This window comes from Gouania willdenowi, chromosome 4 (assembly GCF_900634775.1).
Source record: "Gouania willdenowi chromosome 4, fGouWil2.1, whole genome shotgun sequence".
In the NCBI taxonomy this organism is placed as follows: domain Eukaryota; kingdom Metazoa; phylum Chordata; class Actinopteri; order Blenniiformes; family Gobiesocidae; genus Gouania; species Gouania willdenowi.
The window spans coordinates 22,178,453-22,736,924 of record NC_041047.1 but is presented as its reverse complement, the minus strand read 5'-3'; the positions used below and the strand labels follow the sequence as shown (position 1 = coordinate 22,736,924).

The window sequence follows — 558,472 nt, the reverse complement described above, 5'->3', positions numbered from 1 at the left end:
TTTTCTTTTTCGGTAGCAAGACAAAGCTGTAGCATGATCATTCCGTCCAACACTGATGGCAACATACGTTGTAAATACAGTTTACCTCCACATTTTATATTTGTAACGTGGAACGTATACCTGTTGATACTGGATTGTGTAATGTCTTTAAGTATTTACTTACTGATGAGAAACAAATTAGTTATTATTTTATGGTGCAATTTTGATGCAGTGTTATTCTACAGCTACTTCTGTTAATCAATAATCCAGTTCTCGATCGGGTTCATGCCATGTTAAGGGTGCTGGATATCGAAGTGGATAAGCACTAATCTATATGATTTACTATGATGAGGACAATGGGACGACGCCACTGTAATTACAATGTTCAAATTAATCGGATACAATGTTGTCTTCTTACTTGCTAAGTCTGTATAAATGGAATTTAATGAATCTGTGCATTAAAAAAAATGTGATGTGAAAATAGTCAATGAATATGTATTCTCTACACATCAAATTGAACGTAAAGATCATTTTTATTTTGGTAAAAATAAAACTCACTCCCTGCACACATTCAACACTGTACCAACCCTTCAACTTTCAAATCACTCATCAAAACTCAACATTTAAAACTAGCTTTTAACTTATGATTGTCACGTATTTTCTGTAGTTACTTTTGCTGTCGTTAGATTCTTTTTCGACATGTAATTGTTTTAACTGTAAAGTGTATTTGAGTTTTTTTTTTTAAATGCTTATAGATAAAAATTAATAATTAATTATTATTATTATTATTATTATTATTATTATTATTATTATTATTATTACTATACCCTACAAGGTTGCCTATATCCAGGCTGACTAAGACGTGAAGCCATGATCTCTGCAACGACACAAACCTTTGTGCCACCCAGCAGGCTTTGCTTTGCTTTTGATGCAGACAAAGCTTTCAACAAAGGTGCCAAAAATAATAGTGTGCACTGACTGACATTTATAAAGATCTCCCTTTCGGTTGTAGTTAGCAAAATGTTGGAAGGTTTTAGTGGTCCACAGATGGAGAGAAAGAGTAACCCAGGTTTAACCTCCTGAACTACACTGTAAAAAAAAAACAGATCTGCCAGTTAGCTTTCCCTTTTGTTTAATATCTTTCCAAAATAGATTGGATGAATGAAAGAGGGAAACTAACAGGTCCACAAATTGATCAAAGAGCTTCCTCAAATGCACAGATGTGTGCAAGTGTTTGAAGTGAATGCTTCATTGTCAAGACACACTGTGTATACGCCAGGCCATGAGGAGGGCACATTACCGATCCTATCTGGATCTCCTGACTGGATACACGTACTTCCAACTGAACATTTCCGGGCATGATTAGGAGTGCACTGTGTGCAACTGAAGCTTAGCCAATGGACCAGGCCGAATCTAACAAATCCAAGATATACAGTACATCAATCTAATGTTTTCTTTCTGGAAACAAAGTGGAGAAATTCATCCAATTCAATTCAACTTTATTTATATAGCGCTAATTACAGCAAAAGTCATCTCAAAGCACTTTCAAAATATTAAATTTATAATACAAAGGAAAAACCCAACAAATCCACATGAACAAGCATAAGCGACAGTGGGAAGAAAAAAACAACTTTTAACAGTTTTTCTTTTAACAGAAATAAATCTCCAGCAGAACCAGATTCAGAGGTGGCAGCCATCTGCCTCGACTGGTTGGGGTTAGTGGACAGGAGGAGGAACAGAACAGAATAGAGAGATAGATCATCCGAGTGTCCCAGACAAGTTGAGCCGCGAACCATTGATCAGGAACCGCCCGCTCAAGACACTAGTTGAGCCGTGAACCATAGATCAGGAACTGTCAACTCCAGCTTCAAGACACCTGAAACAGAAAAGAGAGAGAAGGGCGAGGAGAAGGCACAGACTGCAGAAAAACATGATACAAGAATATAGTGAAATGAGAATGAATATTGGGTGGACATCAGTCTACATGGTGTGTGAGCAGTGTAATGGGTATTGATTATCACAACTGGGAGGGCTGGCTTCATTAAGAGCAACAAAATCTTCATTTTTGAGCCAGGTTTCAGTGATGCATAATAAACCTAATTGATGGTCAGTTATAAGACCATTCACCAAGAGAAATTTAGACGAAAGCGATTTTAATTTGCACTATGTGCTGATTTATACTCCTCAACACTGTGTTTATAGGGTAAAAGTGCTTTGTGCTTTGAGTAAGGGACTTTTCTATGGAGGTGTCTGTAACAGCCTGTTTATTTTCAGCTAGTCCTGCATGTGTGGAGCTATGAATCGTAGACTGTGAGTTTGATTTTAGCATTTGCACTCCATGTAAATTAGGATGGACACCATGCTTTTTGTATAGATCAGCACGTTTCCAAAAAAGGTTGAAGTTATTAATTAAAGTGAAATTATGGAGTTCGCAGCTGGATTGTAAGAAGCTGTGCTGCTGTAAGAGACTAATGTGTTCTATATTTTGGTTTAGTGTAGGGAGGGACCCAGGGATGAATACTGATTTCCCACGTCTTTAAAACGTTAAAGAGAAGGTTAAACTCGCTCATGGTTCGTATTGATTCACGTCGGGGTATATCGTTCGTCCCCTTATGCAACACTATATTAGTAACATTTGCTGGCATTGTGGGTAGCATTTGATTAAGTTTGTTTAGGATAGTGTGAACTGTAGCACCTGGGATACTGTGTGTGATGGCATTAAAGAATCTAACGTTCTTAGGTATTGAGTCCAAAATAGTGAGTGATATTGGGGGGAAAAGAGATCTGGGAATGTGTGTAAGCTTGATACACTGACTGAGAGCGTCCAGCGGCGGGCGGTCATCTGCGGTCATCACCGGCTGCAGTGAAGCCTTTGTCACCGGAGTTGGCTGGTGTTGGGACAGTTGTGCGGGGGTGTCTGATGGTGTTCAGGGAAGTCTCTGCAATCAGCACTGTTTGGCGTTGTAGCGGCTCCGTCTAACGACAAGGGGGTCGCTGATGTCTGCGTGGGATCCTCCGTTATCAGCTGGCAACAGGTGGAGTAGGGCGGTGCTTGTTGATGGCTGTGTGTGTGGTGCTAGAATGTCTCTGGACGGTGAGTTTACGAAGAGCTGCAGATGAAATGGACCAGTGGGAAATTAATCCAAGCTGTGGTGGAACAGTTTTCCTGGCGGTTGCTTCATTCGGCATAATTGGACTGAGTTTGTCTCCATTTTCGTACAAAAGGGCTTCAAAGCAATTATGGAGAGTAAGTGGAAGGGGGACGCCATTTTCGTGTTTTTCTCTCGTCCGCGGACTACAACCTCGGTCCACAATGGCAGGCGTGGTGTGGAACAGGACAGTCTTGAACCCGGATTCTCCCAGGGACTGTATTGTTGTCACATAGAGCACTATGGAGGAAGGACAACGCTATTGTTTTACGACCGTGTCCGTATACTGAGTAGTTCATCTTTTTTAGCTCGTTAGAAAGGAGACAAATCTCTTCCCGTAGTTTGGTAATTTCTTTGTTGGCTTTTAGTAGTAAAATGTCTTTCTCTGATGGCAACTGAGGAGCAGCGTCTCTACCATCTGTAGATGCGGCCAGAAATGATTGCTAACAAATGATGAAACATGAGGTGTTGATTAGTCTGACTATTGAGCATGTGCCTGCAACAAAAAGGTGGAATACTCAAATTAAACTAACATACACCTTTTTTTTGTTTATGTTTACAAAGTCTGTGCATCCAAGCACAAATTAAAACAGGAATGGATGGCAGCCATGTCTTTTATTACAATTTAAAAAAATATAACATTCCACAAAAGTCAGAACTGGCTTTGGAGCTGATTTAAGTGAGCGTAGGTGTAAATTACAAACTTCGATAACAGATATAGGATACAAAAGAATTCAAGCATTGTTTACAAAACTGCAGAAGTGAAATGATAAATTACATGAGGCAGTTTTTAAAAGAAATTTGAGTCCAACAACGTAGCTCCACCTTCCCCGAATGCAAGTGCAGTTTTTGTCGGGGGTACTTACATAGTTACAAGGTCTCAGTCTGTTTTAGCTTCACTTTGTTCACAAATGGCCTAAAATTGTCCTTAAGCAACCTCCGATACACTGTAGTAAGTTGAGCAGATTCCTTCATAATGAGCAATAAAGCATATTCCAAAACCATGACTTGTCCTCCAGATGATTAAAGTGTATTATAAGATCTTGGTCTAAGAATCTGTAAGATCTGCATTTGGTTTACAATGATGTCTGCTCCAGTTGATTTATAATTAAATTGTGAAGTCATCAGTCAAACATACAAGGATCAAGTCCTGGTTTTTGTTAAAGTTCTTTCTGGAAAACTTCAATACGGCAGTGATGTCATATCATAGCATCCAGCTTGATAACAACCATGGTAACATCCTATAGAGTAACTAAAGCCCAAATCTACTTTTTGCTGGTGAAAACAAATGTATTTGGATATGAAGTAGTTTTGTTGATTAATTCTTGTCCAACTCTTGTCTTGACATTTTAGTCAAAGCATTTCAATTTATACATATATATATATATATATATATATACTGGGTGTGTCTTAACTGCTCCAGGAGCCCAGCTCATAATTAAGGCATTTTTTTTTTAATTTAATTTCCTCCCTACACACATGACAGACAAAGCTTCAGGGTTAATAATTACTCTTTAAATGTTTTGAATGGTTCTTTAAGGGTCCTCTGGGATAACAAGGCCTGTTTTCAAGGTCTTCCTCTGTAGACAGTGAGAGCTGATTTCTTTCAATGCCAACGGTTCTACTATACCTTCCTCAGCATTAAAATTGCTATTTCTTCCGTCAGCTTTATTTTACATAATGAGTAATCTGTCTGGGTCTGGAAATATTTGAACTCAAGATTGTATATTTCAATTTATATATTGATAAAGGCAATTATTTGAGCAAATAAATGATTACGTTAATGTTGTTCGTCTCTGGCCTCCTCACAAATACTCCAAAGCTGTTTTGAGTGTCCCAGTTCACATAGCCTAATGTAATCTCTCGAACATTTGTACTTGATAGATGTTAATTTTCTGTTGTTGCACCCAAAAGGAGAATTTGAATCATCTGATAGGATTGCTTAGGAGGTGCTAAGCCACATACTTTATCATCATTAAATAATTACAATGTGTATTACAGTGTGCAAGTACAGATTCAGGAATAAGAAGTGCTGAGTTATAGCTACTTCAACTCCCCCACGTTCATATTAACAAAAGCTAAATCAAGTCACTGCAATGAAGGGCCTTCAAAATCTGCTTTTTCATGCCAAAAATATTGATATCCCATATTTTCACATGTTAAAGTAGGCTGTGGATTTCAAAGAAATTAGAGGATAAGGACCACTGAAAAGCGTAAATATAGATTTTAGGCGCCCAAGGGTCCTTTGCCCATCTTAAGGGTCAGAACTCACATTATGCCCTGAGTGTCTTCTTTTCAAAATATCCCCCAGAGGAAGGCAGTGTGTGTATGTGTGTATGTGTGTGTGTGTGTGTGTGTGTGTGTGTGTGTGTGTGCGTGTGTGCGTGTGTGCGTGCGAAAGGCAAGTTGGAAAGGAAATGATTCATAAAACACACTGGAGATGGCTGGCAGGTTTTAGAGGAACAGTAAGTCCTTGAAGGACGTGAGGAATTGGCAGAAGGAGTGTGATGTTTAAAAAAAAGAGTACAGAGGGTATTCAGGCCCCGCAAAATAAAAGGAGGAGGACAAAGTCAGACTGAGAGAAGAGCAAAAAGATAAAGAGAGAGGAAGGAAGCTCGAGAGATAAACAGAGGATTGGGGTTGAGACAAACTGGACAGCCAGCATTCAAATAAAACAGGCCCAGCAGCAACAGTATCAAAGTGGGCCTGCTGCATACGTGGCTGAGAAGGAAACAAACAACAAAGTACAACGTGGACCTCCTAAAGTCTGAGTTGTGTAAATCAAGGCTCAAATGTGGGAGTTTGCGGACACGTTAGAACATATATCGGAAGAGCGGAGTGTGGGATGACTAGGATACTGATAAACAGGAGACTGGCGGCACAAACAAGGTCATTCTCGGGCCCAGAACCTTATTTGGACATTGAATCAGATGCACGATCTGCTCCAGTAAACAGTGAAAAAAGCTTTCCAGCTGAGGATCAAAAACAGTATTGTAAGAAAACCAACATGTGACTTTTTTTTGCGTCAAAGAAAGGCATTTTCTGCCAGAAATGAAGGAAACACTGCACTTTATTTTATTACTCACTGATGGTGGCTGATGCTTACTTTGGCAATAAAATTTTCTTTGTTTTTTTGCTTTTTCTGCACCAGAATCTAACTTTCCTAAAAATTAAAGCACAGTTTTTTTTTTACCGCTAATGCAAACCCACTTGACCTTATTTTACATCCACACACTGATCTGGTACTCACCTTTTGACTGAACAGAAGGCTTCTCGTATATTTCTGACATGAAGCTGCATGGAGAATTAGAGAGTTGCAACATTTATACACTTCTTCAACATGGATCTACAATCCCTGACAAGATTGCACATGAACAAGTTCTACTGTATTACAAAATGTAACCCAAAAACGGCGAAAAAATTTATTTAAACCATTTTTCCCATTTGTTTCTATCCTTAAGAAGACAACACATGTACATTGGAAAAGAACTACAGTTGTAAGAAAATCACTGGGTACACATCTAAGGATTTTCTAAACCTGAAGAGGTTGTATCTGTTACAGACCCCACACATGTAGATAAAAAAAATCAGGTGGTGTAATCTTAACACAGCACACCACACACATAACGTCTCTGTCCCACCACCGTTTTCCTCCAAGCCAGAAATCTTACGTGATCAAACAAAAATCTAACAGCATGGCCTAATACTGTATCCAAGTAAAAAGGTTGAAATAGTCACATTGAACACCACCTGAATTCTAAGCTCCTACTTGGTAAAGTCGAGAAAATATCTAATATTTTAGCGGTCAGTTCTGTTTGATATATTACAATGTGCAATCGCGGAACTCGAAGATTGGATTTTTCAACTCAAAAATGCAGAGTTCCGAGTATGGGACGAGGAGTTTTGGTCGTACATATTGAACGGATTTAATATTTACTATTGTCAGCCCTAACCCATTTTGAAGCCAATTATGGGGACAAATTCACCTCAAATATACCTCAGACCACAGATTCATGTTATAGGATAATCTGGTATTTTCCCTCCTAGAAAGGGACAACAAGGGACAACACATTAAACTGATATTTGCATTTAATTTCAGAGAGACAATGACCAAACAATATTCATTTATAACAATGCAAATAAATCAGTGCAAGTAAATCCAGTTCCAGCTGCCTTCATCTGCAGATATTACATAAAAAACAAAAAAAAAAATACAGTAGTAAATTGAAGAGTAGACTGGAGTGCAGGCATGTCAGTTCACAAGCATTATTATGATTTAAATCATACACCAACCATTTAATATTACTATCCTTTACACTCATCTAATTACAGCCATACAGGATAATACAGTGAATTCTTCAACAACGACAAAAAAAAAACGTTGCCTTTATCGCAATGATTGCTTGGTCTCTCTTTGCAAATTTTTAGGGACCAAGCAACACAATCCACTCAGCCAAGAACCACACGTGCACACAGAGACACACACACACACAAAGATGCCTTTGAAGACTCAAGGCAAAGGCTTAACATATTCACATCTGGCTGCCATCCCCCTTTTCCTTATTTTTTTATTACGACCCCATAATGTGAAAGAGCTTGAAGCAGTCCTCTGCAACGTGAAAAACTCCAAGAATGGCTGAAAGAGGAGAAAGAATAATAGTGGCTGATATGCTTGTTGTTGTGCATGTGAGGATCCTGAATTTAAAACAACATCGAGCACTACTCAGTGAGTGAGCAGAAGAACATCTTCCTCTGCATTTTAAATACATGTCCCATAGAGTTGAGAGTGTTTGATGTGACCCTGCCAGGCCTTTGATACTACCCACACCTGGACACCAAAGGAAAGAGGAAAGCCAAACATGCACAAAGGAGGCCTTCAACCAACTGAAACAATAAGGACTAGAGCCTTTTAGTTTGGGAGGCTTTGGGCTATTGCTCAGACATTACAAATCAAAGGATAAAAAAGTGATTCATAAGGCGTAATAAGAGTACAGCAAACAAACACCTGAGAAGTCGCTCAACGGACAGGTGACATCGCAATCCTGAGAAACCTGGAATCTGACTGACTCAGATTTGATTCTAAATAGTCGTGACTACGACCAACAAACGTTTGTTTACTATTACTGTTAGCATGTGTGAGCAATTATAATCACCTGTGTTGACTTTTGGTATGGCTGTTTAAGGAGGTTTGCATGTTCATGCTTGCAAAAAAAAAAAAAACTACAAAAGCTATGAGTAAACAAACTTAAGAACAAAATCACAATCCTCTTAAAAGTCAAATTAACTATCCAACCAAGGCAGTACACCTTCCAACTGTAAATCAATATAATTGCCTTCATTTTGTGCCAATAACTTATAGTTTTATATGGAGGTTTAAAAGAGTACTGATATCCTACTCAAGTAGAAGTACTGTTACTTGGTTGAAATTGTACTCAAGTACAAGTACAAGTAAGTCATCCATAAAATACTCAAGTACAAGTAAAAAGTTTACTCAAAGTAAAAGTTACCAGTTACTTTCACTCCACACATTTACTTTTGGTAATAAATCTGGCCACGGTTCTCTTGCATATAGTAAACATCTCATGTATAAACTTAAAAAGGAAGTGACCAAATCTTGCACAATTTGAACTTCTGTATAAAATAAAAGATTTGTCAAAATGTACAATTATTATCTAAATACCAATGAATTCAATTCAAAACTTTAAAAATATAAGAATTGCTAAATTTATTAACTCTAAAACTGAGAAAATAACCAGCATTCAATGCTGTTTTGGCGTGGTTAATTACGTTTAATTAGTTGGCCGGCTATGATGTGATACATTTGATTGTTGTCATTTCATTTTTTGTAGTTTCACAATGTCCGTTGATCATTTTAAAATGAAAAATTATAATTTAGTCACTGACAGTCGGATGTAGAAATGTAATGAATTACTTTTCTTCTTTTAAAATCTATTTAAAGACACACTGTGTAACATTTAGCAACTAGGGGCGCTAGACCTGTAACTTTCACGTCAAGTGGCCTCAAGCATCGCAACACTGTCGCAAAAATCAACAGTCAGTCAGGCCAGCCTCCCTTGTCTTTTGATTGTGTATGCAGACAGTAGTTGACCTGTAACTTCGGCATAAGGATTGGCTCTAAGGGCTGGGTCGGTCGGGCTGGGGTGCGAAGCGGGGCTGGGCTCTCGCTGCGGCTGGAGGAGCAGCCGGCGCTCGGCCCTCCTCGCCACGTCGGTGGTGCTCCCCCACTACTCCCTGGCCTCGTTGCCGTCGTCGGCCCCCTTTGCCGGGAGTATTTCAAGGCTCGGGGGCAGCCCCGCTCGGAGCATTGATACTGTCAAGCCCTGTACAGTGTATTTCCCTGAGGAATCATTTAAAATAACTCATATGGGTCAACTCTTTAGGTCAAAAAATCTGCGGTGTGCCTTTAAGTACAAGTAAAATGACTGATTTAGAAATATACTCAAAAAGTACAGGTACTCATAAAAGCACTTACAGTAGCGTAGGTACTTGTAATCCATTACTTTCACCTCTGACTTTATATTACTGATACCATTTGTATCCCTTTCTGATTTCTAACTTATTCCACACAGAGCTCACCCACCATGTATCAGGGACCACTGTATTTCATCAGCACCACCAAGAGAATATTGTTAATGGACAAGTCAATCCAGGAAGACCTGCACAATCATTTCAGCGCTGATCTTTAGTCGGTGATGACACACTTCACTGTTGAGGTCGTTCCATTGTCGCGTGACCTAGAAACCATCTGTAGGAAATCTTTGCTGCAGCACACAGCAGCGGGCGCACTGACCTTGACGGTACAGGCTTGCACTAATATGTACAGTATAAAACACTCCAACCCAGTGAAAACACAAACCTAACAATGACCACAGCTTCTTCTTTTTTCTTTGCCACGTTCCCCAGTGTCCGTCTGTTCAGCACATTTCTGCTGAAAGAAACTGCAGGCCCAGCACTTTTTTTTTTAACCAGAGGCTATTTTTATCATGTTACACATTTGCATCACAAAAGAAGGGAGAGTCTGTACCTTAAAGAAGTGCAGCTAATAATATTAGAGCTGTGCTCATATACTTCAAAGATGCAGTTTACAATTCAAAGTTACAGTCGACAGGATGTGAGATATGTGGGTTGTATTTGCAGCTTTGGCATGGGTTTGTGGGGCAGTATTGGGCTCAAAGGTTGAGTGGGCAAGAAGAAGGTCCAAGGCTGCCCTTGTTGTTCTAGAGCCTTTGAAGATGAAGATAAGGGCATGTGTTCAGCTGTGTTATTTCCACCAGTGAGTCTTCCTGGATTTTTAGTTTGATTCAGTACAAAGACCAAAAGGAAGTCATGGATAGCCACCTGGCTGTAAGAGGACACATATCCATATCGCGCCTTTAAACACACACGCGCGCGCACGCACGCACACACGCACACACACGTGCTCACAGCAGCGTTCACCTCTGTCCTTCAACTTTGCGAGATTATTTATTATGACACGTGTTGCAGCTTCACAGACACGGTCAGACCCCCATTAGTCATTTGTGTAGCTGCATGATATCAGCCTCAGAGGATTCTACTCTCAAGACTTCTGTGTTTAATCTAAATATTGTTGTCCTCCCGCCTCTTTAAAAGACAACGCATATGTTTAAAGTAAAAAAAGCAACATGCAAAGTAATAATTTGTTTGCAAAAAAAATAGTTTTCTAACAAAGATTAGGAAAATATCAAAAGCCGTAAAGCATTTAAGGTTTGACGGCCGCAACACGTCTCAGAAAGGTAGGATCATAGATTAACACAGAGATTATAACTCTTGATTTCTAATAGCTCAGACTTTAGAGAGCACTGAAGAGAGGTTAAGTCTCAATAACGTTTTAAGATTTTTGGGTGGGGGAGTTTGTTTTGTTTTGTTTTTTTTCAAATAATGAGAACAAGCTTGCCACATCTTGATAACCCATGGGAAATAGTGAGTTTTCTTTAATGTATAATTAAAAAAATTTTTTTTTTAAAAAAACCATCAGTGTCTCATCATCTGTGAGATGGGTGTTTTTAGCTCGTGTTTCAGGAGTCAGGACTCAAAATGTGCATCACAGACCAGTATTCAGTAGGCCACTCACAGGCACCATCTGGATTTTTAGAACAAGATAGTGTTGATTTTTGATATTTTTAGGAGATTTATTAATGCTGAAGCCTGTTGTCTGATTACAAATTTGGCAATAGGTGAAAATAATTTGGCACATAATAATGTCAAACTTTTAAGTGTAGCAAGTGAGCACATTACACAGATGACATGCACATTTGTGAAGTTTCAATCATTGCTGAACTAAATGGCATTTGCTCCTTTAGGGATTTTTTGTTGTTGTTTTTCTAGAAACATTTAGAAAGCTTATTTCAATAGCATAGACTCCTAAAGGTATAGTCCATAGCTTTCAGATCCCTCCCTCCCCCTCCTTCTCTGCTGCTCTCTTGCCCTGCCTCCAAAGCTTTCCAAAGTCCCTCCCTCAGAGGAGCTAACAAGCTAATGTTAGCCCGATAGCAACGTCACAGTAATATAACATGCTCTGTTAAAAGCATATTACTGCAGCGCTTCTCTCTCTCTCAATGTGCACACACCAGTCTATCAGCAGAAGCAGCACAGTGTCACTCACAGCAGCCCACATGGAGGCTGCAGTGAGAGCAGCGCGCACACAAACAAACAACACATGCATGACAGAGTTCTAGTGTACAAATCAAACATTATATAAATCAAGCAGCAGTAATTATCTTTTAAGCAGAAAAGTCTCCAATTCCATCTTCTAATCCTCCAGACATACACTGTAAAAAAGATGGCGCTCTAGGCACTATCTTGCTCTGAGCAATGCTGTGTTTTGGCACCAGCAGAAAGTGATGGGGGCTGTGAGCAACAGCTGTCAGACAGCCCATCAAACACAATCCTTGCTCTGATTGTTTTTTTTTTTGCTCGGTCGCGGTGCATTCTGCAATCTGCCAAAGGCTGCGGGAGCAGCAGGTGGGACTCAATGAGCCTGTTTTTTTCATGTAAGGCTGTCCTACACAGTGACAGCTTTAGCAAATATGACAAAAAGTCACTTTTATAAGTTACGGACTGCACCTTTAAGTAAAAGTGCTTGGGTTTGCAGATGAGTGGTGTAACATTGTGAATATTGTAAAAAAAAAATAATAATAAAATAAAATAAAAAAATATAAGTCCAACAATGTTTGGACGTATTCATGCAAAGACACAGGTTACGTGCCCTAAAATAGGTGGCAATAATGTGTTGTGTACTTATGTAACATTTTCGAAACAGGATATTAGTCCATCCTAATCTCCCTCCCTGTGTCCCAACGTCAACCTCTTGCAGGTCCATTAAAGCATTAAAGCCTCCTTATCTGGGTCATCGCGCTATCTTCACAAAACTGTCCTTTCCAGTCCTTACACCAACCCCCCACCCTAACCAACACAACAATTCAAGCACACGTGCACGCTCACACACGTACCAATACACGCGAATAGAACACTAACCTCTTTCTGTCACATTAACTCAATCAACAGTAGAGGAAAACAGTGACTGGTACCAAGATCTAATGGCAGCACTAAAAATGTTTGCATCTCCAAATTCACACACACACGTATACACATTCTGCTCCATAGACACACAAGTAGATTAATACTTGGTTTTCTGTGCAATGTTATTGAAATCCTTCAATAAAGAAACAAAAAGGCTTGTTTTTTGCATTTATCTTCATAATTCCGCTCTGATCCAGGCTTTTTTTCCAAATATAAAGAACAATCTGAATGAGTTCCAAGAGCTCTCAGCTCCACATGACCTTCATTGGAGGGTGACCTTGGTAATGGAGAAGAGCATCATCGAAGGGCGGATTCCTAATTCATTGGCCAGTTTTGAGCTGACTGGAAGGATCTTTGATAGATGTGTTCATCAACCTTTGGACTAAATAGGTTGCAGCTTGTGAAGGCAAATGCTGCCAAATAACAATCTAGATTTTTCATGAATACTGGGACTGGATGTTCACTTTTGACATCAAAAGCATTTGTTGCCTAGGAGTAGTTAAATAAGGACAGGGAAGCTAGTCACTGGATTGGTATCTTTATGCTTTCCTATTGCAGACTAGAGGAGACACGTTTTATTATCTTACAAGCTGTGTGCAACGTGTCATTATTAAGAACCAATAAAAATGATTTAAGTTTTTGTTATTGTTAGATTTCTATTCTGGTAAATTATTGGACATTAAGGTATTCATAAATCTCTTACAAACACGTTTTTAATGTCATTGTGTGTTATTGTGTAATCATTTTAACCATTATCTAAATTACTTTTTTTGGTTATCTTTTAGTTTAATAGTTGTTGTTTTTTTGTTTGTTTTTATTTTATTGTGTAGGTTGTGCATGTGTGAAACCACAGGGGGCCCATTGTGAGGTGTGTGTAAGTGTTAACTTCCTTGTTAAAGAGACCTTGTTGGTCGCACATGTATTTTCTAGGCAAGGACAAGGCTGGCCTAGAGCAATGAGTGCTGTGTAATATGTGTAAGCCATGGAGTTTTTATTGAATTTTCATGCCAATTACAATTACAAAGTCAATTATCTATACTCAATTACAATTCAATTACAGTTACAACAGTGACACAATTTTAAGTACAATTCCAATTATAATTATGCCATAATTGTAATTAATTATCGATTACAATTATAATAGACCCCAACCCTGGTTATTGCTATTTTTTTGTAATTAAAGATTTTTATTGAACATTTTCTTGGTACATTAAAAAATCATAATCCACACTCAATAAGGCGGCTGTACTGTATATATGCATAGATGCATTAATGGATGAGGACTATTGTACAAGGTAAAAATAATAAAATAATAATAATCAATCACGATACTAATGGATGGAATTAAGCAGTGTTGGAATCACGTCTCATCCTGACTGGTGTTTTTAGTAATGTAGGACCAAAATGTGTCCCAAGCTGATGTGCTGTCCTTATTTTTTAATCTGTTGAGCATGCATTCATATGGGGCTGTTTTTGTTATCATATTTGCCCATTCCTTAATATGTGGGGCGATTGGAGTTTTCCAACGTTTAAGGATAACCCTGGCTGTCACTGATACCCAACCATAATAACTGAAAATTTCCCTATTGATATATTAGTTATTCTTCCTTTATCGCCCAATAAACACAGTCCAGGACAACGTGGTACTTTCCCAACCATTCACTAAGGACTTGGATGACCCAAAAGCATTGAATAATTGGGCCTAACCACAAACAAAGCATAAGGTTACCAGTATCATTCTGACATTTTCAACACAATGCGTTGTTCATTAGACTATATATCTATCTATCTCTGTGATATTATGTTTTGTTTAGTTTTTTAGTTTTAATGTAATTAAATTTGGTAACACTTTAATTGAAGTTTTATACATAGGGCTGACATTACGCTGTCATTATCTGTCATTGGCTATAGAATAAGGTGCCATGAAGGCTGTCATTAACTCATTCAGTGCCAGCCATTCTCAGATTTTCTACCCCCCTCAGTGCCAGCCGTTTTTGAGCATTTTGACTGATTTTAAAGACCCACAGAATATTTTCTACTATGACTATCTGAAATCTCTGAAGAAATCTCTACTTTCATCAAAAAAAAAATTGTTTCTGGCTCGTTTCGTTCTTTTGTAATCAGCCGTTGAATAGAGCAAGTTTTACACAAATCTTCAGTTTCAGAGCAAAAAGCTGAGAAAAAAGCCTTTTTGTAAAAAAAACAAACCCTGTCAGTGACTTTAAAGCTATTTCTTTTTTTTTGCTTTAGTGACAACTCTAACATCTGAACATCGTTTCCTTATATAAAACTAAAAAAAAAAACACAGACCGGGCTTTTGATGGCAAAATTATTATTATTTATCTATCTGGGTCAGAGTTCAATGGATTTCTTACTGTATTTTGGCGTTCCTCCAACTTTCTCTCCCGTCAGTCTGCACACACGCAACTTCTTCCTCCACCCGGACATACAGAGTGTCACTGCTTACCCCTTTTTTTATGGTTTTATCTCACAATCGCCATATTATCCATGAATTACACACTTGCTCTGGTCGGAGTGTGCGCTGCTGGGAACGTCAGCTCTGCACGTAGAGCCATTTTCTGTCTCGTAAACTCCTCTCCTCTCTCCCTCTTAGCTCTGCTGAGCATGGATGATCTCTCATCCAAAGGTGCGCTGCTACCTCCTACATGTCACCTATTATTTTGCTATCTGGCTCACAGGCTGGGGGCATTTTTGGGGTTAGGTGGAGGGATCTAGTGGGGTTAGGTAAGGATAGGGCTTAGGGTAACAAAGGGTTAGGGTTTAGGTTAGGGTAACAAACGACACTTAATGACAGCCTGCATGACACCTTGTTCATGCTGACATGTCATAATAATGACAGCGTAATATAGACATTATGTATAAAACTTCCAGTAAAGTGTTACCTTAATTTCATATTGCTCTCCCAGCAGATTTACCAACATGATGCAAAAAGCTCACTTAGGTCGTATCTGGCGGTAGTACTGTAAATTGCTCAGTTGATTTAGGGAGCCAAATGTAATAGAATTAAAAAGTATAAATTGTAAATGAGCATATCAAAGTGAGTGGTAATGTCTGTTTACTCCAAAGCTTTGTAAGCTATGCCAAACTGCTTCCAATATAGTGAGCCCATGTATCATAGCATCAAAGCAAACAGATGACATTAGCGAGACACACAAACAGCCAGCTGCCTGGGATCAGAGCTGCGTCTCTGAGCTGAATAACAATATGGGTGGAATGCTAAGGACACAGACAATGACAGCAAAAAGAAGAACAGCTACAAACCCAAAGGCTTTTTTTTTTTCCAGATAGTCCATCTGTGGAATAGAAAACACAGCAGGACTCATTCCATCCATGCCTGTTGTTTTTCTTCTTGGCCTGAGAAGAATGACACAATTCTGGTTTATTCCTTCCGTAGTCCACTCACTGGTTGATGCTCGTTCAAATTTCCTGAAGAATACTGATCAACTTCGATCACATCAGTAACATCTGCCTACCATGACTTCAGAGAGCTGCCTTCTGACAAAGTTAGCACATTGCTTCTGCTTCTGGCAATAGGCAGTCCAGCTTTCCTCATCAAAACCATAGGCAATATGAAGTCAGTGCCTAAGAACAGGTGGTTTGCAACTGACATCACATATCCCATGATCCTCTCCGATTCGCTTTTATCCGCCATCTCTTATGTATAGAGCTGCATAAAAACACATCTTCAAAGACGGATTCATATAATTTTTCCCGAGTTTATCAAGGATTAAATATCCCAGATAAAGCTAGGCATCATGGTAAGATAGAGGAGTGCGGTGGGGTTGACCCCAACAGTAATTTGCTCAAATTTGAGGATGGTGTAGGCAATTTATTGTTTTGGTTTCCCCTGTTTTTTACACAGTGAGTTTGACAGTACATGCAGGAGTGTTTGAGCATACACTCACTGACAGACTAAGAGAGAGCTTGTGCACATGTCTTAAAGTTGGTGTGCTGGCAATACGTGAGTGCTGAAGTATTAAATATCTGCTGGCTAAAAATGCATGGCTATACCTTGTTTCTGCCATGGCTTTTCCTTTAAAGACTCTTTAGTACACTGGAGTGTTGGGAAAGGTTGTACTCCTGCTTCCAGATCAGGATTATGGGTGGTATCTAAGAAATGTGCAAATCATATAAATACATTTAATTATAAGTCAAGAAAATTAATAAAATAAAATAAAATAAAATGCAGCTGGCTTAATTAACAAAGATTATTGGGTTTTATACATAAGGCTGACATTACGCTGTCATTATCTGTCATTAGCATTAATAAGGTGTCATTAGGTGTCATTCACTAAATTATGACACCTTTGGCGCTATGTTGGCATTTTTCGGGTTAGGTGGAGGGATCTAGTGGGGTTAGGGATTAGGGTAACAAACGACACTTAAAGACAGCCTCCATGACACCTTATTCATGCCAATGACAGGTTTCATGTCATAATAATAACAGTGTAATAAAAACTTATAGTAAAGTATTTGTGATTTTTGTTGAGAAACCCCAGGGAAGATTCAGTCAACTAAAATAGCAAGTATGGCACTATTCTAGTAACTGGCAAACACAGTGAGAGGATAGAATTTAGAATTTAGCTTTTTTTGTCATTGTGCAACATATACAACACAATTAAGGTTAATGAATTAAATAAAGTTAATTAATTACATTTTGATTTGCTCATTATCATCCTGTCCTGCTGTGATACCAAAACTTGTGTGAATCGATCAGTCTGAGTTCAAGTCAATCAGAATTGGTTTCCATTAAAATGTAGTTTTCCTCTGGTAAAAAAAAACAACAATATGTCTTAATGCTATTATTTGTTGTTGCAATGACTGAATAAATGTAACACATTCCTTATCAGAAAAATGTCTCGTTTTCTTCAGAATTCTCAACATGCATAGGTGTTTGCCCAGTGCTGTAAAAATAAAATAATAACAGTAATGGACTCATTATCACTATTAGTTCCATCACATAATGTCTTCAAAATAAAACTAATGCAATACATAACCCTCTTATAAAATGGCACAAGTCTGAATGCAATGGTTTCTGTGTCTATCAAATATAAAAATAAAATAAAAAGCAAAGAAATGTATTTTGACAAAGACTGATTACAATTTATTTGGAGAACAGCTCCACAGCAGAAAAATCGATAAAATAATCACAGTTTTACACTTATACGCCTTTGGGAAAGTTTGTGAATCACACCCTTATGAAAAAAAGAAGCCTGTAGCCTGTTTAAAGTGTTCACGTTTACCTAACGTCAAGACAAAAAGCTATATTTAAAAAACACACAAAAAACGTTATATTTTAGTGAGATATATATGTGTTTTAGTTGAGAATACTTTTTACTCTTTCAGCACTTCATGGCTGCTCTTTTTCCATATTTCTTAGATTGTAATAAATTTAATTTAACCTAGCATTTAATGCAATGAGGAACAAACCCTTCCACATTTTTCACTTGACTGGCTGCTCATTGGGAACAAGAACACATTTAGGGGAACTTAGAGTTGATACTAAAATAATGACCCCCCCCCCCCATTATTATACAGGGGAAACTGCTGCACTCCTTAACACTCTATTAAAATTGGACGTTTGGATGTAAATTGAACTGTCAGTCGGCTCTTTAATTCTTAACCCAAGAACTGGTATTTGGTATTTATGGCCTGTCAAAAAGTTAATTTAACCTTTTCAAATGAACAGTTACACAAAAAACAGTAAATGATTTAATAACTGTCTCAGTATAGGTATTTGTAGGGTAGGACACATTTCTTTCTGACTGGATACACAGTCTCTGTTATGTTAACAAAAGTTTTGCGTTGTAGGTTCATTCCTAGTCCAATGTATCTTCTTCACAGTCTGAGCATGAATGTAAATGTAATGTGGGATGAAAGCAGTGACGTGCCGTGAGCACTAGGATAGGGTAGTGCGTTCCAAATCGAGACCACCAATGTCAACAACAATGACAATTTCATATGTTTCTGCTGGCAAGTGTTAAATCAATTCAATTCAACTTTATTTGTATAGCGCAATTTACAACATTCATCTCAATGCGCTTATCAAAATATAAAATTCATAATAAGAAAGAAAAAACCCAACAAGATCCACATGAACAAGCATTTAGCCATCTAACAAAATCAACATCATAAAAACACCATTAAAAAAACATAAACAATTATTTAATATAGCCTCCATACTCTCCCAACAAGATATATCTCATGACATGGCAGCGCATCCATTGTTTGTGTTGGAAACACAGAAACACGGAGAAAATGACAACAACAACAACTCGGAACAGCCTCAGTGAGGCGCATCCACAAAGTCAATCCTTCCTTTTTTACCATTCACTGTGAAAAGTTACCTTTGCTGAAGGTCTGGTAGCTCAGGTGTTGGTCTCCTATCTTTTAAAAGCTGTCGTTTTTCCTCAAAAAAAAGTTTCTTCATTGTCTCTAGCGCTGTCATCCTGACTGTAGTGTTATACCGCCCACTAGCTAGAGAACGTAGCAACAGCGGTCACGTGATATCAATTCACTAATGCACTGTGAACTTAGGTATAGCATTTAGCATAGCGCGGTTACGTCCAAAGGCAGCGTAGAGAGCTGCCTTTGGATGTAAATGATCGTCATCTTGGGGAACTGACTGCGCATGCGCTAACGCATGAGAAGGGGTGTGGCCTCCTCCTGCCTTATAGCGGTTAGGAAATAGCGATGTTTAGCGATTTGGGTTATGAAAAGCACAAAATGCTGACACTTTAAAACTTACATGTATTGTAGGCTATTGGAAATTGAAAAATAAATAATTTATAATTATATTATAATTAAAACAAATAATCAAAATATGAATTCACCCTTGGTTAGGCACTGCCTACCTTGCCTACCCTGACTGCACGTCACTGGATGAAAGAGTTATTCAGGAGCAAAAAGAAAAATAATATATAGTGAAATTGTGAATAAGTCCTTCAACTTGTCAGTGTTCTGGGTACCTCTGACTCGTTTTTAACAGAATATAGGACTTGTACTGGGATGGTGTTGGATTCAGGGCCTCTCTTCTCCTTGTCTGTTCTTCTCGTCAAATATAACTAAATATATCATGCAAAATTGTATCATTGTTAGTGCCTTAATATCATACCATATTATTTTGCTGCATATATATGGGTTTCCACTCCTACAAATTACCCACGATACCCTGTGCGCGCCGCCTTCTTGAGTCTCACTGTAACCTTTACAGGTAACCCAAGTCAACAATGCTAGCCAGCATCAACAGAAAAGGTTTCCAACCTGACCCAGAAAAGCGACACAATAAAGTCTTTAGCAATCATTTCATCACAGGCAAGTGTTCAGATGAATACACAACTCATATGTTTATGTTATCTTTCAGGCTGCACATCATTGGAAAGCTACAATTATTGGGATTGAAGCCATATAAACCATTGAACGATCTAACAACCACAGCCAAAGTTATCAATGCTTCTGTCATATCAATCAAAAAGTACAGGAATACATCATCTTACATTTGAAGCCTCATATTGACCAGGTGAAAAATAATGTTCCAGCAAAAACGATCCTTTTATTTTGTCAAAGGTCCACACACACCTGTCGCTATGAGTGGGGTCCAGGGGACCTGGCCCACCCCCCAAAATGCTTGAGCCCCCCAAATTTAGGCACAGATCTATTAAAAAAATAATAATTGAATCTATTTCTATTACAGTCAAAATGACCATATACCATGCTTTTTTGTATTTACAGGAAAGACGGAAGATCTTTAAGATGTTGCCAATCCAGACTAGGCTCCATCTCTCAAAATAGGCCCCGAACTGCCAAAAAGAAAAGATATCAGCGGGCAAAGGAAAGGAAACACAAAGTCAAGGCTGCAGAAGCTCTACTTGATCTTTAAAAAGCCTCAAGTCTATGATACAAATAATGATAAAGACAACATAGGAGATGAAGCGAGTGACAATGTTATCAGCGATGCACGTCTCGTCGAAAGAATGAGGACTGAGTTACAGAGACTCACAAGTCTTGTCGTTTCATAACTCACAAGTCATTTCTTACAGACCTTTTTCTTTTTGTTTTTTTGGTTTACATTCAGCACAGAACCATGTCCCTTTTGGAATGTTCTTAATATTAGCACATTTGAAATGAAGTCAAACAAATGGACAGTTTTTATTGTCACATCCAATGACATCATCAGATTCCTTGTAAATGTTATGACACACACATATTATCAGTTCTTCTTCATTTGCCAGCTGAGGATTATTGCTCATTGTTGATGACAATGGAACTGCTATTGAAGCCAGCGTCAATGTAGCACATGCTGGTAATGGTGAAGTAGATGCTGGCGTCAATGTAGCACACGCTGGCATCAGTGTAGCACATGCTGGTGTCTTCGGAGCGCTCAATAATTTTTCTCCAGAATGCAGCTTTGCCACCAACTCAGGTAAAATTACTGTGCGAAACACCAGTGAGTGACATCATCATCACAGACAGACAGATAATCCTGGCTTTTATAGGGAGATACATCTTGCATCCAACACTGCACTGTTAAAGTATTTCACACATTCATATTTTTATTTTAAACATACATGTTTATTTGGTTGTGTTATAAAACAATCTTGACAATAAAGTTGAATCTTCACAGATTGAAATATTCCTCTTAGCAGTCTGTTCACTTGGATGATGTGCTATACTTATGGAAGTTATTAAAAGTTTGTAGATTTAAGTAGATGCTAATTAGTTATCGCAGCATTCATTTGTATGCCAAAAAAATTAGTTATGTTTAACCCAACCGTCATTCATAGTCATAGCGCCACCTATTGGTAAAAGGAAATCATAGGCATTATATTTGCACAGAACATTGCAGGAAAGTGTGTGATGTAATCTTTGAAAATGATCAGCTACATCTCAACACTTTAAAATTTCTGCCACACTCCAACATGTGACACACTTCAACGTGCACCACTTCCCGACATGCGCGTGGTTTCGTGGGCCTGTTCGTCGCTGCTTGCAGTTTCAATTTATTATTATGTTTTTGGTTACGCTACAAACAAGATGAAACCAGTGGTTTACAGATGTTGAGTAAAAGCTACAAGTCGGCAAAAATGTTCTGATAGAAGGATGAAGTTAATTACTGTGGTGACAGTGAACCTAAGAAATATCCTTTTTACTACTTATTTACTTACTTACTACTTACTACTATTTGTTACCTGCATTTATTGTTTAAACACTCATTCTATGATTCATTTGCGGTAATACAACATACTTATATAATATAATGAATGAAATTTACCCTAGGAACAGGTTGAACCATATATATGGAGTGTATTTAAATAACCAATAATTATACAGCTGCAGTTAGCATTATTTCAGCCATTGTGACAGGCATATTCAATAAAAAGACACATTTCAGTTTTATTATGTTTTTGAATATTTAAAATTACAAAAATTGCTCATCTTCTTTTGCATCAATCCATGTTAAACTGCTGCACCCGTATGTGGACAGATAATACACACTTGTAAGAGAAAATCTACGTCCATGAAATCAATGACGACTGATTAAAAATGATTGAAAGCGATTCATTTATTAGTTGACATATTCTTTTTATTTTATTTTTTTCACTTTTTATTGAATTTCATTAAAATATATAAAGAAAAGAAAAAAGTCTTTACAGTCTTTTATAAAGGCTGAATTGATTGTGTATTGTTCTAATAGAAATAGTTTAAATGCTGTTTTTTGGAAGTAAATTTACATTTATGAATATGGAGTTTTGCTATGATGATCAACAGGTTGTTTATGTAATATTATTTATTTTTGGAATTGCAATTAAACATTGTAGAAACCTAACAAAATACATGAGAGATACACCATAAATACACCAGAGAGAAGCTATTCAGGATATGCGATTGTACAATTTTTTTTTTTTTTCCCTCAAAAACGTTCTATATGGCATTTATAAAACAAGTGAATGCTGTATTATTTTATTTAAAGTAGTTTACAAACCCTCCGAGTTGTTTCTTTCAATTGGTTTCTGGGATCAAATGGAAAATTACTTACAGCGCAGAATCAACAATATTCACTTTAATTGTTAATGTTATTATGTACTTTGAACATAAGAAACAATGAACTTGATTTAATTGTAAACCTGTTCATTTTATATGGGAAATTCTATACACAAGTGTAAATTCAATATATCTTCTCCCCCTTTTGTAAGCTTTCTGTGTGAATTTAAAGAATACTTTGTCCTATATTTATACAAATAAAGCAGCAAAACTCTGACAATATATACAATAATATTTGTTTAAGTGGAATAATTACTGATTTGCCCCTTTTATTTTATTTAAATTATTTATGTGTGACTCTTGCTTGCTTGTCCCCTTTCTGTATCTTTGTATAATGTACACTTTTGACTTATTGTAAAGTTGTATTTATCAATAATAATAATAATAATAATAATAATAATAATAATGATAATGATAATGATAATGATAATGATAATAATAATTAAAAAAAAAACCTCCGCGTCGCAGATTCCGACGCTGGGGGTTTCCATAGCAACTTGTCAAGGCTTGCGTGACGTCATTATTCTGCGACGCGCCACGGCCACGTCACCATTAAGAGACTGGTGTGTTTGTTATTACTGGAGCTGCTGGGTTTTACTCCAACCAGTGTCCTTCTGACTGCGTGTTTTTAAAGGAAATCATGCCGACTGATGATTTTACGCGCTTCCCGCTGCAGATGTGGCAGCGGGTGTTTTCCAGGGTGAAGAAAGCCGTGGTTTTCATGGATGACAGGTGTGCTGAGACTCTGCACTGGAATGGAGGCTTTGCTGCTTTACTGGAGGCTGGAGCGAGAAACTTGAAGCAGTTTTCAAGCTTCGAATCCTGCAGAGTAGACGAGCCCAAAGCCGTGTTTGTGGTGAGCACCTTGTTGAAGGGGAGGACGGTGGACATCATTAAAGACATCATATCTCTCAGCCACATCCAGTACTGTGTGGTGTTCACCACCGTGGCGCACTCCGTGCACCTGATGGCCAACAACGTGACGTCAGACATGGACGGGACTCCCGTGTTTGAGCAGTTTGAGGAAAAGCTCTGTGAGTGGATGGGGAACATGAACTACACAGCTGAGGTCATGCATGTTCCGGTGGTGTTTGCTCCTGTGTCTCAGCAGCTGATCATCACACCCATATATGAACACTTGTTCCCTCTGCTCACCCAGGACCTGCAGGCTATTAATGCTAACCGACCCGAGAAGAAGAGATTTGGGAATCTGGTTGATGTAGATTTACACTCTCTCCCTGCTAAGCTTCAGGTTGAAGTTAAATCTCTGGCTTCGGCGTTGAATTCTGTGTTTGAGGCCACATGTACAAAAGAGGAGAGTTTTGCTGTGGGGCCAATGAGCAGGCTGATAGCAGGAGAGCTAGCCAATCATCCTCAAGCAAAGAACAGGAGGAAAACAGCCCCCAACAAAGCCTCCATCATCTTTGTGGACAGAACGTTGGACCTTACAGGTGATATGATCACAGACACTTTTCATCATCCATCCCCACCATACCTCCATCCAACCATCAGTCAATTTATCTGTCCATCTATACACGTTCAGAACCACTCATCATTGAGAACAAATTTAATATAAATTTAGTATATATAATAGTTTTGTACTAGAAATTGTTAATTTTGAGTACAGGGTGAGTTAGCGTTACTGGATGGACTTACAGTAACGTGAGCTATCAGAATTCATCTCCGTTAAGTGTTTTTGAATTTAGTGTATGAAAAAGGCTAAATATTAAAGCTGCTGGATTTTATTATTATTATTATTATTATTATTATTATTATTATTATTTTTCAGATGATGTGTGTATGCCTCAGGTCAATAAGTGACCTTGATTTCCACTAACCACTCAGTAACACTTAACTTGAAGTTTTATATATAGGGATGACATTATACTGTCATTAGCATGAATAAAGTGTCATTAAGTGTTGTTTGCTATATTATGACATCTTTGGAGATATGTTGGCATGTTTTGGGTTAGGTGGAAGGATCTAGTCGGGTTTAGTAGGGTTCGGGTACGGAAGGATTAGGGGTTAGGGTAATAAACAACACTTGATGACTGCCTTCATGGCACCTTATTCATGTTAATATGGAATGTTGGAATGTGGAGTCCCGTTGACGGATGAATAGAAGCGTTTTTCCTTTGTTTTTTTTTTTTTTGTGTGATTTCTTGTTTGCCCCCAAGAATTCTACCAACATGACTTCCCAACACATTTCTGGTGTTTTCAAAGAATGAAAGTTGTGACAAAGCAATGGCGGATGTTTATGTTTAGGCTTACACAGAAAAATTCAAATATTACGGATATTTACAACAAACTAGAACAAAAATGGTTTCAAACAAGTCACTTTCCTCCTGGTCTGGTGAAGAAAAGCAAGAAATCAAATAATAATGAAGTAAAAACATGTGCATCCGTCAACAGAACTCCACATCCCACAATGCAATGCAAGAAACTTTTCTGACTATATCGATGAGCGAGTGTTTACAGTGGAAATTAATACAAACTTTCGATTGGCAATTTGTACATTTTTTTTTTTTTTGAGCAATAAACTTTGATTTATAGATCTATTAGCCCTATACACTCTCTTTATCTGATTAAAATAGATTATAGTCTCTATCAGCTTTAAAAACAAAACAAAAATAGAAAATACCTTTTTTTTTTGTAAGCCAGTTTAGAATACATATCCACTAGGTTTGAGTATTGGCAAGGATATTGCAATACGATACGTATCACAATACTTGGGTCGCGATACGATATCGCGATATATCGCAATATTCTACCCAGTTAATATCAAAATTAAACATAGAGATGAAAAATCAAGTTGCTGTATATGTTTATCAGAAGATATTGATCACTCAGAGGAAATTGAGTCAAAACTGTGTTTCAAAACATCCTATTTATTATTTAATATTAGTGTATTTGCACATTTTCACTGAAAAAAAGAAAATATAGTGTTACACACTGGCATCATATAATCAAGTGCATCGAGTAACCATTGCAACACATTGAAAGCATTGTAACCACTGAAATATTGCACAAATACACAAAAATATTGATTTAAAAAAAGACATATATATATATATTATATATATATATATATATTATATATATATATAATTTCACACCCCTAATATCCACTGTGAAACTGAAACTCACCAACAAAGTAAAATGTTCTCGTTTCGTCAATTTACAGGAGCTGTTGGTCACCATGGCGATAACTTGGTGGAGAAGATTTTGACAGTTCTTAAACCCTTACCTGGTCACGTGACAGACGTGCAAGTGAACATGATGGAGCTCACGAGTTTGCAGCAAACCACACACTCTGAAAACACTCTGGCCCCTGGCTGCCTTGCACAGACCCAGTGAGTAGACTGAACCACCCTTCCCCAACCACACACACACACACACACACACGCGCACACACTCGCACACACTCCAGTGGAAGATAATTCTGAACCCACGGATGTTTACAGTTTTGGTTGTTTTTTTTTTTTATCACAATACCAAAATGTGTTAAAAAGTGTGGAGTTGTCCTGCGCTGTTCCCAAATAATCAACTTTTTATCCAAACCCAATATATCTGCCAACAGGATGGATGATTCAGCCTGTGGAGATGACCTTTTATTTACTTTTAGGTCTAGACTGCAAAAAGAGATAGCTGCAGCTCTTCATACTAACTCAGGCTATAGTGAAGCTTGTGTTTCCTACCTTATACTGAAGATGGAGGTATAATGATAACAATATAATAATAATAATACAAGTTATGATGATAATAATAATAATGATAATAGTAAATAATAATTATGTTAAATAATGTTATTCATATCAGGCTGCTCAAGTATGCAAACAAGTAAATTAGACCCTAAGCTTTTTGTTTACATTTTAATATTAATAATAACTAGTGCAGTGCCCATAGGAAGTATGTTGCTATAGAAAAGTGGGCAGGTAAGTAGCTTTATCATGGATGGCCAAATGAGGTTGTGTTTGAAGATGGGACATTATCACTATAGAGGTAGGACCAATGTTCCAATGTGCCAATGTTCCAATGTTTTACCTGATGACATCATCATTGTCCACAGCTTAAGCTTATATTTAGTTCCTAAAAATGTGTTTATGGCTAATTTAACTGCCTAAAATGCACTTATTAATTCAAATGTAGGCGGTGTTTTACTGATGACAGAAAATAAAAACAATAGTATAGCCTGTAAACTCTGCCTAAAAGCTTTTGTGTGGTGTGATTTGTGAAGTATCTAACATGTGTATATGTTTTTAGTAACACATCCATGAAACAAAATTGCTAGTTTACCTATTCAAGACAAGATAAGGTGATGCAGAAATGGTGATGAAAATAGTCATAAATGTCAATTCATGCACAAATTTGCTTCTCTCACAGTTTATATATGAGGCCGATTGTGAATTGGGTCACAATGATTTGTCATTTTTATTAAAAACGGGTCACCAGAAAAAAAAAAGTGTGGGAACCACTGCTCTAAAGCACCTGGCTAAAGATTTGAAGTTTTTCTTGAAAATGTGAAATGTGTGATGCCAGAAAGTAAAATCATTTATTCAGTGCAGCATGTTTTGGTATCGCTGATCTATAATGAACATTTTAGTCAAACAAGGCGGTTTATGAGCATACCACTTTGAATATGATGATGAATATTTGTGGCTCAGGCAGAGCGTCTCCCTGTAGATTTCATCAATAGGCTGAAACAAGTAGTGCATGCAGTAGAGCTTCTCCAGATCTCTGGGGATTGTCTCATTTGGAATCACTTTAGTTGAGGATGTTTAGATTATAGGTGCTGAAGCTAGTGTCAGGCCTCCAGGATGTGATGCTCACGTCTGGGCCTTGTCAAACACATTATGACCCCAAAAAAAATTTAAGACACTAGTTTTGTCACTATTTGTGACAAAATTCACATAAGCTGTTACTCTTTATTGATACAATGCAAGAAAATTATGCTTTTTCCAAAAAAAAAAAAATATGATGGACATTAACTCCTGTAAATAGTACAGGCAAAGCCTTGATACTCTCAGTCCGTGAAACATTTTGGGCGATCCTGATCTTCAACCATTGTGCCACTAGTTTTTCTTCAAATCTGATCAATCTCAACCTTAAGCCTTTCTCACAACATGTATTCTATACAGATGTTGTGATTGAGCTTTACTGTGGTTCTTTTCAGGAAGGGACAGCAGCTGAGTGTGTAACTGAGGTGAGTTTGTTATAGAGGCCAGTGGGATCAGCAGGACTGTTATTGCCTGTGCTGTCTCTGAGCAGATGGCTCAGCTGAGCCTTATCACAGATATTTAGGAGATTGAAGTGCTGCCGAGGCCAAGGATGGAAAGAAGTCGAGCGTTCCCGATGTCATCAGTTGACTTCAAACGCACAGCCCTTCACAAGCTGCTCTGCTGCTTTGCAAATGGATGTTTTTAGAGATGATGTGTTAATCTGTCCTGAGTCCATGAAAATGAACCACACCACACGTTTCTAAAGGGGATTGAGTCTTTCCATGGAGTTCCCTCTTACTGGATCTTTCTACACATCTGATATGTTGAACCATTTCAAGCTTCCCTACTTTTGGTTTTGCTTGGTTTTTGTTGTAAAGACGTTAAATATTAGGTGCAGACCAAATTTGGGCCATCATATAATATCCCCTTCAGTAATTCCAGGATTTTTTTTTTACAGATTAGTGCTTTTTAAAACATTCAGGGGTATATTCACGAAGATCCGAAAGGACAGAAATTGTCCTAATGATCTGCCATTGATCTGAGTTAATGCAGCAACAGAGTCTGTCAAGTCTGTCAGCACCATTTGAAGATGATCTATCGACTATCATCCAGCAGTTCTGAGCTCCTGAGTAGCACTGTGTCACCACACTGTCATATGTGAACATTTTGCTATCACTGCATAAATTACGCATCTGATCAGCTGTCACACACACTCACCAGACTCCACACGCACCACCGCAGGTGTGCAACTATTTATCTCCCTCACACACACTTTACTTTCTTATTCATTGGCTGTTAATATTGAATATTGTTTTATTTGAATTTTTTTCTTATACTAGAAAGGTTCACTGGAGCCTTTTTTTTTTTACATCTCCGCTGTGTTTTGTGTCATATTTTACTGCAGCCGATCTCTGCGTGTGTTTGCACCTGCTTGTCAGTCATACTATTTTCCGGTGCTAAAACTATCACCGCAAACAGTTCCAGATTTGTTGAATTGCATTGTGCCAATTGCATTCATTTTTTGCATGTCCCCCTCCCATTTTTTTGTGCCCCTTATGAGATCCACCTACTTTACATATTCGTCAGAGGGAAACGTGCTAAATGGATTGAGGTTGCATTCTGACACGTAGTCCTGATTCCCCTGGGGTTTGCACTCCTTATTAGCACATGGAGTGACGTTTGCACACTGTTTAATACCCCTAAACCTTTAGTGAATCCGCCCCTCAATGGGTGGCTTTTGAATCTAGTTCTCCAGACTAGACCCCACACTTACTTGTTGAACTTTCTTTCATAACCATGAAAGTTTCCCTTTTCCTACATCCTGACTTTCAGTGTGTGGTTAAATTGAGCATGCCCTAGAGAAAGATTAGTTTGGACAGTCATTTGTCATTAGGAGTTTTACTCTCTCTCTCTCTCTTGCTCACTCGCTCCCTCGCTCTGCCTTCTACCTCTACCTTGATTACATTTTATTTTGGCCAAACTTTTAAATTCTAAGCTGGGCCGAACTTTGTTCAAGACTTCAGCCAAAGTCAAGCCAACAAAAACTTGTTTGATTTAAAACAAGTCAATTTTATTCAATGCAATCAGAAAAATGTTTTAATCCATTTAAACAAATAGAAAGCAACATTTTTGGAATGAGAGAATATTCTTTGGTCTGACGTGTTTCAAAATACATTTGAATAAAATCAGTGCAAAAAAAAAGAAGGAAGAGAAAACGGTTATTATTTTTCTCCTCTGAGACGAGGTAAACAATTTTGCAAACATCTGGCATTGGCACATTAAAAGCTATCCGATGAATAAGCCCTTTAATGCTCAAAGTACTTTATCCTATTTGCAAAAATATTGAAGGATAATTTCAGGCAGTAGTAAGAAAATCCCATGTACACCACTTAGAAAATTCACACAGGACTTGCCCTTGTCATCTTGACATCTCAAAGCTGGCAAGGATGTGTTTACACATTGTGTGTGCACAGAGGTGACATAGGTTGTGGTTTGGTTCTCTTTATGAGGGGGTTGATTTTCATTTATTCATTTGTACATTGACCTTGAACAGGAGGTCAAGCTCTTGCAATGCTTGATAGTTTTTGGCTCTTTGATAGATATTGAGTAAAGATGACAGTGGAGCAGCAGTGTTATATGCGTGTGTATTTGTGGTGTGGTACCTTGTACCCAAGTCTGTGTAATTTGCTGTGCTTGGCTCCATAGCCGTCTGTTTGATCATCATGAACCCCATTGGCAAGAGCACCGACTTTTCCCTTTGGTCTTGGACAGAACCATGCAACCCCATCATTTGGCCACCTTGGACCTCGATGCTGTGGTGGGAGTGGCTACCATGTGGGCAGAGTGAGTATGGGTGGCCAAGATGCTCCATGTCTGCCTCTGAGGCTGCTGACATTGAGCATGGCAGCAGTTACCGACCGCACCCTGCCATGAGAAAACATTGCAGAGCTGCCATTCTTTCAAATTTGCCCTGCCGACCCTGCGAGTATTCTGCCAGGATGGAGGGAAAACACCTTTTCTGTCCCGGCTGGGAAATATGAGAATGAAAAGAGAGCCATAAGCATTGAATGGAAACAGTTTAAAACAGTAGTATAAATGCAGTGGAGTGTGGATTGGAGAAAGATGTGACGGACAGCTGAGGATAGCTAACCCTGTTTTTATTCCCTTAAAAAGAGGAAAGAAGGAAATGAAAAACTAGCCACATGCTTTTATGGCTTTTCTTCGTGGGAAACGGATCATTTTGCCTTCCTATGAATAGACAGTGAACAACAGCACAAAACAAGTGTGTTATTGGCTTAACAAATTTTCTTACAGTCTCTCAACAGTTGCCTTTCAGGGCTGCTCAAGAGTATGTCGTGGAAATTTGACAAGAGTGGTTGAGCAGTCAATATTGATTTCAGACTAGAAAGCTAACTCATGAAAGTAACCTTTATATGAAAGTCTCGCCTGTTATAGTGGATGGACCTGCCGCTGATGGTAGATCTTAGTCGGTGGAGGACTGTTTGTTTGTGCTTGTGAAGCAAAGGGCATCACTGCTGTTGAACGGCCTTTTCATTTGGGGGAAAAGTTGCATCTCTAACATGGAGATGGGTCTTGTTTCTGTGTATCACAGCATCATTGAGTACAATTACCACTGTAAGTGGTTCATCACGGGTGAAGCACTAACTCCTCTGGAGTCATATATAAGTTGTGAACTCAAAATAGAAATGTATTTTTCAATTTTGAGTTGTTTTAAAAGCGTGATTAATTCCAGGCTGTTCAACAATACAAGTAATAAAAACAAAATAATATTGAATTCATGGTCAAATTAGATTGTTTAATAGTTTTGGGCGATCTCTCTTTTTACTAATTAAAATTGAAAATCATGTATGAATGCAAATGTATTTGGGTATGTAGTAATGCTGTTGATCGATCCTGCTCCAACACTCAAAAGTTTAGTCAAAGTATTTCACCAGGCTATTACAAATGATTTTTGCTACTGGCTGAGAACAAGATCATGTGACATTTTGGGACCATATTGTGCAACAAATGAGCACTGTTAGCCCTGCCTCTTTTATACAAACTATAGCACCTGTGGACCCTACAATCTGTGGTGAGTAGGTTGGATTGAGAGAAGAGTGAATAGAGAGGTTTAATGAGTAGGGGTTAATTAGACTAGTCGATTAGTCGACTTTAGTGTTGTCTCACGACTCTGTCTACGTGACGTTGACTAGTCACAGTACCTGACTTTTGCCCAAGATGGTGGTGCAACACAGCAAACGAGGGTCCTAGTACCCCTGCACGGCAACACCTTAAACACATTTGAAATTCTTCTCCAGTCTGCATTAACTTCACAGCGTCATGTTTAAGGGGGAATAAATAGCTCCTTAATAGCTATAAACTGCGGTCACAGATTTTTTTCGGGTCACAGATTTTGGCACAGCACTGGCATTCCGCTGCCACTCGGCTCGGCTTCAGCTTTTGGTGACGTCATTGACTAGTCGACATCGACTCGACTAGTATGCACATAGAGTCATCCTTTAAAATGATGTAGTCGTTCAACCCCTAATATTGAGTAGCTAGTTAACATAGCATAGATTGTTCATTGGAGATTATATAGTATAGACTGGGCGTGTCTTAACTACTCCAGGAGCCCCGCCCGTAATCAAAGAATTTTTTTAAAATTCAGTCCTAGTGGCAGGTCGGCAGAAAGCAGGGGTTTAGTGTACCATCACAAACTCTGTATGGCTGAAGAGCACACTAGTCAACATGACCCTGACTGCACGTGGCTGTTGTAGGCTAATTTTGAAGTCTTCTCTTTTCCTTTTATATACTCTTAATCTGCAAGAGCAATGCATTCTGGTTACTTTTATCTTTTATCATGCTGCCTTTATCAGCCTCCCCCAAGGTCAATAAGAGCTGCATCTGTTTGCAAAACAAAATAGAGATGAGATGATTGCAGATGGGAGTGATTTAGCACTGGTGTGTCCTCTGCTCCTCTTTAGATGTTGTGTCTGCTTCTCTCACAGCTTATTTTCCTGTTTTTACTTCCAGCAGAGAAAGTAGCTCACACCAAACCTCTCACAGCACCAATCACATAGATTACTCTCACCTGAACAGATTGTGCTTTGTGTTCCCATCCTGTAAAAGCTAATGTAACCCTTTGTATGCTGTCTGCTGCCGCTTTGCACTGTAATGTCTCAAGTTGGACTCGCTCCATGCTTGAGAAGAAATAAGCACATTTATGCAGTATTTGATGAAAAGAGCCCCAAAGAAAGAACCTTGCACTCCTTCAAAGAGCCCCTGTCTGCTGGCTTCCATTTGAATTGGTCAACGAGCCAAGACACATGAGGAGTGCAGACTGCTTTCATTTTACACCTCCTAATTTTTTTTTTTATCTTTCATTCTGTACCTAAAACAACCAAAGTGCTGCATCATTGTTACTCTTACCCTCTTTAAAGTACCTGCCAATGCAGTACCCAACAAATCTCTTCAAGATCTCATTTTCAGCACATCCTGGTGTAATCAGCACCAAACATAAGCACATGTCCATATTCATTGTGTAAAGTATTTAGTCCAATATTTAAATATGTTTCTCATTATTAAGTATGTTTGGCAGTTTTCACAATCCATGGACATAATTTTGCAAACAACATGTAAAGTAGGTAAATTGAGATTTCTATTAAACATTTCATGTGCATCACTATGATGATAAAAAATAAATATTTTCCTAAGAAACGTGCTTTTTTGTGTAATTTATTCGTTCTTGCACATATTGTAAGAGTAAATTACAATCAACAGTTTTATTTATAAAATAATTCTATACACATAAATGAATCAAACATAATTTACTCAAAAAAGAAAGGAAAAGGTCAAAATTGCTGTTTGAAAGTTTGTTTTGAAAAAGTTGCGTGCAATGCATTGTTGAGTGCAAATCCAGTAAAAAGATGCATATAAGTGTTTTTACCTTATTCCTACCATGATTTTTGCCAAACAAGGAGGACAGTGATTTGCTTGACACTATTTTTGTTCTACCGTAGTTTGTTCCCAATATTCCCGTATTATCATCTCACTCCTCGAGATATTCAATTTTGGTCAGATTTAGATACTGTATTTCTGTGCAAACCCCAAAATATACAACTGCAATTCTTTTGCTGCAACTTTCAAGCGGTGAAAACACCAGAAATGTGTTGTTTAGTCACTTTGGCAGTGTTTTTCATGGCTAACACAAGAAATCACTGTAAGAATGGAGTAAAAACACTTCTATGCATCGGTCTAGGGGACTCTACATCCCATAATGCAATGCCTGAAACTTATGAAAATGTCAAAAAAAAAAAAAGATTATTTACAGTGGAGACCAAAACAAATTTTCAGGGTGCAATTTGAACCTTTTTTCCTTTCTTTTTGGGGTAAATGAAAGTAAAAGCATGCAAATCAAATTATAAAATGTTGGGAGTCAAACTTTTAAAGCAGGTGTTTTGAGTCAAGAGAAGTACAGTATAAAGGTATTACCATTTTATTATATATTTTTAGTTTAGAATAAATGACCCATTGGATATGTAACTATAACTACTGGCCCCTCTGTGCACCAGGTAAAAATCTTGTATGTCAAAGTCAGTGGGTTTAAGGTTTTGCTGTGCCTATTCCATCTTTCCCTGACTTCCTGCAGAGCTCCCCTTTTTTCCTTCTCCATAAATCCACTTGGTCATTTGTCCCTCTTGCCAGAACTCACAGACACTCAAGGCCAGGTCTGGTTTTAGTCTGATCTCCCCCTGTTCTCCCTCATGTTGGGTCTGGTGCTGTAAAGTGATGTTTACTTGAAACCAGCACCCCCATTAAACATGCTGCGTAAATGAACTGGCCACCAAACGCAGCTGACTTTGGACTTTTACATTGACGACAGTGTGCAATTGGTTAATATTAGAAATGATCACAATCATGATGCCAGCTACCGATAGATGATTTGGAGGTTTAGAGTCCTTCCAGAGTGCACCCTTGATGGGTCACCTTCACTCTACTGGCCTTTTTAAATGGCAATGAACCTGACACACATGCTTTCAGACTGTGTGTTGAGCAGAATCAAAACCACACAAGCTCAAAGAGAACATGGATACACTTCCAAAAACAGTGTAGTTTTTCTCAGTTTTTTCTCCCTCTCTCTTTTGTCTCAGAAAAATAAGAAACTGTCTTTCCTCCACAACACCATTTTTTTTTTTTTTTTTTACTTTTACACTTGCTAACACGAAAAAGCTGCAAAAGATCAACACAAAGTGCACACAGTACAAGTTAAACTATGACTTGGACAAAACGGAAGTGAATTGGAAAGACATGGACATGGACATGGACGTTAAAATAAATAAGCTGTGTGATGTATAAGTTGGAATATGTATTAAAAAACCTGATGCAGTAGGAAGAGAACTAGGCAACAACAAACATATTTTGCATTTTGCAATTTGTGTTTCTTGATTCTAATTATAATAACTTCAATTGGTTGCTGCAGTTTTGGGCATTACAAACATGGCCTTTCTACTGATTTCTATCTCAATAATTACCTGAATCCTCATCTCATGCTGATTTAAAGGTTAGATTTTCCAGGTGGTGAATAAGAAACGACTGTTTTTATGGGTCCGCTGATGCTGTGACACTCAACAATTTTAATTCATCTGTATAAGTTTTCAAGTTGACTCACTTTGGTGGGAGGAGTACATGTGAATTGTGTGTGTTGTGTGTTCTGGGGGGAAATTATTTCCGAAGGGTGAAGGGGCCACAGGATGAGAGGTGAATTTAGGAAATCCTGAGTCAGAATGATTCTTTTCTGCTTCATCATCCTCTTCCAGGAATATGACCCCCTCCTCAACCCATAGTCACTAATGACTTACATGGTAGTAAGTTTAAAAAAATAAGAAAAGATTCAAACTTGATGTATGTGTGTATTATTTGAATGTGTGCACTTTTGTATACTGATGTTTTGGATCCTTAAGTACCCTTTATTGGTCTGTTCTCACCACATTTCTTGTGGAATTTGTTTGGGGTCAAAAACACCCACTCTCCCCAAACACTCCCACTCTCTGTCCACAAACGACGCCACAAGTCAAGTGCAACAGCGCCCTCTTCAGTCTATTTCTCTGCAAAGAGCGCCATTAGAGGCTCCACAGCTCACATTAAAGCTAATAACCAAACTCCATGCGTCTTGTTCTCTGCCCTTCATGTCCACCCTGTTATATAGTAGAGTAGTTACTCAGAAAGGTGCCTGGCCAGCTGTGGGGCCTGTTTCTCACTCTGCCAAAATAAACCTCACCCCTCCACTCAGCTTGAAACCCCACCTTCGTCTGACCAAATGGCCTGGGGAAAGCATTGGGGGGAGGGTAGGGAATAGACCCATGGTTATGTGGTGGAATGGTTGGGGGATTTGGGGCGAGGGGTAAGGGGTGTGGTCTTAGAAAAAAAGACCCCAAATGAGAACCATATTTCATCAATGCACTGCCGAGACCTCCAGTCTCCAAGAACTTACGTGGTTGTGTGCAAACATACAAATGCACGTGAATACACTCTTAAGCATGAACACACTCACAGTTGCTCACATGTGGCCGGGTCCAGTCACAGTATTGGTATTTCAGCTATGACAAGTATGTTGAGTTTGAATCCACAATCAAGTAGATAATGATGTTTTGTGATGTCTGTTAGAAAAAGATGGAACCCCATTAGATATTAAACAAACACCTTTATCAAATGCAATGGACAATCATTCAAACTAAAACTTCACCAATCCAAGAGATCGTCTTTACGTAACATTTCAATCTGTCCGATTTTTGTCCACGTCTCACTTGTTCTTGGTCTTTGTGTCTAGCTCTAGTGTGAAAATGGCGGCCGTCACAGTGTGAGCCCCTCTCCACCCCATCCAGCCCCAGCACGGGGTCTGGAACAGATTACATCTGATATTAAACACATGGCAGCACTTAGAATGAAGAAAAGGCGAGAGGAAGAAAAAAAAAAGAGAAGAAAAGAAAAACAGAGTGGATTTGTCAGCGAAGTCCCTCCTACCTCTCTTTTCCCTGTCTTTTGCTCATTTTTTTTCTTTATGGTCCTTTTTCTAAGGTTCTGTTCATGTCCACTCATGACTTTCAATAACACGTGCAGACATGGACCGGTGCTTATTTTTCATGCTAATGAAATGTGTCTCTGCCCTGTAATAGGGAAAACATTTTCCTGACTGTTACCTTAATGAAGATAAAACTTTTTGATTCTTTTTCTGAACAAAGATTGAAAGCTCTTGTAGCTTTCAGCAGATGGTAATAGTTCGACACACATGCCTTGTTGCCACTCTCCCTTTAGAGATTTGGATCAGTGTCTTTCGTAATCTAGCAGATAACAAGATGAGGGACTGAGAGATGTGTCTGCCAATGGCATCATGAGGATTGTTGGTCTCCTGACTCTATTGAGATGAGCAGAACACTGGAATGTTGGCACTTGGATGTGAGAGGTGCACTGAGAACACTTCTAGTCCTAATGTTCTTTCTGCTAATTTCCCACAAGGGAGTTCCCTCTCCCCCACCAGGAGTCTCTCCATCACTGAGACGAGTGTTCAATTACGTTCATGTTGTTCTTTTGTGTTTACACACCAAGGCCTGTATACCTTTAACAAACAAGCTCAAACTGCACAAGTTGCTCAGCCTGTTTGAACAGAGCTTCAGCTTTTATGAATAAATGTACCTGTTTTATTGTTCTGCTTCTCAGGTCGCCTGCAGCAAAGTCCCTGTGGGAAACAATGTTGACCAGTAAACACAAAGAAGGGGTGCTGGAAGTCCGTCGGCATCTGGTAGAGGCGGCCAGTAAGGAGAAGCTGCCCATCAAAATGAGCATGGGTAAGATATGGGGTGAAATGTGCAATCAGGTTCTCTTTGATCACTTAAACAACATTGATCAGAGAAAAAAAAAGCAAAGATGTAAAAAGAGAAACAGAGTTGTGTCCTGCATTGTAACGCTTTTAAAGCAGGACCACAGCGCCTCCTACTGAGACGGGGCGCTTCTTGCCTTGCCGTGCATTTACTTCTCATGTGGCCCTAGAGGAAATATGAACCACGTTGCCCATATACACACACAAGCACACACACCTTTCGCAAACTTTTGTTGTTCGGTAATGGTGCAAACGGGCTCTAAGTGAGGGATAAAATACCGATTTACATGCAAAAATAATGTCAAGACACGCACAGGCTCACAGAAAGCCCTGTGCATGTTTACCTTTGTGCTAGCATTTGCTTCACGGAGGTAATGGTTGCACTACAATCCTATAAAGGTAGACATGCACACACAGTGTCTGGCAGAGGAGAGGGTTATGGAGGGGCAGCGCTGTCCTTTTCCTTGTGTTATGTGTGAGGTAAAGAGGGTCTTGTTCCTCACACATAACATAGCAATATGTTGAACATGCTAAGTTGCTGCTATAGCTTATGAGTTTGTTTAGATTAATACAGTAATGAGAAGAAAACGTACAGTAATAGAAAACAGATTTCAAAAAACATATAATATAGTCTGCTTTTGGACACTTTGTTGACTTTGGTTTTTTTTTTTTTTCGCTGAAAGAGAAAACAAAGAGAACAGGCCTTGCCTCTAAACCTGGAACACCCCCTGGCAGTGAACCAGGCTACTTGAAATCTTCACAAGCTCCCACTGTGCCCCCACAAAGTTCCCATCCTGCCTATCTCACCACCAGCAGAGTCATGAAATCTATCTTGCTTCTCTCTTATGAAAGCAAATAACTAAAAATGTTTAGCATTAATTCAATTGGCTTTCACTGCAGCCCTCATTCTCCAGGGGGCTAAAAATCAGTTCATTATCAATATATTTTGGCTCTAATAATGTGGTCTATTATTATTACTAGTGGAGTGCAATGTTTTCAGACAGATCTGACAAACCAATCCGATTTATTTAAAACCTTATTAAACATCCCACTGTTTCCCCAATATATTGTAAAAAGCTATGGTCTTAATTTAAGTCATGGCCTTTCATACTGCTCACTACCTCGCTCAGTTCTTTTATTTATTTTTCGAACCACACAACATTTTGAGGTGCACAATCAGGTTTAGGCGAATGGTCACTGAGTGTAGCTCAATTTAATCCTAGCAGGTTTCTCATAACTTGCTAGAATTAACTTACCTTTGTGCGTGCGTGCGTGTGTGAGTCGATGACTGAGTTATAGGGTGTCAATAGATATGAACACTTGGTAAGCAACTATAATTTCCTCCTATTCTTGCAGAAAGTCCAACAGGAACTTATAAGCACATCATGCTGTATTCCAGTGATTCTTATCATTTGTTATTCATTCTTTTGTAATTCAGAATCCGGGGGCTTGAGGAGGGGGTCTTGTTGTGCTCTTGGCGTGAGGCTGGTACCTGTTACTGTGCTGGGGTAGCTTGGTTGCAGTGATAGGTTCCATTGACCAGTCCTGGGGGTTGGAGGTGTTCACAGGCGGGATGGGGATGGAGGGTTTGGGAGCGAAGGAGTATTGGTTGGGGTATTGTTGGGGGGTGTTTCTGGACCACCACACCCCACCCTGTCTCGTCCAGCTTTGGTGATGTGCAGGGAAAAATGCAAGGAAAGTTCCCTTTTGACTGCTTAGCCTTTGTGGTTTTGTCACCATCAATGTGGCTTTGGGGGTTTGTCTCTAAAGTGCTTCTCTGGCCTCCAAGCTGGAGGACCAAAATACACCACCATTTGCACATGTCTCACCACTTTGTCAATAGCGTAGCATTTCAAAGGCATCGTTGACTAATCACTCACTGCACATCGTAAAGAATAACCTAGTAGCTGCAAGCTAATCAATGGCTTAACTTTCTCTTCTCTTTCATGTCTACACTCTATTCACCTCACAGTGGTGTATTATTGCTCTTCCTGGCATCATTACAATCTCATCATGAAATAAAGTTTGGTTTATTTGTACTTACTGTTGACAGAGAGCTGGTGATGGTCACATTATAACACCTAAGACACAAGTCTCTGTCATGTAGAGCGGAAGGGGGTCGCTAGATGCCTTCAAGAAACTAAGAATTATTTTTTAAACAATTTGAGCCCATTTTTGCTTATTTTTGCAATTTTTGTGCAACTACACCAAACTTGCCATATTTTGCTGTTTTTAATGCATTTTTGCTACATTACTCCCATTTCTGCCACTTCTCTATCAAATTTCACTGCCTTTTCTGCACATTTTTTTTTCCACTCTCAAGGCATTTTTGGCATCTCTAAACCCTTTTTACAACTTTTCCCACCCAATGTCACATATGTTAACTCTATTTCATGCTTATTTTTGCCAATTTAACCACACTCACAATTCATAATTATATTACATTACACCAATCCCCTCCTCATTTCTGCCACTTTTAAGCCAATATTGACACATTGAACACTTTTTTGATTATTTTTACTCTAATTTGCAACTTTTAACCAATTTCTATGTTTTTTAAAATTCCCTTTCACCACCTTTTTCCAACAATTTTTAGTCACTTTTAACCCATTTTATTTCTGAATGAGATCACTATACACTATGGTGCGAATAATAATGAACTTTCTGGATAACAGTGGATATTATTCAGATCAATAAATAAATGTGGTTATCACAGATAGACGGAACAATGGACCATCATTTTGCTGACTTTATGGATGGGCCCCAAAAAGCTCTCCCCTTTATTCCTCTTTATAGATGACCCTGTCTCCACATGACTGTTCTTTAATGTTCAACTACTTTCAGGTACAGTGGGGGTCCCCGGTCTCTGGAACCTTTATCTTGGGGGTCGCGGGCTGAAAAGATTGACAACCACTGATGATGAGTAAAGGTTCACATATCCTCTAAAACCTTGCACTCCCTTCAACGTGTCAATAAATGAAAACTATGCAAACATTTAAGGGGCAGCATGTGTGAGTGAGTTCTGTTGCGTGGCCAGTTTCTGGGAAAGTCTATGTACTACCTATATACTGCTGTTCTAGATGTCAGTGGATAAGATTAGTCATGCTTTAACCTTTATTAAGAACTAGTTTTCAGCATCTGCTGCAGATTGTATTTTTCTGCTTTTTGTGCTCCAAGGGAGAGAAGCGGAGCATAGAGAGTTTGTGTGAGGTTAAGGAAGAAAAAGGTCAAGTAGCTACTACTTTTAAACTAATGTTTCCACTCAAAATAAGCTTTGAATTAAAGCTTTTTCAATATAAACAACATTGTTTTATTATATATCGCTAAGTATAAAGTCTCATCAATGGTCCAGCCCTACGAGCCATTAAGTTCTGCATAGCAAATGTTAGGTTGGTGTTAATTTAAAGCAAAACACACCTAATTATAAATAACCAAACTTTCTATAATCAGTCTTTTGGTGACAACCTAATCCTCATTTCATATTATTTATGAGCAATAATGACAATATGACTGAAAAGATTTAATCTAGTCTCCGTTGGTTATTATTTTAATTCAAAGAAAACTCTTACATTTTTAATGCAGGAGAAGTAACATACAGAAGCTGCTTTTCCTTACACTGACGCTAATAAAAACAACTCAAATATACAACAGTGTTGCTGAAGTGTCGGTGACCTGTTGTAGCACGTACAATGTAGAAAGGAGCTCAAATTTGTGTCCACAAATAAAAACAGCAGGTTGTTTCTTCTGTTGGTGTGCATTAATAAAAACCTTTAATTCACATAGAGTTACTTACGAGGCAGCCAGCAGGACTGCACTCAGGCACAGTCTGACATCAGACATCACTTAGCCTCACAGTAACCCTGTGCACCTAGAATGCAAGTTATCCTACAGTAAAGGGACTAAATCATTGTTGGCCCCTGCCCTGTATTGCATTGTTCCAGACTTTGATCATGGCCGAGCTTCAGTTGCCACTTCTCCACATCAGGCTGAAATGGGCAAGAGCTCAACGTATTTAAAGCCCCAGACAGAAAATTTTATTTGTTTTATGGCCGCTACAATATTAAGTGCACCCAGAAGAACATTAGGCCAAATGTTCAGTTTTCTATGGCATCTTAGAGGAAAAACAGAAACCACTGCTCTGCAAGTACGGAATGGCACACTGAGGTCATGAGTTGAAGTGAAACTGTTATTTATATAAAACAAAAATAGTAAGACTAATTATATAATTATATGTAATATTCAAGATATACTAAAATTTTAGCTTTTAATGAGACATTCTTAATGTTCCCGACCAGTGTTTCTAAAACTTGGGTCCAGGGACCCTCAGGATTCACAAGCCATTGGATGAGGTCTTGCGAAAGCATTTAAAACACTGAATATATCATATATCATTCAAAGTTGGATCCCTATGGACTAAACATCAATGTTTATTGTTGTTATGTTGAGCATTTAAATCAGTTGCTTTCTTTGTTACAGATCTAAGCTTTTTTTTTTTTTTAAAGAAAAAGATTATAGATTGTTTCCCAAGGGATTAGGCGTCCAGATGGTATAAAACATGGTTAATGGCCAGACAATCCTGCTAATTTTCTATCTTGTAAGGGGGACATGTGCTTTACTGAGTCAAAGTAATCTGATGTCTGTTGTAAATGTAATTTGAAATATTAACAGTATTTTAAAGTTTGTGTAATTTTATAAAAGAACATTAAATCTAAGACGCAGCTTTTAGTAGAAAAACTAAATCATTGGATTGACCCTTTACGTGCCCTAAAGATACTTGAGAACACTAACAATTGTTTTAGGAAAGATTAGTTACAGATATTTAAAAAAATAAAGTTTTTTTTTTTTTTTTTTTCATTTTCTGTAATTTTAAATTTTGCCACATCTGGTCTCTTCGAGCTTTCCAGCTAATAACATTGACCCTTCCCACAATGCATCATTGTTACTTATCAATTCTTGAGTAAAATTAGACCTGGTCCATTTTTTCCTGGTTACATCTTGAATTATGTTGATCAGGTTCTTTTTTTTTTAAATTCCTGGTTGTGTTCACAATGGAGGTTTAGATGTAAAATGTCACTGACGCTTCCCAAACCAAGTATTCGTAAAATGTCTTTTATTTTAACAGGAATCTACATTAATCGTTTTTAGATACTGTTTAAAAGCCGCATTGATGCGCTGCGCTATAGCTTGCTGATTAGCTGTTATGGAAGTGATATAGTGTCGATGACGTCCCTTGGGGATTCTCCCAAATGTCCTAAACAACAGCTTCCATTACAGTCCAGGAAATTTCAACATCTGCTTTTTTACATTTTAAGTACCAAGTCTCTATATTATGTTTAGTATTCTGTTGCCGCCATTTATTTTAAATCCCCTTTTTCTGTTTTGCTTCCAGTCATGTGTTTGGCCCCACTAAAGAAAACACTGGCCATGTAGTTCAACAGGAAATACTCCCACATCTGGTGCTGGTTCAGAACATCAACATGAAGAAGTAGACTTTATAGAGTTGATGTGTGCCCTTTCTACATCCCAGCCCCTGACACAGCCTGTCATTAAGGCAGGCCCAGTCTCTCATACCACACCAGCTCATGGAGCCTTAGTGTGTAATGTGGCTTCATTAATGTGTTTCTGAATATAATCAGAAAATGTATGATTTACTTATGATTGCACTTGTACTGAGTACTGTTTGTATCATACTGTAGAACTGCTTTTTACCACCCAGTCAGTTAGTCAGTCAGTCAATTAGTTATTTAAAAGCATGATCTCATTGAAAATCATGACTAAATTGGTTTTTACCAGAGCAATGTTTTTCATCCACTGTCCTGTGACAACCTAATGTGCCATGAGAGATCATCTCATTTGTTGAAGTTGGAAAGATATGCATGCAACTGGCAGCAAATGTTTTGCACTCATGTCTTCTTTCGAATGTGATATTTAAAATATGTGTGGCACAGTGACGTGCCGTGAGCACTAGGGTTGGGTAGGCAGGGCGTTGCAAATTGAGACCACGAATGTTGTAAACAATTATTGAATAGCAGTCTCCATACTCTCCCAACAAGATATATCTCATGACACGGCAGTGCATTCGTTGTTTGTCTTGGAAACACAGAAAAGCTGTCGTTTTTCCTCAAAATAAAGTTTCTTTATTGCCTCTAGTGCTGTCATCCATCCTGTAGTGTTATCCCACCCGCTAGCTAGAGAACGTAGCTGCAGCCATGCTGTATCAATTCACTAATGCACTCTGAACTTACGTATAGCATTTAGCATAGTACAGTTACGTCCAAAGGCAGCGTAGAGAGCTGCCTTTTTACGTAAATAGTTTTTGTATTGGGGAACTGACTGCGCATGTGCAAACATAAAAACACGCTATGGGGCCAGAAGCAGAGCAGCATTGTGCTTTTGGGAGAGGGTGTGACCTCCTCCTGCTTTACAGCAGAGTGAGACTGTGCCGGGTCTCTGCCGTACCAGGAAATAGCGATGTTAAGTCATTTGGGCTATGAAATTATGATTCATGTTTATAATTATATTATAATTAAAACAAATAATCAAAATATCAATTCACCCTTGGGCAGGCACTGCCTACCTTGCCTACCCTGACTGCATGTCACTGGTATGACACCTTGGCTTGGGCAAAGACAATAACTTTGATAGCTAACTTCACAATGGTACTTTATGCAGACTTCAGCCTCCGGAATGACCATCATCACAACACCCACTATCGCCAACGTGGTTGTTGTAAAAAATCCTGTGACCCATCACAATGGTGGTTCAATGGTTGAAGCCCATGTTTACTCGTAAACAACAGCGGCTAATGGTGGCTCCACGGAAGCGACCAGAATCACCATGTAGTTGGGTCATGGATTATTTCACAACTTCGCCTACATATCAGACACGCAACATGGCTGCAAGTTAATTAAAATTCAGGTATAAATAATTCCTGGCTACTCTAAAGGACTTTAAAAGAAAAAAAACCCAACAAAACCACTAGGATTATACTACATATGATCTTTAGATAGATCTTTCAATTAAAGCTACTCTATACTTTTGCTCATAGATAAAATATGTAGCATTTAACTTTTGCTAATTGAATTACTAGACCAGGGGTGTCAAACTTATTTTAGTTCAGGGGCCAAATATGGAGCAGTTTGATCTCAAGTGGGCCACAGATTTTATATTGTGCCCTAGTATGCACTTCTACATATACATAATACAAAATATGTAAGAAACCTACAATATCCAAGCAATAAGTGATAGATACGAGTCCCAACAGGATCTTCACTTTAAATTTCTTAGATCTGTTACCAATTAAGGGAAATATTAAGTCATAATTTGAGGAAAATTGTAGGATTTTGAACGAATTTTAAGTTTTTTCAACAGTTTAACACTAAATCCAATCATGCGATATAAGCACCAGAAGTGTTAAGTTTCATTTACACAATGATTCATGTTTTCTTTGTAATTTTTTCTTTCTCCTGCTGGCTGAATTGGATGCTCCAAAGGGCTGGATTTGGCACCCGAACCATGAGTTTGACATTTGGACTAAACTAATGGCGAGAATCTATTTATTACAGCAACAATTTAGCCATTTTATAGATGATTGTTCTAAAATCAAATACTAATATTGTCTGAAAATTGTTGCAATTTGGTTGCAAAACCATCTCAAACATCTGTGAATCACTCTCAATGTGACGGTGATTTAGTACAATTTAACCAAACTTTGGTGCTTTAATATTGCATGAGGCCCACAGAGTGAAGTGTACTTTTCATTGAGTGCTTAAAAATGCAATTGGTATAGTTTAGAGGGAAATTTGGGGAAATTTCTTCCCAGATAATAAAAGTTTTATCTTCCGCCTTTTCTCCCAGGCCGTGTCACACCAGAGCAGCTGTGCTCTTACATCCAGCTGTTCCGGAGCAGTTGGAGGGCGCTAGAGAGTCACTGTGGTGTGCTTCAACTAGGCCTCGCAGTGGCCCAGATGCTCCGTCATCCCCGGCTGCCCCGTTGGGATAGCTGTCTGGCGTTCGAGAGACTGCTGCTGCAGGTGCGTGCTCATTTTGCATAAATCATTTAACCAGATGTGGAACAAGCTCTGCAAAGTAATGAGTTTTCTGTCAATACACAAGATTTATCACTAGAAAAATGTTGGATGCATTTTTCTCCTACATAAACACACGAGTAAAGGATTAAATTAGTGAAAATTACTATGTAAGGTATTCAAAATGGTTAGAGAGCGGCTTTCAAAACACATTGTGTGTAGGACTTTAGAAATTAAAGCTCAGGCATCGCTGAAACAACTTTTTTGTTAGTTTTCTCAAACAGGAAGTGTCCACGATTGCCTTCACTTAAAATCCAATCTTTAGATCTCAAGAGTTTCACAAATTTTCTAACAAAACCATTAAAAAAAGGCAACCACATAGATCAGAGAAAAGTTGCAAAATGTGAGGTTTTTCAGACCAAGCCTTGATTCTCCATCAAATATTCAAAATCTTACATTAAACTTAATTTCTCACATGAGCATTATTGGTGTTTTTTGTTGACAGAGGTTTACTTTAACACCTTAGCTGAGCTTCAGCTCAAAATACAGCTAAATGTGATGCATTGTGCATTTTTACACCTTTCTGTCAGAAGCAACATTATTTTTTCACGTGTTTGAACTCAAAAAGCTTTTCTGCAGAGTTGGCCTGATTGGCCGTTTCTAAGAACTCATTCGGACCTTTGTAGTTATTCATTTTTTCTGCCATAATATTATCGGTGTTGTTGACAGGTTACTTACTTCCTCATTTCTATCCCAAAAGAAGGGCTCAGCATTATTTATTTTTAGCTTTCTGTGTACATACATAATGTATTAGGTTTTTAAAATTACAAACACAAAATTTAAATTATTGGTCGTCAACTCTGTAGCTCATTATTGCTTGGTGTAGGCAAAAGTACAACCTGTTAACGTAAAAAAAAAGAAGAAAGAAAAAAGATAAGAAACACATTTCCCGGGGCAACTTTAAAATAATATATTACCAACATGACAACATCCTTCGCTCTACTCTTTGAACGGTGAATATAAAGCTCTGTTAAACAGAATTTCAGGATCTCTGTTGATTTTCATTGAAAGTTAAAATGACCCTTTTAACACAGTATTACTGAAAGCTTTCTTTCATCTTCCCACCAGGCCAGTGTAACCTTTTGAGTTGCAAGATGTCAAAGCACGCTGCACCCATTTGACATATTTGAATAATGTTTATGCCAGTGCACCCTGTCCGTTTAAAAAATGAAATGAAATAGAGGAGGTGACAAGCGTGTTGTGTTGGAATGACAGCAAGCCTAAAAAACAGCAGATTCCACTCCCTCATAAACATGGTCACTCGTGTTTGTATAGTGAAAACATGTGGATCCAGTAAACACAGGAAAAACAGACACATTTTCTTCATGTTGTTTAGGCGTTTTTGGGTCCAGCAGAGTGAGAGGAGGTCTATTTTACAAGACCAGTGCTAGGGGGATGTACACATGTTTACGACCTCAGAAAGTGATGGACAGACAGAAAGAAAAACTTGGAAGTAGTGCACTCTCTATCATCACTTGTTCACCTTTCACATTCTGTCGTCTGCACTCATCTTTTTTGCTAGTTTTTAGGAATCTCAGCAATGTGGGAAAGTACTGACACTGACATACTGACTCACTGAGTCTGTCTATGTGCCAGCAGCAGTAAATGAAACTTAATGAAAGCAGTGTATTTAGGAACTCATTATAGTGAATAGGGGAAGAATCATTTGGAAATTGAAAACAATCTCACCAAGTTGTTCCTCTACAGGAGCCATCGCTACTTATTAAATAAAAGAAGAAGACTTCAGGGCTTGGATTTCAGGTTTCTCCTTGGCTCCACTTTAATCCACTCCTCTACCTTCCTGTATTTCTCATTTGTTTTATTTCTTCCAAGTTTAGATAACTCACCAGATTATAGTAGTCCTGTCTTTAGATGGGGGTAATATTGCGTTGAACTGATGGTAACAGTTGCAGTTACTGTTAGTGTACTGTGAATAAAGTAATTGGCGTGCATTCAAATGACATTCCTGACAAATCAAGTCTCCCAATCCAGCCATAAGCATAATGTGTGTGTTAGTGTTTGCAATCAAAACGGACTCGAGTTTTATTGAGGCTTTAAAGGAAATGAGTTGTGTGTCCTCCATGCCCCCTCTGTTTATTTAACTTCCAAGTGAAGGATTTTTCTTTCCTCTGACTTTGGCTTGCAGAGCAAGAATTTAATTGCAAGAGAAAATGGTGAGATGAAAAGTCTTTTAGCTCTGCCTGGTGGTCGGGATGTGTTTGCTCTACCTGAGTGTGTGAGGGCTGCTGTGGGCTGGTACTGGCCAGGGTTGAACGCCTCATCAGAGAGAGGACACTGGGTGTTCTTTCAGGGCAGCTTCTGTGGGTTTATCCCAGGCATTGGAGTGTGCAAAGATCAGGCTGAGGCAAAAGGCAAGCAAGTTCAGGGCTGAATTTCCTAAAAAGTTATTTTGTCAGTATAAAATAATGGATGAGAGCTATTTAGTTGCCAAAACCGTGAGCTGCTGTAAAGTGTTTTAATTTGGCCTTGGATTTCCCAAACCTTAAAGTTCTCAATGTCTTTTTGCACCTGATTACAAGGAGAGACGCCTAATGGTTTGCTGCGTGATAACATCTTTAAAAGATCAAAAACACAGCTTAACACTGCAGGTTGTAGCCCTCCTGGAACGTGTTTGGGAAACCCTGAGCCAACATTTTCTAAATAAAGCAGCAATACCAATAAAAAAGAAAAGAGGAAAAAAAGAGGTACGGACAATGTGTGACTAGATAAATGGAGTAAACTTGGTTAATGTTTTTCCTGTACCTGAATTTAAGACTTCTTAATAGTTGCTATATTAGTGTAAAATGGCCAGATATCACACCGGCTGGCACTGCCACCCTGCTACCTCTCGTTACCTCCCCACCTGCCCACCTCCCCGGTTGCTGCAGGATTTGGCTGTCTGGCATGTAACTGGGTTTTCATCTGAATGGGTGAGATTCAGCAAAGGTTGGTTGAGATCCAGGCCGTAGTTCCAGAATGTGTATGCTAGTCGCTCTCAATGACAGACAGGCTTGCTGTGGCCAAGGCAAAACTCAACAGACTCACTCTTTCACCACTTCCCAGAACAACACAGACACACTACACCACTGTCCCCTCAGCAGAGCGGCCACAGCCTCACCAAACTAAACATGTACAGTACGACGGGACCGTGTTCCCAGAAAGAGACGATTCTGGACAGTGATGAAGCCGTTTCTGTTTTGGATTGTATTTATTTATTTATACTGTGAAAGGACAAATGCTTGAAGGCCAGCCTGGTCTCAGAGCAGGCTGCACAGCCGTGTGTTAATCAGCCTGCCATGTACAAGAATATTGTGGTGATGACAACAATGCTGTAGAGATGAGCTAACCTCTGTCACCCCAGTCGGTTGCTTCAGTCTGCTAGGATTACTAGAGCATGACTCCGCAAACATTCAAGCTAGGAGTTATTACCGGTCAGCACATGTCTTTGTTTCTCATGGGTCACCCAAAATGTCTTTCTACTCCCTATCTGCCTTACTGTCTCTATTTTATGTTTTTGTTTTAGTCACAACTGCCATGATTGATGATTTAAAATTGAACTATTGATCACATTACAGTGCTTCGACCCTAAATTAGAGAAGGAATCATTTAACAATCTTTTGTTTACCGTACTGGCAAAAACTCAATGCATTTAAGATGCTAGCCTGTGACACATGAGTAATAGTGATAGGACGCATAATAAAAAGCAGTTAAAAATACTGATTGTTTAAGCATTGTATACTGAGCATACATCCCTACTTGACTTTTGAGGTTTGTCCTGGTACACGGATTCATTTCTATTGCTACTCAAACTTTAAAACTGCTAAAGGTTTAAACCATTGATTTTAAACTGGTGGGTCGGGATCCAAAAGTGGTTCGCGAACCTGTACTGGATGGGTAGACAGCTGGTCAAAATTAAATAAATACTTAATGTCTCTCATGTTGGACTCTTTTATTGCTGTGAATTTCATGTTACACAGGAAAATATATAGATTTATGTCTGAAAAAAGATTACAACTATTTTTGAAAAACAAAATTTGGTTGGTTGAATTCTAAAAAACGTGGATCGCGATTTAATGACCATGGCAAAATTTTCGTCCGGTTTGCCGTCCGTCGCTCGAAACTGAAATCCCACTCTGCGCCAGCGGATGTGACGGTTTCGCCCAGGACGTCGCCACGGGTAATCAGCAGGCCTCCCTTCCTTCTACACCCCAAATTGCTTCCTGGAGCAGCCTTAATGTTGTGTTAAACTACTGCTACAAATGGGTGAAATGCAGAAGAAATAATTTTGCTGTGTATATATATATATATATATATATGTATATATACCAAGCATGAGTAACTAACTACATTCATCATCACCTTCACCAATCCAACAAATAACTTTTAGCTTTAAAGTAAGGCTGGAACAAAGATAAAAAAAAACAACAAAACTAAACTCAACTTAAGCTTTACGTCACTCATTTATTTTTTTTAAACACTGCGGTATCGATATGTATCGGTATCGGCCGATTCTACGCAACTGGGCATTGGCAGCGGGGCCAAAAAGGGCATCGGAACAACACTAATTTTCATGATGCTCCTTTCCCCATGCACTTATTTTAGACCCTGGATCAGGGGTCACCAACGCGCTGCCCACGGGCACCAGGTAGCTCGCAAGATGCTGCTGATTTGGTAATTATTTAGATTGTGATGTTTTTAAATTAAACAAGTGTTTTTTTTCACTAAATCATAATAGTTAAATTGTAAAAAAAAAAAAATAGGAACATGATGATTTTCCCATGAAATGTTTCAAAAGTGGTCTTTTGAAAATCATACAATTGCTTGCATTAAGAGCAATGAAATGTTGCATGTTGAACTTTAAGTATTTTCTGCCTTTTTATGTCAAAGCTAGTCATCCTTTATTATCTTTCCTTGTAGTTAATTTGAAACTGTAACATTTTATTATTTGATTGTATATCAAACTGGTAGCCCTTTAGATAATCTGGTATTAATGAAGGTTGGTGACCCCTGCCCCTAGATTTTTTGGTTTGATCCATGGTTTCTGTGGCCCTTTTTTAAAAATAATCTTTCTGTAAATTATTATCCAGTCCTGATGAGGGATAGTGACCCTCAAACTCCATTAATAACTACAAGGAGAGTTTTGGAGCATTCTAGCCTAAAGACTTGTGACCCTTCACCCTATCCTTTAACCCTTCCTGGACATCCACTGACCTGCAGTGTCTGAAATCATTGGATTTGTTGATTTGTTTTTTACTCGACTAAACCAATGTTTTTCCCTGTTAGCCAAAGAAATAGTTAACCCAGTGAATATGTAGTAGTAGTGCAAGAATCATCTGGATTCTATAATTTCTGACAGAGGAAAATAATTATTGATATTGGTTTCGAGTAACTTTCATCTTATCTGAACTGCATGCCACAGACAGACAGGGGGCTTTAAGCCTGTAATTGGCCTTTCCCCAGGGTATGGAGCCTGTCCCCACATCCCAGACATTCCCTCCCTCTGCGCTCCATCACTGCTAAATCTCTGCCTCTTGCTGTGTTTTACTGGGGATTGTAACAAAGAAGTGTGAATGACTCCAGGGTACTGCCCCCAAGATGTCCAGCTTTGACCTCCTCCAGTACCCCACTGTTTAACTGCTTCACATCTGGCCTGACCTGGAATGACCTGTCTTCCCATCCATCGATCCCTGCATGTACCGCTTGCTTCTTCATCTACCTTTTGTTTATATTTCTAAAAAAAAAGCAACACAAACTTGTCCTCAGTTTAGAAGCCAACTATATCTTTTGTCAGTTTTGAAATCTCTTTCCTAAAGATGTTATGTGAAGCAATATCTATTACATGTTTGTTTTTATTATCATACCATTAAACAAACCGATCAAACTCAGCACCAAAACCACCAAACAGCTGTGGCATATTGTGGGTTATACATTTTACAACAATTAAGACGTTTCCAATTCTTTTGAAAAGTCTTCTCAACTTTAAAGTTGTGCTGTGAAGTTTCCACCAAGGTTTTTCTACCACATTCCTCAAATGCCCATTGGAAATGAAAAGAGGCTTCATCCACTGGAACATGTTGTGGAGTGTGTACAGCAGTACAAGTTTCACGACATAAATGTTACTTTAAGGTTTTCTTAGCACAGCACTGCACAGAGCCAGAAAAAGGTCAAACCAGCTTGGGTGAATTGATGAGAAAAAAGTTAAATCATTGTGGTTGTGGCCATCCAGCTACAGTATGGATTACGTTTTATTTGAGCAAAAGGAAACCGATTTTAGTGAAAGTAGATCCAATATTAAATATGTTGATCATGGATTACCACAAAGAAAATTGACTTGTACCACTTTTCAGTTTGTGCCAACAACTATCTTCTAGTATTGAATACAGCAAGAGTGGCAATGATTGCAGATATCGCTACGGTCTTTGTGTCTGAATCAACAATAGACCATTAAGGTAAAAAAAGTGTCCCAAGAAATTAAGTTGGTTAAAGGCTGGATAAACTAATGAGAATCTTGTTTTGATTTTGGAATCCCTTAGTCGAGTAGTTTCCACTACATTTACTACTTAGCTTGTTTAAATTCTGTGTTGTTTGTATTAACATTAAGTTTGAGGAGATAAAACTGGTTGTTGTAATGATTGATAACAAGTTGAGTGGGATAAACATACAGTATACAGTACACAAAGTCGTTTCTGAAATTAAAAACTGTGAACCATATTTGGTATCACAAACTATTAGGGAAGTTCATCAAGCAAAGACTATTCCAAAAAATAGATTATTTTTCAGGAGTTTGGTCTAATACTTCTGTGAGGAATCTTTAAAAAAAAAAAAAAACTACAATTGGTTCAAAACAAAGCTGCTTGTCTTGTTCTTTCAGTGGGATTAGGAACAAATGTTGTAAAAATAAATGAATGTCTTTCATGGTTAGACTTGAGGAATTTTGATGATATTTATGGAAAAAGTTATTACAACAATGAGGCCTTGGAATTGTTTTTTATTATTAACTTTTAGTTCAGTAATTCTATCAAACCTGTCAAATGTGGTTATGCGTCGACAGGCCTTTTCCCTTTATTCCAATTTAAAGCTGCTGCATTGTGCAGTATTGTTTCAAGATGAAATAGAATGGAACTCATAATGAAACCAAAGGGCCAAATAAATAAATACAATGTTTTAAGTTTAAGAGTTTAAGGAATAATCTTTTAAATTAATATTTAGCTGCCTAAAGCAAATCTGCTTTCCAGTTTTTGTTGATTTTTTTAGCCTTTAGGCAATAACTATAAATTTCTAAGTTGTTTGCAAAAAAGTGTAAGATGCTGTGCATTGAACATATTATATTTGTATGTTGTGTATTACATTGTTACTTGAAATTAAATAAACCCCAGGAAGAGAAGTTGCTGCTTTGCACAATCTTAAGGGTTTCTAATCAAAATATAAAAGCGTTGCTATAAACTTCTGTCGTCACTCAAATACATGGAAAAAGTCTGAAGGATTGGACCGCTTTTATGGCCTGTATTCTAACAAAAAATCCAGATTAAGTGATATTGTGTTCATGTCTTAAATTAATTGTGTCGTTGATTCTCCTCCAGAATCCTCGACGGAGCCTTCATAAGGGATTAATAGAGTGATATCTAATCTAGAACCTTTAGATTGAGATTGTTTTCTAAAGTGGAGTACATGCATGAGGATTTTCTAAATCTGAAGATATATTTTCTCTGGTAAAGACCCCACACATGAACATAAAAAAATCAAATGTTGAACAGTTTTGATCATACTGTGTGTGGTGTACTCTGATACTCTCAACCCCCTCAGACTTTACGTCTCTGTCCCACCACCGACCTTCCTTCAAGATCTAACATTGTGATCTAATGCTGCTTTCAAAGCAACTCAGGAATTAACAACCTCCTGCTTGAAAAAGTGACTTGAAACGCCACATGAAGTCATAGCTCCTTCTTGGTATAAAGCTACAGTATTTTTATAGTGGTCGGCCATGTTTGAGACATTTTGACATGCTGCTGCTAAACTCGGAGATCAGAATTTTAAACTTGGAAATGCCGATTTCCGAATTGCTTTGAACGCAGTATTACGTGTTTCTCAGTCAGCTTGCTTCTTGATCAGCTACATTCCCTTCCACGTAACAAATCATGGGGGTCATAAGGCGGGAGTTGTTGACTTTTCCCCTACACACGAAGAGTTCTACCCCGACCCGTCTCAGAGCCAATTATCTCGACAAATTCACTTTTAATACATCTCAGACTACAGGATAATCTTATAAAATCTAACATTTGCCATCCTTGGTTGGAAAGGGGTAAAATCAGGCCAAAAACTGATTGCCTCTACGTCTTTAGCTTAAAGTTGGGTACACACATTTGACTTGCTACAATGCCTGCAGTTTTATAAATACTTTTAACTTGTTGTCCCACCCTTACTGATTGGCTCTTGATACAGTTTGACAGTTTTTCACAATTTTTTATTTTATACGTCATTTTAAAAAATCTGAGAGAAAAATGGTTCCCACAGGAAGTTATAGACTGTCAATTAGGGCTGAATGATTTTGGAAATTTTTTTTTGCTCAATATTGCAAGTGCGATTTAATATGCGATTATTTTTTCAAGGGCGTTTTGTCATGTATTTTTAAATGAACACAAGCAATAAATCAATCTGTTTCATAATAAACAATTTGAGATGTATTTAAACTTTAAATAAATATAAAATGTAAATTTTAAAGCACAGTTTACAACAATAAAGCAAACAAATTTGTGGCTTCACCTCTTCAACATATCTAACTAACTTCACATTTCAGGAAACATGTAAACATGTGGACTGCACTTCTTAAACACTCTCTGAACTTAACAGGACAGTACAAGACAGGACAAGAAAAAAAATTGCAGCCTTTGCAATTAGAAAATTGCGTTTAATGATATTGCGATAATATTGCAAATGCAATTAATCGTTCAGCCTTACTGTCAATTGTTATCTGTTTCCTGAAGACTGTCCAACATACACTGTCTTTTGAAGTCTTTTACTGCATCAGAGGAATGCAGGGCAGCAAAAATTGTGAGTTTATCGGAAGGGTAAGTTATTTACCTATTCCTTCCTTCCTCTGTTTAGTTGGAGAAGATTACATCTGGATAGACCAACAGTGATGGAGTTCACTCCCAGGAAGCCCTTAACTAAAACTGTCTTCCCCTGTTCACCCCCTTGTTCCCAACCTCCCCCACTTCAGCTTCAGCACCAGAGACGGCTGTGTTTACATTGTTCCACAGAGCTCAGGCCTAATGTACGATCTGTTTAATTGGCAGAGAGAGGGCTGTTTATAGAGGAAGGGTTGTTAAGCTAAGGGGAAAAACCGACTCATCTCACTTCCTGTTATCATAACTTTACTCTCAGACAGACGGATGCTTGGCTTGTACTTACTGCATTTAGTTTTTTTTAATTGTGTTGGTATCCTACCATTCATGATTACTGGGATGGTGGGATGTCTCTTTCTACTTAATCAATATATCAGTCCACTGAAATAAACCAATATTGGAGTTTCGGCTCATTGGATGTTGTAGGTGAGGGGTGAGAATGGGAACACTGAAATTAGGCCTATAGGACTAGTTGAGAACCAATCGTTTTCAGGACTTACCACCACTTCTCAAAAACAAACCTTAACCAGAAATCAGGAAAATGTTTTTAATTCTCAAACATATCCCATAAATTAGGACATTTTAAACCTAACATAATAAATGCTTCAGATTCTAGCACTAGCTGCTACAAGATATTGTGATGTCAAATTATTGCAAAATGTATCGTCAAGGGCATGAGTGGTATCTTGTGTCTACTGTACACCAGATTGTTATGGGTTTTTTTTCTATATTCATATTTAGTTGAAAAGGTCATATATAGTGTATTAACGATGTCCAGGGTTAAAATATAAAAGCAAGTTTATTTTTTCAAGCCCATTATTGTCTATTGGATCGTATTGTGAGCGCAGTATTTTCACAAGGAGGTAATTTAGTATTTTAAGATACTTGAAAAAAAGGTAATTAATAAAGTAAAAAAGAAAAGATCTTTCAGCCAATGGAAGTGAAAGGGTCATTCCTTGCAGTATTACACGTTTGGCTTGAAAGGTAGCAAAAGCAACTATGTCCATCTATTTCTATTTAGTTTCATTTCAGTAAATTGTGTGCTTAATTGAGCTATTTACATTTCCTCCTACTACTATTAAGCATTATGGCAGTACCGCTCAAATTGCATATTCATTAGAGGCCAACACGCCAAATACATAGATTGACTGTTATTTTGCTTGTTCTTGATCTTTAAAAGCTAAAGACCAAGTCAAAAACCTTGGTGTTCTGATTGACTCAGATCTGACATTCAGCAGTCAGATCAAATCTATCACAAAAACAGTTTTCTACCACCTAAAAAACATCTCCAGAGTGAAAGATTTAATGACTCATAAAGATCAGGAGAAACTGGTCCATGCTTTTATTTCCAGCAGACTGGACTTGGTCTTCTGACAGGAATCCCCCAAAAGAGCATCAAGCAGCTACAGCTGGTTCAGAACGCTGTTGCTTGGGTCTTAACCAGTACAAAGAGGTCAGAGCACGTTACTCCAGTTTTAAAGTATTTTCACTGGCTCCCAGTCAGCCTCAGAATAGACTTTTTAAAATTCTGCTGCTGGTTTGTAAATCTGTGAATGGGTTTGGTCCATAATGCATGAGTGAGATGTTAGTCAGGTCTAACATCTCCCAGCAGGTCTCTCAGATCTATGGACACAGGTCAGATAGTGGAGCCCAGAGTTCACAGTAAATGTGGTGATGCCATGTTTAGTTGTTATGCTGCAAAGAAGTGGAACAAACTGCCAGCAGAGCTGAAGTCAGCATCCAATGTGAACATTTTTAAATAAAAGTTAAAGGCACTCTTTTTCTCTACTGCATATGATTGAGAGAGAGATTTTTGGTCATGTTGTTGATGTAATGTGTTTGTTGATGATTTTAATTGTTTTTACTGCTGATTTTAACTGTTTTTGCGGCTGATTTTAATGTTCTTATTGATTTTCAAGCTGTTGAATATCTTGCCTTGCCTTGTTTTACAGGCAGTCTTTAGGCATGTGGTCAGTAGATCAACCACAACGTGTGTTCATGCTGTGAAGTTTGCCCAATTTTTTATGGTCGTATCACTGTTTAATCCATATTCAGATCATTTAGAACATAATGTGCAACTTAATCTGAATGTTGTCCTGGGTTTTCTTCTACTGCAGATTAAATATAGTTCTTGTTTTAACAACTGTAGCTATTACCCCTTATTGTTAAAAAAGAATGAAAGATAAAAATATGAAACATCTTTATCTTGACTGAGATAAATGCTCACCACCGACTGAAAGCATTGATACACACTTCCATGCTAATTCTCTTAGCATTTCTTTCTGTCATTCAGCACATTATCTGTTAATAGATTTGAAACAGCTTTTATACTGAAAGGTTTTAAAATTCAAAGTCGGGGGCATCTAATGAGGAGATTGTGGTCTTTGCGTTTTTCTCAAGCTTAGTTCCAACAAATTTGCCATATGAAAGATTTGATCTTTCCTGGAGATCGCCTATGCTTTTTCACTCAAGAATGACTTGCATCAGTGCAAAATACAGTATCTGTACAGAGCACCATCTGCTTTTCTTACCTTTACACCAAACAGTTTAGGAAACACGATTTAGGGGGAGAAGGGGGTCTCAAAACTTCATCTAACACCATCCCTGTTGAATCAGGTCAGTGTGGTCTGCTGACTTGGCCTCCTGGCGTCAGACTTTGTTTGAGCATACTCCAGCAACACACCACAGGCTGGGGGAAACCCCTCAATGCCCAGCATTCACTATTAGATGGTTAACAATGATTGCTGTGGGGAAAGCTCACCATTTGAAAAGAAAGGTGGGCATTTGAAAGAGATCTAACAATGACCCTCTGTCCAGGATGGAAATGTGTACTGAACCGATTCTTACTTTATCTTATCTTCACTTTTCCGTGTCATTGCAGTTTTCTCACTCTACTTAAATGTGCTTATGAAAACATTTGTGAACATGTGTGCGCACATGCAAGCATCCATTCATGCATGCTCTTTAATGTGCTTAGTCTGGTAACATTGTCTCTATTTCCTGTTGTCACAAACGGTCTCTCTGCTGACCTCAATGAAAAGCTCCACCTCGGGACAGATTAACTATCAGGTCATTTGTCACTACCTGCTGAGCACAGGCCACGAAAGGTCACACCTCACAGGACATAGGACTTTGTATGACAATGTCTGATCTGCAATGGAGACAGAGGAACATTCCAGGACCTTTAAGTGTTCTTTCTGGATACTGTTTGACTGTGGAGATTAAAGGATTTGTTCCAGATTGAAGATGTCATTGTGATTGATCAGTTGCGGTCCTGTTGAAGAAAGACACTAATCAAAAGCAATATTAAAGCCCACTATGTGTAATATAGACTCGGACGGCTTTGTGCCACAAATTTAGCTTCAACACTCCTCGACTTTGACCCCTGCCAAGGAGGTCATATTTTCATTGGCGTTTATCTGTTTGTTTGCAGAAATACATCAGAAGTACTTATTGGATTTTGACAAAATTTTAACCAAAGATTGATCATGATAGATTCTATGAGATTTTGGGGGGGATCCAGATCAATATAATGATTCCGGATCAGTTTGAAACATTGAAATTCTCTCATCATTGGCGAAAATTCAAAAAGTCATATCTCAGTTCGTAACTGACCAATCTTAATGAGCTTTGTCAGGTTGGTTCCTAAATTACCCTATAGAGTTTTATCCAGATTGGAATTGCACATTTTATTGCAATGTTTTGAATAAATAAATATTTTTTGTGAATTTGGAAGAGTTCCCTATCAGGTTAAATTTTGAAGATAGTAGGTGGGCAGTACCACCTACTGCTCTGAATAAGAACAAGCATGACTTCTAGATACATGGATCATTGGTGGTCAACAAAGAAAAGGCCAACCAAAGCAAATGAAGGACAAGGACCTCTGTTTGTTGGAGTAATTATACCCATCTGAAGCCAAATGGTTTCCCTCCCTCTTCTTTCTGCCCCCATCCCTCTGATAATTTATGCCCACCTTTTAGACCATGTGGACGCCTCTAGGGATTCGCCCAGTCACCCAGAGTGGATGAGATTGACCAATCATTGTGGTGACTAAGCAATGAGGGTCAAATCAGGTCAACCAGAGACAGAGTTTTGCCACCCTTGCTCTGTCATCAATTATCCATGCCTCCCCGAGGCTCCGCTCTGCCTGTAACTCCATACATCTCATGTGTATGATCAGGTGGTGTGTACCGTTTGTTTTGTATCTGGTGCAGAGTCAGTCTTGTCTTCATTACATACTTAGTAAAGGTCCCACGCATGATACTGTTTAGAAACTAGCATGTCGATGTAACATGTCACATTGGCAATGAGAACTCACAACTGTCCTGCAAACTTTGAATTGTTTGAGAGACCTTTGACTCCAAAGAAAAGCAATATTTGAAATGCCCTTTTTAAATGATTTGTCATTAATGTCACAACAGATCTCTCCAAAACAACCAGGTATTTTCCAAGGTTGCATCCAGCTGTTGTCTGGAAAAAAAAAAAGGCATTTTGTTTAATTTGAGGAGTCGGAATGTGCTCGATCTGTCAGTTCTAACTTTGTTTTACCATTGTTAGGTTGTGACAACAATTAACCGTGGCTGGTTTCGGACACACTCCCAACATGAGCTGGATTTTGCCTTAGCGAGTAGCTAATTGAATCGGGGGAAATGCATGCTCCCTTGGGTGTTTGCATTTGTTTGTTTTTGCACACAAGCATGTGTATATGCGTTTGTAAGGTTGACTTCTGTTGTTTTAAGAGTGATCTTGTTTGAGCCAGAAGTGAAACTCATCTAGGGATTTTATGAAACTGGAATTTAATGCTCGCTTTCAAATATTAATTGTCATTAGGGCTGAAAGATTAGATCCTTTTGGAGTTGTGCGATGAGTGTGACATCATGTGGCACAGTTTAATTTGTGATAAACACAGGCTTGAAAGGCTTCTTGCGCGACATGATAAAACCTGGCTGAACGTTGGAAGTAAGTAATCTATATTTTTTACTATTTTTGGCTGTTCTCTAATTGTTAAGAACTAGAGGTGTGTAATACTGCAAGGTTTGGTATCGATCCGATACTATGTAAATAAAGTACCAGTATCATCAATACCGATCCCGATTCAACTTTTTTAAAAACTAAGGTTGATGTATCATGAAGTTCCTGACTTTTAGGTGATTTTTTTTTTTTTTTTTACTTTAGACCAATTTGTTAGAACTTGGGAGATAATTTCTAGGTATAAGTTTCTAGTTGACTACAAAATACTTAATTATCCTTCACCATCATTCCTGCCAAGCTCCTTGTGATCTCCACTGCTCTTAGGTAATCTACTCAATGAAAAGTCCAAGCCATATTTAATTCAATTTTGTTTCAATTTCAGTAAATGTATTTATTTTTATGTTTTGTTTTACCTCTGTTATCAGTCTCTACACATTTCATACTAGTATGGGTATGCAAATATTTGTTGGAGTTAAACTCCTCCCTTCATAATATTTTTCTACAGGTGTGACATAGCCATTTTTAAGTTATGTCACAGTATAAAACCAGACATGCCTGTGCATTCACAGCAGATGTTTGCGTAAAAGCAACTATTGGAGCCCACGGATCCATGGGAAACGCCAGACAGGCTACCACCAAGGCAGCTTGAAAGCTTCTTGCTAGACTTCTTGCACACCCAGCCATCAAGCCACCACCCAGGCAAACCCACACATGCCCCGGTGCGGACCCCAACGCTCCCCCATGGCTCTCGCCCACATTGCTGCGAAACAGGCCACCCCAAGTCAACCCACGACAGCGACCATCCTTAAATCCACCAGAAGCCAGCACCCGGCTGCACCCAAAGAGGGAAGACACTGCCATACACAGCAAAGTCAATGCAGCAAACACCCCAAAATAAGCCTCCAGAGGCCCACCACCCCTCCGCGTCCACCCACACCAACAAGATAGACCTCAATTTTGCACAGTAATTTACCCCAACTGGCAGGTGTCAAGGCCCTATTTGGTAAACAGATATTTGTGTCGACCCACCCACCACCCATTATTGGTTCTTTTTACTCCTCAATGAAGAGGCACAGTCCTAATCCCTGGGTGTGAGTTGTAGGTAAATGTATGAAGTATGATTAATTTAAGGACAGGCAGGGGTCGGTGAGACGGCCTCCATCCAGAGTTTCGTAAGTGTAATCTGGAAGGGAGTTTGAGGCAGAAAGCTACATGCTAAAACATCTTAGAATCAGCAGCGACAAACCTTAACTTGAACATGAAATATTTAAAGATGATTATTTCACATCATTTGTTAATCCATCCATTTTCCGTGGGGGTCTGCTTATCTAAACTGTCATCGGGTGCTAGGTGAGGGTACATGGCAACACTCACAGAGACAACCACTCACACTCCACTCCTACGGGCAATTTAGAGACTCCAACCAAACTTACAGTAATTTTTTTTGAATGGTGGGTGTAAGTCGTGGACTGTCACGTAACTGGTGAAAACCCATTTAAGCACGAACATGCAAATTTCACACAGAAAGGAACCAAGTGTCCACTCTAGGACGCTACGTTTTCTTGCTCTAGCTTTAATCTGGAATAAACTTGCATGCCCCACTTCTTGCAGCTTTGGTTCTTAATGTTCTAAGACACAAATGGATCTGTTTGTCCCACTGTTGTTTTAATGGAAATGAGAATAGAAATAAAAGTAACCAAAATGAGCACTGGCACCTAGCCATTAATCATAAGAAGAGGGGAGGATGTTCTTTCTTCAGTCTCTGCCTTTCTCCCCTTTTAGGTTTTGTATTTGTAACCTCATATTGTGTTATTTGTCTTGTTTGCAGTTGAAACTTGTTCTGAGCACCATATGTCTACTGAGGTTTTTCTTATTTGTTCATGGAGAGCCACAGTTCTGGTTGTTTCAGTTGTCTCTTTGTTGTTCACACTAAACTCCCCACTTCTCTACATCCTGTCTAAAGACAAACAGAAGAAGTTTCAAACTGCACAATCCATTTGATATTTCTGCATGTTTACACCACTGCAGTCCACTGTCAGCTGATTCTCCCTTTGATAATATTTTTGTTTCTGCTTCAATGCCAAGGCAAGTAAGTATTGTTTGTTTTAATTTGTTGCATGAAATGACAGATTATACACACTTTACCCTGACTGATGGCAAAAATATGTTTTTAAGCACTGTAAAATGGGCACACATGTTTAGATGTAAAGTCACTGTACATGTAATAAAACTCATGTTTAATTATCTTATTTTGCAAAAGTTGGGTTAAGTACTGCCCTTAACATTCTAAGTTTTAAGAACGTTTTAAAAACAGATATCTCAGTGATCTCAGCCATCCAGGGCTGCCTACAGTGGATATAAAATGTCTACACACCCCTGTTCAAATGCTAGGTTTTTGTGATGAAAAAAAATGACATCAAGATAAATCATTTCACAACTTTTTCCACCTTTAATATGACCCATAACCTCTACATTGCAATTGAAAAAACAAACTGAAACCTTTAAATGGGAAAAATGAAAAACAAAAAACTTAAAATGAACTGGTTGCATAAACATGCACACCCTTAAACTAATACTTTGTTGCAGTACCTTTGACTTTACAGCACTCAGTCTTTGTGCGTAAGAGTCTATCAGTGTTGCACATCTTGATGAGGCAATATTTGCCCACTCTTCTTTACAAAACCGCTCCAAATCTGACAGATTGCGAGGGCATCTCCTGTGCACAGTCATCTTCAGATCACCCTACAGATGTTCAATTGGATTTATGTCTGGACTCTGACTGAGCCATTCCAAAACTTCAATCTTATTCTGGTGAAGCCATTCTCTTGCTGACTTGGCTGTGTGCTTAGGGTCATTGTTGTGTTGAAAGATAAAGTTCCTCTTCAGCTTCAGCTTTCTAACAGAAACCCAAAGGTTTTGTGTCAACACTTCCTGGTATTTGGAACTGTTCATAATTCCCTAGACCCTGACTAAGGCCCCAGTTCCAGCTGAAGAAAAACTGTCCCAAAGCATGATGCTGCCACCCCCATGCTTCACTGTAGGTACGGTGTTCTTTTGGTGATCAGCAGTGTTGTTTTTGCGCCAAACATACCTTTTGGAATTATGGCCAAAAAGTTCAACCTTGGTTTCATCTTAGCATAACATATTTTCCCACATGCGTTTGGGAGACTTCAAATGTATTTTCGCAAAATGAAGCTGGGCTTGGATTTGAATTTTCCTCGTAAGATAAGGCTCCTGTCTTGCCACCCTACCCCATATGAAGAAGACGGGAGATTGTTGTCACATGTACTACACAGCCAGTACTTGCTAGAAATTCCTGCAGCTCTTTCAATGTTGCTGTCAGCCTCTTGGCAGCCTCCCTGACCAGTTTTCTTCTTGTCTTCTCATCAATTTTGGACGGACGTCCTGTTCTTGGTAAAGACAATCTGAACACACTTTTGCAACCTCTTTCTTTCAGTTTTTCTTTTTACTTCACCTCCCTGAAAGGTTTCAGTTTGTTTTTCAATTGCACTGTACAGGTTATAGGTCGCATTAAAGGTGAAAAAAGTTGCGAAATTATTTATTTTGGTGTCATTTTTCACAAAAACCTGGCATTTGAACAGGGGTGTGTAGACTTTTTACATCCACTGTAATTATCATTGCATCGACGGTATGTTCTGTGCAAGACACGATTGTGAGATCGTTGACAATGCTTTCTTCTAGTTCCTTGCTCTTTTTATTGACTATACATTGCTGTTGCTCTAATGCTTTGAACATTACTTCTTTATACAACAAAATAAAGGACAGACATGATGAGAGAGAATTAAAAAGAGCAGCATTTTAAATGTGCTTTACTTATATACTTTTCAGAGGTTTGTCAAATATTGCTCTTCCCCATTGTGCATAGTCACATTTATGTTAGAGTGTCGGTCCAGCATTGGCAGTATTAAATCATCAAATGCATAGAGTTTGGCATTAGAAATCTGGAGGGAAGACAACATTTGAGAGGAAAATCTGTTATTGGTCCAAGAAAAAGAAAAAAAGTAGGTGTTTTTAATAATGGTGTGAGCTTGTCCTGGAAGTGTTTTTTAGCTGAGCTGTAGGCTTAGGCCTGTGGGAATGTTTGTGCAGTACAAACCCTGGGCCATGTTTTTTGTATTGTTCTATTTCAGCTTGCACATTGAAGCAATGTCAGCAGACCGGGATGGTTTTTCGCACTTGCACAAAAAAAACAAAAACAAAAAAAACAGTCACACGTCACTTTGTCTGTGTCTAACCTGACCCCATGGCTCCTGCCTACAATATGCTTTTTACCTCAAATATGGGTCAGTGCTCAACTGAATTGATGCAATCCTAAAGCCCTGAGATACGCAAAGTGTTGTACCAAATGGAGTTTATGTGTTGATGTGTGTTAGTGTGCAGACATGAAGTCTGCAGTCAGATGGCAAAGCGTCTGTGCATCCTTTCATTCTAACCTATATGTTGTGGTGATCCCCATTAGTAAACATTGGTATAACACATAACTTCTGTTTCTTATATGTTTTTGCACATGTGGAGTTTAAGAACAGAGAATGTATTGAGTGTAATTCACTTACTCACCTATCCTGCCTGTGTTAACAGTGGCATCCACGGGAAACAAAGAACCTGTGTGACTTAAGTGCCTTTCTGTTTCAGTCCCTACTTTTACTACTCACTAAAACATTTTCTCTTGACAGCCTAGAGCAGTCCTTTTTTTTTCTTTAAGGTATTTTTATTTTTGCAAATATACACTCTCCAACACTACAGATTTCTTTAATAAAGAACCTCTTTCCACCCCCACCACAAGTTGCTCTAGCAGACCATTAAACATGACCAACTGTACACACCAATGGTCGTAAATTAAACTTATGACATAACAGATACAACTATCTACAAAGTCCATACAAAAAGTGTGCATCATACGAGACTGTATACAACACATAAGCGTTGCCTCTTGTAGAAGCCAGATATTTTGTCAGGTAATTTATCTATTGTTGATCAGCCACTTAGCCAACATTGTGGAGAATGTTATATATATATATATATATATATATATATATGTAATATATATATATATATATATATATATATATATATATATATATTGGTTTTGAAGTTTACCCCCCAAAAAAATGTTTAGCTTCTAGGCTAAGCTTCAGTTCAGCTGAAGTATTCATTGAAATGTTATGTTAAAAGAGGCTATTTAGAACAATGCAACCTTAAAACTAAAACTAACATTAAAATATATTTTCCCAGTTCAGGCAATTATCCAATCGTTGTTTTGCCTTGTCTTTGTTTCCCTGATTTTAGTGTTTTAATTTAAATGATAAATGATAAATACTCTGCAGTATTAAAACCTCAACATTGTCAATCATTGTTCGTATTGCAAAGTTGTAAATAAATATTAGACAACAATGCCAAGTTGAATGAACCTTATATAGGACAGTGGGGAAAACCTGTATTGTGCCAAAACTTTGATGTAAAAGGTTTTACCCACAAATCAACTTCGTGTTTCTTTTACATGTAAAACTTAATAAATGGGTAAAATATGCTCCATTACCATACTTGAGTCAGCATTGCTTTTGACAGAATATTTAAAAAAATAAAGCCCAAAGTTTCTGAGATTTTCTTAATATCGCTAATGAAAACATTTGTCTGATGGTAAAACCATTAAGTTGATCATAACTCAGTTAAATCCAAATTGGCCTGACTCATATGCGTCAGTTAGCCACCAGCACACTCATACCACAGTCACAGGCTTCATAAAATTTCACTCCGAAAAGATGTTACTTCTTGTCTTTTTCTTTTGGGTTCTTGTGTTGCTGCTTGTTTATACAAGTTAAAGTTTCCCATGTGTCTCAACGTTCATCCAGGTGTGTGTACGTGTACGCAGCTGCAAGGAAATGCAATGTGATGGGTTGTGTCTAATTTGTCTTGTCTGTAATGAATTCTCTACAAATGTTTAGAGGAGAGTGTAGACATGTGTAGGTGTGTTTGTCACTATCTATCCTATAGATATGCGCAGGTCCACATCTTTTCGGTTTTTGGGCAATATCTCTTTAACACAAATGTGTTGTGCGATTGTAAGATTTATTGCAAGTGCTTTGTAGCTCATTTGACCTTACCTTAGTAATGAGAGGTCAGAAAAAAGCCCTGTCTTTTGCTGTGGGAAGTTGAGTATACAGGTCAACAGACGTGTAAAGCATTGAAATCCATCCTCCTCTGAGACGCATAATACTGTACCTCTGAGCATTGACTCACATCACTATGCACTCATCAGTGAACCGGCTTTCTGTTTATTCATGTCAAATCCCATATTTCATTTTAACTCCGCTTTAAAAAAAAAAAAAAATGAAAAATCCTCCATGATCGAGTTCTATGCTCACTTTGATTCCAAATAAATAAATAAAAAAAACACATAAAAAATGATCCAATGGACTGAGCTGAGTTCATCTGTGCAGAATTCCTGAACAGCTCTTTATTCACCTCAGCCCAAGCCAATGTTTTACAAATATCAATCATCTTAAATGTAGCCTAATTCCCATCCATTGAAGACTTTTTTCAAGATTAAGTTTTTGGAGGGAAAGAGACTAGTACACCCAGGTCATCCTGAAGATTCAGCATGGGGCAACATTGCCCCCTATTGTTCAATAGCTGTCACGGACCACAGGGGGAAAAAAAATAAAATAAATCGTTTGTATCAGTGTGTGATCCTCATTAAAGCCATAAAACCCGAAGCTAATCAAACAAAGATTGACTATGTGAACAAAAAATAGAGGTAAAGAAAGAATGTTCATGTATTTTTAACATAAATCTCACAAATATGTGTGAGTTGCATTTACCTTAGAACTTTAAAGGCAAAAGAATGCAAACAAAAAGTTTGTCAAATGTTTCTTGCCAACTCAACATCTTATTTTGAAAAGACCTCTTTGTAGTGTGGGAAATGGATTAAACACCCAACTTCTTCATTCTGCTCCCCCATATGTGAGACAGACGCTGAAATAGGGGGGGACAGCTCTAAGCCTCCGTGCTACTTCTTTGTTCGCCTAAAACAAAAGAGAGAATGGAGAAAAGGAAAAAGTGATCCCATTTGTTTAGTATACAGTATGTTCCAATGGCTGCACTAAAAGGTGAAACTGTAGCAAAGTTGCTGCCAGTTGTTTTGTTTTAGTTTCAGTTCAATGATTAGATTGTGGTTCTTTCATTCTTTTGTGTCTACAAACTGTCTGTTTACCTCAGGATGTTTTTCCCCCTGCTGGAGCCTCCTGAGTCAATTAGTAGTGGATGTAATGTACTATCTCTGTGTGTATTTGTGTGTGTTTGTGTGATTTTTGTTCACAGTGTGAGAAAAGTGCAGGAGGTATTTTTACACGCCATTGGGGTCTGTGGCTCCACTCTTATCTGGTGAATTACGCCATGATCTCTTGCAGCTTAAGCAACACAAAACAAGCCCATTAATTCTTTTATGTCCCGCAGACACTCGGGGAGTACAACATTATTACAAATTTGCACAATAAAAGCTCGTACAGTGTTCTAAGTGGCAGTTTTTTTTTTTCCTTTCTCATAAAAGGAACTTTGGGGTATAGTCTATTTTACCTTGGTTAGATTAGAAAGAGATGTGTGCCAAGCACCACGTGTCAGCCACAGTGACCAGCATGTGGCTGACAGAATAAAGTAAGGGGACATTGTTTGTTTCTGAGATTGGGTCTCGTGTCTACTTTAAATTATAGCCCCTGATTTCAGGGCTGAGCCAACTTTGACACGTAGAGTGAAGTAGAGAAACAAAACAGAGAGGAGGAGAATGTGAAGGTAGTGGATTAAAAAAGAGCAAAGGGCAACAAGGGGAGGGCTGAAGAAAAGTTAGTGGGAACTTTAGACTGCCCATCAATCTTTTCCACATCCCTAGACAACCAACCTTCATCAGGGCATCGCTCCGTGCAGTCCATCGATCAACCTTCATATTTGATGGTTATGCATTTGCAGCAACTTGGCTGTTTGGCTTGATAAGGACACCATAAATACATACGGACAAACACAGGCACATAACCACACATCGTGTGGTAATTCAAGCCTCATTAAATAAATGATTTATGTCTCTGTTTTCCCACAAGCAAAACAGGAATCAAGCTGATGGAGTCAGACCAGGGGTCACCTTACCTATAAGAGCCTTTCCATCCAATTACCCTGCTGTTAATCATCTGATCTTTAACATTGTTTAAAAAAAATAGAAAGAAATAGGCAAAAATGTTGGCAAATGTCTTTTTGTTCCTATAGGGATCTAAAATATGGCAGGTGGGAATGTGGGGAAAGTATCTGAGTTGTTATAGCAGGGAACAAGGCCAACACGAACAACGATAGAGAGGAGGAGGACAACACTGACTACAGATGAGAATACACAAAAAAGGACGGTTCAGAACAACTCAAGAATGTTTGACCAGAGAGACATGTAAACCCATGTAAATTTGCGATGGTAAAACAGGGGACGGGACCCGGATAAGCAAACTGCTTCTCTCGTCTCCTTTTTCGGCATGTACAAAAAGAAAAAAAAAATGTGAAAAAAAAAAAAGTGAATGTAACCATGTCGGAAATAAACTGAATAAATAAATGAAAAAAATAAAAATTATTGTAGTTTTGTTCACAACTTTTACAAAAAAAATTAGGTGTATTTGTTGTTGTTTTAGTTGTAGTTGTGGGCTTTTAAAATGCAAATGCACAAGTTTTTGTGAATGTTGAAAGTTTTAAGTAAGGAATGAAAGAGTGTCTTGAAACTATGGATATTCATTGTGAATATTATAAGATTTGAAGAAGCTAATTTCCCAGACCAATAACATTGTTAACGCGATGCCTACAAGAGATTGTGATTTCTAGAGGTGGGATGATGCGCTGATTTCACGATACAATAATGTGCTCGCAATAACTATACAATACAATATTAGGGCCCTATAAAATCCATGTTAACGGAATCGCGGACGGAATCACGAAATCAACCAATGAAAACGGTAAAACACGGAAATGGACAAAATCGGCATGAAACACCGTCACCGTGAGGCAAGGAACGTCTCACGTAGCGGCACTCCGTGAAAACATGATCAGCTTTAATCAGCTTCATCTGCTCAGTGTTTGAATGATACTGTAAAATGTTCTGGCCCCTAGTGGTCAAATGACTGATGCATCCTTGTGTCCATTTATTTTTGTATAATCATTACGGTCTGGAATGATGTCATCAGGATGATTTTCATTAAGTTAATTTGAATTAAGTTGATCAAAACTTAAACATTAAACCTGCTCAGATTCAGTAAACCATTGATTCCTGAGGGGAAATTGGGTGACATTAATGCTGCTCACATACATCTTTATATGACATACAAATAATTAAAAAGGAGCAGTCAGAATAACCCATGTCACTACAACTTATATCTTTTACTTTATTTTTGACATACTTTTTTGTTTAATTAAGGGTTTTTTTATTTATTAGTATTTATTTTGTTTCCTCACGGGTTAAAAACTAATATTTTCTGAAAAAGAACAGATTAATATTTCTAAAAAAAACTGAATTTTAAAAAATTAAATTGAATTGCGATAAATGAATTGAACTTCAAGAGGAGCATAGTGCGAGAGGGAACAGCTATTGTATTTGTGTTGCATATCATGTTTAAATATTGTTAAAAACATATAAGAATTGGATAAAAGAGTTGTAAAAATTGTCAGTTAAGTTTATTTGTTAAGGAACATTGTACAATCTAATTCATTGTACCAGATTTTAGCTTGAGGCTAATTTCCATCTGCACTCCTAATGCATGTGTGATGTACTTTAATCATGCAGGCTGAAGTTTTAACTATATTTATAGAAATTTGAATGACGTCCTTACTGTTCCCAGAGTATCGGTGAAAGTCCACGTCCTTCCTCCTTGTGTTTAGACTCATGTTTCCGCTCCTCTTGTTAGGAGCCTGATACTGCCGGTAACTTTCACACATGACAGAATAATGGCTTTAAAAAGACAACCAGAGATAAACATTATCTTTCCAACTTAAGGCAAGGTTCCGTCTTTTTGATAAACAGAAATTTTTCGTTGAACCTGTTCGGGAACTCTGTATTGTCATCATAGCAAGTGACACAGAGCATGTGTCCCTGTTGAGCTGCTGTGCTCAGAAAAGGAAGGCTCATTAAGAGTATCCTTGTCAAGGCATCTGTGAGTTCCCTCAGAGATTCAGTGTTGTTTACCAGTTTAAGGCCCTCCCTGTCTCCCAGACGGTAAACACACACGTTTTTTTCCTCAGCTATCTATTGTATTAATAGCAAACTTTCTGCATATAGGGTTTTTACTTGCTATTGTCTTGTTGAAAATGTATTTATTTAGTTTTTTTAAAATCATTGTTTTAATCAAGCATATGTCTTTGATCATGAAAAAGTGCAAGTGACATAAAAAGATGTAATAACCGATTGTGGTGACTCCCTACCTACATAGTAAATATTTCAGTATAACTGACCTATAGCTGGCTTTGCTCACACCTCCTACCCTCCTCCAGCCCCCGGGCTCAGAAAAAGGTTCATTGTGCACACTGGGACAAACTCAACCGAGGCCTGGTTCTGGTTAGCTCACCAAGCTGCATCTGAAACGCCCGCCTTCCTCCAGGGTCTGCATCTGGAGCTGGTTTCCTGTTCAAGCTGTGCTGGGCATGGGAGGAGTTTGGCTCCACTGTGTGATTGGGCAATGCTGAGCCTTTATGGACCCCAAGATGGTTGGGATTGCCAAAAAGTAATCTGTCAGTCATGGGCGTTCAAGTTCAAACTAGAACATATAATGAGGAAAAGCTAACGATTGGTGCAAATGTTTGAGCAAGAAATTCAGCAAAGTTTCAGCCTCCAAGCAATCACTACGCCGACAAAAAAACCAGCACTCGAGCTCAGCTTTTCTTTGTCATGATGAACAACCCTTGAGTTCTTCAAAATAATGACTCTGGCCAGAGCAACTTTGTTCCCAAATTTAGTGTTGTTTTGATAGTGTAATGCCATTGTTATTCTATAATCAAGTGTAATGGTGGCTTTAGAGCAGGGCAGTAGATTTAGTAATTGTCTTTAATAATAATAGTAATGTTAGCTTCCTGTTATTATGCCACTAATTCCATGGTTGAGGCCTTGAGCACTTCTGCTTTAGTTGTTCTATTTTAAGAGCACACGTCGCATTCTTCTAAGTGTTCTATGGTAACAGATGAATACCACAATAATGACATGACTTATTTGTATATTTTCTGCATTTGTTTTGCATACTTACCTATCTCAAATAGGCACAAGCATAAAAACTGGCAATATAAGTAAAAGAAAAACACTGATGGTTTGGATTAAAAGGCTTTCTAGGACTTTTATAAAAGACATCAATGCTTCAATTTAAGAGAGATTAAGTTAAAATTCAAGTCCCAAAACATCAGTCCACAGATAGGTAATGTGCATACTCCTAATGTAATGTAATATTATTACATTACATTAGGAGTGGTGGGGAATAAATGTGATTATCGATTAATCGTGATTTTATTGTTTTATCATGATTCTTTCATTTCCAGAGATCAATTATGAATTTTTTTGAAATTTTAATACAAACCAGGCGAGTCCTCCTAATTTGGACATTTCATTTACACCTTACAAAAATGAAGATGCTGTGAGGTGTTACTCAAAAGAGAAGTCAATAATTGAGCAGCTGACTGATCAATAATCAAATCGATAACTATTGATAATCGAAAATTGGGTTGTGGTAAATTTGAAACTTCAGTTCTCGAAATTGATGTATACATGTACATTATGAACGTAATATACATTTATTTCATTCACATGTGTGTTCCGGCAATTTATTTTAATTTTAATTTATTTTATTATTGCAGGGCCTGAGACTGTTACCAAAAAAGGGTCGCATATGCTAGTATTTTGTGTGCGAGTGAAAATTTAATTTGGTCGCATCTGTGCGAGTGCATAGGGTGACCTTATTTTGAAAATCCAAAAGGAGGCAGTTACGCGCCGAGGCGTCCGTGCACGCATAGCAACAGAACGCCTGAGGGGCGTGCCTAGTGGACGAGGTGCTTGGGGGGTGCGGGGTAGAACGCGCTGAAGCAATGCAGATGCTAAATTGGTTATGGTGTTTATATCATATCTCGAGTCACTGTCAATCTTAACTTCATACCAAATTACGGTTCGCCAGTTAAGTCAACTATTCAGCAGCATGCATGGCTATGCTAAACACGGCCAAGGAGCGTTTTTACTGTGTGGAAGGTGTGAGCAGCACCCACACAGGAGAATCTTAACTCTAATGCTACATAACAAAGCTGCACATTTTAGATTGATCTTGTGAGGATACTCTACAGAGTAGAACACAATAATTCTCAACGGAAAGCTAATTTGTTTCTTTCCTATATCCTGTTCAGCATACTGCAAAGGGCACTGCCATTTCTTAAGTTGGTCTTTGTGAGTCAGGCATTGTTGAGTTTAGCTTTGGTGTCAGAGAGAGCTTTAGTCAGTCTTCCCACTCAGCTCTAGTCAGCTCAGTCCATATTCAGCACCAAAGACTACCATTTCCTGCCCTGGCGCCATAGTATATAGCTGACAGCAGCTTTTATAGATTTCTTGAAGGGACCCAGTTACAGTTCTGGCTCCATCCAACATGTGAAAACTTACTACATACTGCAAGCTCAAACGCACAGTGTTGTCCATTCAATTTAGCCTTTGTGTAGTGGTTTTTAGTTCAGGCAAGTGCCGAGTATGAGACGGGTTCATGCCCTGCTTAAACTGTGCATGAGCAAGATTGGAAAGGAAAGGAAAGGAAAGAAAAGCAAGATGTTGCAAAGATGGAAGTTTTCTTTAAAAGGAAGAAAAGGTTTTCATAGTCTAGTCACAGCAGTCTGAGGGGGTGAGTCAAATGTTCCTGCTGCTTTGTTTGTCAATTAGGAGTATGAAACAAGAATACATGCTGAACAGCACCATAGGAATTTAAGAACATGAACAATTGGTTGTGCTTTGAGTTCCAGGAGTAACAAAAGTTGGCCTATGAGTGAAGGAATTCTCAACAAATGATGCAAGCTCCCAGAATCCCTTTAGATCTCCTCTTTCAGCTTTTACTCCATCTATTACTATTGCCAAATACTGGGGGCAGCAGGTACTTTTCCATGTTGAAATAAAAATGCAATTTCTCACAGTGGAAAGTTGTTTCTTTAATAGAACCTTTGAGTATCGAATGGTCCTCCTTCCTGGACAGAAACTGAGGTGATCTGCCGTCGTTCCAAAGTGAAAGATGATAAAAAAGAACTGTTTAGAAGGAAAGCTATTGCTGTTGGTCGCTATCCCCTTATTGTCCTGCACAAGCAAAAATGAGCTGGGCCAAGAACTCGAACATTGTTTGGCAGTTTAAAACAAGTTAAACACTGTAAAGTATTTGATTTCACAATGAAGAAGAAAAATGCTTGTTGGGATTGTGTTTGAGCGATTCCCAGAGGGAAGTGTTTGGCTGGGGTCCTGGGCAGGAAGGGGGCCTCGATGAAAAATTGGAAATGTGTGTATTTGAAATTATTTTCTTTGGATTTGGGAGGATATGATTGATGCAGATGTTATCTTTAGCAGTGTATGTTGATGCCTTATCACACATTTTTGTTACCTCAAAGAATTTAAAAGACTTCAGGCAGGTCACAGGAAACAACCATGAATCTTTGGCGACAGTCATTACTCCTAAAAGCTGTTGTCATAGGAACCTTCGCTGTGAAGGAGATCATCTGCGGCTTTGGATCTTTATCTCGGAACTATATTGCATCTTTGGCTGCAAGAAAAGTTCTTTTGGATTGGATACAGAATCCCCCCAGTGGGCCCACCACAAAGTCCAAAGCTCCTCACTGTCAGTGTGTTTGTCTTAGTGAGAGAAACACAAAGCTTCTCACTATTAAAATGAAATATGTCCACCATCTGACACAAACACACTGTCCTCTGTCAATAATCATCATATTTATGTTGATATCTGAGGCCCAAATCTTAGCTTTGCGCGCAACTTTCTCAATTTCTGTTTTCATTTTTCACTTCTCTGTTTACTCTTTGCCTCTCTTGACCTTTTTCTTCCTTTTCGCTGTATTCCATTTCAAGTTCACGCTGTTCTATAAACTTAGTAGCCCCACACCCTTATTGTATAGGTCCATGAGCTCACCCTTTTTGGTAAAGTATTCAGTCTTCTATTACTAGTTCGGCAATATAGAGTATGTTGGACTGGCGCACCAACCAGCCATTGTAAAGTGTCTGACTCTTTGTTTTGATTTGTCCAAACAAATATGGGTCAGTACACCGAAACACTGCTAGAAAAGGTGGATTTGTGTGCATGCACGTGTAAAAAAAAAAAAAAGAGTGCAATGCAACAAAATGAACAATCACGTCAGTCACTCTTAGAGCAATAAAATTAGTAAATGGAATAATGAGCTCATTTGCACTGTGCTCGTGGCTAAATCCCTAACAGTGTTGGGGATTGCAAAGGCAAAGACGCAAACTAATAAAATGCCCAATAATGACTACCGAAATCCAAAAGGTAATTTGTACTCCAAGGGCTTTTTTTCCTAAATGTTTATAACTCTAATACCTGTCTGTACAGTAGATAAATGACCAACAAAAGCTTTTCTTTTGTTTTTGATACCATGGTTTATGTCACCTTAAACTGAACCAGAACAATGTGAGGCTACACAGCTTTTTAAACTATCAACAAGAAAGCTAATTAACTTTAGATAAGATGTCACACATATTGCCTTTATTTGTCCCACAGTGGTGAAATTTGATGTTGTTACAGCAGCAAGAAGAGTAAAAGAAAATAGCAACAACAGCATCAACATATTTGCAACATTTACATGCAGATAATTATGATATTAGGTATATTATAAGATTAGGGTACAAAATACATTACCAGAATGCTACCACTCTCCTAATGACAGATTTGATTGTAATTGTAATATTTGTTACCTCTGCCAAAGAGGTAATGTTTTTACTGGCATTTGTTTGTCCGTCCATCTGCCTCTTAATGTGGATGATTTAAATGTAATTGGTGAGAAATGTGGTGAGCTGATAGACAAAAGGAAGAATGAGTTTGTTTCTGGAGAGGACCCAGAATGTACTGCCGATACAGTATCCAGAAGAAGTTTTTTAGCAAGGATATTTCAAAAAGCTATAAATGGATTTAAATGAAATTTGGTGAGCTGATCAAATCTTGGCGGAAATTTGTACTCTTGTTCTATTTGTTCCAATACTGTATATCTATGGCCAACGTTCTATAGTTAATAGTTTGACACCTGGACATTTCTAGGATTCAGTAATTCAATGTAATCTGAATGATGAGGATAAATGCACTCTTGTCTGGGGAGGAGCTGTTTTTTTTTTTTGCTTTTTAGTTTTTTTTACTTTAGCTTATTTTATGCATCATGTGCAGTGTTTTTGGCAGCCTTTTTAGTCTTAGTCTTATGGATGAAAATACTATTTGTTTTAGTCACATTTTAGTCATTTCAAAATCTGATAGTTTAAGTCTAGTTTTAGTCGACAAAAACTCAAAAAGGTTTTAGTTTAATTTAAGGTTTTTTATTATCATTTTTTTTAAGTATTAGTCTTTACACATTAATTTAGCTCAATAAATGTTTGAAATTGGAATGAACGTTTACAGGTTGTATTACGTAGCTCCTTTAAGACTTTAAGAGAATGAGAGTCTCGTGTGTGCATGAGAGGACGAGCAAGAGAAAGGGAGCTTTAGATCCGAGGGTAGCAGGCAGATAGCCGTCTGAATGATTAGAGGTAATTTTATAGTTTAGTTTTGCTGCAAATGTTTAGTGAGTAACAGTTAATGTAATAAAGGCTGCAGCATTTCTCACACAGACCTGTGTGCTGCTTTCCAACGCTGCTGCTAAAGTGAAGGAGGTTAAACCTGGAGTGAAGGACAGTAACTTCAGCCCTGGAGAATTAACCTCCCAGTGCTCTTTGACCACCGTCAAGCTGCTGCACAAGAACAGTTAAGACATGGAGCATTAAGTCCCATCTGACCACTAAGCCCCTTTGTTGAAGCTGCCATCATGCTCCAAAAATGAATTTAAAAAACTCAATTGTGTGTATGTGCAACGAGTGACCGCAGTGGTGGGCGCGACCAAACAAGGCATTGCTGACAATCTTTTTTAGCTTTTGACAGATTACGCACAATAGGTGGAATTGTCGTATTAATAATAATAATGCATTAGATTTTATATAGCGCTTTTATCATAGACACTCAAAGCATCAAGAATTAGAATTAAGGCATTATTCTTTCACTCCATATTTAGTGGTGGTAAGTTACTATTGTAGCCACAGCTGCCCTGGGACAGACTGACGGAAGCGAGGCTGCCATAGTGCGCCATCGGCCCCTCCAACCACTCACTCGCACATTACATTCATACTCGGCAATGTGGGTGAAGTGTTTTGCCCAAGGACACAATGGCAGATGCCACTGGAGCCCCACAGTGTCACCTGGAATTCTCATCCAACTACTAACCAGGCCCAGACCTTCTTAGCTTCCAAGATCTAACGAGATCGGGCAATGACAGTCTGGGATGGCCACACATGCATTTTGAACATCTGAAAGGCCACCTAGTAACGTTTCCGTCTTGTCTCTCGTCATGTCACCAAAAACTCAACCATGTATATCGTCATGTTTTAGTCATAAAAGACCCATGTTTAGCTCGTCACCGTCTTGTTAACGTCATGAAGAAAAGGGAGCGTCAACAAAATAATTTCGTCATCGTCATCGTTGACGAAAACGACACTGATCAGGTATTAATTTGACCAATTCATGGTCATGGTACATTTCTGTTATTCTTGCCGGTAAGAAATGTATCATCTCTAACATTACTACACATTGACTGACTTTTGTGTTTGTGTGTTTGGTCACAGGCTCTAGCTGATTCTGATTTCCCCACGGTGCTGAGGCAGCTGCTGCCCTTGATGAAACCCTGTGGAGGCGAGGGCAGCTCAGCCCTTGGATCGAGGCTTGGGGAGGACGAGTGTGGGCCTGATGAGCTGATCCTCCTGCTGGTCTATCTCTACTCTCTGGCTGATGAGGCGCAGCCTGCTGGAAATGAGCAACAGGAAGAGGAGGAACTAGAGAAGCTGGAGCGTGAGCTGATCGGTGCCCTCACTCTGGTGGTCACACGGGAGACGGATCTTAGCCCACTGCTTCAGAAGCTCACTGGTAAGTGTGAGTGTAAAAACGTTTGAATCGTCTCACTGTAAGAAAGCGTGAGCAGCAGATTGTTTATTTCCTTTTTCCTGGCCTGAGTGCTGTTAATGGGAGGATTTTTATCACACACCTCACACCTCATCTCTCTTCATCTTTTAAAGTATCACTCTGTGCCCACAAATGTATACAAATGAGCATGGGAGTCTACATTCAGTGCTCATGGGTATATGTGTGAGAGAGGAATGACCCATGCAGGCCTTCCACTAAGCCAGTTGGAGTCACCTGTAAACCATGCAACTTTAGTGAAGGTCTTTCATTTGTGGTGCGCGCTCTAATAAGCACTAGTGCCTTGGTGTTTTTGTTTCCTCAGTTTGTGTGGGCAGCATTAGACCTGCTGCTGCTCTAACCAACTGGTAACTACATGGTAAAGTGTATCAAGGTCATCTCTTAAGATGAATTTGAGTCTACCTCAACACCACAGCCAGCTGCTCCTCCCAGAGTAATAGCGTCTTTAACCTTGAGCCTAAAAACACACGGCCACCTCCCTTGCCACAAGCTTCATAATTAGCCCTACTTTTAGTTTTTCCACACCTTGGCACACACTGCTATTAAGGGTTTCATCTGATATTACAGCTCGAGTTACATACAGGGCTGGTAAACCCAAGTAAAGCTTTAATATTGATTGCCTGTTCCCTCTATTTTTTCCCTTTTTTGTTCTTTTAGTCCACCTTTCCCGCTCTCATGCTTTTCCTGTTCGAGTTGGCTTAGGGCTGTTTGGAATGGAGGGGCCTCTTGGCAGGCGCAGGCTAAGAGATGTGGCTCATGTTAAAACCCTGACTCCATGTTGTAAACACTTCACTGGAAATTAGCCTGTTGCAGTGTACCAGGTGTGTTTTAGACAGCAGAAAACCCTGCGTGTGTGTATGCACCAGTATTTGGCAGCCCTCGTCTGTTATCCTGCATGTGCATGTGTGTGGGTGCGTGTGTGTTTGTGTGTGTGTGTCTGCGGGAAAGTTTTTATGGCAGTCGATAAAGTGCTTGGCCGGGGTAATGTGAAGCGGGTACTCGTCTCTCTCAGAATCCAGAGTAAAACATTGACTGTGACATTTTATTCAATTAAAAGAATGTCAAATTAATTCCAGACTTTGACTGAAACCCAGCCCTTATGATGATGTTTTTCAAGTTTCTTTTTCTCTTGTTCCCTTTGGCTGAAGACATCAGTCCTAAGGTCACTTGTATGCCGTTAATGCACATAATACATGCATCGATACTTTAGATGCAGGGACACAAGGACAATATCCGTGTATCAGGAATACCATGCAGAAACAACAGTTTAGTTTGGAACAGAGGGTAGGAAAGAGTAACCAAACACACCCAGAAAATGCTAATTACCTCCTTCTGAAAACTTAATTAAAGACCATCAACAGGAAATGATATTTCTTTGACTACTACCTTCCTTTCCCATGTTCCCTACCTTGACCTTATACATGTTATACAGTCTGCTAGAGCATGTGAAACACAAGTTACAAAGTAGTGCTTGGCAATTTCCACCCTTTACAGTTTGTAGCAAGGTTGAAACAAGGAAAAAGCCATCATAATTACTTACTTAATAGTACTACATGCAATTTGGATACTTCTGTCAACTTAACACACGTATTTGGATCATTGAAGGAAGTAGAATTACCTAGAGAAGACCCACACAAGCATAGAGAGAACAGACATTTTCATTTTTAATTTCATTTTTTAAGCAACATAGTTTAATATCTCTTGTGTATGAGAACTCGGATACTGAGATCCAACCCTTTTTCTGAACCGTCTGCTCATAAAGCCAAGATCTAAAAATTACAACAAAGCCTGAAGAAGAAATGTGTTTTTTGTTATTTGCACAGAAAAGCATTGTAAGAGTGATTTAAAATGCATTTCAATCATGTGATAAATAATATTGAGTACACAATGGGATAAGTGGTGTTGGCTTGAAACAGCAAAAATGACTGATGGCCCCTGTGAGTTCAGTCCAATGTTTGAGCATACAAGGCAAGTGAAGGAAAGCCCCAAGCTAAGGATGCACCGATCGATCTGCGGCGCCAATTTTCCAGATATTGGGGAATCTGCGATCGGCTGATCCTTGTATATGAAACCTATCATTTTGGCCGATCTTTTCCACCCTCGCGAAGATCTGAAAGTCAGCCACTGTTCAGCTGTGAAATGACTGACAGGCCCCACCCATCAGGTCATGTGCACAACAGTCACTTGGAGCACAGTCAACCTAGCATGTCAAGAGTTCGGCAGTATTACACAAAAAAATAAAGCAAAGGATCGCAATTTGTCATTTGTGTAACGCGGAAATAAGTTGTGGTGGGGCTGCAAACAAAACGCGACCTCGTTTGCCATTTTTAGAAACTACCACACTGCTGTGTATACAGCATTTGAAGCTAGCAATCAAGCTAATGCTAAAGATAGCGAAGAGTCAATGGCCCGCGGCCAATAATGCACAATAAACCTTAGAGAACAACTTACCTGCCATGTTAATTCTTGTCATTACCTGTTGACTTTTGAAAATATTACATATTACACATCCATCCATCCATTTTCAGACCCGCTTGTTCCTGTTTTCCACTGGACGCAAGGCGGGGGTACACCCTGGACAGGGCGCCAGTCCATCACAACACACAGACAGACTAACAACCACTCACACTCACATTCACTCCTACGGGCAATTTAGAGACTCAGTTATGTTTTTAGATAGTGGGAGGAAGCCGGAGTACCTGGCGTAAAACCACGCAGCATGGGGAGAACATGCAAACTTCACACAGAAAGGACTCAAGTGTCCACCCCAGGACTTGAACACAGGACCTCCTTGCTGTGAGGCGGACTGGCTAACCACTAAACCACCGTGTGCCCCAATATTATTAATCCATTATATGTCTTCTCAAATTGATTTCTTTTTGGTGTATATCTCTGAGTAAGTCAATGTGTGTTTTGTTGTTTTATGGTATGGCTATAACTTTAAAGCAAAGCCATGTTTGTCTAAGAAAAGTGTTCCACCTATTGCAGACAGGGAAATTAGCACTTAAGCTAAAACCTCCACATCCAGCAACACATGTGGAGATTGACTGTGAGAAAACAGCAACATCAGAGCTAATGACGGATTTGGAGTAGGAGCCCAGGCTATTCTCAGAGTTTGTGTCCTGATTGGCTGCTTGGAGGCAGTCAGTGGTGTAAATGGGTGCAAAGCGTGGGATGTGTGCAGCCTGTAAATAGTTTTCAGCAGTGACTGTTAATTCCTCATCCAATTGTGGCAAAAAAGTACATTAATGTTGGTAGAAAGGCAAAAATTAGTGGCACTCAGGCTTTTTTGGGGGGAGGTAACTGGTTTCCTGGTGGCTTTGGTGAAAAATTCAAGTTCTTCTTTCTTCTTCTCCTTTTTAGTTATTGCCGTGTTGCAACCAACTTGAATAGGTGCACATCACAACCTGCTGTACATATTACATGGTACTTACTTCCACATTCCATTCCTATGTACGGTGGGGCAAAAAAGTATTTAGTCAGCCGCCAGTTGTGCAAGTTCTCCCACTTAAAAAGATGAGAAAGGCCTGTAATTTTCATCATAAGTATACCTCAACTATGAGAGACAAAATGAGGGGAAAAAACCAACTTGATTAGGTGCGCATCGTCACCTACATGTTTTGTTAAATTACTTTCAACGTCCAAATTCACCGAAAAGCTAAAAAAAAAAATACATCAAAAAGTTAAAGTTCATCAGCCCTGGCTTCTTTTATAGTTGAGGACAGTTAACCAGGAATGAAAACCAGCCAATCCAAATGTTCCTCAAACATGGAGAAAAGTAATGGAATATGATGTGTCTGCAGTGCTTATGTCAGTTTGTGGGCGTAATGCTACAGTAGTTCAAATGTGCTCATTATTTACTCAAAGCTATGTCTGAAAAAGTGGAGAAGGTCAGAAAGCAGCTTTATTAGAGCTGATCTGGAATCTTGAAGTTTCATTTTATACTGTCCTGTCCCTCTCTGCCTCGGTCTCACATTGTGTTTGTTATTCATCCTGTCAGTGGGGTGTGCATGGGGCAAGGAAGAGGGGAGCAGCAGTGGGAAAGTCGGACCTCCCCAACGCTGCTGTTTGGCTTGGCACACCAAGCCAGGGCCAGTCAGGAGGACGTGAAAAGGATCACACATAACTCTGGTCACTAAAATGTCTGTCTGATTTTTTTTTTTTTTTTTCCCACTTTTTATTTAAAAAAATTTCCATCTCTGACTCTTTGCTTCTTCTCAACCCCTTTTTTCTTCTGTTTTCCCCATCTTTCCTTACTTCGCTCCAAGACCTTTTAGCTTCAAGCTGGTTGTGAAGGAAGTAGAGCATGTTGGTCAAATGATTGCGCTTGATTAAGTATGTTTCCCGTGTTGCTCTGCGTTTATGAAATTTTGTTCCAATTATTTTTAATTGGTGTTATTCCATTACTTCTTCCTCTGTTGCTCAAACACACACACGCACGCACGGGGCAAGAACTAGACTGCACGAAGTGACCAGTGACATGGCTTGTATGTTTGTTTCACCACATAAGCTGATGACACAGAGCTCAGGCTTTAATTACCAGAAGCCCATCAGCTCCTTGGTGCAGGGACTGGTTAGTCTGGGGAACATGCAGTACCACACACAGAGATGGGTTCAGCCACCCAGGTTTGAACCCCAGTATGTCTGCGTCCATGTCAACACTGTTTTTCCAACTTGTCTTATAGTAGCCTACTATTAATTAATACCCCAGTAGCAAACTTTAACTATTTATTTTGCACTTTACTAACCTGACCCTAGTGTTGATGTTTATTTGTAGTTTCGTCATTGTGATGTAACCTTTTCTGTTGCACCAGCTCCGAGTTGGAGGAATGGGACAACATTCCAGAGGCCACTATTGACAATCTGGTTATTCTGTGATATACTGCTTTTCGTGATAGCAATGGTGGACACACTAGTCCTGAGTGCTGAGTGAACTCTGCCAACTGACCCCTGGTGGGTTTGGACTGTGATAACTCCTGAATTTGGCACAGTAAATAGTTTTTGTTGCTTGAATAAGGCATGAATAAAATAATAATTGTTCTGTTGAAATATTTCCTTATTTATAGAAAATATTATTTTGTGCGTTTATATTTTTGTTCAGTGTAAAATGTGTTTTTTGGGTAACATTTGCTTGAAGTTTTATACTTAAAGGCTGACATTACAGTGGGCATCATTTTGACATAACAGCTGTCATTAACATGAATAAAGTGTCATGAAGGCTGTCATTGTTGTTTGTTACCCTAGCCCTTCGTTACCCTAACCCTACCACACGAGATCCCTCCACCTAACCCAAAAATGCCAACATAGCTCCAAAGGTGTCATGATTTAGCAAATGACACTTATTGACACCATATTCATGCTAATGACAGCGTAATGTCAGCCTTATGTATAAAACTTCAACCAAAGTGTTACTGTTTTTGTCCTTTTTGCCCATCTTGCCACCAACTGAGAACACCACGTATTTACATCCCCAATCCTGCAGCAATTGGTAACCAATGGTTGAAGCATTGCAAAAAGTCTGCATGTGGATTACTTTATATTATATACATGGTCAGACATTTTTTTTCTTTAATTTTCAGATTGGTTTGCATCACGGCGCCCCTATTGACAAGTATTCCACAGTTGTCTCTTTTTTAGGTACATAGGTCATAGGTTTAAAATTTCAGTTAATTGGCTTTCACTTGATTCATTTTTATTTAGGTAAACTATGATTTTTTTTAAATTAATTTATAGCTGTCGGAGACAAACTGGAGGCCTCAAGGTCAATTAATCTGAAATCATTTACTCTACAAAAGTTGTAAAAGGTCTATATTTCCGCTTTAAATATTGTTTTGATCTCCACCGTAAACTCTCTTTTTGACGTTTTCAAAAAGGTTTTGTGCATTGCATTGTGTATGTGGAGTCCCGTAGACGGATGCATAAAAGTGTTTTTACTTCATTCTTACTGTGATTTCTTGTGTTTCTTTGACAGAAAAGGAGGAGTGTAATTCACTTGACACCATTTTCATTCCAGTTGATTAACAGTATTCAACGTAATATCAACTCACTCTGTGAGACATTCATTCTCTGCCAGATTTAGGTCTTTCTGTGTTTGCTCCAAAATACATCCGCCATTGATTTGCTGCCACTTTCGATCCATGAAAACATCAGAAATGTGTTGAGAAGAGTTTTTTTGGGGCAAGCACAACAAATGATGGTAAGGATGGAGTAGAAAACAATCTTCTGTCTACGGGACTCCACATCCCACAATGCAATGTGTGATTTTTTTTTTTTCCCAAAAAATGTCAATGAATGGGGTGTTCACAGTGGAGATCAAAACAAACTTTGAGCGGCAATTTCAACCTTTTACATCTTTTTTCAAGGAAATGATCTTATCTGATCATTTGCTTGTCTCCAGTACTGATATTAAACCAGCAAAACCAGGAGACAAAATTATAGTATTCATAATGTTATGCTGGTCATTCTTAATTATTTCATAAGCTCAATTGATCTTAATCAATGAATACCAATTCCATCATTCTGTATGTTTGTAAAGAATTATAGGTATTTTTTCTTTTGATGTTTTCTCTTTTTGGCATTCTATTAAATTCATTGGTTGTTTTTCATTGAATGAAGTATAGCATCATATTTCCATTTTTGTATAATTGCGTTGGTAAAAATAATGATTCTTGAGAGGAAAAAACTTGTTGAGACAGCAGTAGCTTCAGTTTGTCGACTGGATTTCACCCACAGGCCCAGTGTGTAGTTTACACCTCTGTTTGCGTTATGAAGTGTGTCAGCGCTCAGCAGAGAATTCCTCTGCTTGTTATTTATGACAGGAAATGCACATCATGAAAGGTTCGTAAGCACTTATTTCTCCTCTGGGACTTGCAGTATGAAAATGGACACTATTGTCATCCCATACAGCTTTGCAGACACACACACATGCTCTTACTTAACATAGACAAGTCATACCACTCACTCACTCACATACACATACACATACACACAGGGCGGCTCCAGAGGGACTCAAGCTGAGACGGCGGCCCCTGGCCCCTGCACACGCGTCAGTGCAGCCGGCGGTCAACCGCCGACCCTTAAACGGAGGGTCAGAGGAGGAGCAGGGACAACACGCTCTAACCACTCATCTTTCATAGTTTTTGGACACCCACTGGCTCCGTAGGGAAAAAGTTTCTGTGTAACTGCACACATACAGGCCTTTACATCCCGCCTTAAAAAAAAAACCAGTGGTGGATGTTTGTGTTTAGCAGCACTTCTGTGAGCTCTTTCTCTCATGGACGTGTGGTGCGTGTGTGTCTTTTTTTTTTTTTTTTTTACCAGACTCACTGGGTTTTACGATCTATCTGCTTTTTATCTGTTGGTGCGAAAGAACTTGTTTACACTGAGGATTCCAGACTGCAGTGAAAGATGACCCATCCTAATGTACTAGAACTCTCTTTACTCCCCCAAAATGTTGCCATTGTTGCTCTTCACCTTTCTACCCTCATTTAACCTCCACATGTTACTTCCATTTTTCCGAGTACAAGGAATTTACTAATCAACAAAAACTTAATAGCAATGTTTTCTTCATACTTCATGTTCACTTTAGCTTGTCAAGTAAAGGAAAAGTAAGAAAAAATGATCTTCTATGTTTACACATTAAGCACCATGCACCTTGAAGGGCTGAACATACTGTAACATTGAACAAAACAGTAGAATATAAACTTTTCTTTTTGCTTTTTGTTTATAATAGTCTTCATGTCAGAAAATGATGATATTTTTGACTACATAAATATTTGAGTTATGTATAATATGTGTCACCATGAGTCATATTAATAACTGTCGCAATGGTGCTGATGCTGATTCGAAAATGAGAGTAGCATGCTATGCTATCGTCTAATGTTGCACTGTTTGGCAGCAGTACATGGTGGAACAACTTGTATCTGATCCACAAATGTACAAATAAATCTATACCAGCACATTAAAGAGTAACTAAACCCCCAGTTTTTTTTCTGCTAAAAACAAAAGTATTTGGTATGAAGTAGTGTTTTTGATTCTGGTCCAACTCTTGACATTTTAGTCAAAGTATTTCAATTTGGCCTATTTTGTTGTACAGATGTAAGAGTGACTTCCCTCTTTGCTGTTGGCTGAGAATGATGGTTTGTGACATTTTGGTGGGTTCTTACATCACTAACCACCACTGTTGGCCCCGCCCCTCCTATCAAAACTAGCACCTGTGGAATCTACAATCTGTTGAGTAAATTGGATCGAGAGAAGTGTGAATAAAGAGGTATAGTGAGTGTTAAATAGGTAGTTAGCATAACGTAGATTGTTCTTTTGAGATTTCATAGTATAGACTGGGCTTGTCTTAACTGCTTCAGAAGCCCTGCCCATAATCAAGACATGTTTTGAATTTCCAGCCTACATGCACATCAGCCAAAACCTCAGGGTGGAATGGGGGCAACCGTGGCTCCGTGGTAGAGTGGGTCGTCCACTAACGAAAGGGTTGGGGGTTCATATCTCGCTCTAGCCCAGTCATTGTAGTTGTGTCCTTGGGCATGGCACTTTACCCACATTGCCTAGTATGAATGAAGTGTGTGAGTGAGTGTTGGTGGTGGTCGGAGGGATCGATGGTGCACTATGCCAGCCTCTCCTCTGTCAGTCTGTCCCGGGGCAGCTGTGGCTACAATAGTAGCTTACCACCACTGTGTGTAAAGCGCCTTGAGTGTCTATGATAAAGCGCTATATAAAATCCAATGCAGTATTCTAATGGTTAGTCGTGGTTGCCAGTAAATTGAAGTTTGACCTTCCACGTCTTTCGATGCAGTGTTTTCTGGCTACGCTGGTCTCCTCAAACAGGTGAAAAACATGTTTGTTTGTTTGTGTGCTTTTGATTGATAATGTCCTACCCAGATTTGCCAAGGAATTTGTAGGTTTATTTATTTATTTGTTTATTTGTTCATTGGATCCCCATTAGCTTCCACCGTTTTGGTTGCTCATCTTCCTGGGGTCCATATACAAATGTAGATTCTAGTACATGTAAGAACAGAAAAAAATCAAAGACAGTCAAAAATATACAGAAACATTACATATTAAGATGCATCAAGACACATTTTTATTACACCAACAAGTAAATGTAAAAAATAAAAATATTTATTAAGATTGGTAAAAATATGATTTTAAAACATGTTTAAATATGCGTAAAGTTGACATGGCAATTTGGTCCAGAAGCAAAAAGCTCTAAAAAAGACAGACATTTGTAAATAGTTGGTTTAGCAAGAATATATTAGGTTTTCTGTTGATTCATTCAGAAAGCTGTATAAAAAACCATGGTAATGTGTCATTTGAGTTGTAATGTTAAGATTATTCAATTTAACTAAAATGTCCCAATATGAAGTGAATTACCATACATTTATTTTGTAGCAGTGATGTTTGGACTTTCTGATGTTAACATTCTTAAGCAACAAGCAGATATAAGAGTGATAGGTTCTGTGACAGTATTTTGGATTTGCTGCTACTCAATGAAACACGGTCCCACAATTCAGCTCGGCTCCCAGAGTCCTCCTGGGTGGACAACTCCTTCTCGGCCTCGACACCAGATGGAAGCTCTCCTGGTGCTATGAGCTGGCCGGGTCATTTCCTGTCAGGAGGCCTGGTGTTAATCAAGGTCTGAGCCAGCAGGAACGCCCCTACTCCTCTACCGCCTCCTTCTTCTTTTCTTTGTGTGCTACGCCTCTTCTCTTACAGCGCAAATAAGAAGAATTATACAGTGCCGTACCCCCACCCCCATTTCCCCCCTTTTACTTTCTGTTCCTTTTCCTCCCATACTGTACTCCTCTTTACTTTGATGTTGAGTAAACTCAGCGTGGCGGTTGTTGTAAATCTCAACCTGCGGTATCGTAAACCCAGCCATTAGATAGATAGTATGAGATAGTAAGGAATGAGTGAAACCGAGCCTTTCTTTTCCCAGCAGACTTGTGTCTGGTCATTTTCTGTGTTGTCTGTTGGGGTCCTCAAGAGTGTGATGGACACAGCTACAGATAGGCTTATCTCAAGGCCCCACCCACTCGGTTGACCTCCACACTGACCAGACACAGGCCTTAAAAGTGAGTGGGGTCATTACAGATGAGTTTGGACAGCATCACTTCTGACTCACTGCTCTTTTTACACATTTCTAAATGACTTCACTTTATTTGCCTCATCTCCAGCGACGAGATGTGTGAACTTATTAAGTAGTATGTCATTTTACAATATTCTATTGATTAACCAACTCTGGACTTCCATTAGGAGATTCATTTGGACAATGAAACAAAAAACATAAAATGTGTAGCGTAAGATTTTTTTTCTACTGTTTTTGAAGATAGATGATCAAATATTATGATAATCCTTATTAAGGGTGAACTAAAATAATGGAAATTTCAAAGTCATAAGTATTTTATCTCCTATTTAATCAGGTTTATAACTGATTAATAAATCTTGGGGCGAGTGACGCTCTCACAATCACCCAAACAGTGCTTGCTGTTGAACTACAAAGTTTGCTTTTTGGTGGGTCTTTGTTTACAAAGCTCTGTAAAGTGGTATAAATAAAGGCGTGTGTTGGACAGAATAAATGTGCAATGGTATTTAAAGCAAAATACATCAAACCTACTACGTAATTTTATCAGTAAGTGATGCATCAATATGATTAGTTTTCCGGCAATTGTGAAAATTCTATGGCTGGTAGCACATTTTTAAAATGCAATTTTTGGAGTATAAAACACCAACAGAAACAAGGAGAGCATGCAAACTGACAAGGAACAGACGGAGACATCCTGGGATTGTCTCTTACTGAGGTGACTTTCCTTTGTTGTGCCATGTTTTTAGGGAGAGAGATTCATCTGGTAGTTCCCCCTTTTTTCATGAGTGTTCACAGTTAAAAATCAACCCCGGTGTGAATCAGTGCAAATCATTTAGAACATTTCAGAAAACTTAGATTGTTATTAACTTTAAACAGTTAGGTAATGCAAGCATTAGTTTAAAGTGCATTCCGTTATTAGTGTCTAGCCCTGAAAGTGCAGCTATAATGATGATGCAACCCCTGAGCTATAAAGTCACCCTTGACGGAGCTGAAATTATAAGCAGTTTCCACACATTTATAGGCGAGTGCTTCTCCTGTGGGGACTATCTGATGAATTTGACCGTGCTGTGGAAGATATTTACTATCATTAAATCGCACTGTCAATAGACTGCTTCCTTCCAACTATTTTTCCTGTCTGGCTCTAGATCATTTCCTCTTATCTCCACCGTTCAGTCAGCCTCTCATAGCTCTGGACATCATGCTCGCAAACGCTCATTTTTAGTTGCTGACAGCAATTTGGTGTCTGCAGCGTGTCTGTGAACTCAGAGCTATCACATCCGACTTGGACCGCTTCCACTCCAGGTTTACACCTCTCAATGACGTGAGGCAGATGGAGGGATGAATGAACAGGCTGTTGGTTACTTTTCCAGCGTGTGCTCTGATTTTGGCACAGGGCACCGTTTGCCAGCACTATCGCCACCGTTATTGCTGCTATTCCCAGAGCGGAGGCGTATAGGCTGTGATAACTGGCGTCTGCTGGGAGGCCAATGTAAACTCAGACCCCCAGATAATAACTCTGTTGAACTCACACAAGTATACAAACACCAAATAACTGTGGCCTCTTGTTTGCCCTAAGGTAGAATTAGGCCATCTCACTATTGTATACTCACTCTGTACGCCAACATCCTCATCTCTAGCATCACTGGCCCAGAATACACAAAATTCTGTTTTAATGTTAACCCCATTCTGCCTGTGCTTTAAATTCCATCTCCATATTGTACCAATAGCAAATCCCAAGAAAATATTCTGTATATTTCCTAGATGGGATATATTATTTCTGCAAAGGAGGTTATATTTTCACTGGTGTTTATTTATTAGTTTGTTTGTCTGTTAGCAGGGTTACTTCCAAAGTACTCAACGGATTAAACCATGATCTGGATCACTGATCCAGATAACTGCCAATATCTGGCAAAAAGGATATTTGGCAGAGGTTTATCTCCGCATTTTAACTATTCCTAGATGAAAGCAGAGGACAGCCATATGCAGTGCTCTTGAGGGATTCAAATATAGATAATAAAGATATGTGATGTGTGGTTGATAAATGCATTCATAAAAAAAACAATCATTAAATTAGAGAAATAGTACAAAAAGTACAATTAAATGTAGGCCTAAGACACATCAGAAACATATTGTGCAATTTTGCTAAAAGCCTAACAAACCTTAAGTCCCCATGACCAAGTTCAGACACTGCTGGCATAGAGGGCAAAAAAATAAGTGGAAATAGTTCTTTCCATTTATCCTGTTCTCAATCAGCTATGACTTGTCCTGGGTGACTTAGAGTAACAGGTGCTCTATTCCAGGAGTAATACACTGAGGGGCGGATTCAGTAAAGGTTTAGGGGTATTAAAATGTGTGTAACCGTCATTCCACACGGTAATAAGGGGTACAAACCCCAGGGCTAAGCGTGTTCAGCACGTCACAATGCCCCCACAATCTATTTAGCGCGTTTTCCTCTGATGAATATGTAAAGTAGACGGATCTCATAAGTGGCGCAAAAAAGTGGAAGGAGGAAATGAAAATAAATTAATGCAAATCTGGAACTGTTTGCGGTGACCATTTCTGCGCTGAGATCATTGCTGCACTGAATGTTGACACAATGCACAGCAGAGATGAAAAAAGGCTCCAGTTCACCTTTCTAGTATAAGAAAATAATTCAAATAAAACAATTTGCAATGTTAACAGCCATTGAATGAGGAAATGCAGAGTAAAGTGTATGTGAGGGAGAGAAACAGCTGGCGCCTAAGGCTGCCCGTGTGGAGTCCGGTACGTGTGTCCGCTGCAGTGCAGCGGGTCGCTGTGCGAGGAGCTCCATGGATGTCGCTTTGGTGTCTTTCTCTCCATGTTTTGACCTTCAAAGTCTTGTGTTGCGTTGATATCAGGCCAGAATCAGCTGATCAGCTGCGCAATATGACAGTGCGCCTGACACAGTGCTGCTCAGTAGCTCAGACCTGCTGGATGATGTTTTCCATGAACTGATTAGAGCAAAGTTACAGTCCTGACGGAGCACACACATTAAATTAGGGGGCAATAATAACATCAGGTTTTAAAGTTTATTAAACAGCATTTTTGATTTGTTTATTTAGTTTTTTACATTATTAAATGTTTGTGCAGCAGACAGCGAAGTCCACCTGCCTCCAATTTAACTTCTTCGAATGTCATTTTGTCCTTCTGTGTACTCACCTCTCCACGTTAAATGAGCAAAATGTTCATTTAAATAGGGTGTTCTCAACCACGTCTATACGTGCACCTATAAGTGCCGCAATGTAAGTGAATTCCCCACAGCAGGTAGAGAAACAGTGCCACCAAAGGATTTAGGGACACACCTGGTTTACTACCCTTTATTCACCCAGAGTGTAAACTAGAATCTTGTTTCAAGAAGATTAATAAGATTAACTTATTTTCGTATGTTGCACAAACCCACTTTTGCGACTTAGAGTATGAAAACTTGAGCAGTGAGACGTTCTATTCACTGTAGCTAGAATCCACTCATCAAGGTCGGAAATGATAGGTCGTGTGCCTAAGCATGGTCACTTTAGCTCCAGGTTGATTCACCCTGTAATCCACATTGATGTGGTTATAAACCCCTTCACATTATGATGTTTGACTACATGTCTGTCTGGATTGGTAAGTATATGTAGATCCCACAAGGTTGTTGGTATTCCGGAGATGTTGTCCAGCACGGTTGACTAAAAAGGGGAAGTAGAGCTGCGATTAGGAGGATCTGACATTTGCAAGAGGAGCTTCCTGTGATAGGCAGCTTCCTTTGTGTCAGTGGAACTCACCTCCTTATCTCACCCCTCACTCTCCATCTGCCAATGACGGCCATCTTTTACTGACCGCTCCTTGTAGAAGTTGTTACACTGTAGATAAATGAGAGTTTCATTAATAGGAATAATTAATTGTTCTTGTCATTATAGAAATAAAGCTTCAAGACTTAAAAAGACTGCTACAATAAACAGATTTAAAGAATGAATGGCTAATCTACCTAGTTGAAAAATCTTATCAGAAAACTAATAATAAGAAAATGTTTTGTTAAAAATCTTGAGAAAAAGAAAGTATAGTTTTTAGTACATTGAACCTAAGAATTGAAGTGATGCAAACTTACAATTAAGGTGAAGAAATCATGTAAAAAAGCACAAAAGAGGGCAGGAAGTGTGATGGAGACCAACTTTCTTCATTTACCGGTACATCTAAAAAAAATTATATTGTGAAAAAGTTCAATATTTTTTTGTTACTCGTTTTAGAAAGTGAAATCCATATTCAGTCTGGTATTGATTTAGACCAGGGGTGTAAAACTCCTTTTAGTTCAGGGGCCAAATACGAAGACGGTTGATCTTAAGTGGGCCGCAGATTTTAGGTGGGAAAACAAGCCATCATTTTACCATTAATGTTCCCATAATAGTTCCAGCAAGTTCACTTTGTCTTTTATTTTAAGAATAATTTATTCAGACATCTTTTTACAGGAAATTTACTTTGGTGTGGCCAACCTGACAGAACTGTCAACTTGGCCACTCCCAGAAACAACTCATAAGGACACATCAAAGTGATCAGCAGAAGCCTCTGACTGGTAGTTGACAGTCAAAACATGTCAGGAGATCAACATAAATTTTCTGAAAAAAGTTGTCTAAATAAACGAAACCTTAACGTATTAATGTCCTAACGTTTTAACTTTAGTTTTACACTATAAATGATACATAAAGTGTGTAAGGCGCCAAAAATATCCAGGCAAAAAGTGACCGACATCAAACCCCTGCAGGATTTTCTTTTTTAAATGTAATTGATTTTGTGACCAATTTTTAATTACTTTGGGAAACTTTTGTGAAATAATGTCAGATTTTAAAATGACTGCAGTCATGTGTTAAAAGTGTGGGGAAACTGCGATCCTCCAAATATTGTGGAGTTTCACTAAATGTGTGTATTTATATTATATGAGCTGAGTTATCTACAACAGAATTATTTTGTTATTTAGACACCTAAAGTTAAAAGACCATTAAATTCAGGCCGAATTGGATGGTCTAAAGGTTCGGATTTTATTTCTTGATTTTTTTATGATTAGGGCTTACAGATAATGACAACTCAAAATTCAGCACTCAATACTTGGTTGGGCCTCTTTTCGCATCACGGCTATCCTAACAGACAACTGTCACAGGAATGTACTTCCTATCCAAGTTCATATTGCTCTTGTCTACATAGGAAGTAAAATATTGGAAAAGGAGCCAGATTGGCTTTCAAACACAAATAAAATGTTTCAGTAAAGAATGCTGTGCTGCTCTGTATGTCCGCAGTTTGCTCGTGCATGCTTTTAATAATAATAGCTTTATTTGTATAGCACTTTTCAATATAAATAACAAAGTGCTTTACAGCATAAAATGTCAGCACACAGCGAAAATACATACAAATTAAAACAATAAATGAAAACATTCTATTAACTTAAACATTTCATCATAAAAGCCTTCCTGTAACAGTGCGCCTTGAGGAGCGAGGTAAAACGAGGTACAGACTCAGAAAGCCTGATTTCCTCTGGCAGATCATTCCAGAGTTTAGGGGCCCTGATTGCAAAGGCCCTGTCGCCTTTTGTTGTCAGCCTTGACCTTGGAGCAGCTAGCAGGGCCTTACCAGCGGACCTCCGACTGCGAGCCGGTTTGTGTGAAGATAAAATGTCTGAAATATAGGCTGGGACTAGCCCAAGTGTGGCCTTAAAAACAAATAAAATAATTTTAAAATCAATCCTAAAATGAATGGGCAGCCAGTGCAGGGATGCTAAAACAGGGGTGAGGTGGTCACATTTTTTAGATCTAGTTAAAAGCCGAGCTGCAGCGTTTTGACATAACTGTAGACGGTGAAGTGATTTCTGGCTGAGACAGGTATATAAGCTATTACAGTAGTCAAGGCGTGAAGAAATGAAAGCATGGATGAATTTCTCCAAATCTGTGTTTGAGATAAAAGACCTGACCTTAGCTATGTTTCTTAAATGATAAAAAGCATTCTCTGGACCACTTTTTTTTTCGTGAAGTTCAAAGCTCAGATTCTGGTAAAAAATGATGCCAAGATTTCTGGCTGAGGGTTTTGCCAGAGGTGTTAAATTCCCAAGGCGTTCCAAAATATTTTTTTCTTTTTGTAGATGGACCTGTAACAATGACATCAGATTTTGACTGATTGAGTTGGAGAAAATTGTCTGACATCCAGTATTTTATTTCTGTGATACAGTTGTGGAGGGCTGATATATTAGAATGGGAAGTATAACTGTGTGTCGTCTGCATAACAGTGTAAATGGACGTTGTATTTACGAATGATGTCACTTCGAGGGAGCATGTAAATGGAAAAAAGAATAGGGCCCAGGATCACCCCCTCGGGGACACCATAGGACAGGGGTGGCCAATCCTGGTCCTCGAGGGCCGGATTCCTGAGACTTTTAGATGTCCCTGCTCCAACACACCTGAATCAAATGAATGGCTCGTTATCATTGCTTCAGCAGAGCTTGATGACAACACATTGGTTTCAACCAGGTGTGTTGGAGCAGGGACACATCTAAAAGTCTCAGAAATCCGGCCCTCGAGGACTGGAGTTGGCCACCCCTGCCATAGGAGATGTTAGTTTTGCTGACTGGTGAAGTGGCTGACAGCAGATACAATGCAGAATAATTAATCAACCCACTACAGGTGTGCCTAATTATCTTTCAGTCTTGTTCCTATTATCCCTTGTTGCTCCCCTTCACTGAGCTAACACACAAGCTGCCATTTGAATATTCCAGGGTTTCACCTGCTATACTTTCTCTCCAATATATACACACACACCAAATATGAACAGTTTACCTTGGAATTACATCTGCTGCAGGAAAAGGTTGTTGAAATTGTAACCATTTTAGTTTTGTTCAACTTTCCATTTAGTCACGAAGTAGAAAAAATAATGCACTCTCACTTCTGTCACTGAGGGAAACCTTAGACTTTCTGTTTGGTGTTACCATGCTTTTGCAAAGCCAATATAGAAATATGAAAACTCTGTCTGGTTGTTTTTTTTTTTCTCTGAACCTTCATTTACCAGTGAAGCACCTCATCACTCTGCTGCTTGGAGACGATGTGACTCATCCCATCACACGTAAAGGACGTCAGAACAGTGTTAGTCTGGTATTGTACACGTGTGCTTTGGATTGGATTGTAGGGGGGGGAAAGGGAGGGGAGGGGGGCTTGTTTTAATATATATATATTCTTGTACTAGACACTCAATTTCTAGTTTGGCTCTACTGCAGGGAATTTGATCGAGAAAAAGAGAAAAATATAACATTCCAGATTTAATCAGTCAGTGCCTGTGATGTGTGCCTCATTTTCACATGTGGCTTCGATTTATTCTTTCTGTTGTGTTCCACCCCTCTTTTACCCAACACAGACTCATGACCGCTGAAAAACATTTTACTGTCAAAAACAAGTCCTTTTGTGTTGGTTTGATTAATTTTGTTTTTGTTTACTTCTTTTTAAATACCATCAAGGTTTTTTTTTAATAATATTTCCCCGCCATGCAGCAGAAAGAAGTAACAAAAAAGCATCCAGGTTAATATACGTCTGTGTGTCCGTGCCTTTGTGGTGTGTTGACTGATGAGCTGGTAAACAGCCCCAGCGTCTCAGATATCACTGCAGTTTATTGCTCCTGCTTCAGATCTGTCAGATCCAAGTTGTTTATTTGGATTTCAGGTATCAAATGAAACCCACGACCCTCTTTCCCAATCACATGAGTTCTCCTTCTCGGTCTGACCATGCAGTAATAGCTTTCTAGAGTCAACAAACAGTCATGCATGAACTTTTTCACACAAATACACAACGCGGTGTCCAGCACATATAGAAACTAATCTCTCTTGTTCCTTTCCCACAGACTCATATTTTCCTAAATCTTTTGCATTTGCTTTGCATTTTTCTGGCACTCTTATTCTGACAAGCATATATACAAAGCATGTGTTTAGAATGAAAATCTTGATTTGAGATTAATATCTCATCCTGCTTTCCACAGTATCAAGTAATACCCCAAGTTACTTGTGAAAGTGCAAGGACCAAATATTATTAAAATGAGCAGAATTCAAGTCTAGTCAATCAGGTATCATGCTATCTTGTGTTTGGCTCAACAACAACCTGTGCAGACAGGTTGTTGTTGTCGATACCTGAGTCACATTGCTGTTGGGCTTTTGGGACTTCCAGACGGTGGGCTTTAGTTACTCAATAAAAACATTCAGCTGTGTTATCCAGTGTCCCCTTATCATATTAAACACAATGTTGCCTGGTTTGCGTCGTTGTAAACTTGCCATTCCAGTGTTTCCATCAGGTTACGATATATAATGCGGTGGCAGTGGCCATCCAGGATTGTTGAGCTAAGTTAGTCACCAAATGTAGTGTTGTTTAATGTGATCCAATTGGTACAACAGATACAGCAGGTTAAGAATATTCACTTTTCCTATTTCAGCATGTCATCTAGTCATTTTGACAATCTTGTGAACCCAGACAGGAGTCTGACCTTGATCCAGAAGCATATCACAACAGTTCTTACCCACCCTCCCTGAAGATTTGCTCAACCAATGCAATGAGGATGACTCGTGAGAACTTGCAAACTACCACTCTAACAAAACAATGTCAAATTATTTGTGCAGATTTCGGAGAGGTAACAAATTAATCTGTTTTTGTAAAGTGGGTGGATGAAGAATAATATTTGCGTTCATGCTGATAAAGCTGTGTGTTTAGATTTTAGCTAAAACAAAATACTATCTTCATGATGAAAGTCCAGCAGACAAAGCTTAGGAACTATTGTAAGGGATGAAAGTTTGAGACTGAATGTCTCACATTCCTGACTTCACAATCTAAATATGGCATTCCCTTAAAGCCTTAGATGCATCGAGAAAAGCTTGCAGATATCCTGGTCCCTACAACTTGTTCCATTTTGCCTCGAGGAATCCCAAGTCAATCTCAGGTCAACTCATAAATATCCTTTCCTGAGTCCTGGATTGAACACAGGATGTCACCCCTGTTGGTTGCACCTGGTGTCCACCAAAGATGAGCAACCAGGCAGTATAATGCTTTAACCATCTCTAGCTCATCTCATTGGAGAAGTTCTTGTAGATTAACAAACTCCTACCACCCTGCATTGCAACGATTGTCTGTCACTTTTATTCTGTATCTTTCTCTATCTGTCATGACTCAAAGTATTCACGAGTCAGCAGAGGGGTTGACAGGTTTTTCTTTACAACTCTGATCTCCCTTTGACACAACTCTGAAGTAAAATGTTTACATCTGCTTGGCACAGTCTGCAGCCAAGCACACGATCCCTTTTCCCCACAACTGAAACAAGAGCCTTGAAATTTAGTACTTCTCCTCGGAGTGTGTCCCATGCCTGACATACCATCCATTTTCATTAAAAGTCTTTTGAATCAGACTTAGAGGTTGTTAATTACTGTAGAATACAACTGCTTTCCAATAAGCTGCAACATGTTTAATTAACATTAGAGGTAACATCATACGTATCAAGCAAAGGTGCAGTCCTTTATCTTATAACAATTCAATACTTCTACAAGTAAGGTTTCACCCACTCATTGTGTCCCGATCCGATATTGAAATCGGACCAGAACATATCGGCCTTCATCTAAAAACTCTGATATAAATACTCTGGTGCAAGCACTCCATTCGATTCTCCGCTCCATCACTTCTGTCCAGCAGCTGACAGAACTAAAAACTGACAAAAAAAAACTTGAATTGTTGTTTTGTACGTCAAAAGCATAATTTGTTTTATTTCTTATTGGTTTTGAGGTAATTTTTCAGGATCTTCAAATTTCTTAGTTTATTTATTATATTAAATTGGGACTGTGGGGCTTTTATCAAGGCAATGTACAGCACAAGCAGTTAGGGTTAAAAGCTCAACATCCCACAGTGATGACACAGGTTGGATTCGAACCGGTGACCCTCCAATTACATGCCCGCTTCCTTAGCCGTTATGCCGCCACCACCACTCCATGCTTTAAAATGACAATATATCCTCAACATATCTTAAATATACAGATTTAAACTGTACATTTGTTTTTTAAAGCTGTGATTTACTCTTACATTGACTGTATCTTTTGCTTTGAAGGGTTTCCCTCTATTATCCGCTCATCTGTCGCCTGATCTGCATGATGTTATTCATCCAATAGCATCATGTGACCACTATACTGTAGGTTAGAGGCTACACAACCAACCCTGAAAAACATGTTCACCAGCCAACCATCAAATGCATAGCCTCCGACGCGAACAACCTCCTGTTTCCCCACCTCCTTCCCTGCTGCAACCTCGCTGTCCTTATCAAAGGATCTGAACAGCGTCAACACTATCTATCTTTGTCTCCCAAGGGGGCAGGCAAGCACATAACACTCTTATCATTTTGGGAAACACACACTTTCTTTTTCTTACTTATGCTCTGACAGGCCAGTGCGCGCACACACATACACACAGACATCCCATAACCAAGATCAAAGGTTAATCATGTCTTTTCATCAGTTGCACCACCCTCTCCTGTCTCTGTCCTCCTGTCTGATGTTTGTGTTTGTGTGGCATTATGGGTGCAAAAGGTGTTTTCTGCATTTGGGCTTTAATTTTCATTTGTGGTAGACTTGAGGATATTTTGGAGAAACATTTTTTTGCTCAGTCAGTAAACAAAAAGTCTGGTTTTCCTCCTCTTTGTGCTTTGTTTTCTTCTATCTTCCTGCATGCCATTTCCATTTTTTTTTTTATTTGGCACAGTTTAAAACATAATAATATCAACAGTGGACAGACATTTACAGAAATCAATACACTTTAGAGGCATGCCAGGGAAAACCTGAAAACCCCTCAAGGGGCTTGAAGAAGAGGGCTCCCGATAAAACTTTTAAATTTTAAATAAAGAGAGAAAAAAATAAAGTTGAGTAAAAAAAAGGAACGTCAAGACAGCTTTTGAGTCGTATATTGTAAATGCTTACATTCTGGCATCATACATGTTGCTATGATCCTTCAGCTTTGGCCTCATTATAAAAGTTCCACTCCTCTGTTTAACATCAAATCACAAGGACATCCACACGCTGTCATTGATGTGTAAGTTTCTCAGTGCATCTGTCGGATTTCATTAAGAAATCAAGCAGCCTTGAGGGAAGCGATTGTACTCTGCCATAGAGCTCCATTGCTCTACGGTTCATACTTGACAACCCCAACAGAGGGGCAGACCTGGAGCTGCAGCATCTCCTGCAGCTCTTCGTTAGGACAGCGCTGAGGGCTTTAGCTCTGCAGCAGCCTGTCAGGTCTGCTATGGGCATTAGCATACTATCATGCTGCTTGTGTGTGATTGAGCATTTGCCATCAGGCTTCCAAGTATATCCACACTCACATCTGGCTCACAAAACAGAGTTTTTGATGTGTGTGAGACTAGCATGTGAATTTTTCAGAAAAATTAGTTTGTGAGGAGAAAAAAGAAATACCAATATAAAAGAAAACTAGATTTAAACAAAAACGTATGTCAAAAATAAAAATGTATTTTAAAAATAATGAGTAAGATACAATTAAAAGGTAGATATAAGTTGTACTGACATGGATTATTCTGACTGTTCCTTTTTAATTATTCATAAAAATGTATGAGAACAGCATTAATGTCCCCCAGTTTCCCAATGGTTTTGATGAGCTTAATTTAAATTAACCTAATTAAAATGATCCTGATGACATCATTCCAGACCATAATGATTAAACAAAAATAAAGATAATCTACAGAAGTGGTAAATGAATCCATGGATTTTTTTATAACTTTTACAGTGTTTGCAGGGCAGAGCCGTGAATTTTGGCCAAAAATGACAAAATATAAAATTTTTGGAAAATGCTCCCTTTTGCACATACGATCTCCGATTTGCATCAAATGTGACTCAGTTGTTAAACACCCGGCCCTAAACCAGCTCAATGTGGAAAAACGGACATTGGCGTGTTAGCGCCCCCTACAGAGCGAAGAGAACTTAATATGAGACAAATGTCCTATTTTGACACACTTTTCCTCGGGTTGAGGCAGCGCATCGAATGCGGCACAGCAAAGGCGGCACAGATTCCCAAAGGCGGTGCAATTTGGTGAAGGCAGCGCGGCAAAGTGGCGCAGCAAGCCTTTTCTATCTTTCCACACTACAAAATAAGTAATAAAAGTATGTATGATTTGTGCCGATATCGCATCGTATCGGTGTCGGTCAATATTCAAGGCCGCAATATCGGTATCGTATCGGAAGTGAAAAAGTAGTGCAAGTAATGTAAACAGCTGAAAACATACGTAGGCCTTATCCATCCTTATTATCTAATGTTTCTGAAATAGAGGAAAGTCAGAAGATTGGTAATGATGATGATGATGATGATGATAATCTGTAGTAGGGTAACAGAATCTTCCGTGCTATAAAATAGCAACTGGATTTGGTTTGAAAAGCTGTCATTGAATTTGTTTTTCTTTGTTTGAAAAGCAAATATTTATAGATGTAGTGTTCAGTCATTTCATTAGAAATCTTTGTATTCTCTGAGGAACAAGTGGTTCTGACAATGGATGGATGAATGGATGTGTTCTCTGAGGCTTTAAAGAACAGGCATGTGGTACTGTTTCTATTCATTTTTCATTTTAAATTAAAGTACATGCCACATTCACACATCCCACTATTTTGTTCCTCCTTGTGAGATGTTTATGGGGGGAAAAAACAGGATTAAAACTTCAAAAGGTAGATGAACTTCATAAAGTAGATGAACCAACAAAGACTATGTGACCATGCACAGAAAAGTACATAAAAGTGCAGGTAGCATAAGACAAGAATTAAAAATGACTAAAAAAAACAACTTGAACTAACACGACCAAATAATGATTTACTGAAAAACAACAAGAAAACAGCAAACACAAAACCTCTAGAACCCAACCCAAATAAAAAAAATATTAAGACAAACCCCCAACCACAGAGAAACCAAATTCACACACAGGAAATTCCCCTAAAAATTGTAAATAACTGACATGAAAAAACCAAAACAAGGTCCACCCAACCCCTTAGAAACTTTCCACATAAACTAAAACACATACTTGATTTGAAAGAACCTCAAAACTGTTTGGATTTCTAAAAAAAAAAAAAAAAAAGCCTTTTATTATAAAAACTACTGTATGTTCATACTTGGATCCATATTCATATGAGTTGTGCTAAATGTCGTTGTGCCGAATATCGTTGTTTATAGGCCAGAGAACAAGTTGGGATAACATAACTTCTTTTTTTGTGTATCTGCCATTTTCTTATAACAACCTGCCATTATGTTTCCTTAGCCTTATGTTTCCCAAGCTTTTATTTAGTGTGTCTTTATTTTTCTGGGCTGGGTCCTACAGTTATTCTCAGTGTCTCCCTTAAATGTTAACTTCTGTCGGCTATGAAGGTCTACTAATGTTGTAAGTGCTGCTTATATGCAGGTTAAGCTTCTATTTTCAACATCATTGCTACTTTGCAGGTCAGCACTTCTGCGTGGGGCCCTTCTCCCACCATTTACACAAATGTTGGACTGGAACTGTCTTACATGCAATGTCCTGGAACTGCAGCAGTGTATATTGCTTTCTAGACGATGATTTTTTAAGCGACATCGAAACATACATACAGTATGTGTGTGGTTTAGTGGATTTTGATGCAACGGTCACAAGTAAAATGCAGTTTAAACAGTTTTTTAATGTGAAATTGGAAATACAATACTCTGCTCCTGCACTAACTGCAGACTAGTGGATCAACACCACAGTCTAAGCCTAAAATTAGACTGGGAACTACATATGGAGAGCATAGTCAGAGAGAAAGTGGCTGTGTTTTTGCAGGTTTAGATTAGGAGGCTCACATCTGGCCACAACCTTGCTGCATTATCTGAGAAGGAGACGTTGGAGGCTGTAAAATAAAACAAAAAACAGGAGAACAAGAGAAAACGGCTCAGTCGTGGCAGCAGGGTGTTGGAGGGTGGGGGCTGATGTGAGGGAGTTCAATGAGAGATGCAAGAGTGAGCCCTAGTGATTGGATCGAGAGCTGCAGACGATGTACAGACAAAGGGGTTTATAGGAAATGATTGAGTACAAAAAGCTTTAAAACGCCTTATAAAGGATATTGGTACGACTAAATGTATGGTTTTTGGTCCAAAAGCATCAGATATTGTGGCATCTTTATTTATTGAATAAATTCAAATTCATAGAATGAATGAGATTAAGTTTTTGGGTGTCATAAAATAAGAGATAAGATCAAACTTAATTGATCACCCAATGGGGGAAATTTAGATGTTGCAGCAGCTCCAAAAAAACAGGGAAACAGGAAATACTGTATAACAGCATCAAACAATAATTAAATAAGGGAAGAAAAAATACAATTGAATTAAATAATGTTATGACAGTTATGATAGATTCGTTTTCATGGAAATCTCATGTAGATTACACAAAATTTTAAATATCCAAAATGATGGCTATTTTCCACAAGATAAAGCAGTCACTGAATCAAAATCTAACTTTTTGGATACAGTAAGTGTGGGGCAGTGCCTATAAATCATACACGCGCACTGAGAATTATTAGTGGAAGTGCATACAGGGAACATACAAACCCAAGCAATTTTTTATTTATTTTTTAATCATAATTTGGTAGAATACAACATTTTAAAAACCATGTACAAAGCTCATTTAAAAATCTTACTCACAAATCTGCAAAAAATAAGAAAGTTCCATTTCAGATTATGAAATAATTCAAATGATGACATTGAATTATCGAGATGACAATGTGTTCAAAAAGAATGTGAAATGTAATGAGTTGAAGAAATATGACACGGAAGTGTTGTAATGAATCAAATGATACCATGTTTTATTCAAACAAGGGTCTTCCAAAGTGAAGTGTTTCTGTGCTTGCACAATGTTTGCTCAAAGCTTTTCTGTTTTTTATTTCATTTCTGATGTTTTTATTCAATCTGCAGCGACACCATGAGACTTCAGCAACTTTAGTCAGAGCAGATTAGACTGCAGATCTGCTCAAACCTTTCAGACTTGTGTAAACACTCCCTGCCGTCTCAGTGCTCCAACAGCCGTGACATTAGGGCGACATTCCTCAAACTGCCTTTGAAGTTTTCCAATGTCATGATATTGGAAACATGCAGATTTGACATTACATCACCATAAAAGACGATACATGTTGCAGGATGAATGCAAATCTTTTTTTTTTTTTAGTTTTAGTTTTTTTTTTTTTTTTTCATCACTTGCATCTGTTGAGTTCAGATGCGTCCGACAGCGCACATGTGTTTATGTGCTCTCCTCCAACGTTGCAGCTTGTAACTGGAGCTCAGCATGTTGCTCGGAGGAACACCGCAGATGTTCAGATGTTTCTCCTTGGAAAACAAACAGAGCAGACAGAGGCCGCCTTCTTCACTGACATGGGGACGGTCAAAATAAGGGCTGCCACCCAGCACCCACCCACACCCCTTCACTCTAAACCATCTGTGTTAGCCTTAGACATCATGTTTTGTTTGTCATTGTGCTACTAATGTATTTTTTTTTTTTTTTCTTGACCGTCCACGACTCCCTGTTAAGGTTAGGTGGTGATGATCTCTCAGACTGAGGCAGATTTATGGGCCTGGTAAAGGATGTGGGAGGGACTGTAGAACAGGTCACTTTATATAGCACCCTCTCCTCCTCCTCCTCCTCCTGTTTTCCTCTTTCTGTCCACTTTTGATTAATATCTCACTCTCAATAGTGTATGGCAGAGCTTCCAACGATGAGGACCTTGGAATGGGGGGGGAAAAAAATACAAGAAACATAAAAATGGAAAGCTATTCTTTTTCTCTTTGCTTGTTTCTGGCCAAAAACGAGTCGGTTTAATGAAGATCACATGGGTTGTTTTAACCTGACCCACGTTCCAGTCGAGCACCTCATATAAACGCTGAAAAATAAAGCACATGCTGACACAGAAGAGGCAGTTTAATGTTGTGCCAGAGCTGTCGGTCAGAAATGAATATAATAGTCAAAGCAGAGGGGAAGCAAACAAGATTTTTAAACTGTGAAATTGAAGAGGATCAAAGTGTCAGTGAGTCGTACGTCATTCCTGATGCTTTTTGTATTACATTGTTAGTTATAAATGTGGAACATGAAATCTGATGCTCCTTTTGTTTGTAGTAAGTTTAAAAAAATAGCAACAATTCTAAAAAAAATTCAAGTAAAAGAAGTGATGCAATCAATCTGTGATGTCTATTTAAGTGAAAAAATTAAGCAACACATGATATCGTAATTTCACAAGATGGTTTATTGACTCCTTTGATATTCTCTTTCTTCTTAGTTCAAGTTAAGAACAGAATAAACTGGAGGCTCTGGACAGGATCTACAGTGAATTACTTGGTTTAAACTGAAAATAATAACAATAAAACAATAAAGAAAAAAGTGTGAGACAACTCTTTTTGGTTGTAAGAATTCAACTTTTTTCTCTTAGCCACTAAGGAACCACATGATGACGTTAGCAAAGCATAGTAAAGTAGCAGTGGTGCTGAAATGCTGGAAAGTAACATTGATGGATACCTCGCTAATGCTCAGCTGTAGCTAGCTAGCATTCTGCTAAGAAAAGAAAAACATTGTTTCCTTTGTTTATTGATACACTGTTTAAACCTTAGCATTTCGCAAGTTCCCAAACTAAGGCTTCCTTAAAACAAAGCCCTTATAAGTTCATTATATCATCAATTTTAACATGAATGTAAAAGCAAGCCTGAAGTTTGATGCTTTTCCTGAAGCTAGCAATATTAATGCAATATTATAATTTTTAAGCTGTTTTTGGTGTGCCTGGAACACTTTGACCATTAAACTAATTTTATTTTGACTATTACTCCTGCACCAGGAATCTTTGACCCAGTCCATACGTTTTTAGAAAGGAAGTTTTTCCACTTGGAAGTTTTTCAATCTGGCTCCTTTTTAAAACGTGTTCTTCATCATCCCTCCAAAAATGAAGTTTATGTCGTATCAAAGCAATAACAGTAAAAGTTTTGGTTTTAATAATGTTCAAGTAGCTTTTAATTCATTTTTGCTGGACTGATTTGTCACTCCCGATAGTTGAACTTATGGGCCGAATGTCCGGTACTACTTCAACCAGTGTTTTTCAACCTTGGGGTGCCCTGGAATTTAGGTGGTGTTGCATAAAATATCTAAGAAATTGATTTAAAAAAACTGACTGAATTTTATTTTTTTTCTTTAAACTTATATTCTTTTTTAAAATTAAAGCACAGCATACAACCTTAAACAACTGTATTCTGTGTTTCTCAAAGTGCAAGTAAAATGCAGTATACAATGTCTGAGCTGGTAACTTGTTCAAGCGTAACAAACAGGTAACTGTGCTCTCAATTACTGGTACCTAGTTCTACCTTTTTACATTTTATTTTACTTTTTATATTTGTAAGAGGATTTATTTAATTTAATGTTGACTAATGAGGTCCAAGTAAGAGTTTGCATCACAGTAAATTGGAAGGTCACATTTTGCCTTTTGATGTACAATATGGAAGATTTATAAGTTTCTTCACTATTTCATCCTAAATGAACTCTGACTGGATCAAAGTTTGCATATCTGTTAAAGTTTCCATGTGGGCTGAGATTTAGGAAAGAATTAAGACAAACGTGTGATTTAAAGATGAACTCTCTCTGTGGCTCATTAGTGCCACCTTTAGCACAAACATGGCAACTGCATATTTCCACACCCTGAGCCTCCTTATCAGAAACTAACATTGGACTCATTGTAACTGGTGGTTCACTGACTTTATTGGGAGCCTAATTTTTCCAGTGTGTTTTCTGTGTGTGTGTGTGTGTGTGTGTGTGTACCCACCGTGCTCTGAGCTAGTTTCCACTCTAAGCCACACAAGATGTGGGGTGCTGAGTGCTCTGGTAATGAGAAGTCCAGGTGCAGGTTTTACCCCCAGGGAGGAAGTTCTTGTTTATTCATATTTAACCTTGTCTCTGACCTTCTCTGTCTGTAGGCTCACTGACCTCCTCTGTCTGTAGGCTCACTGACCTCCTCTGTCTGTAGGCTCACTGACCTCGCACACTGCACTGTTGAAGTCAAAGAGCCAGAAAACTCTCAAATCGTTCCCACCCTGTGGACTTTGATATTCTAGTCTGAATTGATGCGACTGAAACAACACAACAGTTATTAACACGCTGAGACCTCGCTGATTAAAAAAAACACAGCTTTGTTTCAGGCTGTGGATCACACAGAAATACACAACTGGGAGAGAGGTGTGTGTGTGTGTGTGTGTGTGTGTGTGTGCGTGCGTGCGTGCGAGACACGTTTGTGAAACAGCAAAGTAAATGTATAACATCTATTGTTCACTCACCTTTTTCAAGTTGCGTTTGTTTTGCTTCTACCTAAAATGTAACGTATGCATTTAACAATATGCAATATTCTAAAATTGCTTCTTTTATCTGAGGCAGGGCTGGGCAATTTTGCCTCCAATTTTTTTAAAGAAAAAAAAAAAAGAGTTTTGATTTTTTTTTTTTTTTTTCCAAATGACTGCAGACATCAGATATATTGTCAAAAGTGCAACTTTATTGCTGTGATTGTCCTCAAGAGTTAAAATGCATAGAACAATCCCAAAATAAAAAGTAAGTAATCCAGGTTTAAGCAAAAGTGCAACAGCAACTTCACAGTAGCTTAAATTTTCTGATTAAGAAATCACCAGTGACGTTCCGTGAGCACTAGGGTAGGGTAGGCAGCGCGTTCCAAATCAAGACCACCAATGTCAACACCAATGACAATTTCATATGTTTCTGCTGGCAAGTGTTCATTCAATTCAATTCAATTCAACTTTATTTGTATAGCGCAATTTACAACAAAGTCATCTCAATGCGCTTATCAAAATACAAAATAAGATAGAAAAACCCTACAAAATCCACATGAACAAGCATGTAGCCATCTAACAAAATCAACATCGTAAAACACCATAAAAGAAACATAAAGAATTATTTAATATAGCCTCCATACTCTCACACTGAAATACGGAGAAAATGACAACAACAACTCAGAACAGCCTCAGTGAGGAGCATCCACAAAGTCAATCCTTCCTTTTGTTCCATTCACTGTAGAAAATATGAACAATTTTCTGACCTTCCCTTTGCTGAAGGTCTGGTAGCTCAGGTGTTGGTCTCCCATCTTTTAAAAGCTGTCGTTTTTCCTCAAAAAAAAGTTTCTTTATCATCTCTAGCGCTGTCATCCTGACTTTAGTGTTATTTCGCCCACTAGCTAGAGAACGTATCAGCAGCGGTCACATTGTATAAAATTCACTAATGCACTCTGACGGTATGTATAGCATTTAGCATAGCGCGGTTATGTCCAAAGGCAGCGTAGAGGGCTGCCTTTTTACGTAAATGGTAGTCATCTTGGGGAACTGACTGCGCATGCGCAAACACATAAAAACACGCTATGGGAACAGAGGCAGAGCAGCAGTGTGCTTTTGAGGAGGGGTGTGGCCTCCTCCTGCCTTACAGCGGTTAAGAAATAATGATGTTTAGCGATTTGGGCTATGAAAAGCACAAAATGCTGACACTTTCAAACTTATAGGTAATGTAGGCTATTGGAAATTGAAAAATAAATCAATTATAATTATATTATTATTAAAACAAATTATCAAAATATGAATTCACCCTTGGGTAGGCACTGCCTACCTTGCCTACCCTGACTGCACGTCACTGGAAATCAGATAGCTACATATTTGTTAATGTATAACATTACAATTAAAAATAATAAACTCTGTTTCGCAGATAACAAATGAAACATGCCTGTGGCACACATGCATCCTAGTCAAAGGGTAAACAAAGAGGGGGCTGGCTCACATCGCGCGACAGTAACAGTAAATGATGGAATGTGAAAAAGTCTGAAAAAAACTGTGGTTAAGAAGAAGAAAAAAAAAGATAAATAACTCAAATTTGCAAAATAAAAATTGTTCTTATCTACAAATTCACTAAATCAATTAAATTGATTTTTTTTTTTAAACATCAATTAGCTTGTTTCTTATGTCATGAAGTAAGCAATACGATAAAGTTTTAGTGGGTGTAATAAAGTTAAATTTCCTAAGAGTAGGAGTGTCATAATTTTTTTTTTTTTTTTACATTTGTTTTTAAAAATGCAAATACTTACAAATCCATCCTAAAAGTAGACGTTTGTCTTTTACCGCATGCCATCGATAGTGTTATTACACCCTACATAAGTAAATAAGCAATTATGCAATTTAGTTGTTATGTTTTTTAATTATTATTATTATTTCAGTATAGAAGGAGTTTGAAAAGACAGTAATTGTATATAGGACTATTTTTTCCTTGTGCTAAAATGTTTTCTTTTCTGAGTGTTGCACTATTTGTACATTCTCCACCATTATTTCTCTTTTGGCATGTACCTGATTGTTTTTCAACCAATATGTATGTGCATTGAGAGATAATCATTTTCATTTTTACCTGGTAGGTTTAGAAATATGTAATCCATGCACTGAAAGGAAGGCTGGTGGTGTCTTCAACAATCCTAGGCAAAGTAAAGTCAGTTGGTAAAACCGTATACTTAGTCCTGAGGATATTGTTTAATAGTGTGCTGCAGGCCTTTTTCAATTTGCTGAGTGTCTTGTGGCTGTCAAAAGATTGAAAACACCAAAAATATATGAACTGTTTTTTTATGGTCATTTTTGGAAAATATAACAATTTTAGCAATCAAAGTTAGCGTATTTGGCTAAAACCAGGTTTTAACTATGGATTCACTGTAAGGGGTGGATGGTCCTCCATTTCTTCATGCTGTAATCTTAATTTTTACAGCAAAATGTGTTTTAAGATCTTCACTGTCTGCACTACTGTTTTTCTCCTCAAGGGGGCAAAATAGCCCTTATTTTTGTATGGAGGGGCCACTAAACAGTAGAGGTGTGTCATGAACAAGAGACGAGAGCTGATAGTGAATAGCTGATTTCATCCAACTAGTACAGTGCCCGTCAGGAGTATGTATTCATATAGTGGGAGCTTAAGTAGAGTTGTTCATTATGGCCAAATGAGTTTGTGTTTGAAGATTAGATGTACAAAGAGGTGTACACACTCTGTACTCTGTAGTGTTATAAAGGGGTTTATTTGCAGGTGCAAAGTAAAATAGCATATGCGATTTACCTGTTTTAATGGGACATGAGCATGATAAATGTGTTTTTTGGTTTTTTTTACTGATTTTTATATATATTTTTTGTTTGGTGTATGTCTCTGTAATGTATTTTTTTTGAGTCATTATGTCTATTTTCTTATCTTTCTGTTGTGTTTTTGTGCATTTTTTGTATAATTTTTGTTGCCATTGTAGTGTGATTCTGGAGTCATTTTTTCTGTTTTTGTATGTTTTTTTGGTGCAGGTTTGTGCATTTCTGTTGTCATTTTGTGTATTTTTTTGTATAAATATTTAATTTTATGTATTTTGTGACATTTTCATGTTTTTGTTGTCGTTTGGTGTATTTTTCTGTTATGTATGTTTTTTTGAGTCATTTTGTGTGTTTTTGGAGCCTTTTTGTATATTTGTGTGCATTTCTTTTGTCGTTCTGTGTGCTTTTTGTATAAATATTGTTTAGTTTTTCCACTTATTTAGTGTATTTTTATTATAAATACCTTATGTGTGGTGAGGGCATGTTTTGAGATGTGTGCGTGCATGCGCGTGCGTGTGTGTGTGTGTCTTGCTATCTGTCGTCCTGGTTGCAGTCAGCCGCGCGCATGCACATACGCCGTAACAAGGTGTTAAAATGCGTGAGACAGCGCGTTTGTGAGCAATTACACGGACAGTTACAGTTATATGGTAATGGGAAACTTCTCGTCAAAAGACCACCAGTGGCTGACGATTTCAAATGATCTATTCAGAGAGCTCCAGTGAACACAGTCATGGAGACGGAGGAGGAAGTGGAGTCCGTGACCAGGGATTTAAAAGAAGTTTGAATAACCATGAAATATTAACTTAAATAACTTTTAGCAGTACAAAAATGTTTTTGATATTCGTTTTTAACTTTGACCTGCTTTTTTAAACCCAAACACAACCGGTTCCGGATGAACCGGAACCGGTAGTACGCTCAATACCGAGAGCGAGCCGTAATCTTAAAATTAAAATTAACGTTTTGAACGTTTTGCAACCCCAAATTACTCCAAAATAACGTTTCAGGTCAAACAGATGCCTCACCGGGGAGATATTCGCTCCACACGCACACACACACAGACCTTTCTTGCTTTTATAGGGAGATGAGAGCCAGCTCTCTGCATTATTGTTTTCTATAGCTTGTTCATCTCTGCTCACATGAGGACGGGGGATTAAATTTGCTTTAATATGACCAATCACATCTGAGCACTATAGGATCATGTAAAAGCTTAAAGTGTTTTTGATTAATTATGTGGCTCCTGTATATATTATTAAATTTGTTTAGTGTAATACCCATAAAATGGGTGCACATTTAATAAAAAAAAAAAATTGTGCATTTCAAAAAGTGGAGAGAGTGTTTATTTTCTCAACTTTGGGAAAATCCTCCTCTATACCTTTAAACCAGCGATTCTCAACTGGTGGGCCCGGGAGCCAAAAGTGGGATCGCGGACCTGTACTGGGTGGGTCGCGGACAAAAACATACCTAAATGTCTCTCATGTTGAACTTGGCTTTTATTTTGACAAGCATGCTGTGAAATGCATGTTGCACAGGAAAATATATAGATTTATGTTTTTAAAAAGATTATACATGTGTTTGCAACAGCTATTTTTAAAAAACTGAATTTGGTTGCTTGAAAAAATGATCATGGTAAAATGTGGGTCCTAGGGTGAGACCAGTTAAGAACCTCTGATCACAAACACAATCCTTGGAAGAAGCCATTTTCATCTGGATGTGACGTCAGGCCATTGACGGAGGTTCTTTTTTGCTTGCATAGATTTAATTACAGTGTTTTGTTTGTTTATTGTTTGTTTGCACATTTAAAGTTTTGAATAAATGTAGGACTTTTTTTCGTAACAAAAACTGCACAAAAGGAGACAATCAGGCTTCTTGTTAAATGCATAAAAACATTGAATGCAAAAGGGCTTATCAAAACACAAACCATATATATTTGCTTTAAGGTGCTAAAATATTTGTCCATAAACTATATTAAATAAAGAAGCATTCAGAAAGCAAAAGAGCTAGTTGTTAGAGAATCACTGGCAATCACTAGTAAACAGCCCATCTGTTTTTATTCCTAAGGCAGAGCACCCATGCAATAACGTGAGGACTCATGCTGCTTGTCGGCCCAGTATTTATTTTTATTTTTCAATTTTTTATCAGTGCTTTGAGGAGCTTTTATCTTCCCTCCATGGAAAAAAGGGGACATTTTGGCAATTTTAAATTTCTCCTCCTGAAATGACTGCTAGCTGCCACCTGCTAACACCCAGTCCTAAGAATGACCAGGAATTATAAAGTGATTAAAATTAGCCCGGAACAGACCCTTGTACACACATTCTCACTTTAGTAAACGTGCGTTTATTGAGTACCATGCACACATTTGCGACATATTTCAGCAAATTCAAGAAAGTGTCCCTAAATGCTTGGCGCGTGTGTGCCGTCAGTCATCATAGAGCTAATCACATTCTTTTACACACATGCAGTTATTATCAGGTCCTCCTCAACACTCCTCAGGTTCAGCAGGGTCAGATCTCCACCAACTGCAGAGTGATGACTTTAACAGTAAAGTGACTCTCCTCGACAACTTCTGCACTCTGTCCTTGTTGCATTGCTAAAGGCAGTCGGGCCACGGACAATGAAATCTGCTGATTGTTTTCTTTAACTTACATGAAAAAGAGGTGTTGATGTTGTTATAGTTTTTTTTCTGGGTTATGTAACATATTAATAACCAACCAGGTGTATGATAAAATACCCCTGGCTCAAATTTGTTATCACTTCCTCCCCTGTGTTTGCAGCTAATTAAAGATCTCTTGTTTCACGATAGAAAAGCTATGGATTGTAATCTGAAGCAAGCAAAGATACGCAGACATGCATATGATGACCTGAAAATATTCACTTGAGGTTATATACAACATAGTCAGTGTTGGATTAATTATGTAATCTTTAGGGATGTCCCGATACAGCTTTTTCATTTCCGATATGATACCGATATTGCAGCCTTGCGTATCGGCCGATACTCATATTGATCCGATACGATATCATCATGAATCATACATACTTATATTCCTTTTTTTTTTTTTTTTTTTTTAAATCAAAAAATTTTAAATAATAACCTATTTTGTAGTGTTGAATGTTAGAAAAGGCTTGATCAAGTGATGTCACTCAAACAGAGAACAATAGTCAGCAACAGTAGGTATGAGAAAAAGTGACCCTTTTATCATTAACCAATTGGTTACATACATTTTGACCTTCAACATGATATCTACAATATTCTACAATTGAATAAAATAAATAAAAAATGGATTGCGGGAAAAAAGAAAAATGGAAATTTGAATTTGATATTCGTTTTCAAGCTGATATTGGACCGATATCCGATAATCTGATAATCTTTATAGCTCAGTTCAGAATAAGAACGTTTTTTAGAGATGCTGTAAAACTTATTTTGGCCTGAATTCATTATGGCTAATTTGAATTTTTACTACATGGAGAAACGAAGTTGTAAACAAGAGGGTTCCACATTTAGTGTATCATTCGTGAAACAAGGTTTTAGTTTTGAGTTTTAGTTTTAAATGCCACAAAAACATCACAACAATGCACTTGTAGGTAAAAAAGGTGAGATGAAAGAAAAGATTCACAAAGACAAATGTTTATGGACAATCATTGTCCTATATTAACTTTGATCTCTTGTTTGGTCAATTTGCCGAAAAACTCAACTTGTGCATCAAAGGTTTTCCTTTGATGCTCAAGTTCCCTCCCACAGTAAAGGATAATTGGATTGATTTATTTTTTTACCGTAGAAGTGAATGGGTGTGTTGATGTAATCCTTGGTCTCCCTGTGTTGGTGCTGCGACAGGCTGGTGTCTTCTCATGGTTGTACCACACATTATGCTTGATGTCGTCTTTTACAGTATACCTTGTATGATAGTTTAATCGGTTATCTTAATAAATTTCAATGTATGACTACATTTGGGTCAAATATGCCTATTCTACTGAAATATTTAAAGTAAAACCTGAAACTATATGTATTTGTACACTGTTTTCTTACTAATTATCTTCTATATTTATATTTTATTCAAATAGAAACTCAGAAGACAAATTTAAGAAAAATGCCATCAGAAATTCAATATGTGACAGAGAAGCCAATTAAATTGAAAAAAAATGCTGCATAAATTGGTTTTAATTTTGAATAAATAAACAAAAATCCTGTTAAATTTTACATAATTTTCTTTGTAAGACATAGCTGAGAATGTGAGTAGTTGTAAAATAAAAATATTGTATAATGTTTACTCCAGATGCTAATTGTTACCTCAGTTAAATTGAGTAAATTTTACAGGTTGTTTTCTACTGTGTACAGTGATGGCATTACTATTCTAATAATAATATGTCCGAGTTAATATTTTTTAAGGATGATCATATCATAGAAAAAAAAAAAATATATATATATATACCGTATATATATACAGTATAATCATTCAATAATCCTGCTTATGATAGTCCAGTTTTGACAGACATGAATGCATATTTAATGCTCACCATGATTACACAACTCATTTAATATAAGCAACATTTTCCCGTTAATTGCACGCTCATTCCAGGAAGGCACAGGTTGTATTGTGCAAGCATTCGTTGCGTGCATGTTCTGAGTTGACTCGAGAGTGTTTTTTGTTTAGCATTCATCATGTGAATAACCACCACGGGGATGTAGTTATGTAAGACCTGAAATAATATATGGGAATGATAAGCAACCATGATGCCATCCAGTCAATCAATGTGGAAAAGAGCTTTTGCACCTTTTTTTGCCAAGTCCCAGTCATTCTGTGTGTAAAGATGGGGACTCGTCAGTGACGTGCCGTGACCACTAGGGTTGGATAGGCACGTTGCAAATCGAGACCACCAATGACAATTTCATATGTTTCTGCTGGCAAGTGTTAATCAAACAAGATCAACGTAGTAAAACACCGTTAAAGAAACATAAAAAATTATTTAATATAGCCTCCATACTCTCCCAACAAGATATATCCCATGACATGGCAGCGCATTCCTTGTTTGTGTTGGAAACACAGAAACACGGAGAAAATGACAACAACAACAACTCAGAACAGCCTCAGTGAGTCGCATCCACGAAGCCAATCCTTCCTTTTGTTCTATTCACTGTAGAAAATATGAAACATTTTCTGACCTTACCTTTGCTGAAGGTCTGATAGCTCAGGTGTTGGTCTCCCATCTTTTAAAAGCTGTTGTTTTTCCTCAAAAGAAAGTTTCTTTAACTTCTCTAGCGCTGTTATCCTGCCTGTAGTGTTATCCCACTTCTAGCTAGAGAACGTAGCAGCAGTGGTCACATTGGATCAATTCACTAATGCACTGTGAACTTGGATATAGCAATTAGCATAGCATGGTTATGTAGAGAGCTGCCTTTGGACGTAAATGGTTTTCATCTTGGGGAAATGACTGCTCATGCGCAAACAGGTAAAAGCACGCTATGGGAACAGAGGCAGAGCAGCAATGTGCTTTTGGGAGGGGGTGTGGCCTCGTGTTGCATTGCGTGCAGAGCTTTATTTTTGTTTTGTCTTTGTCTTGCCAGATTTCTAAAACCGACGCAACCGCAACAAGAAATTCAAACACGCCAATACACACAAATGCTAATAATCTAATCATCCAGCTAATGGCACGCACATGTAAGAATATGTAGAATCAGTTAGTTCATACTTTTTTTTCCTTTTGGATAATGATTTTAGATCTATACAATAGTCATAGATCAGTCTTTATAGAAAAAAATATTAAAAAAAAAAAAACACAGACATGAGAAAAGGACAATGTAGGGGTACAAAAAAGTGATCATGTCCTATAATAGGTTTTTAACATTTTCCGATCCTCTGATAATATTTTGCTGTTTTGTGGAAATATGTTTTTCAATGATCTATAATAATAACAATATGCAATGCATCTCTAACATATCTATAATAAGATAAAAGCAGAGGATCTTAGTTTAGATCAGGGGTGTTGAACTCATTTTAGTTCAGGGGCCAAATATGGATTAGTTTAATCTCAAGTGGGCCACAAAGGAGGGGAAGCAAACAGCGTCAATATTAGTGCTACTTTGCATATCCATGTATAAATGATTAGAATAAGGCACTGACAATGTCCAAGAAATAGGTGACAAGTAGTGACTACATTTATTGAATTTGGGGAATGTTGTCAAATAATTTAAGGATTTGAGCAGGAAAAATTAGCTTTCTTTCACAATTTACACAAGCCCTGCAAATATTGTAGCGTTTCATTGAATTCGATGAAACTCTACTTGAGTAATTGTAAAGTTCTACTTCCAAATAGATCTGTTGAAATGTTACGCTTTATTAAAGTCTATTATTTTTGCATGGATGCCAATATTTATGTTTGAATATGATACAGTGATTTAAAATCACTTCCAATTTCTGCTTAATTTCAATAAACAATTCTCATTCAAAGTTTCTGTTTTTTTCAATATTGCCAGTATTCCTTGCCAGATATTTAACGCCCCTTTGCAACCCTACTGAGATATCTACGACTAAATTATTTGGTCATTTGCACTGTTTTCTCAGCCATTTTTACTTTAACCAGCGGGCTGATTTGGATGTTTTAAAGGCCCGGATTTGGCCCCCGGGCCTTGAGTTTGACACATCTGGTTTAGATAATGATTGAGTAGTTATTCTTAACCCAAGTAAAATTGTCTGTGAGTCACAAAATATGTGTCAACCAGCTGAAAATTAGACAAAATATCAGCATTATAAACACAGCCACTATTTAATGTCTGATGTCAATAAAGAAATACTGAGCAATTATAAACTGATCAGGACACTTGATTGTAATTACTAAAACATCTTTGGGATAAGGAAGATAAAGGAAAGGTATAAGATGGGTGTCTTCCCTACAAACGCTGTAAAGTGTGTGCGCGTGTGTGACACTTAATCTGCTTTAAAAGGAAATTGGGAACCCTCGTTTCAACCCCCACAGCTCTCTGATTCACATATTGAATCAGGCATATGCCTTTCTTACCACTTAGTCATTGATCATGGCCCAACATACAGTCAGAATCCAACATTTTAAGTGCTCTGCCTTAGCTATTGAGTCCAACACGCCCTCTGAGGGCTGAGCATTACACTATCTGAGGGTGTTGTTACTAAGCACACATGCCTACATACTGGTGATGCCCCCTGGCTGACATTTAGCACTCTGGAGAATGTTTATTCCACACTCATCTCCTTTGTCCTTAGATAGACTTCCGTTGGCTGCCTTAAATTTATAAATAAGTCATTCCCAACCTGGGGTAAATTGTGACATTTATCGCATTTCAATGATATAAGGTTCCGATGAATGTGACATGGCCGTTCAGACAACAGTCGCATTGTGAAATATCAGGTACGTATCAGATTTAGGACAACATATGAAAGTGAAGTGAGTCAGATTTGGAAAAATCTGATTCGTGCTGTTTAAACACTCTTAAACAGATCAGATACAGGTCACACAGGGCAAAAATGATCCGATTTGGGCCGCATTTGCCTGCAGTGTGAACGTAACCTAAAAATGACTCGAACCTTTGTTACTGTTGAAGTAAGCACAGGTGATGGTTTACAATGTAAATGTTGTATCTCCTGGTTATTGGTTCTTATCCAACCTGTAGTTAAACATTCAAACTGATTTACTTTTCAGTATATTAACAAGTACAGTAGTTTGGAGTTGCGTTAGGTGAGCCTGTTGGTTTTATAATGCATTTATTACTTCACACATCTAAAGATTTGCCATTGATTCATCTTTACTTCACTGTACGTAGCATACACAAGTGATCCCCTTCATTTTTACTACTGCTGAAAACTGTACATTTCCCTCTTAACCTGCTGCTGTTAAAGGGACTAGTGAAGCAGTCCAGATTAACAGGTCTTGTGTTTTCTCTCACTCTGAGCAGGATTAGACTTTAACACCGGAATTCACACAACTACACCCCCATCCAATCAGGTGCTGACAAAGCAAGCCTCCCCCCTATTTCCGTCAGATTGTCGCTGAATATTTTTTTGCTGATAACCAAGCAGAGTTTTTACACCTGCGTAATCCACCATTGGGTGATTATAAAGTAGACCCATTGCAAGAATAGTGATGCTGTCTTTCACCTAGAAGTGCAAACAGATTGAGAAAATGTCATTTTCATATTCCTTCAATACACACATTAGGTAACCTACATTGCAGATCTCCATGTGTGATTAATTTGGGATGCTATAACTGGGTTTAGAGTGGATTTGTTTCACTTTTATACCAAGTACCGTTCCACTGATCATCTATGCAGGGGTTCTCTACCTTGGGGTCAGGACCCCATTTGGGGTCGTGAGATGTTTGGAGGACGTCACCAGATTCCTTTAAGAATCTAAGAAAATTTGATCTCATTTTTGCTTGTTTTTACATATTTTTCTTATTTTCATAACTTTTTTTTGCCATATTTTTGCAGCTTTTAATGCATTATTGCTACATTTCTCCCATTTCTGCCACTTCTTCATTAAATTCAATTTTTCCCACTTTCAAGATATTTTTGGCACTTATAAACCCTTTCCACCACTTTTCCCACTTAATGTTGCATATGTTGACCCAGTATTGTCACTTTTAACCTCTTTTTACCATATTTCATGCTTATTTTTTGCAATTTATCCACATTCACAATTTGTTATGCACATTATGTGCCAGTTTAGACTCATTGCTCCTACTTTTTTCTGCCACTTTTAAGCCAATATTTACACTTTGAACCCTTTTTACCACTTTTTCTGTCCAACTCTGGCCACTCTAATTTGCAACTTTCTTCTTTTTCTACCGTTTTTGGTCCATTTTAACCCATTTTATTTCTGATTAAAACAAGGATATATATATATATATATATATATACATATATAAGATGATTATATACTATATCTCAAATAATACTAAACTTCCTGGATAACAGTGGATATTATTCAGATAAATAAATAAATATGGTTATCACAGATTCATAGAACAATGGACTTCATGGATGGACCCCAAAAAGCTCTCCCCTTTATGCCCCCTTATTGATGGCCCTGTCTCCACATGACTGTTATTCAATGTTAATGTCTGTGTTCAACCACCTCAAGGTACAGTGGGGGTCCCCGGTCTCTGGAACCATTATTTTGGGGGTCGCGGGGTAAAAAAGATTGAGAACCACCAGTGCCAGGATACCAGTGCATAATTGAAGAGAGCCACTGAATATGACCAAAGCGGGTGATTCTATTTGGCACACAACAAAAATAATACAGCACGTCACCATTCTTTTGTTTGTTTATGTCACTAGATTCAAGCACTTGATGATAAACAACCTTATGATCTTTTCACCTGCACCATTAGAGTGAGTTTGTCAACTTCTCTGACCTGTGACGTGTGAACGCTGCTCAAATGCCTACAGAGTACGGTACAAAGTAACCACTCATTAAGGCATGGGTCAGCTTAACCCCGGATGCTCCTATGATGTAAAAGCATCATCAGTCCATTAGCTCCAGGTAAGGACATGTTGGGTTTGTGAATTCAAACCAATTAGGTTATTCAATATGTTCCTGATTACGCAACTATAGTTGTCATGTCGACAGCTAGTGTCATGTAAGAGAATAAAAATGTGGAGATTATGCCTCTGACACTTCACATTTCCATCTCTGCTGTTACATCCAGCAGTATTGTAGCAAAACACTTTTCCTCCCTAGAATTCCACACAAGGTTTTCACATCTTTTTTAAACTCCCAGCCTTTATTTATTTATTTATTTTTATTTATTTATTTATTTATTTATTTTTTTTTTTTTTTTTATCCTTCTCCGATTGTTGGCCAAAAACACATCCATGCCCGTTTACCCTTTCAAATCATCACAAGATTTCTGACCTGTGAATATTTGGAAGTTTCAAAATAAGACTATAAAACAAACCAAAGCAATTGAAAGGGTGATGCAATTTTGTTAAACAGAAATATTCCAATCAAAAAAACTTGTTTTGTGTTGAATCTTTGTCAGATAGTATACAGTTCATTGATCCTGATCCTGATCATGGTACCATCACACTTTAAAGGCTTGAAATAAGTTTGTATCCCATTATTACCAATATAGTAGGTCCAAATTTTCTTTGAAAAATCACGATGAAGTGCACAATCGGAATCAGATCTGGATAACACTTGGAGGGAGAATGGAGGAATCAACTCGACATAACTGAGTCAAATTTAATAAGCATCAGTCAATTACAAACCAAGATATGAAGTGTTAAAATTTTGCCAGTGATGAGAAGATTTTTCACTTTTTAAAACTGAACCAGAACCACTATATTAGTTCAGATCCCCTCCAAAATGTATAAGAATTTTCAATGACATAAGGTCTGTCTTTAGTTAAATTATTTCTCAAAATCACTTAGGTACTTTTGACATAATCCTGCTAACAGACAAAAAAAAATGGTAAATGTCGGTGAAAATATTACCTCCTGGGCTGAGGTAATGAAGTAAAAATGCACTTGTTAACTAACAGACACTGATCAGTGAAATTTCTGGGATTGAAACATAATAATTTAAGAAATAAATAATACAAGAGTGAGTTTATTGCGAAAATTTAGGAAAGACAAATTTAGCTTATTACATACACGAGGCAATTCAATGTGCTTTTATCAACAGTAAATCAATAACATAATACTGTATAAAGTACAATGGGTTTAAAATAAACAGTAATGTACAGTAAACTGTGCATTTAGATTTGAAAGCCTAATAGTGTGTAGACTAAAAACATACTTTAGGTAAAAATACAACAATCTGGTTTGAGAGTATCTTATAAAGCTTGCACATAGCCTGAGTGTGTATGCGTCATTTTGGACTTATTTGGTGATTTCAAAACATTTATTTTCATGTTTGTTTGACAGTTCGCTGTAAAGAATGGACGACTGGGACCCGAACGTTATAGGCGGGAAATGGCCGCGGCTGTCTTGAAAACGAACAGCGAAAAATCCAAATTTCTCCGCGGATACGGTATTATAAACGCTGATATTTTCACCACGTGCTATATAACCAAATGCACACCTTGGATGTACATGCTGAACACACACACAGCCGTTTAGAGAGAGAGTTGCAACAACGGAAGAGTTCCCGGAAGTTTAAAATAGTACCTGCGAGTCCGTTTTTTTTTCTCTCTACACACACATTTCAACAACCTGTGACGGAGTATGTGCATGCGTGCAGCTGATGCGTGTGCGTGAGAGAGAACCCATGGATGAGATGGAAAGATTCCCACATAGCAATCAGGAGGACACGAAGCGAGTCACACACACACACACACACAAGGTATTCATAATAAAAATATACTAAATGAGTAAAATAAAACAAAACTAGACAATATTTATACAAAAACTACACTAAACGACAACAGAAAAATATATATAAAAAAGGCGTCAAAAACACACAAAATGACTCCAAGAAACATACATTACAGACAAGAACACCAGGCAAAAAAAATATGAAAATGAGTCAAAATACACAAAACTAAATATTTATACAAAAAATGACAACAGAAATACACAAAACTACATTAAAAAAAAATACACAAAATGACTCCAGAATCACACTACAATGGCAACGAAAAACAGTAAGTATACAAAAATGCCCAAAAAGACAACAGAACAACACAAAAATACACATGATGAATCCAAAAAAACATACATACATACATACAGAAAAATACACCAAATGAAAAAAATATAAAAACGAGTAAAAAAAAAAAAAAAAAAAAAAACACATTTATCATGTCCCATAGAATTAAATTAGGGAAATTGCACATGCTATTTTACTTTGCACCCCAAATATACAACTTTATAACACTACAGAGTACAGAGTATACAACTCTTTGGACATCCAACCTTCAAACACATACTTATTTGTTCATAATAAACAACTCTACTTAAGCTCCCACTTTATGAATACATACTTCTGACGGGCACTGTACTAGTTTACTTTAATTTTGTTAGATATGATACTGCGATGCTAGTTTTAGTTCACTGTCAATAAGTCGTAGTCTTGAATCTTAAAATGAGTGTAGAAAACAGCTAAATGTATAGTTCAGCCTCCAACTAAAAAAGTGAATAAAGGCTTAAAGTGCAGACGGCATCGCAGTGTTTGCCACATATTTGCATGAGAGACATCAAACGGCGTGTGGGGATGTAAATGGGCCGTGATGCCGACATGGTCAGTGGCGTGGTACCAGTGCGTGCGATGAATTCAGACGCAGGTGTTCAGCAAGCTGGATGTTCCTGGATCAGCACCTGGTCCCGCTCCTGTTCAGGATCTGCAATACCACGATAAACATCTTATCCAGCAGCTGCCTCTAAGCATGCAGAGGTGGGGTGGGTGGCTTGTGAGGGTCTGCCAAGGGCTGGACCTCGCACAGTCCTTAGGCATGCACTGTATGCTTTGGCAACAAGTCAACCTGCACTCATTTAGTAGTAGACACGCAAACGGCTTTATTACAATGTGATTCGTTCTCATTTGAGGCATGGTGCTTCTATTGTGCACATTTTTCTGCAGGTATAAGTAGTAATAAATAAATTCCTTGTCGTTTAAGTTCTTAAAAAAAAAAAAGTTTTATTTTGCTGCTGCAGGTGTTTGCAAAGACGAGAACCGTTTCTAAATCAGTTGTCATGCCCAGTGGAGCATAAAAGTCCTGCTGGGTTTTTGTTCCAACAGTGCACCACACAGTCACAGTACAATTCAATCAGACCAGATACTTTACATTCCTGAACACATGAACTGAAAACACGGGAGTGACGTGCAAAATTTGATATCATCTGTAAAGGAAAGGGAACAGAGATTAAATCCTGATGAATTCAAGCTGTGCGGTGCACATTATCTCATTGTGCCGTCATTGATGTATTCTGGGATGTATATAGCTTTGCCAAATAAAATGAAGCCAAGTGTTTATGCAGGTCAGTTTTTATTTCTTTTTTTAAGTTCTATGAAAACAATGAGAGGTCGGTTACTGCTATACAATGGTTTTAGTGCAGCGTGTACATTCAGGGTATCAGTGTGGATAAATTTATACCACATGGCTCACGAATGTGCAATCTTATCTTTAAAGCTCCAACTTGGCCTAAATACCTCTTAGTCTGACTTTGCTTTCATTTCAAACATGGGAGTGTATAAATGGGGATGGAAGATTATGCAATCCTGACAGAAAAAAAAATTATGATCACAGGGTTAGATTGTAGCCCTGGCAGCACAGAAAACCTTTTGAGTCATATGTAACTAGCAAAGAGTTATGTGGAAATCAATCAAATATAATAATATTTTTTGCTTAGTGTCTATTGCAGGCGTCGTCAAATTAGAATAATCCCAAAAAATTATAACTGAGCAAAATCAAATTAGCAAATTAGGTTAGCAAATGGCTAACCTTCTTTAGAGGGTGGGATGATGGTAAAGAATAGTCAGTGGATAATGCAGGGTAGACGGATCATAATTCTCTTTATAACACAACCTTAGTAGTAGATGATATTACATCAGATTGGTGTTGCAGAATTTCAATTTGTATAATTTATGTAATTTCTACTCATTGTGTTGAAGCTGCTATACCCTCGATAAAAACGTATTCCATAAAATCATAGTGTATGTCAAATAAATCAATGTTTCTTATATGGGGGTACACGATGGTACAACAGGGGGTATTTGAGAGGGAGAGAGAGAGTAAAATTAACAAATCAAAGTATTAAAATACGTATGTGGTTTTATAATTATTATTTTTTAGTTAAAAATGATAATCATACTAAATATTTCCAGTAACCCACAAAATAAGCAAAAAAAAAGATACTGAATAATAAAAAGAACAGACAAACAACAAAAAACGCACAAAAAAAAACATGAAAAACACACACACTAGGAGAGACAAATACTTACCATTACCAGCAACACACGAGACAACAACAAAGACACACTAAACACTATGAAATACACAAAAATAACAGAGAAACATACAAACCGACATAAAAAACAACCAAACGACACCAAAAACGCACACTGAAAGAGAAGACATGAAATAATACCAACAAAAACACACAAAATATGAGAAAATATACTGAATAATAAAAAGAACAGACAAACAACAACAAAATACACAAAATGACACCAAAAACACACAAAATGATGATAGAAATGATCTTGATCATTCTTGGTCCCACATCAGGAGGGACATGACCGTAAATGATGAAAACTATAGAAATAAATCTATGCAGGACTCACTAAATATTGTTTCATTCCACTTATTTACAAAATGAGATTCTTTAAAAATCTCATTCATTCCATCATTGTGCTCTATAGCTGTTGTAGTCGGACATTTTGGGGGTACATGCATTCGAAAATAAGAGAAAGGGAGTACTTGAGCCAAAAAAGTTTGAGGACCACTGTCATAGACCATAAAAATTCTATTTGTTGAAAAGTTCACACATTGCATTGTGGGACGTGGAGTCCCGTAAACATAATTATTACCATGATTTCTTGTGTTCCTTCGCAGACAAGGACAGTGATTTGCTCCACACTTTTTTTTTTTAGTTTGCTCCCTGTATTCTTTGTGTTATCTGAATCAAGTAAAAACGCTTTTGTGCACCCGTCTCCGCAACTCCACCTCCCACAATGCCATGCACAAAACTATCAATAAACAGAGTGTTTATGGAGGAGAATAAAACAAACTTGCAAGCAGCTTTTTTCTTTTTTTTTTGGTTTGAATTATGTTTGATTCATTGATCTATGAAGTATACACATACACATATCTGTACGTACATGATTTTATCTATTAAAAAATTATTGGGGGAAGCAGCATTAAATTAAAATCAGGAAAGTTTAAAGCAATACGTCGTATGGAGCAGCCAGCAGGTCATAAATATCTACAATCAACAGATAGAGGAGCATAAATTTTAACAGGACAGTAACAGTATCAAAATACTTCTCAACACACACATCTGCTGGTCCCAGTTATAATGTGTGTGTTTAAATCATCCACATTAGAGCTGACCTCCTTCTTATTAAAAGGTACACACATTCCGGAGTAGGAGAAAAACACAGGTGCCTATCAACCCGCTTCACTCTCTGAGTCATAATTTCCCAAACTTGGCAATTCTGCACAAAGGCTCTGCATAAAGAAGCCCTTGTCCTCCTGATACCATTGCTTTACCTTGGTAATAAGATTATCTGCACTCCAACTGAGACAAATTAACCACAACAAGCAAAGACTTGCATTTTATGCCCCAAAGGTTTTGCTGACAAAAATTGTTTTTTTTTTTTTTGTTGTTGTTTTTTTGCATATTTAGCTTTTCTTTAGTCCAGCTGTATAAAGCAGCATGTAGTGTACTAATTCTACAGCCTGTAAACCTAAAAAATAAAAGCTTTCAGTCAGATATTCCACACTACACATGTTAATTAACATGTGATTCCTTTGTATGCTTTGTGTGTTTAGGCTGTGCAAACCCTGAGGAGCTGACCAATGAGAGAGTCCATTCTGCAATGGAAGAAATGTTTGAAACCTTACGAGGTCTGAGCCACACCAGAGATCACCTGAAGCAGCTGCACTCCGTCTATGCTTCCAGTGATGGTGTTCACCAGGTCAGATGAAACATGTTCACCTTTCAATAATGGACACATATGGACACTTTTTAATCATCTATATTTACATTTTGACCTACTGTATTGGTATTAACAGGTAGTGTTGTGGTGGTCAAGACCGGTCTTGGTCTCGAGACCAAATTTTAAAGGTCTTGGTCTTGTCTCGGACTCGGGATTTTCCGTCAAGACCGTTCGAGACCAGCACTAATTCCTGCTATTTTTTTAACTTTTTTATAATGTGATAATAACAAGGAGAAGAACGGGATAAAACAATATTTTATTCATTATTTAATCCACCCCGTATATTGACCACAACCTTCCTTAATGTGACTGAGTGACGTGTGTGACACACTCATACGTGTGTGACACACTCATACGTGTGTGACACACTCATACGTGTGTGGCTACGGTGTCAGTTTGGACCGCGGAGCGCAAGGGAGATATGAACTAATCACCGGTAAAAATCCCAGTAAAACTCCAGAAAACAATCACCAGTAATAAATATCATCTCCCTGGTAAAAAAACAGTAGCTCTAACAACTGGTAAAATGATAAACTGATGATATTACAGCCTCTGAAGGCTGGATAGGGGACGCACTTACTCTGCTTCTGGGTCCTAGTGCCAGCCGAGCGGTGAAGTCTGTTCTGTTTACCGTGTTTACTGAGGTCCGTGTGTGTTTAATAAGTCTGTGTGTGTTTAATAAGTCTGTGTGTGTCCGTGTGAAAGTCTGCATGTATATGCCTCTGTCCATCCACTCTTTTCATTATATCCATGTCTTTAAAGGCTTTATTACATAGTGTCAGCTGTAGTCCGGGCCGCCGCCATCTTGGTTTATGTCGTCACCAGCGCGTCATCACCACAAGTTGCACAAGCCCAGAATGACTCAAATAACTGTAAAGAGGTCTTATATTAGTCTATTTTCTTTTTAAAGTGGTGTTTTTTTGTGTCTTTAGACTCCAATTACATGTATGTATATAATATGTTCCCCACAATATAAACAGGTTCACAATATAATAATTTTTTATAGTTTCTGTTTCCACTGTATCCAGAATAATAATAATTCTCAACAAGAACTATTGATTAATTTGTCACATGACTTTTCCAGGGTTTGAGTTTGTTTTATTTAGTTTCACATCTACCTGTAGCTCTATGTTTTTTACACTGCTGACAACTTGTTTGTAGTTTTATTTCAGAAAGTTTCACTTTTACAGTTACAGCTGGAAACCTTTGTTAATTGAATATCCAGTTATATTACAGCAACCAAATTAAACTATATCAACTAAGTGAATTAATAAAAATAACCTGTGTAAAGGCTTTTTCAAACTAAAAAATTATCTTGTGAAATCTGTGACCTGTTGACCTGCACAACTCAAAGAATCAGAATCAAGAATCATTATTTCTTGGCAGAAATGATTTTAAACACTTGCTGTACATTCAGCTGACATAAAAATCTTGTTTTCAAATATGTAGAATAATTGTGAATTTATCAGTAGCAGTAGTAGTTTTAATATTTTAGTTAATTTTTTGCAGGCACCTTTTTTGTCCGTCAAATGTATTTAAAATAAACTAAAATTAAAGAGAGAATGTTATTTAACTGTCGAATCTTATCATCATTTTATTTATTTATATATTTTTTTAAATTCTTGGTCTTGGTCTCGGCTTGTCTCGGTCTCGGCTCCCGAAAGTCTTGGTCTTGTCTTGGTCTCGGTGCATTCTGGTCTCGGGCAAGTCTTGGTCTTGGATAGTGTGGTCTTGAACACAACACTGTTAACAGGGATAGAATTTTTTTTACAAGTCTTTAAAGAAGCATTGGGCAGGATTTGAGAAAAAATTAACATTAATTTTAAGTTTCTTTGAAGGTACCATGTTATGCTATTTTTCCATTTGTTCTAAGAACACCAAAAACATAGTATTTGAGGTTTATTTCCCCAAACTTGCCTGTTTCCCAGAGTTTTAGCCTCTGAAAAGTCACTTCCTGAGCAACTCTACACAAACAGGCTCCAATCAACCTTGCAGACATGGTTTGGAGTGTGGGAAGAAGCCGGAGCACCCGGAGAAAACCCATGCAGAAGACAATTTAATTTCATCCAAAGCAATGTCTAACACAATCAGTTAGGGTTTAGGGAATTGCTCAACATCCCACAGTGATAGACCAGGTTGGATTTGAACCGACTTCCTTAACCGTTACTCCACCAGCCCAGGGCTTGAACCCATGACCTTTGTGAGATGATGTTTTACATTTTAATTAGTGTTTAAATGTGTTTCTTTCATCTAACTGTTGTAATGTTCCTGAAATGCAAAGACATTTTGACAATAATCAACAAAAGTTAATACATTGTCATTGCATTTTAAAGTTCAGTTTGTGTTTATAAAGATCCAATGTCCACTACAAAGAACAGATAAATACAAAAGTAAAAATATTTCGGAGAAAAATTTTGTCGTTTTTTTATAACTTGAAGAATTTGAGGGGTAGATTCACAAAAGGTTTAGTGGTATGAGCAAACGTCCATCCACGCCCTAATAAGGAGTACAAACCCCAGGGAATCATGAGTTTCCCCCTAATGAATATGAATATGAATAGTATTAAAAACACACACAGACACAAGTTCAGATAAAGACAACAGTATATGGCATATGGCTGGGTACAGAGGAGCCGTCTGCACCTGGAGCAGGCCACTTGCCGCATTGTTAATGAAAACAAAATGACACCTATTTAGTTGGATACAGACTGACCTGGAGGAGTTGGGGTGGAGGTGGGTTGCGAGATGCTTGCCTGAGGAAGCATGCTGTCATGTTTTAGGTAGTGTATCCTGTATGCATGTCTTTGAGGGCTTCCAGCTCTTGCTTCAGATTGCTGTTTATTGCATCTAGCATGTCAACATAATTTTTCAAGCTTTTTAATTCTAGTTTCTTCTTTTGTCGATACACATGGACAGCCTCCTTGTTTTTCAGTAAGCGAATGCTCTTCTTCTCTAAGGCTTCCTCCTTGGACATTTTGTTGTTCGTCTTTATGTGTTTCTGTTTAATTGCAGCTGTAGGCGGCTTCCTGCCATCCTGCTTAGATGCAGCCGGGGAAGCTGCAGAGCCTGGATGCACAAGTGATGAGGTTCCATGAAGTGGTGGTTTTTTAGTTTCCAGCTGTGCATTTACAGCTTGGGAAATGCAATGGATGGTACCTGGTTCAGCATTTGGTGCCAGCATTTGAGGATGGCCAGAAACTTGGAGCAATTCAAATACTGGCCCTTCTTCAACCACTGTCTGTGCATTCACAGGTTGGTAAGCTGCATTGATGTTGCTTGGTCCAGCTTCTGGTGCCAGCATTGTAGATAGGTCACTACTTAGGAGAAAATCAAGCAGTGACGTTTCCTGTCGTACAATTGGCTGTGCATTCCCATGTTGGTAAGCACCATTAATGGTGCTTGGTCCTTGAGCAAAGTCCTCTAGGTTAACAATTACACTTCTCTCATTGGCCCTTACTTGTTGATACTGAACGCAATCATTACTTTGTGATGCGTTTTGAGATTCATCCATTTTGTAATTCTGCATTTCGTTTTCCGTATTTTTATGACAAGCTACTTGTGTACTCCTGTTCTACTGAGATGGAAGGCAGATTATCAAGCGGCTCAGCAGCCAGAGGTTCTATTTATCAGCCAATCAGATGAAAGGTCAGGGTCTGAGCTCAGCAGCCAGAGGTTCTATTTATTAGCCAATCAGGAGCCAAATTGGTACTGCAGCATTCTTACTTGCATTTTCTCAAGAAATTGAGTTTTCTAGTTAGTGAGGATGTAAACCAACAATTGGACAAGTATCAAAACATTCAGCAATTTATATATATATATATAATGTAAAAATTTCCCATCCACTTCAGCAATTTTTCAACCTCATTTTGCTTCAACTTTGAAGTTCAAATGTTTAGTCATTCTTCAACCAATTTTAACCATTCAAATGTGGAGCTACTCATTATTTTTCAGCCATTATCTAGCTTTTTTTTTTTTTATCTTAAACCATATTTTGACTTGTGCTTCTTGAAATACAGCTCCAGTTTTTACCCAAAAATGTTTGTGAAAAAATCATCCGAACTTCTAATCTACTCAACCCTGAATCACAATTTTCTCAAAAGTAGTAGGCATTTTTGTCCTTTTAAGCAATAGGTGAGCAGTTTTTGAAATATGCAGCTTTTTGTATTGTTAAAACATTTATTCACTACAATTGACTTGTGTTTCCCCATGGTTACAGTTAAACTGCAATAATAAGCTGAAACAAAAGCCTAACTAAAAATGCATAATGAGCTATAAATGAAAAAATTGACAAAAAAACATAAAAAAAATAAAGAATTTAAAGCTAAAGCAAATTAATCATTAATTTGAAAGGAAAACCAAATTTAAGTTAATTAGCTAAGTTAGTTTGTTTTTAATCTTTGACATCCCCCTCCAGGTTCAGGGCCGTCTTATAAAGGTTGACTTTATTATCTCCACCAAGGAGGTCACATTTTCACATGCGTTTCTTTTTTCTGTTTGCAAGATTATGTCAATAGTACTTTTGACCATTTTTAACTAAAGATAGACCTTACATCATGGAAGATTCTATTTTATTTTGGAGGTAAACTGGATCAATATACTGATTCTGGATGAGTTTCAAGTGGTCAAAAGTTTGTATTTTTTGAAATTCATTTGAAAAAATACAATTATTAATATAATGTACATAATATACACATATTCTAAGTGCCATAAAATATAGTGACTGTACAAAATACCGGTACCGTTTGAATTAATTTGTTGTTCTTTTAAAAATAGAAGTTTCTTTTAGCGCTTCAGTAATGTGACATGGTTCTTCTTCTGTTGCACAATTCTTCTTCACAATGTAATTAGTAAAGTGACACTGCACCCAGTAGTTCATATATGGTACTGCAGGAAAAATGAAGCAGAAAGAAGCCGCCAAATCCATGTATCATTCGTTCATTCATTTTTTTATTTTGTAACAAAAACATGAAAAATGAAAAAAACACTCATTATTTGATAATTCTTTCCAAAAACAAAAATGAAAAAATGGAAAACGCCTTGTTTCCATACAGAAAACGAAAAACGTACACCTTTATCCGTTTTCTCCATTACCGATTGGCCGAAGTATGTGACCCGGAAGTGTACTCTCATCCGACACTAACGGCTATGCTAACGGCAGTGCGGCAGAATAAGCTTTTTCACATTCTTGCACTGTTTCAGTACTTCTGCATTAGGTCAAAGGTCAAGAGGGATAAACTTGCCATGGCTGACAGCGTAGGAAGCGAGTCTGACAGAGATTTAGATTATTTTTCCCGTTGTAGCGTTGATTCCTTGAAAGATTATTTGCATAAACGTAATATCGGTCTCTGGGGCAGAAAGACCGAGTTAGCTGCTAACGCTAATGCTGCACACGAGCTAAAAATTCTGTTTTTTTTCCTGACTTTTCAAACTGTTTCAGCTGATGGCGTTACTCCAGTTCACTTATCGACCTGTCCATCTTGTGCACTACCTTCAAATTTGTAAATTAAGTTAAAATATAATAGCTTAATAAAAATAATCATTGACCTGGTTAGTGAATGGCAGACCTCATAAATTTACCTTTTCAAAGTGAGAACTCATACTGTCCTTTTCACCCTCGGAATACTCGCTTGTCCCATCAATAATAATAATAATAATAATAATAATACATTTTATTTATAAGCGCGTTTCAAAAACACTTTACAGTTGTTAAAACAACTACACAAGTCAGAATAAGGCAACAACAATAAAGTAAATACATAATCAAAATTTGAAAGCTTGGGGAGAGGAGTGTGGAAACAGAGGAGGTCTGTCACTTTAATATTGCTTCTCCCATCGGTTTTACAAAAGTGCTCCGATACGTGCATCAATCCTTGGTGGAGTCCTAATCCGCCCGATGGAGACCCAGGTAGTCGGTGTTTTCATTCATTCGTTTTTCGTTTTCTGTATGGAAGCAAAAGAGCTTGAATTTGATATTTTTGTTACATAATGAAAAACGAATGATACACGGATTCCGCCGGCCTGATTTTATCAAGAGTTTACAACATTCATTTAAAACTTAAGATTTTTAATGGCACAGTCAGCCTCACAGAGCTAAAAACTGAGTAAGAAGAAATCAGGACAGAGCTGCTTTCTTCTTGTAAATGGAATGTAATTTTTATGCACATTTTTGTAGTCAACATTATTAATTATGTTACTAATATTTTTCTGCATTATTGTATATGTTACACACATTGTGGTTGGCATGAATAAATTCTAGTTTTTCTTTTGCCCCTCCTGGCAAGAATCTCAAATTTCGCCCGTGATACAGAGCCTTTTTTTTTTTTAATCTAGCTATATTTTGCACACTCGGGGGCAGATTCACTAAAGGTTTAGGGGTATTAAAACATGTCCAAACGTCACTCCACGCCCTAATAAGCCATACAAACCCTAGGGAATTGGGAGTGTGCAGCTGCTGCACGTCACATTGCGCCCTCAATCCATTGAGGGCGCAAATTCCCTCTAATGAATATGTATAGTAGGCGGAGCTCACAAGGCAAGCAAAAAAATGGGAGGAGGACATGCAAATAAATTAATGCAGTGGGCGTAATGCAATTCATCTAACCAGGAACTGTTTGCAGTGACTGTTTTATGCGCCAAAAGTAGTACGATTGACAAGCAGGTGCAAACACACATGCAGAGATCTGCTACACAGAATAAACACAGCAGAGATGGAAAAAATGCTCCAGTTAACCTTTCTAGTATAAGAAAATGATTTAAATAAAACAATAGTCAATATTAACAGCCACTGAGAGTAAAGTGTGCCCGGCCCACAAATGCCATTCTGGCACGCTGTTTGCCCCACCTCTTCCAGTGGGACCATCAGGCCGTTACCCCCCCTGCAGTGCAGTTCACACCTACGCAGGCCAGACAATGGTCCCCCATGGTTTTACACATGCACAGAGCTGGTTAGCAATGGCCCTGGTTGCCAGTGTGAGTACACCCTTGGTGAATCCACCCCTTGATGTAGCTATAGCACAAGGCTTGGTCGACCCAAGGACCTTTGACCTTTGCTGCCTTTGTTGTGTGAAAGCCTGCATCACGTAAGAGCAGAGAACTAAAACGGTCTACTGTAAGACCCTTTCCACACTCTGTGTCTTGGAGGTTATGTAATGCAGAAGAGCCTCTCAGCAAACTTTGAGTCTTTTGTGCTCATCAAGGCTTTTACCTTCTGATGTAGAAAGTCAAAACTAGGAAATTCACTGCTGTCCAATTTTGGGCACTTCTCTTTAAAGCATTTGTGGGCCACGATTTGCTACCGTTTTACTTCTGTCAAAGCAATAGTTTTTTAAACAACATACGTGGACAAAGAAAAGAAAAGGAAAAAGGGTGAAGGAAGCATTGTGGAAACTGTGTTTAGTATTTTGGGTCTTTTGTATTTTTCTCTTGTGTTGTCTGTGTCCTTCAAACCTTTTCTGAAAAATGTGTTAAAGGATTATTTTTTTCCAGTTCTTGCATCATTTTTTGACAGACATGACATAAGGCAGGGAAAAACTGTTCATTGATCGTACCGGGAAATGTATTTGTTCGGAGTGGAATTTCTTAGATAATGTTTGTCATTGAATTATATTAATACAAGCAATCCAATCTAAAAAATATTATTTTTATTTAATTGAATTTTTGGTGGGGTTTAAAAATGGACAAACAAAAAATGTATTGGAATTTTTTCCACAATTAATAATTGGCACTATTGTTTTCAGCATAACTCATCTGGACATACCATTTGGTGCATGTGGTATTTAAAGATGCTGTGCTTTCATTATTATACAGAGACATTTAGGAGAAGTGACGCTTAGAATTTTTATCAATCTCAATCCATCCGTTCTATCTGCACATAATACTGTTGCAGTCAGGTGTCACCACAAAGACCTGGACTTAAACCTCTTCTGTCATTAAGTGGCTCCAACCTGCTTACACACAAGTTATATGATTAAGGATGAAATGAACACTATGTATTTAACAAAGATTTACTGTCGTTTAAGAAGAGCTTCAAATCAAAGCACCACAGTCATGTAACAAATAAACATGAACTCAGGTGTGCACAATAAAATACTGAGTACTGTAATCATGCATTGGACCAATCGTCAGAATGCAACCTGTTCTGTTTCCCCATGGATTAAAAAAAATATGTATACATACAATAATATTTTGTTGGACAAGATAGAGTCTCTGCTATGACCTTTTTTTTTTTCTTTTCGGGCTCATAAAGAAAAACATTGCTTGGGAAAATATATATTTTCTGTTTTTGTGTTTGCTTTTTAGCTTTTAGCACTTTTTAAATGTGATTTTCATTCATCTGTTTCAGTGTGACACATTGTGTGCCACCACCTGTGTGTTTGCATTGTGCTTGTTCCATGCCAGGTCTTTCTGTCCCTGTTCTTGTAAAAGTTTGAATGAGATTTAATACAAGAGATAAACAAGCAGTTATTGTAAAGCTACAGCCTGTTCTTAAGAGGGACAGAAAGCAGTGAGGATAACTACGGACAGTGTATCCCTTCTGAGGCAGTGGTTTCCTCTGGTTCTCACGAGGAAATGGCTTGTTTGATTGCTTTTATAAATTATTTTCTTTTTATTGGGTCTATTTGGAAGTATATGTTTCTGTTGTACCTGAGTTCATCCAGTGTCAGTGTCTAAGTGTCTGTGTTTCCTACTGGTGTTTTCACACTAGACCACGGAGGGGCAACTCTATCACAACAGGGGACACAAAAAAAGATGTGATTGTATCTGTTTCGTGTGCCACATGATCAACATTTATGTCAGCATTTAGAATATAGACCAATCAGAACATTAATATAGGGGGGAAAAGGGTTTTGTCTTTTTTTTTTGCCTTTGTGGTTTTGATGTCAGTTTTGTGCGTTTTTGTAATTTTTTTGTGTAATCGTTGTAATTAATGTTTTTTTCAGTCATTTTCTGCATTTTTGTTGACGATTTGTGAGGTTTTTTTTCTGTATTTTCCTGTCATTTTGTGTCGTTTTTTTTTTCTAACAGCTTGTGTGTCTTTGGAGCTATTTTGTGATGTATTGTTGTGTGTGTTTTTGTCATAATTTAGCAGTTGTTGTGTCTGTCTTTGTTGTCATTCTAAGTTTTATAAGTCATTTGTGTTTTTGTGTACTTTTGTGCATTTTTCTGCTGGTTTTTGTGTTTTGGGAGTTATTTTGTGTTTTATGTTGGGCTTCATATTCCTTTCAACTTCTTAAATTACAATTTTTGGGGATTTGCTTTGGGGCCGCAAAAAATTAGACTGAGGGCCACATTTGGCCCCCGGGCCGCTAGTTGCCTATGTCTGCACTCGACCAACCATAGTCTGTCCTTTTTCATTTTCAGTTGAATTTCTCAGATTTAGTGGTTTGCTGGGTAAAAGCACCTCAGGACACTCATGTTAGTGGCTTGGAGGCAACGTAATGAACACAATTGGAAACAAAAGCTACATTGTTAAATCTATCAGGCCATCTTTCATGTAGATGGTCCGATCCTACACGTATATAATATATATTTAAGAACCTGAGCCGTTTTAGCTGCAAAGGGTGGGTCAACTTACTGGTTTTTCTACACTACAGTATATACTGTATACCATGTTGGACCCACGCCATAGCTTTTCGTTGTCATCCTCCACTTTCTTATCAACATTATATAATTTATTGGGACAATACCATTGCACTGTAAGTAGCATTAACAAACTAAAAAGCATAGGTGTCAGTTAAAACAGTTGTACATTTTGCTGCAAATATCTGCATTCACTGATTAGGACTTTATGCTTCAAAATATCAAGTTACATCTTTGTTTAAATTATGTTTTTAAATGGAGTGAATTACATAACCAGGCAGTGGACAGCAGATGGCTTTTTGTCACTTTATTACTGATCGAAGCTCTCACTGCCTCTAAGTGGCTTACTGTATTAACAATGACAAAGCTGGATAATAACAATAAATACAAAGAACACTCTTTACCCAAATATCCTCTTTACCAGATCCTGATCATGCTCCCATAATCATTCACACTTTAAAGACTTGGAATACATTTCTATTACCATTAATAATGATACAGTAGATTCAAATGTATGGGCACCCTTATGAAATGCATAATCCTAATCTAATTGGTTGGTTCCTCAATGGAGTTAAAGAGGTCTGCAGACTTGAGGTGCAGAGGGCTTATTCCACTATAAACCACTTAGAGATGTCAGGCGGACTGCAGTGAAGGTGTGCATTGCGGTTAATAATCTTTAGAGCAGTAAATACTAGTTGAGTGCACTCATCAATCAAAATGATCTATTCATGCAGCTCTCTGTTAGGTAGAGTGGTGGTTGGAAAATATATGTTCTGCCTCAGTATGTGTGTGAGATTTCTGTCGGTACTCGGGTTCACTCCTACAGCTTTAGAAACATAAAGGCTGGTACTGTATAGGCAGAATTCCTCATCGGAGGTTAATAGATAAATCTTCTCTGACCGTACTTTGTAACACTTTGAAATAAAAGCTGACCTCATGAACATTTCAGCTTCCCATTGTAATAACTCATTAACACATCTTTTCACAAAGTATTCCATGTTTACATTTTCTGTGTCACTACATTTACTGAAAAAAGCTAAATCCTGTCCTATTAGCAAAAAAATGAAAAAAGTTACCAACATGTCGTATTCAAGATAATAAGTTATGGTGCGCATTTTCAGCTCAGCCAAAAGCCACTAGACTTACTGTACATATTAAGGTGTTATAGCTTTCCAGATAGCTCCTGGCTAGCTATATATTCACTGTATCCATGACCCTCTTATTGACAAGATACTGGATAATTGAGTTTATACAGATTTTTTTACCCTTCTCTGCTTGTGGGAAATCATCATTTAAGTTTCCCCTCAAAAGACACTAGCTCTTAAATCTCCATTTCTGTTGCGATGTTGTCAGTATAGTAATTTCCTGGAGCTTTGATTTAAGACAAACCTCTTAGATCCTTAAAAACATCACATTGTTGCACTTTAGACCAGGGGTTCTCAACTGGTCTCACCCTGGGACCCACATTTTGCCACGGTCATTAAATCGCGACGCACTTTTTTTTTTTAGAATTTAACCAAATTCAGTTTTTCCAAAATAGCTGTTGAAAACACATATAATTTTTTTATAACATAAATTTTGATATGACTCTGCAGCATTGCGTGGAAGTCGGGGGCAGTGCCCCTGGATTGGCAGACCAGGGTGGTGGTCCTCCTATTTTAATAAGGGGGATCGAATTGTGTGTTCTAACTATAGAGGGATCACACTCCTCAGCCTCCTTGGTAAGGTCTATTCAGAGGTACTGGAGAGGAGGGTCCCCTGGATAGTCGAACCTCGGATCCAGGAGTTCTCGTCCTGGTTGCGGAACTGTGGACCAGCTCTACATCCTCAGCAGGGTCCTTGAGGGTGCATGGGAGTTTGCCCAACCAGTCCACATGTGTGTTGTGGACCTGGAGAAGGCATTCGACAGTGTCCCTCTTGGATTCCTGTGCGGGATTCTCCAGGAGTACGATTTATCGGACCCCTTCATAGGGGCTGTCCTTTCCCTGTATGGCCGGAGTCGGAGCTTGGTCCGCATCGCCGGCAGGAAGTCAAACTCGTTTCCAGGGAGGGTTGGACTCCGCCAAGGCTGCCCTTTGTCACCAACTCTCAACTTTTATGGACGGAATTTCTAAGGGTATTCGGGGATGTTGAGGGGGTCCGGTTTGGGGGCCTCAGGATTGCATCACTGCTTTTTGCACATGATGTGGTCCTGTTGGCTCCATCATGTCGTGACCTTCAACTCTCAGCGGATTGGTTTGCAGCCGAATGTGAAGCGGCCGGGATGACAATCAGCACCTCCAAATCCGAGTCCATGGTTCTCGACCAGAAAAACCCTAACCCTAACCCCAAGTGGAGGATTTCAAGTACCTCTGAGTCTTGTTTACTAGTGAGGGAAAGATGGAGCGAGAGATTGACAGACAGATTGGTGCGGAGTCTCCACCAATCTGTCGTGGTAAAGAGGGAGCTGAGCCGAAAGGCGAAGCTATCAATTTACCGGTCGATCTACGTTCCTACCCTCACCTATGGTCATGAACAAGATTGCAGGTACAAGCGGCTGAAATGAGTTTCCTCCGTAGGGTGGCTAGGCTCTCCCTTAGAGATAAGGTGAAAAGCTCAATCATCCGGGAGGGTCTTAGAGTAGAGCCTCTGCTCCTCTGCTCCTCTGCAGAGCCAGATGAGGGAACTCGGGCCCCTAATTAGGATGCCCCCTGGACACCTCCCTAGTGAGGCGTTCAGGTCACATCCCTCCGGAAGGAGACCCCAAGGAAGACCCAGAACACGCTGGAGAGGCAATGTCTGTCGGCTGGCCTGGGAACCCCTCGGGATCCCCCCGGAAGAGCTGGATGAAGTGGCTGGGGAGAGGGAAGTCTGGACCTCCCTGCTAAGGATGCTGCCCCCCGCGACCTGGCAATGGATAAGCGGAAGAAAATGGATGGATAGATAGAAATCTAGATATTTTCCTGTGCGACATACATTTCACAGCATGCCTGTCAAAAGAAGAGTTTCTCTCAAAATAAAAGACAAGTCCAACATCAGAGAGTAGTATTTTCTGTCCGTGACCTACCCAGTACAGGTCCGCGACCCACTTTTAGGTCCTGACACACTGGTTAAAAATCACTGCTTTAGATTATAGGACTAATGGTAAATAATAAAACCTTGAAAAAAATATCATACCTCCTCAAGCATGCGTTTAAAGTGCTTTTTTATTGCGTATATCACTTCTTATTCGTCTCTCATTCTGACTAGTTAAGTTCACTTATAATAGTCTGTCAGTTCAGCTGTCTTTGTAATTTGGGTTGAGTATCATTTTAAACAGGATAATGAGTCAAAAAAGACACAAAGGCAGCATATCCTTACCTAACCCTGGGTTAAACCATTTCCAGAGAGCAGAAATCATTCTCCATGTATACTACATAATTATTGCCATCTTACTTTAGATTGTCTGAATTTAATGCAAGAGACTTTCAGCTGCTGTCATTTCTCACAAAGCTTTTAGAAATATCAAAGATGTTTCTGGTAAATGTGTGAATCATCTCCTTTTGGTGTGATTTCCCGATACTGAAATCAGATACACTCCATTTCACTATTTTATAATTTTGCGATGTCTGTGTCATCTATTGTTTTATCTGCTCTATTTCTGTTTTCCATTTTATGGTTGTGTTGTTTTTGAAAATGCATTTGTTCAATTACCAACATTTCAGTTAACCCCGAAGGAGAAAATTGATTGTGTGCTTGTATGCGTGCATGTTTGTAGACTTGGAGAAATATACTGTATATGCAGCTGCAATATGACTAATGCTGATGTTGCCTTTAAGTGTGTGGGTGTGTGTTTTTGTTGCTAGTTTAGCAGCCAATGCACCTTTAGATGGAAAATCTGATGTAAAAGCATGATGCATAACTGTGGGTTGACTTTGCCAACTTTGCACTTTATGTTGGGTATATTTTTATGCCTGTGCATGTAATCAAGTTAGACGTGTCATTCTATGCGTATACATTCTAAGGTTTGTGTGTTGGCCTACTCTGGGTAACAAACTAATGTGTCTCTGAGGTGGCTGTATGCTAGATTTCTTTCATTCAAAACTTCTCTTTTCCTCTTTTTGCCTTTGACATCACTTTCTAAGAATAGCTTTCTAAATGCATGGTCACGATGTTCCAATTTTTCTAATTTTAGCATTTCACAGGCTGAAGAGCTTAGCCTGTCAGTGATTAAAGAAATATTCAAACAAGCCTCAAAATGACAGAGAAAGAGAGTTTGAAAAAAAAAAATAAAAAAGAGGAAGGCTAATGGTTTGGTGCATGAATTGTATAAGAATAAAAAAAGAATGAAAAGCTCAGCAGTGCCACAATTTTGCAGTAAAAGTTTGCTAAATGTGGCAGCAGTGTCTCGTGATCAACCTTCCACTCTGAACTGCGTATTTATTTTTAATTCATTATTCAGTCATGATTGAAAAAAAAAAAAATCCAAATGATGCGATAGTCAAAAGTATCCCACCTCATCAGTGAATCATGGTGGTCGCAAAATGTGTGGCTGCTTATTGAGCTTAATCTCCTACATTCATTGATAATACATTTTTTGATTAAAGTATCAGTATTTAAATCACTTTAATGTCATTTTTAATCAATTGTGGTGATTTGAAAAGCTAAAATTTAAGAAGTGTAGTGAGTCCAGGTCTGTGTGTTAATATACTTGTGTCAACAGTTTGGTTTATATCTTCTGATGTTTGTCTGACTACTTCCAGATGATAAGCAAGGCCCTCATTGACTCATAACATGGCACAGAGCCCTGAGTCTCTGACTGGAGCCTTGAGTAAAAGGAAGAACATTATCCCACATGTACTAGAACATATTTAGCATTGTTGCTAAAATGATCATATTTCTAAAATAAACCCTGTTTGAATCTTTACTGAATTTTAAACCTTGTTCTTACTTGTTCTTCACACACTCAAGGATCTTTCAGGATTTAATCAGTTTCAACAGAGGAAAAACACTTTTTTTCATCATTTACCTTTTCAAGAGTGAGCACAGAATTTATTTTTGGAAATTGCGAAGGCTCTTACATGAAAAGGGCCTTGAGTCTATTGTCGGTTTTCTAAAAACATGTCATACAATGTTGTGAGAGTTTTCATCAACACACATTTCAGTGATAGTTGCATAGCAACTATACTTTTTTATCCATCTTTAATACCTGCTCCTTTTTTAGGTCACAGGACTCTGTCTCTGAGGATCATTTCAAATTGGTGCAAATATGTTTGTGTAATGCCATCATCTTACCCAAATAATAAAAAAGAGCAACAAATGAGACGAACCATGGTCTTAAAAAGAAATCATGGTAAGTGTCCCCGATTCCCCTCAGATATTTTTTACCTTGAAATTCAATGATTTTTTTTCTAGTTTGACCAAAATACTTGAAAAAGTGAAATGTTCCTTTCTGTTTCAACTTTTCATGTAACCTGTACAAAAACATTTTTATTTTAATGGTCCTCAGATCAAAATGACCCGATCAAACTTCAAAGAAATGTGAGAGTGCTTTGGTTCTGTGGAAGATCAAAGTCTTCTCCAGTGTAGTGTGCTGCCTGTGACCAGACGTGAACCAAAAAACTGTTGGTCATAGTGTCCTGACACGCAGGAACAGGAACAGACTCACTCCCTAGATTGAAATATAACAAAATTGAAATCTTGCCGTAGTGTAAACATTTGTAGCAGGTGTGGGACCACATATTTACATTTCTGTTTAGGACATTTCATTATACTATTCACTGCTAAAAGCAAAGAAAAAAATGAGTCATTGATGATAATTCTTTAAGTTGTAGAAAATACTAAACAGATATTGATTACCATCAATAACGTTTAAGTGAAAGCAAATGTTTTTTGGTATAAAGAAGTGTTGTTGATTGATCCGTGTCAAACTAACAGAATATGATGACCATACAAGTAAAAAAAAAAAAAAAACCTTTCCATTGAGTGTTTGTTTTCAGCCAAAAACCCTTAGGTTTTCTAGTCTTTTACACATGTTTTTAAAGTTAGATTTAACTAAAATGTTGTGGTGACTGCACGGTTTGCTGATATTATATTTTACTGAGTGATGAATCTTTCCTTTGGCTTTCTATAAACCCTTTATCACAGAGTAGTTTGTCTTGTATCAAATCTAAAGTTGCTGGCAAAGAGTAATCGTAAGTTTGATAGGATAGTCCTCCATGTCGGCACTAATGACTCCCGACGTCGCCAGTCGGAAGCAACCAAAGTGAACATTGAATCAGTTTGTGCTTATGCTAAAACAATGTCGGATTTTCTCTGGTCCCTTACCAAATCTGACCAGTGATGACATGTATAGCCTATAGCATGTCATCATTTAACTGCTGGCTATCGAGGTGGTGTCCAGAAAACGAGGTGGGCTTCATTGATAATTGGAGATCCTTCTGGGGAAAACCGAACCTGATAGGAAGAGATGGAATCCATCCTACTTTGGAGGGAGCATCTCTACTATCAGAAAACATGGCACATTTATGACATCTCATGAATGAGACCATGTTACAGAGGGGGAGTCCTCCACGCCCCTCTGCGCTTGCCTTAGGACAGTTTCCCTCCCATTGCTATCAGGATAGCTGTGTTCATCGCCATGACAACTGTTGTGATGGTGATGAATATTATTTTATGGAGACGGTGTCAGTCCCCCGACCCATATTTCACAATGATTTTAACATAAAATCAAATAAAAGAGCTATCAATTATAAAAATCTGAAAAAAATTAAAATCTCAAATCTAGAAACACCAAAACATAAAACCATTAGATGTGCTCTATTAAATATTAGATCACTGAGATCCAAATCTCTACTAGTAAATGACCTTATCTCAGAAAATAACTTTGATTTATTCTGTTTAACTGAAACATGGCTGTATCAAGATGAATATGTTAGTTTAAATGAAGCCACTCCTCCCAGTCATTTAAATACTCATATGCCACGAGACATAGGCCGTGGAGGTGGTGTAGCAGCTATTTATCATTCCTCTCTCCTAATCTATCCTAAACCAAAGGCCAGTTACACTTCCTTTGAAAGCCTGGTTCTAAATTTATCTCATATCGAATCAAAAACCTGCCAGCCAGTCTTATTTGCGATAATTTACCGTCCTCCAGGCCCTTATTCTGAATTTCTATCAGAATTCTCTGAGTTTATATCAAACTTAGTCCTCAGTTCTGATAAAATACTGATAGTAGGAGATTTTAATATCCATGTGGACAAAGATAGTGATAGCCTGAGCTCAGCCTTTATGTCCCTAATAGACTCAGTTGGCTTTTTTCAAACTATTAATGAAGCTACTCATCGTTTAAATCATACTCTTGATCTTGTTCTAACATATGGCCTTGATATTAATGAACTAAAAGTCTACCCTGAAAATCCTCTGCTATCAGATCACTTTTTAATATCTTTTAACATTATCCTAGAGGATCTCGCACTGTGCAATAAAATAGTTACAAGTAGAAATCTATCCAACAGTGCTGTGGCTAAATTTAAAGAGGCCATTCCTGCTGCCTTAAACTCAGTGCACCATCCAATAAATAACTATGATATTAATTATAACCCCTCTCAACTGGATCTGCTTGTCGATAGCTCTGCTAGTCTACTAAAATCCACCTTGGACTCAATTGCCCCATTGAGGGAAAAAACTATTAAACGTCAGAGGAAAGCTCCGTGGTTTAGCTCTGAAACTCACACACTCAAACAGACAACCCGTAAATTAGAGAGAATGTGGCGCTCCAATAAAACAGAGGAGTCACGAATACTTTGGCAAGAAAGCCATAGTAAATACATGACAGCCTTACGACATAGTCGATCTACATACTACTCCTCACTAATTGAAGAAAATAAAAATAATCCGAGGTACCTTTTCAGCACTGTAGCCAGGCTAACACAAAGTCAGAGCTCTATTGAGCCCATGATTCCTCTAGCCCTCAGCTGTGAGGACTTTATGACATTTTTTAACGATAAAATTCACAAGATTAGAGATAAAATTAGCCACTCCCTGCCTTCACCTGGGCCTGCTGTACCATTAAATGTAAATAGGCCTAACCTAAACTGTTTCACACATATAGGACTTCAGGAACTTAACTCTATTATTTCATCCTCCAAACCATCGACCTGCCTTTCAGATCCGATCCCAACTAAGCTGTTTAAAGAAGTTGTTCCCCTAGTCTGCCCATCTTTGTTGGAGACAATAAATATATCCCTATCAATAGGCTACGTGCCACAGTCCTTTAAAGTAGCTGTAATCAAACCCCTTCTCAAAAAACCTACTCTTGATTCCAGCACTTTAGCAAACTACAGGCCTATATCTAATCTTCCTTTTATTTCAAAGATTCTTGAGAAAGTTGTGGCAGCTCAGCTCTGTGAATTTCTTCAAAACAACAGCCTGTTCGAGGACTTCCAGTCAGGCTTTAGAGCTCAACACAGCACAGAGACTGCTTTAGTTAAAGTAACTAATGATCTACTCTGGGCTTCAGATGAAGGACGACTCTCAGTGCTGGTTTTATTAGATCTTAGTGCAGCTTTTGACACTATAGATCACTATATTCTACTAGAGAGATTAGAGGAATTACTTGGAATCACAGGGACTGCCCTAAACTGGTTTAAGTCCTACCTATCTGATAGGTACCAGTTTGTACACGTGAATAATAAGTCTTCTGTGTACACTAAAGTAAGCTACGGGGTTCCTCAGGGCTCTGTGCTAGGTCCAATCCTCTTCTGTATCTATATGATCCCCCTTGGTAATGTTATGAGAAAATACTCTGTTAACTTCCACTGCTATGCTGATGATACCCAACTGTATGTATCAATGAAGTCAGGTGAGACAAATCAGCTATCTAAACTTGAGGCCTGTCTAAAGGACATTAGGGCCTGGATGGACCAAAATTTTCTTCTTCTCAACTCAGACAAGACTGAGGTCATTGTACTGGGCCCGCGACACCTTAGAGAAACCTATGCTAGCCTAACTGCCCTAGATGGCATTACTCTGGCACAAAGCACAACTGTTAGAAACCTTGGGGTTCTATTTGATCAGGATTTATCCTTCAACTCTCACATAAAACAAACTTCAAGAACTGCCTTCTTTCATCTCCGTAACATTGCTAAAATCAGATCTATCCTGTCTCAGGGCGACGCCGAAAAACTAGTCCATGCTTTTGTTACCTCTAGACTGGATTATTGTAATTCTCTTTTAGCAGGCTGCCCGAGCAAGTCGCTTAAGACACTTCAGCTGGTTCAAAATGCTGCAGCACGTGTACTGACTAAAACTAGGAGAAGAGATCACATTACTCCTGTATTAGCCTCTCTGCATTGGCTTCCCATAAAATATAGAATAGAATTCAAGATTCTTCTTCTCACTTATAAAGCCCTAAATGGACAGGCACCAGTCTATCTCAAGGAGCTTGTAGTGCCATACAATCCCCCCAGAACACTACGCTCTCAAAATGCTGGACTACTCGTTGTTCCATTCATCTCTAAAAGTAGTATAGGAGGAAGAGCTTTCAGTTATCAGGCCCCACTTCTCTGGAACCATCTACCAACCACGGTTCGGGGGGCAGACACCCTCTCTACCTTTAAGGTTAGGCTCAAAACATTCCTCTTTGATAAAGCTTTTAGTTAGGAACCAGCTCATAGCTCATAATTAAGATGCAATAGGCATAGACTGCCGGGGGGGGGGGGGGGTCTGGCATGCTCGGTTGGAGAGAGGTTGGAGAGGGCGTTAAGAGAGAGGTCATTTAGGTTAGAGAGGGACCGGAGAGGGTCCCATTCCTCTTTGAAACACTCCCTCTATGTCTGCTTACTCCCTTGTGTGTTTGCTCCTGTACTCCTTCTGGCTTTTGTCTTGCAGGTCCGTGGGATCCTCAGTGTGGAGTTACAGAGACTCAGCGGCTCTGTCTCCACCCTTTTCTCTGCACACACCCAACACAGCATAACGTGGATGGCTGTTCATCATAGGAATGGGATCCACACAAGGTTCCTGCTGCTTAACAGAAGGTTTTCCTTGCCGCCATGATGAATTCATGTTGGGTGTGGGATACATATGTATGTGTATATACGTATATATGCATATGTGTGTATCCATAAAATGAAGAGTCCGTCCTTAAGACTGCTCTACTGTAAAGTGCCTTGAGATACCATTGGTTATGATTTGGCGCTATACAAATAAAGATTGATTGATTGATTGATTGTATTTACCATGTTATTTGTATTTTTTAATAACAAGGTTTTGCTCTTTTCTAATCTTTTTTTTTAAGGAGGGACATCATTGTTCACTTTGTGGGTTATTTTTTCCCAATAAAACACAGTGAGTACAGTATGTAAGAGCTTAACTGGTGTTTTGGTACAACTGGTGTCCATTTTAAATAATGACTAACCTCTAAGCACAACCAACTAATACTGAGTCACCAGCTGTTAATAGGTTTCTGTCATGTTGCACAGTGTACCTCAGACCCAGCCTGCTGTGTATTTATTTACAACTTTCATAGAGGTTTAAGCAAATGACTCACACTTACATCTTTGACATGGTGCTAAAAGGAGTGTCTTAAACTTCCAGGATTAGATTTCTCAGTAAATGTCCTTCACTTAAGAAGTAATGAGCCTAATGATGTACCTAATGATTAGAGACACACATTGATTAGTCAAAGGCAAGGGATTGCAACCATTTAAGATGTATTTGCTAAAAACTAACAAAAAGCCTAAAATATACTTAGTGTAAGTACACCCACAGGTTTTTGCTGACCAGCCATTAGGGGAAATTCCAAAAAGGCCTTTATTATGGGCGGCGCTGCTGCAGTATTTAAGACACGCCCAGTCACAGCAGCCCCGCCGCCATAGCGCTGCACAGTTCCATATGGAGCTGTCAATAGGCTCGTTTGAGATGCAGCTGCGGCCCGCCTGGATGATTGGCGAGAGTAGACGGGCGCAGTGGGGGCGGGGCTACAAATCTGCTGCCAAGTTGGACAACTCTGTCTACAACATGATGGCTGCTCGAGGAAGAGATTGATGGATGGATGGATGGATAGATAGATAGATAGATAGATAGATAGATAGATAGATAGATAGATAGATAGATAGATAGATAGATAGATAGAATGGTTCTTTTATAAATCCACAAGCCTAAATCAAACGTTTCGCACCAGCCACACAGTGCATTAATGATGATAATGATTTATATTTTATTTTTCACATTTTTTTGTGTATTTCACTTGCTGCAGGGTTATTTATCCAAGTCCACCTCCTGTCTTTTTTTTCCTTTTTTGTTGTCGTTGTTGTTGTTTTTACCATGAAATTTGATGACTCGATAGTTCTAAACTCAGTAGATTGTGTACCGTTCATGATGGTAATACAGAGATGTGCCAGAATTAAATTTTGGGGGTTTCATATCTTTTTGTCACTGAACTCTGATCCAATCATCTGTCAGTACTCCGCTGACACGTGGGCATTTTTTCCTTCATGCACGGGGGCCACGTAGCCTCTGCAGTTGCTCCTGGGGAACTGCAGCGGCTGACCCAGACGGCTGGTCTCGTTGGGGTCTCACAAGCTTTCCGTGCCCCACGTGCCCGTGACATCAGAGCCAGTCTACAGTAAGTTGGTAGACTTCTGTAGACAGAAATCTAACCAGCATGCACCGTAAGTCTGCAGTCGGCTGTCAAAATTGCGTCCGTCTATTCAATGGTCTCTGAGGGCTGTGAAAGGAGGGAACCAGTCCCTCCTACTATCGTTTATCAAAGGGGCGTGGCCAACAGTCACTATAGTGACTGTTGGCCATCACTATAGTGATGTCAATGATCTAATCTCAGCCAATAGCAAAATTCAATTGCAATAGTCAGCGTTCATCCCATAGAGAGCAGTCACTCTGACATTTTACAAGTAAGAGTGGGACGAGGATCAATAAACTACATTACTTCATACCTAATCATATATGAATTCAGCAGAAAAAAGTGATTTTATGGTGTACTTACGCTTTAAAAACTGAACTAATGTCAGTTTTCAAAGTTGTTTGTTCACACTGGTAATAAGTTTGTCCCATATGAATTACCATATGCATTAGCTCGCGTTTCTCTTTTTGTTGTTTTTTATTGTTTTTAATTTTTACACATGAGCAAATTGTAATGAAATTAAGAATAAAAGAAAAAAATAATAATAAATGTGGGTTAAAAATAGTGTAGATGTTTCATGTGAGTTTAAAATATTACTCTTTTTTTCAGAAATATAGAAGTGTCTTCTTCCTTCATTATAATTATTTTTGCCATTTGAAGGTTATACTCCCTGTGTTTTAGCTTCCGTGAGCAAAGATGAGTTTCCCTCGCCCACGTTTCCGCTGCTTTTACTAAAAGTGATTCATCAGTCTGTGCCGTGTTTGCTGAGCCGAGCTGGATATAACGCCATCTCTCACACCCACAGTCATTCACATTCACAATGAAGCCGATGCAGAACTTGCAGGACACGATGAGAACATTAAAACTTTTTACAAGAAGAAAACCACACCTTTTACAATAGTCTGTTTCAGTTATCATTTCCACTGCAATTCTAACCATGCTAGATTTGCCCTTTTTCCAACTAATACATGTCCTCTGGTTCATTTATTGTTCTGCAGGCGACCTATCGACCCTTCCTGCGACAGATCTTGGAGGAAGTTTTTCACCCTGACCGACAGGAATGTCCTGACATCGAGCACATGTCGGGAGGCCTCACAGACCTGCTGAAGACTGGCTTCAGCATGTTCATGAAGGTCAGCTGATTATCACAAACTTTATGTAGAATTAAGGTATATTCACTCAGGCTGTGGGCCTAAGTGTGTTTTCCAACCATTAAAACATCACTGATAACACCTGTGTTCAAATGTGTAGTGTTAACAGTTTTAAAATGCATTTTAATCCTTTTTTTCAAATGTAAAAATGGAAGCAGAGATATTTCTGAAGATTTTTTCAAACCACTCGTATGTGTTTGAGAGGCTTTACACCATGGGTCACCAACCTTTCTGAACCTGTGAGGTACTTCAAAGGTTCTGAATAATCTGAAGGGCTACCGGTTTGATATGCACTTCTTAAATACTACATTTTCATGGTTTCACTTAAATTAAAGGGATATATTAAGGAAAACTAGCAGTAACTTAAAAAGGTAAGAAATGTTTCAACACCTTTTTTTTTTAATCAATGCAATTGTTTCATTTTCATTACATTTCGTAGGAAGTCTTGATTTTCCTATTAACTCATTCAGTGCCAGCCGTTTTTGAGCATTTTGACTGATTTTAAAGACCCACAGAATATTTTCTACTATGACTATCTGAAATCTGAAAGATTGAAGCCTCTACTGTCATGAAAAAAAACACATTTGTTTCTGGCTCCTTCCGTTTGTTTGTAATCAGCCATTGAATAGAGCAAGTTTTACACAAATCTTCAGTTTCAGAGCAAAAAGCTGAGAAAAAAGCCTTTTTTGTAAAAAAAAAAACCCTGTCAGTGACTTTAAAGCTATTTTTTTGCTTTAGTGACAACTCTAACATCTGAACATTGTTTCCTTATATAAAACATTAAAAAAAACACTGAGACTGGGCTTTTGATGGCAAAATTATTATTATTTTGTTGTCTATGTCAGACTTGAATGGATTTCTTGCTGTATTTTGGCGTTCCTCCAACTTTCCCTCCCGTCAGTCTGCACACAGACGTAACTTCCTCTTCCTCCCGACACGCAGCAATGACCCGTGTAGCCCGGTTAGTTGATGGTTTTATCTCACGATCACAACATTATCAATAATCTACTCAGGTCCACATGTTCTGTGTTAGTATGTGGAGCTGTGAGCTGCTGGATACGTCACAATATCACTCTGTAGCACCATAATCTCACTTGTTCCTGTTTCTCCTCCCCAGCTAATGGTAGCATCAGTGGCTAATCTCTCATCTAAAGGTCCACCGCTGCCATCGTCAGGGCACAGTTGGTCACTACAACACCCCACAGCTTAGATATTGATGAGGGACCTCCGCCAGGGTGTTTTCTAGTAATCCCCGTGAAAAAACGCAAATGACGAGTTTCTCGTCAATGGTGCTGAGCGTTTGGATTTGAAATGACGAGATATCTTGTCGGGGGCACTGAGTGAGTTAACTAGCCACTAACTAACAAGTTTTTAACTTATCGTAAAACATGTACAATATAGCAATTTTGTAATATTTTCACTTTGTTGTTGTTGTTGTTGTTGTTGTTCTTGTGTACACTAGTTAAAATTTCTACTCCTCTGTTATTCGTGAACGGATCGAGCTGTAATTTGGTAGATATAATCTATGGCTGTGTACGCATCGACGCTCGGAGCCCGATTTTTGATTTGGGGCCCCAAAAGAAAAAAAAAAAGAAAGTTGATTTCTCATTTATTTGCAAGTCAAATATTACAATGGTTGGTGGTACCAAATCATTGGCACATACCAATATATAAATGGGGCCCATTACCCCGTACATGTCACAGGGACGCCAGGGGGCCCATTCTTCAAATGACTACTCCTTTGTTAGTTCTCATTAGATCCGAATGCAGTTTGGTGTGAATACTTTATGAATGAATATGATGAGACGCTCTGAGCCCTTTTTTGAAATGAAGCCCGGGGGCCCACCCCCCATTTCCGGTAATTTCCAAATTTATTGGAACAAAGTCGTGTGATATATTGTTTCAAAGGTAATTCAACGTAGATTACGATTATGCCTCGCACAATTTGATTAGAGGCCCAGGGGCCCACCCCCCTTTTTTTTGGCAATTTCCATTAAAGTCATTTTCTCATTTATTTGTGAGTCAAATATTGCGACGGTTGGTGGTACCGAATCATTGACATACCAATATATGAATGGGGCCCATTACTCCGTATGTGCCCCAGGTAAGCCAGGGGGCGCCATTTTTGAAATGACTCCTCCTTCGTTAATGTTCGTTGAATCAGGCTGTAATTTGACATGGATATTCTATTAGCGGATGTCAAGAGCTTCTCTTCCTTTTCCGGTAATTTCTAAATTTATCGGAACATAGTCGTGTGATATATTGTTTCAAAGGTAATTCAACGTAGATTACCATTTTACGTCGCACAATTTAATTTGTTTTACTCGGTGGAACCGAGTCATTTCACTGAATTCTCGGGACCGTGGTACGTGGTTTTCGGCGTGGAGATGTTCCGCGGGCCCGGCCGTAGTTCATTAGAACTTGTTTTAGAACACATCTTATCACAATCTGCAGCTTCTTTAACAAAATCCTACCTGCCACATTTGAACAAATTTGCCTCAATGTCTCAGTGAAAATAAACATTTAAAGATGATTAATTTAATACAAAAACGTATCAAGTGCAGCATGTACTCTATTAAAGCTCTGACTACATCTGTCACCTGTATTTATCTTTGTGAGTTTGAATCCTGGCAAGTAAATCAGATTTTAAACAAAACTCATTGGTTAGTTGTACTTTTGTTAGAAGAAGCCTGAGGGCACCTTTTATGGTCCATGCGGGCTACCTGGTGCCCGCGGGCACCATGTTGGTGACCACTGCTTTACACACTCCACATACTTTATTTTTATGCCTGAGCTGTTTACCTGGCTTTATTTTGTTGAAACATTTGATGAGTCTGTCAATCCACTGAGATGGTTATCACATGAAACAAAGGAGTGGAAGCTAAAAAGCTCATTTTCAACTTTCTGTAATGATAGGAGGTATTATTCAATATTTGTCTGACACTGAATTCATGCAGAGGAGTATAAAGCTACATTGAGCTACATCAAAGAAGCAAATTATGTAGCCAGTTTTTGACCAACCTTTAAGTATCACACATTATTATTAAAAAAAAAAAAAAAATTAAAAAAATGCAAATGCTTGATGGAGACATTTTGCATTGAAATAGCACCATGCCATTTTTCTCTGCAAGGCTATTTTTTAATGCTTGACAGGTTGATGACGAAATATATTTGTTTTAATGTAGAATGTTATATATCAGTTTCTTAGCATTCTAAGAGGCAATAGAGTCTCTGTGGAAGTCCACTTTTCCTTCTCCTTCCCTTAAACTTAAAAAGAGTCATTAAAGGAGCAATGAGTTCTCACTCAGCAGGATCCAGACTGTCCTCAGAAACCAAAATGCATCTCTCAGATGGCGTTACACCAGGACACGGCTTCCGACTATCACATTATTCACCAGTCCAAACAGGATCCTCGAATGACACCAGCGTCATTATGAGATCCAAGCTCTTCACAAAGCTTATCAGGGACAAAAGCTGCATATATTCGAATACATACCGTTTTTCATGCCTTCTTCTTCACTCTCAAATGTTGCCAATGATATTAAGGCGAGAAATTCTTCTGAATTGATGTATTCACTTTATTAATCAGTTATCAGTTTTCAGCAGTTAAACTAAAGCATCAGGACCACCCAGGGTTTGAAATCCGATTAACATAAAAGTATTTTTTCTTTCATCTGCAGCAGACTTATTCCTGCAGGTAATGTATATACTTTGCAAAGCATATCACCATCCACAGGGTGATTAGTGCACATCTGGGCCTGTTTAAACTGATGATTACCCAAGGCGAGGTTATGTAACCTTGGCCTGGTTTACATATAAAGAGAAACTTGGCCAGGGACTCACATTCTCCTTCATTATTCTAAAGCTATAAGGTTAAATTTGGAGTTAGGGGGGAATGCATATGATCAAAAACCCAGAAAAATATCTATATTTACCCTCAATATCTACTTTAGACCTTATTTTCAGCAGTCAGCACACTTTTATCTCTGTTATGACCCTTGTTAGTGCAGTGTTGCTGTCATATTAAACCGTCTATAGTAACTTACTGCCGTTTCTGCTGAGGCGTTTTTACTCTCTGAATAAACACTTAGGTATACAATTGGTCTGCCTCCTACTCCTTCAAAATACTAACACACTCATAGTCGTCACACTCCATCATAAATAATGCTAATAAAAGACAGGGTATATTTTACATTAATGGCAAACAGTTAGCAACTTGCTGACCAGTGTTTTTACTTTTTCGTGTGTGTTATTACACGCTTCTATGAGGCCATAATTTAGTACGCTGTTGAGAAGAATGACTGCTTGCATATAATCAAACCAGTATGAGGATGAATTAGAGGCTACCATTCTACTCATGAATAAAACAAATTCCTCTTTGATAACTTTATGCATATATCCGCCCAGTCAGGTTTCTACCATATATTCCTCAGTCTTTCAGGGATTTGGAGGGTGAGGTGATTATAAAGTAGGATATAGCAGACAGGAGCAGATATTTAATTCAAAGTTAATTTAATGAAAAACTCACATTACAAAACATATTCCAACAAAGTACGAAACAGGTCCAGAAATGTACAAACGCAAAGAAAATTCAACAAAAAACTGAAAAAGTGACCAGGGACTTACTGAAAACTGAGTGACGAACCAACTGACAATCCAAGATAATCCACCGACACTCACTCAGTGTTCAAACACTCCTACAGGAGTGAATTGATTGACACCAGAGGGACAACATGATGTCAGAGGGATACGTGACACTATCACGAAAATGAATATTTCACTTTTTTGTGCGTGCCACCACAATTTTCATATTCTTTTTGTGCTGTAGGACACAACTTTAAAGCTCACGTGTTTCAATTGGAAGTAGTTTTGTGCAGTTCTAACATCTCATTCAGGGTTTGGTTTATGGTTAAGGTGATAAATCCCATTGATGTACATTGGTTTGCACATTGTTCCCAGCAGCTATGCTAAATTTGTATCACCCTGCACAAAAACATTATGTGCCAAGCAGCACGAAAAAATGTCATTCTCTGCAGCACAAAAAAGATGAGGAAATTGTGATGTACAAAAATATTTTCATGACAGTTTAATGAACTGAGACTGGGCTGGGAGGGAGAGAGAGGTCCAGGTCATCTGCTACACACTGACTGGATAGAGAGCGTTGTAAACATTCAGGGAAAGAATTAAATACATGCAAACTGGCAAAATAGTATGAGGCTAAGTGTAACTAACTTTATCAAAGGAAAGTCAAACTGAAAAGAATCCCATGATGATTGGAAGCCACAGCTAAAAGAACCTAGTAACTTAAAGTAGGAATAAGTAACTTGCACTAACGCTCCCCCTAAAGGACCCTTTTGGTTATGTCACTGTCGTAAACACGCCGCACCCCTCGCCGGCTGCCGCACCCCACAGCTACATGCACACTTTTGCTCTCCCAAAACAGTATCACTGAAAAATTCTAATACAACAGTAACACTAATGGTGCTTTCACACATAAAGTCCCATGTGACCATGTGAACAGTATGAGAGACAAGTAACATAAATGAATGATGTGGGAGTAATACGGAAGGGAGTGTAGAAATGTGTGTGATGTGTTTGTTTTGTGCTGATCAGCGGCTCTAAAGATGGATGGATGGATGGATGGATAGATAGATGGATGGATATTTGTGTGTGTGCTGCCTGATGGAGTGCTGGGTTGCGAGTGTGTGTGCGTGCCTGTTGCGCAATCACAAACACTACGACGACAGTGTGTGTGATTGCTGTGTGTTGCTGCTGAGCTGTCACTGCATGGAGTTGCTCCGTTCCTCGGACAAATGTCTTCCCTGCCTGTTATTTGCTGGCTCCGCCATGATTTAAGTTTGAGAAAAGTGAATTTGTAGACATATCAGGCTAAAACTCAGGCTAATCTAGCATTAGTCTGTATTGGGCTGCAGTAAAGCATTTTTGGATTCTTTTTTTTTTTTTGTATACTATATTATCTCACAATGGAGAAATTCACTAACCATTCCTTGGGGAACAGTTGGCAGCCATTTTGCGGCGCCTGGGGAGCTGTTTGGGGTGAAGGGACTTGCTCAACATCCCACAGTGATAGCCCAGGTGAGGCTTGAACCGGGAACCTTCTGATTACAAGGCCACTAGATCCTCCCCACTCCCCAGCAGTACGTCTTGCCACCGGGTCGGAGGCAGGGAAAGTTACAAGTGCGGTTTTCTGGCCAGAGACAGCAGGGGGGGATGAAAGACCCCCAATCACCCCATAAACACTTGTATTACCCTCACGGGGACTACTAAAAAGGATTTATTAAGGTGAAAATGTTACTTAGTTCTGCTTTAACAGATTGCGACAAAATCACACAAAGGCCTAAATCAAGTAAATATAAACTTCAATCAAGTTCACATATACTTGATTTACCTTCTCCTGAAACCACAGTGACCATTTCTAATCCATATTTTTCTACTTACTTTATTCATCAAATACTAAAAACTGAAATGTGATATCAATCATTTAACTTCATCTGTAGATTTTACATTTGGATCTCTAATGGGTAAAAATCCAACAAAGCCCCAATTAAATGATAAATAAATAAACCAGTGTTGAAATGAATAAAACACAAGGTTTTTTGTTGTTGTTTCCCACATAATGGCTTTTCAGTAACACTTTACTTGAAGGTTTATACATAAGGCTGACATTTTGCTGTCATTATTATGACATGACACCTGTCATTAGCATGAATAAAATGTCCTGAAGGCTGTCATTAAGTGTTGTTCGTTACCCTAACCCTAACCCTAACTACGGGTGTCCCGATCCGATTATTTGTTTTATTTTATTTTATTCAATTGTAGAATACTGTAGATATTATGTTGATGGTTAAAATTAATGTAACCAATTGGTTAATAATAATAAATGGGTCCGTTTTTATCATCTCTACTGTTGCTAACTATTGTTCTTTGTTTGAGGAACATCACTTGATCAAGACTTTTCTAATATTCCACACTACAAAATAAGTAATGATTTTTTTTTTTTTATTAAAGAGAAAAAAATAAAATAAAATACTGGTAAAAGTATGTATGATTCATGCTGATATCGGATCAATAACGGTATCGGCCGATACGCAAGGCTGCAATGTCGGCAGTGTTGTGCTAGTTACTGAAAAAAAGTAACTAGTTACCGTTACTAGTTACTTCATTCACAAAGTATCTCAGTTGCTATTTTGATTACTTAACCAAAAAGTAATGCATTACTGGAAAAAGTAACTTTTGAGTTACTTAGAATTAAAGAATGTATTATTTATTTTGGGTCATTTGTATCCATACAGCTTCATATTAGTGCTGTAATAATATAATAATCCACTGTTGATCTGCTATAAAACAACCATAAATGATGTGCATATAAAGCACAAAACAGCTGCTCCAAAATTAAAACAGTAATTTTTCAGCCTTATCACAGTAATGTAAAGTAAGCTGTGCATATTCCAGGTGCACATTCTGCTGTTGAAAATGCTTATAAAAATAAATGTGGAAAAACAAATTCACGGCATTTTTCTCAGCTACACAATGCTAAACATATCAGGCTAATGAGCTGCTCTTAGCAGTGACTCAGCTGTAGCGACAGGCTGCATATGTACAACAACATACCGTGCAATAGTTTGGCTGACCTGTTACTGGATAACAGTCACAGTCCGTTAAAATCCAGCCGCAGCGTTAGCTTAGCTTCACCGATGCATCTTTTGGAGACAAAAATAATGCGCGTATTTCCACTCTGAGAAGCTCGTCCTGCTCCCGCATTGACTCGTCATGATTGGCGCACGTGATGTAAACAGAAACACACTGACATTGCTTCTTCTTCTACTGTTTTACCGTGTTTGGCAAAAATATGTAAAAATATGTAGCGCCACTGTAAACAGGAAGTACACTACAGCTAGCAAAGTAACGGACAAACGCACCATATTGTAACGGTAATTGCGTTATTTCTTTAGAAATATATTGCGTTACAGTACTAGTTACTGTCAAAAGTGACGTTGGGGCGGTAACGCGTTACTTGCCGCACCCCACAGCTACGTGCACACTTTTGCTCTCCCAAGACAGTATCACTGTCTTGTATACTTGTAACGCGTTACCGCCCAACACTGAATATTGGTATCATGTCAGAAATGAAAAAGTTGTACTGGGACGTCCCTAACCCTAACCTTTCGTTATGCTAACTCTTCGTTTCCCTAACCTTCATCCTAACCTCTCTAGATCCCTCCACCTAATTGAAAAAATACCAACAAAGTTCCAAGGGTGTCATAATTTAGTGAATGACACTTAATGACAGCCTTCATGACACCTTATTAATGCAGATAATGTCAGATTTATGTATAAAACTTCAAGTAAAGTGTTACAGGCTTTTCTTAAGCCCGTCACTCTGACTTTATCAATGATAATAGCAGATAGAATAATACACAAATAAAATCTGCTTTTTGCTTTTGCGTACGCTTCAGCTCTACTTCTTCCTTTATGTGTGTTTTGGAGATGCTTAATATAAAATTTTGCTTATGATCTGTCTGCAGATGTAATATAAAATCACTAGATTCCCATTGTTTCCCTCTCTAACATGCTCAGGAGCACATTTCTGCTGCTGGCTCCTCCCTCCCTGCCGCTCCCATGGCTGTGCACATGGTCCAAACATGTATTAAATTAACGCACAGGTGGTTTCCTACACACACACACACACACACACACGCACACACACGTGTATGGAGTCAGTGATGACTTCCAATGACACCGAATCTATCTCGATATTCAGCCCGTAACACGACCTAGATGCTGGAGGAAGCGTTGCTTCACACGTTCCTGCTAAAACACATGTTTACTCACCGCCGACATGTTCCGCCGCAGTCAGCTGCTTCTTCACGTGTACTGCCACACTCACTACAGGTCCACCCCCTGTGGCTCTGATTGCTTGGTTAGCATTCACGGCAGCTGTGGCTTGACCAATTGCACCAAGCTTGGTTTATTATTCTTCCCACAACATCTCACACTCAACTGAAACACCCGACTTTATCTTTTTTTTATGACAATCACAGCGACAAAGACACTTTCCTGTCAGTGAAATCTAGATGAGTGATGACTGATCTCAGGTCGAAATTACAAAAGGAAGTGATCCAGATTGGTGTCTGAATTTGAAATGATAATGAAATGGAAAAATTTAGAAGTCGGAAGGATTACTGATTGTGCTAAAAATACCATTCAGTAATGTCCCGTGTTTGACGCAGGTGAGCCGTCCTCATCCCAGTGACAACCCACTGCTCCTCCTCTTCCTGGTCGGTGGAGTCACGCCCTCTGAGCTGCGTCTCATCAAAGAGCTCACAGCCTCACTCAAACCAGGGACCCAGGTGAGATGGAAAGAGCAACACTGGATTTTGATGCCTGTGAGCTAATGAATGGCAAAAACTCTGCTTTCACTTTTTAGTTATTTTAGTATTTTTACCTTTAGGTAACAAAACAGGCAGATAAGAAGTTCATAGATACAGTAGATCCTTTAGAAGTGATAAAAAACAACAACTTTAAAACTTGAAATCTCACTCAACAGAGCAGTTGTGATTTTCAAATTCTCACTAAAGATCAGTTTTACTCCATTTTTACTTAGAGCAGATGGATTGATCTATGGGGCTTTAACAACATTTAAAGGTTTGGTTTGCGGGCAAAGTCCTAATAAATGCAGAAAAAACAGTGAAAAAGAAAAGTTGTTGAAATTCCAATGTTTTTAAAACATTACTAATTATTTATTTATTTATTTATTCAGTTTATTTCCGACATGGTTACATTCACTTTTTTTTCTTTTTTTTTTTTTTTTTCTTTTTTTGTACATGCCGAGACGAGAGACGAGAGAAGCAGTTAAATTGTCTGAGAGCCTTAAACAATTCCACTGTTGAACTTTTTGAATAAAAAATACAAAACACACTAAACAGTTTCAACAATACAAAACAACCACATTACAGCATTATTGTGCTATTTACTGATATTATTTTATTCATAACCTTTATTTATAAAGGTCGTTCCATTGAGACAACGACGTCTCATTTTCAAGAGGGACCCGTTTTTGACAAATGCATAGATCATTGAAAACTAATGTTTAAAGGTTGCAGTCAAGTGCAGAGCAGGTACAAATAGTAAAAACAGGAACATGTTGTCAGTGAATTTTTAAAGGTAAACTGCTCAATTTCTCATCCGATGAACAAATATATGGTAAATAAAAATATAAAAATGAAAAAAACAATTAATTTAGACTATCAATCCTAAAATGTAAAACTTGTGATGATCTCATACAACACAGTGTGTCACAGCAGTGCCTGGAAAATCACTGATGAAGAATAAGTGTCCTTACATTGTGTTCTATGTTTCATTAAAATACATGTACTGCATCATACCAGTGCAAACTACTCACACATAAGTTTGTTTTTTTTTTGTGAAGGGGAATGTTCCAAATCTACGCTCCAGGTTCAGGCTCAGAGTTCCTAGAAACACATCAACACTCAGAAATGTGTCTCGTGTTCCTTTATCCCTCAGGTTTCCAAACAGAGCAGAATCTATGCATCCATTCATGTAACTACAGAGACACTTAAGACCATGAGAGGATGAATCATGGATCTATTCACTGATAGATGTTTGTCATAAAAATGCAGGCAGTGTTTTCCCCCCCCCACTGAGAGTATTCGTTGTATCTTTAGCTCTCATCTCACTGGGCCATCGCTGACCTGATGGTAAGTTCTCAGAATTTCATTGACACAATCTGTGCTCAATCATCTCCACAGATGCTTTTCACTGATTGAACAATTCTCAAATCAAACACACCGGGAGGTGAGCTTTAAAGTGTCCTGACAGATTTCATTGCGGGGCCTATAAAACCCTGAGCTGCATGAGCGAGCATGCACTGACCTACATGTGCACAGGTGACTAAGATGAGGTGAGACGCTGAGGGAGACAAATGAGCTTCACATGCGTGCTCCTGTGTTCAGTATTCATATGCATTCCACTATGAAAGGAAGAACATGCAGACGGAGGTGTTTCCTGTGAATAAGGAGGCCTGGGAGGGACATGAGGCTTGATTGTGTATGTTTATCTTAATAAGAGGTTTGGAGAACAAGGCCAGAAGCAATGAAAGGTTTGGCAGCCATCAAAGCCTTCCATCTGTAAAAGGAGACCTGAATAAAAATGAGCTTATATAAGAATCAGGCTAACACACACACACACACACACACACACACACACACTCATCTCATGCTGACCTTATCACGTACAAACTCTTCCATACACGTGTGCGATGTATCATGTAGAGCAGGGGTTCACAACCTTGGGGTTGCGAGACACTAGGAGCAGGGTGCCAGATGCCTTCAAGACACTGAGAATATTTGTTGAACAATTTGAGACAATTTTTGCTTATTTTTATCATTTTTCCGCGACTACACCAAACTACTACGCCATATTTTAACCTATTTTCATCACTTTTTCTTACCATATTTTTTGCTCCTTTTATTTATTTATTATTCTTATTTCTGCCACTTCTCCATCAAATTTCAAAGCCTTTTCAATCTGCACATTTCTCCACTTTCAAGAAAATTTTGGCACTTACAGAATAAACCCTTTCCATCACTTTTCCCACCTAATGATGTTCAATTCAATTCAACTTTATTTGCGCAATTTACAACAAAGTCATCTCAATGCGCTTATCAAAATATAAAATTAATAATAAGAAAGAAAAAACCCAACTAGTATCACATGAACAAGCATTTAGCGACAGTGGGAAGAAACAACTCCCTTTTAACAGGAAGAAATCTCCAGCAGAACCAGGTTGACCCATTATTCTCACTTTTAACCTCTTTTCAACATATTTCATGCTTATTTTTTCAAAGGTAACCACATTCATGGAATGGCATGCCCATTATTTGCAAGTTTAAAAAAATCTGTGCATTTTTTGGCCACACTTGTGTTGTTTCAAAAATCCCATTTCACCAACTTTTCCACCATTTTTGGTCACTTTTAACCCTTATTTATTTCTGATTAAAACAAGATGACTGTATACTATGGCACAAATACTAAACTTCCTGGATAACGGTGGATATTATTCAGATAAATAAATAAATGGGGTTATCACAGACTCATGGAACAATGGACCATCATTTTGCTGACTTTGTGGATGGGCCGCAAAAATCTCTCCCCTCTATTCCCCCTTATAGATGACCCTGTCTCCACATGACTGTTCTGCAATGTTCATGTCTGTGTTCAACCACCCTCAGGTACATTGGGGGGTCTCCGGTCTGTGGCCTCTTTATTTTGATGGTCGCGGGCTGGAAAGGTTGAGAACCACTAGTGTAGAGGCATATATACTGTACATATGTAGAGGTAGCAGAGGTGAATGAGCAGCAGACTTTGTATGGGTGAGATTCCTCTGAAATCTGCTCCTGGTGCCACTGCAAACAGGCCCATGGCCAGGTTAAGGAAACACTGCAGCTCAGAAACAGAGCTGCTGTTGTACTGCACGTCTACTCTGACCTAATCATATCTAATGCTTCTTAATCCATATCTGGGCGTAGATCTAGAGCCAGACAAGGATCCATAACTTGAACACACACACACTGACGCCTCTGGAAAATCAGCACTTCAAAAGTATGAAGTCACCCCAATGAAACGTGTTCATTCCAATCCTCCTTGGGGTTCATATTTTAAATAACTAAAGGAGAAGCCAGTTTTTGGAAATGTCCTGACCTGCTTTAAAAGGTCTGTTCAGCTGACAGGTGAGTGTTCTCAATAGTTGAGGAGTTTCTGAGAAGAAGAAATCTGCATGTCCACTTTCTACATGTGATCACAGTTGTTTGAAATCCAAATAAAATCCATCTGGATCATTGGGGGTAGAAAAACAAGCTGAACAAAAGGTTGCAAACATGATGGAAAAACCCAGAAAAAGAAGCTCTCCAACGCAATTTATATATTAAGCTCAAAGCTGTTTATGAATTATATCCATAGTGTAGGCCTCATAGATCAATAAATCAAAAATAATTTATTCTGGAAAAAAAAGATGTAAAAGGTTGAAATTTCTGCTCGAAAGTTTGTTTTCATCTCCACTGTCAACATTCTCACTGACATTGCCGGAAAAGTTTTGTGCATTGCATTGTGGGATATGGAGTCCTGCCGACGGATGCATAGAAGTGCCAAAAACTGTGCCAAAGTGACTTCTTAACACATTTATGGTATTTTCAGAGACTAATGCGTAAAGAATTAACAAAAAATGTGGAGACAAAAAAGACAATTTCAACCTTTTATATCTTTTTTTTCAAGCAAATGATGTTTGATTTATTGATCTATGAGGCCTACACTATAGATTTATCTGATAAATAAATTCTGTCTCCAGCAGCTTTAAAAGGTACCTGTAGTGAAAAAAATGGTACCCTTTAAATAGTTAAACCCCATGCCGGACCGTATCAGTGTGTGCTTTTGGTACAGTCAGTGGAATGTCTAAACACTAACTGCAGTGTTGTGTTTTGGTCCAGGTGCTGGTTCTATCCACCAGATTACTAAAACCTACAGATATCCCTGAGCTTCTCTTCAACACCCACAGACTGCAGCCTGACGTCAGTTTGTAAAAGGTCATCACAGGGAAAAAGTCGCTGTCGCCTCCGTGGACTGACGTGTACTTCAAACCACACCAAGAAAAGAAAGACGTGTTTCTATGCAATCACAGCAACATTCCTCTCCTGATGTTGCCCATGCTTGTTAAGACTATTTCCATTAACAGCTTTAGATTAAATTTACTTTTTTGTGTTTTGTAATCACAACAAACTCAGTGACGTTTCCAACGCTCGCATGCAATAAAGTTTTTATTTGCATATAAACGTGCACAAGCCTTATCTTCTTCTTCTTCACCACCTCCAGCCCAGCAATGCTCAAAGCAGGCCATGAACTCATTACAGGTGAAGGTGTGAGCCGAGGACGACACGCTGGTGAGATGCAGCGTAAACACACACACACACACTCCTACCTGTTTGCATCTCCACCTCGCAACATCACACATTGATAAATGAGGGCAGAATAATTAGCAGATCATGCCACACTGTGTTCTCAGGACGGCCACCTTTTTGCACTTGAAGCACACACACACACACACACGCACACACACACGAACGTCCTCACACTGTGGTTTAACCCACATCCATAGCAGGAGCTGACAGACGAGGAGCAACAGTGAATGTGGATTTGTCAGATAGAAACACAGAGTAATCAGGAATCACTGATGAAGTTATAATCCACAAATGAATGAAGGTACTTGTAATTCCAGGTTGGATAAGAGCCCGAGGCAGGGACAGTTCAACAGTCCATCACAGGAGGAAAACAGGAAAACACACATACTTCCTGTCAATTAAAACCATCATGTTTTGGAGTGTGGGAGGGAATTAAATGACCTGGATTAAACCCATAATCATTATTGAGGAAAATACTGTAGTAGATTTATTTTCAAAGGCCAGGCTTATGTTTGAACCTCTGCATTAATAAGTATTGGGTGTTGAAAATTTTAATTCGGAAATCTTGTTTTTTTTTTCTGTATTTTTTCTGGTTTGTTTGAAATAATCTCTTGTTTTTAAGACTTTTGTTTCAATTTGTTGGCTCTACAGGGTTAATTTCACTAAAAAGACAAGGTCACTTGTGATTAAGGACTGAACCCATAATCACTAGTGATGAATATACTGTGTTAGCTTTACTTTCAAAGGCCAGGCTTGTGTTTGAACCGCTGCATTGAAAAGTATTAGGTGCTGCAAATTATAGATCTGAGATTTAGGTTTTTCTTCTGTCTTTTTATTGTTTGTTAGAAATAATCTCTTTTTTTTTAAACTTTCTTTTAAGTCTACATTGTTAATTTCACTAAAAAGACAAGGTCTCAACCAAAATACATTGACTTTGGATATGGAAAATAATGGATTATGTTGGTTTTTCTCTATAAACAAGTTGCATTTATTTGATTTCTTGAGATTTTTATTTTATAGTTTTTAAATGATATTCAATTGTAGAATATTCCTATCTGTAATGTTAAAATGTATTGATTAATAATAGGGTCAGTTTTCTCATACCGACTGTTGCTGGGTCACTTGATCAAGTGTTTTTCAGCCTTTCACACAAAATATAAGTCATACAAGTATGGATGATTCATGCTGGCGTCGGATCAGAGTGATGTTGATCAATTCCAAAGGCTACAATGTCAGTATTGTATCAGAAGTGAAAAGGTTTTGTTATTTTCTCCACCGTACATCACCTTGAGAGAGTGCCAATCAAATAATGAATGCTTTTAAATCGTTTGCTTCTCTATTCGTCACACACTGATAATTAGTGCGTCACAGTCTAGTCAGATCAAGGACATGGAGCTAGGAATAAAGTCTAAAAGTGATCACAAATACAAAACTCAGACTTAATTTCACATCCATCACTTTATTTTGTAAAAAAAAAAAAATCTGATTTATTACATAAATACCAGTTTCTACAAACTCTCCCTTTATATAAAGTGCCTTAGCATTAGGAACAAACACCTGCTACATCCTTGGCTGCATCAATAGATCCCATTAATCATGGATATAAAAGACACTGCAGATGTTGACATAAATAGAAGCACACACTTCAGCAACACTGAGTCTGTGTTGCTCTGCTAAATTTACAGTGTGTGATGCATTCATGCTTCATTCAGCCTCAATCGGCTGCCGGAGTGTCCTCAGCTATCGTTTCTTCTCCTGGACGTGCGACGCAGCTCGGCTTCTCCCGTCCAATCAGCACAGACCTCCACTCAAGGTCTATGAAGACCCATTAGCCTCTCTGCTTTAGAGAAGGAACCACTGTAGATCTGGCTTACACATGACGTCGTCATCCAGACCGATGCAGGACACAAAGTGAAGTGATCAACTTCTTCGTCCTGGTTTCTCATCTCGACCTTTTCAATGCCGTCTTTCATTCCGTAGCCACCACTGGACCACGTTCAGCTTCTCACACCGACGTCACGGTCCGGACTTTGGCCGACAGCGCCTGTTTGAAGCGCCTCTTCAGGTCTTGCATGTTGGGAGACTTTGGTCTGGGGATGAGGGGTGAGCGTTTCTTCTCTGTGGTGGTGCTGGTGGAGGTGGGGGGATGCTGCTTGACCAGCTGACAGCAGAGTCTGTGGAAAGCTCCGTGCACCTGGTTGTAGTCCTCGCTAGCAGAGACCTCATAGAAGGAACAGCCTAGCGTCGCCGCTAACAACGGCCCCTGCTCGGAGTCCACGCCCCTCAGGTGCAGCAGGTCGGCCTTGTTGGCCAGGAGGATAACCGGTGGGGGGGCGACGGTGCTCCCGGGGCGGATGACCGCTTTATGCAGCTGATCGATCAATTCAAAGCTGTGGCGATCTGTCACAGAATACACCATCACTACGGCGTCCGCCCAGTGCACGGAGCAGGACACGTGGTCAGGGAGGCTCACGCCGTTATCAGTCATCTACAGGGAGAGCACAGAAACAAAGACGTTAAAACAGTCTACAATGGAAAATCTGATTAAATGTAGGAAGTGTCTATTGATACGGAAACGTAACAATAGATACTGTCACTATGGTTACGTTTTTTGGACCTTTTATGTAATGTGCCTGTGTTTTCACTCAAGAATTCTCCCTTCTGCTGCTGTGGGTTTGAATCCCACTTGTATCACATATTTTTTCTCATTTTAACATATTTAACACGGAAAATTCCACCTTTAAAATACATATATGAAAAAAATAAACATTTTGGGGGATTTTTTGGGTTAGGGTTAAAATAAAAGGGTTAGCAGGGTAGCAAAAAGTAAATATTAACTAAAATATAACTGACGGAACTTTACGTCACGCGGTGCATCTACCACATCACCTAAACTGTCCAATGAAGGGCACGGCGTATGAATAGACTGGCAAAGCAGACAAAAGCTATAGGATTACTGCTGCTGAACCGAGAAGGGTATCATTTACTTTGGCCCCAGACATCCATTAGCCTGACTGGCAGATAAGAGGCAGAATGAAGGCTCTGCTTCTGAAACACACACGTACTTGTGTTCATAGTGTGGGAGTTGTACCCACATCAGATTATGAGCCAAGAGTATTTTCTAATATTCATTCATTCATTTATCTGATATGCTTGTTCGTGTTCAGGCTTTTTTTTTTTAACATAAGAATTTATTTTTTTTAAGATGAAAATAGGAAACCCTGCATAATGAAGTAAACTATTGTTAATGAAACATCACAAGGAGCCCTTACCTCTGCACCAGCAGTGTCCTGGACCTGGATAGTCACTGCCTCTCCATCCACCTGGACCTCCCTGGAGTACAGACTACCTGTACACAGCAACAACCTCCAGTCAACACCAGCTCTAGTTACAGCTGTCTATAACCTCTCTCTGTGTGTGTGTCCATTCTGATAAAATATGTCACGTAGGTGTTTTATTTAGTGTTTTTCTCATTTATGTTACTATTTTCTTCTTTACATAATATCATACTTTAAATAATTAACACTATGACGTGTATTTACCGGCGTTTCTCTCATAGTCTCCGATGAAGCGTCTGGTCAGGAATCTAACAATGAGCGCTACAAAGAAACACAACAGGGAGGAAATGACGTTAAAACCACTGACCCTGAGCAGAAGATGGAAGTACATTAAATAAAATGTAAAAAGGTGAATCCTGTATTATTTCTTACCTGTCTTTCCCACACCGCTGCCACCGATCACTGCTATTTTAATGACCCGGGATGAGCCCGCGGTCTCTGCTCCAGGATACTCCGCTATGCTCATCATGTTCTGGATGAGACGCATTGTAGTTCCGTCCAAGTCAGAAAAAATACCAAGTAAAGAGAGTTTCTGTTTAAATGTAAAGTCTCAGATTAAATGACTTCGTCTCTTTGTCTCACGAGCTCCTCTTTCTCTCCGAATGCTGCACGCGCCGCAGCACGCTGCCTTTATAGAGCTCCAGCAGAGCTCCTCTCTGATTGGCTGCTGCTCCCGAGACCCCTCCCCCCGCTCTCTCTCCGCCCACACGTGGATGTGCACGTTGCCCCATGGAGGTGAAGAGAGGTGTGAGTGGAGCACAGGCTGCTCCAGTGTCCTCTGTGAACCTGTGAACTCATTATACTAATCATTGTCATCATATACAGTCTCAGCTGATAGAGCTGACACTGACTCTACACATGCAATGGTTCCCAACCAGGGGTACGTGTACCACTTAAACATGTTGCAGAAGGCACTGTCTGTGTCCACAATGGAAAATAATGATAATCTGGCCCTATTTTTCTACAGAAACCTTCCTGACGGTTATCATTATCAAATATTTAAGCAAATAATATTACACGATATAAAATATGTATGAATGCACTCTGGGGAAAAGTTAATGACTTAGTTTTATCTCTGAAGACTGGCCATCTGGCACAGCTAGCATCGTCCTGGTGGGCCATCGCCCCGAAGAGAACTGGTCCGGTCCACTATGTTTTTTTGTCTAAATTTTTTTTGTTTGTTTTTTGTTGTTTTTGACGAACGAGTGGACACAGACATGTTAACAGGCGGCCAAAATTGGTCCAAAAGTGGCAAGAACAGAGTGTAAAGTGACTGCAATGTGCCAAAAGCAGTCATGAGTGGGCAAAAAAAGAGGAATCAGGTGATATGTAATCATGGCAAAGCCAAATTGTAGCTTAAATGGGCAAAATGTGGCAAACAATATAGTGAAAAAGGGCAAACATGAGGAACAAAAAGAGGCAAAATGCTGGGGGGAAAGGAAATAAGTGGTATTTAGTGGGCGTGAGTTAGCTTATTTGGATGAGTGTCAAAAATAACTTTCAAAAATAAGAAAACGTTAATATTTATTGGTAAAAGAAAGCTAAAGTCTGAAAAAAAGAGTCAGAACCTTTTGAAAAGGGGCAAAAAAATTGGACAAAGAAAGTTGCAAAATGGCCAAAGGAAAATGATAAAAAGGGGTTAAAAAGTTTCCCCATTTTAAGGTTTTCTGGGGAAATCATAATTAAAATTAGTCCTAAAGAGCCACATGTTGATCACTGACTTAATAAAGGCTTCTATAGGGTGTCGCTGATAATGTATTGATCTGGACAGAAAATGCCAGGTGGAATTGTTGTCCCAGTCCACCCCTGTCTGAAGACGATGATATTTAGTCTAGAATGTGCCCATTCGCACTGTAAATTAATTACATTGTATATATGAAAAGCACTCTATAAATAAAGTTTGATTGATTGATAAATGCCACAAAAAAAACCTTCAAATTTGATTTGGTTTGGTCTTGAATTAGAGCATGACCGATACCAATACTGGGATTTTGAAAAAGCCAATATCCGATATAAATCCTGCCGATATACAGTATAAAATAAGAAAATGTATATACTGTACACAGGATATATTATACAAATTCTTGCAAATACCCAAAAACTGATTCAAGAGAAAGAAGTAAAACATGACTAAATTAAAAAGCTAACATAAAGACTGTAAAACCACTGATGAATAAGAAAGTATTTGCAAGCTGTATTTCTGGACTACAATGTAAAAATGAATAAACAAAGTTGCTCAAACCTCAAAAAGCAAACATGGATACATATAAAAAAAAAGAGGTAAAAATGTAACTGTAAACAATGATCTAATGCACTTGTGTTGCACAACACAAATATTGCTATTTTGAATATTTTGAATGTAATGTTTTGATTTTAATTGAATTTCAATGGAGAACTTTTAACTATCAAGAACTGAACTTCTCCATACTCACATTTAACCCCCATATCACCTCTTCATCCTGCTTTCTTTTGCTTTCCCCCTCTCTCTCTCTCTCTCTCTCTCTCTGTCTCTCTCTCTCTCTGTCTCTCTCTCCCTCTCTCTCTCCCTCTCTGTCGCTCTCTCTCTCTCTCACTCTGTCTCTCTCTCTCTCTCTCTCTCTCTCTCTCCCTCTATGTCTCTCTCTCCCTCTCTCTCTCTCTCTCTCTCTCTCTCTGTCTCTCTCTCCCTCTCTGTCGCTCTCTCTCTCTCTCCCTCTCTCTCTCTCTCTCTCTCTCCCTCTCTGTCGCTCTCTCTCTCTCTCACTCTGTCTCTCTCTCTGTCTCTCTCTCTCCCTCTCTGTCGCTCTCTCTCTCTCTCTCTCTCACTCTGTCTCTCACTCTGTCTCTCTCTCTTTCTCTCTGCTGGAAGACCCTAAAAAAGAGACACGAATGTGACAAAGTAATGGATCACCTCAGGAGAAAAGGACCATCATGATGAAGGTTTTATTTCTAACACTTTTTGATCTTCTTTTTGGGATGGGCTACACTGGGTGCCACAAGGGGTGCTATTTTTAACCAGAGAGGAGGGGGGACAGGGCCTCATCCACCTAGCCAGCCGGACAGCTACTTTTAGAATACAGTTTTTACAGAAATATCTTACAGGTCCTTCTGATCTTGTGTGGAGAGATGGGGCCAGCTGCATTCTCAGACGTGCAGATTTCCTGGGGTTGGATGCTGCTCTGTTTTTAATTGATTCTAAACTTTTAAAATTTGGTGGGCTACCTCCGTTTTATCACGGTGTTTTTAAGTCTTGGGCCCTTTTTTACTGTAAAAGGTGCCCAAAGTCTAACTCTCTGTACTGGTTGTTGAGAGAACCGTTGATTCACAGAGCCATGCTGGACATCAGCAGCAATGTCACCCCCGGCCTGACGATGGCGCTGCTAAAAACAAAGACTCTGTGCCTGCAGCAGCTGGTGGATGCAGTGGGGCCGGCGCTGGAGGACACCAGGGCCCTGAGCTCTCTTCTGGGCCTGCACTCTGTCCGGGTGACAGAGAGACTCCTAGAGCTGTGGCGCCAGAGGCTCCCTGGGAAGGAGAAGAGCCTTCTAATGGACTATGGACAGGGAAAAGTCAAACCGGACCCTGCAGATCCCTTCCCCGAAATCTTCCTGAGCCCAGCTCTGGGGGAGCTCACCGGCCCCCTTTTGACTACAGCACAGTCTGAAAAGCTGACTCTGCACAAAGCTGATAAAAAGACGTGGTACATGAGCTGCGTCAAGGCCATACACAAGGCCGGACTGAGTAACCGCCCCCCCACTGTGTGGTCAGAAAGATTGGGGACAGATGGAGCAAGTCCACAGTGGAGGATTTTATATAAACCTCCCCTAAAAAAGCAGACAGCTGACCTCCAGTGGAGGATTTTACATGGTGCTGTTGCCTCCAATGCTTTTATTTCTGTTCTTTATCCTGCTGTTCTTTATACCTGTCATTTTTGTTGCCTTCGAGAGACTGTTTAGCATGTTTTTACAGAGTGTAAGAGACTCACGAGTTTCTTCTCTCTTTTAACATTGGTTTTTAGTCTCTTTGATGTGGTTTTTACTGAGAGGGTTTTTATCATGGGAACTAAGTACAAAAAAGAACAAAAAGAAAAGTGGCAGCTCCTCAATTACCTCTCAGGTGAAGCTAAAATGCCCATTTATATAAGCAGAAAGAACAGGGTAGAGAACAGAAAAGGACAAGAGGCTGAGGCAGTATGGCTGCTCAATATAAGGGCGAGACTCTGGCTAGATTTTAGATTTGGACGCTTTAAAACAGCGATGGTGTTTTAACAATAATGTTTGTTCAGTTGTTGATGATGAGTTGGTTTTTCCGCAAGTTTTTATGGCTTAAACTGTCATTTTTAAAAACAAAACCAAAAAACATACTGGGTTTTTAATGCATTAGCACTTTTATTGGATTGAATTGTGAAAACTAAACCTGTGAAAATAAAGTGTTTTTGTAAAAATCAAATCTCTCTCTCTGTCTCTCTCTCTCTCTCACACACACACTCCTCTTCTTCTCCCATCTTTCATCTGTATTCATGTGCTTGGAGGTATTTTGGCTTCTGGTCCTGCTGTGATTATGGTCTGGTATGTATTTTTGATAACGGGGCTGATGACAGGTAGCTATGCTGGAATATGAAATTAGTGCCCAGAGTACACGGCAACACACACACACACACACACACACACACACACACACACACACACACACACACACACACACACACCTGTCCTTGTAACCAGTAATACAGACGAAGTAGCCATCAGTGTGTGAACACTCTGCTTTCTTTGTCATAACCTAGGGTGACCAGATTTTTTAAAACTGGGAAAGTAATTCAACAAAAGAAGCTGACAGATTTTCAAAAGAAGCTATTTGCATATGCTTTTATTTGTAATTAAAAAAGGTCACATAAATTACATTTTTTTTTTTTTTACCCCCTTTTTGGATGAATTGTATTATTGCATGTTGAAGGAGAAAGCATGAGAGGAAGCGAAAGCCATCGACCAATCAGCATCGAGTTGCAAACGAGTGGAAGACTTTTGAGATTTTTAATTGGTTTATATTGCAAGCGCTACTATGGCAACCATTGTAATTGACAGCTCACATTCCACAGAGCTCACTTTTAATCAAAATGCACTGCTGCAACACACGTCCATTTCGTAATAAACGTGACAAACGGGACTGAGGTTGTGAAAAACCGGGACAAATCAATAGTTTGGGGGAAATCGACCGGGACGTGCGACGTAACTCTGAAAACAAGGACTGTCCTGGATAAATCGGGACGTCTGGTTACCCTATAAACTGGGTCCTGTGTGATTGTCCAACAGTTTTCTTTAAACCGTAATCTGACCCACTGCTGGTTTTCTTCCTGTCCAAACAGATACAATGTTTTAGAGGCCTCAAAATTGTACTTTTTAAAAAAAAATTAATTCCACAGGAGGAAAATCTAAAGACACTCCCTTGATATGTACGTTGGCTTAATGGTGAAGAAAGTGAGCCTGTAACCAGAAAGTTGCCAGTTCGAATTAACCGTGGAACAAATCCATGCGCTTCACTGTGGCTACTGTCCCTGTCAGTCAACACAAGGAATTCCCATTATTTTAATGTGTCGCCCATGCACCATCTTCATTACGCTTGTATATTCACCTTCCATTCACACTTACCAATGCCCCTGTAGCTGTACTGTAGGCCTATGTGTTTTTGTGGGGGGTGAACACCAACCACACCGCTGTGAAATGTGTGAGATTCTACTGCCTTTCAAAAGGCCATTGATTGTTTTTGTTTGTAAGATGTTGAATAATAATTGTAAGTACCATCTATAATCAGTTTACATACTCCTGATAGGGAAACACTGTTCTAAAGTACATTTTTTTCCCTAGTTTTCAGCCTTATTTAAAGAGTTTTCATTTAAATCTGTATTATTGCAATTCTCTCCGCATTTAGATGGCAGATGTGAGTGTATCTTAGAGGTAACAATTGGGTGTTTCTAAAGGATTAAACAGGTTCAAGCTTCTTAAAGGGGGTTTTGACAATTGTCACCAAGAATTCAGGATATTCACAGTCAACAAGGGAATGTGTGTAAATTGCGGGTCAAACGACAAGTGCTGTGGAGGAGGGAGGACTCTCAATAGGATGTCCTTCTTGACAGAGAAGTGAGGACTGATTTCCTTAAGGCAGCTTCACCTTTTGAGCTGAAAAGAAGCGCCATTTGCCTCGAGGCCAGAGACCACAAAGAAATGTAATTTGGGATATCAGAGAAACAGGGGGTGGTCAGATTAGAGGCTTCCCTGGGGGCGGAGCTCATGGGCTGCATAGATGTCATGGAAATCATAATAGCTGCCTATCGTTGAAAGATGATTATCATCATACAGGTATTTTACAAAAAGCCTGCCACTCAGGGTGCTTTCACACCGGTTTAGTCTCGGACTCGGTCCGAATATTCGGAGGACAGGTGAGAAATGTAACACCTTGGTTTGGCTCGGTTTGCCTTTAGAGCGCAACTTCTGATCCGCACCAGCACAGCCTCTGGTGCAGTTGTATGAGCGAACCAGTTGAGGAGGTTGTTACTGGGATGGAGAATTCTCCTGACAAAAAAACAGAAACCAGAAAAAGAGGCTCTCAACAATGAGTCAAAGCGAGCGCTTAAAGGTGTGTTCACACCCAACGCGACTTCAGCAACAACAGTCGCTTAAATCGCCCGTGATGAGTCGCTTGAACATTGTCACACTTTTTGGTCGCTCCATTGCTTTATCGCTCCAGTAACTACTGGAGAATAGTATGTGTCTGCGGAGAGGGCTGTACACTTCTCCTCCGGCCGTACGTTTACAGCGCTAATCATAGATAGCGCCACTTGTACTTACGGTTTGAATGCTCAACTTACAGAGTTACTAAAGGATGAGTTCACTCAAAATATACATGGAATTCAAAAGCCCTATTCATGGAGTATGCCACTTTAATTTTGGCCTCAGTAAGTTGAAGAAGTGTATAGCCCTGCCACTGCCGCCGCCTTGCTGTAACGGGAGGGCTGCAGTCTCCGGCTCTACAGACAGTGACGGCTGGAGGAGTGACGTGGGGAGAAACTCAATGTCGATTGGATGTTGCAACACAGAGTCACAAGAAGTCACTCAAAAAGTTAACATTTTTCAACTTTGAGTGACTTCCAGTGACTCAAGACGCGCAACAAAGTCATGGAATTGTGCGAGTCACGTCACGTTGCTTGAAGGGAGGTTGCTTGATGTTGCTTGACATCACGTCATTTACATTGATTTTGAATGTAACCTTGTCGCCAAAGTTGCTGAAGTCGCGGCCGGTGTGAACGCACCTTAAGAGTGCGCAGAAACTTCTGCTTCCCCCGTTTGTTTTTTCAAAACCTTTAACAATGGAGCAGCAAAACGTGCCTGACGACCCACAGTGCTGTGCACTCTACTCCAATACTGCCTTTGTTTGATCCGCTTCGAGAGTGGTTGTGTTCACGGAGATCCTAATCGCTCTAGGCTTTGATTAGAAATGCTCCGAGACCGGCAGAAACAATGGCTCTAAAATTCTCCTGTTTGATCCGCTCTAGAGTTTATTTGAGTGTTCACACCGCCCAAACGAGGCGGACTATCAGAGCGAACGAATCCTAGAGCGGTTTAAATGCTCCCGTCGGTGTGAATACACGGTTAGGTGTTTTTCATGCAGATTATTGTTACTGTTCCATATTAGATGTCCACATATTTAGCTTATAATTTTTCAGTACGGAGAAAAAAAAACACCTTGCTGGATTTTGCTGCAGGCATATATATTAAAAAGGGAAAAGAAAAAAAAAAACATTCCAAAAAGCAGCAACACAAGCACACATCTTTCCACAGATCATTGTGTGTGTGTGTGTGTGTGTGTGTGTGTGTGTGTGTGTGTGTGTGTGTGTGTGTGTGCGTGTGTGTGTGTGTGTGTGTGTGTGTGTGTGTGTGTGTGTGTGTGTGTGTGTGTGTGTGTGTGTGTGTCTGATAACATCTACAACATATTTGCATTTCCGCCAACGGATGGAAATCGTGTTGGCTTGCAAGAACAAGCAGCTTGTGTCAAACACAAAGGAAGAGGGGCTGCTTTATTTTTTCATATTGAAATGTGAGCCCTCCAGCACATCGGTGTTTGCATGTATGTGAATGGGACCAGTAGAACACGGGGGGGGTAGAGGTGGTTGTGTTGTCCTTTGGCTTTGAATAACAATTGCCATTACCACACACACACACACACACACACACACACACACACACACACACACACACACACACACACACACACACACACACACACAAACTACTTCTTCCCATGCCAAACGAATCCTGTAGTTTAAAGTTAAAACTTTCTAAGTAGTGAAATTCTACACGGTTCTCCATTGCTCAGCATCACTGACTGTGCAACAGTCGGAGGGAACCCTGACTGCTGCATGTATAGCAGAGGATAGTGGTGTTTTATTTCTTCTTGCATGCATGTGACCATGGACATGTGTATGTAAGGTAAGACTTTAAACTCTGGGATTATCCTGTTTTCACTGACTCAGAGGTAGCAGTTGTTGTTTATCCATCTCACGTGGGAAACCTGATTGAAACAGCAAAGTGCAAGCCTCGTGCGTTGTCAGCAAGGATATGTGTTTAATACTGTAGAAACTCAAAGCGAGAGATCGCAGTAAGGTCATGTTTAGGTTTTGGTTGAGAATGTTGTCAATAACACTCTGCATATGCAAAGAGGGATGGAGTAGGAGTGATTTTTGAACAGCCATTCAGAGTCACAGTTTGGGTCATAATCAGCACCCTCATTCAATGGGATTCTGACGGAAATGAACGGCACGTTGTCTACAGAGTTTTCCTGAAATGACTTAGTCATCAACATCCCCCACCAGATTGGCTCTCATTATAACTCACAACCTTTTCTTAAATGTCCTAAATATAAGAACTTAGATGTATAAGAAAATATTATCACATCAGAATATAAAATTACTGTCTCAAACCGTTTCTAAGAAAAGCTGTCCCCTTTGAAGATACCTCGAACAGAGAAAAAAAACAGGACAAGTACAATAACTCCGGAAATAAATATTTGCGCACTTGTCATTTTCGAACTCCATCAAGGTATTGATACCCTGAAGCCACACACCAAATTTGGTTATCCTATCTTAAACAGTTTCTGAGAAAAGCTGTTCCCTTTGACTGGGACGGACGGAGCGAGCTCAAACCTTTATCCCCCTTCCACACTTTGTGGCGGGGGATGATTAGTAGAATTTGAAATCTCAGGTACAGAAGGTTTTGCAGGTTGTTTACATTTTAAATAAAAAAAAAATAAACATAAAAAGGGTGGCAGCAGAGTGATATATGGTTACTGATTCTGCTTCACAGCAGTAAGACATCCTGAGAGCTCTCTGTGAACATTTTCACATGCATCCCTGTGCTTGTTTTCGCACGTACTTCGTCTTCCTCCCACAATCAGAAAACATGAACATAAGGTTATTAACGTATCTCTACCTTGAGTACCTGTCAAGCAAACAATATTTTCATTGGTGTTTAATTATTTGTTTGTCTGTTAGCAGGATTATGTCAAAAGTATTTAACAGATTTTGAACCAAAGATAAACTTCAGGCAATGAAAAATTCCATTATATTTTGGAGGGAATTAGGATCAATACATGACCACATGGATCGGTTTGAAAATTTAAAAAAAAACAAATCTCTCTCTGTCATCTTTGGTGAAATTTCAAGAGTTAATTTCTTGGTTTGTAATTCACTGATCTTTATAAAATTTGACTCAGTTATGTCGGGTTGGTTCCTCAATTATGTCACCAAATTCCATCCGGATTGGATCTGGATTGCGCATTTCATCACAAATTTGCACAAAGTGCCCATACATTTGGATCCACTGTATCTTTATCAATGAGGATAGAAATTTCTTCCAAGCCTTTAAAGTGTGAATGATTAGGATCAATGATCCAGCAAAGAGGATATTTGGTGCTTGGCAGAGGTTTGTTCTCTCTAAGTGCTCCTGTTAGTACACATAATAATCTAAACACCTAGATACAGTATTCCTCTAAATATACATTTAATTATTCTCATTTTGGAGTGAAATAAGGGAAAAGTCCTGCCCAAGTTCAGTATCTTTAGTGAAGATGACGGCGGTACGTTTGGGAAAAGTTGACACCACCAATGAAAGAAACTGATATCTACTCAATGGCCACCTTTACATGGGGCTTTAATTCCCCTTTAATTCAGAATAAAAATTAAATCCTCTATAAACTGACCCTGTAGACACTTAATTAGTGCTTCGAGATGACTATTGTTGTAATTTGTGCTATATAAATAAAGTTGAATTGAATTAATTCCAAATGCAAATGGATTTCCGAATTGAACTTAAATCCGATTGAGGGGGTTGGTTCATTACGATTTTAATTCCGAATTAAATTATTCCTTCCTGTAAATCTTATAAACATTTAATTATGTTTCATGGGGAATTGAATAAAGCCAAATAAAACTGATTTCCATGTAAACCTCAATTCAGAATTGTTATTTCCATGTAAACATGAAGCAGAAAACTTTAATTCCGAATAATTTCATTCGGAATATCTAATTCCAAATTAAAAAAAACATCATGTAATCAAGGTCTATATTCTCAAAAGATAAACATTCATTTTTATGTGAAGCATCTTTCTCTGTTCTGCATTGTTTTCAAACTGAAGTTGCAGGAAAACCAGGTCATCAGCACTAGTGGTGCTGAGTTCTTTGGAAAATAAAATTCTTCCAGAGCCAGGATTTGTGGATTTGAGGCCCTCATTAGTAATCCACACCGTACGTGAGGCCCAGTCTGTCTGTTGGCTTCACTGCCCACCAATGACACCAAACCTCTGGTTGTTTGATTCAGATGAACAGTTTAACAGCTTTGGGTCGCACAGAGAGCACAAGATGTCTGCACACGTTGGAACAGATTGTACAGTGTTTGCGTCCTATTGTGAGCACTGAACACGTCTTATCTCTGTATTCAACAAAGAGGAGAATGAAGTCTGCTCTTTTATGAGAGGATTTCTAATTCTGCTGCGTCTTCTCTGACAGTTCACAGTGGTTTTCCTCTCAGCAGCTCAGCGGGTCACAGTGACCCATCAGCGCACAAGTAGCAGGAGCTCCGAGACTGTGGCAGTACTGTGCACGTGCAAACAACTTCAGATTCCGCTTTTATAAAAGCAAACAAATAATATAAAAGTACACTGTGTGCACAGTGGGGAAAATCTCTCAAACAACTCCATTTCAACTCTCATCCACACGTTTGTCAACACTGTTATCCTTTGTTTAGCCCATGTGGATCATTCCCTGAGTATTTTGACACTTTCTCTGTGCATCTGTCATCTTTTTCTTTGTCTGAGAAGACAATGACTAAATCATGTGTGTCTCACTGAAAGAAATGATCAGCACTGTGGGAGAAAGAATGGACTGGAGTGGAGGAGGATTAGACACCTGTGAATACAAATCCACCAACAGGAACCTCTGAGGCTGGAAATACTGATGAACATTAGCATGTCAGTGGAGCTGTTTTCACTAAACCATCTGTCAGCATGTTGCTGACAGAAACCTGTGGTCCTGTGAGAAGATGAGATGTTGATCTTTGAACAAATCACATGCAGGTTGATTGGATATGAAATGTTATTTGCTGACTTTCAGTCAGGAGGTAAAACGTGAGCAGCTGTTTCAGAGCTTAGCTTTATGGGGAGATATTTGTCAAAGAAAAAAAAAAAAACATGAGAAAATCTGAAAAATACATTTGAAAATCTAAAAACACATAAAAATCTGAAAAACACGTGAAAATCTGAAAAACGCGTGAAAATCTAAAACTTGTTGAAAACTGAAAAAGATTTGAAAATCGAAAAAACACGTGAATATCTGAAAAATGTGAAAATCAAACAGACACATCAAAAATTTAAAATCTGAAAACCCACATGAAAATCTTAAAAAACACGTGAAAATCTGAAAAACACGTGAAAATATAAAAAACACGACTATCTGAAAAACGTGAAAATCTAACAAGCACGAGAAAAATTGGAGAAAAAACACATGAAAATAAAAAAAAACACGTGAAAATCCGAAAAAAATTAAATTAAATTAAAAAAATAACATCTTAAAATGTAAAAAAAAAAAAAAAAAAAAAAAACCCGATCTGAGAAATACATGTGAAAATTGTGAATATATTTGTGAATATTTTGAGACAAATCTCTCCCCATATAGCTTACCCCTCCCATCATAAATAACTCCTTACTGTCCTGCACTCTGCATCGTGACTGAGAGGTATTTGCTCCTCTGCCTTGTTTCACCTTGTCTCACCAAATTACTGATGCATTCAATGACCCATGATTAACCTGCATTTTCCCCTCATGTCTTAAGCATTGTTATGATCTTACGCTTCACATCTGTGCTGTGGTCACACTATCTGTACATGGTGAAGTTTACAAAACACGTCCTCAGAAGAAAAAGACACAAAAGGTCACATTTCAGTGTTAAGATGACGTCATAAGAAAAGTGAAATGTGCAGCATTATATTTTACATAGACTTCTCCTATGAAGTGCCATTGCTTACTATAGTGAATTGAAAGGCTTTAAACGTTTATTCACAATCACCTATTCACATGCATGCAGGCTCCGCCCACCTAGATCTGCAACACTCAGTAGGTTTACCTGCAGCTTAAGAAAACTGAAATGGCTTATTGCGATAGATGTTTGATCGGCTGCTGGACAGGTTGATTAACAAACCCTGATAGCACGATTGACAATCGAGCTAACAGTTAATGTAATTCACTTGATCAGACTCCAACATGGCGTTCTGGACATGCACAACTTTTTCTATACTGTCCCCCGTAAACAGAAGGAGATGGATGGAAGGAGAAGCTGCACTTTCAGCTGGACGAGGGAAGCAATTTTACGATGCTACAGCTAAAAAAGCAAAACAACTCAAAATACATGGATGGGAGACAAACATGAAAAAACTGATTTTCAACTGTTGTTGCCATATTTTCTTTTTAAAAGAATGACAACAAGTTTGTGAGAAACCGACTAAGTTTGAACCAGGCGTGTATAGTGTGTGTCGGTTTGTCGCCATTCACCCCTTTTTGATACTAGCAGCATTCCTCTGTGCACAGTGGACTCGGATATTTATTTACACGTTTGCTCTAAGAGGAATTATTTTAAATGCTTGCTGCACCTCATCTTCACAGTTAGATACGACATGTTGCCAGGCAACCAAACTAAAACCCCAAAGAAAGTAGAAATGAACATGTGCAGCATACTTTCTATCTGCATGGTAATTACCGTATAATGACAGCAGTGAAATGTTTCTCACGTTCAGGCAAAACCTTCCACATTTTCCCCACATTTTCTAAGCCTTCCATTTTTGGTGAAGTCAGAATGGTTTCCCTCTCACGTGATCACCCTATTCACTCCAATGACTAACCGTACTGGTTCGAGCCTCACCACAGATCGTTCTTGTAAGCGGGTTCAGCACATACTGTGTCTTCCATCAGCTTGGCGTTCGGAAACCCATTATATCTGCTGAAGCATAGAGTTTTGGTGCAGGGAGACCATTAGGACGCCACAGATCACATCAAGAGGAACAGCCAGGGGCAATAATAAAGGATACATGTACCTGACAAGTACACACTGTTCTCAATGTAAGAATTGGCTTCAGAAGCAACAGAAAAGAGAGCAGACATGCGTCATACAATGTGAAGGAAGTAGGATGATGCCCCTCTCCTCTCCGTCTTTGTATTCAAACTTTGTGAACTCACAGAAGAAGTGCTGTGAATTCATCACCTCACAGAAATAATGACAGGGATGCTGGAGAAGCAGAACAATGCACAGAGTTCACTCACTCAGATTAATTTAAACTTTCTTTTAACTTGCAGATAAGAACATAATTAATATATGATCACATGTAGTTCTACACAAATCTACACCTAGAAGCGTAAACACAAAAATGTAAAAACACTTTTTAAGACACAAAATTCCACGCTTTGTGAGTCAGCAGTCGGTGCCTGGAGGCAGTAATTTCTAACTAAACCAGAAGGATGTAGTAATGTAAACACTGCACAAAGTACACACACTGCACATTGTTCAAACTTCATTATTGTAAAACTATGTTAAATAGCTGGATGGATGGATAGATTTCAACTTGTTTCCATTGAAGGCTCTTTTGGGCACGAGACTTTGCTGCAGGAAGATGGACGCTCCAAACCTCCTTATAACATTCTGCATTCCTTTGTTGTTTCACGTCTAATGTGGCAGGAATAATTATTAAGTATAATGCTAAGAAATGTCCCAGTCTCCTCTTCTGTTTACACCAGTGACGTGCCGTGAGGGTTGGATAGGCACGTTGCCAATCTAGACCACCAATGACAATTTCATATGTTTCTGCTGGCAAGTGTTAATCAAACAAAATCAGCATTGCAAAACACCATTAAAGAAACACAAACAATTATTCAATATAGCCTCCATACTCTCCCATCAAGTTATATCTCATGACACGGCAGCGCATCCGTTGTTTGTGTTGGAAACACAGAAACACGGAGAAAATGACAACAACAACAACTCAGTGAGGCACATCCACAAAATCAATCCTTCCTTTTGTACCATTCACTGTAGAAAATACAAACAATTTTCTGACCTTACCTTTGCTGAAGGTCTGGTAGCTCAGGTGTTGGTCTCCCATCTTTTAAAAGCTGTCGTTTTTCCTAAAAAAAAGTTTCTCTATCATCTCTGGCGCTGTCATCCTGACTGTAGTGTTATCCCACTTCTAGCTAGAGAACGTAGCAGCGGCGACCACGTGATATCAATTCACTAATGCACTGTGAACGTACCTATAGCATTTAGCATAGCACGATTATGTCCGACATAAATGGTTTTTGTAGTGTTATCCAGAATGTTGGTATGTGTGTTACCACTAGGGGCAGACCATGCATAGTGGGTGCGTGTGTACTGCATGAAAGGACACCAGAGAAGAAGGTGTGTGTGTGTGGCAGCCATCATAATAAAGAGGCTCCGTGTTCACACAAAGCAGCGGTCTTTATTTATAAAAGAACCCAACACAACAGTTTTCATCTTGGGGAACTGACTGCGCATGCGCAAACACATAAAAACACGCTATGGGGCCAGAGGCAGAGCAGCAATGTGCTTTTGGGAGAGGGTGTGGCCTCCTCCTGCCTTACAGCACAGTGAGACTGTGCAGCGTCTCTGCCGTACCAGGAAATAGCGATGTTTATTCATTTGGGCTATGAAAAGCACAAAATGCTGACACTTTCAAACTTATAGGTACTGTAGGCTATCAAAAATTTAAAAATAAATAATTTATAATTAAAACAAATAATCAAAATATTAATTCACCCTTGGTTAGGCACAGCCTACCTTGCCTACCCTGACTGCACGTCTCTGGATTACATGTACCATGCCATGTTTTCCGCAAGAGAAGTGGTCATGTGACCAGGTACCTCACGACATGTGAGCATACATGTCACGTTCTGTGACATGTATTTGTGGGAAAAAATTTCCATTGAACTTTTGCGACACATTTCAACATCAAAACATCTGAAATTCCTCCTCATGAAAGCGTCAAAACTTTTTAGCGATATCTGAGTGTTTTTTTCAAAATTTCCATCACCAGACTTTATTGTGCTATTTAGATTTTACGCATTTCCAAGGGTAATGGAAACACAGCTTTTGACAAGTTGGACTTGTTGCAACAACAAGTATCCAGTTCATACTGGACCAGTGCAATCAGGGAACCACAGAAACCAGCTTGCATTGTAGTGTCCCTATCAACCACCTGTGTGGTTCATCCCACATCAGCCCAGGCTTACTAACCTGGTCAGACCTGTGTGTATGGCCTCCTGGGAAACGTAGCATCTCACACTTAACCACTCTGCACAGACAAATTTAATGGGGTTTCAAAGTCATTTACAACACTGAATGAATATAAAGATATGAGGTGATGCAAGCATTCCCCGTATGTTACAAATTGATGTTATGATGTCTTATCATTGAACTACACAATTAATGGCATTCTGGACATGTTTGCGTAGATAATAAGTCATCAACAGTCATCTCCATGACCCATTTCAATCACAGAAATGCTTTTTGGTGTTTTGGCTTTTTACATGAAATGTCAGCCTGAAATCTGTGGCGTGCAGAGACAGATAAGAGCTGGCGTGCTCTTACCAAGCTGATCTCCAGTATCCTGAGCACCTGGCAGAGTGAATTAATGCGGTTCACGAGACTGGAAAGTGGGTCAGGCTCCAGTGCTTTCTGCAGCCATCGCAGCTCACTGGAGACATGCGGTTACACAAACACATCTATTGTTATTGAAGATGATGAGGGCTCGATGAGCCTGAGCCTCCAAATGGGGAAGAAGGGGAGCCCAGGAATGTGAGGCTGCATACATGTGGGAAAAAAGCAGGGCATATGTTAGCGGTGTTTTACACGTACAGTAACGATTTCTAATCCTCATCGTGACTGGGCTTGTTAAAGACGAAAAAAAAAAAAACAGCGTGCTCTCATGTTTCATTTTTCCATAATCCAAATGAAAATATCTCTTCTCTTCAAATGTGATCACAAACAAACCTCTGAATGACACTGCCTTTCTGTGAATGATGTTAAAAGTTCACAAAAAGTAGGTCAGTGCTTTTTATAACGCTTCTCCTGCTCCTGACTCACATCTGCTGATATGTATTTAAATTAGCTGCTCCACTGTTATAAAAACATCTGCATGTGACCCTTTGTATTCACTTTGGTTCCACTGTGAGGCATATCCAATAATTAATGGGTTGTTTCTTTAATGCAGGTTTCCAGAGCTGCTTCATTGTCACTGTGAACTCTTCTGCTTCCTGCTTTGTGAAATGGGTATTGTTGTTGTTGTTGTCACACTGACTGAAAGTGGAGCAGGTGCACTAGTGGAAGGTGAGGCGGAGATATGATCATCACATGAATATTAACATTTTTATGTTCTCGTGTTGGCGGTCAGGGCCACTCGGTCACATAATGGTTACTGTCAGGATTACTATTGCAACAACACATCATCAGTAGGGTCAAACTAACCTGTCTCACGACGGACATTTGTGTGTCCTCAAAAAGTCAGTCTTTTGTCACTGTGTGTTTATTATCAGGACAGTTGTAATTTAGTAATTATCGTGTTATACCTTAAGTCACATATGTCAAACTCAAGACCCGTGGTCCTACTCCGGCCCACCAGACCATCTAGTCCGGCCAACGGGAAGATTTTGTTCAAAGAAAAAAAATGGACTTTTTATAAATTACGATATAAATTGTAGATAAAATACAATGGGGAGTTGTAGAACTACATTATGTACAGAAATATTAAATCACAATTATTTTTAAAAACTACATTGCAAATTTTGAGAATGTTCATTTCACCAATTGCTTAACATTCAGGATTTTGTTTGAAATTTGTGCATTTTCCTTTACAAAAACATGGATTTTTCTGGCCCGGCCCACTTGAGGTCAAACTGGGATGTGAATAGTTTGACACCCCTGCTTTAAATCTGATATCCAGAGTTTCTGAGAAATATATGCAATATATGTATGATTCTTTTGAAATGCGAAAAAATACCTAACTAGTCTTTAACTATGGTCTACTGCTGGTGGTCATTCATATACGTCAATGTATATAAATAGAAAATTGTACCGCGATCGCCCAGCCAATAGGCTTTAGCTTCCTGTAGTGGAGACTGTCAATCAAAGTGAATGTGCGTGCGTAAACTGTGCACAGAAACAAGGCCGCGAGTCACAACAACAAACAGGAATCAGCAGAGCATCATGGAGGAACGCTCTGAAACTCCAAAGTTTCTACTAAAAAACAAAAGAAAAGTCCAGGTACAAAGCTTGTGGATAAACGTCTTCGTGATCGCAACAGAATTTATCTAGAAGCTGCTTTTCAAAGGTGGAGGGTCTTGAGGCTTTAAAAAGGATTCCGAACGGACCCCTATTTGCCGACATTTCTCATGGACAGGTAATAAACACGTTTTAATCAAACTACCAAGTGTTTTATTAGTGAAAAACAATACTAAACGTGTGTTGGTGTGTTATACATTGTTGTTATGTTTCGCAATGCGCGTACACAAAAGTAGAGGCGTGGCTTCTGGTAGATTGGCAGAGGCAGGGGGAGGAAGTGGAGCTCTTTAGGGCGGGGCATCAAGACGTTCGCTTTTGAATTTTCTCTTTCACTTTTCATTCTACGTATAATCGCTTTAAGTAAATATGGTTTAATGTCTACTGCAGATACATAAAAGTTTAACTATGTGTTTGACACCTTAGTTCAGGCAAAAAAGGTGAACTGATACAGTTTATGATGAATGATACATGTGCTCATTTCTTATACGGGCCTCACAGTTTCTATACAAAGCTTTATAACCAGAAGAACTCTTATTTCATATTTTATTGCAGTGGTTCCCAACCTTTTTTGGGTTGTGACCCCATTTTGATATCACAAAATTCTGGCAACTCCAAATACTTTTTTCCTCTTGAATTCCTTTTTGATCATGTTTGTGTTACAGTCAGATACAGAGTAGTGAAGATTAGTGCACAAAGTGACAAAATGCAGCTAGATTTTTATTTGAGAAAGTGAAAACACAGAATCCAGTTGTAAAATAAAAATGTCATTTTCATCAGTAATTTTTTTTCAATCAATTACTAGACATTTTAGGCATTCTGCCAGCATCAACAATAATGGACCCAATCGTAAAGCCTGACACGTTCTCTGAATGACATTCATTCATTCATCCATCATCTACGTTCTTTACAAACCCAAACGATGATAACCAAAGAAAACAGTTTCCTGCTCTTTTGTTGCTACATGTGCAGTCTTCATTTAAACCTGTGAGTGCTGAGAACGCTGTGTCCTAATGGCCAGCGAAGTATGCCAAACTCATGTGCACTAATTCCCATGTTGCTCATTTTTCTTGTCGTAGATGTTCCAGCGCTGTTATTTTTACACGCGTTGTTGTTTCATTTCCACCGTTATCAGTAACAGCTTCAGGAAAGCACAAAAAGTGCCGACTGATATAATTACATTTCTATTGAGATGAGAAAAACAAACTGGAATGAATGCTGGAACATTGTTAATCAGGATGTGGGGATCAGCCTGTGTTTCATGGATAAAAGAGAAGTATTTTACCCCCGTCACCATGTGTAGCCTGTTACTTTGTGTTGTTGTGCTTTTGTTTGTCTGCATTCAGAATCACAATCACAATCAAAATTCCTTTATTAATCCCAGTGGGAAATTGCTTTTGTTACTGCCACTTATGAAAAAAGAAAAAAACCACAAATTAAAGAATAAAATGTTTAACATAGACGAAAGAAAGAATAAACGTTAAATAAGTGTATAATTAAGTAAAAGACTGTTAAAAATAAGGATCAGATACACACACATTACAGTAGTAAAAGTGAGATAGATGATGATAATAATAATAATAATAATAATAATAATAATAATAATAATAATAATAATAATAATAATAATAATAATAATAATAATATTAATAATATACAAATATGATACAGATATTTACAACACTCAAGCTGTGAGGGTACAGTGATGCATTATATAGTTTGATTTCCTGTGGCGTTCTGTGGAGCACCGTGGTGGGATCAGCCTGGTGCTGAAGGTGCTTCTGTGACTGACCAGCACATCATGGAGTGGGTGGGGCTCATTGACCAAGATGGCCTTCACCTTGGACTAGCTCCTCCTCTCTGTCACCACTGTCATTCTCACATAAAGTCAACTTTTGAATGTGTTCTGGATGCATGTGTTGATTGAACACGTTCACAAGTTCCAGTAATCTAACCCTAAAAAGTTACTTCTAAAAAAGGGTTTCTTTCAAACTTTTCCATAGTTTCTTACAAACAACAAATAAAATAAAGACAAATATCAAGTTTGTATTTAGAGTATGTTTACTGACAAAACTATTGAGTAAAGAGCTAAAGGAATGAACATGGACTTCCTTAGAGAAAAGGAAGCTGGGCCACAGTTTTGGTAGTACCTGTTCACCACTATAGGGTACATTATTTTATAACTAACCCAAAGTAGGTTTTGTTGAGTGAACCTGATTGATTTTGACAGCACTAATTGGAATAAGTTCTACTTTCTTCTTCTTCTTTGTTCCTTCAGTGCTGAAAGTAGCGCTACAGCAAGCCTCTAAAGTTTAAAACGTTTATGGATTGTATTACAATAATATAACAACAACATTAAACCTGTGGTTAAGAACCTTGGTGTCTGGTTCGACAGCAATCTGAGTTTGGAACATCATACCACAAAATTAGTACAGTCTTGTTTTTACCACCTGAGGAACGTTTCTAGAATATGCTTTTAAAGACACAAACAAACAATTTGACATGCTTTTATCTCTTGTTGTTTGGATTACTGTAACATCCTTTTTACCTGCATGAATCAAAATTCCACAAACCGTCCAGATCTCAGCTGCAAGGCTGAAGAGTTTTTTCATGAACTCCGCCCCTTTCTACAAGGGCCGAGTTTGGTTTTTGTCTTTTTTTCCTCTTCTTCCTACCCATTCTTTCATATTTCTCACCTAAGTTATTGTCCTTCATGTTTCTTGGTCGGGATGTAACTTTAGCATTTTTAAACTGGCTCCCAGTATGTTTTAGGATTGATTTTAAGATTTTATTGATTACTTTTAAAGCCCTAAAAATGGCCTGTCCCCAAACCTCAGAGCTTTTATTACCATATACACCAGCACGTACCTTAAGATCCTCAGGCAAAGGTATGATGCTCTCTGTTCCACGGCTGAAAACTAAAGGGGACGGAGCCTTTTCAGTCCTGTATCTTCTAACTTGTTTTTATATTTCTGTTTTTAAACTAAATTAATTTCTGACCAAGACTCTATATATTTTATTTTCTAATGTATAGCTGCCTTTGGAAAGCACTTTGTAACGCGTTTTGAAAAGCGCTATATAAATAAAGTGTATTATTTATTATCATGTTTTAACTACAAAAAATAATTCCAACAAACCACAACAATCTGATCTCTACAAACTAAGCATATACAGATTTACCTTTGACACCAGGACATTATGACTTATACCCTAAAGGTTCTTCTAGCAGCAGAGCAGCATTAAAAAAATCCTTCTTCCAACAAGCATGGTGACACCCCCTTCACTTATAGCCTTTATATTACACCCAGTAGCACCATTCAATAGCTTTACTCACCTTTGTGAGAGAACCACTAACAGGGTTGATGACAGCTTTGTCACCATAATGTGACACGTCCTTACTGTCACTGGCCTCAGTGAATCACTTAAACCACACGTGACACATACTTAATTTGTCTCTTTTTAAGTGCAAGTGCCTTCAGCCATGCATTCAGTGCCACTTAAAGGAATGTATGTAACACTTTGGTTTTTTTTTGCTGATTTTGTTAGACTATCACTGATTGTGTGGTGCATGTGCACTTACATGAAAATTCATAATGTTGGCATTCCTCATGGACACAAGTAAAGAGGCCAGAAAAGGTCCTTCTAGACCACACATAGGCAACTGACGGCCTGGGGGCCACATGCGATCCTTGGTTGAATTATGTGCGTCCTGCAAAGTACAGTAAATGCACAAAATGACACATAGATGACAGAAAAATACACAAAAAAACAAATAAATACACAAAAATGACTCAAAAAACCGACAAAATGAGAGGTGAATATGTAAAAGGACAACAAATATATACAAAATGACAAAAAAGGACACTTTAAACACACAAAATAATAAAACTTTCTCACAAAAACACACAATATGACTCCATACATGTTATTTTCTGTATTAAGGCCAAGGTTAGTCAATATACTTTAGAAATGATTAAATGAATGTTAAAAATGTGGCTCTCGGATCAGGTAATTTATTTCTTAATTCAATTCATGTACATGTGCAGAACAAAATGTGTTTTGTGGATGTTTTTGTTTTACTGCAAATGTTTTTTTTGTTTTTTTTTACCTTACTTCCTGTTCTTCACAATGGTGACAATGAGTTGCTCTGTGTCTCTCAGTCCTGTAAACACAGACCAGACAGAAATAGAATGTTAGGCTGGAAATGTTTTAAATAACAGTAAAACAACTGACAACTCATGGGATTGTTTCCCTTTTACTTGAAAAAACACATCCATTAATGACCACAGGATTGTGTCAATTTGCAGTTTTTGTAAAATGTATTTCAAACTCTACCATGCCCAGCACAAAGACAGGCACTCCAATTAGTTTCTTACTTCTTCTTCCGTAATTACTTGAATCCATCTCTCTATTCCTCTTCCTTTTGAAGGTTGCACGTCATAATTGTGTTGTTTTTTCCTATTTCTTTTGTTTACATTCAGATGCTAAGGAGATAATTGCCAAGGGAATGTTGTGGGAGGATAAAACAAAGTCTGTGAAGATTAGGAATGACCCAAGGCTCTTTGGGGGAATCCTGCAGAGCTTCAGAGCGTGGACCCCATCACCTCCCCCAAGGTTTAACTAATTGTTTTGCTGCAGGGCTGAATATCGGCAAATTTAATGAATTGTAATTACATGTGTGGAATGTCATCATCAAAAAAAGTAATGGCAGGAACCAACACAAGCGGACTGGGTGAAGCAATGCCTCCAGGCACCTAAACCTGTTTTATTACAAAAGGGCCCTAATCTCTGAGGAAATACTTGTAGCTTCAGGCATGTTAACATATATCTTCAAACATGTTTATAGGATCAGAAAAAGTACATAACAAAAAAGCTTCTAAATAACTCCCTGTAGTCTATGGTTTAACAGCAAGCACCCCAAAATCTGTGTGTTTATAAGTGATTGTAAATTAATGGCTCCATGAATTAAGTGTTTGTTTATGACACAGTGAGACATTTTGCACAACACTGTATATTAATTCACACTTACAGTTAACAAATGAAATATGGAGCCCCAGACATGACACAGTGAAACATTTATTTATTTATTTATTTTTACAATGTCATGTCTGGGGCTCCGTAAAGAAAAGCATTTTATTCTGAGTTTTTATTTATTTATCAACATATGAAGTATTATGTAGTGTCACTTCAGGTTTGTTTCCTTTTCTTTGAACGTAAATTCTGTTTTAATACAAAACATAAAATTTTACACCTCTTGTTTTTTTCTGTCTCAGTTTGGTTTTTGGTTTTTCTGTATGGAAAATTTTGGGAGAGAAAAAAAAGAATAATAATTTTTTTTTAATAATTTTTTTTGCTTTATATAATGTTATATCGAAGAAAATATTTCCCTTGATGGGCATAAATAAATGAAACAACCAAAATAGCTAGGAAAATGCAACAGGAATGACTTACATTTCGATTTAATTGCATTAGTTAAAAAGAATTAAATAAATGAAAAACAAGTGCTTGTATTTCTAAGACCTATATATATATATTTATGTATTCCATACTCTTTTGTTGAAAGAATATTATGTAAACCACTTTGTACCGATTTTCCCTAAAACAAAGGAAAAAGATCAAACTGTGCTGTTTGTGAAACTGAACTCACAGGAGTTTCAGTTTGACACCTCTGACCCTTCGTCAGCGTTTTAAAAACCTTCACATACAAAAAGACTACAACTCCCTACAACCTCTGTCCAAAATCCTTGATTCTGATTGGCTACCACTTCCTCGCACAACCTTGTGTGTGGCTCTAATTTCCTGTCGATCAAACCCTGGACGCAGTGACCAATCCGTTCCCAGGGTTTTTCCAGCGGTGGGCGGGGCTTCAGGCTCACTCACACAGCAGGTATTTTTCCTCGCCTTGTTTGCTGCTAACAACCTGCTGCTGTTTCTGCTCGGTCGTGCCTTTCTGTGTTTACGGCGTGTTTGTGAGAAGATGATGATAATGTCGTGTGCTCGGTGAGCTCGGCCCGGGCCCCGTGCTGGCCGCTTCCTGACGCTCGGGCTTCGGCTGTTCGGCCTCCAGCCGCGGCTGCGCTTCTCTGCGTCGTCCTGCCTCGGTTTATTTTATGAAGATGGCGGTGAGGTGGACACTGTGAACTAAATGACTGTCAGAAACATCGCCTCCATTTGTAATATGGTAAGTGACCGCACGCGTGTGAAGGTTCGAGCCCCTGTGTGTGTGTGTGTGTGTGTGTGTGTGTGCGCGCACAGATACCTCTGACCTCAGACCCTATGACGTCATGCATAACACCGCAAACATTTCCCATCAGTGAGACATAGAGCAGTGAGTGTGTGACAGACAGACAGGTGTGTGTGTGTGTGTGTGTGTGTGTGTGTGTGTGTGTGTGTGTGTGTGTGTGTGTGTGTGTGTGTGTGTGTAGTGATGCTGCAGGAGGACCAGTCACATACACACTGATCTGATCTGTGCTGGTGTTGCATTCACAGACACTGAAGAGTGTCGGATAAACAACTCTGCCTAAAGCAAGTAAACATGACTTTACTCGTACCGTTCACTGCTGTGATAGAGGAGAGTCAGGGGGTAACTGGTGAACAAGCACTCTGAAACATGTGAGGTAAAACATGCATGTATTGAGATCACAGAACTTTATTTAGATTTATCTGTTAACCTGTCAGCTTGATCCTGGGCTGGGTAAAAAAAAAACCAAATAAATAAGAACTAGGAAAATGTTAAAATTGATAATTCAATATATCTTTCTCTATATCTGTAATGTAGCATCCTCAAATATACAAGGAAGGTTTAGCTTTACCATGAGGTGTGTGATGGTAGGAATTGTTCCATCCAGGAACACTTTAGTTTAGAGGTCAAGCACTGAAATTGGTTGAAAAGTAGTGATAGATCGATATATCGGCCATCCGATGTCATCGGCCGATGTGGGATGCTGCATTCGCCGTTCCGCATTATTTACAGAGGGCAGATGTATTCTTGTTCTACATCACCTGTTTTTAATATTTGTCAAATATTTTATTTACTTGTTGTCGTTCTACCTCACCTTTAATTTCAATAAATGTTCATTTTTTTCAAAATTGAGACCCGTACCATTTGTTATCATTATTCTGTCATTTTTATGATGTAAAGTGAGGAAGTAAAAGTAGTATCGGCTCAAGAAAATCGGCAGTCCGTATCGGTCATCAGCTAAGGCTAAAAAATCGGTATCAATATTAGCCCGAAAAAGTCCATATCGGTTTATTCCTAATGAAAAGGCCTGCCATTGGCCATGACTGTAATCCATTCCAAAGCGTTCACTTCGGCTCAGGCCTACCAAGTTTCTCCACATTAAAGGTGCTCATCCTTGGGCTGAGTGAAATAAATCAATTTAATCAATATTCAATTGATTTTACTGAAATCAATTCATAGGTGCTTAAACAGATTTTTTTTTTTTTTTTTTTAACACTAACCCCAGTAGTTTCACACTATACTCTGGTGTTAGCAAAATCGACTATTTCACCTACTCAACACGAGAGTTTATTCAATTCAGTGCAAACATGGCAGATGAAGCTCCGCTGGGTAAACCGTTTGGAACCATCTTATTAATATCCAAGTTAAATTTGAAAGATCAATCCTGAATTGTGATTCATCGATTCAAAACCTTATTAATCAAAATCAAATTGATTCATGAACTTGGCCATGATACCCAGCTCTACTCATCCCTGTTTATATGAAGCTTTTTAGTCAGTTTTTGTTCTTTCATTGGAGTACAGCATGATGGAAATGAAACGGGTAAACTTAAAACTCGCCCCACTTACCATACGTAGTTGGAGGTATGCATTTAGTTTAGTTTATTTGTTTGGCACAAATGAAATACAAATCTGTGCAGGGTGAGAGTGAAGCCCTTCCAGGCTTGTACAAAGCTCAACACCTGGTAATGAATACAACACAATGCAGGCTAACATAATGAACATCACTCCGTATGAAAGAAAGCAGAAAGCAACACAGTCATGGTAATTATGATTATTAACAAAGTGCAAAGAAAGCCAAACGTGTTTAGTGAAGGGTGAAGAAAATACTGCAGCATTGTGGGGTTTTTTTTTCTTTCTTGCTGCATCTCAGAGCTCATAGGAACACCTGATTCATTTCTGTAGCAATGTACGTAATGTGTGAGTCAGGTCCAGAAGCAGCTGCAGTTTTGTCTACAGGATGTAAAGGTCGTACCTATAGACTGTGATAAATGTCACCATTGGTGTTTATTGCTAGTATTCAGATCAAAATGGGAAAGTGCTGTAGACCTTTTTAAAGCATTTCAAAGTAAATGTACAAAAATAATTTTTGTCCATTCTCTGAAGTTGGTATGATATCACTTTTTTGTCCATGTGAGTTTTTTACTGGAAACTTGGGTGGTGGGTATATAAATGTCTGTCTATGTTAGGCCTGTCATTGACTAGCAACCTGCTGTGTTGGTGTACCTGCTCTCTAGGCTAGTAGGGCTGGGAGAAATAATCGATGCATCATTATCAGACATTAATCAATAATCCATTCTTTCATTTCCAATAATCGTTTATTTAAATGGTAAGTTACAAGAAATACAGTAGAAGGATATTTTAATGGATTAACTGATGTTTTAATAGCACTATAGAGGGTTTTCACGGCATGTCATCAACCGCATCATTGACCCGGAAGTCGCCGACTCGCCATATTGGAGATACTCAGCATCGAAGCGCACGGACACAAGCAAATCGTGAATTTCGAGAGGAAATAGTGAATTATTGCCATGTTTTTGGCTGTACCAGTCCGTCAGAACGTGAAAAACATTTTGAGTTTTATAGACTTCCAAAATTTATAGCAAATCAGGGAGAACAATATCAAAAATCATCAGAGGAAAGAAGGCGCTTGTGGCTAGCGAAGCTAAACCAGGACCTAGGAAGCAAAAATCTGAAGGTTAGGTTGGTTAGGTTATTAAAGTTAGGTTGATTGAAAACGTAATTGCATCTCTCTCACCCATTCACACACCATCTAGTTATAGGAATCCAAACTTCTATAAGTATGGGCTTGACAAAAACCAGGTAGTTGACGTTATCAGGATACATAATAGACAGAAGACTCTCCAGGTCGTCATTCATCCAAGATGAGGGAGCCAACTTATATGGATCTGCACCACCAATAAAGCATAACTTTTCCAAATATCGTGCTCTTTCCTTTCCTGTATGCCTTTGCATCTATAACGCATTTATATATCGCAGTTGACCGAGTCAAATTCCTCGTGTGTACAACATACACTTGGCGAATAAAGATGATTCTGATTCTGATTCTGATTTTGAGGATCTTTTCTGGGGTTTATCCATCGCAGTGTTTACCTACGAGTGCCACCAACATGGCAACGCATCCGGGTTACTGCCCAGAACGTGACATTGGTGAAAACCCTCTATATTACTTGAGCTGCTTATTTAGTTTATATATAATAAACTGTATATAATCTATCATTTAGCAGAGCCCTATTTTTTTATTTTTGCACTTTACAGATGTCCCCTGCTGGTTTAATAAAAGGTAAAAATGTCTGAAGGCAAATGCTATGTTTTTAAAAACAGTAATTCATTAGTGGACACAGTGAGAAACTAAAAAATGCTGCGAAAAAGTGCATCAAGATGCATCGATTCTGAATCAAATCACAGTACATGAAATCGTAATCGAATCGTTGGGTGCCTAGAGATTCCCACCACTAGAAGGTAGCACAGACCACATTTGGATAATTCAGGAGACATTCTAGGTCAGGGGTAGCGAACGCCAGTCCTCAAGGGCCGAAATGCTGAGACTTTTAGATGTGTCCCTGCTCCAACACACCTGGTAGAAACCAATGTGTTGTCATCAAGCTCTGCAGAAGCATGATAACGAGCCATTCATTTAGTTCAGGTGTGTTGGAGTAGGGACATCTAAAAGTCTCAGGAATCCAGCCATCGAAGACTGGATTTTGCCACCAATGTTCTCGGTGATTAGTGGATCAGTGGCATTGTGCCAGAAAATTCACAATTGAAGATACATTTTCCTTCTTCTGTTTTAGAGTTGACTAAGAATGTCTCAATCTGATACTAGTATCAGATATCGGTCCGATAAGGGCAAAAAACAAGTATCGGATTAAAACCAGCTGCATCTAAAATCTCTGATATAATATACTGTATATTTAGCTTTTATTACATTTGTTTTATTTTATTATTTATAAATAAACCTTATATTAGGGATATTTCGATACAGCTTTTTCATTTCCGATATGATACCAATATTGCAACCTTGTGTATCGGCTGATACTGATATTGATCCGATATCAGCATGAATCATACATACTGTATTTTTATTACTTTCTTTAATAAAAAATAATAATGACTTATTTTGTAGTGTGAAATGTTAGAAAAGGCTTGATCAAGTGATGTCACTCAAACAGAGGACAATAGTCAGCAACAATAGGTATGAGAAAAACTGACCCATTTATTATTAACCAATTGGTTACATTAATTTTTACCTTCAACATAATATCTACAGTATTCTACAATTGAATAAAATAAATAAAAAATGAATTAAGAGGGAAAAAAATCAGAAATTCTGAACTTTGAATCTGATATCCGATATTCTTTTTCAGGCTGATATCCGACCAATATCCGATATCGATAATGGATAGGGACACCCTTACCTTATATAATAAACTAAATACGCAGCTCAAATACTATAGTGCCTTTAAAATGTCAGTTAGTCCATTAAAATATCTAATTTCTACTATATTTATTGTAACAAACCATTTCATTAAACTGTTATTGTAATAACAGTTTAATGTTATTACAATAGTAATCCATTGTCAATTACTATGTCTGAGTGATGATGCATCGATTATTTCTCCCATGCAAAGATTTCACTCATTCCCATGTCATCACTGCTTCAGTTTACCTATTTCTATTTTATTTTCATTCTATCAGATTTACCTAATCGTTACTAACTGTTAAACTTAACACAATTAATGCTTGACATGGTTAATTGGGTTAACAATTGTTCATATCTGAGCTCAAAGTATGTGGGATTTAAGGTCCGTCTGTTGGCTAAGCCTGCTTAAAATTTGGTCACTCAACACTATGAATGATAGATAGATAGATAGATAGATAGATAGATAGATAGATAGATAGATAGAACAATACCTTCATTTCAGACTCAGGGTCCATGTAATGCTTCTGTTATCAGTCAGAATGAACTGCATATGAAAAATTCAGCCACTGACATAAACACACAAGCATTTACATAAACAGGCACTTAGATGCGCACAGAATGTACACTTCCTCTCACACTCACGTGCTCGCTACGTCATTGCATAGCTTAATCATGTACTACTGTACTAGGCAGAGCAGACTGGAAATGTTGGAACGTGAGATGTGGGCGGGGGCTCAATCTGGGACAATAACAAACAAACCAATGAATCCACACGTGAAATGAATGGTAGAGGCTCATTAGGGAGCTGCTCTATTGCTGACTGACTAAAAACAGCCACTACTGTAACACTGCCCCAGCTGAAGTGTTAAGTGTTTTAGCGCTGGTATGTGCTATCTCTACATTTACCTGTTACTGTGATTTTATCTTAAAATATAAGAATTCTTCAATGCTTAGTAGGGCTGCTCAATTATAGATAAAATAAGAGGGGCGGGGTAAAGGAGGTTACATGCATGAATTAAACAACTCAAAGTTAGTATTAATAGTTGGTGTGTGCCAAGCTTTATTCTTTGTAGATTTCAGAAATTGTGGATTTTTTTTTTTCAATTTAGCAAATAAAATGTATGTAAAATTATTATGTATGTATATGTATTAATTTTTTAATATATTTTTTTTTTTTTCACGATTGTTATTTTTGTAATCATTGGGTGTAATAATCAAAATCGAAACCAAATTTAGATTAATTGCACACTTAATGCTAAGTGTGTTAAAATTAATTTATGGCTTTTGGTAAAATGAAATACAATATGTAAAGTGAAGCAATAAAAGGTAGAAATCAAGTCAAATAGAGTATTTTTATAAATACATATTTAAATGAGATGTGCAGTAACGTGTTCTCATTAAACTTCAGGCTTGCAGCCCTACTCTGACTGAGGTACAGCAGACAAAAGCGCTTTCAGAATTTGCTATGACGGACAGAAATAACTGCCATTAAAGTTTAAAGCCTTCCCTAAACTGTCTCCCATGTTTGGCCCAACAAAGCTGTGGTTCATTTGAAAAGCTCTGAGCTCTGACAGGTAAACCACCAGCTCTGACAATAGATAAGTGCTCTGTTGCTGCCATCAGTCCCACAATGCTCTTTACTTTTGATATGGATCCTGTTTGACCCTAAACGTTTTCTGCAGTGACAGGATGTGTTCCTCTCAGGTTTAATAAAGCATGTCTGTAATAGAAAGAACATTAGAGACAGAGGAAATACCATCTTGGGATGGTTCCACTAGATTAGAAAATGGTATTTTGGTCTAAAGCTTGACAGCCTGGAGGGGTTGTTCACCTGGAATTAAACGGTGATCGTAGAGTTTAGAAAACCTGACACTTTAGTGTCAAACAGTCATCTTCAGTCTTTTAGATGAGGACATAGATTTATTTGATGCCATCTGTTAATAGTCTCATTTTTATATCACGCAAAAAGTTAATTACCGGTACTATACCAAAAAGGAAAAACATGTCTTTTTTCTTTCCTCCAGTTAGTGATCATATTCTTACTGCAACACATTAAATAATTTAAAAAGTGTTAACGGAAATCAATGCATCTAGTAATTATATCATAAGAGCATATTTACTTTTTCAAATCAAAGAATACTTTGTCCTCACGGTCAATGACTGGGCAATAAAAACTCTAGTTCAGTTCTCCAGATCTTGATCTTGTACTTTAGCAGGCCTTGCATCCTAATTGGAGTTGTTCTATGTTTTAATGACAACATTACAGCACTACCTACAGGCCTGGGACACTTACTACAGCTTTTTGCTCATTTCTGGTGTCTTGGCTGGAAGCAGTAAAACTATTTGCCACCCGAGGGGAACCAAAGAAATCAAAGATACAAATTAATCTCCCTGTGAATGTATACTTATTTCCCCCCTTTAAAATGCCTTGTATGTTATTCTTTCATAAACTAGGACATTGGTTCTCAAACATCCGACTACAACATTTTGCTCAGAATACTATGAAAAACAACTATAGAGCATAATAATGGAATGAATGAGTGATAACACACATTTTAAAGAATCTCTTTTTGTAAAAAGGTGTAATGAAACAGTATTTAGTGCCTCCTGAATCGACCAAGACTGACCTTTTTATTTTCAGCTCGTGTTTTAATCATCATTATTATTGTCATTTTTCACTTGAAATAAACAATATAAAACCACATTTTTTAAATTCTTTCACAAGTTCATTTTTCACTCTCTTTCAAGTACCCCATGCACTGTTGTTGTGTACCCCTTGGGGTGCACATACCTCCATTTGGGAAACACTGAACTAGGCTGTGAGTAGTGTGTACTGTGTAGACGTGTAAGTTTGTGTGAAAGTACATGTACACATCAAGTAGTTACAATTTATCAGTCGTTTCCAACTCAAGACATGGTAGTGCTGTCTCCATGAGAACACACGAGACATTAAGTAGACACTGAAATCCTAAATGCTCCCAGGTGAGAATCTTAGAATACAATAAAATGCTTTTATTGTCATTATACACAAGGTACAATGAAATTAAGAGACAATTATTGTGGTGGAATATACAGAGAAAATAAAAAAGAAAGATAGATGAGTGTATTTACAAGGGGGATGCCACTTAGATGATAAATAAATAAATAAATAAACAGTGAGAACAACAAGGATAAATGAATTGCACAGTTGCAAATTGTCTGAAATTGACTGAACATCTCTTATGTGTTGAGTCACCGTATTGCACTGGGATAGAACGTGTTGGTGAATCTGGTGATGATATTTTAATAGGTGTTTGTGTCAATAAGACAACAGTACAACATGCTTAGATACTACTCGAGTGGTGACAAAGAGCTTAATAAGGAAATTACCAATTGGTAATTTTGTTTAATTTGCCTGTTTTTGACTAAATCTGAGGAACAAAACAAAAAAAAGCTAAAACAATGTATGAATAATTCCTAGTATTGTATAGTAATGTTCAGTCATGTGATGGCAGATGGTCTTGTGTTTTGTCCCCTCAGGGCACCAATGCCTCTGCTCTGGAGAAAGACATCGGCCCGGAGCAATTCCCAATCAATGAACACTACTTTGGATTGGTCAATGTGAGTTTCACCAAATCCTCTCCTACAACAACACTGGTGTCATCTTTCAAAACAAAGCCAGTGTGTCACTGGCAAAGGGAACAGTGTTGTTTATAAGGGACAATCTGTTACATCGCTGTGACATTTTTTATTAATGCACCACTTCTGCATGTGCTAAAATGTCCAAAACATTGGCTCACAGTTTGTTTTTTATACCACATGCTAAATTTGCCTGAAACAAAGACTGTTTATTTTCTTCTTTGAACACATTTTAGTGTCTTTTTTGTTGTTGTTGCTTTTCCTCAGTTTGGAAACACATGTTACTGTAACTCAGTGCTCCAGGCTCTCTACTTCTGCCGGCCTTTCCGGGAAAATGTTTTGGCCTACAAAGCTCAGCAGAAAAAGAAGGAGAACCTGCTCACATGCCTGGCCGACCTCTTCCACTCAATTGCCACGCAGAAGAAGAAAGTGGGCGTCATCCCACCAAAGAAGTTCATCTCCCGACTACGGAAGGAGAACGGTGAGAGAATTTAAACATCATCAAACAACATCCTAATGGTCATCATAAATAACTAGCGATGTAACGATTCACTCAACTCCCGATACGATTCGATTCACGATACTGGGTTCACGATACAATTCTCTCACAATTTATTTTACAAAATGAAATATTCATTTTTTTTTTCTTCAAAAAAAAAATACTGCACTCTTTTCTTTATTTTTTTATTGTCAAAAGAATCGCTTGATAAACTATGCAAAACAATGCAATTTCATTCAAAATAAATCCTGAATGAAATAAATAAAGAAATAGTACAAATGAAGAAGAAGCCTATTCATTTAAATTCTGGCTCTATAGTAAACTATTCAAAACTGCATAATAGTTACTTTTCGTTTTAAAAGTGCCACTGAAAATGTATTTTGTGCCTTAACAATTGGACTTTAAAACAAATCCCATATCAAAGAAATAATATAAATAAACAAACTATGGTTTTCATTCTCTCTCTCCTCTGTGCCGCTCTTACCTTGGATTTCACGGTCTTTCTTTCTCACCTCTTTCATTTTGTCTTGTGGAAGCCAAAATGCTTGGTGGTGGTGCATCCTAAATTTCAAATTTTAAATAGATAGCGCATATCGATGTGAACTGTGACACCTTTGAATTGATTTTTAACTGCCTCACCATTAATCTTTACATCTTTATAAATAACAGTGTGCATGTTAGTATGTGAGCCGAGTGTATTCAGGGTGGAGGACAGGTGTTTGTAGTCAGGTCATAGAAAGTGGAGCTGACAGAAAGGACAACTGTTCCCTGCTGTCTGTGTTGGGGAAGCTCTTTATGTGGATGAACAATGGCTGCTCTGTGAGGATGAGGCTTTGGTCAGCTAACACCCCCCTTCTCTTCCTTCCACCTATCCATTCTCGCTTTTCACTGACCTGTTGAAACAGCTGTGTTAAGCAGGAGTGGTTTTTTTATGTTTTGAAGTCTGTGCATGATATTAAAAAAAACTGTTAAAATATCATATTTAAAGAAACAATCCTGAAATATTTTAATTTTTCTCAACACTGACGAAACATTGATAGCTGTTTTTATCATGTCAGTGATTGATTATAGTATTAAGCCTCCAATGCATCATATACTGTACATGCCTGTTTATACAGTTTTCTCAGCTTGAACGTGATGTAATGGATCATTTGCATAATTTGTCAGCTTTTTTGTATTTTAACTGTTAAAATGGATATCTGTAAGAACAACATGTAAAGATAATGCAGCCAATATATTTATAGTTGACCAACTTTCTCAATAGTTGGTGATTATTCAACACTTCTGTTATATATATATTGTTGTTGTTTTAAATGTACTTTTTTGCCTTTTTTTAAAAAAAGTTCTAACTGCAGTTCTAACTGTTCAGTTAGAACTGCAATTTAAAGTGCCAAAGTAGCAGCATCCTTGCTCGTAACCTATACAATAAAAAAGGGTCTGTTCTAAATGATAGACATTTATACATATATATACATATATAGTCTATTATATATGAACTAAATAAGCAGCTCAAGTACTATAGTGCTTTTAAAATATCAGTTAATCCATTAAAATATCCTTTTACAGTATTTTTTGTAACTTACCGTTGTTAAATAAAAGATTATTGGAAATGTGTGAATCGTTTGTCGATGTCTGAATGACGAGGCATCGATTATTCCTCCCAGCACTACTACCCTCTGCCTCTAGGGCATGAGAGCAGGAACACCATTAATTCTTTGTTTTACAGATAATTCAGTGGTAACTAATGTTTGTGACATTGCAAATTGTGAGGCTGCGTTATTTGTGCAGACGTCTCTTCAACATTTTCCCATCTGAAGTCCACCCAAACTCTGCCTGTGTTTTCCTCTAGATCTGTTTGACAACTACATGCAGCAAGACGCTCACGAATTTCTCAACTACTTGCTGAACACGGTGGCAGATATTCTGCAAGAGGAGAAAAAGCAGGAAAAGCAAAACGGACGCCTTAAAAACAACGGCACCGCTGTAACCATAGAGGTGGAGAACACAGAGAACAAGACGGAGCCCACGTGGGTCCACGACATCTTCCAGGGCACACTGACCAACGAGACGCGCTGCCTCAACTGTGAAACGGTGCCTGTCCTTGTACTCGTCTTCACTTTGACATTTGTGCGTGTGTGTGTGCGTGTGCGCCTATGCGTGTGTGTTCACAGCTGTGAGTCCTTGTGTAACCCTGAGTAAGGGATGAATCTCTGAATAAGTCTGCAGATGGGATTAGCTCTTTGCTGAGAGATGCACAAAAACCTGCAGTGAGAATGTCTGGCTGCTTCTGGCCACCCACTTTACATGGGGGGAGGCTTTGTCCTCTCTGCTCAGAGGGCGAGCAGCGAGGGGTTACCCTGAACAACCCCTACAAACACCAAGACCGTAGAAAGTGCAGAAACAAAGGCCACTTAGATCCTGTTTATACGACAACGTTTTGCTTCTGTTTTCGTGTTTTGTTCCGCATTCACACAGCAACGTTTTCAAAACAATCTCTGTTTACATGGGACCGCTGGAAACCAGGTCAATGGTGGTTTGATTTTGCAATTAACCAAAATAAGTGCGTGGGCAGAGACACTTCCTCTGAACACAAGTAAGAGTAGAGCTTCAATAGGACATACAAAGTTAAACCTGACCCAGCCCGTGGATGTCAGAATACGGCCCGAACCCGAATAAAGCCGATCTCTTTTTAAACCCCTGCCCATTGCTGCCTGACACTATTCAAATCTGTAGAATCAGCCGAGGCAAATTTCTTTAATAACTCGTTCTGCATCCAACTATAAACATGACAAGCAGCTTAATGAGCCGCTACACGCTACATAGTGGTTTACTTCTGCTGTAAAGAATGTGCTAACAATGCTGTAATACACACAGGTCCACAACGAGTCGATTATGCATTTTATGACGTCATTTATCCATGTACCAGAGAACAGCCTCCATTCACCCCCTCAGCAAAAATGTGTGCGTCTTTCTCGCGCTAATCCAAACACATCACATGACCGTTCATTTACCCACGCAGCGTCCGAGCCCAACCAGAGTCTGTGTTAAAAAGATAAAAGTTTAAGCCCAAAATACTGTATCTAAAGGAGTGCAGCACTGTGATTGTCATCAGAATCTGGTGCAGGCATGAATTACGTCTCTGCTGATCCAAGTGATGGTGAAGTAAATCAACACTTTTTTGGAGAAGTTCAGGTAAATTCCAGAGTGATGCACACAGTGTGTCTCTGAGGCACTGCAGCCGCAGTGTGCATGCCCATGACACAAAGTGTCAGTTCCATGTTTACACGGAGACAGAGAGGGACGCGTTTTCTAAAACTTTCACTCTGGAGCCCATTTGTTTCCATTTTTATGCACCAAAACGCCATTTCCATGTAAATGGAAAGCCAAAACTAAACCGAATTTGTGCGTTTTCACTTGAAATAATCATTTCAAACACAGGCTGAGTGAGTGAGAGGGAGACTGTGGTGTCACACCCAGCTTACATCCTTTCCGTTTGACTGTAATGTGATGCATCTGTGTTTCTCTGGCTGTGACAGGTGAGCAGCAAGGATGAAGACTTTTTGGATCTGTCTGTGGACGTGGAGCAGAACACATCAATAACACACTGTCTCAGGTATCGCTGAAGCATCAGGGATTGATTGGCAGCGTAAACACTAACATCCTCCTGTTCACTCATCTAGCCACGTGTTGTCTTGTTCCATTTCCAGGGATTTCAGTAACACAGAGACTTTGTGCAGTGAATATAAATACTACTGTGAGACCTGCTGCAGCAAACAGGAAGCACAGAAACGGTCAGTAGAGCTTTCATAGGGGTTTGTATTGCCTGTGACTAGTCGGTAATCTAAAGCACACTTCTCTGAGTGTGTTGCTTCTCCACAGGATGCGTGTGAAGAAGCTTCCCATGATCCTGGCACTGCACCTCAAGAGGTTCAAGTACATGGAGCAGCTCCACCGGTACACCAAGCTGTCTTATCGAGTCGTTTTCCCCCTGGAGCTCCGCCTCTTTAACACATCGGGGGACGCGGTCAACCTGGATCGCATGTATGATCTAGTGGCTGTGGTGGTTCACTGTGGGAGGTACAGTATGCTGAATAACATGTTTGGTCACAGCTCGTTAAACTAGGTATGAGACCTCATCAGGGTGTCTGGTGTGGAGATGAAAACAAAGCTGCTTCCTGGAAACGCTGCTTTTATCTAGCGCACTGATCAGTTTACATCTGTTAAACCAGTTTACCTGCTGAAATTCTGCCCAATGATTGTCTATATGAAAAATATTTATTTAGAATGTTATGAGATGATGTAGACCAGTGGTTCTCAAACTTTTTAGGCTCAAGTACCCTCTTTCTCTTATTCCTTAATTCAAGTACCCCCTTTCTCTAACTTTTGAATCCAAGTGCCCCCTTTGTCCGACTACACATTTTGCTCAGAATATGATGAAAAAACAACTATAGAGTATAATGATGGAATTAATGAATGATGACACACATTTTTAAAGAATCACAGTATTTAGTGCCTCCTGAATATTTACCAAATGTAGAGGCACCCCCATTCTTTCGAAAATCCGTGATCAAATTCCGGATCTGATCTGGGTGAAACCCAGTTGGGTAATTGAGCAACCAGCCTGACATAACTGAGTCAAATTTCATAAAGATCCATCAATTACTAACTGACATTTTTAAAATTTTGCCAATGATGAGAGATTATGGTCTATCTTTGGTTAAGAATTTTGGTTAAGACAAAATTGTAAAAGCACTTTTTACTTAATTCTGCTAACAACAGCTAACAAATAAACCTTAAGCACTTGGAGAGCGCAGACGTCCATCACGCCATAGCGGTCGCCCATATGTCATTGTCACGGATATTCCCAAAATGTAGTCACTTGTTCTCTATACCATTTACAATTTTAAATTTCCACCACAGATTTTCAATTGTCATGAGATCTGGACTAATTGCAGACCATGACATTGACCTTATGTGTCTTTTTTCAAGGAAAGTTTTCATAGTTTTTGCTCTTATGACAAGATTTATTTTCTTGATAAATGATGTCATCATCCCCTAACATCCTTTCAGTTGAGGGAATAAGAAAAGATGTAATGACTACCATCTCCCCAGTGTCTGACATGCAGCCCCATATCATCAATGACTGTGGACATTTTCTTCAGGCAGTCATCTTCATAAATCTCATTGGAACGGCACCAAACAAAAGTTTCAGCATTTTCACCTTGTCCAATGCAGATTCGCGATTCATCACTGAATATGACTTTCATGTAGTCATCCACAGTCCACGATTACTTTTCCTTAGCCCATTGTAACCTTGTTCTTTTCTGTTTAGGTGTTAATGATGGCTTTCGTTTAGCTTTTCTCTATGTGAATCCCATCCATAGGCGGTTTCTTACAGTTTGGTCATAGACATTGACTCCAGTTTCCACCCATTTCTTCCTCATTTGTTTTGCTGTGTATTTTATTTTTTAAAGACATATTGCTTTAAGTTTTCTGTCTTGATGCTTTCTTCCTTGGTCTACGAGTAATCTTGCCTTTTACAACCTTCCCATGTTGGTTGTACTTGGTCCAGATTGTAGACACAGCTGACCGTGAACAACCAACATCTTTTGCAACATTTTGTGATGATTTACATTTACTGTGATTCCATCATTTTTGCCAGGGTTGTAGAGTCCTTGTTTTGGTTAGTGGTCATGCTCTTTGTGTGCGTTAGAAGAACAGCAGCACAGTGTATGCAGCGTCTGTACAGCACTGTAATCTTTGTCTGTCATTTCCTCAGCGGGCCAAACAGAGGTCATTACATCACCATAGTGAAGAGCCATGGCTTCTGGCTGCTCTTTGATGATGACATTGTGGAGGTGCGTCACTCAGAGTCTCTCAGGCTGTGATTGTTCTCTTCAAGGGCTTTGACTCATCCCTGAGAGCTTCGCCTTGTTTTTCATCCTGTGACCTAACGTGCTTGTCTCTCCTTTTATTTCTCGCAGAAAATTGACGCTCAGGCCATCGAGGAGTTTTACGGCCTTACCTCAGATATCTCCAAAAACTCTGAGTCGGGATACATCCTCTTCTATCAGTCCAGGGAGTGATGCTGAGGCTGGAGTGGTTGCACAGGAGAAGACTGAACAGGCCGAGCTCTTTCCTCAGACCTACGTGCCAATCCTCGCCCTGACTTTATTCATCTGACTCTTTTCTCTCTGTCGTCCTCTCTTCTTTTTTCCTTTCCACTGTCTAAATATTTTCTTTTCTCACCTGCATCTGGACTGCACTTTAAAACAGAAGCAAAAATGCGCAAAACAGCTGAACGGAAACAAAAGAAGCCTGTAGAGGTGAAGGGTCTCATGCACATACTGTCATCACTAATTGTACTATATCATTTATTTGTATATATACGGTCCACTTCCATGATGTGCCACCCTTTGTAGTCCTCGGTCCAATCACTGTCAAGGTCTTGGTTGTGTTAGGGATGCAGAAATGAGAGTGAAGATGTAAAATACTCATTCAGAAATGTCCTGCTATTATGAGGGTTTCAGAGCAATATCTGAACACTAATGAAAACAAATCCACACGCTCAAATAATACAAACTGATTTCAGTACACTATAGACTAATTGGCTAATTGTTTCTCCATGTTTTGGAGCAGAAATGTTTGATACATTTTGAATGTAAATTATGACTCACCTCAAACCATTCTGCAGGTACTATGTTACAATCTCCCACTCTGAGAACAGCTGATTTAAAAACATCAAGCCCACACTACAGGTTAATTAAACAAGGGTCCTTTTCTGCTTATTACTAATGAGATTTTTATTCAGATTTAAAGATTATTTATTGAACCTAGCCTATTTATTACAGTGATTTGTAGTGCTTAATAGTAACTAATGAAGGAGTCTGATTAATGTGTTTTGAAGACTTCCTGTGTGCGATCTCCAGTTGAAGGAAGAGGCGGTAAAAAGTTTTCTGTTAAGTTTTGTGAGCTGAAAAAATTAGGGATTTTATGACACACGAGAAACCCAGAAATTGTGACTTTAGAAAATAAATCTGCACTATGAATTTAACCAATCCAATCCCAAATGTCCCTATAAGGTTAAGATGATGTAATAATTATTAATGTTGGGTGTTTTATTTCCTTCCCTTTAGGCAGTTTTTGGGAGGTTTTTTCCCACATGTACTTTGTTCTTTTTTATTTTTTAACCTGCCAGAAAGATGGGAACATATTTGATCATCGGTCTCTGACTTGGTTTAAGTTATTGTGGTGTTATAAAGTTAGACTACATGTATCAATGTGGGGAATGCTTGATCCTGTGTACTGTAGGATGTTGGGTCATAGACTAGTGCAGCTTCCATTGGCCCGTTATGTAAATGACATTCCTTCTTATTGCTGCACATCAAAATAACATTTCACATCTTGTTCTGAAATGATCCTGGCAGATATGTAGCAATATCAGGCTAAAATGTTCACGTCTGGAAGAAAGCATGAAAATTCTACATGCGTTTTTTAAATATGCTGAATCCATGTTTAATGGCATCCATGCTGGAAAACCAAAGATTCCCACTCAAAATCAAGAAATCCAAGATGGCCACCATCCGTATTGCCAATTTGGATATTTTGGTTCTATTTTACATAGATTGGCAAGTTATTGAAGAGCTAAATCCAAGATGGCCACAATCCGTATTGCAAATTCCAATCTTACCATAACTTTGGTTCTGTTAGATGTATAAACATGATCTTTGTGGCAAAATGTAGGTTTTTGGGGACAAGGATTGTCATGGAATATCTTGAAATACTGTAAATTGCATCCAGAGCTAGATAATAGATGGCCACCACAATGCTTTAGGGTGAAATTGCAAACCACAACTGTGTATGACAAAGATGCCTCGATTTGATTTAAATCCCCATTAAAACATGAATTAATACGTTTTTTTTCTCAGAAAGATTATATCCATTGTGATCCTGGTACATGCATGCATAAGCAATAATCTGATGGTGTGTTTATTTTGCAGCACTTACCAATATGTACAATGATTAAAGTCAAACTTTTGATTTAGATATTTGAGTTATGACAACTGGTAATATGGATGGTGGCCATCCATATTACCATTTGCCATTTGGATCTATTGATTTTGGATTCAGCATACTCAAAAACCCACCATGTAGAAATTGTCGTGCATTTCTTACAGAAGTGAACATCTTTTTTGTCGTATCTGCCATGTTGAAAGGAAGTAGAAAGAAGTGTAATCTGTCCTGTTAGCTGTTTGTGTACATGCAGGAAAGCCAGACTGAAGGCTGTTACGTGCACTCGTTTCTGCCGTCTCTTCCACGTAGTCGGTTACTGGTTGAGGTCGTGAGGAATTTGTGCCAAACTGGAGCCAATGTTGACCTTATCCAAGCAGTCTTTGAGAGAACACTATTTTCATTGTAAAGATACGTGTATGATATGTAGAAAGAAAAAAAACATGGAGATAGCAGAATATTTTTTTAAAGTCTCCTCATAAACTGAAGGAAGATGTAATGATTAGCATCGGTGAAAAAGAACTGTGCTGTTTCACAATCACTGACGTAATGGATCGAAGAGCTGTGACGTTGCTCATCTCCTCTCTGCTTTACGGCTGAAAGGGTTTGAGACGTGCAGATCACCACGCTGATCTTCCATCAACACTTATGCACTCATCTTCATGAGACACATTCTCAAGTTTTGACCGGTTTTTGGTGTTTTTTGACCAATCAAGAGCAATTCAGCTGCAGCGAGACTTGAGCGACCTCGAGAGAGAGAGAGGAGAACAGGAAGTTAATCAGTCTCTGGCAGTTAACTGGAAGTGCACTTTATTAGTGAGGAGCCTCAACGCTTTAACATGATAAGTCGTGTGACACCCTCACTTTTCTCCTATTCAATAAAAAGATCCAATGATTCCCCGTGTGTGATTGGTTGTTTTGCCTCTTGGAGAAGGAAGTTACGATAGCGCAGTGGTTCCCCAACTATTCTCAGTCCTGTACCCATTTAAACAAGAAACCTGGAGCTATGTGCCCCCTACTCCTGCACACTTAAAGAAACTGTTGAGAAATAATAATTAAAAAAAAAAATGTAAGCTCACAATAAAATATAGAATTTATTTAATTAATTAGCCTACTGGCATTTTCAGTGAGAAACAATTTCTTATTTTGCAAAAATAAATCTGCCACACATTTGTTGATTGAACATACAGGTGCTGGTCAAAATTAGAATATCATAAAAAAGTTCATTTATTTCAGTGATTCCATTCAAAAAGTGAAACTTGTTTATTAATTCATTTCACACAGACTGATAATTTCAAATGTTTATTTCTTTTAATTTTGATGATTATAACTGACAACTAATGAAAATCTCAAATTCAGTATCTCAGAAAATTAAAATATTACTTAGACCGATACAAAAAAAGATTTCTAGAAATGCGTTGACCTTGGACCTAAGGAAACACAGTTGACCAACACCAGCACATGACATGGCACCCCCAACCATCACTGACTGTGGAAACTTTACACTCAACCTCAAGCAACTTGGATTCTGTGCCTCTCCTCTCTTCCTCCAGACTCTGGGACCTTGATTTCCAAAGGACATGCAAAATGTACTTTCACCAGAGAACATAACTTTGGACCACTCAGCAACAGTCCAGTCCTTTTTGTCTTTAGCCCAGGTGAAACGCTTCTGACGCTGTCTCTTGTTCAAGAGTGGCTTGACACAAGGAATGCGACACCTGAAACCCATGTCTTGTATACGTCTGTGCGTGGTGGTTCTTGAAGCACTGACTTCAGCTACAGTCCACTCTTTGTGAATCTCCCCCACATTTTTGAAACGGTTTTGTTTCACAATCCTCTCCAGGGCGCGGTTATCCCTATTGTTGTACACTTTATTCTACCACATCTTTTCCTTCCCTTCACCTCTCTATTAATGTGCTTGGACACAGAGCTCTGTGAACAGCCAGCCTCTTTAGCGATGACCTTTTGGGTCTTGCCCTCCTTGTGCAAGGTGTCAATGATCGTCTTTTGGAAAACTGTTTAGTCAGCAGTCTTCCCCATGAATGTGTAGCCTACAGAACTAGACTGGAGACCATTTAAAGGCCTTTGCAGGTGCACCAGTTGTCTTCAATATTGAACCTCTCCACAATTTTCTAATTTTCTGAGATACTCAATTTGGGGTTTTCAATGGTTGTCAGTTATAATCATCAACATTAAAATAAATAAACACATGAAATATGTCCATCTGTGTGAAATGAATGTATACATTATACAAGTTTCACTTTTTGAATGGAATTACTGAAATAAATCCACTTTTTTTTATGATATTCTAATTTTATGACCAACACCTGTATAGCAGTAATACAACATATACATCATCCTGAAACTATGAAATACAACTCACTTCAATGAGAAGGGTGAGGTTGAGAAGATGCACAGAACTCTGCAATGTGGCTGGATCCCTCTCGAATTTGAGTCTTAAATCGTTCTACTTTCAATACAGCTCTTGCCATATTTGAGCTTTTTTTCTGTCACCACTAGAGGGCAGTCTTACAGAGGCCAATGCGTAATTTGTGGCAATGCATGGAGGCTCCTGACTGCTGCTCTATTTATATTATAGTTTTAAATGTTGTCAAGTAAAAACATTTTCCCCTATCACAATTTGCGTACCCCTGGGGTACCCATACCACACTTTGGCAACCTCGGCTATAGCAGATTAGCTTTAGGTTTCTGTGGCATACGCAGAGTTTAGGGGGTGCATGGGGAGCATTGCCCACCCACCCAGTGGTGAAATTTTTTACAGTTCATGTATGGTACTGCAGCAACAATCACGCAGAAAGCTGCCGCCGGCCAGATTTTATTATGAATTTACATTATTAAACAATGCGTCGATGCACATTTTTGTTATCAATGTTAACTATTCTGTTACTAATCCTGTTTGCATTATTCTATATGTTACAAACCAGGGTTGGCGTGGATCCCGAGACAGTATATATATTCATTTATCTATTTTTCTTTTGCCCCCGCTGGCAAGAATTTCAAACTATGGGTTCGAGTCATAATCACTGACATCATTTTTTTTACTGTCCACGCCTCAGTAAACAACATTTTCCCAGATCTCCTGAATCAGTAATATCTGTGATCAAATCCATTTACTTGTTTACGGCATGAACGAGGATGTCCTCTGAGATTAAAGTGGAACTCTGTGGAGGGTCAAGCCACCTCCTATTTAACCACAACAACATGAAGGTGTTTGTCTATCCCTGTAATTTGTTGTGGGCTACAGTGAAACCTCACAGTTGGTCGTATATGGATGATTCTCTGAAACGACCCAGGGCTCTTCTCAGAAACGCTCCACCTCCCACAGATGATCTGTGCTCAGGAAGATGCACACACACACACACACACACACACACACAATTTATGAAACACTTCATCTTCTTCCCTTAGAAGATGAAAATATGAGTTAACGTGTGACATGAGTCAACTAGGATCCCAAGCTGTGATTACATAACTAGATTACATGTGGGAAGAGTCATATGTATTACATGAGGGTCTCACATGTCCAGCTTTAGCCACACATTTTTTTTTTTCATCGATAATCCTGATGAATGGATTTTTGCATTTTTAGAAAATACTGTATGTCAGAATTAATTTTGTTAATGTCATAGGTAGGGGTGTCCCGATCCAATATCGATATCAGATATCGGTCCGATTGCCTGAAAACGGATATCGGATTCAAATTTCCGAATTTCCGTTTTTTTTCTGTGTCCCAAGTCATTTTTTTTAATTAATTTTATTCAATTGTAGAATACTGTAGATATTATGTTGAAGGTTAAAATGAGTAACATAACTCGATCAACTACTACAAAATTAATTTTTGTTATTTTTCTATTAAAGAAAAAAAAGTGCTGATATCCGATCAATATCGACATCGGCCAATTCACATATCGGCATCATATCGGAAATTAAAAAGTTGTATCGGGATGTCCCTAGTCATAAGTGTTTTGATGTCTTGTAATTGATAAGACGGCTGCATGAGACAGCTCAAAGGAACTGGAACTGTAAATAATTTTGTGTTGATAGGGGGCAGACATTTTATGTTTTTACTTCTTTCTGCTCCTTTTTTCATTCGTGTAAATGCTGCTGTTGCATTTTTTTTTTTAATGAATGAAAAAAATAATAAAATGAAAATGAAAAAAAAAAAAAATAAGTAGTACACCTGTATGGTGTAACATCTAGTTTAATAGAGTGAAAGATTCTGAGAATATTCATGTACAGAAGAGGATTCTTCCCCTTGGTTCATGTCGAGGCCACAGTTACATTGTAAAAAGTAATCTGACTACTGATCATACACTATACTTTAAAATGTAACTTTCTGTGAGTTACTTTACTGATTAGTTGGTTCTAAAAGTAACTAAGTTAGATTACAAGTTACTGTAGTAGTTACATTCAGCAGCTGCTGACAACGCCCCCACCACCTCAACATATAAATAAAAACCATTATATATATAAATAATTACAAAATATTATTATTATTTTCATTTTGTATGTTTTTTTTACCTGACATCTTTTGTCACAGCATATGTAACGTGTAACTTGTTGCATGCATAAGGAAAGTGACTTAAATAGTAACTCACAGTGATTTGGAGAGATGGATGAATAACTTCATTCACATCACATTACCGGTTTGAAAATAGTGCTACTTGTAGTAGAATTACTTGCTCCTGAAAAAGTTGCTCATGTTAAAGTAACTACATAACAAGATTAAAATCATATGTTGCACAATTGGGAAATAGTAATTAAATATTAAGTATTTGTACATAACAATAACAATAGAGAAACTATGTTCTTATATGCATAAAGCTCACAGTAACTAAACTAATTGAAGTGCTTATGATTTCTTATTGTCTGTTCATGTTTGTCCCTTAATTGTGCAGACACAAAGTCATTTATTAAACTTGTTATATTGGTTTTGGCGTGGGATTGTTTTGAACAATGTCTCTCAACTGTTTTTCGTGTAGTTTTTATTGATATTTTTTATTTTATTTTTAACTTTCTTTGCTGAATGCCTGGAAAGCTGTCTGCATATTTTTTTTTCTGCTGCACTCTGTCGCCCTCTCCTGGCCTAAAGACACTACAGCTATTCTCTGCAGGAATTTGTTAATGTGGAACCAAGTTCAGCACCAGGTTGGCTGAGGTTCACCTCCAATGTGTTTCTGGGTGAAGACGATGGAAGAGCAACTCTGCCATAATTAAAAAATAAATATATACCTACAGATATAAACCACTTTATATCTAAATACATAACATGAATCCATAAATGTCACTTATTTGTTTGTTTATTTATTTTTAATTGACTTTGTGAAAAACGTTTTTTATTTGGTAAAATCTTGAAAAATAAATAAAAAGTCAGATTCACAGTCTGTGAATCTATAAATGTATGAATCTCTCTCTCTCTCTACCGCCGCTTTCTTCTGTCCCGCCCACCGCAGCACAGAACCAATCAGAACAGTCAACAAAGCATCCTAACATGATTGGCTGATGCGTCTCCAATCATCGGCAAGATAAATCGCGCAGGCGCAGCACGTAGATGACGTCAGCATGGCATTTTCCGGCACACCGAGACGTCAGGTGAGTTGAAAGTTTTGTACGTTTTCAGTGTCGTTATAAACTGTATTGTTACGATGTTCAATAACATCAATTTTAGTGTAAGTTGTTCGCAAAATGCAACTCCCCAGTTACATTTAAGCAATGGAGACCTGTTTCAGAAGCTAATTTATATATGTGTGTTATCCTGTGTGTTATTCAAAGGTGGCAAAAGTACTAGTCTTCAGTACTCAAGTAAAAACATAGATATTTAAATCAAAAATGACTATGGTAAAAGTAAAGGTATTGAAGTTTCTCCCTTACTTGAGTTAAAAAAAAAAAAAAAAAAAAAGTACATGCTACTAAAAAATGTAAAAATCACTTTTTCAAGCTTTATATCATGTTAGTGTGTCATTCCCTCCTGAAAAACATACCTCCATTGTTTCTCAAATTGATTCACGTATTTTTGAGTAATCTTTAAATTTCCTGCCATCAGCCATTTTCCTGCTGTTTTGTTGAGGGGACGAGGCTCCACCTTGGAGATGAGACCCCTCCCCCCTCCCGCGATCTCTTCCTCAGTCCAGCCCACAGCACCCGCCTCTGCAGATTTTGCTTTGAATTTACTTATTTTAAATACTTTTCTAAGCAACCCCTGGCTTATGTTGTCTGTAATCATTTATGTACACATTAGGAAGAAAAAAAAAATAAATACACACACGCACCCCCGTCAAAACAACTGTGTGTGTGTCGAAACAAATGTCTCTTCAATAATAAAATGGGCTTTTTAAACCAGCAAATTCCATATCTTAAATTTTTATTTAAGAACTTATAGAAAACTGGTCCATGGAAATAAATAAAATCAATTACTCTTTGAACACCTGGAGAATAAATGCAAATGTTCAAATGAACTTAGATCAGCTTTTAGTTTAATATTTATAAAAACTTAAATGTTAACCATAAAACTAAGAGAACTGCCTCATAGGAAGAAAAAAAAAAACTCAAACAACCATAATTTTGCATTTTATTTACGTCGTGGAATCTTCTTTGAAGGTCTTAAAAGTAACAAGCTCATTTTAAAAACGTAAGGATTAGGAAGTACAGATATTTGTTTGAAGAAAATTTGCCAAAAAAAAAAAAACTCCTTAAGTACAGTAACAAAGTATTTGTACTTTGTTACTTGTCACCTCTGGTGGTGTTATATATTAAAGTCCGCTGCCTTCCAACCTTTAGTTTTGGGACTGCGTTTCCAGATTTGTCAGCATTTTACTATGTAGTCAAAGACAGCAATCCTAATTATTTGTTGCTCTGTCACACAGGAGGATGTCCTGAGACAGCAGTTGAGAGAATCACTCCTTGGTAAACTTCAGTCTGCTTTGAACAAACAACCAGTGGATCTTGATCACATGGACTTTCTGACGCGCCATGAGCTCACTCTGTTGGAAGCTTTCTCTGAGCAGATAGAGGGCATATCAGGAGAAATCAAAGAGGCATTGCAAAACCTTCGCCATTTTGTTGTAAATGACCTTAATACTATCCCTGAGTCCACTGTGGAACGTGAAACTGGTCCAGGAGCACCCAGGTTAATATCAGAAACCGAGAGAATAGAACATTTGCTGGACACAAATCTACCAATATCGTGCATTGCAAAGATCCTCTGTGTTCCCAGAACAGCAATTTACAGAAGAAAGAGAGAGTTAGACTTGTCCGTGGGAGGATCCTACAGCACAATGTCTGACCGAGAACTTGATTGCATAATATCGACTATTAAAAAACAGATGCCAGACGCTGGGTATAGAACGGTCATGGGCCATCTGGTTTCAATGGGACTTCACATTCAGTATCGCAGATTGATGGCTTCTATGCATAGAGTTGATGCTGCAGGAATCTTCTCACGGCTCACGGCACTGGGATGTGACATGCAAAGTACTTATTCTGGTAGAGGCTCTCTGGCATCGCTCCACGTTGACACCGATCACAAACTGAAGAGGTAAAGTAAAATGGTGTATGTAATTAACTTACTGTTTCTATAAAAATATGTCATTGTTGGTGATGGGTGTGTCTGATCTGTTAAACCTGATCTTATTTAAAATGTTTTCTCTCCTCAAACAGATACAGTATTGTGATTTTTGGTGGAGTGGATGGCTACTCAAGGAAGGTAATTTTAATCACATAATTTGTTAAAATTGTCTGACTAATGATTTTTTTTTTATTACAAAATTGGATAAAATGTATTGTGTGGGAAATGACAAACTCAACTTATGACGCAAGTGTGGAAGGTTTGAGCTCCGTCCGTCCGAGTTAAAGTGGACAGCTTTTCTCAGAAACTGTTTAAGATAGGTTAACCAAATTCGGTGTGTGGCTTAAGGGTATCAATACCTTGATGGAGTTTCAAAATGAGAAGCGCGCAATATTTTTTTCCGGAGTTATTGTCCTTGTGCTGTTTTTTTTTTTTTTTTGTTTTTTTTTAACTTTGTTTGAGGAATCTTCAAAGGGGACAGTTTTTCTTAATCTTTTAAGATAGGATAACTAAATTCGGTGTGTGGCTTCAGGGTATCAATACCTTGATGGAGTTCGAAAATGAGCACTGAGAAGTGCGCAATTATTTCTTCCGGAGTTATTGCCCTTGTTTTTTTTTTTTGTTTTTTTTTTTTTAAACTTTGTTTGAGGTATCTTCAAAAGGGACAGCTTTTCTTAGAAACCGTTTAAGATAGTGATTTTTATATTCTGATTTGATATTTTCTTATTTATACATCTAAGTTAGATTTAGGACATTTAGGAAAAGGTTGAGTTATGATGACAACCGAGGGGATGTTGATTCCTGTCTTCTTGTTTGTTTTATAAAGCTGTGTTTGACTTTAAGGCATCTGTTTATAGTTAAAGACATTCTTTTTCTCGACTGCGTATGACTGGGGGGGAGATTTTTAATCATGTTGTTATTGATTTTTTTTTTTTTTTTTAAGCTGTTCAATGTTTTCTGTTGCACTTTTTGATCATGTAAAGCACATTGAATTTCCTTGTGAATGAAATGCGCGATACAAATACATTTGCCCTATCAGAAGTCATGATTTATTACCTTATTGACAAAATGTAACAAATATTTTCTTGTTTTTTTACTTTTGATGACAGGTCCAACTGAAGCGTTAATTGTCATTAGCAGTGCAATGGTTGGAGCTTGTTTAACTTATTTGAATGTGGTTTTGCTCTAGATCCTGTACCTGGACGCTGCAACGAATAACAGAGCATCAACTGCCTTCTCCTTTTTTTTAAAATCAACTCGGCGTCATGGGTTACCATCCAGGTATTTCTTTCAGATTAACATCTCATTAGAGATCTCAATTTTTTTTCTCCCTTTATTATTTGAAAAAACATTATTCATGTTCAATTAGTTTAATATTTATTCACAATAAATGTAATTTAATATGCTTTTGTCTTAGAGTTCGGGGAGGACAGGCACCTGAAAACCTAGACATTGCAGAGTTCATGTTTGCCACTAAAGGAACGGACAGAGAAAGTTTTATCTCTGGAAAGAGTCTCCGAAACCATAGGTTTGTTAGGTTTTTTGAAAAATAGTTTTGGTTATTTAATTATTGGCTTGTTGCTGGTTTTTTTTTTTTTTAATCTATTTATGCTAACTTTTTTTTAGAATGACGCGACTCTGGCGGGATGTCTGGATCGCAGTTACGTCAACGTACTACAATGTTCTTCACTCATTGGAGGAAGTGGGCGTGCTCGACATCTCTGATGGGATCCATCTCTATGGTGTCCATTACATCTTTGTCGCTAAGCTCCAGCAAGACCTTAAGACCTTCATTGGTGGATGGAACGATCATCCTTTACAAACAGATGGAGGTCTCACACCTCAACAGCTGTGGTGTTTGGGTCAGAACCAGGATCGAGATGAAGTGGAGCAACTTCAGGTAAACCATTTTTAAAATGACAGTTCGACTTTTACTCAACAGACATAACTAGGGAAGAAAATTCATTTCTGAACCAAAGTGACTTTCTGTCATAATGGTTTTTTATATGTAAATGATACTTTACAACAGTAACAACCATACCAGCAAATGAGTTTTAGTGATGATGAATGAACTGTAATCTACGGAACATGATTGGGGGCACTGAAAAACAAAAAAGAGCCACTGAGAAAAAAGAGGGGGAAAAAAACAGATCAATAGTGGAAGAAAAAAACAACTTTTTTAAATCTCGTGGGTATTTTTTATTTTTTTTCTCTAGATTTTATTTTTCTTTGGTTTTAAATCCAAGCTTTTGGGTTTTCCTTCTGCATGGAGGGAACACCTCGCTATGCAATTGGCCGCCCTGCCGCTAGGGGGTGTGGCTGTGTGTTGTTGTTACAGATGAGCATTAAAAATCCCTTGTTTATCTTCCGGTCACAGAAATTTTAAAATGTAACTTATTTCTGGATTATTACTTACCTACTGTACCTAACTGTGTGTTTTGTTGGACACAAATATTATAACAATGGTTTAAAAACGTGCACTTTATTTTTCAGTATAAACTTAAGTGTATCGAACGGACTTTCGACTGCTCCGGTCAATAGTCACACCGGGGGGTGAAGGAACCCAGACCCCGCTGTAGAGCGGAGAGAGAGCAGCGATGTAACGGGGTCCCGGGAAGTGGGGAGTTGGAGCGGGACAGCACTGTAAAGATTGCTTCAAACATAACGTCATGTCTGCTCCTCTATTAGGCTCCACAGCATGTTGGTCATTGTTTACTGTTAATGAAACACACACACACACACTGTAGGTTCAGAGACAGTAAACGCACACCTTTTATCTGTGATTGACTTTGTTTGGCGGTCTTTCACTTGCTGCAGCCATGAATGGAATAATAAAACTCTGGCACTTTCTGTCCGTCTCGGTTTTCTCTGTGACTCAATCCATTGTAGAAACAACTCTCGTATCGCTACGCAAAAAGTTATAACATGGTGGTGTGACTGGAAAAGGCAGTGACCGGGGCTGAGGGTTGGAGCTGACCAATCACAGCCCTAGCTGACTACGCGTCAAGGCCTCGACTTGACGGGTAGTCAGGATTTTTGAGAGGTGCACGTAAGATTACGGGGGGAGAGGGTCTGCGCCTACGGCGGGGGATTGTATGCAGAACCTTAAATTAGGCTTAACTCCACCTGTGGTGTGTGTGTGTGGGAGGAGCTTGCATGCAGCCTGAAATAAGAACGTAGGTCCTATAAAATCCACGTTAACGGAAACGCAGATGGAATCTACCAATGAAAATGGAATCTACTGTTGACCGCGGAAATGGACAGAATCGGGATGAAACGGCGTCACCGTGAGGAAAAGGACCATTTTTTTTTTAAATATGGGGGAATGTTTCCGTGGACCACTCATTAGATACACTGACCACCCCCCTCCCGTCTTGGACATTTCAAACAGTCAAAACCACCCCAAACACTGTTTAAACTGCCAAAAAAAACTTAAGTAAATCATCACACTCTCCTTAATCAGAGCCACCAGTGCCCGTTTAACTTTAACGTGTCTGTGAAGCTCCGTCCGTTTCTCGTCAAGCGCAGCAGTGCGCCATGAAAACATGATCAGCTTCAATCAGTTTCACATGCTCAGAGTGTTTAAACATCTAATCAGAGCTACAGAAGATCTGTGAGAAAAGTTGTTCTGTTGTTGTGGACTAGACCATCGATGCCATGATTGTAGAGTCTGAAACATTATAGTTGAACGATAACTTCTGATACTGTCAAATATTCTGGCCCCTAGTGGTGAAATAAGTGATGCATCCTTGTGTCCATTTAATTTTGTGTAATTATGGTGTGGAATGATGTCATAGGGATGATATAAATTAGGTTAATTTACATTAAACCTGCTCAGATTCAGTAAACCATTGATCCCTGAGGGGAAATCGGGATGACATTAATGCTGTTCTCATACGTCTTTATAAGACATATTAATAATTTAAAAGGAGCAGTCAGAATAATCCATGTCAGTACAACTTATGTCTGCATTTAATTGTATCTCACTCAATATTATAAATTACATTTTGATTTTTGATATACATTTTTGTTTACGTATGGTTTTCTTCTTGTTTTTTTTCCTCAAAGGAGTTCAAAACTAATATTTTCTGAAAATATGTATTAATATTTCTGAAAATGAAGAGAGGAACCAAAAAACAGTCAAGACAAAAAAACAGATGAAAAAAGATAACCATATAATTTAATGTTATAGAATTGTTTTATTTTTCCTTCTCCTACTACAGTTCCCAAACTTCTTGTACTCCTTCAGACATTTAACCTGAAGCCATGTATCCCCTAGTCCTGCACACTTAAACATAATAATGTAATGTCAGATACATTGTAGCCCTACAGTGACATTTGTCCTTGCATTTTACCTTGAGGAATAATATATCTATATATAAAGAACAATTATCTGTAAGGACACAATAAAACATCTTATTTAGAATTATTTCTTGATTTATTTAACTAGTCTACTGACATTTTCTAGGAGAAAAAAAAATAAATTTCATGACCCTGAAACAGAAATATTACTCGCTACAACTTTAACGAGAAGAGTCTGAGTCTTAAGTGATTCTCAGCGCAAAGTCTTGGTCTGTATTTTGTTTTGAAAATCCACTTTCACACAGGTATGTGGTGGTAGAGGGCATATAACTCCTCACAGCATGTTTGGTTAGTGCAAAACAATGTAGCTCTAATCATATTTACACTTTTTGATGCGTTTTCCTGTCACCTCTAGAGGGTAGTCTTGGATAGTCTAATGTGTAATTTGATGTAATGCATGGAGGCTCCTGACTGCTGCTTTATTTATGTTATAGTTTTTTATTTACTTATTTTTTTCAGTGGCTATGTTTTGTTTAGTTTTTTTTTTTTGCAGTGACCCTAATCCTCTTCCGTAGTAATCTAAGTATGTGTTTCCAGGAACAAAGTAAAATATAAATGTTGTGACTCGTTGCAATGGTTTAATTTGTTCTGCAGCAGCTACAAAACCCAGATATCGATTGGGAAAGTGTTGTACTGGGAGAAGACTTGCATGGTTCAGTGGAGGTTCTACAGTTGGCGTGCCCACTGGATGAAGAAGCCCTGGAAGAACTGAGGAGAACCATCAATCCTCTGGAACATTCTCAGTTACATGGTCGAGACTTGTATGTGCGATATTTGCACTGGGTGTCAAACAGAAACAGTGGAACATGAACTGGCACAAAAAGCTTCTGGTACTTCCATAGGTTCAATGGTTCTGATGACTTCTGAGTTAAAAAATGCAAATGGTCAAGAAGTTTGAATGGTGACAGAAATATCCTCGAAGTTTCTTTAGGGCAATTCTTCTCTACTTTGTTTTCAGTGTTTCATGTTCAAGTTTCTCATTGGAAGGATGTTCCATTACTGATCTGCATAGAGTGTGTGGGAGGAAGACACTTAACCATCACTGGACCTTTTTTAAGTTGCTTTTTCATCTTTGGACCTACTGTAATGGAAACCACTACCAGAGTTGTCCGAATAAGGACAATGTGTTCACAATGTACGGTTATTATTTATTCAAAACTGTACAATTACAGCAAAAAACATTTTTCAGTTCACATGGTTTTTATGTAACCATGATATCCTGAACCACCAGTGGTATTTTCAGTTCACCACCAAAAAAAGCCTTTGTATAATTATTTTAAAAAGTCTGTTAATTCATATATATATATATATATATATATATATATATAGATTGTATTTTTACATTAAAAAATATTTTGAATCTGACTAAATGTGTTTTTTTTTTTTTTTTTTTTCCCCAAAACGCCTTATTGAAAAATCTGTAAGCTTTTATTTACAAATGTTTATTTATTTTCTTATTTATTTATTCAGTTTATTTCCGACATGGTTACATTCACTTTTTTTTTTTTTTTTTTTTTTTTTTTACATTTTTTTTTTTTTTTTTTTTTTATACATGCCGAAAAAGGAGACGAGAGAAGCAGTTTGCTTATCTGGGTCCCGTCCCCTGTTTTACCATCGCAAATTTACATGGGTTTACATGTCTCTCTGGTCAAACATTCTTGAGTTGTTCTGAACAGTCCTTTTTTGTGTATTCTCATCTGTAGTCAGTGTTGTCTTTTTTTTTATTTTATTTTTTATTCCTCCTCCTCTCTATCGTTGTTCGTGTTGGCCTTGTTCCCTGCCAGACGTTGTTAGCATTCCTCCAGTGCAAGAATAGTTTCTCTTTTGAAGGTGTTTGGAAGTTGTTTTTTTTTCCCTTTTCATCCATAGTGTCACCACTCGGGAATGTCTCTTTTGGACACACAAGTTTGCAGCTTGTTTTGTCTCTACATCAAGGTTAATCCAGCTGTTGTTAGTTCTATTGGCAGTGTTGTATTTTCCACTGTTAGATTTAACTTGTATAAACACATTATTATATCTTAGTTCATAAGCAAGGTAGTAATTTCATTGTACAGGAAAACGTGTTTCTAACTGCACATATGACAATAAACACTTTGAATTTAAATTTAATGTAATCCTTAATCACCCCACCACCTAGCAATTGAAATGAATAAATGACAGACCTTTTTTACTCTTGGTTTCCACATTTAATTCAGTCTCCATGAAATAATCACAGTCTGAGTTTTGTTTCCAGTGTTTATATAGATCTGGGTCCATATCCATAATAACCATCAGTAATGTTGTTGTTTAGGTGGATCCTTTGTATTTTCCCAAGTCTTCCATCGTTTTGATGAGGATTGGTTTTCCGTTCTCATCTCCCAGTGGTGTGATGTAAATTCTGCAGTTCCTTGGACACGTCTTTAAAATCTTTCCTCCTTTTTTTATTTGGCGTGCCTTCCATGCGATGCTTGCATTTTTTTTTGTCAGGTTTTCATTAATAAAAACCTTTGTTTCCTTCAGCTTTCTTCCTTGCTTCAGTAGTTCTCCTTTGAATTTCATATTCGTGAAGGTTATTTTTACAGCTCTGTTATCATTTTTCTTTGGCAGGAGATGGCAGGAGTTGATGTTGTCAGGGTTCAGGACAATGTCCTTCGACTCCAGGTAGTCAATGACCTGTTGTTCAACCGATTTTGTTTCTTCGTCACTCGCGTAACTCCTGGTTTTTATCTTTAGGCCTGTGATGATGACATCTTTCTCTCTTTCCTTTTGTTCCAGCTGTTCAACCCTGGCGTTCAACAATTTTATCTCTTCAGCATTTCTTTCATTCTTTTCCTTCAGTACCTTTGCTTCGCTTTGTAGGTTTTCCAGTGAGTTTTCAGCGTCTTTTCCAACGACTTTATCTCGGCAGATAGGTTTCGTAGACCCTCGCATATCATCTCCTTGACCTCTTCCAAACCCGAATTGGGTTCTGAAGGGCCTCCCTGCTGTTTTTTCACCATTTTCCTTCAGTCTTGGGCCCAATTTTTCAGGCTGTTCAGCTGTAGCCAGCTGTAGCCAAGGTCGTGTTATCGGAGCGAATGAAAACACGTCTGCTCTCTCCAAAGACCAGAGATGTTATTCGTACATACATTGCATTACGTAATACATTTAAACCAAAGAGATGTCGTCATTTAACCCATACTGAATATAGGTTTTACCTGACATTTTAATCTCCTGCAGAAAATCTTGCAAGAAGTTCATTGTTTTGCTTTCACTTCTTTCTCTGTATGTTCCCTTTCCACTAAACTGTAGCTGATTTAATTCTGCATTAGTCACATCATCTTTTGTAGCACCACTGTAAAAAATTCTGGAGGTGGGCTGCCTTCTACAATGTTTCTCCAACAGTTCTTTGGGGAAAGTAAAGAGAATCATTGGAAACTCTTGGATGCAAATCACAATTGAATAATGTGCTTTACCAAACTGACATTTTCATTGTCAACTTCTGTCAGAGAATACTTTGCATTTCTTCCAGATTCCTCAAAGAATCTTTGTGCAATACCTGAAACCATATCATGGACAAAGATAGTGATAATTCATTGATTGGTCTTATTTACTGTCAGAGCAGCATCCATAGACAAGAATGGCTCAGAAAGTATCAACTCCTGCCTCACATATGTATACAGAGTAGACCCTTTTTAACGTGCTAATGGTAGAGATTGGGCTATTTTTATTTTCCATTGTAGAATGCTCCTTTCTCTTAACACAAACTCTAAATTCTGTGGTGGTCGCGCTTGTTTTTCAAGAATTCCAGGACGTCATCTGTACGATCCAAAAACATTCTTAAATAGTTGTTTTTAACAGTAAAATATGAACAAAACAACTTGAACACAGTTTCAGTGTTCATTTTGTTGACTAAAGGCTTTCGTTGACAATTTAAAAACAAACTGACTAATTTAAGAAATCACATTGACAAAAATGATATCAAAATATGTATATATTGTCGTCCACTAATAAAAACTAAACTATAATTTTGTCACATGGAACAAAATTCTATCAGAACTTGTGATCCTGTGGTTTTACGCATTGATCACGATGTAATAATTTTGATTGGATTTAAATGGCGCATTACAGAAACCATTATTCACACCAATCATAGCCGTGGTGGTAAGATACATTGTAGCCACAGCTGCTCTGGGGCACACTGACAGAAGCGTGGCTGCCATGTCACGCCTACGTTCCTTCTGACCATCACCATTCATTCTAACACCTATCCATATGATGCAAAGTGGGTAAAGTGCCTTGCCCAAGGACACATTGACAATAACTTGGATAGAGCTGTCACTCTGATCAACGCTAAACAGTCAAAGAGTGTCAGACCTGTTTCTGTGAAATAACCCTGGAACTAAACACATAACAACCCTGGATCAAACTGTCACTGAGAATGTTCATGTACATACTATTTAATTTAAATGTTCACCGGCACTACTCATCACTGCACTATTATAGCATTATTATTATTACTAGTATTATTATTTTTATTATTATTTTATCTTGTTATATTATTTTATTTAGTTTTGCACATATTAGTCTAACTACTGTTTATATTTATGTTTTTTTTTTTTTCCTAGTTAATTATTATTTAATATTTACATTATTAGAGAGAGCACAGTTCACCAAGTCAAATTCATTGTGTTATAACATACATTACATGGCCAATAAAGTTGATTCTATTCTATTCGAACCCCCAACCCTTTGGTTATTATCAACATCAAATCGGTGTGGATCGGGGTTGGGGTCAATTACATTTTTCAATTACAATTCAATTCCGATTACAGTAACCAGCATTTTTTTTCAATTACAATTAAATTACAAATATTTTCTATCCTCAGAAAGTCAATTAAAATTACATTCTCAATTACTAAAGTTAAATTACAATTAATCACAATTACTGAGCCTGAAATAAATAACCTAATAAAAGTTAACCTTCCTCTTGTGTTAGCTTTCTGTTAGCATCTCTTATGATAACGGGTCCTAAATCAGCTGTAAAATACACTAAAAACAAATATCTAGCATCTAATTTATTTTCTATCTATTGATTACCTTGTTAGGCTTCCTAATCAATGAAAATATAGGTTTTCATATTTTTGGTGTGAGCGTCTGAGTTTTTTTTTTTTTTTTTGTATCAATATACCCCTTGATTTCAACCTTTTTAAATGGTAAAATGTGGGAAAGCTTGACATGAAACATATTATAATCATTGTTGACTACATATGTGTAGAACTATTATACATAGAACTGTAACATGGTTCCCCAGGTTTGCACTAAATTATAATTGACAATTTTTATAGAATTTCCATGGCAATTACAATTACAAAGTCAATTATCTAAACTCAATTACAATTTAATCACAATTACGAATAATTGTGATTAATGATCAATTACGTGATTACAATTATAATTGACCCCAACCCTGGTGTGTATTTACAAACATTAATACCATCCAATATTAAGTTGATCGATGCTGATTGAAAACACTGCTGCTGTATATTTTAGTCGATTATATCGGTAACAGATTTAGTCGACTAAAATAACTGAAATAGTCCTGATGACTACATTTGGACTAAAACTAAGTTGCATTTTAGTCCAAAGACTATGACTAAAACTAAATCAAAATTACTTCTGCGCTAGTTAAGAATGTGTAAACTGTTATGAATGTTTATTCTCTCATGGATCATGGGGGTGGGGGCACTATGGCAGACAGCAGCAGTAAAGCAGTAGGGATGTAGGAGGGAGGGATAGAGGTAAAACCCCTCAGCCCTCTCCCTCTCTCCCTCTCTCTCCCTCAGTCTCAGGACTTCCAGGTCCAGGCCGGGCGGAATCTGGAAGCCGGGATGTGGGCTGCAGGCTCGGTGGGGCTCGGGGTGCTGGGTGCGCTGCTGGTCGCGCTCATGTCCAGCGGACTGTCGGAGCTGGTGACGCAGGTGGAGGATCTGCAGGTAAAGCCCGAGTCATCCCTGCTCCAACCGAAGGTGATGATCGCCATCGTGGCGCGTAACGCTGCGCACAGCCTGTCCTACTACCTGGGCTGCATCGACGGGCTGGACTACCCGAAGGAGCGCATTGCGATCTGGTGAGCGCCGCTCCAACAAGGATGCGACTGTTCTGCATGTAGAGAGGTGGAGTTATTCGCTCTTTGCATGGTCTTTGGGGTGCACCTTAATGAAATTTATCTGTGGCGCATGCGTTAATTACAACAACATGCGCGCATGGAGAGACCTGCTGCTGCGCCTTTACGGTGCCTCACCTCGCGTGTCTCCTGGCACTTAAATTGCACACTGAGCTGAGATGAAAGAGATGCATGTTGTCTGCTCAGCATGTCAACTTTGGTTTGAACCTCTAATCAGGACGCCTTCTGCAGATTCAGCACAAATGGGCTGTTAAACGGCAGGTCTGGTGGGCTTTAACAAGGGTCTCAGCCCAGGTAGAGGCAACTCTGACAAACATAATAAGAGTTTATTATTATTTTTTTTTTTTTTTACTGTGAGAGCCTGCAGGTGTGAGGGATGAAAGGAGACATTGAGTTGGTTTGACAGCAAAGCTGAGGTGTGTGTGTGTGTGTGTGTGTGTGTGTGTGTGTGTGTGTGTGTGTGTGTGTGTGTGTGTGTGTGTGTGTGTGTGTGTGTCATGCGTAAAACTCTCTCTCTCCCTCTCTCTGGGCTAATTGAAATTCAGGAGACTCCTATTATTCCGCTTCCTATCACCTACACCACATGTGTCATTGCCCACCGGCCAAATCCGACCCTTTGGAGCGTCCAATGACAGTGAAACATGAATCATTGTGTAAATGACACTAAACAGTTGAAAAAACGCAAAATGTTTACAAAATCCTTCAATTAATACATAATTATTCCCTTAATTAAATATAAATTGGTCACAAAATCACGGAAAAGTAAGGTGAAGATCTATCAATCTTTGATTATATATGGGCAGTTTCTTACTTGTTTTGTATTTTATGTATTAGGGATGTCCCGATACAACTTTTTAACTTCCAGTACGATACCGATATTGCAGCCTTGAGTATTGGCGATATCGATCCGATATCAGCACAAATCATACATACTTTTATTACTTATTTTGTAGTGTGGAATGTTAGAAAAGGCTTGATCCAGTGATATTACTCAAACAGAGAACAATAGTCAACAATTCAAGTTCACTTATTCATTACAATCAGTACATGGTGGGAACCACTAAGGGTGGGGACAAAAACTTATCGGAGCGCTTATATCGGAGATTTTAGATGCAGTCCGATAAAATCTGATATTCGTTTTCTGGCTGATATCGGACCGATATCCGATATCAATATCGGATCTGTACACCCCTATTATTTATACGAATAATAATGTTGAAATGACTGGTTTCCCTCAATAAAATCTGTGGCCCAGTTGAGATGAAACTGCTCCGTATTTGGCCCCTGAACTAAAATGAGTGTCACCCCAGAGATGTTTGTGAATGTCCTCCTGATCATCTCCTTTATAGTTACATGTGCTGATGCAGCAAACTGTGGTTGATCTCGGATGATTCAGCAGGTAAAGAGTTCATTGATAGATCCATCAGATGCTGTTCTTTCTAAGGTGAGCGTGTGATGTTTCTTTGCTGATGGGACAAAATGACAATAGATTTAAGGCGGGGGTGTCAAACTCAAACCAGTTTGACCTTATGGTGTGCATGTTCTTCGCACCAACTGCCAAGTTAAAATTCTTGTGCTGTTTTAAACTGTACTTGGCGAATAAAAAAAAAAAACATTCTGATTCTGATTTAGTGGGTCACAGATTGTAAGTGGGAAAAAAGAGTGAATTCTACATGAATGTGCCCCTGGTTTTCCCAAATTTGGGGAAATTTCATGAAATATTTTGAGGAAAATATTCCAGATTTTGGAAAAATTGCGAGTTTTCCAAACAATTTTAGATTAAACAAAAAAAAAAACAAAACAAAAAAAAACAATTGTGCTCTTGCAAATATTGGGGATTTTAATTGAGTGTTTATTTCATGAGGGGCTGAGATATCTACAACTGGCTTAGTTTGTGATTTAAAAGTGTTTTTTTCTATCATTTTACTCTCTTGAGTTGGCCAAATTTGACGCTCCAAAGGGCCGGATTTAGCTCCCGGGCCTTGAGTTTGACACGTGTGCTATAAGGGTTCAATAGTAAACAGTGAAATGATTTCAGTCATGCAGCTATAGTTTAAATAGTGAAATCACATTTTTTAAGATTTGGAGGAATACCTACTTTTTTAAGTTTTCTACCTGTTGCTACATTATTCCTCTCTCTTCTTATGCTTATCATTATCCAAAAAGGTTCAGTCAATGCTGGATAGAAAATCAACTACTGACTAAATGTGAGTAATATTTTAAGCAATCACACATTTGAGTAGAATTATATCATTTCAGAGCCTCAAAGTTCACAAAACCACATATTTTCAAGTTGTTTAATTGTTTGTCAGAGTAAAAAAAATAATGCTCCAGTTATTTAGAAGAAACATCTTATATGATGTTCTATTGTCTGTAGTCACACTATTGGAGTGTCATTAGTCCAATGATTTCCAGATGATGTTAAAGTTTTGTTTTATGATCCACTGTCTCATCCTGAAACCACAGGGATGTGATCCAAAGTTGTGAGTCAATCTGTGGAGTCTTTAGGCGTTTCTTTTAAACCTTGTTGCTTTAACACCAGAAAGGGAAATTTTTCTTTTAACTCTCCACCATTCAGTCGAGCAGGAGGAGCTGCAGAGGGAGATGTTTACCCTATTGCTGGTTTGAATAGTTCAAAATGTTTAAAAACAACAATGAAATGAAATGCATCAACAAATGAAGTCTCTGGTCTCTATTAGTGCTGAGCGGTATGACCAAAAATGTATATCACGATATTTTTCAAAATTCTAATGGTTTCACACTATATAACGGTATTTTTTTTTTAATGTATAATCAGGTGATCACAGCATTTTCTACTGGTTGAGAGGAATTACTGCAGTAGACTGACTTAAGATGCTCTATTTTACTGTCATGATGAGTGAATAATGTAGAATAATTCCACACTAGTAGTAATACAAGTTTGCAACAGCAGCCCAATGGCTCTTTGCCGCGCTAGCTTAGCTTTAGCAATAGCTTGATTTCTAGCTTTAAATGCTGCATACTCAGTGGTGTGGTGGTTTCTTATGGTGAATAAGGTAGTGTTTTGTTTGCATCTCCACCAGGACTTATTTCCGCGTTATAGGAATTACAAATTGCGATCTTTTGCTCTCTTTTTGTATATTACTGCCAAATTGCCGACATGCTAAGCTAACCGTGTCTCCATGTCTGTGAGTGTTGTTCTCCTGTAGCAGAGGCATGCGCACGCGCTCACATGCTTTCACTTGTCTTTCTGATCCATTTACACGGATGATTTACACCACAGCTAACACCAGAGCGCTGCTATTTACCTTCCTATTTAGAAGTGCAACGTTGAAAAGGGTCCCGTCTGAAACGCGGAGCAGCGTAGCGTTCTGTAAGTTGTGTAGTCAAATACACCGGCCGAAATTCACTTTATGCATGAAGAATAAATTATAGCTCAAACATTTTTGTATAAAAATATTTGCTGTATAAAGTGCCTTTAATTGGAATCTGGAAGATCTGGCTTTGTATCCATATCTGTTGAATCTAATAAGAGAAAATCCTAGTGATGCGTGCTGGGCTGATCTGCAATGTATTCACAGGATAATGTGATCAATGATTTCAGATCGTCTCCACCATGTTTCTTCAGCTGACGGTCAGTGAACTCTGTGCCTTTTCAGGCTTCTCACCTGCAGGTGGGCACAGGCCTGCTGACAGCCCAGTGGCAGAGCGGCGAGAAAGGCTCTCACACGCCTGTTAAAGAATGAAAGAATGCAGGGAATTAGAGAAAGTGGGGGGATGGTCGTGCACTGAGACGTGGTCAACAATGTCGGGAAATTACCCAGAGGGCACAGCAGGGTGGACTTTGACATTTACAAATCAACTAACTTATTCTCTACCAAAGGTGTCCATCTATTATATTTCTATGCACTTTATTATAGAAATGTTATAACATGCTGTATTTGTCATGTGACAGTTCACACTATTATCTCACCTGTCGGGTATTGACAATAAAATGTTAAATAATTCAAGGTTTTTAAATACTTTGCATTGTGTGTAGTGGTTGGGACATTTATTTTTTCATTTTTATTTATTTATTCAGTTTATTTCCGACATGGTTGCATTCACAGAAGTTTTGTTATTATGTTTTTTTTTTTTGTTTTGTACATGCCGAAAAAGGAGACGAGAGAAGCAGTTTGCTTATCCAACTCCCGTCCCCTGTTTTGAACACAGAAAATTTACATCAAAGCTTGTCTCTCTGGTCAAACAGTCTTTGATTGTTCTGAACACAATTTCATTTCTTTTTTTTTTTTTTTTTTTTTTAATGTAGCATGTATTCTCTGTAGTCCGTGTTGTCTTTTTTCATTCCTCCTCCTCTCCATCGTTGTTCAAAAGAAAAGTTCATCTTCTTTACCACTTGGGACATCTATACCTTATAGCAAGTGTACATTTGGGTCCTTTCTGTGTGGAGTTTGCATGTTCTCCACATGCTTGTGTGTGTTTTCTCCACCTACCTGGTGCCCAGTGAGAGCTTGGGATAGTCACTGTATATTCCTACAACCCTGAACAGGATGAAGCAGGTCAGAAGATGAGTGAATGAATACATCTTTCATTTTATATGGCTATGTGGATATTGTGTTATTGGTAACACTTTACTTGAAGTTTTATACATAAGGCTGACCTTACGCTGTCATTATCTGTCATTAGCATGAATAAGGTGTCATTAGGTGTCGTTCACTAAATTATGACACCTTTGGAGCTATGTTGGCATTTTATGGGTTAGGTAGAGGGATCTAGGTTAGGATAACGAAAGACAATTAATGGCAGCCTTCGCCTTATTTGTGATAATGATAGGTGTCATGTCATAATAATGACAGCGTAATGGCTGCCTTATGTTTAACACTTATAGTGTCACTGATTTATTTACCTCTATGAAAAACATGTCAAACAGCTGTTATGAGAAGCAGCAGAAAAAACTGAGAAGGGACAAAAAGTTGTCACTTATTGAACTTATTCAACGTCATTTTCTCCCCACCCTGCAGTTTAAAATGAGCAGCTTCAGAGGACTTCATAAACATTGAACCAAGTCCAGTGTTGAACTTCGAGACGCTGTCCACGCTGTGTTTTGTCCAGCCTGCTATTATCGTGCACGGTTGTGCTGCCTGTGATTGGCTGCCGGCTGCCGCCTGTATTCATGTGGTGAAATGCTTTCCCATGGTGCTGATTTAGAGCTGGAGATGATTTGTGGATTTGTCAGAGAAGAACTGAACCTGGAAATCAGTGTACTGACATCATCAGCCTGTCAGTCACAGACTGACGAGCATATCATCGGGCTTTTTTTTTTTTTACCAGTTTTTAAAAAATGTAACCATGTATCTCATCATTATGACTGTGGGTTTAGGGGTTCAGGGGATCAGGCTGTTCCTTGTTCAAGTGGAATTAACTTTAACTGTTTCTCATTACATTTTATTGGCAACAATATCCTGCTCAAAGCTCCGGCTAGTATTTCACTGTAACCAAGAGATATTATAAGCTCTGATGTAACATGGACCTGTAGACAATTCTCACTGTTGCCTGAGCACATGCTGTATATCACATGCATGCTACTGTCCAATGTTTAGTTTAAAAAGACATGAAAGCCTAATGTTTTTTTACATAAAAAAAAATGACATGTTTTTCAATGAGAAATACGTTTCTTGTTTTTTTTTTTTTTTAAATGTAGGAACAAATTCCGTCCTTGCATTAGTTCAGTGGTTCTCAACCCTTTCAGCCCGTGACCCCCAAAATAAAGGTGCCACAGACTGGTGACCCCCACTGTACCAGAAGGTGGTTGAACACAGACATGAACATTGAAGATCAGTCATGTAGAGACAGGTTTATCTATAAGGAGGAATAAAGGGTAATAATAAAGCTTTTTTGGGGTCCATCCATAAAGTAAGAAAAATGATGGTCCATTGTTCTATGAATCTGTGATAACCACATTTATTTATTGATCTGGATAGTATCCACTGTTATCAAGGACGTTTAGTATTATTTACGCCATAGTATATAGTCATCTTAAAGATCATTGTTTTAATCAGAAATAAAATGGGTTAGAAGTGGCTCAAAATGGTGGAAAAGGTGGTGAAATGGGAATTTAAAAACCACAGAAATTAGTTTAACCTGGCAAACAATGGGCTTGACAAATCTTGAATCTGGTTAAATTGGCACAAAAATAAGCATGAAATATGGTGAAAAGAGGTTAAAAGTGACAGTAATGGGTCATCATATGTGACATTAGGTGCGAAAAGTGGAGGAAAGGGTTTATAAATGCAGAAAATGTCTTGAAAGTGGAAAAAATGTGCATTGAAGGCATTCAAATTCAATGGAGAATTGGAAGTAGCAAAAATATGGCAAGAAAAAGTGATTAAAATATGTTACGTTTGGTTTAGTTTCTTAAAGGCATCTGGCCACCCCCTCCCAGGGTCTTGTGACCCCAAGGTTGAGAACCCCTGCGTTAGTTAACTTTTCTTTTGTATATTAGTGAGTAAAAACTGTGCAAGGTGACAATATTCTGCAGCATAAAGCGATGTTTCCTTCTTGAATTATTTAAAGCACGACCAACAATTTGGTCCCAACACACACATTTAGAAACTCTGGTGTGCGTTATCCATAGATACATCACATACCACCTCAAAAATAGTAACTTTGTAACATTTGCAAACCTGTCAATGATGTTGCATCTTTATTGCTGCCCATTCTCTCTTGCTTATGATCTTAAGGTTGATTCTCAGCATGTTTGTATGTCATGCTTGTGTCGTCACACCAGGTGTGTTACCTCAGGGCCCATTCTTTTGTGTGAGCTCACTAGTGACAGTGAGAGACTGTTTCTGGTGCTGTAATTTGTAGTTTGGTGCCAGATGGTAGGCAACATGCATGGATCAGATAAGTGTGTATGCAATGGGCCGAGAGCAGCGAGGTTAATTATCTGCACAACTCTGAAATTGGAAGCATGTGTGTTTCTGCTTTAAGTGTGTGTGTGTGTGCGTCGGCTCATCTTATTTTCCATTCCTACCCCATGAAGCCCACCTAAATGAAAGAACTTCTCTTATTTAAATGAACGCTACATTCAATCTGTGGGAACATTAGTTAGATTTGGCTCCTACCGTAACCACAGAGTTAAAAACCTCAATAGGCTTGTCTTCAGGCAGAGGAGCATTATTTCTACTGTAAACTCTTCCCAGAACTTGTTCCCCCGTCAGATCTCACTGCTCCTGGATTCTATGGTTTTGTTTGTGTAATGGCTCGTTCTTTGTATCTCAGAAACTAAACAGTCAGAAGCAATATGGCTGCTGATTTTGTAACAAATGTATTTGGTATGAAGTCATGTTGTTGATAGATTCTTGTCCAGCTCTTGACATTTCAGTCAAAGTATTTAAATTTGGCGTATTTTGTTGTAAAAACGTAAGAGTGACTGCCCTGTATGGGTTGAAACTTGGCTATTACAATCAAATTTTGTTATTGGCTGAGAATGAGTTTGTGACGTTTTGGAATTGTTGGCTCCGCCCCTCCTGTAAAAACTAGCAGCTGTCAACTCTGCGATCTGTGGTGAGTAGCTTTGGATTGAGCATTGTGAATACAGAGGTATAGTGAGCACTGAGTAGCTAGTTAGCATAGCATAGAGTGCTCTTTGGAGATTCTATAGTATGGATTTGGCGTGTCTTAACTGCTCCAGGAGCCCCGCCCATAATCTAGACATTTTCTTACTCTCCAGCCTAGACACACGTCAGCCAAAACCTCAGGGTTTTAATGTAAAGTTTATGGTTGCAAGCTAGTCCAGGTATTCAGATGTCCCCCACGTGAAAAGGCCACATTGGCCATGGTTACATGAAGTTTTTTTTATTCAGAATGAAATTATTTGGAATTAAAGTGTTCTGATTTGTGTTTATACGGAAATAGTAATTCTGAATTGAGGTTTACATGAAAAACAGATTAATTCGGCTTTATGCAATTCTGCTTAAGGTCTGGGGGTCCAATCGCCCCCTGATTGGACAGGGGGCGAACGTGATGTATCACGTCTATCGGAAAATGCACAATACTTGTTTGTTTGTTTTTTTGTTTGTTTGCACAACAACCTTAGATTCTTCAAAGCTAATTAACACTGAAACATGTTTATAAATCTAGACACTTTAACCAACCAAACCTATTCATCAATCGGGGACGTTCATTCATTTTCATTTCGCACCGTTTCGCCAATGTCCCTGGACAGCAGGGAGTATAAATGATGAACATTGCACATTACTGCCAGTTTGCCGATCTCCACTGCTTCTGTTGACCCTGAGACTCATGAGGAATTTCAGTCAGGAGGTCAAGTGTCAGCACTCTCTCCTCCGCCTCCTTCTCCTCTGCCCTCCCGAAGCCAACGGCCACGTCAGCCTGCAGTCCGCTCAGCCGAGTCAACACAGTGACAGAGAGCACTCACAGTGGAATAGTTATTATATTGGAAGGGGGACCAACCTTCAGGTCTGAAAGAGGCATTCTTAGCTCAGTAATTGCATGCAGCAACAGGTCATTATCTGCAGTGATATTAGATAGTTTATTTAATCAACAGTATGCTGGCTTCTGTCAGACCTGTGTTTACCTGGAAAGGGCTCTCAGAGACTGTCCTCTGAGTTTAAGACCTTATTACCTCACTTGGCTTTCTGGATCAGATAACCACGAGGGTTATCGAGGGTGGCTTTATTTCTTCTCATATTCTGAGGTTACAATCACTGGGATGACTTTAACACCCAGAGAGATAAAGACGTGTGTGAAGATATGAGCGCTTGCTCTGATGTTACGTCAGGTGAAGAACAAATGGACAACAATCCAGTGAAAGTGAGGGAGTGGTGCTCCAAAAAAAAAAAAAACACAAAAAAAAACATGTGTTGTCCAGATGCTGATCATAAAGACAGACTGAGAGAGGAAGCCAAAAGCTTCAGGCAGCAGAATAATGAGGTGGCAGCAGCAGACTGTAAACTTCAAAGTAACCAATAGTCTCTGCAGGAGGCAGAACCCCGAGATAAAGCAGTGCAGAACCCCGAAAAGAGTGTTATAATGACCACTTTACTGTGACTTTAACACAGGATATGATGGATGCTGTTGTTGCCTCGTTTCCATTACAGATTGTTGCAAAATAAAAGTGATGCTTCTAAATGTTGACGCTTTGAATGTGTTTCCATTAGGGCTGAAAGATCAATTGCATTTGCGATATTCTCGCGATATAAAACCTCGATTTTCTAATCGCAAACGCTGCAATTTTTTCATTTATTTTTAATTTATTTATTTTTCTTGTCCTGTCTTGTCCTGTCCTGTTAAGTTCAGAGAGTGTTTAAGAAGTGCAGTCCACATGTTTACATGTTTCATGAAATGTGAAGTTAGTTCGATATGTTGAAGAGGTAAAGCCACAGATTTGTTTGCTTTATTGTTCTAATCTGTGCTTTAAAGTTTATATGTTATATTTGTCTAAAGTTTAAATAAATCTAAAACTGTTCATGATGAAACAGATTGATTTATTGCTTGTGTTCATTGAAAAATACATGAAAAGAGGCCCTTGAAAAAATAATGGCATATTAAATCGCAAACGCAATATTGAGGAAGAAAATTGCAATTACATTATTTTTCAAAATTGTTCAGCCCTAGTTTCCATTGAAGGTTGTTTTGGGCAGAAGCCTCGTAACTTCTGCGAAATCTCATCCCGTGAGACTTCGCTGCAGGAAGATGGATGATCTAAACCTCTTTATAACACTCCGTATTGTTGTTCCACGTCTAATGTGGCAGTAATAATTCGTAAGTAGTAAGTATAGTGCTAAAAAATGTCTCGGCCTCCTCATCTGTTTACACGTACCACGCCATGTTTTCTCGGCTAGAAGTGGTCATGTGACCAAGTACTTCACCTCATGTGAAGTGTATTTGCATAAAAAATCTTTCGAAACGTCTGAAATCCCTCCTTCATTAAAGTGTAAAAACTTTTTAGTGATATTTGAGTGTTGAAATTCATTGTTTCCATTACCTGTTGTTAATGCGCTGTTTAGATTTTGCGTTTTTCCAAGGGTAATGGAAACGCAGCTAATAACTGTCTGAAGGTGTGGACATAGTACATTCTAACAGCATTTCCCATAACCGCATGCATGGATAAACTGTCCAAGAAAGCCCAGCTGAGGATTATCTGAGGAGGCTCTGACTTGGCACTGAGATCCCAGCAAACGTCACGGTTCATCTGCAGCATTTTAATAAGCCTGAAGGTCACAGAAACTGAAAAGAAAAGAGGTGAAATAAGTTTTTCCACAGGCCAGGATGTGCTTTGTATATCGTTACTCTGTCCAAGAGGGGATGTTATAAACAACAACAAACAAGCCGTCCTTTGTTTCACTCTATTCGTTTCACATCTACACACTGTGTGCGTAGGCTGCTTTTGATGTGCACGGCACAAAGTTTCACACATTCAGAAATCCCAAGTGCACACTGGGATGTGATGTTAGTTATGGAAAATCACGCTGTGTACTCAGAGCGCAGAGGGGTTGCACAGTACGAGAGGCGGTCTCACAGGATGGGAAGAGTCCGAAAACAACTTTAATCCTGTCTCATCTGTCCTGCTGAATATGGGCGTTGTATGCTTTTATAAGTGTATATGAGGGAGATTATTAGAGCTAATGAATAGATGTTGATGTTATGGCTTTAAAGTTTGCAAAATAGATTTAGGTGCAAAAAATCCAATGTTTTCAGAGTAATATTCAAAATAAATCTATTTTTTTTAAATAGCAATAATGATGATGGAAAAATAAATGTATTTCTCAGATATTAATGCTAAAGAGAATGCGTAATTTGCTTTATTGTAATGTTAAGCCTTAACACTTCAGTTTTAATGAGCTCTCGCAGAACTGTAGTAAACCAGCGATTCTCAACTGGTGGGTCGGGACCCAAAAGTGGGTCGTTGACAGCTGGTAAAAAATAAATAACTACTTAATGTCTCTCATGTTGGACTTGACTTTTATTTTGAAATAAACTTTCTTTTCTTTTTACAGGCATGCTGTGAAATGCATTTTGGATAGAAAAATATCTAGATTTGTGGTTTAAAAAAGGTTGTATGTTTGCTTTCAACAGCTATTTTTAAAAAAGCTAAATTTGGTTGATTGAATTCTAAAAAAAAGTGGGTCAAGATTTAATGACCCCACCAAAATGTGGGTCCCAGGGTGAGACTAGTTGAGAACCCCTGTACTAAACTCCTATATTTAATCATGAATGAACATTTCTGCAGATCTATAGATGTTAGATTGTCTCTCCAAACATTTCCTACACTTTAAACCATGTTTTTCCTGTTCATCGCTCTCCTCCTCTGTTTTCCTGCAGCCACAAACGCACCATCAAACATGTCCCTCACTGTACCATGTATCGTTTTTTTTTTTGCCTGAAGCCCAGTCTGTCATGGGTGCTGTGCAGGGACATGTTTATTTCCTTTGCTGATTTGGGGTTTGCAGAAATATGCGAGTCTGTGTGCACATCTGCTCATTCGCAGCGAGTCAGGTGTTTCAGTGTGTGATAAAACATGCACTCACCCACACAAGCCTGCAAACTTTTTTATGCTCAAATACAAGAAGGAAAGAGATGGTTATAGTCACACACACTATGAACCTTGCAGCCCTTCTCTGGTGGATGCATTTTAGTGTCGTGAATATGCATTTGTGCAATATCCTCGCAGCTGCAAATATACATTCCAGAGACACGTGAGCGAGCACAGACATGCACATATAGGCCCAAACTATTAAAATAAATGACCGTGCAGCTTACATCCTCCTTCCACCTGTTTGTTTTTGTCAGACGTGTAGTTTATCCATCACAGTGAAAATGATTGAGACACTAGAGCTCAGCTTCTGTTCTGGACTGGTAACCCCTCAGGGTCCCCACGGTCATGAAATACCTGGAAAAGTTTTGGAGTCATGAAAGAATTTAACTGTTTGGGAAAAGTTTTAGAAATATAGCTTACAGCGTCTTAGGGTTAGGATTAGTATTAGGTTTAGGGTTATGTGTTAAGTCATAACCCAATATCGCAACAATTGTTAGGGTTAGGTTTAGTGTAATGTTTAGTTTTAGTCACGCGACCTAAAGAAGCCAATGACTGACCTATCACGCGACCTAAACTTGCCAAATAGCATACGGATAGAATGTCGTTATATTGATACGGCAACCATACGGATAGCCTCTGCCTTTATTTTAATGTTTAAAATCTGACCTTTGCTTTTACTATGGAACGTTAAGCAAGTCCCTTAACCATAACACCTTGCGTTGTACATCGCTTTTCATAAATGTGTCTGCAAATTGAAGTTGTAATCTTATAATTAAACATGGTAGCACTTAGTTAGATGTTGTTTAATGTTACATTCAATAGCTGATGCATCGCTATTTAAAAAATAGTGTCAAAGGCAATTTCGCCATTGTACGATGCTATATGATAGATAAGTGATGAACACAACTTGCATTCTTTGTGCCACATATTTGCTACTAACCGTGGCACACTGTCAGACCTCTGTTACACTAGTACACTGGAGGGTCACACTCATTTTTGCGCTCTAATGATCTTGAATAGATCTCAGAACTAAGTCATGGAAATTTGGTAAAATCATTTAGAAAAATCCTTGTTTGAACTTGAACATGCTTGATTTCCTGTCACATGTTTATGTTTTTCTTTGAATCTTATAGGATAACAGATGATGTGTTTGTTTAAAATGTGCTTTTGTCCTCCACGCTGAAAAAGAAATCACATTCAAACACAGGAGTGCTTCTATTTCTGACGGTCTTGGCAAAAACTGGCTATAATTTTAGCCAGAGCAGCAAGGAATATTACAGCAAGCAGTGGAAAACTCCACCTCACCTCACTAGTGTTTGTTTGCACAAATTCAAGCTCAGGTTATTTTAAAGTGGAATTTGAAATTAAATGCTATATCAAGGAAGAGGAGGTGGCGTTTAGATCATTTGTGCCCCGATGTCTGCGTGTACTTTTGATTTTTTTTTCTAAATATTATTTTAATGGACACGCCCTCTCCGATCGTCCTGCACAGTGCTCACAGTGTTTTCTTCCAGTCAGCTCTCATCACTGAAGTGGGAATGTATCCAAAGCAACAGTCAGGAGTTCCTAACCAGCTGTTAATGCCTCTTATAATGAAAGTACTTGGCAGTTAAAGAGGATGTTTGGCCTGCAGTTCAAAACATGTTGTGTTTTTTTAGGTAATTAGAGGTCTTTAAAATGATTTCTTCCTTTAAATATTTGTAGTTATCTGTGTCTTAGCTTTGTGATGGACTGGTTGACACATTTAAATGCTTCAGCCCCCTATTTAAAGAGCCCTAAAGTGATAAGCAGGGATTCATCTTGAGCCCCTCCTTTGTTTCTGGCCATGATCTACTTTTTACACTTTTGCAACAATTTTGACTCAACAGTAAAAAAGCACACCTGGTTTTGCCTACAGACACAAATCTCTAAAACTTATCAAGGCCAATGATCTGATGAAGCAGGAATGACCACATAGTACATATTGTAGTCCTTTATCAATGATATGTCTATTGCCATTAATATAAATTTTACTCAAAGAAACAGATTGGAAAAAAATAAAAAAAAAGGCCATTCAGGTGTTATTTATTATGCTTTGTCACGTCTAAAATAATCTTTTGAAAAGTCTAAATTGTACAACAGTAACTCAGAAATCATTCATTACTACTTTTAATAAATTAACTGAACTTATTAAGAGATTTCAATCCAAAATGTACACATAAATTGATATATTAAATAATACGCAACATAATAAAATAAAGTCACTAGAATTAGGAGGAGGGATGTCAAATGAAATATTCCTGGAGGCCCACAGTCATACAGATTTTAAACGTGGCCGTACTTCCTCACAACTGACTCTAAAGGTTGCGACACACACTCACATTTGACTGCAATGCTGCAGGACTTTAAACTTCACAAAAAGCTACACATTTTGATAAATTCATATTCACAGTAACAACCTTATAGATGATAAATTGAATAGAATATAGAATGTTTGATCACTGCAAATAGGGCATGAGGAGACATCCTATTATTTACTCTTCAGTCAGGAAAATAATTATATTATTTATCTCACACTATGTTTTCCCAAAATATGCCTCTTTCTGTAATATAGAAACTTGCTAGGTTATTAGTTATTTTTCCAGTGTGCAAGATATATGGTACATTATTAAATCAAGCCAAAGCTCCCACAATTGGAAAAAAATAATTTTAAAAATCAATAGTATTTGGGTCATCGAATACTTTCTGCTGCAGAAAAGCTTCTCAGACTTTTGGTAATGCTGATACTTTGGCAAAGGAAGCTTTACAGCAGTGATGAGGGTTGTTGCCACATTAAACAGTAAATGGACTGAACTGTTCTTCCATCATGTGATGGTCATAACGTCACAACCCTGTCAACTCACATTAACAACACTGTGTCCCTTATGCTGGACTTTCCTCACTTATTTTTTTTTACTCATTTACGGTCAGAAAATACCTAACAGGTTTGTTTGTACCAGGTGTTTAGTATGTTACGTCTGTACTGTCTTAGTAATTATTTTTCCTGTTAAATCTCCTTCCTGCATTTTTATATATAGCATGTTCTTGCTTATACTCTTTTATCTTTGACTCCTATAACAAGTAGATTCCCCATGAAGTAAAATCTAATATAATCTCAAAGCAATGTGTGCAATAATGAAGTCAAATTAAAATTGCCTGCTTTTATTTTGTAGGGCAGCAACAGACCATAACATGGACAACACCACAGCCCTGTTAAGAGAATGGCTGAAGAGTGCGCAGCATAGGTATCATTATGTAGAGTGGAGACCAATGGAGGAGCCCAGGTAAATCCTCATGGATCATCATTATAATTAACCTCTACTTGATTTTAGTCTTTTTCGAAAATCCGTCTCACGTTAATGTACATGTTTAAGACAAATGGAATCCCTTTGTTTTTGTGCCAGGTCCTACACAGATGAGTGGGGCCCAAAGCATTGGCCTCCATCCAGATTTAACCATGTGATGAAGCTCAGACAAGCAGCTCTGAAGGCTGCGCGGGAACGATGGGCCGATTACATACTGGTAACCTGTTCATGTGATTATACTGAAAAAAAACTGAAGAGAAACAGACTATTTATTAAAGACAGCTGTGATTTTAGATGTGTTATACAAACAAGCTCTCACAGCAGCACAACCCGAATTGGGCATTGGGTTTATAACAACATTGAGAACAACAATGGGCTGAACACAGAGCCCTGAGGAATTACAGACATCAGGATATGGATATTGTAAGGTTTTTCTCTACCTTCTTCCTGGATATTTTTAATTGAACAGCTCCAAGGACAGATGACAAGAGTAGTATAATTTTAATGTAATTTATTCTAATTAGTCACAAGCAAAGTTTAGCAGGCCTGCTGCTCCTGCAAACAGCTCACACGCAAGTGAGAACCAGAATCAAGAGTGTGTCTAGAGACTTGGGAGTAGACATTTTATCTTCTTGGGCTGGACGTACCCCTACAGTAGTTTGGTAGGTGCAAGACGTTTGGGCCAGTTATCAGTCACACCACAGGCCAACCATTGCAACTGTGAATTCTGAGCTTTTATGTGGTATCAACAAAATGTGGATTTTGAGTCATGGTGACATGTAGCTAACTTGGAAATGGTCTTCAGAGATAAGAAGTGGTAGTTATAGAGAAGAAACATAAATAATATATTTCAATATGGTTTTGTTTGCACCAGCTTCTTTCTGGCCTTCATACTAGTTTTTTAGCTAACTATTCCACTTTTCTCTCTGTTCTTCTTTAGTTTGTAGACAGTGACAACCTGTTAACGAACCCACGGGTGCTAAGCTTGCTGATGGCTGAGAACATGACCTTGGTGGCTCCCATGTTGGAGTCTCGCTCTCTCTACTCCAACTTTTGGTGTGGCATCACTCCACAGGTAGCCTTGGACTAAAATCATCCCCAGGTGATTACAGTCTTTGAACATCTACTAATTCGGCTTCCTGTTGCTGCTGTAAGGGTTACTACAAGCGTACGCCAGATTACCAGCCAATCAGAGAGTGGAAGAGGCTGGGCTGTTTTCCTGTCCCAATGGTGCACAGCACTTTCCTGCTAGACCTTCGTCGTGAATCTACTCAGGATCTGGCCTTCTACCCGCCTCACTCTGACTACAGCTGGGCATTTGATGACATCATGGTGTTTGCCTTTTCTGCACGTCAGTCAGGTCAGAACCAGAACCACGTCTTTTAAAGGCCTCAGTAAAGCTCTATCTGAATATAATGAGGATTCAACATGAGTTTAGGAGGAAAAAAGTATTAATAAACATGTACTCATAATTTAAGTTCACTGGAAGACTAATCTTCCTTAGTCTTTCACTTCTTTTGCCGCTAATAATGTGGACTATAAATATGTTTAACATTACATTAGAGACATTTCACACACATTTCTTTTAATTCTCTAGTTCTGTTCATGAAACAAGGTTTTTCCAAATGATTTATTCACTTCATTTCAATATTACAAAGATTAAAGAGTTAAAGAAGCATAGGGCAGGATCTAGAAATCTCTCCATAGTGACACCATGGTGGCTAGTGTAACTGCAGCCATCAGCCAAGCTAGCGTGGGGGTGCGTATCAGCTGTTTGTTTATTACCAGAGCACAGCTGATCCTGTGGATAGATGATGGATACCCGACCGAACGCTGACGGGACCCGACAGCACCGGATGGGTCGGGTTCGGACAGACATTTAGCCACAGCTGCTGTAGCCCTGAAGAATGCAACTTTCTCTGTAACAATGAGAACTGTGATCCGCTGGGCAGGGAGAACGGAGCAGGGGACAATTATAAAGGAACACACTGTTGAAACATTCCTTTTTCTGCACAATAGCATAGATTATCCTTATCGTTGATACATAGATTATGTAAATACATCTGATGGGTGTCTTACGTGCACTGCGCCCCTGTTTGTGTTTGACATTTGCTAGTTACCCCGTGTGCTGATCTGATGTTGACCACTAAAACAAAAATAAATGTCATTTCTTTGAGAGAAAAAAATTAGGTTTTAACTGTTGGGTCGGACTCAGACGGCAAAATGCAGCCCGATTCGCCCTTCAACTGTGACACGGTTATTTATTTACTCACCGTTCATGTGACTGTTTACTGCAAGATCTGTGCACATGCCTCTGTGGAACCAAACAGTAGTTTAGTCCACTGTGCTTGTCTTCTTTCAGTCTCCAAGCCGTCTTCTTCTCCTTCTTCTTTATTTCCGCTAGCGAGCCACCTCTCCAAGCAGTCGAGAACGCGCACTGTCATTTGACTGCATCATCAGCGTCATCTGACGTCACGTCCGCAGGGAACTGTACTGCTGTTCATACCCATAACGGCAGTACAAAATGTATCACGCAATCTTTTCAAGGCAATAGGTAGAAATATGTGTGAACTCATTCTCTTTGGTTTAGAGCGCTTCATCACCATTAGCATTAAAAAACTTAAAATTAATGTTTATTTTTTTCTCAAATCCTGCCATATGCTCCTATAAGTTACATTGTTTTTTTTTTATCATTTGGGCTTAGCTAAATGAAATAGGCCATGCGATGGGCTAGTTTTAAACCAAAATTAAATGCAGGTAATTTAAAGCAAAAGTTTAAATGACTCCTTTTTGAACAACAAAAAACACAAGATATTGGTGATGTCCAGGAATAATCACGTTTTAAAAAAACAGCTGAAACAACAATCATTTCACACACTTGAGTAAAGTCAAAAATGACAAATTCTGATCAGAGACATTACGAGTAGATTGTTTAGGTCTGGACACTCTGTTGTCGAATTGTATCATCGTACATGTTGAGTGTTAAATATTTCTACGTGTCTCTCTGTCTGTGTCCTCTAGGTGTGCAGATGTATGTGTGTAACAGAGAACACTATGGTTTCCTGCCTGTCCCTCTTAAAGCTCAGCAAAGTGTGGACGATGAAAGAGAAAGTTTCATACACACCATCACAGAGGCATTGAGTGAGTGTACACACACACACACACACACGCACACACCACCTGTTGGTGCTTTACTTTCTCTCGCTCTTTGCTACACCTCTTGGTTTGGTTTCTACTTCCATCCTGACTTCTCCTACACTCAGTGATTGTATCCTCCTCCTCCTCCTCCTCCTCCTCGTCCTCCTCCTCCTCCTCCTCCATTCTTTATTATTTCCTCTTTGGCATGTTTCCTTTGCTCTTCCCTTTGGTGGAATATTAAACAAACTAGATCAAATAAAGCAGCACAATCCATAGGAATGTACTCATTTCTATTCCTGTTTTGGCTCATGTACATGTTGCTCTCCTTCCTCTCTGTCAACAGTTGACCATGACATTGAGCCTTCAGAGCATGTGCACTCCCTGCCGTCACCAGTGAGCAAGATTGGTTTTGATAAAGTAAGTTATGAGAGTGATCGCTGTCTCTTTATTGATCTCTAAACACAACATGTGTGTTCAGCCCTTTTTTTTTACAATGCACTGTGATAAATCAGAAGAGGAAAGTCCAATTGTTTCTCATTTCTTTGTTGGGCTTCCTAATCCATCCACATATAAAAATATTGAATATTTTTATATTTGTTAACTACATACTGTATGTGTAAGCCATAGAACTATAACATGGTCCCCCAGTTTTGTGTTTAATTAATTTGCAAATGACAATTCAAGTGCAGTTACAAAAGAAACTGATTTTTTCATTTACATTTACTATTATAATTGTGTCATAATTGTAATTAAATACCAGTTATGCATTCACAATTGACCCCAATGCTGATACCCACTAATTGTCAGAGGTTCAGAGGGTGTGGCTTAAGACAGTATTAATATATTAAAGAGTATTTCTTTAACTGAACTCATAGCAGCACAGAAACTTTATTACTTTTGTTAACCACAGTCATACTGGTTATGGCTAGTCAAGTTGTAAAGAAGCTAATGCATACCAACAGCCCCTCCAACCACTAACAGACTTATTCTCACCTAAATGAGGTCATGTGGTCTAAACCATAACTGTTTAGAGTAGAACTCTAAGTGCCACTGGTGCACAGGGGTTCACATCGATGCTGAGGGCTATGCGTAGCTACGGCGTGGACATCACGCAGAAGCCAACATCTCTCCAGATGTGAGAGCTCCAGATGTGCTGCCAGCACACACACTACAGGAGAACTTTATAAGATGTGACGAGAGAACCACAGACCTGTAGTCAATCAGGGAGCTACAGTAGGTCACTAATCATGATAATAGATCATGTACCAAACAGCTTCTGCAACTCTTTAATAACAGAGAAGTTATTAAACATGTACAGTAGATCAGGGGTCACCAACACAGTGCACGCATGGACCATGTGAGGGACCCTCAGGAGCTCTAGTCACCAATGAGCTCCATCCAGGATTCAAACTCACACTAGAGTTAAATAATGCTGCACCTGATAAAGTTTTATTATTATATTACCTTCTTTAAATGTTTATTTTCAATATAACATTGTGACCAATGTTTTAAAGTGCTGCACATTTGGTGTATGGGTTGTGGTATGTTACATATGATATGATGTATGAAATATGTTTTAAAAAAAACGCAAGGTGGATATTTGTAAAATATGACAATTGTTACATTTTACAAATGTTATACGATCAGTTAAAAGTTGTTTGCAGCTTGTAAAATAGGAAGATGATAATTTTCTATGAAATGTAATGAAAATGAAAGAATTGCATACATTAGGAGAAATAAAGTGTTTTTAAGTTACTGCTAGCCTTCCTTATTATTTTACTCTAATTAAAGTGAAAACGTGAAAATGTACTATTTGAGTAGTGCTTTTCTAAGTGATAGCCCTTTGGACTATTCAGTACCTATAAAGTAGCTCACAGTTTCAGAAAGGTTGGTGATCCCTGATATAGATATTTACCTCTATTAAAAATGCAATAACAATTGCTAAAACAAAGACAACCCTGATAATATAATGTACTAGAGTAGATCAACTAAGCTAAGTTAAAAAGCAGGGCCACATATAAAAACAAACTAAGAAAGTAGAACTGGGCAAAAAAAATCGATTTAATTGATTAATCGAATTGGTAGATGAAAACGATTTTCGATTTGCAAATTCGAGTTAATTTTTTTTAAATTTTTTAAAAATTCCCACCACAGTTTTTTCGGACTTTTTCGCGTTCCGATGTGAGCCAGCCCCCTCTTTGTTTACATGTGTTTACCCTATATGTGTGCCACAGGCATGTTTAATTTTTTATTCGCACTATGCTGAGATGCTAAGGGAAGAGTTTATTATTTTTTTTAATTGTAATGTTATGTTATAAAATACGTAGTTATCTGATTTCTTAATCAGAAGCTACTGTGAAGTTGCTGTTGCACTTTTGCTTAAACCTGGGTTAAAGCGTGAAATTGTTCAATGACTAATTTACTTTTTATTTTGGGATTATTCTATGCATTTGAACTGTTGAGGACAATCCCAGCAATAAAGTTCTTTTTAAGTGCATTGAAAAAAAAATCAAAAATTGAATCGAAACTCAAATTTTCAAAAAATCAAAGTTTTTTTTTTTTTTTTTAGGCAAAATCGCCCAGAAAGTGACATGAACAATGACATGAAACTATAATATTTATTAGACAAACTCAAAATAACCCACAAACAATGAGATTGTAAAAGGCACCATCAGTTAGCATTTATTTATTTATTTATTTATTTATTCAGTTCATTTCCGACATTGTTGCAATCACAGAAATTCATTTTGACATTCAGAGCAAAATCACATCAGTGTTTTTTTTTTTTGTTTTTTGTCCTTTTGCATGCCGGAAAGGGCGACAGAAAAAAGCATTATGCTTCATTAATATTAGAGAGGCTGACCACAATAAAGCAAATGACATCTCAGTGTTCAAACGTATACAGTTTCACTGCCAGTCAACATATTTCCCTTCTCTTGTGTTTTCTTTAGATTTACTTGATCAACCTAAAACGTCGCCTTGACAGAAGAATTAGGATGTTGAAGACAATGGATTCAGTGGGACTCGATGCTACTTTCACTGATGCAGTGGATGGCAAGTATGTCACTGGAAAGGGCTGAGAGATCCTTTAAACCTGAAACAAACATCCACATCTGCTGTGTAACAGAAGACTCTCTAGTGCTTCATTACTGTAACATCACTTCTACCTAACTTGCTTACATGTTGGAATAACTTTTTGTTTCTTGTTTATTTTTTAGATTTGCATCCAAACATTTCTTCTTTCTTTGGTTAAAAAACATTGACTTATTTTTCCTTCTCCACTCTACAACTGTAATCCACCATTTAGACTTCCCTGATCTTTCTTTCCAGCTTTTGTTTGTCTCGCAAAGTTTCACCAACTGCAATCATTTGCTGTGTTTTGGCCTTGGCTGGCTTTTTCTGCAACAAACACTGCCTTGTTTCTCTATCAGGGCTCTGAACTCGTCCCAGCTGCAAGCTTTGGGAATCGAGATGATGCCAGACTACAAGGATCCCTACTCTGGCAGAGTCCTGACCAGAGGAGAGATCGGCTGCTTCCTCAGCCATCACTCCATATGGACTGAGGTGAGATGTGTAGAAAGACTTTTAGGTGCACTGGCACACCATGGGAGGTGTGATAAAACTCATACTGGGCTTAACCTTAGACACGTTAATCCCAAATACCTGCTTTAGGTACTACCATTCACTCATTCCCCCTGTTCACAGCCACCACCATTATAGCTAAGCTTCACACTTGTCACCATACTGGGTGGATTACACAACATAATAAGCACAATATATTCTACAACCTCACATCTCACCCTCACTGCAAAACAGTCTATTCTTCCCCACCTTTTCTATTTCCTGCCTTGAGTCTCTCCTCCCTGCTCCCTTTCCCCTCCCCTTCCCCCTCCACTTAGGTGTAACACTGCTCTCCCTTTTTATATCCTCCCTATAATAAAAGATTTCTTACCCTTCCTTAGGGAGGGCTGGTGATGGTCACAATTAAATAAATCAAGGTATTTTATTGCAATAACAAAATATGCATTGCTGTCTCATAATGATGGCACTTCCTGTGGTGTTGAGATTTGACAGCATGTGCAGACAAGTAAAAAAAAAAAAAAAAAAAAAGAAAGACTTTTAGGTGAATGCATTTAACAAAACATACTGTGGGAGAAAAGAGAGAACACCACGCAAGCTTCACTTAGAAAACATTATTATTACATGTAATCAGAGACTCTAAAGTTAGCTATTTTGTTTATGGTGACACTTTCTTACCGTGCATGTATGTCCTGCTCGGTTTGTTTTCCTGTCTGTGTTTGTTATGTCGCTGCGCTCTCTAATCTCGTGTTGCTCCATCCGGAATTTTCTGCTTTCATTATTTGCTCACCTCCCTTATATAAGCTCTGCTGAGTGATTTCATTGGTTCATTTCCTTCGCCAAAGATGACACAAAAAGTTCAAAATTTGAAACAAAGATAGACCTTACCTCCATGGAATATTCAATAAAGTTGGAGGTGATCCGAATCAACACACTGATTCTGGATCACTTTCAAAAATCTAAAAATCCCTATCGCTCATCTTTGACAACATTTCAAAATTAAATATTTTGGTTTGACTCAGTTATGATGAGTTGGTTCCTCAATGGTCCCACTAAGTGTCATGTGGATCTAATCTGAATTCAAACAACCTGGGGTGCCCATACCTTTGGACCTTCTCTATCATTATTAAAGGGTATAGAAATGTCTTTAAAGCAGGGGTGTCAAACTTATTTTAGTTCATGGGCCAAATACAGACCAGTTTAAGCTGAAGTGGGCCACAGATTTTTTATGCGGGAAAACAATTCATTTCAACATTATTGTGCCGACAATATCCAAGCTAAGAGTGATAGATATCAGTCTCAACATGCTCTTCACTTTAAATTTCTTAGATTTTGTGACCAGTTTTTATTTAATTAAGGCAAATATTATGTAATAATTTGAGGAAAACTGAAGGATTTTTTAAGAATTTTGAGTTTTTCCAACAGTTTAACATTAAAAAAAAGACTACATACATTGGATATAAGCACCAGGTAAACTGTGTCCCCTACAAATTATTGTTGAGTTTCGTTTACACAATAATTCATGTCTTCTCTGTCATTTTTACTTTCACCTGTGGGCCGAATTGGATGCTCTAGAGGGCTGGATTTGGCCCCCGGGCCATGAGTTTGACACATGCACTTTAAAGTGTGAATGATCATGGTACCATGATCAGGGTTACTGATCCAGATAACTGGTAAAAAGGAGGTTTGGCGCTTGGCGGAGGTTTGCGTTCTCTGTGCTCTTGTTTTGGTTCTTCTTCCTATGGCCTTATTTAAACAGGAGCTTCTTCCTCCACATTTACATATATTTTACCTGCTGCCATTCGGGCTGATCCCTGCATCTGAATCCTCGTCTGACACTAAGCACAAGTGTGTTAACATATTGGTGTTTTCTGATCTATAGATGGTTGACCGTGGCCTGCAGAAGGTACTTGTTTTAGAGGATGACGTCAGATTGGAGCCCAGGTTTAAACGAAGGCTCCAGGCCATAATGGAAAATGTCAACAAAGCCCAGCTGGACTGGGACCTCATGTAATAATACTCCTTACATTAATCACATTATAATCCAGTGCCTTGGGGAATCTTTTATCATTGTTCACCCATTTCTGTTTAACAAAGCTCCCTCTACCCTGCCCTCTCCTCAGCTACGTGGGGCGTAAACGTATGCAGGTGCAGCAGCCGGAGCAGTCGGTGGAGGGTGTGAACAACCTGGTTGTGGCCGACTATTCGTACTGGACACTCGGTTATGCCCTCTCACAGAAAGGAGCCAGGAAGCTGCTGGCTGCGCAGCCGTTCACCAGGATGCTTCCTGTCGACGAGTTCCTGCCCATCATGTTTAACAAACATCCAAAGTGAGTTTTTTTTTTTTTTTTTTTTGCACACGACAGCAATACATGCATGTAGGACTATATTAAGAATTCAATATTAAGAAGCAGAATTAGGGAAAGTAGTATATTTGTGGGGTGGAATGTAAAAAGCCACAATGTTGCAGTGAACAGAGCGACTGTGTGATGCTCACTGACAAAGACTCTTTCAGACGCTCTGGGTTTAGAGCAGACAGGCAAATATTTACTGAGGACAACAAACAGATGATGCAGGTGCGCGCACACACACACACACACACACACACACACACACACACGTTATAGGATATATCGCTCAATGGTGTGCAACAGTCACACAAAAGACAAAGCATCATGCATTGTCATTTTGCAGCTCTATAGATAACAAGCTGCAGTTCACAGTGGAATCTGACAGCAGCTCAAAGCATTCCACCATCCAGGGGAGTCGGTAATATTCAACATGTGGCTCTTTATGTCCTAATTTTAATTATTATTCCCCCAGAAATCCTTATAAAGGGGAACATTTTTTAACCCCTTTGTAACTATTTCCTTTGTCCACTTTTTTCAGACTTTAGCTACCTTTTGCCAATACATATCATTTTTTTCCTATTTTTTTGTCCATTTTTGCAAGTTCTTTTTGACACTTTTATCAAATGTTTGTCCTTTCATTTTTTCTTTTTTTTTTGCCACTTTTCATTCAAATAAGCTATAAATGCCAATAAATATCACTTATTTCCTTTTTTCCCTACATTTTGCCTCTTTTTGTTCCACATTTTTGCCCTTTATCACCATTGTTTGCCACCTTGTGCCCATTTACGCTACTATACCCTTTGCCTTTACATACCACCTGGTTCCTCTTTATTTGTCCACTTTTTGGCCACTCTTGGCTGCTTTTGGCCCATTTTAGTCACTTCTTACCCATTTCTTGCCACTTTTGGGCCATTTTTGGCCACCTATTACCATATTTGCCTCCACTCGCTCATAAAAAAAAAAAATGTAGCGGACCGTACCGGCTCACATTGGGTCGAGGGCCCACCTGGATGATACTCGTTATGCCAGATAGCCATTCCAACCCTGCCGCCATCACAAAGTTGCTTTTATCACATTTTCTCAAATCCATGCTCTTATATTTCATAGTTGATCATAAAGGTTTGGTTAATATGATGTATTTTGTATTTAGGGTATAGAAAAAAATGACTGTAGCTCAGGCCTACAGTCCAGTCACTTCACCACAGTCTCTTTCTCCCTCTGTTTGCATCAACGTTCCCATTCCTCCTTTTCTTCCCAGCACCACCTCCCTTTTCTTTTCTGCGCTCCCCTCGCTCTCGCACACAGGGCTCTGATTGTTTCTGGGGTTCAGTGGGTACGGTGTCTTAAACAGGACACACAATATTGCTTCACTGTTTCTTTCTTCCTTAGGGATTCCTATCATGCCTGCTCGATTTCACCTCGGCTTCTCACCTTGACATATGTTGTTTATCTTTTCTCCTTTAATCCCACAATACGCATATTTTCTTACAGGCTCTTTGATCTGCACCTATTTTCCTAATCTATGCTTTCCTTTACTTTCTACTTCCTCGAGTCGCTGTCTAACTCCTTGTCACTCTTTCTTCTCTCTTTGAGGAATGTGGAGTAGCACGGCTCTTCCTGCTAGTCAAAAAGCTGGGACAGGATTCCCATTGATAAAGCTTGGGGTGAGGGGGAGGTTTGAGATGAACACTGTGGATGTGTGTGTATGTGTGTGTGTGCACCACTATGTAAACACATAGAAGATATGTGGAAAGAGGCAGTGTATAGATTACTACACAAATACATGTGCATGGTGTATTCAACATAGAAAGAGTTTGAGTTTGGGCTAAAGTGGGAGCGATCGGAAATGTGCCTGTAGAGAAATATTATGTCAAACGTGTTGTGTTCAAATTAAGTAAATAGTGACAATTCAGTGTTTAATTCAGAGACTTTGTGTGAGATCAATTTTAAATCTGACTGATGGTTCATCCACATTTTTAGTTTGAAATGTTTTTCCATCAAAAATGTTAATAAAGAACCAGAAAAAAAAAAAAAAAAAAAACTCAACAGGGTTTGAAAACTTCCTAAATTTCTCATGAATTCACAAAAAGTAACCAAAACATCTGTATTGCAAGAGAAATGTTGCTGCAATGAAGTAAAAACATCCTGTTCTCTTATTTGACATCCTGCTAATGTACTTTCTGAGAAGGAAGTTCATCTGCGGTATTACTAGAAGTTCCTGTTTGTGAGACATGTGGCCGATGAGTCTGGGCTTTACAGCCAAAATGTAAGAAGTCCTGGTGACCTTTGTTCTGTATCTGTCACAGATAAGAAATGATGGTGATCACAAAGGTTGTTCAGCTACATCTAAACATCAAAGTCTCAAATATTGCTAAAAAGTTTTTACGCTTTCATGAAGAGGAATTACAGACGTTTCGATACTGAAATGTATCACAAAAGCGCTATCGAAACATTTTTTCCACAATTACATGTAACAATGTGAGGTACCTGGTCACATGACCACTTCTCTCCGAGAAATCATGGTGCGGACAAAAAAGGAGACCGATTAATTTCTAAGCTTTATAATTAAAATTAGGCAGTGGCTATTCGTACGGTTGCCGTATCAATATACCGACATTCTATCTGTACGCAGCGCCCCTCATTGGCCAGTTTAGGTTGCGTGATAGATTAGCCATTAGCCAGTTTAGGTTGCATGGCTAAAACTAAACCTTACCCTAAACCTAACCCTAAAAATTGTTGCGATGTTGGGTTATAATCTAACCCTAACCCTAACCCTAAACCTAAACCTAATAACCCTAAGACGCTATGTACGTGTACTTCGGTAACCATACCAATAGTACCCGGGGTTGTCCGTAAGGCAGTCGTACAAATAGACACTTTCTTAAAAATATTACTGCCACATTAGACGTGAAGCAACTGAGTGTTATAAGAAGGTTCTGAGCGTCCATCTTCCTGCAGCGAAGTCTCGCGGGATGAGATTTCACGGGAGTTACGAGGCTCCTGCCCACAACAACCTTCAATGGAAACACGTTCAAAGCACAATTATACTTTGTCAACATTTAGAAATATTGCTTTTATTTTGCAAAAATCTGTAATAGAAATACAGCTCCAGTCTAAAACACCTGAAAACTCTCCAATAACACACGATTAAGTCCCTACATTTGTCTCTATTGAGAGAAAAGTCACAAAGATCTCCACAGTTGTGTGCGTTCATGAGAATACCGATCAGGGACGATAGGTTTCTAAACAGGGAAGGGAGAAGTGAGCGTGGTTGTTTTTATACAAGTTTTACGATTCTACATACTGCAGCTTTAATGCTCATTATTCAAAAAGTGGCCCATCTCTGTTCTATTAAGTAATTCTTACTTCTGTGTTCTCTTCAGTGTTCAGTACATGGCTCAGTTTGAGCCGCGGAACCTGAAGGCCTTCTCTGTGGAGCCACTCCTCATCTACCCCACCCACTACACTGGAGAGCCAGGCTACATCAGCGACACCGAGACCTCCACCATCTGGGACGACGAGGCCGTGGCCACAGACTGGGACCGACAACACGATCGCAAGACGGCACAGCAGGACCGCATCAGGCCTGTGGCTCAGAACAGCGTCACTGGAGACTCACCGCCTCCGGCAGCCAGAGCGTCACGTGACGAACTCTGATAACAGAGACACGGCAAGACGACGGATGTGCTCAGAATACGCAGGGAAGCTAATGTGCTCATACTTGAAAAGACACACACACACACACGAGGAGGAGCTCTCTGGGATGAAGTGACGAAAGCTTCATTTATTCCTTTGCGTGCTTTAGATCATCATAAGCAACACAATCAAAGACAGTGAGCACGCTGTGAAAGGAGTAAAAACATGATAGAAAGGAGTTCCTCATATTGTTTAAAGAGATTATTGTTCAATAAATCCCTACTCGTTATTTTCTTACAGGACAGTTGAAAAAGGCTTCCTCAGAGTGTGTGTGAAACTGCACTTGTGTGTATATTTCAACAAACGGTGCTGGAAAATTGTTGCTAATCCTGCTGATTATGGAGACTTTAAAGTGTCCTAGCATCCCCGTTTATGATAAACCAAAAGAAACGGCAAATATAAAAAAACAAAATTACCACTGCGGACGAGAGAAAATGCTTTTTTTTCTTCTTCTTCTCCTTTTTTTTCTAAATAAAGTACTGCATATGATGTAACATGTGGGTCATAGTAGCAAATTTAAGTTAAGTTCAACCAAACAATTCAACAGCTAAAGCAGGGGTGTCAAACTAATTTAGTTCAAGGGCCGAATACGGACCATTTTGTCCTTAAGTGGGCCACACATTTAAGGTGGGAATAAGAACAAATTCATTCATCTGCCCTGGTTTCCACTTCCACGTATAAATGATAACATATATATGATCATATCAGTCCCTGCAGGAACTTCACTTAAATTTCCCTCATTTGGGGAAATTTTGTGGAATAATTTGAGGAAAATTTGCCAGATTTTGGAAAGATCTACTGCTGTCATGTGATAAAAGAAATGGAAAACTGAAAAACTTTTGATTTTACATGAATTTTTGTATTTGAAGGGGCTGAGATACTGTATCTACAACCACATTAGTTGGTAATTTACAAAATCTTTCATGTATTTTCCTTTGATTTTTACTTTCTGGTACCCAGGGCCTTGAGTTTTACTCACTGCCTTTGATGATGTCACAAAAACTCACATTGCAAAAATGGTTCAGGTGAGTAAAGTGTGAAGGTTTACCAACAAACAGTGTGAGCATAGATTTATTATTTTACATTTCAAGCAGTGCCAGTACATCAGAGCAGGCTGGTCCTGCTTCTTTTACACTTTTCACAGCCTTCTCGGATTTGACACAAGGAAGTTTCAACTGTGTCTAGTTTATAGTTTAATTTGCTTTATGAAGGAAGATGTAAATGTGCTTATTCCTGAAAAAAGAAAAAGGGTTATAGGTTTTGTTTTTTTTTCCCTTCTACGTTACACAGGCTGGTCTTTGTTCACTTTGGCTGCTCAGTTTGAACCAATAAACAACTCCTCTACTTTTGGCTTTCAATCACTCTGCAGCATAAACTGACACAGAGATGTTATCGTTTCAGACTCTTTTCTGTTTCTTTAGGTAGTTTAAGGTAAGGAGCCGACCCTGTTTCACTGAAGCCACACACAACATGCATTACAATAATTATTTAAACACTGTTTATCAATTAAACTCTTTCCATCCATTTCCCATGTTTACCCTAAGTCAGAGCTTTTACTCTGAAAATAAATGCCACTAACTGTGTTATGATAAGAAAGAAGCTGCAAGACACCAATTAATTTAGTGTTCAGAGCAGAACATTATATCCTACTTTATTATTGGCTGATTGAAATCCTGCTTCATTCTACTATACATAGTATTCAGCCTAAGAAGTAGTTGTGTTAAAACAAATGTGTTGGATTTAAAAACTAAACTAAACAAAATGACTAATCCTGTCTGATGATTGTCATAACTTTGGTTCATGTTTCTTCTTGAGTTTCCATTTAGAAAGATGCTTGCTTTGCCCTCTGCTGGTAGTATGGTGGAACTGCACGTGTATGCTGCACCTTTTTTTATTCTCTTTACTGCATTACCTGCACTATATTTATTTTAAAAACCTTCAATGGGCTTTGCATTTCCCGCCAAAGCTTTTCACTTGTATCCTGCCAGTATTCTTTTCATATAATGACATGATCACTTTCTAACACTAGGAACCACTGGTATTGTATATAATTACAGTTGAAGAAGTTGTTGCATCATAGAAAAGTAATGCTTTTTTTTTCTTATATTTTTTACCTTCATTCAAGCATTTCAAATTGCCAGTTATGCAACAAACCAAAAAAAAGGTAACAAATAGCCTGTAGAGGTGCACAGCTGTAAAAATCATTAGGGTGAGTTTGCAGCACAATTATCATCTCTATTTGTGACAGCATGCTATGCTTAAGTTTAAAAAATAAATAAATAAAAAACATACAAAAAGAAAAAAACACAATAAGTCTAAGATAAATGCATGTCTCTAAAAGTTTAAAGCCTGTTAGGGTTAAAACTGCAGTTGTTCTCAAACTTTTCAGCCCGTGACCCCCAAAATAAAGGTGCCAGAGACCAGAGAACCCCACTGTGGTTGAACACAGACATGCACATTCAAAAACAGTCATGTGGTGAAAAAAATGGTGGAAAAGATGGTGAAGTTGGATTTTAAAAACCACAGAAATTGGTTAAAAGTTACAAATTAGAGTGGCCAAAGACGGACAGAAAAGTGGTAAAAAGGTTCAAAGTGTCAATATTTGTTTAAGAGTGGCTGAAAAAAGTAGGATCAATTAGTTTCAACTGGCAAATAATGGGCATGAGAATGTGTGAATGTGGTTAAATTGGCAAAAATAACCATGAATGATGGTGAAAAGAGGTTAAAAGTGACAATAATGGGTCAACATAAGCAGCATTAGGTAGGAAAAGTGGTGGAAATGGTTCAATATCTTGAAAGTGAGGGGGGAAAAATTGCATAAATAGAAGTGGCAGAAATGGGAGTAATGTAGCAAAAATGCTTTGAAGGGAACAACAATGTGGCAAAGAGAAGTGATGAAAGGTAAAAAAAAAAAAAAAAAAAAAAGGTAAGTTTGGTTGCAGAAAAAGGTTAAAAATAAGCAGAAATGGGCTGAATAATAACAAACAATCCACGGTAGAAACAGTTTTGTTATCCATTCTTCATGCCTCAAAGTGGTTGGTCTTTTTGCTTGTAACATTTTGACTGAAATACTGTTGCATATTGTTATAATAAGATGTCACACATTGTTGCCAGACACAGCTAAAGTTTTTAGAAAACATAATTAGCTATCGTCAGATTGACCTTCCAATCGGTCTTTTGTGGATCGAGCTATACAGAAAAAAAGACTCTGATGAACTATAATGAGCAGGTAAAAATGTGTTTCAGTAAGTTCAACTATGTATGTGATGTTGCTGGGCCTCCACCTGTCATACTCGATATAAAGCATGGGACTAAACCATGAATTCATGGTGATTACATAGTGATTCTAACAGAAGGGGAAGCTGCTGGTGGATTCAGAGAGTCTTCACAGATTTAGTATGAAGCAGCAGTCACACATTCCTCCTCCTCCTCCTCCTCCTAATCTTCTTCTATTTTTCAGCAGTGGTAAAGATCTGCATTGCGATTTAATGGAGGGATTCAGCACTCAGGTAGGAAAGAGCTCATAATATCAAACTCTAAATGTGTCTCATAGGATTTGACCTGCAGACGTCAGCACAAAGCTGTAACAAATACTGTCTCATGTGCTGCACTATAAATCCATGAGTATTTGCAGCAGAGAGAGAAACAGGAATGAAGCAGCATCTCCAGCTGTGATCATCTTCTAACATGTAAACATCTGCCTGACCTGTTATGAGTTGAGTGTGATTGTGTCTTGTGTTTAGTGTTTAATCTGTATGTGGACAAGAGGGAAAGAGCGCAAGGACTAAACTGTGCAGAGGCTGCGTCTGAATCAATCATCCTCATACATTTGTCCCATTGTGCTTTTATTATTTCATTTTCTGCTATTTGAAAGTAAAAAAAGTTATTTTTTTTAAAAGATATGTGTCTCCAATCCATGCCCAGAGCCCAAAAACACACGTGACAGTCCACCATCACAACAAGAAACAGTCAGTCTTCTGCCACACATGTTGAGCCTCACTTTCATTCCTATAGAGCAGTGGTTCCCAAACTTTTCTCAGCCCCGTACCCCTTCAGATATCGAACCCATAAAGATATGAACCCCCTACTCATGTATGGGGTGCAGATTGTAAAGTTTCACATGCTAAAATAAACAGCAACTTTTCGCAACATCTAGCAACAAACCAGGTTTAATAAACATATGCGATATTTTTAATGTTTCTTTTGATCATTTTCAGCAATATATCTAAATGTTAAATATTAAATTTGAGTCTAAATGTTAAATCTGAATGTTGAATATTAAATCTAAATCTGAATGTTGAATATTAAATCTAAATCTAAATGTTGAATATTAAATCTAATTCTAAATGGTGAATATTAAATCTAAATCTAAATGTTGAATATTAAATCTAATTCTAAATGGTGAATATTAAATCTAAATCTGAATGGTGAATATAAAATCTAAATCTCAATGTTAAATATTAAATCTAATTCTAAATGGTGAATATTAAATCTAAATCTCAATGTTAAATATTAAATCTAATTCTAAATGGTGAATATTAAATCTAAATCTCAATGTTAAATATTAAATCTAATTCTAAATGGGGAATATTAAATCTAACTCTAAATGTTAATCTAAATGTTAAATGAGCTTTTATTTTGGTACTTCCGGTGATTTGCATATTAGCCAAATATTTATTTTCACCCGTGACATTAAGATTGAACAATTTACATTAAGATTTAACATTTATTTATATATATGGTCAAAAGTAACATTAAAAAAAATATCACATACGTTTTTTAAACATGGTTTGTTTATTTTTATGGCTTACTATATTTACCTCTGAAATGTAGGTGTTTTTCATATTTTTTCTCATTTTATGTCTTACTGGATTTTCACACCAGTTTAAGTGTGTTCATCATATTTGCACTAGTTTTTAGGGTCTTATGATAGCCTTATCTCAAAAAAATCTTTTTTTTTTTTTTTTTTTTTCAATGTTTAATGCCTTAATATTGCCTTATGTTAGATTTTGGGTGTTTTTCACATTTTACATGAATTACTGGATTTTCCCCCAGTTTAAGTGTGCTCATCATATTTGCACTAGTTCTTAGGGTCTTACAATAGCCTTGTCTCAGAGAACAAAATTCCAAAATGTTTCAATTTTTATGGCTAACAATAGCCTTACCTCAGGGGGAAAATTCCACATTTTCCCCATGTGTATGACTTACTATAGCCTCACTAAGTGACTGCCACCCCACTGTGGGACCTTCTCAGCAGTCTCCCATTCAGGCAATGACAGGCAGGTATGGCTACATGTAGATTTACCTCAGAAATGTTGGGGTATTTCCAAATTTTTTCTAATTTTCATGCCTTATCTAAAAAAAAAAAAAAAAATCATTTTTTTTTAAACTTTAGCCTTACCTCTAAATTTTGGGTGTTTTTCATATTTTTTTCGTTTTTCATGCTTACTGGATTTTTACCCAGTTTAAGTGTACACATCTCAGAAAATGTTTTATTTTTTCCTATTTGTATAATGAATACATAACATTATCTCTGAAATGTGGGTGTTTTTCCAATTTTTTTTCAATCAATCAATCAATCAATCAATCAATCAAACATAAAACTATTTAAAAAAAATCACATAAAAGAACTATCCTACATATATGAAAACAACATAAAAGATAACAATCATAAAACTATAAGAACAGCACAAAAGATGATTCAAAACGTTTTTATTTTTATGCCTTACCTCAGCTTTAGGATGTTTTTCACATTTTTCATGCCTTACTGCATTTTCCCCCAGTTTAAATGTGCTTATCATGCACTAGTATTTAGGGTCTTATGATAGTCTTATTTCAGAAAAAAAAAAAAATAATCCATTTTAAGCCTTACTATATATAGCCTTATCTAATAAATAAATAAAAAGAAATCTAATGTATTTATTTATTTTTTTATTTTTTGCCTTATCCTTATCTCAGAAATATAGCAATCTTTTTTTTTTTTTTTTTAACACGTTGATGCCTTACTATAGCCTTATCTAAAATAATAATTACAAAAAAAAAAAACAAAAAAAAATTGTGAGTGAGTGAGTGATAGGGGTTAGGTATTAGGTATTAGGTATTAGGGGATTAGGGTATATGGGTAAGGTTTAGGAATAGGTATTAGGGATTATGGAATAGTGATTATTACAGCCTGTTGGGATGTCTATTTTCAACTCGTTGCCCAGTGGGTACAGTTAGTGTCAGTAAATGTTGTGTCACATTGTCGTCGATCAGGAGAAGGTATCAGTCATAGAAATGAACAAAGTATCATTTTTCTCTTACTTTCATGGTTTCTCAGGGAAAAGATGAAGGGAAACAAAAAAACCCCCAACAAATAGCAAATGATTACCTACATATGATAAAGATATAATAAAGAAACCTTTGAAATGATGGTAAGCAATGCTGCCTCACAGGTAGAAAGTTGGAGATTTGTGCCTACATTGCTATTGCAATGTTCTCCCTGAGTGAAACAGGGTTTAATAGTGGTTAGTCAGTGGATCAGTGAAAAATGAAACTTCTATGTTGTATTCCATTGTTGCCCAGTAGAGGCCAGTGTGGACAGTATGTTCTACATTAGAGATGTATCATGGAATCCCTCACCATCAGTTTCATCAGCTGAGTTTTTAGTACAATAAAATACAATGTTTTATATCATGTTTTTCTTAAATCTAACATGATCTAGTATCATGCGTGTTTTTGGAAAGACAAGAGAACAAATTTAAACTCAGCCAAACTCAGATAGGCCTTCATTTTTTCTCTCTTAAAATACAAACAAGAGCCAGTTTGTATTTCATCTGTGTGAGTCACTGAATGATGTGTAAAAAACAAAAACAAATCCTAAATCACTGATGGTTTTGTCTAAAATGTCAACCCTGTTGTATTTTTGAATGTGTTAAAGTTCTTTGCAATGCATTTATGACTGTTTAATTCATTTTCCACACTGCTCAATTTCAGATTTCTTTTCGATATGGCCTAGTTCAGGGGTCTGCAACCTTTACTCTCAAAGGAGCCATTTAACCTCATCTCACCCCGAATAAAGTCCTCCTGGAGCCGGAAAAATACCGCCTCAATGTATACAATACAGTGTATTAAATTCTATACAGTTAAAATTATATAGAATAATGTTTGATTTAATTTGATTTGATCAAGTAAATGGCAACTTAAAAACAGTTTAAAATAAAATAAAATGAATTGACATAAAAAAAATAACAAAACCGTGTCTTGCATTTTCAAATTCTTACGCATTTCAGTTTACATGAACACAATTTATATAAATAATGTTTTTTATGTTAATGTATTTAATGTATTAATGCATGATCATGTGATCAACACATGCTAATTGCTAATTTCTTGCCACACATAAAGCATGCATATTTAACCGGCACATAGGTAGATAAAAGAATCTGTCCCCACACAATTAAAATCTCTATTTTCTTCCAGAATAGTGTTTTTGTTGGTTTAGTTTCTTACCAGGGATTCAAAACTTAAGGTTAACCACAGGTGCAGGAAAGTTGATGGTCTGTAGATGTTGCAGGAGATGAAGTAGGAAGGTGCACAACGTGATTTATTTTTAAGTTAACAAATTGTTATATCATGATTTTATTTGTCATTAATCATTAATAGCCTCTGTAAGAAAATAACTCTTTATTTCAGTATTTTTTTAAAGCTATATGGAGCCATGGCAAGGGACTCAAAGAGCCACATGAGGCTCCAGAGCCGCAGGTTGCAGACCCCTGGCCTAGTTCAATGTGGCCTAATAAGTTATATGTGAACATTTCAGCCGCTAAATACATTTCTGGTTTCTTTTATTATTTGGATAATTAAAGTTGGCAAGATGGAGAGGACCATTGTGCAGGTTTGCATCAGTGGTTTATTGCTGGTACTCCTGTGTTATTGCTTATATAGTTTAAAGACAAATAGAGGTGGCTTTGACACATTGTGGACTCCACTTAACATCGAGCATTTTTCTGTTCTTTCACTCGGGAAAGTTTCCCTCACAGTGATGGACTTCTGATTAGCTTGTTTATTAATAACAAATGTTTTACTATTTCCGATTGGATTTAATAATAACCCAATAACAGCATTTGTGTCTATTTTTCTTTCTTTCTTGCAAACAAAAAGCTTTAACATGCCTGGTAGAGGAAGAGGAAGAAGTTTAAGGTAACAACTTGCTCTCCTAATTCCCAAGATTTCAAATGAAATGGGTGTAAACAACTGAAATTCATGAAGGCCACAATTTGCAGTTTACAATTAATGGTCTTGATCAGAAATTGCCAGAAAGTTGAAAGTAATGAATTACAAGTACTCACATTACTGTAATTGTGTAGCTTTTATGGGTACTTGCACTTTTTTGGGTATATTTCTAAATCAGTAATTTTACTTGTACTTAAGTATGTTTTAAAAGAAGTAAAGTAAATAGTTACATTTCTACACCCAATTGTTACTGAGTAAATTATTATTTTATGTATTCAAATGATCAACGGACATTGTGAAACTATAAAAAATGAAATGACCAGAAAACAACCAAATGCATCACATCATAGCCGACCACCCAGATTAAATGTAATGCACGTCGCCAAAACAGCATTGAATGGAGGTTATTTTCTCAGTTTTAGAGTTAATAAATGTAGCTATACTTAGAGCCTGATCATTTTTTTTATTCTTTTGAATGGAATTACTTGAGTATTTTATGTATGACTTACTTGTACTAGTTTTGAGTACAATTTCAATCAAATCACAGTGAGTAGGATATATCAGTACTCTTTACACTTCTGTAAATTACCTATGCAAATGTGCGATATTTGACCTTTATGACGTTTTGGGCTTTGGAACCTACTTTTATTATAATGAAGACTTTTAGAACTAGTTGTCATCGACTCAGTGAGACGGTGCATGTGTGTGTGTGTGTGTGCGTGTGCGTGTGTGTTAGATGCTTTGTATTGAGAACGTTGGCCCTCCAGCTGTGTAAACTGTTGGCCACACCGTGACTGTGTTGGTGCACACAGACAGAAACAGAGTCAAAGATAGAAATGTTCTTTGGTGACAACTCCATCAAGATTCTGTGATTGTGTGTCTTTGTGTGTGTGTTTAAGATTGTAACGGTTATGATAAAACAAACAGTAGTGATAGGGTGAAACGTATCATATCACACAGATAAGTTCATGGCTAAGGGGAACACAGTGACATTAATGCAGCATGAATAATAATAAAGATGAGGACGGACGGTAGAATCAGGCACTGCCATCCTACAGAAATCCATTCAGAATTCCAATGAAAAGACACGGCTTTGCTCCTTCCTCCAATAATGCTATCATTAGCTCTAATCCCAGCATGTATAGTGGAATGGTCATATGACCCTCTCCACTTCAGATACTTCAGAGCAGCTTGATTTATCTGGTTTGATTAGACAGGCATTTCACCAGGGTGCTTCAGCCATGAGTCACTGCTAAACATCAACATATAATTTACGTGAGGGCCGCTCGCATTTTTCTGTGTTCAGGGTTAAAAGGAAGTTAGTCACTGCAAATGTCTGAGTCATGGCAGAAACATGTACGAGTTTCCTGAAGCTTCAGAAATATCTGACACACTGATGCCAGTGAATGAATACATATATTACACAGTAGCTCAGAGAAGCTAGCTCAGCTAACGTTAAAGATTACACAAAAAGGGAAACATTTATCCTGGGCTCAAAACATCCAAATGATTGATGACATCTACTGTTTGATTTAGTTTTAATCAAGTTAGATTTTAGATAGTTTAGGTTTTACTTCCATCTTTAGTTTAGTATACTTTAGTTAGCTTATATTTTGTGACTTTTTTCAGTTCAGATAAGCTTATTTTTAGTTAGCTTAGTTTTATTCAATAAGGTGTTAGTTTAGATCGGTTTAGTTGCTTGGTTTGGTTTAATCTAATCTATCACCCCTTAGCTGACTTAGACTAACTTGAGTTATGTTGCGTTCAGTTTAGTATAGTTGAACTTAGTTTCTTGGTTTTATTTGGTTCAGTAGTTGAGTTTAATTTATTTTATTGCAGTTTAAGTTACTTTACTTTAGTATATTAGTTATCTTAAATTAGGTTAAGTTTTGTTAAGTTTAATCAAGCTTGGTTTAGTTTAGTGAAGTTAAATTAGTTGAGTTTCTTACTTTAGTGGTTTGGAGATGACAACTCCCATCCACCGGCTCCTCACGTTGTGGATAGGGGGACGTCCTCTAGATATAGAGGTTAGCTGCGAATAACCAAAATAAGCAGTGCCGGACAAAATCATGGGAGTCTCCTTTGGCAAGGGAACGTGAACTGTGACCTGATTTAGCCTGCGAAGACATTGAAAAGCAGGATGTTGGATTGATAGATGGAGCAATGAATGTTTCACTCTACTTGTGGCGAGGCAACTCATCTCAACTCTATTGAATATCTCGGCAAAACACAACCACCCCTAAACAAGGTACTGTGCACACTTGTATGGAGTTGCGACTGCAAGTACTTATCCAGCAACTGAAAGCTAAACATGACTCAAACCCCTAGACGATGTTCATCCCTCTTCGCTTGTTGCACGGTCAAACAAGGAGCGCGTCCTGAAGGGTTGTCTCAGGCTGCAATCGAAAAATCAACTACTGAAGAAAAGAAAGAGAAAAAGACACTAGAAGTACCACACGCTCAATTAATGAAAGAGAAGAAAGACATAATTGTCGGCACACTGAACGCACGGACACTCTAATCTCCTGCTGTAGTCCAACAAATGAGTGATGTAAGCGAAGTTCAAAGATTTTATGAGGAACTGACCACAGTCAGCAGACAAGTTCCAAAACATAACGTTCTTATCATCGGTGGCGATTTTAACGCTCATCTGGGACAGCTCAATGGTTTTAAATATGCCTTCCACTAGCACACCAACAGAAATGGCCTGGTGCTAAATGACTACCTCCACGAGAACAACCTGCTGTGCTTAAACACAATTTACCAAGTGCAACATGGTATACAGTATAACCAAGACCCTATAGATGGATGGACAAAGGGATGCCTTATCCCCTTCCCAAAAAGGGCAATCTTGAGATCACAAAGAACTATGGTGGCATCACGCTAACAGCAATCGTGTCAAAGATCTACAATCTGATGCTGCTAAACAGGATAAGACCCAAAGTCGATCCAGTGCTGAGAAGAAATCAAAATGGATTTAGAACCAACAGATCAACCTCAGGACAGACACATACCATCCGACGTATCTTAGAGGGGATAAACGCGAAGAACTTACCAGAAACCCTCCTGTTTGTAGACTTTTCCAAGGGGGAAAATGAAGGAGATTCTATCAGCACACGGGACCCCGAGGGAAACAGTAGATGCCATCATGATGCTTTATAAGAACACCCGGTCATTGGTGCGCTCACCTGACGGCGATACAGATTTCTTTGATATCACTGCTGGGGTTCTCCAAGGAGACACCTTGGCACCATACTTATTTATCCTCTGTCTTGACTACGTGCTAAGAAAAGCTCTCGACAAAAACTCAGAGCTTGGATTCGCCCTTCGGGAACAAAGAAGCAGATGTCATGCAGCTCAGAAGATCACAGAGGCTGACTATGTCGACGTAACAGCACTACTTCATAGCATTGAGAAAGAAGCTACAGTAATCGGGCTAAATGTCAATGCAGAGAAAACTTAAGACAAGTTAAGGAAAAATTTCTTCAGAGCTACTGTAGTGTCTGTCCTTATATACGGTTCCATCTCATGAATTCTGACATCGAAACTTGAAAGATAGATAGATGGTGCCTATACGCGAATGCTCCGCGCTGCTCTTAACCGATCTTGGAAAGACCGTCCTACCAACAAAGAACTATATATGACAACATTCCACCCATTATCACTTCAATACAACAACAACGATTGTGATTTGCCGGACACTGCTGGAGCCATAAAAACGAACTGGCTGCAGACGTTTTCTTATGGAGGCCATGCCACAGAAAGTGATCACAAGGGTGGCCGAAGAAGTCCTACATAGACCAACTGACTGATGATACGGGATGTCTAGCCGACAAACTGGCTACTATGAGTGACAGGGATGGATGGATAGAAAGGGTCATCGAAAGCCGAGCCAGCTCGACCTGGTAAGGTAAGGTAAGGTGAACCTACTTTAATCTAATTCATGTCACCTCCTAATCTTATTATTTCATTTAATTTGAGTTTAGTTTTCAATGTTGGGAGGAGGCATATAATAATGTACATATTTTTAAGGCTACTAGTGTCGCTGTGCACATGTGTGTCTATAAATCTGGAGAGACTCACAACCTTTTGAGCAACCTCACCGGATGTTCTGCAGGCTTTACTCTTCATCTGATGGTTGTTTATTTACAGACGAGTGCATCTTTCAACACATTGTGTCCAACATTAACATTTTGTGTGTGTGTGTGTGTGTGTGTGTGTGTGTTTGTGTGTGTGTGTGTGTGTGTGTGTGTGTGTGTGTGTGTGTGTGTGTGTGTGTGTGTGTGTGTGTGTGTGTGTGTGTGTGTGTGTGTGTGTGTGCGCGTGCGTGCGTGCGTGTGTGTGTGGCAGTCATATATAAAACATTGTGAATGGGATTATCTTGGACCTGGTGGTGCTGTTGCAGGTGACACACACTTACTCAAGGAAACACCAATTCAAGCACACACTTTGCTCACCGCTGATTTGTTACACATTTATTATCACTTTTTTCCCAACTGTCACAAAAGTGGCACTTCTTGTCAAAAAGGAGAATCAGTAACTTTATGTGGCCATTCACACGTGTGGACATCAAGTTTCTTACCTTATTTACTATATTTTCAGAAAAAATAAAAGGAATATGTCTTCAAATTTCTTCAAATATGTCTTCAAAATATTTGTGTTTAATCTTTAATTAATTAGCATTTATTCCTTATTCTCATTCTTATGTTAATACAATTAATGTTTTGGCTTTACTTTTTAATAATGTATGTATCATTTGTTATTGTAGAGTAATTTCTCTTTGGGATTATTAAAGTATTTCTGATTATGATTTTGATTAAGCTATAAATACATTGAAGATAAAAGGTGCCAGTGTAAATCCTGCAATGCCTTAAATTCTGATAAAGCTTTCCTGTCATTCTTTCTTTTCTCTCCATGACATACAGTCACTCTGTGGTCATGGTTACTTTTTTAGTTCTGAAGTGGAGGCAGGGTCACAATATAACTCCTCCCCTCTGACCAATGAATGTAAGGACTGAGGAGGGAAAAAGGACAATAGACTTAAATCACTCATGTGGTTTAGAGCCGTTGGCAAGTGAGTTTCAACTTGTGCTTTGAGGAGGCACATAAAGACAAAGAAAGGCAAGACGGAAAAGACGTCAAGAGGACACCAGAGGGTTGAAGAGGACAACTTGTAGAGGAAAGTTATCACCAGTGTCACATTCTCTGTCTAGAGGTCAGTCCACTCCAGAACTGAGAAGTGAGGATAACTCAGGCGTCAAAAGTCTCTGAACCTGAAGACTCCAAGCTGCCATCCAAACTGGAGCATGTCCTGCTGTCTTTGTCCCCCGTGCCGCTGATGCAGGCAATTGGAATGATCTCCCACTACCCTTTGGCCACCCTCCTGCCCTGGCCCACGGGCACCCACCATCACCACTCCCCAGACCTGGACTGCTCCCTGCTGCTGGAGGGTGAGGGAGGTGTCGCCCTGCAGAGGTACCAGCCACGCTCCCCGGAGAGCAGCCCTCACCACTGGGTCAGTACAGGGCTGTGTCATTATGGCTAACAGCTCTACTGTTTATTGTCTGCTTCAATGTGTCGGGAAGCTCTCGCACTTCAATCTTCCCCAAACAGTTCTGCAGATGTTGGCCTTCAAATGAATGGCCTTCCTGTGCTTTGTGTTGTTCGAGGTATTGTGGTGTTATTTGTGGATTGGACTTTGAAGAATTCAAGGTTGGACTTGGAAAGTTTTTGGAAGATTCAGTAAGAGCAGCTTGGAATGATGAACAAAGATAGGCAAGACAGGGTAGATAGATAGGTATTGTTTGTCACTCTTCCAAGGTCTGTTTTTCCAAAGTGTGTGATAATAGAGTGAGAAAGTAGAACAGAGTAATGGGAAAGTATAGAAACAATGGATTTGAGAGCTTGAGTACAAAACCTGTTGATGTTTGTGTGCAGCAGCTGTGGTCACATGGTTACACAAACTCCTTCACACATTGGAGTTTAGGTAAGGTTTTTTTTTTTTTTTTAAGCCCTATCAAAATTTATAACACCTTATTAATTTGCTCTATCAGCGATTGAGTAAACATTTTCTGAAATAAATGAGCTAAAAATGCAATACCAGAAACCCGACTGTGACAGAGAATAGAATGTTATGCTTGTTCAACGCACCAACCTTCACTCACACTAACCATTACCATTTAAAGGGCTGTGTGTCTCTGACTGGTCAGAGTCCACACATCTAGAATATGAGAAATCTTTTACCAGATGGCGTTTTAATTTTTCATTTCCAGAGCTTTAGGTTCTTTGTTATGCAAAAATAAAAAGCATAGCTTGATGATAATGTGTTGTCCAACACACACTTGTGTTTACACGTTTTTGTTCAACTTTGACGTCATAGATTTCCCTCAAACAGCGCGATTACTAGAAAACAACCTGCAGCCGCAGCTTATTCCAGTTTAGTATAAGCTGATTGTTTCCATGTGTGTGCTTGTGGTACTGTGGCTTAAGTGACAATAATTGGTGTTTTCCAGCATCTCTAGTGAGTAAAGAGGCTGACATCTGCAAAACAGCCCAACAGACCCCTCACATGCAGTTTTTCCCTAATGGAAAACCAAATGTACTTATTTGTTGGTAAAAGAAAATTTCTGTCAGGAATTTAGAAATAGAAAAAAAACTTTTGGATCTGTTCATGAGCTATAAATAATCTGCCCTGCTTTAAAAATGTAAGAGCAGTTCAATGACCGCAACTTTAGATTTGGAAAAACTCGAGCCCTCAAGACAGCAGCAACTTTCTTCTGATTGTTACACAATATTGAATACAACTCATTGTATCACAATTAGAAGATTTAGCAAAAAGAAAATGCTGAATTCCATCCACCATGACCTTCCAAGGGGGAAGTCAGTGGGTTCAGACCGAGGAAGTTTGGTTGTGTGAACTCACATAAAGGCTCAACTGGGAGGATTGTGACCACATTAGAAATCCAAAGGAGCACAAAGGTGTCCAGAAAAAGTAATCATCCCAAGTAATCATCCCACATTAAGTAACCTAAATGTAAATAAGTAATGTAAAATAAATCATCAAGTTTTGAAATAAACACTAAAATACAAAAGGCAATTCAATCATATTTTTAATAGTCCAAAAGAATGCCAATGTAATGGTTCGTCAGTGTTACTAAGCACAGGATGAACAGAGTCTTTTGATATTTGATGATTATTACCATAAACTCCCAAACTTGATTTACATTTTTGAGTTAGGACCATCATTAGACCCTAAAAACTACTGCAAATATAATGCACATACTTAAACAGGGCTAAGAAAGCAGTAAGACATAAAAGACAAAAATCACCCAAAATCAAAAGTAAGGCTATAGCAAGGCATATTTTTTCAAAAATTAAAAAAAAAAAAATTGAGTTAGGACCATCATTAGAACCTAAAAACTACTGCAAATATAATGCATATACTTAAACAGGGCTAAGAAAGCAGAAAGGCACAAAAAATGACAAAAAAAAAAAAAAAAAATCACCCAAAATCAAAAGTAAGGCTATAGCAAGGCATATTTTTTCAAAAATTTAAAAAAAAAAATTGAGTTAGGACCATCATTAGAACCTAAAAACTACTTCAAATACAATGCACATACTTAAACAGGGCTAAGAAAGCAGTAAGGCAAAAAAAACAAAAATCACCCAAAATCAAAAGTAAGGCTATAGCAAGGCATATTTTTTCAAAAATTAAAAAAAAAAAAAAATGGAGTTAAGACCACCATTTGACCCTATAAACTACTGCAAATATAATGCACATACTTAAACACGGCTAAGAAACTAGTAAGGCACAAAAAATGACAAAAAACTAAAGGCATATTTTTTCAAAATTTTCAAAAAAAAAAATTGAGTTAGGACCATCATTAGAACCTAAAAACTACTGCAAATATAATGCATATATTTAAACAGGGCTAAGAAAGCAGTAAGGCTCAAAAAATGACAAAAAACTAAAGGCATATTTTTTTAAAAATTTCATAAAAAAAATTGAGTTAAGACCATCATTAGACCCTAAAAACTACTTCAAATACAATGCACATACTTAAACAGGGCTAAGAAAGCAGTAAGGCAAAAAAAACAAAAATCACCCAAAATCAAAAGTAAGGCTATAGCAAGGCATATTTTTTCAAAAATTCCAAAAAAAAAAAATTGAGTTAGGACCATCATTAGAACCTAAAAACTTATGCAAATTTAATGCACATACTTAAAATGGGCTAAGAAAGCATTAAGGCACAAAAAAAAAAAAAAAAATCACCCAAAATCGAAAGTAAGGCTATAGCAAGGCATATTTTTTCAAAAATTAAAAAAAAAAAAAATTGAGTTAGGACCATCATTAGAACCTAAAAACTACTGCAAATATAATGCATATATTTAAACAGGGCTAAGAAAGCAGTAAGGCTCAAAAAATGACAAAAAACTAAAGGCATATTTTTTTAAAAATTTCATAAAAAAAATTGAGTTAAGACCATCATTAGACCCTAAAAACTACTTCAAATACAATGCACATACTTAAACACGGCTAAGAAAGCAGTAAGGCACAAAAAATGACAAAAAACTACATTTCTACAGCATTCACTGTATTTTTTTATTTAATACCAAATAGATAGAAAAATGTTGATGGAATTAAAAAACATCCAAGCTATGGAAGATCTTCCCCCTTTTGCTGCTGACCTGACATCCTGGCCAATGTGTTTCCGCTCATTGTTTGCAGGGAGGTTAATTTACTTTACAGGCACTCAACCTCTGAATGCTCAGGTTACAACAGTGCTGATTGTTGTACATGCTGTGAAAAGGGAGGGCCATAAAAGTATTCTTTAATGATCTGCATCGCTATGCAGAGAACATTTGTTTGATTAGGATAAACAACAAAAACATAAGAAGCGGTATTCTGGTTTGCATTGCAACACAGTTCCTGGCTTGAACCCAACAAGGCATTGAGGTCATTTTGAGTCAAGACTAGAGTGTCTGTTTTCCTCATGGCAAAGCGAATCTTTTCAGTTATCAGCAGGGGTAAAGTTAGGAATTGGTTGGTCAGCGGGGACAGAATCCAGAATCCAGCTTCCCATGACCTCATTGTGGAAAAATGGGAATGAAAATATAGTGGCTGTTGGGCTGCCACACATTTGTATTGGGGTGCTCTGTGCAAATGGTTTCAAGTTTTTTTGTTGTTGTTCTTTCCTTCTCTCTTTCATAACTGTCAAAGTCTTCCACTATGTTATGAAACCATGTGTCATTAAAGCAGGAAAAGGTCTGATTACGTGCTGTAATCTCCAGCTGCCAGGTCCACAGTTTAGGTCAAACACATGGAGAGTCTGCTGAGGTGTAAATAACTTGTCATATTTTACAGCATATATAATTACAGAATTAGCCCTCGGTTTAATTCCGTGCGGCCCCCCAAGACAAATCCACCAAAAATTGTAATTCAAAAAATTTGAAGTAATATGAAGCCCAACATAATACACAAAATAACTAAAAAACCACATAACAAAACACAAAAAAAATCCAAAAATACACAGAAAACACTCATAATACACAAAAAAGGACATCAGAAACACAAAACAACCACCTCACATATACAAAACACATATACAAAACAACACCAAAGAAACACACGCTAACAATTACACATGACAAAAGAACTGAAAAAGATCCAAAAAGGCACTGATTGACTATAAACAAAATGCAAACATAACACACAAGCAATAAAAAAATGCATATATAATGACTCGTAAAATACACAAAATGCCAGCAGAAATTCCCAAAATTATAGATAAATACACAAAATGACTCAAAAAAACACATGAAATGACTACAAAAACACACAAATTGAATAAAAACTCACAAAAAAGCAACAACAACAAAAACCCTTTGTTCTTTCCCGTGTTAATGCTCTGATTGGTCGTTATTCTTAATACTGGCATGAATGCTGATAATGTGGACCTTGGATCAGACAATCGAATTTTTTCGGCCCTGCTGTGATAGCAGTTGCCCATCCCTGGTCTATGCTCTCCTCCTTCAGTCAATCACACTATCTAGAGAGACAGTTCAAACACTTCATCAGCTCGTGCACTGAAAACACAGAAGTGACTTTTTTCAGGGAAAACAAGGACAAATTAGACGAGGGCGGGGGATTGAAAATCTTGATGATGGTGCGCTTTCCATTGACAGAAAGTCAAAAAGCTGAATAAACAGTATTTCTTCCTCTTTCTTGTCCTTCCGAATGGAGAAGTTCACAGTTCATGTTGATGCTCAGTGACGTTTCAATGTTTCATATGTTTTGATGACTTGGCAACATGTTGATAATTTCACCAGAGTCACCATTCTGGGTAAGACTAGTTTTCATGACCTTAGATGTTTTTTTTCTTGGACAAAGGTAACATCAAATGCTAAAAAATAAAGTTTGCGGATGTACTGATGGATCAAAATCCAACTTATATTGATGATTTGAAAGACAACCCAAGGCTCAAGAGTAAACTTGACCTCTTTCATAGCTGCACAGTATTTATCTCCAATTACACGACCTGCAAACTACCAGACCGCAGTTTTCCTAAACATAAAAAACTGTTTCAAGGTAAACCTTTATTTCACTAGCATGCATTTATGCTCTCAAGTCAAGTTGTCTAGTTGCCTGTAGGCTTCGGAGGTCTATATTGTGCTCTTGGGCCTAATCAGGTCACATAACAGGGTTGGTGCGAAAAGTCAATACAGCAGGCATTGTCAGTGTCACCCAACTGTCCATCCCAGAGTATCAACACCACAACAACAGCTAAATCAACTGGAGCAGAAACCCATTGCACCATAAGGCAGTGGGTGTTGGTGGTGTGCATGTGTGTGCTTTGAAGTGGGTTGGTGTTTTTTTTTGTTTTTTTTTTCTATGTGTGTGGTTGTGTGTGTGTCACCACAGAACACACACATCCGCTCAAACTTTCTATTCCTTTTCCCGCTCAAGCCAAAACACACGGCATTAGCCATGACGCATGACTAAGATCAAGCTCGGTGCGTGTGGGGCATTAGTGAATAAAGCTGGGGTCAGCTGCAGTCTAGTAATTCATAATGAGCCGTCAGCACTCACACAATCTTTATGTCAGCAGATTGCTAACAACAATAGCTCTGCTAAGGTCACTAAGCTATCGAGAAATACGCTAACTTTAGCACAGGAAGCACATCCTGTATTTGACCAAGGGCCAACCTAATGTGATTTTATCCTTCAACTGTCTATTTACTGTAGCTCAGGCAGTATATTCCTGTTCTTTAAGGCAGTGTTATTGAAACATAATTCCCGTCAATGCTTGCTTTTGTATTGCTGTGTTTTTCTCCCGTCGTTGCAGCTACTGTGTGCGTTGTTATGGGCATCACATACGCAGTTTCGCTTCCTCAATGAATGTTTCACACTTTAATCCAAGTTTAGCTCTGCTGCAGGCCAGAGCAAATAGCAGAACTAAATTTATTCATTTATTTTACAATAGATTAGGCTACCAGAGGGTGGACAAGGCAGTATTAGTTGGTATCAAGGGTAAATGGGCTACTTTTGCTTATTATGTGCTGTAGTATCATGTTATCCAAAAAAAAGTTTAATAGAAGTCGCCATTTACACTTACTGCAATGTTCACCATTCTACGTAGCTTCATGCTAATGTTAGGTTTTAGCATTTCATAGCAGTATCTTATAAACACTTAAACTACATGTTACAATCTGTTTGTTTTACAAATGCAATATATTTATCAGATTAAAACACACCATGAAACCGAGAATCCACCACTTATTACAGGTAGATCATTTGTTGGTAGATATGTCATCATTGATTTGCAGCTTCTACATTCTCTATCACACTAAGTCATACAGGGTTGCCTGGCTTGAGATGAGGGTGACTGATTGGGTAAGACAGACAATAACAGTTGCACAAACTTTCACTCCCTTGATCATCTTAGATCTTATAGAGATTTTAGTTATTCAGATGTAAGTTAGTAAGGGGGATGGGTGGAAGCCGGAGTAAAACCAGCTATACTAATGGAGCATGCATTGAATTAGCAACCTCAACTATTGTGCCCAACTTGATACTCACAATAATTTTTATTTACCCTGTAGCACTTCCTTTTAACAGTGTCCATTGACCTTTCAATCACCTGTAAGTACCCGACATGTCCCATTTACGATCCATATAGTAGACGCTTTATAGATGAGATAGATTAGTATCTTTTTGTGTTGTGTTATGCTACATCTCAGTTGCCATCAGTGAATTCCTAGTTCGATGGATGCAATGTGTTGCTTTTGTAGACAACTTTGGAGGTGCATATGTTTGTTAGGCAACAGATGGTCCAGCTCTCATTACCACGGTGTGGGGTGGGGTGGGGTGGGGTGTGGGGTCAGACAGACAGCCGAGCCAGTCCAGACCGATTCATTCAAGGCTTAGCCAAGGCTTAGGTCTTGTTGTTGGTTGTGGTGGAGGGGCTGTGGGTTCAGTTTAGGGGGCCACTTGGTGGAGGGGGACTTACAGGGACTTTTTGCTCCGTTGTCAGTTGAAGATACCTGACAATACCTTAAGAGCAAGCATCTGAGTCATCGTAGCTCAGGAGTGGATTATCCCTGCTTTGGATTAACGGTCCACCCGATCCCATATGGAGGTTTAAAAACAAGTTGTTCTCGAACTCTTAAAGAGGAAAGAATTGTTATAGTTAGTGCTAAAAGAAACACCTTTTCTGTGCTACGTTTCCTGCCAAACTATATTAATCTGTTTTGAGTTTGGAGGAGGAGGAGGAGGAGGAGGAGGAGGAGGAGGAAGATAAAGAGGAGGAGGGGGCTTGGACAATTACTGGAAACAAATGATGTCATCCCTTAAGGGAGAGAAAGAGAAAAGAGAGCGAGAGCTTAACAAGAGCCACAATAGATCCAAGGGGAGCAGGGACATGACATAAGAGATGAGAGGGAGAGAGAAGGAAAGCAGACAGAGCTTTATTATGACTGTTTGAACAGAAACAAAGAGAGAAAAAAGTAAAACGAAAGCCTTCACAGACTTTAATATTTGTTTCTGTGCTTCTCTGATCCCCTCGTCCAGTCCTGCCTTAAATTCAACCCTCTTGATTTCATGCTGCCTAAAACAGAATTGGGATACACATGTTACTCTGCCCTCTCCCAGAAAACATGTTTTAAATGAAAAACAACACACCTCACACTGATGAAATAAAAGTGTCTGTAAATCCATGTATTCCTGTGCACAGATGACTTAACACGCATAAAACAAGAAAATGTATCCCAAAAAATGAGGAGAGACGTGTATTCCTGATAAGTTACCAGGAAATATCTTCCCCAAATTTCCAGAGAAAATAAACTTTCCACTTTGAGACACACTCCTCACACTGCTTGAAAGGAAGAGTCGACATGTGAGGAAGAGCAGCCGTCAGATTCCAACGAATTGATGAAACCACGTTTTCTTTGGATGCAACAGCCTTTAGTTGCATCACAATAGTCTGTCTACCAGTTCATTCCTTCACAGAACAGTGTTTCTTACCCACAGGCATATCTGACATCTTTGAATATCAAAAGACTATAAACCTTTATTAAAGAAAAAACTGGAAAACAAATCACTCTGTGTCCCTTACTAGCACCGCTAAATGCGGTTATAGACTCAGAGACAATCATTCTCTCTAAACATTTACCCAATAATACAATAAATCTTAACATTCACAACATTACTGAAATCAACTAAATTAAATGAACATTATTTTTAGGAAAGATTCACCAAAGAAAATAGTTGCTGGTAAGTATAATTCACAAACCAAATTTATGGAATTGAATATGTATTTTTTATTTTATTTTTTTTTAAACATTCATGATCAATATCATCATGAATCATGAATTAAAATCACAAATGTAAGGGTATATGTAAGATACATTGGGAATAACAATGTGCTTGTGTTATACTATGAATATTAATGTGCATTGATACAACTAAATATATTACCAAAACCAACTACAAGCAAACCACACAAAACAAGCATTCTACAGAGGACTACTATAAGTTGGTACATTTTCAACTGGAAACTGATAAAGATGCTCAATTCTTTGTCATCATTATCATGGATACAAGATTTCAACTTGTAAATGCATCATGCAAACAAAAACTAGGTGGGAAAATAAATCTTGCTAAGTGAAGTGCTACAAAATAGACACATTTACACTAATATAATGCACCAAAAGCCACCATATAGCATTTTCCGGGGGTGGGGGGGGCAAGCCCCCCGACCCCCCAGGTGTCACACCAGGTCATCCCAAGTGTTTCCGTAGTTGACAAATACATGTCCCTGTGAGGATTACAAAGCCTCATTTATTGTTTTTTTACAAGGTTTTGCTTGTTAAACTACAAGTGGACTTAGTTTTGTGGTTTAGATTTAAAGTTTGAGATCAATTAGATAAATCACTATCATGTTTATAATTGTCGCTTAGTACCTAAAAACCTGGACCCAGAGCTCAAAAAGGTTAAAAACCACTGCTGTAGAAGTGTTTGTCAGCTAAAACTGTTACTACCTACCTGTATTGTTGAACTGGTATAGGTGTGTTTTACCTTCTTATACAGAGATCACTTCTTTTGTTTTTTTCTTGTCTGCATATGAAACCCTAACCTAAATTTTTGGCAATAATAAAACATGCATAGGCTTATTGCTGTCGGAAAAAAGATTGCAACATATATAGTGAAAACCTTTGATAACATATGCAGACAAGATAAGAAAATAAAAAAATAAGAAAATAAAAATAAAATAAAATACAAAGATCACTTATAATTGACTGATTTTACATAACGTCCCAGCCCTTCACACTGACCTTATAGTTAGTCACTCTGTAAATAGTATTTGTGGTATTAGTAAGATTGTATGATAAGAAATATCAGTTAACAAACATGAAACCCCTTCAAGTTAGTCTGTACAGTGTTTCCTTTGATACTTGGTGTTATATTTTTGGGAATCACAACTCTTTGATGTGCTTCGGGTTACTCCGTTGTTTTCTCCCTAAATTTGCATGTCTTGGGTTTCCCATTCCCTGCTTCTTTCCTCTCCTCAATGGGCCAGAGAGGCTTCAGGTATAAGGACAGCAGCCTTGCTGGAGTCAGAAAGCTGGAGGCAGGAAGTGGGAGATTTCCTGGAATGTGCGTTTTTCCCCACTGTGGTGCAATAACAGAGCGAGCGGCACTCCTCCTGTTTTTGTCCCCTTCTGTTGGTACTGTACGTCTGACTGTGGAACACCGAGAGGAATGGGATTTTCGGAGCTTTGATTATGGAAAGACTTTTTGAAAAAGTTCTCTCTTGTAAAATACTGTGGTTTTCCTTTCCAATACCGGTTTTCCAATAGGAAGGAAAATTTAGGTTGACGACTGACCCAAATTACACTGATAAGTTTTTTAAACCAGGTCACTCTGTGGTGCAGTGTAAGCATTGCTGCCTCTCTCAGTGCAGGGATTGTGGGTTCAAGTCCCACTGGTGGCCCTAACTTATCTCTGTCAAGTTACACTGCCTTACGCCCTATGTCTGCTAGGATAGGCTCCCCTGGGACTCCATACAGGAAAAAACAGTTATAGACGACAAGTTTTTAATCAACAAAGTATTGAAACTTTCACAAAAGTGCACAAACAATCTGACACTTACAGTAAAAAAACAAACTTAGATTAATTAAAGGAAGCAATGTAACTATGACACTGCAGTTAAAGTTATTACCCAGTTAGCAAAATGTGATGTGAGTTGAAAACTGGTCAGTCTTGATTGGATGAATGAATAGATAGATAGATAGATAGATAGATAGATAGATAGATAGATAGATAGATAGATAGATAGATAGATAGATAGATAGATAGATAGATAGATAGATAGATAGATAGATAGATAGATAGATAGATAGATAGATAGATAGATAGATAGATAGATAGATAGATAAGCAAGAGCCTCCTACAAGCACCAAATTTCCTCTTTGCCAGATATTTGCAGTTATCTGGATCAGTTATGGAGCACATGGTACTTAGTGGTTAGCACGTCCACATCACAGCAAGAAGGTCCTGGGTTCAAGCCCTGGGGTGGACACTTGGGTCCTTTCTGTGTGGAGTTTGCATGTCCCTGTGCTTGCGCAGGTTTTCTCCGGGTCTTCTGGCTTCTTCCCACTATCCAAAAACATGACTGTTAGGTTCATTAGAGTCTCTAAATTGACCATAGGTGTGAATGTGAGTGTGAGGATTTGTTTGTCTGTGTGTTGCACTGTGAAGGACTGGCGTCCTGTCCAGGGTGTACCCCTGCCTAATACCCAATAGGAGCTGGAGATATGCACCAACCCTGAAAAAAGGAACAAGCGGGTCAGAAAAAGACATGTTAAGGTTTCATTTATTCAGACAACTGTTCGTCAGGAAATCCACCTTGATCTCCTGACATGTTTCGACTGTCAACTGCCAGTCTTCCCCAGAGTCGTCTGCTGATCGCTTTGATGTTTCCTCGACTTCCGCGTAATAATTCCAGCAAGATTCTTTTTGTCTTCTTTTTGAACAGTTGTCTGAATAAATGAAACCTTAACATATTATTAAAAAATAATTTTGCTGGAATTATTATGTCTGGTCAGAAAATGAATGGATGGATGAATCCGTTATATCCCCATTGCTGTAATAACTATACTATATAATAGGTCCAAATGTATGGACATTCCCAAATGTTCAAAGAATTGCGATGAGATGTGCAATTTAGATCTGATCTGGATGAAAGCAAGTGGGTTTCAAGTGTTGAGATGATAAGTCTATGGGTCAGGTAAGAGCCAAAATCATATTTACATGTTTGCTGTTGTGACGCGTGGCCTTGTTTCCCTGCACAGTTTTGCATTCACTTTGATTGACAGACTCAAAAACAGGAAGTTGAAGACTATTGGCTGGGCGCACTCTGCGATTGTTTCCATTTGTATAGGGGTCTATAGGACGAAGGAGGGACTTATATACATTAATGTATATTAGGGATGTAACGATTCACTCAACTCCCGATACGATTCGATTCACGATACTGGGTTCACGATACGATTCTCTCACGATTTATTTTACAAAATGGGACTGTAGACAAACTAGAAAATACTGTATTATTTTCCTTTTATATTTTATTGTCAAAAGAATCCCTTGATAAACTATTCAAAACAATGCAATTTAACTAAAAATAAATCTTGAATGAAATAAATAAAGGAATAATAGAAATGAAAATGAAGCCTATTAATTTAAATTCTGGTTCTATAATAAACAATGCAAAACTGCATAATAGTTCTTTTTCTTTTTAAAAGTGCAACTGAAAATGTATTTTGTGCCTTAACAATTAGACTTTAAAAAAAAAAAAAACCGTGATTACACTGATTTACGTCATATTTGTTTGGACCAGCAGAGGGCGCTGGTAATACAGTGGTCGGTTGGCATGCAGAAATTCTTGCAGTGAAGAAGAGAAGCTATGCTAGCAGACAGAGCTAATAGAAAAACGTGACTTTTACAGATATTCAAGTAATATTACAGATATTCTTTTGGTGCTAAAGGGGTAATGAATCATTTATTAACATATTTAAGAGTAGAAGGCGGCCAGAAAGTAAGTATTAGCAGACTCCGCCCGCCGCCTATACAAAAGTACTGCGATTCAATTTTCAGAAAATTGATATCAACCGTGATACCTATGAATCGATTTTTAACTGCCTTACGATTAATCGTTACATCCCTAATGTATATGAATGACCACCGGCAGTAGACCATAGTAAAAGACGAGTTAGGTTTTTTTTCGCATTTCAAAAGAATCATACATAAACATAGATTTCTCAGAAACTCCGTAAATCAACTTTAAGGAACCAACCCAACAAAACGTATTCAAATTTCATGCTGCAGTGCAGCTATAGCACATTTTTATGAACCTGTATGTAAATCTGAACCCTGGTCTCACCCAGCACATCACAGTGCAGTGTGCTTGAAAATCAAAGCTTCAACAAATCTTCCTTTAGACAGAAAAACAACCTGCACTGAAAATAACAAACTACCAGCACTACACACTGGAAACCAATAAGACGTGCCATAAATTTGAGATTTTAATCTTTTGTTTTTAAGACTGCTTTAAATTGTACAGGATTTTATTTGCCTGTGTACGACGGCTGAATGTAAAGCATTATAGGGGAAATCTGGAAAAGCTTTGGGAGGAATTGGCTCTTTATCTCTGTTACATTTTTCTATAAAGCTGATAGGCTGACCTCCCATTCAACGTACACGCATGACAGTGTCATCAATCTTGTCGTAATTGAGTGCAGTGTGTATTCCAAAGGTTCAATCTAAGTTTATCTGAAGGGACTTGACCAACATAGATTAAAAGACAGCTATCTAGAGTTTATTGAACCTTTAATCTTACCTAGAGGTTTTAACTACGTCACAACGCAGAACCTTCTCGATACCGATGCCTCTTTAGTCAAGACATTTATTTGATTTTTGAGGATTTCAAAGTTGAAGTAAGTACACACTCAGACCCCAGCAGTACTGGATGTCTTGTTTGCATTAAGGTATGACATCTCTTGCACTGTGGGACCTACACCAGGATTTCCCCGAGGGCTGAACAGAAGGTCACAGAGGTCACAACCTTCCCACTGACTTTGTGGGCTTCCCAGAATTCAGAAGAACCAAGTGAACACCGGGGCAGCTTGGTCTGGGAACTGGACCCTTGCCAGATGTGCTGCATGATGCTGAGTCAGCAGAAAGTGCGTGATCAGAAACACTGACAGGGATGAATACCTCGGGTTTCTCTGCGTCAAAGGTACACCGCGTGTGGGAGAGTCTGTGAGGCTAATGGTGACGATTGAGTCTCGTAGCATGTTTTGGGAAATAGATTGAACAAACATAGACATGCACCCACAGTCACGAGGGTCCCATAGCTCTTACTTTCAGTATATATCCATGTTCATATACACCTCAATTATGATTACAGTTACTGGTATGTTTTTCCAATTACAAATTATTATTTGAAAGTGTCTGTACGGACAACCCCCGGTGCTATTGGTACGGTTATCGAAGTACAAGTACGTAGCGTCTTAGGGTTAGGGTTAGGTTATAACCCAATATCGCAACAATTTTTAGGGTTAGGTTTAGAGTAAGACTTAGTCACGTGACCTAAACTGGCCAAATAGCGGCGCTGCGTACGGATAGAATGTCGGTATATTGATACGGCAACCGTATGGGTAGCCACTGCTTTATTATTTTGCACTGAAAGTCAGTTACAATTCATTTCTCAATTACTATAGTTCAATTACAATTAATCACAATTCCTGAGCCTTTAATAAATAAGCCCGTAGAACTTTAGCTTTCTGTTAGCATCTCTAATGCTAACAGGTCAATTTGACCTATGTCTTGAATCAGCTGTAAAATACACTAAAAAATATTATCTGTCATCTAATTAGTTTCTCATCTCTTGGTTACTTTGCTAGGCTTCCTAATCAATGAAGATATTGGTATTAATATATTTAGTCTTTTTGTGTCACTATACTGCTAGATTTACTGTATATTTAAAAATGGTAAATTGATCCTGAAGCGAAATGACAGTTAAACTTAATATAAAACCTCTTTTAATAATTATTAACTATATATGTGTAACATGTTTCCACAGGTTTGCATTTAATTAAATTATAAATGACAATTTTTCATACGCCAATCACAATTACAAAGCGGCAACATGTTTTCTTATTATCATTTTAGGGTTAGGGTTAGAAATGATAATTATTTCATAATTGTAATTAATGAACAATTACAATTATAATCAAGCCCAACCCTGCTAACTTTATCCCATACAATAATCATCATATTGTTCCCACTATTTCCTCCTAACAGCCCTCGTGACCCTACATGAGTAGTTTGGCATTTATCAGTGGGATTAATGAACTTGTGAATGTAGGAAGCTCTCCTTGCTCACTTTTTGATGTTTTTAGCACACACACATTTACACACAGAGAAGGAGCACTCTGAGAACTGCCTCTTGATTCAGAGCTTTGTGTTTATTCACAGCAGTGGGCAGCTGAGTACGTGTGCAAAGACATTCACAAGTCGAACAGAGCTGTCCATTCTCTCACACTCACTCCATTCTTTCCTCCACTCACTGACCATGCACAGTACCAGTGACGGCATCTACAGCCTTCCTCGCATTGTCCCACCCTGTGACCAAGAGGCTGCAGCTGCTGCACACTATATAGGGAAAATTTCAATCATCATAACATTCGTTAAATATACGTTTAACCCACAAAAACTACTAGAGGCGACAACCCCATAGTGTAAGTTTCACTTTACATTGGCCCCAAATCAGCCCAATTAGCTAAAGTACCATTTACATTTATGTCATGGTTAGTTGTATCAATGTTTTTCATGAAAATGTATTTTAAACAATCTGCATTATTGTAAATCGTATTATTTTTTTAACTATTTCATACAGAAAACCGAAATTATAGAATTATTTTCTTTTTTATTAAATACTAAAATGCCATTATTCACACCTTTTTATTGTTATATTTCATTGTTTATTCATTTACTCCCTATTTAGAGTAAACGTTTGATTTGTTTCAGTAGTTCAGTGTTCTGATAGTTTTGTTTTTTTAATTTCTACCTCAAAGCTGCCAGCTTTCAGATAATTATAGAAAAATAGCTTTTAGTTTGAAATTTTGCAACAAATTTACTATTTGCCAAAGAAATGACATAAAGCAGCGATTCTCAACTGGTGGGGCGGGACCCAAAAGTGAGTCGAACCTGTATTGGGTGGGTCGTGGACAGCTGGTCAAAAATAAATAAATACCTAATGTCTCTCATGTTGGACTAGTCTTTTATTTTGAAAGAAACTTTGCATGTTGTGAAATGCATGTTGCACAGGAAAATGTCTAAGTTTGTTTTAAAAAAAAGATTATATATGTGTTTTATTGTTTTATTTTATTATATATTAGATATTATATTTTACTCTATTCAGATATAATCTACATGTTGAATTAACGTTAAAATAATATGGAGATATGCTTAACTTTTTGTAAAACATTTTTGGGAACGAGCGTAAGAATTAACTTGAGTAGTTGTGAGGAAACCCTGAAAAGAATTTATCTGGGTGAAAAATAAATGTAGAAAGTGTCTATTTGTACGGTTGCCGTACAGACAAACCCCGGTGCTATTGGTACATTTACCAAAGTACACGTACGTAACGTCTTATGGTTAGGGTTAGGTTTATGGTTACCGGTAGGTTATAACCCTATACACCTATTCGCGTGACGTCAGCGCCGCCATTTTAAGAGTAGTAATCATTTGCCTGTCATAACCACGCCTGGCTGAAGGAAAAGATAGACTTTTACAGAATACCGACAGAAAAAGGCCAGGAATGGAAATTATGGATCCAAGCACTGAGGCGAACAAACGTAGATGGAACTACATGGAGCCCAAAATCTAAGTGGTCGTATGTTTGCAGTAGACATTTTGTTAATGGTAGGTTGTGTATTTTGGGGATCAAATTTCTTCCTGACTGATTTTATGACATTGATTATGAATTAGCCTACATTTAAATTGTAATTTATTCAGTAATAACTGAAGTGTTTATGGCTATATGTCTAACATGAAGAAAGGAAAGTGAAATTAACAGTAAATATGCAATGCGTTGACTTGTATATGAACTGTAAGTATATTAAATAAAAAAATGTGCTCTATATACCCATTTATGTTTTAATTTAGGCTGTATTATTATTATTATATTATTAGCGGCGCTAGCCTAGCGTAGCCACATCGCGCAACGAGCCAATTAACCTGATGACACAGGCCTATATAGACACAAAAACACGTACATAAGCCTATCTTAAAGAAAATATATGCATCAAAGCTTTTGTAAGTCCTCTTCTTCTCCATTATGTAGACGCCAGTGCTGTTACTGAGCTACTCGTAAATATCAGGCCATTGGAGATCTGGCCATGTTGTTGGGTCGTTTTTCCATGAACCTTGAGGTGCTTGGTATGGACATGATTCCAAACCAACCAGATGTATCTTCCCTTCATATCTGTGCTTGGCCTTTGGCTCTAATCTGCTGAAATATTCATACAACATTGAGTAAAATCTTTGTGTTGCCCGCTGGTAAATAGCGTAAATAGCGGTTGTCAGGCAAATGTAAACCCCCCTTAAAATGGCAAAGGGCGTCGCTAAGGCAAATGTCCCGGATGATGAAGTCACCTCGAAAAGGTGTATATCGCAACATTTTTTAGGGTTAGGTTTAGGGTAAGGTTTAGTCTTAGTCACGTGACCGAAACTGGCCAATGAGGGGCACTGCATACGGATAGAATGCCCGTATATTGATACGGCCACCGTACGGATAGCCACTGCCATAAATGTATTAGGTGTACTAAAATTGAGCATATTTTTGTGTACTTGACGCCACAGTAATCATCAATACACTTCGGGTGTCTATGATTAGTTAACATAAAACATGCTGTTTTGGAACAACTAAATTTGTACTAAATATGTATAAATTGTAATAAAAATAAATAAATAAAAAGTTCGAATATTTAATTCATGTATTTAGTATGTTTTTACGTGCTAAAGTGGAACAACTTAAAGTGTATTTATATGCTTTAAGTAAATATACTAATATATGCTAAATTAGTCAAATACCATTCATATTCACATGAAATTACAGACATTAAATAACATTAGTCATTCTCATGTTTTTTCAAGGCAAGACACTTGTGTTGCAAAAGCGGGATTCGACGCAGTGTGTGTGCGTGTGTGTGTGTGTGTGTGTGTGTGTGGGGGGGGGGGGGGGGGGGGGGGTGTAGAGGGAGGAGGAGTTTATATTGCAGTGTGTAAGTGCGGGCAGGAGGAGTTTGGTCATTCAGCTGAAGGACAGCCTGCTGACGGACGGACAGACAGACAGACAGACAGACAGACAGACAGGCTGAACAGTTTGTTTGTGTTGTGAAGGAAAAGAAAAGGAAACGGAACCTTTCTCTCCACTATCTGGGATTTTTACCCCTGCGTCTCCATCTGGGAATACTGCTTCGTCACATTTGGTCGTTGGATTATAGTATATTCTCCAGGTCTCATGCTGCTCCCGGATCATGAAAGAAACGCTCACCATGAAGTTCGCCTGGAAAACTAAGATGGTAAAGCTCATATGGTGCGCTGTGTTGTTTGCGGGTGGAAGGTAGAGGAAGAGCGGGGGCCGATGGAGGGAGGGATGGGGGGGGGGTGTCTTTATTCCTGGGAAAGTAGCGGATAACGGTTAAGGAGGGGTGGGGGGTATTTTAACATGGAGTTTTAATTGTTTCTGCTCGGATTTAAACCCAGTTTAACCCACATATGTTGTGCGTAAAGATGATGCGCAAAGTTTGAGTACCTCCACATCCAGCAGTAGGGGGGGAAAAATCGATTCCTCCCCCTTTTTCGTGACTGTGCCTGACTCCTGGCTTGTCGTGGAAAGGTACAGATTAGGTCACAGATCAGTATGGCAGGTTCAACACATCTCCTGTGTTTATCTCATTGGCTGGAGTTTCACACCATCCACGTTGATGTGCAGATTAACATCTAAGATAAGATGCTGCTTCTCTGTGGAAGGCCCACATCATTGCACTGTCAACCACACTTCACCCTCAATCTGTAGCCCGACTCATATTATGCATCTTTTTAATGGATTTGTGTTTGAATGCCTCTACATCCCACAGTTAGTTATTTATTTGTTATTTACCAAATGATGTTATTTTGTCTTTTATTTTCGTTTCAGCTCAACAAACGTTTCCCAAAGATCACACTTTTCTTTGTTGTTGTTGTTGTTGTTGTTGTAATAAACCATCTTGTGCTCTGTGGGTCACTCTGTGTTGCAGACTGTGAACTCAGCAGCTCGGGCCGGCCTGCACAGAGCTCCCACTATTGTTTTGGGAGTGTGTGTGGACGCCATGACTCATGCACTGATGTATTTTATCTGTCTCTGTGCCAGTTTGCCTCCCAGCCAGTCTACCAACATCAACCTTGGGTGACAAGGAGAGAGACAGAGAGGTTGGAGACGTGATATACAAGTAGACAACTCCAAGGCCAAAGCAGTGTGTTGCAAGTTGGCTTCCTCCTCCAGATAGAATTATTTTTACTGGCCTTTCTTTTCTTTATTTTTACTTTTGCCTTATTGTCGTTTGAGCCTTTTCTCTATTTCTAGATCACATGTTGCTTTTTCAAACCAAAAATTATCGAGTCGTGAGAGGGTGCCTCTGACCTCCCATTGAGCCTTTTTGACGCCAACTTTGACCTTTGATCTTTTTGCTGGCAGCTCCTGCTTGAGGAATAGCCTGGACTTTGCATTGAGCTGTGGAAAAGAAAGTGAGAGCGATAATGGCCTCTGATGTGTGTATGTGCGTGAGAAGACATGGCCTGTTGGTGCTCATTTAGACTTTCCCGTCTCCCTGTCTCTCTTCGGCGTCTGTTGATGTCCTAACTAATCTTGTTTTCTGCTTGCATAAGACGTGTGAGCCGATTTCTGTTCCTCTGTGTTTACGAACTGGACTGGGAGTGAGTTATAGGAGCGGCAACAGACACGACACAGATTGTCCAGCCATGGCTCTGCATGACCAGCACAAGCGTGGATTTCAATGTGGCTTTGCTGTTGAGTCACACTTTTTCATAATCAAGAACTTAGATAATCCTATAGCAGAGAAGGCCATCCATTCTGACTCTTATCTGCAGCTCGACTGAGTTTCAAGAAAGCATTTGATCTTGTAGCCCTCAGCTGCACAGAGATGGGCCATGGTGAAAGAGATGGATGGGGAATAAAAGAGTAGGAGGGAGTGAGCCCTGGCAGGCTGTGGTTGTGGTGGGGGTTGGGGAGGGTGTCGGTCATTCTTAATAGTTTTACTGCACTTCTTTTCTTCGTGTTTTTCAAAGCTGTGTTTTTGACTCTGTCTTTTTGTTTACTTAAGCAGCCAAAGTTTAAGAAAGTTACTTCTTGCTATTTGGCAGACAGCCCCACAGCTTGGGGATTTCCAGAGATGGCTGTAGTTTCATTTAATAACCAATGTTGTGCTGTCCTCTTTCAGAGCTCAGTGCAGGACTGGGGGGAGGAAGTGGAAGAAGGAGCCATCTACAATGTGACGCTAAAGAGGGTTCAGATTCAACAGGCGGCCAACAAGGGAGCACGATGGCTGGGGGTGAGTCTTGATCATACCTTCAAAGAAGAGGACAAAATTCTACTGCTTTTTCCACTCACTCTGACTCTTACTGTGATAAAAGTTTGAGTTCAGACTAGTAAAATGAACAGTCTCTGCCATACAGGATTAAAGCTGTCTGCAGTGCTCGCTGATCTTTTCAACAGAACACGTCATATTCACTGTTAAGAATCGCACAACGTCTTTCTCTGTTGTTCCCCTCTGGAGCTTCAGTTGTTGCAACATTTGACCGTAAATTCTCCCGGTTTAAACAACACCTTTAACGCGACGGCTGAAAATCAACAGTTCCACCAGACATGGACTGTTTAGCCAAAGTATGTGATTTCCTGAATCCATCCGCTGCCAAGAAAAGAAAGCGCTCTCCTGTGCAGTGTTTCCCAACCATGTTTGACAGTAAAGAGAATAAAGGCCTTTCTTTAACCTCAAACTTTTCCTTGCCAAATTTGAGATGTAGCTGTTCCTTCCCCATTTGTTCGCATGATATTATTGAAGTATTATGGTTTAACTTTAGATACTGGGATTTTCTCTCAGCAGATTTAGTGGGTTTACAGTCAGTGTATGTTTTGCTCATTGATTTTTGCATTCAGAGAAATATATTGAAAAACATCAACATGAGTGGTTGTTTTATTTCATCTTAAAATGAAAAAATAAGATTGATTTTCAAGGCCTTTTTCTTTATCAGGGTCAAGAAGGGATAAAAACAACTTTGAAAACATGTTATTTTAAATTCTAAAACAAAAACTTGAAATGTTAGAAAACAGAAACACAAAAAAAAAAAAAAAGCCCATTTTTTCATACTGTGCTATCAGAAGTTGCCGTTTTTTCAAAGTAAGAGCGCGTTTGAGGACGTGCCGTTGGACATGGATCAGTACATTGTTTTTCAAAACAACAAAAGACAAAAGCTCTTCCACCCCACTTTGGTGTCATAGTGTGCAGAGATTTTTGTAAATGACCAGCCATGTTTTGCCATGTCAAAAATGACATCAGAGTAAGGTTCCAAAGACATTTTAGCCTGGGCTAGAAAAACTACAGGTGGAAGTCATAAACACATCACCGTCCTCATACGTATTTTTACTTTAAAAATGGCATCTTCATCATATGATATGACATGATTTGGGAAACTGAAAATTAACTTGATTTTTTTAAATTTCATTTATCCCTCCTCGACCCTGATAGATAAAAATGATAGATAACAGCTTTGTGGGTAAACACAGCACTAACATTGAGCAAAAGCTACATTTGTGCTACTTAGAACAATGTGTTTGTTTTCTACAGTTGTGTCTATAGAGTGCAGCAGAATGATGACTAGTCCCTATTGAAACACGAGTATAATTACTATAAACAGTTGATTGTCTGTCTGAAGAAAAGCAGTTATAGTCAGTGCTGTGGCCCACACTGGGTCTGGTTGATGGGTGGGTGGATTTGGTTGCTAAGTGTGTGTATTTAGTGTGCAGTGTGAGAGTGCTGCTTGTGTTACTAATTGTACTGCAGATCACCTCACAAAGATAAATAGGCATTAGCTCTTTATCAGAAGGTGGTGGGAGTAGTTTGCTCTGCTGCTGTCCTCCTCTGTCTAAAGGAGGGTGGAGGGGCCTCGCTGTGATTAAAAGCAGATTGGAGCTTTTTCCTGTTGTAGCGTACTAACTTCACCCAGGTGTCTCTCTCTCTTGCTCTCTCTCTCTCTCTCTGTCGGGGCCACCTCTTATCCTGCCCCCCCCCCCCTCCCATGCCTGTTTTGTAACAACTCAGTTTATTACCCTGTTGACACAATAGTCGGACACATCTGGGAAAATGGTCCCGGGATGAAATCAGATTGTACTCACTTTTTCTTCTGGTTCTCTTTGTTTTTCATTGTGTTTGTTTACTGCTGTTTGAACCTTTCGTTAACGTTGCTGGGGACAATCGATCCCTAACTTTTTTTATAACATGGATAACAAGAGAACGAAGTGTGCAAACCTCCATAATACACCAATAATATCCTCTTTGTCAGCAATTGGCAGGTATCTGATCAGTGATCCTGATCATGGTAACATAATGATCACTCACACTCTAAAGGCTTGGAAGAAATTTGTAAGGATACAGTATGTCCAAATGTATGGGCACCTCCTTTTTTTCTAGTTAAATTATTTCTGGTTTTATAGCCTTCACTAATGAGAACTGGCTTTAAATTTGATGTAAATCTCTTTGGGTGGACTACAGATTTCTGTATTTATAACATGATTTATTGTCACTCAGTATCATATATTTCCAAAATGTCACATCATCTGTAACCACTAAGGGTCGTACTTCAATCTGAACAAAAATTAGCCATGTAGGTCATGTAGAAGCTTAGAAAAACGTTATTTGTTATGGTTACGGATGGAGATAGATGGACTGTCCAATCAACTTGCTTAAGATAGAATAGTCACGAATAGTTGTGATGTTAAAAACAGTGACTTCGGTGAACAATTCACGACAACAGTGAACAAATCTTTGTGTCTGTGTTCAGGCTGAAGGTGATCGCCTGCCTCCGGGCCACACTGTGAGCCAGCTGGAAACCTGCAAGATCCGCAGTATTCGAGCCGGAACACTGGAGCGTCTGGTGGAGACCTTACTCACAGCGTTTGGGGACAACGACCTCACCTACACCTCCATCTTCCTCTCTACCTACAGGGCTTTTGCCAGCACACAGACTGTGCTGCAGCTACTGCTCGACAGGTCAGCTAGAACTGAGACTTGGTCCATTTCTTAAAGCATAAAAGAACAAACTTATGTGAAGGGGTTTCTTTTTATTCCTTTCCAGATATGGGAATGTGGAGGAAAACCAACAGGGCACGAAGAGATGCCAAAGCTCTGGAACCAATGGAGCCATCAGAAAGTGAGACATATTGTTTTCTATGTGCATGAACAGTGATTTTTCGCTCTCAGCTGTGTTGTTGTCTTACCACACGTTCTCAAATGTCTCCCCATCATCTCTCCCAGTGTGTTGGCTTCCATCCTCCGCGCCTGGCTCGACCAATGTCCCGAGGATTTCCAGGAGCCTCCAGACTACCCCTGTCTGCACAGGCTGATGGAGTATCTGCGCACGGTTCTGCCAGGCTCAGAGAGTGTGAGACGGGCTGAGAGTTTGCTGGAGCAGCTGCAGGGTCAGACCAGCATGGATGACGTGGACGGTGTGTGTTTTCTGAGACATTACTCAACTGTTGGAAATATTCCTCAAATTCAATAGCACTTCAAGGTCTTAACGTTGGTGCATGCCTGCTTTTAGCTGGTTTCCATGGCAACACATCCTTCTGCTTGGGGGAGGAGGAGGAAGTGGAGATCGAGGTCCAGGAAGATTTCATGTCGTTTGAGACGGACGTGGTGGCTGAGCAGCTGACCTACATGGATGCAGTGAGTGAAAGAAAAGGCAGGTGGAGGCTGCGTCCACGAGTCCTCCTGCTAACGTCTGGTTTGTTTTGTGTTTTGGTGTCAGTTGCTTTTTAAAAAAGTTGTGCCCCACCACTGCCTCGGCTCCATCTGGTCTCAGAGGGATAAGAAGCACAACAAGCACTGTGCTCCCACCATCCGCGCCACCATCACTCAGTTCAACGCTGTAGCAGCCTGTGTGGTCAGCACGGTGCTCAAACATCGGCAGATTCGGCCGCACGTCAGAGCGCGCATCATCCAGCGCTGGATAGACATCGCTCAGGTTAGCAATGGGGCTGCCTTTAGATCAATAAATCGGGTTGACTCTGGGCAGGGTTTGGGTGAGTTATATTGCATAATTGATCATTAATTACAATTATGGCGTAATTGGAATTGTAAATTCTCAAAGTGTCAGTCTTGGTCCCAGTCATGAGACCGAAAATTATAAAAACTATAGAAATAAATCTATTCAGTAGCCACTAAATCAGTGTTTTTCAACCTTGGGGTCGGGACCCCATGCAGGGTTGCCTGAAATTTCTGTATAAATGAAAATTGATTTTTGACAGTTTTTAATTTTTATTCTTTAAAAAACATTCACTTTATGAAATATCTAGTTAAACTAAAAAGCAGTAAAAAAAAAAAAAAAAATGTATAAATATATATATACAGTATATGTTATCACTCGTTCATTCCATCATTATGTTGTTTATAAATAGTTTTACAAGCAAAATGCTGTAGTCGGACAAAGGGGGTACAAGTTTGAGAACCACTGAATTAGATGATACATAATGTTTTTTTGCGTATTTTTAATTTTGATATAAGACATGCATCAAAACTGAGCCTTTATCATAAGAGATGCTAACAGAAGGCTAACACGAGAGGAAGGTTACGTTTTATTGAGTTATTTATTTCAGACCCAGTAATTGTGATTAATTGTAGTTGAACTTTAGTAATTGAGAACGTTGTATTTGACTTTCAGGGGATTAAAAAAAAAACATAATTTAATTGTAATTTGGAAAAATGCCGGTCACTGTAATTGTAATTGAATTGTAATTGAACATGGACATTTGAAAATGTAATTGTAACTGAAAAATGTAAATGACCGCAACCCTGATTCTGGGTCTTGAGTATCTCTCTTTATAATGTGTTCCTTCTTCAGGAGTGCCGAATACGGAAAAACTTCTCGTCTCTAAGAGCCATTGTGTCGGCGCTCCAGTCCAATCCCCTGTACAGACTGAAAAGAGCCTGGGCATGCGTGCACAAGTAAGCCCAACTCTTCCCTCTAAGACAATAATCATTAAACCAGCTTTGATTAAAGATCAGCATTTTAGGGAATTCAACACGATGTGGTTACTGTTTGTTTTGGTTTGAGCTGCTGTGCCGTTTCCCGTTGTTTGACCTAAATCTATGCTTGATGTAGAGACAGCATGCAGACATTTGAGGAACTCTCAGATATTTTCTCAGACCACAACAACTATCTGACCAGCAGAGAGCTACTCATGAGGGTGAGTTCTACCTGTGTTAGTTTGGATTTACATCCTCCGTTAAACCAACGCTAACGTCTATAAACACAGACTTGAGTCCCTAAAAACATTCCTTCATTTTCCAGCATTAGTTTTGTGAACTAAAGCTTTTTTTTTTCTACTGCTTGCCCTACAGGAAGGCACATCAAAGTTTGCCAGTCTGGAGAGTTTTGCCAAGGAGCATCAGAAGCGCAGCCACAAACGACTGCAGCTGCAGAAAGAAATGGTGAGACAGACACAGGCTGCTACTAGCTACAGGGTTTCCTCTGAAGGAGCTCAACTGGAGCTCTACGGTACTAAAAAAAAAACACGTGACTCCAAAACAATATACTGTCAGTTAAATCCTGCCCTTTTCAAACAAGATGATTGGCTCTGTTTACTCTCTGTCCAATATCTGGAAAAGAGTTTTCACCGTTTAACTTTAATTAGAGGGTAAGATAATAAGGAAGGCTAGCCTTAAAATAACAAGTTCAGATGAACTACGCCTGGGCCCATGGAACATCTCCGCGCCAAATATCACGTACCACGTTCCCCAGAATTCAAATAACTCGGTTCCACCTAGTAAAAGAAATCAAATTGTACGACGTAAAATCTTAATCTACGTTTAATTGCCTTTGATACGGTATATCACACGACTATATTTTGATAAATTTAGAAATTATCGGAAAATGAGGTGGGCCCCTGGGCCCCTCATCAAATTATGCAAGGCACAATCATAATCTACATTGAATTACTTTTGAAACGATATGTCACACGACTATGTTCCCATTAACTTGTAAATGACCAGAAATGGGGGGTGGGACAAAAAACTGCATTTCGATCTAAAGAGAACGAACAGAGTAGTAGTCATTTGAATAATGGCACCCCCGTGACAAGTACGTTGTAATGGGCCCCATTTATTTATTGGTATGTGCCAATGATTCGGTACCACCAACCGTCATAATATTTGACTCGCAAATAAATGCAAACCAAAAATCGGGCTCCGAGTGTCGTTGCGTACACAATAACAGAAGAGTAACAATTTTAACTAGTGTACACAACAACAAAAAGAACAAGAAGAAGAACAAAGTGAGTGGCGTTTTGAGCCCGGTAGCCCGGCCTAAGGATGTAGGAAATGTTTAAGTTTCAATATGCAACATTTAGTTTTTCTAATTTACGCAATAGTTTCATTTTCTGCATTTCATAGAAAATCACCACGTTCCTGTTTTACTTGCTACTAACAAACAACTTTTAAGTAATCATAAAACATGTAATATTTGTAAAATCCACCTTGCGTTTTTGAAAACATTTCATATATATATATATATATATAAAACATACCACTGACCATACACCAAATCTTCAACACTTAAAAACAATTGTCACAATGTATCAGTTAAATGAAACATTTAAAGATGGTTAATTTAGTACTAAAACTTTTTCACATGCAGCTGTATTTATCTGTGAATGGGTTTGGTCCAGAATACATCAGTGACATGTTAGTCAGGTATGAACCCAGCAGGTCTCTCAGATCTATGGACACAGATCAGATAGTGGAGCCCAGAGTTCACAGTAAACATGGTGATGCTGCTTTTAGTTGTTATGCTGCAAAGAAGTGGAACAAACTGCCAGTGGAGCTGAAGTCAGCATCCAATGTGAACATTTTTAAATCAAAGTTAAAAGCACTTTTTTTCTCTACTGCATATGATTGAGAGAGAGATTTTTTGTCATGTTGTTGATGTAATGATGATTTTACTGATGATTTTAATTGATTTTACTGATGATTTTAAATGTTCTTATTGATTTTAAACAATTGAATGTTTTATCATGTAAAGCACATTGAGTTGCCTTGAGTATGAAATGCGCTATACAAATAAATTTGCCTTGCCTTGCCTTGCCTTTATTCTAACCCTATTAAGTACTAACTAGTGTCTAGAGCTCCTGGGGGTCCCTAACATGGTCCACGGGCACCGTGTTGGTGACCCCTGCTTTAAAGGCTTGGAAGAAATTTCTATCCCCATCAATAGCAATACAGACGGTCCAAATGTATGGACACCTGAAATGCAGAATTCCAAATGCAATCTGGATAAAACTCGGTGAAGTCGTTGAGTAATTAAATTAGAATTCATAAAGATCGGTCAATTACAAACTGAGATGTTGATTTTCTTAAATATCGATGATGAGGAGGAAGGGATTTTTTTTTATTTTTGAAACTAATCCAGAATCAGTGTATTGATCCAAGTCCACTCCAAATGTAAAGGAACTTCCATGGCTTACAAACAATAAATAAACGCCTGTAAAAATATTACACCCTTAGCTGAGGTAAAAATCCTAAAGTCTCCAAAAAGTGCAGTGTTGAATATTATGCATGAAATACAGTTACTGTAGGTTTTATTCCTAAATAGTTAAACATCCACAGGGTTTTTCAACACTTTGTACACGTGTTTTTAAAAGGATAATTAATAATGAGGCTTTAGAATATAAATGTCAAACTCAAGGTCCGGGGGCCAAATCTGGCCATTTAGAGCATCTGATTCAGCCCGCAGGAGAAAGTGAAAAACAACAAAGAAAACATGAATCATTGTATACATTACCAAATAATTCAGTTGTAAATTGTTGTTGAAAGAACTAAAAAAAAAAATCCAATCAATCACGGACATTTAAGTATCTTATTATATAGATATTGTTGACGCCTTCCATACTTTATATCTCAACTTATAACTGGAAGTACAAACTTGGGCACATTAATGTTAAAATGATTCATTTTATTACCTAAAATTATTAAGTTGTGATTGAACTGGTCCATATTTGGCCCTGGAGCTAAAATGAGTTTGGCGCCCCTGCTGTACAATGTGAATGTTCCAATTAAACACACTGGTTGTTAAACATTGACTGTTTCTCTGCTCAGGGAGCAATGCAAGGAACAATACCGTACCTGGGGACGTTCCTCACTGACCTGACCATGTTGGACACGGCCCTGCCTGATCTCGTGGAGGTAAACACCTGCCGATGGTGTTTATATGTTTATATGTGTGCGTGCACTTTGTGTGTGTTTCCGCGGGATGTAAGTTTCCATAAGCATGTGAGGAATTTTGTTGGCTCGTACTTTTGGTGGTCCACCTAAAGCTGTTTGACTAAGAAGCCCCTGGTATGTGAGGTCCAGCGTCTGACAGCGTGCGCTTTGTGTTTCCCTCAGGGCGGTTTGATCAACTTTGAGAAGAGACGCAGGGTGAGTGCGGCACGTGTGGATTATCCACGCCAGGTGGACAAAATGATCATCTAGTTCAGTGGTTCTCAAGCGTTTTAGGCTCAAGTACCCCCTTTCTCTTACTTTTGAATCAAAGTACCCCCTTTGTCCGACGAGAACATTTTGCTCAGCATTCTGTGAAAACACAACAATAGAGCATAATGATGGAATAAATGAGTGATAACACACCTTTTAAAGAATCTCATTTTGTAAATAAGTGGAATGAAACAGTATTTAGTGTCTCCTGAATAGATTTATTTCTATAGTTTTTATTATTTACGGTCATGTCCCTCCTGATGTGGGACCAAGACTAATCAAGATCATTTCTATCATCATTTTGTGTGTTTTTGGTGTCATTTTGCATATTTTGTTGGTGTTTGTCTGTTCTTTTTATTAGTCGGTATATTTTTCTCTTATTTTGTGTGTTGTTGGTAATAGTGTGTGTGTATTTTTGGTGTCGTTTGGTTCTTTCTTACGTCGTTTTGTATGTTTCTCTGTTATTTTTGTGTGACCTTGTGTATTTTTCTCATTTAGTGTGTCTTTGTTGTCGTTTAGTGTGTCTTTGTTGTCGTTTAGTGTGTCTTTGTTGTCGTTTAGTGTGTCTTTGTTGTCGTTTAGTGTGTCTTTGTTTGTCGTTTAGTGTGTCTTTGTTGTCGTTTAGTGTGTCTTTGTTGTCGTTTAGTGTGTCTTTGTTTGTCGTTTAGTGTCTTTGTTGTCGTTTAGTGTGTCTTTGTTGTCGTTTAGTGTGTCTTTGTTGTCGTTTAGTGTGTCTTTGTTGTCGTTTAGTGTGTCTTTGTTGTCGTTTAGTGTGTCTTTGTTGTCGTTTAGTGTGTCTTTGTTTGTCGTTTAGTGTGTCTTTGTTGTCGTTTAGTGTGTCTTTGTTGTCGTTTAGTGTGTCTTTGTTGTCGTTTAGTGTGTCTTTGTTGTCGTTTAGTGTGTCTTTGTTGTCGTTTAGTGTGTCTTTGTTTGTCGTTTAGTGTGTCTTTGTTTGTCGTTTAGTGTGTCTTTGTTGTCGTTTAGTGTGTCTTTGTTGTCGTTTAGTGTGTCTTTGTTGTCGTTTAGTGTGTCTTTGTTGTCGTTTAGTGTGTCTTTGTTGTCGTTTAGTGTGTCTTTGTTTGTCGTTTAGTGTGTCTTTGTTTGTCGTTTAGTGTGTCTTTGTTGTCGTTTAGTGTGTCTTTGTTGTCGTTTAGTGTGTCTTTGTTGTCGTTTAGTGTGTCTTTGTTGTCGTTTAGTATTTTTCATTTTTTTTATTATTAATCAGTATATTTTTCTCTTGTGTGTTTTTGTTTTGTGAGTTGCTGATAATTTTTAGTATGATTATTATTTGTAGCTAAAATTAAACATTATAAAACACCATATTTTTTAATGCTTTCATTTGTTAATTTTCCTTTCTCAAGTGCCCCCTGTAGTGCCACCACGTACCCCCGTTTGAGAAACACTGATCTAGTTGACTGACGTCTGAGGCTATCTAACCAACGTAGGTCACTTTGCTCTTCTTTGTGCAGGAGTTTGAGGTGATCGCTCAGATCAAGCTGCTCCAGTCGGCCTGCAACAGCTACTGTCTGACGGCAGAGCCGGCGTTCCTGCGCTGGTTTAAGAGCCAGCCTCAGCTCAGCGAAGAAGAAAGGTACCGCTTCACTCTCTCCATCCTTATCCATGTCATAACAATCAAATTAGTGCATGAGTCCTGGTCTGTTGGACCCATTGTTGACACACAAATGCACAACAGAAGCTCTTTCTCTCCCTGCTGATCTCATGCCATGTCCTCACCCCCCCCCCACCGCTCCATTGTTGGAGTTGTTTTTCCTATCGCTCGCTGACTTAGTTAATCCTCCGACCTCTGTGTGCACGTTGGGCTCATGCTTTGTGGTGTTAGCCGTTAACATTGGGACTCTCACTTTGCAGCTACGCCTTGTCTTGTGAGATCGAAGGTCTCGGCGAAAGCAGCCCGACGTTGCCCAAACCTCGGAAAAGTATGGTGAAGAGACTCAGCCTGTGAGTAAATCCAGAAAGAAAACTTAGAAAAGATGTTCCCACACTATGAACCAGTTATAGATGTGATGTTGACGATGACGTGCTCAGGATGTTGTTTATTTTAATAACACTTCCGCTGCTGTGCAGGTTGTTTCTGGGAACAGAAAGTACTTCAGCCAGTTCTCCGGTCAGAGAGACTCCTCGCTCTCCTCCTACTGGCAGCTCAGGAGAGAGCATGGACTCAGTCAGCGTGTCCTCCAGTGACTCCAGCAGTCCTTCAGACATCGAAGGACTCGCCACGCCCACTCACACGTCCGACTCCCTGCAAAACAAGGTGGATAACCAAACAATGGTTAGCTTGATTATTGTGACGATGCCTCATATTAAATGTGTAAATATTAAAATAGGACTTCCCCGCGACCCTGAAAAAAGGAACAAGCGGGTCTGAATATGGATGGATTGAAATAAGACTTCCTAAAATTCTCATGTTTGCTACATTGATTTCCAATTTAAATTCACTTCACAAAAGTGATGAGTAAAAACTAGCACTCTGCTAAAAGGTTGTAGGTTCAATTCCCACCAAGACCAAGGTCTTTCTGAGTGAATGTTACATTTCCTAATTAACTGTAACTTGCTTTTTTTTTTAGCAAAGATGGGCAATATTATTGTCCGATATTCGCCATAAAATTTCATATCAGTATATACTATGTATATTTATATATAATAAAATGTGAACTAATGGTAGGTTGGTGGGGAGGGTATCTGTGTAATGTATCTATAAAGGTAATTGAAAAGCTAGTGTTGGACAATAAAAAAATAAATATTTTTGGCAAAAAGCCAAAATGCAACATCCCTGTTTTTAATTTTATTTGTTTTATAGGATAATCCAGTTTCCTTCTGTGGTCCAATAACTATTATATTGGGTTCATTTAAATGGGCTAATGATGTGTTACTAGATGGCGAATAAGCAAAAATATAATATTTGATGACTATACTATAATAAATCTCATTAAAGAAAATGTTTCTCCAAATAAAGATGACTTGGTAATATTTTAAGATTTAATTTATTTAGACAACTGTTCCTCAGGAAATCCTGTCAACTGCCAGTCTTCATCAGAGGAGTCTGCTTACCGCTTTGATGTTTTCTTTTGAAGTTTCCTTGACTTCCCGCAATATTCTTTTTGATAATAAATAGTGCATTGAGTATTTATTTTATGGCCCTTTGTATAAACTGTATTGTCCATACCTGTGTGTCCTCAGCTGTCCGAGTCCTCCTCCTGCACTTCACTGCACTCCATGGATACCAGCTCCTCCACAGCCAGTGTCACCATGACTCCAACCTCTCCCTCCATCATTGGACACCCCTGCCTCCACAGGCGCTCCATCTCTCTCACTCCCTTGTCTCCGTCCTCTCCGAGTCCAACTCCAGCTTACAACACTCAGGTGGACGACGCGTGCATCATCAGAGTCAGTCTGGAGCACGGCAACGGCAATTTGTACAAGAGTATAATGGTAAGAACATGACTTTGCTGCCTGTTATGGTCAGGATGGACTGTAAACTGTAGATGGAACCTGTGTAAACTACTGTGTCTGTTGTTCTGAAATAGTTGACGAACCAAGACAAGACCCCAGCTGTCATTTCCAGAGCCATGGCTAAGCACAACTTAGAGGTGGAACCGGTGGAGGGATATGAGCTGGTGCAAGTCATCTCTGATGAGAAAGGTATTAATACAAACAGTGGCTTATTCACCTACATCTGCATTTATATTTATATATAAAGATAAATAAATAAAAACAACTAGAGGCTCTACTGTGTTTAGATAAAAGTAATTCAAAAGCATGGAATAAGAATGTTCTTATCCTACCACTATAACAATAGAAAAACCAATCACATATTTATTTTTTTAATGATCTATAATAGTAATATTGTCCAGCTATATGCTGCTACTTCATAACTATCTGCGCAACTTCCTTTGTGATGAACAGATAAAATACAATTAAAGTAATTAGCTTTATGTTAATCCATACATAAAGTTAAGTGCTGCACACCTACTGGATATCCACTTATAGACTTTCACAATAAGAGCCTGAATATACAGTAGGCTGTACTCAAGTAATAAGCTGGTCATTTCAACACATTTTAGTTGGGGTGTTTGAAAAATCGATTCGGCGATATATCGCGATATTGCGGCGCGCGATTCTCAGATCGATTCAAAATGCATCCATATCGATTTTTTTTCTTTTTACCTTTATTAAACCAGGAAAGTCATTTCTACTACAGGAGACATTGTAACCTGGGCATGTTGACCAGCTTGTGTTTTTTCAAAAAAGTCAAAAAAATGGTAAGATGTAAGAAAAGCTTGATATGAAACATATTTTAACAATTGTTAACTACATATGTGTAGAACTGTAACATGGTTCCCCCGTTTAGCGTTAAATTATAATTGACCATTTATATAGAGTTTTCATGGCAATTACAATTGCAAAGTAAAATATCTAAACTCAACTAAAATTTAATCATGATTACGACTGCGACAGATTTTTAAAATTACAATTGACCCCAACCCTGTGTATTATTAACTGTCGTTCGCTAAATTGGAGCTATGTTGGCATTTTGTGGGTTAGGTGGAGGGATCTAGTGGGGTTATGTAGAGTTAGGGTTAGGTTAATTAAGGGTTAGGTTAACGAATGACACTTAATGACAGCCTTCATGACACCTTATTCATGCTAATGACAGGTGTCATGTCATAATAATGACAGTGTAATGTCAGCCTTCATATACTGTATATAACTTCAAGTAAAATGTTACCGAAAATGTTTTACCAACATTGTAACCTATACAATCAAAAAGAGAAAAATTAGTACACCTTTTTATTTTGTATTTTAACATTTTCCAAATCAGTGGTAGCCTACATTCATATACTTCAAATTGTTTCACATATTTTGGTAAAAAAAAAAAAAAAAATCCCATCTTTGACATGAAGAATAAAAATGTTTTCTTTTCTTGGTTCCATTCAGAACTGGTGATTCCTGACAACGCCAACGTCTTTTACGCCATGAACACGTCGGCTAACTTTGACTTCCTGCTGCGTGTGCGGGGCTCGGCCGGTCGGCCCGTGCAGCTGCGGAGCCGCTGCAGCTCCACGCTTCCTCGCACACAGCACTGCTCCAGCCTCTCGCTTCGACTCAGCAAGGTCACACTGTGACCTTCACTGCCGTGCCCCACAGTCCCCCCTCACACCACTAACTCAGGGCAGCTCAGACTGGGAATGATGGGAGAGATGAGGAGGAGAACTTCACTGACTGCTTTCTCTGTTGATGTTCCCTCCATCCTCCTCCTGCCTATGGCTTTGTGGATGTAAAGGTGTGACTGCTGTGCCAGTCGGACTCTCCTTATTGAATCCTGAGGCCTATGCCTGAGTGGAACAGCGACCCCGTGTGGCCTTCACTCATTACAACACATTTTTGCACATGTAGGAGCAGCTGAACTCCTGACCTCCAACAGTATTCTGATGTTGAATGAACTCCTGTTTGTCCTGCGGAGCTGAAGCTTTACTTTGGCCTTTTCTTAATGAATGAACGAACCATTAACAGTATTCTGAATGAAATGAATAGATTGACAGGAGCTGTGGTGACTTCTGTCTGTCTGACTGATACACAGTGTGTGTGTGTGTGTGTGTGTGTTCCCTGTCCCTCTCATATTGTGAGCTGTGTGATGAACGCACTGTTATGTGCATTCTGATTGGTTCCTGTACTTGGTTTTATCAAGTCTGAGGCAAATATTATTGAGATTCTGTGTTGCCTTCTGTTGCCTTCTGTGTTGCCTTCTGATCCGGGAAGATGTTCTCCTCCATCATCACAACTCATCCTAGAGGAGAGAGAGGAAGTCTAGCGGGGGGAGCAACACGTGAGGCGTCTCAGTCTGATGCATATTTGTACCTCTCTACCCTTCATTATATGAACTATACTAGAGTTGCACTTGTCAGTTGGTAGGAGATACCAATAATGGGATGTGAAAACAGAAGAATGGGTGGACCACTGCTCTATGGGGCGCCGATTCTAAAGTTGCACATGCTAAAATAATCAGCAACATTTAGCAACAAAATCACATTTAAAAAATGTATGTGAATTTTTTTTAATGTTACTTTTGACCAGATTAACAGCAATATTTGTGAAATTAGTGATTATTTTTCTTGTAAAAATATGTCAATTTTATATTTAAATATAAATGTCAAATCTAAATGTTGAATCTAAATGTTAAATATAAATGTTACGGGTGAAACTAAATATATAGTTAATTTGCAAATTCACTGTTTAGATTTAGCATTTAACGTTTAGATTTAACATTTGTATTTAAATGCAACATTTAGAATTAATGTTAAATCTAAATGTTAAATATTGACAGTATAGTTTTATGAGAAAAAATATCACAAATTTCACAAATAATGCTGTAAATTTGGTCAAAAGTAACACAAAAAAAATCACGTTTTTTTTTTTTTTTTTTTTAAATGTGGTTTGCTGCAAAAGGTCTATTTCAGCATGCACAACTTTAAAATCAGCGACCCATACTGCTCCTTCTGTACTCCAATGAGTTTATATCATTGTTTATAATTGTTGCTTTTTACATGTTTTTTGTAACAGATTTTAGAACCATGTGTCAGCGTGAAGAATGATGGATCCTAAAAAGAAAGAGACACAAATGTGCCATTTAAAAAAAAAAAAAAAACACAAAAAAAACAAGCCAGTGACAGATTTACTGTGATACATTTGAAGGGAAAAACTTCATTTCTATCACGCACACCATCGCCAAAACCGCCAACTCACACAGTAAACTCCCACCTGAGTGGAGCGTTTACCACCTTACTGTCCTGTGCCATACATACATGTTTGTCTAACCGTCTCCAATCCCTTGGTTAATGTTACAAACCCAATGGGAGGACTGGTTCTCCTGTTTGTGTGCCCAGTACCTCCAAGTCTTCTCTATGTAGCACTTCACTTTTAAAAGTTGTCATTAAATCAGCTTCTGTATTTTTCTGCCAAAGACTCTTACTCTACCTGAATAAATAAATTATTCTCATTATTATGAATTGCTCTCCCCTGTGCTTTCATTATTCATTTACATTTCAAGTGAAGTGTGCCAAGAACAAAACAAAAGTATAGGCTACACAATAATATTCACGTATACACCGACGCATGAAATGGAGTGGGGAGAAGTAAAACTTACTGAACCCCACCCTGATCTAACAAATAATTAATATAAACAAACTAGCTCTACCTCTTTAAGAAACCGTATTACAGTTGCACATGTGTAAAACCACACATAGCGCTAATAAGTCTTTCAAAGCTTTCGTGGCTAGAGAAAAAATTTGTATTGTCAAACAATACACATTTAACCAACTGAGAAACACTAAAGACACCTTTAATATACTAGTGAAATAATTCAGGGCCCAATACTGACCCCTGGGGGACACCACAAGCAACGTCAAGACATCTAGAAGAGAGCTCTCCCATTTGGACAAACTGTACTCTGTCGCTCAAATAACTTCTTATCCATTTCACCTACTGGTTTCTTTCTATTATTGCACCTACACTACTCCAAATTAAATCATCTACAGACATAGGCAGTCCAGGGGTCACATGTGGTCCCCGATTTAATTTTGCAAAGTAAATGCACTAAATGACTTAAAAGAAACAGAAAATTACACAAAACACTAAAAGTATGCAAAATGACTCCAAAAGCACACAAAATGACAACAAAAACACACAAAATGCTAAATATATATATATATATATATGCACCCAAATTAATTCAAAATTACAACAAATATCGACAAACATTACTTGAAAAAGACAAATGACACCCAAAATAAACAAAACAAAAATGGACAGGAAAACACAAGACAACAAAAATGCACAAAATAAGTGAAAAAGACACAAAACGACCACAAAACAGTACAAAATAACACCAAAATCACACAAAACAACAAAAAAAGTCACAAAATGCTAAAAAAAATGGACAAAACCCTCCCTTTTTTCTGTAATAATGCTCAGATCAGTCATTAATCTAAATGCTGACATGAACGTTTAAAATGTGGCCCTCGGATCAGCCAATCACATTTTTGTGGCCCCTGATATGTAATAAAAGGAGCCTATCCCTGATCTAAATGCACATCAATCATTCTCTTTTCCCATCCTGTCATGGACGGCCCTGCTCAGAACGATAAGGCCAATAAAAGCGTTTTTGCTGAGTGGACGACATTTGTGCTGACGTGACAGCAGCAGTCCTGACCTTTCCTTTCCTTTCCTGAAGTCGCGTTTTCTGCATCGGCCAAAGATCTTTTCCTGGAATTCAAAGCTAAACAAAGGGCTTTGACATTCACAGAGTTTTCTTTAAAGCCTGGACACAGCGTCTGTAAATTTGTTTTACGTGCTTCTTCTTCTTTTTTTGACACAGCAGATCCCTCGAGTTTTGTAGTTTCTTTTAAAGCAAAGACATAAAACACTGAATAAATCAACATGAATTAATGAAGAAAAACAGGTTAAAGTGGAAAAAAGGAACAATTCACGAAGCGCCACAAAATGGAATCTGCCTTACGTTGCATAGGTCACAACACATTAAGATAAGGACTGTGCAAGAGCTCTGGAGGTGTGCTGTCTTATCTGGTATTAAGAAATAAGTAGAAAGTCTGTCAAGATTCCATCGATTGGACTTGTACGTTTGTTTCAAGGCCATGAGAACCCAAACTACTCATGAACTGTTTAGTCTTTGGCAGGTTTTGAGAAGCTGTGTCCTCGTCATTTAGTCAACTTGATTCTGCCTGTTTTTTTTTTGTTTATTTTTCTTTAAGTCTATTTATTTACGATTTTAAAGACATAATCAAAGCGTTTACTTCAGGGGTGTCAAACTCTTTTTAGTTCAGGGACCAAAAATGGATTAGTTTGATCTCAAGAGGGCCACAAATTTTATGCGGGGAAATGAGCAATTTCAACGTTATTGTGGCCTAGTTTATCATTTCTAAGAATACGTGAATCACAAAAAATCTATTTAAAAAAAAAAAAAACGACAAAAACCAAGCAATGAGTGACAGATATCAGTCACTTTAAATTTCCCAGATTCTGTGACCAATTTTTATCAAATTAAGGGGAATAATATGTCATAATTTGAGGAAAATTGAAGGATTTTGGAAGAATTTTTAGGTTTTTTCAAATGTTTAACAGTAAAAAATGACTACAATTATGTGATATAAGCACAGTTATTGCTGAGTTTCATTTACACAATTATTCATGTTTTCTCTGTCATTTTCATTTTCCCTGTGGGCCACATTGGATGCTCCAAAGGGCCGGATTTGGCTCACAAAGCCATGAGTTTAGCACATGTAGTTCACTTCTTCATCTTCCAGATTTTAATATTATGAGAAAGACAACAAAGCAAATATGCTACATTTCTCCTCCTGTATTCATATTTTCCATGGCTTTAGTGTTCTTCTTTGTGCTTTTGACACTAAACAGCTGAGAAGTCCACAGTTGTTCTACAGCTCCTGGTAGTCTAAGAACTGTCAACTAGGCTATCAGTACAGTTGCCGTATCAATATACCGACATTCTATCTGAACACAGCGCCCCTATTTGGCCAGTTTAGGTCACGTGATAGGTCAGTCATTGGTCACAGTTTAGGTCACGTGACTAAGACTAAACCTTACCCTAACCCGAACCCTAAAAATTGTTGCGATATTGGGTTATAACCTAACCCTAACCTTAAACCTAACGTACGTGTACTTTGGTAACCGTACCAATAGCACCGGGGGGTTATCCGTACGGCAACCGTACAAATAGACACTTTGTAACCAAAACCCTAACCCTTAAAATTGTTGCGATATAGGGTTATAACCTAAACATAACCCTAAGACGCTACGTACTTGTACTTTGGTAACCGTACCAATAGCACCGGGGGTTGTCTGTACGGCAACCGTACAAATAGACACTTTGTAACCAAAACCCTAACCCTTAAAATTGTTGCGATATAGGGTTATAACCTAAACCTAACCCTAAGACGCTACGTACTTGTACTTTGGTAACCGTACCAGACACTTTCTATATAGTGTCTGCTATAGCAGGTGGCTGCTCTGCATGACGTGCTTCTTACACAAAAGCCAAAAAAAGGCTTTCACTCCTGTGGGAGTGTGAAAAGCTTTTGCATCACTGTGAAAACAAAGAAACTAACAAAACAAAAAAAAAAAACAGTTCAAACGCGATTTACATTCACATACTATCAAACTGTGAATTATACACTAAAAGTACAAAAAGTGTTTGGTCCTCATGACTTTTCCAGACACAAAATCCAAAATCAAACCCACCATTAGGTTAAATCATGTGCAACACAAAATGACAGTTAGATCTAGTTAATAGAAAATACAACAATTAATGCAACATTGGCCCAAAGAGATGAATGGTTTAAAGTTCATGGTCATGTTGTTACTGTATTAGACACCCTGAGATCCAGTCAGTGTGTGACATGCACAGGATTAACACTTACAGGATGGAGGAACTCCTGAGGTCCATGTGTGATTAGGTAGGGGTGGTTAATACGCTGAGTTCACAACACTACACACAATGGTCCCACAACACTGTTAAGATGCAATATTTTAAAACAAAAAATTTAATGTTTTAGCATTTTTTTTTTTATTCCTATATTGGCAAAATAAAATGTACAATTGTTTGAGATTGAAGTCCGTATGAGCTTTTTAATTTCAAACTGAATAGAAAAAGATAAACTAAGGCTTTTGTCATTGATCGCATTGTTTGTGGTGCATCAATAAAACTCACAAAATGTCAACACAATATAGGCGTATTATATGTCACACTACAAGCACAAAGATTGATTATCCTTCAGTGGACGAATAAAACTCCTACACATCTGGCATTACTGTGGGGAGTGATGAAACCTTTACAAGTGGAGAAAATAACATTTCACAACCTTTTATAGACTACTTTAATAATACTTAGCCCATAAAATAAAGATAGTTTTTTTTCTCTTATTCATGCCTTTCGTGTATGTATGTATTTATATATGTATGTATGTATGTGTACCAGAACCAGAAGCTCCTAATACAACCTAAAACTAAAGTCAGATGTAGAGTATATGTGTTTTTATTTTATTTATTTATTTCCTACTAGTTTTGGTATCTGGGTACTATGAGTGCAATGTTAACATTTAGAATGCATAATCATACCATCAAGCAATATGTTCCTCAAAGTCAAAATAAAAAGAGTTTAAAAAATAAAAATAAGACATTTGTGCCACTGTCAGACTAACAAAAACCACAGAGAAACATGATCACTAGGGGTGGGACGAGACACTGAGTTTACAATAGACGATAATGGGCTCACGATAACGACACAATGTTGTTTTAAAGGAAAAAAACATGTTTTTATTAGATTTAAACTCGGGACACGGTAACAGAATTTTTTCAATTCAACAGAATAATTATATCCAAAATAATTATATGCTGTCGCATGATACATCACCCAGACATCCTTTTAATAAATCTACAGACTGTTTTTGTTCCAGACTCACTTCATTTGCAGATAGTTGGAGGTCAGATTCCTGGTGAAGAACTGATAGATGCTTTACAGTCACAATAAGGAAACCAGAGGAAAGTTCACGACGAGAAGTTTCCTCCATGTCAGCTTTAATATATCAGGCAGGACATTAAAATATGGTGTTATTAAGAAGCACATTAATGTTTTTATTAACTATATAATATACAATACACCTCCTACAAAGTGATTGTCAAACCTTTGTTGTTTTCAGTCTGTTGACCTTGTTTTGACTGTAAAGCAGTACATTATGCAGCTCTCTGATTCACACACTGTTTTGACTCTTCTGCAGTGGAGGCCGTGCACATCCATCATCCCTTTGATACATGTCAGCATAAAAGCTTTCTGGTGTTCAGGGCTGAGGGAGAGGGTGGAGCGACGTGTCGTGTGTGTGATGCAGCAGGTCAGGCTGCACTGACTTTGTTTGCACAGCGGGATCTGTGGCTGCAGCTGTCTTTAATCCGTTAGAGCATCTGAGTGAGACGCCAGATTGTTTATGTAGTCTATAGTAAAAAGGGCGGGCACAACGTGTGTGTGTGTGGAGGAGGGTGACTACAGCTTATGATCCATCTGTCTCTGCCTCGGAAGGCTGGAAGCTTCTTTCCAATCAAAACTTGTCATCTACCAAAAAAACAATGCAATTCTGATTTTAAACTTGTGATCCATAAACAAGTTATGGTCTGGCATGTGCCTTAATGCAGTTTGACATCAGCAGAATTGGCCCAAAAATTATTTTTTTCAAATCTAACAGGGAACAGCTGCTTTGCTGTCATAGTTGGTCACATGGTGTCACTGAATAACGCTCAGCTTTGAGTATGAGGGTTTGAAAACCTTCTGTTTGTACACAATTAAAGGCACTTTTTTTCAGCTGAAAACAAATGTATTTGAGTATGAAGTAGTGTTGTTGATTATTTTCTAAACCCAACATTATAGTATTTCAGATGCTGGGTTTCCATTACCCTTGGATATGTGCATGATCTAAAAAGCACAATAAAAACAATTGAATGGTAATGGAAACACCTGACTTTCGAAAAAAGACTGAAATATCGCAAAAAGGTTTTTTTACGCTTTCATGAGGAGGTATTTCAGACGTTTTGATATTGAAATGTGTCGCAATAGCGCTATGGAAAGACTTTTTGCAATTCCGAGTCAAAGAAAGAACATGACGCGGTACGTGTAAAGACCGAGACATTTCTTAGCATTATACTTAAGAATTATTACTGCTGCATTAGACGTGAAACAACAAAGGAACACAGGGTTATACGGAGGTTCTGAGCGTCCATCTTCCTGCAGCGAAGTCTGGCGGGATGAGATTTCGCGAGAGTTATGAGGTGCCTGACCAAAACAACCTTCAATGGAAATGCGTTCAAAGTGCAATTATGCTTTGTCGAGATTTAGAAATATCGCATTTATTTTGCAAAAATCTGTAATTGACACCCAGCTAATTTGGTTTATTTTTTAACCAGCAGCCATGTGAGGCTCTAAATCACATGACGTCAGCCTTAATCATGTTATTAAAAGTATTGATATCAGAGATAAACCTGAGTCATCAAAACTCAGACGTATCAACAATCCATGTTCTCTTTGCAGATTAAAGTGAAAACACAACGAGTAAAGGATGATAAAAGAAGAAAAGATCCACAGCTGCTGTAAACACTTTGGTTATGTTTTATTATCTCATTCTGTTCATTTCATGGAAAAATGACAAAAATCTTTGAAAGTTAGAAATAGTTTGAATAATGAACGAACGTACAAAGATGAGAATGACACCCACAATCGTTTGACCACAGAAAACCACACATTTCAATGACAGACGTTAACGTAGAGCTCTTCAAAGGACTTTGTTGCATTGCCAAATTAAACTGCACAACAAAATCTAAACCATAAACACTGAAAAACTGAAAACCGATGTCGTAAGATTAAATGACAAAAATGTACATCAACCCTGATGAATAGGAATTAGAACTAGGAAAGTTTCTCACGCTTTCTTATATAAAGACATAAAACATGTCGCTTTGCACTTTGTGAAAAGCAGAGAAAAAGTTCGACTTTGGTTTTTAAATCAGTTAAAGCATAAAAATGAATACTTTTCTTTGTTAAACTAAAAAGAAGAGTGGAAAATTAGCACATCTGTAGCTGCAGAACTTGGGGGGGCCTAATGTTGTGTCCCTAATTAGTAACTAAAAATAAAACAACAGCAGCAGCTTACAGAGTGAGAGTTTTACATAGTTGACACTGTTTAGTACCATTTTTTCTCTAAAACTAAACAAGTTTAACCTAAAAAAATGCTTGTGAAACAGATTTGGGATGTTTATTGTGAACCGTTTGGTGAAACTGCACAAAGCAAAGGAAAAGAGACAATTATTAAACTGGGTTACATTATAGAAGTTGGAGGAAAGAATATGAAAAACAGTTGATTTAAAGCACGACTGTAACCCTTAGGGAACAGAACAAAGGTCAGACATTCACTAAGTCTTCCCAATTATGGACTTATGGTGACACTCCAGCACAGAATGGCAGTGAGCGGTTAAAGTCCTTGAGTTTGATCACAACAGACTGTGCAAACAATGGTTTCATATCGTACACGTGAAGCTAAAGAGTGCATCTTTAGGGCGCTTCTTAGTGGAATCTACAAACACTGCTAAAGGTCACTGCTGCAGGACAGTGATAAACCACATCTGAGTCTAAATAACCATCAGAAACTGTTTAAAAATAAACAGTTTTATACTTAAGGTGAAATAAATGAGTGTGAGACAGATTTCAATAAATAAAGTCAGGTTAAAAATAGTCGACAACCGAGGCCCGTTTCATGTTGGTGTTACCTTACACTGAGCTGACAACTGGGACCTGCAGGAGAGACATAAACCAACCTGTAAGAACACAATCAGGGCAGACAAACTCGCAGACATCCAACAATGTGAAGAAGAATTCATCCCACAATTAAAACGCAAAGGAAAAGGCTACTCTGTACCTCGGTCTCAAAAACAGGTCGTCCTCAAACAGTCTGTGTCAAACTACTGACCGCACGCGAGGGTGCACCCCCCAGTTTGAAAAACACAGGATTAAAAAAAAAAAAAAAAAAGAGAAAAAAATGAACTGACTGCACAATAAAACACAAACTCTCTATAAAGTCTAAAAGGGTTACCTGAGCAGAAAATCCAAACTAAGACTCAACATAAACGTCTTCATATCCCACTCACCAGGAGCTCATGTCAGTTTAAGTCCGCACTGGGAGACTCTGGACTTAATTCATCACGAAGAAAAATAAACTGTTCAGCTAACGTCCTTTTTTATGTGCTGTGCAGACACTGGTAGAACAAATGAAAACAAAAATAAAAAAAAGCCCTGAGCAGAGTTGGATGAGATGATTGTGATGTGTCTGAGAGGCTTTTGGCTCCCTGTGAGCCAAACAAAGCAGGAGGAGAAGATGAAGTTCATCTTAGATAGGATAACCAAAATACTTGTTTCTTCACAATAAAGTAGCAACCATGGTAAATTTAGAACGTTTGGACAACAGCAGAAAATAATGTCTCCGATCACACAAACAGAAATTCCAGGTTCTCCAAGGACGAGGACAAAGATCATTTAGTATTCAGCTAATTCTGATTTCATCATGAATTTATTGCCCTGTGGGACTTAGCAGCTGTAGAGTGACATTGCTTTTATTGAGAAAGTATCTAAACACTGTCCAACACGCGCATCACTCTCACCTAAGACGAAGCACCTTGTTGTAGAGGTCAGGCGTGCTGCACCGTCAGCTCCTGCCCTATGAAGTGGCGAAGGCGCTCCAGATACTGGCTGTACAGTTCGATGTCGTTATGCCCCGCCCCCTCCACCCACAGGGGCTCCACTGCCTTGGGACAGCGCTCGAAGAGTGCCAGGCCGTGAGAGAAGTCAATGACCTCATCCTCCGTCCCGTGAATGATGAGCACCGGAGACGTGATTTTGGACACTTTCTCAATGCTGCAACGGACAATGGAAGATGTTAAAAAAGTAAACAAAGTCGTTCTAAACAAATTTCTGCATTGTCCTGTATACTAGTTGTTAGACAACAGTGTTGTGTTCAAGACCACACTATCCGAGACCAAAACTTGCCCGAGACCAGAATGCATCGAGACCGAGTCAAGACCAAGACCGAGACAAGCCGAGACCAAGACCAAGACCATTTTTTTTTTCAATTTAAAAAAATATATAAATAAATAAAATTATGAAAAGGTTCGACAGTTAAATAACATTCTCTCTTTAATTTTTGTTTATCTTAAATACATCTGACGGACAAAAAAGGTGCCTGCAAAAAATTTACTAAATTATTAAAACTACTACTGCTACTGATAAATTCATAATTATTCTACGTTTTTGAAAACAAGATTTTTATGTCAGCTGAATGTACAGCAAGTGTTTAAAAGCATTTCTACCAAGAAATAATGATTCTTGATTCTGATTCTTTGAGTTGTGCAGGTCAACACGTCACAGATTTCACAAGATAATTTTTTAGTTTGAAAAATCCTTTACACAGGTTATTTTTATTAATTCACTTAGTTGATATAGTTTAATTTGGTTGCTGTAATATAACTAGGATATTCAATTAACAAAGGTTTCCAGCTGTAACTGTAAAAGTGAAACTTTCTGAAATAAAACTAAAAACAAGTTGTCATCATTCTAAAAAACATAGAGCTACAGGTAGATGTGAAACTAAATAAAACAAACGCAAACCCTGGAACAGTCATGTGACAAATTAATCAATAGTTATTGTTGATAATTATTATTATTATTCTGGATACAGTGGAAACAGAAACTATAAAAAAATATTATATTGTGAACCTGTTTATATTGTGGGGAACATATTATATACATACATGTAATTGGAGTCTAAAGACACAAAAAAACACCACTAATATAAGACCTCTTTACAGTTCAGGCGATGACGCGCTGGTGACGACATAATCCAAGATGGCGGCGGCCCGGACTACAGCCGACACTATGTAATAAAAGCTTTAAAAGACATGGATATAATGAAAAGAGTGGATGGACAGAGGCATAAACATGCAGACTTTCACACGGACACACACAAACTTATTAAACACACGGACCTCGGTAAACGGAACAGGCATCACCTGGCACTAGGACCCAGAAGCAGAGTAAGTGCGTCCCCTGTACTGCATTCACAGGCTGTAATATCACCAGTTTATCATTTTACCAGTTGTTAGAGCTACTGTCTTTACCAGGGAGATCATATTTATTACGGGTGATTGTTTTCTGGAGTTTTACTGGGATTTTTACCGGTGATGAGTTCATAGCTCCCTTGCGCTCCGCGGTCCAAACTGAAACCGTAGCCACGCGCGCGCACACGCACACACACGCGCACACACACACGCGCACACACACACACACACTGGTCATTATACGGGGTGGATTAAATAATGAATAAAGGATTGTTTTATCCCGTTCTTCTCGTGTTATTATCACATTATAAAAAAAAAGTTTTAAAATACCAGGAATTAGTGCTGGTCTCGAAGGGTCTTGACGGAAAATCCCGAGTCCGGGCAGCCCGAGTTCGAGACAAGACCGAGTTAAAATGCTTCAGAGTCCGAGACGAGACTGAAACCTTTAAAATTTGGTCTGGAGACCAAGACCGGTCTCTACTACCACAACACTATTAGACAATATTAATCATGTCATTGACTAATGCAGCTAATAATTAATATAAGCACTTCAGACCCAGTTCTTGCAAAGTTAGCAGGCTGTGGTTTCTAATGGGAATCGTGGCATTTTTAACAGTCGATAAAACAAATGTTTGGTACAAAACTGTGAGAAAGAAACTGTGCAACGGACTCCAGAGCAACCAGAGGGCTGGGGACCACATGCGACCCTCAGACTACTTATGTGGGGCCCCACAAGGTAAATGCACAAAATGACTCCAAGAACATACAAAACAAGAAGAAAAATACACAGGATTACACAAAAAGACAGAACATAGAAAAAAAAAACGACAACAAAAATACTCCAAAAACACAACAAAAATATACAAAATCACTCAAGAGCTCAAAAAAACAAACAAGATGACTATTATTAAAAACCACAAAATGGCAACAAAAATGCACAAGATACTCATAGCATGCAAAACAACAACAATACACAGGATGACTGAATGTAGAGAATGACAACAAAAATACTCCAAAAACACACAAAACAACCACCAAATTACTTGAAAAACTCACAAAAATGCAAAAATGCACAAGATGACAAAAAATATATTCATAACTACAAAATGACAACAAAAATACACAAAATACTCATAGCATACAAAACAACAAAAATACTGCAAAAACCAAAAAACACAAAATGACTCCAAAAATATGCAAAAGCAAAACAAAAACACACAAGCTCTTTGTCCTTTCCTGCATTAATGCTTATGTTGGTCTTTAAGGCCTATGCTACAAATTTAGATAAATATATCCTGGATTAGCGGGCCTCAACTAACCAAACATTCCCTGTCAGAGAGAAGATGTCTTTTGATGGTCTATCACAACACGCGTCATTTGTGTATTTCTTTTAATAAATATTTCATTTTTAGTTTTTTGACTCATTTTCATGTTTTTGTCATCATTTGGTGTATTTTTCTGTAATGTATGTTTTTTGGAGTCATTTTGTGTTTGTTTTTAGCCTTTTTGTGCATATTTACAGTTATTTTGTCGGTTGTAAATGAACAGATTGGTGCGCTAGCACCCCCTAAGTCAAAAGCTGAATATGTTTCACTTCTGGGTAAACATGAATTCGGGCGAAATAAAATTTAAATAAATGTTTTACTGAAAATAGTGAAAAAAAAAAAAAAGAAAAAAAAATTAATAAAAAGCTTATTTGTAAAATGATAACTAATCATTTACAATTTTGAATAATAATCAATAATATATGGCTTAAGATTCCTGATGTTTTCAAAAGAAAACTTTACTCTAATAATTCCTTACATTATTTGCATTCGATTATTCATGCACAGCCAGACGGGTTTGTTTTTCCTCACTGAATTTATTTCCCGTCTTCAATTTATAGTCAGGCTTCTGCTGCAGTTACTAATCATTAATGTAAAGTACTTTGTGTTACAGAAATTTTAAAAAATATCATGCAAAATAAATAAAGTCTCGTTAATTGATGAATATTACGTCAGGAGCATAAATAGACAGCAGCCCACTGACTGGTAGGTGTGAACACAGGAAGCTTTGTCAGCCCACTACGCAGTACTACATACACACAGAGCACGGCATTACCCAGATTTGTACCACTGCAGCTCTACGCCCACTCATACCATCTGTGTCAGGATCCAGCACTAAAGTATTGGCTGCTACAGCTCTCATTCACATTAAATCATTAAAACCCAACCAAATTAAAAAAAATAAAAAAAACAGAGAGCTTAAGTAACACCCAACTGCACTTCCATTGTCTGGATATGGCAGCTGTTATTAGTAAAAGCTTTAAATAAATAAATACACACCAACAAAAGTCAGAATGTTTATGAATACGTATGTATGTCAATTATATATTTATTTCATTTTCTTCTTTTTTGAAGAAAAGGGAAAATATTTATGATTTATGAACTAAGCTGTGTTATTTAAAATCCAGCTTGATTAAAGGCTGGTAGCTCCAGATATCCATTCATTTTCCAACCCGCTGCTCCTTTTCAGAATTGCGGGTATCTGCTGGTGCCTATCTTCAGCTGACATAAGGCACTATTCGGGGGTACACGGCGACAATCCATGGCTCACCGCAAACGGTGGAAGCTTTTAAGAAAACACTTAAAACTCACCTTTTTACACAAGCTTATTTTAACAGTTAATGCCTCTTTTTAACAGCAAATGCTCGTTTTTAGTCCTGTCTTTTAATATATGTTGTGTTGTATTGTTTTAATCTTGTAGCACTTTGAGATTTGGTATCAAATGTAAAGTGCATTACAAATAAAAAGTATTATTATTATTATTTAAAAAAATAAAATAAAATAACCTTAGCAAAGACTTACTTGGGGAAAGCATCAAAGCAGTAGGTTTTCTTTGTGTCTGGAAAGGCCACTCTCATCCCCGATGTCAGAGGTGAGTGAAGAACGACGGCGGCGCACTCGTACCGTGACGCCAGGTCAACGGTGGAAACGGTGCCGATGCTCTGTCCGTAGAGGATGATGTTCTCTGGGCTGATGCCGTACCTGCAGTGAAAGGTTGAAAGTAAAGGAAAACTTTAAAGCACAAAAATATTTGTGAAAAAAGGTTAGCTTTCATTTTAGTCGTTTCTATTTCAAAAATGGATGTGAATTAAGTCATATTTTAGGTTCAGTACAACAAGCTGATATTTTTTTATTGGTTAGATGGGCGACATTATTGGTCCGCTGATATTTGCCATAAAATGTAATATTGTTTCACATAGTATCGGTTTTTCCAGCCCATGTCTTAGGTTGACGCTAAAAATGTAGTGCAATCTGTTCTTGACAAATATGCATGTTTTTTTTTCTCTTGCAAATAAACTAGACCACCACCAGCCCGCCCTAACAAAGAGCATGGGAAACATTATTTTAAATAAGCAGTTTTTTCCACCAATATTAAAAATAAATAAAAATTGAACACATTTTTAAAGTGATTCTGCTGTAGGAGAATCATCCAGGTAACAGTTTATAACCAACACTGCAGATTTACACCAACGAATGCATCGTGCACCATATGTAATGACTTCTCTGGGCTGTAGCTGCATGAGGACAGCTTTACTTCCCCTAATGGCACACTTTATCACACCCCAGTGTCCTTGAGACGCATCATCCCGCAGCTTGTCCTTCCCTCCAACATCACTCACTCTTTTTTTATTCACACAGTCTCTTAATACCAACCCTGATATTAAATCTACCTCTGCTCACTTGATTTACTCCATTGCATCTTAAACTTCACCGTGCTACGTGACATGCAATATTCTTTAAAGCCGCACCAAATCTAATCCACCTGCAAAAACGCCTCCTTTCAGAGGGGAATAAATCTATTCCTTGAAGGACACGTCATGACATCACAACACACCGTGTGCGCAGGGTGTGCCAGGCTGCATCGATGTCCGCATACAGATTCTTCTCAGTCGGTTTGCCGGTGCTGACGCCGTAGCCCGAGTAGTCGTAGGAGAAGATGTTGCAGTTGATTCGAGTACCGAGGCCGATGTAGAAACTGCTCATCTGGCCCAGATCGACCGCATTGCCGTGGGAGAACAGTAGCGTGAATCTGTGGGGCACAGAAACCAGTCTCTGATGTTAGTGATGACGACACCTTTAGTTAATGAAGGACAAGCTTATGGACAATTACCAGGCATTACATTGAGAGTGTTACTGATACAAATAAAAGTCCTTGTTTGTTATAAAAGTCTAAATTAAAAAAAAAAAAACTGACAAAAAACATAATCTGGATAAAGAGAAAACTCAAATGAAAATGTAAACCAGTTTTACAAACGACGTTCAACACTAAATATCAATGTCAATGGTTGGTTAAGTCTACAAATAATAAACATGAGAATGCATAGACCAGTTTTTATCCATTTTCCTCAACATGCTTCATTAACAAAATAATGTCACATCACATTAAGCTGTAATTTCTTGTAACACAACTAGGGATGTCCCGATACAACTTTTTCACTTCCGATACAATACTGATATTGCAGCCTTGCGTATTGGCTGCTACCGATATCAAACCAATGCGATATCAGCACAAATCATACATACTTTTATGACTTATTTTGTAGTGTGGAATGTTAGAAAAGTCTTGATCACGTGATGTTACTCAAATAGAGAACAATAGTCAGCAACAGTAGAAAAAACTGGCCCACTTATTATTAACCCTTTGGTTACATAAATGTTAACCTTTAACATAATATCTACAGTATTCGACAATTGAATAAATATAATATAATACATATCGGAGATTTTAGATGCAGTTCAATAAAATCCGATATTTGTTTTCTGGCTGATATCAGACTAATATCTAATATCGGATCGGGACACCCCTAAACACAAAATCATAACAATACACAATAAATAAAAAAGTCAAGGGGGATTGATTATTTTAATGTATTAAAAATAAAACTATCCTAAAAAATGACTTTAAAACAACAAAATGAAAACAAAAATACACTAAATACTCATAGTAGGGATGGGAATTAAAAAATTTACCGATTCCAAGTCCATTATCGTTACTGCTTATCAATTCGATTCCTTACCGATTCTCTTATCGATTCTCATTGGGTGAGGGAATTAAATCATACAAATGGATTTGTTTGCTTTAACTCTTTATTATCTTATCTTTGTCTCTTTAATTTCCTGCAGAAATATCAGCTCTCTTTTAATCCACCAGGTATAGATTGTTTTCAATGGATAATAATATATACAAAAGCGCTATACAAAATTTATGAATTATTATTATTATTATTATAACATATGACACATTTTGGCTACAAACATTTGAGAATATTGATCCAAAACTATTTCAGACATAAAACAAATAATTGTTCTGTAAAAAAAAAAGAACATCTTAGCCAAAAGTACAGCCGCACTTATTATGTATTTAAACGGTAAAGCTTTAGTTTAGCCTTTGTTTACATTTCTATAAATATACCTTCAGAGACGCCGTCCCCGTTGTTACATGTGACATCATCAGCCGTGTGTGCGAACGTGTGAAAGAGCAAGCGATCAGTACCAGTCCGTCTGCCGTGTCTGATTACTTGTTATGAGGATGTAAACTAGCGACGAGGTGTGTGTTCTTGTGGAAGTTTGTAGTTTTCGGAAGAAAAGTCCACGCAAGAAGCAACTTTTGCGCGAATGTACAGAACCCAGAAGTGAGTAGCGTAGCAACAGAGATGCTACAAACACAGCACGTAGGACAGCACAGCTAGCTCCAGTCTAGTTCTGTAGGCTACACAATCATGGGGAAGACTGCTGAAAAAACTGTTTTCTAAAAGACGACCATTAACACCTTACACATGGAGCGCAAGACCCAAATGGTCATCGCAAAAGAGGCTGGCTGTTCACAGAGCTCTGTGTCCAAGCACACTAATAGAGAAATGAAGGGAAGGAAGAGATGTGGTAAAAAAAAAAAGTGTACAAGCAATAGGGATAACCGCGCCCTGGAGAGGATTGTGAAACAAAACCGTTTCAAAAATGTGGGGGAGATTCACAAAGAGTGGACTGTAGCTGAAGTCAGTGCTTCAAGAACCACCACGCACAGACGTATACAAGACATGGATTTCAGGTGTCGCATTCCTTGTGTGAAGACACTCTTGAACAAGAGATAGCCTGGGCCAAAGACAAAAAGGACTAGACTGCTGCTGAGTGGTCCAAAGTTATGTTCTCTGATGAAAGTACATTGGGGCAAAAAGGTATTTAGTCAGCCACCAATTGTGCAAATACTCCCACTTAAAAAGATGAGAGAGGCCTGTAAATTTCATCATAGGTATACCTCAACAATGAAAAAATCCAGAAAATCACATTGTATGATTTTTAATGAATTAATTGGTAAATCCTTCAGTAAAATAAGTACTTGGTCAGCTACAAACAAGCAAGATTTCTGGCTCTCACAGACCTGTAACTTCTTCTTTAAGAGGCTCCTCTGGCCTCCACTTGTTACCTGTATTAATGGCACCTGTTTCAACTCGTTATAAGTATAAAAGACACCTGTCCACAACCTCAAACAGTCACATTCCAAACTCCACTATGGCCAAGAACAAAGAGGTGGACACCAGAAACAAAATTGTAGACCTGCACCAGGCTGGGAAGACTGAATCTGCAATAGGTAAGCAGCTTGGTGGGAAGAAATCAACTGTCGGAGCAATTATTAGAAAATGGAAGACATACAAGACCACAGATAATCTCCCTCAATCTGGTGCTTCACACAAAATCTCACCCCGTGGGGTCAAAACGATCACAAGAACAATGAGCAAAAATCCCAGAACCACACGGGGGGACCTAGTGAATGACCTGCAGAGAGCTGGGACCAAAGTACCAAAGCCTACCATCAGCAACACACCACGCTGCCAGAGACGCAAATCCTGCAGTGCCAGACGTGTCCCCCCTGCTTAAGCCAGTACATGTCCGGGCCCATCTGAAGTTTGCTAGAGAGCATCTGGATGATCCAGAAGAGGATTGGGTGAATGCCATATGGTCAGATGATGTCAAAACAGAACTTTATGGTAAAAACTCAACTCATCGTGTTATGGAGGAGAAAGAATGCTGAGTTGCACCATACCTACTGTAAAGCATGGGGGTGGTAACATCATGCTTTGGGGCTGTTTCTCTGCAAAGGGACCAGGACGAATAATCCGTGTAAAGGAAAGAATGAATGAGGCCATGTATTGTGAGATTTTGAGTGAAAACCTCCTTCCATCAGCATGGGCATTGAAGATGAAACGTGGCTGGGTCTTTCAGCACGACAATGATCCCAAACACATCGCCCGGGCAATGAACAAGTGACTTCATAAAAAGCATTTCAAGGTCCTGGAGTGGCCTAGCCAGTCTCCAGATCTCAACCCCATAGAAAATCTTTGGAGGGAGTTGAAAATCCGTGTTGTCCAGCGGCTGCCCCAAAACATCACTGCTCTAGGGGAGATCTGCATGGAGGAATTGGCCAAAATACCAGCAACAGTGTGTGAAGACTTACAGGAAATGTTTGACCTCTGTCATTGCCAACAAAAGGTACATTACAAAGTATTGAGATTACCTTTTGTTACTGACCAAATACTTATTTTCCACCATAATTTGCAAATAAATTTATTAAAAATCAAACAATGTGATTTTCTGGATTTTTTTCTCATTTTGTCTCATTGTTGAGGTATACCTATGAAGAAAATGACAGCCCTCTCCCATCTTTTTAGGTGGGAGAACTTGCACAAATGGTGGCTGTCTAAATACTTTTTTGCCCCACTGTACATTTTGCATGTCCTTTGGAAATCAACGTCCCAGAGTCTGGAGGAAGAGAGGAGAGGCACAGAATCCAAGTTGCTTGAGGTTGAGTGTAAAGTTTCCACAGTCAGTGATGGTTGGGGGTGCCATGTCATGTGCTGGTGTTGGACCACTGTGTTTCCTTAGGTCCAAGGTAAACGCAGTCGTCTACCAGGAAGTTTTAGAGCACTTCATGCTTCCTGCTGCTGACCAACTTTATGGAGATGCATATTTCTTTTTCTTGGCAACATCATAACCAACACACAATAAAATAATCAATCAGACATACAGATCTAACCAATCACAGCTCAGTGTGATTGTTGTCTTCCTCATATTTGTTTAGTCACCCTGAAAGCAACACAACCACAAAGCTTATGAACGCTTTTCCTCTGACTCACAGTGGAAAGTGAAATAACTTGCCACTGAATGTGACGCCCATTTGTTTAGATCATTAGAATGAGTTGCCAAGCAATAATGATAATTCTCATTAAATTTTAACGAAGGAAAATAGGAAAAAGGCACAACATTTTAGGGAATCCAGAGCCATGGAAAAAGGAAGAGAGGCCGGAAGAGAAAATCACTGAGTCAGCTAAACTGACAGTACAAGTAGAGGAAGCGTGTAAAAGAGGGCTGACAAGAAAGAATGGTGCGTAAAGCACCAGGAGGAAACGTGACTCATTATCGTAACCAGGAGGAGCAGATCAATCAACTTCCGTGTTTTGAAACAGAAGAAAACAACAGTATGTTAATCAAAGGCCTATAAGGGATGGAAAGTCCTCACCTGGCATTAGGACAACAGCGGATGTACATGCAGCCCACTCGGTTTCCCCGGCTGGATCGAGCCAGAAATACCTCGGTCATATCTAACTCTCTCTGAGAGTACTGAAACTCTGCCCGTTCTGTCAGGTGAAGCTTCCATCTGCCCTCCACAGGAGCAGAGCCCCCACTGCCAGCAACTGACGCGCCACTCCGTGAACGCGTGCTCCCGGTTGCCGACGCCCCCGTGGTGGCAGTGCCTGGCTCAGGGTCGGGCAGGAACGTGTACGTAGGCTCTGGAGGCAGGAAGGCCAGTTTGGCTGCGATACGGCTCGGCCACGGTGGGCAGCAGAAGAGGCAGCAGAGCTCAGAGAAAGAAAGGCCGTTCATCTTCTGCTGCACAGGAGGAGGACAAGAGGGTCAGTCTGCTGTTAACAACACCAGTGTAGCACAATGAGACACAGATCACACCAACAAGGGTGACGATCAGCACATTACATTACACTATAATTAGTTAAGATTTCACTTAATCAGACAACTTTTCAAGAAATGTACTTCTTCTTTTTCTTCCTCAGAGGCATCTACTGATTGCCAGGACACACTTTTAAAATACATTATTAATCTCAATGTGGTTCGCCTGACTAAATAAAGGCTAATAAAATAATTGCTTTGGTGTGTCCCTACAAGTTATTTCATAAAGAAAGCATCAAAGCATCTACTGATGGCTTTGATGATTTCTTTCTGGCCTGTCTCTGGAGAACAGAGTCCCAGGTGTGGTAGGATGTTCCCTCATCCCTGTTGATATTGAAGCTCCGCCCCCTCCAGTTGATCCATTATCTGTACCCAATTATTGTTTTGACAAAATGAACTTGCATTACACATTTAAAGCCTTTACTATGATTTTGAATGAGTGAAACGTTACATAATTGTTAATTTTAAAAAAACAAACACAATTAGAACAGTTTAGAACCAATGTTACACATCCAATTTTAACAAACTAGTGAAAAACAATGATTGACATTGCTCATCTCATTAATTAAAAAGTAAAAATGAATAAATATTTAAAAAGGCAAAAATATGAATATTTCACCTTTAAAAATACATATACGAAAAAATAAACATTTTAGAGTATTTCCTGGGTTGGGATATAAAAATACATATACAAAAAAAAAACATTTTAGGGTATTTCCTGGGTTAGGGATATAAAAATACATATACAAAAAAAAAAAAAAAAAAAAAACATTTTAGGGTATTGCCTGGGTTAGGGCGAAAATAAACAGTCTAATGATACGGAAATGTATTAATAGACCCTGAGACTATTTATACGGAAACGTATGTTTTCCCAGATTTTTTCTACATGAGCATAATGTCCCTGTGTTTTAATCGTGTCAGGATGGCCGAGTGGTCTAAGGTGCCTGGTTAAAGGATTCTTCCTTACGCTGCCGTGGGTTCGAATCCCACATTTGTCATAAATATTTTTTAATTTCAACATATTTAACATGGCAAATTCCACCTTTAAAAATAAATATATACAAAAAAAATAAACATTTTAGGGTATTTCCTGGGTTAGGCGGCTAAAATAAAAGGGTTAGCGGGTAGCTAAATATAAATATGAGCTCAAATAAAATTGACGCAACTTTAAGTCAAGTGGTGCACCTATCACGTGACCTAAACTGGCCAATGAGGGGCGCTGCGAATGCATAGAGTGGCAGGCCATAATATGTTATTTAAAAAAAAAAAAAAAAAAGACAAAATGAACTTGCTGAAAATATTGCATTACATATTTACAGGCTTTACTATGATTTTGAATGAGTGAAACGTTACATAATTCTTAATTTAATAAATAATAAATACATAACCCTCAAAACAGTTTAGAACCAATTTTGCACATCCAATCTACAACACATTTTTTAACAAACTGGTGAAAAACAATGATCGACGAAACGATTAATATTTAAAGTAGGCATAAATATATGAATATTGTGAAAGAACACAATGATTATTTAATTAGTTTCTTTTTTAGTAAAGTTTAGTCATAATGCACAATGAAAATACCATGACAGAACAAACCTACAGAGCTGAAATAGTAGACCTACCTGTTGATCTTTTATGGACTGCTACCAGGACACACTTGTAAAAGTTAATGTGAGTAGAATAAATGTGATAAGGAGGGCCTGTGGCTTTAGTCAGCAGTGAAAAGCTGACAGGGCGTTATTTACAAAGTCTCTGCTGAGTTTTGGTAGAGGGAAATGAAGTCTTCACAACACCCATTGTCTCTCCTTTGGTTAAGAAACAAATGATTAAAAAAAAACAATCAAGGTCGGTTCAAGACAATCCAGGACGGGTCGGAGTGCAGAGGCCAGTCCAGTCTGAGATGACAGAAAGTCACCTGAGGAGTCGTGACCTTAAAGGCACCACAATAGACGAACCTCTAACACTTCTCACACCTCTCTCTCTCTGTCTGTCTGTCTGTCTGTCTGTCTGTCTCACAAAGGTCCGATTTGTTAGCACAAACTACACCGAGGGATAATAATACAAGTGTCTGCGTGGAGCCGCAGTGCTAACGCTACACTGGTGTAAACTAGCAAGCAGGACATAAACATACACACGGTGCGTTCACGGACAGGTGACCTCAACACGACGTCAGCCCAAGTTCTCCATTATCCGTGCGTGTCTCCAGGAGTCGATGTCCGAGCTGGTGAGAATTTATGGACAGCGTCTAGTCATTTGAGTTTAATCCATATCGGTGTTTTCCTACTTCACTGTTTGTCCGGAAGAGACAGCCGAGCGGAAGTGAGGTAGAGAGTTTCTATTGGTCACGCAGAAACCTCTTAGTGACGTCATGAGAAGATGTCGGTAAAACAAGCTCTTCACTTACGTGGCTCGTCTCAACTTTTGGACAAAGAATGGTTTTCAATCGTCTGTTGTAAAAGAAAGTCTGTCTCAAATAGACGCTAAAAAGCTGTGTAGGAAAATTACACCTTACAACGTATTTCCTGATTGATGACACGTTCATTCTAACCTCTTTTTAATTCTCGTTTCCCTGTGGGAGCTACTCTGACTATAAATATGGGCATCACTTCCTGTGTGATAGTTGAAGTAGCAGTTTCACACCAATAAAGGTCTTTCTTGAGTCTTTCTTAAAGTTATTTTATGAAGTAAAAATATTTCACTTGTTATTTGTCAATCACAAGTAGCATATATAGTAGAGCTGGGCGATATGGAGCAAACCATATCTCGATATTTCTTTCTGAAAATGTCGATATATCATGTACTATATAAATTTTTATATTTTTAAATTACTAAAGTATTACCAGGAAGACAATTCGACAATTCTGGGTAAAATTTGCCAACAAAAAATGCTACACAAGCACATTTATTAAAAAACAGCTGCACAATATGTTCCACTTTTGGGTGTTTCTCCTCTAAGGGACAGCACGTGTGAGTGAGTTCTGTAGTGTGGCTTGTTTATGGGCAGGTCTGGGTTAGAACGCACTCAGCAATCTATCAAACTGTGCTTTTCGTAATGTTCTGAGAAGTAATGAAAGCAGTGACTTCCAAAAATGCGTATTTTAATACAAAATAAGTTATGAAATATATATCTCAGAAATATGAAAAACTTGTTAAGGACACTGTTTGACTGTGCTCAATGAATAATATGAAACACTTGTATGATGTGATTTGTACTGTGTGATTGTATAAATAAAAAACAAGTTAAATAATGTTTATATTTTTCTATACCATCAAAATCGTGAATCACAATATATTGCCCAGCTCTTATATATGGTATATAAAATGTCTCATTCATGCTTCAACTAAAAAACGGTTTTCATTAAAAATCTGTACAAACACGATTAAACTATGGCTTGATGATAATTCTTTTTTCTTTTTTACATTCTTACATTATTTTTCTACATTCAAGAATAAATTTCTGCTCCATAACTCGTGTCCTAAATTTAGTCGTATTTTACCCACTAGCGTACAATATGTTAATGACTCTGCTGCTATCATTTGATATTATTGATTTTTGGGTGAAAATAAATTGTCATTCTCCCATTCCAAACTATTGGAACAGTGTAAACAGTGTCCCCTGCTGTTAGTGTATTCATAATACTGACTCTGAGGGGTGTACAAACATACATGTTTGTAATGTAATGAAAACCTGTTTTACATACATTTTTTTTACTCAATAATTTCTTTATTCCTTTTGTGAAAATGCATAGTTGTACAAGCCACATGCGGTTCACACTTTCAGTGTTTTATACATTTCCATGATCAGAAAGGAGCAGATGGAAGAATATTATATATATATATATATATATATATATATATTATTAATGAAAAAAGTTACACCCATAGTGAAGTAGCAAATATAGGAGATATGTTGTGGATGTGTTCACTTATAATAGTGTGACTGTGAACTTTCTGATGTCCTTAAACGCTCCATATCCAGGCTAAACTAATAAAGTTGATTACTTAACCCAGGCTGGATACCAACACAGTCAGTAGTATTACACTGTAGTATGTGGTTTTGTAGCTGGAATTGTTATGACAAGAATCTCAAGATGGAAACTCACTCAGCTGCTTATAACTTTGAATATTAATATATGCATCTTGATAGATTTCCCTCTATATCTCTATATATATATATATATATATATATATTTAAATGCACAAATCAATAGTAAATGCAACAATTCATTTTAGAAACATTTTGTGAAGGTTTTAACATTTTAATATGTTAAGGTTTCATTTACTTAGACATTTTTTTTTCAAGAAATTGACTTTGATCTCCCTACATGTTTCTACTGTCAACCGTCAGTCGTCCTCAGAGGCGTCTGCTGATCGCTTCGATGTGTACCTATTAGTTGTTAACATTTTAGTTTGTTGTACAGCGTTTCTTAAATCAGGGTTTTACAGTGGATATCTCAGAAATCAATTGCATTTAAATGCCAACTAAATGTGTCAAATACAATAAATAAATATGTATGTAGCAAATAAACTATAAAATCAATAAACACAAAAGACAAAAGTAATTTAAAATAAACTTTGTGATTTTATTGTTGTATATGTACTTGTACACACCATACAATCCTATCGTTTCAGAGGAAAAACTAAATACGTGTATCTGGTGGCATTTCTGGGAGACTGGGGTTCAAAGATCATGAACTACTTATCGTGAACATTGTAGCTTTTATTTTTTAACAACCTCAAAGCTGATGCGGAGAGATCAAATGACCAAAAGCTTCCTTATGCCTTTTTTTTTTTAAATTATTATTATTTCTGTGGAGAAAGAAACTAAACTACAAACGTAATAGAAACCATTCCCAGATGGAAAGCGATAATGAATGACTGTGCTACAGATGAGATTAAAGACATCAGTGCAACAGAATGGAGAATTTTACATTATTTGATATCTTAAACATTTGCGTATGATAGCCCTAGATGCTGGTGCTGAGTCACTGTCGGGCGTTTGCAGTGACCTAGCCGTTTTCAATCCCCATCTGTCTGATGACGCTTGTTATCAGGGCCAAGACAGCTTGATACAGAGCTTGTGTGAATTGTTGTGATTTACATTCAAACTGCTCACATTTAAAAAAGGGGTTGAAAGGAACTGGGCTTTGATATGAGCAGTCAGCTAGAAAACAAGATCAAACTATCTCCACACATTCAGACTATTACATGGAAATGATCTGTAAAGAAAAGACAATGAGAAGCAGGCTGTTGTAGGAAATAATGATGTTTGGTCAGTGTACTCAAACTATTTGATTACAGAACAAAAAACTGTGGCGTAGCGTCTCCCCCAGAATTCTGCAAACCAACCTTCTAGTCACGTCGCACCATAAACCCCCTTAGAAATTAAGGAATCTTTTAGAAATAAAAGCTTTTTTTTAAAAAAAAGGGCACAAATTATAGAAATTGTCAGAAATTACCAAATTGAGCAGAGTTAGAAGCTACTGAGTTAGCATTGCTTATCATTAACACAACAGCCTCGACAATAAATATGATGAAGGCCCATTTAGAAATGAAAGAGCATGAACCACCACACCCATCCATACTATTTTGCACACACAGAAATGAGATCAGAATCATTCACAGAAAACACACTGTATTGGCTTCTTTAAAAAAAATAAAAAAAAAAAAAAAAAAAATCCATATTCTGCATATTTTTTATGTTTCTACTGCGCTTTCATAAATACTCAATGACCGAGATGCCAAGCAAAATGTACAGGGAAAGCTTTTATTAACTGAACCACTGCTCTCTAATGCTCAAAGGGCCTTTAGTAATCTCTGTAATATTGCTGTGCTATGATACACTCGAGTAACAAGATAAAAGCATATTTAGGATAGTGTATTTTAGCAGCGTTAATAAAAACTTAGAGGGGACTTGTTAATCTAAATAGTGTTGTGGAAGAGTCGGCAGGTCGCCCGTAATTTAAAATAAAAAATATATGAAGTAAATAAATTGGGAAGCAAAGATGGGGAGAATATCAGGTGCCATTTATGGCACAAATTCTTTAGGATAACTGTAAAAAGCACTTTGATACACGTCGTAGTATTCTTTACTTTAATCCCCAACCTTTATTACCTGGGGAAAACAAATTCTACATTAGGCTTATACTATACGAGTAAGAGCTGTTATTTACATGTGGCTGGGGGAAAAAAAAAAACCCTGTAGATGTAATGCTAATGTGAACCTTGAGGTTCAGGCCATACATTGTGCTACTACTCTGTGTTTCTTTATAACATTCCAGCTCCTTTTCAAACTGTGCCGTCTCTTCCTAAACAATCGACTGCACCAACGTTTGAACCCAAAAACATAAATCTACCTACATAGAGTCAGAGCATTTGAAGCTCATGTGATTTTGAGCCCGTTTTGAAAAAGCACAGCGTGTGGCAGTCTTTGCAACTTTAGCTGCGCTAAACATGTGGCTGAGGGAAGGGTAACTGAGACCCAGGTTGGAGTTTCTTCAGCATGTGCCAGTGGTTTTGCTGGTGGTTTGAAAAAACAAAAACAAAAAAAAAAACAAGATGTTTCACCGTTACTCGGAAAGACAAAGCAGCATCCACGGAGGGGGGGGGGACACTGCTTTTAGAAGAAGAAATTCTTTAGTTAGCCTGGTATACAGCTCAAATATGAACTAAAACAAATGACAAGCAGCTGAATGAAACCAAGTGTAGCATGAGAATTTATGCTCTGTAGTCGACACACTGACGTGTACTACTTAGTATCCAAACCCAAAGTATTGGACTTCCACAGCACAATCTTTACTGTAACAGCTTCACTGGACTCGAGCCTGTCAAATGTTGAGTATCTTCTCTTGGCTTGACTTTAATATGATGGTTGAATACAATCTCAAAGATTTACCGGCGTGCTGCCAATTCTCCAGCACAGACCAACCAAACGGAAAAAAATAAATACGATGCAATCACATAATTCAAGTTACCTACAATATATTAGATCTTCTGATGTCATTCGCTCATTAAAACAAAAAGAAAAAAATAAGGACATTCAATCACTCAGTGAAGTCAAAGTTCTTGGTTGCCTCTACCCTTTCCCTCCCCGCATTTCTTCTTCCAATTGCTTTCCATGCACCCAGTATGTGTAGATGTAAATATAGCAAAGAGAGACATAGAAGAAATGTCTCACTTTGGAGCTCTAAGAAGTTAGAGGGGGATAAATTAAATTTCCAATTTGACAAAGGTTGACATCATTTTTCAGTCAGGCAGAGAATCGTATATCCCAAAGCCCTTTAAAGTCTTGCTGATGCGTTGAATTCTCCATTTGAGGTTCTTTCAATCACTCAAACTTTTTAAATCTCCCTCTGAGTTCTCATCCAAGCTGTGACTCATTCCTCAACAGCTCATCCTTAGTTAATTACTTTCACAAATTGTATAAAAATAAACTAAAACACTCCCCCAAAGTTGAGAAAGAAATACGGGCTTAAAAATCAAACACCGTCCCTCCCCACAGCAACACAAAGGTCCATCACGACCCAACAACTCTCTCCCTAACACTTAAGCAAATGCACACACACACTCATTCACTCAGACACACATACACAAACACTCAGGTTCGCCTGCAGTCACTAGCACACCGAGAGATGGAGATGCTAGTAAGGGAAGTGTCTGGACTGTGGCTGCGACCACACCACCCCACCCATCCTGCCTTCCGATTACCATGAACAAACACAGCCATGATATCAGGTGTTTCCATCCATGACGCCATTGTTCCAAGTCACCAAGTCGGGGAGACTTTGTTTTTTTTTGTTGTTGCACCAAGTCCTCATAATTTCTGAATTTTCTCAGCCACCACTATGGGGTTCTCCTTGCGTAGGCGGGCGGCAGCAGCGCTTCGGTAGTCGTAGGGACAGTCGTGTTTGTCAGAGTAACGATGGATGGCACAGAACAGGTTGCCGCAGCGACAGTCAAAACCTTTGGTAAGAAGATACAGGAGTCAGTAAAACTTGTTCAGAATAGCTGTCTGTTTATCACCTATAAACATGAACTCAGCAGAAAGTTTTCTTAGAGCCAGATATGTAACAAGAACTGAATTGTTTTCTGTTTTTTTTTTTTTTTTTAAATGTAACAAAACCCAAAATATAATAACTCGTCAAGAGTGTAACAAAAGTCCTGAGCCCAAAATGTAATAAAAAAAAATGTTTTAATAAAACCCAAAATGTTACAACTGGTCCACAATGTAACAAGATGCTGAGCCAAAAACATAAAATCTTTTAAACTTTTTTAAATTTATAAACTTTTTTTTAATATACCTATATAAGATAAGTAGAATAAAGTTACCAAAAATGTCAAGATTCTCCAAAGCTTTAATATATGTAATAACGCTAAAAGTCTTTACGTTTTGGGCTCAGCATCTTGTTACATTATTGACCAGTTATTACAATTCGAGTTATATTGCAATTTTTTAACATTGTTGTCTAAAATTATACAAGACTCTAATATCATTGATGTAATTTCCACATAAATAAATACCAAAAATGTCAGTTAACATCTGTTTAGGACGAGAGGAAATAAAGAATCACTGTCATTAACAAAGACTTTAGGAGCCTAATAAAGTGGATAAGGTAATACGGACGCCTTGAAAATGTCAGTTACTGATATTTTGATTCATTTCTAAATATTTGAGTTATTCTGAAATATTCATAAAACTGGATATAATAAATGAATTGTGGTTTTAACTGAAATTTTGATCATTTTAAATGCAATTGTAATTAATTAAATTACTTGACATCTAACAGGCTCACTTAAGAGGGACGTGATCTCTCTGAAACAGTTAAAGTTTAAACTAGGTAGCATGTAAACCTGTGTGTGCGCGTGTCTTTTTCCTTACCAGTAAGGCCCACTTTTTTCCGGCATGAAAAGCAGCGATTCTTTTTCTTGTTTTTATCTGGAGTTTGGTCACCATCTGAAGATCCCTGTGCTGCTTCTCCTAGTTCTAATGGAAAGACAAAACATTGTGCTAACTCAGCAAATACACGCTAATAAATGTACAATGTTTCCTGGGTTTACAGAAAGAGGTCCAGACTCTGCTACACTAGCATTAAACCAATGAACAGCTCTAGCAGAGCAAGCACGGGGAGAACATGCAATCACCACACATATTGTGGTAAAACAGTTGATGAACGCACTATTCAGGATGTGTTCTTGCATTTATCATCAACATGACTTTGTCATGTGCCCTTAAAGATCCATTAAAGGGGACATATCATGCTAAATCCACTTTTTTAGCCCTTAAATGCATTTTGTTGTATATTGAGAGTGCTTAGAAGTACAGAAAAAATCAAATTAGTCTCTTCAGGTGCTCCGTAGATATCTTTATATTCTGTTTTGCTGATATTTTTCAATCTGTTTCGATTTTTCTATTCTCTATTACGTTTTTTGAACTATTACATCACAGTATTTGCAGCGGAACTGCCAAATTAGTACATCAACTCCAGGTCCAACACTTCGAGCAATCCGCCATTTTTATTTCTCGCTTTTATTTTGTAGTCCAAGCCCAACCTTTTCAAAGTGCTTGGTTGAGTTTTATTTTTCACGGAAATAGGTCATTTTTGTGTGCGCGAAGCACTTCAAGGTTGTTTCAGCAACCTCCACCAGTATAAAGAAGGATTTGCTGAAAGACTTTGTCTGATTGAGGGTTCAATTCCTTCTATCTTTGGAGACGACGAACAGAGCACTTCGGTAAGCTGTAAATAACGCTAAAAAGTGTGATGATAAGACGTCCCTGTCATTGTTTTGTTAGCATTAGCAGTTGCACCGTCTTCAGACTTCATATGTTAGCGCTGTGTGCTCGTTTTAGATCCTTGATGATATGGTCTACGTGATTTAATTTAAGTCTAAAGTTAGTCATTTAATTTTGCCGTTTTTGTCTTTGAAAAGACTGTATTAAAATGCATTTCGTGACGTTAGCTTGGCGCTAGCGTTAGCTCGGTGCTTGTGTTAGCTCACTTGTTAGGGTTCTGCAGGTTCATTATCTTCATTTTCATCTCGCTCCGCCGGGTCCGAGTCTGGCTCGAACATGTAAGACTGGATGGACAAGTCTTCTGTTGTTGACATTTTGTAAATAACCTCTGAATAAAAAGTTTATGCGCCGCTACATAGCCGTATCTCTTCTATCAAACTACAAAAATGGCCGAGCAGGGTGGAGTTGAACCAAGTGTCACCTGAAGAGGGGGCGGGGTATGGAGTGTCTCATATGCATTTAAAGAGACCGCACCAAAACGAGTTGCTCTCAGAAGCACATCAGAAAAGGGTAGAAAAGGGGCCTGTGGAGCTATAATAATGAGGAATTCAGACCCAAGTATTGCAGTTCCGCTTTATATAGACCACAACTGTATGATTTATATGTAAAAAGGAAGGATTTAAAACCATGATATGTCTCCTTTAAGAGTGAATCTTATCACAGAGGGTATCTTTGAGACTTGCTTGAAATTCATCTAGTCTTTTTCAAATTCTCTGTGACGTTTACCCGTGCTATTAGAAGAACTCTCCTCTTCTCCATCATCAGCCTCTGCTCGATCAGAGTCTACGGCTCCTGAATCCTGAGAGATACTCATAGCCGTCATCTGTTGAGTTACAGGACTGGGAGAGCTGGGACTAAAAATAACAGACAGAAAACAAACAAAAACATATACAAATCAAACACCCAAAAGATGAAACTTTGAAGTAATGAATATGGATTACGTCTAAAAAGTACTAAACGGATTTTGACAAAATTTTATCCAAAAAACAGACCTTACACCATGGTAGACTCTATTAAATGTTGGAGGGGATCTAGATCAATATGCTGATTCTGGATCAGTTTAAAAAAAAATAAAAACTCTCTCATCATTGGCAACATTTCAAAATGTCATATTCTGGTTCAAAATGTATTAAATTTGACTGAGTTATGCCAGGTTTCATCCTTACCGTGTTCATTATAAAAATGTTTTCACCAAGGACATAAATAATATTAACTCAGTGCTTAGAAGTCCAACTCTCAGTCCCCCCTACCTAGTTGTCTGTTCTTCTGGTGGGGTTCCTGCCACTTCTGTGATTGGCTCTGTGACTGTGGTCTCTAAAGCGACACCAGCTGACCCTGGTGATCCCACTGGTGATGAAGCAGCTGTGTGGGGAAAACAAAGTATGTTAACAAAAACGACAGGGAATTTGTTGTTCTGGCCCTCTCCCTCACTGGTATGTTTTCTTTTAAAAACCCCACACTGTCTGGGACATTTTTCTACCTGAAAGATTGTTTTCACACATTATTATTAAAGAAAAGAAAAGAAAAAAAGAGGAAATAATAGAGCCAATGTATCTTCAGCTTTTTCACAGTGCAGTGTTGCTACCTCAGAGCTTCTAAAAAACATGAAAACAGTTTGAGAGATTCAGATCAATAATACCTGGTGAATTTCAGGTATTCTCCTTCCTACCTTTCTCCTCAGGGGGGCTGGATCGACCCCCTCCCTGTTGCCTCTGCAGGTGTTCCTTATAGCAGACTGAGCACATGCCATTGTTGCGGGGATTACCATAGAAACCACATCCCATAGTGCAAAGCATTGGCACCTGCGTCTGATTGGTCTCCTGAGCCATGCTCTGACAGAAGGGGCGAGGGGGGGAGGGAGAGGATATTCCTGAAAATGGAGATACAACAATTAGTTTGAATAGTTGTGTCTCTATATATTTACAAATTTACATGTGCTGGCAGAAATACTCAATGCATTATCATTTTGACATAGTAATTGATAATCAATGCATACATTTCCAATAATCAATTTTTTTTTAAAATGGTACGTTACATGAAATACTGTAAAAGGAACATTAACTGGGGCCCTATGAAATCCATTTTATTTTTTTCCAAATTCCATTTTACTTTTTTCCAAATTCCATTTTTTCCACTTTCGTTTTTTAAATTCCATTTTTTTTTTTTAAATATTAGTTTTTAACTCCTGTGAGGAAACAAAATAAATAATAATTAAAAAAACTCATAATTAAACAAAAATGTATGTCAAAAATAAAGTACACACAATTAAAAGGTAGATATAAGTTGTAGTGACATGTATTATTCTGACTTCTCCTTTTTAATTATTTATATGTCATATAGAGATGTATGAGAACAGCATTAATGTCACCTAATCTTCCTCCCAGGGATCAATGGTTTACTGAATCTGATCAGGTTTATTAATTAAGTTCAGATCAATTTAGTTTAAATTAACCTAATTTAAATGATCCCATCTTCTGTGTCATGTGGAATTTGACGTTGACTAGATGTTGCACTTTGTTACTTTTGTCCCCCATAGTCAGGACGAAAGTAACACCATGCAATACACTGAAGTTAAAAAACAAAAGAAAACAAAACTTATTTTTTAGGAAAACAACAAAACAATGTTCTGGCTAATAAGCCATGCACTCTCTAAATAGAAACAAATATTATATTTTTCATTGCTTAATTAAAAAAAAAAAATCAATTAAGTATAAAGTTTGATTGTTTTCATTATTGTGTTTCATTAGTTACATTTTTATTAATTCATTATTTCAACATGCATTTTACTGTAGGTCTGATGAGATGTTAGAATGTAACTCTAATAACGTTGCTCCAATTAACTTCATTACCATCGGTCAATACCGCAGCATTTAATCAAAAATGGAATAACTTCCAGCTGTCGGTCATTTTCACTGTTTTCCTCACATTCCAGTACCATCTCCTTGTTAGAATCTGATTAATAAATTAAACCAGGCTTTCATCATTTGACTGTCAGATTTCCCAGGAGTATTTATTATATTTCTTGTATCATTGTATTTATAATTTAAGTACGATAGACAAATAAACTGTCTTCTATATCAATAATCTATGTTTAATTTGCCTTTATTTTAGCATAAGCCTAACACTAAACTATATTAAAGAACAGTTTATGTAGCTTGATGTTGTTATTTATTGCTTGTATTTGTTGAAAAACATAAGAAAACCTTAAAAAAATAATTAGCAAATTTGAGGAAAAACTATTGATTATTTTATCAAATCTTTCAGCCTTATTTCATATATCAGTTTTCAGCAAATACATTAAACATCAGCCTTTTAAAACCTCTATCATCAGTATAAGCCCTAATAAATCCATATTGGTCAGGCTCTACAAGAAATGCTAACAGAAATCTTTATGTCCCAGAGTACAAGAATTACACCTACTGCCTACTATTAGAATAATCAGAGGTGCACATTTATTTGTTCAAAGTTGCATGGCCTTACACATTATTAAACCCGTTGTACAACACCATAATAGAGGAGTCTCGTGTTTGAGATACAAATGATATTCTAATGCCTGCGTATATTATTAAAACAAATGGCATTGTTGAATCCAAAAACATTATATATGTAATGAGGCTTACTTTTATGACAAATTCTGTGAAACAAGCGCACGTCATAACAGACTCAACTAACTTGATTACAACAGAGATATCCCACCCCCAGAAAAAAGTAGTTACTTCTTCATGCTGTGGAAAAAGATATGTAAGAAAACCTTGCGACAGTTTACGCTCACGGTGAATGACGCAAACCTCTAACATTGGAATTATGCAGCTGAATGGATTATTACCGTAGTTTTGTTGTGCGGCTGTGCTCTTTAAATTTTAACTGGATTTCTACATATCCACCATGAAAAGGAAAGTGCTGGAGGACACCATTAATGTTAGATATTTCAGATTAACTCCTCCTGCAGTAAAGACCAACATATTACACCATTAATTATTATACCGAGAAATACTCCTACAATGAACATAGATTAAAAAAAATCTAATCTTGCACATTATTCTCTTAACCAACCTTTTTTTATATAGGTTAATAAGATTACATTGATGTAAACAGTTCTTTTGATGGTGATGTCAAATATAAATTCCTTGAAGTGAATATGTATATAAAAACTGTGGTAAGAACACTATTTTGCTTTGATAAATATACTGATTTAAGCCTGGACTTACTCTGGAAATGTGCGTGTTCTCTGATGGTGGGTCTGGAAGTTTTGTTTTCTTTCCATAGTATAAAAACATTTTTTAATAGGGATTCGTGCATGCGTGCGTTCTCTCCAACGGTCTATAGACCTGTCCAGGGTGTACCTTGCTTTTTAACCCGAGTCAGCTGAAATGGCTCCAGTGCCCCACAACCCTAAACAAGACCCAGCGAGTGTACAATATGAAAAGATGGGATATCCATTGCTATTGTTACAGTTGTACTGTTGTTATTATAGAATATTGCATTACAAAAAAAAAAGAAGCGCAAAGGGAACCACTTTTTAAAACTGTTGAAAAATAAATGAATCACCATTGTTATATGAATATATAAAGGGAAAGTTAAATTTAAAGGTTTTAAGTGTCCGAACCACTTTGAAGAGTTTTTATATGTCAATTTGTGGAGTAAAATTAAGAAACAGAATGAGTGTGATGCAAAAAAACAGTGTAACAGCATAATTCAGTTTAATAACAGGTAGAAAGAAACAAGCGTCTATAGACGGACCTTTTCTACATAAGCGTAATGTGCCTATGTTTTTTCACCATGCCCGGATGGCCGAGTGGTCTAAGGATTATTCCTTCCGCTAACATGGGTTTGAATCCCACTTTTGTCATATATATTTTTCATTTTAACATTTTATCACGGCGAATTCCACCTTTAAAAATACATATACAAAAAAAAAAAATATTTTAGGGTATTTCCTGAGTTAAATTTGAGCTAAAATAAAACTGACGGAACTTTAAGTCACGTGGCACCCCTATCACGTCAACTAAACTGGCCAATGAGGCACGTTCTGTACGATTCTTATGAATAGCCACCGCCTATAAAGAAATTATTTTTCACAAAGTACAGTAATTACTCTGATCACCAGTTGTTTTTTGTTATTGTTTTTTTTTTTTATGCTCTGATGATAACTATAGACTATTTGCGAATACGTAGATTGTTTGTTTAATGATATACGGGTAATTAATTGTATTATTAGTTGTAATTTTTAAAAAAGCTATATCAGTATTGAATAAAGAGCTAGGATTAAATAAGTTTACACTTCTTCTATCAATGGTCTATTTCTGCTGTTGCAATTCAGAATTTTTCGTTTTTTGTTTTCTAAATTGTTGTTCTTTTGTCATTTATGTTTTGTTTTTTGTTTTAAAAAAAAAAAAAAGGGAAAAAAAGCCATCAATCAATATATCAGCATAGACTGAGGTTTATGTCATGTCATATTTTACTTCCCGATAGACAAAACGAAACAAGCAGTTTGCCACAAAAAAAAAAAAGGAAAAAAGTCAAACTAAATGAAAACTAGCCACCAGATCATTGAACTCTGTAAAAACCAATATGTACAAACAGCTCCTTCGGTTTGTGTGTGTTGTATGAGAAATGTGTTAAAATGAAGAAGAAATACCCATGGAGAAGAAATCAAATAGAATAAATAAAGCTTTAAGCTGTAATTTTGGACAAGTTAGAACCACTTTCAGCTGCTTTCCCTGGACTGAGCCCCACACAGTGGAAAACAATCGGTGTTCTCTGCTAGCAAGCACCGACGAGGCTAAACAAGGACAACTCCTCTGGTGGCCTCCAGTCAAACTCAAATTAATAAATAAAATATCATACGCCTTCTCTTTCGCGACTTCACCCAAACTGACTGTGTGTTTTTCAACAAATAAACGCTAACATGGACGAGCTAATGTTATCCGTGCTGTTAGCATAGTCAGCCAACCTAAACTACAGCGCTGGGAGACAACGGACAGGAAGGGTTAAACACACACAGTTAAGACACCAAAGGGCCACATTAAGCTCTACAGTGCTGGAGTTACCTGGAGGTTTCGTTAATGGTGGCTGTCGACGACCGGGAGCGTCAGGATTGTATAAGATGAAGCTCAGTGAACGCACGGCCTCCTGACGCCGCTAGGTAGCAGCTACTAGCTAGCCACATTCAGAACAACGAGCATGACGTCACCTCAGCGTCGACTGAGCACTGAGAGAGAGTACACACCATGGAGTACACAACATTCACAAATTACACACACTGACGTGTCTGACACAAGTTAGTACATGATAACACATGTGAGTAATTCTCAAAACAAAACAGCAAAGTACATAAACACATAGGGGAGTTGTTTGACACAAATCCACACAACAGACTAGTACACACACACACACACACACAATATATACAGTATATATAACCCTATATATATTGCAGTGTACACTACTCAGAAACTAGGGTGTGTCATGGATCCACACAACAGTAAAATACCATAATAGCAACAAACATGTACACAAAACAACAACATTGAAAGCAACACAGCATGATGGACTAATACAAAAACTAACACAGGCTCTGGTGTAAATAGACAGTCCACACAAACATGAAGCGAAGTGGTAAGAGTTCAGTTTGTCACAGCCAAAACAATATATTTATAGAAAGGTTTCATATGATGAGATAAACATAGTCTAGACATAGTATAGAATGTTTTCAGGTAGTTTTGGGCATGAGAATAATTCTTTACTACTATTAAGGTTATGGGTAACACTTTATTTTAAGTTTTATACATAAAAGCTGACATTACACTGTCATTATGTCATGACATGACACCTGTTGTTAAGTCGAATAAGGTGTCATGAAGGTTGTCATTAAGTGTGGTTCATAACCTTAACCATTATCCTAACCCCTAACCTTAACCATAACCCTAGCCCTACATAACCCAAACCCCTAACCTTAACCTTAACCCTAGCCCGACATAACCCTAACCCATAACCTTAATCCTAGCCCTATATAACCTTAAGCCCTAACCTTAACCCTAGCCCTACATAACCCTGACCCCAAACTGTAACCTTAACCCTAGTCCTATATAACCCTAACCCCTAACCCTAACCTTAACCCTAGCCCAATATGACCCTAACCCTAAATCTTAATCCTAGCCCTATATAACCCTAACCCTAGCCCTACATAACCCTAACCCTAACCGCTAACCCTAGCCCTATATAACCCTAACCCTTAATCTTAAACCTAGCCCTATATAACCCTAACCTTAACCCAAGCCCTACATGACCTTAACCCCTAACCCTAGCCCTACATAACCCTAACCCCTAACCTTAACCCTACATAACCCTAACCCGTAATCGTAACCTTAACCCTAGTCCTACATAACCCTAACCCCTAACTTTAACCCTAGCCCGACATGACCCTAATCCTAACCTTAACCCCACATAACCATAACCCCTAATCAAAACCTTAACCCTAGCCCTACATAACACTAACCCTAATCTTAACCCTACCTAACACCACTAGATCCTTCCACCTAACCCAATAAATGCCAACATAGCTCCAAAGGTGATAATTTAGCAAACTTAATGACAGCCTTCATGACATCTTATTCATGTCAATGACACATAATGACTGAATAATATCAGCCGTTTGTATAAAACTTCAAGTGAAGTGTTGCCAGGTTATGTACCTTATGTTACTGCTAGCAAGGAATGATTAGGTTTAGGGTTAGGCCGGGTCGGGGCTACAGTATGAAATTGACCTAATTCTGAGCTATTTTAGTGGCTGGGACGAAATGAACTCTTTCCATCAAAGTATACATCCCTTTGACCCTGAATGCACTGTGACTCGTGCTAAATTTTGATTACATTGGTATGCTTGGTGTAAACTAAGGTCACAGGAGCGTGTAAACGTAGCCAGTTTAACACAGTAAAAGACATTATCCACATGCATCTTGACATTTTTCTCTTTACATCATTGTGCCATAGGTAACAGAAGACGAAAGTATCATGTTATATATTATTTTAACCTTTTTAAACTTTACAAAATTTGTTTGAAGAAAAATCAAGTATATAATTAAGTATATAATCATTTTTCTGTCATTACAATTTCTAAACATATATTCAAACTTTTATCTTTTACAATGCGTATCATTTAATCAATGTTCACGTTTAAGGTTAAGAGAGAAGGAAATCTAAAAAAAAAAATAATTATAAAATTTCTAGAGTTTAATGTTTCACAACTCATTGATTTTTAATCCTCATTTGTGCTAAGGAATATGTACAGAATCCTGTAACTGAGTGCCTAGATGAGCAATTTTATAAATATATAACGTCAAAAAAGAAAGCCACACAAAGAAGTAAAAAAAAGTAAATATAGTATATATGAAAGCCTTACATGAATGTATTTGTAGCCCTTTTTGGTCCTTGTGGCTGTAAATGGCGTTTTTTGTCTTCAAGGTTTTTGACAATGTGAATAAAGATTAGCTAGTACTGGCGGCATGGAAACTAAGGAAAATGGTTGAACAGATTGAAAGAGAAATGTGTTGAGACCAATCCATCACTACTAACCCTTAAACTCACTGTGAACGATATGGGTATACTTTCTAATTTGTTATTTATCTTAAAAAATACTTCAAATATAGTCCACAAGATCACTGACAGTACATCTTTAAAATAAATTGGAATTAAAGCTATTATTAGAAAAATGCATTGTAAGATTGTTAAGATACATTTCAACAAAAACACGTAGGCAAGTGAAGGGAGTAAGCAAAAATTATTATTTATTTATTTTATAAATGACAGCACTTTTATTGCAACATTATCAGGACAGTTCTCTGGTATTTACCTCAAAAGCTTCAAAGACACAAAAACAAAACTGAAACTGCAGATCTCTACCATTTCTTTAAATGTCTTTTCTGTTGTGTTCCTAATATTTGCATGCAAAATTGTTTTGGCTTTAATACATGTTGATCTTTCATCAAGACAGATGGTATGGTTTGAGAAGTCAGTTAGATGTTAGATCTTATTATTTGTCTCAGGTTTCTCTGACGCTTCATCTTCCTCTGCCCTCTCTATTAGCTGAGGGGCAAACGGTCCCACCAGCCAGTTGAGTGGTGTGTTGTGTACCAAATATTCCACAACACCCTCCAGAGACTGATGAACCTGGAACAGACAACGCAACGGAATCATTAACCGTTTTTTTTTCCAACCACAACATTGGCATGTACTCCACCTAAAAATTTCAGCAACATATTTTAGGAGTCAACTTGCATTCCGTGTGTGCATTTCTGAGCTGCTTGTCATAGATTCACTATAATGCAAAATATCTGCAGGAATCTACAGCACTGCCTACTGAACGCTTAAACCTCACTCATAGATTCAACAGAAGAATAACTACGTCAAACAACAGAAACATGCGTATATTATATCCAGCAGAGTTCAGCTGTTGAAGCAAAACAAGCCGATGCAGTGAATGCAGAGTGTTGCAGTTCATACTTGGTTCACATGGTGGCGGCTGCGCTCCAGGAGGACGGGTGTGATGCTGCTTGTGCTGCCTAGAGAGGAGTGCAGCTCCTCAGCAGATTTCCGCGCGTTTGTCAGCTGATCCTGGACCACACCAGGCAGACCCTGGGCACTTGAAACCACACCAGTGCATGCTGACTTCAGCTGGTCACTCAGACCACGCATCATAGCGAGGGCACGCCATTCCAGCTGCTGTCAACATGAATATATTACATTAGACACATGTTCTCGACACCTCTCTATCACTACTAAGGTCTACTAAGCAATTAAAATCATTAAAGAACACCCGTTGTGTGGATTAGCGTGTGTTTACAGCTGGTCTATATAGTAGAGAAATCAAAGATTCTGTAGGAAGTAACAGTGAGCTGCACATGGTTTGTAAATAATACAGTGGGATATATCTTTACATCTATTTTCCTTTTTAACAATTTTGGTTACATCAAGTTATTTTTCTTTTCTTTTATTATTTTAGTTCATTGCTATTGCTAGGCTAGTGCTAAGTTAATGCTAATGTTGGGCAAATTCAATTGCTAGGTTAGTGCTAATGCTCAGCTAATGCTATTGCTAATGCTAGGTTAGTTTGAATGCTCGGATAATGCTAATGCTATGTTATTGCCATCGCTAGGTTAATGTTATTGCTCGGCTAATGCTAAAGCTATGTTAATTCTAATACTATCTAACGCTAAGTTAATGTTATGCTAACGCTATGCTAATAATATGTTAATGCTGGCTAATGCTAACAAATGTTAATATTAATGCTAATTTATGCTAAAGCTAATGTATGCTAATACTAACTTATGCTAATACTACCTAATGCTAAGCTAATGCAGTGTGACACGGGCCAGCAGCTGCATCCCCACTTGCATTTTCTTCAGGATATGTAAATATTCTAGTTAATTTAATTACCGTTACGTTCAAGTGTAAGTAATGTATGCATGTCGTATGTTTTGAAAATGTAAAATGAAAATAAACGTACTGTGGAGCAAAACATTCAAACAAACAGTGAGATGCACTGAGAAAAATATGAACACTACAAAAAGTCAGAAAAGGCTAGAGATGTCTCAATTAAAAAAAAAGAACATTTCAATCTTTAAAACGATCAAAGTTAAATGATGATGCTCTAAAAAAAAAACCTGATTAAATGCAAAACATTGAGGTTGTCCTTGTCAAAAGATGTATTCCTCGTACCTTAATGGCAGTTTTTAGATTCACACGCGATAAAAATTCTATAAAAAAATTCAGTTCTGACCTGAGATTTATCCTTGGTCACCTCTGGCTCTGATTCAGCCTTTCCCGCGTCGTTTCGACTCTGCTTCCACTCTGTCCAGTTCTGCAGCAGCTGATGCTCGGAGGCTTCTGTCGCGTGGCTGCTGGTTGGACCTCGATTGCTCTGTGTCTTCTCCAACAGGTCAATAGTGCTGGTCATCTGCGTCACCGCAGACAAGGTGGAGTCTCTGGCATGCCGTGCACGGATCAGAGACAGCTCTAAAGCACGCTCCTGCACCTTGGTGGAAAGTTTCCCCAAACGGACAAAGTAGCTGGGGCTTCCTGGGGAGGCCGTCACCTCACTGGAAGCGGGCTCTGCCAAAGCAGCTGAAAAAGAGATGGTGTAATCTCAATCTCAGATACTATGATTTTAATCTAAAACAGTGGTTCCCAAACTAGAAGCTGTTACTGTTCTAAAAATATGTGATTGCAAAATTGATGTAATTTGTATGAGATTTGAAGAATAGTCCAATTTCTTTATTTTTTGTCAAAAAAAGTCACACTTTCTTTATTTTTATTTTATTTTTTTCCCCACTCAGTGCATAGTAACATCTGTGTTCAAATACTTCAATTACACACACACAATCCCCACGTGAAGCTGCACCCACGCACACACAGGCCGGAACGCTGCTTATACACACACAGGAAGACGTACACACGCAACAAGAACGGAGAGACAGACGGGAATACACACATGATGTGTCCCAAAATCTGCTCTTTATAGAAGCACAGAGTCAAAAAATTCCTCATTAGAACTGTCAATTAATGCTCACCGAGGGCTGTGATTAAAGTAAACCCTCCTCCTCTCAGGTTTTATAGGAGGGGCGGGTCTAACAGTGAAATTTGATGACACAGGGGAATCCTAAAGAATCAGTTTCAGCCAATAGCAAAATTCACTTGTAATAGGCAGCGTTCAACCCTAAGTGGCCACTACATCTGACATTTTACAACTAAATACACAAAATTAAAATACTTATACTAAAATGTGAAGAGTGGGACTAGGATTAATAAACTTAATACCCAAATACATATGTAATCAGCAGAAAAAAGTGGGTTTGGGGTTAATTCACTTTACTTCAGTTTATTATCTATGTATCTATTTTATTTTACGGAGCACAGTGGCCTATTTGTGATTTTTGATGATAGCAAAGGTATTAACTGTGTTCAATTGAGGGTTTGACACCACAAGCTGAGCTTTAATTTCTATATTTAAGTCAATGCACTAAGTGTTAAAAATAGCAGTCATATGCAGGAGATTTTGCCATTGTGATGACCGTTTAGGACAGACCAAACTGAGACTAGATGAAGGTAATTTATGCAGTTAATTTGATGCATTCGTTGTCTATTTAAGCAAAATTCAAGTATTCCAATTATAAGTTAGACTATTGATTTTAGCATGAATTAAATTCTTATTCTAGTCTATTTTCTACTCTTCTTGCTTAATATACTACTTTGAGTGACAGCAGATTTAATCCATGTAGATTGAAGGCTTCTCTTCACATCTGTTACTGCAATTTTTAAGCAAAACCTGTTAAGATGAATTCCTTTAAAGCTACATAGGTTGTTAAAAGTGAAAAACTCTGACTTTTTTTACAGAGCACTGCTGTTTTCTGGCATTTTCGCTGCTGCCACATAGACACTTCTTTTCACACCATTATCAGAACAGCCTGCTGTGCTCACACAGGAGGATGGCAGGTTGTCACTATAACATGACATCATGGTAGCAGGTGTCAAAGCTGCGAGTGTTGGAAAATGTTGGTGCTTTATGAGCCAAGTTAACAGAAGGGAAGGTCAAAAGAATGAGATCAGTTTCCATGTTTGTGCTTCACGACCCATTTCTAGACCTCCTCACTGTGTAATTGAGTTCTCAGACTTACGTACACATGGCATCGCTTTTCATCAATAATTACATTCCACATCTACTGACCCAGCTCCTTCTCAGTGAGGGGTAAGTTCTGGTCGACCCAGTCCTCAGATCGGCGGAGGGCAAAGTTCATTCCACTGCTGACCATCTGACCCATCCTGGTGCCCATGACTGTGCTGATCCCTCCACTGACTGCTGCCCGAGTCATCTCCACCCCACCAAACATGGCCCCCATCATGGCGTCTTTGGCTCCAGCTACTGACTGATACATCATATCCACAGTGTTGGACACCACCTGGGGAGGAAAACAGGAGTCCTGACTTTGTACAGTTGCATAATTTAAACATTATATGACACATTTGGTACACTGGACATTTGGGAGCTAATGTAATGGTTATGAGAAATAAGACTCCCTGGATCCTCAGATAGGGCTCTATAATTTCCATGTTAACGCAATTGTGTACGGAAACACGGAATCAAAATGAAAACAGAATCCACTGTTGAACATGGAAATTGACAGAATGTGGATGAACGTATTTTTATGGGAAAATGTTTCCGGGGACCTTTACTCGTTCTAATCCCGTTCCTGATTAAAACTTAGTAAATAAACCTTCTCAGATTCAGTAAATCATCGATCCATGAGGGGAAATGGATGCCATTAATGCTGCTCTCTTGCATCTTTATATGACATAAATAATTAAAAAGGAGCAGTCAGAATGATCCATGTCAGTACAACTTATATATACCTTTTAATTGTATCTTACTTAATATTTAAAATGACATTTTTATTTTTGACATACATTTTTGTTTAATTATGGTTTTCTTTTTTTATTAGTATTTATTTTGTTTCTTTAAAAACTAATATTTTCTGATTTTTTTTTAAATTAATATTTCTAAAAAAAAAAAAAAAAAAAGAAAAAAGTAATGCGGAAAACGCACTTTGGTAAAAAAATTAAATGGATTTTATAGGGCCCTACTCTGATGATCTAGCAGAAATGAGAGAGAATGGGTGTGTTTTCAATAAAGCTTCTTAAGGCTGGAGATGATTTCTCTACATTAAATAACTACTCTTTTTGAGAAAGGCCAAGATGTATCACATCATGGTTACCATGACTATGTTTTATACAATTTTGGTAAAAAATAAATGAATTATACATTATCTAAATATATGAGGTCATCTGTCTACAGGTCACTTAAAACCAAATTACTGTGTTACTTTGGGTGCCCACAATGTGTAATGACCAACAGACTTTGATACAAAATGGGAGATTCATGTTTCAGAGGATTTAATGGTTATTGCTAATTAAAAAACAACAACACAAAAACTGATGCTGTTTGTGATGTCTATTGTTCCATTTCTCACACAAATGTGCCTCTCCAATAATGGAACAAACTAGTCTATGGTCAATAACACTGCACATTTCCCAACAATATACATTCTCCTGTATAATAAATAGCCCAAGTTGTTGGCACATGGCACGTTAAAGCCAATGTATTGAGTGTAAAATATGCCAATAAAATATATTTCATACATAATATTCTCATGAAGGTGTACACATTTACAGATTAGCTGTTTCTTAAGTCATATATAATTTAAAGAAAAAAAAAAATCACAATAACTGCCTTATACTTTAATATCGGGATATATCGTATCGTGACATATGTATCGGGATACGAATCGTATTGCCAGATGCCAGGCAATACACACCCCTATTTGTAACCATAAATAAGTTCCTTTTAGATCTGTAACAATAAAAACAAAAATGTCATTATGATATTTCTAGAATTGTGCCATTTCAGGTGTGTTTTACAACAATTCCATCAAACTTAGCTTCTTTTAAACCATAATTAAACATCTTGTATTTTAAATTTTTTTTTACTCATGCTATTTCTGTTAATTACAAATAGCAATTCCCAGATATAATAACCAGGGAAGTGTATGTATCAGACTGGGAAAATATCAGAGTCGGCAGATACTGAAAATCTAAAACCTATAAAAAGTTGTAATTATGAAAAAAGGTAAAGAGCAAAACTTGACATGTATTTTATCATTACTAAGATATAGTGTTTACTGGAGGAGTTCTATCTGACCTGGTCTGCTGGTTGATGAAGAATGGGGAGGTTTTGTTCCATTTTTTCTAGTCCTTTGATGGCGTACTCATTAACTGTGGTAACTGAAAGAAGTACAGAAGGAAAAAGGCATCATTAGTTTTCCAGGAAAATGGTTATGGGCTCTCAAATTGAAAAGAAGCTCTTTCAAACTGTGAATTAACAAACAAATGCAACTAATTTACATAGAAGAAACAAAAGTATCTCACAAACTAAAAAGAACCACATAATCAAAATCTGTTTTTGGAGTTTAAAAGAAACATCATTAGACTCTGAACTTTTAACATGCAGCAATTCTTCTTTTTAGGAGGAAGAACCTACGCTGTGGTTCTATGATGCCCAACAGAGGTTTAGACCCTGTGCAGGCCGCTGCTCCCAGAGTCCGAACACCACTCTCTGCTGCATCCATCACTCCCTTCAGCATGGGCACGCTGTCTTTGGTGCTGCTGTAGGCGCTGGAAACAGCCTCACAGGCTGAGCTGACGAGGGCCAGGTTGCTCACACGTGAAACAACAGACTAGGAGACAGGATTCATATTCATTTCCCTCGTAGCTTATGGAAATTAGGAAATCCCCAGTGTCAAATGGGCTCATAATATGCCCCAGTAAAGTCAGGCATCTTTTTAGCTCACAGTGCTCCTCACCTGCTGGTCTCCATTAGAGGATGGTTCAGCTGCAGCTTCAGTTTCATTAGTCTTCCCATTGTCTGCCATTGTGGCTGCTGAATGCAGTGTCTGACACATGGAATACAGAACAGCACAAACAAACAGAGATTTGTTACACATGAACTTGTCAGCACTATCTTAGTTATTCTATGTCTGAGTGGCTGCTGTATTTCAGCTCACAGGAGCTCCTGTTACCCTGTCAGTTGTATAATACATGTAGAAAAACTACTCAGCCATGTTCAAATCATTTGTCAAGACTATGATGCAAAGAGGATGAAACTGCCCCTCAAAATAAAACAGCGCTATGAAAATCAAATTCAACCAAAGACTGTTGGGTTGAATCTAATAAAAATACTGTAAAAGCTTGATTTCTTTTAATTAGTGAGGGTGCAGAGAGATCCTCACTATTGTTATCCATTTTTTAATTCCGTCACAGAATTTTGGCGTGTTTCAACTCCTTCAGCAGTTGACCAATTTTGACTATTAAGATATCAAAATTCAGCACAGGGGTACTTGTACTTTTGTGAATTGTAACTTTTATCAATTTTTTAAATAATGTTTTCGTTCGAAAATTTCCCAATTCATTTTGATTGGGAATTTCAGTGTTTTAAGATTTGATGGCTTCAACTTTGACTTCAGCTGTCCAGCCATTCTTCAACAGATTTCAACCATTCAATTTTTTAAATATTCATCTGTCTGATGGCTAATGATAGGCTAATTCTAATGCCAGGCTAATGCTATTGCTAGATTAATGCGTATGCTAGGCTAATGCTATTGCTAGATTAATGCGTATGCTAGGCTAATGCTACTAATAGGCTAATGCTATTGCTAGATTAATGCGTATGCTAGGCTAATGCTAATAATAGGCTAATGCTATGCTAATGCATATGTTAGGCTAATGCTAAAATAAGGCTAATGCTAGGCTAATAGTAATGCTAGCTAGTGCTAATCCGAGACTAATGCTAGCTAATGCAAATGCTAGTTTCATGCCAGGCTAATGCTAATAATAGGCTAATGCTATGCTAATACGTATGTTAGGCTAATGCTAAAATAAGACTAATGCTAGGCTAATAGTAATGCTAGCTAGTGCTAATCCGACACTAATGCTAGCTGATGCAAATGCTAGCATAATGCTAGGCTAATGTTAATGCTAGCTAATGTTAATATCAATGCTCGGCTAATGCTAATCCTAGCTAATGCTAGGCTAATGTTAATGCTAGCTAATGCTAATATCAATGCTCGGCTAATGCTAATCCTAGCTAATGCTAGGCTAATGTTAAGCTAATATTAATGCTAGGCTAATGCTAAGGCAGTGTTCAATGGCGTGGGCCAGCAACTGCATCCTCACTTGCACTTTTTTTTAGGAAATGCAAATATTCTAGTTGAATATGACTTTAAACCAATATATCAAACTTGTAAATGAATAGAGCACTGAACACTGTAAAAATGAAACTGGGAAGGCATATGATGGTCAACAACTGGCCTCTGTTATGGATTATCCTGAAATATTGCATGTTTCCCACCTGGTTTAAAAAAACGTAACTATAATTTAGACAAAGATCAGGCTGGAAGTTTCATTCACAGGTACACAAAATAGTAATACTTCTATCAAATACAGACTAGCAGATCATATGTGGTTAATGGCCTTAGAGTTGATGGATTATATAGACTCATTGGTGTTTTCTAACTTTTCACTCTAAGTGAGCTAGAATAGGTACCCTGCACCCGTGACCAGGGTTATAGTATGCAGAAGGAAAGGATAGAGGTTACAAGTCAATACTTATAAAGCAACAAGAAACTTTTCATTAAATAGCATTTTTTTTCAATGCATAAACCCATTTTAGTCTCCTGTAAACTATTTTAGCATCGACAAAAGAGAGAGAGGGACGTTATAATTTAAGAGGGAAATCTAATCTGAAGGTTTGCAGTGTTCGTAAAACAATGAAAAGCTTCTGTTTTACCATCTGTGGAGTTAAACTGTGGAACAGACTGAGTACTGAATTTAAATGAATTCCGAGCACGGTTCTGTTTAAAAAGAGGCATAAATAAATTATTCTTCAGAGGTATGTTGATAATTAATTACCACAGCTTGTAATTTGGAGTAAAAAGTTGTGGGATATGGTTATGGTGCATTATTTGTAGGTTAATGGTAGGAGGTAGGTTAATGTAAAAAAAAAAAAGTTGTTTCATTGTTTCTGTGTAAATATTATATTGAATTTATTTATTTTAATTCATATTATAGTTTAGTTAGTAAATGAGATTTTGTTGAAGTTTAGGTTAGGACGTCTGGAAAAAATTTAAGAGGTAGGACTAGATCACTTTATACTTCTTCCTACTCTTTTTTGTTGATGTAAACTGTAGGGGTGTGACGAGATCTTGTCCCACGAGATCTCGCGAGATTAAACTTGTCGCGTTAAAAATCTGTCTCACGTGACTTTTTTTTGTGTGTGTGTGTGTGTGTGTGTGTGTGTGTGAGCTATCCAAACTTCTATGTGTGACCTGTGGGGGCAGTAATGCACCTTTGCTACGTCTAGCCTGCCAGAACCTAAAGCAGGAGATGGAAAAGAAGAACAAGGAATAGTACATTTTAGGTCTAGTTTATTAACAGTTAAAAGAACATGGCTGTGTGGTTGCAGCGTGATGTTAATGACATACTTGGTCAGACTTTGTTTGCACTATTTGCTGTCTGTATTGACAGAGTAGAACTTTGATTTTTGTGCAAACATAATATTGTTTGCACTTGGAAAAAAAAAAGGAAGAAATATATAATTGTATTCATTTTATTTAACCTTTTATACATTTTCGTTTTAGTTTCAATTTGTGGAAGAAGAAGTTTATTAAAAGCTCATGCTTACATCATCTAAAGCATGTAAAGAGTTATAATAAAACATTTGATAATGCATGTGCAACTCAGTTAAATAAAACTCTGTTGGTCCAGTCATATATTTTGTCATAGGAGTTTTCTTAAAATCTCGTCTCGTTCTCGTGAACCCAATATTGTGTCTCGTCTCGTGAGCTGTGTATATCGTCACACCCCTAGTAAACTGAGATCCATAAGAATTTGAAGATGCAAGATACTGTTTTGTTGTTATTTATTGACGATTATTTATGTTATTTTAAACTGTTCTTAAGTTGTCAATTACATCAGTGGTTCTCAAAGTCTTTTGGCTCAAGTACCCCATTTCTCTCATTTCTGAATCCAAGTACCCGCTTTGACCGACTACATTTTGCTGAAAATACTTTGTGAAACAACTACAGAGCATAACGATGGAATGAATGAGTGATAAGACATGTTTTAAATCATCTTTATTTGTAAATAAGTGGAATGAAACAGTATATAGAGCCTTCTAAATGGATTTATTTCTATAGTTTTTATCACTTCCGGTCATCTCCCACCTGGTGTGGGACCAAAACTATCCCTTGTATTATCAGTTCAGGTTCTAATCAAGATTATTTCCATCGTCATTAGTATGATTATCATATTTATCTAGGGGTGTGTATTGCCTGGCATCTGGCGATACGATTCGTATCCCGATACGATACGATGTATCCCAATATTAAAGTATAAGGTAGGGATGTAACGATTAATCGTAAGGCAGTTAAAAATCGATTCATAGGTATCATGGTTGATATCGATTTTCTGAAAATTGAATCGCAGTACTTTTTTTATCCACAAGTGTAGGCGGCGGGCGGAGTCTGCTAATACTTTCTTTCTGGCTGCCTTCTACTCTTAAATATGTTAATAAATGATTCATTACCCCTTTAGCACCGACAGAATATCTGTAATATTACTTGAATATCTGTAAAAGTCACGTTTTTCTATTAGCTGTCTGCTAGCATAGCTTCTCTTCTTCACTGCAAGATATCTGCATGCCAACCGACCACTGTGTTACCAGCGCCCTCTGCTGGTCCAAACAAATATGACGTAAACCAGTGTAATCACGTTTTTTTTTTTTTTTTTTTTAAAGTCCAATTGTTAAGGCACAAAATACATTTTCAGTTGCACTTTTAAAAAAAAAAGAACTATTATGCAGTTTTGCATTGTTTATTATAGAATCAGAATTTAAATTAATAGGCTTCATTTTCATTTCTATTATTCCTTTATTTATTTCATTCAAGATGTATTTTTAGTTAAATTGCATTGTTTTGAATTGTTTATCAAGGAATTCTTTTGACAATGAAAAATAAAAGGAAAATAGTACAGTATTTTCTAAAAAATTTGTCTACAGTCTCATTTTGTAAAATAAATCGTGAGAGAATCGTATCGTGAACCCAGTATCGTGAATCGAATCGTATCGGGAGTTGAGTGAATCGTTACATCCCTAGTATAAGGCGATTATTGCGATTTTTTTGAAAAACCACAAGCTGGTCAACATGCCCAGGTTTCAGCACTTCTTTGTGCAGTTACAATGTCTCCTGCAGTGGAAAAGACTTTCCTGGTTAAATAAAGGTTAAAATACATATACACATATATTTTTAAAATCAATAAAAATTGATATGGATGCATTTTGAATCAATCCGAGAATCGCGCGACGTAATATCGCCGAATCGATTTTTTTCAACACCGCTATGTTTAACTAAAACAAAAACTTTAAAAAACCCATTATTTTTTAATGTTTTTGTTTGTTAATTTTCCACTTGGCGTAGTCCTAGGGGTACACATACCCTCATTTGAGAAACACTGATTTACCTGAAAGAAAGAAAAAAAGAAAAAAGAAAGAAAGAAAGAAAGAAAGAAAGAAAATGCAGCAATATTTAATATAACAAGCAAAAATTTCTGCTTCATTTTTCATTTTCATGGTTTGTAAAATCACCAACAGTTAATTCAATTAAAATTCCCCATCATAAACATTTTTAACGTTAGAAATGAACAGTAGTTTTCTAGCTGGGAGCCTCTCTGAGATATTTGTTGCGTTCGTTTTGTTAACAAATTCCGAGCTACGAGCCCACGTTCAACAGGACAGTCTGCTGCACAAACCATTTCCTCCTCCCTCCGGTGCTCTCAACATGTGGACAACATCTGGTAGAAACCCAACCAGATGGCAAAGTCACACATAAATGGAGTCCAACTGTCCTAACAAGTGTTTGCCATGCATGGCCATGATGTATATAGCAGATGTGTCAAAGAAGGATGTGACCCTTGTTATCCTTCCCTGTGGAAACACCTACTATGAGCATTCGGTCACACTCGTCCACGTCCGTGGCATTTATGACACACTGCAGTGTCGTTTGATCCTTTCACTCCGTTTACATGTCACACTGAATAAAACACCAACTCTGATTTCATCATCGGCTTGGACTTACATACTTATTTTCTGGGATTTTCCGTTTGATTGCGTATTGCGTTTTATTGCTACAGCGTGGTTGTGCAACACGACTGGCAGCTGATGACATTTAAAGTGACTGTTGCAAAGCTAAATTCCAGCACTGAACAATCTCATGTCAAATATGAGATGAACCTGCCTATAATTGATAAGCGTTCCAGCTGTACAGCCCGTCACTGGTTTAAGATTCTCTCACTGACAATTACCTCCAATAACAGACTCATAAACTGTTATCTCGCCCTTCACTGCAACGAGATCAGTCCTATCTGTGAGACACAGCCTCACCATAACCTCTCAGAAAAAACATCTACTACTATAAAACTGTTGGAGCTAATTCTCGGAGTGACCTTTGATATTCCACATGGTCTACTTCACGCAAAATACAGATGTCTGCTTTCAAAACTGGTACCAGAGGTGAAATAAAAGATAAAACACCAAGTTAAATCCAGCACATCTGTTGAAATTAGGTGAGTCTCATCAAACTTACTGAATCTAAAGTGTTTTTTTTTTTTTTTTTAAATTATGCTTATACAATCTTTTCATTATTCTTAAACACAGACTTAGTAACCTGATTTCAATTTTCAAAAAGACAACAAACCGGTGTTCAACATGAGCCTAAAGATCCACAGGTGTGGGATGGTCTGGATAATGATTTACAGGTGTCCTCTTTTATACTTGTTTAAAATGTATGTATGTATGTATGTATGTATATATATATATTAACAAGACAATTTACCCTTATCTCACCTGGATTAAAGTCATGGATTAAAGAGCCGGAGAAAAATACCTTCTCAGACAATACAGTGAATAAATTCTACAGTTCAGATTTAATTTAATTTGATTTATATTGATCATGTAAATGGCAACTTAAAAACAGTTTAAAATAAAATAAAATAAATTGACATCAAGAAATAGAACAGTATCGTGCATCTTCAACTTCTTACGCATCTCAGTTTACATGAACACAATGTTATATAATGAAGATTTTTTTTAGTTAATGTATTTCAAAGGCTACAAAGAGTAACTGGAATTTGATAACACATGATCACATGATCAACACATGCTAATTGCTAGTTTCTTGCCACACATAAAACATGCATATGTAACCTGCACATTGGTGGTTAAATTAATCTGTCCCCACACAATTAAAATCTCTATTTTCTTCCAGAATAGTGTTTTTGTTGGTTTAGTTTTATTAGCAGGGATTTAAAACTTATGGTTAGTGTAAAAAAATAACTATTTATTTCAATAGTTTTTTTTTTTCTTTTTAAGCTATAAGGAGCCATTTCAAAAGAGTCAAATAGCCACAGGTTGCAGACCCCTGGGTTAGGCCAAATTTCATCTGGGAAGCATTAGATTTGGTGAAAAACACAACCTTGTGTCTGAGGTTATCATTGTCATAATCATGCTGATCACTTAAAAAGAAGATTGTAAATTATTATTTATTTATTGCTTGTGTTCACAGTCACACCCCTTGTAAAAAAATAAAAAAGCTCCATATCTCAATCCCAGGTTGTTCATTTCAGACTGATTTAGCTCCAGCATTTTAAACTTTTACTCAAACTTAATGAATGGATATCAAAAGTTAGACGTTGTGGATGACAATACTGTGTATATGATCCTGGTTGCGTGGTAACAAACGTAGCTTCAAAGTTGATCTGGTGGTATGAAAGGCATCAGAGGAGATATTAAACCTATAAACTTTAAAGTACATAAATCATAGGGCAAGTAAAGCCATGTGAAAGCAGAATGAATTGGCTCAGTTTCTCAGAACTCATGTGATTATGCTTAGTGTTTCATCTGAGCTGGAAGGTCACATGAAGTAATCCTTATGGAGCAGTCACCAGCTAAATCATTAAAGGGCTAATGTCTGCAACAATTATTTAACACAAGCACATGTTTTTAAATTCAATCTGCACACAAACCATACAACACAGTGGCATTTTCATACTTTATCATTGATTAACTTTACCCCAGTCATTTATACATACTAACACACATACATGATCTCTTTCAATTTAGTTCATTTAATAATAACTTCAGGTTCGACCCAACATCATTTATCATTAAATCAGAAGAAAAGTCGTCGTCAGGAAACTAGTTTACAGCCTTAAGTCAGACTGCAGTGTTGTTCGGTGGGTTAGTTATGAAATCTCAGTGACACGTCTTTAAAAACATCTTTATAAAGCAAACAGAGCAGCAAAATGACAGATATTACTGACCTGTGTGTATCTGTCCTGCTTTGACCCGCACAAGAAATACCAGGACACCACGCGCAGCTTCCCTCGGAGTGTTTAAGGTGTGTCCAGGAGGCGGGGCTACTGGTGACTGCTGGGAACTTTCAGCCAATGAAATCACAGCCCGGAAGAAAACAGACGGTAGACTTTTCAGAGTGGGAGTGAACTTTCTTTCTTCTTCTTCATTTTTTTTTTTTAAAGATTTTTTTTAAAGATTTATTTTAAAGCACAGTAAACTGTCATATAAGGTTTGTTTTATGACTAAACAATTTGAAATTGAAATTTCCCCAATGATGACATTCTGCATTTTTCTGTTGTTGTTGTTGTTGTTGTTGTTGTTTTTTTCCCATCAAAAACTCATATTCAAAGTTTTCTGTGTATCCTTAATATTTACATCAATTAAATTGGCTCAGATTATTAAAAAAAAAAATTAAAAAAAAATTTCTTTATTACACAAAATAATTCAAGACAGTGTTTAATGTAATTTGTTATTTTATTTCATTTCATCACATTTATTTGTTGTGTGAATGGGTGAACGACACTGATTTTGTGAAGTGCTTTTGGACTTATGAGATGGTAATAAAAGTGCTAAATAAATCAAGTCAATTTTATCACTAACTATTGTTTTTATCAAACTTTCAGAAAATAACTATACACAGTACACTCATATTTTGAATTTTGTTTTTCTGTTAAACTGTAAATTATGATCATTTTAGCAAGAATATATCATTTATGGGCATACTTAGGAACTAATGAGAAGAGCCTTTTGTTTTTAATAAAGCCACCACTATGGTGCAGTGGTTAGCACTTTAACTACATTTCAACCTGATAGCAAAATGGAAAGAAATGTCTTGTCAAATATGTCTGGTCTCAGGGTCTGATCACTGGCTGTGGGGAGTTTTCATGTTCTCCCTGTCCTTGCATTAGTTTTATTTTGATGCATTTCCTCTTACATTACAAAAACATGAATACAAGGTTCATTTTAATTACCATATCAATGTGGGCAGGCGTGGGTATTTAGCTGTCTTTATATGTTTAATGCTGTAAAGACTGTTTCTATATTTTGCATCTAATGTAGACCGGTGCACCCCTGCATAAGGCAAACAATGTATAGACTATCAATGAATTAATTTTGAGTAATCCTTATAATATTAAACTTATCTCTGTTAAAGACAAGTTTTATTAAACATTAAATTGTGATAGGATACTAAAGGCTATCCCAGCTTGGTAAAAATATAAGGTAGTTGCACAAGTCTGTAACCTTTTATTTTTTTGCAAATAAGAGATATGTACACATCTTATTGCTTCTGTCCACTTTAGAATAGTAAGTAGGACAATTTTATTGCTTATAATTAGTTGAAATTATAAAGGTCCGGTCTGGTAAAAAAAAAAAAAAAAAAAAAAAAAAAAAAAACACATTTTGTCACAATTGTAAAATATAAAGATCTTTAAGCCCAAATGTTGGTATTTAGCGAATGTATATATATTCTCTATATCAAGGGTTCTCAACTGGTCTCACCCTGGGAACCACATTTTGCCACAGTCATTAAATTGCGACCCACTTTTTTTTTTAGAATTTAACCAACCAAATGTAGCTTTTCAAAAATAACCATTGAAAACACACATATATGTTTTTGAAACATATTTTCCTGTGCAACATGAATTTCACTGTATGCCTCATCAAAATAAAAGACTAGTCCAACATGAGAGATATTAAGAATTTATTTATTTTTGACCTGCTGTCTGCGACCCACCCATTACAAGTCCGCGACCCACTTTTGGGTCCCAACCCACCAGTTGAGAATCACTTCTCTCTCTCTCTCTCTCTCTCTCTCTCTCTCTCTCTCTCTCTCTCTCTCTCTCTCTCTCTCTCTCTCTCTCGCTCTCTCTCTCTCTATATATATATATATATAAACTACATTTTAGGGCGACTGTGGCTCAGATGGTGGAGGATTCGTCTTCTGATCAATAGGTTGGGGGTTTAATCCCAGAGCTATAACTGTCAAAGTGTCCTTGGGCAAGGCACTGAACCCTAAGTTGCCCCCAATGGTCAACTAGTGCTTTGCATGGCAGCTCTGTCCCATTTCTGTGTGAATGTGAGCATGAATGAGTGAATGAGCTGATAATGTAAAGAACTCTGGGAATACTTCAATGGTGAAAAAAAAGTGCTAAATAAATAAAGTCTATTTACTTCATGAACATCTTTTGGTATCATGGTTTTTGGTAATGCAATAACCATTGGTTCATAACTAGGGATGTCCCAATACATCTTTTTCACTTCCGATATGATAGCTACAGTATATTGCAACCTTGAGTATTGGCTGATACCTATATCAATCCGATACGATATCAGCGCAAATCATACATACTTTTTTTTACTTATTTTGTAGTGTGGAATGTTAGAAAAGGCTTGATCAAGTGATGTCACTCAAACAGAGAACAATAGTCAGCAACAGTAGGTATGAGAAAAACTGACCCATTTACTATTAACCAATTGGTTAAATACATTTTGACCTTCAACATAATATCTACAGTATTGAATAATTGAATAAATACAATATAATATATACCAAAGATTTTAGATGTAGTCCGATAAAATCTGATATTTATTCGTTTTTTTTTGTTATTTTTTTTTACTTTGTCTGCACATGCTGTCAAAGGTCAACACTATAAGAAGGGCAGTCTTTTTAAGACAGCAATGCATGTTTTGTTATTGCAATTAAATAAATGAATTTATTACTTTATTGCATAATTGGGACCATCACCAGCCCTCCTTAATGAAGGGTAAGAGACACTTTATTAAAGGGAAGATATAAAAAGAGAGGGCAGTGTTACACTGATATTCATTTTCGGACCGATATCCGATATCAACATCAGATCGCGGGACCCCTATTAATAACCAAACTAATGTATTATTATCATTGCACATGATGAAAATATTCACACAATAACGTATTATGGTTTCATTGTGGATAATCCATCATGTTTAATGACAGTTCAAAGAACTTCCTGCTGGATAAAGAATTCGCTGAATTTGGCACATATTTTGCTTTTTAATATCCTTGGTAATAATTTATTATTACTGATTAAGGGTTGAAGATGACATTAGCCTATAGCCCTCAGTGCAACACATGCTGAAATGTGTCTGTGACATGCAGTTGATGCTGTGAGCCCTGAGAGGGCAGTCTTTACTCACTGAGGTAACTCACAGTATCATTATTATTATCATTATTATTAGCTGTGGCCTCTTCCTACACAGAGCTCATTCAATCTCACTGACATTTGTCTATTTTAGAGCTTCATGTAAAGCTCATAATAAACACCATGTATGATAATGATTATATAACGTTTAATGTGAAGAAATGGTGAGGGAAAGTAAAAGCGTTGTTCATATAAGACATTTACTGTGTATTTATCTGATTTTGTACTGCTACAGTTAAATAATCTAAAACCAGCTTGTGCAATGACTGCTTATAAATGCCATTATTCACTCTAAAATACATTTTAAAATGTGTTTTTACAGCATTCATATCTGGACATTACTGTCAATGCTCAATTTCTAAATCTAGACAACATTTGATGCAACTTGTGGTTACACCCTAAGTTAGTTAAAGGTAAAATACTTAGTGTCCAGACTCTGTATTTGCCTTCATAATTATCTGTGGCCTGTCAGTTGTAATGTACCAGAGGATTTTAACATTCTTCTCTTATTTATGCCAATTATTATGTTTTTTCTGTTCATGTCTTCTTTTTAAAGTCTCTGATATTTCAACCTTTTAACAGGTGTCTTTGAACACCTGTGAAAGCGCTTTCTAAATAAAATGTGTCTACGGGTCACCCCTTTTTACCTGAAATTTTGAATTATTTGAATGATTTTTATTTTATTTTATTTTTTTAAAGAAAAACTTTGATCAGTTCTTTATTTATTTATTTATGTATTTCCTAACTCTTTTGAGATTAACTGAATCCATGGCCTATTAACAAAAAGGAGTTTGGACATTATTGTGACTTTAATTATCTATAAATGTTGTTCAATTATTCCTATCCTTCAATAAATTAGGCTGAGTTTGTCATAATTTTTTTCATTTCAGTTTGTTGAGTTCAATTTCTCTCTGTTTTTAAAGTTTGGGGGAGAATAATTGTTTCAATATTCCATCCAACACATCCATAAACCTGTGGTATGAAACATCAGGGGCAACACAATCACAAAGTAATGATATCTATTTGCACTGTTTTATGTTTACTGATAAAGTCCAAGCCTCCTGTCTTCTGGGAATGGGTCACCACTCAACCATTGTCTTCATATTTATCTTCGCACCACTTTCACCTTGTGCTATTCATTTTCAGCAGCCTTGAAGACAGAGAAATGATTTCCCTTCCAATAATCTCTGAGCAGCTCTGCCTGGATTCATCTCCATTGTACCATTAATGGGAATCTTATTTCCAACATCCTGCAACAAATTTCCGGAGGCCTGCAACTCAAGGTATCAGTAACACACAACGCAGCGACAAATCATCCACAGGTTGAAAGCTGATACGCACCTTTGCCCCAGTACAATCTGCCCCAATATCATATTAATAGGGTAGAACTAATACACCAGAAGGATGTGGGAGCAAGGCTGTGTTAAAATGTTATAGGAAACAGGCTGACCTTGAATCACATGCTGATAGGAAAAACATTTATTGTTAATTTCCTCTCAAGCCAACCACAATAATCAATGCTTTATTGCCAGAAATGAATAAAAAGCATTTCCTAGGCTCAACATTCTTTAATGGAACTATTTATATTGCTGCTTTGTTCATTTAATGAATACATGTTATTGTTTGGACAAAACTTCCCAATAACTTCTTTAGTTTGGTCCAGAATACACCAGTGAGATGTTAGTGGGGTATGAACCCTAGCTCTAAGGTCTATGGACACAGGTCAGATAGTGGAGCCCAGAGTTCACAGTTAATATGGTGATGCTGCTTTTAGTTGTTATGCTGCAAAGAAGTGGAACAAACTGGCAGCAGAGCTGAAGTCAGCATCCAATGACTGGGAGAGATTTTTTTTTCTTATTAAATAAATTAAAATGACTATTGATTAAAGGTTTTTATTGCTGATGTTGAAACTCTGTTTATTGTTGGTTCTTTTTTTTTTTGTAGAACTTCATCAATCATGTAAAACACATTGAATTGCCTTGAGTATAAAATACAAATAAATTTGTCTTGCTTTGCCGAAGTTCATAACTAGTCTTTCCCTATTACATCTAGAACAACAGATCATGGTCAGATTCAGATTTCATGAAACCATGACTTATTACAAGCACAGTCATGTTTGTCTATGTCTATTCTCATTGTAAGCTAATTTTATCAATGTCAGCTTTAGTTAACAATAATTCTCTTGTAAATTATATCAAGGAATGACAGAATTTTCACATTATCATGGCAGTAATTGTTCATTTCAGTGCACGTTGATATTTGCATGGACAGAGACTCAGCGACTGTTCCTGTGTTGAAGTAAATATAGTGTAAACATTGTATATCATGCAGATCATTAGCTGGTTTTCACACTGTTACTTCAGATGTTTGTATAAAATTACTGTTTTTAGGGGCCACTAACTTGTCTGACTTGAATTTACCAGTTACGGCTTACAGCTATAAATAAATGATATATGTAGTTAATTTTCAGAAATTTAAGACTCAAGATTCAACTTTTCTTTTGGAATCAAATGTTCACATTTACATCTTGTTTTTGTTTGTTTTTTTATTTAAATTGTATTTTTTTGTTTTTGTTTAAATGTACCAGGTGGGTTAATTTAATCAAGTATTAGGACAAGTTGCCGGTTGTCATAGATTTTTTCTGCAGTTAAGTTTTCATTGCCTCTTTAACGTACATGGGTTTGTATTGGTTTATTCCAACAACCTAAAAAACATGTTTGTTGGAATAATTTCTATACTGACTCTTGAAATTAAGTTGGCTACCGTAAATATCAAACAAACATTAAAAAAAAAACATTCAGTTGCTATTTAAGTTACTCAAAGTTCTGAGTGAGTTCCATTCAGAATTCTGCTTCCGTAAAGGCATTCAGTACAAACCGCTATTCTCATTTGAGTGAACCTGCATCAATTAGGTTTCTTGTGACGCTGTGTGTCTGACACCATGATGTCTCCACCCTCTCGAGAAAAATCTCAAAAAAGATCAGATTTCATGATTAGTTTTATATTTAAAAAAAACAAAAAAAAGATTAGTTTTATATTTTCTGCCAATCTATTTTAATGTCACGACAAAAACTTCAGGATACTTTTTGAAACCTTGGTATTCTGACTAATTCTCTTAATTTCAAAGAATTTAACTCATTTAGGTGTTACCAAATGAACTAATTCAATTAAGTTGAACCAATTATTATTTTATTTTTTTATTGTTATTTTATACGGTGAACAGAGTGCGGATGATAGAAAAGTTTATTTCCTAAATCAGAATTTTGAATTTGATTTTGAAAATCAAAGAATAAATGACTGCAGTTGTGAAAAACCTGTATCACTGCAAAAATGCAAGATCCACTTTAAATGGCTTATTGCTTTAATTTTCTACTGAACTAATTTGTTTCATTCTAACAAATCACAGGATATATATGTATAAGGCATTTAGTATGTTTATTATACTTAATTTGCATTGTTAGTATATATTTATGTGATATAATCAGTGACATCAGTGAAAGCCAAATGGAATCAATGCCATTGCAATTACATTGTAATTACATCATACTGTTGAGTGATGAAAAAAAGGCTTAAGTACCTTATACAAGCTGCAAAATATGAATTAATGTAGAATTTCAATGACACGTACAGGCTGTTACCCTAATATACTGTATATTCTACTTTAATTTTCGGTCTCATTTATATGTTTGTAGTCAAATACAAAGTTTGCAAACTGCGACAGTTTCTATTCACCTGAGTGTAATGAAAAATGAACATTATGAGAGAGTATCCATTAGGCAAGTGGGAGCTGAAAATGAAAGCTCATAAAAGTCATTAAGTTTATGCATTAAACTTTCTTTTATTTTTTATTTTTTGCAAGAGTAACGGTCTTTAATCTTTTGAGTTAAATTGCCCTGCGAGGACACCCTAACTGGCTACAGACGTTTTACGACTGTTGTGCCTTCAGCTAAAAGGATATTGGAAAAGTGATTTGTGAGGAACCTTGAACAGACCCTAAAACACATAATCACAAAGATTTGCAGCCAATGGTCTGAGGACATGTGAGATACCAGACCACTGCATGCAGTGGTCGTGCACTCATTTTTCACACTTTGTTAAACGACTGTTACGTTTTTGAAAACCCATGACTGGGGTTTTTTTTTTTTTTTCCCATATATTTTTGGAGAGTGTTACACCCCTGAGCCCTGTTAAGAGGTTAACTGTCATAACAGAGGTGGAAGAAACACTGATGGAGCCGTCTTGTTCTGAAATATTTACCGTGTGTTTGTTATTGTGCTGTGATTGTATTCCATTTGACAGCGACGGTGCAGTGTTGTTGCGTTTCCCAAAAGTAAAGTCGTGATGTTTGGTGTTTACACTTTTCTTTCCTTCCCCCCAGTTAATTTGGTGTTGATTCCTTTTCTTTAGGTGTTTTATTTCTTTCCCAGCCTTTTGTTCATTATAACTTTGCACTGAAATCATGTCAATCTCACTTCTCTCTCTCTCTCTCTCTCTCTCTCTTTCTCTTCAAACCCGACCTCATTTCCTCCTTGTCATCTCTACTCTTCATCCATAACAGATTGATGGATGCCTTTGCAGAGACCCTCTACGGCAATAATGAAGTCTCATTTTGGGCTCACCTAATATAAAACACGATGATCAAGTCTGTTTACACATCAGGGCAGTAAAAAGCTGAAGAGTAATTATGACAGATTTACAGCACATACAGTAAGGTTGAATTATTATTGTTATAATGAACTCTGGGATCTTTACGCAGATAGAAAGTATGACATATTGTATAACAACCTTGATGCCATTTGTTTTGAACAAATCATTCAGGGCAAAATGATTTGTAATTCTAAGCAAAAAAAAAAGTCTGTTTTTCAAACCTTTTTACGTCACTGTTTAAATGTCACATTAACAACATATCAGAGAAGACCTCGCTGCTTTGATATTTAGTCTGAATAAAGATGATAAACACTGACTATTAAGGTCATCACTATGAATTTTTTACTCAACTTCACAAATACTGTGACATTTTGAAATCAAGAATCCATTTTTACCTCAGCGTGGAAGGTAATATTTTCACCAGCGTTTATTTACTTGTTATCTGTCGGCAGGATTACGTTACAAGTACGAAATGAAATCAACCAAAGATAGGCATAACCTACAGTGGCCTTAAAAAAAAGCTCACAACACAAAATGAAGAACAACACAACACAACACAACACAACACAACACAACACAACACAACACAACACAACACAACACAAATTGCCCAGATGCCACAATGCAACACAAAACAAAAATTCATATAAATACATTTTTACTTCCGTTGTTGGTATTGACTGGGCAGCTTTTGTGTTGTGTTGTGGCGTTTGTTATTCTACACTCAGGGCATTGTGGCCCAATGCTACAAACCTAGATAATTATATTCCAGATTAATCTCTGTTAGCGGGATTCAGCTAACCAAACATTCCCTGTCAGAGAGCAGCTGTCTTACGATAGTCAATCACAACACGCTAATTTAAGCCAAGTGGTTTCAGCTTCGCTACGTGCGTGTTCGCATGATGAAAGGGGCGGAGATTGCAGTGTCTGACCAATCACTACAATGGAGAACCTGGCAGAGCGAGCGTCTTCACCGGAGGAACAGCTTATGATCTTCAATAAATATAATGAGTTTAAATCCATAATGACAGCGAAGAGCAAAAGTGCTGTGCACCAGGAGGCGGAGCTTTTATACTCACTCAGATTGGATCCACTTCATCACTTGGTCCCGACCAGGTTAGGTGTTGCTTAAGTTTAGAATTATGAATAATTAAAATCCATCATTTAGACCAGAAACTGCAATGTTGTTACAGAAAAGGCAGGAATGAAAGAACCCAGGCAGGAAGCCGCTGACACTGTTACTGTTAATAATTATTTATGATATTAATCCATTGGATCATGGGGTATTGCATCCAATGGATTACTATCATAAATAATGTGACGCTTTTACGCATTCACATGAATGTCAGCTGTGCCTCGATCCGTATGCGTGGACGAGTGAAGTCATTTATGAATTAATTCATTTATTACTTCACCCATCCACGCATACGATCGAGACACAGGCTTCATCAGCTGATTGTAGATGAATCCATCAGATATAAATCTTTCCTAAATGATGTCATCGGTAAATGAAAGGATTGCATCGATGTCTAAATATTCTCTCTCCTGTCTGCTGTCAGATCAGATCCACACAGTGACATGTTCACACATCACCTTTTATTGGACAGCTCGCTTTCTAAGAGAACTGATTGGTCAGGAGGCGGGACAAAAACGAAATCTACTCCCGACCAGGCCAGCCATTCAGCCTAAGTTACCATGATGATTTAACTCCGTAAGACGTTAGCCAGCTTCGTAGTCCAGCACACAATGATTAAATCCTGGAAGTTAGATAAGAGGTAATCTCCCTTAAAACATATCCCCAAAGTGTTGTTGGTGTTATGTCTGTACAGTGGGCATAACTAGTGGGCTTAACACTGGTTTATTTTGTTAACTACATATTCAGCATTGTTCTATTTCTACCCTGGGCTCAACATTAGTCTATTGAGTCAGCACTGTTCCTATGTGCCGTAATCATTGTGTGATGCCTGGTAGAAGTTCTGACGTTGACTGATAGTAGCTGTGATGAGTGTGAGAAAGACAGATGTAAAATAAACTAGATGGTTGTGAACACATCAGCGTGTACACGTGTTTCCTGGCTACTCTGCTCCACAGATACAATAATAGGGTTCTTAATTTTGTGTTGCGTTGTGAGCTTTTAGGGCCACCGTACTTACGCCATGGAAGATTCCATTAAATTTTGGAGGTGACCTGGGTCAATATTCTGGATCAATACTCTTCATTGGCCAACTTTCAAAACTTCACATCTTGTTCTTTAGTAAATTGAGATATGATTCACTGATCTGTATTAAATTTGACAGAGTTATGTCGGGTTGCTTCGTCAGTTAACTCATCGAGTTCCATTCAGATTGGTTCTGGGTTGCATATTTCATCACAATTTTTACCCCAAAAATGGGGGTGGGCATCCATTTGAACCTACTCTATGGTTATTTATCTATGGTTAGAAATTTCTTTCAAATCTTTAAAATGTGAATGATCATGGTACCATGATCAGGATCACTGATTCAGATAACTTCCAATATCTGACAAAGAGGATATTTGGCTCTTGGTGGAGGTTTGCACTCTTTTTTGTAACGTTAATGGTCGCTAACTTTTTCTTTTTTTTCATCTCCAGGGTCATCCATTTGCATCATAGTGTAACTGCTCCACCACACAATAGTATTCTGCTTTCAAGCTCTGCTCTCTGTGTTCACCCCTTTCCCCCAAAAACATCTGTTGGGATTATTGGAGTTTCTAAATGAGCCATAGAAGTCACAGTGTGTGACTTTGACTGTCACACACAACTTCATAAATCGTCCCGACAGTTAAATTAATAAATGCTCAGAGTCCCCCTGCATCACCAGTGCTTTAATTTGTCCCAGTTTGGGAACTAACGCATTAGATTATTTCCTTTCAAAATTAGAAGTCATTGGTGCTCCAGATTATCCTCTATTATACAATACATGCTGAAATTGGCGCACATGGAAGACACTCCAGTTAACCCCAATTTACATCCCAAAACTTTCCTCCAACCTGTCACATATCTGATTCATTTTAAACTGATTTGTGCAGTGCTTTGAAAGTTTTATGGCATTTCTGCTATTATTAATGAGACTGCCATAATCTTGGATGTAGAAATGTTGAACTACTAAAAGGAGATGGCCGTGTAAGTGGAGTCATCATGAAGTTACTGCGTCTGATCACATGAGGACCTTCACACAGAGAAAGTGTCTTTGTTCGCGGCTTGGTGAACCATGTGATTACTTTGGTGAGATAGAAAGTGGTCCATCATTACTTTTGAAATGACTGCACGCATGTAGGCACACACACACACACACACACACACAGAAGGAAGATAGATCTAAAGGGTGTGGGACAGTCTTGCCCCTCCCCTTTTCCCATGTTAATTTTAAAAAAAGCACACATTCCCCATCAAAGGATGTTGTTTCCATACTCTGAGCTGTCACGCTCACATTGCAGCTCTTCTCCTTTTTTAAAAAAAATATTATTATCATGTTCAGGTCTACTGCCTGCCTGCTCTGACACACTTGAGTGTGATGAAAGGAAAATGGGAACAAAATGAACATTTATTTATTTATTTCCTGTTGACACACGTTATGACGGGAGATGAAACGCCATCGACTCCTTTGCAACAGTGCCGCGTAAAGTTTCTGTGGCCTGAATAATTTCTATGTAAAGTATCTGGAAACAGAAACAGAGAGATGATATGCAGATTAAAAAAAAAAAAAAAGATGAGCTGTTAAATATTAGAACAGTGGGACGATACTGTCAGCGTTAGTGCACAGTGCTTACATTGTAAATACATAATGAAGACTGTTTAATAGAGAATAAATAAATATAATAAATCCAATACATGAAAAACTTGTTGTGTGCTTTTGATGAAGAAAAAGCATTAATTTAAGCAGGTAAATTAGGAAATGTGACATGTAGGTGTAAGATCTGATCATTTACTTTTGTGTGGTATTTTAAGTAACAATACATTATATGATATTTCCCTTTGGTTTTACAGTCATCCAGGTAAGACATAAGATAACTGTCTTTTATTTTAAAAGCAAAATATTGAATATGGATTAAGGAGACTGATCTGATGAGAGTGTGCACTTCATATTCCCCAGCGTGAACTTGGATTAAATCAAAATACTCTACAATCGAGATAAATTACAGGCAATCTCATCATCACAACCATAACCTCATACTACTGTAATGCAACTGGAATTAGTTTAAATAACTCGGAAACTCAAATATTAGTTTGTCCAAAATGAATCATTTTGGGGCTTGTAAAAATATACCTACAAAAGTGCCTACTTATATAAATTACACTAAACATTATGATAACATTTTCAGGAAAAAAATGATTGCTAATTTGTGTATAAGTGCATTCCAGTGTTCAATTTGGGTGGAGTAGAGCCGCAGGGAATAATAGTGATTTCTCACGCTTTAAACACACACTCACACACACACAGCATTGCCTCTGCAGAGTGTGTGTGCAAGGATACACTTAAAGCGTTTATCTAAATCCCTCTGAAATAGGGGGATTTTATTTGCAGTATTTTACAGTATGAGCAGATTTACTTATGCATGCTGGGCACATAAAGCTGTGTCGTCCACAGTCGGTGGGATAACTGTGTGCTAAGAAAGAGGACGGAACATTGGTGGAAGGCTTTCTGGACTTACAAGCTGATCTGGTTTGCAAAACAGAATGGTGATCATCATTCTGGGGTGGGTGAAACTGTCTGCTTGGATGATGATTAAGTTGTCAGCAAGGTGTCCAGTTGGGCTGCATGCAGGTTTCCTGTGTATGGGTGCACTGGTTTCCCAGAGATGAGACATAGATGCAGAGATGTACCTCATGTAATACTTGCATTGATTGGGACTCTTCATAAAATGGAAACAAGTTGTAAATATGAAGGTTTTAACATCAAGAGTGAAGTAGAAGCAAAATAAACAAAAACTAAAGTATTACCTGACAAAATTATAAACATTAGTTCAGAGTGGATTTTATATTAACTGTAATGAAGTGGTGAAGGTTTTCAAAAATAATAAAAAGGGACTTTCTTCACTTGAATTCATTGTTTAAGTTTGAAATCTTTGAAATTAAACAAAGCAGTTCATGAAAAGGATCATTCAATGACAGCCTTTTTTGTTTACATGTGAAATAGTTTGTTTCATGTGTGTTTGTCCATCTTATTTACAACTACTTTTCAGCAGCTGAAGTAAAGAATGGTCAGACTGCTTTGAGGTGTATTAGGATTGCATAAAGACTGACACAGACACACACAGTCACGCATGCATGCACACTCACACGTGCACATCCTTCAATGCCTCAAGAAGTCATTACTTCAGCGATGAATAATTTATTATTCTAACCCTAAAAGTGGCTTTGGCATCGAGCCATTCCATGGTAAATTACAGCGAGACAGCAGTGGCATGTTCTCATATCTTTGTTGATTCCCAAACACAACGGCTCCAAACATCGATTTTTTTAAACGAAACAAACAAACAAACAAACAACAGTTCAGACTACAGTAATGGATCCAACTTTAGGTTTGCTTTTTCTGCACCAGGTTGCAGGGTTCTTAAGGTACACTGTAAACTTTGTTAAGCTCATGGATGTGTAGCATTGTCAACATCACTGAGATCACCTCTGAAGTCATATCAATAAATAATGTGATCTTAAAGGCTGAGATGTTACTGTGAAAGGTTCGATAGGATTGGTGAAAAGCTTATAATTCTTTAAGGCAAGGCAAACGTATTTGTATCGCGCATTTCATAACAAAGCAAGTCAATGTGCTTTACATGATCAAAAAGTGTAACAGAAAACATTCAACAGCTTAAAATCAATAAGAACATTTAAAATCATCAACAAACACATTACATCTACATGACCAAAAATCTCTCTCTCAATCATATGCAGTAGAGAAAAAAAGCCTTTAACTTTGATTTAAAAATGTTCACATTGGATGCTGACTTCAGCTCCGCTGGCAGTTTGTTCCACTTTTTTGCAGCATAACAACTAAAAGCAGCATCACCGTGTTTACTGTGAACTCTGGGCTCCACTATCTGACCTGTGTCCATAGATCTGAGAGACCTGCTGGGTTCATACCTGACTAACATCTCACTGATGTATTCTGGACCAAACCCATTCACAGATTTATACACCAGCAGCAGAACTTTAAAGTCTATTCTGAGGCTGACTGGGAGCCAGTGTAAAGACTTTATTACTAGAGTAATGTGCTCTGACCTCTTTGTTCTGGTTAAGAACGATGCAACACATTTGTTTCCCCTTGTTCAACGATTTTGATCAGGGCTTTGAAAACATGTATTCTAAACCACCAATGGAAGTGTGTTACATTACCAACTTGAGCCTTTAAACATCAGAATCATGGTAAATTGTGACTGCATTGGGAATGTATAAAAGTGAAGTGATATTGGTGGGATAGGATATTGCCTCTCATTGATTGCAAACCAATCAATATAAACCTAGATAATGACAGAATGGAGTTTTCATGTCCCCTCATGTGGCTTTAAATGAGTTAATGGATTGGAAATGGTTGGGTACCAGTTAAGCTAGTGATACAAAGTTCTATTCTGGAGTTAATAGTCTTTTTCAAAAGTCCTTACAGGAGAACGTATGAACAAATCAGGTTGAATAGCCTCTTGTAACGTCTGTGTAGCCTCTCTTATGATTTTTTTTTATTGATCTAAAACTGATGAAACCATGGTTATTTGGTCTCTTTCTGGTACTTTCCCCAGCAGAACCACCTGATTGTCCAGACTGGGATGGAAAGAAATGCTTACTGTTCTGCTCTAAAAGTTCTCTGAATAGACTTAGTGATTTTTATTCAAGTGACAGCCTTGTGAGAGGACATTTATTGTTTTAGAAATTTAAAATGAACCTAAAGCAGTGCCCTGGGTTAAGGTGGAACAAAACTAAGCTGTAGTTAACAGGGTAAATATAAATCTTCTATTATTAATTGTGTAGAAAAAGTTTAAAGGGGTTTATCGACTGAGTGATGTATTTCTATTGATCATTTTTTAAAAGTCATAAAACAAATGTTTTTGCTCAAAGACTATAGGCTGAAATAATTGAAAAATAATTGGGAAAGTGCTTTTGTTACTGCCACAGAACACATCACAAATACAAGAATAAAAATGTTAACAAAGACAAAAGAAAGAATAAACAATAAATAAGTGTATAATTAAGTAAAAGACTGTTAAAAATAGGGATGAGAAACACACACATTACAGTAGTAGAAAAAAAGTAGGATAAATAATAATAATAATAATAATAATAATAATAATAATAATAATAATAATATACAAATATATACCAATATGATTCAGATATTTACAAAAATAATAAAAATATGCAAATGTGATTTAGATATGTACAACAATCAAGCTGTGAAGTTACAGAGATGAATTATACCGTTTGATTGCCACAGGCAGGAATGATTTCCTGTGGCGTTCTGTGGAGCACCATGGTTGGATCAGCCACGATCTGGTGCTGAAGGTGCTTCTGTGACTGAGCAGCACATCATGGAGTGGGTGGGACACATTGACCAAAATGGATTTCACCTTGGACAGGCTCCTCCTCTCTGTCACCACTGTCAGAGAGTCCAGTTTAATCCCAACAACGTCACTGGATGAGTCTGTTGAGTCTGTCGGCGTCTGCGACCCTCAGTCTGCTCCCCCAGCAAACAACAGCGTAGAGGATCGCACTCGCCACCGCTGACTCGGAAAATAGAGGCGGCTTTGGCCCTTCCTGTAGAGGGAGTCAATGTTCCTCCCCCAGTCCAGTTTATTGCCAATCACCACTCCCAGGTATTTGTACTCCTCCACAATGTCCACACTGACCCCCTGGATGGAGACAGGGCTGACTTGCCTCTTGTTTCTCCTCAGGTGCACAATCAGCTCCTTAGTCTTTGTCACATTGAGCTGTAGATGGTTCCGCTCACTCCATGTGGCAAAGCTGTCCACAGCAGCCCTATACTCCACCTCGTCCCCCTCCCTGATACATCCAACCACTGCAGAATCGTCCGAGAACTTCTGGAGATGACAGGTGTCAGTGCAGTAACTGAAGTCCGAAGGGGAGAAGGGGAGAGTACAGTCCCTTGAGGGGCCCCGGTGTTGCTGACCACTTTGTCAGACACACAGTGTCACATACTGTGGTCTGCCAGTTAAGTAGTCCACAATCCAGGACACAATGAAGGAGTCAACCTGCATCTCTGTCAGCTTCTCACCCAGTAGAGCCGGACGGATGGTGTTAAAAGCACTGGAAAAGTCAAAGAACATGACTCTCATAGTGCTCGCCGCCACGTCCAGGTGAGAGTAGACATGGTTGAGCAGGAAATTGATGGCGTCCTCAACTCCAACCTTGGGCTGGTTGGCAAACTTTAGTGGGTCCAGGTGTGGTCTGATAGATGGTCGGAGCTGCACCAGGATAAGGCTCTTCAGGGTCTTCATGATGTGGGAGGTCCACGCAACCGGTCTGTAATCCTTGGAGAAGCTGGGACGTGGCGTCTTTGGAACAGGAACCAGGCAGGATGTGTTCCACAGCACAGGGACCCTCTGCTGACTCAGGCTCTTGGTGAAGATGTGCTGGAATATTCCACAGAGCTGCGAAGCACAAGCCTTCAGTACTCTGGGGCAGACTCCACCAGGTCCTGCAGTAATTCCTTGTGAATTGGGTTGTTTTATCCATCATTGTGCAATTAGTATGTATAACTAGTAGAGGTAGGACTATACACTGAATTCACAATACGTTAATGTGCAAACAATACGATGCAATAATTTGGGGAAGGAAAAAAGACAAAAAACAACATGCTTTAGTTGACTTTAACCATGCACATAATAACAAACTTACGCTGGGTATGACCTTTCAGCTCAATGGGAATATATAAATAAATAAAAACACATCTTGCGATACCAGCTGTACCCTCGGTGATATATCTTATGATGTTTTAATGTGTTGTTGTATTGCTATAATATTGCGATATCTTGTTGCACGATATATCATCCCACTTTTAAAAACAAGTCATTCATACATGTTACCATGCTCTTGTGTAAAGCAACATTAACTAGGCATTTGAACCACATCAAGATGTTGGGCGTACATGTTCATTTTTAGAAATAAACTCATGAAATGACTGCATTATTGATTTTATGTCATGCAACTATTAATGAAAGGAATTATACTAACTTAATCTATATGGTTCCAACATAAGCCAACTTGTAAATTACTATGGATGACCCTTTCTTCAAAGGGATTTGTTTGTTGTAAATTAAGTAAACCACAGTAGGATTACCCATCACCAGAGGTGTAGAATACTGATATATCCTACTCAAGTAGAAGTACTGTTACTTGATTTAAATTATACTCAAGTACAATTAAAAAGTAGCTCAGTTAAATGGTACTCAAAGTAAAAGTTTCTTTATGTTAATTTTTGGTAATAAATCTTGCACAATTGGAACTTAATTTATTGTCCAAAATGGCATCGGTATAAAATAAAAGGTTTGTCAAAATGTACAATTATTTTTTTTTAAATAAAATAACGCCAGTGAATTAAATTCTATATAGCTACACAATCTGAAGCCAAGAAAGTGGTAAAATGCTCAAAAAAGTACAAGTACCCATAAAAGCTACTCATTTGCTGTAACGTGAGTACTTGTACTAATCAGTTACTTTCACCTCACAATTAAGTCTGATTAGGTAATCAATTCCATTCCAGTGGCTGCCAGGCTCTGCTTCAGGTTTTGTCTCTGCCAGGCTCCAGGACTCTCCTGTGGATGACAACAGAGCTGTAGATGCTGGAGCACAAACCACAGCCTGGAGCTCAGCGTCGTGTCCTCTTCGTCCTCCTCCTCCTCCTCCTCCTCCTCCACCTCCTCCTCCTCCCTCACCGGAGCGCAGCCTCACCGACGGGACCCGTTCCTGGGAGCCGGTAAACGGCTGTGTGCGTGCACGAGGGGACGCATGAGCAGCAGACAGAGTGGGAGTGTTTTCTTTCTTTCAGACCTGGGTTTGGAAAAGACGCAGCAATGACAGAGACGCAGCAATAGGAGCAGCAACATAAAGCAACTACTGTGGGACTGACAACGTAGCACACTGCAGCTGGATGTGTCCGTACTCTCTCCGGACCACTCGGGGACCTGTGACGGCTGTGTTTGTGGAAGTACCGCTGCTGCAGAGTCTAACGGGGAATGCCATGTGTCGTTGCGCCACATAAGAAGCTCTTTGTGGGCTGTTGTGAACCGGGGACAGGTGGTGGTGGTTTGGGGTGGGTGGGTGGGGGTACGGGGTCGGACTCACACCCCCGGACACAGTTGTCCCGGCGATGTCAGGCCGACAAACGGGATCAGTTTTTCCCAGAGACAGGTGCGACAGGGAGGAGTAGTTTTTTTTTTTTTTTTTTTTTTTTACAAAGAACCTGCGTAGGATCTGGTGAGGCACCCAGGAGCCTGTTTTCACTCATCATCACACTCGGATTGTTCTCATCTGGTGGGACACACACATCCAGAGTTGTTCCTCATCTGTTCCTCAGAGGTAAGAGGACCGAGGTGCCCGCTGTGATTCTGCTTTTAAGGCTTTTTTCTGGCTCTGTTTCATGGAAAACCACATAGACACCAAAACAGAAATCATCTGCTTTTTTTTTTTTTTTTTTTTTTGGGGGTCAGTGTTATTTCATACTGCGTAGGATGCAGCAGGACAAGACTGCTTTCAAAAGTCTTCATTGGTCACCAGTGATCTCATGTTTAAAAGTCTGTCATTAATTGATTATAGGATCCCTGGTCATATTACTATGAGATTATGTGACTCATCCACTTGACCTATAACAGGATCATGGGATTTTAAGGAGAAAACACCCCCAAAAACATTGATTTCTGTTTAATCATAAAAATACAATCCAGTGAGTGGTTGCACTGTTTATGTATTTGTTCTTTGTTTGTCCAGTGTGGGCTTGTTGTGCTCTGTTTTAGGGTTTCTCAAATGGGGGTACGTGTACCCTAGGGGTACGCGATGACACCACAGGGGGTACTTGACACAGAGAGAGAATTTTTTTTTTTTTTTTTTTTAAATGGGGTTTTATAATGTTTATTTTTTATTTAAAAATGATAATCTTAACTAAATATTACCAGTAACACACACAAAAGGATAAATTATACTGAATAATAAAAAGAACAGACAAACAACAAAATTACATCAAAAAACACACAAAATGATGATAGAAATTATATTGATTAGAAAATGAACTAAAAATACAGGAGGGAGATGACCGGAAATAATAAAAACTATAGAAATAAACTTATTCAGACGGCACTAAATACTGTCTCATTCCACTTATTTACAAAATGAGATTCTTTCAAGTGTGTGTTATCATCACTCGTTCATTCCGTCATTACGCTCTTTTGTTTTTTCTCAGTATTCTGAGCAAAATGTTGTAGTCGGCACAAAGGGGGTACTTAGATAAGAGAAAGGGGGTACTTGGGGCCAAAAAGGTTTGAGAATCACTGCTCTATTGTTTATTATCTCCTGCGAGTTCTTCCACATCTTTCTACAGTCAAGCCCATGATGTCCCTGTTGGAGCCTGCAGGGTGCTGTCATCTCATGGCTCCCCTGTAGTTTGAAACCTGTTAACTGTTCGATTAAACAGGAGAGCATTGAAAAAAAAAAAAAACATTTATTATTTTGGGAACAAGAACTTTAGAAACTCTGATGCCTGGCTGTATCCCAGTTTCCTAAAGTTTTCAGTTTTCTTTTCTGCTAAGGGGCCTTCTTCTTTTGTCCAATTTTGAGGTTTGTGGACTGGAAAGAGTGAGGCAGGGAAGGGAAGTGAGTTAAGTCCCTATGGGTAAGGCCATTTCTATAACGAACCCAGTTTAAGTGTGTGTGTGTGTGTGTGTGTGTGTGTGTGTGTGTGTGTGTGTGGAGAGACATTGAAAGGTAAGAGCAATTCAGCTCCTTGTCCACAGTGAAGGTAGAAACAGTCAAGGGAATACCTCTACGTCTCAGGATAAGATCCTCACTAATTTCTTACTTTCTGTGTAGTCACCTGTCCTGGCAGCCAGGCTGAGGCTGCCACTGCTGCTGTAGGTTACTATACAGATTCTTCTTCTCTGCTGCTCAGCTCTGACAGATAAAGTCAAGCACTGCACTGTTTCAACCATTCCTCTGGGCCAGAGATGGGAAACTTTTATCACAGTGGTGGCAGCACACATTTAGATTTTCTGATCCGAGGGCCACAGACTAGAATAACAACCAACAGGAACATTGGTACGGGAAAGAACAATGGTTTTAAGTGTGTTTTTGTCGTCGCTGTTTGTGTTCTTTGAGTCGTTAGTGTTTTTTTTTTTTGTTGCTTTTGGAATTTTTTGAGTCATTTTGTGTTTTTGTTGTTTTTGAGCCACTTTGTGTATTTTTGTTGTTCTGTACGTCTGGAGTAATGTAGTTTTTTTTTTTTTTGTTGGTCAATTTGTGCATTTTCTTGTCATTTTAGGATATTTTGAGTCCTTTTGTGAGTTTTTGTTGTAGTATAGGCGTCCGGGTCTCTATGTCTAGGTCATGGTCGTTTGTCCTTGGGCAAGGCACTTTACCCACATTGTCTATATGAATGTAGTGTGTGAGTGAGTGTTTGTGGTGGTCCTGGGGGACCAATAGCGCACTATGGCAGCCTCGCTTCTTTCAGTCTGCCCCAGGGCAGCTCTGGCTACAGTAGTAGCTTACCACCACCGTGTGTGAAGTGAAAGAATAATGCACATCAATCTAAAGCGCTTTGAGCGTCTATGGAAAAGCGCTATCTAAAATCCTACGCATCAATATTACTATTATTATAATTAATAATAACTATTTGTGCATTTTGTTGTCATTTTTGTATATTTTGAGTCCTTTTGTGAGTTTTTGTTGCCATTAATTGTGGTCTTTGTTGTAGTTTTTTGTATTTTAGGTGTTTTTAGAGCTGTGATTTTGCTCATTTTATTGTCATTTTGTGCTTTTTGTAGCCATTTTCTTTATTTTGGGTGTCATTTTGGGTGTTTGTTTAGGAGCCACACAAAATGAAACCACTTTTCCATGTCTCTTCTATACTAAAAGGGAATATGCACCTAGTTGGAAAACTTCGGAAAACTATGATTTTACACAAGATGCATAAACTTCTTTAATGAAACAAGGATTTTTAATGCCTGATGGATACTTGTTTAGAAGGATGACAATCCAAAGTGTCAAAACATGTGACCACTGTCCTTAAAGCTATGCTAATCTGATAGTTTGTATAGAAATCAAATGCAAATCCATTTCTGTGTGAAAATATATCTGTTATGCCTTGAGCCTCTGGGTATCCTTAGACGTAAGTGAGTAGATAAAAGGCTGAAATCAAATACTACAATTGGTTACAAACTAATCAGAGTTGGAAAACCAAGAAATGAGTTGATCATTTAATTTAAATGTGCCTATGTGACTATCAGTTCTTTGCAGTGATTAAAAACCCTTTGAAAAGAGTGGGATTCCTTTCTGCACCTATTGAAAGGGCCTAAACTTAATCTGTGTGTGAAAAACCACAAATCTGAGGCATCAGTCCTCCCAAATTAAAATGCCTCAGTGGGGGTTACGATTGAACAGGGAATATTGTACGGCAAACACAATGGAAGCAATTAAAAAGCAGTTTACCTGATGTTTACCTCGATGGGCTGGAAATGAAAACAGACTAGTGGATGATCCGCGGCAGGAAGGGAAAATTTGGTTAGCGCCTGAAATAAAAGCAAGGCTTTGATTCATTAGAAAACTTGGATCACAGGGCTCAAGCAGGCAGAGGGGCTGAGCTGCTTCAAGGTCTCAGTGCTGATGTCACTTTCTGGCAGTGTTTCCTCGGTCCCCAGTTCTTCCTTTGCAGTCGAACAAACTGCCTACTGGACCTTGGTTAATCCCTGGCTAGCAAGTGCACAGCTATTTATTAAAAAGTCAGCTAAATTAGGGATAGCTGCAACATCCTATTGTACGCACATGTCCTTGACAGATGCCTGCTGCCTATACTGTGCTGTCTGTTATGCCAATTAGCTTGATGAATTGTGAGTCTGGGAGAGAGTGCGAGTGTGTATGTTTATGTGTGTATAGTAACTTAACAAGAAAATAGCACTAAGACAAAGTCAGTGGCCATGTTTACATGGGACCATTAATTCCCCTTTAATTCGGAACAAAAGTTAAATCCTTTTCAAACTGACCTTGTAAACACTTAATTCCGAATGCAAATGTAATTTCCAAATTAAACTTAAATCCAAAATAAGTGGCTGATTTATTCTGATTTTAATCCCGAATTAAATAATTCCTCTACCTTGTAAAAGTTTAATTCCGGTCGTTCTGCGCATGCTCGGTAAGTCGCGATGAGGCGCAGTAACGACATAATCCAAGATGGCTGCCTGGACACGAGCCGGGACTATTTACTTAATAAGAACCTTAGAAGATATGGATATAAGGAAAAGAGTGGATAGACAGAAGCATGAACATGCTGACATTCATACGAACACATGGACTTGTTACAAACACGTACGTCGGCAAACGGAACAGGCTTCATCGGACGGGTGTCACTAATACCTGGAGACGGAGTAAATGCGTCACCGTACTGCATATACAGGCTGTCATATCATCAAGTTTATCATTGTACTGTTTGTTAGAGCTACTATCTTTACCAGGGAGCAAATATTTATTCCTGGTAATTGTTTTCCTGGGCTTTATTTACCAGCAATTAGTTCTAGACCGATACATTGGCCGGCTGATAATGTAGGCCGATTTTTACGTTTTTTACGTGTATGGGCATCGGCCGATGCGTGCTGCTGCGTTCGCCGATCCACATTATTGACAGAGAGCAGAAATACAGTATTTTTTACTTGTTCTACCTCACCTTTGTTAATTTCAATAAATGATCTTTTTTTAAAAACTAAGACTCGTATCATTTTTTATCATCATTGTGTAGTTTTTATGATGTAAATAGATGTAGCAAAATTAGTATTGACTCCAAATATCGGCCGGCAGTCCGTATCGGTCATCGGCTAAGGTTGATGGAAAAAAAAAACGTTATCGGCATCAGCCCTAAAAAAATCCATATCGGTCAATACCTAATTAGTTCCTATCTACCTTCTCCTGCTCAGCGGACCAAAGTGAAACCTTATGTTATTGTCCAGCTGCTGTATTCAAAACTACAATCAAAATAAAAGTGAAAACAGCTCTCATGTGGTCTTTTATGTTGTAGCTGAAAATAAAGGGTTTGTTGTGTGTTTTTTCCCCCGATACACCTGATATGTCACATTCGCCCCCTGTCCAATCAGAACCCTTCCCAACCCCCAGACCGAAAGCGGAATAGAGTAAAGCCTAGTAAACCTGTTTTCCATGCAAACCTCAATTCGGAATTACTATTTCCATGTAAACACGAAGCAGATCATGTAACCGTGGCCAGTGTCCATTGCTGTCTGTTTGCCTGCACACATGTCGGTGTGAGTCAGTTGTTCTGCATCAGTGTACAAGTGTGATTCAGTGCTTCTCAGTTTTGGTTGAATGGATGTCCTGTCGTGCCTGGTTTCTGTGCCCACCAGTCGTTCTGTTCCCCATGCGTCACAGCAAGTGTTACCGCCTGTGTGCGAAAAGAACAGGTGCCTTTACCCAGTGACTTAATCTCTCTGTCCCACCTCAGCTCTGCACTCTGCCATGGTTTACCACACACACGGGGCCTGGGCCAATTCCACCACTGAAATTAAAGTGATAGATTAGACAAAGCCTTGTTCCAAATCCTCATCAAGGAAATGTAATACCTAGAATTTTTACCTCTGTGGTTTTTCCTTTTTAATTGTCAGTATTTTTGGATATAGAGAGTCAAAACTGATACATGCAATCGGTTAAGTTAGAGTTCTTTATAGTTTTAGTCTAAAAAAAATACAAAAAAAACAACTTATTTCTATTTTCTTTTTGTTGATTGACTCTAAAACGAGTTTTACTTCATTAGTCAAATAGTACAGGCATCTCCAATTAAGAGATTACTTCTAATTATCTGATTAAATCCCATGTCCCGGCCCTGCACACTACCTTGCTTTAACCACAAAATTAGCTACTGGTTGGATGAATTAGTTCTAGTTGATTTTAGTGTTTAAAGAGTTTTTGTCAAAAAATGTAATGTATTATAGTCACAGTATTGTTGCTTCTTCCTTTGTTTGTATTCACTCTTAGTCTAGTTTAGGAGTGTCAAACTCATTTTAGTTCAGGGGCCAAATTTTGATCTTAAGTGGGCCACAGATTTTATGCGGGAGAATGAGTGCTTTCAACATTATTGTGTTTTAGTGTGCACTTCTATGTATACATAAAATACTAGATATGTAAGAAATTAACAATAATAAGTAATAGATATCAATCCCAACAGGATGTTCACTTTAAATTTCCTAGATTTTCTGGATAATCAACATTTTTTTGTAAGAATTTTGAGTTTTTTCAACAGTTTAACATTAAGAATGACTGCATCATACGATAAAAGCACCGCAAAACTGTGATCACCTGCAAATATTGTTGAGTTTCATTTACACAACGATTAATTTTTTCTCTGTCATTTTTACTTTCTCCTGCGGGCTGAACTGGATGCTCCATAGGGCCGGTTTGGCCCCCGGGCCGTGAGTTTGACACAAGTGGTCTAGTTTGTAAGGTAAAATACAAAGTTACGAAAAGCTTTCTGAAAATGAATATTGGACAAATCTTGATACAAAGAGACAGTCTTATTTTTTCGATGAGTTTTCGATCAGATGCAAGGCTGTAGAATTAACACTGACAATGACGTCATGGTTGTCCCGTCTTTGGCTTTTAGCTGAAGTGTCAGGGAGCGTTAAAGGCATCCTCTGTGGGAGCAAAGTAGTTTCCTCCTTCAGTTCAGTCTGAGATTGACAGAAGGGGACAAAATACTATTGAGCTGGGATGTCAAGGGGACTCATGTAAAACCTGGCACCACAGCCTCTTTGTCCTCTTTTCTTTATTCTATAGCGTTTCCGCCTTTCCTGCTAAAGTAATTAAAAGTCCACTTTCCTTTTTTTATTCCACTAGAAAACCTTTTTTTTTTTAATTCTGTATGTTATCTGTCTCCATATACATTGGTTTCCCTCCTGACCACTTTTCTCACGTCTTCCCCCCCCCCCGCCCCCTCCCCTCTGGTCCTTGATGTCAAGGCCTCTCAGGCAGTGTGGTCTCTGTCTGCAGGCTGTCAGGGCAGGGACACTGCCCACTGGGACCCTGAATGGGACAAATTGACCGTAACAATGTTCCCACTTAGCATGTGGAGCTCGGAGAAAGAGAAGGTGAAAAGGAGGGATTGATGATGGACGGGCCAACCAGCCCCATAGGGGGAGAGGGAGTGAGAGCATGACAGCTCTTTGAAATCTATGAATTGAAGAGTTAAATTAAACTGAACGACTATTTTAAAATCTTCTTCGCATACTCTAATTCTCCCTTAAGAATGCAGCACACATACATGAACACACAGACAAACACACGAACACATACACACATGATGAAACGACTTTTCTTGTTGTTGTTTGCCCAAGGTTACTGCTTTGGTTTCCATAGCAGCAGCATAAACACGTTTGCCCATGACCCAGAGAGCCCTCACACATGCACACATAACAAACCTCATTCTTAATGCCCAGATGCCTTCAAGGGGGGTTCGTCAAGGCAGGCAGTTGGATCCGCACTTAGGTGTAACCACAGACTCATATAGGGTCAAGGATCATCCGGCCCCCTATTAAAAGGCAATGAGGGTTATAGCCCAGTGGGACCACCTCTGCTATTTAATCACTGTAGCTCCCTCATCATCTCCACTCTCCCCTTTTATCTTGTATTCAGTCCCAGTCTTTCCTTCTCGCCTATACCTCTCTTACATTCAATGCAAAAACCAAGGCTGTTTGAAAGAAATGAGTTCAATGAAGGATGTATTGAATAATTTAAAAAAACACCTTCGATTTCGCTTTGAGAATTTTTCTTTGGAAAGTCTCTCTTGCCAGTAGTTCCAAGTCTGTTTCACCTCGAGCTTTGCAAAGTGTCTGATTTCTATATTTTTTGTGTTTGCCCTTTAACTCTGGTGTCACGTTGTGCAACCCTGAGGTTGGTCGATACGACGGAACAAAGAAAGCAGCTGCTATCAGCAAAGGCCAAGTGGCTTTTGAGTAAAAATGCATCCCGATGGTGAAACTGGCATTCTGCGTAGGCTTATTGTACATCCACAGGAGCAGAGTGCTTTTCCTGATGTGTGTGTGTGTGTACGCGCACACGTATGCACGTTACGGTACAAACAGAAGGTTCTTCCATTTGCAAAAGGAAGGGTTTAAAAAAAAAAGGCATTTCCATGAGTAAAGGCTGTTGGCAGCAGACCATGAAGGATTCAGGGCAGCATAAAAAGACAGACGGACATGACAGAGACAGATACCAACATTCCCTTCCTGGACACAAATAAACAGTTTGTGGCTGTGTTCACTGAAGGTTTTTCATGGCCTGTTTGGTTGTCATTAAGCTGTCAGCACACAGACTTCTTCCTTCTTCCCCCGACCCCTCTTTCATTTTCACATGCATATACATCCATATACACTTTGTCTGATCGAGTTTTACATTCTCATGATGCATCACTGACCACATGTTAGAATGAGATAACAAGGATTTCCGAAGAACAGGCTGGATCTATATATCATCATTGCATTCATTCATTCATTCATTCATTCAAACAAGCAATGTGCAGAAAGACTTATTTTATTTGATCAACTTGCATTCCTACAAGTTCTGTCTGAACATAGCCATAAATAATAATGAGTGACAGTCTCAAACTTAAACTTGTCTTTAACTCAGTATTGCCAATTTGCCCACATCTCGCTTTAGTCTGTTCTACTGATTACCTGCTATTAATAATAATAACTTCAGCCATCATTATTTCTGTCTGTCTCCACATTACTTTCACTAAGAACATTTTATTTACCATGCCACTCATTTCACAATACCGACATATAATTACATATATAACCCTACTCAATCAACATCTTGCGTGTCCATTATCCTTATCCCAACCCACAACCCGGTGTTTCTCAAATAGGGGTACGCAATGACACTACGGGGGGTACTTAAGAGGGAGAGGAAAATTAACAAAGAGAAGCATTAAAAACATGAGGTTTTATATTGTTTATTTTTAGTTAAAAATTAGAATCATACTATATATTATCAGCAACTCACAAAACACAAAATAAGATAAAAAATATAAAAAATATACTGAAGAGTAGACAAACAACAAAATACACAAAATGACACCAAAAACACACACACTCGGACAGAAAAATATTTATTATTATCAGCAACACACATTGACAACAAAGACACACTAAATGAGAGAAAATCACACAAGATCACTACAAAATAAACAAAAATAACAGAGTAACATACAATATGACAACAACCAGACAGCACCAACAACTTCACACGAAAATGACAAAATAATGATATAAATGATCTTGATTAGAACATGAACTGAAAATACAAGAGTCAGTCTTGGTCCCACATCAGGAGGGACATGACCGTAAATGATAAGAAATAAATCTATTCAGGAGCCACTGAATACTCTTTTATTCCACTTATTTACGAAATGAGATCATTTAAAATGTGTTTTAACACTCATTCATTCCATCATTATCTCTATAGTTGTTTTTCACAGAATTCTGAGTAAAATGTAACACGTTTGATTAAATTAGCTTTTTCTCACTCAAGCAATGGCTTGTTTGGGGTGATATTGCCTCATATGCTGCAGAACTGAATAAGAGAGATTCCAATGTTTTGGCAACACTGTCTTCTGCTTCACTTCCTCAGCTTTGGTTCACTATGTTGAAATGTCTGCATGGTAAGTTTGCATGTATTTGCGAATGAGTTTAACATTTTCAGTTGGACCAGAGTCTCCTTGTTCGTTTACACGCCTAGTTTTTTTTTCGTCACTTTCATACTTGCTCAAATCTGACTTCCAAGGAACAAAACAGATACCTTTAAAAGCCCAAGCCTGAAGCTACTTGTTTAGAACTTGTGATCTCTTTAACATCCTGTATACTCCCCATGCTAACAGATATAAAATTACCCGCCTTTATATCCAAATCTATTTTGCATGATGAAACGAGTTTTTCGTCGATTCAACCCATTTTAACTTTAAAACTTTAGCTTTAGAATTTTAACTTTATAACTTGAACTTTCAAAATTTAAAGGCACACTGTGTAACTTTTGGCCACAAGGGGCGCTAGATCTGTAACTTTCACGTCAAGCGCCCCTAGTGGCCACAAGCGCTGCAGCACTGTCGCAAATATCAACAAACAGTCAGTCGGGCCAGCCTCCCTTGTTTTTTGATTGTGTATGCAGACAGTAGTTGACCTGTAACTTTGGGATAAGGATTGGCTCTAAGGGCTGGGTTGGTCAGGCTGGGGTGCGAAGCGGGGCTGGGCCCTCCTCGCCCCTGCTCGCTGCGCCGTTGGCACTCCCCCTTTTCTTCCTGGCCTCGTTGTCGGCCCCCTTCGCCCAGCGCATGCCAGGTTGCCTGTCCGCTCCGTCCCAGGCAAAGGAGGCCGATGACGGCGGCGAGGCCGGGAGTGGGGGGGAGCGCCGGGTGTTAGAGCCAATCCTTATCCCGAAGTTTCAGGTCAAAAAGTCTGCGGTGTGCCTTTAATTACAGAATTTTAGAACTTCAACTTTTGAACTTTGACTGTAGAACCTTCGCTTTAGAACTTTGACACTTTCAATTTAGAACTTCAGATTTTTAACTATAGAACTTTAACTCTGATGTCTTAACATTCTGTATACTACCCTTGTCCCAAGGGTAAAAAAATCCAGCCTTCACTAAACTTGTAAAATAAAATCATGATTTTTTCCTGATGAAACTTGTTTTTCATTAATTCAAGTCATTTCATTTCAATTCAGTTTCATTTGTGTTGTCACTCACAACAACACAAGTCATCTCAGAGTACCGAAGGCATCATAAGCTTACATCTGAGTTTTCTCATACACAGAGCAGAGACACTTCATCGAACCAGTGGACATTATTTTTTTATTTTTTTGTATCACAACACAACTGTCATAATTGTTATATTTACTAAAGTAGATGTTTATTATCACTATTGCTAAATGTCCTGCATAGGTGAAATGTTCAGAAAGTAGTTGTGAATTACATTTACCGGACGGAAACAACAGTCAAAAGTAGTTTATATATTCATTTTCTGAACCATTACCCACACAAGGTGTCTGAATAATAACAATAGATGAAAATAATGGGATAAAACATACAAAACCAAACTGTGTGTGTGCAAGATCAGCACAAGCAAGTTTTAGCTCAGTCAGTAGCATCTCAGTGTCTCTGTGTTATTCTATGTGTGTATATTTGTATAAATAGCATTCTTTATCTGTGTTCTAACATTCCCAGACTTACCCCCAATTTCCACTGGATGCGGCTCTGCTGCGTTAAGTCTCCACCGTGCCACCTGAGCTGATGGGTAACTGTGTTAATTTCCACCGGGTCCATTGCGCTGCGTGTCTGCTCCTTCCCAGCTCCGACAGTCCGGTGCCCTCCGCCAGATATACGTAGGGCTTCTATAGCTGGTGGACACCGGAGCACGACACATCAATCAGCACAGAGCAAATGAAGCTAAACAGGAAGTTAAGCACATACTCCGCAATAAAATATGCGGTTACTTTTAAAAATAAAACGTTTCAGATTATATTTCAAGTAACTACATCACCAAAATGTCATAATGTGTAAAAACAAATTCACATTCACTGCATTGGTTCCTCTCATACTGTAACTGCACTGTAAACTGAAGCAATTTCGTTAATTTCGTTCATGTTTTACTGATGCAAAAAATGTGGCTATGACAAATCCAGAGAGTCTAACCTTCTTGTACTCCTTTGTTAGGAACACTGACCTGTTTATCTGTTTATTGTTGCGTTTAGAACACATACATTTAACTGCGTTCTCGCTCGATTATATAAATATTGTGAAAATTCCTCTGTCTCGTGACGTCACATTCGTCAAAACGCAACCGGTGGGGATTACCAGATGACGGACAGCGGAGCAAAACCGGATCGGTGCCGTGGTGCAGTGGAGACGTATCTAGTGGAAACACCCAGTTACTTAGGATACCTGCTTGAATTTTTTGCAGTAGTTACGTTGCTATGATTACAAAGCACATAACTACATAATAAGAGGCTGCTAAGCCACTTTATGGTGGGAGACATTGCAGAAATGCTGGTCACACACATATCCTGAATCATTTCCCGCATCCACGCAGTGTGAATCTGAAGAAACGCTGCCCGTGGGCCAGACTGCCTTTTTAGAGCTGATTCATTTCTTCAGGGAACTTCCAGTCTAAATAGCTCTATCCTGTAGCTTTTATCGTCACAGCGAAGCTACAAAAATTAAGTTAAAATGGGCTCATTTGCTATTATTTAATTTTCCTGCTGTCCAGAGAATTGTTTCCATCTGTTTGAAAATCTTTTGTTTGTGTTGTGATTTGTGTGTTTATCACTAGCTACTGTTTGACTGTATCCTTCTAAAAATGTCGGGTTATCTAACTGCCAAACTACCACTTTTGTGTGCTTTGAGGTAATTAACAGCTTAATGTGTTTACTGACCTGAGGAAATCAGTCAAGCTGAAAAAACTAAAAGAAAACTCTGGGCCTGCTGGCACTGGGTATAGAGCAGTTGGCAAAGTGAAGTGATGGCGCGGAGACTGTGACCTACTGTTTCTCCTCACCCAGTGATGGTGAATGGAAGAGAAAAATGAGACCGGGTGAAGCACCAGCGATGTCTTGAGGGTTTATGGATGACGCTAAGATGTGCAATAATTGGGAAGAAATGAAGAGGATTGGACGGAGTTCGAGCAGGAGGCGGAGAGGAGAGTTTGGAAATGGGGGAACGGTCTTGAGAGGACATTCTTTCAGCCTGTGTTGCTGTTGGAAAACGGTGAAGAAGTGGGTCCTTGTACTCACTTGCCAAAATTAATGACTCCGAAGCACCAATTAATGTACAGCCTCACATTTGGTTTCTGGTGCGTCGAATCGAAGTGTTCCTACTGTGCTGCCCGTCTGCTCATTCTCCCCAAGTTTCAAACATGTGTGCATAAGCCCGTGTACACACTCGTACACAACCCCTACGCAGAACACAGACAGTGAAGATTTATGCCAAGACTGTGCAGCCATCGAGAGAGAAAGACGAGATGAAAGCATCACAGAGAGCTGAACGCTGAATGTCAAGGTTAAAGAACAAACAAGAGGATGATTTAGGCCTTGTGAATCTGAGGTGAAACGATGAAGGAAAGGTGGAGTCGGACATATCCGTCACAGGCTGAGTAGAGATAAAACCAGTGGAGAAGGAGGAAAAAGGAAGAAATCGGAGGCAGGAGTTTGTTTTATGAGCGTGGGAATCACTGACTGAGACTAAGGATCCATCTGGAGGCAACAGGTCCCATGACAGCAGGTTGGTTCCTGATCCAAAAACCCCTCTCGTGTGTGACAGCTAGGAAGACGGCCAGGGTCAAGCCCGGCTCAGGAACCCCTTGGATACCCAGCCAGTAAACCAGCACGCTGTCTTGTACTAACACTTCAGCAAGAGATGTGTTTGCTTGTACAGATATTAAATATTCAAACAAAAAAATGGATGCATAAGGCCCTTCTGTCATCAGTGAGTGGATTTTTTTCGAATGTTGGCCGGTCTGTATACGGAGGAGTTATGTGGGAATGACAGAAAGGATTTGAACTTCTCATGAGCAAATCTTTACAGCAGTACATTTATGCCCCAGGCAGAATTTATTATTTTATTTGAAAGGCTATTTGTGAGGCGATGACAAAAGCTGCTAGTAACTTGAAAGCCACAGAAGCACAAATAATTACACACATTGCACACATACACACACATTGTAAAAGTCTGTATGCTACAATAGGCTGCCTGATTGGCAACTACTCTGTGCAGGACATTCTTTGCTCGCTGTGCATTCAGAGCGGCATTGCTAGCGTGCTCACTGTAGCTCGTGGGTCATTTGTATTTGCATGTAAATGTTTTTCACCCTTTGGCTCGACTGGTGGGTCAATCAGAATGCAGTGACTAACTGCAGCACTCAAAACACAGGCCAAGCATTCCCCTTTACTTTCACTTGTGTCCTTACTTACACATTATATTTCTGTGGAGATGAAGAAAGCGTTGTTGGTATCAGGGTTCCTGCGAATTCTTAAAAAGTCTTAAAAGGCATTCAATTCATGAATCTAAAAATAAGGCCCTAATTGTCATTTTAATGTCTAAAATCAATGTTTCAAAAGTCTTACATTTTAACACATAAGTATGATTTTTATATATGTAATTAGTCTCAAGTTTAAAAATAAATGGTAATATTTGTTTTGAAAAAAATATGTAATGTACCTTAAAGCTAGGGTAGGCGATTTTCTCCAGGTGCACTTTTTAAGTTTTTGGTTGAAATTTTCTTAATGTCCTGATAGGAATTAAGATCTTATGTGTTCTGAAAAAGGAACAAAGAAAATCCATCAACTGTAGCAGCTGTAAACCTGTAATAACTCCGACCAATGGAAAAAAACTAACCTTTTTTTAACCAATCACGTCTCCCTGCTCATTCTCAACACCTCGTATGCACGAGCCCACACTCAAGGCGCATCACCGGTGATGGACTTAAAACAGAGTTTTTAGTCACATTTTATAACATATATACTGTAATGATAAAGTTTAGTGTTTACTTACTGCTGAATGAGACATGAGACGACAAAGTTCCTACACAATGAGCTTAGATGCGCAGCAGCAGCCCTGCTCGTACACGTGAGTGAAGGACGAAGCACAGAGGGGAGGGGGGAGGTGGATGAAGGCGGAGCCAACCGGAAAGCCACATTCAAAATCATGCTAGCTTTTGAAAATCCCCTACCCTACCTTTAACATCATGCAATCACGACAGCAGAACCAACTACAAAAGAGTGGCGTGGTTGCAGCGGGACTCTGTGCAGATGCGCGTCATGCTTGTAGCAACTTTTAACAACATAAGGGAAATGTGAATTTAAAGAAAATTGCCGGTCCAACCAATATTTTTCTTCATGGCTTTTCTTAATTGTTTTTAAAACTCTGAATTGAACTTTACCGTTCTACATCTTTAAGTATCATCGCTGAGCCTGAGTTTGTGAGTTCATGTTTTTCCTTACTCAGGCCAGCTTGACAAACCCAAATGCACACCTCCCACACTATGATGATGGATATGTGTGCAAATGCATATCTGCATAACGGAGGAGTGTTGGTGCTTGACTCATGTAGCACAGACTTTGGCATTCTTTCAGGCATCTATCAGCCTCCCTCATCTAATGATACATAGTCTTTGGGGTCCCTGAGCTGGACTTGCATATTTTCATTGGCTGAACTAGGCCTGCAGAAGGAAAAGCATGGAAAGTATATGACGTTTCTGTGGAAAGTTTTGGCAAGTATGATATTTTGTTTAAACTATCTATCTGACCAATAAAAAAGAAAATATATTCATAGAACCTAACCAACAAACCATTTTTCTGCTTTGTAACTGTTGTTACATGATTTGAAGTCTGTGTATAAATGTGAATTGGTTTCTGCTGGTTTCGGAAGTCTTGAGCCTATGCAAATCTAAATAAACAGAAACGTTTATGACTGTGTGTGTTTGATGTAACTCATCAAACATTTTTCAAATCCTTCTGACTGATATCTAAACGCTCATTTTTCACCACCAATGTGGAACGTGTGGTTTTGTCTGCCGCCGTCTGTTTGAGAATATCAGTTTGTTGCTGTTATGTTCTGTCCTTCATTTCTGGGTTCTTCTAAGTACATCAAAGAGTGCTGTGATCCGGTCTTCAGTAAAGCCAAAACGCTCTGATCCTGCCTCTTATATACATTAACTGTCATTTTGTTTTAGCTCACAAAATCTTAATTACAACAAAGTGCTTTACCAATGTCTTCATCAGCAATTGCCCTTTGTTTCTTTCCAAGTTTGTTGCTTTTATTGCAAATATAACAACTCTCTCCTCACGAACAGTCCTGTATGTTGGGATCAAAAGGTTCTGTAGCCTGGCTTGTTGAACTGGGTGAGTAGGGTGCTCAACCTTTGCACTAGAGGCCGCCCGATTGATCACTGCGGTGGATTTTCTCATGGCCGGTTTTACCTATCACCGATTGATCAACATCAGTCAATAATAGCCTGGTCGATTAATCAGTGGGTCTTTAATATGTACCTGATGTATTGACTAATTTTCTGCATGGTCATTGGCTTTCTGCATTATAACCTGCCACTTTTGAATTGGTAGTAAGGATTACAAAATCACAACACAAGGGGTGTTGTGATTTAGTTCGCTAGTTTATTAGTTACATTTTGCCTTTTTTAATTTATCCATGTTTACTGAGATTTGAGCCTTGTATTGGGCTGTGATGCATGGTTTGTTAATAGTGCAAGAAATAGGCATGAACAAGTTTTTTTTTAATAACTGTTGGAGAGAAAAAGACCGTTGCTTTATCCTATACCCGAGGACATCTTGACCGTGTTCCCTTAACATTCACATTTGTGTATCCATCAAACGTGAAGCTCAATTATTCCCAACTGAAACTGTTCTAACCTCTTTAACAACAATCTATTTGCTTCTCATAAACAGCCTTCCTTGTTGTGTCTGTTTTGTTTCAAATCCTGCCACATTTATAAGCAACTTTAAGAACCAGCAGAAGCATTACAAGGAAATTCAATACCAGAACCCAAGATGCACTCTACACACAGGGAAAGGCCAAAGCTTTAGCTAGCCTATCACAGGAATCATTAAGGTCATTGTAACATTGACAAAGATTTTCCACTTGCATGCATGTTGGGGAAGACATGCCATAAATGGTATCATCATGGTGGTTTAACAGTGAGAAGAAAGGGCCAAATTTATCCTCACTGTTGTGAAACATGCAATGAGTAACCTTTTTCCGCCTACCTTCACAGCTTGCTTCCAGCTCGTAATGAAGAGTTTTTCACTCTGAGCTCTAATGCAATTGATGACTTTCTGTGAACATACCCATAATTGTGCTTTCCCTCAGGCATATTTAGTGTTCCGTCTGTGCTCTTGAGTAAAGTTTGGAGTTGTCTTGTGTGGCCTCCTGATCGTCAATGAACCTCATTTGGAGGTAATCTGTTTTCATGTCATTTCATTGTAATTTTTGGTTTGTGCTGGTTTACCAAGCGTAGGGATCCACTGTGCTGTCACCAGTACCATTAGCGGCCACAACAAAGTAGCTTTGAAGCTCTGCACAGCTTAGAATGTAATAGGAGGAAAGCTCCAGGCTAGCACCATAACAAAAGAAAAGCCACGAGGCTTCACTGTTGATTCCTTAGTTCACATTTCGGTCCCTTTTTTTAAAGTACTGCTCAAAAGACACATGGACCAATTACTCTCTGTGTTCACTCCTATGTTTGTCCAGGCGCTGGCAGTAAAAGGGAGGTGTACAAACAGGAAAATAGATCATAACAATGTAAGATAAATGAAGGCAAAATCCCAGTTTTATGAAAGGCTTCTCTTGGATTGTATTTGCCGGAGCTATTTTCAGGGCGGATAAAGCAAATGCTTGAAGCTTCGTATTTACCATTGTCTTTTCTCCTAATTGGATGCAATATGCTCACTTTCTTAAACGCTTTTCAAATCTTAATCAGATGGTTAATCTCACTGCCTTGCAGGCTTTAAGCAGCTGGCTCCACACATACACACTTTTTTCTACTCTTATCCACATCTCCTCACCCTGTGTCTCCATGGTTTCCTTCACCTATTTAGTCATCAAGCAGACGGGGAATTTTTGTCTGACAGTGTGTATGCGCGTGCATGGGTCAGTGAGTGAGTTAATATGACACCCTTCTCGCCCCAATCCAATGAGGAAACCAATAATGTAATGGGGGGGATTCTTTGTGTGACAGGTGATGTCACCGATAAAGAGAAGAAGGACCAGCCATCTGGAGCAATGTAAAACAATGTAACACACCTCACTCAGCTATACTTGGTAAAATATGCAGTGATGGACTGTACATCAAGTAGCTGGGGTCACCTTGTCTTTGAATCATGTTTGTAACAAAAGAAAAAAGGGAAACGGACTCATGTTCTCGTCTGCAGCCATTTGTGCTGGAGTTTTACAAGCGTCAGCTGCTCGTTTTCTTGCTATTGTCGAGACAGATTCCCATTGCTGATAAGGAGTAATTGCAAGCATGTGAGTGAACTGGCTTCTGTCTTGAGAGTTACAACACGGGCTGAATCAGGCCTGGAGACCCTTTTTGTCTCCATGAAAAGTCTACATCAATGTCTTTGTCTTGAGGTAGGAACATTTTGTTTTCATCTGATAATCCCTTTTCGTTCTTGAAATGAGTTTCTCTCTCTGGAGGCTAGAGACAATAGTCAAAATTATGAATGTACAAGTATTAGTAATGGTAAATATTGAAGCATAACAGATGGGGAAATGAATGGATGGCTTCCTTGTTACAGTCAAGAACTTGAGCTTGGATACTGACCTGATTGAAATAAATGAATGTCTGTAAAAGGGAATATGAAACAGAGAAGGGGAGAATATTATGTTGAATGGCAGACAGAGGTCTCATCAGTTATTACATTGCACGTATGAGGTGAGGCTCTCTATGGGATGCTACGGATCACCTCTCACTTTTTGGAGTATTTTTCAACTCTGCCCTTCAAGAAATTGAACATCAGAAAAATATTATGGCAGATGAAGATAAACAAACTGGAGGGCAAACCTTCACCAAGCCAAAAACATCCTCTTTGTCTGTTATCTTGATCAATGATCCTGATTATGGTATCGTGATCATTCACACTTTAAAAGCTTGGAATAAATGTATTTTCTCTTTAATAACAATATAGTAAGACTAATTGTATGGACCCTCATTTTTTATTTATTCTTGTTTAAATATTGTCATTGTATGTAAAATAGATCCGATTTGGATGAAACTCAGTGGGGTAGCTAAGCCAGGCACCAACTCCATATAACTAGGTGAAATTCTATCACTCATTTAGGAACCAAGATATGATTTTTTTTTTTTTTAATTTTGGCAGTGATAAGAGATTAAGGGATTTTTCAATTAATTAAACTGATACAAAATCACTATATTGATCTGGATTCCCTTCAAAATTTAATGGGATCAAGGTTTATGTTTGGTTGCATTTTTGTCAAAATCAGTAGTTTTGAGATAATCCTGCTAACAAACGAATAAAAAAATGCCAGTAAAAATACAACCTCCTTGGTGGATGTAATAATGAAAGGTAAAATGAAGAGCACACCAATCATGAGACGGAATTAATCTATTCCTTCATATTGGCCACGATTACATGATGTTTTTTTTCATTCGGAATTAGTTATTCCGAATAAATCATTCGGCATTAAAGTGTTCTGCTTAGTGTTTACATGGAAATAGTCATTCCGAATTGAGGTTTGCATGGAAAACTGGTTAATTCCGCGGGAAGGTTCTGGTTGGACAGGGGGCGAACGTGACGTATCACGTCAATCAGTAAAAAACACACAACAAATCTTTTATTTTCAGCTCCAACACAGAAGACCACATGAGAACTGTTTTCACTTTTATTTTGATTGTAGTTTTGAAGCAGCAGCTGGACAATAACACACGGTTTCACTTTGGTCCACGGAGCAGGAGAGAGATAGAGCAGCGGAGAAGGAAAATAGAAGTCCATACTTTGGTTAGTCAAAGCCAGCGATTAGTGCAACAGCTGTTCTACCTCCACGATACAGGACGTTGAGTGAACAATGAACTTTATAATGATTCACGCATCATTAGTGAAGCTCTGGTGCTTCACGTCCCGATAAAGCCCTTTCCGTTTGCCGAGGTCCGTGTGTATAATAACTTTTTGTGTCCGTGTGAATGTCCGCATGTTTATTCTTCTGTCCATCCACTCTTTTCATTATATCCATGTCTTTTAAGGTTCTTATTAAATAAATAGTCTCCGCTCTAGTCCGGGTGGCCATCCTTGACTGTTTCGTCACCAATGTGTCATTGCGGCAAGTCATGCATGTGCAGAACAGCCGCAATTAACTTAAAGCGGAATTAAGTGTTAACAAGATAGAGGAATTATTTCATTTGGACAAAAGCGGAAAAAAACAACCACCTAATTCGGATTTAAGTTTAATTCGGAAATAAATTTGCATTAGAAATTTAGTGTTTACAAGGTCAGTTTAAAGAGGAATTAACTTTTATTCTGAATCAAAGAGGAAGTAAAGCTCCCATGTAAATGTAGCCATTGTCCTAAAATGTAATTTTCTGTCACGTATGATGAACAATGGATCTGTTCCTTCCTGGTCTCTATAAGGCCTTAATAAAAGTATCGAAACTTTATTTTGAAGTGCTGTCTCAAGGAACCAGTATAACATACAGCTCATACCAGAGGTGAGCAGAGTGCAGCAGTGCATGTGTTTTAATAAACACTTTGACTAAGCTGAGGAAGTGTCAGAGTGTGGACTTGCTTTATATATTCAGCACAGAACAACGCAACAAATGCTGTGAGCTTTGTTTTTCTTTAATAGATGCAGCCATCCTGAAACACAGCAGACAATAATTCAGCAGGACGTTTCTTAGTGCAGAAACCTTGTTTTTTTTTTTTTTTTTTTTCGGAGACAATATCCTCTGTATTGTTACTGTTATACAGTGGTTCTCAAACACTTTTGGCTCATCTACCCAAGTCTCCAAGTACCCTCTTTGTCAAACTAGAATATTTTGCTCAGAAATCTGCGAAAAAACTACTATAAAGCATAATGATTGAATGAATGAGTTTTAAAGAATCTCATTTTGTATATAGGAGGAATGAAACAGTATTTACTGCCCGATAATTTTGATAGTTTTTATCATTTCCGGTCATCTTACACCTGGTGTGGGACCAAGACTGACTCTTGTGTTTTCACTTCATGTTCTAATAAAGATCATTTCTATCATCATTTTGTGTGTGTGTGTGTTTTTTTTTTGTCATTTTGTGTGTTTTTTAGTGTCATTTTGTGTGTTTTCCAGTTGTTTGTTCTTTTGATTATTCAGTATATTTTTCTCTTATTGTGTGTGTTTTTGTTGTCGTTTGGTTGTTTCTTATGTTGTTTTGTATGTTTCTGTTATTTTTTAATTTGTAGTGATCTTGTGTATTTTTAGTGTCTTTGTTGTCGTTTTGTGTGTTACTGGTAATAGTGTTTCTCTCTCTTAGCATGTGTGTTTTTGGTGTCATTTTGTGTATTTTGTTGTTTGTGTGTGCTTTTTATTATTCAATATACTTTTCTCTTATTTTGTGTGTTTTTGGTGTCGTTTTGTGAGTTTCTGGTAGTATTTAGTATGATTTAAATTTTTAACTAAAATAAACATTATAAAACTTTTAAAAATTTTGAATGTTTTAATTTGTTAATTTGCCTTTCTCTCTCTGTCTCAAGTACCCCCTGTAGTGCCATTGCATACCCCTAGGGGTACACGTACCCCCATTTGAGAAACATCGCTGTAATATGTTTACTGGGCTGCACCATCCTCAAGGCTGTGACTGGTGAAGTACGCAAAGCTGTCTTGGTGTGAACTATATATTGTATGGCAACCTTTTAAAAAATGATTCCAAATTTTGTTCCATGTTGTCTTTAATTAATGATAAACCTATAAAATGCCCCCCAACCAATGATCACCAATGTTTTCCTTGAAGAGCTGCTATTATATTGGGTTTAAGCTAAAACACATTTGAGTGAGCTTAAGTAAGTGGATATAGATAAAAAAATCTAGCTGGTGCTAAGCAGTCCCTTAATTCTACTGAACTAGTTCTGCTTTATTACAGTGCCAGGGGGATACAGGCACACAAGGGAGGCTGGTTTTAGAAATGGGCTAATTTTTTTTCTCTCCATAAAAACCAACTCTTAGCTTGTGGTAAGTGTGTGTGTGTGTGTGCGTGTGTGTGTGTGTTGTTGTTGTTGCGTCCCACAGCTATTTCTTTAACCTCCCAGTGCAGCTTGCATCAAAGTGGAAAACCTGAAAACATTATTGATTCTGTCAAAGCACTTTTAGCTGTACAATGCAGTGTTTTAGTTTTCTGTGTTTACCAAATCATTTTGTGACTTTTCCACAGAATGATTAGGCCTCCTGAGAGCTGAGTTTATGACAAAGCTCAGAGTAGAGTTTTAAGCGCAGTTCGTCATGGCCAAGGTCACTGGTTTGCTTCCCAAAATTCCTAAGGACTAAACCTTTTGAACCTGGATTTTAGTGTTTGTGCCACAGTAGCATTGCCATTAATGTGACAGATTATACACTCGGAGAGAGTGGAGCACAGACTGGAGCCAACCAGCCAAAGTGTCGGCTGGCACAAGTGTGAAAAATCCAACTGGCCTCTCGTCTTGAGTCAATTGTGACTTGGATCATTCTGACAGATGCGACAAGCCCTTTGATATTTCGTTCTCCGTCAGAAATGGATTTCCATCTTATTCAGATGGAGGTTTTGGATTTGCGTCTTGTCTGTGTTCCAAGTATCCGAGGTCAGAGTTTTCTGCTTTGTTTGTGTTAAAGTTAAATTCACCGCAATTATTATTACGTAGTTTAAGGCTGTAATAGGATTCTAAATTAACCTTTCTTGCATTACCGTCGGCAGATGACTTGGATGAAATGCCTGAATATATTTCAACGTAACGAAAATGGAATGCAATTTGTTTCACGCAGAAAAAAGCAAGAGATGCAGAGACCCTCGAGAGAATTCACAGCTCAGTTTATTGCACATATTCCTGAATCTGTTTATAGCATGAAAGGTTTGAGTAGAATCCAGATAAGGTGCGAAAATGTATTCCAACTTTTTCTACACAAACTTAAAAATGCTGTATTCATGGACTAAAAACGTGTGTGGATTTTCTAAATAAACCAGTGGTAGCCCAGAAAATGTAATAACAGATAACATAAAGGCCATTTTGTGCTAATTAGATGTGTTGCAGCGACTGTTGAGAATTCAAAACGACTTCAGAGAATTAAACCCCCCAGAGGCGTCACAATGTCCCGACTGCAATCATTACGTGTTTCATTACAACTAGAACACTCATAAATAGCTTTTTATTTTAGAAAAGTGAGCTTCTGTTTACAAAAGCAAAGTTGTTTAGGCCTTGACTGCTGTGGATGTGGTGTCTTTTTTTTAAACCAACATTCTTCCCTGTACTTACTGCAAAATACCCTGATTAACCATGCACTGTATACCTAATATTAGGCAGTGGGTGCATCTGTTAGAGTCCATTATAATAGATATTTATAGTTACCACTGGACACATTTAGAAGCAAGACTATATGCAAACTCTAGAGACAGTGCCTTTTTTTATTCCATGATCAGTGCCTCCTCTGACTGTAAGTCAGTACTAAAAAAACTGTTGTATCTCTTTATTACCGCTGCCAAGGAGGTTATATTTTCACTGACGTTTAGTTGTTTGTTTGTCTGTTAGCTGAATTACTTCAAAAGCGGTACAGTAGCCGTTGTGCCATGGAAGATTCCATTACAATTTTGAAAGGTATCTGGATCAATAGTTTGATTCTGGATCAGTTTTAAAAAGTCCCAATCTCTTATCATTAGCAAAATTTCAAAAAAATTCCCATCTCGGTTCTTAATTGAAAGACCTTTATGAAATTTACCTCAATTATGTCGGGTTGGTTCTTCAATCCCCCCACTGAGTGTCATCCAGATTGGGAATTTCTGAAAAAATGTGGATGTCCATACATTTGGACCTTGTATTGTTATTTACAGGAGATACAAACAAACAAAAACTCACATTTTCTTCAGTTATTATTCACCCCTTCAAATCTGTCTTAAACAATATGTTAGAGATTTTTGGATTGAGAGAATTATCTGTAGAATCTTTTGAAATATGATCCTTGTCTTCTACTTTTTAGTGCAGCATGTCTTTGTTAAAGCTTGTCGACACTCTTGCCTTTTTTCTCACCATTAATCTTCCTCGTACTGGAAGTGAATGCTAATACAATCGTTTCTTTGCCTGTGCAATGCTGCAGCAGAGCTGTACAAACCTCCTTTGGGATGCTTGTGTCAGCGTTAATGGGCGGTCCTCCATTGGACACAGAAACTTGTCGACCCATATCTGTTGAATAGATAAATTGTACATATGGTTACAGACAAATGTACAGTGAGAAACCTTTGTAACCGTACCGATTTATGCGGATGTTGCATAGCTAGTGCTTTAACAGTTTCAGTCTTCAGCACCCTTTCGTCATGTTGTTTGAGCACCAGTAGATGAATCCACTTTGGGGGGCTGAACATAGCTGACCTCTAATTGCAAGTCATGGCTGAAATCCAAGACAGTGTATGTCACTCCCTGCACCACATCATCATAATTGGTTGTCTGTGAATGTTTTCAGCAAATATGGTCACACTTATCCAGGAGAATTGGAAAAGGAGATTTCACCTCTAGTCCGAGAGGCTTTATCTGCTAATGTGTCATTTATCTGCCAAGAGATGTGCGGTTAAATATATTCAGTACAAATTCCAAGGTCCAATGGCCTTTACTAAACTTTCAAGATCATATATTATTCCTTTGAAAGAGTTGGGTAAAACTCAACTCTTAGCAACTGTCATTAAAATGTACTAGTACAGTGCCCGTCCGAAGTATGCATTCATGTGGGAGCTTAAGTAAAGTTGTTAATAATGGCCAAATGAGTTTGTGTTTGAAGGTTGGATGTACAAAGAGGTGTACATACTCTGTACTCTGTAGTGTTATAAAGGGGTATATTTGTGGGTGCAACGTAAAATAGTGTGTGCAATTTCCCTGGTTTAATTCTATGGGACATGCACATGATAAATGTGTTTGTTTTTGTGTAATGTATGCTTTTTTGTCATTACGTGTATTTTTTTTTTTTTTTACATTTACTTTCTGTTGTTTTTTTGTGCATTTTTTGTATAATTATTGTTTTTTGTTGCCATTGTAGTGTGATTCTGGAATCATTTTGTGTATTTTTGTATCTTTTTTGGTGTAGTGTTGTGCATTTCTGTTGTCATTTTGTGTAATTTTTGTATAAATATTTGGTTTTGTGTATTTTGAGTCCTTTTCATGTTTGTTGTTGTCTGGTGTATTTTTCTGTAATGTATGTTTTTTGGAGTAATTTTGTGTGTTTTTGGAGTTTTTTGTATATTTTTATGCATTTCTGTAGTCATTTTTTGTACTTTTTGTATAAATATTGTTTAGTTTTTTTGTTTTATTTTACTCATTTAGTACATTTTTTATTATAAATACTGTGTGTGTGTGTCTACCTCCATTTCCTCTGTGCGTTATCTCTCACATGCGCGTGCGTCTTACACATAGTCCGTCGCAGGTTGTTAAGAGAGACACGGAAGTAACACGAAAAATAAATTTTGCAACACCAAAGTCGCAACTCTCTCTAAACGGCTCTGTGTGAGTTCAGTATTTTCATCCCAATGTAGTGCACGCACGCGCCTCAGCCGTGTGTGTGTTTACATTGTAGCTGCTAGCATCTTTCTTAGCACATAGAATAATATAAGAAGAAACACTCACCCTTGCGCAGAACAAATCATAGTAGAGCCATGTTGTGGATCTGCTTACATTCCTCTGTCTGAATAACCAGATAGTTTGTGATATGGTCAGCTAATGGCCGTCAGCACTGCCACCGCCCACAGTCATGGAGATGGAAGAGGAAGTGACGTCTGTGACCCGCGATTTAAAGGAAGTTTGGAATCATGGGAATCATTTTAAATAACCATGAAATATTAACTTAAATAACTTTTAGAAGTACAAAAACGTTTTTAATATTGACCTTTTTTTTTTTAACCCAAATAAACTGCGACACAGTGATGTTATGAACCCGGAACCTGAAGTAGCGCGCTCAATACTGCGCTTTTACCTAGAGAGCCGTGATCTTAAAATTAACGTTTTTGACCATTTTGCTTCACCAAATTACTCCAAAATATCGGATACACACTCTTGGGGTATTTAGAAGCCGTTGACTAAGTTTCAGGTCGAACTCACACCGCGTCAGGGAGATATTCGCTCCACACACACACACACACACACACGCACACGCACACACACACACAGACCTCTCTTGCTTTTATTAGCATGTTGATACTCCTCCTTTTAGTTATCTACAAGATATTTCATAAACTCTCGCTAAACTAAGGTTGTTGACTCTCAGAGACAAATATATCATCTGAATAGCATCTGCGAAGGTAATCAATGAAGCATGTAATGCTTTTTACTGCATATTTGACGTCAGTGAGTGTATGAGAGGAAATGATACTCACGCTCTCTTGTGTGAGTTCAGCTGGAAGAAGCCTAGTTCATCCAGAGTGTAGGTCTGTGTCTCTCTACAAGCTGTGCTGCACTCAGAAAAACAAAGCACAGTGTTAGCTACATTGTGTATACTGAGTATGGGCTTTTGTGTTTTGTGTGGAAAAAGGAAAACGCATGGGTCATTTCCAAAAATTTTTCCATAGCTGCACAAGTGCCTTTGGAAGAATGCGACTTCTGACATACCAGAGAAAGAAGAGAAATAGATTGTAATGGAGGGGGAAATGTAAGTGGCTGGTCTGAAGAAGAGTAACGATGGTTAGAAGGGTTAACTAGGGAATTTAAAATACTTTGTGGAAACAAGAACAACCGTCAGTATACAAGCCACAATCTTGCAGCAGATGTGAGGAAAATAGAGAGTGAGATGGACTACAATGAAAATCTCTCCAGTATTCTGCTGAAGACCTTGAAAAAAGCAGAACATGTAGGTGTCAGAGGTGGAGAAACCCAGTGTACATTTGGACAGCAAACTTTGATTTAGTTTTAGTCATTGTCTTTTGACTAAAATGCAATTTAGTTTTAGTCAAAATGTAGTCATGAGGACTATTTCAGTTATTGTCTAGTTTTAGTCAACTAAATGACATGAATATTTAGTCGACATAAAGCAGAAGATTTTACGCATTTTCTAAAGATTCACTTGTTATTTATCAACCTGATATGGGGTGGTATTAATGTTTGTAAATACACCACATAATCCCATGAGTTCTGATTGGATTTCATCCCATGTGATGACATTTTAGTTTAGTTTTTATTAGTCGACAAAGATATAGATATATTCTGATATTGTTTTTGTTAACCTGTATTTTCAGTTACAGTAGTAATAGTCTTGTTAAAGTCACTTAAAAAAATGCAGTTCACAAAAACTTTTTTGTCAGCAAACCTAATGGTAAATTTAGCCTTTTTGTATTTTTTCAGTTGTTCCATTGGAGTCATTCCTTCCCCCTTGCTGACTTTACAATCTGTACCCAAGTCATGTACTGTAGCTGTATATGATATACATTTTCTAACACTTAGCTTCCCTGGTGTAGTTTGGCACCACACGGGGCTTCACACAGTATTTTTCAACCAACCAAAAAGCCTGAAACTGATTCTGTGGGCTGATAAACAGACTAAATGTTTTTCTCCCCATGAGAGAAACTGAAATTTCATCCAACAACAATAGCTGGGAGTGGGAGTCCTATCAAATAAAGGAAAATAGGGGAGGTTGCTTATCAGAAAAGTGAAGTGCTCTAAATGGATTTTAAATCCCTTCTCTTATAGGCCTGTGCTCTTTTTTTTTTAAATACATCCAGTGTATTTTTTTTTCTATTTATGGTGGTTTCAGCTGCACTTTGGGGTTTGCATCTGCAGGAAGGCACTACACATTGTGTGTGAGTGCACACAAGCTTTTATTCTGCGTGTGTGGGAGTTTTTTTACGCAGTCGAATGAGAATGTTGATGAGTTTGGGTAAATAAATGGGAAGGGCACGCTGGCAGGAAAAGCATGCTGGGTTCTTGTAAACCAGTGGTGGAAATGATTAACACCCGCACTGTCACCAGTCGAATGATTCCCTGCTGCCTCATTTGTTCTCACTGTCAGTCTGGTAATTCATTTTCACCAAGTAGAGAAAAAAAAAACCCCACTGCATTAACGATGTAAAACAAGGACTTTATCTAAATATTTTTTCTCTCATAATTACAATCTTTATTTTTCCCTGAAATTCTTTTCCTCCATTCACTGCTTGAGTAGCTGTAAATTAAGACTTGAATACACTGAAATACCCCCCCCCATCCCCCATGGGATTTATCCATCTGTCTGATTGTTTCCTCCAGTCTTTCTCTAGGTGTATTCTCAAGAGCATCATGATATTTGGGAGACAGATAATGCCCCGACCATTGTGTGAAGGTAACCGCTCTGCCACTGCTGACTCCAGCATTCAACCTGCAGACTGTGCAGACATCCGTTGACCCTTTATCCTTTCACGGCTGTACACAATTTGCCTCTCTGGCCCCGTGCGTCGCCTACTCCCCGAGCTCTGACATTTTAGCTTTGCCCTCCCGTTTGCCCTGTCCTTTCTCATTACCCAACTCCATCTATTACTGTCACAATGGCTGTTTCAGATGGTCTCGGTCGTGCCCTACTGCCCGGCTTCTGCTTAGCTCTAAGTGCAGATTTGCACTCTTCAGAAACCTTTTAATATCTTTTTTATTTTATTTTATTTTACCCCTTAGCTGTCACCTTTGCTCCCTCACCTTGAGTCTGACACTGAGCTGACGTGCCAATTTTTGCCCCGTGTTTCACGCCGAGACTGTCAACTCCTGCCTGTGCGACTGTGTCTGATGATAAACATTTTCCCAATTAAAACAGGCATTGTTGTGGTTGCCTTGCCAATTAGCCCTATAGAAAGGCCCTTCATGTTGTGCACTGAGCCGCCACATCTTTAATAGTTACCAGGTACCAGCTATTGTTCGTTTTTTGAGGTAATTACTAGCAAGCAGATGAAGTGATGATATGACAAGGATAAGGGCATGCCATGCCATTCGTCATCCTTTCCTGAGTACATCAGTGCAGAGAAAGTATCTTCAATGAGGTATGAAGTGACATTTTTAAGTAACAACTGAAGGGTTTTGGAGTTAATCACTGGCAAAAAGAGAATGTGAATGAAATTGCGAGTCGGATCTGACACACTAGATTAGGTCTGCGATGGATTTAAGTGTTACTGCTGTGACTTCCAGCTCCAGCTGCCCTTTCCTTTTCTTGCATTGTGCATTATTTTACGTGTCACTGATCTACATGTAAATACCATAGAAATGCTTTATTTTAGCTATAAACAAAACAAACTGCATTTCCTGAAGAAAATACAAGTAAGGGTGCATTTATTGAATGCCTCAGAGTCAGTATATCCCTCAGTATAGCCCCTCAGAGTCAGTATAACTACTCAGAATCAGTATAAGCCCCATATTCAGAATTACCGTTTGGAGTCAGAATCACCCCTCAGAGTCAGTAAAACCCCTTGGAGTAAGTATTTTTTTTAATAAAGTAAACTGTATTAATAATGACTAACAGCACTCTTCCAGTAGGTTTCAATGGGAAAATTTCAAATTATTTTTGCCAGTTAATCAATAACCATTGAACTTATGCAAAATCTGACTATAGTTGAGGGAAAGCAATATATATATATATATAATAATACAAATAATAATTAAGTACACGTAAAACAATAGTGAGGATGCTATACCTCACTAATTATTAATTTCAAGTTTGAAAAAGAAGCTCGTAAACAAAGTTTTTGCATTTCTGACACAAGTGAGATCTATTTATTTAATACATTTTATACTACTGATGACATATTTTTCACATTGCTTTTTCGCAAACAAGTGAAACCAACCACCTGCATACAGTTTTACTTCCCAATGTGTTGTTTCCTCTTCAGGCTTTTTTCTTTTTGGGTTCCACATTAAAGACACATAAAGCTGAGGACAAAGCAGGTTCTCAGCGTGTTGGCACTGGAATAGACCAACTTTGAGTTCAGTAGAGAGTCCACGCAGTGTCTTGGTCTGCCAAATGGTGTGAGAACAGATTACGGCCTGGCCTAGCATCAATAAAGAAATCTACTGTAGACCGTGCCTACTGAAAATAAAATATACTCAGCACCCAATACCTCTGAGTCTTTTTCCTTCTCCTCTGTCACAGTAGGCTGACTCACTTTAGAGACCAGCTCCGAAAACACATTTAAAAGGTGCAATTTCCCCCCACACACACCTCTTTCTCTCAGCACACTCACACAAATAAACTGTGGATATCTGTATAACGCAGTGAGCCCTCAGTGAAATATCACGACACGCTGAAGCACCAGCCTTGGAAATATTTGACTAATCCCATTTAACTCCATGTCCCTGTACTGACACATCAAAGCATCTGCTGATGGCATCTTAGCCCCGCAGTGGGAGGACAGAGGCGGATTGAGGGTGCTTTACTATAGAGCGGTGCTGGATCTTCACACACCCATAAATACACAAATCCCACCATTTAAATCCCAGTACAATTTACACTGGAAGTGAAAACAGTCACTGGCAGAGAGCTTGACAGAGACAGTGTGTGTGTGTGTTTTTTAAACGTGTCCCATTTTCTTTATCAACCGCTTTTCAGGTGAGACTAAGACATAAACACCCTTAACAGCTTCAAGATGAGTTGAGCTGAGAGTATTTATATGCTCCAAAATTCCCCTTGAGGCTGAACAACTCATACTTACATACATCTTGGGTCCATTAGCCGCCCAGCAAGTGACTGAGAGTCAGGAATGACAGTTAACAATAGACGACTCCCTGCTGTTCACCATCTATCGCTTTAATTGTCTTTCATGTAGGGAGTCATTTCGAGTCTTCCTGATTGAATTATAATGATTAGATGATGTCCAAAGAGTATTTAGCAATCATCTCGCTGAAAGCATATTGAACCAGAGCTGCCTTTAGTTCCACATGTAACAATCTCAGTTGCACTCTTTTTGGTGGTAAGAGCACAACATTCACAATGGTATGAAAACACTCGAGTATAAAGGTTAAAAGTGCAGACCCTCAAATCAAAGTAAGAAGAGGTCGTGTCCTCTGACAAGACATCTCTTTTGTACACTTCTTTTATTTCAAGTCAGCAACTTCAATCATATTTTTTTTCTCCGTGTGAATAAAGATGAAAAAATGGTTTGCAGCACTAAATCAGTTTCACCCTCTTAAGTCAACTATTTGGCTTCGAGCGATGTTGCTACTCATTACGTGGTGTTCAGGACTGCAGATTCAAAAGACGCCTCTTCATTGACATGATTTTGGTTTGTCATCCATGAAATTTATCTTTGAATACTTGAATATTTTTGTCTGCCACAATGTGCTTCGTTTTGTTTCGTTTCCGGTTAGGACGCCATGTAGTATCATGAAATTAAAGCCAAACTAAAGCAACATGCCAGAAAAATAAAGTAGTAAAAGTACAAAACTTATGCATCCTGTGATCATGATTCTTGTAATGTGTTTAATAATGTGCCTAAACTGATGCATTCTTACAGTGATTTATTGTGTTTCTTGACCATACAAAGATCACAGTCATTTGCTTGATACCATTTTTATTCTAGTTATAGTTTCCAGTATTCCCCCGCAATATCAGAGTGTAGAAACACTTCTATGCATCTGTCTCTGTGACTCCACATCCCACAATGCAATGCACCAAAATGTCAACAAATGGTGTGTTTACATTGAAGATGAAAACAAACTTTCAAGTAGTAATTTCAACCTTTTTCTTTACTTTTCGGAGTAAATATTGTTTATTTAATTGATCTTTGAGGCAAACACTATGGTTCTCATTTATCAACCGTTTGTACGTTACATCGCTCGCCAGCCTGACAAGAATTGTCTTGAATAGCAGGGATTTATGCATTTAGGCTGTGGATGAGTAAAATTTCATTCAAACCACAGTTAGGCATTGGTTAAGTTAGTTATTGAGCATCCTGTCACTCAAGATCCTTGTGTCCTCGCAAGAAAATTTTGTCACCTGATGACACCGGTAGATGTAGACTCTCTGGGTCATCCAGGGATCACAGGTGACTGTTGATATAATTACTCAACCTGTGCTTGAACATCCAGTGCTTTAAGCACTCATAGCATTCATAGAACTGTAGCTACATACGCAACTTTTGTTTTCACACTACCAAAAGCACATCTTTGTTTTTCTTCACTTCAGCTTTGAGAATGCTGATTTTCATCTCGGAAAACTTTATTTTCTTGCCAGTGTTAGTTTGACGGGGCGGGTCCTCCCAACCAGGAATATTTGAGGGCGTAACATGTTAATGATGATCAAATTCAGCCAAATGTTCAGATACGAATGTTCATAAGTCCTATGTTGGTCCTGTCATAAGACCAAATGTGCGCTCACATTTGTACCAGTTTTCATGCAAGGTTGATAAATGAGGGCCTATGAGTTTATGATCTTGTCTTACTTCACTGTGTGGGTTTTAGTAACAGGAATGTGTTATTTGGCCAACCTACAAGACGAAGAAGGTAAAAAAACCAAAGCATTTTGTAGGAAATGCCAAAGGAAAGAAGGATTACAGTGTTACCTCACCTGCATTTAGTTTGACACAACAATACTATTTCAGCAATTTGTTCTAATAACATAAACACAATCTTCCGGCGTCTGTCTTTCCCTCATTCTTAATCTTTCCTTCATTTTCTTGCTCGGTGTGTATTACACCCAGAGGGCTGAGGAGTTTCTGATTAAGGTAAAGAAATCAACCTGTGACTGCCAGGGGTGCAATGGAGAGTCGAGAATATCACTGGGGCACCCTGTTCCTGGCCTTCCTTTATAACGTAAGTTAATAAAGCAAATGACATTTTATTACACTGCGTCGCAACTTTTTAGTGAAGTATAGAGTTAGCAGCATTATGCCGTTGTGTTTCAACTTTCAGGGGCATTTGGTTTAGCTGTTTGTCACACTAAGACGTCTGTCTCTCCCTCTTACAATCTGCTCTGACCTTTCATGGCTCCAGCTTGTTTCCCATCCTAATAGAAATGCGTGTTGGCGCTCCAAGGAGGTGCTGCGCAACTGTCATTCTAATGGAATATCGGATAAACAGAGGTCAAAGGTCATGTTTACTCAGCAAATCGTCTATTTCCCTCACATCGTGTCAAACAGGAGATAAATGGCGGGCGGAGGGCGGGCACAAGAAACGTGGGCCTGACAAACATCACATTGACTCTCAGCATCCACACACCTCTCTGCGTCTCGCTTTTAATTCACAAACACGAAGGAACACGTCAACCTTGCTGCGTGGCATCAGTCCAATTTTTTATGTACACGACTTAATCTATCCCAAAATGTCAAATACACCAAAACTAACTTAAGTATTAGCATTTAAATTGAGAGAGTCCTACAGGGGAGGATGAGGAGTCAGAATATTTTATTTTTATCACTTTGGCTTTTGACACCAGGTTTAGAAGGAATATAATAACCAACAATGGCTCCTCTTTGATATGATAATAAGGTGTCTCTATTGATTAGCGGCCGTCCATGACTCTGAAGCCGGAATTAGCTTTGATCTTTGCTTATCATTTATTCCTGTCACTTTTTCTCTTTCTCCGCATCATCGTGCCCTATTAAAATGCCTCTGTGTGTTTTTTGGCTGTTGTCTGTGGTCAGTGGTGTTGTTCTGGCACATGCAGATGTTTAGATTTAGGTTGCTTCCTCCATGAATGCCAAAAATGTGCAGGCGGTTTTGGGCATACGCTGAGCAGTGGTTTGGAGAAGTGGAAACTTTTGTTGAGCACCACTTTCTTTTCATGCTGACTGAAGTTTTTAGTTTTTACCAGTCTGAGCTCAGGACTGAGGATTATGTATAGTATCTTAGTCTTTTTTTAACGTGTTAATCCTTTTTTTGGATTAAGAAGTGGAATAGCTCTTTGTTTTACTGTGAGCACATGAGCTTAAGAGGGAGAGTGAGCAAAGGTGATGATTGACCTAAGGTAGTGTGTTGGCTTAGCCTTATTTCATTAATATTCAAAAGTTTTGGTGTTAAAAAAAAGCAAATATATTCAGGATAGAGAAAGTCATTATTTGAAAGTTTCATGCTCACTTCTTTCTGTTTCTTTTCTTCGCTGAGGAGGAGCTCTGCTGACATAACAAGCATTCAGGACTTTGATCTCAACACAATGGTTACCCACCCAACCGTCTCTTCTCTTCTCCCACTGACTCTGTTTCTCTTTCCACGGCCATACCACATCCTGCACAGATATATGCTAAATCATAACCTTGTCAGGCAACAATATACACAACATTCTTCTTCTCTGTCCTTCTTTTCAGCCTTTTTCAACCTTCTATCTCATCTGGTTTATGCAGTTAGCAGGGTACACAGAAGTTGGAACTTCAGTTTGTCTAAGGCAGCAAGTGAGATGATGCATCCTGTCGACTTTTGAGTATGAAATGGCTGGAATTCTGATCGATCAGTAGAAATCACTAGAAAAAATCCTTTTGGTTAAGTATTGTATAGGGCAGGGAAAAGCAGCTCTATCACAGCGGGGGCCACAAACATGTGATTGTATCTGATTCGAAGGCCACATTATCAATATGTCTGTCATCTTTAGAATAATGATTGATCTGAGCATTAATACAGTCTGTGGTTTTGTCAGTTTTTAGTCATTTTGTGTTTTTGGAGTCATTGTGTGTGTTTTTGTTCTTGTTGTAATTTTGCGTATCTTTCTGCATTTATGTTGCCGATTTGTGCGTTTTTGGGGTAACTTTCTGTATTTTTGTTGTTTCTGTAGTTTCCTGTCATTTTGTGTACTTTTGTTGACAGTTTGTGAGTCTTTGGAGCTATTCTGTTTTCGTAGTCATTTTGTTTGTTTAAAGGCGCAGTCTGCGACTCTCAGATCCCTCTCTCCCCCTCCCTCCCCCTCCCTCCCCGCTGCTCTCTTGCCCTGCCTCCAAACTTTCCAAAGTCCCTCCCTCAGAGGAGCTAACAAGTTAGCGTTAGTCCGACAGCAACATCAGAGAAATAAAACATCCTCTGTTAAAAGCATATTACTGCAGCGCTTCTCTCTCTCAATGTGCACACACCTCAGCAGCAGCAACAACAACACATTGTCACTTACAGCAGCCCACACGGAGGCTGCTGTGCACACACAAAACAACACATGCACCACAGAATTCTAGTGTAACAATTACAAATCAAACATAATGTAAATCAAACAGCAGTAATTACCTTTCAAGCAGATCATACACTGTAAAAAAGATGGCGCTTCAGCCCTGGAAAGGTGCGGGGACTGTGAGCAACAGCTGTCAGACAGCCCATCAAACACAATCCTGAGTCTGATTGGTTCTTTTTGTTCGGTCGCTGTGCATTCTGGCAATCTGCCAAAGGCAGGAGGAGCAGCAACCACTTAAAGTTGCAGACTGCACCTTTAAGTGGTTGTTGTGTCTGTTTTTGTTGTAATTTTGTGTATTTTAGGAATTTTTTGAGTGTTTTTGTATACTTTGTGTGCTGTTTTCTGTCGATTTGTGTGTTTTGGGAGTTATCTTCAGAATCAGAATCAGAATCAGAAATGTTTTTAATGGCCATGTGCAGTTTTAAGGACAGTACAAGGAATTTGTCTTGGTAGTTGGTGTACAAAACAAACAACAAAAAAAAAAAAAAGAAAGAAATAAATAAAGAAAAAAAACAAAGAACAACCCAGCAACAATAATAATAATAATAATAATGATAAATATAAAGGATGAGGGATAAATAAAGGATAGATAGAGAATAAAGGATAAATAGGATAAATATAGATATATATATATATACAGTGCAGCAGATAATGTCATCATGGAGGTGGTGATCGGGTGAGGGGGGGTTCAGTGGGTGACTTGGGGTGTGTTCATGTGGATGGTGGCAGAGGGAAAGAAGCTGTTTTTGTGTCTGGAGGTTCAGGTCCTGATGGACCGAAACCTTCTTCCAGAAGGGAGAGATTGAAACAGTTTATGACCGGGGTGGGAGGGGTCGGCCACAATCTTTCCTGCACGCCTCAAAATCCTGGAGGCGTACAGGTCCTGGAGGGAGGGCAGATTGCAGCCGATGACCAGAGTGGATGATACGCTGCAGTCTGGCCTTGTCCTTAGCCGTAGCTGCAGCGTACCAGATGGTGATGGAGGTGATTTGTGTATTATGTTGGGCTTTATATTCCTTCCAACTTCTTGGATTACAAATGTTGGGGATTTGTTTTTGGGGCCGCACAAAATTAGACCGAAGGGCACATGTGGCCCCCAGTTCGCCAGTTGCCTATGTCTGGTATAGGGCATCAATTCTTGTTCAGTCCCTTTGAGTAAAATTAGACTATGGCATTTCCCTTTAACCATAGTTGCCTTAATCTAAAGAATTACATTCCAATGCACATTTTGTTTACTTGACTCAAACCAACTTCTGCTGTGTTCATTGAATTGCAATAAGGAGAGAAAACCCAACTCAATGGCACAGAGTTAAACCCTAACTCCTAATTTGACGACTGATGTGAACTCAATTAATCTGCAGTGAGTTCCAGCCAGTCCTCGGAGGCTTCTTAGTGGATAATATATTTATTATTTACTGTAGCAATCAACAGTAAGTAAGCAAACACTTGGGTAGCTTTGCTGATGATAAACTCAATATTCTTATGAGTTAAACAAGATTAAAAACACTGTCAACAAACCTTATTACATAGGCTGTTGGTTCAAGTGAGTTTCTAGAGTCCCCTTAGAGGTTTTTGGATCATAATAAACCCCCTGCCAGATCATGTTTTACCTTTTGTTCCCCTGCAGCTTCACAAGTTGCACTTTTGTAAACAGTATACAGTAATAACTGATTTTGGATGTGGGATTTTTCAGATTTTTTCCCAACTAACTAATAAGAATGTTTCTAAATAAGTTGGCAGCACTGGTTGGGAATAGTGCATTTATTCCCACAGAGCCTCACCAGCGCTCTGTTTACACAAACACTCTTGTCTTAAAGGGACCACGCAGGATTGCACTACTACAAATGATGCTTTTTACACGGGCAGCGCTGTAGCCTATTGTGGATTGTCAGCTATCGCAGCGGTGCCTGAAACATAAGGAAGGGTTCATGGTACACATTTAAACTGAAAATTTTCAAACATTGATAGAAATTAGATCTACACAAAGAACATTTAGCAGTAGCAGTGCTGTGTGTGTTATTTGGAGGTGCAGAATCACTGTGATTCCTGTATTTCACAGTGATAAAAGCAGGTTTGTGCCATCAGGATTGGAGTGGGATAGGTGTGGAATACATGACAGTGTGGTGTCTTTTTCTCTTTGGCCCTCTTAGTCATTGTGTGCACTTCTTTCCACGCATCTCCTCTTCACCACCTCTTCTCTTTGGTCTTCTGTGCTTTGGGGAAGTGCAGTTTGGACCTTGCAGTGCCCTTGAGTAATGAGCAGCACTGTAGAGCAGCTGATAGTTCTGTTTGCCTGCTTTCGCAGACAAAACACTTAAGAACCTTTAAAGGGAAGCTATCATGTTTTTTTTCAGGCACATAGTACCATTCTATCGCATACTCAAGTAACTATGCTACCCACATTTTTTTGGAAAATGCAGCAAATATTAAAAAAAAAAAACTTAAAAGAAATTTCCCTTTGTAGCACATGGTTCATGACGCCTTGATTTTGCCTTTGTCTCTTTAAGAAAATCCAAGCTTGTCTGACACGCCCATGAACACGCCCCCTTCTGTACTCATACAAACACACATGGATGTTGTTTACTTCTGTTTTTCTGTGCACTGTATTTGGCTACTTTCTACATTTTTACATTTTATTTTTTATTCTAATGAGTACAGACAACATAAGCCATGGGTTTCTTACAAAAGTATTTAAAATAAGTAAATGAAAAGCGAAATCTGCGGAGGCGGGTGCTGTGGGCTGAACTAAGGAAGAGAACATAGGAGGGTGAGGGGCTCTGCTGTGCAGCAGTGGGCGGTAACTCGACTGGTGACGAAAGGTCCGAGGTGTCTCTAGGAGGTGGGGGCGTTCCTAGGAGGACTCAGGTGTATTTACACCTAAAATGGCTGCCGTCACAGTTTTCAGAGATAACTCAAACATACATGAATGAGCCAAGACAACACTCCAGGCATGTTTTTAATGAGGGAATGACATAGTAACATGATATAAATCTTGAAAAAGTGGATTTTACATAATACCCCCCCTTTTAAATGAAGGGATTTCTGATGGCTACCAGGCTATAGTGGGAGCAGTAAATATGTGAGGCATATAGACAATTTTACAATGTCAAGCAGTTGAAATTAACACACTTACTATTTTTTCAAATCATCAAACCAGACCACAAATGGAAAAGTCAATTTTCTGTTTGATTTTTTTTGTGTTAAGATCAAGCTTTTTTCAATTTTCATAGCTGATAGCACAACAATAAACCTGGTCCTTTGCTGCTGTAGTCAATCCACTTCAAAATTTGACGTGTTGCCTTTCTTGGTTGTAACAAATTGTTGTTTGAGTTACGGTTCTTTTTTGGCCTCTATCATCAAAGCGTTTTAGGCGAGACAACCATTTTCTGTAAACTGTGAGAGGGTTGTCTGTGAAAATCAAAGTTGTTCAGTATTGTCAAAACAACTTCAAAGACATTTAAATCACTTTTTGTTCTTGTTCTATTCTTCAATAGCTCACCTACAGGTCAAATACATAGAGTTATTGCTGTAGCACTTTGGCTGATTAGTTTGGTATGCAGCTGGTGCTCAAAATAAAAGCATTAAGTAAGTTTGCTTGATTTTCTCATAGTGGTTTTAGATTTTCACCACTTATTTGATCATTACTTTTTACTTTATAGTAAGTGATAATTTCTTTACTATTGTCTTTGTATTATTATTTGTTTTATTATTAAAAAAACGTGTATTAATAATACCTATCAAGTTATTGAAAAGCCGTCAAAATATAGTGATTGATTAATGAAATTCCAAATGAACTAAACGTTTCTGCCAAGATTGAGCGAGTACTCATCATTAAGAGGTGGAGGTCTACTTTAACTAATCTAGAACTCATCTTGAAGAGCCTTTTCTATCCTAACTGCAAACTCACCATCAAATCTGAGCCATGTTAGTTTTTCACTTATGTCCTCCTATTTTATTTATTAAAATGTTCATCAAATGTCCAAAACTGCTGTCACCAGTAGTAGTGAATTAATGCCAGATATACAGTACTTTCAAATTTAAAGATTTGCAGAATCCAAAGAAGCATTTTGTCAAAAGTTGCTTACCCTAATTTCCTTATTTCAATTCAATTCAGTTCAACTTTATTTATATATCGCAAATTACAACAAAGTCATCTCAAAGTGCTTAACAAAAAAAAGAAAAAAATAGACATTGTATTTATTTCTGCTTATTAATGGAGGAAAATAGCCTGTATTATACATAGATTGTCCGGACTAGAAAATGACCTATATCTACTTTACAATGCTGACTCTCTATGTAAGTATTATTGCATTTACCACAAACATTACACAGGGCTATAAGAGAAACAAGAAGAAAAAACGATTTAACTGGATCAGGGGGTCAATGATAAACAGTACAACACTAAAGTGTAAAGGTTTTCCCTTGGAAGGTTTGGAATAAGCTGCTAATCCCAAGTGTAGGTGTGTGCATCTTATATGTACTTAATGTACGTGACAAAGTGACACGTTGGGAAGCGGTCCTCTCAGGCCGTCATATAAAACCTCCCAATTTAAAGTAAACCAGAGAAGGCAGAAAACCAAAATAGCCAGTCCAGTGAAGGGTGGAAAAGTCCTGATGTAGCATCACCTTCTTGCAGAATGAGCTGCTTCACCTTCTTCTGCTTTCCACTTTAACTCTATAGTTTTGCAACCTTTTGACTTCTGCTCGAATGTCTTTTCCCCCTCTCTAAAATGTTTCAAACTCTGTCGAACTTTGGCAGAGGACTTTTCCATTCTTTCACAGGCTGCAGATCACACCTCATCTGCACTCAAGTCAGCTGGCAGCACATCAACAAGGCTTTGTGTCCACTCCACGCAGCTGCTGTTGCATTTTAGAGCAAGGTTTAGTCACAGGACACGTCTAGCTTTGCAGCTGGAATACTTAAGGGATAGTTTTTGTGATATAAGACAGACAAGGTAGAAGATTTTAGATGTTTTACAAATGTACGAATGTATTTCAAACACTTGACACATCAACGAAATAATGCTTTCCACTGGTAGGGTTTTTTTGTTAAAGGCGAATTACATTCATCATTTTTAAACTGCCTGGCCTTTCACTTTTTACTGTTGCCTGTCTCTTTTTTGAGTTGACAGCTCGTTTCGAGCATAGAAGACGTGTATGTGCTGTCCAGCTGACCGTGAAAAGCAGTGGTCATTTCTACATGTCATTCTGTGACGAGGCAGCCTTGTTTTTGTGGCTTGTGTCACACGAAAAAAAGGCTGCAGTATCTGACTGCTGTCAAGCCAAAACAATTCAATGAATAATGTGAAAGTAAGGCTATAGTTATTCTGATAAATGCCATTTATAGCACGAGGAGTGCCTGTTTCACCAAGGGTTTTTCTATCCTAATAATATACAATAAGTTGTACCAAATGCCATTGCGTGTTTTAGCAACTCAAGAGCTGCTAGGAAGATACAGAGGCAGTTTTTCCATGGTTTATTACTGAGATGTGTATACTCAAAGAGGAAACATTCACAAAATGTAAGGTCAAATCCTTTCTGTTTATGTTGCTATTTATCCATAACAGTATAAATCAGTGCATTGCTAGGGCTTAGTGCAGATAAGGAAATCCTGATATGGGAAAAAACTGGGAGAACCATCCAAAAGACAAGTGCAATCTCTCCTCTTGGATATCACGTTATATAACTATCAGATCTAAACTGGGACAATCAAAATGATTACCAAGTTAAAAGAAAAATTCATATGCAAATAGTTAAAAGTAATCAGAGTATTAAAAAGTCATCAATTTGTGAGCCAAATGTTTAGGCCGTTTAAAAGTCTTCTTCTTCTTCTTTTCTGTTTTCTTCTTCTTCTTCTTCTTCTTCTTCTTCTTCTTCTTCTTCTTCTTCTTCTTCTTCTTCTTCTTCTTCTTCTTCTTCTTCTTCTTCTTCTTCTTCTTCTTCTTCTTCTTCTTCTCTGTTTTCTTCATTTGTTATCTGGCTCACAAAAGACAAGCTGGGGTTTAAGTTTCCATGAAATATGATAATTTTGAAGACCCATATTGTGGGTGTGTTACAACCCTGAGGAGGAACTCAGTTGTGTTTCCATTGTGCAGCTTGCAGTTGATCACACAAAAGCCCCCTAATGGATTTGGTGAAGTAACTCGACCCTTGCCAGATAATATATTCCCGAGCTGCTGTGTTTTACTAGCTTGGATAGTTTATCTCAGAACAAAGTAAGCCGGCCTGGTCAACTTGTAACATGATATGCTCTGCAATGATTCCCAGGCATCTGGGGGTCACACACAGACAGGTTTTTCAGAGACGATGTCACCTCGTGCAAGGACCATTCGCTCACCACTGGCAAGGGAAGAGAAACTGATACCTCACACACACACAAGTACGCACACACCTCACACTGAAACTGTCAGGAACAAGAGTGCCAATGGGACAAGGCTCAGTTAAACCCAAGCCCCAATGACAGAGTGACTGTGCGTAAGTGACGGGAATTTAGGCTCTTTTTGGAGAACTGCCTCTTATGGCTCGACTCCCAAAAAAGAGCCGACTTTTTCAGCTCCTCGAATGATTTCTTGTTGTTACATCATTCATTACCAAATTAGCAATAAAAAAGCATTGCTTTTTTCAAGCATCTAGAATTTATTATTTTTAAGGTTTTATTTGTGTATTTAATATCTGAGTGCAACAATTACAATTATAAAAATCCAGTTAGTGTCAGTGATGGATGTGGAGTCTGTGTGATATGAAATGTTTATATTATTCAGTCTACACTGGGATCTGGAACTATCCATCATATTGAAATATGATTAAACTTTTCTTTCACTCACTTCCCTCACCTTTACACCTTGTTGTCTGTATCTGAATGTGTAGCACTAAGTCTCTCACTCTCATCTTTCCAACCCTTATGGCTTTCTGTTGGGTGCCATGCTCACCATACTGTGTGTGTAGCCCCTCCCCTTTGCTATGTTGACCAATCACGTGCCACTTTTACAATAAAGTTAAATCATTTGGTTCCCAGTCAGGAAAAGAGCTGGTTCGTTCACGACTGACACATTACTAGTGTGCGTGTGTGTGTGTTGACTATTGACGAGTATTTGATCCCTGCCATTGACTCTGTTTCTGTGTCACCCCTCCAGTCTCCGCATTGACCTTCTCTGACTGTCCAAACACACGCACACACACACAGACAAACACACACACACACACACACTGAGCATCACCTCTTACAGAGAACGTGATGACTTGCCCTTGATGAAGAGAGTGAGAGAATATGCAGGTTTCTTAGGGCGAAGGCAAGACAAAGACAAACAGGGAATGAAAGCGGGAAAGTTATTGCTCTAGGCTAGTGATTGAAGACAAATGGAGTGACTCAATAGATCTATTATGAGCTGGAAAGGAGATGTAGAGGAGAGATGGATGGCTAAGACAGGGCTTTGACAGGATGTGAATAGATGTAGGGTAACATAGTAGATCAGGCAATCTGCTTTACCAGCTTACTGTGTCTGGCCCCGTTCCCCTCTCCATATCTACTCTCACTTTCAGTGTGTAATCAGACACACTCTGATAGCATTTGTTATCATAACCATGCCAAGCATGCATTAGCTCCCTCCCTTAGATTGTTATTAGGCAGATTCATCCTACATTAGTCTGTTCCTCCATCTAGGTTTGAGCTGGTAGGATTGTGAGTAAACTTAGACATTTTCAGGGAGACTCAAATCTTCTACTTGCTCCCTCCTTTTTTTGAGCTCCTTTTCATCTTCACTGAACCCCGCTGAGAACCTCTCCTTTTAATCTAAGTCTGCCTCTTGTTCTTCTTTACCCCTGTGTACCCTTTTCTTTTCTCTTGTTCTCTGTGCTCCTCATCGTTCACCTTCACTCTGTAAGTGTTTGGTCATGTTTTCTAGTTTTATCTACTGGCTTGCCCTGCGTCTATAATAGATTTGCTCCTTCCTACATGGACAGCAGTTTCCAGGGTAACAGAGATTGGGAGAGGAGGCCACAGAATCCTCTGTGGTGTTGTCAGTTTTATCACCACAATGTTTTGGCTAATCTCTTAGACACACCACTTGTTTCTCAATCGCTAGAAATGTAGATCTGGAGTCGTAAACTCTCATTCAAATATACGCTGTTGAAGGGGAGTTTTTCTAATTGCATGGGTTTTTTTTTTTTACTTGTAACTATAAAATGTGTTTGTGTTGTAGCTGGTGGAGGTTTTCCAGGTAATTCATTTCCCCAGTGTCACGAGCAACCCTGAATGGTATTTGTAGGCAGAAGATGAGAGATGGGAGCTAAAATGCCTTGCAGCATTTTGCTGGCATTCCTCTAATCACTACATATCATTCCTTTATACCTCTGAAAGTCGTTTTCCTTTGGGTTGCTGGCGCCGCAGATGTTTCTACCGCCTGTAGTGTTGGACGTTTTGTCAGCTGCAGAATAAAGGCGAACCATTACAAGACTGTTAGGAGTATTCTAACTTTGCTCTTGGGAATCACCAATCCGCCAAAATATTATGGAAATGCTTGCAGGTTAGCAAAACTAGATTAGAATATTTTTCTTTGGGAAATCTTTATGTCTCTGTAGGGATTGAGAACGAAGTCACGTAGCTAAGATAATGTGTTTGATGTAAATCATACTAATTTAGATCCTAAAACATAATTTTTTAGAAACATAAAAATGAAGATACTAATTGAAAGTGTGCTTTTTATGGGCTTGAGAACAGATCTGATGATGAATACTGGAGGACATCAAACTAATACTTTGAAAGCCTTTCTTCAACATCAATATTGTTCATCTGTGAAATAGGTGTCATAAAATATTCAGGAAACTAAAATATTCTGGTAAAAATATTGGTTAAAAAAATGCATCTCAGGTTGGAATGAACTCTGAATCTTAGCCAAGTGATCAAACGTCCATCATTTGGCAAACACAGAGACCATCATCATCATCATCATCATTAGTGCTGACGTGCCTTTAAGTATGACCTTCCTTCCTGATTGGTTCTCATGCATCTTTACATATAGTGTAGAGACTTCTTCTGGATTGTTCTGGGTTCTGCTTGAGCGTGGTCGATCAGTATTGCAAAGGTTCTTATTTTCTCTGTGAGGTTGTTGTCTGAAATTAGCAATTGGTACTTGTATCAGAACACATGCTTTATTACATTATTTGCAAAACCAAATCAGCTAGATCAACTGTATTATTCATTATCCATTATTTGTGGATGATAAAATCATAAAATTATTGCCTCTTAGAATATTTGGCATTTGTTACCTAATGCCATTTGTATGGAAATGGTGAGTAAAATGAAGAAAAACAAATATACGCTCATACCACATTACACTCTGTTATCTAAAATCTACCACCAGCTCTTAAATAATGTAATACACATAATGTGTTTACCAGGTGTCAATATCTTTCTTTGTTAAAATTTGTACATGACTTTGGTAAATTGGGTTTCTAAGGCCTCTTGTTCTCCATTTAAAATGTTCTGCAGTTCTGTTTTTATGTGCTTTCCCTAAAATGATGTCACGACTGGCATACTAAAATTCCTAACATCGTGCCAAAAATGCTTAATGGGAATTAACTGATTTACAGTGTAACTCTGTTAATAAACTTACTTTGACATGCTTCAGAAGCGGGAATGGAATAAGCGTGTTTGACGCTCACTACCTAATACATCAGCAATGCACTTTCTGAAACAGAAAAACTGTCACTATATGACATTAAATCAGAAATGTTCATAATATTTTCCCCATAAAACAGGTGGTTAAATGTGCAGCAAGTGTTTTGATGTGATGAACAGATGGACGCAACAATCTTACGCTGTGAAAACTCTGCAGTTCGTAGCGGCTATACAACATTTCTGTTGATCATATCTAAACCCTTGCTACCAGGAAGCTACCTGATTTATGGTAAAAGAAATATTATGAAAACATGTAGGTGAGTGCGTATTCCTTGTCATATGGCCATTTCTGTTTCAGAAAGTAGATTGTGTAAATTCAGTCTCTTTTCTGCAATAGTGGAAAATTGTAGGCCCTAGGTCTTCTGTTGTGAATATAGATATGAATATGCATTACACAGCAACCAGAAATAGAAAAGAACATATAAATATTCTAAACCCTTAAAAGTAATTTATAACACAATTAGGCCACAGGGTGTGAAAAGCATCGCTCTGTCATTTCTTATTTACATTTCTTTCAGATTATTTTCTAAATGTCTATTTCTGAGACACAGGGACCATAAAATGTGATTACTGTTTGATGCTGAATGTGGAGAGTGTTTCCTTCCAATGCATTCTAAGCATATGAGAGTAAAGGCTTCATAAATTCCCTCCTCCACGCAAAAGATGCTCTCTGAAGTTAAACACGTGCGATCCCTGTTAATACTCGATTGGATAGTTTTAATATCCACCTCACTGGTTCCAATTGATCACTGTTTGTCATACTTCCCCATTGCAATCTATACCAGGTTTCTAAATGTGGGAGTGTGATGAGAGCGTATAGCTCTGCAGCAACGACCGACAACTGTAGCTAGTGCGCTCCAAATGAGAGATTTAAAAGTGGGGGTGCTGCAGAGTGGTGCAGCATGGGGCAACAGAGAAGCGACGGAGAGGGAGAGCTTGGCTATATTTAGTCTGACCTGTATGTCCGTGTGTGTGAGGTTGGACCAGGCCGGGAGACAGGTGCAGCAGCCGATCATAATGGAAAACACAAGAGCCCCACAGTCAGGGGCTGATAATGGGGTCTCATCTGACAACTACCTATAGGCCAGTCTCACTGCCTATATTTAACTCGTATTTGAAAGCAGTAGTTTGATCTCAGAGCTGTGAATGTTTCTATGTGTGGGGATCTAACACACAGAGAAAAAGCTGTCTCTAGGGAGACTGTCATCTGTTTGAAGATGGCATGCAGTGTTGGATCAGGTGACGCAGCCAATCACAGTGGTGTCTCTGACCTACAGGGCAATAGTCGTTTGGAAAGCGCTAACATCTACCAGTTTCTCCCCAGCATTAGCTACACGTGTCAAACTTGATTTCGTGGCTCAGCCCTTTTCCGATGTAGCACTTCTAAGCTTTCACTTCAAAGTCAGCGTTATAAAAGCGAACTTTCGACATTATGAATATCTAGCCGCTGTTGACAAGAGACTAAGGACAGCGCATGAATATCTATTCAATTTTGTCTTTTTTTTTTGTTTGTTTGACCCTCACAGCTTGTTTCTCAATACAAATTATAGCTGCTGTTTGTCAAGTGGATTTCTGGCTTGATGACAATGACATATTGGTGACAGCGCACAACAAAACAGCAGAGTTTGTTTCTGCAGTGCTTTGTATGAAGCATCAGGAAGCTGTTTAAGGTAATTAAATAAAAGCCTGTTGAGAAACACAGGAAATCGATGAACATAATTTAAGATGTATTTTTTTTGTACAATAGACCCATTTTAATGTAGACAAACATGAGACACGTGACTAACTTGCGCGCGCATAGGCTCGAAAATAGTTCGAAGTATGTAAAGCTTGACCTGAGGACCCAGTGTATATACGAAAGAAACCCTAAAAGCATACAATATGCTTATAACTACTTGTTATGAACAGGTTTTGATTATTACACCTAATGATTATAAAAAAATATAATCAAGAAAAACGATTATTATTAATATTATTTTTTTTACATATGTTTTATTCGTTAAATAAAACAAACCGACTATTTCAGACAAATAACGTGTTGTTTAATCCACGCACATGCAAGCTCCTCCCCATCCGCCCCGCCCCTCTCAAAGCCAAAGCTAGCCTGCAGGCCAACACGAGGACAGTTGTTGCTAGTGGTCTTGAAACATGGCAGGAGAAATGCGGCAATAACGCAAGTCAGAAAAGGCAAGTCAATTTCTCTTCTATGGGAACACTTTGGGTTTGAAGATGAAGACCTAGAGCAAAGACACATCACGCGCAAGAAGTGTTTTGTTTTGTGCAAACATGAACATACTTGATTTTAGTGTTTGAAGGATTTTATTTATGTTTAAATCATATATTTTATGTTTTTTTTGTACAAAAAATAAATAACTTTTTGGTTTGACAAATAATCTTGATTTCACTTATGACTAAAATCATCGTGATGATTATTTTTTCTATAATCGAGCAGCCCTACTTTTTACTGGATCCAGACTGAGATAGTGCTCTCCGTGCAACATCGCCTCAGCAGCGATTACGTTGACACGACCGCTTCTGAACAAACGTAACGTGGTTACTTGGCAACTTTATGCCGTTTATTTCTATCATAAACTGGCTGATTAATGCTTTATCCTGAATGTTTCAGCGCTCTCTCTCTCTCTCTCTCTCTCTCTCTCTCTTTCTCTCCCTCCGTGTGTGTGTGTGTGTGTGTGTGTCAGATACGTCAGCTGTCAGCTTCTGTTAAGTCTCGTCTATTCTTCTGAAAAGGGTGCCCACCAGTTGGTGTGTTGTAAATTTTAAGTCCTGGATTGTTGGTACTCCTATTTGTGCAATCAACAACGCAACACGATGGCATTGTGTTGTTTTCATATGAAAACAAAAGTCATTAAATCGCGTGTCGATGCTAGTACAATGCAGTTCTCCGGTTGTTTTGCACCAAGCTTGCGCGCGCATGCACCTAATTTAGTATGCATACGTCACACGAAATGGGTCTATAAATGAATGGTTAATTATGTCCTTACGAATTATTCACAAACATAATAGGTATTGTTTTATTCCAGAGGTCTGTTATTTTTTTTAAGGATTTTTGTTGCATGTTGAGTAATTAACTCATTCAGTGCCAGCCATTATCAGAGTTTCTACCCCCCTCAGTGCCAGCCGTTTCTGAGCATTTTGACCCACAGAATATTTTCAACTATGACTATCTGAAATATGACACCAGATTCGGCAAGATTGAAGCTTCTACTTTATTCTGACATGTGAAAAGTACTGACTATCAATTAAAATGCAGAAATTGTAAACAGGATTACATGGAAGAATAAATTTGATTTGATTTGATTTGATCTACTTTCATCATAAAAAATAATTTGTTTCTGGCTCGTTTCGTTCTTTTGTAATCAGCCATTGAATAGAGCAAGTTTTACACAAATCTTGAGTTTCACAGCAAAAAGCTGAGAAAACAGCCTTTTTCTAAAAAACCCTGTCAGTGACTTTAAAGCTATTTTTTTTTTGCTTTAGTGACAACTCTAACATCTGAACATTGTTTCCTTATATAAAACAAACAAACAAAAAACACTGAGACTGGGCTTTTGATGGCGAAATTATTATTATTTTGCTATCTGGTTCAGAGTTGAATGGATTTCATACTGTACTTTGGCGTTCCACCAAGTTTCTCTCCCGTCAGTCTGCACACACGCAACTTCCTCTTCCTCCTGGACATGCAGAGTGTCACTGCGTTACCCGTTTTTTTTTTTTAATCATTTTATCTCACTATCGCCACACTATCCATGAGTTCCACACATGCTCTGGTCGAGTGTGCACTGCTGGGAACGTCAACTCTCGTACATAGCGCCATTTTCTGTCTCGTAAACGCCTTTCCTCTCTCCCTCATAGCTCTGCTGAGCATGGATGATCTCTCATCCAAAGGGGCGCTGCTACCTCCTACATGTCACCTATTATTTTGCTATCTGGCTCACAGGCTGGGGGTGTTTTGTACCCCCCCTCCTCCCGACATGCAGCGATGACCCGTTTGGCCCTGTTAGTTGATGGTTTTATCTCACCATCGCAACATTATTAATAATCTACTCATGGCCACACATGTTCTGTGTTAGTATGTGGAGCTGTGAGCTGCTGGATACGTCACAATATCACACCGTAGCGCCATTATCTCACTGGTTCCTGCTTCTTCCCCCTTTGCTGGGTAGCATCAGTGGCTAATCTCTCATCTAAGAGTCTACTGCTGCCATCTTCAGGGCACAGTTGGTCACTACATCACCCCACAGCTTAGATATTGATGAGGGACCTCCGCCAGAGTGTTTTTCAGTAATCCCCGTGAAAACACGCAAATGACAAGTTATCTCATCAATGGCACTGAGCATTTGGATTTGAAATGACAAGTTATCTCGTCAATGGCACTGAGTGAGTTAAGGAGCAGCAATGTACTCTACAAGCTTGTTATAATGTACATTTTTGTTAGCATTTCAAACTAGTGCTTAGAAAATAAAGCACTATAAATCTCAGTCATTGTGTTACCATAAAGGTCGTGATAAAAAAACTAAATCAGCCTTGCTAAATCAGTGGTATCTGTTTGCTTTCTTCATTTGTGAGTAGGCTATATTGCTACTGAAACAAGCAAATGCAGTGTTACAAGTTAAACATAAATGAAGCCGCCCAATGGCTTTTGTTTTACTTGATGCAATGAAGTCGACCTCAAAAGAACATTGTTTTTTCCTTCGTTGGATCTCTACACTTCACATTTTGGAACAATATCAAAAGTTAACAGTGAACATTAGAGAGTAAATCTACAATACGGAATCCCTTCACTACTTTAATCCAAGAATGACCAAAATCTGATATCTTCCTATAACTGCACCTCGTTGGCTTTGCCAAAATGAAATCATATCAACTGCTTCTATTACAGTCACCCCCTAAAGCAGAGAGAGACAGAGAGAGTCGGTGGACCTTTCTCATTAGATTTTTCCAGATAGTCCTTTATGCACAACAGAGTTAAGGAAATGAGTTTTTCATGAACCCATTGGGTCGATTTGTGCAAATTTTCTTGCTTTTCTTTACTGTTGCCAAACAGCAAATGAGCCAGTTAGGAATCCTACAAGTAATGGAGGATACTGTTTCATCTGGCCCCTGTTTATTGGCTGCACTTCGCCACAGAGGAATATTTTCTCAGTTTCTGAGGTTGCACTTGCTTGTGAGGAGAGTATCTTGTTTGCAACGCCTGCAAACGGTGTGCTGTGTTTATGGTTGCTATGGGAGACCTCATAATTGAAGGGCAGAAGTTACCAATGACCTTTAGTTGACTCATAAATTGTCAGCTGGACCTTTAACCCTGGTCTCAGCTGGCCCTTGATCTCACGAGGGAAGGGACTATTTAAACCATTAGAGTGTTATCTGAGAGGAGGCGGCAGGTGCTCTGGGTGGATGTCTAGTCATATGGCAATGGTCAGTGAGTATGTTGTTCAATTTACCTCAATATGATTTCTAAATGTGTTGAAAGACCCAAGGTCAGTATTTTATTATAGGTCGGTAGGATAGCAGGGAAACATTTATTTGAATTTTAAGGGAAGCAAAGCTGTAATGAAAAGGAGCGTTTAGCTGCGTAGGGGGCTGATCAGACATTGAAAGGATGCAGGAAGAGTGTGAGGGAGGAGGATGTCGAGGAGTTTGGGGGGATACAGATGCACAAAACCTGCTCGAGGCAACAAGATGGAGGAGAGCCAAGAAAATAGAAAGGAAGAAGTGGTGTGTCAAAAAGTTATAATTCAATCTCGGGTCAGTGAATTGAAACTGTGAGTGCTTGACAGTCAGGCCTGAGTAACCAACGGGCGGAAAAAAACATTAGGAGAAGTAAACATGCTGCTAAAAAGTGAGTCTAGTTAGAGGCTAATTCACGTTTCTTTAACATCTATTTTTTCTTTATCTATTTTCCCGTCTCACATTAGGGCTAGGCGATATGCACCAAAATTCATATCTCAATATTTTTTTCTCAAAAAGACAATATACGATATAAATCTCGAAAGTAAAATGACAAAATTACTAGAAAAACAGAAATTAACAGAGAAATACACAAAATAATACTTCATAGGACAACAAAATACACAAAAGGAGAAAATAATGCACAATGGGACAACAAAAACATGTAAAAGAACAACAAAAATACACAATGAAAACCTAAATTTTTTTTTACAAACAAATTGAGAAATACGCAAAAGAACAACAAAAATACACAAAACGACACAAAAAGAGAAATAATGGGACAACAGAAATACATAAAATAACAAAAATAAACAAAAGGACAACAAAAGAAGAAAAAATACACAATGGGACAACAAAAATACAAAAACAACATACTGTACATACCAAAAAATACACAAAACGACTCAGACAAACATAAAAAATTACTGGAAAAATACACAAAAGAACAACAAAAATACATAGGAAAACAAAATACACAAAAGGATGGAGAAATTACTCAATTGGACTAGGACATTTATTAACAAACACAATATGTGCCACTTTTGGCTTTTTCTCCTGTCAGGGACAGCACGTGTGAGTGAGTTCTGTAGTGTGGCTTGTTTAGGGGAAGGTCTGGGTTAGAACGCACTCAGAAATCCATCTAACTGTTCTTTTCATGCTGTTTTCATGTTGTTCTGAGTAGTAACAAAAGCAGCCACTCCTAAAACGATACAAATCTAATACAAAATAGGCTCTAAAAAAAAAAACAAAAAAAAAAACATATATGTATATATATATCAGAAAACTCGATGCATCTTGAATCTCCATATATCGCCCAGCCCTATCACACATTCTCCCTTAATAGGGAATTGACTCAATGATTTGGGGCAAAGTAAACCATATGACAAACCACTGGTCATAATGGTAAAATAACTACATTCTTGTTCTGAATACTTCAAGCAACTTTACAAAGACTCACGCCGTCTCGTTTATTAATTATGTTTTAGGCTTGTTAAAATAGTTCCAAAGTTGAGTATTGCACCCATAAAAACAAGTTTTATATGCAGAAGGAAAACTAATAAATCTTGTTTGTGGGTAGCTAAAGAATACCACTAGAATCGCCTTAGATTACATAAATAAAGACATCTGTTGGTTTAACAGACAAAGGAGACACATTAATAGAGTGGAGCTCTGGGGTTGATTTACTTTCGATCGTGTGAGAATTTCTTTGTGTTACTGTGTTTCTTCATTCCCATTCACAGTAGGGGAAGGTTAGGGTTAGTCCCCTCATTTGCGACTTGAAGCCTACTATAACTTTCTTTTAAGTCAGTTCTTCAACTGTCTGTCCTTCCCAGATGTGTTGTCTATATTTATGTAATGATGTGCCCTCCCAGATTTCTACCCTTCTGCCTCTCGTCAGCCCCACGCTGCAGCTCGCAGCCCATTTATCAGTCAGCATTAGACTGTGCTCGGTAGGCAGACAGGTCAATCCAACCTCCAGATGGGTCTGTAAGAGACAGCCGCTGCATCCATTTGAGCCCAAACTATCCAGTTCATCCCAAGAGATAGTTTTCGTCAGTTTAAAGGCGTAGTATTAAAACATGTGGGTTGATATTAATGCAAGAATAAAAAAAGACTATCTTTAAGATAAAAAAAAGACTATCTTTGACGAACTCGCACTTACATTTTCATGGAAATGTAAATTGTTACTAGTTTGTTAAAGTTTCCCCGTCTTATAATGTCCATTTTTAATTAAAAATCATTATATTTTTTTTTTTACAAATTACGTTTTAACAATGTGTGGTAAAAGTTAACGTGACAATGTTCACATGCCTACTATACATTTATGTATAGCCTACTGTAGGTACGGCTGGGCGATACAGAATGTATGGGCTGAGATGTGTGCCACTAGAAACTGAATTTGAATGGTTGGTATTGAATTTGAAAGTAACAACTTGAAATTGAATTTACTGTTTTGCATTTTTTCCTGTTGAAAAAAAAAATACATCATCTTAGTACATTCCAAAAATTAAATATATTACTGCTTCTAAAATTCAGATTCACTTCACGCCACCAAAAAAACAGAAATACATGTACAGTATATATATAAAGATCACACCCTCAACGGGCAGTAAAGGAGTTTTTGCAGACATAAATCAGGAGTTCCATGAATCGGTGATTGATTGCTCAACCTTGCGGACCGGAAGTGCTTCTCCATGTAGTGAAATTGAATTGCGTGCAGTGAATCTGAATTAGAGAATGTACTATGATTTTTTTTTTGCCAACAGGAAAAAATACAATTTTAAGTAACTAATTCAGTTTCAAAACAGTAAATTTAATTTCAAGTTCTTACTTTCAAATTCAATACAAACTATTCAAATTCAGTTTCTAGTGGCTCAAATCTCAGCCCATAGTTATGGACTAAAACTCACATCTCAATATTTTTTCTCAAAATAGCGATATACGATATAAATCTCGATAATTTTACTTCAAATGAAGTCTGACCAGAAAGACAATTCTGGGTTAAATTTGATGACGCAAAATGCCACACAGGCACATTTATGAACAAACAGCTGCACTGGCGTTGGACGCTTCAAGTCATCTTTGAAGAAGTGGGGCCTGTCAGACAGTGCAGACAGCCTGAGCAGACGACCGAGCACATAATCACCGGCTGCCCCCAATCTCGCCTTCAGAAGCCCACCTTTTCCACCAGAGACAAGGGCGTGGCTACATGATCTGATGATAGACCGAAGACGAAGAAGCTGCACAATATGTGCCACTTTAGTCTTGTGAGTAAGTTCTGTAGTGTGGCTAGTTTAGGGGAAGGTCTGGGTTAAGTAGCACTCAGAAATCCATCTAACTGTCCATCAAACTGGGCTTTTAATGCTGTTCTGAGAAGTAGCAAAAGCAGCGACTCCTAAAACAAGTATTTTAAAATAAAGTAAGCTATATATAAAAAAATATATATATATATATATATATATATACACAGACCCTTTCCAAACAATTAGAATATCATTGAAAAGGAACAGAACAGAACATTGCACCCCAAATCATGACCGAGGGTGGATATTTCACACTGGACCTCCTGCAGCTTAGGTTCTGTTCCTCACCCGTCTTCCTCCAAACCCTTGGACCTTGATTCCTGAATGAAAGACACACTTTACTTTCACCAGAAAAGACCTTGGACCTTGGACCACTGGCCAACAGTCCAGTCCTTCTTCTCCTCTTTTTTTTTGTTGCAAAAACTGAGAAGTAAATGGTGATTTCTTCACAGTATTCTAATTTTTTGAATTCCTGTTTTCTTTGGTCTTATGAGCTGGAAGCTCAAATTGTATAAAAATAAACAAATACTTAGTATTTGTTTAAGTTGTGGGCCCTGGATCTATAAACTATGAAAGTTTTTGAATGGAAATATGGAAATTAAACAACGTTTCCATAATATTCTAATTTTTTGGAAAGGGTTTGTATGTCGATATATAATTTTTTATATCTCCAAAATAGATCTTGAATCTCAATATATTGCCCAGCTCTAAATGTAGTTATATATAAAGTTTTTGTTATTCCCTCTTAAGATCAGTCAATTTTGCATTATTCCTCTGTCCTGGTTTCCCTAAGCCCATAAAAGTAAAACAACTTTAATAAGATGATGAAAAAAAGCGTTCTGAACTGTGTAATGGGATAGAGATGAGAGCAATGAAGAAATTGAGATAGACTGAATAGAAATGGAAGCCACAGGTGACAAGTCTTATCCACTCCTCCTCATCTTTCTTCTCCGTAACACAGTTCCTCCTCACGGATGCCATTTTTTTTCTCTTTCTCCTCTCTTCCCTTCGTCCAATACACAGGCCGTGTGGAGCAGCGTTCAGATAATTAGCTGTTTTTTTATTAATTATGAATGAGAGCTGGTTCATTGGGAGCCAGTGAGTGGGCCTCTCACAGAGACTCATCAATTAAACAACAGAGTTCCCCCAGCTTTTTGATTAAAGATAAAGAGGAGATAGCATGATCAATAGAGACCTGTTAGAAACTGGCACAGCAGATGAACAAAGTGCGAGGAAAGAGAGACGGAACGGGACGACAGAACAACAACATCCATCCCTGTGAAGATCCTGTGGTGGCAACTAAAACTGACAGGATGGGCTGAAGGATGTGTTAGTGTGTGTGCGTGTGTGTGTGTGCATCCATGCCCACACTGACTAACGTTTGGATACCAAGTGCCACCCCCACTGTCTGTTCCTCTTCTCATCCGCCAACGCCCCCCAATGACTCCACTCCGTCGCCTCTCTTTTCTTACTTCACCATACTCCCCACGCTTTTCTCCCTTTTTCCCGTCTGTTATCCCTTGTCTTTGCTCACCTCCCACTTCTCAGCTCTCCGACGCCACTTCTCACTCTTGTTCCTCATTTAACATTTAACATTCCCCTTTGTTTGTTCGTTGGGTTTTGCGTCTCCTTTTGGGAAGGTCGCGAAGGAAAGCTTTCCCTGAGCTTGGTTCCTGTTGTTTCAGACAATGTTGCACAGAAACATGAAAGCACACAAGAACACGCCTAACACGGATTTGTGTCTATGAACATATGGAACTCTCACACGGTTTCCCACGTGTGATCTTCTCAGCGGGATTGAAGTTCAGGCCAAATGTGCAGTGAATGATGGTCGGTCTGTTCTGGTGCTGGTAATTGACGCCACGTCTGATTACACTTTAACACCACATTCAGAATGACCTGTTCCTGTTCCTCGGCTCCTTTCCAATGAACGGCTGTAAAATAGGATAGACGAGGCCTTTATTGTGATCACAAGCATGCTCACATGCACTCAAATGCATGATTTCAAAATCCTGCAGCTTTTATTTGGCTGGAAAATCAACTTTAAGCCATTCTTTATGGATCAATTAGTTGTATTTTTTTAGGGTACCTTTCAAGGACATGGAATTGATGTGCAGATTGTAAAAATATGTCTGATTTATGGACTGCATTAGACCATTAGTTTTGCTTTTGGATATAAAATCAACAAGATTTCTGCATCAATTAAGTCTCAAATATATAATTTCTATCTACCAATAGTAAAAACTTAATCCCCCCCATTCTCTAACGGATTTTATCAGGGTTGGGATCAATTACATATTTCAACTACAATTACGTCTTCAATTATTCATGTTCAATTACCACTCAATTATGATTAAGATGATTGGCATTTTTTCCAATTACAACTAAAATTACAGTCACTCTTTTCCCCCTTAAAGTCAATTACAATTACGTCCTCATTTACTAAAGTTGAGCTGAGCTCATGCTGCTTAATAAACATGAGACAGAGCGTGGGGGTGGGGCGTTCGCCAGTACATACATAGACTGTAGAAAATACATACATAGCACTGTGAGAAGGACGCTGAAATGCTCACCTTCGTGGGCGTGTCTGTTTACATGTCAGTCACGACAGAGAGCTTCCTGGAGGCGTGGCTTCTCCAGCTCAGTGCCGCTTTAAATTCGTCATCAAAGTGAGAACGCGTCATCAAATTGGAGCGAGGTGTTTGGGGTCACCCTGCAGTAAGAAAGGAGCAAATCACCCTCTAACAACGATTGAGGAAATCAATGAAAAAAACACTTTGGGCGTGTGTATGAAGCCCTAATAGCATTTTATCATGTTTAAAGCACAGAAAAGTTAATTTAGCGTAACGTGGACCCTTTAAACTTTTTCTTGTGTTTTTCTTTTTGTTACCACCTCATATGGCAACGGGTCGGTTTTAATCCATGTTTTAAATCAGCCGTAAAATAGGCTAAAAACCCATTATCTATCATCCAATTAGTTTTTTTATCTCTTGGTTACCGTGTTAGATTTCCTTATTCATAAAAATATTGGTATTGATATTTATATCTGCGCCTTTTTTGTGTCAATATACCCCTCGATTTCAATATTTTTTTAGAATATGGTAAATTGTTAGTGAGAAAACACATCTCAATAATTAACTATGTGTGTGTAAGTCATAGAACTGTAACATGGTTCCCAGTTTTGCATTTAATTTTTATAGAATTTACGTACCAATTACAATTACAAAGATCACACAGTGATTAGTGTTTTTCTGTCACGGCAGGATGTACGGACAAATCGTCAGTTCGACAAGGATCGTGTCCTTACTGATCTGAAAACCCTATTAAACTTGACATTCATAGTTTCAGACCTTGGTAGTAGCAGAGTTACTGTAGAAAAACCACACATTCGCACTCAGACCATTGGACCTTCAACCTACAACCTACATTCTCGTAGCTTGCAAGTGAGGATGTAGAAAATATTGAGAGAGCAAAGTAGAAAAAACCGCTGCTGGTCCTCGTTGGACTGGTTATATATTTTCTACACTTGAATCAATACTTTCACCCTGCTTACCCTCTGTGCTCTTTGATTTTGCTGCTGCTCTTTCTGTTCAAAGCACTACAACTTTCTAAGTCAGCAGGATACCTACAGCAGCATTGCAGCGAATTCAGTGGAGCTGGAAAGTAATTATTTTAACATGCCGACAACACCACCCATCAGTGTTGCTTACTTGTGTTTTAAAGCTTTGATATTGACTGAAATCCAAGAAAGTTGCGTGATTCCCTCTGGGCTCAACCTGTCTCCTTATCTTACATCCTTTTTATTCACGTTTTTTTTAATCACTCCCTAAAAAACATCAAGTTCTCTGGGGTACAACATACACAGAGTCCAGCTGATACAAAGTACATCCCAACATCTGGTCCTCTTTGCCTCAAGCAGCCAATTAGCAACCCTAGAAGTTAAACTAAAGCGTACTTTGGTATGGCATAAATATTTTGTGCTTTTTAAGATTCCAAGTGCATCATCTGCCCTTGCTGTCTTGCCTCCAGGCAGCAGCTCATTTCTCTTGGCGTCGTCTTGTGTAGAAACTTGGCAGGTTACACAGCATCACCCTATTACTAAAACCTCCCATTGGAACAGTACCACTCATCATGGCTTAAAGATAATAGAAGCAGCTATCCCTGGCCTCTTTTGGTTGTTGGAGCGTATGCAGCAGTCAACCTGCCACTGCAACAAAGCAACTTCAGTTACAAACCAAGTTCCCAGTTTCGTGGCATTAGGCTTCACATATTTGTCTAGAACACACCCGTTGACCATTTCACTAAGCTAAGCTTATTTCACAGGCAGTTAAAACCAATGCTCTGAAAATCAAAGCCTTCTGACTCTGTTTATTCATGCTTTCAGAGTGCTGCTGTGGTTGTTTCCCAATTCCTCTACGATGAGGATATGTTTAATGCGTGCCTTCAAGTTTTGCGTTGTGTGTGAAGTTCCCTGATTGCATTCACAGAGAGCCATGACATTTGGTTGAGGCCAAAACTCACTCGATGATCAAATACATAGCATTGCAGAAATCAGCTTCTTTCTTTCTGCCTCTGATTGAGTTTTAACTCTTTAACATGTGCGCAGCATGTTTTAGGACTGATGTTGGCAAACTATGAAAAACGCAGCGATTGATAACTAAATAGGTCTTTATAACTATTTGCATGTGAGCATTTGTGATACTGTCACTAGGTCTGTTTGTCTGAAAGCTGCTGGAAACATTTTTTTTTTTTTAAATCCATAGTGTAAGCCTCATGGATCAATGAATCAAAGATGTAAAAGGTTGATATTGCTGCTTGAAAGTCAAATGTAAAACAGTGGAGTCTCGTAGATGGATGTATAGAAGTGTTCTTACTTCATTCCTACAGAGATTGCTTGTGTTCGCCCCATAATCACTGCCTGTGACTTTACAACACATTTCTGGTTTTTTCACAGAATGAAAGTTGTGGAAAAACAATGTTCATTTTAGGGCTTACACGGAAAGATCTGATTCCGGACGAAATTGAATGTCTCTTGGAGCAAGGTGATGGGAACAAAAATGATGTCAAGTGAATCACTTTCCTCCTTGTCTGGCAAAGAAACACAAGAAATCACAGTGAGAAGAATGAATTAAAAACACATTTATATACCCGTTTATGGGATTCCACATCTCGCAATTCAATATATGAAACTTTTCTGAAAATGTCAATAAGAGATTTTTTACAGTGGAGATGAAAACAAACTTTTGAGCGGCAATTGCAAGCTTTTACATTTTTTCTTCATTTGAACAGAGCTTACATACTCAAGCCCGCCGCCACGTTGTAGTTTCCATGGAAATCCTACATTTCCCACAATCCTTAGCGCTTCTCTGTAGTCATTGTACTCCTGGGACGTGTTTTCAAGGTGTCGGTACTTTCATAGCTTGTCTGCCAGTTTCTCCTCGAAGCTCGTCTTCATCTCTCTTGCTCTTAAATTGCAGGTCGGTGTTGCATCTAATGCGGGTCAATACAATGTCGAGCTTTGTTTTGTGTAACAATAGGTACGCGGACAAGTCAGCGTGGTCGTAAATCTGAGCTTTGCACTTAATTGGCCTGGTGGACTACGGTGATGTACGCCCGAGTATGTTTGAGCTGTTACACTATGGATATATTTAACAAAAATGTTTTGCATTATTAGTTCTGAGAGATGCCACATCCATTTTCAGGGCAAAATGCTAAAACATGCACAGTGAGTTCATGAGCAGCAGAAATACATATGTTCATTGTTAATTGATATTATCATTGCAAGCTGAATAAGTCATTATTCAAAGTACTGTTGCATTGATTGTGCGTTCAGTTCGTCGCATAGTGTTACAAAAATACATTCTAAAGCCCCGTGCGCTACATCTTGCAGGTGTAAAGTCATAAATGTGAATTCTGTCAAACCACCACAAGCTCTCGAGTTTTTTCCTCTATTCTCGGTGACACTGCAGGATTCAATGTGTTGTTGCCATAGCGCCCATTGGCAGTGAGGGACAGTGAAAGTAGGAGCAAGGCGTACGAGAGCCTGATGTAAAGAGGGATAAACACACGGGACAGAGATGATTGAGTGGTGGTGTAACATGATGTCCATTCATAACGGAAACCTTTTCAACAATGAACTATTAAAACCTTTGTTGATGCTTTCTTCAAGTTCTGCCTACGACATACAGCTGAAAGTCAATTCTTTTGTTCAGTTTTAACGTTGTCCAGTTGTCTCATTCAGAGTGAGGGAAGTTGGTGCACTCTATTGGTCCATTACAGTTTTCCCTTACAGTATATCTTAATTATTGATATTTAGTTTAGTTCAGTTTATTTGACAGGGACAATGTACAAAATACATGAATCTTACGAAAAGATGCTTTGTACCAGATTTAGCTCGCGCTAATTTCCATCTGCAGTCCCCAGGCAGGTACACACAGTCTTAAAACATTACATTACAAATAACTGTCAGTAGCACCAACAAATACATGCAATATTAGCTGAACAGTAATCATTTAAAATGAATCAGATTTATTATTTTATTCTTCACAGGATGATCACAGGCATCATACTGCTCCCCAAGATGGACAAATTATGGACTCCAATGAACTTACCACACGTGTTTATGGACAACACATGCAACCACTAGCAAAATACTGTATGCATACATACTGGAAGGTCCCAGGTGTCCTCCCAGGATTCAAACCCAGGGCTTACTTACTGAGACACAAATGCTAATCACCAGGACTGTACAGCCCTATTCCTATGCTACTGAAGTCCACATGCTCTGTCCTATATGTTCGTGTGTGTGTGTGTGTGTGGTGTTCCCTAATGGCAGATGAATAAAAGAATTGGAGCTAAGGCTGCGAATGCTGTCGTTATCTTGTCGTGAGCCAAACTGTTTCTGTGAGAGAGAGAAGAGTTTCGACAGGCTGCTTTTCAGCAATTTTCCATTTGTCTCCAAGCCATTATATTCCAACCCTCTATTTTTGTGGTTACTTATCTTTTGAAATACCATTTATGCTTTGTTCCTCCTTCTTTCCTAGAGGACCTCTTACAAATTCATCTACATTCACCTTCTGGGGAACGTAGATTCCTCCTTTTTATGACAGTTGTTGGGGCTTGACAGCTGTCCTTCAACCGTATGCTTTATGTGGTGTTTCGATGACCAAGATGGTGACAGAATAGGAATGTGTGGTTGAATAAGACCTGATTAGTAGTACGAATAGCTTCTGTCCGTCACAACTCCGTCAGCTCAGCAGTAAACCTTTAGCATGCTTAAAATTAAGGCCGTGGCTATTCATTACAGAAAGACTGCCAGTCTATTCATATGGAACATTCCTCATTGGCCAGTTTAGGTGACATGACAGGTGCACCATGTGACTTAAAGTACCCCGCTAACCCTTTTAATTTAGGCTTAACCCTAACCCTATCCCTAACCTTAACCCTAACCCTAACCCTAACCCAGGAAATACCCTAAAAAGGTAATTTCTTTTGTTTATATATTTTTAACCCTATCAATAACCATAACCCAGGAAATACCCTACAATATAATTTTTTTTCGTATATGTATTTTTAAAGGTGGAATTTGCCGTGTTAAATATGTTAAAATGAAAAAAATATTTACGACAAAAGCGCGTTTGGTGTGAACGGTGGTTTAAAACAATGTCGGACATGGCCTTTTTCTCAAATCATTCTTTTACGGGGGAATGCAACTTTGCTTCAGAAAGATGCATTTTTAAAACATGCTCTTTTTAAACCACGACAAAACAAACAGTTAAAATTGCTTTCTTTCTGTCCTTCAGTCTTTCAACCTTACCCATCATCAGATGCCTGAGGTGTCCAAACTGCTTCCAGATACGGCCGGCGATTTCCTGCGTTTTTGCCGCTTCGCTAAATTGAGCTTCATCACTCTAAAAAAAAAAGCTCCACTATACATACTCATTTTAAAAAACAAACAACCTTTGCCAAGCCAGTTTTGCTAAAGAAAGCCATTAATATTTCTTGCCCCAGTTTTTGACATATACTGGGTTTCTGTCTAATGAAGGATTATCACTGACATTTCAGCACAAATAAAAGCCTGTGGCCATACCAGCACATCAATGAGGCTGACTTTGGAACCCACAGAGCTTTGAGCTAAATAAGTACATCAGCATTCCAACATAATCCACAGGACAATGCTGAGATTTTGTCAACAGCTATTAGTGTTCGTACAGTTTTGGGTTAGGGTTAAAATTGTAGTCTTGGTGGTAAACATTTCATCGTATTAAATATCATTTCCATATTTCAGATATACAGTATACATTTGTAATTTTGTATCCAACCTAATACTGTAAAACATGATCTACTCTTGCCTTTGCTGTTGTTTAATGATGATAACAATTAGCATTTAAGTGTGGAGCAGTCAAAGACATACCATTATTGCATCTATCCAAGCAACCCAGAAAGTATTTGAAATGATTTAAATCAGTGGTTCTCAAACTTTTTCTGAGGTGCTCCCTTTAGAGAATGCAAAATTGTGGCTATTCTTCTTCATCACTCATAAAAATAGCATAAAATGTGTAATCACATATTTTAGAACAGCAATAATAAAATCATTTGTGTGCAAAGGATAGTAATTTTTTTTATTTTGTCATGCACAGTGATCAGCAAGGCTGTTCTCACACCTCCCAGTGTGGTAATCAGTGATTTAAATGATGAAAAATGTGGATTAGGCAACAGATAATGGTTATTAATCATTGCTGTGTTGACCTGAGTTGCTTTCCTGATCATGCATATTTTGAAGGTGAGGTAAATTGGAGTTTTGAGAGAACACCACTCAGAAACGTTCTAAGTCCACCCTGGGAAATTAAGCCGTGGGTCTTTTTGCTATGAGGCAGAAGTTCTAACTGATGCACCATCAGGCTTTTCTGCTGATAATCAAAGATATATTGATTATAGAAGTATGTGGTGCTCTGTCAATCAGAGAAATGTACATTTATGTGCTGAGAATGAATACCATAGCAAATATTTACCCTGTGTTGCATTCGGTTTGTGTAACAATTATAATTTGTGAAACAGATTGATAGGTGGTGATGTGATTAGATATTCAATTGAACACACGGAGTAGTTGGCATTAAATCCATACCTCTAGAGGTTAGGGTCGTTTTTTCCTCCCTGTAATCAAACTGTTACATCAGAGGTAGAATTAAATCATAGCAGTGTTCATGCTCTCGGGCTGGCTTTCTTTGTTGATACCAATCCTGTTATTGGTTTGGCATTATTGAATAGCGTTGCCTCTCACACAAACAAACACAGAGAACATTGGAGGTCGACAATAAGTCAGAGAGAGAGAAGCTTGTGCCCAAAAAAACCCCTAGCCTCTGGGCATCTGTGCAGCAGTGAACCTCCACAGATGGGTCAATAACAGGCAGGTTGTTGTTGTCAGATCAATCCGGGCCCCCGAGCAATGCTTTGCTTCTAATTGCCATGTGTGCTGACAACACGGCAACATGCACTTTAGCTGCACATGTGCCCAAATCTTTTTGGTACAGTGATTTTGGCGTGGTGTTGGTGATGGTTGCGTTCTGCAGTAAAAATAGATTTCCAATTAACAGGCATCTGTCATTATTGCAGGCTCACAGAGATGAAATTTAAAAATGAATGCTTTGATTCCTGATCAAATGAGTGATGGAAAGAGATATGTGCATACGGTTGACGTAATCAGAATTGTGTCTGCTTGTCTTGTTGGGTCACCCTTTAAGACTAAACTGTTTAAAAACTGTGCATTGTGAATGACTTTAGCAATTGGTTCTACTTGCATTAACTATACATTGAATATTCTATGAAATTCTTATTCATACAGCATAAAGAAACAGAGGTAGACCATGTAAAAGCACAGATGTTGGTCAGTGGAAATTACAAACCTTCAGTAGTTGCAGAACTCCAATCATTGTGCGGCGTTAAGTTTAGCTCAACAACTGTGAAGGAAATTTAAAGCTGATATTTGGAGTTACTGAGAAATCTAACTTTAAGTATGATTCTTTTGAAATTCGAAAAAAATCCCTAACTAGTCTTTTACTATGGTCTACTACTGGTGGTCATTCATATACATTAATGTATATAAGTCCCTCCTTCGTCCTATAGACCCCTATACAAATGGAAACGATCGCCGACTGCGTCCAGCCAATAGGCTTTGACTTTCTGTTTTTGAGACTGTCAATCAAAGTGAATGAGGAACTGTGCACGGAAACAAGGCCGCACGTCACAACAGCAAATGGGTAAATATGATTTTGGCTCTTACCTGACCCATAGACATATATCAATGCGACCTTGTTATGTTCCGCGATGCGCGTGGAGAAACGTAGAGGTGTGGCTTCTGGTAGATTGGGATAGGCAGTGGGAGGAAGTGAGGCTGTTTAGGGCGGGACATCGAGACGTTTCTCAGAAACTCGAGATAGCAGCTTTAATTGAATGGCTTTTACGGGCTGCGCAGCTGCATTGAAGCTTTGGAACCATAAGTGCCACAGTGTAAAGCTCTTTAATGCTCACTTTAGAGCATTTGGGTTGTATTACTTACCTGATGACATTGTGCCAAGTTTAGTTTTGTGGATTATTACTGTGGTTTTGTTTAGCCCTTCTTAAAATCAAAATAAAAGAAACGTGTAGAAGTTCAGCTTATCAAGATACATTTTTCACAGCTTGGTTTGGACACAGGCACATGTTTGTTTTGGCTTTTATTACCTGGTTTACACTGCTGGTAGCTCTCCCGTTCTAGCCTTTCTCTGGAATATAAAACAGGTGTGATTAATCACATGCACTACAGCTGTGAATAATTACATACAGTCCCTTCCCGAATCACCTTCCTATGCTGACTCTTTTCCTACTAACACACGGACAAACCACTAAAGCATTCCATTGCAGGTGTTTTTGGTTTAAACAAAACCAAAGTCTTGCATCATGATGTTCTGCTGTTGTTTCTTGTGAAGTGTCCTTTTTTTTCTACCAATAAATTAAGTTTGAATTGTTAAATTTGTAATTTACACAGACCATAACCATCCCAGCTTTTGAACAATAATTCATACCGTTATATTTAAACATATAACATGAAACCACTCATTCTGTCCCTGTAAATCTCTAGGTTTAAGTGGACATTGTTTGGAGGCTAGTTTCAAAAGATCATTATGTTACAATCAGACTGTAGCTAAATGCAGCCCAAATCCTTTTTTTTTTTTGCCCATATGCAACATGTATCCTCATAGAATGAATAAATATGTATATGTTATACACATTATCAGTGCCACACACAAATATGCTTCCATATTTACTTATGTAAACACTGTGCGTGCTCACACATTCCCTCAGGACCACGAAGGAGTCACTTCAGGGTCGCATTCAAAACTGATAGAAGTTGCGCTAAATGTGTAATATGAACGACCACAAAACACACAAAAACAATTCTCAAATAAATGACACATGACCCCTTTTTTCTGAGTTCTTGGTTTTCTTTTAAAACGTAGATTTTCCCAATTTAGATAATGGTGGAATTTGAGTGTACTGGCTTTGTCTGCCTCTGTTTTCGCCCATTCTTGGACTGACTGAAATATTGTATTCTGCTGACTTCCTTTACTTGCTACTCTATTATCTTTGCTCAACAGAAAATCTTTAAATCTGTAATAAAAAAAAAACACATTCAATTTTAATTCTAACCTAAACTGTATATATATATATATATATATATATATATATATATATATATGATTTAATCAATGCTGCCTCATGGGGCTCAGACATCATCATTCATGAGCAGCAATATGAACATGTGCAGCAGAGATAAGCCGATCATCTGCTGCTACTACCTGCTGTTCATTGACCAGTTGATAATGAACCCCTATGGGGGTTCGATTTATGCACAGTATTTATGTGAGTGTATAAGTGATTCTGTCAGGATATGTAGCTTGTTAGCTTCACGTTGCCTCACACATTTAAACGCCTTACACTTTTTGTGCACGACTGACTACAACAGCTGTAGCTTCATCTTTACAGTCCATAGTTTAAATTAAGCCTGTTCTGAGACGAGCACAACGTTCTCTGTGTAGCATCAAAAGACAACAAAGAGCAATATAACATGTTTTTTTATTTTATTTGTACAAACAATCAAATGATGGCTTTTTGAATACATCAATCAATAATAATAATGATAAAAGTTCCCCTAATAACTATTTGTAAATCCAAATAGTAATTGGCTGAGAAAAATATTAGTCAGCAGTGCTCGCAGGTCGAGAATAGAATAGAATAATTATATTGTCGTTGCACAAGTACAAAGAAATTGCACATGCCCCTCCCAACCCAACAACATTCAACTAAACTTTAAAGATTCAAGCGAAACATGCACAATCGACATTAAAAAACAACATAAGGTATGGTAAAAGTCTGTCGGAATAAAAAGTTCATCAGTATAACAGTTCATCACTATAAATGTTTATCAGTATAAAAGTTCATGGGTATAAAAAGTTAATCAGTATAAAAGTATATCGGTATGAAATATTTAAATGTTTAATTTTCTATATGAGTATTGATGCTGGTGTCTATGGTGTGTGTTGATTACTTAGAGAGTGGATGGCTTTTGGGAATTCTTTAGGTCAAATATGAGTCTACTCTAACTCCCCCTTACATGACCCAGTATTAAAACAACATAATTTCAGCATGATGACATTGTAAAACACACAGGCAGAGGCTGACTGCACCACCATGATCCAGAAGGTAGTGAAGCCTGAGGCTGGGCTGTGTTAGTGAGGAGTTGGACACTGCAGCCATCCTACACATGACTTTTTTTTTCACATTATCACTATATTTCAGTCAATCTTAAATATAACTAAAGATAACAGTGAAGGAAAGGGAAGATATTTTATTCATGGCAAAGAAGGAGAAACGGACGGGTCTGAAAGGTCATTTCTAAAGTGTTGTTTGGGTGCTAAGAATTCCGAAGCCCTTCACACAAAGGGATGTAACAACATGTTATCTTGAGAGCAGCATCTCTCGATAAGGTCACAGAATGCGTCTCCGTGGGTCTGCTTGAAACACAAACAACACTGTAAAGCAGTTTGTCTCCTGATAGATGCGCAGAAAGCAAGAGATGGGACATTTATTCTCATTCACTCACTAACGCAGATTTTAAAGCAGTTCCTTTTGTCCGTATGTATCAAAAGCTCCTGCAGAGCATTTGCTCTCGTTTGTTTTGGGCCCTATTGCTGTCTTACCTGGTGGCTTTGCAAATGCCTGAAGGAAGAATAATCAATCACTTACCTTGTAATCCAGAGAGCTAAATAATGTCTGTAGCTACCAATTTGCCAGAATGTCAGGAGGACAAAGAATCGGTGTACCAGACCCCAGATTTAATGAGGAGATGAGGGAGAAGCCTGATGAAGCTGTGCTAGATTTTTTTGCTTTGTTTTTTGGCTGTGTGCAATTTTAAAAAGTCCAGATGAGCTATTTCTTTCCTCTTCACTGACTTCATGACAAGTAAAGCAGAGAGAAACTGCATCGCACAGCAGTTCAGCCTCACACATTGTCTCGCAAGTCAAGTACTTCAACCTACAAATTCATTGCTGAATATACCGAGTATATTTTACCTGAGCCGCACCGATGTGAAAGTCACATGAGTGCGAGTTCCTGCTTTCTTATGCCACATTAGAGAGGCTACCAAGGCGGGAGCTATTGACTTCCAAAGGAAATAGCTTTTATTGATTTGATCTGCTCCATAAGTCGTCAGGTTGCAAATTAATTTGTTGAACATCTCCATGACTGTGTTCTTACAAAGAATCACCATCCTGTTACAGGTTAGAAGAACTTGGTGTTGATTGAGTGATAAAGTAAAAAAAGAATAGAGTCCAGCCGATATAGGATTTTTAGGGCTGATGCCTGTTTTGGGGTTTTTAACTCATTCAGTGCCAGCCATTCTCAGATTTTCTACCCCCCTCGGTGCCAGCCGTTTTTGAGCATTTTTACTGATTTTAAAGACCCACATAATTTTTTCTACTATGACAAAAAATTGTTTCTGGCTCGTTTCATTCTTTTGTAATCAGCCGTTGAATAGAGCAAGTTTTACACAAATCTTCAGTTTCAGAGCAAAAAGCTGAGAAAAAAGCCTTTTTGTAAAAAAAACCCTGTCAGTGACTTTAAAGCTTTTTTTCGCTTTAGTGACAACTCTAACATCTGAACATCGTTTCCTTATATAAAACTAATAAAAAAAACACAGACCTGGCTTTTGATGGCAAACTTAGAGTTTTTCTCAATTGCTAAGACACATTTCTTGAAACCTGCTCTCCTTTTCTCTAAACTGTGAACACAAAACAATTTCCAAGCTACATTCACAAAACGTCAGACTCTTCTTGCAAAACCAAACTTTCACCTCAAAACAGTTCAATCTGTGCTCAAAACGGAACTGTGTTGTCAAATCACAAAAAGAGAAAACAGAAATCTTATGCATTTACACGTATCTTATGCGTTTGCCACTTGTGTACAGTAAGCCCATGTAAAAAAGTACAAAAATATACAAATAAGTGCATTACTCAGCCACAGCATCATGTCTCCGTACTGGGTCAGGCCACAGGACTTCATCCACATCACAGGCCACATTTTGTCTGGCCAGGCAACGGGGGAAAAAACCCCTGGCATGCCGTATCCAGGCTTGGCATGCCTCCACACCTATGTCACCACAGGCAAGTCCCATGGCTTGCAGGAGATTTACCCTGGTGTAAGGTTGGCGTTCATATACCTTCCACCGCCATGAGGAGAAGAATTCCTCAATGGGGTTAAGGAAAGGGGAGTACGGTGGAAGGTAAAGATTGATAAAACCTTGGTTCATATTGAACCACTCTCTAACCTGGAGGGCTCTGTGAAAACTCACATTGTCCCAAACAACAACATAGATGCTCATCCTGCTGCCCTAACAGAGCATCTCGCATGTGATTGAGGAAAATGAGAAGCTGGTGAGTGTTATAGGGCCCCAGGTTGGCATGACGGTGGACAACCCCATGATTGCTGATGGCAGCACATAATGTGACATTGCCACCACGCTGCCCAGGAACACAAACAATGGCCCGATGGCCAATCACATTACGACCTCTCCTTCTCCTTTTGGTGAGATTAAACCCAGTTTCATCCATGTATATGTATTCATGGGGTCTTTCTATTGCATCCAGTTGAAAAACCCTCTGTAGAAATAGATATAGTTTTGTAAGTGATACGGAAAAAGTGATTTAGGCCACTACAGTAAATCACTACTTGGAGTAATCAACATTGAACGTGTCTGGATATACGCCAACCTGTACATACTGGAATCTTTGCTCTTTGACTCTGTCTGAGTTGCGATCAAATGGCACTCTGTACAGATGTTTCATGCGCAGTCTGTTGCGCTTGAGGACACGATCAACAGTAGAGAGGCTGACACTGTTGATACCCTCAAAATTGACATGGTCCTCAATGATCTTCTGCTGAATTTCACTCAGTTTAATGGCATTGTTCTCACGGACCATATCAACAATTAGCGTCTCTTGGTGTGGGGAGAACATACCTGTCCTCCCACCCCCATGTGGCAGTCTTTCAATTCTACAAGAAGAGAACATGGAGTTACAACAAATATATATGGAATACTAGGCCTACAAACAGTTAGACCAACCCTCCATTACAATACTACAGTACATTGGTACAGTGATGTACTGAAGCATATGTACTTACAGTATACTGTGGTACAGTATATAGAGCTGGTAAGTCCCGCCCAGCCGTAAAACCCCACTGGAAAGTGAAAAACCGTCAATGCAAGTGAATGTGAGAAATAATTCTCACATTCACTTGCATTGACGTTTTTCAATCTAGAGGTCCAGTGGGGTTTTACGGATGGGCGGGACTTACCAGCTCTAGAGTATGTCATACAGTAATTGCTGTCAACATTTACATACTGTACTATAATGTCAAAAAAAAGGTAATTACCTGTTCTCGTCTCTAAATCTTCGGATTATGGTGGACACAGTGAATCTACTGATGTTTGGTTGTACCCTTTGTCCTGCCTCCCTCATGCTCATACCATGGACAAGAACATGGTCAATCACAGTAGCTCTGATTTCATCAGATATTACTGTTCTTTGTCTTTGCTGACCACCTCGCCCTCCTCTCACACGAACTCTTCCTCTCAGATTTCTATCCATTGTAGGGCCTCACAAACCAGTGCTCTTCCCTTACATCATTAGCCACAAGTGTGATCAGTTTTGAGTTGTTGTGTTCAAGTGGTGACACCTGTGCTTTAATTGTGTTTGACTTTTGTCACCTGTGCTCACCATTATGCAGCACGGGTGCATCACAATGAAAATGTGTTGGCAAGTTGTGTCTAAACAGGTGAAAAGTGTTTATGGTTTTGCCAAAAGAGTGATTGTTTCAATCAGTGGGTTCAGGCAACTGAGCATTTGGTTCAGACAATAGGGTTTAGTGTTTTAGCAATTGAGAAAAACTTATTATTATTTATCTATCTGGGTCAGAGTTGAATAGATTTCTTACTGTATTTTGGCGTTCCTCCAACTTTCTCTCCCATCAGTCTGCACACACATAACTTCCTCTTCCTCCCGGACATGCAGAGGGTCACTGCTTACCCCGTTTTTTTATGGTTTTATCTCACAATCACCACACTATCCATGAGTTCCACACTTGCTTTGGTCGGAGTGTGCGCTGCTGTGCGCTGCTGGGAACGTCAGCTCTGCACGTAGAGCCATTTTCTGTTTCGCAAACTCCTTTCCTCTCTCCCTCTTAGCTCTGCTGAGCATGGATGATCTCTCATCCAAAGGTGCGCTGCTACCTCCTACATGTCACCTATTATTTTGCTATCTGGCTCACAGGCTGGGGGTATTTTGTACCCACCTCCACAACCCCCCTCCTCCCCCCGACACGCAGGGATGACCCGTTTGGCCCGGTTAGTTGATGGTTTTATCTCACAATCACAACATTATCAATAATCCACTCAGGTCCACACATGTTCTGTGTTGTTAGTATGTGGAGCTGTGAGCTGCTGGATGCGTCACAATATCACTTCACAGCGCCATAATCTCACTTCTTTTCCTGCTTCTTCCTGCTTTGCTGGGTAGCATCAGTGGCTAATCTCTCATCTAAAGGTGCACTGCAGCCATCTTCAGGACACAGTTGGTCACTGCAACACCCCACAGCTTAGATATTGATGAGGGACCTCCGCGAAGGTGTTTTCCAGTAATCCCCGTGAATAAACGCAAATGACAAGTTTCTCGTCAATGGTGCTGAGCGTTTGGATTTGAAATGATGAGATATCTCGTCAATGGCACTGAATGAGTTAAAAAGCTAATATCAGATGAATTTTGGACATGAACATACTGTACATTTTTGCAATACCCAAAATAAGATTCAAGATGAAGAAGAAAAACATTACTGTCATCGTAGATCTTTTAATGCTGGTGCTCCAAATGACCTGGATATCAGTAAAAAAAATTTCTTCCATCACCTCAAACAGATGACTAGATTTATTAACACAGGGCTCTATTCTCCCATGCGTGTAAGTCCAAAAAGCCACGCAGTGGCTCTGTTTTTGGCTGTGTGCTATTCTCCCCCTCACTTCAGTTAGTAGTTGCGCACCTTCATCCCAGTTACAAACTATGGGTGGAGCAACCCTAATATGTGGGTGTTCCCATTCAAATCTGGCTTTACGTGTATTCTCTGGTGTGCTGTGACCACTCAGCTGCTTAATTAAAACTCTGACAGACGCAGACTTCTGTCCACGTTGGTCACAGTGATTCAACTATTTTCATACTATGTCCAACGTGAAGTCACAGTTTGATCCACTACCGAGTGAAACAAGCTGTCATATGCAGATGTTCCCACACATATTTTATTGATGCTCAGCTCAGGTCACTTTAAACAATTGATATTTAAAACTGCGTATTATGGAAGCCAATAGTTCTGTTTCACTGCAAACATCCCTCTGTATTAAAGCAGGACGCTCTGCGGCCGCGTTATTTCCTCATATCTCCAGCTCATCTAACTCGGTCACGCTTTACAGCAATGATGATGATGATGATGATCAAGGAAAGAGATTTTAACTGTGTCTCGGACAGAAGAATTCGGCCGATCCTCAGTCACACTGCAATAATCTGATCAAATCAACCTGTTACATTGTTTATCAATAAAGGCATTTCAAATTAAATGTCGTAATCAATAACCCTGATACATGTAAAGCTACAGCACAATCGTGGTTCTCTGCTTCTTTCGCAACAGAGTCAGACATGTTGCTCCATCTGACTCTCTTGTCATTATGTCCATCTCTGTTGCTCTTCTGGTGCTTTTTCACCTACAGTTCAAAGTCCAGGGGTGGGGGTTTATCCCTCACCACTTCTCCCCCATTTGCTCATCTTGTGATAACCAGCATGACGGGTTGACATTCAGGGCCTTTTGTTTTCTTCATTGTCGTCACCTCTCTTTCGACCCCCTTTTAATATCCTTTGTGTGACTGTGTTACACACTAACCATGGTGCCTCAATAATGATTCTACACATGCATTCAGTTTAGAAGCTAACATTCTGACCACACTCATAGAATCAGTGTACAGAATCTGAAACTACCAAAATTAAATAATACTTTAATTAGTAACTTGTTTTTCAGCCACTGATCAATAAGAAAAGGCAAACTGCTGCAAACTGTGGTTCTGGAATACAGAGTAAAAGAAATATATATATATAAAAAATAAACTTGCTCAAATCGCAAAGAGTAACCATGGGTAAATTAAAAAAGGCAAAATGTAGCTGCAAATGATGAACTAGTGCACTGTAATTTTGTCATCATTACTGTCGATTCAGAAGCGTCAGGTTATAATGCAGAAAGCATTGAAATTTAATACATCAGTTACTTTTTATAGCCGGACCGATTAATCGGCCAGGCTATTGACCGATATCTATTAGGGATGTAGCGATTCACTCAACTCCCGATACGATTCGATTCACAATACTGGGTTCACGATACGATTCTCTCACGATTTATTTTACAAAATGGGACTGTAGACAAATGATGACTGAAAAATATTCCTTTATTTTTTTGGGGAAAAAAACCTAGAAAATACTGTACTATGTTCCTTTTATTTTTCATTGTCAAAAGAATCCCTTGATAAACCATTCAAAACAATGCAATTTAACTAAAAATAAATCTTGAATGCAATAAATAAAGGAATAATACAAATGAAGAAGTAGCCTATTCATTTAAATTCTGGTTCTATAGTAAACAATGCAAAACTGCATAATAGATCTTATTCTTTTTAAAAGTGCAACTGAAAATGTATTTTGTGCCTTAACAATTGGACATTTAAAAAAAAAAAAAAAAAAACAGTGCACTGTATTTACATCAGATATTTGTTTGGACCAGGAGAGGGCGCTGGTAACCCAGTGGTCGGTTAGCATGCAGCTAATCTAGCAGTGAAGAAGAGATGCTATGCTAGCAGACAGAGCTAATAGAAAAACGTGACTTTTACAGATATTCTCGTAATATTACAGATATTCTTTCAGTGCTAAAGGGGTGAAGAATTATTTATGAACATGTTTAAGGTAGATGGCAGCCAGAAAGAAAGTAGTAACAGATTCCGCCCGCCGCCTACACTTTTGGATGAGAAGGATATATAGCGCCCTCTGCTGTTTAAAAAAAGTACTGATATTCAATTTTCAGAGCATCGATGTGAACCGTGATACCTATGAATTGATTTTTAACTGCCTTACGATTAATCGTTACATCCCTAATATCTATTAATCAGTGATTGCTAAAATTGGCCTGATTAAAAGGCGCAAAAATAAAATGAGTGAGTGCAAAAAAGTAAATGAAAAAAAAAAGCTTTTAAGCACAACACATGTTCTTTGACCACCTGCCTGGGTTATTCTGGTCATTAGATTTATCTCCCCGCAACACTTCTTAGTGAAGCTAATGGGCCCCTTTTATGCTTGTGCTCTTCACAATCTGAGTCATTGAATGCTGTGTCCTATAATCTGAATCAAATGCACTTAAACCTCTTCTTTATGTTGTTTTTCTCTTCGTATTTACCCCTCTCTGGCTCAGATCTTCCTCTTCATGTGTTTCCCTTGTTGCCGTGGTCTGCAGTAAAAGGTCCACCCAATTCATCCTCATACTCATCATATCTCTCTCTGCATAACCATTTCAGCTCCTGCCACGTTACTGCCATCTTCCTCTGTGCTTTCCAACCCTCAAAGCTCTCTTTTTAAACTCACTCTATGAAAACCGTCCAGTATTCTGCAGCCACCCATCCTGATGCAGCAGCCATAACCAAAACCACTTTACCACTGCCGCATGGATGCCAAAACCCTCAAAGCAGAGGAGTCAGGGAGAAGTAAAGGGTAGCGGGAGAAGCAAAAGCAGTAACATGTCAGGGGATATTTTTCTTTAGTCTTCTCAGTAAAACGTCAATTTTTTAGTGTGTTAGCTTGGACTTTTGTGTAAAATGTGTAAATGAAGGAGCAAAGACGGATGTGATTTGTTTTGGTAAAATGAGGGCTCAATCAGGAGGAGAGCAATGTCTGAGAAATACAAAGAGGTGGAGGTTTGATTTGACAAAAGCTGCAGATTGAAGCAGAAAAGACAAAGAATTGAGAAAAATTGATGGAGACACACAACTGAACTCGCTGCCTCCCACCTCTATTAACATGCCTCTCAGACACCACATATCAAACTTGTGCACAACTTATGCCTCCAATGCAGTACCATCACTGTTTTGCATGTATATGTGTTTTTTTTTGTTCGCTTAAAGCATGGATCCATCACTCAACAGAAATGTCTGAATATTTGGTTCACAGCTGTCTTGTATGCCGAGTTGTCCAATAGAAGTGTTTTTTTTTCTGATTGTCAGCATAGTGTGTTTGTGTGCTGTGAGATGTAAATGTTCAAAGCAGCAGCAGGAAATAAGGAAGGGCTGCGATGCTTTTTGTTCCTCAGTCTATATTGAAATAGACACAGGTGGGACTGAACCGACTGAAGTGAACAGTCGGCTGATTTGTGACGACTGATGGTGAGGGAGACAAAGAGATGGAGGTGCGTGCGTGCTCAGTCAGTCCAGGACGATAATACGATGCATTTTGGTTTGCATGATACGACTTTGCTCTGTTTATGTGAGCGTCAGGGTTCCAAGAAAGGCTGGTGTCGTCTCTTCTTCAGCCAACTGGTCTTTCAGCCGTCTGCTGGCAGCAGATACCAACGGGCGCCTTCCAGTCTCTGCTGGCAAAGACAATATAGATTCTAGCCACTGTTTATAAAGTTACTATTCACTTTGTATTCTATGGAATTTCCAGGAAAGGAGCTTTTCTTTGGTCAATTCTTTTGAGGCACAAACTACCTTTGCTGGACATTTCAAATCTGATAAATGGATTCAAATGAAACACATCAATGTTTTTGGATTGTTTGATTATAATTTCACACTCTTTTCCCTTGTACCTATCAGGGTTATGAAATGCAGCAACCAACCTTAGCGTTCAAGGGAAATAGATCCACTAAAGACATGTCACACCATTTCAAGTTTACTTCAGCAGTTAATTTAGAGCGCCACGCATGCTCAAGAAAAGCCTTAACTTTGGATTGCTGTGGTGGAGGAAGTCCAGTTTTACCTGCAGACCATGTCGCCTCTTTCTTTCCTATTTTATCCTCTTACTTTCTTCACTGCCCCTAAACAAATTAGGATTCCATTCTTCACCATATTATCCCTACAGTATATACAGTACATACCTTAATTTATCAAGTTCAGGGCTGCTTGTAGTGCAGTCAGTCAATAGTAAAAAAGTAATCCCACAAACAGTTGCTCCTACAAACAATTGAGTGGCTTTAAAGCAATAAGATAAGATAAGAAGATAACACTTTATTGATCCCCCAATAGGGGAAATTTAGTTGCAGCAGCTCCATAAAAAAAAAAAAAAACAGGGAAATAGGAATTATAACAGCATCAAAAAATAATTTAATAAGGGAAGAAAAAATACAATAGAATTAAGTAATACAAGGCATAAGCACTTTATACACTTCATACAATTTATACGCAACCCATCACATCAATGCACTTTAGATCAGTGGTTCCCAAACATTCCACAGTCACGTACCCCTTTAGACATTTAACCTGAAGCCATGTACCCCCTACTGCTGCACACTTAAAAAACATATTAATGTAATGAGGTGTTTTTCAAATTTGGAGTCGTGAGCCCATGTGCGGACTCCTGGAATTCAAATGGGGTCCCCAGAAATGTCTAATAATTTATGATAATTAAATTCAATGTCTTAATAATTAATTTATTTTTCATATGATCACACCACACACACAAAACAATTTTAAACAAATATAAGTCGAGTTGAAATAAAATGCAGTATAAGAATATGTGAGCTGGCGCATCTTGTCACTTTGTGCACTAATCCTGGCAACAATAAACGTTATCAAAAGTTAATTCTAGAAAGAAAAAAAAGTCTCTGGAGACGCTAAAAATTTGTGCTAATAAAACGGGGCCACAACCCAAAAAAGTTTGGAACCACTGATGTAATGTCACATACAATGTAACCCTAAAGTGTAATTTGTCTCTGGAGCACTTCCTTGAGTAATCACTACGTTACAGTTTGTCCACAAGCTTGGGTTTAAATAGCTTTTTATTGCAGTTGCAGTTTCTAAATCACCTCCTATACCGACTAGTAAGCTTCCATAATAGTCCTTTAGTTGAGCTGTCTTTGTTTTTGGGTTAGGGTTAAGAACCAAGGTTTATTGGTTTTTGGTCGTGCGAGAACAATGTAGCATCTGATATATATGGTGATTTAGAATTTTTCACCAGCTTCTCCTTATTTTTCTCTTTTGCACATGCAATAGAAGAGATGCACTAGTGTAGTTGTCTATTAGACCCAATATAAAACACAAACTTGAGTTTTGCGGTTTTTCTGCTGCAAACTATGTAATAATAAATAAATAAATCCCAAAACAGGATGTAAAAAAACATCAGATTTTATAGCCCCTATATTTAGAAGATTATCTTTCATACGCCTCATTACTACAAGTGTACATTTGGCTCCGTGTATAGACTAATGTGCACAAATTAGCGGGGCATCTGCAGAGCCTGTTTTTGATTATTTTTTTGTAGTCCTTTACTATCCTTTACTCTGAATGTTGTATTTCTGCCCGCCGGCTGACCTGATGCCCCTCTGACACAGTCACTTGTTGCCATTACAATAAATCTAACCTAGCCCCCCCTCGTCTGAATCACAACTGAAAAGGTCTGTGCATGGGAGCATATTGCCCTATTGAGTTACCTCTCTGTGTTTATGCAGGATAATACATGTCCTTTGGGGAATTTTAACAGAATAATCACATCAAGAGGGGTTCTGTTGTACTGCAGAACCTCTTATTACCATTAGCTGTATTATTTATAGCCATGTTGGAGATTATCGCCTTGTGTGTTTTCTTTTGCTGAGTTTATGGAGCTTCCAGCCGGTGATGGATGGATTTGCTTTTAGCCTTCTGTCAGTAGTGTAGTGTGTTTTCTTTTCATTTTTACAGCAATGTCAGGGTTCCTCCTACATGGATGGTTTTGAGTGTGATTTATGACCTTGGCCCCTGATCCTTGCCTTACTAATGATGGTTGTAAAGCAGTGGAGAAGCCAAGGGTTGACCTTGTCTTGGCATTTGCGATATGACATGGTTTTTGTCTTGTTTCACGCGTTGCTTTCTGGATTTGTATCTGAAATAGTGTAAGCGAAATGAAGTGCAGGTAAAGTAGACGATCAAGAAAATGAAGAATAATAGACTTCTGTCAGGGCTTCTTAGTGAAAGTTCACCACATGCTGACGCAGTCTTTGTTCTCCATCTTGTAGATGTTTTATCTGCCTGACGTCACCACGACTTTGATACGAATGTGAGGTTAATGAGTAAACGCACCGGTAATACTCCAAGATATCCATCATCAATACGATATTGTAAGTATTACATTACCGTTGTCATTCGCCGTCTTTAATCTATTCCTCTAACATTAGCGAGAACGCATCTACATCAGAGAAGAGTCAAAGATTAAAACAGCCTAGCTCCAATCTCTAAATCCCCTCATATTATATGTATTAAACATGGAGGATCACGTTAAAGAATGAAGCTGCCTGACATTAGAAAGAGGTCACATTATCTGTTCGTTCTTACCCTACTGATGATGTGTTGTTGCAATAGTAATCGTTCCGTCTGACAATGGGCGAATGTTACAGGAATGTTTTTTCCCTCAGCACAAAGTGCACATTTTTCTCACCAAATAAATCGTCATCGGCGCTGAGTGCATGGGAAAGCCAGTGTTCAGTACAAAGAGGTCAGTCGTAATTTTTCATCGACTGTACACGTCTATTCTCGCTCTGCTCTTTCCCTCCCTTTCTTTTTAAAGATGTGCTTTGTTGGTAAATCTGCAGGAATTCTTAGAGATGCAATTTTTCTAGTAAACAGACCCTGGGTCACTTTAGTCCCACGAAGCAATGGGATGGAATTGTTTGTGCATTTTGTTGTGTACTGGAGGGAATTCCTACATGGTTTTTACATCAGGCCTGAGAGAAACAGAGAGTGAGTGAAACAAGCAGGAGCAACTTGGTTTGTCTGCTGTGTCTACTGTGCAATGGGGACATGAAAAATCGGATTAAAACAGGATTTTTGGAATGCTTTTTTTTTTTAAAAGGATCATCAAATTTATTTATGGTCGTCATTTTTCAACTGAACAAACAAATCAGCAAACGAATAGCTGCATTGAGAAGCATAAAAATCTGGCATTGATTGTTCTTGTTTTTAGTATTTTAAGGAATCCTAAAGGACGCCCTGTTGTAATTTAAGGCAGATTATGTCCAGAGGATGTAAACCAAATTACCCTAAAGGTCTGCTGTTGAGTCAGACATAGGCTTATACATGTATAGCTTCATTACACAATGCACAGATGTGGGCCTAATCAAGGCCTAAAGTAACTCCACAAAAAGGACCTTTGAACAATGATGACATGTTTACAAAGGTCATAAAGTGACTAAACTCACATTGGAAGATGAGAAAAAAATAGCTTTACTTTGTTCTATTTTTTTCTTTCAAGCGTAATTTGAAATAGAGAGTTTCACTAAGCAGACATGTTTCTGTTAAAAACAGACATATTTCATACTTAGGAGGATGTATGTGTGATTTAAACATAGTAAGAAACAGACCTGCAATGGTTACTTAAACAGTAACTGCAATCTTATTGCTTACATTGTACTCATTCGCAATTGTGTTATAAATTTTAGTTTTATCATCAATCTAGTCAACATTAATAGGTGCACCTTGTTTGTTTCCAGGGGTGTTACAGTGTGTTAGAGACCGTTTCTCTCCAGTGATGGTGTGCTGACCTGACCAGTGTGTTACCCTGAATTAACATGAGATGACCATAGATAAAGTGTGTAAAAGATGGTTAAGATAATATTATGGTATTCAACCAACAAAGGTGCTTGTTTGTTTCTATCCAGTGCAGCTTAACACTAACAACATGGAATTGTTGTGTTTCTCTCCTAAGCCGCAGCTCATCGACTTAATAAAACTGCAGTGACTCTGAGGTTGACATCTCGACACGTTACCGTTAAATCTTACCAAATATCTGGGTCGTGCTGCTGTAACAGCATCTGTGGGTCATGAACCACAATATCCAAGGTGCCACCCTGTTGAAACACAGAAAACTACTGAAGAAAACCAATATTTTTGATAAGTAGCTAATCAGGTAAGTGTCAAACCAGGCCAGAGGTCTTACCACTTTGCCTAAAGTAAAGATAAACCTGTCAATTCGAGTACCACAGCCTCTTATCTATTTTTTTTTTTTTTTGTGTCTTGTAGTTTCCATCCTGCTCGACATCTTATTTCTTTCCCCTCTTTATTCTTTCTTGCCGTATTGCTTTACTCATTATTTGTGTGGCCTAGTTGTTTCACTCTTCATCAGTCTCTCTTGTGCAATAATCTTGTAATGTTTCAATCTCGTCGTGTCCTCTCATTAATCTACTGCTCTTTCACTGTTGTGTGTTTAAACGTCCGCTCGCTAACTTGCCTTTTTAATGTGTTACATGTCTGAACCTTAACTATCAGAATGTATTCTCCTCTTACTCCCCTCCTATGCTTTTTACAGCTCTCTTTGTAATTTCTAACCAAGCAGTACCGTCATGTACCAGCTGTCATCGATTGTTAACAGCCCATCCGTTTCCCTGTCCTCGCTGACTAATTTCACAACAAGGCCAGAGAAATCCCTCGAAGGTCTGTTTAAGACCACATAGGAAAGGATTTGGACTCTTCAGAAGCTAAATGCTCCACTGGTTGTCCAGCTAGTAGAGCTGGGTATCATGGCCAAATTCATGGATTGATTCGATTCTGAATAATGAGGTTTTGAATCGATTAATCGCGATTCAATTTCAATTCAGGATTGATTCATCTTTAAAATTTTACTTGGATATTAATACGATGTTTCCAAACTTCTGACTTTAGTTGGGGTGTCTTGCCAAGCAGAGCTTCGTCTGCATCCACCGTATTTGCACTGGATGTACTGTCATGTTGCACACGTGCAGTAGTCGACATTGCTAATGCAAGACTATAGCGCGAGACTAGGGTTAGAGGAAAAAAATAGAAAAGAAAGAAATTTAAAAAAATGTCATTTAAATTGATTCAAGATCGACTAAATTGTTTTTTTTACTCAGCTTTACCAGCTAGCAATCCATTCATCCATCCACTCCTTTTTTTCCAGCTAGTAATGTGTTAGGTAAAGTATCTTCCTCACAGTTGCATCATGTGACAAATGCAAAACAGTTACAGTTAAATATGCTTCAATCAATCTATGTAACCATCCATATTGGTTTCCGTGTCAGATAATATTATGTCTATTGGTGAACGTTGGGGGATTTCACACCAGTGCTGAGTTTGCAGGGCAGGAGATGGAGCAACGTCCTTAAAACTGAGTCTTCGGTTATGTAGAACAAAACAGCTTGTCCTGAACTGTGAATCTGAATTAAATCAGTGATGATGGGTTCTTCAAACATGTACAGTATGTTACATGTGTTTTGAGGACTGAAATACTAAGAAAAAAACCCAAAACAACAATATACAGAGACTTGAGACTTTTTTAAAAGATGGTCATTGTGAGAAAGGATTACAATCAACACTTTGAGGCAAGGCAAATGTATTTGTATAGCGCATTTCATACACAAGGCAACTCAATGTGCTTTACATGATCAAAAAGTGAAACAGAAAATAATGAACAGCTTAAAATCCATAAGAACATTAAAATCAGCAAAAATAATTTGGAATACTACACTCTGATACTTGAACATCATGCTCCTCAGCTACCCTCTTAAATATTTTAATTCGAGATACCCAACCACCAGCGCTGTATCCCCATTAGTACTGCTCCATTTCATTACCATTAACATTATAACTAGGACATACATAATTTTGGTTTTCTTTCGACCCTAATTTTTATTGCAAGTGCTCACATTTATGTAAAAGAAATATGTCAGAAACAACCACATTGACAAATCCAAGGTGACAGGCAACAAGGCAACAAGGAGAAAAGCAAGATAGTTAACCATGTGATATTTCTTCAAAGGTGGAAATGCAAAACAATAGTCACAAAAGCTGTATAAAGCCATAAAAATGTCTTTAAGAAGGTCATTTCTATTGAAAGGGTGCTTGTAGTGAATTTTAATTGCAAGCTCTATTAAAAGTTATAATACTAGAGCTTTGTCGAGTTGTTTTCTTGATAAGTTTTTGTAGAGCAGTCAAGAGGAGGAAAAACTTGCTTATGTGTGAAAGTTGGTGGTCGCCATTATGCTAGTCTCAGACATCGGTAGTGACGTCATGACGTGGCGTTTAATCTCTATTTCCTGGTACGGCAGAGACGCTGCACAGTCTCACTTCGATGTAAGGAGGAGGAGGCCACACCCTCTCCCAAAGGCACAATGCTGCTCTGCCTCTGTTCCCATAGCGTGTTTTTATGTGTTTGCACGTGCGCAGTCAGTTCCCCAAGACGAAAACCGTTTATGTAAAAAGGCAGCTCTCTACGCTGCCTTTGGACGTAACCGTGCTATGCTAAATGCTATACGTACGTTCACAGTGCATTAGTGAATTGATTCAGCGTGGCCTGCTACGTTCTCTAGCTAGTGAGGAAAAACAACAGCTTTTAAAAGATGGGAGACCAACACCTGAGCTACCAGACCTTCAGCAAAGGGAAGGTCAGAAAATGTTTCGTAAAGTTCCACGGTGAATGGTACAAAAGGAAGGATTGGCTTTGTGGATGAGCCTGACTGAAGCGCCAGTTTCGAGCAGTAGTAGTAGTAGTAGTAGTAGTAGTAGTAGTAGTAGTAGTAGTAGTAGTAGTAGTAGTAGTAGTAGTAGTAGTAGTAGTAGTAGTAGTTGTTGTTGTTGTTGTTGTTGTTGTTGTTGTTTTTGTTGTCATTTTCTCCATGTTTCTGTGTTTCAAACACAAACAATGTGGAGGCTATATTGAATAATTGTTTCTTTAATGGTGTTTTACGACGTTGATTTTGTTTGATGAACACTTGCCAGCAGAAACATATGGAATTGTCATTGGTGTTGACATTGGTGGTCTTGATTTGCAATGCCCTGCCTACCCAACCCTAGTGCTCACGGCATGCCACTGCTTGTGACAGTCATAATTACACAATATGATAAATGTATTATTATTTTATTTCTTGTAACGATAAAGCATTAGGGACCTAATGTAAAAACTGCACTGAAATCAATGACGACATCACATCTGGCTGAACATGGCTGCTCCACATGGATTGTATTTTCAGGTATAAAATTGTTAAAAAAAAAAAAGAAAAAGGGGGGGTTTAAAATGTGTTTTAAAATAAAAAAAATAAAAAAATTAGAATACATTTTGTTTATTGGTGTATTATTAAACACTATTATATACATTTCCAGTACAGGTACAATTTAATGATGAGGTTTTCTTTTTTATTGTAAAAAGAAAACCTAGTTTCCAACAATATAACGTGAATGTCTCAACCAGGCTTTTATTCTCAATCAAAGAGATCTTTTATGCCCCTTTGAAAAAAAAAAAACAAAACCTTTTTTCCTTTGCTCCTTTGGTGTCTGTATTTTGGTCTGACTTGAGTCTATATGAGATCAGTATCAGCCTTCATTATGGCTTTACTTAAGACCCAGGACTTTATTGATTGCGTGTTATGGGAGCAGCAGGGCAGATTTTTATGATGTGGTACTGATGAGGTCCAGAGAGATTCGGCAACGTCAACAACCCACAACTTTACCCTTGATTCAGCTTTCCTCTACCGTTGATGCTAGCCAAACCATCATTTAATAAGATTGTTTCGGAAATGATTCCAATTATTTGAATCTGGGTAAGCGATCTCCTTGGAAGCAGGTATTCTTTAAAAGTTAGTTCAGAGGTCAGTAATGGGGAAAACAGATTGGATTGAAGGCTCCAGTTTAGCAGCTACACACTGCGATGTTTTAAATGCGTGACATCTGTATTCATTTGGCACCTAAACCAGTCTGTTGGGATTTTACCCTCAGATCTCATCTGATCCCTGAATGTTTGTCCCCTGCAGTAAAAAGAAAAGCAGACAATCAGCTACTGAAAGAATAGTTTTTCTTTGTGTGGGCTGCATTTTAAAATGTATTACCATCCTCTTTGTTCACACTGAGTACTGTGGCATCAGAATCTTCTTGGATTAGGACTTCAAAAATGGTACAATGTAAATGTCACTTTTAAGAAGGGTTCTTTGTTTAATGATAAGGGCGAACCGTAGTACAGCCTTCACCACACACAAATGCCTCAGAATGGCCACAGCTTTGTCCATTTGCCATCATTGTAGAGATGCCTGGGTTTAGTACGTTTATGTCTGCACTCTAACATACTTACACAATACACACAGACATAGTCACTTGGTTTAATGCCTGTTTATCTACATATTCTGATATCCCATGTAATTGTATAGCCAGAGTTTCTAATTATACTAATCAAATCCACAGTGCTTGACATTTTTTCATGCATTATTAATAACAGAAACAATAGGGGTTCTGATTGGGTATACTGACTTCCTGACTTCTCATTATTTTTTCCCTGGTTCATATCTGTCTTTATCTTCTTGGTTAAACCCCCCCCCCCCCCCCCCCCCCCCCCCCCACCCCCCACCCTAATAACCCTCGGCTGCCTTTGTGACTCTTTCCCCTCCACCTCTTGTAATTTGGCTTGTGGGTGTTGAGTAATTAGTCTGCCTCCCACTTTCAGGGCAGGGAATTTGAGAAATGTCCCATGAAGATTTTGCATCCTGATAAGGTTATGTGTGCGACTCCATTAAAGAGATGGGCTGCACAATGGCTGTTTGTGTTTTACAGGCGAGAAGAGAGGCAGCGTGAGAGAGGAACACTGCACGAGTGCAGTAACGTATCTGGTTTAATGTTACAATTATTGCAAGTGATAATCAGTGTCAGTTTTCTTTTCCCAGTAATCATTTTTAAACAGCCACTTAAGCCCCAAACTTAGAAAATAGAGTGACTATAATGTGACATGTCCAATTTTGTGTTTTGTTTCCATCTTTTTTAAGATATCCTACACACATTCATCATTATAGTTAATAACACAATAGTGACAAATGGTTTACAATATTCCTGACTATGATTATTTTAGATTAAACACAAGGGCTATGGAAGAGTAACAACTGGCACAGAGATGGCAAAGTACATACACTGTAATCTCTGAGTATTGGTACTGTATGCTGTGGTGCACTCAATGCCTCTGTGACCACAGCAAAATGCAAACACATTTTGCATAAAGAAATCCAACCCTGACTATTCAAATTTCATTTGTCGCAAATGTGCATGACTGTAACAACAGTGTCGTAGGGATGAAAGTTCTCCCCCGCTGGATTTTCAAAGCAGATCACTCAGTGAGATAAGTGGGGACCCAAAGGGTTGGGTGTGTTTGAGCAGTTTGGGTGGAACGAGTATTTTACACTAGCGTGTGTGGGAAAATCTGAGAAACAAAAAGAGTAATATCTGGGTACAGTGAGATGTTTATTATCCTGTCCGTTGGATACACAGTGATTTACTGATTGTGTTTCCTGGCTGTAAAAAGGCAGTATAGGAAGTGCTGATGTACTGGTGGGCCTGTCAGACCTGCTGAGATTTGAGTCAGGGGGTCAACATTAGCAATGCTGAGGGCTTTTCCTCCGTCAGGTTTTGCTTAGTATCAGTGTCATTTCTCAGAGGGATCGTGTACGAAAGCTTCCTTCGGGTTAGGCTTGTTTTGCTACATGAATTACTTCCTGGAACTGCATGTGTTTCTGTATCTCCACCTCCATTAAAAGACACTCAGATAAGCTCCACTGGCTGAGAGGCAATTTGTGTCATGGAAGGCATTAAATTCAAGTAGAATAGCACCCCACCCCTCATTTCATTTTCTTTCATACCCTGCTTGATGTCCGTACGACTAAAAAGCCTTTCACTCACCCAGTGCTAGAGTTTAGATTCTTGGCCCGAGCCCGACCCGAGTTAGGAACGGACTCGGACCAAGAAAAAAAAAAAAAAATTGATAGAGTTTTCTGTTTGTTAGAAATAAATAAATAAATAGGGTAAATAGGGTACTATGAATTGCTCCATTAAAGCCTGTAAAACTGTGATAATGGCTGGAGTCACGTCATTACAATACCTTTTGGGCAGAGCTGCGGTGCGTGTGCGCGCGCACCCCCCCCCCCGCGCTATTAATCTACCGGCAGCAATACGTTCAATAAAATAATAATTTACGTCGGGTTTGCTTCGGGCTCGGGCCTACAATTTAAGATATTGGGTCGAGCTCGGGTTGTGTCGAGCTTTATGCCCCCGGGCCCGCTTCAGTTCGGGCTGGATTTTTAACCTCTACTCAGTGCCGGCCTTAGCCTCTTTGGCGCCCTAAGTGCGATTTTCCTTTGGCGCCACTTTATATGGCGTTTAAAAAAAAAAATGTATAGCAAGTAATTTATATTTACATTATTGTTATATTATTATTATCATCAGAATAATAATACTACACTTACATAGTGGTCATCACTATACCCACAAAGACACTTTACATAAAGAGAAAACATGAGCAAAATTACTTTTTTGACATTTTATTTAACTTTGATAAAAGGGTTTCACATAAACATATAAAAGAACACAAACAAGTAAATAAAAGCCAATTTAAATATCTTAGTAACAGGTTCAAAATACAACTTATTAATATTTTTTAGAGTAAAGCATTGCACAAAAACAAGATACAGATAAAAGATAGATCAAATATTCTATTTAATTTAAATACTTATGACTAAAATATTTTACTATTGACATTCACATTTTGTGAATCGATGCAACACTTCCAGATTTAACATAACAATCCCTAAAATTGCAGTAATGAACACACATCAATTTTAGCAGTTGCAGTTTGCAGAGGTGTTGCACAAAGAAACTATTTCGTAAAAATAGGCTCATTTTCTGGTGGTGCTTTATAAAGCAGCTTTAACTAACACAAGCTAATAAAGCCCCATTCATTCATCCTTCAGTACAGCCGTAGAAGTTTATTCTCCTGGTTTTCCTGCCAGCGAAGTCATCAATGACATCGTCACATTTCCTCAGTGAATCTGAAGGGGAAGAAAAAGAATGCAAAGTCTATCAATCAAACCAAGTCATGGGATATGCATGATGTGATTAGAAATTGATAAATACTTAGATATTTATAAACAGAATAAAAGCTGTACAAATTTAAGATGTAGCACAAAAGCAGATGGAAGTTATTTATTATTTATGAAGTAGATTGACACAGAATACTAATAAAACACAAGTTTTATTAAAAGTAAAAAGGTCTCTGCTAAATTAGAAATATTAGCGTTTTTCCTTAATAATTTATCCATCTATAATATGTTTACCTATCTATAGATCATGTCAAGTCATTTACAGTATATATACATATATCGATTAAATAAATATGGCCTACTATCTCTAATTGTATAAAACACTAACTGTGACGTCACTCCTTACATTTACATAATGATGCATAGTTCTCCTAAAATGATATTAAACTACAGTGTAATAAATTAATATAACGATGTTGCCACGCAATCAATGTTTTTGTTAAGCTAGTATTTGATCTGTTTCTGTTTAGCACTAGCTGCTAACGTGCCTTAGCAAGCTCTGCTAGCTTGTTTGATAGTCCACGACAATTCATTAATCCATGATAGTCAAATACTGGCTTATCTCTGGCTTTTCCATGTTTTTCCTCCTTTTCTTTCTATTTTTTTCTTCCCTGGGCTCCAGATAATTAGTTTGGTTGTTTAGACATGGCACCACTTACTGCAGCATTAAGCAGTAAACAACTGGCTTGAGCTGCCTGGGTCACGCTTCAGACAACCTGTCAATCGATTTGGGGGGCGAGAGTAAAACTTTTTTTTTTTTTAAATTTTCATCAAAACTAGTTATTAATAAAACTATCAAGTTCAGCATGCTAATAATATCAGCGCTTTTCTGGGTACTAGTACTTCTGAGTATATTTCTAAATCAGTATTTTTACTTACATATGTTTTAAAAGAAGTAAATGAATTTGTTACATTTCAATGTCCAGCTGTTACTGAGTAAATTATTATTTATTGTTTTACAATAATCAACGGACATTAAGAAACTACAAAAAATGAACAATCAAATGCTTCACATCGTAGTCGACCAACCACATTAAACGTAATGCACCACGCCAAAACACCACTGAATGCTGGTTATTTCAGTTTCATAATTTTTTTAAGTTTGAATTTAATTCATTGGTTATTTATTAAAACCTTTTGACAAACCTTTTCTTTTATACAGATGCCTTTGTGGAAAATAAATTCAAGATTTGGTCTCTTCCTTTTTACGTGTTTACTTGAGATGTTTACTGTGTGTAAGGGAATCGTGGCAAGATTTATTACAAAAACTAAACGTGGGGGATGAAAGTAACTCGTAACTTTTACTTTGCGTACTATTTAATTGAGCTACTTTTTAATTGTACATGAGTATTTTATATATGACTTTCTTGTACTCGTACTTGACTACAATCAAGTAACAGTACTTCTACTTGAGTAAAACATATTAGTAGTCTTTACACCTCTGCATATACCTCTGTGTCCTTCTGTCTTGCCCAAGATGTCATCATCTTTTTTTTCCTCTGATCTCTCGCTCTCATTGGATTCAGACGTGATTATGGCGGTGTGATGTTTGATGTGGTCATGGCACTGTTGCATGTCTTCAGTCAGGAGTGAGTGGACACTTCTCCTGCGGTGGATGACCTAATCCTTCACTCTGAGCGGCTTTTTATCTTTCCTCACATCAGGGCAAAGAGCCAGAGATGCCGAGGGAATACAAAGAGTCTCTCAGAGGAGAAAACTCGCTTGGCATTTAGTTTAGCCTGTCGGTAATTGACTTAAATGTTCATGTCTGTTTGTTTATGAAACATTGTCGCACGGCTTCATTTTCGACTTTGTTTCTTTGTGTTGTTCCACAGACTCCACAGTGGTGGTGCAATGGCATCCGTGGCCGCTTCCTCCTTTTTCTTGCTGTGTTTGCTGCTCCGATCAGCAAGCCTAGCGTTCCCAGAGGAACCCGGGCCCCTCAACTTCATCCCAACTGAAGGTAACGACCTCCTGACATTCTCGCCCTGTAACCTCCCACTCCCCTGTGTGCTGCGCTGTGACACGTGAAGTGCTGCATGGCGGCATATAGCACGCACAGTGATGAATTTAGGGGACGGGGGTTTAGGGTCACGGTGTGGGCTGCCAGAGGTCAGACAGGCTCTCACACGAAGGGTGTTGACTGCAGTCCAGGTCAGAAGGCGTGGGGTCACACGCAGAGAGAAAAAAAGAACAGAGTTGTAAGAAAAGGCCCACACATTTGTGACTTTCACACAAACCCTCCAGAGGCGCAGATTCCTCAACACTCAGACTTTATGTCTCCCCATCAGGTCAGCAGACTCCAGCTCAGAGAGAAGCTTGATTGATTGCAGTTCAGTACTATTGATTGATGGTTTTCCTGCTAAGTCCAGACCCTCCTACACTTATCAATACAAAACAGAGGAGACTTCTGAGAGCTCCATTGGAAGGGAGCAATTTTTCCAAATACAATTCAAATTAAAACGATTATTTTCCCTCGTAAAATCAAATGCAATTACATTCTGGATTACTAAAGTTCATTTACAATTCATCACAATTTCTGAGCCTTTAGTAAATAATCCCATAAAACTTACATGGGGTTTCCACTGGATACGTCTTCGTTACGCCACGGCTCCGATACGGTTTTGCTCCGTTGTCTCCTGTCTGACAATTCCCACCAGTTGCGTTTTGAGTACGCCGCGGCGCAGTCCGGTTGACGTCACAAGACCGAGGAGTTCCCGTGATATTTACATAATCACGCAAGAACGTAGGTAAAGGAAGTGTTATAAACTTTTTTTTTAAATAGTGAAGTACAATGACATATACAATAATAAAGTGCAGCAATATTCACAAACAAGTACAGATACAGACGAGCATTTAAGTCGTTAATAGAGCCAAGGAAATAGATTGAATTACATATATAATTAGAAAAAAATAAAAAAGAGAGAGAAAGGAGTGGAAACATAAATCAATAAAGATAATAAATAACGATAAAGTGGTGACAGGGAAACACATGAACACTTTTCAGTCATATATGTATATATTACATTATTTCATTTCACAGCTTTTTTGTTTGTTACACTTATTAGGGTATGAAAATATAAAGTTTACCTTTTGTTGTTGTTGTCCTAGCCACATGTTTTAGCTACAGCCAACAGATAAGAGATAATATGATGAAATATGATCTGAATTGTTTTATTTTGAAAAGGTGTTTTCATGTTTAGTATGTGCTTAACTTCCTGTTTCACTGTATTTGCTCTGTGCTGAGTTGTTGCATTGTGGTCCGGCATCCGAAGTCAATTAACGTAACTCAATTACAATTCATTTATGATTACAACAGCATCAGGTGTTTCAATTTTGGTTACAATTAGAAATACTTCATAATTGTAATTAGTTATCAATAACGCGATTACAATTCTAGTTGACCCCAACCCAGGTGTGCAGCAGAGTTGAGTTATAGAAGATGAACATGAACAGTTACATGTAGGACAAAGATAGAATAATCACAGGGATGCACAAACACTGATAGAAGACCTTTACAGAAAACCAGCAGCAATCAAAAATTGAAGGTGGAATAAAAAGTGTGAACACGTTCTTATCACCTCGAATCAAGGTCGAAAAAAGAAAGCTCGAAATAGCATTTCACCTGATGTATGTGCTTCTCTGTCAGTTATTTGTTCTTTCCCGTGTTTCTGCACATCCTTTCACACCACATGATCAAAAATCACGGAAAAGTTTTAGAATCTAGATTCTTCTCCCTCAAGAATTTTGTCTTTTCCTTGACGCACATTGTAGCCTGCCTTGTTTTCTAAACCTGGGGACATCGTTTCGCTCGTTTGAATGTTTGTGCTGCACCTTCTAAAATATCAAAATGAGTTAGTGCAGAATATTCATCACGAAAGTTCTTCAAAACATTGGGTCGATCTAACGAGTCGAGCACAAACACTTGCTAATTGTCTGCACAACACTGTTGAGATACACTTTTAGTGTTTGTTTGTGCTGCATGTCGATGTGCCATAAAGGCATATAAGCTTGAAATATACAGCTCAAAAGCCTTTTGACTTGAAAACGTTGTGTTTGCTGCTGAAGTGTCAAAACAAACTGCCACCGAGACACTTCTCTGTTTTCCTCAAAGATAGGTATCATTTTGAGATATGCTTTTGTTTCTCCTTACATGTCAGTGGTGAGAAGATATCCTGTGTTTATGGGTCGACCTCACAGAACATGGCTGAGACAAGAGCCTCTTCACATCCAGAGGATCCTTCAAGTCAACCGAACACTCTACATAGGAGCCAGGTACGAGAAAACACACAAATCTCTACTTGATGAATGTTGGGAATGCTAACAGACTATTGCATGAGATATGACCATATTCCTTTTTATTGACCAATATTCTAATATCTGAGCCTAAATCTATTGCCAATGTTAGTACTCAGTGTATGAGTAGAGCCCCACTGAAAGCGTATGCTACAGAATTCCCCATAGTGGCATTAACTTAAAAACAAGGCCAACAGTGTGTGAAAAACAAGACTACAAAGTATACCTTCTTCTGCTTAAGGGACCTGCTAAGACCATTTGCTTCATTCTATAATAGTGTTTCTCTATATTTTGACACACTATAGATAGATAGAGTGCTACTATTTGCAAGTTGCCTGTGCTGTGATTGACTGTGACAGCAGAAGGTGCCAGGGGGCTTAGAGTAGGTAGCTTTGGTCGTACAGCACGGAACTAAAACTGCAATTTTTTTTTTAACCCTCTGGGGCCTACGGATGCGCCGGCACGTCCTGACCACATGATTGTTTTAAAGAGCCAGTTTTTAAATTATGTTGATAGACCAAATGGAAATTTGAGGGAAATGCGCGCGTGTTTTTCCTTGACATTGTCTTGCGCGTTCATTGCATGCTCCGTGCATGAAGACCGGTGAGGAGAGCTTCAAAAATGAGTCGAAAGTGCTGTGGAGCGCTGTGAAATGTGACACTGTAGCTTCTTCCTATTGGTTGAGAAGAAGAAGCCCATCGTCCAATCAAAATTTCACATATAGCGGCCATTTTGTTGCCAGGCGACAGGTAAACAAAGAGAGATGGAGAAATCGAGAGTGAGTTGAGAGATTTGAGAGAATAGCAATTATTACTGTAACTAGTGTCTAGTATATTTGTTTTTTGTTTTATATCAACACAATGAGGCGCAAATCATTTGTCTTTCCCTGCATTTGTGATTCATACTTTTTTGTAAATAGTTGTACAAAATCGTCCGGGACATTGCTTCCATTTCACTGTCAATAGCTATAAGCGTGAGATGACGCACAAATGTTTGCTGTAGAGGTGAATGGATGCTGTCCTCTGGTACATTAATAACAGAGGTTATAAAATGCATAAATGACTAGTTTTTGACTTGTTGTGTTGCTGTGTGTCACATACTGTATGTAGAAGCAGCTCTCTGAGCCGTGTGTGTTACAGCATTAAACCACTACGTAGCGTCTGTAGCTTAGCATGAAGCTGTTTATCATGTTTACAGTTTCATGCAGAACGAGTAGCTATTAGATAAAGCTGATTCATTAAAGGAACTCTCATACATGTGTGCACCATGTGAATAGTGTAGCAGCAGCAATGGGTTCAGGATTAAAGAGAGATCTGCTTTATTCTGGTTCAGGCCATATTCTGACGGCTACGAGCTAGTAGTTTTCACTGAGGTGTAAAACATCCAGTTTTACATTTTCTTCAACTTTGTTTCAGATTTTGCCTAATTTCCATGCCAGTTTACCCATTTCCATTTAGTTTCAGTTTCATTAGTTTTCCCTAATTAGACGTCATTTTAAGCTATTGAACATCACTGAAATAGAGCCAAACAGGCTTAAAAGGGTTGATTGTGTTAACTGTTGTTATTCATTTCATATTTCTATGCTGCAGAAGTGCAACAAAAGCCTGTGCTGAAATCACGTGAGATTTAAAGTCTGTCCGTTTGCTAAACTTTATATACATTAGTCCACCCGTTGTATGGCGAAAAATAGTGGTAATTATAGCTGTGAATATTCACTGGTCTCACGATTCGATTTGATTCGATTACAATTATTATGCCAACCATTACTGCCCGTGGTTGTTTTTTCGCTTATGAATATAAGCAGTCAGATAGGTATCCATTCTTCATTATTTAGAAATATATATCGTAACACAATATAAATAGACATAGGTCTCGCCGTCTCTTTATTTGTAACACATTACTTAATCCTTAAATCAAACTAACACTGTGTGCAGTCAAGCTGCTGCTTCTAGTGTTTGTCCTGCTGAAAGAAAGGACACACACTGAATGAGTCTGAACTCAGCTGATAACAAGGAGAATTAATAAGAGTAAATACTAACATTACCTCAAATCTCTCAGTAAGTTATACACAGTAGTGTTGTTTTTTATAAAAAAAGATAATTAAATTTATACCAAACATTTAATACCCTAAGAAGGAATTATATGAACACAAAATAAACAGTACAGGCCTAGCCTGGTTACTGCCCTTATTATTGGTGTGAAAATGTTCATCATCACAAAGCAAGCAATCGATCCTTCAACATAGCAGTGTATTACAGCTGTGATGAAACATATAATATACTAAACAAAGCACTTCCTCATCCAATCCTTGTGCAATAGCTGCATCTTTATCCAGCTTAATCATGCATCTACCAAACATCACACTGACTGTGACCATATGAAACAGTCGCTAACTTAACGTCACTGTTCAAATCGAGTGTGAAGTGACAGAAGTCTGTGATCAACTCGTACATGCAGCTTGGATATCTTGGCTCATTAAAGCTCTTACCTGGGCTTTGGCTTCATTACAGAGGGCATGTATTACCCTTTCTGTGAAGCTCCTACATGATGAAGCTCACCCTGAGACTGCAGCGTCTTTAACAGGAAGTGAAGCGAGGAGTACTCCTGTTCCGTTCATAAAATCCAAAATGTGTCCAGATATCTGCTTTTAAGGTACTAGGTACATTTTTAATCACTTTATCTTCATTTTTGGTTCCCTCTGGACTGGTTTTCCCACAATTCAATGGGACGTCGTGTTTTTTTTTTACTTCACAACTTTATTGTCCTGCCACAAACCCAAAATAAGGATGCAATATTACAACGCCATAAATGATTCTTCTGCATCGCGATGCATCGTGAACGATTAATTTCAACAGCCCTAGTGGTAAATCATGATATTGTTCTTAGCTGAAAGGAGTGCCACCCCGTGTGGTCTTTTGCTGCTGTAGCCCATTTTCTTCAAGGTTTAATGTGTTGTGCGTTCAGAGATGTATTCTTCATTCCTTGGTTGTAACGAGTGGTTATTTGAGTTACTGTTGCCTTTCTATCATCTCAAACTAGTCTGCCCAATTTCCTCTGACCTCTTACGTCAACAAGGCATTTTCGTCCACACAACTGCTATTTTCTCTTTTTCGTACCATTCTCTGTAAACCCTAAAGGTGGTTGTGCATGAAAATCCCAGTAGATCAGCAGTTTCTGAAATACTCAGACAAGCCCGTCTGGCACCAACAACCATTCAAACTCACTTAAATCCCCTTTCTTACCCATTCTGATGCTCAGTTTGAACAAGGTGTCTTGACCACTTCTCAATGCCTAAAGTATTGAGTTGCATCCATGCGATTGGCTGATTAGATAGCAATTGAACAGGTGTACCTAATGTAGTGGCCCATGAGTGTATATCATCTAGTAATCTTATTTACCTAATCATGCAAGCTGTATTTTTGTCTTCAGAAGAACTCAAGTGGTTGGGAAAAAGAAAGTTATTGCAGAATAAAAGTCAAGGTCTTTATATGAGATAATTAAGTTTTAATGAGCTTACACCACATGTACTGAACTCCTGTCAGAATAGCTGCTACAATCGATGTTTCAGAAGTCTTTCCAGTCTACCTCAACAACACATCTGAATAAAGTGAGTGCATTCCTCATTATCAAACAATATCCTAATCATTTGATTCAGGTGTGCGGGGGCAGGTGCAGTCAGGACACTAACGTACTACTCACTAGTCATACTCAACCGCCGCATGATTCAACGCGAGCTGAACGTAAAATCGTCCTGGGACTGGCTTCACACTAAAAATCAAACATCCCCTTCTCAAAACAAAAGCATCTCTTCTTGTCTTCCATTTTGTGAATAAGGCTCTTGTTTTTGAAGTTAACCGGAAGTTTAGTCTGTAGCACACTGGCGAGTCTCCGAAAATCTCCAAATGTCGGCATGAATTGTGTTTTTGCGAGTTTTATGGATTAAATGACCACATGTTGATTTTCTACTTGGTCACTTTCTCACTTAAAATGCTTTCAGAACTTTCAAAGGTGGCAAATCAGCTGAAATATTTAGCCTCAGTGTGATTCAGGTTTTTGTCGTTGTAGGTTCAAAATGCATCTTGGGAAACTTAAAAGTATACTTCAGTGGGAACGCTCATCATCAGTCATCATCCTAACCATACTTACAGTATACAGTAGACAGTATTTACTCATTGAGTTTGTAGTGCATAGTACGTTAGTATGACATTTTGAACATGGCCACTGGCTGTGTTCAAAACTTACTTACTTACCAACTTACTACTCATACTAAATCTAAATAAGTATGTAGTGCGTTAGAGAGTATGAAAAAACTGAGTATGCGAGAAATACCCAGATGTATAGTATATCAGGACATTTTTGAAGTAGTTAACTGGATGTTTGGTCAGTAGCACAATGGCGGATCTCCGAAAATCTCCAAAATGTCGGCATGAAATTCGTTTCTGCAAGTTTCATGGATGAAATGCTCGTTTTCTACTTGGTCACTTTCTCACTTATAATTGTTTCAGAACTTTCAAAGCTGGATAATTAACGGAGATATTTAGCCTCCGTGTGCTTCAGGTTTTTGTTGTTGGGAAACTTGGAAGTAAACTTCAGTGGGAACGTTCATCATCAGTCATCATCCTAACCATAGTTATAATATATAGTAGATAGTGGTATTTACTCATTGAGTTTGTAGTGTATAGTATAGTCCTTGCTATTTACTGAGAGAAGGTTAGAATTAACAGTTTACATTTGAACTCTTATTCAGCCATGGCAGAACTGTCAGGAGACCCAAGAGCCTGTATGTGACCTTTAAATGTTTCCACTGCAGGTAAGGCTGTTAGAAAATATGATTCCAGAAACTTTCTTTTTTTTCTTTTTCTGCATCTGTATGAAATGATAAAATAGTTGTTTGAAGAAATGTAGCTGATAAACATCACCAGCATCAACAGCTGCATCAGAAGTTTGAATCCTGTCCCAAGAAATGTCACATCAAACTGAGTGTTGAGCTTTGAAGCTCTGCATATGTCTGTCAGTGTGATGAATGTGCTGATGCTGGACGGACAGTTGCCTTGGTGGTAATAAGCCAGACAAGGATGGCCTGCTGAGCAGCACCGTGCTCTCTGCTCTGAAGCTACTTCCTCGGCTCCCTGGAGCCATTCAGGAGCCGACCTGAAACCGCCGGGGCTAACAAAAAACATGCGTGTCAAAGATTTACAGCACATGCTGTCTCGAAATTAATCTAACTTGAAACATGTTAGAAAATATATGAGAGAGAGTTAATTTAAACCTGTTGCTTTGGTTATTTGATTTAGTGGGGGTAAGAAAGTGGATAAAACAGCACTATGCTGTGAGAATCACCCGGTCCCTGGCCTCCAGCTGGTCTAAGCTCACTACTGAGACCTGCTAGGAAATATCCATCACAATGCCAGCCATTGTGTCTGCACTGAGTGGGTCATTAAGCACACTCATGCACAAAGTCTGATCATAAAACTGTCCACAGACAACTACAGCTACTGTCAGCTGACAACCTTCCTCCACATTATACAGTGGCTCGTCAAATACTGTAATAAGTGTGCTTTTTTTTTTTAAATTTACAGCTGCAGTTTTACTGAAAAGTAATCCGATACAAATGTCTCAGACAACCGGATGATAATCAAATGCAAAACTGACAGGCCGATCACCCAGCAGGCGGAGAGAGAAGAGAACACTCCAAGACTGCACTTCTTTTAAATGTTAAATTGTGTTTTATGGTTTTGTGTCTGAAAGTTTAAAGTGCTCCAACTAAAGAGTCATGGAGAAATGTGTGCGTGCACCACAAACCGCCTAGCAGTGAGATAGCTTCCCTTAGTGCCCGATTGATAAATATGTACCTGTGGTGGCAGATATGAGTGCCAAAAAGCTCCTAGAGAGCGAAATTTGATAATCCTATCACCATTAGCATAGCTGCTCCTCAGAATGCAAGCACTGCCTAATCCATGCCCCAAGCTTTGACTGAGAGCCACTTCTTCTACCTGTGCCCTCTCCAGCCCTCGCTAAATTAGAGAAACGTGTGCATTCGGCTGCTGACAGGTAGGGTAAGCTCATTGCGGTGCTAATCCCCATTTAGCGTAAAGTTGGGGTTCCTGTGGTCTTCAGCTTTGAGTAACATTCAAAGGGTTTATCCACACATAAACAAACCAACCAGTGTGACAGCCAGTTGGCATTATGCAGCTAAAGGCTTGATATTAAGTCTAATATAGCTTAGCAAAATTACAGAACATTTGCAGAGTGTGCATACAGTATGTGTGAAGGATGGCGTGTTGATTTAAGTTGATTAGCCCAGATCTCAGAGGTCAGACGCCTTACAGCAGTTATGACTGAAACAAATAGCTTACAGCAGGAAAACCGAGAGGATATCATTTATCCATGTTTTACACCCACTTATTCTGTTTGGGTTTTTTTACTGCAAGTGGAAAACATTAAAACCCATGTACGGCAGTCAGTCAGCTGTGGCTGGTACAGAAAGTTTACTGATCAAAAATCCCCTTCATAATAAAAACCCAAAGGTTTTTTTTTCTTCTTACAATTTATTTGTTGTCATGCCTAAAGCAAATTGTTGCTGCTAAAATCACTCTATAACACTATTATTCCCATTAAACAGAAGTGTTTTTTTTTGACTTTTTTTCTCGAAATTAAATGTACAGTTTCTCAGGCGGTTTGGTTCTTTTACAACTTTTAAAATATTTAAAATCAACTTTTTCAAGATTTGTATCATCTTCCTATGTCATTCCCTCATTAAAAACATGCCTGGTGTCTTGCCTTGGCTCATTCATGCATGTTTGAGTAAACTTTAAAAACTCTGACGGCAGCCATTTTAGGTGTAGATTCGCCTGAGTCCTCCTAGGAACGCCCGCACCTCCTAGAAATGCCTCGGACCTTTCGTCCCGCCCACTGCCCCACAGCAGAGCGCCCCTCCCCCGTCTCTCGAGAAGGCAGCAGCACAGCATTTTATTGCAAAACATAGCTTCATAATGATGTCTGCGATTTCATAGCAACATGTAGCTTCATAATGTAACTGTCCTTAGCCAAACATCCGGCTCCAAAATGTAACTATTTATGTTGTATTTAACATAAAATAAATGAATAATCAAATGTTTAGTTGCCCTTTATGATAAAAAATGTTATATCATGTTAAATTTATATTTTCATTGCAACATAGTTTCATTATATATTACTGAATCCCAAAATGTAGCTTCTTAAAGGGGACATATCATGCTAAATCCACTTTTTTAGCCCTTAAATGCATTTTGTTGTATATTTAGAGTGCTTAGAAGTACAGAAAAAATCCAATTAGTCTCTTCAGGTGCTCCGTAGATATCTTTATATCCTGTTTTACTCATATTTTTCAATCTGTTTCGATTTTTCTATTCTCTATTACGTTTTTTGAACTATTACATCACAGTATTTGCAGCGGAACTGTCAAATTAGGACATCAACTTCAGGTCCAAGCTCAAGGATGCCGAAGTTACGAGAGGATAAGTCAAAATGTTTGGTTGTTGGATGTAGTAACCCACACGCTTCATTACACCGTCTCCCAGCATCAGAACCTTTTCAAAGTGCCTGGTTGAGTTTTATTTTTTATGGAAATGTACCCACATCTGTGGGTAAGGTCATTTTTGTGTGCGCTAAGCACTTCAATGATGACTGCTTCAGCAACCTCCACCAGTATAAAGAAGGATTTGCTGAAAGACTTTGTCTGATTGAGGGTTCAATTCCTTCTATCTTTGGAGACGACGAACAGAGCACTTCGGTAAGCTGTAAATAACGCTAAAAAGTGTGATGATAAGACGTCCCTGTCATTGTTTTGTTAGCATTAGCAGTTGCACCGGCTTCAGACTTCATATGTTAGCGCTGTGTGCTCGTTTTAGATCCTTGATGATATGGCCTACGTGATTTAATTTAAGTCTAAAGTTTTCATTAGTCATTTCATTTTGCCGTTTTTGTCTCCGAAAAGACTGTATTAAAATGCATTTCGTGACGTTAGCTTGGCACTAGCGTTAGCTCGGTGCTTGCGTTAGCTCACTTGTTAGGGTTCTGCAGGTTCATCATCTTCATTTTCATCTCGCTCCGCCGGGTCAGACTCTGGCTCTAACATGTAAGACTGGATGGACAAGTCTTCTGTTGTTGACATTTTGTAAATAACCTCTGAATAAAAAGTTTATGCACCGCTACATAGCCGTATCTCTTCTATCAAACTACAAAAATGGCCGAGCAGGGTGGAGTTGAACCGAGTGTCACCTGAAGAGGGGGCGGGGTATGGAGTGTCTCATTTGCATTTAAAGAGACCGCACCAAAACGAGTTGCTCTCAGAAGCACATCAGAAAAGGGGTAGAAAAGGGGTCTGTGGAGCTATAATAATGAGGAATTCAGACCCAAGCATTGCAGTTCAGCTTTATATAGACCACAACTGTATGATTTATATGTAAAAAGGAAGGATTTAAAACCATGATATGTCCCCTTTAAAGTGACAGAGGCCTATTTGAAGACATTTGATGCAGCCTTGATGCGAGAGCACATTTATTCAAGGCAGTTATTTTATTTACAGACCAATATCAGGTTGCATCATCATTGTAGCGTGCTATAGAATGGTACTGTGTGATTGAAAAAAGCAAAATACCCCCCCTTTAAAATATTTCAGTTTGTATGTTTTAGTATAAATATACTTAAAGCTGGTGGAGAAGATAACTTTTTATCAGATAAAGACATAATACAACTCATATTGCAATAAATCGAACATCATTTGCTCGGAAAAAAAGCGCACAAAAAATCACTGTAAGAATGAAGGAAAAAGACATTCGTCTACGGGATTCCACATCCCACAATGCAATGCTCTGAACTTTTCTGACAATGTCAATGAGGGCTTTCAATGGAGATCAAAACAAACTTTTGAGCGGCACATGTTCTTCAAGTTATTGATCTGAGGCATAGACTGTATCGGATAAAAAAGAATAAAAAATATCCAGCAACTTTAAGATTAAGATTTTTTTAAGTAACGTAATATTTCAGTTAATATTGGCAGGATTTTATCAAAGTTCTTCGTTAAGTGATAAATAATTGTGAGTGCCGTGCTCAGCCACAAACCTGCTGCCTATAGGACAAAGAATGGTTCATTTCTGTAGCTACATTGGGAAACCTGTGGGCTTAGGAGGCTATGACCCTGTGTCAGTTGTTGTTTGGAGAGCCAGGAGAATAAAGTTCACAAGCTGGTCATGTCAGAAATGTAGGAAATGTTGAGCGTTTCTCTTGTGCCTGTGTTGACTTTGTATCAAATATACCCGTGGCGACCGTGGCTCAGGTGGTAGTGGGTCGTCTTCTGATCGAGAGGTTGGGGGTTCGATCCCAGTACCTGACTATGTGTCGAAGTGTCCTTGGGCAAGACACTGAAACCTAAGTTGCTCCCAGTGGTCGACTAGCGCCTTGCATGGCAGTCCTGTCCCACTGGTGTGTGAATGTGAGAGTGATTGGGTGAATGAGCTGATATGTAAAGCGCTTTGAGACTGCTTCAGTGTGGTGATAAAGCGCTATATAAATCAAGTCCATTTTACCATTTTTACCATTTACCCAAAGGGTCGAGACATCCACGAAATAAGGGCTGAGGCATGTGGACGCAGCAACATGGTCAGAAATAGCAAAACAGGGAGTTTGATGATTAGTTAAGTCCAGAGGTGACAAGTAATGAAGTAGTAGTTTTTTCTGCTATCTGTACTTGAGTATTTTTTATTTTTTGGCAACTTTTTACTTTTACTCCTTACTTTTTTTAAAGCAAAAATCTGTACTTTCTACTACTTATATTTAAAAATGAGCTCGTTACTTTTAAGACTTTCGAAGATGATGACAAAAAAAAGAGTTTTTAAAAATGTTAAACTCAAAGCTGTTCAGGGTTTTATTGAGCATTTGCACCTTTTTGTTTCTTGACACATTTTATTTATAAATTGTGTTTATTCCGAGTAGGGATGTGTATTGATAAGGATTTAGCGATTCCGATGCCTTATCGATTCCTGCTTATCGATCTGGTTTTTAATCGATTCCCAAATAGGCTGAAAAACAAGTAGTACATGAGTACAGAAAATAATACAACCTGGTTTATTAGAATAAATATCAGGTTTAATAATATAAATCTTAATTATTCACCACTGAGAATGAACAATACTTAAATGAGTGTCCATTAAACAAATAAACAATACTTAAATGAGTAAAATCATTATCACACAACGTTAGTAAGTACATTCTATTTATATAGCACCTTTCATAGACATAAATCACAAAGTGCTTTACAGTAAAAACACAGTGCTTCACAAAACAGAATAAACAATGATTTACAAAGGTACAATACAAGACAGTCCTTCAAAATAAGGAAAAAGAAAATACAATGTTTACACCAAGTTAATAAAAGAGGATAAATGAAAAGCTTGTCTGTATAAAAGTGTCTTTAGCAGCATTTTAAAGGAGTCAGTGAAGTTAGTGCAGCGTAGAGCCAGCGGCAGAGTTGTTTAATTTTACCTGCTGTGCTCGTGCTAGCACTGGTGCTGCTTAGTGCGTCAAAGACACGGCATTGTTTGAATATAATGCCATGTTGTGTTTGTGTGGCCAAATGTTTTGACATATTGGTTATGTTAACGCCTTTGGTGCACAGATCGCTCTTGCAGGAATTGCAAGTTACGATCCCCGAGGTGTCGTCCTTTTTTTTTAAATTACATCCATTTTTCCGAGGAGACATTTCTCCACAGCGCATCGATTTGCATGCTCAGCTCACCTCTGCTGCAGCAGCTTGTGTGTGTGACATGACATCATTGCAAATTTGAGAGTGTGGTACGTTTGTTTACGGTGGCGGCGCAGCCCACGAAGGATTGATAGCAGAATTGTAAATGTTTTTTGTTAGCGATTCCAAAGAGTCGTTTGACTAAGAACCGGTTCCCAATGCACATCCCTAATTATGAGTGCTAAATTCTCCAGATGTTCAAAGGTAACAGATTGAACTTGTTTTCATGTATCAGTTTTCTACAGGTTCTTAAAAAAAAGATATGGAATCTGGACATTTGTTCTAATTTTCACTTTTTACGTTTTTCCGTAAGGTCCCATATCATGCTATTTTTCACCCAACTCCATTTGTTCAAAGAAATGCAAAAACATAGTATTTGAGGTTTATTTTCCTAAACTTGCCTGTTTTTCAGAGTTTTAGCCTCTGAAAAGTCACTTTCTGAGCAACTCTGCACAAACAGGCTGATTTGCAGCCTACTTATGCATATTCATGAGTGGGCGTGTCTATAGACAGGACACTGACTTCCTCCTCCCCCTACGGTGACGTAGGGCCAGAGGACGGTCCGCTCTCCTCCCACCCACTCCGTAGCTGAGCTCATGCTGCTTTATAAACACAAGACAGAGCGTGGGGGTGGGGCGTTCACCGGTACATACATAGACTGTAGAAAATACATACATAGCACTGCGCAAAGGACGCTGAAATGCTCACCTTTGTGGGCGTGTCTGTTTACATGTCAATCAGGGCAAAGAGCTTCCTGGAGGCGTGGCTTCTCCAGCTCAGTGTCGCATCAAATTTGTCATCAAAGTGGGAACGTGTCATTAAATTGGAGCGAGGTGTTTGGGGTCACCCTGTAGTAAGAAAGGAGCAAATCACCCTCTAACTAACGATTGAGGAAATCAATGAAAATAACACTTTGGGCATGTGTATGAAGCCCAAATAACACTTTTATCATGTTTAAAGCACAGAAAAGTTAATTTAGTGTAACATGGACCCTTTAAGTACATTTAGTAGCATGTACATTTTTATTGTTACTCAAGTAAGGGAGCAACATCAAGAGTTTTACTTTTACCAGAGTCATTTTTATTCAAGGATCTATACTTTTACTTGAGTACTGAAAACTAGTGCCGTTGCCACCTCTGGTTAAGTCATATACAGTAGTACATGTACTCACAGGATTAGGCATCACAGGATGAGAGTTCCTTAGTGAAATAATCAGAATTGTGTGTGAAATTCACTAATAGGCATGTAAACAAACAACTTCACATGGGTCACATAGAGGCAGCAGTATAGATAATTTCCTTTCCAGTGCACTGAAATTGAAGCGCTGGTGCCAACCATTCTGACTGAGGATCTATTCATTATGATAATGTTGAGGCAAAAGAAAACACTTAACTTAGGAATATAGCAACCTGATGCCACTTATCCTCCATTGGTTTATTCAGATCTGTTGTTCGTAGTAAAACGCTCACATAAATACTAACTTGTGGAATGCCACACACAGGATAGGAGGATACCCCGTCCATCTGGTCAAGGAAGAGGGTGAAACCCAAACTGAGCACGCAGCACAGATGGAAGGCAAAGCCAGATCAGAGATCCAATCGATACCACAGCACTAGACTTGTCATGGCAGATTTACAGATTAGTTCATTCAAAGCATGTCCCGGCGCCTACACTTCAGATACATCCCAGCAGATACAAAGGCCTTGATCAATATGCATGCATCAGCTGTTTTCTGCCTATCTCAGCTCACATTTAGTTAGCATTTTTCACAGGAACGTCCAAGGTTACAGCAGAATTATCAGCAGATTAAGAGGGTGAGAAAGACATGCATGACATTTTGTTTTTGGGTGATGTGGAGCAGCCATGCAAGTGTAGCATACAGCGTAGCAATCAACTAAATCCAACAAGAAGTACATTTTAGGCCTTTGGGTAAGAAATAAGTCTAATTTAGGGCAGCAGAGGAAAATTCAGTGCAGTGAGTGGTTTTTAATGAGTAGAAGCATGGGAAAAAGGAAATTATTAGACATCATTCTACAGCTAGGTGGCATTTCTCATTATATGGATCAAGAGATGCGTTTGCTTGTCTGATGGTATTTAGCAAGGTAAATGCTTTTGTTATATCTTTGTGTTGTATGGTGCAGTTAACTGCAGTGGAGAAACCATACATGTACAAACTCCCCATATGGAGGAAACACTCATTTCCATTTGTTCTAAGAACCCCAAAAACATAGTATTTGAGGTTTATTTTCCTAAACTCATCTGTTTTCCAGAGTTTTAGCCTCTGAAAAGTCACTTTCTGAGCAACTCTACACAAACAGGCTGATTTGCAGCCTACTTATGCATATTCATAAGTGGGCGTGTCTATAGACGGGACACTGACTTCCTCCTCCCCCCACGGTGACGTAGGGCCAGAGGACGGCCCGCCCTCCTCCCACCCACTCCGTAGCTGAGTTCATGCTGCTTTATAAACACAAGACAGAGCGTGGGGGCGGGGCGTTCACCGGTACATACATAGACTGTAGAAAATACATACATAGCACTGCTCGAAGGACGCTGAAATGCTCACCTTTGTGGGCGTGTCTGTTTACATGTCAATCACGGCAGAGAGCTTCCTGGAGGCGTGGCTTCTCCAGCTCAGTGTCGCATCAAATTTGTCATCAAAGTGGGAACGTGTCATTAAATTGGAGCGAGGTGTTTGGGCTCACCCTGTAGTGAGAAAGGAGCAAATCACCCTTTAACAAACGATTGAGGAAATCAATGAAAATAACACTTTGAAGCCCAAATAGCACTTTTATGATGTTTAAAGCACGGAAAAGTTAATTTAGCGTAACATGGACCCTTTAAATGGTGACATGAATGTCACTAATGTATAAAGTGTCTGTCCTGGATTTCATCCTAAAGCTAAATCTTCTAACAAGCACGCAGTGAATGGCTGCTTAGCTTTACACAGAGCAGCATTGGTAAACAGCCGTTCTCCCCTTTCTTTTCTCACTCCGCAGGGATGACCTTTTCCGCGTGGAATTGGACGCCGTTGCAGGGGACGAGATGTTTTATAGCAAGGTAAGTTGCTACTGACAGTTAAAGCCTTTATGGCCTGCCGTGAAAAGTTTTCGACTGGAGAATGTTTGAGGCAGCAGACATTGGAAGAGAGTGTATCTAACACAGAACATTTGTCTGCATTATGGGACGTTTAGAAACGAACATGGGAGTCCAACAAGAACGACATTCGGATCTGCAGGATGAAGGGCAAACGTGAGGTGAGACATTTTTCCCTGCTACGCTTTTCTGACCTTCTAAATACGTGCTTTGTCTTTTTAGCAGATGCAGTAATATATTAAGTGTATAGTTCTAGGAAAAGGAAAATAAATCTGTGAGCCGCTACACAGTTTCTTTTGATTCCTTCTCCCCTAAGTGCAAAACATGACCCTCAGAGATCAGATGCAGTTTCCTGTTCTGTGTCCAGCTAATGACTGAGTCAGACAGTGAACATACTGGGCGTTGTGCTGACAGCTGCCTGTCGGGACTCACAACAATCCTGATGAGAGAAGTTTCACAGAACAGAAACCAAAATGTGCCTTTTAACCCTGCAAAGCTGCACTGAGGTGTCGTCTTTCTCACTCGTCTGATCCATTGTTCATGCATCAAGTGCATCATCATAAACAATGATAAAAGGTTACAAGACTAATACAACTTTTTACTTTAGGCGTTTTTATCGGATCAAACTGAATTTAGTCTCTATGAATAATGATAAACAGTTAAAGCCATAAAATATGAAAAAAGAAGCTAAATAGAATATTTTTTGAATACCACTGAGAATAGAAAGTTTAAAATTTAAAGTATTTATTGATTTATTTATTTAAAGCAGTGGGTATCTTATATTCAGCATTTGCTTGGATTTTCTGATCTTTTTGCTATCTAATATCCCATTCTTCTTGTTAAACTCATCAAAATCATTTTCCATGTGATGTGAATAAATGTTTTTCGTTCTTTAAAGTGTTAATAAAAGGTCATGAGATTCTCTAATCATTTTGATACACATTTCAAAGGAACTAAAGTAATTTTACATTCATTTACAGCTGCTCATACTAATCTAAAATTGATTTAATCAATAGGAAGCCCACGCTTTAATACATCTTGCATCTCGAAACACATTTACACACCTCGTACACACCGGCTGAGTCTTTGTGCGTGGGTTTCCATGGCGATGATAGCTATTGTTGAACCCGGGGCTCTGTCACCTGGAATAACAAAAATGGACTTATTTAAGACACGGGACACCTGACATTAAACCTGTGAGACGGTGTCAGAGGAAAAGCACAACGGAGATGGGAACGGACAAAGACGAAAAGAATGGAGACGGGAGGGGAGGTAGTGGGTAGGTGTTGGTCCCAGTTGGCCGGCCTCGAGGAGCGCTGACAGATATGTGAAAGGCTTTTTCGCCCCTAATGTCGCTGCTTGATAAAAACACTGCCTTAGACACACTGAATGCATCCACTGTGTGAGTGTGATTCACCAAAAGGATCAAAATGCAATCGCTCCATCCATCCATCCATCCATCCATCCATTCATCCATCTATCCATCCTACCAACCAACCAGCTTACTTAGACATAAAAGCTAAACCAGGGGTGTCAAACTCATTTTAGTTCAGGGGCCAAATACGGACCAGTTTGAGCTTAACTGGGCCACAGATTTAAGGTGGACAAAGAGCAAATTCAACATTAATGTGCCCTAGTTTGCACTTCCACGTATATATTATATATAAATCATATTGGGGCGACCGTGGCTCAGTGGCAGAGGGGGTTGTCCAATAACTGAAGGGTTGGGGGTTCGAATCCAATCTCCAAATCATTGTTGTTGTGTCCTTGGGTTGACTCTGCATGTCCGGGCAGAGGAGAAAATGGCTTGTAGGGGAACGGACGGGGGGGGGAAAGACTTGGAGCAAGGCCAAAAAACAGTAAGAAATCCATTCAATTCTGACCCAGATAACAAAATGATAATAATTTTGCCATCAAAAGCCTGGTCTCAGTGTTTTTTTTGTAGTTTTATATAAGGAATCCAATGTTGAGGTGTCCCTAAAGCACCTTTTTTCTCAGCTTTTTGTCTGAACCTGGCGATTTGTGTGAAACTTGCCTCTATTCAACTGAACAATTTTTTTTTCCTGCTGAAAGTAGAAAGGGGGTAGCCATTATGAAAATGGATGGCAGTGAATAAGTAAAAAAAAAAAAAAATCCAACCCCTTTTTCACATGTAGGTGTTTAATTCAATTGTGAAGTATTATATTTGGACTGCTGTGCCTTTTGCTGAGTTGAAATCACTGGAGATTTCATTGTAAACACAAAATTCAATGTAGACACACTGCGCAAAGGAGGAAGAGAGCGGAAAGTCAAGCCACGCCCCCACGCTATGTCTAACGGGTGGATTTGCGCAAAAATAGTTTCTCTGTCAGCTCTGAAGATGGTAGAAAATGACTAAAAAAGAGCTTTTTTAAGCCAATAAGTGAAGCTAAGCCTTAACGATGATGCTAATTTTACACTACACCGGAACAACGGCCGGCGTTTGCTCCGCGACCTGATGATTTACAAATTAAGCACTGGTCTTAACTCAGTTTTGTTCAGATTAGACCTCTACTGAGTACCAGTGTCAACAGCAGGGTGTCTTATCTGCCTTTTCCATGGCTTTCTCTGTCTACCTGTCTACATGGACCAACACCAGCCAACTGGGATATCTCAACACTGCCACTACTTAATATGGGGTGTTCCAATTCTGTCCTGGAGAGTCTCAAACCTAGCAGGTTTCAGATTGCTCCAACGCAGCTGAGAAATGTATCGGCCGACTTTGTGCAGAGCTGATTGATAACACATAATCAGCTTCAGGAGTGTTTGAGCATGGAGATCTAAACTCTGCTGGATTTGTGGCCTTTCACGACCGTTTGGAAACACCTACTGTAGTTAACACTCCAGGCTGCACTCAGGTTTTTGGTTTACTCACTCACTCACTCAAGTTTCTAAGTTTTCTACTTCGACGTGAACAATCCCTAAGTCTGCAAACAGCAGCCACTGATGATGGCAGCACCATATTTCAGTATGTGGTCAGGATTCTATCTTTAAAAATCTCTGGAGCTCAGAAACATGTATCATCTCTATTGTATTTATTTGTCTTTTATTACTTGTTGTATTTATCCTGCTCTGTAAAGTGTCCCTGGGTGTCATTGAAGGCTCCCAATCAAATACAATGTCTTTTTATTATAATAATAATTATTAAAAATGTTGTGGTGGTAGTTTTATCTGGAATAATGGCCCAAGTGTGCCTGTGCCATTTTCCATAAATAATTATTAATGAGCACAATCGATGAATGAACACATTAAATATTCATTTTGACCTGCGACCTGCTACAACCCAATACAGCAGAGAAAACACCCTGAAAAACAGTACCTCAGATTAACTGAGACTCAGTACCACACTGAGAATGCTTCTGTTTCCCAGTTGTTACACGTGCTGGTGCTATGGTTATCTCAATAAGTCTACCTGTAAAAGTTCTTCTGCTCACACAGTGGGGAACACAAAGCTTTGTGTGTCATATACGGACCAGAGGGGGTAGGCAGTCCAAACCCCTACCACAAGCTGGGCATCTCACTCTGTAATCAGTACCTCAGCCTCACACACTAACCCAGCTGGAGAAACTCCTTGCAACAGTACCTCAGACTCCCAACTCAGTTCAAATGGCTCTGACCGAGACCCTATCCCACTAGAGCCTACTCCAGCTACAGTTTCTTGTCCAGGCGGGCACTCCTATGCACCAGTCTACTACCTGTAACACACAGGCTCCTCTCTCATATTCTGTAATCACTGCCTAATAATGGAATCACTCATTTTGTGTTGATTTTAAAGCAAAATCCTGAACTACACTTTAGATTTGTAGTTAAAAAAAATACAGACTACACTATGTGTTCCAGCAACAAGACAAATCATATCAGAAATTGAGAGCCCTCATGCTTAAAAAAAAATCAAATTTTCTCACTATTTACCCTCCACAAATTAAGATTTTATCGAGTTCTTTATCTAGTCAATCATTTAACAGGCAAGGCACAGATTTCCATCTGAAACCTCTTTTTCTTCTGATGTATTTAGATCTCGAGACGAGCCCCCAACTGTTGTGGCGGTTTTGAATGGAATGAGAAGGAGTCAAGTTTTAGGGTTACTGGTCAGATGCGCACACAGGGTTTGTTTGGTCAAAGGGTTTTTGAGGCCGACCGGTCTGAGATTCAAAGGTTTTCAGTTTGTGCGTCCAATGAATCTGCATTTGTTCTGTGCTCTCAGGTTTTTTTATGCTGCTAATAGTGCTAAGCATAACAATGATGGAGCCTCTGGGAAGAGACCTTGGTAAATGTTATCAGTACGATAGTGTCTGGCTTGTAGGGCTGCCAACTTTGGTTGTTTAGTCGACTAATAGGTTGAATTTCACTGGTTGACCAGCAACGGTGTCAGTTTCAATACATTTAAAAAAAATAAATATAATTAAATGTATTTAATGCCTAAACATGATTCTATGTCCAGCAGCAGCTGTGTGAGTGCTGGCTGCAAAAAAAAAAAAAAAAGTGTTGTGTTGTGTTGTGAGGGAGCAAATTAAGACAGGCTTGAAGCACAAGCATCCACTATTGAATCAATCCTTTTTCTGCATTGATTATCCTTAAATTTGATACGTGGATTATGTAAATTGATCCACTGTTGTCCCTGGTGCTGCAGTGCGCACTGCACACCTGTGTTACACGTGTGTTTGTTTGCCTGTGCGCTGATCTGGTGTGCCATAGTCTTGGTCGACCAACCATTTCCTTGGTTGACTACAGCCCTACTGGCTTAGTTAGAGCAGTGTGACCATAACTGAGCAGGAGAGCTTGTAATCACCCATCAAGCCATATTATAAGTTTGGATATTAGATCAGAGGTTTATATGTATAAATCATAGTGTTTGCCAAACAGGCCAAATTTCATACAAAGTCTAACGGCCTGTATTAATGCAGACACACGAACACACTGTTACATGGAGGCTTTTAACCACACGTGGGAGGAAATGTGAAGCAGATGGTATGTACTATACCTTTTTACATATTTATGATCTGAAGTGTCCTTTTGATAATTTGACACGCACACAAACACGTGTGTGCAATTAACAGGAAATCCACTATTCAGTGTGCTCATCCTCTCACTCGTGCAATCCTCTTCACCTCCTCAAAGTGTCCCGTTCTGCTTTGGAGGGGGTTGTGTCAGATTTGATACACTCGCCACCTCATAATTGGTTTTGTAATTAAATGTTTCAGCTTGGTTGATCACAAAGGACGTAACATTCTCTCTAATTAGGATGAAAATTCAATATCCTGATGCTTTAGTCTTTTTTTTTTTTTTGCCTCCCATATCGACCAAACAATGGTCGATGGATGCAAGAGTCGACTGTGTTCCCACTTTGTCTGCATGTTCCCACCGATTATTCTCTGTCCTTTGCGTTCTCTGCCATCTATTTGTCTCCATTGGACTTTTAATTGTACCCAGCTGTCATTCCTTCTCCTTGTTCCACTTTACCTTCTCCCTTTGAAAAGCAAAAGGCAGAGGGCTGAGGCGATCTTTCATAGGTGGCTCAGTGCCAACTCATCAAGTGCAGCAGCATGATATGTTCATGCAATGTCTGCATTCAGGCGCCATTTTAAACAGCACTTAACAGGATTGTGTAATATATATATATATAGGGGGAAAGGCTGTGCTCTCAGAAGACTTTAATGTATTTAATTCTTCCCTCATACCTGAAAAATAAGATTGAATGCTGATTGAGTCAGTTTTAAACTATTTTACCTCTAAATTGTTTGTGTAGAAGTAAAAAAGACACGCCTTTGTGTAGACCAGTGGTTCTCGAATTTTTTTGGCTCAAGTACCCCCTTTCTCCTACTTCTGAATCCTGGTACCCCCTTTGTCCAACATTTTGCTTATTTAAAAACAACTACAGAGCATCACGATGGAATGAACTAGTGATAACATAACATTTTAAAGAATCTCCTTTTGTAAATAAGATGGAAAGAAACAGTATTTAGTGCAGTGGTTCTCAACCTTTTTTAGATCGTGACCCCATTTTTAAATCAATAATTTCTGGCGACCCCAAAGACATTTGTTATCTAGAATTAGTTTTTGATCATGTTTGAGCTCCGATACTTATTTTTTATTTTTTACTGCATTTTAGTTTTTCAAAATTTATATTTCACGAAGTGAAAGTATAGAAAGGCAGTTGTTGACATATATTTTAGTTTTTCCTAAATTTCCCCAAGGTTTAAAAACACTAATTTAATGGCTCCTGAATAGATCGTTTTTATCATTTCTGCTCATCTCACGTCGAGGGTGGGACCTACACTGACAATGTATTTGTTGATTTTTCACTCTCTCTCTTTCTCTTTCAAGTACCCCCTGTAGTGCCATTGCGTACCCCAATTTGACAGACACTGGTGTAGATTAAAAAAAAACAACAACAAAAACAATAATATTGTGTTGTTTAATAGTAATTTTGGTGCTAAATTATTAAGGATTTGTTGGAATTTTTTTTATACATGTTTGGTCTTTTGATGATTTTTTTCTTAAAGCTCACTTTTACCTTCTTTTTTCAATTCTTTCAAAACAAAAACACCCTGTATCATGTTTAATAATTGTAATAATTTGTATTCAGGCTTCAAGCTGAGGGCCTTGGTCAGGGACTGTGTGTATGCGTGGGTTTGGATAACTTTCCATATGAGATGGAGACTCCCATTAAATCATGTGCTACAGGTTTTCTCACTGACACCTCCACTGGTAATACTGCAGCGATTTTGACTGGTCTGGAAAAAGTGAAGAAAATCCATGGCTGGTTTTTAAATTTCCCCTCTTAGTTTCTGTATTTCAGTAAAATAATATCTGCAGTGTCTCGCTCTTTTCTTTCGAAGCGTTTGTTTATGGCCTGTGGTGCGTTCAGTCAGAATTACCATCAAATAGTGATGAAATGTAGCGGAGGGATGCGGATTAGCTCTAACATGGCGCGTAAGACCGCAGCACGCCGCTGCTAATATGGTCGGGCTGTTAATTCGTCTTACGCCCACGTGCACACAATTGTGTACTTATGGCCTACTCTCTTGTTGCCACAGAAAATCTCTGTGTCTTCAGGAACAATCTCTTCATAGGGGTTTGTTCTGAAAATGACGGACCTGTTGGTAATGAGCTGCGTGAGAGGTTTCACCGTGTCTTTGTGTCCCTGTGCTTTTTTTGCACATGCTGCATGTGTGTGGGAGAGCTCTGGCTCAGCGGTGTCTCTTGGCAGAGCCGTGCTCTCTTCTCCCCGGCTGCTAACATCAGGGGACCAGCCAAGCATGTAATGGAAACTTTTGAGATTTAGAAGAGCAGCTTGCTAAATACGACCCCTAATGTACTGCCATAGATGGCTCCTATCGTATGAACATTACCACGGCATGCAGTCATGATAACATACGAGTAAATTGAAACTGCTGCGGTCGCTCTTCAAGCAAGAAAATGAGTTTAAGGTTTAACCATTTTAACCTGTGTTGTAATTAAGTTAGAGCAAACTTTGGAGTGGTGATTGTAGCCTGAGGACAAGCAGCACACCAGCAAACATTAGAACCAGACAGGGACCAAATGAAATGTTTGTTTATCTTGTATGAATAAAGGTTCAGTCCTGGACACTGGATGGAAAGCAGATGCTTAAGATGGAGCCTCTTCCTTTTTAATAGTGTCTGACGTCTGCAGGTTGTTTGCTGCAGATGTGTTGTGGCAACAGAGAGCATGATGTCTGTTGACTGTGTGTGATCGCTTCCTTTATTATGCCCTAAAGATGGTCTTTTTTGAGGGTGGCCGTGCTGCGAATAAAAAGGTGAGAAATGCTGTTGCTCGGTCAACATTTGCACAGTGGAATTCACTGCCTCTCAAGCAAGAGACTGATTAAAAAGCTCTGTGTTCAATTTGTGTAAACCCGCACTTGGAAATGCAAACATGCTCAGATTTGTCACCATCAAACCTATTCTTTCCATCCCTTTTTCCTTCCTCTACCGTAAATCTTCTTTTTCATTCACCTCTACATCCCTATTTGCACTGAGGCGTACGCTTCTCTGTAACTCATCTGGGTGGCAGATTAATTTTTCAGAGCCCAGGCTGCTCTGCTGCTGTCAGTAAGATGAGATAGAGGAAGAGGAGGATTGGAGCGTCTTGACCGAGAGAAGGCGAGACATCCAGGACAGGCGGCATTGAAGCTGGACTCAGTCTGATGAGTGAAAATACAGGAAGAACCAAAGCTGTGAAGAAGAGCATCATATTAAACACGATTTGGATTTAATTATATATGTTTTACCAGCTTTTTATTGTGGAAACTAGAGGAAAAACTCTCATCCTGCTGCCTGAATTGGGCTTTGACTAGATTAAGGATAATTGCCTGGAAGTGTGAAATTACTTCCTCGAATACTTGATTAAGGGTTAATTGAATGCATGCACGCAGCATGGGGCAAATTTTTGCCTTGTTTGCAAAGTGTAAATGAAAATCAAAAGGCGGTGGCTGTAACATTACAAAACCGTATTCTGCAGAAATGAAATGACATATTTGTATTGTTTACACAGTGCCACATGTTCATATTTGTGCTGCTGTTGTTTGGTTCTTCTTATAAGGGCTGCTTGATTAAAATCATAATCAGGATTATAGCAGTTATTCAACGAAATATATATTATTTGTAGGGGTGGGCGAAAAAATCCATTCACATAAGAAGCGTGAATCTAATCATCCATTATTCTGAATCGATTCATAAACTTCAAAAATCAATTGAAAAAATATAAATAATAATTGTTTTTTTTGTTTGTTTTTCTTTTTCTTTTTTCGCTTTGCAACATACAAGACAGGGACAAGCAACAATGTGATAACCCGACAGAATACACCCAGAGAACAATGGGATGAATAGAGGAAAAAAATATATTAATAACAAAATAAGAAAGAAGAAGAAGAAGAAGAAGAAGAAGAAGAAGAAGAAGAAGAAGAAGAAGAAGAAGAAGAAGAAGAAGAAGAAGAAGAAGAAGAAGAAGAAGAAGAAGAAGAAGAAGAAGAAGAAGAAGAAGAAGAAGAAGAAGAAGAAGAAGAAGAAGAAGAAGCTGGCCTAAGCTTTTATTTGGGAAATTTATTTCATGCAAGTTATTACTTGTACAGTTAGTTTTTATTTGTTTAGCATGAATTAATGTTACCTTTTGTCTTAAGTTTGGCTTTGTGTGATTACATCATTGGAATGCATTGTATCAATTTTTGAATCGAGAATCGGTTGAAATGAGAATCGATTTTGAATCGAATCGTGACCCTAAGAATCGGAATCAAATCGAATCGTGAGACACCCAAAGATTCACATCCCTAATTACTTTTCAACCAAAAAGTTATGTATTTATTGGACAAAACAGTGTAACGTAAATATATTCTTTAAACATGAATAAAATCACTCAAACACCAAAATCAAGTATGTTCACTTTTGCACAAAACAAAACACTTCTTGCACGTGATGTGTCTTTGCTCTCGGCCTTCATATCAAACCCAAAATGGTCCCATATAAGAGAATTTGACTTGCCTTGCTTGTTTACCAAGAGTTTCTCCTGCCGTGTTTCAAGACTGCGAGCAACAACTTTCCTTGTGTTAGCCTTCAGGCTAGGCTAGCTTTAGCTTTGAGAGGGGCAGGGCGGAGGAGCTTGCATGCGAACAACTCAAAGTTCGTATTAATAATCGGTATTTGCCAAGCTTTATTCTTTGTAGATGTACAAAATCGTGGGAGTTTGTTTTATTTATTTATTTAAATAAAGCATATGTAAATTGGAATAAAAATGAAAACGTTTTTGTTATTTCTTAACAGTTTTTTCTCGATTACGTTATTTTTGTAATTGTTGGGTGTAATAATAAAAATTGTAATCGAATTTCGATTAATTGCACAGCCTTCTTCCTATCTGCTCTCACCCCTCATATGTTGCGCTGGACTGCTTTATAAAGTTGCTCAGGCTGGTTTAGGGATTCCACACATCCAACCAAGCTGACAGAATGTAACCTGAGCGACAAACTGCATGCAAATGATTCCCACACCGAGCATGCATCTGTGCTGTGCACACGGATAGTCACACAAGTGTATTATGACACACACGCGCACACTCATACGCACGCATATATCCACGGTAACAGTTGTCCATCAATTTGTCAAATAGCACCGCTCCATCTGACGCATTTACAAGTGACATTTCACACTTAACACACACCAAACATGTCAACACGCACTGACACACATATATGTACACACACATTCACAGGAACACTCGCACAAAGTTTCCCTTTTACCTGTTTTGTGTTCCTCATTTAAAAAATAAGAATCCTGCCGAGTTTTAAGAGGGAGTGGAGGGAATAACACCTGGAATAACAGTCGCCATCTCTCATATCAACACTTTCCTGTGATCTTTTACACACACGCTGTCACCCGACATACCAGCCATCACCACCACAGTTGATTCTCCAATCAGGCATGCTGGCCTTTTCAAAGAGTGTATGTGTGTGTCAGAGCTGGTGCCACCATGGCTGGGACAGAAGTAGTTTGGGATGGCTTTGCTGTCTGCTCGTGATCTACAGTTTGTCAGCGCTCATTCACAGCAGGTGCTCTCCATACCTTTTGGCCTTCAATGTGAAGGCTTCTTGCTGCGATTTAGACTAATGGACCTCAGGCAAAAAAAAACAAACCCAGGTCACACCAACGCAAAAATATTTTAGGACTTTTTTTTTTTTAGAAAGTTGTATCTTTATGTTTTCTATGTAAAACCCTTTGATTATCTTAATGTCTTTAAAACCAAGCTGAGAATTTTACAGTAAATTGTATTTGTTTTTGTTTGTTGAACGTGGTATTTTATACTATTACAAAAATCATGTAAATGGGTTCTTTTTTGGTAACATTTTACTTGAAGTGTTATACATAAAGGCTGACACGATGCTGTCATCATTATGACATAACACTTGTCATTAGCATGAATAAGGTGTCATGAAGGCTGTCATTAAGTGTTGTTTGTTACCCTAACCCTTAACCCTGCCTAACCCCACTACATCCCCCCATCTCACCCCAAAAAAATGACAAAGCTCCAAAAGTGTCATAATTTAGCAAAAGGTGGCATAATTTAGCGAATAACACTTAAAGGTGCAGTTCGTAACTTTCAGATCCCTCCCTCCCCACTGCTCTCTTGCCCTGCCTCCAAACTTTCCAAAGTCCCTCCCTCAGAGGAGCTAACAAGCTAACGTTAGCCCGACAGGAACATCACAGTAATATAACATGCAGTGTTAAAAGCATATTAATGCAGCGCTTGTCTCTCTCTCAATGTGCACACACCAGCAACAACACAGTGTCACTCACAGCAGCCCACATGGAGGCTGCAGTGAGAGCAGAGAGTGTGTTTTTTTCACACAAACTACAAGTTTTATGTAAGACTGTTCTTACATAGTGAGAGCTTTAGCAAATATGACAAAAAGTCACTTTCATAAGAGTTACGGACTGCACCTTTAATGACAGCCTTCATGACACCTGATTCATGCCAATGACAGATAATGTCAGCATAATGTATGAAACTTCAAGTAAAGTGTTACCTGTTTTTCTATGGTGTAAAGATGCTCCAAATTTTGACCAAAAGTTCTTGCATGTATCTCTTTTTTTATTAATGGCAGTGTAAAGAACATTTAATTCAGGAAAAATGTTAACTAATGGAGATTGTGACTTGGTCATTGTCCTCTGCTCCTGGCCATGACCTAGAGATGTCTTTTCTTGAAAGAATTAGCCAACCTATGTGAGTTTGTTTGGTTTTTGTCTATCCTGATTATTCATCTTGCTCAGTTTCACTGCTGGAACATTCATTACCAGTCAGGCCTTTAGGACCTAAATAACTAATATTAGAGGCATACTCAAAATTTTGATTTTCTAAGACCAAATGTGAAAGACTAGAACTGTTACTCGTCTCTATCCATCCATCCATCCATCCATCTTCATACCCGCTTATTCCCGTTTATCAGGGTCGCGGGGGTCTGCCGGTGCCAATCTCCGGCTGTTACTCGGCTCTATTTAATCATTAAATTTGCACCGTTTTATTAATGATGATGAAGAAATTGGCCTTAAATTCGTAGCTTGTTTTAAACACCTGACAATGGTTGTGAACAATGCCTGTCGTTACGCTGCAGCTGCGTGCGCATCAATGTGTGTATGCATGTGTGACGTTGGTAACACAAAGTCTGCAGGCTGCGATCAGGCTCTCTCAATATGATTGACAGCATTAATGGTGTAATAATTCCACACATCAGACAACTGAAAAGCTTCATTTCACAGAGCGGTTGGAGTAATCACTCTGTGAAAAACAAACCCACTTTTTCACCCATTCTCGCTGTCATTTTGCCTTTCATCTCTTCACTTTCACCCTCCCTGCATATTAAGCTGTTTTCTCGCTCTTTTTTCTGCATGCAGGATGAGTGTCGTAACTTCATAAAGGTGCTGCTCAGCAGAAGAGGAGGCCTGTTTTTGTGTGGCACCAACGCTTTCAACCCGCTCTGTGCCAGCTATACTGTAAGTAAACACCGCTGATTGCACCTGTCTCTACAGCGCTCAGCACCTTATCCAAACCTTATTCAGCCATTTATTTTTACAGAATACATAGTGTCGGTAAAGTCATCTTTTTTTCGATAAACTGATCACTCATTTAAAGAGCAACTTAATTTTTTCCCCCCAGGTGGTAATATACTTTCTGTGTTAACTTCCACCCTAGTTTTCTACCTGGTAGGGCTGGGCGATATAGGGCAAAACTCATATCTCGATATTTTTTCCTAAAATGCCAATATACGATATGAATCTTGATAATTTGAATTAAATTAAAGACAATTCAGGGTTAAATGCCACACAGGCACATTTATTAAACAGTTGTTTTAGTTGATCGATTAAGGATACCTTTATCTGGGATGTCGGGCTTCTATGTTATAAAATAATGTTATAAATAAATAAAATAATGACATTTTTGGTCATAAATGTTCAATGTTATATATTTACAGTCAAGTAACCAGTCAATTTGGAATCCCTGAGGCACAGAACCTTAGAAATGTGTTTTTTAATTTGAATCATGTGACTTTGGTTTGGTTAGTACTAGAAAAAAACTGATTTTGGGTGCCCGCCATTTGAAATTGTCCAATATGGTGACCCCGTTGAGAATTGGCTCCGGCTCCCGCCAGATTTGAATTCAGCAGGTCAAAAACTGCAAGTATGCCAAATGATATGCTTGTTGACAAATTTGCACAATTCTTCCCCTAGTAGACCAGACTACTATAAGAGACAGCACGTGCGAGTGAGTTTGCAAATCCATCTAAATGTGCTTTTAATACTATTCTGTGAAGTAGCGAAAGCAGCGACTCCTAAACTGTGTTTTTAACACAGAAAAAGTTGTAAAAAAAAAAATATATATATATATATATATCGATAAAGGTGATATTATAATTTACCATAGTACCAAAATGGAAAACTCAATATATCGCCCAGCCCTATTTCCTGGTGGGTTAACATTGTGCTTCTCATTGAGAGTCACAATGAGGCACAAGAATGGGAAAGGAGGATTATGGGAGGACTTGAGGATCATGAGTTTATTTTTTAAGGACTGTCTATGTGTTTATAGGGTGTGTTTATGTGCAGACTGACAGATTGATTCAGGGTAGGGATGGAACAATAGCAGAGAGGAGCTTTGAGTCTATTTCAAAAGGGTGTTTACTAGTGGGATAGAGTGTTAGAGGTGTAGAAGTAGCTATGTTAGATGACATTCAAAGCCAGGGTGGAGTAGACGAGATGAGCATCAGGGACGGAGAGATGGCGCTCAAACTAAAACTAAAGGTTTTTGATATTGATATGAGAGCAACTATGTTGAGAGAATGGATTCATGGATATAGAAAGATGGAGAATGTGTCTGAAATGGAGCAGCAAGGCAGACGGAAAGGAGGAAGAACACAGAGGTGCACGGTTGGGGTCAATAACAATTATGTCTTCAATTATTCATGTTCAATAACAACCCAATTATGATTACGGTTACTGGCATTTTTGCCAATTACAATTAAAATGACAATTATTATATTTCTCCTGAAAGTCACTTACAATTACGTTCTCAATTACTAAAGTCAAAACACAATTAATCACAATTACTGAGCTTTTTAATAAATATTAACCCTCATAAAATGTAACCTTCCTCTTGTGTTTTGAAATCTTTCTTACCTTGTTAGACTTCCTAATCAATGGACATATTAGTATTAATATTTTTGGTGTGGGCGTCTGTCAGTATAGCCCTCGATTACATTTTTTTTCATGATAAAATGATCCTCAAGAGAACCGACAAGTAGTTTGAAAACTTGATATGAAACATAATTTAATCATTGGTAACTACATATGTTTAAGCCATAGAACTATAACATAGTTCCACAGGTTTATGTTTCATTAAATTGTAATTGATAGTTTTTTCAGAATTTCCATCCCAATTACAAAGTCAATTTTCTGAACTCAGTTACAATGCATTTAGCGGTATGTTTACACCATTAACAGATTTATTCAATGACAATTACAGTTATAATTACAGTTATAATTACGTCATAATCGTAATTGATTATCAATTATAAATGAACCCAACCCTGACGCGTATGGCTGTCGTCAAAGAATATACGAATGTGGTTAGAGTTTGTGTTGACTATTGAGCAGAAAACGACTGGTGACCACTTAAAGAGAGATAAGCCAAAGTGCATTCTGACCATTTACCTCACAGTGTGGGAGCTCGTTAGCCAAACTGTGGAGTTTTACATCCTATCATCAGCTCCCATCAATTCACAAGCATTCATCGGGTTGTGCATAAGTTACTGTAACACTTTAAAGAGAGAAAATGACTTGACGTTTTATTTTCCCTACCTCACAGTTCACAGATGTAAAGTGCAACGTAGCCAGCCCGTCATTACCCAGTAATGACACTCCGGCATGATTCTCTGTTGCCCTGGGGACTAGCCTCCAGACTCGTATATTTATCGCTGGATTTTAATGAAATAATACCTATGAATTATTTCATTTCAACAGAAGATGTAAAGAAAAATAATTAAAGTGCTTTTGCTCTTTCTGTCTTTTCAAACATCTGCTCAGGGCCACATTTAATGCTGTGGTGTAATTGGCTAAAAGGAAGGCAGATATTTCTCTGCATACAAACTGTATCTGAATGTACATCATCCACACAGTGAACGTGTGGGAATTTTTAACTCGCAGTGTGTGTGTGTGTGTGTGTGTGTGTGTGTGCGTTTTGTTTTATTTATGCATGATGAGGATGTGATTCGATTGTTGTTACCGCTGTGCCTAATTGTCACCAGTGAATCGTTAGTTTGCACTCAAGATGAGTCGCTTTAATTGCATTCTCTCGCGGCTTGACTCGGTGACGCTGTTAATGCGTTTACAGACTGATGTATTGCTCACGTGTGCACGTGCGTGTGTGTGTTTTCACAGGCAGACACTCTGGAAAAAGTCGGCGACACAGTCAGTGGAATGGCGCGATGCCCTTATGACCCGAGACATGCTAATGTAGCTCTGTTTGCAGGTACGTTTCCCAAGGTCACACAGCAATCAGGAAACTCTTGTGGTTTTCTGTAACTATAGCTCATCCACCTTGATTACAAAGTGGAAGCTCCAGCAAACTGTTTTGAAATTACTCCGGTTCATTCTGTATCAATAACCTTTGTTTACTTTACTAAATTGAAATGCATAACCAATAAAGAAATCACCAGCGCTCTGTGGTTTAAACTGTCTTGAGCCATTACTGTTTAGCCATCAGCTCTTCATCAGTGAGCACTTAAAAGCTGCTATGGGTTTTTTTGGACGAGAGAACTACAAAGGCTTCAATTATGTTCCAGCAATTACATTGTTGACTATGCACTTGTATCATGTTCACTATGTTGGACTAAAGGATGATGATGACATTTGGCCAACTTTGTCATTTTTTTGTGGTTGAGCTGTTGATTTGGCTCGCCGCAGAGTTCACCAGCATTTCTGTTTGTGTGTGCGCTTGTTTTGTCTGGTGTTGTGTCATGTTCGTGTGCGTTTTTCGTCAGAGGGGAATCTGTTTACAGCCACCGTGACCGACTTCCTGGCCATTGATGCGGTGATCTACCGTAGCCTGGGGGACAGCCCTGCTCTGCGCACCGTCAAGCACGACTCCAAGTGGTTCAGAGGTATGTCGGAGCGTCCTCGTGTGCGTGTCGGTACCATGTGGGAGGTGCAGGCTCTGTCTTTCTGTTTGGACTATTGGGGACGTTGCCTTCCAGAGTGGTTTGAGTTTAAAAGCCCACAACACTTATAACATCACAGGATCAATATAGTACATGTCAGTGGGAGAGGTCTGAGTCAGTGGGCTGACAGCTACATGTTCAGGTCACTGTCATACAGTATACTGTTCACATCACAGTCAGAGCCACTACACACACACACACACACACACACACACACACACACACACACACACACACAGTCTAATTTATTCCCCAAAAATCTTTAGATTATTGTTTGATCTAAAATCTCTCCACTACTTATAAGTAGGGGTATGAAAAAAATCAGTTTCATTATTGATTTTTTTATTTAAATGTTTTTTTTTTAATGATTATTTTTATTTATTTATTTATTTATTTATTTATTTATTTATTTTTGATATTTAATCAATATTTTTGTGTGTTTGTGCAATATTACAGTGGTGGTTATAATGCTTTCAATGTGTTGCAATGGTCACTTGATGCACTTGATGTTATGATGGCAGTGTGTAATGCCTGCAATATTTATGTATGCACAGACATTTTATTTTCATATAATCTGTTCAGATCAGTGTTTAAACTGATACAATAGGATCAATTATTTTTTCTTATTTTTGCGCATCGTCAGTAACTGAGGGTGATTTTTCCTTAATGTTCTCACTTACAGTTGTTACAATGCCGTCATTATGTTGTCATGGTTACTTTGAGACTTCTACACAGTAGTTTCAGTGAAAAGAAACATGTCGCGCTTTATTTCATGATGGCAGTGTGTAAAACTGCATTTTCTTTTTTTCAGTGAAAATGTGCAAATACACTAATAATAAATAATAAATAGGATGTTTTGAAGCAAATAGTTTTGACTCAATTTGTCCTCTGAATGATCAATATCTTCTAATGAACATATACAGCAACATGATTTTTCATGTTTAATTTTGATATTAACTGTTTAGAATATCGTGATAGTGTCGTATCGTGACCCAAGTATCGCGATACGTATCGTATGGCAACACTCACCTCTACTTAAAATGAATTAAAGGGTGACTGATGACTTTTCCCATGACACTCAGTGTGTAATTCTGTATCCTGTTTGTTATATACTGTACATTCTCATTTGCCGCTCATGTGTCAGTGAAAGCCTAAAGTCAGATGCTGACTTATAGGTTCCAGCCTGTTTCTCACACATGTTGTGTTCTATTCCACAGAGCCATATTTCGTCAGTGCCGTAGAATGGGGGCCGCACATCTACTTCTTCTTTCGAGAGATAGCCATGGAGTTCAATTACCTGGAGAAGGTACAAGTCGCTCAGTCGAAATAGAGTTTTACAGTTATACAGTCAATCCATATTATTACCTTTCCTACTAAGCAGAGTGTATCTTTATTAGTATCGCAATTTGTTAATTAAAGGATTAACTAGTGTGACTAAAGACTTTTTTTGTATATATTGACTACTCTTCCTGTGCTTTAGTTTCTCATTTATTTCACCAGGATAGGTTGACATCAGACATTAGTTTTTTGACTGCTTGACAATCTTCTTCTTCTTTCTTGGTTATTGGCATGCTGCAACCAACTTGAATAAGTGCATATCACCAGCTAGTGCACATGTTTTATTTCATTACTTTAAAGCTCTCATCTGGTACTGCTATTTCTATTTTTGTTTATTTTTTATTTCAGTAATCATGGTATATGGAAGTCCTTCCCTAGTTTATTTCTAATATTTAATGTGAAGTACTTTTTTTTGGTAAGTACATATAGTGAGTATCTTTGATTCTTTTTACAAGGTGGTGGTTTCCCGCGTGGCTCGTGTTTGTAAGCGCGATCAAGGCGGGTCGCAGCGCGTCCTGGAGAAGCAGTGGACGTCGTTCCTAAAGGCCCGGCTGAACTGCTCCATACCCGGAGACTCTCATTTCTACTTTAATCTGCTGCACTCCACCAGCCCCGTCATCAGGATGCACGGCAGGGACATCATCCTCGGGGTGTTCTCCACACCTGCCAACAGGTACGATGTGGACACACAAAACGAGTCGTTCTCTCTATATGTCCCATTAGAGCAGGGGTTCTCAACCTTGGGGTTGGGACTCGAATTTGGGGTTGCGAGACACTGGGAGGCGATCGTCAGATGCCTTCAAGAATCAATGAATTTTTTACAACAATTTCAGCCCACTTTTGCTTTTTCTTTTCTTTTCACCATTTTTCTGCAACGACACCAAACTTGCCATTTTCAACCTGTTTTCATCACTTTTTCTTGCATATTTTTGCTCCTTTGGATGCATTTTTGCTACATTACTCCTGTGTCTGCCACTTTTCTATCAAGTTTTAATGCTTTTTTTTCCACTTTCAAGACATTTTTGGCACTTATAAACCCATTCTACCACTTTGACCTCCTAATGTTGCATATGTTGACCCATTATTGGCACTTCAACCTCTTTTCACCACGTTTCATGCTTATTTTTTTGCCAATTTAACCATTTTCACGATTTGTCATGTACATTATTTTTCAGTTTAAACTAATTGTTCCTACTTTTTTCTGCCACTTTTAAGCCAATTTTGACACTTTGAACCATTTTTTCCGCTTTTTCTGTCTGTTTTTGGCCATTCTAATTTGCAACTTTAAACCAATTTCTGTATTTTTTTAATATGTTATTTCACCACCTTTTCTACCATTTTTGGTGACTTTTAACCCATTTTATTCCTAATTAAAAACAAAAAAATACATCCTTAAGGTGACTATATACCCTGACACAAATAATAAACTTCCTGGATAACAGTGGATATTACTCAGATCAATAAGTAAGTGTGGTTATCACAAATTCATAGAACAATGGATCATCATTTTGCTGACTTAATGGATGGGCCCCAAAAAGTTCTCCCCTGTATCCCCCCTTATAGATGTACCCGTCTCCACATGACTGTTCTTCAATATTCATGTCTGTGTTCAACCACCTTCAGGTACAGTGGGGGTCCCCGCTCTCTGGAACCTTTATTTTGGGAGTCACGGCCTGAAAAGGTTGAGAACCACTGCATTAAAGCTCTCTTTGATAATCTTATATTCACAGGCATAAGCAAATGTCTTTGTCACTATTTAAGAAGTAAAATTGATGTTCAGCATGTGGCCGCAGCCGCATGGCCACCGTAGTTTGTTTCCCAAAGAAATTGACATTTTACAAGGGTTAGTCATGGGTGGTGTGGAGGTGTAGAAAGGTCAGCATTGCAGCACAAGGGACTCTGACATATGAAATGCTTTCTTTGAGCACCAGAGGATGATGTGCTGAGAGAGAGAGAGCGACAATTCAATTGGAGAAATAAAGTAGAGAGAAACTAGCTGATGTGGTAAATAGAGGATTAAGCTCTGGGCATTTGCTATACAATAAACAGCATTAACAGAAAGCCAGATAAATTAAACAATAAAAGATATGTGGGTAATGTGATGAAAATAAGTATGAACACTGTACGTAGATCACATGCCCAATCCTTTAGGATGTGCCGAATATAGAAATACGTGTAGAAATTGGAGACTAATGCACACCAGTGTCTCAAACCTTACAGTGAGTCTTTCAAGTCTTCATTTCATATCTCGGTCGTCTTTAATTCCTGTGTGTTTTGTTGCTATAGTCAGAGTAATCTGCAAATGAAGCGTGTTTGATGATGCGTGACATGAGCATGTAAACTCAGTTTTTCTCAGCTCAATAAGGACTATGGAAACAGTATCAACATAGACTGTGTGTTGTAATAAACATTGTGTTGAATTGTTGTACTATAGTGTTCTGGTACTCGAGAGTGGTCTTGGTCTTGAGACCAGATTTTAAAGGTCCTGGTCTTGTCTGGGACTTGAAAGCATCTCGACTCGGTCTTGTCTCAGTCTCGGAGTGCCCGAACTTGGGTTTTTTTGTCAAGACCAGTCAAGACCAGCACTGATTTCTGCTATTCTTCAACTTTACCAATGTGATAATGAGGAGACGAACTTGGTAAAACGATAAATATCTTTGGTTCGTGCATTACATTTTTTTTTGTCTGAGAGAATGTTCTTTAACTGTTCAACCTTGTCATGGTTTTTTAAATGGATTTTTATGGCCTTGGTCTTGTCTCAGTCTTGGTCTTGACTCGGACTCGACTCCAAAAAGTCTTGGTCTTGCCTTGGTCTCAGGCAAGTCTTGGTCTCAGATAATGTGGTCTTGAGCCCAACACTACTCTACCATGCACAGGGCTTTACTTCAATAGAATTCTAACGCTTAGTACTGCACAGGATCTTCTGTGAGTTATGGACCTCCATGTAGAAAAAAGAAGGCAGGTAAATGTAAAATGAGAATGCAAGAAGAGACAGATGAGAGACTGAAGAATAAGGAAGTCAATAATGGACAACACGTGTATCCCGCCCCCCACCCCCCCACCCACTCCCTGAGATCTCAAATTGTTTCATCAGCTGCATCTTATCTGTGTGTGTTTGAGAGAGCTATGCTTCGAGCAGAGGCCAATGCCTGCAGGGGGACACACACACACACACACACAGATTCTAAAGCAGCCACAATAGTTCCCAGATAGCAGCATTTATAGCTCACTGTGGAGGAGAACCAGCTGAACACACATCAACCGCTGGCTGCATCGCTTGCTGCTGGATCCTTTTTCAAATAACTATAGAGAGAAAGACCGGTTCAGAAGAATAGGTAACAACATAACGGGTGGGGAAGAAAATCAAACAAAAATTGGTACGAAGAATGTGTGAGGTGAGCTGCAGAACTCATACTGGTCCCAGTGTGGCCCACTACACCACACTGGCTGTAAGTGCCTGTCAGACAAATTGCCTTGGCTGGTCGCATACAGTGAACACAGCAGGACAGGGAGGACTGGAGGAATAGCTTTCTTTTTCTGCTGCCATTTAGCCTCACACTGCATACGTTGCACTAGGTAAGGTCAAGGCTTTACTGTCTTCCACAATGCTTGGAGTTCCTCCTCACTGGGCACAGAACACCAGGTGTGAATTTTACGGCCCTATAACAGCATCCCAATGACTCTGCAGTGGCACCTTTGTAATCCTCTCTAACATCACCTCCAGTTGTTCAATCTTTTGTCCATCCTTCTCTGTCGCTAAGGGTCGTTATTTTTAAAGACACAATGAAAGTCCAGCTGCAGCGACCCACCTGCACTCCCAGGACTGAGGCTCAGAGAGGAGTGAGCAGCAACAATAAACACCCAGGACTAAATCTATAAACATGGGGGAACGATCTGAAATACTTTAATAGATTGGGATGATTTTTTTCTAACCTCAGGTTTAATGGAGCATTAGAAGAATGCAAGGTAAATGGGTAACACTTTACAATAAGGATCCCTTAATTAATCTTAGTTATACAGTATTAAGCATGAAATAACAGTTTAATAATAAGTTATTAATAATTTAAATGCATTGTGCCCTTGGGCAGGTCACTTCACCTACATTGCATAATATGAATGTAGTGAGTAAGTGTTGGTGGTGGTCAGAGGGGCCGATGGTGCACTATGGCAACCTTGCATCCGTCAGTCTGCCCCAGGGCAGCTGTGGATACAATAGTAGCTTACCACCACTAAGTGTGGAGTGAAAGAATAATGCCTTAATTCTGTAAAGCGCTTTGAGTGTTGATGATATTAAATCCAATTAATTATTATTATTATTATTATTTTTTAATCTAATATTAATGAACACTTAATGCATTATTAATCAGTCAATTAATGTTCAATGCACAGTTAAAAATAGTATTATTAAGCAATAATAAAAGTTTCATAATGTAATTACCTATCCTTATGTATGAATACTTAATATGCATTAATTAATATATTAGTAAAGCGTAATAACGCCTATAGTAATCATTTACTTATGGTGTTTATTAAGTACAGTGTTACGTAACATTAGCAAACTGACATAAACTAAAAAGCCAAAAAGCAATTACTGATTGTTAGCTATGGTTGAGTAATGCTTATGAGGCACTCTTATTCATTTATATTAGGGTTTATGTCAGGTTGCTAATGTTACGTAACATCTTACTTAATAAACACCATAAGTAAATGATTACTAGGGACATATTACGTTTTACCAATATATTAATGAATGCATATTTGGTATGCATACATAAGGATACGTAATTACATTATGTAACTTTTATTAATGCTGAATATTGTTTTAATTAACCCTGTGCAGTGGACATTAATTAACTGCTTTTAATGCATTAACTGATATGCTAATTGATGTTAGGGGATACATTTAAATTATTAATAACGTATTAATACACTGTTAATTAATGCTTGGTAATGCATTAACTAACATTATTTAAGGGACCCTTATTGTAAAGTGTTACCGGTAAAAGTCCTTTGCAAAACGAGGTACAATCATGCATCATCTAAGCACGGACGTTACATGTTTATGATATTTAGTGTTTAGTAATGAAGAGGACCATACAAGAGTAATGACAGGGCAGGTTTACAATACCAGGAAAACCTGTAGCACATGTGTACAGAGCAAAGGGAAAAATAATAGATAATGGGGTTAGGGTATCGTTACGAGAAATCATTGTTTATGTGGTTGACAACAGGGCTGTGTCATAAGAGACGTTCAGGGGATGTGACGTAATTGTTAATGAGAAAAATTAATTTACTTGAACAGATGAGGCAAACGCTTAGTGAGCCAATAAAGATTATTGGCAACATTTGACAGTAGTTAGTGCTGTTTTGTAACACTGAGGGGGTCTTCGTTTAAAGCCTGGTGTGTGTGTGTGTGTGTGTTTAATTTCACAACCCCCCCCACAAACTTTAATATTGCTGTTCTAGAATATCTAGTATATTTTAGAACAGCAATATTTAAGTTTTTCAGTGCAAACTAAAAAAAAAAAATGTTCACTGACATCTGTCATTGAGTTTCTCAAAAATCTTTTTTTAAACAAATACTAAAACCACCTTGTTTGAATAACCCTAAAAAGAATAAAATAAAGAGTGATCTGAGGTAAACACATGTTGCCTTACGTTTGTGAGGGTGATTAGGAAACTTATGAGGTGGTTTTCTGTGCAGGAGAATACACATAATCTAATAAATGCAGCCAGGAAATCTACCACAGAGTTAAAAGTCATTAATGGGAAAACTGCCCGCGGCCTTTAGACTTCCAGCTCTGCACGGGGGCAAACCCACTGACCTGCAGTGAGACGGACTAAACACAGAGACTCAGCCAAAATGATAGGGTGAAGAGGCAAAGCTAAACCTGAGCTGACACATGGAAAGAGGCTGCGTCATCCACAGCACATCTGCCTGGTCAGGATGGAGTCGTATACTTGTCGACTAATGGTTGGAGTTGTGATCAAATGACACATCTTTGGTCTAAAATAGAAAGAAAGCGAAAGGAAATCTCTCCAATATTTATAAAATATTACAAAAGCAATGTTTAATTGAAAATAAGGTAAGAGAAAAATGGGAACGGAAACCTAAAGATAATTTTCTCCGAATACTGGAGAGAATTTGCATGAAAAGTGAGCACGAGGTACTTTATTAATGTGAGAAATTCTCTGTTCAAGGCACTAAATGTTGGAGAGAAAAAAGCAAGCTATATACATATGCTTCTTACATGCTCTACTCTGAACAGATTCCAGAAAGAGGTTGAGAAGCTACTGACAAATATCTTTGATCTAAATCAGTGTTAGAGTTATGAAGCAGGCGACAAGGACAGGTGACAACAAATCTCACCCAAAATAAATCTTTGGTTGAGAACGGTAGAGCAAAGTTTAGATCAGTGGTTCTCAAACTTTTTTTTGGCTTAAGTACCCCTTTCTCCTATTTCTGAATCCAAGTACGACAACGACATGTTTCTCAGAATACATAAAAAAACCACGATCGAGCATAACGACGGAATGAATAAGTGATAACACACATTTTAAAGGATCTCTTTTTGTAAATAGGTAGAATAAAACAGTATTTAGTGCCTAATATGGTAGAATTATTTAAATATTTTTAATCATGTCCGGACAAAGGCTGACCCTTGTATTTATAGTTAATGTTTTAATCAAGATAATTACCATCATCATATGACTATCATTTTTAACTAAAATAAGCATTCTATACCCCATCTTTTGAATGCTTTAATTTGTTAATTTTCCACTTTCAAGTACCCCCTGTAGTGCCATCGCGTACCCCCATTTGAGAATCATTGCTTTAGATGATGAAAAAATAGCACTGAAAATTTGAGATATTAGAATGAATAGAATTTACTCTGAAAATACACTAAGTAGACTACACAATGACATAATTTCATCCAAAGATGTGTGACAAAAAGGATCTTACCCTTTTGATTTATCCCCAATTTTCCTTTATGTATGTCTTTTAAACCTTTGCTTTCCCCTATTTTTTTGTTCATTGTTTTCTTTGTTTCCTCTGTTCTATTTTGTTCTGTTTTGTTTTTGTTTTTTGTTGACTTATTTAATTTATATATATATATGCAGTGTACTTTTGATGACAGTTGTCTGTCAAAATGAGTTTTTTTTGTTATTGCACTGAAGTATTTTTTTTTTTTTTTTTTTTTTTAAAAAGGCACATCTATAGAGCACGGCTCCCTGCTGCTGTCCCTCAGACAAACAGGTCTCTGGCTTTTACAGCAGCACTCAGCTAAAGCAGCACTCAGCCTAACGCTGAGCCGTCACTTTGGGCAGAACAGACCCTCTGACAACCAGCCGCACGTCTAATCTTTGAAGAAGAAACTAATAAAAGATGAAAAGTAACAGATGGAGGTTGTGTGTGATTCATGTAGCAGCAGGTTCCAGGTGACTCAGTGTGCAAGTTTTTTTTATTTTTTTTAATGCATGCGTTCTTTTAAGGTATTATCGCTCACAAGCTCTCACTCCACGCACAACATTAGTCAGCCACGAAGACACATTGAGAACACAGTGAGGAGACATGGCATGTTTTTAAAAGTCATTTCTTATCTCGCCCTGACAGCACTGTGTTTCTGTCTCCCTTAATGCTGCAGCCAAAACACAGTGTGTAGCACCAAGCTAAGGGCTGTGTGTGAGTTAGCTTGTTGGTTGGTCCTATTTGATGCTCTGCTCCCTGTCGCTATGGGTTCAGGAGTAGTTACACAGGCTCTGATGTGCATCAAGCTTTTTACTGGAACAGGTTGTTGGAGTTTTACAAAGAAAAAAGGTCAAAAATTCAGTGACTGATTTCGTCTTTGCTGTTTGAATCCAAAGACTTGTTGTAAGATATTTTTTATTTATGGTTATGAACAGCATGTTTTAATGTTTTTTTTTTCTTGTTTAAGGATAGAACATCTTTAGCTCTGTCAGCATACTTGACAGATTTAAAGCTATTTCTTATTTCTTTGCCTGGAGTCTTCTATTTTTCATTTGTAGTACAAGATCTTTTTTTCTCGCTTATTCACAGTCACCCATCTTGGAAAGCCTACATGACAGAAGTCAGAAAGTAATTTAGTATCAGTGCAGATGTCTTCTTTGAGATCTGTCAGTTTTTCTCCATCTGCCTCTCGTTCTACCTCATCCATCTCTGTCATTATCTCTACCTGGTTCTCTTCCTCAAACATGTTCTTTCTGTCTGACTCTGTGTATGAATCTGGCTGTGGCCGTACCACCTTCTCCTCCCTTTGCCTCTTTTTAATCATGTCCTCTGACTGTCCGATACCTCATGTGTTACTTTGGATTTTGACTCATTTTCTTGGCTCCTTTTGTCTTTGACTTGTCTTTTGTCATCTCTGTCATTTCCTCTGCCTCTGTTCTCATCTCTGTCTCTGTCTCTGTGTCTGCAGCATTCCAGGGTCAGCGGTGTGTGCCTTTGACATGGAGCAGCTGGCATTCGTCTTTGATGGACGGTTCAAGGAGCAGAAATCTCCAGAGTCCATTTGGACACCGGTTCCAGACGAACTCATCCCAAAACCGAGGTACAGATTAAAGTGATCCATTAATGTGCCCGTGCACGGGTTGTAATGAAATAATGATGCGAGGATGGACAAAATCTGAACTCCGATTCATTTTTAGCAGAATCTGTTTGTGCTCAGTGTACACACTGAGTGAAAGCAACGGTCTATTGTGTGTAAGAGGTGGTAACCCACTGGGATGATTGTACAAGTGTGAATGAAATGTTAGTGAAATTGAAAGTTCACTCTTTGTTTTCCAATTTATACACATTGATCTTAAGTAGTCCAAATCACTGGTTTTTTTTCACTGTACTCCTTCAGACATTTAACCTGAAGCCATGTACCCACTACTTTTGCACACTTAAAACACAATAACATAATGTAATATACATTGTAGTGCTACAGTGCATATATATATATATATCACTCGATTTATTGAATTAAGTACCCTACTGGCATTTTCTGTGAGAAACAAATCTATGTTATTACCAAACGTTTGTTGATTGAACATATAGCAGTAATACAACATATTCATCACTCTGAAACTGTGAAATGCAACTCTCTACAACTGTATTGAGCATGGAGAGGTTGAGAAGATGAACAGAATGTTTAGATGAATTTGAGAGAGTCTGAGTCTTAAATCGTTCTCCCTGCAAAGTCTTGTTCTGTATTTGCGTTTTTTTGATGACATCGTTTTTCTGTCACCACTAGAGGGTAGTCCTACAGAGGCCAATGTGTAATTTGTGGCAAAGCATGGAGGCTCCTGACTGCTGCTCTGTTTATATTCTAGTTACCTCTGCCAAGTGCAAAGCGCAGAGTGGAAGGTTATGTTTTACCCCGCGTTTGTCTGTCTGTCTATCTGTCTGTTAGAAAGTTAACTTGAAAAGTTATGAATTGATTTGGATGAAATTTTCAGGAAATGTTGATAATTGGACAAGGAACAGATGATTAAATTTTTTGTTACCAAAAATGAGAAAACACCACTCGTGGACATCACAATATGAATGGATGTGCCTGCTCCTTTAAGCGCAGTGGCTTATGGGTAATGTAGTATTGGTAGGAAAGTGTGTGCTGTACTTGTTAAATCACAATATGGGTGGAAATGAGCTACTTGGCGGAGGTCTGCTCTCTCCAAGTACTCTAGTTTCCAAAGTTGTCACAGTTTAAAAAAAAAAAAAGAATCATGTACCCCTATGACAATATGCATACCCCTGGGGGTACCCGTACCTCACTTTGGGAACTGAGGGTCTAAATAACTCAACATATAAGGTAAGAGGTTTGTATTTCCTATTTTCAGACCTGGTGGTTGTGCTGTTCAAGGCTCCCGGTTCAATTCCTCCAACGCCTTCCCTGATGAGATGTTAAACTTTGTCAAGACTCATCCACTGATGGATGAAGCGGTTCCATCACTTGGACAAAGACCCTGGATAGTCCGAACCATGGTCAGGTGAGAGGCAATAACACACACAGGCTGACTGACAGCAGATGTTCAAGGCTCAAGTTTTAAAAGTCTTTCTAACAAATTGAGTTGCCAACATGATTTTTAAAGTAGGATTTGCACCAGTTGCTGTAAAATTGTGTTTTTTTTTTTTTTTTTTGTAACAGCCTGCAGCACAGCATCACCGTGCTCGCCAACCACACCCTGGCACAGCTCGGTAACTCTATTTAGAGGTTGCCATACCTTAAAAAAGCAAAGCTGTTGCATAGGTTATGTGATGAATAAAAAAACTGATCTTCACTAAACTCCTTGAGGTAGGATTATGTCTGGCGCTCTGCTCACTGCTGCCTACGACTGATTTAGGTTTAAGCTCCTGGTACTTGATGGTGAAAGTCGTGCAAACTGCAGATTGCTTTAGCAAAACTTGTGAAGTGCATTTAAGCAAGAAGTAGATTTAAGTCAGAACACACAAAGATACAGAAAACGTTCAGAAAGAGTTTTGTGAATATTCGATTGTAAAGGTTATAAACTTTTGGTTGTCTATTTATATTTTTCTTCAACTCATCTGATTTTGAAGAAAATGCTACATTTACTATTTTACTTTTAACTTTATTCTGCCTGTACAGGACACTAGTAGTGAGTCACAGGACCACATGGAGATACTAAGTCTGATGTGAAAATGTTCACATTAGATAGTATGAAAAGATTGAGTACGTCAGAAATACCCAGATGTATACTATATCGGGACATTTTTTAAGTACACATGGTGGGAACATTAGTCATGTAGAATCATCCTGGGACTGGCTTCAAGCTAAAAATCAAACATCCCTGTTTCAAAACAAAAGTATCTCTTCTTGTCTTCCATTAGTTTTTTTTTAACACTTTTGTAAATATGCCTCTTGTTTTTAAAGGGGATATATCATGCTAAATCCACTTTTTTAGCCCTTAAATGCATTTTGTTGTATATTTAGAGTGCTTAGAAGTACAGAAAAAATCAAATTAGTCTCTTCAGGTGCTCCGTAGATATCTTTATATTCTGTTTTGCTCATATTTTTCAATCTGTTTTGATTTTTCTATTCTCTATTACGTTTTTTGAACTATTACATCACAGTATTTGCAGCGGAACTGTCAAATTAGTACATCAACTCCAGGTCCAACACTTCGAGCAATCCGCCATTTTTATTTCTCGCTTTTATTTTGTAGTCCAAGCTCAAGGATGCCAAAGTTACGAGAGGATAAGTCAAAATGTTCGGTTGTTGGATGTAGTAACCCACACGCTTCATTACACCGTCTCCCAGCATCAGAACCTTTTCGAAGTGCCTGGTTGAGTTTTATTTTTCACGGAAATGTACCTACATCTGTGGGTAAGGTCATTTTTGTGTGCGCGAAGCACTTCAAGGATGACTGCTTCAGCAACCTCCACCAGTATAAAGAAGGATTTGCCAAAAGACTTTGTCTGATTGAGGGTTCAATTCCTTCTATCTTTGGAGACGACGAACAGAGCACTTCAGTAAGCTGTAAATAACGCTAAAAAGTGTGATGATAAGACGTCCCTGTCATTGTTTTGTTAGCATTAGCAGTTGCACCGTCTTCATATGTTAGCGCTGTGTGCTCTTTTAGATCCTTGATGATATGGTCTACGTGATTTAATTTAAGTCTAAAGTTTTCATTATTCATTTCATTTTGCCGTTTTTGTCTTTGAAAAGACTGTATTAAAATGCATTTCGTGACGTTAGCTTGGCGCTAGCGTTAGCTCGGTGCTTGTGTTAGCTCACTTGTTGGGGTTCTGCAGGTTCATTATCTTCATTTTCATCTCGCTCCGCCGGGTCCAACTCTGGCTCGAACATGTAAAGCTGGATGGACAAGTCTTCTGTTGTTGACATTTTGTAAATAACCTCTGAATAGAAAGTTTATGCGCCGCTACATAGCCGTATCTCTTCTGTCAAACTACAAAAATGGCCGAGCAGGGTGGAGTTGAATCGAGTGTCACCTGGAGAGGGGGCGGGGTATGGAGTGTCTCATTTGCATTTAAAGAGACCGCACCAAAACGAGTTGCTCTCAGAAGCACATCAGAAAAGGGGTAGAAAAGGGGCCTGTGGAGCTATAATAATGAGGAATTCAGACCCAAGCATTGCAGTTCCGCTTTATATAGACCACAACTGTATGATTTATATGTAAAAAGGAAGGATTTAAAACCATGATATGTCCCCTTTAAGTTAACTGACAGTTTTGTCAGTTGCACAATTCCGAAAATCTTTAGGGATCAAATGACCACATGTTGATATTCGACTTCACTTTCCAAAGGTGGCGAATCGTCTGAGATATTTAGCCTTAGGGTGCTTTCTGTTTTTATCGTTTACTTCAGTGGGAACCGTCATCATCCATACTGACAGTATATAGTAGACAGTGCAGTATATACTCGTTGAGTTTGTTGTGTAGTATGAAATGTGCCATTTCATTCACAGCTAGTAAATCATTGACACATTCATTCTTACAGGCAGAGACAACATTTAACTCATTCACTGCCAGCCATTTTCAGAACAGCTACCCCCCTCACTGCCAGCCGTTTTAGAGCATTTTGACTGACAGAATATTTTTTACTATGACAATCTGAAATCTGAAACCAGATTCGGAAAGATTAGAATCTGTACTTTCATCAGAAAAAAAAAATGTTTTTAACTTGTTTCGTTCTTCTTTAATCAGCAGTTGAATAGAGGCAAGTTTCACACAAATTGCCAGTTTCTGGCAAAAAGCTGAGAAAAAAGTTTTTCTGAAAACATGTCAGTGACAACATTGGTTTGATTCTATAAAACAACACTGAGACCGGGCTTTTGATGGCAAAATTATTATTATTTTGTTATCTGGGTCAGAACTGAATGGATTTCTTACTGTGTTTTGGCCTTGCTCCGAGTCTCTCCCCTCCTTCCGTTCCCCCACACGCCATTTCCTCCTCCGCCCGGACATGCAGAGTCGACCCGCTTTCCCCGGTTTGTTAATTGTTTTGTCTCCTGATCGCAACACTCTCACTAGTCTAGTTAGTTCCACACATGCTCTGGTTGAGTGTGAGCTGTTATGAGCTGCTGGGAGCTTCATCGTCTTCCCTCGTAGTTCCATTTTCTGCTTTGTCCCTGTGTGTCCCACTCGATGGTGATAATCGGCTAATCTCTCATCCAAAGGAGCAATGGTGCCACCTACATGCCTGCAGTTGGTCACTACACCATAGTACAAGGCTGATATTCACAGAAGAACTATGTATCACTGCCGAAAAACACAATTGACGCATATATGAGTCAATGGCAGTGAGTGAGTTAACTTAACTTAGATTTTTGTCAATTGTGGGAGGAAGCTAGAGATCCTTTAAAAAAACATGAGCACAAGGTGAACATGCAAACTCCACACAAAGATCCCAGTATGGCTTCCTGCCTGGGCTTCTTATCATGCAATTTTTAAAGGTTTTTTTTTGGGATCTCAGGACGAATAAATCAACATTTGTCATAATTAAAGTTTCTAAACCCACTTTGCAAATTCAGTTTTTATTCAAAAGTTATTGTATTCCCAATAATAAACAGGAGTCCTACTTTAAACCTGATATGATGTACTGTACATATTAAAGACAAACCTTTGATGCTGGTAAAGTTTGTGTGATAACAGGCAAACAGCTGCAGCAAATCAAGTCATCCAAGCTTCTCCGTCCAATCTATGCATTTTTCCTCCCAACCAACAAGTCCAGGAGATTATGGATTGGACGTATGAAGACTATTAAACACTTGACACACCATAGCTTTTATTCTCATTTGTTGACTCGCACACGCAGGACTTTATGTAGCTCAGCTGTGCTCTATTGTTTGGGGACAAGCCTATTTACTTGGCTGATATTATTAATGACTTAGACGTCTGCTGTAATTAGTTTATTATGGAAATTTGATAAGCGTTTTCTTCTCTGTGAGGAGTTTATTCAATTTTGCCATGACTCAAGGGTAAATGGTATATTTGGAGGCACAAATAGACGTCACACGCGTAAACATATTAGATGCAATGCACTTAAAACATAAAATGTCCCAGAAGGGCTTTGACAGTGCTTTTAGCCAACATGAATGAAAAGTCCCAGATGGGTTGTGTATTGCTCTGTGCCATTAATGCAGTGATTTTCCTCTTTGTGCTCCTCTGGGCTTTAGGTACCAGCTAAACAAGATGGTCGTGGATACGGAGGCCGGGCCATACAGGAATCGAACGGTCCTCTTCCTGGGGTCAAGCAGAGGTACCATCCTCAAGTTCCTCATCATGCCAAACCAGGACAATACTGTCACCAACAGCAACATCTTTCTGGAGGAATTGGAAGGATTCAACCCTGATAAGTAAGCAGATACTGAAGTTCATCTGCTGACAAGCATTTCATACTTTCATACTGAAAATTATGTTGTTTTCACAGCAGCTATTTAGAGTTTTCTGCTTCTTTGCCTGTCACAAGAAAGCAGCATCTGCTTTTCACTCCTATCTCAAGCTCATCATGTGATTACACAGTGCCTTCCAAACAAAGTGCAAAATTACCATAAATATGCTTTAGTTAGATTATGCTTGTCGCAGGTTTTGTAACCTAGTAATTTTCAGGCTTTATAAGTACTTTTCTCCTTATCGGACCAGCTGTTCACCCTTTGTTTGCAGTCTTTACAATAATACAGCCTAACAAACTGCAGGGTGTAGTTTCATCAGAACCTTAGAATGGTATTCATTTAGGCATCTAACTCTTGGCAAAGAATTGAAAAAGGATTTCTTCATTATTTCTTTACGGCAAAACCCCATAGATTGCAGGAGGTTGTAAATGAATCACAGATGGCAGACGTACTGCCATTAGTCCAGGCAAAGAAGAGGCTGAGTGACATCTGGGTTTGATGCACGAGTATCGAGAGGAGCTTGCGGTGTGATGAGTGTGGAGAAGAGTTGCGCAAACAAAAAATGTTATAACATGACGACATGAATTATAGAGAATCATCAGGGAAACCTTATACAAGTCTTATGTTTTCCATTGTGCAGGAAGTCAGGCATGCAACCATCGAGAGCAGCAGCAACAAAAAAATAAGTGAAGATATGGGGCATTTTGATCATCAAGAATTCTTACATCTTTTTCTTAGCAAGAGATGAAATGCTCCAGAGGAAAAAACATGAAAAAGGATTGAATCGCATTGATCTCAGCCACGTTGTCAGAACATTTGACACCCGTGACTACAGTCGGTCGCTGAATCCCATTTAATTTCTGGATCTTGACAGAGATTAGAATAGATTGGGTCTCTCATTTAAGCCTAATTAGCATTTTACATGAAGCTGATGCCGTCATTGTGTAATGAGCGCCGTGTACGGCGCCTTTTCAACCTTCAGTTTTGCATTTTGTTCTTCATTGAGATTCACTCTTCAACATTCTGGATGGCTGCAGGGCAAGGGAGGTAATTGTCACACAGATGGAGGCAGATTTGGCTGGAAATAATCATTCACTGGGGCCAATTAGAGGATTTTTAAAGAGAGTGTACCCTCACTTTCCGTTATCGTCATTTCTCTAATGTTTGAATGCGTGTCTTTGTCAGCAGTGAGTGGAACCAAAGTGTCTTCGGTTTGTTTTTGCTCTTTAGCGGGCTCTGCTGTCAACGTTTTTCTTCTTCCTTTTGCTAAGGACACGCTAACCGGGGTTGGGGTCAATTATCCATGTTCAATTACCACTCAATTACAAATACAGTGACCAGGATTTTTTCCTATTACAATTAAATTCCAATTATGTTTTTATCCTCAGAATGTAAAGTTCAATTACAATCAATCACAATTACTGAGCTTGAAATGAATAACCTAATAAAAGTTAACCTTCCTCTTGTGTTCGCTTTCTGTTAGCATCTCTTATGCTTCAGGCCCTAAATCATCTGTAAAATACACTAAAAACAAATATTTGTCATTTAATTTTTTTCCCATCTATTGATTACCTTGTTTGACTTCCTAATCAATGAAAATATAGGTTTTTATATTTTTGGTGTGGGCGTCTGTGCTTTTTTTGTATCAGGATACCCCTCGATTTCTATTTTTTTAAATGGTAAAATGTGGGAAAGCTTGATATATGAATTGTATTTGAATAATTGTTAACTGCATGCTGTATGTGTAGAACTGTACATAGAACTGTAACATGGTAATTAATTGTCAATTACGCGATTACAATTATAATTGACCCCAACTCTGATGCTAACCATTTCTATCTCAGGTATAAATCATATAGGTAGTGGCTAGTGAAGGCAGTGATGGAACAATGTAATGATTTAGCTGGACTAGTCTTGAGGCAGTTTTATGGTGAAAGCGAGCCATTAGGGCAGATAATCAGCTAATCAGAAAACAGAAACCACCATCATATCATGCTTTTACGACTCCAGGCAAGGCCAGTCTCGACCTCGGATTATATTCAGACACGAGAAGCCGCATGTCTCACAAAAAACCTGAGGCTACCCAGGAACAGGCCACATAATATAGTTATCATCACTGAGGTCGGCACAGATGATAATCACTGATTTCTGGTGGCCTGTTGTCATTGGACACCAAGAATGACCTGAAGGAGTCTCATCACTGAATTTCCTTTTTGTCTCCTGTTTACTTCCTGACCTTGGTTCCCTGTCAACAAGTGTAAAAGTACATCTTTGCTATCTCTTTGCATTTGATGGCTGTTTATTCACATTTCCCACCGTCTTGTTTTTCTGCTATGCATTGCATTGGCTGTGAAGAATGAGTCACAGCTTGGCCTCTGCAGAATGATAGATTCTTCTTAATGAGTGTGGGCCTGTCGAGATGTTATTACCATAAACCTTCCAGATACAACTGATGCATGAGTGCACATGTGCATAAAAATGTTATAAATCTGCCTGGTGGAGGTAGGTTGGTGCCAGCTATTTTATCTCTAAGTGCCAATTAGGAGTGATTCAGCCCCTTGCTGCCATTTTTGATGACCAGCCGACACCACAAACCTCTGCAATCAGCATGCTGCCTATCTAGGAGGACACTGTAGTATCAGGCAACTTGGATAGCCTCTCTCAGATTTCACTGTTATTACGGGGGTTTATATATGGAACTGTTTGGTTGTGTTTGGTTGTGTCGCAACATGAAGAAGGACTTTACACCCAGAGGGAGGTCAGAGGGGTTCATCATGCTCTCTCAAGTTGGCAATTAAAATTGCTTAATGCACTTTTTTTCCTCTGTTGTGTTTGTGTTTCTGCACGTGTTTGTGTGTGGGATGCAGGTGTGCTGAGAACTCCCCACAGGCCCGTCAGCTGCTGTCGCTGACCCTGGACCGGCCGAGCCACACTCTGCTCCTGGCCTTCCCCTCCTGTGTGGTCCGAGTACCAGTGGCACGATGCCAGCTCTATTCCCGATGCATGAAGTAAGTCTGCACCAACTCCCAAATATACATGACTATAAAAGGGAGTGAGAAGTCGTGGCGCACAGTCGTTGAGTTTGGCATTGTAATCGGACGTGGCAATAAAACAGGTCGGAAACTTAATATAATCTAATAGTTAATCACATATGACATTTGCTGAAGGAGCAAAAAGGCCTGGGTTAGATTCCCGAACAAGGGACCTTTTTGTGTGATTTAGATGTTCTCTTTGTGCTTGCATGGGGTTTTTCCAGTGATTCAGGATCCTCCAATCCAAAAACGTGTTAAGTTAATTACCTCAGCCAAGGAAGTAATATTTACACCAAATAATTTTTTTTGTTTGTCTGTTTTTTGTTTGTTACGTCAAAAGTACTCATCAGATTTTGAGAAGATTATAACCAAAAATAGACCTTAGAATTTTGGAGGACATCCCAATCAATATACAGTAGTCCCTCGTTTATTGCAGAGGTTACTTTCTAATAATAACCCGCAATAGGCTAAATCCGCGAAGTAGTCACCTTTATTTTTTACAATTATTATACATGTTTTAAAGCTGTAAAACCCCTCACCACACACTTTTCTCAGACAGGAATTAACATTTATCTCTTGTTTAAACACTCTCAAAGTTCAAACCTTTGTAGATTTTAAAACATAAACCTGTCTTCAAACATACAGCACTTCAGAGTCACACTGCTAGCGATCAGACATTGATGCCGAACACATTCAGAGTCTTTGTTGACGATGACGTCAGGCCATCAGCACGGACACCGGTCTGTTCACCCATTCAACCATGGAGTAGAAGCTGTGTGTGACCACCTGGAGATGTATGACACGGCCTTTATAACTGGAACCGGACTAGGAATGATTTGGCGTGGATGAGAATCAGCGAGGAGGTGGTAGTAGCAGGTAAAAGTTCTCTCTGTAGTTTTCATCTTTGAAAGTCGGCACTGAGCTAGGATTGCATTAGCCGCTAATCACACCAGCTTTTTTCACTAGTGGTTTATGTTTATGAGAGGAGAAAAAGGGGTGCAGCTCCTCGCCTCAGCAGGCAGCGAAACTCACCGAGTTGGATGTGTCGCTGGTGGGCAGTGCTTCACTTCAAATGCGCATATGAAGCGAATGGGGACATTTTTTGATCCTGCGGCACATTTCGTGTGGCAGATGCGTCCTTCAAGTAAAGGGGGCGGTGCTTCGCTTCAAACGCGCATATGAAGCGAATGGGGAAGCCAATCAGGACGCAGAACACAATGTGCATTCATACGGTGTAAAAAAATGCATGCGAATTTGCACTGTAAAAGAAATCGTCTCTATCTGTTGATTCCCCCCATACGCCACATTGGACCAGTAAACCCCCACTTTACATTCACTTGAGCTTTAATCTGTCTTGGAGGACTTTTCACAGGGTTTAGGAGTAGATACTAGGGAAAGTCTGACCATTCCTCCACTGATGTTAAGCTCCCAGTCACCAATCTGGTTTAGATCAGTCAACATTCAATGTTGCAACAGAAAGAGAACTGTCTCAAATGGTTTCCACACATTTGGTAACAGCAAATGTTTTCAAATTTAAGAGACTTGTTGGAACTGCCAGAGATAAATCCTAAAAGCAAAAACAACAGCACTGCAATCCACCTCCTCCAGATATTACACTTGTTCCAATGGATTACTGTATTTATTCATTCTATAATGTTCATTGTTTATCATAGCGCGTTTTAAAAATCTGAACCCATCATCGGTGCACTCTTACATGATTCCATTATAAATATTCTTCATAATGAAACACAGACAATGCACTAAACAAAGTCATGCTAAGCTCCATCACCCCCACATGTGCACCAAACTGCAGTTGTTGACTTTTCCTGAACGACACGTTCACTGAACCTGAATGCCTGAGGCCGTGGCGCATCAAGACACCCTGACACTCTAACACAAACTGGTACACACACCAGCACATGAGGCGTGCAGTGTGCTCAATGAACCAGGTGAGTCATACAAGCGTGTAATTCAGAACATATTAGAAAAAAAGGCGCTTGCATGGGATCTGATGTGTGTGCGTTATGTGTGTACAAGAGTTAATTTTCTGTGTGTGAGACAGCCTCAGAGTTAGTCACGCCTCAGCAGCTTCAGGTCTGGTTTTTTGAGCATTTATTTCAGAGCGCTTTGATTTTTTTTACCCAAGTAATAAAGGGTGAAGTCGGCAATTCCAAACCATTGGCCTTCGATCTAATTCTTTCTAAACAAATTCTCACGTTACAATTTCACAACAATAACTTGTCCTTCTAGCCTTTGCAGCACACGGTTTAACCTTTTAACCTGAATAAACACCGTGAGATTTCAAACACATGTTTTCTTCTTTTAGTGAGGTCAGTAATGCTACATATCCTTAACCCATCACCTAATGTTATTTGCTACAATGCGTATGTTTGCATAGCACTGAGATTTCACCACGAGATTCTTACACTTAAAGGGATCCGACACTGTTTTTACAAATGTGGCCTAATTAGAAGATCTATGCCTAACAAAACACATTATTTTCCACCAAATTCGTTTTATTAACTTTTATAACTGGGATTACTTTACCCTGTGCGCCGCCATGTTAAAGTTATGTCATTGGTGACGTGATTAGCCCATTTCAGTCCATTGAGTTCTATATGAGTTTAAGCGTTCAGGATCATTTAGCAGCTTTTTCAGTCAAATTTACAGCTTTTGCTGCTTTGAGTTGCTCTAAAAATCAGTAAAACTTAAAAAATTTGACGTTAACCTCTTTTGTTTACTGAGAGATGATAAATTTAAACCGTGACCCGAAAAAATCTGTGGCCATAGAATAAAGGCAACCAGGATTCACTGCTGCTCATTATAATCAGCAGTGAATTCACTGCTGCGTTGAGCAGCAGTGAATTCACTGCTGCGTTGAGCAGCAGTAGGATTCTGCAACCAGGATCCGCAGGTGTCGCCCCCGTGGCCATAGATTTTTTTTCGGGTCACGGTTTTAATTTATCAAGTTTTACTGATTGTTAGTGCAACCCAAATGCAGCACAAGTTGTCATTTTGACTGAAAAAGCTGCTAAATGACCCTAAATGCTTCAACTCCTATAAAAAATCAATGGACTAAAATGGGCTAATCACGTCACCACTGACATAATTTCAACATGGCGGCGCACAGGGTAAAGTAGTCCCAGTTTTCAATGTTAATAAAACGAATATGGTGCAAAATAATGCGTTTTGTTAGGCATAGATCTTCTAATAAGGACATTTGAAAGGTTTTAGGCCACATTTGTAAAAAGAGTGGAGGATCTCTTTAACACAACTGCAATATAAAATGTAATTAGCAAACATATTTAATCAAAGTTGTTATTCTTTCTCTGTGAATATCAGGGGTCTTGTTTTCTTTAGACAAAGCACAAATGTCAAAGGTTTAGACTGTTTTTAATTATTAAAGGTGAGGCAAGATCCAACACTGCTCATTTGATTGAGCAGAACGTTTTTCATTAGCGGTGTCATGTCGTCATGATTGGTTTTCAGATATACATTTGTTGTAAACTTGTATGGAAGCTTCTAAGCTTTAAGAGGAAAGTATCTTGTGTTTTTGTTTGTCGACCTTGGAAGAGTTGGTAAAAAACTGTTAATGTCAAGCTTCAGCATCTCCAAGCTGACTATAAAGCTATGGGACCATAAAATAAACTGACCAAATATGACAGCAGATTAGTAGTTCCCCTAGAACTCTTGTTTATTATGTAATTGAATCATATCTATCTATGTTTGTATAGTTGCCTTGTTAGGCTTTGTGACAGTTTATAAAATTACATTCAATTACCAAAGACTGCTAATTAGCATAGCATCCTGTCAAATGATTTTTTTTATTATTTAAAGTTGTCTGTGTGGCGTCTGATGGTGGTATAATCTTGTATTACATAATAAATGTGCTATATCATGTTCAAACACAACAGTGTGCTTAGCTTAGCATCACCTGCCATCAATGTAGACACGCCTGGTTTCTAACTGGGAATTTCAAAATAAAGCTTCTGCACTTTCCAGTAGTAATAAATAATCAAAATGAGGAAAAAGACATCAGTTCCTAAGATTTATTGAGCTAATCTTGTCTCTGATGATAACACAACTTGATAAGAATCCTTGTTCCATTTTTTCCCCACAGTAAAAGAGCAAAATGCATACTCTGTAGAAGCATGGTTCAAAGTTAAAGTCCATATTTCAATGCTATAATATATCACTCGCATACAGAACTCTTTTTGTTGCTAAGTAACCCATATGAATGCATTACACACCCAATTAGAAAACTCAAAATGCAAATGACTAATAGAGAATGTATAAATGAATGTTCATCAGGATATAATTGTCCATAAAAGGGCAGAGCTCATAACTCATCACGCTATGACAAATAAGCCCCAGTTTTACATTTTCACTGCATGGTCAGGATAGATAAAGTTCTAGTAAATGTGACTCCCATGATAAGTTTGGATGAGGGAACATTGATTCACTTTTAAACTAATTATCAGAGTTTGTGTTTTAGGAATTGCATCGCCTCCAGGGACCCTTACTGTGGCTGGACCAGAGGTAGCACCTGCTCTTTCCTCAGACCGGGAACCAGGTGAGACTCACGTCACGCTCTTATTTAACGTCTGAGCACAAACAGATTTTGTTTTTAGGTTCATCTAAACTTATCAATTTGATTTTTGCTGCTTTTTAGTCACAACATAATTTTAATCCTGACATTTATATCGATTTTTGCATATTTTTGTTATGTTTTTTTCTTCTTCTTCTCACAACTAAGATGTGTTTTTTTTTTTTTCTTTCTGCAAACCTTTGAGACCCCCTACAGAGACATTTGTTTTACATTATCTATCTGATGTGGAGGCCGTCTTAAGTAGCTGTCACCCTGTCTGCTTATCCTTTCAAGATGTCTGATTTTATACTTGTCTCTGTTCTTTCGCTTTACTCCTCACTGAACGGCAGTCATAAGCCATGAGTAAATGTGTGATTGAAAGTGAATTACTTGGTGTGCCTCTTGGTTTCCTGTGCGTTTTCTTGGCCGTGCGCGGCTGTCTGTATATTCTGGGATCTGTGTAGAAACCCTTCTCCTCCTGCTACTGAAATGCAGCGGTTTGTCTTGACACTTCACCTCCAGTCTATGCTGTTTCCCTCCAGTGAAATCAGATTTCTCCTTAGTCACTCTGCTTATTGAATTAGGCCTTCAAACACAGGTGTAGTGCCAGCCGAAACAAACCGCACAGGCCTCTAAAGACCACCCCGGGCTGCCTGCTTACAGTGTTAAAGGCCACTGTGTTGGTCTTGATTAGATTTACCAAGGGCGGTCAACTTGGCAATCGATTCTGCATTGAGTTACTGAGGGTTTCCTCTTCAAGGAATAATCTCTGTTTGCAAACTCACGCCTGAGGGGAGCTTATGAGTTGGCATTATATAACATCAGATGGTGTTTTGGACAGTTTCTCAGCAGAATTGATTTAGGTTGAAGGAATGTGAAATCTCCATTTCAACAAAGAACAGGATAAATAAGAAAAAATACAAAATTTTCCTGTCGAGAGGCTGGAAATCAGATTCATATGAAAAGTCTAAAGAGAAAACACCAAAGTCTAATCCTAGAAAAAAGAGTTTAACAAGGGGTTTGGGACTGAGCACTTGTCAGGGCGGCATTTAAATAAAAGTGAATTGAGTTACATTTAAAATGATGATTGTATCAACGAATAAACTGTATTTTGCTGATACTTGCTATTTTAATTAAGGATGAAAAATTAAGAATTATTTACTTAAAGAATACGTTTGTTTTTTTGTTTTTCTAGCTTCTGAAGCGAGAGTGAATGTATCCCCTATTGCTAATCTTTTACAGTTTGTTGCTGTTATAATCACACATTTATTTACTGCCCTGTTTTCTTGCTAAATATTCATAGATATAATCTCATCTTTGAGTGTTTTTATTCATCATAGTTTATAATACATTACAATTATACCAATAATCTTGTTGATTCTCAACCACGTTTTTCATGCCACACCGTAAACAGCCTCACTAAGTATCCAACATGTGATCTTTGTCATTTTTTATTATTATTATTATTATTATTATTAATAATAATAAAAATGTAATGATGGCATCAGTCCAAGAGCGTACTGGATGATAAATCCAGAAAAAGAAATGTATGCACACATGCAGGCTATAGCTAATGTACACAAAGTAAATGACCCTTGGTGTGTGCGAGGCAGCTTATTGAACACGCAACATTATTCTTTATTAGGCTGACAACTGCTGTACGCTCGCTGCATTCTCACACTCATTTGTCACAGTGATTTTTAGCTGTTTGAAGCGCAAGTCTTGGCTGCGCGGCTGCTTTGGTCTTTAGCTGATTGCAGAAAACTGATTTTTCTTTAGCGTGGTGCAATATCATCTCAGAGGTCACGCTTTGTTGTCCGAATGGTGATTCGATATTCTTGTATTTAAAAAAAAAAAAAAATGACTGATGATGAGAGACAGAATAAAAGACAAGAATTGGGAAAGCTGCTTCATATTTATTCATGTCTACATTTTCTGTTCATTTTCACAAATGTACTTCAAAACTGAGAAGCGGAAAAGATAACACAGCTGTGTTTCAGTTTGATTTAAACTAATATAAAATACAATATACTGTATATACAATATAAATTAAACATCTATTTTCTTTACTTTACTAACCTCCCAAAGGTTAGTAAACATTTTTGTAATGCTTTTGATTTTAAATCGAACGAAGAACATATTTTTACTATAAGCTTCAGTTTCTCAGTATTCCAGGTAAAAGGACAGAGTAACAGGACACGAGTAATAAGAGGACACAAACTCAATAGGGAAACTCTCCCTATACTTCTCCTATTTATTAGTTAACAAGAAGACCAGAGTTGTGCAACTTTGGCTTGACAAGTGCCCAAAATTCAGAGTGAAAGTAACAACAGACAACTGTGTCATCAGGATTGAGTTGAATAAAGATATCCTGTGCGGACTTTCATTTACGTTCTGCATTTTTGAACACCTTGGGCCCTATTCCCCCCTCCACTTAAAGGAGACATATCATGCATTTAAGTCCTTCCTTTTTACATATAAATCATACAGTTGTGGTCTATATAAAGCTGAACTGCAATGCTTGGGTCTGAATTCCTCATTATTATAGCTCCACAGGCCCCTTTTCTACCCTTTTCTGATGTGCTTCTGAGAGCAACTCGTTTTGGTGCGGTCTCTTTAAATGCAAATGAGACACTCCATACCCCGCCCCCTCTCCAGGTTGCAGAGGTGACACTCGGTTCAACTCCACCCTGTTCGGCCATTTTTGTAGTTTGATAGAAGAGATACGATTATTTAGCGGCGCAGAAACTGTTTATTCACACGTTATTTACAAAATGTCAACAACAGAAGACTTGTCCATCCAGCCTTACATGTTGAAGCCAGAGTCGGACCCGGCGGAGTGAGATGAAAATGAAGATGATGAACCTGCAGAACCCTAACAAGTGAGCTAACACAAGCACCGAGCTAACGCTAGCGCCAAGCTAACGTCACGAAATGTATTTTAATACAGTTTTTTCAAAGACAAAAACGGCAAAATGAAATGAATAATGAAAACTTTAGACTTAAATTAAATCACGTAGGCCATATCATCAAGGATCTAAAACGAGCACACAGCGCTAACATATGAAGTCTGAAGACGGTGCAACTGCTAATGCTAACAAAACAATGACAGGGACGTCTTATCATCACACTTTTTAGCGTTATTTACAGCTTACCAAAGTGCTCTGTTCGTCGTCTCCAAAGATAGAAGGAATTGACCCCTCAATCAGACAAAGTCTTTTGGCAAATCCTTCTTTATACTGGCGGAGGTTGCTGAAGCAGTCATCCTTGAAGTGCTTCGCGCACACAAAAATGACCTTACCCACAGATGTAGGTACATTTCTGTGAAAAATAAAACTCAACCAGGCACTTTGAAAAGGTTCTGATGCTGGGAGACGGTGTAATGAAGCGTGTGGGTTACTACATCCAACAACCAAACATTTTGACTTATCCTCTCGTAACTTCAGCATCCTTGAGCTTGGACTACAAAATAAAAGCGAGAAATAAAAATGGCGGATTGCTCGAAGTGTTGGACCTGGAGTCGATGTCCTAATTTGGCAGTTCCGCTGCAAATACTGGGACGTAATTGTTCAAAAAACGTAATAGAGATTCGAAAAATCGAAACAAATTGAAAAATATGACCAAAACTGTTAGGTTCTGTTTATTTTAACCCTTGGGTCCTCTTTTTGTTCTGTCTTTGTTTATTTGGTTTGTATTAAGTCTTGTCTGTGTTTCAGGGATTCCTGTTTGTGGCTCCACCCCTCAGTGATGTCTGTGTGCTTGGTTAGTGATTGATTAGCTCCCTCGTGTTTTCACCCAGGTGTGGCCCATTCCCAATCAGGCCTCCTCCACTATTTAGCTGAGTGTTTGGACACAGTATGACTGCTGGATCATTGTTTGTGTGTCTGTGTGATGTCAGGGTCGTTATCTGCTCCCTCGTGTCTGGTCTTGCTCCCTGTTCCAACTCCCCTGATTTGGATTTGAGTTTTGATTTTGGATTTTGGATTTTTTGAATTAAACATGGACTGGTTCCGAGAACGCTATTCCTGCATCCTGCCTCCTTCTTTCCCTGCATTTGGGTCCACACCAACACCCAATCGTGACAGAATGATCCAGCCACAAGTGGACCCAGCAGAGACAGATTTGGCTGAGATGGACATGGCCGAAAGGACTGCCTACTGGCAGAGCTACCTGCTGGAGACAAGGGAAGATCTGTTGTATGGATGGGAGGACGAGCCTGTTAGGAATCCCTACTGGGGAACTCGACTGGCTTTGGGAGGACCCCGGAGCCTACAACGAGGTAAAGGTCGGTCAAGAAGGAAGGGTCAGCCCCGCCAGTCTCCTAGCTCCCAGGCTAGCGTCCCTGTATCTCCTAGCTCCCTGGCTAGCGTCCCTGTATCTCCTAGCTCCCTGGCTAGCGTTCCTGTTTCTCTTAGCTCCCAGGCTAGCGTTCCTGTGTCTCCTAGCTCCCAGGCTAGCGTTCCTGTGTCTCCTAGCTCCCAGGCTAGCGTTCCTGTGTCTCCTAGCTCCCAGGCTAGCGTTCCTGTGTCTCCTAGCTCCCAGGCTAGCGTTCCTGTGTCTCCTAGCTCCCAGGCTAGCGTTCCTGTGTCTCCTAGCTCCCAGGCTAGCGTTCCTGTGTCTCCTAGCTCCCAGGCTAGCGTTCCTGTGTCTCCTAGCTCCCAGGCTAGCGTTTCTGTGTCTCCTAGCTCCCAGGCTAGCGTTTCTGTGTCTCCTAGCTCCCAGGCTAGCGTTCCTGTGTCTCCTAGCTCCCAGGCTAGCGTTCCTGTGTCTCCTAGCTCCCAGGCTAGCGTTCCTGTGTCTCCTAGCTCCCAGGCTAGCGTTCCTGTGTCTCCTAGCTCCCAGGCTAGCGTTCCTGTGTCTCCTAGCTCCCAGGCTAGCGTTCCTGTGTCTCCTAGCTCCCAGGCTAGCGTTCCTGTGTCCCCTAGCTCCCAGGCTAGCGTTCCTGTATCCCCTAGCTCCCAGGCTAGCGTTCCTGTATCCCCTAGCTCCCAGGCTAGCGTTCCTGTGTCCCCTAGCTGTCAGGCTAGCGTGCCAGTCCCGGCTCCCCGCACCCGGCCGCCGCCTGCCCCGCCGCCAGTGCCGGCTCCCCGCACCAGGCCGCCAACGTCGCCGCCAGTGCCGGCTCCCCGCACCAGGCCGCCAACGTCGCCGCCAGTGCCGGCTCCCCGCACCAGGCCGCCAACGTCGCCGCCAGTGCCGGCTCCCCGCACCAGGCCGCCAACGTCGCCGCCAGTGCCGGCTCCCCGCACCAGGCCGCCAACGTCGCCGCCAGTGCCGGCTCCCCGCACCAGGCCGCCAACGTCGCCGCCAGTGCCGGCTCCCCGCACCAGGCCGCCAACGTCGCCGCCAGTGCCGGCTCCCCGCCCCAGGCCGCCAACGTCGCCGCCAGTGCCGGCTCCCCGCACCAGGCCGCCAACTCCCAGCTTTCCTGTCCCGTCTTCGCCCGGCCCGCCGGAGGTCTTCCCCCCTGTCCCGTCTTCGCCCGGCCCGCCGGAGGTCTTCCCCCCTGTCCCGTCTTCGCCCGGCCCGCCGGAGGTCTTCCCCCCTGTCCCGTCTTCGCCCGGCCCGCCGGAGGTCTTCCCCCCTGTCCCGTCTTCGCCCGGCCCGCCGGAGGTCTTCCCCCCTGTCCCGTCTTCGCCCGGCCCGCCGGAGGTCTTCCCCCCTGTCCCGTCTTCGCCCGGCCCGCCGGAGGTCTTCCCCCCTGTCCCGTCTTCGCCCGGCCCGCCGGAGGTCTTCCCCCCTGTCCCGTCTTCGCCCGGCCCGCCGGAGGTCTTCCCCCCTGTCCCGTCTTCGCCCGGCCCGCCGGAGGTCTTCCCGCCTGTCCCGTCTTCGCCCGGCCCGCCGGAGGTCTTTCCGCCTGCCTCGTCTGAGCCCTCTTCGCCGGAGGTCTTCCCGTCTGCTCCGCCTCATGGGAGGCCGCCGGACTCCTGGTCCCCTGCTTCGCCGGCTCCGCCTCATGGGAGGCCGCCGGACTCCTGGTCCCCTGCTTCGCCGGCTCCGCCTCATGGGAGGCCGCCGGACTCCTGGTCCCCTGCTTCGCCGGCTCCGCCTCATGGGAGGCCGCCTGAACTTTGTTTCGACCCTCCTCCGGACCCCCGTCCTCCCACCCGGGTTTGGTGTTTGGGGTGGGTAGAATTTTTGTTTTTGGAGCGTTTGGAACCCGCTCCTTAAGGGGGGGGTTATGTTAGGTTCTGTTTATTTTAACCCTTGGGTCCTCTTTTTGTTCTGTCTTTGTTTATTTGGTTTGTATTAAGTCTTGTCTGTGTTTCAGGGATTCCTGTTTGTGGCTCCACCCCTCAGTGATGTCTGTGTGCTTGGTTAGTGATTGATTAGCTCCCTCGTGTTTTCACCCAGGTGTGGCCCATTCCCAATCAGGCCTCCTCCACTATTTAGCTGAGTGTTTGGACACAGTATGACTGCTGGATCATTGTTTGTGTGTCTGTGTGATGTCAGGGTCGTTATCTGCTCCCTCGTGTCTGGTCTTGCTCCCTGTTCCAACTCCCCTGATTTGGATTTGAGTTTTGATTTTGGATTTTGGATTTTTTGAATTAAACATGGACTGGTTCCGAGAACGCTATTCCTGCATCCTGCCTCCTTCTTTCCCTGCATTTGGGTCCACACCAACACCCAATCGTGACAAAAACAGAATATAAAGATATCTACGGAGCACCTGAAGAGACTAATTTGAACTTTTCTGTACTTCTAAATACTCTAAATATACAACAAAATGCATTTAAGGGCTAAAAAAAGTGAATTTAGCATGATATGTCCCCTTTAAATGTGCCACTGTGCACTATCATCCCAGTTACACGTTCTGGGTGGAGTGGCCCTTAAAATGTGGGCCTTGTGTGTCTTCTCACGTCTGCTTAAGCGCTTTTCTTCTGAACCTGGAATAGCTTTCAATATGGGGCCCATGTTACTAAAACCATGTGGCACCCTCACATTTGCCCACTTGCAGCCCATGGCCAGTTCATACTAGGGATGTGAATCTTTTGGTGTCTCCCGATCCGATTCGATTCCGATTCCATTCAAAATCGATTCTCGTTTTAACCAATTCTTGATTCTAAATTGATACAATGCATAGTGTGTTAAGGCAAACTATGGCATCAAAACAATATAGTTTGTATAAGATTTTTTTCAATAAACTCATTCCAGTTATGAAATCACACAAAGGCAAACTTAAGACAAAAGGTAACATTTATTCATGTTAAACAAATAAAAACTTATTTACTGTGCAAGAAATAACTTATATAAATAAAATTGCCTAAATAAAAGCTGAGGCCAGCTGACCCTCTCAGTGACTACAAGAAAAGGTTCAAGGTATACAAAAAAAAAAAAGAACTTCTGTACGTAAATAGAATTGTCTAAATAAAAGCTTAGGTTATCTGCCTTTTTCTCCCAAAAGTTACAAAAATACACTCTACACAAATTGGAAGAATACGTTAAGGCATACAAAAAATAAAGCTTCTGTTAATAAAAATAATTGCCTAAATAAAAGATTAAGCTGGCTGATTTTTTCTCTCTCATAAAATGTTTCCATTTCATAATACACAACAATGAGACTGGTGTTTTCTTTGATATTTCAAAAATAAATTGCATAGTCACAGTCAGTAAAGCACATTTAAGACCTGTCTGGTCTAAATTTAAGACAAGTTAATACTTTTTAAGGCCTAAAAAAAAAATTATATATATATACAGTATATATATTTTAAAAAAATATTTTTGAAGTTTATGAATCGATTCAGAATCATGGATGATTAGAATCGTGATTCTTATGTGAATCGATTTTTTTTCCCCACCCCTAGTTCATACCCAGGTAGCCAGATACATGTTATATATTATTACTGTCCTAGGTAAAATTTGTACTCTTATTTCTTATCCTTACTAACGATATATGATTTCAAATGCTTTTTAAACTGGTTTATGTTGCTGCTTTGTTTTATTTCATTCTTTTGGCAGTTTCATAGTTTATCCCCTGATATTGTTATGCTCATCCTTTTCAATGTTGTTCTGTCATATTGCATCTTGAAATGTAGTTTTTCTCTTAAATTATGTTCCCCTTCTCTCTCTAAAAATCTTTTCTGCAACCCTTTTGGAAGTGAACTTTTGCTTGCTTTATAAATCACTTGGACAGGTTTGAGTTGGATGAGATCTGGGAATTTGAAATCTGGTGTTTTTAAGAATAATCCATGTGTGTGTGTTTTCTGTATCTTGCATCTAGCCAACTTCCCTTTGATATATTTAATGTGTGACTTCCAGCAGATCCCCCGGTCCAAGATCACACCCAAAAATTGGACTTTGTTCACTCTTTCTGTGATAACATTGCCTATATTTACTTTAACATTTATATTTTCCCTCTGATTTCCAAATAACATAAATTTAGTTTTCTTTAGGTTTAATGATGACTTATTAAGATCAGTTTACACTTTTCCTTAGTGACTATCCTCAAGAGCTGCTGTAAGTCCCCATCAGTATAAAGGATATTGGTGTCATCTGCGAATAACACATATTTTAGTTTTTCAGTTACTTTACAAATACCAGGACTATGCTTATTTTCAATTGTGTCATGTTTCTGTTATTAATTCAGCTAATCAACAATAACAAACTATCTGATATGACTACAGTCCTTATTACTTTAGATTGATGTTCAGTGAAGTGAAACTTAAAATCAAACTGAAAAAAAGCATAAATGTACAGAATGTTAAAGTGTTCATTCACTTTTCTTTTTTTTTTAAGGTGAAAGGCTTGAGTTTGTAAGTGTTGATTCAATATTTGTAATGTAAATTATTCATCATATTTAGAGAAGTTATGAATTACTGTCATGTATTACATCATTTGCATGTCTTACTTAACGCGCCTCACCGACAGGTTTCTTTTGTTTATAACATGGTACAGTAAATATGGCCTGGTCTTAATGAAACGTGCGTACAAACACCTTAGTGCACTTACAGAGACGCCCTGAATCTGTCCCAGACGTGCCTCAGAGCAGTTGTGTTTTCCTTCGTGAACACCTGGACGCTGATCTGCTCTCATTTCCTCCCTGCTTCCTCACTTCATCATATGTTATTGTCTGTGGATTTTTCCAAGCCTCCCTCATGTCCACCAGGGAAATGAATTGCAGAAACACAATCTGTCTTAATTCATCCTGACTGATAAAAATCTGGCAAACTTGGAAGACTTTCTGGTTTTGAATAATTTTGTTACATTGATTTGACTTACTCCAGTACTTTAAGAGGCAACACTTAATCAATTTAACTCAACTCAAGTAAAATATTGTTTTAATCCTTCCAGATATATATTTGCTAAATGCTGAGACCTTTCTGTGTGGAGTTTTCATGTTCTCCCTGTGCTCTAACGTCCTTGTGTTATTGTTTGGAGACTCTAAACCACCCCTAGGAGTGAGTAGGTGTTTGTCTGGCCCTGTGATGGACTGGTGTCCAATGTGAGCTTGTATGGACACCAGTCGACCTCTGTCAGTCTGTACCGGATGAAGCAAAGACAGATGTTAAATAAATGAATAAAATCCTATTTGGAGAGTGATTGTCTTACAGGAAGCTCCCACACACTGGAGCTCTGATTGAATTGATTCAGAGGAGGAATTGTCCAACTCTTTATCTGCTCAAGTGATAAAAGCCTCTGGGGTAAAGCCTGGGTCTGGGTCCAGGTCCCCTGTAGTTCTCAAAGTGCGTGGGAATTATAATATCCTAGTCAGGTTTCTTGTCTTTCGTTCATCTGTTGCTTTCTGATTCTGTTGTTTTGTGTGAGTCAGTCACATGTTCACACACACATACACTACTTACTGGGTGATATGGACCAATACTTATATCTCAATATTTTTTTGTCTAAATGGCAATATACAATATATATCTCTGTAATTTTAATTTTACACTTTTGGCTTTTTCCTCTATAAGGGACAGCACATGTGAGTAAGTTCTATAATGTGGTGTGTTTAGGGGAAGGTCTGGGTTAGAACACACTCAGAAATCCATTAAACTGTGCTTTTAATGCTGTTCTGAGAAGTAGAAGTATTTTATAACAAAATAAGCTTTTAAAGATATATATATAAAACTTGAGATATCTGCTGGGGGCTCTCTTTGCGGGGTCTCTCCGGGCGGTGCCGGCCTGGTGGGGCGTGGGGGTGCCCCTTCCCTACGGGTGGGGCTTGGTGCTTGTCTCGTCTCCTGGTTGCCTTGGGGGTGCGCCTCGCGGCGTGTGGGTCTGGGGTGGCCTGCCGTGCCGAGGTGGGGGGTGGGCGCGCTGGGGGTGCTGGCCTCTGCGCCGGGGTTGGGGCGGGGTTGCTTGGCACTCCGGGATGGTGCTCTTTGCTGGTGGGCGGCTCTAGCTGTTCCGGTGGTTGAGGTCGGTATCGGCCGCTTGGTTGGTCTGTCCTGCTATCTGCGGGCTGGCAGGTGGGTGGGTTCTGCCCAGGTGTAACACTGCTCTCCCTTTTTATATCCTCCCTCTAATAAAAGATTTCTTACCCTTCCTTAGTGAGGGCTGGTGATGGTCACAATTAAGCAATAAAATAAATCAATTTATTTTATTGCAATAACAAAACATGCATTGCTGTCTCATAATGATTGCACTTCTTGTAGTGTTGACCTTTGACAACATGTGCAGACAAGAAAAAAAAAAAAAAAAAAATCTGTCATTAGCATGAATAAGGTTCATCATTAAGGCTGTCATTATGTGTTGTCTGTTACCCCAACCCTAAACCCTTCCAAACTTCACTAGATCCATCCACCTAACCCCAAAAAAATGCCAACGTAGCTCCAAAAGTTTCTGTCATAATTTAGCGAATAAAAATTAATGACAGCCATCTTGACACCGTTTTTATTCTAATTACAGATAATGCCATCGTAATGTCAGCCTTATGTATAAACCTTCAAGCAAAGTGTTATCCAAACATTTCATAGAACCACAGTTATCCAGAGTCTCCTGAGATATGACTTGTCTAACTCTCCACTCTGAGTGGAAGAGATAGTGTGGACAAACACAGTATGTTCTTGTTCTCTATAAGTCTAGCATTACCTTCCTCTATCGGATGTGATCTGTGCTGCACATCAGCAGGTGAGCTGTGTTCTCTGATTAATCATTGTCTGTTTTTCTCTGCAGACTGCCGTTTGAGCAAGATGTTGAACAGGGGAACGTGGCCCACTTGGGTGATTGTGACGGTAAGAGGAGTCAGATTGTGTGTGTGTGTGTGTGTATGAGGCTTAAAGCAAACATTTCTCTGGCTCCTTGCATGCCTTTTTTGTCTTCAGGGTAAACAGAAACACTGTAAAATGAAAGATGGGCCTGGTGGGTTCAGTATACACAAAGAAACCCAAATAATAAACACAGAAACAATTCCCAATGCACTGTTCTGCTCTGTGATATCTCACATCTCCCTGGAGAAACCACCAAAATCCAACATGAAGACGATGCTCGTCTCGTTTTGTTTCCTTGTGTTTTTGTGCCGACGTCTTGTTTACTCTGTTCTTACTCGGAAGCCAGCTTTGCTTTGGTTTGGTCGGTTTTGTTCTGTATACGTGTAGTTAATTACATTCACCTTCCAGCGCGAGACTGACCCTTCCCTTTTTTTTTTTCAACCCTTCTCCATATCCTTATAAAAAATAGTTGTAAGCAGCAAAGCAAAATCTCTTCTTTAGATACACAGAGGTTTTTAGATATACTCTCATGACACCCCCTTGGCTTTGATCAGAGTGCTAATTCCAGCGTGTGCAAATGAATCCCTCTCTTCTGAAAGTTCCCTGAGTTCATGTGCCATGCTCCTAGAGAAAAGAACAGATAAATATTGCATAATCAGAACCCGCGTACGACTCTAATCCTGTTTCAGATGGGTGCTCTGTTTGATGCTGCCCTTTCACTTCAGGTCTTCTAACCACCAAACCACGGGGGGACGGCCGCGGTAATTGATGGCTGATGCTTGCTCCGTGCACAGCCAAGTTAAGCCTATTATTGGTCTTCACTGTGCACGTGTGCAGCGCCTTCCTAAACATGTGGAGCACCTTCATCAAACTGTTAGTCTTGCTACTTAAAGGATATCACTAATCCTCCTCGGGCTGTGTCATATTTAACTCAGATTCGGTCATGAATTATCCTGCTTTGGAATTTTTAAAATCTTGTTTGAGTGTTTGAAGAAGAATCGAGCACTAAATAAAAATGTGCTACTCACTTTAATCCACGGTTACTAAAGCGTGCTATATCAATACAAAAAGGTTGCACAAAAGCGGAACCTTTGCTCTATTTCTGTACTGGAGCTATGAGAGTTGAATGCAGATGATTATTCATGCACAATTAGCTAATGAGATGCATTAGAAGCTCCAATCTTGCATCATTTTCAGCGCGTTATGTGAGATTGGACAAAATTGTCGTTCCTAGAACGATGATGCTGATGCAAAGTTTTTCTAGAGGCATCACCTCTAACTTTATTGCATTGACTTTTATTGTGAAGAATTGTTATTGCAGTGGTGTTCCCAGTGTGTCCTCCTTCCTCTGTCTCATATTTCTTGGGATTTTATGATTTTCTGTGGGCGCTTTTATCAGAGGGATATGAAGATGACACAACTGTTTTCTCTGGCTTTGATTTCACTGGATCTTTAGGTAACTTTGGTGCCAATACAAATATTTTGTGTTTGACAAAGACAAAACAAATTCAATATGTAAAAGAATACCAAATGGTTATCAGTACACACCAATTGATGGGCTTTATGAAAAGCAGATGCTTGTATCAGGTCTAAACAATAATGGTTGGATGGATGTGTGTTATGTGAAGTAAATGTATTAATGATTGCATCACAGCTGGGAGTAAGTGAAAGGAACTTCCTGCAGTTTTCCTTCTGCCGGAGGCAAAATGATAGGAGCAGGAATCAGTCATTATATTTAGCAGTTCAAATTTTCTAGCCTTTAATGAAGTATGTAAACATTTACACATCAGCAGTCAGCAGTCATTTATGCACACAACAACAAAAGAAAAGATGTAAAGCAGGGTCAGACACTTTCCTGTGACCTGTGTCTAATTTGTTTATATCTTATTGATTGATGGTACATCAGACAAAATAGTCCAACAACTGATCTACACACGTCTTTAATCTAATTATTTGATTCATCCCAGGACTGTGATGACATTGTGCACACTCCAACAAATGAACTGTAGTACCTACACCTAAAGGTCAATGCCTTTACACTAATGACTGTTATTGTGAGCCTTCACACATGCGTCAAGTCAATTGTATCTTGATTTTGACAAATCCAAAGCTCACAGAGTTCAGGTACTCCTGCAGAACAGCATGCCTTGTTCTGATGTTTGATTTATAGGCTCTCTCCAACAAAGATGTAGCATCCTGCTCACTGACTCCTCCTTGGGGAATTTTGGAGCTATGAATTATATTTGGTCTGTGTTTGATCTTGAAATATACTCAACCGGAGCTGTGTTGACAGAAGTCAGCTCTGCTGTCTGTAGATTAACACGAGCTGCTGCACTGGCATGGCAGCAACGTGAGCCAGCATTTATCTCCTGGCTGCCAGCACAATGTCTCAGATATTATGATGAACATTGTGCCACTGCCATTTTTTCATCATCCTTTGTTTGTGTGCCTCTTTAGATGTAGGTGTCAGTGCCACTATGATGTTACATATTTCCTAATAAAGTCTGGTTCATATTTCTGTAAAGGCCCTCTCCAGAGATCTGCTGAAGTCATGCAATGAGAAATTGCCGAGGATGATTTTTAGTCGGCTTTTATACATTCTCTCTTACCAACAGTATATTAAAAATATTTTTTCATTTACCAGTGCTTTTGCTTTTGTTTTTTATTACAAAAGGACTCCCTGTACTGTTTAACGTGGTGGAGAAGATTGAGTGCCCTTATGATCCTAGGAGGTATGTTATCGAGGACAGTTGAAAGGTCCGGTGCTTTGTGATTTGGGCAGGCTAAGGGCAGGGACCTAGGCTCCTTAATCCGCAGTCATGGAAACTCCCATTTGGGACATGGATTGTCACCTCTCCAACAGGAAAGGATATGGAGCTGGTGCAGGACGTTGAGAGTTACCGACTACATAACAAGACTTCATAGGTTTTCATCCTTGTCTTTCAACTGTGGACCAGCTCTTCACTGTCTCAATGGTGCTATATAGGGCAAGGGAGTCTCCCCAACAAGTCCATATGCATTTTGTCCCCCAAAGCATCATGTGGGGGGTGCTCTGGAATTATGGGCTGGATGGCCCTTCACTGCATGAGTCTGGTCTGCATGGCTGGCTGTATGTAAGATCTGTTCCCAGGGAGGGTTGGACTTTTGGCACTTGTCACTAGTTCTATTTGTAACATTTATGAACTGAATATCGAGGAGCAGCAAGTAGGTGGAGGGGGTTGAATTTGGGGGACAGTTGAGTTTAATCCTAGTTGTTTTGAGATGAGGAAGTCTGATTGGCCCACTCGAACAACAATCTCCCGACTTTTGCTAAGACCGTTTGCAGCCAGTTATGAGTCTGGTGGAAGTCGCCGGGGAGAGGACCGACTGGGCCTCTTTGCTGAGGATCTTACCCCTGAGACTCGGCAACAGACATTAAAACGGAACAAAAAGACTAAGTAAATCTGTATGAAAGACAATGTACAAATGCATTACCAAAAGTCCTCAAAGACTTATTGGGAAAACAACTGAATAAAGGCTTGTGGTTGCTTTCATACTGGACTCATTCCAATTGTCTGCATCTTGTCCCTGTAGATAAGAGAGGAAGTAAAATGGCTTATCTATCTCCCTTTGGGGAAATTTGAAAAACTCATTTCCATTCTGTCTGGGCTTCTCCTTTCCCTGAAAAGTAGTCAGTGCATGTCCAACACAATTTTTTGATCTCCCGTCTGCAGTCACGGTCAATCATAGTTCCTTAAAATATGACTTCCATATGTGATCAAATTCAGTAAGGATTTGTCTAAACAAGGGATCAAAGGGACTTGAAGATGTTTCCATCATTAAAAGTGGGCTTCTACTGAGTTGCTGTGGTTCCAGTGGCAGAGCAGATTGCCAAAAGATCCCATAGAAACTAGGATATGTTCCATGGTGATGCCTCCCTGAACAGGTTAAGTGAGTATCAAAGATGAATGAATTTAGGACTCTGGTATTTGTTGTTAGGCTCCTGTTGATTCTTTACCTTTTAAACTTCTTTCAGCCTTAGTCAGTGCCACAGGGATTTGAGAGTAGCCTTGTTATTGGACCGCAAAGAGATGGATAGACAGCCTCACTTGAAGCTTAACTAATTCCTTCCTCTTTCTCCGCAAACCAGAGAGCGGCAGTGGGTAGAAGGAAAATTGATTTTCATCTTTTCCTTGGCTGATGACATTTGAACAGATATCAAGGGTGATTCTGCAAGGGGAAAGGAATGGAGCCATTTAAAGCATGAAGGGGGCACGAACAGCTGGCTGAATCTGATTAAGAAGTAGAGAGCAAAAAGAATAGATTAGGCATTGAGAGATCATGAAAAGAAGGAAAACTTTGGGTATGGGTGTAAAAGTTCAGGGGATCAGAAGTTTGGAGCCATGTGGATGAATATAAAGTAGAGGAAGAGTGTCAGTAAGGGAAGACTGAAAGTCTGAGGACATGCTGGGAGAGAAGGGCAAGGCAGTGGCAGGGTAATCACAGACGAAATGGAGAAAAGATGAAGGTGAAGGCTTTAAGAGTAGGGAGAGGAGAACAGGGAAGCTAAAGGTGCTCCGGCTTTTCATGAGCAGCCGTGTCAAATTGAGTAAGTATGCCACCGGCGTCTTTTGTCTCACAGCTATGTCATTGGTTTCTACCACGGGCCCAATGCCAAGTTATTAGTCAGCAGAGGTGATGCAAGCCACCTGCCTCCCATTCTCCTAATCTTTTTTTTCATTTTTCACTGAGCTGCTCTTTACTTCACTCAGTTATCCACATTATAAGATCGTACAATTCAAGTGTTTCCTCATTTGTCATGAAAGTGGGCCGCTTAGGCTCATCTCTGAAGGAATGTCTGCACAGCGACAAAAATCCACAGTATGAGATTGTTTTCATAAAGGGAATAAGTCAGGAAGTGGAGTGTAGTGAAATGTTTTGCCTGGATCTGTGTATTTATTTGTACCAAAAAGCACATGCGTACAAACCGAAAATCACCATAGGGTAATTTGTTGTAAATGGGATTTTGATGAATAGCATCGGATGAAATATTCTGTGGACTCACCTAGATGCTCATTGGTCCTTTTGTGCTTGTTGATTCATGTATTTCAAACAATTACTACCAACAATGTGCTAATAACATAAGTAGATTTAAAGTAACCCTGAGGTTGTGCTTGTTGTTAAGAATTTTAATAGTGCATTTATTAGTATTCAGACAATACGTATTTTGTTCTGGTTTACATTCAATTTCTCCTTTTTTTAAACCCATTTAAAACAGCCGTGTCACTGTGTTATCTATTTAGTTTAAATATGCCTCAGTATGAACTCTCGTTTAAACCCTGTGAGTAACTTCTATGACCAACTGCCAACATTATTTCATTAAGGGACCAAAGGTAAAATGACAAAAAACAGAAAGTGTGGGCCTCATAAATCAATAGATCAAAGGTATTTCTTTCGCAAAATCAGATAACTCACAAACAATTGTCGAAAGTTAAAATTGCCGCTCGCTAGATTGTTTTTGATTCCATCACAAACATTGGGTTTGTTATATTTTTGTCAATGAACAAAATCTTGACAAAAATAACAAACCATTGACAAATGTTAGTAACAAGCCTGTCACAAGTAGGTTAAGACTCTGTTTATCTTAAAATAAAATAGGTTTGAACAGGTGAACTTCACAAGATTTCAGAAAGAGAAGACAAGAGAAAATTTGCAGCTACATTTTAGTTTTATGCATTAACATGTTTTTAGTCCGTGGGCTCCACATAGTAAACCTATGCACACAGCACTTTATGCTTAATATTTCAGTTCACTCAATCCTGTACAGATTTAGTACAATACACACTTTTGTAAATTAGTCAACTCAAACTAATGCCAATAACTAAATTAGCTGTTACGGTCTTTACGGCCTCGTTGAATGCGTTCAAGAATTTAAACACATTTTCTGAATTTCATTGCAACAGGTGAGAGAATCACTTTACTTTGGTTAAGGGTTCTGCACAGGACAAGTTCTTGCCTAATAGGACACTGACAAATGTGACATGACTGGTCATTAGTGAAGGCTGAGCCGACTCCACCTGCTGCTGATACACTGTAGCCTTTTCTAACACCTTATTACCTCATGCTTCACTCTTTTTCCTGTGTGAGATTGTACATTCCAGAGCTGGGATTTTTCTCCTGTCTTTAAAGAGATATCCATGATTGTTTGGCCAAATCGCATCACGTTAGATGTCTTAGCTTGTGCAACAAATTGCTGCTGGATTTAGGTTTGACTTAGTTTTAACACCTCTGCTGACAATAACTACCAAGTTAACTCTAATGCTGCATTCACATCGAATGCGTCTTCTGCGGCACCGGACACATCTGCCGCACAAAACGTTCTCAGGATAAAAAAATGTCTTCATTTGCTTCATATGCACGTTTGAAGCGAAGCACCGCCCACCAGCGACACATCCAACTCAGGGAGTTTCACTGCCTGCTGAAGCGAGGAGCTGCGCCCCTTTTTCTCCTGTCAAACATAAACCACCAGTTAAAAAAGCCTGTGTGATTAGCGGCTAATTTTACCTGCTACTACCACCTCCTCGCTGATTCTCCTTCACGCCAAATCCTTCCTAGTCTGGTCCTGGTTATAAAGGCCATGTCATACAGCTCCAGGTGGTCACACACAGCGTCTACTCCATGGTTGAATGGGTGAACAGACCGGTGTTCGTGTTGACGGCCTGACGTCATCGACAACAAAGACTGTTGACGATGACGAAACAGTCGCAGGAGTTCAATATTTTCAACTCTTGCAAATGTGCGAATATGACGATAAATCAGGAGCATACGGCCTACTCCGCCCACAGGAAAGATTTTGCATTTGGGACGCATCTATCCATGGACTGTAATCTGGACGTACGGACATTTTGTGATGCATTCGGTGTGAATGCAGCATAAAGGGCTTTTTATGTGTGCACCTGTGTGAGTGTATATAATAGAAGAGTCCATGTCAACACGTGTGTGACAGGGTAATAGAAGCCATCCCTGTAAACAGCCTAATGAGTCAGGTTTAGCCCAAGCGTCAACAGATGGTGAAAGGATGTCAAACCCACTTGTTATCATGACTTGTCGATTGGTTGGCTTTTGTTTTTCCAGGTTGTGACCTCTGCCGACAGGCCAATCAGGTACAGCACAAAACCGTGATGATCTGTCAAAGCACCTTGTTCATTTATTTAGTGTTAAACGGAGTGTGTCCTGGATCTGAAAGTACAAACCCCCAGACATGCCAAAAGTTTAAAATTTAGTTTCTGAAATGTGTTTGTTTGAGAGTTGTGTTTGCCCTGACACCTCATCAGTCTACTCGCCTCAACCCCTCAACAAATGGAAGTGGTGTGTGTTGTGTGTGTGTGTGTGTTGACTTTTTTCTTTCTCATTCCCTCTCCTTGTCCCAACTCAACACTTGAGTCTTTGTTTCCTCTTCTGAAAAGAACAAAGTCGACTTTTCCACACGCTTCCGAACAAACACATAATTCTCACAGTCACACATTCACATCCGTTACTCGCTTCTTGGTGTGAACTCACTCAGCCATAATGACATAGCTAGTGTTTCGACAGCGTAGCTACAGATGGAAACAATTATATTGCTGTGAAAATATTTCCTAAAGAAAGACGGTGTTTTGACTGGTGGAACTGCAGGAGGTAATCGAGGTCCACTAAAACATCAATGAGACTAAGGCAGATTGTAGGAGCCTGATTGTGGCATCATGTCAGCGTTGTTGGCGCTCAGCGCAGAGTAGGGACCGTTCTTAGCGGTTGCTAATATGTCCAGAACTTTTGTGCGGGTGGAAAAATGTGTTGCCAACTCTAGAAGTGTGGTGTCATCTAATTTCTTTCTAATTACTTTGGTTTGGAGAGCAGCCTTTTGTTGAGGCTCAGGGGGGAAATCAGAAGCAGGCGTGTTTCTTAGTCTTTACGCAGCAGCTAGTTATAACTGGGTCTTAAGTTATCGCTGATGATTAATGCTTTACCCTTTTTTCCTCTGAACCCCAGCACAGAGACAGGAAATGAGGACAAAAGAAAGGGGTGCATTTAGCTCTGGTTATTTCCCCTTTGATGTGGTTTCTACTTCCAGCTGCAGGTTGAAAGGTCTGCCTAACCTTATTGCCACCATCCTACCCACAAAGGTTATGATGCTATGCAATGTCTGAGACCATTTCAGTGTATATATCTTCTTCTTTCTTTTCCACTGTTCCTTTTTACAGAAAACACAATTTTTTACTAGTTTTTTTTTTAATTTTCCTTAATACATGCGTAAATTTGTATTTCCTAAACATTGAGAATAAAAATAACCATAATCCAGTTCCTTATTGGTGTGCTTAACTTTTGCCAAATAATGCACATTCTGATTCTGATTTTCCCTCAAGTCATACACAGACCAATAGAAAAAGCTATAAAATAAAATGAAAACAATTGAAACTTCAAACTGAATTATTTTTATGTTTTTCCCTCTTATTACTTTACTGACTTTGAGAAGTGTTTATTTTCTCTGCAGTTACGATGGAGCCTACATTTCTGCTCATCATCAATAAAGCACTGATTTAATACATTTAAGGAAAGTTTAAATCTTTTATAAGTCACACCCCATGATAGCTTGCAGCACACTGGTGTTCCAGTGAACAGTAAAATAGACTTGCATAGTGAGAGGAAGTACAGATTCACACATTTCCCCCACCACGAGCAGACTGTGAAGCTTGAAGAATAGAGCTGATCCCTGATTGCCTGGCTTCAATCGGTGAAAAAAAAAAAGGACAATTTGCTTCATACGAAAACACAGTCAGTAAAAAAGGGAAGAATTGTGTGTACTGTTTGAGCATTTCCTTTTGTTCCAGAGTTTAAAGAAGCCTGATGAGGTGCAGGGGGTCCTGAAGGGCCTCCGCTTTTTCATCTGGCTTCCTCCTCTGAGTTCCCCTTCTGCTCCTCACATCTTCATCTGCACAGTGGGATTCTCAGACAAAGCCTTGAAATATGCAGGGGGTCAGCGAGCCCGTCAGTGAGGCCCCAGACCTTTGCTGATAGATGTGGGTTTGTTTACTTGAAAACAAGAAATCCAGTCAAACATTGAGTATACAATGTCAGTATACACACTGCCTAAAGTTTAGGCTTCCGTGGCTTTAACTTGTCTAATATTATTGTATATTGTACATGTGATACAATTTGATCCTTTAAAAAAAAAATCCTTTATTAGGGTTATCCTTAAAAATTCTTAAAAGGCATTCAATTAATGAATCTAAAAATATGGCCTTAGTTGTCATTAAAAAATCTTAAATCAAGGTTTCAAAAGTCTAACATTTTAACACATAATAAATATTATTTTTCTTAATTTTTTGTATTTTTGTTATTGTTTTAAAGATTTCTGGCTATTTTTGTAGTCATCTTGTGTTAATGGAGTGATTTTGATTATTTTAGTCTGTTTTTTGTGTATTTTACTATCATTTTGTGTATTTTTGTGTGTTTACTTTGGGGCCCGCCAGTTGCACGTCTGCACTAGGCACTTGAAAAAAAATGACCGTAACCCTATGTAATTGGTGTGGCGTTTTTTTCCCCCAATTACGTTAACTGTGAAGTTGGTGTTAAATTTGAATTCAAATGGAATTGAAAGTCTTGAATTTAATTTAACTGAAGCTGTTGGAACCCTATTTATATACTACAATTAAAGCGAGGGTAGGCGATTTCCTCCAGATACACTTGTTATGTTTTTGGTAGAAATTGTCTTTATGTCCTGACAGAAATTAAGATCTTATGACCAATCACGTCTTCCTGTCACCCTGCTCGTTCTCGATCCCTCACATGCACGGGGGAGGGGCGAGGGGGGTAAAGGGGAGGCAACATTCAAAATCATGCTAGCTTTTGAAAATCGCCTACCCTACCTTTAAATGCCAGGTTTAGTTATTTGCTCTTAGTTATTCAAACCAGGAATATAATATACTGACCATATCAAATGATCCATCCTTTTTGTTCCTTCATAAGCCAGTCATGGCTAACACTGTGTGACTTATTTATCTTACATCATTCAGAAGTAGCTTAGGTTCTTTGATTAATTGCAAACTAATGACAGTTTGACAGCACATGCAGAAGATAGAAGATGTTTTCTTTTTCCCACAAAGCTAAAACTGTTGTTGTGTATCCAGCCAACAGTTGGAAGGTAAATAATTAATTCCTGTATACAATTTAATTAAGAAGATCCATCAATGTGTGAATACACTTAAATGTTAAGTCAAAATGTTACCATGATGCCACACTTCTATGTGATGCAAGACATGTTGGCATTATTCAATGAATTAATGGTAACAAAACTGAAATTTCCCCTCCAAAACTTTGTTTTTAATACTTTCCTTTTAATGCAAAGAGCTCACCCTCTTTACTTCATTACCTTTAACGTATCCTGTTCATACTGTATAACTGTTTAACTCACATTTAAGGCAAAGTTAAAGATGCTTTTAGTCTCCTGAATATTATAGAAAAAACAAGCCGTTAATACGCGCCTGACTGTGGAAGAACATTTTGGTGACATTTTTAGTGCTCACGGGTTTTAACATCAGACATTTAGCAGTTTTGAGAGAGAGAGAGAGAGAGAGAGAGAGAGAGAGAGAGAGCTTAAAAAAAATTCTAAATGTCAGATACATATGAAAGTTTAGGATACCTTAAAGCAAAAGCTTCATCATTTTTTGTAAAATGATTATACATAAGAATGTATATGTGAGGGAATAGAGGAAGAAGTATTTACTAATACATTTGAAATTAGAAAATAGATTATTTTTGCCATATGTCTAAGGGCATTTTCACACTCGCGCTGTTGGATGGAATTATAAATGGAGGAGAGTTTGTGTCCTTGGTGAAAGCGCCTCAATACTGCAGATCAAAAAAAGTAATATCTGGTTTGCCTTAACAAGGAATCCTAGTTCTCTATGAATGTGAATAGATTGATTAGAAAAACAAGCTGTAGTCTTGTGTGTGTGTGTATATACTAAAGCTTTCTTTGGGGTTGTGCTGCATTCCTAGAAAACAATTTTTCCGCTGGCATTTATGTTGTTCAGCTGCCAAAATAAACCAAAACGCAGTTTCTGATTAGACTCTACCTGCAGAATTACATGAAGTTAAGACTGCTACTGTGATCACAGTGATGCATTAGGTTGATGGTTGATACAATGGACAGTTGACAGAATCTCACCATTGGTATTGTTTATCAGTGGGTTTCTCCAATACTGGCAGGGGAACCCAAAGCCCAGTAGCAGTAGCAGCCCAGTGCTGCTAAATACAGAAGAAGAAATGTATGTAATTATGGAAATGTTTATATAAGACATTAAAGCGTGAATAAACACCAAAACTAACTTTTTTTTGCTGACAAGTGACAGGGGTTGCTGTTGTAAAAGTGACTGGGCCTGGGTCTTAACTGCTCTAAGAGCAATAATCATAATCAAGGCATGTTTTGAATTTCCAACCTAAAGACACACATCAGCCAAAACCTCTGGATTTAGTTACACTTTAAGTGAAGTTGATGTTGTTGTCATGCAGTTTTTCTAGTTTCAAAAGTGCAGTCTAAAAGTGAAACAGACCAACAACATAAATTGTGTGACTCTGGAACTCACCATTATGTGGGCTAAGAATGATTATCCCCTTTCCACTTATTACGTAAAAAAGTTAATCTTTTTCAGACTATTGCATCATCCATTTTGAATTGTATTGTCAGTTTTTACTATTGTTGTGCCGATACCGATACTAGTATCGGAAGGGGCCCCGATACGGCACTAAAAGGCTGGCGTCGGTATCGGCAAGTACTATTAACACGCCGATGCCATTTACAACATCAAACTCTTTTTTAAACTCAGCGCCTTTTGTGTGTCTCTCTCCCGACCCTCACTGGTGCCCTGACTCCTGATCACAGAAACACGTATGGTTACATGTTCAGTGCATGCCGAGGCAAGCTATCGCTATTGGCCTGGAGCTACAGCTCCGAACCAATCGCGATGTCGCACTTTCTTGTTGCCGAAAAACAAACAAACATCCCTAGAGAAAATGTCGAGGATTTTGAGGACCTGATTTTTGGTAAAAAACATATATTTTTTAAACACTGCAGTATCGGCATATATCAATATTGGCCGATACTATGCAACTGAGTATCGGTATCCGCTTCAGGACAAAGAAAGGGTATCGAAACAACAGTAGTTTTTACTAGGGATGCACCGAATATTTGGTGGCCAAATATTGCACATTCGGCCTTTGGTTTAGTGAGTTAAAAGCAAGGCTGAATAGTAGCGTATGACGCAATCAAACAACGTGCAGTGATTTTGAGTTGGAAAAGTGTGTGCGCGTTGCTGCAGAACCAGAAACAGCAGCTCCCCCTTTCCGCGCACAAACAGCCAGACTTTCTCCTTTCCACTTACTGCTCTCCATCGTCCGTCACCGCGTAAATGTTATAGAGAAGAATATTTAACAATGTCAGAATATTCAATAAACATTTACTTTCTTTAAAAAAGCATGTCGAAAAATGTATTCTAGGCTATTTATGCACTATTGAAAAAATATATTTTCGGCCAAGCGTTTATATTTTATTTGGCTTCGGTCACAAATCCCTAGTTTTTACATCACGTGCATTACATTATTATTTTTGTGGCTTGTCACGTCAAGTCTTCAATTTACTTATGTGAGAAAATAGTGAATTCTACTCTCTGACTTTATTGGGTGTTTTCTTTCACTCTGGTCCCAGCCAGAACGACACCTGTGGGTACATTACCACAGGTGTCGAGCTGCTGTCTGGTTGTCCGATAACTAATGCAGGCAGTACCTAAGGCACTTTGTAGAGTCTTGCCTGACAGTAACTTCACTCTCACTCCACTGGGAGTTGTTCTTCTGTCAATTACTTTGAGAAAAATCGACACTCTTGAGCTCACGTAACCGTCTGTTTCCAAACAACACTTTTCTTCCTTTCTGCAGCGCATCAATATCACTGCCGAGCTTCTTCACACTGCCTCTAACTCTGTTTCACCATCATTTTCCTCCATCACTTCCAGAACTGTTTCTCTTCCTGTGACACAACCTGTCACTTTGCCACTTCTATCAGCCTCGTCTCCTCCCTCTCCTTAAGTTCATTACAGCTCTCCTGTCCATTCAACCTGCCTATTTACTGCAGCGCCACAGCATTAAGGGCCCCGTGCTTCATGGAGGCTATATCCTTGGCCCGTGTCACGTCGGAGGCATTTCATTAAAGGTGACCTGTGAATTCCTGGAGGAGGCGGGAGGTGAGAACCACTTCACGCGGGCACCCAGATGGCGTGCCGCTCCGAGAGGAGGCCTGATGGTCTAATTATTCTGTTAAACCTGCAGAAATTTGTGCCGGGAATGAATCCAACACTTGAGCTCTGGGGGTGTTAACATAAAAACTAATTGGCATGTGTTTTCAGCTGGTAGGCGTGTTGTATAAAGCCGTCCATGTCTCCCATCTGACAAATGAATATAGCATGGGAGAAAGATTAAGTTGAAAGTGCCTGGTTTATGATTTGGAGATGAGAGATATGAACACTCCGGGCAGTGTGTTAACTTAATTCTATGCAGATCAGCTCACCAATTTATTGCTTCTGACACTTTTGTGAATATTTATCACCATATTGCTTTCCCCACCAGAATACACTTAGATCATCGAAAAGCAAAGTATCAGTTACGAATGCACAGTCAACACTGCAAACAGCAATTCATAGTATACCCTATTTACCCTATTGATTTATTTTTAACGAACAGAAAACTGTCAATTTTTTTTTTTCACAATCAAATTGTTTTTTTTTTTTATTACAAATGTACAGCTTTTAAGTTTCTATTGTAAAAATAAAGAAAAAGAAAAGAAATAAACTAAATCGAACATACAAATAAATACTCCAATCAAACTGTTCAGAAAAACAGCAAAAAAAACAAACAAGATGTACAGGCACCATCATAATCTGTGAGATTTACATTCTCCATCTTCATTTCTGTACTTTTCAAAGATATATCTTTTGTAAAAAAAAAATTTAAACTGCTTTGTATTCATCCAGATCTTTCCACAAAACCACCCCACAAATGGAAATACTCATACTTTTTTAATTAGTCCGAGCATGCTGTAGTTTCAAGTTTAGTTTCCCTCTGAATTTATAACCCCCAAACAGTTTTTGTTTACAGGTAGCAGTTTATTTTTTGCTTTAGATTATCTGTGCATTCTTAAAATGTACCAGATCTTTTTATATAGAGGAAAGGATGTAAAACTAAATACTACGGAGAAAGTAACACTGTTTGTTTTCACAGTGAAATCTCTTTAAAACCATTTATTTCATAGCTCCGTCTGCCACAGCCCAGCTGCTTTGTTTGGATTGGATGCAGCTGAAACGGCTAATAGACGTGCCCTTGTTAAGCCGCCTTTCACTAAGGTTGGCCAGATTTGGGAAAAACAAGGCCTTCTAATATAATTGAATCCACAAATTAAACAACAAAACCTTCCTGATAGCAACATGTGTCCATAGGCTGTGAAAAAGCATTCACAAAAATCTTAAGAATAATAATAAAAAAAGAAAGTCCTGTAGCTTTTGATTAGAGTGAGCAGCAGGAGGAAGTCGGCCCCCTGTAAGGATTTAACACCGTTTTTTTTTCCAAAAACTACGATAGATTTTCCTCTCTTGCCTCGAGCAGATACTGTTTCTCCCTATATGCATATAAAACCCAGAAAAAAAAGCTAAAATGAGGGTGACGGTTAAAATTTAAGATCCAATGAGTAGCTAGAGAACTTAGAGGATAAAATAAAAGAGTATATAGGCAGCGAGAGGGCTGTGCAGGTATGTAATTACGCAGTCATCATTGCAAATCCTTGACTCCAAGCCAGGCAAAAAACAGCTCTGCCTACTCATAAACGCAGCTGAAGACCTAAATCTATTAGCATCATGATTTTTTGGTCGAGCTTTTATGGAATTTTAATTACAAACATATGCTGGCGTGCATAAATATTTAACTTATTGATCCGCTGAGTGCAAAACAGGCACATCTGGTGTGTTGGGAGCCATAGTGTGGAGGTTAGAGGAGGGTATATCTTAACACATGGCAGCTTTTTAAAACAATGAGTCGCACAGGTTTCTCCTGCAGCGTCCTAAAGCCATTCTCTGAAAAAAGCTGTCAGGACTTTAACAGGTTTTACGCTCATTCTGAGAGTAAACAGGCTTTACGAGCTTGAAAAGGTTTAGTTCCTGTGAAAAGATTTGTTGAAAAGCCTCTTGATTATTTTTCAGTTAACTGGGTTCCTCTTTCAGAATTAGAATCAGAATTCCAAAGGGAAGTAGGCTATGCTGTATGGTTGTATATGTGAAACTGTTTAAGCAAAACAATGTAGGCTATGAAAACATAGGAAAGTAAAAAAATAATAATTTCACAGACAACGTGCTTTTTTTAAAAATGTACAGAAAACTAAACAATAAAATAACTTCTGAGAATGATTGATGAGGGAGGTTGATAAAACACGACACAAAACAGTGCCTGCAGTCTTTCAGCAGAGCAAAAGGAAAGAGGAGCGGGATGAGCCATATACAGTATATACCGTCACTTATTTACACACATTCATGTGTCTATACTACCTCCTATTTGAATGCAGAGCACATGTATCACCATGTGAACCCCCGCCACATCTGCATGCATTAACACATCAACATCATACGGGAACATGCTGGATTGTGCAGGTGAAAGCTCCTTAGATCACAGGCTGTATGCCGACACGCTCGTATCGTGTCAAGCTGAGAGGTGTGGGAGCTTGTGATATCCACAGGTCCACCGAGATGCTCTCAAGCCTCTTCGTTCTGGTTTGATGTGCTGTGTTTCTAACACCTGACTTTCAGCTCAAAAACAGCATGAAACAGTGGTAGCCAAAGTGTGGGGTGCACCCCCGTGGTTGAGCTTTGCAGGACTACAGTGGTAGTACCAATATCAATAGGGTTTGTTCACTTTTGTAGTTCGCCATTAGCAATTTTTGCATTTCACAAAGTATATTTAGTATTATTTGTATCATTTTTATTATATAGTATAATTCAGTGGTTCTCAAACTTTTTTGGCTCAAGTACCCCCTTTCTCTTATTGATGAATCCAAGTACCCCCTTTGTCCGACTACAACATTTTGCTTAAAATACTATAGAGCATAATGATGGAAGAAATTAGTGATAAGACGCATTTTAAACAATGTCATTTTGTAAATAAGTGGAAAGAAACAGTATTTAGTGTCTCCTGAAGGGATTTATTTCTATAGTTTTTATCATTGTTGTAGAACCATGACTGGCTATTTTCAGTTCATGTTATAACAAGATCATTTCTGTTGTAGCCGTTTTGAATGGAATGAGAGAGAGTCAAGTTTTAGGGTTGGTCAGATGCGGACACAGGGTTTATTTGGTCAAAGGGTTTTTAAGCAGACCAGCCTGGGATTCAAAGTTCTCAGTGTGTGTGTCCGTCCATTGATCATCATTATTATGAATATACATTTTAACTAAAAATAAACACTCTAAAACCCCATATCTTTAATGCTTTCATTTAAGAAACACTGGTAAAATGTAAACCATTCTGCATAGAAAATGTTCAATATTAGCTTCCTGCTGATATTTAATATTTGATATTTTCAGTTTAAGATATATACCAATACACAGCTGCATCCACCCCCAAACAAATCCAAAGGATAATACAAATAGGAACACTTAATTAACTTTAGTTATGAGAAAAAGTGCCAAATTTTGTTTAACTTGTTGTCTCAAACATCACATATTGAGTTTTTTTAATATTGGTGGAAAAACCGATACTAATGTCAACCAAGATCACATTTCATGTCTAATATCAGAATCAGAATCAGAATCCCGTTATTAATCCCAGGGGTAAATTACTTTTGTTACAGCCACTTAAGAAAAAAATCACAAATAAAAGAATAAAACACATCACATAATATCGGCCGATAAAATCACTGTGCTGATAATATCGCTCATCTCTAGTTTTTGACTTACGTCAGTGGATTAAACTGAAACGCCCACATAACAACCTTACCATTGTTCAAGCTTATGAAAGGCTGAGGGAAAAGTGTAAAGATGTCAGTAGAACATCAGGTAATAGGAGAGGATAGAGTGTTGAATGATGTAAGAGGGAAAAGGAGTATGTCACGGTAACGTGATCACACTTTTAAGGCTGCAGTCGGTAATTTAAGAGAATTGTTTCAAGATGATCTTCAAACGACTGCTTTTACTTTCCAGCTTCATTTTAGAGCCTCTACACAGTTACTCTGATTTTACACACTTGTCATTATTTCAAAATGTGGTAAATTCCTGACGGAATATTTTATAAAGATGATTATTTTGGTCTTAGATCTTGTTTGCAGATGTCAACAACAACTTTAATCATTACAACTCACTGTCACTGGCACTGAACAATTGGTCATAGCTCTGGAAATCAAATCCAAGCCATAATAAGCAGGATTATCTTTGTGCCTCTAATGATGATCACACATGTTCACTGGACCATTGGCAAAAGTATGGCCATAGTGAGAGTAAAGTCCAAACGAGTTCAGCGCTCCCTGCCAGACCTCTAATCAAGGGGACTGTTTTCCTCCTGGCGTGGAGCAGTGGCCGTTTCCCCTCTGTGGAAAATCGAGGAAAAAGGAAACTAGATCTAGCAGCAGATGAGTCGCAAGATTTATTAGTTTGCTGCTTTAATTTCTAAAACAACCACATCTGTGTGGTCCAATGAGGCACAGAAAAGTATTTGTTTTTCACCCTTTGCGTTTGGTAAAGTTTCAGGATCAACCCAGTTTCAAAAGTACCTCTTTTTGTGTACTTTATACCTTTTTTTGGTGTCATTTTTAGCTATTTCGAGCAGTTTCTTGCCACCCTCAGTGATCAAAGGAGTTGGGAATACACCAGTTAGTTATGGGCCGAGGATTACCCCTGACAAAAAGGTTAGAGGGAGGAAAGGATGACATGGTTTATGAGGGAACATATCACTGCAATTCAATACCAAAGGAATTTTAAAACATGGGGCCAGATTGTTGATTTCTTTCTCCTCCGTATCCATCATTCTCTTTCCTCGCATGTTCTCTTATTTTATGCCTTTCTTGTCTTTTTTCCTACGACATCTTTGCGCTAATTTAGTGTTACGCTGTAATTGAAGCTTGAATCCTGGAGACTCAGTGTTCGTCAATCCAACAGGCAGGACGGTTTGGCTTCCATTAGGCTTTAAAAGAGATGGAAGAAGAGCGAAGAAGTAGAAATGAGGGCACGATGCAAAATCCTCCGAGCAAAGAGTTGCTCTCGCTCTTTAGCAAGATGCAGATGCAAACACAACCCAAATACACCCTTTTCCTCATGATCCTAATCTTTATCCGCCTTTGTGTCGATGACATACAGCCAAGAAAGACATAAATAAGGGATAAAAGAAGCTTGAAACACAATTAACATATCTGAGTCTGTGTCAAAGAGAAAGCATCTGCCTGTCCCCGCTCTGCAGCTCAGAAGCCTTTGGTACATAAAGCCATCTATTAATAATACATTCACTTGTCAGGACCCGTCTTCCTGCGTGAATCTGACACAAGTATTTTTGCACTGTGCAGAATTTAATCTGTTGTGCCATGCGCCAACCGCGGGCCATAGCTGAGGTAAAGGTTGGAGCGCTTTACAACAGAACAATTCCAGATGTTTGGAGTGTGAGAGAGGACTTCTGTGGTTATTGACTCGTTCTGAAGTCTTTCTGTGGTTGTAGCTATTCGTTTGTTTACAAAGTCATCAAGGCTGTGGTTTATTGAAAAAAAGCACGACTGTAAATGACACCTTAATCTGCGTATGTGCATGTGTGTTAACCTCCAAACACCCTCCTCTTTATTCCATCCGGTTTCCACCGTGACATCCATTTTAGTTAAGATAGCACTGACATTGTAAGCGAAACTGACAGTCCTTCTAAACTGAACATTGGCCACCACCTTGAATATTGATACAGCAAGAATCGGGGCCAGATTTGAGGTTGTTATAGTGGAGATGCCAACAATGTGTTCAAGGAGAAACGGCCTCCCAGCAAACCGATGCCAAATCCAATATAAACACCGCAGGCCATGAGTGTTTTAAAGGATACGCAGAGACATAGAGGACAGCACCGCTGGTTAGCCTGTGACTGTGGGTCAGAGTGAAGTAATGCAGGAGAAAAAGCCACGAGGAGAGATATCAATCATCAACCCACAGTACGAGACATTTTGGAAATATAAAGCAATCAGGTTTTCACAAACCTTCGGGTTAATATGACCTCTTTAATAAACCTGAGTAGTTGGCTGTGTAAACACCGTAAATTGTGTCTTGACGTGGGTTTTGGTTTTTGGATGTAGCTGAGCTTTGAGAAGGTTTGATTTGGTTATTTCCCTGGTTTTTCTAAAGTCTTAGTGTCTTTTTGAGGATTTGGGCTGTTCTGTGTCTCTGTAAATCATAGTATGTGTTGGTTGGCATCTACTAACACACAGAGAGAGAACTGTGTCTGTTGACACCATGAGGAAAAGTGTTTGGTTGTTCTTTTCACTCATACCAAACTAATGTGGGAGCAGATCAATGTCGAAACTTAAACAGAACCCACTCCTCAAGGTTAGGGTCAATTTTAATTGATAATTGATTACAGTTATGGCATAATTATAAATGTAATTGTAATTGAAAACATATGTTGCTGTTGTAACCATAATTGAAATGTATTTGAGTTCAGATAATTGACTATGTAATTGCAATTGGCATGAAAATTCTATTAAAAAAACTACAATTTAATTAAACTCAAAACTGGGCAACCATGTTAGAGTTCTATGGCTTACACATACGTAGTTAACAATCATTAAAATGTGTTTTTGTATCAAGTTTTCCCACTACATTTCAGTTCTCTTGAGTATCCCTTTATCTTTTTATTTATTTATTTTTTCTTTTAAGTAATTAAATTGAAATTGAGGGGTATACTGACAGAAAAAAGGCTCAGGCACCCACACCAAAGACATTAATACCAATGTTTTTATGGATAAGGAAGCTTAAGTTCATCTGTTTTCACTGCCTCCTAGGGATGTAACGATTAATCGTAAGGCAGTTAAAAATCGATTCATAGGTATCACGGTTGATATCGATTTTCTGACAATTGAATCGCAGTACTTTTTTTAACCAGCAGAGGGCGCTATCCGGAAGTGTTGGTGGCGGGCGGAGTCTGCTAATACTTTCTTTCTGGCTACCTTCTACTCTTAAATATGTTAATAAATGATTCATTACCCCTTTAGCACCGAAAGAATATCTGTAATATTACTTGAATATCTGTAAAAGTCACGTTTTTCTGTTAGCTCTGTCTGCTAGCATAGCTTCTCTTCTTCACTGCTAGAATTTCTGCATGCCAACCGACCACTGTGTTACCAGCGCCCTCTGCTGGTCCAAACAAATACGACGTAAATCAGTGCAATGACGTTTTTTTTTTTTAAAGTCCAATTGTTAAGGCACAAAATACATTTTCAGTTGCACTTTTAAAAGAAAAAGAACTAATATACAGTTTTGCATTGTTTATTATAGAACCAGAATTTAAATTAATAGGCTTCATTTTCATTTGTATTATTCCTTTATTTATTTAATTCAAGATTTATTTTTAGTTAAATTGCATTGTTTTGAATAGTTTATTAAGGAATTCTTTTGACAATGAAAAATAAAAGGAAAATACAGTATTTTCTAAAAATTTGTCTACAGTTCCATTTTGTAAATGAAAAAATCGTGAGAGAATCGTATCAGGAGTTGAGTGAATCGTTACATCCCTACTGCCTCCTTTAGTTTTTCTTTTTTCTTTTGTGTGGCTAGTCTTTTTATCCATCTTTATTTGTTACTTAGTGAGACTGAATTAAAATGGACAAATCTTTGAGAGCCCCTACTGATGTTCCTGACCTGGGATCCTCTTCTCACACCATCACCAACTCTACAAAACTGTATAATGAGGATGTACTTTAATAAAAATCTACAAACACACAAGTTTGAATCCCATAAATACTGTAGCTCAGTGACGTGCCGTGACCACTAGGGTTGGGTAGGCACGTTGCAAATCGAGACCACCAATGACAATTTCATATGTTTCTGCTGGCAACATAGAAATTTTATTTGTATAAAGCAATTTCCAACAAAGTCATCTCAATACGCTTATCAAAATATAAAATTCGTAATAAGAAAAAAAAAACCCAACAAGATCCACATGAACAAGCATTTAGCCATCGAACAAAATCAATATCGTAAAACACCATAAAAGAAACACAAACAATTATTTAATATAGCCTCCATACTCTCCCAACAAGATATATCTCATGACACGGCAGCACATCCGTTGTTTGTGTTGGAAACACAGAAACACAGGGAAAAAGACAACAACAACAACTCGGAACAGCCTCAGTGAGGAGCATCCACAAAGCCAATCCTTCCCTTTATTCCATTCACTGTAGAAAGTATGAAACATTTTCTGACCTTTCCTTTGCTGAAGGTCTGATAGCTCAGGTGTTGGTCTCCCATCTTTTAAAAGCTGTCGTTTTTCCTCAAAAAAAAGTTTCTCTATCATCTCTGGCGCTGTCATCCTGCCTGTTGTGTTATCCCGCCCACTAGCTAGAGAACGTAGCAGCAGCAGTCACATGGCATCAATTCACTAATGCACTGTGAACTTACTCATAGCATTTAGTATAGCACAGTTACGCAGTTTATGGATGTAAATGGTTGTCATCTTGGGGACCTGACTGCGCATGCGCAAACACGCAATGGGAACGAAGGCAGAGGAGCAACGTGCCTTTGGGAGGGGGCGTGGCCTCCCTCTGCCTTACAGCGGAGTGAGACTGTGCAGCTGTTCCAGGAAATAGCGCTGTTTAGTAATTTAGGCTATGAAACGCACAAAATGCTATTGGAAATGGAAAAATAATAATTTGTAATTATATTATAATTAAAACAAATAATCAAAATATCCATTCACCCTTGGGTAGGCACTGCCTACCTTGCCTACCCTGACGGCACGTCACTGCTGTAGCTGCTGATGAAGTACAGTGTGCTGTTGGTCGGATGTCCACCTTAGGTGAATCCTGCCTCTCACATAATTACTGATCTGTAACAAAGCCCAGTGTCCACATGTATCACTTAGTGTATTGGTTTAGTGATAAAAGACCAATTAGTGCTGAAAAGGGCATCGATTGACCAATGAGGCCTTCTCATTCATGGCAGGATTTAATCAGCAGAAAAGGGAAACTTGTTGAGTGTATGGACTTGTATTGATTTTGTCAGGGATCTAATGCAAAAGCTGAAGAATTTCATTGCAAGTGACAAGGAGATGACTAGAAATATAAAGATATTATGTGGGACGTCTTTTGTCTTTTTCACTAGAGACTAGAACCCAATGGTACACAGATGCCTTTATTCCCATTGAAACTAATGGCACGGTTTTGTCTTATAAACTCAGAAATCACAATTCTTAAGTTTTCTTCTTGAGTTTAATTGTTATATAATCACCTCAAAGTGAATCATTGTTGATTTGTAAGTTTCAAGAAAAATCAGTAGTTTAAAACTAATATTCCTGCAATATTCTAGTGTGACCAAAAACGAACACACACTAAACCAGTCAATACTCATAATGAACTAGAAGCAAAATTATGAAATCAGATTACAAAAATGATCTATAAACATGCGGTTTTTTATTTTTCTGAAGCGACAGGCTGTGAAGTTTACATGCACAACAACACGTGCTGTTGCGCTGCAGTTTTTTTAAAGAGAGGCCACATGGCACAGTGCATTTTTGCTATAATAGTCAATTAAATGAGAAGACCACAAGTGGCTTCTAGATTAGGCTGTTTTTACACCTGTAGTGTGTTTTTTCTGTGGAAACGTGAGTGGTTCCCATATTTTCGTTGATCACGAAGAGAGCCTTTAAGTTTCAAAACTCAAGCTGATTCCTACTGAAGGCAGACGTGCCTATTTTAAAAAATAAAGCTGAAACTAGCTTTTAAAAGCATTTTCAGTGTCACTTAAAGCCTATAGTTCAGACAGAGGCAACTGGCGGCCCTGGAGCCACATGCGGCCCTGGAGCCTAATTTTGTGCGGCCCCGAAAAAACGAAATTATAATTCATGAAGTTTGAAGGTTTATATGAAGATCAACATAATACAAAAAACTCCGGAAACACCAAAAACGACAGTAAAATGCACAAAATGTCTAGAAAAGTAAAAAAAAAAAAAGATTAATAAAAAATACAAACAAAGGATTATTCATAAAACACACAAAACAACACCAAAGACACACTAAACAACCAATTAAACAGACAAGATGATGACATAAACAACAACATATACAAATGCAAAGTTGCACAAAATGACAGAAAAATACACAAAATGAAAGAAAAATACACAAAATGACAACAAGGACAAAAAAATTCACAAAAACACACATAATACCTTGAAAAACACACAAAAAGACAACAAACATTTGCCATATTGATGAGAAAATCTACAAAAAGAATTTAAAAACACTAAATGTGTGTTTTCAAGCTTGTATTAATGCTCAGATTGGTCATTCTTCTAAATGCTGACGTGAATGTTGATAATCACATTTTTGTGGCCCCCTCTGTGAGAGAAGTTGCCCGTCTCTGCTATAGTTCATGCTTCTGTATCAAGGGCTACGCCATCGATGAGAGTACAATTATATTAGGAATAAATAATCGGTCTTTGTTATCTTAAAATGATTGTTTTATAATGTCATTTTTGTTCAAAAATCAAATTGTGCACAGTAAAAATACAATATATTGGATGTTACTTTTTTGCTGCTGAAAGAAGAGTTATTTAATTTTTTTGATAATGGAGTCACCCTCATTTTTCATGCAGGAGAGCTCCTCTCGTGCGACTCAGCAGTTTAGCAGCCTCTCACTGTTCCTGTGCTTAATGTCAATGTGTGAAGCAGCATTTCACCGTACGAAGCCACAGGCCACATTAATTAGCCACCAAGACGTCTCAAACTGGAGAATTTGCACCACAACCAGCCTAATCTGTTCCCATTAAAAATGAATTTGTCAGATAATGAAACCATGTTAAACACACACACACACACACACACACACACACACAGCTGTTTCCAGCGTCCGTTTTTGCTCACATTGTTCTCCCTGTTTCTTATTTGTGCAGTAAGCAAGTAAGTAAGTGGCTCCCGATGTCTATTAATGGTATCCATTTGTTTTCTAAAGGAAAGGATTTATTTTGCTGTCCTGGTGGAGACAGTGCTTTCTCTGCCACTGTGGAGGTTGTAATTTAACAGCGATTACAACTGTTTGTCCAAGGTCCCAAATGTTGGAGTCTGCTTTAGGCGAGACTTTCTTTCTCCCTCTGTCTCACAACAGTTTTTTTTTATTTTTGGTTTTTTTCCTTACATTTTATCGATGTTATTCCTTGGAGTTCACACAGCAAGAAAAAGACTTTAGGCGTAATTGTTCCACAGCGTTACACACATTGGTCTCGGTGCATTCTAACCGTTAATAATTCATTTACAGATTTCGCCGAAGGAGTTCATCTCACGGCCATACTTGAAAAGCAAACTTTATTGTTTGTTTTCACTGAACTCTCTGAAGATGCAATAGTGAAAAAAAAAAAACATTTCAACCTGACATCATTAAACCAATTGAAGTTGTTAAAATGCAAACACTATAGAACAGATACTAATGATAATGCAATTTATTATTTAACTTGAAATCAATCATTGTAAAGCTAATGATGTGAAACATATTGGAGTTGAGAGCTATTCTCCAACAAAGACCATTATCCCAGCCATTAAATTAAACATCCACTTCATATAATGAAGGCCATTAGCCTGAGCTACCTTGGTCTGAGAGCGGACGTTGGTTCCCACCCATGAAGAGGAGAGAAAACAGGTCATTTTGCTGTCTGTTGGTTCACTCCCACCTGCTTAATACAGGAAACACTGATTGGCAGGAGCGGGGTCAATTATAATTGTAATTGCATAATAGACAATTAATTACAATTATGGTGAAATCACAACTTTGACTATAACTGACTTTGTTATTGCAACTGCAATGGAAATTCTATAAAAATTGTCAATTACAATGTCACACAAAACTGGGGAACCATGTTATAGTTCTATGTACAGTTCTACACATATGTAGTTAACAATTATTGAAATATGTTTCATAGCAAGCTTTCCCACATTATACCAATTTAAAAACATATTAAAACCTATATTTTCATTGATTAGGAAGCCTAACAATGTAACCAATTGATAGGAAAGAAATTAGATGATAGATATTTGTTTTTAGCGTAGTTAACAGCTTAGGAAACGTTATTTTAAGAGATGCTAACAGAAAGCTAACACAAAAGGAAGGTAAACTTTATTCGGTTATTTATTATTTCAGTAATTGAGAACGTAGTTGTAATTGACTTTCTGGGGATAGAAATAATTTGTGTTTGGAAAAAATGCTGGTGATTGTAATTGTAATTGAATATGTATAATGGAAAACATAATTGTAACTGAAAAATGTAATTGACTCTAACCCTGCTAATTGGTTCCTGTAGTTTACTGATTCTTCCTGTTCTTGTGTTTCTCTTTCCTTGCAGGAATGCTGTTCCAGGACACTTTAATCGAGGAGCCGAACGGTTTGGTGTCGGTCAACCTGTTAGTGGTGTCTGCTGTCTCAGCATTTGCCACAGGAGCCATCATCTCCGGCCTTACCGTCTGCTGGATCATGAGCAATCGCCACCGCCACTCCCGGGCCAGTGGAGCCCGGCGCAAGAGTGACAAAGAGCAAAGCATGCTGGGACAGGGCCACAGTGGGTCGGTGATGAGTGTAACAAGAACCAGCGGCGGTGAGAGACGGCGTTCACAAGTAGACAACCCGTTTGTCACGCCCAACGGATGGCCTAAAGGAGACATGGACCCGGGCCTGCTGCCTACCCCGGAGCAGACCCCCCTGCAGCAGAAACGAGGCATGCGTCTCCCTGACTCCGACTGGGACCAGAGCCAGACCTTCCTCACTGCCGTTGGGACTCAATGTCCAAACAACTCCGTCATCTATCTGAGCTCCAAGTTTCTGCACGGAGGGGGAGGGGGTGTTGGCATGGTTCGGATAGAAGATCCGGGGGAGGTGGTGTTGCCCCTCCACGCAGAACGTCAACGCTACCTGATCCTAGCAACCCAGAGAGGGGAGCACGTGGGTGGCCATCCCACCGGCACCCTGAGGAACTCAGCAGGAGAATACATCTACCCTACCACGCCGCAGGATTCCCCCGATCGCAGAAGGGTGGTGTCCGCTCCCACTCCCCACATGGACTACGGGGAGTCTCGCTGGAGCCACGAGGCGCTCAATTACAACAGCAACAATGGAGCACCCTTTCACCCTCAGCGACAGGGTCTCATCAGGCCAGACATGCATGGGCCCAGAGCGCTGGGAGAACTGGCTGACTTTAGCCATCTCCTGGGAAAGAACAGCCCCAGTGGCCAGTGAGCTAACACAGATTAGCCCAGACAAACCATTCCTCCCACAGTAAACTGGAACAGATCAACCCCTCAGACTTGCTGTCCTGGTTCAACCTTACCCTGTCTGTCCTCTCTCACTGTCATTTATTATTCTGATGCCATTCAGTCAACTGCAGAGAGAGTCAGAGAGAAACAAAACAAAGGAAAAAAGGAGAAAACCTCTCCTTGCAGCTCCGTTTCTCTGGTTGTCAGTGGTACCACACACAGAGTGGAACTTTGACACCACAGGACAAAACAGAAGGTGAACCGAGGGTTGTACACGAAGCGGAATATTCATTAAGTGGAGGTTTTTTTTTCTAAAAAAAAGACAATTTCACTTAAAACCGTTCCCTCCACTATGATGTCTATCAGTTGGACAGATCTACGAGTGTGAAGTTCTGATTTTGTTTTTGATTGTTATCCAGCAAACAGCAATGTATTTTACATGTGGACGTCAGAAGGGAGTGAAACTGTTGTAGCTGCGCTAGTAGGCAGCGACTCTCAAAGAATCCTGTTTTGTTTTGAGGCCATAAGAACCCCAACCAGCATCTGGTCTTAACTGTGAAGTGTAACTGTATAATGAAGTTGGTGATCACATTCATTTCCATTTAATGAACAATCACAGTGAAGCAGAAAGACTTGAAGCTCTGTGTGTGTGTGTGTGTTTATAAATCAGATGTTTTGAGGGGTTGCACAAGCAGGAATTGAGATAATGTTATTTTTATGCTTTTAAAAGCAGAACTAGACAGAGCCATGATGACGAAAGAGAGCAATAAAAAAAAATATATTAGATTGAAGGTTGAGCCAGTTTATATCAAAGTTTTATAATAGGTTTGTCTAAATAGATTAAAACCTAGAGATGTCCATAAAAGCAAAGCTCTGGGAAAAGGAACCGTATCTCCCCTCCATTCTTCCCTCCCTTGCGGCCTCTCAGTATGCCGAGGTCTGCCTGACCTGACCCAAGGCCTCCCGGGCCCCGCAGTCCATTTGAAGGAGGGAATGTGAGCCCTGGCTGTCTGGCTATCTGACTGAGGCTGTGAGGCCCCGGCCGCTTGGGAGCTCCATTCAGCCTCGTCTGCCGACACTGAGCCTCTTTGTGCCCCAGCAGCAGGAGGAGACTGTGGCAACAAATAGCCGTTAAGAGTCAGAGAACTAGCCCATCAGCGCAGCCAAGCAGAATGTCAATAAGGGGAACAGCAGCACCATCCATCATTTGAGATACGTCCACGTCCAGCCCTGGCATCTCCTCACTCGCCCTCACTAACATTTCACTGGTTTGGTGCAAGTGTGAAGAATCGAGGGATAAGGCTAAAGTCTCATCTTTTCAATACGGAGGCATTAATGGCTGCCTAACATTTACAAATACACACCAACAATGTCAGGGCTTGTATAGGACCAGCTTTTGCTGTGAAAAATATTTCAACCATTGTATCGGGGACAAAGCAGAACAGGAGGCTGGCTTTCATCATAGATCATATCAACTCTGAACGAAACCTCCTTTTTCTGCTATAATTTATTCTAAGACTTGGGCCACAGAGGCATATCTCCATGAGGTTCATCTGACCTCAGCTAGAGAAGGCGTTATGGTTTATTGTCAATAATATCTGCGTAGTGATCATTCTTCTATCTACATTATGTTTTCTATTGTAGGGTCACAGAATCTCAAAACCCATCCACGTCAACTGTCCATCAATGGTTCACTAAATAGTGTCATTGTAGTTTTTGTGACTATGAGTCATTTGAAAAAATATACATGGGAATGAAAACATTGATGTTTTTGTTAACTAATAAAAACCAAACAATATTATTCACATGGGACAAAAATTTTCTGTCAAAATTAAAAGTCTTTCTGACCGTTTTGTGTTCAATCTGATTTAATTTCCCTTCAAATTCCAAGTGTTTCCTTTTAGTCCCTAATAGTCACAACCAACCCCAAACAAATGAGAAAAAGCTTTCTATTCCCCAAGTTACTGCATCGCTGCTGCTGCTGCTGCTGCTGCCACAGCCTTCAAAACACACAAAACCGTTTCTTCTTTATTGACAAAATGGTGATGTAATATAAAATGATTAGGATTTCTGTCCAGAAACCGTTTTCCACTGCTGTTATCCTCCACTGAAAGGCTAAAAACCACTCACACATCACTGTGTTGGGTTGTCATTTCAAATTGTATTATGATAATTGAAAAGCACGTGAGTTTTAAAATGTTAAGCATTAGCATTATTGGTAATGCAAACATTTTTACTCTAAAACATCATTTTAAAAAACTTCACAATTGACTCCCTAAATGAAGTGCCACCCAGTATACCGATCACTGTTTCTGTATCTACAATGACAGGAAAATAACTATAACAGCTAATAGTAGTAAAAAATAAAATTAAATAAAAAATTGTTGCATAAATTTGAGGTTGTGTAAAGGAATGACTAAACGTTTTTCAACTAGTCTGGTCCGAAGTATTTGAGAGTCATGCATCCTCTAAAAGTTAAAAACTCATTTCACGACATTCACATAATAAAACCACTAAATGTTGATGTAATTCAACGTGATTATATTCATTCAATCCAAAAAGGAAATCTAAAGTCATTTGTGATCCCAGCTGACAGTTTTTGACACAGTGAAACAAACACATTTTGGTGTGAGGTTTGATCCATGGCTCTAATGGCTGCACAGCCTGAGCTATGAGACTAATTTATGAGACTGAGAGCCACTAAAAGAGATTTCATAAAAGCAAGGACAGTGGGGGAGGTCAAGCGAGCGAAAGGGTTCTTCCTGCATCACCGCATTAATGCTGTGCATTCTTTAAACACTCCACCCTGAAACAGGTCATTGGTATTAAGGATACAAAGATCCATCCATGTCTCCGTCTCTGCTGAGCCCAGAGTGTGTGTGCGTGCCCATCCAGCCGTGTGCTCACTCCACATCTCCTCCGGTGTTTCACTAAACATGCCTGATTAGACAGAGTTCGTTGCCAGCCTTCTAATGGCCCGATGAGAAGATGACAGCAGACACATCAGCCCTGAGATAAAATCATACTTGGAATGTAAAAGCAATAGGATAAATAACTGAGTTTGGAGCTGAACATCCAGAACTGGTGCAGGGATGGGCAACTGTTATCACAGCGGGGGCCACAAACGTGTGATTGTCTGATCCAAGGGCCACATTATCAGCATTCATGAGAGTGTTTGGAATATTGACCAATCTGTGCATTAATACAGGATAGAAACAAGGGTTTTGTCGTTTTCTGAAATTTTTGTGTATTTTTTTTGTATAATGTATATATTTTTTGTGTTTGTGTATTTTATTTGTGATTTTGGCGTATTTCTTTTCTTGTTTTGTTCCTTTTTGTAGTACCGTAGCTTTGTGTTTTGGAGTTGTTTTGATGTATTTCTTTTGCTGTCCTTTTGTGTCTTTCATTTGGTATTTTGAAGTTATTTTGATGTATTTCTTTTGTTGTTTTGTTTATTTTTGGATTAGTTGTGTGTGTCTTTGGGGAGATTTTTCCATCTATTTGTATATTTTTGTTTCTTTTCCTGTATAACGTATGTTTTTTAGAGTGTTATTGTGTATTTTTGTTGTCATTTTGGTGTATTTCTTTTGTTGTTTTGCTTATTTTTTGGAGTCGTTTTGGGTTGGGGTTTTATTTGGTCCTTTTCTGTCATTTCTTTTGTGTAATCTTCTGCCTTTTTTTAATCGTTATTTTGTGTAATTCAGTTTTTTTGCATTATTCAAACAATTACTTTGGGGGAAGTACAAAATTAGACCAAGGACCCCCAGGCAAACAGTTGCCCATGTCTGAGTTAGAGGAACATGTTATCTACTCACTGCATTATCGCTTTACCTCAGTTCTTCTTGGTTCCCGACAGTTAAACAAACCTGCCGTAACCTCATGGATGGCGTTGAATTTAAAGTCATCCTGCTTTTCTCATCTCATTTCTTCTCATTTTCCTAACAGCTGATCACAGCTTTCTTAGTTCAGAACGTTTTATGGTTAAAAGACAAAGTTTGACCAGAAAAAACCTGACATTTCATTTTACTGTAGTCTTTCATGTCTTCATGTGATTTTTTTTTTCTTTTTAAATGCTGCTTTTGTGCACAAAAACACAATTCCACATCCGACTTTGGTGCACCAGTCTGAATGTCTGCCGTGCAGTCATTGTGTAGTGAGTGTGAGCTTCATGAGGAGATCATGCCTTTGTGAGTTGGGGTGATGTGTTTTATGGTTCATTGATGTTAAGCCCCAGCCCAAAAACTGCCATTTATCCCTGCAGTGCTTCAGCACTGTGCATGCTCTGTGATCAGAAAAGGAGACTGTGGTGTGCATTAAATACAGCAACAAGCATTGCTTAATGATTCCTTCCTATCATATGTGAGGGAAAAAGCACAAAGTCCAAACAAAGTGCTAAACCTTTGCATTTTTGTTCAATCGTAAATGCATTTAGTTTGCACTGATCATTATTGTCATGTTTTGTTTTCTATTGTTGGTTTCTGTTGTAGATACTAGCTTCAAGGTTTATAAATCAATTGATGTATTTGATTTCAAATATAATCGTCTGTTGTGCTGGATTTGACGATGACAATGAACATGAGCCTGATGACTATCATGATAATGGAAGCAGTACTGTGAGCAGCACTGAGATGTTTGGAAACTTCATCTGAAGTCCATTCATAAAGGTATGGGGTCTGAATTTAAAAACTTTTTTCATAGCTGTCATATTTTGAACATTTAGCTCACTTTTCTTTCATTTGAGATGGAAAGTCATGTAAAGCAGCTTGTTCCAAATCATTGTTAAAAATGTGTACACATGAAAAAAAAATCTAAATGTAATCTAAATCTAAACATTAAATGTAAATGTTAAATCTAAATTTAAATGTTGCATTTATATCTAAATGTTAAATCAGTCGCCAAGTGTAAAGCTAAATGTTTAAAAATCATCTAAATTGGACAGGTCAGTGCCTGCCAATCATGAAGCTCCACCCACACCACCAACTGCAGCTCAGTAAGTAAGGAGAGGGGAAGAGTGAGACATAGCGGGATCGCTCCAAACTGACGAACCCGAAAGAACGATTATGACTGGTGTACGGGCTGCGCATCAGCCGAGGGAATGTGTTGACAACTGCCCTCGCACAGTTTAACAGACGTAGATTTGCTGAGAGTACCGGCATGCTGTATGTCAACTCACTTTTGCCAGCGATGAAGACGCCAAGGATGCAGAAGACCTTGGAGAGTGGGGTGTGGGCATGGCCTCGTGATCGACAGGTGTTGACCTGCCCACTTTGTATGATTTCTAAACATTTAGCTTTAAACTTGGTGACAGATTTAACATTTGGATTTAGATTTAACATTTGGATTTAGATTTAACATTTAGATTGACATTAAACAATTAGATTTACATTTACATTGATATTTAACTTTCACATTTAGATTTAACATTTAGATTTATTTATCATGTTTACGCAAGAAAAATTAGGTCAGTGTGAGGAAAGTGAGCTAAATGTTTGAAATATGTCAGTTACTGTATGAAACCAAGTTTTTACATTGGGCCCCCCCATATAAAGGGAGTCTCCTGCTACTGTGAAGGAAGCTTCTATGGAGGCTGATCCTGCTACCCCCACCCCAAGGCTGTGACCTGATGGTGACCCATGCCCCGAGTGTGTACATAACCCCAAAGCTTACACGTAACTTTAAGTGCAGTAGCTGCATGATGACACAGCCTTTCTCTGTGTGTGTACAGAAGTCGCGACGTGTGAATTTGTACAATCTGTGCAGGTGTGTGTGCTTGTGTTCGCCGAGAAATATGTCTGTCGTCAAGTGAGGAAGCCATACATGCATGCAGCATCCACCAACTGCACAGTACACACACACAACACACACACACACACACACACACACTTACACACACACACACACACCTACACACCAATAGATAAACACACTCCAGCAGTTGTTCACCCTTCTCCACATTGTCCTGAGCTCTGCCTGTCACTCCGCATGGAGATTTTGCTCTATGTCAATTTACCTCTTGTAATAAAACTCTCAAAAATCAAACAATAAGTTGTGATGATGGATGATTTGTGTTTGCACCACTAACCCTGTGCAGGTTAGTTACAGTATACATCAACATGTGAACACAATTTAGTGTTGTTGAAATATAAAGCACAAAAGTAGAGTGAATGTTAAGTAAAGCATTCAACATCTCTATTATTTAGAATTAGGACATGTCTGTATTGTATTATCAGTAAATTGTAAACAGAAAATATATCTTTATTAGAACAGTTTGGGATTTTTAGCTTCAAGACATTTTTAAAATGACATTGTCTCATTTTTACTCTTTCATAAATAACAATAGCCCAAAGACTATTTACAGTGTAAATAGTCTGATATAGCAGGCGATTTGTGTGTGTGCGCGTGAACTCAGAGCTCCTTAATTATGTCCAGCTTTCATTTAAATAGATATACAATGTAATGCACAACACCCAAGGCAAGCTTTATTTATTCCAGAATCAATTAATTTGCTACTTAGAAATCGTTCATCTGTAATTCAACTTAGGCTAGTTTAATATGGATAATTCATTTTTTTTTCTTCTTACTTTTTATAACAGTAAACCATACTGTTTTTAATGTGCCCCTTGTTTTCAAGATGATCAGAAAACAAAACAAAATTAGAGAAATTAAATTAGAAATGGTAAAAATTACACAAGACAATTACTTTTATTTGTTCTTCGTGTTCCTGTGACTTTGTTTCTGTCAGGATGGGGTTTTATTTTGTAGGGCAGGCAGGAACTCTTGGCCCCCCTCCCAGCAGCTTTCTCCTGCTGGGCACCAGCTGCTGGTGATTGGTCACCAGCTGCAATTAACTGCTCTGTATATAAATGGGAGGCTTTGCCTCAGTTCCGTGCTGGGACATTTACTACATTATCTCACTTGTTAACTGGTCTCGGTTTCATGCCAGTAATTCCTGGATTCTTCAACAAGTATTTTTTTGCATTTGGACAGTGTTTTTACCCTCGCTCTGTTTTCTTGGTTTTGCTTTTTGTGTTTTTTGGATACCTCCCTGGACTGACCACCTGTGTGCCAAATCCCTGCTTGTCTGACCATGCCTAAGCAAAGAATACATTTTGGTTTGATGCACCTGAGCTCTGCCTCCTTCCCTGCATTTGGGTCTGCACCTGCACATGACAGAAGCCCCCAGATCCTCCTCGTCACCAGAAATACACACCATCAAAAGCTAAGTCCTTCCTCAGCACTCAACACGCAGTTGGAGTCCAGTATCCAGTCTTTATTCAGTCCTCAATTACTGTCCAGTTCCCAGTCAGAGTCCCCCAGTTTCCAGACTAGTGTGCTTGTATCTACTAGTTTCCAGACTAGCGGCACTGAGTCTCCTAGTTTCCCGGCTAGCGTCGCTGAGTCTCCCCGCACCACGCCACCAACCTCTGCTGCCAGAACCCACCCCGTCTTTCTCGCAGGGGGTGTCCCCGTCTGTCTTGTCTTCACAGCCAGAACTCAACTCCTCGTCCTAGTCGGGCCCGCCTCAGGGAACCCAGTTCCTTGCTCCTGCTTGGTCTGTCTCAGGAGAGGCTACCAGAACTCAGTTCCTCGTACCAGTCTGCGCCACCTCGCGGGAGGCCGCCGGACTCATGCCCTTCGGGGCCCGTCTGCGCCGCCTCGTGGGAGTTCCACCAGAACTCTATTGTAATCTCAATGTGGTTCTCCTGGTTAAATTAATGTTGTAATAAGAATCATAACAATGATTAAGATCAGTCAACAGGTGGAGGAGGAGCTGTATGAAAAAGGACCAAGAGAGCTTTTTGGGGTCCATCCATAGTCAGCGAAATGATGGGCCATTGTTCTGCAAGTCTGTGACAACCACATTTATTTATTTATATGAATAATACTGTTGACTAGGAAGTTTAGTATTATTTGGGCCATAGTATATTGTTGACTAAAAATGGTGGAAACGGTGGTGAAATGGGATTGTGATGGCCCTGTTGTGTAGGGTTGACCCAGTGTCTTCCTTTTGTCCAGTTGGGCCAGAATCTCCAGTCCCTTTTGTTTCTTTGAGTTATTTGTGAATATGTTGCTACTTTTAAGAATTTTTTGTAAATAAATACTTTGACAATCTTATTTCTGCTATGGTGTCTTTTATGTTGCAGGCCCTCAAGCCTTTTTGATACAACATCCTAGAGGGGGGCCGTAACGATCATCAAGTAAAGAGTGTGTGTGGGGGGAGTTGGTTCATCATGTTGATTGTAATAAGAGGAAAAACATGAACATGTTAACTTTTTACTTGAAGTTTTATACATAAAGGCTGACATTACGTTGTCATTGTCAGGTTCTGTAAACTGGGATGCATGTGCAGAAACATTAACGGTAAACGTGTAAACTATCACACACACACTCGGTTTCGTAAAAGGGAGATGACAGAGAGGTGAAGCAAATGATTAAAACGGAAAAGAACAACGGAGTCCATAAGTTACCTTGACCAGCAACAGGTGTAAAGGTGGGGGGGAATAAACCCTCCACTCCTGGACTCTGAACTGTAGGTTGAAAAAGTAATTAATTTATTTATAAAGCGCTTTTTGCAGATTGAATCACAAAGTGCTGTGCAGAGTTGTGCAACATATTAGAATAAAACATGGGTGCATAAACATCTTAAGAGCAGCAACATTAAAGAATAATAAATTTAAATCCAGTTAACTAAAAGCTTTTCTGAAAAGCGAAGTCAGTTTTTTAAAAGTCTCCACACAGTTGAGCTCCCTGAAAGACTGGTGCAGGTTATTCCAGAGTCTGGGGGCCACAGCCTGGAACGCCAGTCTTCTAGGGTTTTAAAGTTTTTGGGATCTTTAGGAGACCCTGACCTGAAGACCGAAGGCTTCACCCTAATGTGTAGAGGCACAACTTATCCATGATATATTGAGGGGGCTGACCATGTAACACTCGGAACGTAAGAACTAATATTTTGTACTCTATTTGAAACTTAACTGGAAGCCAGTGCAGAGTAGCAAGAATGGGGGTGATGTTCTTGGAGCACCAGTTAAAAGTCTGGCAGCAGCGTTCTGATCAATTTGGAGTCTGTTTAGGGTGGACTTATTAAAACAAGTGAAAACAGAATTACAATAGTCAATACGAGATGATATAAAGCGTGTTCCAGATCTGATTTTGATAATAGATGCTTCACTTTAGAGATATTTCTCAGGTTTTTAGTCAGTTGACGGCAGTGACCCTCAAGAGACATTGACTGGTCAAACACAACCCCAAGGTTTCTGAGGCTCAGAGGGATCTTTTTTATCAGGAGCGATGATTA

General features: G+C 38.6%; 10 protein-coding genes and 2 long non-coding RNA genes across 22 annotated transcripts; 6 read left to right on the top strand and 6 right to left on the bottom strand.

Annotated features, from left to right (window-relative positions):
* The first annotated feature begins 23,291 nt into the window (after positions 1-23,291).
* Positions 23,292-159,857, top strand: scfd2 (sec1 family domain containing 2). Its single transcript, XM_028445012.1, has 9 exons — positions 23,292-24,202; positions 25,936-26,104; positions 37,184-37,311; positions 45,201-45,376; positions 76,433-76,730; positions 123,489-123,634; positions 145,831-145,965; positions 155,235-155,354; positions 159,507-159,857. Exons 1-9 carry the CDS (start codon positions 23,392-23,394, stop codon positions 159,597-159,599), a joined length of 2,076 nt encoding a protein of 691 aa, XP_028300813.1. The 5' UTR covers positions 23,292-23,391; the 3' UTR covers positions 159,600-159,857.
* Positions 90,052-113,245, bottom strand: LOC114462293 (uncharacterized). Its single transcript, XR_003673927.1, has 3 exons — positions 113,193-113,245; positions 90,663-90,740; positions 90,052-90,566 (listed from the first exon to the last, which is right to left on the bottom strand). It is a non-coding gene; the product is annotated as an uncharacterized LOC114462293 (long non-coding RNA).
* Positions 159,858-161,443: 1,586 nt separating the features above from the next.
* Positions 161,444-163,903, bottom strand: rasl11b (RAS-like, family 11, member B). Its single transcript, XM_028445014.1, has 4 exons — positions 163,685-163,903; positions 163,517-163,573; positions 163,247-163,323; positions 161,444-162,462 (listed from the first exon to the last, which is right to left on the bottom strand). Exons 1-4 carry the CDS (start codon positions 163,797-163,799, stop codon positions 161,980-161,982), a joined length of 732 nt encoding a protein of 243 aa, XP_028300815.1. The 5' UTR covers positions 163,800-163,903; the 3' UTR covers positions 161,444-161,979.
* A 20,760-nt stretch (positions 163,904-184,663) lies between these two features.
* Positions 184,664-192,386, bottom strand: LOC114462346 (uncharacterized). Its single transcript, XR_003673940.1, has 3 exons — positions 192,345-192,386; positions 185,278-185,331; positions 184,664-184,878 (listed from the first exon to the last, which is right to left on the bottom strand). It is a non-coding gene; the product is annotated as an uncharacterized LOC114462346 (long non-coding RNA).
* Positions 187,033-204,877, top strand: usp46 (ubiquitin specific peptidase 46). Its single transcript, XM_028445112.1, has 9 exons — positions 187,033-187,350; positions 195,373-195,453; positions 195,739-195,952; positions 197,820-198,061; positions 199,507-199,583; positions 199,678-199,761; positions 199,850-200,047; positions 201,750-201,828; positions 201,955-204,877. Exons 1-9 carry the CDS (start codon positions 187,315-187,317, stop codon positions 202,054-202,056), a joined length of 1,113 nt encoding a protein of 370 aa, XP_028300913.1. The 5' UTR covers positions 187,033-187,314; the 3' UTR covers positions 202,057-204,877.
* A 4,704-nt stretch (positions 204,878-209,581) lies between these two features.
* On the top strand, positions 209,582-216,940 carry LOC114462505 (uncharacterized). Its single transcript, XM_028445396.1, has 7 exons — positions 209,582-209,593; positions 210,865-211,535; positions 211,658-211,703; positions 212,755-212,846; positions 212,983-213,093; positions 213,192-213,465; positions 216,522-216,940. The coding sequence occupies exons 2-7, from the start codon at positions 210,952-210,954 to the stop codon at positions 216,735-216,737; spliced, it is 1,323 nt and encodes a 440-aa protein (XP_028301197.1). The 5' UTR covers positions 209,582-209,593; positions 210,865-210,951; the 3' UTR covers positions 216,738-216,940.
* Positions 216,941-221,731: 4,791 nt separating this feature from the next.
* colgalt2b (collagen beta(1-O)galactosyltransferase 2b) lies at positions 221,732-249,932 on the top strand. Its single transcript, XM_028445395.1, has 12 exons — positions 221,732-222,015; positions 236,803-236,913; positions 237,034-237,151; positions 237,875-238,009; positions 238,090-238,294; positions 239,956-240,075; positions 240,416-240,489; positions 243,024-243,130; positions 243,504-243,636; positions 245,534-245,661; positions 245,775-245,981; positions 249,386-249,932. The coding sequence occupies exons 1-12, from the start codon at positions 221,777-221,779 to the stop codon at positions 249,657-249,659; spliced, it is 1,851 nt and encodes a 616-aa protein (XP_028301196.1). The 5' UTR covers positions 221,732-221,776; the 3' UTR covers positions 249,660-249,932.
* Positions 249,933-262,969: 13,037 nt separating this feature from the next.
* On the top strand, positions 262,970-297,630 carry rgl1 (ral guanine nucleotide dissociation stimulator-like 1). Of its 4 annotated transcripts, none has more exons than XM_028444601.1 (18): positions 262,970-263,427; positions 282,975-283,085; positions 285,592-285,800; positions 285,886-285,960; positions 286,065-286,255; positions 286,351-286,475; positions 286,558-286,773; positions 287,650-287,753; positions 287,911-287,995; positions 288,150-288,239; positions 290,901-290,987; positions 291,189-291,221; positions 292,745-292,866; positions 293,145-293,234; positions 293,361-293,565; positions 294,474-294,725; positions 294,821-294,935; positions 296,232-297,630. In XM_028444601.1, the coding sequence occupies exons 1-18, from the start codon at positions 263,251-263,253 to the stop codon at positions 296,417-296,419; spliced, it is 2,475 nt and encodes an 824-aa protein (XP_028300402.1). In that variant the 5' UTR covers positions 262,970-263,250; the 3' UTR covers positions 296,420-297,630. The 4 variants fall into 4 exon arrangements, with proteins under 4 accessions (XP_028300402.1, XP_028300403.1, XP_028300404.1 ...); XM_028444602.1 differs by having other exon boundaries at positions 293,361-293,547; positions 296,232-297,628; XM_028444603.1 differs by lacking the exon at positions 262,970-263,427 and adding an exon at positions 280,778-281,057 and having other exon boundaries at positions 296,232-297,628.
* Positions 297,631-304,453: 6,823 nt separating this feature from the next.
* On the bottom strand, positions 304,454-319,292 carry abhd17ab (abhydrolase domain containing 17A, depalmitoylase b). Of its 5 annotated transcripts, XM_028445354.1 has the most exons (6): positions 318,598-319,292; positions 316,527-316,894; positions 311,850-312,044; positions 310,817-310,996; positions 306,519-306,771; positions 304,454-305,655 (listed from the first exon to the last, which is right to left on the bottom strand). In XM_028445354.1, exons 2-5 carry the CDS (start codon positions 316,889-316,891, stop codon positions 306,546-306,548), a joined length of 966 nt encoding a protein of 321 aa, XP_028301155.1. In that variant the 5' UTR covers positions 316,892-316,894; positions 318,598-319,292; the 3' UTR covers positions 304,454-305,655; positions 306,519-306,545. The 5 variants fall into 5 exon arrangements, with proteins under 5 accessions (XP_028301155.1, XP_028301154.1, XP_028301153.1 ...); XM_028445353.1 differs by having other exon boundaries at positions 304,454-306,771; positions 316,527-316,897; XM_028445352.1 differs by having other exon boundaries at positions 304,454-306,771.
* A 2,242-nt stretch (positions 319,293-321,534) lies between these two features.
* LOC114461557 (AN1-type zinc finger protein 5) lies at positions 321,535-333,061 on the bottom strand. The gene is made up of 6 exons (XM_028443729.1): positions 332,816-333,061; positions 328,435-328,635; positions 328,016-328,127; positions 327,492-327,619; positions 325,854-325,958; positions 321,535-324,937 (listed from the first exon to the last, which is right to left on the bottom strand). Exons 2-6 carry the CDS (start codon positions 328,592-328,594, stop codon positions 324,789-324,791), a joined length of 654 nt encoding a protein of 217 aa, XP_028299530.1. The 5' UTR covers positions 328,595-328,635; positions 332,816-333,061; the 3' UTR covers positions 321,535-324,788.
* Positions 333,062-335,525: 2,464 nt separating this feature from the next.
* Positions 335,526-349,847, bottom strand: plin3 (perilipin 3). Of its 2 annotated transcripts, none has more exons than XM_028443727.1 (8): positions 349,743-349,847; positions 342,176-342,265; positions 341,854-342,049; positions 341,515-341,597; positions 339,487-339,718; positions 337,543-337,886; positions 336,267-336,485; positions 335,526-335,933 (listed from the first exon to the last, which is right to left on the bottom strand). In XM_028443727.1, the coding sequence occupies exons 2-8, from the start codon at positions 342,242-342,244 to the stop codon at positions 335,787-335,789; spliced, it is 1,290 nt and encodes a 429-aa protein (XP_028299528.1). In that variant the 5' UTR covers positions 342,245-342,265; positions 349,743-349,847; the 3' UTR covers positions 335,526-335,786. The 2 variants fall into 2 exon arrangements, with proteins under 2 accessions (XP_028299528.1, XP_028299529.1); XM_028443728.1 differs by having other exon boundaries at positions 336,267-336,482.
* An 18,068-nt stretch (positions 349,848-367,915) lies between these two features.
* Positions 367,916-552,520, top strand: sema6bb (sema domain, transmembrane domain (TM), and cytoplasmic domain, (semaphorin) 6Bb). Of its 3 annotated transcripts, none has more exons than XM_028444268.1 (17): positions 367,916-368,148; positions 455,612-455,739; positions 457,937-458,051; positions 471,852-471,912; positions 472,047-472,109; positions 484,365-484,463; positions 487,404-487,494; positions 488,006-488,125; positions 489,400-489,488; positions 489,976-490,193; positions 497,959-498,090; positions 499,364-499,513; positions 503,680-503,859; positions 506,763-506,903; positions 511,423-511,500; positions 522,631-522,689; positions 548,274-552,520. In XM_028444268.1, exons 2-17 carry the CDS (start codon positions 455,631-455,633, stop codon positions 549,158-549,160), a joined length of 2,592 nt encoding a protein of 863 aa, XP_028300069.1. In that variant the 5' UTR covers positions 367,916-368,148; positions 455,612-455,630; the 3' UTR covers positions 549,161-552,520. The 3 variants fall into 3 exon arrangements, with proteins under 3 accessions (XP_028300069.1, XP_028300071.1, XP_028300070.1); XM_028444270.1 differs by lacking the exon at positions 367,916-368,148 and adding an exon at positions 417,698-417,732; XM_028444269.1 differs by lacking the exon at positions 367,916-368,148 and adding an exon at positions 444,937-445,040.
* The last annotated feature ends 5,952 nt before the right edge of the window (positions 552,521-558,472 follow it).

Coding starts and splice junctions, on each gene's coding strand:
- rasl11b (XM_028445014.1), bottom strand. CDS start 163,799: ATGCGTCTCATCCAGAACATGATGAGCATAGCGGAGTATCCTGGAGCA. Junction 163,324..163,516: donor AGACTATGAGAGAAACGCCG/GTAAATACACGT, acceptor TGCTGTGTACAG/GTAGTCTGTACTCCAGGGAG. Junction 162,463..163,246: donor AGGACACTGCTGGTGCAGAG/GTAAGGGCTCCT, acceptor CTCTCCCTGTAG/ATGACTGATAACGGCGTGAG.
- LOC114461557 (XM_028443729.1), bottom strand. CDS start 328,594: ATGGCTCAGGAGACCAATCAGACGCAGGTGCCAATGCTTTGCACTATG. Junction 328,128..328,434: donor CAGCCCCCCTGAGGAGAAAG/GTAGGAAGGAGA, acceptor TTCCCCACACAG/CTGCTTCATCACCAGTGGGA. Junction 325,959..327,491: donor GAGTTCTTCTAATAGCACGG/GTAAACGTCACA, acceptor TCTTTCCATTAG/AACTAGGAGAAGCAGCACAG.
- scfd2 (XM_028445012.1), top strand. CDS start 23,392: ATGCCGACTGATGATTTTACGCGCTTCCCGCTGCAGATGTGGCAGCGG. Junction 45,377..76,432: donor TCGAGAGACTGCTGCTGCAG/GTGCGTGCTCAT, acceptor GTTTGGTCACAG/GCTCTAGCTGATTCTGATTT. Junction 123,635..145,830: donor CCAGTGATGGTGTTCACCAG/GTCAGATGAAAC, acceptor ATTGTTCTGCAG/GCGACCTATCGACCCTTCCT.
- rgl1 (XM_028444601.1), top strand. CDS start 263,251: ATGCAGGCAATTGGAATGATCTCCCACTACCCTTTGGCCACCCTCCTG. Junction 286,256..286,350: donor CAGCATGGATGACGTGGACG/GTGTGTGTTTTC, acceptor GCCTGCTTTTAG/CTGGTTTCCATGGCAACACA. Junction 290,988..291,188: donor CCCTGCCTGATCTCGTGGAG/GTAAACACCTGC, acceptor TGTTTCCCTCAG/GGCGGTTTGATCAACTTTGA.
- plin3 (XM_028443727.1), bottom strand. CDS start 342,244: ATGGCAGACAATGGGAAGACTAATGAAACTGAAGCTGCAGCTGAACCA. Junction 342,050..342,175: donor CCTCTAATGGAGACCAGCAG/GTGAGGAGCACT, acceptor CCTGTCTCCTAG/TCTGTTGTTTCACGTGTGAG. Junction 341,598..341,853: donor GGGCATCATAGAACCACAGC/GTAGGTTCTTCC, acceptor TACTTCTTTCAG/TTACCACAGTTAATGAGTAC.
- usp46 (XM_028445112.1), top strand. CDS start 187,315: ATGACTGTCAGAAACATCGCCTCCATTTGTAATATG. Junction 195,454..195,738: donor ACTACTTTGGATTGGTCAAT/GTGAGTTTCACC, acceptor GCTTTTCCTCAG/TTTGGAAACACATGTTACTG. Junction 200,048..201,749: donor GTGGTGGTTCACTGTGGGAG/GTACAGTATGCT, acceptor TCATTTCCTCAG/CGGGCCAAACAGAGGTCATT.
- colgalt2b (XM_028445395.1), top strand. CDS start 221,777: ATGTGGGCTGCAGGCTCGGTGGGGCTCGGGGTGCTGGGTGCGCTGCTG. Junction 240,076..240,415: donor CACCATCACAGAGGCATTGA/GTGAGTGTACAC, acceptor CTCTGTCAACAG/TTGACCATGACATTGAGCCT. Junction 245,662..245,774: donor CAGCTGGACTGGGACCTCAT/GTAATAATACTC, acceptor CCCTCTCCTCAG/CTACGTGGGGCGTAAACGTA.
- abhd17ab (XM_028445353.1), bottom strand. CDS start 316,891: ATGAACGGCCTTTCTTTCTCTGAGCTCTGCTGCCTCTTCTGCTGCCCA. Junction 310,997..311,849: donor TGGCACACCCTGCGCACACG/GTGTGTTGTGAT, acceptor CTTTCACTGCAG/GTACGGCATCAGCCCAGAGA. Junction 306,772..310,816: donor TGCTTTGATGCTTTCCCCAA/GTAAGTCTTTGC, acceptor TGTCCGTTGCAG/CATTGAGAAAGTGTCCAAAA.
- LOC114462505 (XM_028445396.1), top strand. CDS start 210,952: ATGGACTTTCTGACGCGCCATGAGCTCACTCTGTTGGAAGCTTTCTCT. Junction 212,847..212,982: donor CGTCATGGGTTACCATCCAG/GTATTTCTTTCA, acceptor CTTTTGTCTTAG/AGTTCGGGGAGGACAGGCAC. Junction 213,094..213,191: donor AAGAGTCTCCGAAACCATAG/GTTTGTTAGGTT, acceptor ACTTTTTTTTAG/AATGACGCGACTCTGGCGGG.
- sema6bb (XM_028444268.1), top strand. CDS start 455,631: ATGGCATCCGTGGCCGCTTCCTCCTTTTTCTTGCTGTGTTTGCTGCTC. Junction 489,489..489,975: donor AGTTCAATTACCTGGAGAAG/GTACAAGTCGCT, acceptor TCTTTTTACAAG/GTGGTGGTTTCCCGCGTGGC. Junction 522,690..548,273: donor CCACTTGGGTGATTGTGACG/GTAAGAGGAGTC, acceptor CTTTCCTTGCAG/GAATGCTGTTCCAGGACACT.